Here is a 576716-nt window from a genome sequence, read left to right as displayed (position 1 = left end):
AGCAATGTGAGCTAATACAGGTTGAGTAACACATCCAAAATGCTTGGGACCGGAAGTGTTTCGGCATTTGGATTTTAGAATATATAACGAGATAGCTTGGGACCGGCATCATTTCTGACTCTGAGTTTATGTACTACTGGTAAGCAGACTTTGTCTTACACTTGTTCATCACGCATGTACACTGACGCAGCTGTTCAGTGAGTTAGATTTCCACCTGCGACAATCTTGGCAAACTTATCAATATATTTCTCTGCTGCTTCATGATCAGCTGATGCTTCATCACCCCAAATCTTTAAAAATTTAATGCCGTGTCTTCTCTTAAATTTATGTAACCAGGTGGTTTGTGGGTCACTCTTAAGTTATGCTCGCATTATAACTTGGTGCCATTTGAGAATCATTCCAGCCTTTCCACCTGCTATACAGCTGAGGCTCAGTGGGTTCAAGCATCAGAACAGTGCATAACCTAAGATCTTGTTTGCTCCCTGTGCAGGTTACATGTTTGATTATTTATTTCAAAGTTCAAAGTATGCAAACACAATCAAACCTTGAGATCTGTCTCCTCACAGGCAGCCTCAAAACAAAGAAACCTCAAAAAAAAAAACCATTAAAAAAATTGAAAACCGTTAAGTAGAGAGAGAAAAAATACAAACAAATAGTGCAAACAATAAAAGCAAGCAAATAGCTTCAGAACTGAAGTTTTATGAAAGAAATGAAACCAGGCGTCACTGCAGCTGGAGCAGGCCGCAGCCTCAGTTCAGTGCAGAGCTGTAAGTGTTGCGAGACCACAGATGCGAACCCAGGTATCACTGCAGATGGAGCAGGCCGCAGCCTCAGTTCAGTGCAGAGCTGAGTAAATATTGCAGAGCAGTGAGCAGAACCGGCTGGAAGAAGCCCTCATCTCGCCTCTGGTCCCAACACCCTGACCTCTTCAATCTGGCCCAGTGCTTAAATCGTCCAAACATCGTGACATTCCTCGCTCCTCGACCTCACCGCCACAATTCAGGCTGGCACAGACATCAGTACTTTCCTTGCTTCCGGGGATGCCAACTCTCTGACTCGACCCTGCCTCCATCTTTGCTTGCCTCGACCATCCCCTTCCTGTGACTCCACCTCTGCTACCACTTGCCTCTTCTTTCCTCAATCATTTCTCACCTGCACCTCTGCCTCTGCCACTGTTCCATTGTTAGTATTGTTAACATTAATAGTTTTATTAATAAAGTATTTAGTAGTTTTCTTTATTTTGTTTTTTTGCCACTGATAAGTAGTTGTTGGGCACCTACGCCGTTGTAAACCGATAGCTTAAGATGTGATACAGTGCGGAGTAGGCCCTTCTGGCCTTTCACCCCAGCAATGCCATAACCCCAATTAACACTACCCTAATCACGGGATAACTTACAACGGCCAAACAACCCTCCGGTCTTTGGACCGTGGAAGGAAACTGCAGTATTCAGGGAAAACCTCACATTCCGCGGGGAGGACATACAGAAACTGCTTGCAGAGCGGGGCCACGATTGAACTGCAGAATGCTCAGAGCTGTGACGACCTCTCACTCAATGTCAGCAAGACCAAGGAGCTGGTTATTGACTTCAGGAGGAGGAAACCAGTCCTCACGGGGGAATCAGAGGGGGAGCGGGTCAGCCGTGATGCTATAATTTCAGAGGACCTGTCCTGGGCTCAGACATAAGTGCAATTAGGAAGGAAGCACAACAGCACCTCTTCTTCCTTAGGAGCTTGCGAAGACTTGGCATGACATTTAAAACTTTGACAAACTTCTATAGATGTGTAGTGGAGAGCATATTGACTGGCTGCATCACAGCCTGGTGTGGACACACCAATTTCCCCATCAGGGACCATCACCATCCTGGTCATGGTCGCTTCTCACTGGCGCCATCAGGAAGAAGATGCAGGAGCCTCAGGACTCACACCATCTCCTCAGGAACCCCTCAGCCGTCAGGGTCTTGAAACAAATGGGAGAACTTTACTCAACTTCACTTGCTCCATCACTGAATTTTCCCACAACCTGTGGACTCACTTTCAAGGACTCTTCATCTCACGTTCTCAATATTTATTGCTTATTTATTTGCTATTATTATTATTAATTTTTTTTCTCAGCTCACACTGGTTAAACCTGAGGTATGGACAATTGCTAGGAACTTTCGGACTATTCTAGCGATGTTTAGTATTGTGTCTTTCTGAAGATTTACATAGGTATTGCTGTGTAGATCTAATTGTTTAATGCTACTGTATAATGCCTTTGGGAATGACAACAGTTGTGGATATTACTATTGGGGCAATGTATACCCTGTTCATGTTCCAGAGTTGTTCAATTTCCTCTTTTTATTCAGCATGTTTCAGTGATTTTCGCTTATTGATTTCTGTAAATCATGTGTGTTTGGAATGCTGTAATATTATATCCAGGTGGTTATTATGGATGGTCCTATCTGTAATAACAGATCGGTCATAATATAATTTGTGAGATTCTGACTTTAAAACTGGATCAGGTTTGTATTTATAGTAAGGTATGGTTTCTTTTATGAGTTTGTATTTTAAAGCAATATTTTGGTGAATGCTGTTTGCCAGAAAGACAGCAGGAACCAAGTGGTGTGCTATCCAGTCAGTCTTATCTAGCCTATCGATCTGTTTCTCAGTCGCTGAATATTGCACACTCACCTGGAAGAGAAGTGCTCACACAAACTTCACCAATACACAGCTCCATACTTCTGTGACATTAATCTCAGGAGCCCTAAAATCCACTCCTGTCCAGTTGCTCCTGACAATGAGTGGAATAGCACCCCGGAGACCTGTAGAAGAGCAGCTTCAGTGAAGTTTGACAGGTGTATCCAACAACATCCCAGTTCATAAACTCATCAAAAATGCTCCTCCAGCTTCCTGATTCACATACCGAAAACCCTTCTGCAACTTGAAAAACCTCAACTCCTGTGGTGAGCACACTGAATGGTGCCAATACTGGCACACTAACACAGCCCCTCCCCACCACCCTGGCAGAGATCTGAACGATGGCCCTACTTCACTCCTCCCGGGCTTTACTACAGCTACCAGAAAAAAACTGGACAGCTGCAAATAGACGCAGAAGTCGACATGCTAAAACAGTGCAAATACTACACCGCTGGGGCAGCCAGCAAACGCCAGCTTGCCCCTGTGGTGCCCAAACCCAGAACGTCCTCCACCCAATCCAAATGTGCCCTCTTACCAAGATCTGAGAGGGCTTTGCCGCGGTCCATCGATGCAGCCATGAGTGAGAGGAGCGGCTTGACAAAAAACCAGTTAGAAGTGTGAAGAGAGAAACACTTGCCACATGAAACAGCGATATCACTTGATTGTGCGTGTGTACGTAACCTAAATGAGCTAAAGTGGTACGACATCCTGTAATGTGTTGGATTGTTTCTGGTTTCCTTTGCCATTTTCTATGTTTATTGACTTGAATGCGTTTGTCTTTTATTGTGCATTTTTAAATTTTTTTCAGTGTTAACAACTTGGTCCTCTATTACTACAAGGAACTCTTCCGTTTCTGGGAAGAGGTCTCCAACTCTGCGCCAGGCCTTCAACGCTTCCTTGTTAACATCTCATCTGCTCAGATTGTGGGGATGTCTTCCATAGAGGGTCATGATCTTCCATTGGTTCACTTTTTCTTCAATGGTGATAATCTCTTCATTTTTCTTTCAATTGAGTTAGTGCCGTATACTTCTTATCAGAATTGCATATGCTAACGTGTAGTGCTGATTCCTGTTTGCATTAATGCAAAAAATATTATTATTATTTTTATTCTTTTTTTCTCATAATAATAATTATTATAATAAAAATCCAGACCTATCTGTACCCAGATTGTGCAGTGCTCTGGTCAGCATCTGTTCTCCATGTTAGGGGAGGCCCTAACTAGAAACTGGCTGTAGGTATAAAAAGCAATATCTTTTCACTTTGGAAATGGAGAGACACCTATGGAACAGAGTAAATAGCCATTGCCCGGGGATCAGCAGGGCATGCCAGGAGCTGGCGCTGGGCATGGCAGTAAGTGAAATGCTGGTGCTGCTCCGAACAGGTGGGTGGGCACCAGGAAACCCAGAAATGATACTGTCAATGTTCAACGTAGCCCACCAACACCACAGGCTGCGATGGCTGCAGGTGTTTCTCACGGGAGCTGTCCACTTACCACTGAGACCACTCAGGCAGTTACGAGAAGAAAGAGATGCATGAAATGGTCAATAGAAGTAAACACAACATAATGTGTGTATAATACTGAGTAACTGAACTTGAGACTGACGTGCCAGGGTGCACTACATAAATCTTCAGAAAGCCACAATACCAAACACCAGTAGACTGGTTTGAAAGTTCCTGGTGTTACGCCCGTGGCCCCCTCCTTTTTGGGAATGGCAGGATCGCTATTGATTCGAGTCAGGAGACCCAGGAAATGAGAGAAAGACATGCAGAATCCACAAAGAGTGTGGAATGTGTCCTGGCCTCCGAAAGGCGGAACCATTGATAACGGCTATTGTCTCTTGGAGACGGACTTGTGTATTGAATCCTGTACGATGCATCAAAGCCCCCAGGCAATGAACCGAGGGGGGGGGGGGGTTGGTGGAGGGATTGCATCATCCCACCCTGGTTGACATCTGAGACCCTGTGAGTCAGGGTAAAAGAGGGTCTGAGGAACAGCCCCTTCAGACGCACCAGAAGAAATGCTAGAACTCCTGTAACAGCGTAACAGCGAAAGCCAGTGGAACCAGCCCACGTGCGTCCTTTTCCATTTGCCTCGGAATTGGTGGGTCTTGCCACCGAAGCACGGCTTTAGCTAACCTCGAAGGGGAAATCAGTCCCCCAACGACTCTCGAAGGATTGACATCATAAAAGGAATGGGCAAGTTAAACCTCCGTCTTTCTCTCCAACCAAAAAGGCTGCAGCCTACAGCTTGACTGAACTAAAGTGACTTTTATATTTCCATCGGACAATACATTATCCCCTAGACAACGATAGAGCTATTTCTTATTGATTATTATTATACCTGCGCTTTTAGATTTAGTATTGACGATGTATATTATCTGTGTGTTTGCATTGATATTATTTTTGTGTATTTTTATCAATAAATACTGTTAAAAATAGTACCATCAGACTTCAACGGACCTCTCTATCTTTGCTGGTAAGTGACCCAGTTACGGGGTACGTAACAATTGGTGTTCTCGTCTCAGGATTTGACACCAAATTGGGAGGCCAGTGAATCGGGCTTGTAAGTCCAAACTTCGATCTGGTTACGCGGGTAGCCAGACGGGAAACCAGCAAAGATGGACGTGGGTGAATTTCTAGAAAGCCCGACTCTGGAGGCGCTAGAGGCGGCCACCAAATCAGACTTGATAAATTTGGCGAAGGGGTTAAACCTCGCAGAGGTGAGGTTGTCAATGAAAAAGCGGGAGGTGCGAAGGGCAATAAATCAGTATTATATTGGGAAGAATGTGTTTGCAGCTGAGGTATTGGAAAATATCCCTGAAAAGGTACCAGCTAGTGGGACGGCTCAGTTAGAGTTGGAGAAATTAAGGTTGGAACATACAATTAAGTTAAAGCATCTGGAAGCAGCTGAGAAGGAGAAAGAAAGAGGAGAGAGAGAGAGAGAGAGAGAGAGAGAGAGAGAGAGAGAGAGAGAGAGAGAGAGAGAGAGAGAGAGAGAGAGGAGAGAGAGAGAGAGAGAGAGAGAGAGAGAGAGAAAGAGAGGGAAAGAGCTGAGAAGGAGAAAGAAAGGATCGAGAGAGAAAGGGAGCATGCACTCCAGCTAAAGGGGTTAGAGGTGAAACGGGAGCAGGAAAGAGCTGAGAAACAAAGGGAGCACGAAATTCAGTTAAAACAGCTGGAAGCAGCTGAAAAAGAGAAGGAAAGGGCCGAGAAGGAGAGGGAGGCAGAGAAACAGAGGAAACATGACTTGGAGATGGAGAAGTTAAGGCAAGAGCAACGAGTTCAGGGATCAGACCGAGAGGAGCGGTTTAATGTTAGTCGGGAGTTGAGGTTAGTACCTCCGTTCGAGGAGACGGATGTTGATAGTTATTTCTTGCTTTTTGAAAAGGTGGCAGTGAATCAGAAGTGGCCCAGAGATCAGTGGGTGGCGTTGTTACAAAGTGTATTAAAAGGGAAGGCACAGCGGGCATATACGGCGTTGTCCATGGAGGAGGAAGAGGAGGAGAGTTATGACAAAGTAAAGGCGGCCATTCTCCAGAGTTATGAGTTAGTACCTGAAGCGTATAGACAAAAGTTCCGAAATTTAAAGAAAGGGTGGAATCAGACGTATACCGAGTTTGCCTATGAGAAGGGTGTGCTCTTGGACCGTTGGTGCACAGAAGAGATAGTGGACGAGGATTTTTGGCGTCTCAGGGAGTTAATTCTGATTGAGGAATTTAAAGGTTGTGTTTCGGAGGATATCCGGATGTATTTGAATGAGAAGCCAAATCATCTCCGAATTTTCTAGGTTCGCAGATGAATATGCCCTAGCCCACAAGACAAAGTTTTCCTTGAATAAAAGTTCCCAGAGAGACCGTGGGAACGATAGAGACAGCCCACCAGCTGAGGCAGAGGTCCCGCCGGGAGCTAGTGGTAAGATTGGGGAGGAGAGGCAAGACGTCCAGAGATTTCCGGGCTTGACCTGTTTTAATTGTGGAAAGGGGGGGCATATTGCATCTAGGTGCTTGGCTCCAAGGAAAGAGACAGGAAAAGGGAAAGCAGCAGTCCCTATCAGATGTGCCGTGGTAATCAGTAAATCGACAAGAGAGCCCCGGGTAGACAGAGTACGAGAAGGGTCTGAGACTTGTATGTCAAACGGAACCGTGTCTGTGAGGGAGGGAGGCACCCCAGTTCCAGTACGGATCTGGAGAGACACGGGGGCTGAACTGTCATTGATTAGCAGTAAGGTACTAGATTTTGGTCGCAAGACGGGAATGGTAGCTGTGAAAGGAATAGGAAAAGGGACGGAAATGGTGCCCTTGCATAGGGCCATTATGAATTGCGAGCTAGTCTCTGGACCAGTTGAAATGGGGGTGCGATCAGAATTCCCGAGAACTGACATGGACGTCCTTCTGGGTAACGATTTAGCCGGTGGTAAGATTTGGTCAGCAATGACGCTGACGAGCCGGCCGGTGAGCGTCGCAGCCCCGCCCCTAGCGTCCCAGATCTATCCCGCATGCGCGGTTACTCGCAGCATGTCGAGAAAGGCAGCTGAGAACAAGAGCAGTTTAAATCCGGCCAGTATTGATTTGGCCGAGACGTTTTTACCGACCCTGTACCACGAGGGTTTGGAGGGTGGTAAAACAGAGAGTAGTAAAGTGAAAGAGAGTAAGGGAGAGGAGGTAGCACTGCCCTTAGCGAGGAATGAAGTGCTAGAGGCACGAAATGAAGATGAGAAACAGGTAAAGCTGTTAAAAGGTCCAGGGTTGGACATGGATGATCTGTCTAGCTTGGCAGAACTGCTTGAAGAAGTGGAAAGTTCTAAAGGTGTTCCCGATAATGAAATGAGGGCAGTCCTAGATGAAAAGGATGCCATTACCTTGAAGAAGTCTGCTGGGTTGGCAGATGAGGTTGTTTCAGCCCGCGGGGTTGAGTTTACTCCGGAAGGGAGTTGCCCAGAGAGTAGCTGGGAGAATCAGGGGAATTTAGAATTTGGACCAGGTACGGGTATTGAAAGCCTGGAAGAGGCAAATGCCCCGTTTGAGTGTGTCCAAGATGTGGATGCACGTGGTACTGAACCTAGTAATGGAGCTCGGAAAAAGTCTGAGGTATTTGATTCAGTTGACAAGGAAGGCAGTCCTTGTGGGTCAGATGGACTTGGTTCAGTGAAGAAAGGGTTAACCTCGGCAATAGTGGGAAGTGAGAGTTCCCAGGTGTTTGTGCTCGAAGAGGTGTTAAAGGTTTGCGAGGAGATAGCCAGTGGTGAAGTGACCATTATTATTGCAGGAAAAGGGAAAAGTGCAGTTTCCAAATCGAATGAAGAAAGTTTAAAGTCTGAATTGATATTAGAAGCAGCCACCAGGCTACAGGGACAAAGGCTTGGTACCGCGGCACCTGGGGATCCATTACAGATTGAGTTGGACGGTAAAGGGGCCCCACACGCTATTGTTATTCCAGAGTGTGGTGTGAAACCGCAGAATTCAAAATGCTGTTTGAACAAAGAGGGATCGCTGGTATCAAGACCCACTAGCCTCCGGGGTCCTGAAGAGAAAACTAGCCACTTGAGTAAAATTAAGGAATTGGGTGGAAATCTGGGAAATGGGCTAAGTTTGGAACACATTCTTGATAAAATTACTCCTATGGATGGAGCGGACGAAGGCCTATTTCGCCAGGGTACGCCAGCTCCCCACGTGGGAACTAACCGGAAAAGAGGTGAGGGTTAATGGGGACACCATTTTTAAATAGCAGAAACCGGTTTTAAGGGATTTCAACAAAGCCTGTGAATAATAAAAGACAACCCCCATGGAAGCCTGCCTGTTAAGTTTGAAAGCAACATTAAGATTAGTATTTGCATGAACTTTTGTAGTATACCCGTAAGCTTAAGATCACAACTCTTTAGTTTTTGTTTGCTGAAGGAAAGAAATAAAAAAAAAATAGGTGGTTACTAAATTGGAGTCTGATGCTACAAGACTTTAGTAGGGTACAAGATGTTAAGATATTAAAGGAAGTGACAATGTAATCGGTAACCATCTAGATACTGAATTGAATGTATAACTGTATTACTCTGTAGTGAAAGGAAAAGCTTTTGTATTGTGTTAGATTCTAAAATCCTGCAAGACTCTGTATTACTCCGTTTTTACCGATGGTAAAAATGCGTTGAAGAAAGGGGGTGTTACGCCCGTGGCCCCCTCCTTTTTGAGAATGGCAGGATCGCTATTGATTCGAGTCAGGAGACCCAGGAAATGAGAGAAAAACATGCAGAATCCACAAAGAGTTTGGAATGTGTCCTGGCCTCCGAAAGGCAGAACCATTGATAACGGCTATTGTCTCTTGGAGACGGACTTGTGTATTGAATCCTGTACGATGCATCGAAGCCCCAGGCAATGAACCGAGGGGGGAGTTGGTGGAGGGATTGCATCATCCCACCCTGATTGACATCTGAGACCGTGTGAGTCAGGATAAAAGAGGGTCTGAGGAACAGCCCCTTCAGACGCACCAGAAGAAATGCTAGAACTCCTGTAACAGCGTAATAGCGAAAGCCAGTAGAAACAGCCCACGTGCGTCCTTTTCCATTTGCCTCGGAATTGGTGGGTCTTGCCACGGAAGCACGGCTTTAGCTAACCTCGAAGGGGAAATCAGTCCCCCAACGACTCTCGAAGGATTGACATCATAAAAGGAATGGGCAAGTTAAACCTCCGTCTTTCTCTCCAACCAAAAAGGCTGCAGCCTACAGCTTGACTGAACTAAAGAGACTTTTATATTTCCATCGGACAATACATTATCCCCTAGACAACGATAGAGCTATTTCTTATTGATTATTATTATACCTGCGCTTTTAGATTTAGTATTGACGACGTATATTATCTGTGTGTTTACATTGATATTATTTTTGTGTATTTTTATCAATAAATACTGTTAAAAATAGTACCATCAGACTTCAACGGATCTCTCTATCTTTGCTGGTAAGTGACCCAGTTACGGGGTACGTAACACTGGCAATTGACAAATGAGTGTGCTTGGCTGTGCCCGTACCTCAGGTTTTACCAGCTTGAGCTGGTAAATGATTTCTTTCTTTTTGTATTTGCACAGATTTGTTGTCTTTTGCACCCCAGTTGTATGATCAGTTGATGTGATCTTTCACTGATTCAATTATGGTCATTAGAGTTATTGTGTATGCCTGCAAGGAAATGAATCTTAGGGTAATATTTGGTGATAAGTTTGTATTTTGATAATAAATTTACTTTGAACTTTGAATAGTGTTGCACTAACTTCTACACTAGCGTGGCACCCAATAAATGCTGTGTTCTCTCCATAACCGCTTTAGTTTCCTCCAAGTGCTCTGATTTTCATCCAGATCCCAAAGATGAGGGTTAATTGGATCCTATAAGTTACCTCGTAGGTAGGTTAATGGAGAAAATATTAAAGGGGAGTTGATGGAGAAGAAGATTTGGGGGGAGGGTCTCATTGAAAGCTATCAAATATTGAAAGGCTTCGACAGAGTGGACGTGGAGAAGTTGTTTCCTGTAGTGAGGGAGCTTAGGGCCAGCGGGCACAGCCTCAGAATAGAGAGATGTTCCTTTAGAGCAGAGATGAGAAGGAATTTCTTTAGTCAGGGGGTAATGAGTCTGTGGGATTCATTGCCATAGATAGATTTGGAGACGTCATTGGGTAGTTTGAAAGTGGAGGATGAGAGTTTCTTGATTAGTAAGGAGAGAAGGCAGGAGAATGGCAGAGCAGACTCGATATGCTGAAAGGCCTAATTTTGTACTTATGTTTTATGGTCTTATGGAGAGTAAGTTGTAGTGCTGCACAGAAATAAGGAGGAAGGGTTTGGAACTAATGATATTACTCCCCCAGCAGCTGGCATGGATATCATAGGCTGAATGGCTTCCTTGTTTCATTCTGTGGAAAATGGAATCATTAACTGAACATGAAGTATGAGATAAAACAAACCCAAAATAGTTTCATATCGCAGGAACTGTTTAATAAAATAAAGATACGTGATGTTGACTGAAATAGTGACAATGATTTAAATCCAAAGGCCTTCCTACACTCTACTACTCATCAAAGAACCTTGTCTCGAATTCCACAGTTTTTCAGTTTTTCTGAGTACGACAAAATGTGCTTATCTCTGCATACCATGTTCTGCCTTACTCAGTAACATGAAAACCACGTGGAATTACTCCAGGAGATTCAGATTGCACTATTTTTCACTACCTTATTGACAGTTCTTTGTAGAGTAGGGATTAATTGATGAAGGTGACGAAATGTTTGTAGTAGTAGTACGATCATTTGAGTCGAGTATGATTTTCTCCTAAGGGGTGGTCACACTCAGATCACACTCGCTCATGTTGGGTGCTATTGCTATAGTGTAGAATGGAAACAGATTAGGCAGCTTAAAGAATATAAAAGCAGGAAGTGCTGGAGATGGGAGTTAACATTGTGGATGACCTGTTTTGGAACCAGCACACGGATGCAATCATGCCAAAACTTTTACTTTCTGAGAAGCTTAAGAAGATTTTTCATATCACCATAACAGGCTTCTACAGGTGTGCTGCAGAAAGTACCCTGACTGGCCTGGTACAGCATTTCCATTGCATTGCAATGCTAGGGACTGCAGAGAGCAGCGACCATCCAATCCATTACAAACAAAACACTCCCCAACACTGACAGAAAGTGCAAGAGGCTCTGGAAGGCAGCATCTGTCACAAAGGGTCATGCTTTCTTCTTGCTACTATAGTGGGGCAAGAGGTACAGAAGGCTGAATTGCCACTAGTTTCAGGAACAGCTACTTCCGTACGTCATCAGATTCTTGAAATGTCCTGCACGGCCCCAATCCTACCTCAGTAATGGAACATTATAGACCATCTCTTATACAACCGTGACTATATTCTTTTTTTAACCAATGTTTTGTTTTTCTTCTCCGTCTCTGTATAATTCATGTTGTCTCAATCTACATGCCTCTGATGCTGTCTCACTGTACTTGTATCTCTCCGTGCTTCTGCACTTGACAGTAAACTACATGGATGGGAGGGGCACGGGGGGTCACTGGAGCACGGGGCATTCAGGGGTGAGTTGATAGGACGAGGCAGAATAACAGTCTGGCACAGACTGGATGAATCCCTCGGCTCTAGTGCTCTTTGACTATGTCGTTATGTCTTGACTTGGATTCGCTTGTTCTCTACCCCATAAAAGACATTCCATTTTTTCTATCCATCCACCCCCTTCTCCGCAAATTAAAACATAATTCTTTTCTCACTTTTTCATGCTAAGGAAAGGTCATTGACCTAAAACATTTCCTCTCTTTCTCTCTCTCCACAGATGCTGCCTGACTTGTCTCATTCAGTATTTTCTGTTTTATTTTGAATTTCCAACGTTGGGATTTCTTTGTTCCTTCCAATAGCTCAAAGGTGGACATCCATGAGTCTCCATGGACCACCACTGGGATTAGACCTACACTTCAAGGCAACTTGTAATGCCACAGTTTGTCATATTCGTCACTTCAATATTACAGGTGGATCAAGCAATAAACCTGGCTCAGTGAGTGAAAAACAGGACACTTCCGGACCATCATCAGGCATCGTAAAGACGAGGCATCCATTTGATGAAGCTACAAAACAGAACTGCATAGTGCGAGGGAATAGAGGGTGGAATAATATCCTACAACCAAGTTCTGTGCTGCCGCATCTAGTCATGAATAGCGGTAAATCAGCAAACAGCCACTGAGAAGTACGAAGGGAGAAGGGTTATCATCAATCCTATATCTTATACTTCATTGGAAAACTGTCTGCCCTGTCTGACATCGTATAATTTTCCTGACTTCTGCACTTGACCTACAAAGGCCAAGTCCTGGTATTCCTGAACTAAATAACTTCATAACTGAATAATCAGTTCTGGAGTAAACCAACTAACACAGGAGGCAGGGACTTTGCAGAAAGCAATGTGTACTATTTGGAAATTGGATCTGCCAAGGAATAGCCGGAGTCCTTTGTGGCGAGATGGTTTGACGAACACTCTCTCTTTAATGGGGTGTCTATGACAGTCATTTTAGAATGTGGATGGGTGGACATGGATGAAGGATGTCCACAGTCCAGATCTCCGCTTCACACTGAAAGGCCAATGACTAGGAGTCCGTGCGAGCAGGAGGGATGAGGGCCTGTAGATCAAGCCTAGACTCGGGGGTCCTGTCATTGGCCACCCTGAAAATCCAAGTAGATTGGTAGTTCAGAAGTTGAAGCCTGATGGCTGAAGCTTGGAGACTGGTGGCCAGAGGTCTGCCCTGGAGTTGGGTAACTGTCCATGTGAGTGAGTGGTGGGAGAAAGGAAGGGGGCTTCTTTACTGTTGTTGTTTTGTTGCTTGTTGTATTCTATGTTGTTCGAGCATTGTGGGCAGGCAATGTTGCCAATTGAATGCGTGGTCACACTTGCAGGGTTTCCCCAGCACATTGCTAGGTGGTATTGGTTGTCGATGCAAACGGCACACTTCACGGTGCGTTTCCATGTGTCTCTGATAAAGAAACCTGAGGATGGACAACTTGCTCCAGAGGCTACGATGGCCAGCAAGGTGGCAGGAAGTTTTCCAAATCAAGGTTTATATTAATACACTCAGTTCTTGCAACATCGCCAACAAGTGGAACATTAACCAAAGTAAACACAGCACCTGTTATCACACAGTGCAACCTTCTCTGCTTGTGCACTTGGGCAAGAATTATTGAGCCAAGGTATATAAAACAACACATTGTTATTTTCACAGAAAGGGAGGCTTCATTCTCCCAGAAAGCTCTCATATTACAAGTTGGTAATCCAAATGCAGAAGAGCCTTACTTTCAAGGTAGAAAACTGAACATTGACAAGGACTGTTGGCAAAGGCGTGTTAAACCGTTGCTGGGAGAATGTTCAGCAATTGCTGTTACACTACAAGATCCTGACTTCTTATAATCACAGGGATCGCAGTGCAAAATAAATCTGCTCATGCCTCAATAGTTTTTTCAAATTATGGGAGAACACCCATATATTTAAAAGGACAGCAAGGAAAAAGTGGAAGGACACTTAAAACATTTTTAGCCACAGGTGAAGTGGCGGAGGATTGGAGGATAGCTAATGTTGTTCCGTTGTTTAAGAACTGCTCTCCGAATAAGCCAAGAAATTATAGGCCAGTGAGGCTGACATTAGTAGTGGGAAAGTTATTGGAAGGTATTCAAAGGGACCAGATATAAAAGTATTTGAATAGATGGTGACTGATTAGGGATAGTCAACATGGCTTTGGGTTTGATAGGTCATATCATATAGAGTTTTTCGAGGAAGTTACCAGTAAAGTTAATCAAGGCAAGGCAGTAGATATTGTCTACATGGATGTTAGCAGGGACTTTGACAAGGTCCCACTTGGTAGGATGATCAACTAGGTTCATTTGATCGGCATTCAAGATGAGGTGGTAAATTGGATTAAACATTAGATTCATGGGAGAAGCCAGAGAGTGCTAGTAGATGATTGCCTCTCTGACTAGAGGTCTGTGATTAGTGGAGTGCCACAAGGATCGGTACCGGGCCCATTGTTGTTTGTCATCTATATCAACGATCTGGATGATAGTGTGGTAAACTGCATCAGCAAGTTTTTGGACACCAAGACTGGAGGTGTAGTAGACAGTGAGGAGGACTATCAATGCTTGCTGCAGGATCTAGGCTAGCTGGAAAAATGGGCTGAAAAATGGCAGATGGAATTTTACGCAGACATGCGTGAGGTGTTGTTCTTTGGGAGGACCACCCAGGGTAGGTTTTACAGACAGGCACTAAGGAGTGCAGTAGAACCGAGGATCTGTGAATGCAGGTCTGTAATTAATTGGAAGTGGCATCACAGGTAAATATGTTCATAAAGAAAGCTTTTGATACATTGGCCTTCATAAATCTATGTATTGATTACAGAAATTGGGATGTAATTGTAATGTTGAAATTGTGTAAGATGTTGGTGAGGTCTAATTTGGAGTATTGTGTGCAGTTTTGGTCACCTGCCAACAGGAAAGACGTAAGTAAGATTGAAAGAGAGCGCAGAAAATGTATATGTTGCTGGGACCTGAGGACCTGAGTTATAGGGAAAGGTTGAATACATTACGACTTTATTCCCCAGAATGTAGAAGATTGAAGGGAGATTTGATAGAGGTATACAAAATTATGAGGGGTGTAGATGGGGTAAATGCAAGCAGGCTTTTTCCACTGAGAAACACACACAAAATGCCGGAGGAGCTCAGCAGGCCAGGCAGCATCTATGGAAAAGAGTAAACAGTTGACGTTTTGGGCCAGGTTTCTTCATCAGCATCTGCAGATTTTCTCGTCTTTGGCCATTGAGGTTGGGTGAGACCAGCACTGGAGGTCATGGGTTAAGAGTGAAAGGTAAAATGTTAAAGGGCTACATGAGGGGGAATTTTCTTCACTGAGTGTCATGGTCCGGACCATGAAATCTGCATTCTGGTTCATGCTCCGGTCCGTGGACTCTGGACTCCGGGTCTTCTGGCTGTCCCTTGCTTCAGTTGGGCTTAATCATAGGCAGCTGATGCTTGTCTTGGGGCTGGGAATATAAGTGGCCCTGGGGTCAAGTGTGGGGGCTGGTTTGTCTTGTCAGTATCCCCTTGGAGCAACCTGCTGATGGAAGGCTGGAGCAGCCATTTGTGATCTCTAGGCCTGGTTGGAAGGCCACCGCTTCATGGAACCTAGTTGTCTCTAGTTGGAGCAGTCATTGGGGTAAGGATTCATCCATTTCCGGAGCCAGCTGAGTGGACGTCTGCCGCTCTGAGCCAGATATGGATTCAGCTGTTTCCGTAGCCAGCCAAGGTTGCTGGCCACCCTGAGACTCAGAGCCACCTCGGATTGAGCTCCCTTCCTGTCCTTGCCTCTGTGGGGTAAGTCAGGCTGTCCTTGCTGTTACCCTGCAGTTTGATCTGTCTCTTCCTGTCCTTGCCTCTGTGGGGTAAGTCAGGCTGTCTTTGCTGTTACCCTAAGGCAGGACTGTTCTCTTCCCCTCCCCATCTGAGTCTCTGACAGTTTCTTCAGCGGTTTACCTTGGCAGTCATCCTGGCCCTGTATCCAAGGAAGGGGCTCGGCCCTGCTAAAGCATCCTGGCCCTGCATCCTAGGAAGGGTCCTAGCCCTGTGCTCTAAGAAGGAGTACCTCATCCTGCCCAGGAAAGCCTTGAGGAACCCTAGCCTTGTCCAGTCCTATAGCCACGTCACGTCTTCGCCCAGGTCTGGGTCCTTGTCCAGTCTCTGGCTTGGAGTCCAAGCCCAGGCTCCTAGTTTCCAGTTCCTTGTCCTGGTCCTGCTTTCCCAGCCTAAGTCTGTGTTCCTGTCCCAGGTCCTAGTCTGTGTCCAGTCCCATCCCTAACTCTAGTCTGGTCCAGTTCCCAGTACTTCAGTGTCTGTGTCTTGCATTTGGGTCTGTTCCCAATGCCCCCTATGACACTCAGAGGGTGGTGAGAGGTGGAATGATCTGCCAGTGCAAGTGGTGGATATGGGTTCAAATTCAACCTGTAAGAGAAATTTGGATAGGTACATGGACTTGAGGGATATGGAGGGCTACGGTCCAGGTGCAGGTAGATGGTTTGGCATGGCCAAGATATGCTGAAGGACCTGTTTCTGTGCTGTAGTGTTCTACAACTTTATCACTCTAACACAGAATGGTCCTTGTATGAATCTGCTAATTAAATTTGCTGATGACACTACACTGATTGGCTTAATCTCAAATAATAGTGAGGCAGCCTGCATAGAAGAAGTCATCACCCTGACACAGTGGTGTAAAGAAAACTTTCCCTCACTGTTGCAAAGACAAAACAGCTGGTTGTGGACTGCAGGAGGATGGAGACAGGCTAACCCCTCTTGACATCAATGGATCTGGGGTTGAGAGGGTGAACAGCTTTAAGTTCCTTGGCATAAATATCACCGAGGATCTCATGTGGCCCGTACATACCAGCTGTGTTGTGAAAAAGGCACAATAATGCCTCTTTTACCTCAGGTGGTTGAAGAAGTTTGGTATGGGCTCCCCAAATTATAACAACTTTCTATAGGGGCATGATTGCGAGCATCCTGATTGGCTGCATCACTGCCTGGTATGGGAACTCTACTTCCCTTGATTGCAGGACTCTGCAGAGAGTGATACGGACAGCCCAGCGCATCTGTAGATGTAAATTTCCCACTATCCAAGACATTTACAAAGACAGGTGTGTAAAAAGGACTGAAGGATCATTGGAGACCCAAGTCACCCCAACCACAAACTTCCAGCTGCTACCATCTGGGAAATGGTACCACAGCTTAAAAGCCAGGACCAACAGGCTCTGGGACAGCTTCTTCCACCAAGCCATCAGACTGATTAACTCATGCTGACACACCTGTATTTCTATGTTATATTGACTATCCTGTTGTACATAATATTTCTTATAAATTACTATAATTGCATGTTGCACATTCGAATGGAGATGTAACGTAAAGATATTTACTCCTCATGTATATGAAGGATGTAGTGTATATAATAAAGTCAATTCAATTCTTGCTCAGGCCTGATCTCTCAAGCATTTTCTAATGTATTGATGCTTTTTCCTCTCGTACAGAAATTAAAAATGTCATCACAATATCCTGCCAGCTCTCACTTCCATTGGCCAATACCTAAAATTTTTCAACTTCTTTAAATCATGTGCAGGTAGATGGAATTAGTTAGATTGGCACCATGATTGACACAGACTTTGTGGGTTGAAGTACCTGTTCCTGAGCTGTACTATCTCCTGAGATAGTAATAGAGCCCATACATTCTCTGTTCTCTGTTACCATCCCGGAGACTGGTTGGGGTCGACAGTTATTACAGTCTCCCACAACTATCATATCTGTTTCTCCTCCCACTCTGCTTCCATTCTATTCTCTTGATTTCTCTATCATTGTTATATCCACAGGACTTCTCACATTATTTTCTTCTAAAGTACTTCTTTTTCCTTAAACTGCTCTTCCTTTCCAGTATAGTTACCAGCACTTCATGGGTGTCTGCCCTCAACACATCTCTCCTTACCTGGAACAAAGATGAGCTTCTCCACAAGGCCCACCACTCTGGAGCATCTGATACATCCTTCTCCTTCCTGAATCACGGCTTCCCCTCTGTCCTAGTGGGATGGAGGTCTCAAACACATTTCCTTTACTTCCTGAAAGTCTGTTCTCGCCTTCTACTACACCAGCTTCTAACAGATTTCACCATTTTCAGCCATTTCCAACTTCTGCCTATCACGTCCCAGCTTCTTACATCATTCCCGCTCGCTCGCTCGCTCTCTCTCCTTCACCTGCTTATGAACCCCTCACCTGGATCCATCTACCACCTGGCAGCTCTTGTTCCACTCCTTCCCCCTCATTTTTTTATACTAGAGATGTGATGAACTACATATACCTGTTATACCTGTCTGGACATGCCCCCCCCCCCCCCCACCGCTGACTGCTCCTGTGGCTCCTCCCACTGACCGTGGCTCCTCCCACGGACCCCAGTATAAAGGCGATTGGGGACACCGCCCCGGCCTCAGTCTCCAGGATGCAGTGTGGTAGTCAATTGCTGCTTGTTCTTTCTTCCAGCCAATAAAAGCCTATATCTTGCCTCACGTCTCCAAGGGTTATTGGTGGTGCATCAAGAGATATGCAAAATGATTTTTTTACAGAGAGTGGAAGGTGCCTGGAACTCAATGCAGGGGTGGTGGAAGCAGATACTGCAGCAATGTTTAAGTGACATTTAGAGAGACACAGACAGGCAGGAAATGGAGGGATATAGACTCCATGCAGGCAGATGCTCCGTTTAATTTGGTGTCATGTTCGACATAGACATTGTGGGCAGACAAGTCTGTTCCTGTGCAGTACTATTCACTCTTCTTGTTTCTGCTACCACACTGGTGCTGCCATATAAGCAGCTGTGTGCTTTCTTGTTATTGATTTAAAACTGCTGCTGTCACTAAGGCCTGGAAAGAGCTTCTGCAGTCTTAAATCATCCCCAGGTGCTTGTCACCCACTCTGCACAGCAGGAAGACCTGAATTTCCTGAGTTATCTTTAGTACCATCTGCAGTACGTGACCACTTTGATCTCTTTGTCCCGGTTCTGGTCAAGGATCTGTGACCTGTAAGGGCTTCTCTTTCCTCAGATGCTGTCTGAACTTCTTTAGGCAGAGGGTGGTGAATCTATGGAATTCATTGCCACAGTTGGTTGTGGAGGCCAAATCATTGGGTATATTTAAAGCAGAGGTTGATAGCTTCTTGATTAGTAAGGGCGTCAAGCGTTATGGGAAGATGGTAGGAAAATGGGGTTGAAGTGGAAAATAAATCAGCCTTGATTGGATGGCAGAGCAGACTCGATGGCCCAAATGTCCTAATTTTGCTCTTATATCTTATGGTCTTATCATCCCCAGGCGGTTGCTTCCCTCTCTGCATAGCATGAAGGTCTGAATGATCTCTGGTGCTATTTTATTATCTCTCTTTACCAGTCTTGATGAAGGATCTGTGAGCTGAAAGATTGACTATTTCTGTCTCCTCAGATGCTGCCTGACCAGGTGAGTGTTTCCTGCATTTACCGTTTTCGCTTCAGATTGTCAGCATCTGCTGTTTTTAGATTTTAGCTCTCCCTGTGCCGTTTGCTGTCAGTGACCAAAGCATTTACCAGATTGAGGCAATAGATACACTTAACGTGTAAATCTAGTTTAAAGATACTTGCTGCGGGTGTTCTTTTCTGAGCTGGAACAGGTGACGGCAGATTTTTTTAGTGGCACTCAATGGGCTTGGGCCTCGAGCTGCAGGGTTGTTTGCTTTGCAGCCACTGGAGGCCACTGACGATTTAAGATAGACTGAGGGGTCTGGACTGTATTTGTCTGGTTGTATTTTTACTCATATTCCATATGTGCTTGTATATCGGAGGACTGGGCCATGGTGTCTCCGAGCAGGCGTTGGGGGCCAGTCAACAAATGAGTTTGGTGGGCTGGACAGTATATATACATGGGTATTCTGCAGTGTTGTATTTTTACTGAGATTCAATGTGGATTTGTTGACTTGTACGCATCAAGCTGCTGCGTTGCGTGAGGGGGCAGGGGGGAGGTGGACTTTGGAACTCATTATGTGACTGTGATCTTGTGTGTGCTTACTGTGTGTGTGACTGTTGGCAATGTGTCTTTGCACCTTGACTCTGCAGGAACAATGTCTCATTTGGTTGTATTCATGAGCATTCATGTATGGTTAAATGACAATTAAACGTGAATTGAATTGAGTGTGGTATAATGGCTTTTGTGAAAATATGTTTGGTTCTGTGGGAAATGGAAAATCAGGAGATAGACACAATGAAAATGCCATGATCTTGAATTTCTCTCTGATATGTACTTCAAATTGAACGGCCAGATAGGAACATGGGATTGGACAAATCACTCTTTAAAGCTGGGATGGGGCAGTGACACCCGCTTAAGCTGTGGGAGTCCGATAAACTGCTGCATGAAGAAGATCATTTAAGATGTAATGGAACGGTTCAGATAAAGAATGTCAGATTAGCTGGACTGGATTAGCTGGTACAACCCAGATTTAAGAGATTTGACAGAAGAAAGTAAAGGTGTGACGATAAAGATAGATGCCATAAACCACCATTGGTAGGTTAATTGACCATTGTAAATTACTTCAAGTGTGTAGCTGAGTGGTATATTCTGGTTTGGGGGGTGTTGATGAAAAGGTGGGAAGCATAAAATGGGATTAGAAAGAATTGGTGCAAATCCTTCAAAGGAAGCTCCATGTGGCTTCACTTCCCAGCAAAAATATGGGACCAATTAAATAATTTACATTCAAACTTTGGGAATATTTGGTCATGGTACCGTGATCGCCAGTTCTAGGGCTCATACCCAGACGTCAGTGAAGAATGGAGGGCAAAGCTGAAGGTCGCAGTCCATGGTGAGTTTGTAAGTAGAAGCCTGAAGTTTGAGGACCAGAAGTAGAGCCTGAAGGAGTGACAAGGTCCAGGGTCAGCAGGGTCGGAGGTCCACGTGAGTCTGGAAGTCAAGGTCTCAAGGTCACACCTGCGATCAGCGAGTCTGGGTCCTGGGACGAAGTCTGAAGTTGGAGGCCTAATGTTTGAGAGTTTGAGATTTCAGGGCCAGCTCCGGTGGTGGTTTGTCCTGGGGGTTAAAGGCCTGTTTGTGTGTGTGAGGACATGGAAGGGGGCGCTTGTTTTGCTGTTACACGATAGACAATAGACAATAGGTGCAGAAGTAGACCATTCGGCCCTTCGAGCCTGCACCGCCATTTTGAGATCATGGCTGATCAATTCCTATCAATACCTGGTTCCTGCCTTGTCCCCATATCCCTTGATTCCCCTATCCATAAGATACCTATCTAGCTGCTTCTTGAAAGCATCCAGAGAATTCTGTTGTTGGTTTTGTTACTTGTGTTATTTAGCTGAATGTTGTGGGCACCCTCTGATGGCACCAGATTATCTGGCGATACGTTCAGGCTGCTCCCAGCAGGATGTTGGGTGTGTTGGTTGTTAACACAAATGATGCACTTCTCTGCATGTATATGTGATAAATAAATCCGAAGCTAAATCTGAAAATAGCGCTTCATCGCTGCCTGGGATTCAGTGAGCCAAAGGTTCTGTTGCCAATATGAATTTATGAGAACTTTTTTGCAATGAATGGTTATGCAAGGGTGAGGAAGCGAATATTATTGTCATTTTAATGAGGAAATTCCATTAATACTTCAAAGGAATAATCTGCATAGCCGTGGGGAAGAGCGGGAAGATAATAGATAACAGACATAAGAATGGAGGTCTGAACAATCCTTGGTGCTTTCAGAGTCAATGATTCACACTGTGGCAAGTTGCACTGATGCACTTAGCAAATACTTGGCACAGAAGCACTGTCCTGTTTTAGACTGACTGACCAGTTAAATTCACATGCTTGCTGCTTTTATCAGCTTGCTTACAGTGAGCAGTCAGACCAGTTTATTTGAGAGCCTTTTTCATACAGACAATCTGACGGTCTTCTCGGATTTCAGTTATGTTCTTAGATCAAAATGATAGGCATTGCCCAATTTGATTAGTTCAGAAAGTTTTAAAGAAAAAAAACATTTTTGCCCATTTAAAAGTGGGAAACAATGTTGTAAGTTCTCTACACCCGATCCAACAGCTATAATAGTGGTGGTGGAGTTAACTCACACAGCATCACAACAGATATGGGATGGGTGGCCAGTTTGAAATCCTGGGTACCCAAAGCTGCCCTTTGGCCAGCTGTCACTTTCAGAACAGATAATAAAGCTGATCTGGGTGCAAAACTAACTGTGAGCAGGTTTGCCAATTCCTCTTCCAGATGAGCACCTTTCTTGTGAAGTGCAGACTCAAGAGCTGGCAGATGCTAGAATATGGAGCAGACATTAAATTGCTGGAGGAAATCAATGGGCCAAGCAGCATCAATGGAAGAAGAGAAATGGTTAATGCTTTATGCCGGGACCCAGAATCAGGAGTTCAATTTTAAATTGATCTGTGATGTTTTGTGAGAGCATTAAGTGGAATTATTCATGTCGTCCTGCTTAACCTCCCAAATGCAGACTGCAATCCAACATGGAGAGCAGCAGGTTTGTGAAATTGCATGTTTTATTTGCACTTATTTACTATAAATTCAACACTCTATGATTACATTCTTTCCCATAATCAGACTTCATTATTCATCACTTCTGGTTCAAGTTTACAGACATCCAACTACAGTATGTACAGTATGCAACTAAACAAAACTTTGTTCCCCTAGGACAGAGGTGCAAAACACAGCACTTAATTCACAAACAGTTACGATCCAGCACATACAGCTATTAAAATAATATTAGCACAAGTCCCTGAGTGGCATGGCTTGAAGACTGATGGTGCATGGGATGTTGTCCTGGAGCCATGTTTCTCCAAGAAAAAGTACGCAGCAGTTATTCATCTTGTGCCAGTTCAGTTGCAGACGAAGGTAATCCAGGGAGTGAACATCAGAGAGCAGTACAGACAAGAGAACCGGTCTGCAGGGGTTAGCCTTTAACCTAGCGTGGATTCCAACACGCTTGCTGTGCTTCTGTTTTTTCTCATACTGCTTCCGGTGCCTCCTCCCCTGGGTCGTTGTAACAGGCGATCCCACCCGGGCCTGGTCCGTGCAATAACCCAAGACTACGCAGCTCCTTTGCAGTTGGTCTCGCTATTGAACTGATGAACTGGACTTTATTAATGTCCAGCAGGGTCTTACAATCATAAGAATAACGTGTATGACAAACACTTGCACCCTTTGTTGGACCCGGAGAGGCTGTTGTGACTAACCACCACCATCTTACTCGTAAACTCCTGTGGAAGGATTTACTATTTCATGTCTATTTGGATGTCAGAAAAAAGTTAGGCCAGAGTTCAAGGCCTAGTATTCTGTAATCAGCATGTCCTGGAATCAGTGCTGGGGTGAAGGCCCAAGGGCCAATTTGGAAGACCGGAAGCCGAACCCTGTTGGCTGGACCTAAGTCTGTAAATCTCTGAGTCTGCAGGGGAGGTTGAATCACAGTGTCTGCAGGCCCGAGTCTGTGTCCACTGGAGGCCTGTCTTGGGGTTAGAGCACTGTATGAACATGGGTTGAAGGGAGGAACGGGGCTTGATGTGCTGTTGTTGTGCATTGTTCTGCTGAGCATTGTTGGCGCCAGAATGTGTGGCGAGACTGGTGGACGCACCCACGGGTGAGTTGGTTGCTAAAGCAAGCACTGAATTTCACTGTGTTTCAATGTACATTTGACAAATAAATTTGATTTTTGAAAATAAGAACAGGGATTGCTAAACTACTCATCCCCTTTCTGTAATTTTGTCAATGTCCCTCTGATTACATTCCAACCATCTCCTCATTCCTAACCAAACTCACCTGCAACTGCCTTTCTGAGCACCCTATTGGTCCAATTGTCACCCCAGCATTTGCTAGAGTCTTTGTTGACATACAGTATCAAATCTACTCCAACTTTCACTGGACGTTTGAGGAGATTTGGTATATCATCAAAGGCTCTAGCAATTTATTACAGGGGCCTGTGCAGAGCATTCTCATCACATCACCATCCGGTATGGAAGTGCCAAAGCACGGGATCAGGAAAGAAGTGCAAAGGATTGTAAACTCAGCCAACTTTATCAAGTGGTCCAGCCTCCCCACTGTCAAGGACATCTTCAAGAAGGTGATGCCTCAAGAAGGTGGCATCCACCAATAAGGACCCACACCATCTGGGACATGTCCTCTTCTCATCACGATCGTCAGGGAGCAAGTACAGGAGCCTGAAGACACACACTCAATGCTTCTTCCTCTCTGCCATCAAATTTCCGTAAACCTGTGAACAATACTTCATTATTTTCTTTTCTTTTAGCACTACCTATTTATTTTTTTTATATTTGTTATTGTTCCTATATTGTTTTTATATATTGAACTGCACTGCTGCCGTAGAACATCAAATTTTACAACATATGCCAAGTGATAATTAACCTGATTCCGATTCTGAGAATTTTCGGTCATGATCACAGTGAATGTGTATGATCAGCGATGATCACAGTGAATGGCAGTGCTGGCTAGAAGGGCCAAATGGCCTACTCCTGCACCTACTGTCTATTATTATCTCTCCCACCCTTATCTCTGTTTGGCTGCATGGGACACCTTGAACCATGTGTGTCAGATTAGATAGATAGATAGATACTTTATTCATCCCCATGGGGAAATTCAACTTTTTTTCCAATGTCCCATACACTTGTTGTAGCAAAACTAATTACATACAATACTTAACTCAGTAAAAAAATATGATATGCATCTAAATCACTATCTCAAAAAGCATTAATAATAGCTTTTAAAAAGTTCTTAAGTCCTGGCGGTTGAATTGTAAAGCCTAATGGCATTGGGGAGTATTGACCTCTTCATCCTGTCTGAGGAGCATTGCATCGATAGTAACCTGTCGCTGAAACTGCTTCTCTGTCTCTGGATGGTGCTATGTAGAGGATGTTCAGAGTTTTCCATAATTGACCGTAGCCTACTCAGTGCCCTTCGCTCAGCTACCGATGTTAAACTCTCCAGTACTTTGCCCACGACAGAGCCCGCCTTCCTTACCAGCTTATTAAGACGTGAGGCGTCCCTCTTCTTAATGCTTCCTCCCCAACACGCCACCACAAAGAAGAGGGCGCTCTCCACAACTGACCTATAGAACATCTTCAGCATCTCACTACAGACATTGAATGACGCCAACCTTCTAAGGAAGTACAGTCGACTTCCTTGAAGTCTTCAATATTGCACCATGAAGGCTTCATTGAACGTTGGTACTGGGCAACCATGGATAACTGCTTTGTTAAGCACCTTATGTGTTTTACATTTCAAAGTCCAAAGTAAATTTTTTATCAAAGTACATATATGTCACCATATACAATCCTGAGAATCACTTTCTTGTTTATTATCACTTGACATATGTTGTTCGACAGCTGCAGTGCAGTGCGATATATAAAAAATACTGTAGTCAATAAATCTATAGAATAATAACCATAATAGAATCAATGAAAGACTGCCCAGTTAGGGCATTCAACCAGAGTGCAGAAGACAACAAACTGTTACAAGATGAAATAATAATACTATAATAAAAATAAATAAGCAATAAATATTCAGAACATGAGATGAGTGCTTAAAAGTAAGTCTATTGGTTGTGGTAACATTTCAATGACAGGGCAAGTGAGGTTGAGTGAAGTTATCCCTGAATAGGCTGTAGGTTGAGGGGAAATAGCTGTTTCTGAACCGGGAGATGTGAGTGTTGAGGCTCCTGTGCTGCCTTCTTGATGGTAGCAGCAAGAAGAGAGCGTGACCTGTGTGGTGGGGGTCCCTGATGATGGATGCTGCTTCCCTGCGACAGCGTTTCATGTTCACTTGTTGCGAGGGCTTTACCTGTGATGGACTGGGCCAAATCCACTACTTCTTCGGGCCATTACCTGTCAGCATCAGCTGATGTCCAGTTTAGTGTTCTGCATTCAGTGTTCACAACTTTGTCTCCAGCGCTGGAGAAATTAAATGCAGATTGAGTGACCGTTGTGTGGAAAAATGTGCATTATGTGCACAGGAGAGGCCTAGAGCTTCCTGCCTTTGCCAGTCCCTTTAATTCTCTAGCAGCTGTTCTGGTTTATTTTTCCTATAATATTTACAATGACGCTGCTTGGCTCTTTATCAAAGCTATCTGCCTCCTGGTAGCTTATCTCAAGTATTTAATGCTGCACTCCTTCAAAAGACTAATTCACCTCATCCTCCATAACAGGGTAGAAATTTGGTTAATCTCTGTCACTTTCCCATTACTCTAGAATTTAAGGAAAGATGGGAACTGAATGGAAATGCAATCATTTTAATTTGTTTCCTTTATTTTGATGATGTAATTTTAACTAACTATTGACATTTTAATGGCTGTGAGTATTCACAGTTGTTGCTTAATAAAGGGGAAAAATGGTGAAAATACAAAAACCTTACTGGCTAGGTTTTAGCTTAGCTTACTAATGGGTGAGAAGCAGAAATAATAATGGTAGAACGAACCAGCAAAATCTTCACGTTCCAGTGTAGCTGCCTCTCGGGCTATTTTCAGCTGTCTTGACTCCATTTCAAAACCGCAAGGGTGGTTTCAGTAAAAACAAAAAAACTCTTCTGACCATAAAATAGGTAACTAATTTATTTATCTGGAATGGTATTTTATCCAAATGGCACAAATAATTACAGATACAAATCGTCATGAATAAATAAAGGGACTATATACCTGTGGTGTATTTATTTCCTGAGCAACTTTCTGTGAAACTTAAGTCTTAATTAGACACCTGAGTTGAACTATTAGCTAGCAGCTTGCGAATATGTTTTGAAAGTACTGTATTTTCAAAATAGGTCCAGGGTAGTCCTGATTACTAGGGTGAAGTTTTGTGTCTGTAGTTCAAGGAATGTAGAATAGACTGTAAGACTGGATCAAAATATGCTCCAGGATAATATTATTTCCTCCTGTGTTATTGGCAGAGCAGATGTTTACTTGCCTGCAATGTGAGATGTTAGGTGTACTGTGCATTCACTCACTTACAGATAAAATCATTTTGCATTTTATGCTTGACGACTGATAATCAAATTACCACTGTAAGACTGTGTGACTGTTTTTTCCAAGCTGAGATCAATGTTGAGAAAATTTAATATCAGCAAAAGCTACATATAACCAGATTCAAAGAGGTCTATTGACTGTGTGTATTGAAGAATTGCATTTACGTTTGGGGAATTACAAAACTGATTTGCAAATGATACACTCACCTGTGATAACTCAGATTCCATTACACACCTTTACAGATAATTTACACTGAGCAATGATTAAAATAATATCATGTATTCAGTGCTCTCAAACAAACTCACTGGGGCAAGCGGATGGCTCACTGAGGGTGAGGAACAACAAGCTCATTGTGGAGGACAGAAAAATGCAGGAACAGAACAGAAAAACAATAGCAATTAAAACTCAAAACAACTACCAGTTTCTTGATGAAAACCAGGGATGAGTTATAAATGCTGGACTTACTACATTCTAAACTCTTCCACATTATGGCTTTGATCTTAATATCCTTCCATGAAAGGAGTCCTGATGCGGAGATTCAACCTGAAACATCGACAATTTCTTTACTTCCATAGATGTCGCTCGATCCACCGAGTTCCTCCAGCAGATTGTCTGTTGCTCCTCATATTAAATTCAGTTACAGGAATCTCCCAATACATTCCTTGTGACTTCATACTCACTTGACCTTCTAAAGTTTGGTCAAGTTCTGCTTTAAGAAATTTCCACATCCAGGTCAGAGTGCCAGTGAAATCTAACCCGCAACTGTTGAGCAAAACTTTCCTCCATGGCAAGAGATGACTAATAGTTGGGCAGAATCAGTCGTCATGAACACCAGGCATGACTTTCTCAACAAGTGGTTGAAATGAAGCTGTTTAGTTGGATGCAGTGGGCAGAACTATTGAGCATCATAAGTATGTCTATTTAATTAGGGCTTAGTTAGTTGATGGGGTGTATGGGGTGTCCAGGGAGGGGCAGCACCTCTGGTTCAGGGGCAGCTAACTCAGCTTTGGTCCCCACCGGATCACAGGCTCTCACCTGTGCATCCAAGTATTGATTTGCATGCAACAGCGGCCACACCCTGGTATATCGCTTTGACAGGTGGGCTAAACCAGGTGAGGGTAGCCAGTGGCCTTGTACCCCGGTGAGACAGGGACATGTCTGGCCTAGCATGCAAAGTCATCTATGGCGGACTGGGTGGATAAGATCTACAGTGATGTCCAACGCCCAGGAAGGCAGTACTGCAACACTCCGTGGAGAGCAAAGGGCATGATAAGGCACAGTAGACGTCATGTTTATCCACTGCAGATAAGGAAGACTCCAGTTTGTGATTCTTGTTTGTACCACTGGGCCCCTACTTCTGAGGTCAAGAGAGTGGAACTGCCCCAGTGTAATGGCTTTTCCACTTTAAAAACTCCTGAAAATTCCACTTTAAAAATTCCAGCGTCTGCGTCCTCTTCTGTCTTTTCATTTTTCCGAGGCTTAGTTGCTGAATGGGGGCCTGAGTGAGAGCACAAAGAACAGGTGGATGCCTAAACAAGTGCCTCTTCAACAAATAAAGCATCCCAACATGAAGTTCACAATTCAGTTCCTTTGAGTGAAGATCCAAGTGTGGCAGAAAGGTGCAATAATAGAGTCGCTGATTCTGAGTGCTGGAGACCTGCGTTCACCCCTGGCCTCGGGTGTTGTCAGTTTGCACGTTCTCCCTGCAACTGCACGGACTTCCTTTGACTGCTCTGGTGCACCTTCCATGAACCAATGATACGCTGATTAGTAGATTAGTTGGCCATTGTGAATTGCCCCAGTGAGTGGAAGAGTCCAGGGAGAATTAATGAAAACAGGGAGAATAAAAAGATGACAATTATATAGGTTTAGTCTAACTAGGGTGGTTGGTTAGTGCAGATTTGGTGGGCCCTAGGGCCTATGTCTGTTACTTCTAAGACCTGGTAATTTCTTTGTGAACGAATCACCTGTCCACCATCAATAAATTCTTTTCCACCCGGTGGGTGGTTTGTATATGGAGCGAGCTGTTAAAGGAAGGTTCAGGTTGGTACATTAACAACATTTCAGAGGCACGGGCATATATATGGATAGGAAAGGTTTAGAGGGACATGGGCCAAATATTGGCAAATGGGGTGCTTAGATGGCCAGCTTGTTTGGCATGGATCAGTTGGGCCAAAAGGCCTGGTTGCCTCTCTGACTCTAAATCCATTTCCATTAGCTGACATTATAATGTTTTCTGATTGTTACTTCACTAAGCTGGTAATTAATGCTCAATACACCCTGCAGATAACCAGAATTGTTCATCTTTCACAAAGATAGGTGCAATTCAGACAACCAGAGTTTCTGCTTAATGTTTAAAGTATTAAGTAATGTGTTGTTGATTTGCCCAAAGATTGACAAATTTACATTTTAATTAACTCATTGTGTAATACTGTTTTCCTTTGACTGAGTCATAAAACCAATGCTGAGAGATATCATTTCTGTAAACAACAGCCCCATCAGCAAAAGTACAGAGTATGATAGCATCCTTGTGTTCAGCATTACCTGGCACTAATCCAATATTTTTGCTGCTAACATCAAAACAAAGCCAGTGGTTGCTGTAACCTCATTGCTTAGTTTAGAAATTTGCAACATAATCATGACTTGATCAATCGGCATCTGCGCAAAAGGTTTGAAGAGTGGCTTTGCATAAAGGTACAAACCTGATGTAATTTGATCATATTTACACTCGTCCACAGGCTTATTGCTTTCTTCTGATGGAACTTCTGAATCTCCAGGAGAAATGGGATTAGTGGGTGTCATAGACTGGAAGCTTCATCAGCATTTTCTCCACTTTCCTGGTATAACTCCGGTCAGACTCGGGTAGTTTTCTCTGCTGCAGTGGAAGCTACGTGGAGACCTGATTGAAGTTTGTAGGATTCTGAGAGGCATAGATAGAGTATCTTTTCCAAGGTTTGGATGCCTAGTACTGGGAGGCATCTGAGAGGAGAGGGGCTAAGTTCAAAGGAGATGTTTGGGGCAAGCTTTTTTTTCCTTGTACAGAGAGTGGTGGAGTACACCTGGGTGACGGTGGAGTAAAGAATTACAGGCAATCACAAGGCTCTTAGATGGATGCATGGATGTACAGGAACTGGATATTAGGTAGGCAGAAACCATTTGTTTAGTTGGGCATTTGATCACGTTTTATTTCATCCAGTACAACATTGTGGGCTGAAGGGCCTGTTCCTGTACTATAATGTTCTATGTTCTATGAAACTGTCTCTGAACAGGGTTCTCTGCCAACGTTTGACTGACAGAGCAGGAGGCAGCCCTAAGGAAATTTCTCCTCTGCTTTGTTTTGACCTATTGCTTGTTACTATTCACAGTGTCTTATTTCAGTTAGCAACCCTGGCTGTAAATCATTGCCATGGCTGCAGTTGTTTACATTAAATGAAAGTAGACCAACCTAGTTTGTCGAAACAAGTTCAACCAGACAGCCTTGAGTGTCAGTGACATATTTTTTTCTCCTTTTGGGCAAATGCTCCTCTTAAATCAGTGGATGAATTCAACAGAACACAAGCTAGACTAATCATATTGATAATTTGATTGAAATTTTGAAAAAAAGGATTAAGTTGTGAAAAGGATACGTCATTGGGTTATTGTGCGTTTGAGTGAATGCCCCAATGTTTCTTTCTACTATTCACTTGTTGGTAAATCCTTCACAGGATCTTGCACAATTTGTCTTCTTTTGCACATTGGCTGTTCGTCAGTCTTTGTGTGTAGTTTTTCATTGCTTCTTTTGTATTTCTTAGTTCTACTGTGAATGCTTGCAAGAAAATGAATGTCATGGCCGTACAGTATTGTGCAAAAGTTTTAGGCAGATATGTATATAGCAAGGTGCTTAAGATTTTTACATAGTATTGCATCTTGGTTAAAACAGGAAGGTGGTTGGGAAACCGAATTGAGTATTTACCTTTGTATTAGCTCAAAGGTTCAAAAGAAAGGTTCAGAGGTTTATTTATTATCAAAGTATACAACTGAGATTCTCCTTCTCCAGGTAGCCACGAAACAAAGAAAAAACACGGGAGTCAGTTCAAAGAGAATCTGCATACTCACCCACCCGCATAACAAAGAATGATCATTAACCTCCCAAGTCCCCTTCCCTCGCATAGAATACAATAAGAATGTCAGTCGCCCCACTCCACCACATGAAATACAACAACATCGTCAGCCCCCGCACCCCCACACAAAAAACTTACATAAAAAGCAGCAAGAACATTGACCTCCAAATCCCCCTCCACTCACACAAAAAACGAGAAAGAACAGCTGAAAACACAGAATATAAGAACCATAAGACTGAAAAAGTCATAGCCCATAGTTCAAATCCATAAACGCTGAACTTCGGTAACGTCTTCCAACAGTATCGAACGAGAGAGACACTGCTTAAACGCAAAGGCCTACCCACTGGGCACAGCGATAGGTGACACAGATGGCTTTTCTGGCAGCAGAGTGATCCCATCAGCGAATAAAAGGCAGGTAGTCAGTGCCTGCCTCGATGTTTCAATCTTCCTCATCGCTTTAACTGGAGAATATGGAAGCATTAATCAGCAAAATGGAGTTGACTATTGGTTCATGCTCCATCTCATAGATTCTTCGCCTCGAGGCTCGCGCTGGCTGCTTCCCGGAAACTTCTGGGAGACAGCAAAGTGCTGGATCACTCAATCGATCTCCAAACTGTAAATCATAGGCTCTAACAGTTCCAGAAACACATTCAGGATGGAAAAAATAATGTAATAGATGTCAAGTAAACAGTTTTGTACTCTATCCAAAAGATGTCAACCAAGGGAATATTGCATGCAGGCATCAGCTTGTCTGAAATGCATTAGTATTAAGTGTTATTTAGTAACTGGAAAGACTTAATATACAGTACTGTGCAAAAGTCATAGGCACCTTAGCCATATATAAGTGCATGACTTTTGCCCAGTACTGTTTATGGTGATATGTACATACTTTGATAATAACTTTGAACTTTGACTGAGGGTGTATTCCAGCAAGGAATCCGTGATGTGCACAGTGATTCAGAGCGCAGACTTCAAAACACAAAAGAGGAAATGCTGGAATCTTTCAGCTGCTCGAGCAGCTCCTGTGGAAAAGGCAACATGATGGTTCACCTCCACTGCAGAAGTTTTACATTCTCTCCTTGAATGTCTAGGCTTCATAGAGCATACACCAACAAAGGAACAGACCGTTAGGCCTACAATGTCCATGCTGACCATGATACCAAATTATACAGCCATGCACCAGTTGCTTTTGAGCTGAGAAATAGATGCACAGTGCAGTTCAACACATGGCCAAGGAGCTGCTGCAGGAGGTGCTGGGGTGGGGGGGTGGGGGGGCGGGGGCCATTTTTATGGATCTCTTCCAGGGACTGTACAAACAAAATGCTTTGGACCTGTACTGGAAGAAAACCAATATCCTTACTTGGGGGTTTGCTAATGCTACTTGGGAGGGTTTAAGCTACAGTGGCAGGTGTTGGGAACTACAGCAGCCGGGGAACAGGGTTGCAGGGAGGAAGATTGTATGGCAAGTAGGGCTGGCAAGGGGTGGTCTAATAAACAGGGTGCCTGACTGGCTGAAATACTGAAATTTCAGTACCAGGAATATTATGGATGAGGGGAATGAATTTAGAGCCTGGATCAGTACAATATTGTTGCCACTACAGAGACCTGGCGGCACAAGGGACAGGACTGGCAGCTCAACGGTCTGAGGTATTGTTGTTATACATATGATGGAGTGAGGGAGGAAGTAAAAGAGGTGAAGGATTTGCACTACTGATAAGGTAGAACGTCACAGCATTATTCAGAGAGGGCTCATGCATAGAGGCCCACAGGTGGAGCTCCAAAATAAGAAAGATGCAATTACACTGATGGGATTATACTTTGGGCCCTCAACAGCCACCTAGAGGTGGAGGAACAGATATGGAAAAACACAAGGACGATAGCATTGTCATATTGGAAGACTTTAAGTTCTCCAGTTTTGATTGAAACTTCCTTAATACAAGAGGATTAAATGGGGTGGGATTTCTTCAGTGCATTCAAGAGGGGCTCTTGAAACAGTTTGGAGAGAGTTCAACTAGAGGAGAAAACATGCTGGACCTGGTTTTGAGAAAAGAGCCTGGCCACTTTACTGACCCGGTGTGCATGAATACTTTGGAAATAATGAACACAATTCATTATGTTTTAAGATTGTTAAAAGTAAGGTTAAAATCAGATTTTACAGGAAGTTATTAAATTGGGAAAGGGCAAATTATGACAGGATGAAACAGTAGCTAAGGGGATTTGGTGCCTTCACTACCATTTTGATGTGTCATTGTCTTCCACCAGTTCCACCATTGAGATTGCTCTTTGCCTTGACATACTGTGCCTCTATCAAATCTCCTCTCAGTCCCTGATGTTTCAGAGAAAACTATTTAAGTTTGTTCAACCCTTTCAATGTAGCTAATGCATGTTAATCAAGGCAATGTCCTGTTGAACCTCTTCTGCACCCTCTCCAAAGCCTCCACAGCTTTCAAGTAAGAGGGCAACCAGAACTGTACACTATCCACTTGGGTGTTCTGGTTTCCTCCCATATGCCGGTAGGTTACCGGTAATTGGCTGCCATGTGCCTAGGTGTAGCTGGCTCGGGTATGAGAGGGTAGATTACAGGAAGATGAGGGGGAATGGAATTGACAGGATTACCTGTTGGGAAATGGCGTGGATCCCAAAATGGCCTCCTCCTACATCATGAAGTAAGGAAACTGAGTAAACCTTTTGAGCTGAAGACCATTCGTTAGAATTGGAAAAGTGAAAGCAGGGTAGTCTAATGTTACAGAAGATGTGCCGCAGGCATGAAACTGACAAACTGAGCAATCCCGATAGGTTGAGGCCAGGCTGCCATGGTGACAAACTGTTTATGAAGCCAACTGGTTGATAAGTTAATAAGGGCAGTTAAACAGGGAAAACTAATAAAGGGACCTGTAAAGCCGCCACATCTCTTCTTCCAAATATTATTTGTTAATTTACATCTTAGAACAAATTGCTTTTCTCACGTTTCCAACTGTGACAAAGGTCGGTCTTTGACTTGAAACATTAACTCAGCTCCTCTTTCACTGAATGCAGCCTGACTTGAGTGCTTCTAGCATTTTCAGTTGTATTTCACATTCACAACATTCGCTTTCTTTTATCAACCATCTGCTGGAGGAACTCAATGGGTCAAGCTGCTTCTGCGCAGGGAAAGGAATTATCAACATTTCATGTCAAAACCTTATATCAGGAGAGTCATTTCCCCAACAGATGCTGTTTGACTCACTGAGTTCCTCCAGTAGGTTGTTCGATGCTTCAGATTCCAAAATCTGCAGCCTCCTGTGTCTCTACATTTTCTTTGCTTTATTTTAATAACAAGAATTTGCAAATTGCCTGCTGATCTCCGAGTTATTTAGTAACCAGCTAGAACCAGTAAACTAAAGTTAGCGTCAGCTGACACAGAAGCAGCAGAAGTGTAAACAATTGGGTCCTGTTAAAGGATTGGCTGTTTCAGCACAGTTGGCAGTAACTGTGAAATGGCAGGTCTACAGAATATGGACTTTGGGCTGCAGGTTATAAACAGGAGTTTTCAATTAAAAAAATTATTTGCTTTATTTGGTTTTGCCATTATATTTCCCTATCCTTAAAATTTGTATTTGCAATAGCAAAGAGGTGGTAACAAATAGCAGAACATAGGAAACCTACAGCACAATACAGGCCTTTCGGCCCACAAAACTGTGCCCAACATGTCCTTAGCTTAGAAATTACCTAGGGTTATCCATAGTCCTCTATTTTTCGAAGCTCCATGTACCCCTGTCCAGGAGTCTTTTAAAAGACCCTCTCGTATCCACCTCCACCACCAATGCTGGCAGCCCATTCCATGCACTCACCACTCTCTGAGTAAAAAACTTAACCCTGACATCTCCTCTGTACCTACTCCCCAGCACCTTAAAACTGTGCCCTCTTGTGGCAGCCATTTCAGCCCTGGGAAAAAGCCTCTGACTATCCTCACGATCAATGCCTCTCATCATGTTGTACACCTCTATTAGGTCACCTCTCATCCTCCGCCGCTCCAAGGAAAAAAGGCCGAGCTCACTCAACTTATTCTCATGAGGCATGTCTGCTGGTGTCCTAGTTGATTAGGAACTTTTATTTCTCACACGTACATTGAAACATACAGTGAAATGTGTTGTTTGTGTTAACAACCAACATAACCTATGGGGGCAGCCTGCAAGTGTTGCCGTATGTTCCAATACCAACATAGCATGCCCACAATGTTCAGCAGGACAATATGCAGCCAACATACAGCAAACAAACAATTAACAACAAAACAAAACAAGCACCTTTCCGCAGACATCGGTCTCTGACCTCCGACTTAGGGGCTTCCCTGGGTTTGCCAATCCCGGGCTTCGACCTTTGGGTTTTGACCTCCGGACTTAGTGATCACAAAGCTCAAAACCCCACCCTCTGGGCTTCAACTTACGGACCCGTGTTTCAGCCCCAGTACTCGCTGGTCACAGCCCTCGATCTCAGGACCTGTTGACGTCGAGGCTTCGACTTCCAGACTCGCTGACCACTGTGATCTATGAGCCAATTGTTGAGAAACCTTGATAATTCAGCTGCTGGCTCGCTGGATACTGATTCCTGTCCTCCTTTTGACACATTTGGCCCTGATTCCCATGCTCTTTTTAACAGCTTACCACATTTGTTGGAAAATTACAGTATTGTGTAACATCCAAAATACTAAATAATGTTACAACATTAATAAGAAAAAACATCCAGCTCCGGAAAATCTGCAATTTCAGCACCACCAAAGATCAGAGCACAGTGGGTTAATGGTGGCTCACCGAGGCATCTTTTTCGTCTTCAGCCCCGTCTTCTCCTCCCCAATCTTCTACCTGCCCTTACAAACGCATATGTTTGCTAATTCCAACATTTTAAACCTGCTGAGGTAAATAGAAGCTGATGATCAAACAAGCAGGTTAAAATGGGGCATTGCTTGTACATAAACCAAACACAATAAGTCATTTAAACAATCCAGGTCCTTTTCCTCCCCCATAATTATATACCACACTTATGATTGAAAGTGATGTTTGCTGCGTTCACTCCCTGAATTTGTATCCCAGTCACAATATTGAGCTAATTTCATATAGTTTTGTAAGTTCTTTGCAACAAAAATATTTGCAAAATTTGACATTATCTTGGGCAAAAGCAGGCTGAAAAGATATAAAATTTAGGTCTGAAGAGTTGCGGCCTTTTGTGAGCTACAAAAGTATGAGGCACAATCATTAACTCAAATTTCCCAGGCAATGACCCATTTACTTACATCTTTTTGCAAGAAGAAAGCTGTGGGGGGCGGGGGGGGGGGGGGGGGGGGAAGGTGGCTATTTATCACAAAGCTTGTAGTTTACAAAGAACCGTATGCAGTACTTTGCTCCATAATTGTTGAAAAGAATGTTTACACTGCAAAGAAACCTTTAACTCAGATCAATTATAAATGTAACTTTGCTGCCTATCATTAAAGCAGGGTGCACTCAAAGTTCACAAAGCTACTTATTAAATAAAGAGAAAGACTTGCACTCATATTTGGCCTATCAGAACGTACACTATCCCAAAGCTCTTCTGAGGTAATGAAGTACAGTCGGTGTCATAATCGTAGGACGATACACCCCAAAGAGAGCTTTAGGCCTGTTGGACGTAGCTGGCTGTATGAAAGCAGTATTGAATGATTTAATGGGTATGAAAATTCCAGGAATATTTTAAAGCACTGTTGTCATTTATTTTTGATATCATGCAATTAGTTACTGCCAAAAAGTAGTCACGTTACTTTTAAAAAAACAAGAGATTCTGCAGACACTGGAAATCCAGTGGAACACAGCAGATGAGGTAGCATCTATAGAGGGGAATAAGTGCTGCTGAAAAGTCTTGACTTTTTATTTCTCTTCATAGAAGCAGCCTGACTCACTAAATTCCTTTCGAATGCTATGTTTGAATCTGATTCCAACACCATTTTGGGCAATTCATTCTAGACTATAATAACTGGCTGAGTGAAATCTTCAGCCTCATTTCCCCCCCCCCCCACCCTTTGTTCTTTTGATAGTTGCTTTCTCTTAATACAAATTCTCTTCAAGTTCAAGTTTATTGTCATTCAACTGTACATATGTATACTGCCAAACAAAACAATGTTCTTCTAGACCAAGGTGCATAACATAGTACATGTAACTCATACGCATAACACATAAAGTAATATTACCACTAGTAAGTTAATGAATAATAAGATGCATGTACCATACGTTAAAAAGTAAACGGTATAATGCTGCTGGTGCTTCAGAACATAATGAGACTGTATGATGAGATTAGACCATAAGACCATAAGACATAGGAGCAGAATTAGGCCATTCAGCCCATCGAGCCTGCTCTGCCATTCCATCATGGCTGATCCCAGATCCCACTCAACCCCATACACCTACCTTCTTGCCACAGCATTTGATGCCCTAACCGATCAGGAAGCAATCAGCTTCCGCCTTAAATATACACACAGAATGGCCTTCACTCCAGTCTGTGGCAGAACATTCCATAGATTCACTTCTCTCTGGCTAAAAAAAATCTCCTTACCTTTGTTCTAAAAGATCTCCCCTGAATTTTGAAGCTGTGCCCTCTAATTCTGGATAGCCCCACCACAGGAAACATCCTCTCCACATTCACCCTAGCTCGTCCTTTCAACATTCGGTAGGTTTTTATGGGACCCCACGCATTCTTCTAAATTCCAGTGAGTACAGGCCCAAAACTGCCAAACACTCCTCAATGTTAAACCCTTCATTCCTGGACTCTCTCCAATGACAACATATCCTTTCTGAGATATGGGGCCCAGAACTGTTGACAATACTCCAAGTGCGGCCTGAGTAGAATCTTATAAAGGCACAACATTATGTCCTTGCTTTTATATTCCATTCCCCTTGAAATAAATACAACCTTGCACTTGCTGCCTTTTTCCACAGACTGAATCTGTAAATTAACCTTCTGGGAGTCTTGCGTGGCGAATCCCAAGCCCCTCTGCACCTCTGATGTTTGAACCTTCTCCCCATTTAGACTATTGTTCCTTTTACAAAAATGTATTATCATACATTTCCCAACAATATATTCCATCTGCCACTTTTTTGTGCATTCTTCCAATTTGTCTAAGTCCCGCTGCAATCGCATTGTTTCCTCGGCACTACCTACCCCTCCACCTTTCTTCGTGTCATCTGCAAACTTTGTACAAAGCCATACATTCCATTATCTAAATCACTGACAAACAATGTAGAAAGTAGCAGTCCCAATACTAGCCCCCTGAGGAATGCCACTAGCCATTGGCAGCCAATCAGAAACAGCCACTTTTATTCCCACTCACTGCCTCCTGCCTGAAAGCTATTCTGTTATCCATGCCAATATTTTTCCTGTAATGCCATAGGATTTTATCTTGTTAAGAAGCCTCATGTGTGGCACCTTATCAAATGCCTTCTGGAAATACAAGTAAATGACATCCACTGCCTCTTGTTTGTCCACCTGGCTTGTTACTTCCTTGAATAATTCTAACAGGTTTGTCAGGCAAGATTTCCCTTTGCAGAGCCACACTGACTTTGACTTATTTTATCCTTCGTCTCCAAGTATCTCGAAACCACATCCTTAATAATGGACTCCAACACTTTCCCAGCCACTGAGGTTAGGCTAACTGGTCTATAATTTCTGTTCTTTTGCCTTCCTCCCTTCTTAAAGAGTGGAATGAAATTTGCAATCTTCCAGTCCTCTGGGACCATGCCAGAATCAAGTGATTCTTGAAAGATCATGACCAATACATTCGTTATCTCTTCAGCAACCTCTCTCAGTACTCTGGGATGTATTCCATTTGGCTAGGGGACTTATCCACCTTAAGACCTTTGAGTTTGCCTAGCACTTTTTCCTTTGTAATAACAATGGAACTCACTCCTGCTCCCTGACATTCACAGACCTCTGGCATACAGCTAGTGTCTTCCACAGTGAAGACAGAACCAAAGTACTCATTAAGTTCATCTGCCATTTCTTTGTCCCCTATTACTACCTCACCAGCATCATTTTCCAGTGGTCCAATATCAACTCTCACCTCACTTTTACTCTTTATATAACTGAAAATACTTTTGGTATCCCGCTTTATATTATTGGCTCTCATATTTCATCTTTTCCCTTCTTATATCTTTTTTAGTTGCCTTTTGTTGGATTTTAAAAGCTTTCCATTCATCCAGCTTCCCACTCACTTTTGCTACCTTATATGCTCTTTCCTTGGCTTTTATGCAGTCCTTTGACCTCCCTTGTCAGCTACAGTTGCCTACCACTGTCATTTGAGAACTTCTTCCTCTATAGGACATATCTATCCTGAACCTCGTGAACTATTCCCTGAAACTTCAGCCATCTCTGTTCTCCCATCATTACCACCAGTATCCTCCTCCAATCCACATAGACAAGATCCTCTCTCATGTAATTCCCTTTATTCCATTGGGATACAGATACACGTGACTTATGCTTCTCCCTCTCAAATTGCAGTATGAATTCAATCATATTATGATCACTGTCTCCTAAAGGTTCCTTTACGTTAAGCTCCCTAATAAGATCTGGATTATTACACAATACCCAATCTAAAATTGCCTTTCCCTAAATTGGCTCAAGCACAAGCTGCTCTAAAAAGACATCTCTTAGGCACTCGACAAACTCCCTCTCTTGCGATTGGACACGAACCTGATTTTCCCAATTCCCTTGCATGTTGAATTCCTCCATTACAATTCTGTCATTACCCTTAATACATGCCTTTTCCAGTTCCCTTTGCAATCTCAACCCCGCATTTTGGCTACTATTAGGAGGCTTTTATATGATTCTCATAATCGTTTTTTCACCCTTGGTATTTCTTAACTCCACCCACAAAGATTTGACATTCTCTGATCCTATGTCACCTCTTTCTAAAGATGTAATTCCATCTCTTACCAACCGAGCCACACCATCACCTATGCCTTCCTGCCTGTCCTTTTGATACAAAGTATATCCTTTGATGTTAACCTCCCAGCTTTGGCCTTCTTTTAGCCATGACTCCCAACATCATACCAACCAATCTGTAACTGTGCCACAATCCACATTATTCCGAATTCTACGCAGATTTAAATACAACACCTTCAGTCCTGCATTCTTCGCCCTTTGGAATTTTGCCTCTGTGGTACAATTTAACTCTTTACTCTGTCTGCATTTGTATCCAGTCATTGGCTTGCCCTTCCTTACATTCATGTTACACCCATCGTCTACTGGTAAACCTGCTGGTTCACCTTCAGCTCTGTCATCCTGTTTCCCACCCCCCTGCCATATTTGTTTAAACCACTCCGCAACAGCTCTAGTAAACCTGCCCGGAAGGGTATTGGTCCCCTCGGATTCAAGTGCAATCCAGCCCTTTTGTATAGGTCCCACTTCCCTCAGAAGAGGTCCCAATTATTCAGAAATCTGAATTCCCGCTCCCTGCTCCAATTCTTCAGCCACGCATTTATCCTCCACCTCATTCTATTCCTATCCTCACTGTCACGTGGCAGAGGCAACAATGCCGAGATTAATAGCTTTGAGGTCCTGCCTCATAGCTTCCTTCCTAACTCCCTGTATTCTTTTTTCAGGACCTCCTCCCTTTTTCTCCCTATGTCAATGGTATCAATATGTTCTACGACTTCTGGCTGCTCACCCTCCCTTTTCAGGATATTGTATTTTCTTTTTTACAATATTTTTATTCAGAAGAGAAAACGAGATTTACAGAGTGCAACAAATAGATACATCTGAACATAAATTGTGTACATTCATATATTGTAATAAAATTGATCAAAATGTTGTAGCATATCACATAAAGGTATACCACTCTGTAATCAAAAATTTAAAGATAGATCATACATCATAAAAGAAATTTTTTATATAAAAAAGTCAACCCCCTACTAACTACCAAAGAAAAAAGCTGATGGATGATAATGGATAATTAGAAAAAAAACATATTCGCTTAAGACGAGAAGGTAGAAATATACATAAAAGTCTGTGCACTGTTAAACTTTATAAATAAGTATAATCTTCTGCTGACCTACCCAATTGAACGACAGCTGTTGAGAGATAAAACTCAATTTTACATTCACGGGGATAGAACAGGTAGTTTATTAGCCAATCGCTTAAAATCTTTTACAGTTACCGGTAATCGTCAAATCACAGAAATTTTTAAAGATAATGGAACTAAGATATCCAACCATTCTGAAATTAACAACGTATTTAAAGACTTTTACCTTACGTTGTATCAGTCTGGCTCTTCTTCAGATGATACCTATATGAATGCTTTTGTCAGTAATATCAACATTCCTACATTGTCTGCTGATAGCCTAACACAGTTAGATCAGCCTATTTCCAATGAAGAAGTGGCTGAGGCTATACGTGCTTTACATTCTGGTAAGACCCCAGGACCTGATGGCTTTCCTGGGGAGTGTTATAAAACTTTCACTACGTTACTTACACCTTATTTATCCTCTGTTTTATCAGAGTCCTTTAAATCAGGTAAACTCCCTCAATCTTTTTATGAAGCTTATATTTCTCTTATTCTTAAAAAAAATAAAAATCCAGCTGAATGTTCTTCATACAGACCGATTTCTTTATTAAATGTTGATGCAAAAATTTTATCCAAAATCTTAGCTCGAAGACTTGAAAATATTTTACCATTTATTATATCACATGACCAGACAGGATTTATTAGAAATCGTTACTCACATTTTAATATACGTCGGTTATTGAATGTGATATATTCACCATCCAAAAAAAATCAGAGTGTATATTATCCTTAGATGCAGAAAAAGCCTTCGATAGGATTGAGTGGAATTATCTTATTAAGACCTTAGAAAAGTTTAATTTTGGGCCTAATTTTATTCATTGGGTTAAATTAATTTACGTCTCCTACCACTCAGGTTATTACTAACTCTCAAATTTCTAAGCCCTTTAAATTACAGCAGGGAACTAGACAAGGTTGTCCGCTTAGTCCTTTACTTTTTGCTTTAGCTATAGAACCCTTAGCAATAGCATTTCGAGAATCTAAGGACATTTCTGGTATACTAAGGGAAGGTATGACTCATAAAATTTTGTTATACTCTGATGATATTTTACTTTTTATCTCTAACACTGAAACTTCTTTACCTTCGGTTCTTTCTTTAATTTCCCAGTTTAGTTTTTTTTCAGGATATGAGCTGAACTTACATAAAAGTGAGCTATTTCCTTTAAATGACCTAATGTCATCAAATGCCAAATTTCCATTCCAAGTTGTTACAAGTCAATTTACATATCTAGGTATAACAATTACTAAAAACTTCAAGAATTTATTTAAAGAAAACTTAAACCCCTTATTGAATTACGGTATGTGAAAAAGACACTTTCTAAATGGTGTCCTCTTTCTTTATCCCTAATTGGCCGAATTAATTCGATTAAAATGAAGATTCTTCCTAAATTTTTATATCTTTTTCAGGCTTTACCTATTTTTATTCCTAAGACCTACTTTGATTCTTTAGATTCAATTTTAACATCTTATATTTGGAATAATAAACAAGCTCGTTTAAGTAAAGTTTACCTACAAAGAAATAAAGGGATGGGTGGATTAGCCTTGCCCAATTTTAGGTTTTACTATTGGGCTGCCAATATAAAGAATATTACTTTTTGGTCCTATTATATTTATCATAAAGATTGCCCATCATGGGTCTCCTTAGGAGTTAATTCTGTAAAAAATTCCTCTATTGTCTCTCTTCTTGGATCATACTCTTCTTTTTCAGCAAATAAAACAACAGATAACATAATTGTTAAGCAAAGTTTAAGGATCTGGTCTCAATTTAGAAAATTTTTTGGTTTAGCGAATTTTTCATTATCATCTCCCATTCTCCTTAATTATTTTTTTTACCCCTTCCATGACTGACAAAGTCTTTAAGGATTGGGATGAACTAGGTATTAAATGTTTTTGGGTCCTGTTTATCTCAGGATTTCTTGCTTCATTTGTCCAATTGTCAACTAAATTTGCACTGCCAAAAACACATTTTTATAGATACCTTCAAATTGGAGATTTCTTATGTTCCCAATTAACTACTTTTCCTATAGGTCCTGATAAAGACCAAGGAAATGGTGGTGGACTTTAGGAGATCTAGGCCTCATATGGAGCCAGTGATCATTAATGGAGAATGTGTAGAGCAGGTTAAGACCTACAAGTATCTGGGAGTACAGTTAGATGAGAAGCTAGACTGGACTGCCAACACAGATGCCTTGTGCAGGAAGGCACAGAGTCGACTGTACTTCCTAAGAAGGTTGGCGTCATTCAATGTCTGTAGTGAGATGCTGAAGATGTTCTATAGGTCAGTTGTGGAGAGCGCCCTCTTCTTTGTGGTGGCGTGTTGGGGAGGAAGCATTAAGAAGAGGGATGCCCTACGTCTTAATAAGCTGGTAAGGAAGGCGGGCTCTGTCGTGGGCAAAGTACTGGAGAGTTTAACATCGGTAGCTGAGCGAAGGGCGCTGAGTAGGCTACGGTCAATTATGGATAACTCTGAACATCCTCTACATAGCACCATCCAGAGACAGAGAAGCAGTTTCAGCGACAGGTTACTATCGATGCAATGCTCCTCAGACAGGATGAAGAGGTCAATACTCCCCAATGCCATTAGGCTTTACAATTCTACCGCCAAGACTTGAGAACTTTTTAAAAGCTATTATTAATGCTTTTTGAGATAGTGATTTAGATGTATATCATATTTTTTACTGAGTTAAGTATTGTATGTAATTAGTTTTGCTACAACAAGTGTATGGGACATTGGAAAAAAGTTGAATTTCCCCATGGGGATGAATAAAGTATCTATCTATCTATCTATCTAAAGATTTACTGGATGATCTTTTAAATTTAAAACCTTTTGTTAATAGTTCTATTACTGGTATCTATAACTTGTTGATTGATTCTAGACAAGACTTTTTAGATAAAATAAAAAAGCTTGGGAGGATGACCTAAATTGTCAGATTTCTGATGAAAGATGGAATAAAATTCTTAAACGGGTTAATAAATCATCTTTCTGTGCCCGTCATTCTCTTCTACAATTTAAAGTGGTTCATAGAGCTTACATTTCTAAACAGAAGCTCTCCAATTTTTATTCAAACGTTTCTCCACTTTGTAATAAATGCAACTCTGCTGATGCCTTTTTAATTCATATGCTTTGGTTTTGCCCTAAAATTGAAAAGTTTTGGCGGGAAGTATTCCATACCTTCTTACAACTTTTTAGGGTCCAATTTGACCCAAATCCCCTTACTGCCTTGTTTGGTATTATTGCAAATGAAGATATAACTTTAAATACTCCTAACCTACGGGTTTTAGTTTTTACCTCTCTTTTAGCAAGGAGAGCAATCTTGCTTAAATGGAAGGAGTCTACCCCTCCTACACATCTTCAATGGCTACGTGATATTATGTCTTATTTAAGTTTGGAGAAGATCCGCTGCTCAGTCTTAAATTCGAAACAATCTTTTTATGATATCTGGGGGGATAATCTTTCCTAAATTACTTTTCCAGGATATTGTAGACACGTCCAGAAACATCTCTGACCCTGGCACATGAGAGGCAAGCTAACATCCGTGTTTCCTTTTTGTGTCCACAGAATTGCCTATCTGTCTTTCAGCTAAAGAGTCCCCTATTACTGCTGCCATCTACTTCAGTTCCCTACCCTTCTGAGCCACAGGGCCAGACTCATTTGCACAGATATGGCTACTGTTGCTTCCCCCCCACCCAATAGTACTCAAACTGGAGGAGTTATTGTAGACGAGGATGGCCACAGGGGTGCTCTCCACTATCTGATGTTCTCCCTTCCCTCTCCTGGCAGACACTCAGTTATCTGTCTCTTGTAGCCTTGGGGCAACTACCTCTCTGTAGCTCCTGTCTTTCACGGCTTCCCTTTCCCTAACAAGCCGAAGGTCATCGAGCTGCAGCTCAGGTTCTCTAACGTGGCCTCTAAGGAGCTGCGTCTTGATGAGCCTGGCACAGATGTGGCCATCAAGGAGGCTGGAAGTATCTGACACCCAGAACAGAACACTGGCTCTGTAGGCATACCCTCCATTCTCTCTAGGGTTAAATAAGAAATAAGGAATGAACACACCTACTTACAGTACCTTGTCTCCACCTGTTCTTGCTGAAGCCCTGTTGAGCCAAAGCCTTACTACTCTGACTCAAGACTACTCTGACAACAACTGCTCCCACGACGTCCGCTCCGCTTGGCGGCTCCTTTCTTTTATAGAGACTGGGTTTTTATAAGTTCTTTGTCGGACCTGCACGGGAACGCTCCTGTTGTGTTTGTGCAGTACTCCAATCAATGACTCCCATTGAAAAATTTGCTGCTTTTTCAAGCACTTTGTCAGATCTGTGTGGGAAGCCTCCCGTTGCCTCTGCGCAGTATTCCAGTCATTCTTCTGTGGTGGCAGGGAGTTCAGTGGTCTCCCTGAGGAAGCAGCTGTTTCCAATTCGACAGTTCTTCTCCTAATGCTATGGTAACTTCTGCCTGCTGGTAGGGGATCAAAGAGTTGTTGGATAGATGGGAGGGATCATCGACAATAAGACCATAGGCAGCTCCCTTGATAAATATCTCTAATGGGCGGAAGAGAGATGCCGATGACCCTCTCAGCAGTCCTTATTATCCTTTGTAGGGACTTGCAGTCAGACGCTTTGCTCTTCCTGACTAGACAGTGATGCAGCTGGTCAGGCCACTCCAGATGGCATTCCTGTAAAAATTGATCGAAATGTGGAGGGGGGAAAGCCACCGGAAGCAGTTGTACTCTATCAAAACCTTGTGGAATTTTGTTTCGCTCTAGATGGTGGCCTAACTTTCTCTGAAGTTCCTCATCCCTTCTAACGTTCTAGGCTTGTGCAAACTCCAAAATTTTAATATCTCCCCTTAAGAGCAGTGCTCACATTGGCAACAGTATCCCTGCTGATACTCAACCTGTGATCACTTTATATAGAGCAAACTTGATTTCCTGTTCTGTATTTCGGCACATAAAGCTAAATATCCCAACTGATTTATTTTCCTCAAATAAAATTCTCTTAACTTGTCCTGCTAATTTCTAAAAGCTTTGTATTCGATCCCCAGGAGCCTTTAAAATGTACTGTTTAGAAGAAAACTGATTCTGAATATGTATGTTTTGATCATATCTTTAACCAGATGGATTGTTGGGCAAATGCATGCAAGTTGCTCACAGGGAACACCTGTAACCCTGCATATTAGCTTACTGTGTAGAATGCAGAGATCTGGATGTGCCTCTTGTGAAATGCCGTGATTTATAAACCTCTTCACATGGTCATACCTTCTGGCTTCAGACAATAGATGGCACAAGTACTGTGGTTTAGTTGTTAGCTATGGCTTAGTAAATAGTGTTCTTGTATCTGAGCCAAATGTTTCAAATTCCCTCCTGAGGTTCACTAAAATCTAATGCTCTGGTGCAGTTCCAAGGGGGTGCCTTTTGGATAAAGCAAGAACCCATCTACTCACTCAGAAAGATATAAAAGACATCATTTTAAAGCAGTGCTGGTGACTTTCTATCAAATTGCACTTTGGAAAAACATCCTCTGCATTCTTCACTGCCATACCTCTTATAATTCAAATGTGACTAAATTTCAAAAGCACACCAACGGCTGTAAATCACAAATGATTACTTCAAATTCACTAAAGACATTCATAAGTTATTTTTCCCATAATAACCACTATTACCTTGTTATCCAGTTACAAATTGGGTTTCTATGCACTCAGTGGCAACTGTGTTAGTTACACCTGTACACCTGCTTGGTAATGCAAATATCTAATCAGCCAATCATGTTTCAGCAACTCAATGCTTTAGGCATGTAGAGATAGTGAAGAGGTTTGTTGTTGTTCAGACCAGGCATTGGAATGGAGAAGAAATGTGATCTAAGTGGCTTTGACTGTGGAATGATTGTTGGTGCCAGATTGGGGGGGGGGGGGGGGGTTGATTATCTCAGAATCTGGGTATTTCCTGGTATTTTCACCCACCCCAGTCTCCAAAGGTTATGGAGAATGGCGTGAAAAACAACAAAAAATCCAGTCGTTGACAGTTCTGCGGGTGAAAGCACATTGTTAACGAGAGAGGTCAGTGGAGAATGACCAGATTGCTGTAAGCTGACAGGAAGGTGACAGTAACATAGATAAAAAACTCACTACAACAGTGGTGTGTAGAAGAGCATCTGAACGCTGAACATGTTGAACCTTGAAGTGGATGGGTTACAGCAGCAGGAGACCATGGACATACACTCAATGGCCATTTTATCAGGTGCAGGAGGCAGCTAATAAAGTGACCACTGAGTGTATATATACACACATGCAATATCTACATTAGCCAAGCAATATTTACCTGTGGTGGTGTCATTTTGTCCAGTAAAACCCCGTTTTCTTTTCATAAGTAGGCTTGCTGCTCTGTTTCTGCCCCATCCGGTTAAATTAATCATAGTCCTGCCGTGCTGTTTATTGTTTGCTGTTCTGAAATTGGGTATGTCAGCCGCTGCTCACACATTGGGTTATTTTGCTAAGTATAAGAGCAAGGCAGGAGCATGAAGCTGTGACATTCTATGGGCTACTGAGAAAGTCTAGTAAATTGAAGTCACACAGGTCACAGCTGTTATGGTAAAATGCAAAGTCGCAGGGCACATCACAAAAAAAAGAAAAATTAAAACTTTTTTGTTAAGATTTTGATGTTGCTAAAGATTATCCTCATAAAAATTGTATCCAACTACACCAACATGCTAATTATTTAATGCATCCTCAGGACTTTGACTACTACAGAGCATATTGGGCCAAAAGAACACAGGCACAAAACTTATTTGTTGTTTGGAAAAGCTGCGGAAGCTGGAAATCTGAAACCAATGGAAAACAGAACATGCTAATAAAACTCGGCGAGGTGGGCAGCCTCTGTGGAAATGAAGAAAAAATCGGCGTTTAGTGTCTGTGACCCTTCGTCAGATCTGGGAAAGAGAAATGCAAGTAGGATTTCTGTTAAGGAGCAATGTGTAGAGTAAAGGGAGTGTCTGTAATAAGAATAAATCTCTTATTTGTGGTCAATGTAAGCAGTGCTAGAAATGAGAAATTCATTCTGCAGAGCTTTGTTTTGTGGTAAAGAAGGCAAATTAAAATTATATTTATCTAGGACCTTTCAAGCCAAGCAATCAAGTATTCTACAGCAAGTCCCACAAATACCAATGTGATAATATACAAACATTACTTTTATTAGTGCAGACAAGTGCGAGGAATTGCATTTCGGTAGGACCAGCTAGAGTAGGCCTTACATAGCGAATGATGATGCACTGAGGGGTGCTGTAGAACAAATGGATCTGGGAATACAGGTTCATCATTCAATGAAAGTGGTATCACAAATAGATAGGGTTGTAAAGAAAGATCTTGGCACATTGGCCTTCATAAATCAAAGTATTGAGTATAAGAGATGAGATATTATGTTGAAGTTGTATAAGATATTAGTAAGGCCTAATTTGGAGTATAAGACATTGGTAATGTATAAGACATTGGTAAGGCCTAATTTGGAGTATTGTGTGCAATCTTGGTCACCCACCGACAGGAAAAATGTATATAAGGTTGAAAGAGGATAGAAATAATTTACAGGGATGTTGCCAGGACTGGAGGACTGAGTTATGAAGAAAGGTTGAATAAGTTAGGACTTTATTCCTTGGAACATAAAAGATTGAGGGGAGATTTGATAGTTATGCAAAATTATGAGGGGTATAGATAGGGTAAATACAAGCTGGCATCTCCAGTGCGGAATACAACTGGAGGTCATGGGTTAAGGTGAAAGGTGAAAAGTTTAAGGGGAACACGAGAGTAAACTTCTTCACTCAGAGGGTTGTGAGCATGTGGAACGAGCTGCCAGCATAAATGGTGCATGCATGCCTGATTTCAATGTTTCAGAGAAGTTTGGATAGCTGGATGGATGGTAGAGGTATGGAGGGCTATGGTCCAGCGGCAGGTCAATGGGAGTAGACGGTTTAAATGGTTTGGCATGGACAAGATGGGCTGAAGGGCCTGTTTCTGTGTTGTAGTTTTTTATGACTGTAGTTCAATAATTTGTTTCCAATTAATTTTAGGAGTAATTTTAGAAACTTAACTTTCAAGGCCTCGAAAACATGTTTATTTATTTATTTATTTATTTATTATTATCTGATTTTTTTTTTGTATTTGCAACGTTTTTCTTTTTTGCCCATTGGTTCTTTGTCAGTCTTTGTGTGTAGTTTTTTCCATTAATTTTATTGTATTTCTTTCTTCTAATGTGAAGATCTGCCAGGAAATGAAATTCAGGGTAGTACATGGTGACATATATTTGATTATATTTACTTTGGACTTTGAGTTAAACATCTTGCCTGAAAGACATCAAATGCCAAAGGCTTGGTTAACATTCTAGTCCAGTGTCAGAGATTTTATTACTCAGAGAGAAAAACAGACCTCAATACTGAATGTATGTATTATGCTAGAACAGCAAGTGCAGAATCTGTGATAACCAATTTACAACCTGTCATACAGCTCTTTTGAATTTTGTTTTGGCTCAAGTTTTGCTGGTGTCATAGAGTCAAAGAGTAACGTAGCACAGAGAGAGGCCATTCAGACCAATTGCTCCATAATGACCAGAGTATCCTCCCTACTAGTCTTGGCTACGTCCACACTACGCCGGATAAATCCGTAACCGAAGCTTTTTCTCTTTTTTTTACCCTCCGTCCACACTAAAACAACGTTTTCGTCCCCCGAAACCGGAGCTTTTCAGAAACGCTTTCCAGGGTGGGTATTTTTGAAAACGCTGCTCGGGCAGATCAGTGTGGACGGGGTAACCGGAGACTTCTGAAAACGCTATCAGACGGGAGCGCACTATTTCATTGTTTTCTTGAACGCAACCTAACAATTTCAGAACAGACGGCAACGAGACTGAAGCCAGAAGAGTTAGAAATGTACTCACCAAATACTTTGAGCCATAACTTACTGAATAAATAAGTATACTCACTTTGCCCTGTTTTCTGTCCTTGCTCATATGAAGGTGGTTTACCTATTTATGCAAGTACTTCTCTGACAATAGATGTGTAACAGCCTAATGTAACATTGTATGGAAATACAAGATAATACTGATGCAGACATGTTTTCTACATTTAACAAGGTGCTTTATTAATGCAACAGAGTTCGTCAGTTTTTCAATGTTCGTCGTCAGCCGGGTCAATCTGTCCGTGAACTCCCTGTCGGTTGCCTCCGTACGCTCCAGTATTTGTTTTTTTTTAGTTTTAAGTTCTCCTGCGCAAAAGCCAACAGCTGCCCGTCGGTTTAAGTTTTTCTAGTCTGTAACTACACGAATGCGCACTTTTACGGTGAGATTCAACACCAAACAGGTCATTTGTTTTCGGTAGATATGTCCTGCACATGCGCAGGAGGAGGAGATCTCTCCCCTTTTCACTTATATCTGTACCTTTTAGTTTTGGACACACAAACCCTGGGGAAAAGAATACGACTGTCCACTTTATCCATACCCCTCAAGATTTTACAGATTTCTGTGAGGTCACCCTCCAGGAATAAAGATCCAGGGTGGCCAAATTCTTTCTATAATTTTGGCTCTTTAGTACAGACAGAATCTTTGTAAATCATTTCTGCACCCTCTCCAGCTTGACAAAGTATTTTCTATAACAAACTGAGCAAAACTGTATACAATACTCCAAGCGTGGCCTCACCAACAACTTATATAACTGCAACATCATCAAGTCCTAGACTTGATGCCCTGACTGATGAATTTTATTTTTATTTAGTGATACAGCCTTTCTGGCCCTTTGAGCCATGTTGCCCCCAAAACCCCCAACAACCCCGATTCTAGCCTTATTGCATAACGATTTATAATGACCAATTAACCTACCCGGTACAACTTTGGACTGTAGGAGGATATTGGAGCAGCTGGGGAAAGCTCTGCATTCCATGGGGAGGACATACAGAGAATACTTACAGAGGACAGTGGAACTGAACTCCGAACGCCAATGCCCTGGGCAGTAATAGCGTTGAGCTAACTGCTGCGTTATCGTGGTGCTTAAGGTCCAAGTTCAAGTTCAGTGGGGATGTGCCCAACTTAGTGTGCTTGAAGGCTGCAAATACCGTATTCCTAATGTGCAAATGGTCCAAGACCTCTACTTATTACCTTCATCTCTTTGCCATCCATGATTTTCTCCTGGGTAAACACTGAGGGCATATTGGCATTAAAACTTGATTATTTCCTGCACCTCCACATACAGGCAACCCTGATGGTCTTTACAAAAACTCAGTTTCTCCCTAATCACCCTTTTACTGTTAATATAACTGAAGAACTTCTCGGGATTATCTTTAACACTGGCTGTCAAAATCTCATACCTGCTTTTTGATCTCTTCAGACAACTGCCTAAAATCAATGTATGCTTCCTTTGTTTTTACTAATCAGAGCCTCGACATCTCTTGTCAGTCAAGGTGTGAACTTGAACTTGGTATGTCTATCCTTCACCCTAACAGGAACATGATAAGAACCTTTTGCAAGCCTCCCACTTGCCAATTGTTCCTTTACTTTTAATTAGAATAACTTGCTGGGCCCCAGATAGATCCTGCCTAACACCATCAAAGTTGGTCCTTTTTCATTCAGGACATCAACCTGTGGAGCTGTTCTTTATCCAGAATGACTTTACAACTAATAGAATTGTGGTCACTGGTTCCCAAGTGCTCCCCAATTGCCTCCCCAAAAAGGAGGTTACTTGATCCTCCTCATTCCCTACGAGATCATGCATTGCTCCTTCTTTAGTATGTTCCTCTATGCTTTCAATACGTTGCACAAATTCCATCCATTCAGGCCCTTTGCATTCTGGGTGGCCCAGTCAATACCAGGAAAACTGAAATCTCCCACTCATACCACCCTACTTTCTCCCACTAATACCACCCTACTTTCTCCCACTAATACCACCCTACTTTCTCCCACTAATACCACCCTACTTTCTCCCACTAATACCACCCTACTTTCTCCCACTAATACCACCCTACTTTCTCCCACTCATACCACCCTACTTTCTCCCACTCATACCACCCTACTTTCTCCCACTAATACCACCCTACTTTCTCCCACTCATACCACCCTACTTTCTCCCACTAATACCACCCTACTTTCTCCCACTAATACCACCCTACTTACTCCCACTCATACCACCCTACTTTCTCCCACTAATACCACCCTACTTTCTCCCACTCATACCACCCTACTTTCTCCCACTCATACCACCCTACTTTCTCCTTCAACTACCGTATGTGCAATTTCTCAACAGGTCTTACGCACTATGATTGTTGCATGTAGTTCGGACTTGGTTCTCTCAAGACCCACATTCCTGCCAATCTAGTTTAAATCATCTTGGGGGCAAAATCTCCCTTTTAGGACATTGGTCCTCCTCTGGCTTTCTCTTATGCGGGATGCCTCTACCCTAAAAGAGATGCCAAAGATCCGAGAAGCTGGGCCCCTGACCCCTGCACCAGCTCCTCAGCCATGCATCCTGTTTCTGGTTTACCTTTCTGTTCCTGGACTCACTAGCACGTGGCACTGGGATTGATCTGGAGATCACTACCCTCGAGGTCCTGCATTTTAATTTCTTACCTCACTCCCTACACTCATTCTACACATCCTCAACCCTTGTTCTGCCTATGTTGTTTAAACCAACATGTACACCAACCTCTGGCAGTTTGTGTTCCTGCTCGAGAACTTCCTGTAGCTGTCCAGAGACGTCCTTGACTCTGGCAACCCACTATCCTGGCCTCAGAATCTCCTGTCTATCCCCCTCCTGCAAAATGAACTGTAGTCACAATGAAACTTTTTTTAAATTACTGAGAAGAGAAGAGATTCACTTTGCCCTGTTTCAGATAATAGAGGGCACAATTCATTTACAGCAAATGGACTCAAACCATGATCCTTTCCAGAAGCAATGTGGATTTCAGAAAGCTTCATCTGTTGGAAGGAGAATTCTTGGTTAGTTTTGTTTACTTATTCCTCTCCAGCTGATTGAGGAACGTTGAAAACTAAAGTGAAACCACAAGGAAAATTAGACATGGGAACTTCCTTGACTGGAGAGAAAAGGGAAATTACTTTATCCGTCCCAGTGCCAAAATAGATCTGGTTTTGCATGTCTGGGCTTTTTGCCCAGTTTAAGCCACTACATTCAGCCATTTCACACAGCATTTCCTTCCTTACTTTACTGTGCTTTCCTTGTGCATCTGAGGCCAATCTTTCATATTTGTATTCAAATCAAATCACACTGCAGCTTCACAAAATGTGAAGTACAGTTGCTGATTATATGAATCCTCAAAACAATTTCCTTCCCATTATGGAAAATAGCGCTTATGTTCTCCTGTTTATTTTTCTCACCCAGATCAAATTCCTTTTTTTAACGATAACTACAAATATGCAATGGGGCTGTAAAGTAATTTGTTACTGCTTTTAGATAATAATTTATTAAGTTGTTGACCTTCAAAAGGCTGTATCAGGCTTGAGGTCTATCTGTTTCTTACGACATAGAACACCAGCACAATACAGTCCCTCTAGCCTACAAAGTGTAAGATAAAACTAACCCTTCCCTCCCACATAGCCCTCCATTTTATTTCATCAACGTGACCGTGTAAGAATCTCTTAAATCTCCCTAGAGCATCTGTCTTTATCAATGACTCTGGCAGTATGTTCCATGTACCTACACTCGGTAAAAAATCTACCTCTGGCATCTCCCGTATACTTCCCTTCCTACTTAGTTACTTAGCACTCATTATGCTGCAGGGATTTAGGGCAGCAATGAAAGTCCTCCATTTCTGATGGTGTTCTGGGCTTCCTTCATCGTGTCAGCAGGTTTCTCTTGATTTTCACTCCGGGCAGTCATGTAAATCCCGAGCGGAGACCCAGAAATACTGTTACACTCAGATGTAGAAGGATTTTTCATTGCTGTTTCCGTAACAATTTTGTTTTACCAGTCAGGGTTGTTGGCCTTGAGCTGAACCCCTGAACCTGGAGGACTGGTGGCTCACTCTTAGTTGACCTGTTTGGCATGGGCGAACCTATCAAAAGCCGAAGTATTAAGTCCTGAATCTAGCTCTCCAGGTCACTAAGGCACACTAACCAAAACAAGGTTATGGCCCTCTTGGTTGATACTTTTCCCTGGGGAAAAGTCTCTGGCTGTCCACTCTATCTATGCCTCTTATCATCTTATACACCTCTAAATGTGTGATAAACTGCAACAATTTACATATACAGTATGTCTGCCTGTCAATATCCCACCATCATTATCTGCTGAAATAAGAGAGCAAGGAGCTGGCTGCTGGCCTAAAGTTGAAGTTTTAATTTAACCATAACATCAATGGAAATGTGGCAGGTGATTTACACACAGCATGTCCCACAAATAAATGACAGCAGAAAATAATTAATGATAAAAGTCCAGGACACTTGTGAGAAGCCCTGAGTGCACCCTTGGACTATGTTAGCAATTGATGCAAACAAGACATTTTCATTCCATGTTTCAAGGTACACGTGACAAATAATCTTTTAATCTTTAATAAGACACAGGAACAGAATTAGGCCATTCAGCCCATTGAGCCTGCTCCACCATTCCATCACTGCTGACCACGGATCCTATTCAACCCCATACACCTGCCCTCCCACCAGATCCCTTGATGCCCCGACCAATCAGGAATCTATCAACTTTCACTTAGAATATACCCACGGACGTGACCTCCACCGCAGCCTGTGACTGAGCATTCCACAGATTCACCAGTCTTTGGCTAAAAGGAAAATCCTCCTTACTTCTCTTTAAAGAAGTCACCCCTCTATTTTGAGGCTTTGACCTCTAGTTCTGGATACCCTCACCAGAGGCAACATGTTCCCCACATCCACCCTTTCAACATTCAGTAGGTTTCAATGGGATCCCAGTGAGTATGGGCCCAAAGCCGCCAAGCGCTTCTCAAATGTTAACCCCTTCAGTGCCGGAATAATCTTTGTGAATCTCCTCTGAAAATCCCCTCAACAGATGAGCAGAAAGGAAACTCTGCTTGAGGTGCAGCAATAGAACGTGGGTTAATAGTGTCCCACCTAGATATAGCCCAAGTCCTTGTATCAAGAGGCAGTTGCAAAAGTGTATGATAAATAAGCTTGTCAGCAACTGCTGAGATGTCAAAATAGACATTGGTCAGAGTCAGTATTTCATGAACAATTGAAATTAATCTTTGAGCTGTAGAAGTAAAGTAATTATGACTAACATGACATCAAAGGGACATGCTCGGCGCAACATTGTGGAATGAAGGGCCTGTATTGTGCTGTAGGTTTTCTATGTTTCTAAAGCAAAACAACTTGATTAGCTGATTAATTGCTTGTATATAATATCACTGGAATGAAAATAAGTATTCTAAAATTAAAAACATCTGAGTTTTGGCATTTTAATTGTCAAACTGGGCCAAGCTGCTTATGCTATTGTGCACATCTGGAGCTGACCTGTTGTAGTAGTTATGCTGAATATGTCTTTTGTTATGTCAAGGAGAATGCAACCTATAACCACATGCCATTGTAATTGTTGTAGACGCCTAATTACTTTTGCAGTGCTGGGGGCCTTTGTTACCTTTGGATAAAACAAAGGGAATACAGTATAACTGACTTTGGCTCAGCTCACGTTTGGGAGTACTACCATTGATCGATGGGGAGGAGAATCAGTCTTGGTTCCTCCCCAGATAACTGAGGAGATGAGGTTAGGTTTGGGATAATCAATGGTAACATAAATAATGTTCTGAGAGTTCCCAGGGTTTTATGGCATCGGTAAACACAGACTGAACCAGACAAGAAATCATTGGTAATGATTACATCAGCAGTATTGTGTCTTTCAAAAACCACCGACTTTCTCTTAATCTCAGTTGCTTTTTTTGTGTGGGCTGTTTAATGTTTAATTCTGGACACTTTCTAGGCAGTTTTGAACAACTGTGGACAGTGATGATTCTCAAAGAAGCTTGTAAAAGTGTTGGAAAAATAAAACCATAAATTATTTAAAAGATATCAAAGAATCTCAAGTGATTTTTTTATTACCTTGCTTCAATTTAGTATCAAAGATCTAAACTTTATCAACTGCACCTATATTTATAAGAGGCTGGGATGGGATGTGCTTTTGAATTCTCTGCATTACTCCAGTCCAAAGTATATTAACCATTGTGTAAACTGTATTAACCACATCAGGACTAAGTGAATTAGTTAACCAGGAATATTAAAGCTGAGATTCTTCACACAAATACACGAGACATTAATATTTCTGATACATTAATGAAAACATTATTAACAGCATTGTAAAGTTAAGATTGCATAATATATTGGGAATGTATTACGAAATATGTTGTAATTTTGTGTTAGATGCGTTCCATGTGCCTGCATCTTATATCTGAAATTACAAACAGCTTTATGAGAGTGTACATGAGACTGTGGCGATACTTTTTTCGAAGGAGGCTTTGAACACGTGCTTGCACCTTTTCCTTTCTCCTGGCTAATCTCCTACAGTGGCAGAGCTTGCAAAAAAAGCACCTGTTTTGGGAGTTTAATGTCAGGGATGTAAATGATGTGCGTTTCCTGAGGATTCTGTGCCGATAGAACCGGTCATATTCTTTGAGGGCCCTGAAGTGTTAGGTGTATATGAAGATTACTGTTGCCCTGGAGACCATGAGTTTTGTGACAGGTCTGAGGTCTTGATCTTCAGTTACCCATTTGACTAAAGACGGTGCTGATACATTGATGCTGAATTTCTCCATCGATGGCTGCCTTCTCTAAGAGGTGGCCAACAAGATATCGGATGCAGTCTACTTCAACAGGGGTAACTGGTCATTTGTTTGTGACCAAACAAGAGCAAATCTGCAGATGCTGGAAATCCAAGCAACACACAGAAAATGGAGGAACTCAGCAGGCCAGGCAGCATCTATAGAAAAGAGTACAGTCGACGTTTCAGGCCGAGACGCTTCGTCAGGACTGGAGAAGAGAAGTTGAGAAGGTGGGGGGAGGGGAGGAAGGACACAAGGTGATAGGTGAAATTGGGAGCTGGAGGGGGAAATAAAGAGCTGGGAAGTTGATTGGTGAAAGAGATTCAGGGCACATGGTCGAAGAATCAGAGGGCAACAGAGATCACAGAGAGGTAGCAATGAGAGAAGGTTTCACAGAACTTCCATTGAAGGGGGAAGATTTAAACTTCTTCAGGTTAGGCACCCCTGGAAGAGACTTCACAGTGTAGTAATGCAATCACAAACAAGAGAAAATCTGCAGATGCTGCAAACCTAAGCAACGCACACAAAATGGAGGAACTCAGCAGGCCAGGCAGCATCTCTGGAAAAAAGTACAGTCGACATTTTGGGCCAAGACCCTTCAGCACAACTGGAGATAAAAGTTGAGGAGTCAGAGTTAGGAGGTGGCCTACCCTGAAGAAGTTTAAATCTTCCCTTCAATGGGAGTTCAGTCAAACCACCTCTCACTGCTTCCCCTCTGTGATCTCTGTTGCCCTCTGACTCTTCGACCATGTGCCCTGTATCTCTTTCACCAATCAACTTCCCAGGTCTTTACTTCACCTCTCCCCGCTCCCAGTTTCACCTATCACCTTCTGTTTCTTCCTCCCCCTCACTTCTAAATCTGACTCCTCATCTTTTGTCCTGAAATGTCCTGAAAAACGTTGTCTCATTTTTACTATGCACTGTACCTACCAGCAGTTATGGTCGAAATGACAATAAAAGTTGACTTGACTTGACTTGACTTTTTCTCCAGTCCTGGTGAAGGAACTCTGCCTGAAAAGTCGACTGTACTCTTTTTCATAGATGCTGCCTGGCCTTCTGAGTTTTGTGTGTGTTGCTTTATCCGTGGCCTCTGTGTGATCTTACACATTCATTGTTGAAGGGCAGTTGGAAGCCAATCTTTGCCTTGTAGACTTTGAGTGCGGGGTCCACCTTCCCGATGCTTCAGTGACATTTGCAGTAAGTATTCGGTATATCACAGCCAGTTGCAAACAATAAGGATCTGAACAATGGCAAATAGTGTTCTGAATCCACAGATGTTTGTGAATGGAACAAAATTATTCTGTGGTTATCTGGGACACAGATTCCCTCTGTGCAAAAACAAAAAAATCTGATAATTTACTTATTATTTTTAGTTTTTTGTATTTGCACAATTTGTCTTCTTTTGCACAATAGTTGTTCTCTGTCTTTGTGTGTAGTTTTCATTGATTCTATTGTGTTTCTTTGTATCTACTGTGAATGTCTCCTAGTAAATGAATCCCCAGGTTGTGTATGGTGACATAGATGCACTTTGATAATAAATTTACTTTGAACTCTGAAGAGGTTCTGCAGATGTTGGAGATCTTGATCAACCAACACGAAATTGGTGGAGAAACTCTCTCAGATGTTCTAGAACACAAAGCCTCATCTGGGAACATAGGCATCTGAGGCAGAGGTACTGAGAGACGGCTCCTGAGTTCCTGCAGCCTGCAAAATTCTTGGCTTATTTTCTCGGTGATCTTTTCTCATCCTAGTTTAGCTCTTCTCACATGTAAATTAACCCTACAATTGACAGCCTTGCTTTAGCGGTAGTCCTCTTGCCTCTGAGTCGATGCCCACTCCTCAGCTTGAACGGATGAGATAGGATGAGTGTGACGGAGTGCTTGGGCAGTTTTGGAGCAATGGAGGTACTGCTTTGAATAAATGGATTGGACCATATTCAGGGATTCAACTTTGGAACGGAATGATTATGCCACACCTTTGAGAACATGCCAAGCTTTCCAAAATCTGAAGTCCTGGATGAACCAGGAGATTTGTAATTTGCTGAGGGATAGGTTTATGGCATTCATGACTGACAATCCAGAATTCTACAAGAGAGCCAGGTACAACCTATTGAACGCCAGTGTGAGATGAAGGGCAATTCTGTGTGAAATTAGAAACACAGGGTTTGCATGCCATTATGTTTTATAATATGAAACCTAATAACATAAACGTGTCGTGATGTTTCATTGCTGATCAGCTCAACACCTTTACTGCACACTTTGAAAGGGAAAATAACTCTAAACCTGGTTCATTCTCTTGAAGGATATTCTGACCTTCAAGTGGGCAAACCCTCGCAAGGTGTCAGGTCCCAATGGTATACCTGGTCGGGTACTGGAAATCTGTGCCAACCAACAAGCTGGTTCAGGGGCATCTTCAACATCTCACTGCTGTGGTCTGAGGTCCCTGCCTGCTTTAAAAGGTTAATTCTCACCAGCAATTATACCAGTACCCAAGAAGAGCTACCTCAATCACTATCACCCGGCATCTACTCTAATGACATGCTTTAAGAGTTTGGTCCTGATTAGAATTAACTCCTGCCTAAGCAATGACTTGCCAACCATCACAACAGGTCTACAGTGGATGCAGTATCACTGACTCTGCACTCTGCTTTGGAGTACCAGGACAACCCCAAGACATACCTCAGGGTACTAGTTATTAATTGCAACTCAGCATTCAGCACTAGCATCCCCTCGGTATTAATCAACAAGCTTCAAAACCCCTCGGCCTGAAATGTGAACGGTTTACTCCCCTCCATTGATGCTGCCTGATTTTCAGGGTTAATCCAGCATCTTGGATGCCTTGTTCAAGGTTTCCAGCATCTGCAGAACCTCTTGTGTTCGAAACCTGGCTGTCTGTACCTCCCTCTGCAACTATATCCTTGGCTTCCTTATTAGGAGACCACAGTCAGAGCAGATCAATAACAACATCTCTTCCTCACTGACAATCAATACAGGCATACCTCAAGGCTGTGTGCTGTGCCTCATTACTCTGCTCTCTCTACACTCACGGTTATGAGATGAAGAACAACTCAAACACCATCTATAAACTTGCAGACCGTTGGTGGGGTCAAATCTCAGATGTTGACAAGAGGCGTACAAATATGAGATAGTTTGGCTGGTTTAGAGGTGTCGTAGAACAGGTTAAATGTCATGGTTGTTGGTGTTAACCAGTCATTGATTTGTTTGTTCTGTGGAATCATAGTGTCAAAAATTGCTTTCTTGATGGCCCACAAAAAATACTGAACGTACAGCTACAGTAATTAATTAGAAATAAAGACCTTTCAGAAATCCTGAGCAAAACCTTTCCAAAACCCATAAAAGGTACCATGATGCATTTCACAAATTAATGTTCAAGTTTAGTTACCTAGTAACTTTAGTTATCACAAAGCCCGAAAAAGAACAACAAGCAAACCTTACCATGCCAGTTTTCACAGAGGACGGCTCAAGGTTTAGAGCACTGCTTTTAACTTACAGTTTCTGAAATAACTGTGGATAGAGACATTGTGGTAAAGGTCAAAGGCCCTTCACCAGGACAGGAATCAACCCTAAATGCTAACTCTGTTTCTCATTTCACAGTTGATCCTTGATTTTCAACTTTTTAAGCCTTTGAATGTTAACACACAGGAGTTGCTAGACACTTGTGCCTTGATTTGAATGCCAAAGGCAATATTTTCTGTGAGTTAGGTATTGATTTTTCCAGAGCGCCTGTGGCTTTATTAATGTATTTCCACTGGGAAACTGGTGAAACTTGAAGGGAAATGGTGGAAGCAGTTAACTTTCAGCTGTTTAAGCCATTTAGTTTTGACCTGTAGCTGTTTTCTGCTGACAAACTATCAAAGGCAGGGATGCTCCGTATGGAATTCCGGATCTCAGCTTCAGTTGCATCTTATATACATTTTGTTTCATTAAATTTGATATCACATGAATCAGGGATGTTAGACATTTTCAACCACAGGGATTAGATAAAGACTCACAAGATGCTGGAGGAAATCAGCAGGTCAGTCAGCATCTACGTAGTGGATTAAGCAGTCGATGTTTTTGGTCAAAATCCTTCATCAGGACTGGAAAGGAATGGGGAAGAAGCCCGTGACCATCCCACATCCTGGCTCCCCTCTTATTCCTTTCCTTCTCCTCACACCCTATCACCTCCCTCTGGTGCCCCTCCTCCTTCACTTTCTCCCATGGTCTACTCTCCTCTCCTACCAGATTCCCTCTTCTGTCCTTCACGCGTTCCACCATCCATCACCTCTTAGCTGCTCACTTTGTCACCCTTCCCCACCCATCCACCTGGCTCTACCTATCACCTTCCAGCTTGTACTCCATCCTCTCCCCCACTTCTTTTCCAGTCCCGATGAAGAGCCTCTGCCCGAAATATTGACTGTTTAATCCCCTCCATTGACGCTGCCTGACCCGTCGAGTTCCTCCAGCACTTTGTGTGTGTGTGTTACTCTGGATTTCCAGCATGCAGAATCTTGTGTGGTTATGGATCTTGGAGCTTGTTAGCATGTTTCAAATAGTCAACTGCATACCTGGCAGACAGCTCATGAAAGGCTAACCCTTTCCTTCTCCAGCTTTAAATATTGTGACAGTGAATCATTCAGCTCACTTTTCGTAAGCACTCCTTGTTTAGGCAGTTTGCCATTTATTCTGGTAATCCTGAAAAACCAACCCCATTTAGAAGCAGAAAGACAAACACAAGCGTTGTTTGCTTCACTCATCTCTGTAATGGCCTTTGGTTAACCTTGCTGAATTCCGGCGCTCACCTTTCCAGTTGTCACAGAGATGAGTGCTGTGATTTAAATGGCCTTGTATTGTATTTATTTAGCGCAGTGACAGGCCAATCCGGCCATTTGAGTCCACGACACCCATGTGACTAATTAATCTACTCTGCTGTACTTTGATCTGCATGAGGGAACCAGAGAACTCGGAGGAAACCGTTGTGGTCACAGGGAGAATGTACAAACAGCGGCAGAATTGAGCTTGGGTCACTGGAGCTGGAACAGTGTTACGCTAACTGCTACACTGACGTGCCAGCTCCACCTGATCTACAACAGATCTTTCCTAATCAGGTCACCAAATGAATTCACATAAGCTGTGAGCTGTTCTTTTCTTCCTTTTATAACAAAGCTCAGACTGTGTGAAGAGGGCGGTTATGCTGTTGTGATGAACTACATATACCTGTCTGGACTGCTCCTGTGGCTCCTCCCACAGACCCCCGCTGACTGCTCCTGTGGCTCCTCCCACAGACCCCCGCTGACTGCTCCTGTGGCTCCTCCCACAGACCCTGCTGACTGCTCCTGTGGCTCCTCCCACAGACCCCTGTATAAAGGCAATTGAGGCCTGAGCCCGGCCTCATTCTCCAGGATGTAGTGTTGTTCATTCTTCCAGTCAATAAAAGCCGATATCTCGTTTCTTACGTCTCAGAGTGAGTTATTGATGGTGCATCAGCTGTATACATCACTTAGGCTATGGCTAGAGTACTGTATAGAGTTGAGGTCACCTCATCACAGGGAGGATGTAATAGCATTAGAGATGAGAACAAAACAACATACTTTACGGATTCAAAGAGTTGAGCAGTATTTGTGTGTTGTGGGGCGGGGGGGGGGGGGGTGGGGGATGGATAAAGGAATTGTCTTTGTTTTTGGCAATGTACCAGAGTCTGCAGTCTCTTGTGTCTCAGAAGTAGAGAGGAAATTTGACAATATGGTAGCAGGACTGGAGTAGTTTAATAGCAGCTGACCCTCCCCCTTCCCCCGGGACCAAAGGGCACCGCCCCAGAATATCACTGTATCCCTTTAGAACAGAGATGAGGAGGAATTCTTTTAGCCAGAGGGAGGTGAATCTGTGGAGTTTATTGCCACAGACGGTTGTGGAGGCCAAGTCATCGGGTATGTTCAAAGTGGAGGTTGATTGGGTCTTGGTTTAGTCAGTGTCAAAGGTTACGGGGTGAAGGCAGGAGAATGGGGTTGAGAGAGATAGTAAGTCAGCCATGATCAAATGGCCTAAATCTGTTCACACGTCATATGGTCTTATGGAAGCGTAAGGGATATTTAACTGAGGTGTATACAGCCCAGATAGCTGATTAGGTAAGATCTATTTCCCTTGGGAAGGATACTAATATCCAGGAGGCAAAGGCTATAACATGTAGGAGCTTAGAAATGAGGAAAAGTTTCACCCACCATGTGGAGGGGGTTTAGAACTCAGGACACTGGAAACAGAAGTTCTTTTCACATTTAAAGTAAATGCACAGAACTGTACATATCTAAGGACCAAGACATGGAAAATAAAATAGTCTTAATAAATATTTTTCAGCCAGCGTGAGTATGATGGGTTGAATGCGCCATGCAGTAAATTCTGATTTACTCTATGTAAGCACGTGCACACATACATTCATATGCGTTTAGATGTGCACAAACAGACACATAACTGCTGAGGCAGCCGAAGCTTTGTCAGTGTTGAAGAGTGCACAGTAAGGGCTACTCCGGACCCGACAGTCACTTTCAGTTTCTGTATGCACCAGGCTCTGATCCCATTTCTTAGGAAGTTCGTTACGCTGCTGGCATTCTAGCCAACGTGAAATTCACGTGCTGATACACTGAAATAATGTTCAGATTAGTGTGTAAGCTGCATACACACCGAGGAGCAATGGATGTTAGTCTTGTCTTTTAACTCTACAGTGTCTGATGTGAAGTGTGTATCCCACTCTTCCCTTTGGCAGCATTCCCGAATATGTAGCAACCAGCTCCATCTCTATTGATATGCCGGAAAAGGAAAAAGTTTGCAAAATGTTTGAAGCTGCACTATCTCACAACACTGTGCTTCTGAATTTAAGATGGCCTCCATTTCAAATCCCTTGTACACCCCACATTCTAACCTATCAACCACTTGTGCCTTCAGTCTGAAAGTCTCTACTTCCACCCTCCACGCTTTCCTCTTTAATCCTAGCCAGGAACGCAAGCTTTTAGTCCGACCTCATGCTGACAGTGTCAGGTACTGTTTTAAAATGTAAAGGAGACTCGGGGAAAATCCTCCTGGAACTCACTACATGCGATTGTGAATCTTTCTACCTATTTGAGGAGGAGGGTAGTTGTTGCTAGGGAGGAGAACGTAGGCTTGCTGGAGCTACGTAACAGACTTGTGAGGTGCAGAGAGCAGCTGGCCACCATCTGGTAACTTCGCAGTATTGTCTGCGTCTCAGGAATCCATGCACTTGCTGATGCCAGTGTAGTAAGAGAGGCCTACCACTCTACTGTGAGATTGAGGAGATCGTCAAGCCTTACTGACCGCTATTTCTTGCTCAGCCTCATCAATGAAGGGTCCCGGCGATATTATCCTTAGCTGGCATGGTTAGAAAGGCCCCTGCCGGTTTTGGCTGAGTACTCTTATAGTCTGCAGTGGTGGGCCAGATCTCAGAGGCTTAAAGCTCCATTTTCTTGATTCAGAATCAAAATCAGGTTTATTATCACAAACAAGGGAAAATCCGCAGATGCTGGAAATCCGAGCAACACACACAAAATGCTGGAGGAACTCAGCAGGCCAAGCAGCATGTATGGAAAAGAGTACAGTCGACGTTTTGGGCCAAGTCCCTTCTGCAGGACTGGAGAAAAAAAGATGAGGTGTTATTATCTGACATAAGAAATAGGAACAGGAGTAGGCTATGTGGCCTGTCGAGCCTGCTCCGCCATTCAATAAGATCATGGGTGATCTGACCACAGACTCATCTCCATCTACCTGCTTTTTCCCTATAACCCTCAATTCCACTACTATGCAAGAATCTATCCAACCTTGTATTTAGTATATTTACTGAGGTAGCCTCCACTCCTTCACTGGGCAGAGAATTACACAGATTCACCACTCTCTGGGAAAAGCAGGTCCCCTTCATCTCCATCCTAAATCTATTTCCCTGAATCTTGAGCCTATGTCCCCAAGATTAATGTTAAGCCCACAGCTTTGCAGATTTCTTTATCCCCTGCACTATCCATTCATTCGATCGAATCCAATCTTCTGTTTCCTCCCAATAGGCTTCAGTTATCTCTTTCAAGCTACTTTTTAATTCCAGGTGCTAGCAAATTGTTCCTTAAGTCCAAAGCAAAGAAGTTAGCTGCTTTGAACAAACAACAATGCAGCACAGTACAGGCCATTCGGCCCACAATGTTGTGCTGACCCTTAAACCCTTCCCCCCCATATAACCCTCCACCTTAAATTATAGACAATAGACAATAGACAACAGGTGCAGAAGTAGACCATTCGGCCCTTCGAGCCTGCACTGCCATTTTGAGATCATGGCTGATCCACTACTATCAATATCCGGTTCCTGCCTTGTCCCCATATCCCTTGATTCTCCTATCCATAAGATAACTATCTAGCTCCTTCTTGAAAGCATCCAGAGAATTGGCCTCCACTGCCTTCCAAGGCAGTGCATTCCAGACCCCCACAACTCTCTGGGAGAAGAAGTTTTTCCTTAACTCTGTCCTAAATGACCTACCCCTTATTCTCAAACCATGCCCTCTGGTACTGGACTCTCCCAGCATCTGGAACATATTTCTTGCCTCTATCTTGTCCAATCCCTTAATAATCTTATATGTTGCAATCAGATCCCCTCTCAATCTCCTTAATTCCAGCGTGTACAAGCCCAGTCTCTCTAACCTCTCTGCGTAAGACAGTCCTGACATCCCAGGAATTAACCTTGTGAAATTCCTCCATATATCTGTCTAGTAGTCTCTTAAACTTCCAGAATTATTTCCTCAGTCAAAAGCTGTAACTTGAATCTCTGCAAATGCTCTTGTAACTCTAAAATTTCTTTGTTAGAAGTTCAAAAATGCTCTTAGTTTTCAATTATAACTATGTTAAGGATATGAGGTTTCCAGATTTGTCCATTAAGTAGTGACCGACAGAAATGGGGCCAAAGCTAATGACCAGTGTGCAAGAGGACAGAATGACACAGGGGCTAAATCTTTCCTATGATAAGCTCTAAACTTTGTTTTGAAGTACCCTTAATGTGAATTACAGGAGGGAATTTGCTTTCAGCTTAGTCTGGTTTTGGTCCTCTGGTCTAACAGCGACACCTGCTGTCCATTTGTGCCCATTACCCTGAATGGGAAAATAACTTTGGCAATGGGGCAGAATCCAGTAGGACCTCTAAACAAGTGTGTGATCTAAGGCGGTCCAGTTAGGGTGAAGGAATAGAAAGTCTCAAACCTGCTTTGCCTACAATTTTTTTTGCCTAAAATAATAAAAGGATGCTGTTCATGGAAGTTAGACCAGTGGATTTAGTGTTTTGAGATAAATGTATTAAACACTTTGTAAAGGAATAAAGCTTAGCATATGTCCTTTAGGAACACTGCAAATCTCTTTGCTATCAGTGAGGTACTTTAGAAGAGTAGCTACTGTGTAAAGAATGACATGTGGCAGTTAACGTAATCAGCAAACAAATCTTAATGTTACAATAACTAGATTATTTGTTTTAGCAATATTGTTACAGGAGTGTATTGGCTAGTAAGTGAGGATGTTGTGAAATGGAATCCTTTATGTCTAAATTGATAGACTAGAACTGCACACAATGCTCCAAGTGTGGCCTAACCTCCATTTTGTGCAACAGTGCTATGATATTCCAGCTCTTGTACTCAATCTCTCAGCTGCTGAAGGGAGGGTGAGCCCTGATGTAAGGCCTTGGCCTGAAATGCCAGCTCTTTGTTCCTCTCTGTAGATGCTGCCCGATCTGCTGAGTTCCTCCAGCATTTTGTGTGTGTTATTCTGGATTTCCAGCATCTGCAGAATCTCTTGTGAGCTATTGTGTCATATGCCTTTCTCACTATCCTGCCAGGTTATCACTCATCAACTTCCCAGGGACCACGGGCACTCAGCTCGACGAGCACAACACTGACAGCAGGCTGGGGGCTAGCCATTCTATGGTGAGTGATTATATCCTGTGATGAAAAACCTTTTCACATCTGCAAAGCACAGGCCAAAATTGTAGGCTCTAGGTATATATTCACCTCTTCCCATCTCCCTACAACTTAAAGACCATAAGACATAGGAGCAGAATTAGGCCATTTGGCTCATCGAGTCTGCTCCGCCATCCATGGCTGATTTATTATCTCTCTCAACTCCTGTATTGGCATAGATAAGATGGGCTGAAGGGCCTGTGTCTAAACTGCCAAAGTTCACACACTTCAGGGAAAACTTGCAAGCTCCACTCAGGCCCAAGGTTAAGATCGAACTTGGGTTACCGGAGCTGTGCAGGAGCATCATCAGCCTCTAGCTTGGACTTCATGGCCAAATGGAAACTAAACGTTGGGTTAGCCTGTGCAAACAGGTCCCATTGCAAGCAGATTATTACTCCCACAGAATGTGTTTGGGGTAACACTGCAGTCATCACATGATGCCTAACACTGGAATTTAAGACCTTAGAGTATCGATAAAATAATTAATGTGCTTTTAAAAACAAAGAATTATATTATAGAAATTGTAATTTGCACCTTCTGGGTATTGGCTTACATGATAAGTGGGGATCAGGGAACACCAGATGGATGTGTGACGACTGACTGGTGAGTTTCTCGTTTGTACCAAAGAGGAAGGAAGGCTTTTCTTCGTCACAGACACCAAGCAAACAGGCCAAGGTGGGATCTCACTGAAACCTATTGAATATAGAAAGGTCTAGCTGGAGTGGATGTTTCCTACAATGGGGGGAATCTAGAGAGTACAGACTCAGAATAGAAGGCCGTTCCTTTAGAACAGAAATGAGGAGGAATTTATTTAGCTAGAGGGTAGTTGATAGAATTTGTTGCCACAGGCAGCTATGGAGGCTGTCACTGGGTTAATTTAAAGTGGAGGTTAATATGTTCTTAATTAGTAAGGGTGTCAAAGGTGATGTGGAGAAAACAGAATGGGGTTGAGAGGGATAATCCATCGGGCATGAGGGAATAGCGGAGCAGACTCGATGGGCCAAATAGTCTAATTCTGCTCCTATGTCTTATGGTCTTATACATCTGACCATAACCATAGGAAAGCACTGACTATATCACGCATTGTTCATGAAATACTTGCTAATTTCAATGTCGGACTACAAGAAGTTCACATGACCACGAAGGGACTCTATTTCATGGCTCAGCTGTTAAAGCTAACCAACAGACCAACCAAGTCATCTGAAAAGATTTATTATTGCTGACTTAGATGATGTGAAATTTGTCATTTTGCAGCAGCAGTACAGTGCCAAGATATGCACTCACTGGCCAAGCATACTAGGTACCTTCTGTACCTGATAGAGCGGCCACTGAGTGTATCCTGCTTTAGCCCATCCGCTTCAAGCTTCAACATGTTGTGCAATTCATAGAAGTTCTTCTGCACACCACTGTAGTAATCTGTAGTTATTTGAGTTACCGTCGCCTTCCTGTAAGCTTGAACCGTTCTCCTCTGACCTCGCCCATTAACAAGGCATTTTCGCCCACAGAACTGCCTATCACTGGATGTTTTTTGTTTTTCGTACTATTCTGGAGAAGGGTTCCCAATCAGGAGACCACTGCCCCTTCGGTTAATGGTAAGACTCTGGGGCATAGAGAGGTTAGGAACCTCTGCTCTAGAGACTGTTGTGTGTGAAAATCCCAGGAGATTAGCAATTTCTGAAATACTCAAACCACCCTGACTGGCACCAACAATCACTCCACAGACAAAGTCACTTAGATCACATTTCTTCCCCGTTCTGATATTTGGTCTAAACAGCTACTGAACCTCTTGACCATGTCCGCATACTTTCATGCATTGAGTTGCTGCCACATGATTGGATGATGAGCTATTTGCATTAATGAGCAGGCGCACCACGTAAAGAGGTCACCGAGTGCAAAATTACTATAACTTATTAATGCATAACTAACGCCGAGGAAAAATCATGAGGTAGTGTTCGTGCGTTGATGGGCCATTCTTAAGTCTGATGGAGGAGATGCACAAAAACGGAGAAGGCTACAAAAAGAGGTGAATCACAGGGCAAGCCCTCCCCACTCGAGCACTTCTACAAGGAGTGCTGCCACAAGAAAGCAGCATCCATCATCCAGGCCGTGCTCTGTCCTCACTACTCCCATCGGGAAGGAGGTTCAGGAGCCTTATGTCCCACATCACCAGGTTCAGAAACAGTTATTACCCTTTAACCATCAACCAGCGTGGATAATTTCACTCCCCTCAACACTGAAATGACTTCACAACCTCTGGACTCACCTCCAAGGATGCTGCAACTCATGCTTTTAGTCATATTTATTTACTTTATTATCATTTTATTTGCACAGTTTGTCTCTAGCACATCGATTGTCAGTCCTTGTCTATAATTTCTCATTGATTCCATTGTATCTCTTTGTTCTACTGTGGATGCCTGCAAGAAAACGAATCTCAAGGTAGAAGATAGTAATACCCCCACCCTACCCCAACATCTTAACTTCATTTTACAGGAGCACCACTGAGAGCGTCCTGACAAGTTGCATCTCCATCCGGTTTGGGAGCAGCCGAGCATTGGACCAGCAGTCCTTGCATAGGACTGTGAGAACAGCTGAGAGGATCACTGGGGTCTTCCTCCCAACCGTCGGGGACAGTTATCAGGAGGGCTGCATACACAGGGCCCTTAGTTTTATTAAGGATCCCACCCATCCATCCAGCATCCTCTTTGACGTTCTACCATCAGCCAGGAGACTACGATGCATAAAAACAGAAACAGTCAGGTTGAGAAACAGTTTCTTCCCCCCAAGCCATTAGGCACCTGAACTCTATGCCGTATTGTATTCAGAATCAGAATCAGGTTTATTATCACCGGCATGTGTCATGAAATTTGTTCACTTAGCAGCAGCAGTTCAATGCAATACGTAATATAGAAGAAAAAACAAAATAAAATAATAATAATTATAATTAAAAAATAATTAAATCAATTACGGTATATGTATATTGAATAGATTTAAAGTCATGCAAAAAAAAGAAATAATATATATTTTTAAAAAAAGAGGTAGTATCCAAGGGTTCATTGTCCATTTAGGAATCGGATGGCAGAGGGGAAGAGGCTGTTCCTGAATCAATGAGCGTGTACCTTCAGGCTTCTGTATCTCCTTCCTGATGGTAACTGAGAAAAGGGCATGCCCTGGGTGCTGGAGGTCTTTAATAATGGACGCTGCCTTTCTGAGACACCACTCCTTGAAGATGTCCTGGGTACTTTGTAAGCTAGTACCCAAGATGGAGCTGACTAAATTGACAATCATGTTTAGCTTCTTCCGGTCCTGCACAGTAGAACCCCCCCCCCCCCCCCCCATACCAGACAGTGATGCAGCCTGTCAGCCTGTCAGAATGCTCCCCACGGTACATCTATAGAAGTTTTTGAGTGTATTTGTTGTCATACCAAACCTCTTCAAACTCCTAATAAAGTATAGCCGCTGTCTTGCCTTCTTTATAACTGCATCGATATCTTGGGACCAGGTTAGATCCTCAGAGATCTTGACAGCCAGGAACTTGAAGCTGCTCACTCTCTCCACTTCTGATCCCTCTATGAGGATTGGTATGTGTTCCTTCGTCTTACCCTTCCTGAAGATCACAATCAGCTCTTTCATTTTACTGACATCGGGTGCCAGCTTGTTACTGTGGCACCACTCCACTAGTTGGCATATCTCACTCCTGTACGCCGTCTCGTCACCACCTGAGATTCTACCAACAATGGTTGTATTGACAGCAAATTTATAGATGGTATTTGAGCTATGCCTAGCCACATAGTCATGGGTAATTTGAAGTGTCACTAGTTAATCTGTTCCGCACCTTACAATGTTTAATTAATGCACTTTTGTTTGTTATTTATGATTTATGATTTCAATAGGCACCTTTAATGTCAGAGAAATGTATACAATATACATCCTGAAATTCTTCTTTGTAAACAACCACGAAAACAGAGGAGTATCCCAAAGAATGAATGACAGTTAGATGTTAGAGCCCCAAAGCCCCCCCAGCTCCCCCCTCCCACGCGTAAGCAGCAGCAAAGCAATGACCCCCCCCATCCACCAGCAAAGAAGCATCGGCACCCCCCACCGAGCACTCAGGCGTGCAGCAAAGCATCAATAAAGACACAGACTTGCAGTACCCCAGAGACTACTAGTTCACCCGGTATTCGACATACCACAGGCTCCCTCCGACCCTAATAAGGAAAAAAGGTGTCCCCGTTTCACAGCGAGAGGGAAGAGCTCACCGATATATGGTGTTAAAAGTCTGTTGTGTTGCTTTTTCCAAGCTCTGTGCCTAAAGAATTCAGGTCTTTGGGCACGTAGCCAGCAGCTTTCGATCTTCCGTCTCACACAGTACATCAGGCGACGGCGGCACTGGCCTCGAATCAGCCACGGAAATCCGGCACCCTGAAGGTGCACTAGTCTTCCAGGTTGTGTCCTTGGCATATCGAACAGCGGCTGGTAGTGAGGCCTTGAGAAGGGCGTCCCGTTTCCACAAAGAACCAAAGTCAGCGTGTAACTCCAGGTCAGGGTCTTCAAAAGAACCCTGAAAAGGAAAAAGAGAGATATCTAAGATAGAAATATTGCTGTTTCCAAAGATGCAAGCAAAGCAATCGCTGTTAGACACCATCGTCTTCCTAAGCTCCACCCACAAGGATGTTCATTTCATCTGTAGGTTTTATCCTTACCTTCATAAGTTATTGTGTGTTATGTGCATTACTGTGCTTTACACCCTGGTTCTGAGAAACGTTCTCTCGTTTCTATGTACATTACATGGTATATAGTTAAATGACAATAAACTTTGTCAATAGACTTTGATAATAAATTCCCTTTGAACTTTGAACTTTACATTGTTGGGAGAAGTTCTGGCCTGTCCTGGTAGAATGATTAGAACAATAAACAGGATGTTTGAGTTTGCTAACTGTATATATCACAGATGGAACTCACTGACACTTCAGATTCGAACACAACTTATGTGCACTAGTCTCTGCTGGTGCAACCACACTGCATTTCCTCAGTCTTGGTCTAAGTGTATCCTGAATGCAGGGCTGCCAGGCCACACTTACGAAACAAAGTTGCCTACTGTTGATTAAGTGCACTAAAGGGGCAAGTGGAATGAGTAATTCAAGGCACGTTCTTGGGTCTGAAGGCCTGTGGAAACAGCCCCTCGCTTGCTTTTACCCCTAAATGTCCCAAATCCAACCCTGTTCTGGCACTGTCTTCTCTGAAGACAGTTTGGAACATTTTGGAATCATTAGACAGATTGAATTGGAAAAATGCATGAACATAGATGCTCTACAGATTTGGAGCTGAAGGCAATTTGTGCCTTATGCCTATGCTCTAAATCTTCCTAGACATCAACCTGAAATGTTAATTTTGTTCCCCTTCCACAGGTGCTGTCAGACCTACTAGGTATTTCCAGCATTCTCTGTTTTTCAACTTGTAATAAAAATCAGTAAATAAACTGAGCATTTATGCAAACTTGCCCACACACATGATGCAGAATGGTACTGGCCTCTATTTATTGGTCAAAACCAATTTCCTTTGGGAATACTGGTGAACTGACTTACTAACTTTTGGAATAGTGAAGGTCCTCCCACAGTGTTGTTAACTTGTTAATAGTTGAGTATTTTCTTGAGGTGCTATTAAGGAAATCTTGCTAAATAGCTGTATCCTGCCTCGTAGACTGTACACGTTCCAAAATCATCTTGGATTCCATTAGTATATCTGAGCTTGTAGGATATTTACACATGGAAGGCAACAGGGAAAATATTTCTGAAGAAAATCCTAAAATCTTCCTCAGTGGTACTGCAATTCATGTTAATTATTCCTATGGCTGCAGCTGCTATAATTAATATAAATTATTTCTGTTAGTCTGGGTAGCAAGAAACTGAAAATCATCTCCTGGTGGGAAGATAATTGCACTAAAATAGAGGCATGATCATTCCAAGTTATGTCCTTTTACTGTCTGGCTTTGCAAAGCTTCACCAACCCCCCCACACCCCCTTGCATTTTTCAGTAAATCTTCCTTTGTTTTGGATATGGTTTGGATACTACCACCTTTATGTTCAGACATATCTGGTCAGCAATTTACTGAATTATTGATTTGCCCCAAGATTCACCTCATTCTGTGGACATTAAACTATGTAGTCAACCTCTTTCCCCTTCCACTCATGATCACAGAACCATGGAATTGTTAAAGCACAGGTGGTCATTTGTAGGTTCCTTATAGAGAAATCTTGTCTACTCAGTTCCCCACTCATTCCTAAAACCCTGTTAATTGTTTATCTTGAGTGCCTTTCCATGTCTCTTTTGAATGTCTTGATTTATTCCATTTCCACTATCTTTGATAACCAGCCTTTGCATAAAAATAAATTTTTCTTCACATCTCCCATGAACTTTTCACTAAAATTTTAAAACAATGTCCTTTGGTTCTTGAAATTTTCTGCCCAGAGAGCAGCTTCCTTCTGGCTAATTCTACCCATTCTACCCAAGCTAGCCATGACCATGTACAGCACTCCCCTTTCAACTGTCCCTTCCACATGCACCACTCTGAGGATAACGACCCAGCTTCTGTCAAGGAAGCTGCAATCTCTCATCCCTAGAACCACTCAGGTAAATCTCTTCCACAATCGGGGTATCTAGGGTAGTAAAGAGAGCTTTTGGTACATTGGCCTTTATAAATCAAAGTATTGAGTATAAGAGTGGGAATGTTATGGTGAGGTTGTATAAGGCATTGGTGAGGCTGAATTTGGAGTATTGTGTGCAGTTTTGGTCACCGAATTACAGGAAGGATATTAATAAGGTTGAAAGAGTGCAGAGAAGGTCTACAAGGATATTGCCGGGACTTGAGAAACTGAGTTACAGAGAAAGGTTGAATAGGTTATGACTTTATTCCCTGGAGCGAAGAAGAATGAGGGGAGATTTGATCGAGGTGTATAAAATTATGATGGGTATAGATAGAGCGAATGCAAGCAGGATTTTTCCACTGAGGCTAGGGGAGAAAAAAAACCAGAGGACATGGGTTAAGGGTGAAGGGGGAAAAGTTTAAAGGGAACATTAGAGGGGGGTTCTTCACACAGAGAGTGGTGGGAGTGTGGAATGAGCTGCCAGATGAAGTGGTAAGTGCGGGCTCTCTTTTAACATTTGAGAAAAACTTGGACAGGTACACGGATGAGAGGTGTATGGAGGGATATGGGCCAGGTGCAGGTCAGTGGGACTGGGCAGAAAAATGGTTCGGCACAGCCAAGAATGGCCAAAAAGGCCTGTTTCTGTGCTGTAATGTTCTATGGTTCTAATCTCTGCAATACATCCACGTTCGTCACACGGCTCCCCACATTTATAGAATAAAAGTTATACTTCTAGTGGGGATGTAGGATGTGAAGATGATTATTGCATAAACACCAGAAAATAGTGATGATGATGTAATTTCTTTTCCCAATTTTACCATTGCTGAATATATCTATGAAAAGCTGCCATGCACACCTTTTCTCAGGGTTGTAAATAGGGACATATATGTACTTTGATTATAACTTTACCTTGAACTTTGAACTTCAGCAAAATTATATTCATCTTTAGATTCCAAACTACTCGTCCTTAACAGAATTACTGTAAGTATGTGACTCTCCAGATTAAGCTTCAAACAATTGTGAATAATTAACATCTATTATCTTTCAGCAAGGGTCCCAATGTGGAGCCCACAGACCCCTTGCTTAATGGTTTTGGTCCATGATATAAAAAAGGTTGGGAACCTCTGCCTTTCATGGTTAATTTTTAACAAATCACCAAGACTTCACTAGAGGGTGCTGGAGAACACAAAGGGTTCATCTATTCCAAATATAAGACATACAGAACTGTAAAAAATTTCAGTCTAACTAATCTATGCTACCATTTATGCACCACAGTAACCAATTGCTGTCTATTTTTACTCAAACATGAAGCACATCCTATGATTCCTCCCATAGTGGGGTGTGTCAGGAATGGACAGGAGGAGGAGTATAGGAAATTGATACAGGACTTTGTGATATGGTGCAACTCAAACTACCTGCGTCTCAATATCACCAAGACCAAGGAGATGGTGGTGGACTTTAGGAGATCTAGGCCTCATATGGAGCCAGTGATCATTAATGGAGAATGTGTGCAGCAGGTTAAGACCTACAAGTATCTGGGAGTACAGTTAGACGAGAAGCTAGACTGGACTGCCAACACAGATGCCTTGTGCAGGAAGGCACAGAGTCGACTGTACTTCCTAAGAAGGTTGGCGTCATTCAATGTCTGTAGTGAGATGCTGAAGATGTTCTATAGGTCAGTTGTGGAGAGCGCCCTCTTCTTTGTGGTGGCGTGTTGGGGAGGAAGCATTAAGAAGAGGGACGCCTCACGTCTTAATAAGCTGGTAAGGAAGGCGGGCTCTGTCGTGGGCAAAGTACTGGAGAGTTTAACATTGGTAGCTGAGCGAAGGGCGCTGAGTAGGCTACGGTCAATTATGGATAACTCTGAACATCCTCTACATAGCACCATCCAGAGACAGAGAAGCAGTTTCAGCGACAGGTTACTATCGATACAATGCTCCTCAGACAGGATGAAGAGGTCAATACTCCCCTATGCCATTAGGCTTTACAATTCTACCGCCAGGACTTAAGAACTTTTTAAAAGCTATTATAATGCTTTATGAGATAGTGATTTAGATGCATATCATATTTTTTTACTGAGTTAAGTATTGAATGTAATTAGTTTTGCTACAACAAGTGTATGGGACATTGGAAAAAAGTTGAATTTCCCCATGGGGATGAATAAAGTATCTATCTATCTATCTATCTATCTATCTTCCTCATGTTCATCTGGCTTTCACTTTAAGTATATCAATGCTATTTAACTCCTTTAATTGTGAGCTTCTCTTCTCTGGGTAATTATTCTCTTTAAGTGTTAAGACCATAAGACACAGGAGCACAATTAGCCAATCAACCCTTCGAGTATCCTCTACCATTCAATCAAGGCTGATTTATTTTCACTCTCAACCCCATCCTCCTGCCTTCTCTCAGAAGCTTTTGAAGCCCTTACTAATTAAGTACTTATCAACATCCACTTTAAAAATACCCAGATGTCTGTGGCAATAAACTAAACTGATTCAGTATTCCCTAGCTAAAGAAATTCCTCCTCATCTTTGTTCTAAAGGGACATCCTTACATTCTGATGCTGTGCCCTCTGGTCATCGACTTCCCCACTATAGGAAACATCCTCTGCACATACACTATATCCAGTAGGCAGCCGTCGGTCCCAGGGGATCATGGGTTTCTGCCTCTGGTGGACTGTGTCCTCTCCAAGGTGCAATTCTGGGTGGGAAGATTTGAAGAACCAGCTGTTGCCCATGCCCCCTCTCCGCGTCACTGATGTAGTCCGAGAAAGGGCAAGCGCTGATGCAGTCTGGCACCAGTGTCGTTGCAGAGGTTGCTGGAGTGAAGTTGTAAACAACATCGAACTTTCTTAGGGGTCCTGGCTCTGGATTTCTTTCCCGGGGTTTACTCCCGAAGCCTTTCCAATGGGTGGGTACGGCGCAAGGCAGCGGAGGTTGAAAGTCAGCGTTTTCCTTCTTCTAGGCGGGTTGCCGTCCAAGGCTGACGAGCCCCACCTGCATGAAACACTATACCTAGGCCTTTCAATATTCACAAAAGATTGATTTGACTGAGGTTTCCTGCATGAAAAGTGACTTGGGTCCAGTCAAATTTGCCTAACGTCACACAGGTCAACAGCAAATGCCATTTCATTAGCTCTTCACTCAACCCTGGATCATGTGGGCAGCAAAGATGCATACAGCTAATGCTCTTCATTGACTACAACTTGGCATTCAATGCTATCGTCCTCTCAGAATTAATCAATAATCATGACCTTGGCCTTAATACCTCACCATGCATTGGATCCTTGATTGCCTCACTTGCAGACCTCAGTCTGTCTGGATTGGCAACAACATTTCCTCCCTAACCTCCATCAGCACAAGTGCACCACAAGGCTGTGTGTTTAGCCCACTATGTACGTACTCTACTCGATTTACCCTTATCGCTGTGAGGCTAGCCACAGCCCAACGCCATATTTAAATTTGCTGAAGACACCACTGTCGTTGGCTGAATAAACAAATCAGCATAGAGGAGGGAGATTCAGAATCTGGCTGAGTGGTGCCACTACAACAACCTCTCACTCAGTGTCAGCAAGACCAAGTGACTTCAGGAGATGGAAGTCAGAGGTCTTTGAGTCAGTTCTCATCGGGAGGATTAGAGGTGGAGAGTGTCAGCAACTTTAAATTCCTCGATGCTATCATTTCAGAGTAACTGTCCTGAGTCCAGAATGTAATTGCCATTACAAGCAAAGCATGGCAGCACCTCTATTTTCTGAGAAGATTGCCAAGGTGACATTCTCAGCTTGTCATCTACTACTTTGACAAACTTCTATAGATGTGGGCTCCAGAGAAGGTGGGACTTGTACAGATGGGATAGTTTACACCTAGGCCAGAAGGGGACAAGTATGCTGTTGCTGAACGGGATGGGTTGAACTAGAGTTGTAGGGGTGTAGGAACCAGAGCATCAGAACAGATAATGGAGTTGTTGTGGAGAAAGATGTTGTTAAGGTTGAACATGGGGACTAGTGTTCTGAGTTGCCTATATTTCAATGCAAGGATAATTGTAGAAAATTATCTTAGTCATGGATCATGAGCTTCGTCATGGATCAGCTCATGGAATTATGACATTGTAGCCTTTGGTGAGATTTGGTTGCAGGAGGGGCAGGAATGTTCCGAGGTTCAATTTTTTTTTAGATGCGATTGATCGGGAAGCATGTTATTAATAGTCAGGGAAAATGTCACACAGTGCTCAGTTAGGACAGACTGAAGAACTCATCTAGTGAAGCTTTATGAGTAGAACTGAAGTACAAGAAAGGTATGGCCATGTTAATGAGAATGTATTATAGACCACTCAACAATTGGCATGATTTAGAGCAGGGGTAGACTAACTATGGCCTGTGGGCCAGATCTGGCCTGCAAAGTTATTTCGAGCAAATATTGGGATACTATGCTTATCTGGCCCGCCAGCGATTTTTCCTTATTCTGAGTGTTTCACGTGACCACACGTGACCACACGTGACCACACGTGCATGGCGTCTTGTTACACTGGCCCCAGGTTCTGTTTTGTTCCAAACCAAACACTGGTTTATATGAATGACGGGAAGACAGACTACCTTATTAATATGTATTAGATACTCCCCGTGCTCGCGCAGGTTTTCAGATGGGATCATTCAAATTTGTAAACAGAAACAGCGTCACTGTGTGTTAACAAGAAATCCACGCTAAATATGCAGATATTTACGTGTGCTATGATACTTGTTGAATAACTCGTGTTTTGAAATAAAATTGAAGAAAAAAATTCCAATGGCAATGAATGCAAAACGCAGGAAGGTAGACACTTAGTGTCAAAATTTCCAAGACACTTGGACACTAGATTACTTCTTCATCGAGCAAGCTGGGAAACCAGTTTGTCTCATTTGCCTAGAAAATGTTGCTGTGAAGAAGGTGGCAAATATCAGGCGACATTACGAGACCCGCCATAGTGGAAATTTTAACAAATTTACTGGGCAAGTAAGGAAAGATGAAGTTGAGCGAATGAAGGCTAGTTTTGAAAAACAAACATCATATTTTGCCAAGAAAAGCAGTGAAAACGAAGGAAATACCTGTGCCAGATACAAAGTCTCAAAACATATTGTCTCAAAAAGTGGGCACTGCATCAGAAAGTTTTCAAATGGAATTGATTGAGATGCAGTGTGACAACATATTGAGATTGAAATTTCATTCTGAAGCTGTGTCAGTGCTTGACTTCTATAGAAAATATATTCATCCAAGTGGGAAGTATCCTAACTTAGTAGACCATGTTTGGCAGCACTTATCTGTGCGAGCAATTATTTTCAAAAATGAAGCACACCAAGAACCATTTGAGAACAAGATTGACTGATGCCCATCTGGATAATGTCTTGCTCTTGGCATCAACAAGTCTGACACCCAATATTGAGAAGCTTTCAAGCAACAAACAGCATCAAGTTTCACATTGATTTATCGACTGCTTGCATTAAAATTTTCTTTTTTATTATACTTAATTTACCACCACTCAATGCATCATGTTCATACGTTTTATGTTTAAAGATTCTTTGTGTCCTTCAAAAGATGCCTTGATTGAAATAAATTGCAACCGAACTGAGTTCTTTGATTACTAATTGGCATCCTTGGATAAGCATGATTGATTTTCTAGCATCCGTTATTCACTAATTTGAGGCAAAACATAACTAGATGTATTTAAATGGATAATTCCCATATTTCAAGTTTTTTATGGCATTTATCTGGCCCAACGTCCGCTCATTAATACGCGACCCAGCCCACAGAGGCAGAAAGGTTTCTGACCCCTGATTTAGAGGAACAAATTTGTAGAGCTATCACGGACTGTTGCAAGAAACAAACGTTGTGCTAGTAACACACACAAAATGCTGGAGGAACTCAGCAGGCCAGGCAGCATCTATGGAAAAAAAGTACAGTTGACGTTTTGGGACATGACCCTTCAACAGGACTTGTTTGGGTTTGTGATAGTAGATGATTTTAACTTTCCACTTATTGACTGGGACTCCCATACTGTAAAAGGGCTGGAAAGAGTTCATCAAATGTATTCAGGAAAGTTTCCTTAATCAGTACAATGAAGTCCCAGCTAGAGACAGATTTAGGGAACTTTGCTTTACAAGACATATTGAGGCCCTAGTTAAGAAAAAGATGGAGGTGCATAACAGGCATAGGCAGATAGGAACAAATGAGGTAATTGAGGAGTAGAAAAATGCAGGAAAACTCTTAAGAAGAAAATCAGGAGGGCTAAGATGAGGTTGCTCGAGCAGAGAAGGTGAAGGAGCATCCCAAAGGCTTCTATAGATATATTAAGAGCAAAAGGACAACAAGGGACAAAATTGGTCCTCTGGAAGATCAGAGTGGTAACCTAAGCATACAGCCGAAAAAGATGAGGGAGATCGTAAATGGATTTTCTGCATCAGTATTTACTTGGGAGATGGACATAGAGATGTAGTAGTGAACTCATGGACCCAACGCAGTTTATAGAGAATGAAATGTTGGCTGTCTTGAGGCAAATTAGGGTTGACAGGGTGTTCCCTCAGACCTTGTAGGGGCGAATGCAGAAATTACAGGGGCCCTAGCAGATATATTTAAAACATTAACTGAGGAGCACCTTTAGTAACAGACTGATTCCACCGAGGTGCACTACTGAACACCACAGGAGATCCTTTCTCCCTGTGGCTATAGACTCTACAACTCCTTCTCCTTTATATGGTTTCATTGCACATCTGTAATTTGCACTATTGCTTTTTAATGCACATTTTGTATTTTTTTTCATACCTCAATGCTTGTATTTTAAAGTATATATTTCTGACTGAGCAACCTTGCAACAATAATTTCCTTCGGGATAAATAAAGTTTCATCTTATCTTATTATTAGCCAAGGGTGAAGTGCTGTTGGATTGGAGAATAGCCAATGTTATCCCATTGCTTAAGAAGGGGTCCAAGAAGTCTGGAAATTATAAGCCGGTGAGCCTGATGTCAGTAGTGGGAAAGTTATTTGAAGGTATTCTAAGGGAGCAGATATACAAGCGTTTGGACAGACAGGGACTAATCAGGGATAGTCGCTATGGCTTTGTGCATGGTAGGTCATGTCTAACCAGTCATACAGTTTTTCAAGTAGGTGAGCAGGAAAGCTGATGAAGGCAAGGCAGTGGATATTATCTACATGGACTTTAGTGAGGCCTTTGACAAGATCCTCCATGGTAGGTTGGTCAAGAAGATTCATTCGCTGGGTATTCAATATGAGACAGTAAATCAGTTTAGGGTCTGTAGAAGAAGCCAGAGAGTGGTAGTAGATGGCTGCCTCTCTGACTGGAAGCCTGTGACTAGTGGTGTGCTGCAGTGATCAGTGCTAGGTCTGTTGTTGCTTGCCATCTATATCAACAATCTGGATGATAATATGGTAAACTGGATCAACAAATTTGTGGACCACACCAAGACTAGGGATGTAGTGGACAGCAAGGAAGACTATCAAAGCTTGCAGTGGAATCTGGACCAGCCAGAAAAATAGGCTGGAAATGCCAGATGTACTTTAATGCAGATAAGTGTGAGGTGTTGCACTTTGGGAGAACCAGCCAAGGCAGGTCTTATATAGTGAGTTGTAGGGCACTGAGGAGTGTGGTAGAACAGAGGGAGCTGGGAATAAGATCCATAATTCCTTAAACAAGGTGTCACAGGTAGATAGGTTCATAAAGAAAGCACATTGGCCTTCATAAATCAATGTATTGAGTACAGGAGTTGGGATGTTATGTTGAAATTGTACAAGATGTTTGTGAGACCTAATTTGGAGTATTGTGTGCAGTTTAGGTCACTTACCTATAGGAAAGATGTAAATGATAATGAAAGAATGCAGAGATGTTGCCAAAACTTGAGGACCTGAGTTATAGGAAAAAGTTGAATAGGTTAGGACTTTTTTCCCTAGTATGTAGAAGTTTGAGGGGAGATTTGATAGAGATGTACAAAATTATTAGGGGTATAGATAGGGTAAGTGCAAGCAGGCGTTTTCTCCTGAGGCTGGGTGAGACTGAATAGGAGATCCTGGGTTAAGGATGAAAGGTGAAATGTTTACGGAGAACATGAGCGGGATCTTCTTCATTCAGATGGGTGGTGAAAGTGTGGAATGGGCTGCCATTGCATGTGGTTGGTACAGGTTTGATTTCAACACTTAAGGGAAATTTGGATAGGTACATGGATGGGAGAGTATGGGAGAGGAATGGAGTGCCATGGTCCAGGTTCAGGTTGATGGGACTTGGCAGATTAATAGTTCTTCATGGACTATATGAGCTGAATGGCCTGTCTCTGTGCTGTAGCGTTCTATGACTATGAATCTCAGGGTTATATATGGTGACATATATATATTTTGATGATAAATTTACTTTGAACTTTGAAGACAAGGGTACATAGCTCTAAATCTAATGTCTGGCTTTTCAGGAGTGAAGTTTGGTAACTCTTCTACATGCAAAAGATACTGGAACTGTGGGGACATCTAATCCAGCTATCAATACACTTGCTCAAGACTGCTTCCCTTTGAAACTCACGTGGTCATGGGGAGAATGTACAAACTCCTTATAGACAGCGGTGGGAATCAGACGTCGATCTTACGGCTTTTGCGGTAAAATGTTGCGTTAACAGCTGCGCTATCGTACAATGTGAAAGAGTTGTATTTTAATGGAGATTAGAACATCAAAGGTAAAGATGAGCCAGAAGCAAGCTGCTGTAAGAGATCAGTGGGTTGAGCAGCATCTGTGGAGGTAAAGGGATGATTGATGTTTTGGGACATGGCCCTGCATCCTGAAACATCAACCACTCAGAATAAGAATCATTTTCTTGCCATTATGGGAAGCATACTAGAGTTTATAGTGTTCAGTGCCAAGCATAAAAACATGACAATACCATAACAGACAACTCAATAGCAATGAACATTTTACAAGACAACAATGCAAACTGCCGTGAGTAATCAACAATTAGCAGAACTGTCACATGCCCAAACTTCAATAAACAATCTTAAATAAATATGAACATATAAACAGATTAAATAATTATCAACAAAACAAGGAGAGCTGGAAAGACCATTTAACGGGTGTTGTGCAGGGACAGTTAGGGTGTTATACCTGGGTGAGTTTTTGAGAAGCTGGATAGCTACAGGAAATAAGCTTCAGAGACGCTTACTACTTTTCCTTTCAGTTAGTCCTGACAAAGGGTCTCGGCCCGAAACATTGACTGTACTTCTTCCTATAGATGCTGCCTGGCCTGCTGCGTTCCACCAGCATTTTGTGTGCGTTGCTTGAGATTCCAGCATCTGCAGATTTCCTTGTGTTCAGAGACGGCTTGTGTTCCTGGTGGTGTGGACTCTCCCTGATGGAATCAGAATCACTTTTTTGCCACTGTATGAAACATACTGGAATTAATTATGGTACAGTGCCAAACGTAAAACACAGGACAATACCACTACAATAACAACCACCAATTTTCACCTTTTCCTCCACAGATACTGCTTGACTCATGGAGATCCTCCTGCAGTTTGCTATTGTAAATCCAGTTTCCAGCATCTGCAGACTCTTGTGCCTCCAAAGCTGAGAGTGAAATATGCCAAAAGCTTGGAGATTTGATGGGGTAGAAGCAAGGATGATATTTTCCAAGCTGGGATGTTAAAAAATCAGTTTACATTCCATGTGTAATTTTCCAGCAGAATGGATCTCATGGGCCTTAACCTTTGGAGAAGTCTCCTTCCTGGAACTTTATTGAAGGCCTTACTGAAGTCCATATAACCAACATCCACCACTTATCCCTCACTGATACACTTTGTTACCTCCAAAAAATATCTATCAGATTGCCTAGACAGGATCTGCCCTTATTAAAGCCTGTTTTTCTCTTGTTTCCACCCACTTCCCAAAGACATGCAGGTTAATTGATTAATTGCCCTTTGTATATTGCCCTTGTGCTGTCAGTGCCGGACTCTGGAGCGAAGGTTCCCGAGTTTGAATCCATTTGGGTTGCTCCCGGACACGCTTTCCATCTGTGCCGGGTTGAGTGTCGAGCTCGCAACTCGGCCTCGTTAAAAAAACACTGCGCTGTGAGAAGTACGTGGGGGACTGCTCACAGAATCTTTCCTCCAAGACAACCACTTGAAAAAATAAGTGGTCACCGAGGCCCTGGCAGAGTATGGCACACACACACACAAACAAAATATTGTCCCTTGTATAGGTGAGTTGTAGGATCTGGGGTGGGAAAGGGTTTAAAGAATATAGAGAGAATAAAATGGGATTGAAGTAAATGGACATAGTGGGATGAAGGACGCATTTACATGATGTATAACTCCAAGATCAATGAACAATGGGGCACAGATTTAGGGTGAGAGGAGAAAGATTTAAAGGGACCTGGGGGGCAATGTTTTCACATGGAGGGTGGTGAGCATATGGAATGAGCCACCATAGCAGGAGTTCTCAACCTGGTATCGACAGACTCCTCAGTTGATGGTGGGGAATAAAAAAAAGGTTAGGGGATCCTGCACCAGGGGAAGTGGTTGAGGCAGGTACAATAGTATAATTTAAAAATACTTGTATAGGTACATGGAAGGATAGTGCTTGGAGGGATATGGGATCAATTCAGGAAGTTGGGTCTAGATGGGTAAGCACCATGTTTGGCAGGACTGGTTGGGCTGAGGAGCTTGATTTGTGCTGTTTTGCTCAATTACTCTACAATTCTTTGATTTCCTTGCACATGACAAAGACATATCAATTGGGAGGTTAATGGGATGTTGTAAGTTGCTTGCAGTACAGATGGGTTTGCAAAGGAAAAGGTGGGGGAGGCAAGTAATGGGGTGTGAAGTTGTTAGGGCATGAAAGGGAATAAATGGGGTTAGTGCAGATGGATGCTTGATGGTTGACATGGACATAATGGATTGATGGTTAGTATAGACATCATAAGTTGATGGTTAATATGGACATAATAGGTTGATGGTTAGTATAGATATAATGGATTGATGGCTAGCATGGACATGATGGGTTGATGGTTAGCATGGACCCAATGGGTTGATGGATGGCTTGGATCCAATGGGTTGATGGATGGCATGGATCCAATGGGTTGATGGATGGCATGGACCCAATGGGTTGATGGATGGCTTGGATCCAATGGGTTGATGGATGGCTTGGATCCAATGGGTTGATGGATGGCTGGGATCCAATGGGTTGATGGATGGCATGGACATAATAGTTGAAAGGCTTGTTTCCCAGTGATGTGATTTTATGCAGAATTTTTTCTCTTTGGGAGAGTATAAGATAGGGTTTAATGGTTAAAAGTATGGGTCACCATTTAAGATGGTGGTCAGATGAACTTCCTTTCAGAGAGCTGTCAAAGGGCAGTAGAAGCAGAGTCTTTGGATATTTTTAAGTATGTGTTGACAAGCAAAGGAGAATCAGATTCAGGTTTAATGCGTCATGAAATTTGCTGTTTTGTGGCAGCAATATAGAACAATTCACTAAAAAAAACTATAAATTAAAATTAAATGAAATAAGTGGTGCAAAATGAAAGCCAAAAATGGTGAGGTAGTGTTCGTGAGTTGGTTTATTGTTTGATGGTCGAGGGGAAGAAGGTGCTTCTAAAACATTGAATATACATGTACACTCAAGCTTCTGTACCTCCTCCCTGATGGTAACAACGAGAAGAGGACTGAAAGATTACTGTGAGTAGAGAAGAATAGAGTAATGAATGTACTGTTAGACAGCCCACAATATTAAATGGTGGAACAGACTTTAAGCCCAGATAGGTGTATTCAGCTTAATACACACAAAATGCTGCAGGAACTCAGCAGGCCAGGCAGCATAGATAGATAGATAGGCTGCCTAAGACTTTTGCACAGTACTGTAGTAATTTTATGCATTGCACTGTACTGCTGCCACAAACAAAAAACAAATTTTATGTGAGTGATGATAAGCCTGAATTTGATATGGTCTCTACTGTGGATTGAGAATGAGAGGGGAATCATAGTTGGGAAAAGGGTAAGGGAGAGGGGAAGGAGAGGGTAGAACCAGAGAGACATTCTGTAATGATCAATAAACCAATTGTCCGGAACAAAATGACTTTGCCTGGTGTCTCAGGGCTGGGTGTGTCAACACCCACATCACCCTTGACCCTGTCACTCCTCTGCCACCTGTCCCACACCCCTCCCGCAGCACTCCACCCTTGCCATTCGTAATACCCTTTTCTGCCACCAGATTTACAAACTCATGCTCTGCTCCATGTTGAAAAATATAGTACTGTGAAAAATACTTCATCTTCCTTCCTTGAGGCATAGCTTGACACAATCCGGAGTAGTTTATCTCGATCCTACGTCATCACGTGACGTCCCCCCTGTGAAAAATACTTCAGCATTCTAGCTATATAGAATCAGTCAGGCCACACTTGGAGTATCATCAACAGTTTTGGGCCCCATATCTCAGAAAGGATGTGTTGTCATTGGAGAGAGTCCAGAGGAGATTCACTAGGATGATTCTGGGAATGAAAGGGCCAACAATTGAGGAGTGTTTGGCAGCTTTGGGCCTGTACTCACTGGAATTTAGAAGAATGTGGGGGATCTCATTGAAACCTACTGAATGTTGAAAGGATTAAATAAGATGGATGTGGAGAGGCTGTTGCCTCAAGATTGAGGGACGACCTTTTAGAACAGAGGTTAGGAGGAATGGTTTTAGCTAGGGAGTAGGGAATCTGTGGAATGCTCTGCCACATACAGCTGTGGAGGTTAAGACCATGGGTATATTTAAAATGAAAATTGATAATTTCCTGATTGGCCAGGGCATCAAAAGTTATGGTGAGTAGGTAGGTGTATGGGGTTGAATGGGATCTGGGATCATCCATGATAGAATGGTGGAGCAGACTTGATGGGCTGAATGGCCTACTTCTGCACCTATGTCTTATGGTCTTACATATGTGTCTAAGACTTTTGCGTAGTACTGTGCTTCAGGATTTAGCCAGCTCGGGTGCTGGTGGTAGGACCAAGCTGCTCTTGAAGACAGACATTGTAAGTCCTCAAGCTAGAGTATATCAGAGCCCTTTCCACTTCCATTACTTCTTCCAAGTGGTGTTGAACATGGAGAAACACTAATTCATCAGCTGAATGAGGACAGTAAGAAGCCTTCTTCCTTGTATTGACCACATGAGATCAGACCGTACTCAGTGCTGGGGAATCCCTAAGAGAAGGCATTGTGAGGAGGAAGACTATCATATAGCCTGTATGGTATGAATCTATCAGTAAGATGATGTCACACTTCTGCTTGAATAGTCTTTGGGGAAGCTTTACTATTTAAGTTTGCACACAGATGATTGTGAGCACCTTGCAAGGTTGACTTTGCTACGAACAATTTTGTCATCCCTACATTCACTGTCTATCTTGATGCTGAGTGATCCACCCCATATTATTCTTTCTCCATATCAGCGTAGGATGCATAAAATAAAAAATGCAGGGTCCCAACCTGAAATGTAGACTATCCATGGCACCAGGAGATAGAGGATTGTTTCTACAGTTGGATAGTTAACAGTGTTTCACAGAGAATGGTGTATAATACTTGTGAATGGCTTGGATGTGGACAGAGCAAGCATAATCAGTAAGCTTGTAGATGGCATGGAGGTTGGTGGACAGCGTGGAAGGAAGACTTATGCTTCGAGGTGATATTAATGTGTTGGTGGAATAAACTGAGATATGAGAAATGAGCTAGAAGTGGCAGCATGTTGTTACATTTTATGTAGCACAACCATAAAGAAACTCTTCTCTGAACTTCCACTTGTCAAACGGAGAACTTTCTGTTGGAGTGCTAATGGAAAACGATGGGTTCCATTTAGAGGGGCTAAATGCAGAGAAATATAAGGAAGTCCTTGGTTGTAAATTACAAAGAAAAAAATAGTGCATCTAAAACAATTCTTTATGTCATGTGGTTTTAATAGAGTCTGTCATTTTGGGTCAAACGTTTATCAAAAAAAGCCTCAGAGTTTTGATGTAAATTGGATAATGCCTGTTCTGCACAATGAAAGTTTGAAGGATGACGCAGAATTGGAGAATTTTCATTAAAAGAATAAAATACAAGGATGCTGGTTAAAGTGAAGGAAAATATTGTTTCAGTTACATGAGTCCTGCTGTTTTTGGCTCAAGTCGCAGCGGCAGTGACAGCTGCCTGGCTAAAAACATTTACCAGCTGTGCCTCCTGGATGGAGAAATATAAATCTCCCCCATTCCAGCAGCCACATTTCTACAAAGCAGGACACAAATCACAGAAGGGGGGACCGCATTCCATGGGCACATTAGAGAGCACAGCCTCACTGAATAAAGTGGTACCTGCTTGAGAAAAATGTATAATGCTTGAAAAGATATTCTTGACAAAAAAAGGGAAACCGAATCTTTTTGTAAAGTGATGTGACAGAGTTACTTACAAACATATGAAATAGAACAGGATTAGACCTCTCAGTTCTTTGAGCTTACTCCCACATATGGTCATGGCTGACCTGATTCTGACTGCTGAGTGCTCCAGTTTCAGGTCATATACTCCCTTTTTATCCCCTTCTCCCTCCTCCTGTTCTATCTAATTCTGCCCACACAAACCCAACTCCCTACTCTCCAGCTCCCTGTCAAACTGGGGTAGGACTTACACAGTGAATGGTAGCGCACAAAAGAACGTGGTAGAACAGGGATTAGGAATACAGATCCATAATTGCTTGAAAGTGGCATCACAGGTAGATAGGGTTGCAAAGAGATCTTTTGGCACATTGGCCTTCATAAGTCAAAGTATTGAGTACAGGGGTTGGGATATTATGTTAAAGTTGGATAAGATGCTAAGTTGGAGTATTGTGTACAGCTCTGGTCAGGAAAGATATCAATAAGATTGAAAGACTGCAGAGAAAATTTACAAAGCTGTTGCCAGGACTTGAAGACCTGAGTTTATAGGGAAAATTTTAATAGGTTAAGACTTTATTCCCTAGACATAGGAGAATGAGGGGAGATTTGATAGAAGTATACAAAATTAAGAGGTGTATAGAAGGGGTAAGTAGAAGCAGGCTTTTTCCGCTGAATTTGGGTGAGACTAGAATGAGAGGTCATTGGTTATGGGTGAAAGGTGAAATGTTTAAGGGGAACTTGTGGGGGAACTTCACTCATAGGGTGGTGAGAGTGAGTAACAAGGAGCCAGATGAAGTGGTGGATACAGGTTCGATTTCAACATTTAAGAGAAATTTGGATAGCTAACTGGACGTGGGGGCATGGAGAGCTATGGTTGAGGTGCAGGAGGATGGGACTAGGCAGAATAAATGTTCAGCATGGACTAGATGAGCTGAATGGCCTGTTTTGGTGCTGTAGTGTTCTATGAATTTTTGACTCTATACAGTTTCCTCCCCTTCATGCATCTATTCCATCTGTCCATCACCCACATGCTCCTTCCATTGGGTCCCCTCCGCCCCATTGTCCGCATTGCCATCCCTAGCTTCTTTATTTGGTTTCATGCTATACCGTCCTTTCCTATTAGATTCCGTCATCTGCTGCCACCTCAGCCTTTGTCACTATTTCCACTCCTTCCTCCTCGATTTGCCTTTTAACCTCCTTCACCTGGATCCTCGCATCACTTGCCAGCTCTTGTTCCATCCCTTCCCCTCGACCTTTTTGTACTGGTTATCTCCCCTCGATCTTTCAGTCCAAATGAAGGCTCTTGACCCAAAACTCCAACGGTCTATTTTCCTCCATAGATGCTGTCTGACCCACTGAGTTCTTCCAGTATTTTGTCTGTTGATGAAAAAGAAAAGTTGATTTCAACAGACGTCATTTTTCAAGCTGCAGACTGAAAGGAGGAAATTGAATACATAGGTTATTCACAAACCGAGCCATAAAGCCCCTTTTACTGTTTCACATTTCACTGCATGTTCTGATGTACATATAACAAATAGAGCTCATCTTTAATTGTTTCCAATCAGATAGGTGGACAAAAATGCTGGCTGTTTGTCCGAAAACAGCCTGTCAGAAGGGGAGGTGGTCAGTAACTTTAAATTCCTGGGTGTCACTATATCAGAGGACCTGTCCTAGACCAATCGTATTAACATAATTGCAAAGAAAGCACAACAATGCTCCTACTTTCTCAGGAATCTGTGGAGATTCAGCCAAGTCATCAGAAACCTTGGCAGACTTCTACAGATGTGCGGTGGAAACTATTCTGACTGGCTTCACTGTGGCCTGGTAGGGGAACACCAATGCCTCTGTGTGGAAAATCCTACAAAATTTAATGGATTCGGCCCAGTACATCATGGGTAAGGCTCTCCCAACCATAGAGCACATCTACCTGAAACATTGCCATAGAAAAGCATCATCCATCATCAAAGATCCTCACCACCCAGGCCATGCTTTTTTCTCACTGCTGCCATCAGGTAGAAGAAGGTGCTTGGGCCTCAGAACTCATAACCATCAGGTTCAAGAACAGTTACTACACCTCAACCATCAGACTCAAAAGGGGATAACGACACTCATTCTATTCCTAGTGTTCTCACAGTCGACAGTCTCACTTCAAGAACTCTTTATCCTGTTATTTCATGCTCTTTCATTTCATGTTATTTATTGCTATTTATTTATACTTGCAATTGCACGGTTTTTTGTCCATTGACCCTGTTTACAGCTGCTGTTCTGTAGATTTGTAAGTATGCTTGCAGAAAAAGAATCTGTGTTGTATGTGGTGACGTGTATGTACACTGATAATAAATTTTACTTTGAACTTTGAGATTGTTTAAATACCATTATCCTCTAAAAGGTCACTTGATAGATAGGGACAGTAGATATGAGCACCCACTTCTGCCTTGGAAATGACAGGGACTAAACTTCACCTTGAGTCATGTGCAGTTCTGCTACTTGATTCTCATCTGCTTGATAACTTCTGTTAGGCTTACCCGCATTCCTTTTTTCACACACACAAAAGCTTATTCAAATGACTCCGATATCACAGCTGCACTCAGAGGGTACGTAATGGAGGGCTCGTCCACGGAGTCTACATGGGTAGAACTCAGAAATGGGACGGGTGCAATCACTCTGATGGAGCTGTACTGCGGACACCCCGCCCCTCCCCCAACAGCCACCAGGTCACTGAGGAACAGGTATGCAGACAGATTAAGGACAGGTGTAACAGCAATAGGGTCATTGTCATGGTGTGGTGAACTACATATACCTGTCTGGACACGCCCCCCCGCTGACTGCTCCTGTGGCTCCTCCCACGGACCCCAGTATAAAGGCGATTGGAGGCACTGCTCCTCCCTCAGTCTCCAGGATGTTGTGTGGTGGTCGCTTGCTGCTTGTGCTTTCTTCCAGCCAATAAAAGCCTACCTTAACTCACATCTTGGAGAGTTATTGATGGTGCATCACATGGGGGCTTCAACTTCCCAAATCTAAACTGGGACATTCTTAGTGTAAGAGGTTTACATGGGGCCGAATTTGTTAAGTGCATCCAGGAGGGCTTCTTAAATCAACATGTATGTTGTCTAAAATGAGGAAAGGCTGTACTGGGCCCGGTGTTGGTTAATGAGCATGGCCAGGTGACTGACCTTTCAGTGAGTGCACGGTTAAGAAAGCAATAGGTACGGATAAGTATGGGCCTTGTTGATGAGGGTAGACTGGAGCAGGGTAGGGACTAGGGAGAGTTCATTGGGAACAGCTGTTTTTGAGCATCTACATTTGACGTGTGTAGGGTGTTTGAAGGCCAACAGCACAGAGAACAGGACAGGTAGGTTCCAGTCAGAGGACAGGGACGGCAAGGTAAGAGAACCTTAGAGGTAGGAGGGAGGTGATGAATTTAGTCAAGACTAAAACACAAAAATATGTAAAGCCTAAGAAGTTGGAATCAAAGTGAACACGAGGATTATAAAAAAGCCAGAAAATAACTCAAGAAGGGAATTAGGGAAGTCAGGAGGTGCCATGAAAAGTCCTCGACAAGTAAGATGAAAGGGAATCCCAAGGCATTCAAACCTATGTCAGGAGCAAGAGGATAACTAGTGAGAGAGTGGGACCACTCAAGGATAAAGGCGGGGGGGTGGGAAACATTTGCTTGGATGCAAAATATTTGGGTGAGGTCCTTAACGAGTACTTTACATCAGTATTTATCAAGGAGAAGGACGTGGAGGATAGGGAGATCATTGCTGAGAGTATTAATATGCTAGGTGCCGAGGAAGGCCTTTCAGCCCATTAAAAGTGTACCAACTCTATGTAAGAATGATCAATCTCATTCTTCTTCCTTTGGAGATGGCGAGGATGATATGTTGGATGTGGAGGCTCATGGGGTGGTAGGTAAAGACAAGAGGAATTCTATCGCTGTTAAGGCAGTGGGAAGGTAGGCTGAGCACAGATGTTTGGGAAATGGCAGCATCAATGGTGGAGGAAGTGAAACCCCATCTCTGATGTCCTGGGATCAGATGTGGCGGAGACGAAGGAACTGAGCAAAGGGAATGGCATTTTTACAGGAGACAGGGTGAGAAGAGGTATAGTCAAGATAACCATGGGAATTGATAGGTTTATAAACAATTTCCTAAAGTTTTACATCTGTTCAAGTATGTGGCCCCCAGAAATGGATGCAATGTTCCATTTATGACTGAAGTAGTATTTAATAAATGCTCATCGTGATTTCCCTTCTGCAGTACTGTGCCAAGAATTCTGTCAGCTCTTTTAACCATTTTCCCAACCCCTCCCACTAATTTTATTGAATTAAGCTTTAGTTCTGTCTATTCTTGTGATGTCCTTTTTAGAATTATGCCTCTAGTTTATATTTTCTCTTCTCATTCTTCCTACAAGAATAATCCTAACAAAAAATAACACCTCATATTTTTTACCATTAAATTCCATCTGTCTACCAATTCCATCAGCCTATCTAAATCTTTTTGAAATTTTTTACTATCTTCACACTTCACAAGGCCCCCAGGTTTAGCATCATCTGCAGATTAGGATATTGTATCTTGTACACACACCCGAGTTCAAATCATTAATACATATAGCAATGCAATAGTTCTGGTCCTGACTCCTGGTAACTTCCATCCCATCTAATAAAGAACCTTTCACCACTACTCTGTATTTCTTTCCACACAGGCAATTTTCTATCCATCCTGCTATAGATCTTTTTATGCCTTGCCCTTCAATCTCGATGACAAGCCTATTACATAGCAGCTTATCGAATGTCTCCTAGAGTCCATATATAATACATCATCTCATTTCCTTCATCAAACCTCTCTGTTATTGCATCAAAAACTCTATCAAATCAGTTAGACGCAACCTATATTTAACAAATCCATGGTGGCTTTTTCTAATCAATCCACACTTGTCTAATAGACAGTTAATTATGTAGTTGATTATTGTTTCTGAAACTTTCTCCACCACTGAGGTTAAATTGACTGGGATCTAGTTACTGGTTTTATACCTAGTCCTTTTTGTGATTGATGGTGTAATATTTTTAATTTTCTGAATTTTGGACATGTCCTCTGCATCTATGAACAGTATGTCTGGAAGATTATGGCTAGAGCATTGTTTTTTCTTTGTGACTTACTGCAACTTTAACTGCATCCCAGCAGGACCTGACAATTTATTCACTTCAGTGATAACTTTCTTGTATATATTGTATTGATTTCAGCTCTCCAGAATCCCAATTATATTTCCCCTTTCTGTGACTCTAGAAATATCTCCTTCTGGTACCTCAGCCAAGCACTCACCCCCCATGAATATATTTCTTTTCTGGTCACTGAAAAGATCTGGTTACACTCCATTTCCTTTTTACATGCCTATAGAAAATTTTGGGGCTCACGTTTACGTTTGCTACCAGTCTTTTCTCATCTTCTCTCTTACCTCTGTTAACTTATTTATGTCTCCTGAATTTTCAATCTGCCTTGTTCTCATTTCTTTTAAATCCGGCCCTCTATGATACACTCTCTTTTTTCTCACCCTGTTTTACTCGTCTCTTTGGCCAATCATGGAGCTCTGGCTTTAATTTCTCCTTCAAGGAAATGAAAGTAGACTGCAGATTTAAAGGCCTCACATTGTTCAATTAGGTTTTTACCTATCTGTTCCTCCTTAAGGAATGAAGCAGTCCATTTGTAGTCCTGATGAAGTGCCTTGGCCCGAAATGTTGACTGCTTATTTCCCTCTACTGCCTGACCTGCTGAGTTCCTTCAACATTTTGAGTGTGTTGCTTTGGATTACCAGCATCTGCAAAATCTCTTGTGATCAGTACTATTTAACCATATGTGTGAGGTGATGGCCATCTGCAACTTGAACGATAGTACCACGCCAAACTGATGTAGACAGGGGAAACCTCTGCCATTAATATTCTAACAAATAGTTTAACTTTAGTTGGCGGGTTAAATATTTTGCCTACAAGTTTAGGTTAGATACTGACAATTCAACAGCAATTTTTCATAGCTCTGGGGAGTTACATGTCACATTGGTAGCTTGATGGAATACTCTGCTGGATGAGCTCAGCTCCAAAAGCACTCAAGAAACTTGACACCTATTAGGACAAAGTAACCTGAGAGTTACTGCCTAGACTCCACCATAAGCATTCATTCACTCCACCATTTCAGCATATGGCTAGGGTCTGCACCTTAGTTGTAACATGCCAAGATTTCATTCAGAGCACATACCATATAGCTAGGCACCTGAGTTATACATATATATGTATATATGTATGTATGCATGTATAGCTAGGGTGCCTAAGACTTTTGCACAGTACTGTAGTAATTCCATGCATTGCATTGTGTTGCTGTCAGAAAAAAAAAGACAAATTCTGTGACATACGTGAGTGATAATAAACCTGATTCTGATATGGGTCTCAATTATAGACTGAGAGAGAGAAGAGGGCAGGGAGAGTGGAATCAAAGTTGGAAAAAGAGGAAGGAAGAGGGCAGCGAGTGGGGACCACCAGAGAGACATCAATAAACCAATTCTTTGGAAAGAAATGACCTTGCCTAGTGTCTCAGGGCTGGGTGTGCCTGCACCCATGCCACTCCTGTCCCACACCCATCCTGCAGTGCTCCACCCTTGCCATTTCCAACATCCTTTGTTCCTGCCAGATTTACTAACTCTCTTTCAGCGCCACGTTGACAAATACAGTACTATGCGAAAGGTATAGAAGCATACGTGCCTAAGCCTTTTGCGCAGAACTGTGCATGCAACCTCTAGCAAGGAATGCAATGACACCAATTACATGTGAGCATTTGTAAGATCACCACCATATTTTGATAATAAATGTATCTGAATCCTTGAATATGCTCCATCTACTATGCTGACATTGAAATGTATCTGTTTTTCTCCAATACAGAAGATGAGTGATGCAGCTCTCGTTACATGCACATGCAGTTCAACTCTTTGAGTGAAAATGCAGAAAGTTTGAAGTTAATAACTCATCTCCTTCTACCCTAGGCCACAAACTTATCAATCACCCCTGCTGTGGACCACTTCTGGAGGTACAAGACGCCGACTTCTACAAAGCAGGGATCAGTATGCTCCACGACCGCTGGGCTAAGTGTGTAAATGTAGGAAAAATAAATGTGCTAGGTTTTCTAAAATTGATTCCTTCTACCTTAGGCCACGAACTTATCAATCATGCCTCATACAAGCATTTGTTCAGTCAATTTTCCAGCAATTACAGTGCAGTTGCTTTTGTATTTTTCTAGATGCCTCTTAGCTTTCAGTAGAGGCTGTCACTCCACTTAAATCTGGGTATTTTATAGGTTAGTTGCTATCACTGGAACTCTGTTGTCTCTATTCTGGGTAGGAGACGAGCACAACTGTTTTGTTTTCCCTATTATCTTTTCTTTATTCTCCTGGGTCCTCTTTCTTATTCATTTTCTGTTCTTGTAACGCTTCGTTCTTGTCAGTGTTGAGATCATTGTCATCTCAGCTACAGGTCTCATTTCAGAGAGTATCTCTGGAATAAGTTCATCAGCATCTCTAATTATACGCATGGTCAAGATCTGTTGGGAAGATAAATTAATTTTTATTTATCATAGAGTAAATTCTGAGTATTTTACTAATCTTTTTGCTGTTTACAAACAGGCACTCAAGACATCTCTGGAACAACATAAATACAGAACTGCAAAGCCTCAAGCAATACTGTATTTATCTCTTCATGTCTTTCTTTAATAGATGTAAGTATCATTATTGAATCGACACAAGCACACACTCACAAAAGGCACCATTAAAGCACATAATTCAACAATGTTGCCATTTAGACCTGCAATCAGCTCAATGCATGGGATCTGCACCTGCTCTTTTGGTTATTTGATTTTGCTCCAGGGACAGCTTGATAGGCTGAACATTGCCGTACTTCATTTACCAGACACAATACTTGCTGGAAGTGGATCAACATTACACATTAAGTTATCTCTATCCATTTCTTAATCCAGACAGGGCCTATTGAACTCAGTGGCTCCATGTCATGTTCAAACACAGATGTACGATGCTGAAGAATTTGACATTGCTGTATGTGAAATCTCTATGACAGAACATCTCTACCTGGTATGGGACTTCAGCTCAAGAGTGAGGGCCAGGGTTTGAAACTTTGACAATTTACATCAGATATCAAGGCTCAGAAAATATAAACGAAAATGGATTGACAGTTGAATAGTAAACTACTGCAGAGGGTTGAAATCATTTGCAAAATCAACAGATTGGGTAGCATATGAGGGGAGAGAAGCAGTTAGCATTTCAGCTCCACACACAAAATGCTGGGGGAACGCAACAGGCCAGGCAGCATCTATAGGAAAAAGTACTGTTGACATTTTGGGCCAAGACCCTTCGTCAGGACTAACTGAAAGAAAAGATAGTAAGAGGGGAGGGAGAGGGGAAAATCTGAAATGATAGGAGAAGACAGGAGGGGGTGGGATGAAGCTAAGAGCTGGAAAGGTGATTGGCAAAAGTGATACAGAGCTGGAGAAGGGAAAGGATCATGGGACGGGAGGCTGAGGGAGAAAGAAAGGGGGAGGGGAGCACCAGAGGGAGATGGAGAACAGGCAAGGAGTGATTGTGAGAGGGGCAGAGAGAGAAAGAAAGGAGAAAGAGAAAAAAAAGGGGAAGGAATAATAAATAAATAAACAAATAAATAAGGGATGGGGTAAGAAGGGGAGGAGGGGCATTAACGGAAGTTAGAGAAGTCAGTGTTCATGCCATCAGGTTGGAGGCTACCCTGCCAGTATATAAGGTGTTGTTCCTCCAACCTGAGTGTGGCTTCATCTTGACAGTAGAGGAGGCCATGGATAGACATATCAGAATGGGAATGGGACGTGGAATTAAAATGTGTGGCCAATGGGAGATCCTGCTTTCTCTGGCGGACCGAGCATAGGTGTTCAGCGAAACGGTCTCCCAGTCTGCGTCGGGTCTCACCAATATATAAAAGGCCACACCGGGAGCACCGGACGCAGTATACCACACCAGCCAACTCACAGGTGAAGTGTCGCCTCACCTGGAAGGACTGTCTGGGGCCCTGAATGGTGGTGAGGGAGGAAGTGTAAGGGCAGGTGTAGCACTTGTTCCGCTTACAAGGAAAAGTGCCGGGAGGGAGATCAGTGGGAAGGGATGGGGGGGGGGGGATGAATAGACAAGGGAGTCATGTAGTGAGCGATCCCTGCAGAAAGCAGAAAGAGTGGGGGGAGGGAAAGATGTGCTTGGTAGTGGGAACACGTTGGAGGTGGCAGAAGTTACGGAGAATTATATTTTGGACCCGAAGGCTGGTGGGGTGGTAGGTGAGGACAAGGGGAACCCTATCCCGAGTGGGGTGGTGGGAGGATGGGGTGAGGGCAGATGTGCGGGAAATGGGAGAGATGCATTTGAGAGCAGAGTTGATGGTGGAGGAAGGGAAGCCCTTTTCTTTAAAAAAGGAAGACACCTCCTTCGTCCTGGAATAAAAAGCCTTATCCTGAGAGCAGATGCAGTGGAGATGGAGGAATTGTGAGAAGGGGATAGCGTTTTTACAAGAGACAGGGTGGGAAGAGGAATAGTCCAGGTAGCTGTGAGAGTCTGTAGGCTTATAGTAGATATCAGTAGATAAGCCGTCTCCAGAGATGGAGACAGAAGGATCAAGAAAGGGGAGGGAGATGTTGAAAATAGACCAGGTAAATTTGAGGGCAGGGTGAAAGTTGGAGGCAAAGTTAATGAAGTCAATGAGTTCAGCAGGCGTGCAGGAGGCAGCGCCAATGCAGTCGTCGATGTAGCGAAGGAAAAGAGGGGGACGGATACCGGTATAGGCTTGGAACATGGACTGTTCCACAAAGTCAACAAAAAGTCAAGCATAGCTGGGACCCATATGGGTGCCCATGGCTACACCTTTGGTTTGAAGGAAGTGGGAGGAGCCAAAGGAGAAATTATTGAGAATAAGGACTAATTCCACTAGATGAGGAGAGTGGTGGGTAGAGGGGAATTAGTTAGGTCTGGAATCCAAAAAGAAGCGGAGAGCTTTGAGACCGTCCTGGTGGGGGATGGAGGTATATAGGGACTGGACGTCCATGGTGAAAGTAAGACAGTGGGGGCCAGGGAACTTAAAATCATTGAAAAAATGCAAAGCGTGAGAAATGTCATGAACATAGGTGGGAAGGGATTGAACAAGGGGGGATAAAACAGTGACAAAGTATGCAGAAATGAGTTTGGTGGGGCAGGAGCAAGCTGAGACAATGAGTCTACCAGGACAGGAAGGTTTGTGGTTCTTGGTTAGGAGGTAGAAACGGGAAGTGCGGGGTGTGGGAACTATGAGGTTGGTGGCAGTGGATGGGAGATTCCCAGAGCTGATAAGTTTGGTGATGGTATAGGAGACAGTGGCCTGGTGCTCCTTAGTAGGGTCATGATCGAGGGGTAGATAAGAGGAGATATCAGCAAGTTGCCGCTGTGCCTCGGCAAGGTAGAGGTCAGTACGCCAGACTACAACAGCACTCCCCTTATCAGCGGGTTTTATAGTAAGGTTGGGACTGCATTGACGCTGCCTGCTGTACACATGCTGAGCTCGTTGAGTCTCGGTCCGAAACATCAACTGTACTTCTCCCTATAGATGCTGCCTGACCTGCTGTGTTCTACCAGCATTTTGTGTGTGTTGCTTGAATTTCCAGCATCTGCAGATTTCCTCGTGTTAGCATTTCAGCTCAATGAACTCTCATGAGTACCAGGAAAATACAAGAAAAGACCATCTACTACATTGCTGGAATGGGAGAAATAAAAAGAAATCCCTGTGATAGAACAGAGAAGTGATACTGACTGAGAGAGGATGGAAAAGGCTTATAAATTACAGCTAATCTGTGGTGAAGAGAAGTAGACGGGAGGAGATGAAAGAGGACACAAGAACGTTCTTAACTCAGTTCAGTCATTAATTTTCTAGGAAAATCAAATATAAATATCATATGAACATATACTCTTAAACATAGTCAGCCTACAGAAGGGATTCTCTTCTTAAATTTGGAGCTGTATCCAATGGCGAAGGTGCGGTGAGATTTGACACAGATTGAGTGGCCTCGTCTACATCAGTGAAACCTGATGCAGAATAGGGGACTGCTTTGTTGAGCTTCTTCATTGATCCTGCCCCCAAAGGCAGGATCTGTCAGTGCCTACCCATTTCAGTTCAACTTTCCATTCGCATTCTGACATGCCTTGCCCCCTCAACTGCCATGATAAGGTCAAACTCAAGTTGGAGGAGCAATACCTTATAATCTCTCTGGGTAGCCTTCAACCTGATGGCGTGAACATCAATTCTCTAACTTCTGGTAATTTCTCCCCCCCCCCCCCCAACTTAGTCTCTCATTTTCCATTTCCCATTCTGGTTATCTCCCTCTATACTCTCAGCCCTGATATAGGGTCTTGACCCAAAATATCAACTATTCCTTTGCCTTCATCAATGCTGCCTGATTTGCTGAGTTTCTCCAGCAGTATTTCTTTTGTGTGTGAAGTGTCTGGATTGACCATCAATATGCCAAAATGTATGCTTAGGTTAAGACCAGGATATCCTCACTGATAGCTGTCAAACCCATTTTCAGAATTATAAAAGTCTTGTTGAAATGGAACATCTTGTTCCATTCTTGGCTTTCTTTATTTGCTGACATCATGAATTTGCTCATTTATTTTCTCTCCTCTGCATTTATTTATTATTATTTGTTTCTTATTTGCACAATTTGTCTTCTTTTGCACATTGGTTGTCAGTCCTTGTTTATGGGTAACCTTTTCATAAATTCTCTTGTATCTCTTTACTTTCATGTAAATGCTCGCAAGGAAATGAATCACATGGTAGCACATGGTGACAGATACGTAATCTGATAATGAATTTACTTTTGACATTTTTTTGACTGTTTGACTGTGCAATATTCCCTAGAGCAATGACAGTAATAATTAGGAGGCCGTCCCATGGTTTCAAGGAAGCAAGAAATAAAATTAATTAGGAAAAATAAAGTGTATGAATTAAGTAAGTGAGGGATGGGTTAAGAAATCAGACGTTACTGAATGTGTTCCCATATGTCTTTTACTGGAGTTTGCTGATTGTTTCAAATCTTGGCTCAGTAATCAATAGCAGTGGGTAACTTGATGCAGAATTCAACACATTTGTTGCAGAGCTGCAGATGTTAAATCCAAATTAAGCAAGAGAGTAGGAACTTTGTGGAGAAAACGGTGCTGCAAGCCTACATCCTGAATACATTCCTCGACCACAGTGAGGCCTGGACCACATATGTTAATTGTGAGAAAAAAGTTGAAGAGTTTTGAAATCGCACTGATGCTGGCAATTGTCCTCTTCTGACAGTTTAAACAGGAAAAGTTCTTCTCTGGCTCTGTTCACTGTGGTGTCTTGAGGCCTATTAGAATCAACTGCTCTGCCCTGTGAAAGTGACAGGATGTTTCTTTCTCAAGTAACTTAGACAGCTTGTTATCCCTTTAAGGGGCTTTTTATTGAAGACAGTAGTATCCATCCATCAATGGTCTTTTTCAGCTCTCATGCAAAACTAACATAGAGCAATTTAGAGCAAGCTGCTTCAGACGTGCATAATATTGATCGTTTTCTCCTTACTTTGAGCAATAGAACACAATTGTGCCATATACCACTTTCTGAAACAGTTTTTAATTCCTATGTAATCATTCATTGTGATGATTATACATTGTCTTCCCCATTACTGATGAACAAGAATGCTTTTATTCCAACATTATCTGTGAATCCAAGTCCTGTTTAACCTGCAAAACCATTTTTCCCCGTAGGATAAGGCTGAGGATGGTTCAGAACATACATCAAATTGCATGATTCTTCATGTCTTTGTAGTTTAGTATGGGTGAAGAGTAAGTACTGAGAATTGCTGTTAATTTAAATGGATTTTCTAAGTGCTGGCTGACTTACAGAGACTTGATTTAATGTAATTAAGTGCAAAATGTTGTGTCCTCGGCAGCTGCAGGGTTAAGTGATAGGTTAAAGACACAGCTGCAAGAAATAATATACACTGAATTGAAAAAGGAAGGCAGTAAAAGTTCATTTTGGGTGGTACCCACACACACGTTCAAGCTGACAGCAATTAAAGTCCCAGGTCCTTCAACCTTGTTGCCAATGAAAACTGGGAATGAGCTGACTTTTCCTCGAGTAATTTCTATGCAAAGCAATGTTATTTTATGCAACACCTGAGACAACAGATACGCTCAGGTGTTACTCGGGATACACATAAACTTACATAGACATTCTTCTTATAAAGGAAATGTTTAACATTAACCTTACATCATTAGCATTAATTAATATTACAATACATTCCAAAATTATTCATATAAATTGTGAATAAAGATTGTCTCTCACGAGAGTCCGTTTCTCATCTACACCATACTAAATAGCAACCCTTCCCCTTATTCTCTGCAATTTCTCTTGAAGCCAGCTAGCTATTTATATTGCTAAATATAAAATGAAAATAGGACACCATGATAGCCTAGTGGTTTGCACAATGCTATTACAGTTCAGAGTTCAATTCCGCCACTGTCTCTATGGAGTTTGCACATTCTCCCCGTGACCGCGTGTGTTTCCTCCAGATGCTCCTGCTTTCCTCCCACAGTCCAAGAATGCGCCGGTCAAAAGATTAATTGGTAAATGTAAAGTGTCCTGTGATTAGAATACGGTTAAATAGGTGGGTTGCTGGGCAATGCAGCTCATTGGGCCAGAAGGGCCTGTTCCATGCTGTATCTCTAAATAAACTAAAATAAATATCACCTGATTTTATAGGTTCTCACTTGATTTATTGGATGTAATATGGTACTTTATCAAAGGTCCATTGGAAATCTATTGCATTTACCTTGCCTACTTAAAAAGCAACAATAGATAAACTGTCTCTATTGGCTACTACAGCTAAAAATAAACTTATCACTAAAAAATAGTTCAAAGTTTGAAGTAAGTTTATGAACGAAGTTCACATATGTCAACATATATGCATTTCAGTCAGTGTCTGGTGTCCATTTGTATGTAACCAAACATTTAAAAAAAAATCAAAATCTCCACATAAGTATATCTTAGTTACTTTGATATAACCATGCTGCCCGCATAATTGGTTTGCTGACTGGATCTGTGAGAGATAATGCCGTTTGAGAGTGAACACTGACCCATATGTTGAAACAGTGATCCATAAGGAAGTGACAACATATAACTCTGTAAACGTTTGTAAGTTCAGGACTCCTGCAAACATTGAGTTATCTTTATTGAGTTTTGAATTAATATTTTAACATCTGATAAAATTTGAATCTCTGTCAGAGTCATTCAATCTCTCTTAACATTTTGGCAACCAGGGAAGCCAGCTGTGGCATAAGCATCTAACAATACAGACAGTACACGTGTAATGACAGAGTTCCATGCTGAGAACTGCTCGTATGTTAGAAATGAACAAAAGCAGTGTGTTGGGGAGGATCACAGAAACAGACTTTATTCAGTGGAGCACAGGAGAATGAGGGGAGATCTTATTGAGCAGGGCTTCCCAACTTGGGGGTCCATGATTAATGGTGGGGGTCCAGGGCATAAAAAAGTTTGGGAGAAACTGCTATAGAGGTATACAAAATTCTGAAGGGTATATTTAAGGTGAATGTGTGCAGGAGCTTACCTCAAAGGTTGGGTGAGACGAGAACCAGAGGGGTCATAGGTTTTGGGTGAAAGTTACAATATTTAAGGGGAATCTGAGAGGGAACTTCTTCACTCAGAGGGCAGTGTGAGTGTGGAACGAGCTGCCAGTAGAGGTGGTGGATGCTGGATCAATTCTAATATTTGGTGGTTGCAGGTTGGATTCTAACGTTCAAGAGAAGTTTGGTTAGCTATATGAATGAGAGAGGGCTATGGTTCGGCTGATGGTTGATAGGACTAGGCAAAAGACTGGGCTGGCATTGACTAGATAGGCCAAAGGGACTGTTTCTGTGCTTAGTGGTCTATGACCCTACGGCAGGAGAGTGAGTAGAAGTGGGAAGAGCGACTGCCAGTCGACCTCACTGACTCAGTACTCCCAGCTCTGGTCAGTTTGACCCAGATCCTGGTTGTTGTGGCTTGGTGGGGAAGTGGGGAGAGAGGGCAGATGGAAATGCCCCTCCCAATCCAGCACAAGGGGTCTTCAGTCCTACAGCATCCAGCAGACCCATCCACATCTGTCCTGCTGTTTTCCCAAACACATGCTCCTACGTGTGGGTTGTCCGTGAGATGGGCGCTTGGATGCTGGGAGGTACTTTAAACCTCACTTTCCCTAAGGATGCTGCTGGTATCCCGGCCAATCAGCTGAAAACTCTGCTTACATGGAGGAGTTCACATCCAGAGGGTCCACTTCAGATAAGAGCAGGTTTTTCTATGTAGTCAGGGGGCTGGTAAACTTACCCCTAGGTGGAAGATCTGGGTCAGTATAAAACTAAATCACAAATTATGTTCCAGGATGAGATGAAGTAGGATGGGAGGACGTTCATGCAGAACAAAACTACCAAGAGGCTGCTATTCAGAATGGCCTGATTCTGTGCAGTATGTTCTGTATAATTCTAGGCCATTATGAAGTAAAGCTGAAAAGCCATCTGCTGAGTCTATCAGCAGCTGTGAGAGATGGACTATAAACAAGTCAAAATTATCATAATGTGATTTCCAGTGGGTTTACTCAGTCATTATCGCAGAGAATTCCAGGAATTTAAAATTTCGCCTTGCTTTTCCTAAGGAGGCAAAGACAGCCATGCTCAGAGAATGGACTGTGGCAACATATAAGCAGAGTCGCTGGAATGTACTGCCGGGGTGGGGTGAAAAATTACCAGGGATTTTTGTTCCATTGAATCTGTGCCTTTGCGTATTATCAAAGTCACTTGCTGATGGGTTACCTGCAAGCTTATGAACACATGTAATAATCATCTCACTGAAACCTGGCCTGGTACTCAAGTTGCATTCCCAGCAAGAAGAATGCCAGTGGAATCAGAGCTTCAAAGGGTCATTAGAATATTAGACCATAAGCAAGCAGAATTGGACCACTCAGCCCATCAAGTCTGCTGCACCATTATATCATGGCTGATTTATTATCCTTCTCAACCCCATTCTCCTGCCTTTTCACCATAATCTTTGACACTCTTACTAAACGTGAACCTATCAACCTCCATATTAAGTATACCGAATGCCTCCACAGCTCTCTGTGGAACCTCTGTGGAGGTTCACCACCCTCCAACTTAAGAAATTCCTCCTCATCTGTTCTAAATATACATCCTGCTATTCGGCGGCTGTGCCCCCTGGTCCTAGACTCCCCCACTATAGGAAACGAACTCTCCATGTCCACTTTATCTAGGCCTTTCAATATTTGATAGGTTTCAATGATATCCCCCCTCATTCTCCTAAACTCCAGCGAGTACAGACCCTTTCACTGCTGAGATCATTCTTGTGAACTTCCTCTGGACCCTTCCGATGCCAGCACTTGCTTTTTTAGATAAGGGGCCCAAAGCTGCTCACAAAAGTGTAGTCTGAACAATGTCTTATGAAGCCTCAAAATAGGGATGGTTTCTGTCACAATCCCCCTGTCCACCACAATTCCTGACACCTCATCTCATTAATAATGAAAGCCACTGTCCTTGCATCAGTTTGCTTTCACAGATCTCCCCAGCCTGGAGGTTTATCCACGGCAACTGCAGTGCAACCTCATACGGGGAGTAGCCATGGACAGTCCCCAGAAATAACGCACTCACACCATGCTAGCTGGGGTACAATCCTGAACCCAATATTTCAGTGCTGCGTGACCCCCCCCCCCCCCAGTCTAATCTACGTACCACCAGCCAGCACGGCTAACTCTGTTCATTGTCTCACAGTGAGTAATGTTTCATTGCTCTCCCACGGAGGGCAGGAGTCTGTGACAGATTGAATTGAATTGACTTTATTACTTACGTCCTTCACATACATCTTTATGTTACGTCTCTGTCTAAATGTGCAATGTGCAATTTATAGTAATTTGTAATAAATAGTATGTACAACAGGACAGTCAATATAGCAGAGAAATACAATTGTATCAGTGTGAATTAATCCGTCTGATGGCCTGGTGGAAGAAGCTGTCCTGGAACCTGTTGGTCCTGGCTTTTATGCTGTGGTACTGTTTCTCGGATGGTAGCAGCTTGAACAGTTTGTGGTTGGGATGATTCAGGTCCCTGATGTTCCTTCGGGCCCTTTTTTTTGCACCTGTCTCTCTGAATGTCCTGAATAGTGGGAAGTTCACATCTACAGATGTGCTGGGCTGCCTGCACCATTCTCTGCAGAGACCAGCGATTGAGGGAAGTAGAGTTAACATAGAAACATACAGCACAATACAGGCCCTTCGGCCCACACAGTTGTGCCGAACATGTCCCTACCTTAGAAATTACTAGGCTTACCTATAGCCCTCTATTTTACTAAGCTCCATGTACCTATCCAAAAGTTTCTTAAAAGACCCTATTGTATCTGCCTCCACCACCATTGCTGGCAGCCCATTCCATGCACTAACTGCTCTTTGAGTAAAAAACTTACCCCTGACATCTCCTCTGTACCTATTCCCCAGCACCTTAAACCTGTGTCCTCTTGTGGCAACTATTTCAGCCCTGGGAAAAAGCCTCTGTCTACCCACACGATCAATGCCTCTCATCATCTTATACACCTCTATTAGGTCACCTCTCATCCTCCTTCACTCCAAGGAGAAAAGGCCAAGTTTACTCAACCTATTCTCTTAAGGCATGCTCCCCAATCCAGGCAACATCCTTGTAAATCTCTTCTGCACCATTTCTATGGCTTCCACATCCTTCCTGTAGTGAGGCAACCAGAACTGAGCACAGTACCCCAAGTGGGGTCTGACCAGGGTCCTATGTAGCTGCAACATTACCTCTCAGCTCCTAAATTCAATTCCACAATTGATGAAGGTCAATACACTGTATGCCTTTTTAACCAGAGTCAACCTGCACTGCTGCTTTGAGTGTCCTATGGACTCGGACCCCAAGATCCCTCTGATCCTCCACACTACCAAGAGTCTTACCATTAACACTATATTCTGCCATCATATTTGACCTACCAAAATTAACCACTTCACATTTATTTGGGTTGAACTCCATCTGTCACTTCTCAGCCCAATTTTGCATCCTAATTCCCATACTAGGCAGTGATGCAGCCAGTCAGGATGCTCTCAACTGTGCCCCTGTAGAAAGTCCTTAGGATTTGGGGACTCATGCCAAACTTTTTCAACTGTCTGAGGTGAAAGAGACACTGTCGTGCTTTTTTCACCACACAGCCGGTATGTACAGACCACGTGAGATACTTGATGATGTGTATGCCGGGAACTTAAAGCTGTTCACCCTCTCAACCTCAGACCCACTGATGTCAATAGGGGTTAACCTGTCTCTGTCCTCCTGTAGTCCACAACCAGCTCCTTTGTTTTTGCGATGTTGAGGGAGAGGTTGTTTTCTTGACACCACTGTGTCGGGGTGATGACTTCTTCTCTGTAGGCTGCCTCATTATAAATGTAGTATCATCTGCCAATTTAATTAGCAGATTGGAGCTGCGGGTGATGACAGTCATAGGTATTGCTGAGTGGGCTGACTGGGTATTTGTCTTCAAGTACAGAGAGGTATATTTTTACTATCTACAGACTTCATTCATAATTAAAAATTAATTTCAAGAATAAACTCTGCAATACCTTTTATTCTTACATCCAGGACAATGCTTTACATAGTGTTCTATTACATACAGTTGCAAGAAAACGTTCGTGAACCCCTTGCAGTTACCTGGTTTTCTACATTAATTACTCACAAAATGTGGTCTGATCTTCATTTAAGCCACAATAATAGACAAACACAATCTGCAAACACTTGAAGTGCAGTCTGGCTATTGCCTTACAAAGCTTTGGTTGAAAGCTAGGCAGAATAATAGTTTGGCATGGATGGGCCGAAGAGCCTGTTTCTGTGCTCTGGTGTTCTGTGACTATGAAAGGAATAGATTGCAAGGCACACTATTCAGGTCTGGGTTTGGGAATCACTAAACAAATCAGCACCAGATTTCCTTCTTTAAGAGACTGTGCGCACTTTTAAACGGAGCATTAGTAACATAGCCAGTATTACGGATTCCAAATTAATTAAGAGAATTTAACTGTATCACGTGACTGAATTTTGAGTTCAGGCATCTGAACCACTTGTATAAACTTCAGCATTCTTGGTTCAAAAGAGAAAAATGAAATGTCATTGTGCTTTTTGGGTAGAAAATACTACATCCAAAATAATTGTTTCCATTTTTCTAACACTGGATTACTAGTCCAATAGTTTAATTACACTATAATATAAATGTACTCTTTTATTTAATAGAAGTCAACCTATTTCCCTATGAATTTTGGATTAAAATAACGCTGATTAGTGTGCACGTACTTTTTTTTTCCTTTATCTGAACTCTGGTATGCTTCACGTCCCCTCCCTTTATAGATAGCTGAACTATCAACTCTTCTTCATATCAGTCTGTAGTCTGCATCTACCCAGTGCCAACATCACTGCGGCGTAGCCTGGGATTACCATGGGTAGGCATGCAGCTCTGAGCGTCATCGTTTTGATAGTCTGTCTCTTCACTCCATGTCTCGCGGGCCGAAAACTGCTCGTTTTCCTGATAGATGGCTTTCGCCATGATTACATCAATGAGACGGAGCTGCAGAATTTGCCGGGGTTCCGAGAGATCATAGAGATGGGCATCAAAGCCCAGTACCTAACTCCGGACTTTCCCAGCAATTCGTATCCCAATTACTACTCCCTCATGACTGGTAAGTGATCTGCAGAAAGGAGGTGGCGTGAATTTTCGTACGGGGAAACACTCTCGGGACATCAAAACAAAAAAATTAGATGACCACGTTAGATCTGTGAAAAACAAAAAAAAAATCAGACAATTAGTTTTTAAAAACCTGTAAAATGGTATACTGACTTTTAAATGTTGAATAATATGTAGCAAAGATTTAATTACAATTTAATATTAAATTGTACTAACTGATAATCATTTATAAACGTGTTATTTATAAATATGGATTGGGTTGAATGTTCACGCACCCTGCCAACTTATATAACTGGTTATTTTGGCGCAAGTAACGTGATTAAAACGACCACATGTTGAATTCGCTTTACACTGATTGGGAATCTTGTTGGGGGTTGTTGCCTTTTCCGATAGGCGCCATCGACAGTTTCTGAATTATACAAAGCCTCTCCGAGGGGAACTGAGAAACTGGCATCCATTCAGCCCAACTGTAGCGAAAGAAACAACTGCTGGGGGAATGGGTTTCTGTGAGGTTTAATTACGCAAACATTTTCTTGCTTTTAGTCCCTCAAATGCCGAATGAAATATGAGAAGATATCAGAGTTCAGAACACAGGGGATGGGTGGTGACTATGTCCCAGTGGGCAAAGGGACTTAAGGGGGAAGCACTAAGCACTAAACATTAGAACAGGAGGAGGTTATTTGGCACTTAGAGCCCGTTGTGCAATTCATCCGCGTTTATGGCTGATCCTTCACCTCGGTGCGTTTTACCAGCACCGTCTGCGTATCCCTTGCTAATGTTGGAAGCTGACGGGTGACCTTATAAAATGCAAGGGGCACAGATAACATTTTTCCGAAGGAAAGTCTTAACGTTGGGGGGGGGGGCATAGGTTTAAGGGGAAAGGGTTAAAGGGGGCAAGATTCTCATACGGAGCGTAGTGCTAAGAGGAAGTCAGAAAAAGTGATAAACTCGTGTACAATTACAACATTTAGTAGCCAGTCGAGCTGGTTCATGGATAGGAAGCGCTTTGGCTGTGGGTGGAATGCAGGCAAAATGGGAGACGCTCATGTAAGCATCTTTACAACTCCTCCCTCGGAGTGTCAGACACCCTGAGCCAATAGGCTGGTCCTGGACTTATTTCCACTTGGCATGATTAACTTATTATTATTTATTTATAGTTTTATATTGCTATAGTTCTGCACTATTCTTGGTTGGTGCGGCTGTAAGGAAACCCAATTTCCCTCGGGATCAATAAAGTATGTCTGTCTGTCTGTCATAAATTAATCTTGCATCCGTTATATTGTGCCCCTAAAAGTATAAATTTAAAATAACTTCTAGATAGTGATTCTGACTCTCCTGCCCTATCAGTGATGCCTCAGTTGGTCTTTCTTTCATCAAGTCCAATTTATTATCGTGGATACACATATGATGAAGTAGAGGTGCAATGAACAGCTTGTAGCAGCGTCACAGGCAGGTAGATATAGACAACACGCAAAATATAAATTGTATTTAAATTATTCAAACAATGAAAAAGTCATGACTGAATCCATGATTGGCAATGCAAGAAGTGGTCTACAATGTTGCATTGCTGAAAGAAGAATGTAGTTCTGCTGGTAGGTTCACAGCCCGATGTTTACAGGAAAGTTGCTGTCCCTGTACGCTGTGGAATGGGATCTCAGATGCTGGTAAACCCAACATACATTTTCAGAAACTCCCTTCTGAAGAAGACCCAGCTAGAAGCCTGAACTGTTGAAATGTTCAGTGGATTCTTTCCATTAGCCTTAAGTTTAAAAAAAGATGAACGATTCATGACCTTTATATTCTAAATAATGTTGCATCCAATTTGAATTTGTTGCATTCATTTGAAGTGTGGCAATTGTTGAATGTCAAATGCAGTGAGCACATTATGATAATGATCAAATAATCTGTTACTGTGTTTTGGTTTTGAAGGTAGTTATTGGCCCAGACAGGAATAAACACCCTCCTGCTCTCCCTCAATAAAGATCTTTTACATATACCTGAGAAAATACCCAGCTTTACATATAAGTTTTTTTAAAAAAAAAGCTGCGCCTCTGTGTAGCATTTTCACAACTGCATGATTTTATTTGCCTTTCAAATTTTCGGGATGCAACTTGAACCCATGAGCTTTACCAACTGAGCCACAGCTGACACCCATTAATGTAACAACTTCTCGATAAGGCTAATGGGTTCAGTGGAAATGAATGAAGGATGGGTTGTGTAGAAAGTAAAATTATTAAACATCCACAAGGCTCCTGGGATGACAGGAGGAAATTAGTTATGTGCAGTTGATAATTTACAGAGTCCACAGGTTTGATTCCTGAACAATGCTGAGTTAGCTGATTGTTGTCAAGATCATAATCAAATTCCACAATTGACTTCAGCAAAAGTTGGTGAGTTCAGCAAAAGGTGTTTAAGTAGGAGACCTCTTCTAAATAATTATTTTCATTTACTTTAACTCTCACAGCAAAGGATCAATTTCCCTGTGTCTATTAGAATATACTTCAGATCCACTAATCAGTGATGATGTCGGAAAAGTACCTTTATATTTTTACGCATTGCAAATTGATATACATACAGTGGCCACTTTATTAGGTACACCTAAACAGCTGCCCGATAATAGAAATATCTAATCAGCCAGTCATGTGGCAGCAACTCAATGCATGAAAGCGTGCAGACATGGTCAAAAGGTTCAGGTGTTGTTCGGACTATCAGAAAGAGGAAGAAATGGAATCTAAGTGACCTTGACCGTGGAGTGATTGTTGGTGCCAGAAAGGGTGACTTCAGTATCTCAGAAACTGCTGATCTGGGATTTTCAAGCACAACAGTCTCTAGAATTTACAAAAAATGGTGTGAAAAAATTTTTAAAAATCCAGTGAGTAGTAATTCTGTTGGTGAAATGTTGATCAGAGATGTCAGAGGAGAATGGCCAGTCTGGTACAAACTGACAGGAAGGCAACAGAAACTCAAATAACCACATGTTAGAACAACGGTGTGCAAATGAGTATCTCTAAATACATAGCATGTTGAAGTGGATGGGCTATAGCAGCAGAAGCCCAGACTGGGTTCTAATCCTGTACCAAATAAAGTGGCTACTGAGTGTACTTCAGGGCCTGTGAGTGAATATGTTGGAAAAATATCTTTTATGTTTTTACACATTGAAAATTGATCAGTTAAAAGATATTAATGCTAACGAAGACACAGATTACATAAAGCTGCAATCAGTAAATTTGCTTATTATTTATTTGCTTATCATTCAACAGAAAAAGTGGGAACTCCCAGTGGCCACCCATTTTAATTCCACTTCCTATTCCCATTCTGATATGTCTATCCATGGCCTCCTCCACTGTTGTGATGAGGCCACACTTAGGTTGAAGGAACAACACCTTTTATTCTGTTTGGGTAGCTTCCAACCTGAATGCATGAACATCGATTTCTCAAACTTCTGATAATGCCCCTCCCTCTCCTTTATCATTTGCCCATCCCCGTTCCCTCTCTCTGATGTTCCTCCCCCACTTCTCTTTCTTCCATGATCTTCTGTCTCTTTCACCAATTTACTTCCCAGCTCTTTACTTCATCCCCTTGTCCTTCAGGTTTCATCTATCACCTTGTGTTTCTCTCTCCTCTTTCCACTCCCCCCCCCCCCCTCACCTTTTAAATCTAGTCCTCAGCTTTTTTTTTCTCCAGTCCTGCCAAAGGGTTTTGGCCTGAAATGCCCACTGTACTCTTTTCCATGGATGCTGCCTGGCCTGCTGAGTTCCTCCAGCATTTTGTGTGCGTTGCTTGGGTTTCAGCAACTGCAGATTTTCTCTTGTCTATTATTTTTTATTATTGCTCAAGCTGATGGATGTATTACAGTCTAGTGAACATTAAGAATACTTCCTGTTTATTATGCTTTGTGTGTGCACCTTGCAGGACATCATTGTGAAGTGCACCAGATGGTTGGAAATTACATGTGGGATGAGAAAACAAACAAGTCCTTCCTGATCGGTGAGAATGCAGACAGCCGGCTCCCTATGTGGTGGGATGCATCGGAACCCATTTGGGTTTCCATGATGAAGAACAACAGAAATGTTTACATGTATTACTGGCCAGGTTAGTACTTTAGATCACATCAGCCTTTCCACCCATCTCATGAGTAGTTTAACAGAGCCAATGTACACTGAATTGTTCAAACAACTGACTAGGGTATTGAAGTGCTGAATATAGGTGCTTCACAATTTTTATCAGTGATTTAGAAAAGCAAATCAATACTGTAAATCCAAATTTACTAATGGCACACTCTTAGGTAGTTATGGGACTGAGGAAGTTGTAGAGATTTCAAGGGCTAAGTGAATAGAACATAGAACATTATAGCACAGTACAGGCCTCTGGCCCACAATGTTGTGCCAACCTTTTAACCTAATCAACGCTCAATCCCTCCTACTTAACCCTCTATTTTTCTATTATCTATGTCCATATCTAAGAGTTTTTTTAACAACCCTAATTATCTGTCTGTACCAACACACCTGACTGGGCCACATGCCCACCACTTTCTGTGTAAAGGACTTGCCTGGGACAACCTGGCCTCCATTTCTAAGGAAGGATATGCTTGTAACAGAGGGAATGTGGAGAAGCTTTCCCAAACTGATTCCTGGAATGGCAGGACAGTTGTATGAAGAGAGAATAGACGGACTGGAGATGAGCTGTAGATTGGTTGTGGAGTGTAGAAACTGGGTAGAGTGAGAGAGTGGGATGCAGTGTGTTTGGCACTCCCTTTCAGAGTTCAGAAGAATGAGAGATTATTTCATTTAAATGTACAGAAGGTGCTGATGGGTGGGATGTTTTGAACCAGCATCAGGCTCAAAGTGAAGATTTGCCCTTTCAGAAGAGAAATGAAGAAAAATGTTCTTCAATTGGATGGTGGTAGATCTTTTGAATCCATTATCCAAGAGGTGTTGTGGAGTCTCAGTTACTCAATATTTAAAAAATGGATCTCAATAGATATTTAGATATGAAGGGAATGAGAGATATGGGTTAGGACAGGAAAGTGGTGCTGATCAGCTGTGATTGAGTGTGGAGCAAGAATAAAAAACTGCATGGACTACTCCTGTTTCTTGATATGTATGTTCCCATACAGTACCTAGATAGATTTATTTTCACCCGCTCATTCTCTTCAGCCTTCCCTTTCCACCATAGTGGAGTCATCAGGACGTCGTCGTGACGACGTTTTTTTAGCAGGCTTTCTTGTTTTTACGAGGCCGAGTTGTTAGTTCGACACTCAACCCTGCACGGATGGAAAGTGTGCGAGGGAGCTGGCTAGATTTGAACTTGGGAACCTTTGCTCCGAAGTCCAGCGCCGATGCCACGAATCCACCAGCCAGCAATAAGGATTAAACCTGGGAATAATTAACAGATCTGAACTGAGAGTGAGCAATAATATGCAGGACAGAAAGTATCTATAGAGATAAAGGCAAGACTTGGGAGTGGGTTGTGAATTCTAAAATATGTACAGAAAATTGAGATATAGTGTATTTAAACATTTGAGATCCCTTTGAACAGAGGATCAGTAGGGTGCAGCATGAATATAGTGTACGTAGTCTTCTGGTCAAGATGGTACTGAGATGCAATGTGCACCAATGTTCTGGCTTTGTGATTTTTAGGTTTATAGTAATAGTTTTGGAGAACAGGTGGGGAGTTGGGGGTCAGGTTAGGGTTTAGTTGTCATGTGTTGTACGCTGTGGGCTATGTTGGGGCTGGAATGTATGGCAACACTTGTGGGCTGTCCCTCAGCATATCCTTGGGCATGTTGGCTGTTAACACAAGCAATGCTTAGATATTAAGGGAATATTAGGCATATCACTACATGTTTTGATGTGCATGTAATAAATAAATATCATATGATGATATGATATCAGCAACGTGGGTATTGATGAGCTCTAGTTTACTGGGTGTAGAACATGCTTTGCTGGCAAGAAGAGCATTTGACTCATTATTATAGCATGGGCAGAGTCGAGGCTTTTCGAACTGAGCCAGGGAGAATTACAGTCAGGTACTTAATGTGATCAGTAAAGATGTTAAGTTCATGTTCCAGTTCTCCTTGTCTTGAGAATTACACAATACAACTCAACTTTTGACCTTGTGGAGCTAACAGAGAAAGGAATCTTCAGGCCAGGCAGCGTTTTCAAAATCACTAGGCCATTAAATCTTGTGAAACAAAATTGTAATTTCCCAAATGGTCAAAACCTTGCTCTGAGAAATGGAAAGAAAACTAAAATTCTCCAGGCAATAAGTTGAACAGCTCATTAGAAAAACAGTGCATCAGATTAACATTAAATTTAAGCTTCCTGTTCCAAATCACTCCAGGAAAACGTCAAAAAGAATTTTGCAAGATGAAGACTCTTTAAGTGCAGGTATGTCTCTGAGGAAAGGGGTGACTGATTAATGGTAGAGGTTAGCAGACTATGAAAAATGTGTTGGTAAAATAATATTATATGACCTTGCCTCAAACATGTTGATGGAAAAGACCAGGAAATCTGTTTGCCAAATGGATTCTGAAGTTTCATTATCCTGTCCAAACTGAAAACAGAGGGCTTATGGATAATTGGTAATGTAGTCACCATTAAATTACTCAAAAATTTGGAAGGTTAGGGGGTTTAGATGTCAGATCTGTGCTAAAGGTATGTCTGTGCGTTCCATCCATTTTGTGTCCCGAGGAGAAATTGTGGTGGATTGGGTGACCACTCCACTACTGCTTAGCTAAGATTGTCCTGACGTATGAGGCTTGCATCTCTTCACATTCAGTAGCTCCTGAGCCAGCAGTTGTGCTTGTGATGCTCTGGGCCCAGGATGTGCAGTCACTGGTGAAATGTCCAAATTCCCTGTTGAATTTGGTGGGGGGGGGGGGGGGGGGGGTGGAGGAAGAGCTCCGTGGAATTCACTAAGAAGCAATTCAAGAGATAAAGATAATCAGTGGAGAAGTTGTGGAGGACAGGCAGGAGGTATTTGCAGCCTTACAGTGCACTAAAGTGGATAAAACCCCAGGGCTTGACCGAGTGCATCCTTGGTCTTTGTGGGAGGCTGGAGGAGGAATTGCTGAGCCCCTTGAGGAGCTGTTGTTTAACACGGGTAGCAAGGACAAATCAAGGAACTACAGGCCAGCCAGCCTGACATCAGTAATTGGGAAAGTACTGGAGGGAATTCTGTGGAAAAGGATCTACCAATGCTTGGATAAAGTTTGTTTAGAGACCAGTGACTAGTGGTGTGCTGCTTGGGAAAATGTTGGGAACCTTGTTATTTCTTACTTTTAAATAATTTGATTAGTAAGATTAGGCTTGATGAGTAAGTTAGGTGGTGGTGTACCTCTTCAGTATATATCTGGTAAACAATCACATCATGTACTCAAGGGCAACTCTTACAACAACCAATTTGGTTGCCATTTCATCTAATGTGTGTCATGAGCCACTAGATCTCACCAAGAAAAATAGTTAATTTACAAGCAATGCAATTCTTTGAACCTTTTCTTTGTTGGTTTAGTGGTGAACATGGTAACATTAGCTGAGTTGAATGACCATAAAATCATCTGTGCAGAAGTAAGCCACCAGGCTGAACTGGTCTCAGCACACAACCTCCTCTTGTGCCTTTGATCCCTGGATACCACATCTGGAGATCTAAGTCCTTTCACACTGGTTCTTACGTGCCCTATTGAAATCTTTTGTTTCATTCAGTAGGTAATCTACTTTCATGCCAGTGTACATTTTATGCAATAATTGAAAATAATACTCCAACTTTTCATCTAATTGTACCTCAAAGAATTTATTGTTGGCTGATCGGTAACTCAGGGTTGTAGTGAGTCACAAGAATCATACAACATGAACATAGCTCCTAGCTCACTGAATCTGTTTCATATTAGGGGCTTCTGAATTATAGTTCTACCTCCAATGCCTGTCTCACTGCTGGGAGTGAGTTTTGTTGAATGTGTCCAAATGTTTATTTATATATAGGGAGCAAGGGTGAAAATTTTGCCTAAATTAATTTTTTTAGTAGAATTGGTATCAGAATCAGATTTGTTGTCACAGATGAACATTGTGAAATTTGTTGCTTTGAGCAGCAGTATTGCTAGCATACCAAATCACTGTAAATTACAATGATAAATAAGGAGTGCAGTAGTGTTCATGGACCATTCAGAAGTCTGATGACAGAGGGGAAGAAGCTGTTCCTAAAGCATTGATCATGAGTCTTCAGGCTCTTGTACCGCTTCCCTGACGGTAATGAGAAGAGGCATGTCTCGGCTAGCAAGGGTCCTTCATGATGAATGCCACCTTGGGGCACCAGCCTTTCCGAATGTTCTTTGGTGGGGAAGTTTGTGCCCAGGACTGAGCTGCCAGTGTCTGCAACCCTCTGCAGCCTCCTGTGATTCTGTACATTGGTGCTGAAGTACCAAACAGTGATGTAGTTGGTCAGAATGCTGTCCATAGCACCTCTGTAGAAATTTGCTGGAGTCTTTTTTGACATACCAATTCTCCTCAAACTCCTAATGAAGTATACTGCTGGTGTCACTGCCACATAATTGCATAAATGTGAGCCCAAGACAGCTCCGATCACTTGAACTAATTCTTTTTTCACACTGCCCACCACCTACACCCAGTAAACATCCACACTTCACGTTGCCTGACATTTGAGCTGCAAATCGCCTTCGGCTTTTGTCCAACATTTTCCTGCCACTATATCCAATTCATCCCCCTTTCCCCTACTATTACCCCAACCAAGCCCTAGGCGTAGGCCTGCCTGTCTTCTCTGCACCATGGCAGCATATGAAGACAAGGTCTTGCCCTTATCCCCTAGAGCTCAGCGCCAACTAAACTTTAAAGTGCTGGGCCTGTGACCAAAACGTTTGTTGTTGTGGCATGTTACTTCTAATTAAAGCAACTCTGATGGGCAGAAGTGACTTTCTAAAGCTAAAGTAAAAAAGGAAGCATACAGAATAATTGTTTTCTCTTTATTAGGTTGTGAGGTTAAGATCCGGGATGTGACTCCAACGTACTGTCGAAATTACTACAATAACCCATCTGACCAAGACATTGAGGTTGCTGTTTCACATGCTCTTGATAACTTGAGGTAAGACATCTTGAAATAGCACTTGAGGACTGTTTCTTTGATATATTTATTTTTTGCCATCCTATTTTGGGTGAGGCCTTCTAGATGATGGGCTTAGAGAGCATCCTTTCCTGTGTTTTATCACCTCTGAAGTTAGTTCTGCCAAATATTCTCCTCCCACAGTGCTAATATAGTTACATCATGAAGCTTAATATTTTATCATTTCTGCTCCATTTGTATTGAACTACCTGTCATCTGTATATACAGGATTTCTACTTGGTGCTGAGGGAAGTGAATGCGGACTTGAGTGGCCACTGATGACTGAAAATACAAGTTTTCCCACCATTCCATGGGCTTTATTTTACCACTTCCGAATGCTTCAGTGAAACACTCATTTTCAGTCTAGTTCTTGTGCTGTCTTTTCATTCCATGTTTTCAATCACAAGGACAAGCAATCTGCTGGTGGAAAGGCAGATGGAGTTACTGAAAGAGAACAGGCAACTGAATCAGTCCTGATGCAGGAGTTTGACCCAAAGCAGCATCAACAATTCTTTCTTCAGAGTCTGTTTTATGGTTGCTGACATTAGTTGTGAAATTTGTTGTTTTGTGATAGTAATACAGTGCACCAGATTGAACGTGACAATCCCCTTCACCCGAGGTGCTACCCCATCCTGGGGTGTACGGGGTGTCCAGGGAAGGTTAGCACCTCTGGTGAAGGGGCTTGTCGTGACCAGTCTGGGGCAGCCCTTTGGTCCCCAACGGATACCCAGCTCTCACCTGTGGCTCCAGGTAGCTGTTTTCATGAGATGGCAGCCACACCCCAGTACCCTGCTTCGATAGGTGAGGGTAGTTGGCGGGCCTCGTACCCCAGCAAGATAGGAATATGCCTGTCCTAGCATGCGAAGTCAGCTGCAGTGGACTGGGCAGTTGAGATCTACAGTGAGTTCCAATGGCCAGGAAGGAGAGCAAAAGGCATGAAGAGGCACAGAAGAAGTCACGATCATCCACTGCCACTAAGGGAGGTCCCAGTTGTGACGATTACTCGTGCCACTGGACCCAGACTTCTGAGGTTGAGAGAGTGGAACCGTCTGAGTGAAATGGCTTTTCCAATTTAAAAACAGTCCTGCACAGGGTTTCCCTGCCATTGTCAGATATGATGGACAGCCACCATAGTACACCAACAAACCTTTTGGTCATATGGCCACCCCTTTACGGTTCAGTGGGGCTGGCCCCAGGCCTCTTCTTCACATGGAGGGAAAAAGACAAGCTTGAACCTAGGACTTTTTCTCCCCACATGCCGCCTGAGCCACACTGAATTCCTTCAGCAGATTTTTTTTTGCTTCAGATTTGAGCATCTGCGTCCTCTTCTGTTGCCAATCGCAACAGCTTGTTTTTATGCTATGAAATGTGCTCATCCTTAATGTTGATATTTGCAAAATGTACTTTGCTCTTGCCAGTCATTGATTTCTTGTTGACATTTGACTTTAAAACGTGGATTGACTTATTCCAGGCAGCAAGTAGCCCATCATGCTGGACATATTTCATGAGCCACACGATGATTCCTTTGGTACAGACAGTACTGTATAACAATCTCCACTCGATGAAGATTGTCTTTCCCATTTTTGGAGTCTTACTTGTACTTCATGATTTCTCCAGGTAATGCTAGAGAACCTCATATGACTATACCAATGCACCCAAATCTCCTAAAAATCAATTACTCCTGATTAAATCCAAATTTGAGCCCATGCACCAAATGTGCTCTTGCTTTGAGCAGGCCAATGGACCTGCACTATTGACATTTCAAGCTGTTCTATCTTGGAAGTGCTTCTCATTAATAGGCAAGTTAATAAGGACAAGGCTTCAGATTATCTCAATATAAACTGAGTCATTTAAGGGAATGTCTTTCTTGATGAACTTGTTGGAATTCTTTGAGGAGATTCCAAGTAGGATAGATAAAGGGATGCAGTGGATTTTGCATACTTGGACTTTCAGAAGGCCTTTGACAAGGTGCCACACATGAGGCTGCTTATCAAGTTAAGAGCCCATGGTATTATAAGAAAGTTACTGGCATGGTTAGAGCATTGGCTGATTGGTCGGAGGCAGCAAGTGGGAATAAAAACTTGTTGGCTGCCAGTGACTAGTTGTATTCTGCAGGGGCTGGTGTTGAAACTGCATCTTTTTATGCTGTATATTAATGATTTAGATGATGGAATAGATGGCTTTGTTGTCAAGTTTGCCATGATATGAAGATTGGTGGAGGAGCAGGTAGTATTGAGGAAACAGATGGGCTGCAGAAGGATTTAGCCAGATTAGGAGAATGAGGAAGAGAGTGGCGAATGAAATACAATGTTGGAAAATGCATAGTCATGCAGTTTGGTGGTAGAAATAAATGTGCAGACTATTTTCTAAATGGGGAGAAAATCCAAAGATCAGCATTGCAAAGGGACTTGGGAGTCCTTGAGCAGAACACCCTAAAGGTTAACTTGCGGGTAGAGTCGGTGATGATGAAGGGAAATGCAATGTTAGCATTCATTTCAAGAGGTCTAGAATACAAGGGCAGGGATGTGATGCTGAGGTTTTATAAGGCACTGGTGAGGCCTCACCTTGAGTATTGTGAACAGTTTCGGGTTCCTCATCTAAGAAAAGATGTGCTGGCATTGGAGAAGGTTCAGAGGAGGTTCACAAGGATGATTCCGGGAATGAAAGGGTTATCATATGCGGATCAATTGATGGCTTTGGATCTGTACTCGCTGAAATTTAGAAGGATGGGGGGGTGGGGGGGGAGAATCTCATCGAAACCTTTCAAATGTTGAAAGGCTTAGACAGAGTAGATGTGGAAAGGATGTTTGCCATGGTGGGGGAGTCTAGGGCAAGAGGACACAGCCTCAGGATAGAGGGGGCATCCATTTAAAGCAGAGATGCAGAGAAATTGCTTTAGCCAGAGGGTGGTGAACTTGTAGAGTTTATTACCACAGGCAGCTGTGGAGGCCAGTTCACTGGGTGTACTTAAGGCAGAGATTATAGGTTCTTGATTGGATATGGCATCAAAGGTTACAGGGAGCAGGCTGGGAACTGGGGTTGAGGAGGAGATTTAAAAAAAAAAAAGGATCAGTCATGATTGAATTTGCAGAGCAGACTTGATGGGCCAAATGGTCTAGTTTTGCTCCTATGTCTTATGGTCTATAGATTATCTCATGATCTGATGGAGGTTCAACACGTCCTTGATGGCTCAGTCGTTTTGGTCAGAACTGGTACTATTGAACTGCTCTTGCCAGTAAATGTTTCATTTTGTAATCCACATTGCTATTTGTGTCTCAAGCTCGCCTGAAATGAAGAACTACAGTTTTTTTAGGAGGGAAATGGTGATTTCCTTGTTTTTCATTTTGATCCAAAGCTCTGAAACATTCAGTTTTAATTGACTTCCAATACCACTTCCATTAGATTAGACATCCCTGTTTGGAGAGTAAGGTGTAGTGATTACATTACTGGATTTGTGATCCTAAGACCTAGATTTTTATGAACGTAAAACCAAAACTTTCTATTGCCTTTTGACGAGCTCCCTTTGAATCCTCACATAGTTGAGGATTCAAGGAACATTGGCATGGGAATTGCTACCACAGCATATTCTGTACCATATTAAGTTCTTCTGTTACTGTATATGACATGGTTGATATACATACTTATTAATGGGAAGTGGACACGGTGGGCAATGCCAGTATTTAACGTCTACCACAAAGTACCCTGAACTGAAGGGTCAACCACACTGGTGAGTGTAGAGTCACATATGGAGCAGGCAAGAATTGCAGAATTTTTATTCCCCACCACTTCCTGGTTTATTTAATTACTTGAGCATAATTTCTACACTTGCTGAAGGGAAAATTGGAATTGTCTCTGGATGAATGGTCTAGGCTTCTGAATTTTAACCTGTTAATTTAAACACTGTGTTGCCATCTTTTCAGTTAATGATAATGCAGAATACAATTATTATACTAAAGCTGTTCTGATTTATGCTTAAAGAACATGAACTCATCTAGTGTACTCAAAGCACATGAGAAAAATCCTTGTAGTAATTCTTTTTCAATGTGTGTATATATTGGAACTTGTATAGAGATGTAAAGAAAAGGGAGGTGTAACTGGAGTGGCCATTGTTTGAGTGGGGCAGTGTTAGAGTGATCTGGCTTTAGCTCAACAGACTTGGGCAAGCACAGATGCAGTCTCTAAGTAAGTTTCCAGTAATTTTTTTTACTGTTAGTGTATAGCTTGCGTGCTGAGAATGGGCCTAGAGTTAGTGGTATGTTCATTGTGTGAACGTGGGAACTTCGGGAGACCTCCAATGTTCCTGATTGCTACATCAGCACAAAGTACACTGAGCTGTCGCTCCTTAGATATCATGCTAAGGAATCGGAGCTGCAGCTCAATGACCTTCAGCTCTCATTGGGGAATGAGGAGGTGATAGATTGGAACTACCCCTAAGTTGTAGGAGGCAGGTACCTAGGTGATGGACAGGAGAGGGAAAGGGAATAGGCAGCATGTGCTGAGTAGTCCTGTGGCTTTTCTCCTCAAGAATGGTAATTCTGCTTTGGATTCTGTTGGGAGTGGGGGGTGGGGGGGGGGGAGGAGAGGAGGAGGAGAAATGATCTAACGGGGAAAGCCACTGTTGTCAATGAGTCTGGCTCTGTGGCTCAGAAAGGAAGGTGGAGGGGAGAAGAAGTGAACTGTAGTGATAAGGGGTTTATTGGTTAGGGGAACTGAAAGGAGGTCCACAGCATTCTTAATGGGAGGCTGAGCAGCTGCAGGTTATGGTCCACATTGGTACCAATGACATTTGTAGGGCTAGTGATGAAGTCCTGCAAAGTGAATTTTGGGAGCTAGGTGCTAAGTTAAAGAACAGGACCTCCAGGGCTCTGGTCTCATCACCATGCCATGAGCTAGTGAGGTCAGAAATGGGAAGCTCATACAGCTCAACTGTATGAGGCATTAGTGCAGGAGGGAGATCTTCAGATTTTTAGATCATTGGCTTCTCTCCCATGGAAGGTGGGACCTGTACAGAAGGGATGGTTTGCATATGAACTGGAAGTGGGACCAATATCTTAATGGGAAGGTTTGCTAGTGCTGCACGGGGCTATTTTAAACTTGAGTTGCAAGGGGACGGGAAACAGTTGATAAGCCTACATACAAGGCCGGGAATCAAAAGGCTGAGTGTAGTAGGACGAACGTTCTGAGCACTGTATATTTTAATGTAAGGAGTGTTGTAGGAAAGGCCGATGAGCCTAGGGCACGGGTCAGCATGCCGAATTATGACACTGCAGCTTTTAGTGAGACCTAGTTGCAAGAGGGACAGGACCGGCAGCTCAATGTTCAGAGGTTCTGTTGTTTTCGAGTGATAGAGTGGGAAGGTTTAAAGGGGAGGGGTAGCATTATTAGTCAGAAAATGTCTCGGCAGTGCTCAGTCAGGAAAACCTGGAGAGCTCGTCTAGTGAGGCTTTATGTGAAGAGGTATGATCATGTTAATGAGATTACGTTACAGACCACCCGACAGTCTGTCAGATTTAGTGGAGCAAATTGTAGAGAAATCTCAGACTGTTACAAGAAGCAAGAGGTTGTTTCATCTTGCCACATATTGACTGGGACTCACATACTGTAAAAGGGCTGGATGAGAAAGAGTTTGTCAGATGTGTTCAGGAAAGTTTCCTTAATCAGTACATGGAGATCCAACTAAAGAGTGTGTGATACCAGATCTCCTATTAGGGAATGAAACTTGGCAGGTTTGTGTAGGGGAACGCCTTGCATCTACTGATCATAATTAGTTTTGAGGTAATTATGGAAAAGCATAGGTCTGCTCCTCGGGTTGAGGTTCTATATGGAGAAAGGCTAATTTTCATAAAGGATCTGGCAAATGTGGACTGAGATGAGTTGTTTTCTGTCAAAGGTGTACTCTGTAAATGGAGGCTTTCAAGAGTGAAACTTTGAGTGTATAGAGTTTGTATGTTCTTGTCAGAATAAAAGGCAAGTATAACAGGTTTATGGACTTTTTTTAGAGGGATATTGAGACCCTGGTTAAGGGAAAAGAAGGAGGTGCATGGCAGGTATAGGCAGGCAAGAGCAGTTGAGTAAGAAATGCAAGAGAACACTTAAGAAGGAAATTAGGAGGGCTAAAAGAAGATGCAGTTGCTCTAATGGACAAGGTGAAGGAGAACCCTCAGAGCTTCTACAGATATAGTAAGAGCAGAAGGATAGCAGGGCACAAAATTGATCCTCTGGAAGATCAGAGTGGTAATCCAAGTGCGGAGCTGAAATAGATCTTAAATGGATTCTTTGCTCCTGTATTTTCCTGGGAGATGGACGCAGACTACAGATATGAGGAAATGCAGCAGTGAGGTCATAGGTTCTGTACAGTTTACAGAGGTGGAAGTGTTTGCTGTCTTGAGGCAATTTTGGGTGACTAAATCGCCAGAGCCTGACAAGGTGTTTCCTTGGACCCTGTGGGAGGCTAGTGCAGGAAAAGCAGGTGACCTAGCAGAGGTATTTAAAACATCCTTAGTCACGGGTGAGGGGCTGGAGAATTGATGGTTAACTAACACTGTTGCAGTGTTTAAGAAAGGCTCTATGAATATGTCAGGAAGTCATAGGACAGTGAGTCTGTTATCAATCGTGGGAAATTTAATGGAAGATGTTATAACAGACTGGATATATAAGTATTTGGATAGACTGGGACTGATTAGGGATAGTTTACGTGGCTTTGTGCGTGGTAAATCATGACTAACCAATCTTAGAGTTTTTTGAGGGAGATAATCAGGAAAGTTGAAGAAGGCAATGCAGTGGATTTTGTCTACATGGACTTTAGCAAGGTCTTCCATGGGAGGTTGGTCAAGAAGTTGCAGTCACTTGGCATTTCAGATGTTAATCGGATTAGACATTGACTTCATGGAAGAAGCCAGCGAGTAGTTGGAGATGGTTGCCTTGCTGACTGGAAGCCTGTGAATTCTAATGTGCTGAAGGGATCTGTGCTGGGTCGGTTGTTGTTTGTCATCTAGATCAATGATCTGGCTGCTAATGTGTTAAACTGGATGAGCAATTTGTGAATGACACCAAGACTGGGGGGTGTAGTTGATAGTGTGGAGGACTATCAAAGCTTTCAGCAGGATCTAGACCAGCTGGAAAAAAAACAGGTTGAAAAGTGGCAGATGGAATTTAATGTAGACAGTGTGAAGTGTTGCACTTTGGGAGGACCAACCAGGGTAAGTATTACCCGGTGAGTGGTAGGATACTGAGGAGTGCAGTAGCACAGAGGGATCTGGGAATACAGATCCATAATTCTGTGAAAGTGAAGTCACAGGTAGATAGGGTTGTAAAGTAAGTTTTGGCATGTTGGCCTTCATAAATCAAAGTACTGAGTACAAGAGTTGGAATGTTATGTTGAAGTTGGATAAGATGTTGGCGAGGCCTAATATGGAGCATTGTGTGCAATTTTGGTCGCCTACCTACAGGAAAGATGCCAATAAGATTGAAACAGTACAGAGAAAATTTACAAGGATGTTGCCAATACTTGAGGACCTAAGTTATTGAGAAAGTTTGAGTAGGTTAGGACTTTATTCCCAAGAACATAGAAGATGGAGCAGAGATTTGATAGAAGTATATGAGGTTTTTTCCACTGAGGTTGTGTGAGACTACAAGTAGATGTAATGAGTTAAGACTAAGTAGTGAAATGTTTAAGGGGAGCGTGAGGGAAAACTTCATTCAGAGGCTGAGAACTGTGTGGAATAAGCTGCCAGCACAAGCAGTAGATTCAGGGTTAATTTCACCATTCAAGAGAAATTTGGATAGGTACATGGATGAGACTGGTAAGGAAGGCTACGGTCCAGCTGCAGGTTGATAAGACTAGGCAGAATCTATGCTCTATGAATCTATATTTCAAATATTTTTCAGTAAAATTTGTTTTATGACAGAGGAATCCTGCAAGTCTTAAAACAAACAGATATAGCAGTTCACTAGAACAAGGTAATCCATAGTGAGGTGTAGATTCTCCATGCAGACCACTGTGAAGGGGAAAGGAGACCATGGCAGGCATGGAGGAAGGTGAGTCCAAATGGAGCTTGAGTTTTGCTCTTGTGGTTTCTAAGGCCAATGGCTGAACCCGAAAGAACAGGTTTTACTTGTGAATTACACAGGGCCACCAAAGAAGCCGTGGTATGTATGGAGTAGTCAAGATCCCAGTAAAAATATCCAGCAGTAATATGTTTTCTGAATAGTGGATGAAAATTGAACTCTTGTGAATTGAATAATTTACACTGTTTGATCAAATGATAATGCTCTCTTTGTACGTCTTACAAATACTGTGTGCATTTTCTCTTTGAGTCTGCTTTCTCATTGACACAGACTGTATATTTGGTGAGATAATAATGAAAACAACTAATTATTCTGTGTCATGGAGTAGTGAAATTCTATTATTCATCATACAAATAACATTGCAATTTAATGTTATTGCAAATAACATTGCAATTTAAACTGGTGGCAGTGCATTTGCTGATTTGTGTATCACTCAGCGTGTACTATTGCTGCTGATTTTAGTTCAATGAGTTATATTCCTTGCTGCTTGCTTTGTAATTGATTTGTAGGTTAAGCCTTCAGCTAGTGAATAGGCAGTGAATTCCAAATCTTAACCTAATTACTTGGTGTGTGCAAATCAAATAATATTGGAAATGTATCTTGTGGACCAAAGCTGCTTATTTGCATTTTGTTCAGATGACCACAGTGATGTCTAACTCTGTGCCATTTGACATGCACGCTGGGTCATCCTGGATCAGGAACCGTTGGGGGAAAAGCATATCTGCAAGTTTGAAATGTCCGTGACAGAACCTGGAATCACAGATTGTGCAAGAAGGAAAACATTTGGGTTATACTATGTTATTGTAGAAATATCGAGCATTTCTAGGCCGTGATTATCTAGCATACCAATCAAAATAACTAAAGAAACAAAAGCTGCACTGACTGCACATGCTGCTTGGTGGCTGAATGTGCTTTTGAGACAGATGTGTTTTAAGAGCTGAGAGTAAAGATTATGAAAAGATCCATATAAAAACAACTTCAAAGAGTGTCTGAAAAGCATATCAAACTGCTCCAAGTTGCTTTGGTTAGGGAGATCAGTGTTGATTTCAGAGATGAAAGAAAGGCCACAAAATACACTTGGGATTTAGATTATATTTACATGGCAGAACCTATCCACAGAGAAGCACATTGAGAAACACAGAACTAGGGACTGTGCTGTTTTGCAGTTGACTGCTATCCTTGCAATGCAGAATGACCTGCTAAGTTGAAGTGGTACAAGTAGTTTGGAAAATTAAACCATCTTTTGGCAGTTTAATCTTGGTGCATTCGACGTCACCACATAGACCTCATTATGTAGTTAGTGATTATTGAAGCCACAACAATTCTGCTAATCATCAGTATGCAAGTGTTGCTCCCCACATTTATCAGAGCACTTGACCATGGCTGGTTGTCCTACTTTTAAGAAACACCAAATTTTTTCCTTATATGTGCACACCTTTGACAATTATTTGGTTTAATTGCAAATTAAACCTAAATGTTGACACAGCATTGTATGTAATTGCAGGAACTATGATACTCAGTTTACAGAATCACAGTTACATCATAGGGATCACTACAGTACCTATGTCAGACCAAATTGTTAGGTAGTAAAGATTATAGAATAGCATATGATTAACGTGAAGATGAACATGTCCAAGGCAAAATGAAGTTGTAGTGAAGCAAGACGTTCAATACTTACGTGTAACAGCAAAGTCACAAAAGATGGCAACTGGTTATATAATATGCACCTTCTAGTGATGTCACACACATACTGCATGATTTGAATAAAGTTTGCAACAAGCTCACAATTGTGCCTACTTCTGGTCTAATGCTACGTGATCATTGATCCATGGTGAGTTGCTGTGACAGTCAGTGAGCCACTTGCTCATTACAAAAGGGCTTTATTAAACAGGGCAAGAAGGCATTCTGGAGAATTCCTCTTAAGACAAGCTCAAACTATATTGAGGCTTTATAGTTAAAGATAACAGCTGGTGATTAAATATTGTGTTAATAGTTCTATTTACATGGTTTACCTCAACATTTTGGATATATAAAAGTAACTTTGTCAAAGTATATATTTACAATGGGAGTACATCTTAAATGACATGATGACTTCAAACACCTGAGATGATCTGAAAACTTCTGAGAACATATCCATAAATACATTTTTATCAGTGTTTTGACAGATGGCTCCCTAGATATAAGACACCCCAAATATCGATTGACAGAACAAATCTGTCTTTAACTGTGTGTTAAGTGACAGGACGACCACTTAATCCTCCCCGATCTCATTCTGGCAGTTTCAATGTGGGGCTATGTAACAAATATTCATTTGTTATATTCCCTTACTTAGTTTATAATGGTGCAAACCCAGAGTGTCACACATAGTGGTTGGTTTCAATGCCCTTAACCTATAAGTGGATACTACATTGTATAAAAAGCATCTTTGTGTAAGTGTCAAAAGAAGAGACTGTGTCAAGATTCTAAACTATATCTCTCAAGTGATGCTGTTTGATTACTACTTGTGAGTTAATGGGTCATTGTTAAGCTTGTGTCTCGTGTATAATAATAATAATATCTGATTAATATTGACATATAGCCCCTACGTGTTATTGAGTCATACCCAGGGCTAGGCCCTTCAGCCCATGTTCATGCCAGCATCTGTGCTCATCAATACTAATTCCATGTATCCACAACAAGTCCACATTCTTTTATTCCTTCACCAGTCTAGTGCCTGTAAGGTAATTATGTTTTCCTTCCACTGCAGTAATGGAATGTGCCACAGACATTGTACAACATTGTTGGAAGTACCCACTTAAAGGCGTTAAAGAAAGAAAATATAGAAATGCACATTAGTATCAGTAAAGCAGAGGCTAAGTGTGTAATCTGGGGGGGAAAAATCATCCAAATGTGACAAGAAAGATGGGACAGAGAGGGGAAAGGGAGGCATTAATATCAAATACAAAAGAGTGTTACAGACACTAGGGTAGGCAGTGGATACTGAAGAGAGGAAACTGTGTGGACTAGGTTAAGGCTGGAGCACTGTGCACTGAACAAAACATTGAAATTGATAGGGAAACACCAGTCAGGTTTGTGTGAGGAATGTCAGGAAGAGGAGTCAGTAGAACATGTAATTCTGAGTTGCAGGAAGTATGGGATACAGAGAGAGATGATGAGAATTAATCTAAGGGAATTGTGGGTACAGGAATTCACATTAAAAGGGTTACTGGGCATGGGTGAGAGAGCACAGGTCAGGGTACTTTTAGCTTTCTTAAGGGATAGAGAGTTTTTTTACTAGGATATGATGGATAAGCAGAAATAGGGTACTAGGATGGCCAAAGAAGGAAGGCTGAAGGTGGCGGTAATGTACCATTAAGCTGGGTGCCAACTTCTGTAAAACAAGAAGAAGGAGAAGGCATTGTTCAAAAATGTCATCATGAAGTTGTGAAAAATATGCATATATGCATTAAGGGAGAAGTCATGGCTTTGTGGAATGCAAGAAACAGGAAGTGGAATAGGCTCTGTGACCCTGCTCTGCCATTCAATGTGGTCACGACTGTTCTGAATAAGCTCTGAACTTCACTATGCCTTCACTCCCCACTGAACCAAAAATGTATCCATCTTGACTGAATATATTTGGCCTCCACAACTCTCGTGATTCTTTGAGAAAAGAAATTTGTACTCTTCTCCGTCTTGATAAGTAGACTTTATTTTCAGAAACTGTGACCCCAGGTTCCAGATTGTCCAGCAAGGGGAAACCTCCTTTCATCACCTGGCTTGTTAAGCTCCCTCAACACCTAACTCTCAACCCTGCAAGACTATAGGCCCAAACTATTCAAGCTATTATCATAAGACAGTTCCTTAAACACAGGAGGCAATTTGGTGACTTACCACTCCTTAAGACCAAAGCTACTCACAGTAGTCAGGTGTGGTCTCCCTAGCACCTTGTGCATTTGTACAGAGGTTCCATCCTTTGTTTTCAAAGTTCAAAAGTTTGAAGCAAATTTACTATCAAAGTACCATACGTTACCCTTGGATTCATGCAGGCTTCACAGTACAATACTTTCAATGAAAAATTAAACACAAAGACTGATAAACAACCAATGTGTAAAAGAAGTTAAACTGTGCAAATACAAAAAAAAGGATAAATAATACTGATAACATGAGTTATAGAGTCCTTGAAAATTAATTTATAGGTTGTGGAATCAGCTCATTGTTGAGGTGAGTGAAGTTAGCCATGCTGATTCAGGAGCCTGATGGTTGAAGGGCAGTAACTGTTCCTGAGGCCCCTGGACCTCATTCCTAATGGCAGCAGTGAGAAGAGAGCATGGCCTGAATAGTGGGTGTCCTCACTACTTTCTCGTGTTAGCACTCCTTGTAGATGTGCTTAATGGTGGTGGGGTATTTTCCTGTGATGGGCTGAGCTGTATCCACTACTTTTTGTATGCTTTTCTGTTTTTGTTTTGTGATGATGGTCAATGTTGCATTTAGAGACATAAAGTCATGGAAACGGGTCCTTTGGCCTGACTGAAAATAATGAGGATGGATAATGGTGGCAACGGTGATAACGTCACCCACTGTTGATGAATCTGAAATGGATAACGTCAAGACAGAAGTAGAAACTAAATATCTTCAGTTGATGCAACAGCCAGTGGCTTTGTATCCTAAAAGTCTTTGTTGCTATTCGTCACGGAAGCAGAAATATTTTTCATATTGGACAGATTTTGTGACAAATTGATATAACGAATAAGGTAATTACAAATCCTGCAAAGGCAGAGACTGCATTTTGGTTATTGCTGTGCTAAGTTTAGTGTATTTAATTTGTAAGACCTGCTCTATCAAGTCTGTCATTCCATCATGGTTGATTTAAGCGTGCCTAGTTCTGAGCATGCCCAGTGGTTTGGGTGTCATGATAAAGAAGGCAGCCATTTATTCTACAGCATGTAACAGAGTCTGTCTAATACAGGAATTCTAAAACTCTTTTTATGCCTTAGACCAATACTATTAAGCAAGGGGTCCATGGACTCCAGGTTGTGAACCCCAATGAATGACATATCTCAAGGGCTTATCAGTTCCAGTTTGGAGTGGCATTATGATTTTACAACGGTGGCAGGGGAAAGGTCAAGGAATAATGCAGCTGCATGGTGAAATTGAAGATGTTGTCTAAGTTTGCATGCTGAAGTTTGTCAAATCAGCACAGGGATGGCATGTTTGCATTCTCCCAGATGTTAAAGCTGAAATGGAATCAGTTTTTTTATCATATACAAAAATTGATATGGTGTGAAAGGAGATGCTATGAATGCAAGGCATAAATAGCAATTAGAAGAAGTCATCAGGGAAATTACGTAATGTCTTGGAAACATCTGTACTTTGTGCGGATGATTAATATAGTGCTGTGTGATGACCTAGTTTGGGATTTGCTTGCTTCAAGACTTGGGCAGCTCAGCTCAATGAGATTGACTGCTGTCAGAATGCAATCTAAAACAGCTGTAGAAATGCAATTTATGTTCCAAGAAAATTGAGAAATTGGCATTTCCTTCACATACACATATTCAGAAGTAGCATACAGCAATTGCACTGGAGTTGCTAGCTAGAGAATTCAGTATTATTTAACTTCCAGCTTTAGCTTCCAAAATCCACCTATATAATCATCTTTTGAAAATTTGATTTGTATTTGACTGCTGGTGTTTGCATCCAGGCACAAGAAATATTGCTTCAAAAACGAATACCCACCAGAGAGAGCTGGATTTTCTGCATCTCACACATAATGGTGAAAGAACTCAATATCCATGGAGGGAATAAACTGGTGATTTGACCCTCACTTGCCCGTCACCTCTCTGGTGCTCCTCTTCTATACTTCCATGGTGCACTATCCTCTTCTGAGATTCCTATTGCTTTAGCCATTTATCTCTTCTTACTATCACCTCCACAGCTTCTTACTCGATCTCCATTCCCCCACCCACCCATCTTCACCCTCACCTGGTTTTACATACCGGCTACAAGAGAAAATCTGCAGATGCTGGAAATCCAAGCAACACACACAAAATGCTGGAGGAACTCAGCAGGTCAGGCAGCATCTATGGAAAAGAGTACAGTCGATGTTTCGGGGCGAGACCCTTCATCAGGACTGGGGAGAAAAAAGATGAGTCAGAGTAAGAAAGTGGGGGGAGGGGAGGAAGAACCACAAGGTGCGAAGTGAAATGGGGGGGCATGGGTTGGAGGGGTGAAGTAAAGAGCTGGGAAGTTGATTAGTGAAAGCGATACAAGGCTGGAGAAGGGGGAATCTGATAGGAGATCATAGAAGAGGAACAGTGAGAGTGGCTTTCACTGAACTCCTGTCAAAGGGAAGATTTAAACGTCTTCACAGTCTCTTCCAGGGAGGCCTACCCTGAAGAAGTTTAAGGGTCTTGGGCTGTTCAGTCCCACTCCATGGATGCTGCCTGACTTTCTGAGTTCCTCCAGCATTGTGTGTGTGTGTGTTTCCCAAGATTTCCAACATCTGCAGAATCTCTTATGTTTTTGGGTTTGCTGTATGCTGTTGTTTTTAAAATTTAATATACAGGATATCAGCAGAACCATTTCCCTTATTGCCCCTATGTGGTCATATCATGTTAGCACTCAAAGTGAATCTACTTATGAACTCCATATGAATGCTCCAATTTGCCTACCAGAGCAACAGGTCCATAACAGATGCCATTTCATTGACTCTTCCCTCAACCCTGGAACATTTAGGACATTTAGGACAGAGTTAAGGAAAAACTTCTTCTTCCAGAGAATTGTGGGGGTCTGGAATGCACTGCCTTGGAAGGCAGTGGAGACCAGTTCTCTGGATGCTTTCAAGAAGGAGCTAGATAGGTATCTTATGGATAGGGGAATCAAGGGATATGGGGACAAGGCAGGAACTGGGTATTGATAGTAGATGATCAGCCATGATCTCAGAATGGTGGTGCAGGCTCGAAGGGCTGAATGGTCTACTTCCGCACCTATTGTCTATTGTCTATAACATCTGGACAGCAAAGATGCATACATCAGTATGCTCTTTATTGTCTACAGCTCAGCAGTCAATGCCATCATCCCCTCAGAACTAATCTATAAGCTCCCAGACCTTGGCCTCAATTCTGCCTTCTGCAAATGGATCCTCAGTTTCCACACGTGCAGACCCCCGTCAGTTCAGATTGGCAATAACATCTCCTCCACAATCTCTATCGACACAGGTGCACCTCAAGGCTGTGTGCTTAGCCCCCCTGCCTTACTCACTTTACACTTATGACTGTGGCTAAGAACAGCTTCAAAACCATATTCAAGCTTGCTGATGACACCACTGGTGTGGGCTGTATCAAAGGTGGTGATGAATCAGCCTATAAGAAGGAAATTGAAAATCTGATTGAATGATGTCATAACAACAACCTCTCACTCAATGTCAGCAAGGCCGAGGAACAGATGATAGACTTCAGGAGAGGGAAACCAGAGGTCCATGAGCCAGTACTCATTGGGGGGATCAGAGGTGGAGAGGGCTAGCAGCTTTAAATTCCTAGGTGTTACTATTTCAGAGGACCTGGCCTGGGCCCAGCACATAAGTGCAGTTACAAAGAAAGCACAGCAGCACCTCGAATTCCTTAGGAGTTGGCGGAGATCCAGCAAACTTTGACAAGCTTCTATAGATGTCTAGTGGAGAGCATATTGACTGGCTGCATGGAATCACCAATTCCCTTGAAGGAAAATCCGGCAAAAAGTATGGATTTGGCCCAATACATCATAGGTAAAGCCCTCCCCCATTGAGCGCATCTACCTGGAGTCCCATTGTAGGAATGCAGCATCCATCAGGTCATGCTCTCTTGCTGCTATTAAGTAGAAGATGCAAGAGACTTGGGGGACTAGCACCACTAGGTTCAAGAAAAATTACTACCCCTCAACCATCAGGCTCTTGAACCAATGGGGATAACTTCACTTGCCCCATCATTGAAATGTTCCCACAACCAATGGATTTACTTTCAAGGATTCTTCATCGTATGTTCTCATTATTTATTTATATCTATAGTTGTGCATTTTTTTGTCTTCTGCACTATGGTTGAATGCCCAAGTTAGGTGGTCTTTCATTGATCCTGTTACAGATATTATTCTATAGATTTGCTGAGTATGCCAACAGGAAAATTGATCTCAGGGTTGTATATGGTGCTGTATATATACTTAGATAATAAATTTACTTTAAACTTTGAACTTTACTTACACGGTACTATTGAGAACCCACGATGTGCTCTGACAGTAAAGTATGGAATTTTGGCCATTTTAAAGAGTGAAATACTACTTTGGGCTTGGTATCAAATGAAGCCAGAATGGTTAAGGGCACCACAGTTCTTTTTTCCCTTGAGGATGTTCATGAATCCTTTGGATTTTTTAACAAACCAACAGTTTCAGAAGTGAATTAACTGAAGTTAAATTTCCCAGTTGTAGTGGACATGAAGCTGATTCAGACCACTGGGTTACCAGTTCCATCATTTAACCACTACAGAGTAAAATCACAGCCCCTTTTCTGTACAGCTGAAAGTATAGGAGAATAGGGCAGTTTTCCTTGTTATATTGCTTTTCCAATCTGATATTATATTAAATGTTATGAGCAAATGAAATATTTTGGATTCAAGTTAAGCTGTATCATAGAGTACCCGACCACTCATGTGCTTCATTTTCACTTAATTATACTCAGGGTATGGACATCAAATGAAAAGTCAATTATTACAAACTATAGTCACATTCTACCTGTGATGGAAGAATTGAAAACTTCAGCTGATAAATGAGGTGTCACTTTACTTCGTTGTGGAATTTTTGTCCCTTTGTACTGGCCCTATTCAGATAATGGATTGTGTTCTGTCACATTGTCTATCTTGTTCTTTGATAGAGAGTTGAGAAGTTTTGGAAGCGAGCAGGTGAGCCATTTGTATAAACTACTCAGCCTGTGTCTTTTTCTATTAAGTACAATGTTTCTGTGGTTGGGTCCATGCAGAGAGAGCATAAGGAGGGAGTAGGATGTGTTGGATGGTATTATCATCTAATCAAAGCTGTCAGATTTACTCTGGTTAGGGACAATGGTCAGAATCAATAACTTGCCCAGAGATCCCTAGCCACAAGTGGAGAATTAGGCAGGAGTTCTGCTCCTGCTCATGACTTTTTTTTTATCATTTAGAGATACAGCACATAACAGGCCCTTCCAGCCCAATGAGACGTGTTACCCAGCAACTCACCTGTATAATCCTAGCCTAATTGCAGTGCCATTTACAATGACCAATTAATCTACTAGTCAGTATGTCCTTGAACTGTGGGAGGAAACCCAAGCGATCACGGAGAGAATGTACAAACTCCTTACAGACGGTGCCAGAATTGAACTCCAAACTCCGATGCCCTTGAGCTGTAAGAAGGTCATGCAAACCGCTACTCTACTGTGATCTGGTGATCCTTCAGTGGAAAGTCCTGTTGTAAGGGTGAGTGAGGACAAGATTTCTGCCTTGGTGCAGTAATATGACAGAACTGATTAAGATGCTGGAGTTAGCAATGCATTTTTGTTAGTATGAGTCATTGCCTTTGGGACAGCTAATATCATTGGACCCTATTTGGATTGCCAAAACCTTTCTGTTCTCACAGATGGTTTTCACATTGAACTATGCTCTGGTATACAAGTGAGCCACCTGTAACATATGCACAGTGTCTTCTTGTTTCCCAGTGCAGCTTTTAAAAATCATCATCCTGCTGTAGCTGATGGCTTTCTCAAAAGCACTGTTTTAACAGTTAATTATTGGTTGTGCTTTTGTATATATAAAAAAAAATTCGGGGAATTGTACTGCCAAGCACCCTTGGAAAACTTTGGTTTGAACGTAACCAGTGAGTGCTGGATTGCATTGCTGGACTCAAAGCCCTGCAATTCTGCTCTGGTCATTAGCAACAGCCTTTGTTTGTTTCTCTCCTCAGCTGGCAAGCTCTTGCCATGCACACAAATGGCTAATTGTGCACCAGTTAGCTCACAGCGAGTAGTAGTCATCTGCACAGCTTTCCCACTGATTTTCAGAATTCTATAGCTTAATGCGGACATTGTTCTTTCTGCTGAGTACCACAAGAAGAGGAGGCCTTGTCAAATCTATGTGGAGGGACATGGAAATGATGCTAAGCTCATCCAAAAAGCCATGATTGGCCTACATAGAAAAAAAATCAGTCTTTTCAAAGGACTCTGTAGGTTTGTGCTGCTTTGCACTGCAAGCTCTGATGTCTTGTACCACTATACGCAGTCCCTGAATCAACTTGCGATATTTACCAAACTTCCACTGTAACTCTTTCTTTGCTAGGACTCCACTGATGGGTAGTCTGCTTGTTGGCTAAGCCATAACCGTAAACCATCGGCATATTTGATTGAATGATTTAAGGCTATGCTGCCAGTCCTTGAGTCCATGCATTGGGAGCACACAGAATTCCTGTGTAAATTGCTGGAAGAGTGCACCATGTCACAAACTGCCACCCTTCCCTCTTGTCAGGTACCCCCCCCCCCCGCCTATCTGCAGTCAAATTTATGCTTCCTACTTTGGCCTCATCAGTCACTTCAGAACACAGTGCAGGCAGGTCATCCTTGGCCCCTGGGAACTGTTAGAGTTTGCACAGAGCTTAATCCCTCCAGCCATAAGAGGCTGCTATTACTTTCTTCCCTCCTCAATAAAATGTTACAGATTATTCTTCTTATAGATATTCATACAATTTGAAATTAATCCTATTCACCATTATTATCTTGCATTTTGATAGCAAAAATTGATAGCAAGAAAGTCATTATTTTGTAGCCTGGTTTGTAATATCCTTCCTAATCAGTAGACCACAATCCGTCAAATTGTCGGCAGATTGGAAACAGCATCTCCACCTCATTGACAACACTGGTGCACCTCAGGGATGTGTGCTTAACCTGCTGCTCTACTCTCTCTACACCCTGTGTGGCTACGCATAGCTCAAACACCATCTATAAATTTGCTGATGACACAATCGTTGCTGGCGGCAGAATCTCAGACGGTCAGGAGAGGGCATACAGGAGTGAGATGTATCAGCTGGTTGAGTGGAGTGGAGTCATAGCAACAACCTTGCACTCAACATCAGAAAGACCAAAGAACTGATTGTGGACTTAGGAAAGGGTAAGACAGGTGAAAACACATGCACACACCAGTCAGCAAAGAGGTGTCAACATCTCTGAGGATTGAACCTGGACCCAACACATTGATGCACACACACACACACACACAAGTATGCTGTAGTAAGGAGCCTTGGTAATTTTGTTCTTCCCTTGTTCAGCCACTAAGGGGAACAGTGTTAATGTTAACAATGGGATAACTTCTAACACCGTAAACAGGAGAGTTGTTTTGTTATGTCTGCCCTCTTTCTGTGAAAGGGGACACCTCTGTTTTCCCTTTATTAGGGAGAGAGTGAGAGCCTGTGGCATGTTGAATTGTCGGTGGAACGATTTGTTTTTGGTGTACTGTAGATCATGGTCTTTATTGGGGGGGCTTATCTATTGCGTGGTGGGTGGAGGGTGCTGATGCTTCTTGTGGGGGTGGTGGAGGGTTGCTGCTTTGGGGGGCAGTAAGGGGGGCTACGGGGTTCTAACATTTTAACTGTCACCCATTCTTTGGGGCACTCTTCTGTTTTCATGGATGTCTGCGAAGAAAAGAATTTCATGATATGTATTATGTACGTTTCTCTGATATTAAATGGACCTACTGAACAGGATTTGAAAGGCACAGGAAGGTAACCTGTTGTAGCAGTATCTTAGTAGTCATATAAACAGGATGAGAATAATTAAGATCCATTAATAATTCTAAATCAAATTCTAAAATCACAGTGACCCAGTTCACAAAATTAAGCCGGATTTATGAAGGGTTTGGTTCTTGGTCATTTATTTGTGATTTTTGTCATTTCCTCATTTTTGGCATCATAACTACAAATGAGTCATGGAGAGATCAACTTGGTGCCTCTCTCTGCAGAATAAAAATGTCTATCCAGATCAGATTGCGGCACTGCCAGAATTTTTGTTGTTGTAACATATAACAACAGGAAGTGGTGCCTCTTCCCATTCTTGAAGCATTCCCAAAATTAACATTTAAGATTTTAAGACTGTGGCAAATTGGCATGATACGTGATTGTGGAAAATGAATCGTACGTGCTAAGAAGGAGGCTGCCTTTACTGAATGGTGATTTGTTGTTTGATTAGGCAAGGGAAAGCGGATATGGCTGCAGTGTACTATGAACGGAACGATGTTGAAGGTCACCATTTTGGCCCCCTGTCAAAGCAGAGGATGGAAGCCACCAAAGCACTGGATAAGACTTTAAGAAAAATGAACGTGAAAATTAAGGTGAGGAAAATATGTGGCTGCTTCGTTAACGTATACAGTCCTTCTTGTGAAACTCACTTCTTCATCAGAAGAAGCATCACTCGGTTTCAGATTCCTCATAGGTAATGTTGACTTTGTGTATAATTGATTTACACAATTTATGACTTTTTAAGTATTCAGCCTTTTACTTTTTAACATAATGAGAGCTTTGTCTTTACCTGTGGCATTTCAGACCTTCATCACACATTTAAATGAATTTATTTTTCCTCGAATGCTCTTTGCCAATACATCATTTAGAATCCTCTCTGCCCTGGAGTAATGATACCTACTCACCATCTAGCCTGTTATAATTTTACACATCTCAGTAGAGTCAGGCCCATCTGCCCAACCCATCTATGCTGATCAATTGTTTCTCTCACCAAATTTCTTGTTCCAATTAAATCAGCTCCGCTCAGCCTAGATGGTCTTTTCTCATTGCATAATTTTCCAGCCTTTGCAAAATCTTTATAATTCCCTAGTGCAGACTTTCCCTAGTGCTGTTATATCCTTCCCTGATGTGGTGAGCAGGATTGTCCACGGTACCAGGTTGATTTTATGCCTCCTATCTTTAGGAGAGAATACTCTGTAACTTCTTATCAGTCCATCTGTTATTCAGGGACCTGTGGACATACATTTCAAATTATACTGTTATTTAATAGGTTTTCTCTTGTCCTCTTTGTTACTGTTCATTTTAAAAAATATCAAATTTCATGACATATGTAGGTGATGATGAGCCTGATTCTGATATGGGTCTCTATTGCAGACTGAGAGAGGGAAAGGGGCAAGGAGAGGGGAGTCATGGTTGGGAAAGAGGAAGGAAGAGGGGAGGGAGCAGGAAGCACCAGAGAGACATACCGTAATGATCAATAAACCAGTTGTCTGGAATCAAATGACTTTGCCTGGTGTCTCAGGACTGGGTGTGTCTGCACCTGTGCCACCCCAACCCCTGGCACTCCTCTGCCACCTGTCCCACACCCTTCCCAAGGTACTCCATCCTTGCTATTTGCAATATCCTTTGCTCCCAACAGATTTACAAACTTGCCCTTTGCTCCATTTTGACTAATACAGCACTGTGCAAAAGTCTTAGGCACCGCACCTCCCCCCCACCCCACCACACACACACACACACACACACACACACCTTCACTGTCCTCATTCATACTCCTTGTGATTAGCACAAAATACGCCATTTAGTTAGACACAAGCTTTTCAATTCAATGTTGATTTTCCTTTCCTAACTAATGCATCTCTAATGCTAATCTATGTCTATGCTATCTCTTTCCATGGTTCACTATTCACTTGAATTGAATTGAATTTCAGTTTATTGTCATTTAGAAACCACAAATGCAATGCAGTTAAAAAATGAGACAACGTTCCTCCAGAATGATATCACAAAAGCACACGACAAAACAGACTACACCAGAAAATCCACATAACGTTTGGCAATCTCCAAATCCAGAGTCTGAAGAAGCTGCTGTGTATTAATATTGCGCTACCATCTTAGTGCGTTCCCTGGAAAGGAGCTCCAAACCCACTAGACAAAACAAGACTACCCAGACACACCAAGTCAGGAGACCAACTCTACCACCCAACAAACCAAAAACTAAAGCTACAAGACCTACCCAAAACCACATAGTTACATATAGTTATAGTTAACATATAGTTACAACAGTGCAGACAATACCATAATTGATAAAAAGGAGCTTGAAAAGGTGCAGAGAAGAATTGCCTGTAAAGGTGTAAAGAGGAGTATACTGCCCATGAGGACTGTGGAAACAGAATTGTTCAAATGATTCTAGTAGTGAGAGATCTCAGCTACAAGTTTAAATTAGAGAAGTTAGAGTTGTTCTCTTGGAGGAATGGTCGAGAGGTGTTCAAGATCATGGCAAGTTTTGATAGGTTAAATAGAGCAATATTGTTCCTAATGGTTCAAGGATTTGTGGCACCAATTTTGAAATTTTGACTAGGGAGTTGTGCATGAAATAAGTTTGTAGCTAGCAGTCAGGAATTTTCTGCCCATAAGGATGGTGGAAACAGAATCAGTTCTTGTCTCTAGATGGGAATTGGGTAGGTAACTGAGAAAGAATAATTTGCAGAGACATGGAGAAAGAGCAGGGGTGTGGGACTGATAGGAATGTTCTGTTAGTTCTGGCTTCAGTTCAGTGGGTTGAATGGTCTTGACGTCTACTATAACAATTCCATAATTCTATCACACATTGAATTGCACCAACATGTTGGAGGAACTCAGCCTGAAATATTGACCCTTTATCCTTTCTGTAGATGCTCAGTGACCTGCTGAGATCCTCCAGCACCGGGGGGGGGGGGGGGTGGGGGGGTGTGTGTGTGTGTGTGTGTGTGTGTGTGTGTGTGTGTGTGTGTGTGTGTGTGTGTGTGTGTGTGTGTGTGTGTGTGTGTGTGTGTGTGTGTGTGTGTGTGTGTGTGTGAGCGAGCGAGCGAGCTCTGGATTTCTGGCATCTGCAGAATCTGTCTTTGAATTGGACTGATTTTGGTTATTGGAAACAAAACCAAGTTGGTCCCTCAGCAATGAAATAATGATTCAAGCCTTCTGTTATACTGTTGAGATAATTCTGAGACAGCCCCATAAAGCAAAGTAATATCTATTGACCCCGGATAATCTCAGTGCCACATTGTCCTATGGCCAAGCAGTGATGGGTCTATACTTAAGTTGAAATGTGAATTGTGTTAACAGTGCCAGAAAAGAGCTGAAGGAGAACTGTTTAAATTCTGCTTTGCGTCATTTGCAGTTGTACTGCTGCCAGCAGAGAGTTGAAGCTGCGTGATGCTGGTGCTGAATGTGGCCTCACACTGGTTACCTAAATACAATGTGCTGTCAGTTTGACAATGTCATTCAATGCAAAGCCTGCGTGTTGTGCACATGTTGTTGATGCCACTGCAGTTCCTTTGTGAAGAGATACACTGCACGATTTCTGCCACCTGATTAATATTTAGCTGGACGGTGAATGTGGGAGAGTAGGTAGCAACAGTTATTCTCCTTCCTGATTGTGTGAATCCACATAGATCCAGACCACCTTCAGAGATGGTTGAGAAGAATTTTGTTTTTGAAAGTGAATGCTAATCCTTGCCATGGATATAGTATTAGTTTGGGAAATGAAGCTTTATTTTTAAACCTGTGCTGAACTTATTGTTCACATTCAACCTTATCTTAAACCTACCACTGTTAAATTATTGATGTGTTCCTGAATAATATCCAAATTAAATTACTCTGACTCGAACTTGGTCAAACCTCTGCAGCATACTGCCTGCCTAAATCAAACATGACCTAACATAAGCATAAGAGATGGTGGAAATCCGGAGTAACACACACAAGATGCTGAGGATCTCAGCAGGTCAGGCAGCATCTTTGGAGAGGAATAAGCAGTTTGGGCTGAGACCCTCATCAGAACTGGAATTGAAGGGGGCAGAAGGTAGGGGGTGGGGAATGTACCTTCTCTAACAGATGCTTGGCTCCCCATCTCTGACACATTCATTTCTGAATCTTCCATCTTGTTTGCGAAATCCTCTGTGGGTTTTGTTCACAACCTACCCCTTTGGGACATGGGATCAGGATGATGCATCTTCAGTTTCTTGAGTCTGATCTGCCATGAGAAGAAATGTTTTGCAAGCAGTTTAGAGAAACTTGGAATGGACAAGCTGTCTTATGAGGGGATAGTTGGATAATTTAGGCTTGTACCTACGGGAGTTCAGAAGAGCGAAAGAGAACTTGAATGTAGCATATAAAATTCTAAGGTTCCTTGATTGTTTAGAGGTCGAGAAGATGATTTCTCTTGTGGGAGAATCTAGTACCAGGGACCATTGTTAAAAACAGAGGCAGAGAGAGGGAATTTTTTTTTCTCCTTAATCTGTGCTCTTTGAAACACAGTGAAGGAGAATCCTTGGTTGTTTTAACGTATGTTTGGATAGATTCCTGATGAGCACGGGAGTGAAAGTTTCGCAGGGGTAGGTGGTACTGATCAGCTTATCCATGACCTTATTAAATAATAGAACAGACTAAAAGGGCTGAGTAAATTGCAAATATCTGTGTAAAATCTTGGCTGGCCTGTGAATTAACTACATTCAGTGGTCACTTTATTAGGCATAGCTATACACCTCGTTGATGAAAATATTTAATCATCCAGTCATGTGGCAGCAGCTGATACATAAAAGCATACAGACATGGTCTGAACATGGTTGATGTTCAGACCAAACATTGGAATGGGGATAAAATGTGATCTAAGTGACTTTAACCGAGGAATGTTTGTTTGTGCCAGACAAAGTAGTTTGAGTATCTGAGATACTATTGAGCTCCTGGGATTTTCATGCACAACAATCTCTAGAGTTTAAAGAGAGTGGTGTGAAAAACAAACAAAAAAAAATCTCACCCCATCCTCCCACTACCCTACCAGAGATAGGGTTCTTCTTGTCCTCACTTACCACCCCAATAGCCTCTGAGTTCAGCACATAATTTTCCATAACTTCTGCCATCTCCAACGGGATCCCACCACCAAGCACACCTTTCCCTCTTCCCCCCCCCCCCCCCCACACTTCCTCCCTCACTACTATTCAGGGCCCCTAACAGTCTGATGCTCCCGATGTGGCCTCCTGTATGTCGGTGAGACCTGACGTAGATTGAGAGACTGCTTCACTGAGCACCTACACTCCATTTGCCAGAAGAAGCAGGAACTCCCAGTGGCCACCCATTTTAAGTACACTTCCCATTCCCATTCCGATATGCCAATCCATGGCCTCCTCCACTGTTGTGATGAGTCCACACTCAGGTTGGAGGAACAACACCTTGTATTCCATTTGTGTAGCCTCCAACCTGATGGCATGAACATTGATTTCTCAAACTTCTAGTAATGCCCCTCTCCTTTCACCATTCCCCCTTCCCCTTTCCCTTTCTCACTTTATCTCCCTGCCAGCCCATCATCTCCCTCTGGTGCTCTGTTTCTTCCTTCCATGGCCTTCTGTCCTCTATTAGATTCCCCCTTCTCCAGCCCTGTATCTCTTTCACCGATCAACTTCCCAGCTCTTTACTTCACTCCTTCCCTCCCGGTTTCACCTATCACCTTGTGTTTCTCACTCCCCTCCTCCACCTTGTAAATCTACTCCTTGTCTTTTCTTTCTCCAGTCCTGCTGAAGGGTCTCGGCCCAAAATGTCTCCTTTCCATAGATGCTGCCTGACCTGCTGAGTTCCTCCAGCATTTTGTGTGTTGCTGGGATTTCCAGCATCTGCAGAATTTCTCTTGTTTGAGACTGTAACTATTGTTGAGAGGCAAAAATTAGTATGACTTGAGCTCTTGCTTTTTCACATATCTCTTGCAATTATTATATTGTGACTGTAGTTTCCAGAGTATTGCTAAACATGGTATTAAAATGCTTCCATTGGAAGTGACACATTATTCTGTAACACAACTGTGTGAACTGCTGTACTGCTACTTGTGGTAGAATCATTGAATAAGAGAAAAGTTACAATGCAGGAAGCCACTCAACCTGTCTTGCACGTATAGACTCATCCACTGGTCCTTCTCTACAGTTTTTCAAGTGGTCTCCCTCCTTATCTTTATCAAATTCCTTCTTGAGGTCTACAGGAGAAACATCTTCCACCATACCTGCAGACAATACATTCTAGATTCTGACAAAGTAATGGTTCGTCTTCATGACACTCTTAATTCTCTTCCTCTTTATTTATATTTGTGACCTCTTAATTCTTGACTGCACCACCAAGGGGAAGAGGCTTCCATTATCCAATCCTTCCTGACTTCTGATAAGTTGATAGAGTTCTCAGAATTATGCCCTTGGCCTTCTCCTCCAGAGGAAACAGACTCAGACGTGCTAATCTATGTTTGTAAATGTAGACCCCATTCCAGTCCTTACTTTTTTTCTGGATCAGGAATGAATCTGTGACCAGAAATAAATACTTTAATTGAGGACTGGACTGCTACGTTATAAAGGTTTAGCATGACTTCTCTGCTTTTGTACTATAGGTTTTCATTAATGAAGTTAAAAGTTTCATATGTCTTTAAAACTGCTTTTTCTATCTGTCCTGCCAGTATCAATGATTTTTGCATGCATGTGCTGGGTCTTTCTGCTCCTGCACCCTATTTAGAGTAGCAACCTTTCCAGCAAAAGGCAGCACCTCACATTACCTCTCGTTAAACTACATCTTCTAGGTCTCTATAAATTCCACTAGACCATTTATATCCAGCTAAAATCTATTGTTATTCTCTTCACTGTTAGCATTAATGTCAAGTTTTATAGCATCTGCAAATTTGGAAACTACGGCTTTCGAATGTGAGAAAAAAAGAGTAATTGTCCTTTTACTAATACCTGGGGAACATTACTATTCACCTTCAAATAAAAGTTCAGCTGGTGAGGGTAAATGTTAAAACCAAGGTATTTTTGCACTTGAGCATGTTTTCTTTTTTTGAGAGCCTGCTGAAATTACTCCATCTTGAGCACATATCAGATTTTGCTAAATGAAGTGTCACATCTTGAATTGATAACTCAGAAGTAAAGGGTGAACAAGAGCCTGAATCCAGTGCTTGCCACAGCTTTGCTCCAAAATTTTAAGATTGTATTGTCTCTTTTTTTTCTCCCCCCGCAAATCAGGTAGAAGATCCAAAAGCCTGAAAGTATGTACCACCAGGCTCAAGGACAACTTCTACCCCACTGTTATTAGCCTCTTGAACAGACCTCTAGCATGATATAATGGAACCTTGTTCCCACAGTCTTTCTTGTTGTAGCCTTGCACCTAATTGTCTTACTGCACTGAATTGAATTGACTTTATTACTTACATCCTTCACATACATGAGGGGTAAAAATCTTCGTTATGTCTCCCTCTAAGTGTGCAATGTGGAGTTTATAGTAATTCATAATAGCATGTACAACAGGACTGTAGATGTAGCATAGAATTGCAATTGTATCAGTGTGAATTAATCAGTCTGATGGCCTGGTGGAAGAAGCTGTTCCAGAGCCTGTTGGTCCTGGCTTTTATACTCTGGTACCGTTTCCCAGATGGTAGTAGCTGGATCTGTTTGTGGTTGGGGTGACTCAGGTCCCTAATGATCTTTTGGGCTCTTTTTACACACCTGTCTTTGTAAATGTCCTGAATAGTGGGAAGTTCACATCTACAGGTGCGCTGTGCTGTCCGCACCACTCTCTGCAGAGTCCTGCGATTGAGGGAAGTACAGTTCCCATACCAGGCAGTCAGGATGCTCTCAATTGTGCCCCTGTAGAAAGTTACACTTTCACTGTAACTTTAACCTTTGTTCTGTGTCATTCTGTTAATGTTTTTCTCTCTAGGCACTGATGTGATGAAATAATCCGTATGAATGACATGCAAAACAGTTTTTCACTGTATCTTGGTATATGTGACAATTATAAATCAAATTTCCTTGTAACGTGTGGAAAGTTGAACTGAACCTAAAACTTGCTCTTTTAATACTTAACAGGAAAAGGGACTCCAGAATGACTTGAATGTTATTCTGTTTTCGGATCATGGAATGACAGACATTTCCTGGCTGAATAAGGTTATCGAACTCGATAAATATGTAAGCATGATGGATATATTGGTCATGATGGATCGAGGCAGTGTGGTGAGCATATGGCCTCAAGAAGGAAAATTAAACAAGGTGGGTGTTAAGCAATTGCATAACGAACTTGGGGATAAATTTGAATACTAGTCAGTTTGATGCATGCTGGGTAAGTTTGTCAATCCAATGTTTGCAATGGGAAAATATATATGTGAAATTTGGTAAATTTTGATGTGTGAAGATCACAAAAATGCATTACAGCTACAGCTGCATTACTCTAAGTATCTGGACTGCTGATGCTGGATATCAGGATCAGCTGACACAAATACTGCCGGAACTCAGCCAGTCAAGCAGTATCTATGGAGGAAAATGAACAATCGACTCATCCTGATGAACAACCCTTCATCAAGACTCAGCCCAAATCGTTGACTGTTTATTTCCTTCCATAGATGCTGTTTGACCTTCAGCATTTTGTGTGTGTTGTTCCTTAAACCTTACTTTATTTTAAATGTGCTTCCACTGCAGATACAGCTACACGCTGTAATCAACTTAGTAGAACTTGTTGAATCCTCTCTAAGACAAATACATTCTTCCTTAAGGAAACCAAATCTGTAAATAGTTCCTCCAGGTCTACACGACTCCAAAGGAGTCTAACTGCAACTTGGTTGGTCTTCATGGAAAGACTAATTCTTATAAATGAAAATGAATTGCTCCACATCTAGAAAAGTTTTGAATTGAAACTGTTAATTTTGTTACCCATTTAAAAAAAAAACATGATAGTTTATTGAATGTGAACCAAAGTTAACCAACTGTATATGATCAGTATCATTTCTTTGATCTCACCAGGTGTATGACAGCCTGAAAAAAGTAAAGGAAATGAGTGTGTACAAGAAAGATGAAATTCCAGACCGATACCATTATAAAGGTGGAAAATTTGTAGCACCGCTTACTCTAGTCGCTCAACCAGGATGGTTTATTATCGAGGTATTATTATTTTATTCATTCACAGGAGGTGATCATCAGAGGCAGATAAGAATGAACCTTATTGTTGGTCTGGGGCCAGTGAAAGCCTAGTGTAGGAAGAAAGGCAGATTGTTTCTTCCTGAAGGACACGAGTGAGCCAGATGGTGTTTTATGACAAAACAACAATTGAAAAAGGATCTCGTGCTTTCCCGGTGTATATGATGAATAAACTCTTCTCAGGCTTCCAGCTGGGTACAGGTACCAATTATAACCAATGTTTTGATGACAGACTCTGCCATCTTCATCAGGGATGATACCTGGGCATGTCTAGTCCGGTGGTATTTAAACCCCCATACTCCATCCCTCCTGATTGGTTAGTCCTTATCCAATCAGATTTCTGCTGTGCCACCTTGGTTATAATCAAATTCCAGTTCTTACTTTGAGTGAGACTTTTGTTTTCATTAAAATTCTTTTCCTTTAGTTCTATTTCAATGGTTTCCTTCACCAGGCTGTCCACAAACCATAGGCACAAAGCTACCATGCTGCGCTATCGAAGTCAATCCTATGGACATTGTGAATGCAATGTTCTGCTGCTGCCGATTTCTCTGGGTAACCCAAACCGGTGCACCTCTCTGTGTCCCGTTGGTGATATATGCTGCTCTTGAAAACAATAGTTGATTCATGGTTCCTAACACCGAGCTGGCTTCTTTATAAATTCCAGTTCATTTTATTACATGACTTTGTATCTCACCATGGCATCTGGGGGAATTTAATCTCTTGTCTCTATATCTGTAGGCTGGAACTCTGGCATTTAGTCCAGTAACTTAAACACTCCATGATGAAGGCAAACTAATGTTTATTATTGTACTTCCATAGTAAGCTGACAGATTTGCATTCAGTCTGTACGTTCCACATGTTTGGATTATTTTCCTTGGAGCATTAAAAATGCAGTATCATAGTGTTCTTGAAGTTTTGATGAGCAAGTTGGAAGAAAACTTTTTTTAGATCCAGAATGCCTTGCCTGAAAGAACAGAAGATGTAGATTTCAATAGTGATGCTCCAAAGGAAATCAGAAAACTAATACAGTTGGGGAGGGGGATCTTCCAGAACTGTAGACTCAGAATCTTTTTCCAAGTTCACAGTAAATTTATTATCAAACTCTGTATACTTTCTTGCCTTCTATTGTGACTGCCACAATAAAACAAAGAAATGCAACAGAATCAATGAAAAACTACAGACTAATAACCAATGTACAAGAGACAAACTGTGCAAGTACAGAAAAAAAAGTAAATATTTAATACTGAGAACATGAGTTGTTGAGTCCTTGAAAGTGAGTCCATGGATTGTGGAATCCGTTCAGTGTTGAGGTGAGTGAAGTTATCCACACTGGTTCCGGAGGCTGATGGTTGAAGGGTAATAACTGCTCCTGAGCGTCGTGGTGTGGGACCCAAGGTTCCTGTGCCTCCTTCCCGCTGGAAGCATCAAATATACTGGCAGGTGAACAGAGCTGGAGAGCTCCTTTACTGTTTGTTCATTCTGTGAGCAGAAGAAATGTTTGTAATTTGTAAATTAATTTGTGTTTCTGTATCAGAAATGTCTGCAAAATTAATTCATAGCCTTGTAAGAGGTTTCCTCTATCGTCAGATGTGGGCCATTCCTTCAGCTGATATTGCCACTACCATGTCAAACAGTAAGAACCTGTATTAACAGAAGTGAAGATGTAAGTGAGGACAAGAATCATTGCCTTAGGAAACTGCAGATTTTAGAAATCTAAAGCAAAAATAGACATTGCCAGAAGCACCCCACATGTTGGTATTATTTGCATTCATATGCAGCCTTCATTTAAAAAGGAGAATTTATGTAGATAGTTTATTAGGTCTTACCATTAGTTTGGGGATGTTTGCCTGGCTTAGTCACAAAACTATATCAGATATTTAAGCAGAGGTATTTTTGATTCATGTAAGCTTTTCCATAGTTAGATTATATTGGTCCAACATATTAAAGTTCCATCCTCTGTCCATATGAAAGTCGGCACAGTGATTCAGCAGCTAGAGCTTTTCCTAACAGTTTCAGGACTTGAGAAACAGCCCGACTTGTGTGCTCCTGAGTGGATTCTGCACATTTTCCCTGGAAGCACATGAACTTCCCTGAAATGCTTGGGCTTCCTCCCATGTGCCAAAGAATCGTTCGTATTTAACTGGCTATGGAAGCTTGCCACTTATTTCAGGAAAAGAAAAAATCAAAAGGCAGTTGATGGGTATGTGTGAGAGAAAATGCGGCTGGTCCACAGGAAAAGAGGAGGAGTGATGGGGATCGTTAAGTGCTTGCATGAACCTAATGTATTGAATGCCCTTCTGTATCAGTGTAACTATGAGACAGGGCATAAAGAGAAGAATATAGTGTTGTGCTGATGTCTTAGGCACATATATATAGCTAGGCTGCGTAAGACTTTTGGATAGTACTATAGTAATTTTATGTATTGCCCTGGACTGCTGCCACACAAAAAAACAAAACAAATTCATGATGCATGTGAATGATAAACCTGATTCTGATATGGGTCTGTACTGGGGACTGAGAATGGAAAGTGGACAGGGAGTGGGGTATCATTGTTGGGAAAAGGGGAATGGAGAAGGGAGGAAGCGGGAAGCACCAGAGAGACATTCTGTAATCCATTTGTTTGGAATCAGATGAACTTGTCTGGTGTCTCTGGGCCGGGAATGTCTGCGCTCGCACCACTCCCACCCCTGGCACACCTCAGCCACCTGTCCCTCACCATTCCCAGCATCCTTTGCTCCCGCCATATTTACAAACTTGCTCTCCTTTCCACATTGACAAAAACAGTACTGTGCAAAAGTCTAAGGCACATACAAGACCATAAGAGATAGGAGCAGAATTAGGCCACTCAGCCCATCGAGTCTGCTTCACCATTCCATTGTGGCTGATCCTGGGTTCCGTTCAACCCCAGACACCTGCCCTCTCACCCTATCCCTCGCTGCCCTGACCAATCGGGAATCTATCAATTTCCACTTTAAATATACTCACAGACTCGGCCTCCATCATAGTCTGTGGCAGAGCATTCCACCAATTCGCCACTCTTGGGCTTAAAAATAAAATTCTTCTTTACTTCTGTTTTAAAAGGTCACCCCTCAGTTTTGAGGCTGTGCCCTCTAGTTCTGAATACCACCACCAGTGGAAACATCCTCTCAACATCTAGTTTTTCAACATTTGGTAGGTTTCAATGAGACCTCCTCCCCCAACTCATCCTTCCAAGTTCCAGTGAGTACAGGCCCAAAGCTGCCAAACACTCCTCATATGTTAATCCTTTCATTCCCAGAATTATCCCTGTGAACCACCTCTGGACTCTCTCTAATGACAACACATCCTTTGAGATGAGGGGCCCAAAACTGTTGACAATACTAGTGCGGCCTGACTAGTGTCTTATAAAGCCTCAGCATTAGCTCCTTGCTTTTATATTCTATTCCCCTTGAAATAAACACCAACATTGTTTTTGCCTTCTTTACCACAGACTCGACCTGTGAATTAATCTTCTGGGAGTCTTGCATGAGGACTCCCAAGTCCTTCTGCACCTCTGATGTTTGAACCTTCTCCCCATTTAGATAATTGTCTGCATTATTGTTCCTTTTACCAGAATGCAATGTCATACATTTCCCAACACTGTTTCATCTGCCACTTTTTTGCCCTTTCTTCCAAATTGTTTAAGTCCTGGTGCAATCACATTGCTTCCTCAACACTTCCTACCCCTCCACCTATCATCATATCATTCTTGCCACAAAACCATCAATTCCACTATCTAAATTATTGACAAACAATGTGAAAAGTAGCGGTCCCAATACTGACCCCTGAGGAACACCACTAGACACTGACAGTCAACCAGAAAAGGCCCCCTTTATTTCCATTCGCTGCCATCCAGCCTGTCAGCCATTTCCTGTAATGCCATAGGATTTTATCTTGTTAAGCAGCCTCTTGTGAGGCATCTTATCAAATACCTTCTGAAAATCCAAGTAAATGACATCCACTCCTCTCCTTTGTCCACCCTGCTTGTTAGTTCCTCAAAGAACTCTTAAGAAATTTGTCAAGCAATATTTCCCTTTACATAAACCATGCTGACTTTGACTTATTTTGTCATTAGTTGCCAAATACCCAAAAACCTCATTCTTAATAATGGACTCCAACACTTTCCCAACCACTGAGGTTAGGCTAACCGGCCTATTATTTTGTCACTTTTGTCTTCCTCAAAGAGTGGAGTGACATTTACAATTTTCTAATACTTCGGGACCATCCCAGAATCAAGTGGTTCTTGAAAGATCCTGACCAATACTCTTCACCAACCTCTTTCAGGACTCTAGAATGAAGTCCATCTGGTCCTTATCCACCTTAAGACCTAGCTAATGTATATAAAGCCAAGACTTTTGTACAGTATTGTAGAATTAAGGATCAATAATATAGATTAATGTAGCTATAGACAAATTGACTTTGGACAGCTGGATGCAGAATATGAAGGGCACTTAGAAACTGTCAGCCATACTTCATGTTCCCAAATATTTCCCGGTATGTAATGCTCAGCTTTTAACCAGCCTGTGCACATACCCAATGCACTAACTCAGACAGCAATTCAATTGTCATTGACTTGGCAAGCCTAAATGGTCTGTGGCATTGATCGACATTCAGAGCAAAAGGGAGAGCTGTAGATTTTCTACTGTCATTCTGCAGATGGAATTCTTGATGGCAGAAAGGATTTTCTGTTGTAAGATTTAATGGATCCCTTGAATGATTGCCTGTGGCCAAATCCATTTAGTTCTTTGTAATCACAAGAGATTCTGCAGATGCTGAAGTCCAGAGTAATGTATGTAAAATGCTGGAGAAACTCATCAGGTCAGGCAGCATCTGTGGATAGGAATAAACAGGTGGCATTTTGAGCTGAGACCCATCTCAGGAATAAGAGATCTATATTCTGAGCAAAAAAAAAGCTGTAGATTTCCTACAGGAATCTTGGAGATGTAATTCTTGATGGCAGGAAGGATTAGCAGTCGTAAGATTTAATGGATCCCCTGAATCAGGGTGAAGGGTCTCAACCTGAAACACTGACTGTTTATTATTCTTCTTCCACCATTTTGTGTTACATCTTTCTCCTTTCTGTGTATTTATCAAATAATGTCTTTTATACCCCTTATTTTGTGGGCTGGTATATCTTCCTGTCAAGTATTAAATTACTTCCAACCACCTACTGAGTTGTCTAGGTGCAGAGGGAAAACCTGTACAGCCAGGTATCTCCTACCTTGGAATCTTGTCGTGAGAAAGCATACTTTATGTGTGCACTTGTCCTTTTTCAAAATCCTATTTCCCTGCTCTCATAAGGCTCTGCTGGGATTTTGTGTGTGTGTTTGAGTTTGCTAGTAGCACTGAATTGCTTTATGTTTATCATTTAGGAATGTATATACAACTGAGAGTGATGTGACACGTCTGACAGGACAGTTTTCTCTTTGTGGTTCAATGGTTTTAACATAGCTTTACCTACGTTTACTACCTGTCCTAAATCCACAATGTGAAACTTTCAACCACAGTCAGTTCTTCTACATTCACAATGTTGTTTGTTCATGCATGCCCACATATGCATATCAAAGTATTACTGTATTTTTACACAATTGAAGGAGACTTTTGTAAGCCATAACACCAACACGGTGGAGCATCAGCTGTTCGGCAGAAAACAGAGTGGGAATAAAGGGATCCTATTCTGGCTGGCTGCCAGTTACCAGTGGAGTTCCACAGGGTGTTGGGACCGCTGCTTTTTACGATGTATGTCAATGATTTGGAGTATGGGATTAATGGATTTGTGGCTAAATTTGCTGATTATACAAAGATAGATGGAGGAGTGGGTAGTGTTGAGGAAACAGAGAGCCTGCAGAGAGACTTAGATAGTTTAGGGGAATGGATAAAGAATTGGCAAATGAAATACAATGTCGGAAAGTGTATGGTCATGCACTTTGGTGGAAGAAATAAATGGGCAGGCTATTATTTAGCTGGAGAGAGAATTCAAAATGCAGAGATGCAAAGGGACTTGGGAGTCCTAAAAGTTAACCTCCAGGTTGAGTGGTGGTGAAGAAGGCAAATGCAATGTTGGCATTCATTTCTAGGGGTATAGAATATAAGAGCAGGGATGTGATGTTAAGGCTCCATAAAGCACTCGTGAGACCACACTTGGATTATTGTGTACAGTTTTAGGCTCCTTATTTTAGGAAGGATGTGCTATCATTGGAGAGGGTTCAGAGAAGATTCACGAGAATGATTCCAGGAATGCAAGGGTTGCCATTTGAGGAATGTCTGGCAGCTCTTGGGCTGTATTCCCTGGAGTTCAGGAGAATGAGGGGGGATCTTGTAGAAACATTCTGAATGTTAAAAGGCCTGAACAGATTAGATATGGCAAAATTATTGCCCATGGTAGGGGAGTCTAGGACAAGAGGGCATGACTTCAGGATTGAAGGACGTCCATTTAGAGAAGATGAGGAGAAATTACTTTAGTCAGAGGGTGGTAAATCTGTGGAATTTGTTGCCATGAGCAGCTCTGGAGGCCAAGTTATTGGGCGCATTTAAGGCAGAGATAGATAGGTTCTTGATTAGCCAGGGCATCAAAGGGTAATGGAGAGAAGGCAGGGGAATGGGGATGACTGGAAGAACTGGATCAGCCCATGATTGAATGGTGGAACAGACTCGATAGGCTGAATGGTCTACTTCTGCTCCTATATCTTATGGTCTTACAGTGGTATAATGGTTAGTGCATCACTGTAACATTGGGATTCGCGCCCTGCTGCTACTTTTAAGAAGCTTGTACATTCTCCACATAACCCCGTGGGGTTCCTCCATGGTGTTCTGGTTTCCTCCCACATTCCAAGGTCTTGTGGTTAGAGTTACTAAGTTGTGGGCATCGTACAATGGCACCACATGTGGCGATACTTGAGGACTGTCCAACACAATGCTCACTCATTTGATTTGATGCAAATGAAACATACAGCGAAATGCATCAATGTACATGTGACAAATAAAGCTAATCTTTATCTCTGATCTTTAAACAACTTTCCATCCCAAAAGACGTCCAGCCTGAATAATTGGGAACTTTCTGCAGACTTTTCAGAAAACTTCTACTTCTAGACTTTGTAAACGCTGGAGATTCTGCAGAGGATGGAAATCTGGAGCAACACACACAATGCTGGAGGAACTCAGCAGGTCTGGCAGCATCTGTGGAAATGAATTAACAGTTGATGTTTATTCATTTCCGTAGATGCTGCCTGACCTACTGAGTTCCTCCAGGTGTGTGTGTGTGTGCGTGTGTTACTTCGGGACTTTTCCAATCTCACAGCCACCCTTTGCACATAACTCGCCTCCAAGCTAAAATGCAGGCTAGTATTTCCTGGAGAGAGGAACAAAAAACATCTTTATGTAGTTTTCAAGCCTGCTGAAATAATTAGAGATTCAGGTATACATGTATTGATGTAATGCTAATCACAGTAAAATAATCTGTAGCAACTCAAGGTCACAGGTGTTTTATTTTCTTTCAGAATATACAAAAACTGCCTTATTGGGGGAATGGAAATGGGATCAAAGACCAAGAACAGAAAGGGTGGCATGGCTATGACAACAAGCTGCTGGATATGCAGGGGTTCTTTCTGGCATACGGACCAGGTAACATTGAATACAATATTTTAATTATTATCTGATATGCAAAACAGACTCTACATCAAACATATAAAACTATCCAAGTGATCTGAATTCTCTGAAATTTCCTTGATGTAATGGAATGCATTTTAACAGTCGAGTATGTATTGGAAGAGGGTCAGCATAGAGTGGCGTGTGAAGACAGTTTATAGGCCTGAGAGAAAGGATTTGAGGGTACTTTTGGAGAATTGAAGATAATGCAAAGGAGATTCGAAAGGGAATTGTTAGATTCGGGACTGTTTAATATTATTTCCAGTACACAAATGTAAATGAAAATGAAATAATTGATTCTCCAGATCCTATGCAGCACAAAAAACACAAGATAAAAAAAAATGAAATAGCAAAAACTCTATAACCATATAACAATTACAGCACGGAAACAGGCCATCTCTGCCCTTCTAATCCGTGCTGACACTCACACTCACCTAGTCCCACTGGCCCGCACACAGCCCATAACCCTCCATTCCTTTCCTATCCATATACCTATCCAAATTTACTTTAAATGACAATACCGAACCTGCCTCTACCACTTCTATTGGAAGCTTGTTCCACACAGCTGCCACTCTCTGAGTAAAGAAATTCCCCCTTGTGTTACCCTTAAACTTTTGTCCCCTAACTCTCAAATCATGTCCTCTTGTTTGAATCTCCCCTACTCTCAATGGAAAAAGCTTATCCACATCAACTCGATCTATCCCCCTCATTATTTTAAATACCTCTATCAAGTCCCCCCTCAACCTTCTACGCTCCAAAGAATAAAGACCTAACCTGTTCAACCTTTCCCTGTAACTTAGGTGCTGAAACCCAGGTAACATTCTAGTAAATCTTCTCTGTACTCTCTATTTTGTTGATATCTTTCCTATAATTCGGTGACCAGAACTGTACACAATACTCCAAATTCGGCCTTACCAATGCCTTGTACAATTTTAACATTACATCCCAACTTCTATACTCGATGCTCTGATTTATAAAGGCCAGCATACCAAAAGCTTTCTTCACCACCCTATCCACATGAGATTTCACCTTCAGGGAACTATGCACCATTATTCCTAGATCACTCTGTTCTACTGCATTCTTCAATGCCCTACCATTTACCATGTATGTCCTGTTTGGATTATTCCTACCAAAACATAGCACCTCACATTTATCAGCATTAAACTCCATCTGCCATCGTTCAGCCCACTCTTCTAACCGGCCTAAATCTCTCTGCAAGCTTTGAAAACCGACTTCATTATCCACAACGCCACCTACCTTAGTATCATCTGCATACTTACTAATCCAATTTACCACCCCATCATCCAGATCATTAATGTATATGACAAACAACATTGGACCCAGTACAGATCCCTGAGACACACCACTAGTCACCGGCCTCCAACCTGACAAACAGTTATCCACCACTACTCTCTGGCATCTCCCATCCAGCCACTGTTGAATCCATTTTACTACTTCAATATTAATACCTAACGATTGAACCTTCCTAACTAACCTTCCGTGTGGAAGAAAGACTCGAGAAATACAAATACTTAAGCTAGCTTGTATAGATAGATTGTATGTCCGTAAAGTAACTCTGGGCACAGGAGTGTCTGCACATAGAGTGACTCTGACAGGAAATGATAAAGTAGTGGTTGTGGGTTAGTGGCTGGAGGTGTTGATCAGCCTTGCTGCTTGGGGAAAGGACTGCTTTTAAGTCTGGTGGTTCTGGCAAGGATTCTAAATAGCCTCTTCCCTGCTGGGAGTGGGACAAACATTCCCTGAGCAGGGTGAGTGGGATCTTTCGAGATGTTACTAGTCTTTTTCTGGCACCATTCTGTATATGTGTCCTTGGTGATGAGTAGGTTAGTCCAGTAATGTGTTGGGAAGTTTTGACTACCCATTGTAGAACCTTCCTGCCACTGCTTGTAAGAATGCTCTCTACCTCGCACCTGTAGAAGGACACAAGTATGGATGTGCATGCCCCAGTTCTCTTCAGTCACCACAGAAAGTTGGTGGGCTTTCCTGATTGAGAAGAATGTCTAAGATGGAGTGTCATCCCAGAAAGGTTTATTAGCTCCAGGCAACCTTCTCTCCAACTGTCTGGCTAGTTTTCTGGACTTCTGCCGCAGTTACTGATCTGCTCACCTTGCCTCTACTTCTGATGTCCTTGTCCCAATTAAAACCATGCTCTCCCCCACTCCTTGGTCACCCTTGCTGTTGTCTATGTTTTTAAAAAAAAAAACAGATCCAGAAACAGAAATAATTCTCTGAATTAATCACTTTGAAACTGCTAAACAATGGCATCAGGAGGAAATAATAAACTCTAGAGATTCTGCAGATGCTGGAGAAACTTAGCAGGCCAGGCATCATCTCCCCCAGGGGAATCAACAGTCGGTATTCCAGGCTGATGGCCTTCATCAGGCCTTCATCAGAAACGGAGGGAAAAAGCCAGAATAAGATAGTGGAGGAGGGGAAGAAGCGCACGTGGCAGGTGGGAGAAGGTGGGGGGAAGGGATTAAATGAGAAACTGGGAAGTAAATGCATTCGGCCCTCCTTATTCACGAGGGATTGGTTCCGGGACCCCCCGCAGATACCAAAAAATGCGGATGCTCAAGTCCCTTATATAAAATGTCATAGTATTTGCATATAATCTACGCACATCTTCCTGTATACTTTAACTCATCTCTAGATTACTTATAATACATAATACAATGTAAATGCTATGTTATTAGTTGCTATACTGTAATGTTTAGGGAATATTGACAAGAAAAACTGTACATGTTCCCCTCACTCACAACACAAGCAGCAAATGAACGAGATGCGAGATGAACAATGATCGAACAACGAGTAAAATTTGTAATACCCTGTATAGTAGTTGTTACACTGTCTTGTTTAGGGAATAAGGACACTTTGGAGGAGGCTTAATAATACTGAAGTCAGGAATGAATGAGATGTGAGGCAAATAATGCTCGAACAACAAGTGCTGGAAGAGAACTTCTGGGTTTTCTCAATCCGCGGTTGGTTGAATTCGCGCATGCGGAACTCGCGGATAAGGAGGGCCGGCTGTATAACTGGTTTCAGTGAAACAAAAATACTTGAAGAACAACAAGGTGGCACCAGTGAAACATGGCGACGTGTTGCAGGCAGCTTACTGAACTTCTAAGTTTACTACTTAACAGCGTAGTTGTTAGCCGAAAGCTTTATAATACCAGTGACCCTGGTTGAGCTTCTGCCTCAGTCTGTAAGGAGCTTGTACATTCTCCCTGTGACCACATGGGTTTCCTCTGGGTGCTCTGGTTTCCTCCCACAGCCCAAAGATGTAAATGTCCAATTATCATCAGTGCCTGCAGTACCAGGGGTCCTATCACACTCGATCACTGTTTTGATCACATGGCTGTCCTCCTCCTACCTACATCCTGCATATAGGCAGAGGCTCACGAGCAGAATTCCAGAGAGGACGACAAAGGTGGTCATGGGAAGCAGAGTTGCTATGGTCTTGCTTGGAGTCGGTAGACTGTGTAGGATTCATCAGAGGATATAAACGAATACACCATGGTTGTCATGGACTTCCTGAAACAGTCATCGACGAGTGTGTCCCCACAAAATCATTCAGAGTCTTCCTCAACCAGAATCCCTGGATGAACCACGAGATTCTCAATCTGCTGAGGGCCAGATTAGTGGCTTTCCGGTCTGGTGATCAAGTTAAATACAAAGGGAGCAGAAAGCCATCTCACTTGCGAAGTGGTAATTCCGGACCAAACTTGAATCACTCCAGGATGCTCAACAGTTGTGCCAGGGCTTGAAAGCTGTCACCTGCTACAAAGTGAAACGAGTGGCAAAGGTGACAACAAGGCTTCTCTCTCGGATGTGCTCAATGCCATTTTTTGCTAGATTTGTCCATCGAAACATGGAGGCACCTTCACAAACTCCCACAGCCCCTTACGTCCCTGTGATTTCAATCTCTGAGGTCGATGTGAGAGCATCCTTCAGGTGGGTGAACCCAGGGAAAGCAACTGTCCCAGATGGGGTAGTTGGCCAAGTACTAAAGCTAATCCACTGGCTGGAGTGTTCCCTGATAACTTTACCCTCTCGCTCTGGCAATCAGAAGTACCCACCTGCTTCCAGAAGGCTTCAGTTATACTGGTGCCTGCATGATCTCATTCAGCAAAAGACTGTGTACTTAGACTCCTGTATACTCATATTTATGGCTGTGAGGCTAAGCACAGCTCCAATGCCATGTCTAAACTTGCTTAGGAAACTGCCGTCATTGGCCAAATCAAAAGTGGTAATGAATCAGCATATAGGAGGGAGATTGGAAACCTGGCTGAGTGGTGCCACAACAACAACCCCTCAATCAACTTCAGCAAGACCAAGATGATTACTGATTTCAGAAGGAAACTAGAGGTCCATGAGCCAGTACTCATTGGGGGAATGAGATGTGGAGAGGGTCAGCAACTTTAAATTCCTTGGTATTACCATTTAGAGGATCTATCCTGCGTCTGAAACGCAAGTGCCATTACTAAGAAAGCATGGCAGCACCTTTACTTTCTTAGAAGTTTGGAAAAGTGTGGCAAGTCATCTAGAAAGTTGACATCCTTTTGTAGATGTGTAGTGGAGGACTGGTTCCATCATGTCCTGGTGTGGAAACACCAATGCCCTTGTATAGAAAAAGCCTACAAAAAGTAATGGATATGGCCCAGTCCATCATGGGCAAAGCCTTCCCCACAGTTAAGCACAGTTACATGGAGTGCTGTGGCAGAAAGGCATCATCATCATCAAGGATCCAGGCCACATCCTCTTCTCGTTGCTGCCATCAGGAAGGAGGTACAAGAACCTCAGGACCACACCACGAGGTTCAGGAACTGTCCTTACCCCTCAAACATCAGGGTCTTGAACCAGTGTGAATAACTTCATTCAATTTAACTCGTACCAGCATTGAACTGTACCCACAGCCAATGGACTCACTTTCAAGGACTCTTCATCTCATGTTCTTGACATTTATTGCTTACTAATTTATTATTATTTTTCTCTTTCTGGTTTGTATTTGCACAGGTTTTTTTTGCACAGTGGTTGTTTGTCTGACCTGTTGCGTGACCGTGTTTCTTGTATTTAATACAGTTGCCCTCAAGAAAATCAATCTCAGGGTTGTACATAGTAACTTTGAACTTTAAGACCAGCAATATTCTGCCCATGTGATTTATTTTTTCCTTTTTCCCTTTATAATCTGTCTTTGGTAGCGGTTGGAACCCACACAAGCAGAGGTAAATTTCCTTTCTGACCAACTGCAGTTTCAGTGCCTACAGTACAGTTGAGAGATTCCATAAAGGGATAGCAATATATTGCTATGTATCGGATTTCTTTGTTTATGTACACAGATCCTCCCCACGAACAAATGCCTGATAGACCTGATAGAGGCGTATAAGATGATGAAAGGCATTGATCGTGTGGATAGTCAGAGGCTTTTTCCCCAGGGAAGTAGGTACAGAGGTGTCAGGGGCAAGTTTTAAAAAAAATATGTATGCAGAGAGTGGTGAGTGTGTGGAATGGGCTGCCAGCGACAGCGGTGGAGGCAGATACGATAGGGTCTTTTAAGAAACTCCTGGATAGGTACATGGAGCTTAGAAAAATAGAGGTCTATGGGTAACCCTAGGTAATTTCTAAAGCAAGGACATGTTCAGCCCAGCATTGTGGGCTGAAGGGCCTGTATTGTGCTGTAGGTTTTCTATGTTTCTAAATGCCTGACTACTGCACTACAAGCAGTTGGTGGACCTGTGGAATGGATTTGCCAGCTGCTGTGAAGCTGCAGGCAATTGTTCTTGACACCAGCTGGAAATTTGTCAAATTGAATTATAAAATATATTCTAGTTAACACTTTGTCCATCCTGTAAATCCTATCTACAGTCGCACTGTCTGGTCCAGCAGATGTATCCTTTCTAAAAACTGTCAGTAGAATTTAAAACCATGTCTTTTGAAGAAAAAATTTCATTATTAAGCTCAAGCTAAATTAATTAATGTCAGCTTTATTATTAACAATAGGAAAAGAGACGATTTAAAATGCTTTTGCAGGCTGTCTATTCCAATGGGATGACCCAGCTCTGCAGGCATTTTCTACCATGTGTGAACTTTGTTCAACAACACATTTCCAACTTGCAGGCTGTTCAGATTACAAACAGACTTCAAGACCAAGAACTTTGTAACTAGGAGAGGTCCTGTATGCTAGAGGACTTCGATTTGGGACAGTTATTTCAGAAGACTTGTGCTGCTGCAGTTCATTTTGTAGATGGAACATAACTCTGAATTGCCAATGAAGGAGGGAGCAAATATTTTGAGTGGTGCCAGTCTAGTGGACAATTTTCTTCTGGATGGAGTCAAACTCCTTTAAGCATTGCTGGAGTTACATAAATCATGATCCTGACATGGTTTGTCAATGGTAGAAATGGTTTGGGTGTCAGGAGATAGAAAGGAAATACCATCAAAAATCAAAATGCTTGGATTGGGTGAATATGGAGAAGATGTTTCTATAGTGGAAGAGTCTAGGACCAGAGGGCACAGTGACAGAATAGAAGGTCATTCCTCTTGAACAAAGATGAGGAGGAATTTCTTCAGCCAGAGTCTCTGGAATTCTTTGGCATGGATAGTTGTGGAGGCTATATTTAATATCATTGGCTATATTTAAAATGGAGTTTGATAGGTTCTTGATTAATAAGGGCAAAGTTTACAGGGAGAAGGCAGGAGAATGGGGTTGAGAGGGATAATAAATCAGCCATGATAGAATGGCAGAGCAGACTCAGAGACCCTAATGGCTATATTGTGCTCTATTTTTATAGTGTTATAGTCTACTTTGATAAATTTCCTCCTTAATTAAAAAGTAGATTTTTCTTAAATATTATAAAATATGTTGATAATGGCCAACACTTCAACATAAGTTTCAAACTAATCTGTATTATTTGTTTAGATTTCAGAATAAACCAGAAGGTTCCCGCGATTAGGGTGGTTGACGTCTATAACCTCATGTGTCATGTTGCTGGAATCAAGCCATTGCCAAACAATGGTTCCTGGAGCCACGTGGAGTTAATGCTGAGAAACAAGGCCATTGTGACCCTCAGAGCAGAAGCTGGTATCATCATGATGACAGTAACACTTGCTTGGATGCTTTTCTAATGTTTTTAAGTCCTTTCGGTGTTTGTTATTTTAATTAAAATGTTGGCCAAGATTGTTGTACAGTATTTGGTTATTCTTCAATTTGCTTCTAACATTGAATTTTGTAATGAAACTTTGCACCTGTATTTCTTTAAAATTATATTTTTGGGGCAAAGGCATATTTTAAGACTTCAGTACAAACATTAGTCATTGAACACTACAGCCAAGAATTAGGCCTTTCAGCCCATCTAATCCTTGCTGATCTATTAATCTCTCTAGTCCCATCGACCTGCACCAGAATCATAGCCCTTTGTACCTCTCCCATTCATGTACTTATCCAAAGTTCTCTTAAATGTTGAAATCAAACCCACATCCACCATTTCCATTGGAATTTCATTCCACACGTACACATCCTCTGAGTCAAGAATTTCTCCTAAATGTTCCCTTTAAACATTTCACCTTTCACCCTTAACCTCCAATTGTAATCTCACCCAACCTTAGTGGAAAAAGCATGCTTGCATTTACCCTATCTAATTGTTTAAGAAGCATTACTGAAAATAACGTAAATGATTACTTAGTTGCTTACTGGGATGAAGATGGCTGCATTTAAGGGTTCCCTTTCAAGGTTGAAAATTTGCATTGTGATTATGCCATAAGTACTCTTGCTGTGAAGATCACTCCTCTTGATACCAGTTCACGTGGAGTTGATTATGATAATGGTTCAGCTGTATCTCAGGTGGGATGCACTCACCGTTAAGACCATTGGTTCAATCTTACTCCAGAGACTTGAGGACAAAGTTAAAACTGTGCTTTTAGAGCAGGGCTGAGAGAGAGAGAGCTGTACTCTGTGGTGCAGCAAATCATAAACACCTGCTTTTTGCAAATGCTGGAAATCTTGAACAACATACACAAAATGCTGGAGGACCTCAGCAAATCAGGCAACACCTATGAAGAGGGGTGTGGTGGGAAGTGAGAAACTTCAAGGCCAAGTATGTAAGGGCCCTTATGGATCATTCCAACAGCAACTGACCTAAACACCAGGTACTCTGATCCGATGGCATTGACAGCACCAATGTGAAGCTACACCCAGAGGAGGTCATTTCAAGGAAAAAGACAATAGGTACACCACCTTCTGAATGGGCAAACCAGAAAAGAAGCATCGTCTTCACAGAGCAACAACACAAAAAAAAAGAGCTATCTGTTGTCTCTCTACAATACTATCGAGTGTTTTATGAACCTTCTGCTCAGTTCAGATATGTTGGGATTGGGTTGGTATTGGAGAAGATTACCAGTCAGACAGAGAAAATAAGTTCAAGGATAGGTTCATGGTTTTCTTGATGAACTGCAACATCCCAATAAATTCCTTTATTCCCACTTGCTGCCTCCTATCAATCAGCCAATGCTCTAACCATGCCAGTAACTTTCCTGTAAAACCATGAGCTCTACCTTGGTAAGCAGCCTCATGTGTGGCACCTCATCAACGGCCTTCTGAAAGTCCAAATGTACAACATCCACTCTATCCCTGTGTCGCTCCACTTTATCTATCCTACTTGAGTGTGCCTTTTCAGGGTGGTTCAACAATCTGATGATCACAAGTGCAAAGAAACTTATTACAGTTACCCTGGCAAGGGATTTCTAGAGAAACCCGAAATCCTAATTTATGCCCCTTCAAGTAAACTGTGCATAAAGAAATCAAACTCACCTTAAAGATGGCAGGTGTTTTTGGAATTTAGTATAGCAATGAATGCTTCAATTTTAAGACCATTCAATAGAATTCACTCCTTCACCTCAACTCCAGAACACATCTCAGAAATTGAAACAACAATAAATGGACTGAACGCAGCCAAAACACTGATGGGTTTCTTGCATAAAGTTTTTCATTCTGAACCGAATGTCAGTATTGTTGAAACAATTCCTCCATGCACAGCAACTGAGTGAAGAGACATTTGAGTGTCTCTGGTCATCTGTTTTGGTTGCTCTGCCTGCCTTCAGTTACCCAGGCTAAACTCTGAGGAGCTGTTGAGTATTGTTGCCCTTTGTCTTACTTGAGAGGTTCCTCATGCAAGGTTCTAAAAAAAAGAATTTCTTAAAAAAAAGAATTTCTTGTTCTAATTATAGCCCCTGACGTGTTGAAACTTAATTTTCACACAGAGCATCTGCATTCATTTGACCTGGACAGAGAGGGCAATTTACTCTTGCCATGTCCCATGTGGGCAAGTGTTCTGCTTCAGCTCGTCTAATTGTTCCATGATGAAGATCAGGCTGCCAACATTCATACCTGACTGTGCCTCCAGAAAGCTGAGATATTTCTGTTATGAGTGCCAGCGTTTGGGCTGGCAATTCCCAACCCATACCTGCATTTATTAAACCCAACTAACCTGTACTCTATAAACTGATCGTGATGTTATTCATCTGAAAAAAGCCCAAACCCTAGCTGGCTTTCCAGAGCCCTCCCCAGTCTAGAATCTGTGGAAGGAGCATCAACACTAACATATGACTTCTTTACCTTTTTATTATCCTGTCCTTCTGATAAATCAGGAGCTGGTAACATCTTGCTAACTTTGCCATGTCATGTCCTCTGAACATCTGCTGATGTTCAGCTTGGAGACATCTCTGGTGACATCACAGCTGATAGAGCCACTACCTCACAGATCCAGTTCTGCCGTTGGGTGCTGTCTACATTGAGGTAACACCTTCTCTTCTGTTACTGCATAGGTTTCAGGAAAGCACAGCAGTGTAGCTGATAAACCTGCTGCAGTGATGCAGGGTCAATCCAGTGAGGAATTTGCACATTCTCCCTGTGTCTGCCTGGGTTTCCACTGGGTGCTCCAGTTTCCTTCCATATTCAAAGCCATGCAGGCTGATTAGGTTAAATGATCATTGTACATAATCACAATGGTGCAGGTGAGTGGGTAGAATCAGATGAAGTTGATGGGAATGTGGCAAGAATTAAATGGGATCAGTGTAGGGATAGGTGTAAATGGGTGGTCTTCTGTTTCTGAATGAATGTGGTCACTCAAACTTACCTACTAAATGAGACTTCAACCTCTGCCCATCATCAGTGATTGACACACAAGCAAAACAGACATTGATCAAAACTACTCACCGTGGTTTCAGACACAAGGTACATCTGAAATTGAAATGCCAATATAACTGTTATGTTCCTACACTGTGGTGAAACCCTCCTCCTTCCAACATACATGGTGGGAAAGGTGCTAATTCAAACACTTAATATAAGTATCTGCCTAAAATTGAAGAGTTGCTGAGAAAAGGCATGAAGGGTTCTACATTCCCTTGACCAATCTCTAATGTCCTCTCTGGTCTTGAATTACTAAGGGTATCCAAGACTGTTTTATCAATATGTAATGTGTTTACTCTTAATGGATAAAAATTATTTAAATTTATACATGATCTGGGTTGATATTGCGACAACTGAGTCTATTTTACCAATCAAATTTACAAGGTGATACTTTGTCATGATTAAACTATTGAAAAATGAACTTTTAAAAAATAATAGCTGGCAAGAAAGAATGAATAAATTGTCACAAAATGTATCATAAAATGTTTGTATTAGTCAGTTGAATTAAATACATATATTTGCACAATGAATTTTGATTTCATATTTCATTTTCTCAAAAGGAGCACAAGCCTTGAAATTGGATTTCACTCATTTCTAGTGCTTTATACTGCAAGTACATTCCACACTAACTTAATTTTTTTTAATCTATGTTCTTTTTTCTGTATTTTAGATCTGGTTTTGCAGAATGAGAAAAAGTCAACTGACTGAGTCGTAGTTAAGGGTTGTTTAGAGAATAAAAATAATAGAATTTTAAAATATTGGATATGATTTAATAATTGGCTTTAGTTCTTTGAAAATTATGTTGTGGCAGTTTATAAAAAGTTCAAAGTAAATTATCAAAGTACAAATACTGTATGTTACCATATTTTTAGGCATTTACAATAAATACAAAGAAAAACAATAGAATTGATGAAAAACCACCAATGTGGAAAAGATAACAAACAGTTCAAATACAAAAAAAAATAAAAAACAAAATAGAGAACATGAGATGAAGAGTCCTTGAAATTGAGCCCATAGGTTGTGGGAACAGTTCAGTGCTGGGGTGAGTGAAGTTATCCTGTCTGGTTCTGGGGCCTAATGGTTGAGGGGTAATAACTGTTCCTGAACCTGGTGGTGTGGGACCTGAGGCTCCTGTATCTCCTTCCTGATGGCAGCAGTGAGAAGAGAGCATGGCCTGGTTGGTGGGTGCTTGAATCAGCAATAGCCAATAATTTTAAAAAAACTAACACATTGCTTCTAGTTAATATACATTCCTTTAATACATTAAAAAGCAAAAATGGCCCAGATGTGGCTATCATAAGAAGGTAAATGAAGTATTAAACCAAATAATTAAACTTGTGAATTGGAAAGCTTCAGCATTCAGCAAAGGAGGACCAAAACACTGATAAAGTAGAAAAGTAATAGATGTATTTGGTGCAAATCCAGATCAGATAATTGTTTCATAAATGATGGAAATCATTCCTTTCTTGGAATTTCAATTCTTGCTGATGAGATTGGTCATATTTTCAAATTCTTAACTTAGTGAAATTACAAATTCTGTTTAGATCTTCCAGGGTCATCTATAGTTTAGATACAAGTTAAGCTTTGGCTCAGATTAGATGAACAGCTGTGTTCTGGCTCTGATGGCCTGGTCAGTAAGGCAGATGAATAGCAAATGGAATTCAATCTGAAGTAGTATGAGGAAAGGCAAAAGAAAGTATGATAAAGTGGCAAAATATTGAGTGCTACAATTTCTCATTATTGAGTTGAACTAAAGGACCTTGATTTCACTCTTCGGTTGAGTATATTTTGTGGAAATTGGAAGATATCTGAGAAGTTTCCGGACAGTGTGTAAGAAACAGTTAATTCTGTTTCTTTTCTACAGGTGCTGCCTGAGTAACGAATATTAAATTGATTTTGTAGCTTACGTCCACAAATCTTTAAAAGAAGTGGAACTGTTCAGTAAGATGGTTAGAAAGTTGTGTAGTCTGCTTTACTGTATCAGTTGGGTGGCAAACTACAAGAGTGGGGATTAGGGGTATGCTAAAACATTACAATTTGAAATAGCAAAAAAACTAAATAAATTAGTGCAAAAAGTGGGCAAAATAATGTGGTAGTGTTCTTGGGCCATTCAGAAATCTGATGACAGAGGGGAAGGAGCTGTTGCTCAAACATCGAGTATGCTTTTTCAGACTCCCATGCCTCTTCTCCAATGGCAGTGTTGAAATGAGGGCATGTTCTGGGTATGAGGCTCCCCTATGATGGATGCTGACTTCCTGAGGCATTGACTTTTGAAAGTGTCCTTGATGGTGGGAAGCTTGTGCCCTTGGTTGAATCTACAACCCTCTGCTGTTCTTTACAATCCTATGCATTGGTACCGCCGTACCAGATGGAGATGTAGAGTTAGAATGCTTCCATGGTACATCTGTAGTAGTTTGCATGAGTCTTTAGTAATATTATTTCGAATCTCCTTCAACTTCTAATGAAATATAGACATTTGCGTGCCTTTTTCATAATTGCATCAATATGTCGGGTCCAGGATAGATCTTTATATGATGACACACATGAACATGAAGCAGCCCACTTTGAAGGTGTCAGGACTGCTATGAAGAAAGCTTAACTAAGGTTGTTATTCTTTGCAAACAGAGGAGGTTTAGGGGAGACTTAAGGAGTACAAAACTTGTGAGAATTGTTTGTGCAGTAAATGGCAGAGAGATCCCAGCAGCGTAGACTTACTGGCAAAAAGATTAGAAAAATAAGAAGGAAAAAAACGTGGAGTGTAAGAGTTCTGAAACTCACTGCTGAAAGGATGGTAGAGGGAGAAACTCGCACTACATTTGGAAACCCTTTGGAGGGATTATGATTTGCAGGGCTACAGGCTTAATGTGACAAGGTGAGATTGGGCTGGCAGGTTCCTTTACAGATGGGATGAATGGTCACCTCTGATCCATCAGTTTTCTGTACTGGAGAAGAAGCGGCTTAGCATTTCATTAATCTTTAAGGAAAGGGGTGTAGGACAAAAAGGAGTGCTCCCTGTTAGAGGTCAATGATCAGAAATAGTGATGTACTGGAAATTTCAATTGAAATAAATTTGAGATTGTGTTATAACCATTTTGATATTTACATACTGCAAAACAATTAAAACCAGTATATATCCAAGCAACTGGAAAGGCAGCTAATGGACCCTCTATATTGTTAATGAACCTCCTTAATGCAATAGAGGTGATGGTGCAAATGTGCAAAAGGGACTGTTCACAGGATACTGACATGGGATACAGTAACATTTTGATTTTTTTCCATGGCACAGGAAATTTATTTTGGTTGTTGACATAAATCAGATATCGTTTCACTGGCTAATTCATCCTTTCAGCCATTCACCATTGAACCACTCCCTCATCCCCACTCCTCATCTCCAAAGCTAAATTCTACCTCCATCCCCCAATGAGTTCAATAGGAGAATTGTTTCCTTCACCAATCGTTTCTGCACGTGAACCCCCACCACACCATGGTACAAAGATTGGTGCAGTTGTTGATAGTGTGGAGGGTAGGCACATGCTGTACGTGAAATGATCCGAGAAATGACAGATGGAGTTTAATCTAGATAAATATGAGGTAATGCAATTCAGGAGCATAATTGAGACTGGGATATAGTCAATGAATGGTAAAGTCTAAGATGTATGAAGAACAGAGGGACTTTGGAGTACAAGACCATAGATCTTTGAGGGTGTCAGCACAGGTTAGTAAGTCAAATGGGACATTTGCCTTAGTTAGCAGGGACAATGAATTCAAGATCAGGGAGGTGATGCATTGGTCAGACCTAGAATGGAGTTCTGTAGGAACGTGAGAGTAGAGAGGGTGCAGAGGTTCATCAGGCTGCGGCATGGAATGGAACATTTCAGTCAAGAGGAGAGGCAGAATGGGATAGGTGTGCTTTGTCTGAAGTGCAGGAGGTTTAAAAAAGTATTTATTATCATTATTATCAAAGTACATATATGTCACCATATAACTGAGATTAATTTTCTTTCAAGCAGACTTCATAAATCTATAGAATTTTAACCACAACAGAATTATTGAAAGACCACCCAACTGGGATATTCAACCAGAGTGCAGAAGATAACAAACTGTGCAAATACAAAAAGAATTAATAATAGTAAATCAATAAACAATAGATACTGAGAATATGAAGAGTCTTTGAAAGGGAGTCCATTGAGAACATTTCAATGATAGGGCATGAACTTCAGTGAAGTTAGCCCCTTTTGTTCAAGAGCATGATGAGTGAGGGGTAGTAACTGTGCCTGAACCTGGTGGTGTGAGTCCTGAGGCTCTTGTACCTTCTTCCTGAAGGCAGCAGTGAGAAGAGAGCTTGACCTGGGTAGTAGGGGTCCCTGATGATGGACCCTCCTTTTCTGTGATAGTGTTTCATGTAGAAATGCTCAATGGTTGGGAGGGCTTTTCCTGTGAAGGAATGGGCTACCTCCATTATTTTTTGCAGGAGTTTTCAAGGGTATTGGTGTTTACATACTAGGCTACGATGCAGCCGGTCAATATACTTTCCACTACACATGTATAGAAATTTGTCAATGTTTTAGATGTCATGCCAAATCTATGCAAACTCCTAAGGAAGTAGAGGTGCTGCCATGCTTTCTTCATAATTATTGTCTCTTATGTTGCTTGATTTAACTTTATAAGAGATGATAGTATTCAAGCCCTATCACAACTGTCGAGCATCCTTTGCTGATTCAAGTGTGGTCTGGAATTGCCACTTCGCCTGCAAGACAACTTTCCAGACATCATACCTAGGAAGACTGAATGATCTTATGGGGACACACTCATCTACAGCCATTTTAATAAAGCCCGTTACAACCATGGTGTATTCATTGCAATCCACAGACGAGTCCTTTAACACTGCTCAGTCTACTCAATCAAAGCAATCCTGTAGGCGCTCCTTTGCCTCCCACAACCACCTCTTTGTTGTCCTAATCTCTGGAGATTGTTCTTTGGCCACTGCCTGTATGCAGGTAGGAGGACAGCCAAGTTATTAGATTTCCCAAAGTGCAGTCTGGGCATGGAACATCAGGCATTCCTTATCTTAGTATAACCTGTATGTTGGTGCTGCAGGTTATATGCTAATGGTAACTGGGCAGGGGTTTCTTCAAACAAGGCTGGTTGCAGTCTCCAATTATGATTTGAAATGCATTGTGATGGACTGTTTCTCGTTTGGAGATGGCATCATGAGGTATAGCAAGTGCTTGATTATAGTTAGTGTGATGTGATTGAGACATTTCCATTCAAAGAATGGTATTGGCAATGTACTGCCAGAGAAACGGGTGAAAATAGAGTCACTACCCGTTTTTCAGAAATGTCTACATATTTGCTCAAATTGCCTAGGCCTAGAAGCTTTGCCAAATACTGGAAGATGGCACTGATATGGATGGGTGCCCATTGGTTGATGTGCATGTATTGGGCTGAAAGGCCTGACTCCAGCTGTATGTCTTTTTAGCTCCATGAAGATTCCACTTATAGGATCATTTTGCCTCCCTACCAACCATGGTCTCTGTTTCAACCCTCTCCCCACCATCTGTTCTCACCACCCCATATCTTCAAACTTCCCCTCCATCTCATCTTGATTCAGTCCCTAACTGGGCTATTCTTTCAATCACAAAACTCTGGACTCCAAATGCAATAAAATTTATGTGCTGTACCCATCCATGAAACTGGTGTAGACTCCCAGTACCGCTTATTTGGGGAAATGCAATTTCTTGAAAACAATTCTTTAAAGATTTTGTCAACATCTCCCGTGGTCTCATCACGGACCACTGTTTAGGACACACAAGAACCGGCAAAACTGGGCTCTTAATGGATATCTGCTCTTGAATTTTGCATTAGTACTTGTCCCCGTTTACCTGACTCAGGGACAGCCTTGCCTATTTACAGACTGCTGAATATGCTATCTTTGCTGTTAATGAGGTGGTTGAGATGTGTTTGCTTGGACATCCAGTTCATTTATCAGGAGCAAAACAGGTGAAATGAATTTCTATTCCCCAGGACATAAAAATGTGGTATTTGCTGCAGCCTCAGTCTTGTTGAGTAAGCACTAAAATGCACAGCTATTCATTTGTTGGCTCAGACAAGCCTTAAACGACTGGGTAGGCAGTGCTGTGTGAAGTCAACTTCTTCTGATGAAATTAGTTCATTAAAGCCGTCCACATGTGCAGCATCACTGAGCAGCTGTTCCAACATCCTCTGAGATGATCATTATCATAGCCAATTGGAGTGGAAACTAATTAAGCATGTGTGATCAGAGACCTTAATAGTGTGCTTAGAGCTTTGATGGAAACCATCAGACTTGTAAATCACTGCTATTTGCTAAAAGAAGCCCTTTTAACCATGTTGAGCAATGGACTTTAACCAATGGCTATTTTTGTACAAGCATTAGTCCTTGTGGTAATCTTACATTATTCCAAGAATAAATTTCCTTATCTAGATCTCACAATGCATCATAATTTATCTTTGGAGCAGCCTTAATCTGTTCCAAAGATCAAAATTTAGAATTGTCCTTATGCTCTGATGATGGAGTGTTAAAATCTGGAAGAGTGCAGAAAACCAGAATTAGACACGTACAGAAATCTTGGCGTGCTGGACAGCTGGAGAAGATCATCCAGATGTATCACTCTCCGGTACAGCAACTGCTCTGTCCATGATCACAAATATTGCAGAGAGCCGCGATGAAAACCAGCCTTCCTTCTACTGACTATGGCTACACTTTCTGCTACCTCACGAAAGTAGCCAACATAATCAAGGATCCTTCCCAACTTCTTCATTCTCTTTTCTCCCAAGAGGCAGAAGATACAAAAGCTTGAGAACATGTACTACTAGTCTCAAGGATAGTTTCTATCGTACTGTTACAAGACACTTTAAAAGACCCCTTATGAAAAAGATGAACTCTTGTCCTCTTAATCTACCATGTCATGGCCCTTGGACTTCATTCATCTACCTGCACTTTCTCTGTAACCACAACTCTAGATTCTACATTCTACAACATTAATTACCAATTACTAAACAATAAGGAGATAATACCAGGCGTACAGACTTTGCTGATTTATGAAGATTCTCTGTTTTCTCAGTTCCATAAACACTACTGGTGCTCCAGTGAGCACCACATCTCAAAAAGTTAAGAAGATTCTGTTATGAAACACTCATCTCCAAAAGATGATGATATGCAGACTCACTGTACTAAATGTTCAGAGGAAGAGTGCACTTTGCAAATGCTAATTCAAAGATTTAAAAAAATTGTTTCTTTTGTTACATGTACATCAAAACAATGAAATATAAATGAAATGTGTTTTGCATCAACAAGCAGCACAGTCCAAGGACTATACTAGGGCCAGGCCACCAGCGTCGGCACTCATCTGGCCTCAGAGCACACCCACATCGCACTAACCTTAACCCTAACTGTACATCTTTAGAATGTGGTAGGAAACCGGAGACCCAAGGGAAGCCCACATAGTCACAGGGAGATTTGTACGAACTCCTTACAGACAACGGTAGGAATCAAGCCCCGATCAGCGATTGCTGGTGCTGTAAAGCAATTGCACTAACTGCTACATTACGAATGCCATCCAATTCCTTAACAGCTTCTTCAGGAGAAATCAGTAACAGTATTTACCTGACAATGAACTATAGAGAAAAAAAAAACAACTGCTGGAACATTTAATGGCCCACCTCAGAGATAAGGAGTTCGTTTACATATTTCCTTCCAAAATGCAAGGAAGTGATTTTGGTCCATTGAGTCTATGCTAGTTCACAGAGCAATTCTATTCCCCCATTAATTTTTCCCAAACACACCTTCCCATTTGCTGCTTCCAGATCCTACCAATCACACTAGAGGCAACTTACAGTAGCCAATTAACCTGCATATTTGGGATACTGGAGAAAACCAGGGCACCTGGAGGAAACCCATGCAGTCACAAGAAGAAGAAGAAGAGAATGAGTTATCTCCATACAGACTTTGGCTGAGGCAAGGATTGAAGGTTACTGTAGCTGTGAAGCAGAGACTATGAGACAAGGATGTTGCCTGCCTTGGGGAGCATGCCTAATGAGAACAGGTTGAGTGAACTCGGCCTTTTCTTCTTGGACCGACGGAGAATGAGAGGTGACCTTATAGAGGTGTACAAGATAATGAGAGGCACTGATCATGTGGATAGTCAGAGGCTTTTTATCAGGGCTAGCATGAGAGGGCATAGTTTTAAGGTGCTTGGAAGTAGGTACAGAGGAGATGTCAGGGGCAAGTTGTTATATTTTTTTTAAAAATGCAGAGAGAGGTGAGTGCGTGGAATGGGCTACCAGTGGTGGTGGTGGAGGAGGCGGAAACGATAGAGTCTTTTAAGAGACTCCTGGATTGCTATATGGAATTTAGAAAAATAGAGGGCTATGGGTAAAGCCTAGATAGTTCTAAGGTAGGGACATGATCAGCACAGCTTTGTGGGCTGAAGGGCCTGTATTGTGCTGTAGGTTTTTCTATGTTTCTATGAGCTGCCACTACTTCACAAGTGGTTCCCACTGACACCCCAAAACCAGTTACTTCACTTCTTAGAAGTTCAAACAGTAGACTACTCAATTCATTTAGAATTTAAAATTGTAGAGCACTCAATTCATGTAGTGCCTATAAAGAGTATTTACCCCCCTTGGAAGTTTCCAAGTTTTATTGTTCTACAACATTGAATCACAATGGATTTAATTTGACTTTTTTGACACTGAACAACAGAGAAGACTTCTTCATGTCAAAGTGAAAACAAATTACTATAAATTGATCTAAATTTCTTACAATTATAAAACCCGAAATAATGGTTTGTATAATTACTCACCGTCTTCATGTCAGAATTTAGTAGATGCAACTTTGGCAGCAAATATAATCTTGAGTCTGTGTGGATAGGTCTCTATCAGTTTTGCACATCTGGACACTGCAGATTTCCCCCCATTCTTCTTTACAAAACTGCTCAAGCTCTGTCAGATTGCACGGGGATTGTGAGTGAACAGCTCTTTTCAAGTCCAGCCACAAATTCTCAATTGGATTGAAGTCTGGATTCTGACTTGACCACTCCAGGCCATTAACTTTGTTGTCTTTAAGACTTTCCTGTGTAGCTTAGGCTTTATGCTTGGGGTCATTGTCTTGCTGGAAAACAAATCTCCTAAATCACAGTTCTCTTGCAGACTGCATTAGGTTTTCCTCCAGGATTTCTCTGTATTTTTCTGCATTCATTTTACCCTCTACCTTCACATTCCTTCCAGAGCCTCCTGAAATGAAGCATCCCCACAACATAACACAATCACTATCATGTTCTTGGTGGGTTTGGTGTGTTTTTGAAGATGAGCTGAGTTTGGCTTATGCCAAAAATAATGTTTAGTCTGATGGCCAAGAAGCTCAATTTTGGTTTCATTAGACCATAGAACCTTCTTCCAGCTGACTTCAGAGTCTCCCACCTGCCTTCTGGCAAACTCTAACTGAGATTCCATGTGAGTTTTTTTTCCCCAACAGTGGCTTTCTCTTTGCCACTCTCCCATAAAGCTGTGACTGGTGAAGCACCCAGACAACAGTTGTTGTATGCACAGTCTCTCCCATCTCAGCCACTGAAGCTTGTAACTCCTCCAGAGTTGTCATGGGTCTCTTGGTGGCCTCCCTCACTAATCCCCTTCTTTCACGGTCACTCAGTTTTTGAGGGAGATTTACAGCTGTGCCATATTCTTTCTATTTCTTGATGATTGACTTAACTGTACTCCAAGGAATATTCAGTGACTTGGAAATCTTCTTGTATCCATCTCCTGACTTACGCTTTTCAATAACTTTTTCACAGAGTTGCTTGGAATGTTCCTTTATCTTCATGATGTAGTTTTTGCCAGGACACTGACTCACCAGCAGTTGGACCTTTGGTGTATTTTTACTGCACACAGGTGATCCCCATTTAACTAATAACGTGACTTCTAAAACCAATTGGCTGCACCAGTGTGTCATATTAAAAGGGGTGAATACTTAAGCAATCAATTATTTTCTGTTTCATATTTGTGATTAACTTAGATAACTTTTTCATGAGAGTCTTTTTCTGTTGATCAGTGTCAGAAAAACCAAATTAAATCTACTGTGATTCAATGTTGTAAAATAATAAAACATAAACATTTCCAATGGGGTGAATAATTTTTATAGGCACTGTATATTAGTTGCAGGGTCTGTTTCTGTGAGGAAGCCTTAAAGATACAGCACAATAAAACAGGTCCTTCTGGCCCACGAGCCCACTCTGCCCGATTACACCTATCTAACCAATTAGCCTACTAATCCACATGCCTTTGGAATGTGAGAGGAAACTGAAGGACCTGTACTTCACAGGCCGCATGTTCAAACTCCTCACAGACAGCGGTGCAAATTGAACCCAGGTAACTGCTGCTGTGATAGCTTTACGCTAACCGCCGTGCTACGATGCTGTGCCCTAAACACAGCAATGTTTCAGCAGAGATATCTTCTGTGTGACTGTGAGCATTGTCTTCTGCTCTCACAAGGAAAGGTTAGTAATCACAAATCTTATGTAAACATTCTTTAGCTGTGGCAGTGAAAAAGCTTTCTGCCAAAAAATCTTGAACAAAGTTCTTAAAATAATAAACAAACTTCAAAAAAAAATGTCTTCAGCTTTCACAAGGCTACATTCAAACATGTTCAATATAAAAGTGCAGCTTCTCTTCTTTAAAAAGTGAACTCCCCATCAGAATGGACTCTCCTGATGCTCCTCAGCCTTTTGAGCACTTTGTTACAGCTTTATAAAGCTCTAGTTTGGAAGTGGTTGGGGACTGGTTCGATGAGTCACCTGCCCACTATTTGTGTATGGCACATTGGTAACAGACCCATCCTTTCCAGTACTGATCCTGAGAACAGCAATGCAGAAAAACTGGACAACGTAACAAACACTGACCCCCTCTTTGAATGGGGCGCCAGTCACACCAATGGTAATGAAGAGAAAAATAGTGGCAGGTCAGAATAGAGCCAAACATAGGGTGGAGGATCTTTATAATTTTCCTCTCAACTATCTCCTAAATTGAAATGCAACAGATTTACAAAGGGAAGTTAAGCTTACTGTGCACTGGCCATAAGACCATAAAGGCATAGGAACAGAATTAGGTCAATCTACCCATTGAGACAGCTCCACCTTTCTATCATGGCTTATTAATTATCCATCTCAACCCCATTCTCCTGTCTTCTCCCTGTAACCTTTGACGCCCTTATTAATCAAGAAGCTATTAAGTTCAACTTTAAATAATCAAGAAGCTATTAAGCTCAACTTTAAATATATCCAATGACTTGGCCTCCATAGATGTATGTGGCAATGAATTCACCACCCTTTGGCTACAGAAATTCCTCCTCATCTCTGTCCAAAGGGACGTATTTGTATTCTGAGACTGCTCTCCGGCCATAGACTCCCCCTCTTGAGGAAACATCCTGGTATAGTACATCTCAATTTTTACCTTATGTCAATGTAACAAAATAAATGAGTTGTTTTGGCCACTGTGTTTGGACAGTTCACAGTATTAGCTATCACTGTTCAAAGGCAGATGCAGTATATACAATTACATAATGGATAGGAAATCAAAACAATGGTGATTCAAATCCTACAGTGGTGTATTGGTAATATGGTAAACATGGGGAGATCTGCAGATGCTGGAAATTCAAGCAACACACACAAAATGCTGGTGGAACACAGCATTTAGTGTGTGTTGGTAATATGGTGTCATTTTAAAAGAAATTATAATAAAAATGCTATTAAAACTATCAGATTTTTATAAAATCTAAATGATTTTAAATCCCGTAAGTCTTCCGGGCAACCTCTGTTATTGCTTGGTTTGGTATTTTATATCAACAAAGAGATTCGGGTTCAGAAGTAGCCTAGCAAAGAACTACCACCCAAAGTTCAAAGTAAATTTATTTTCTAAGTACATATATGTCACAATACACTAGCCTGAAATTCATTTCCTTTTGTAATTTATATTTTTACTGAAGTTCATCAAACAAACATTTCCATAAGATGAAAAAACACGAAATGCTGGCAGAACTCAGCAGGCCAGACAGCATTCTGTGCTTTTAAAAATTTATTTCCAGCATCTGCAGATTCACCCGTATTTCCATAAGATGTATTTCAGACATTGTACATATATATCATATAATCATATATATCACAAAATCTCCACAAAGTATTTATCTGGGGTATACACTTATAGAAAAGAGTGGCAAGAAAAAACAAGCAAAAGGAAAGAACTATGTACAAGTAGGGAGTGATCTTTTTTGTACAACAGATTCATTGATTTGTGAGAATAAAATCAGGCCTATGAGGCATTATGTAGTTAAACCATTTTTCCCAGTATGAATCAAATTGTTCCAGCTTATGGTTAACAGATGCTGTTATCTTCTCCATTTTGTAAATGTCCATTGTAATTTCCATCCATGTATTTAAAGTTGGGCTCTCCTGTGATAACCATTTCCTAGTAAGAGTCTTTTTACCAGCCACCAACAGTATATTCATTAAATATTTATCTCTTTTCAACCATTCTTGAGGTATATATCCAAAATATATGGTCTTACTCTCTAAGGGTATTTCACATTTAAAGATGTCTTGTAGGGGATTGTGTATCCCCCTCCAATAGTTTTTGATAACAGGGCAGTCCCAAAAAAATATGTTAATGATTTGCATTTTGATTTCCACAATTTCTCCAGCAAACAGGGAGGTTACTATCATAATGGGATTTCTGAGAGGGTGTAATAAAATATCTTATCAAGTTTTTCCATCCAAACTCCCTCCATTTCTGTGAACTGGTACACTTCCATTGATACCTCCATATTGTTGTCCATTCTTCCTCAGATATAATTATCCCTCCTTCCTTCTCCCATTTTGTTTGAATGTATGAAGTCGAATGTGTTTTAAGATTTGACAACCCTTTATAACCTTCTAATAAGTCTTTCTCTTTAAGCATTTCAAAACTGAACAGTGTTCCTTCTTTCATTAAGTTGCAAAGAACTGTTATTCCTTTAGCTGTCCAGTCCTTAAATCTAGCATCCAATTTATTTGGTGTAAAATCCGAGTCAAAAGCACACCATTTAAGAATTGCAATATCTCCCTCTAGATTATATTCTTTTATAGTAATTTTCCATATTTTAAGAGTCAATTTCACCCATGGGTTATCAATAGTATTTATGTACCTTTGCAGGTTGTTATCAACTTGTATGGGGATGGGAAGTAATGGCCACTGGGTCTCAATCCCATTAGGCCTAATTAGTAGAAAAACCTCCTCCAGGAGGACTGGAAGTGGTTTGAAGAAGGTAGCTCATCACCAACTTTTCAAGGACAGTGAAGGCTTCTAATTTGAGATTATGATTCCTCAATAATCAATCTCTTTAAAAAAAAAACAGCATTTACTAATCAGACTAATTGAATCGAGTCTTGGAAAACAGTGAGTAAAATCACTCTGAGTGACATAGTTGGAGATAGGAGTAACATTTGACTAAAAGCACATGTTCCACATGGAGACTATTATATATACTCTGAGCTGTATGAGATATGTGTTTCTTAGTGAAAATTGTCCTGGTTCTTTTCGGAGTGATTGCAGCAGCTTCTGTCTTCCCATTCAGCAGTTCAAGGATACAGTTAAAATTGGCATAAACAACTTATTTCTTTTTTAGAAATACAGCATGGTGACAGGCCCTTCTGGCCCAACGAACCCACACAACCCAATTACACTCATGCAGCCAATGAACCTACTAACCCATGTATCTTTGCAATGCATTGGTTCAGGTGCAGTCTGAACTGCTGGGTGTCAAAAGATAGTGCCATTATATTGTTTTATCACTAGGTCATTTTCTCCTTGAAAACTGAGGCACTCCACCATCTGTTCTACACCACCTTACAATACTGCATTAAAAAATTAATGCCGTGTAGTTTGTCATGGCTGCGATGAAGATCATTAAAGTCCTGTGGGGAAAATGGTTCAGATCTTAAAGCAAAAAGCTGTCACAATGAAGTGTACAGATAGCAAGATATTTGCAGAGTTGAATTGAGTAATATTTCCTTTAAATACTAAACTATTTTTTTTGTTTTCTTCCATGTGTTTGTAGGGAATCTGCCAGCAATCAATAAAGCCTGGGCTGTGAAACAGTCAAAGCTGCTTTTGCATTTGCCTTGAAATCTGGAATTGTCTTCTTTCAGTGTGACATTTTCAATTTATCTAGAAGTCTGCATTATTCTTGTTTTTTTGAGATTCTGTTTACCTTGATATTTTGGGGAGGCTCTAAAGCCAAACATGGATACGAAGGGGTAAGAGGTCTATAAAGGATTACAGATCAAATGCCAGTGAACACAATTAGTAGCAATAGTTATCATGGACTGAGGTGCTATATGATCACATGTATTCTACAGTGTCAAACCAGTTAAAGGAGGTGAATATTAGGGAACTAGACATTCTTAATCTTTCTCATGCTGGCCCACCAGTTCTGATTCACAAGAATACTTAATGTTACCAAGCAAATGTGTGCCAAGGAATCAGCTGAAACCTTTACTCCCATGTGTAATTCCTTAGGTATCATCTGGATTCACTTCCCAGCGTTGATATGGAATTGAATGATGCTTATGATGCTCTGGATTCATTTTAAGGCTAACTTCCTAAACCAACTGCTGAGTGAAAGAATTAATCATTTGTCAAAAGAAAAATGAATCGTGCTCTAACAATTATTTGTTGTCAACACAATCACAAATTAAATAAAACTTGAGTGCGGAATTCCCTTGGCATGTAGAATCAAGATAGTTACAGTCCAGAAAGAGGCTGTCAAGTCTACAATGAATTGAATTGACTTTATTTCTTGCATCCTTCACATACACGAGAAGTAAAAATCTTTACATTATGTCTCCGTCTGATTGTGCAATTTGCAATTTACAGTAATTTGTAATAAATAGTATATACAACAGGACAGTCAATATAGCATAGAAATGCAATTATCTCAACATGAATTAATCAGTCTGATGACCTGTTGGAAGAAGCTGTCCTGGAGTCTGTTGGTCTTGGCTTTAATACTGCATTACCATTTCCTGGATGGTAGCAGCTGGAACTGTTTGTGGTTGGGGTGCCTCGGATGCCCAATGATCCTTCAGTCCCTTTTTCTGCACCTGTCTCTGTAAATGTCCTGAATAATGGGAAGTTCACATCTACAAATGGCCCATTGTGGAGCAATTTATTGTGAGCAGCAAATTTCTCTTGAAGTCCTTTCACCCTTTCTATTTTATTGAGAATCAGTGCAGAATAGGCCCTTCCGGCCCTTTGAGTTGTGCCGCCCAGCAAACCCTGATTTAACCCAAGCCTAATCATGAGGCAGTTTACAATGACCAACTAACCTCCCAACTGGTGTGCCTTTGAATTGTGGAAGGAAACTAGTGCACCAAAAGGAAACTCACATGGTCACAGAGAGAACATACAACTCCTTACAAACAGCACAAGGAATTGAACCTGGACCACTGATACTATAAAGTGTTGTGCTAACCACTAGTATCTACCTAGACCAGCAAAATGGTGATTCTCAAATATTAATTGAATTTCCATGCTGTATCTCTAAATAAAAATAAATGATGAATGCAAAGTGTTACATTTCAGTAGAAATGATTTGACAAGCATCATAACTAAAAGGAGCAATTCTAAAAGGGGCACATGACCGGACAGATCTGGGGACTATGTACATATTTCCTTAAGAATGCCAGGACAAATAGTTCAAAAAGCATTTGTTAGCCTTGACTTTATGCACAGAGGCACAGAGCATATAAGTAAGGGCACCTTTAAAAAACATTGGCAACTATTTTGCACACTCCTATGCACTCTTCATTGGGGAAGTGGAAAAACTTTGGAAACTGTGCAGAAGAAATTTACTACAATAATTCAGGGGTGAATGTCTTTAGTTACTTGAATGAACTGGACACAGTCAGTTTATTCTCATGGGAACAGATAAAGTAATTTGATAGAAGAATTAAAAACCTGTAAACAGAGTTGATAACAAGAATAGAGGGTGCAAAATTAATAGCCATCTACTTGATAACTGAGTATTGTAATAGAGCTTTCAAACTGCATCACTGCAAATCAGTAGGAACAGGAGTTGGTCATTTGGCTCATCGAGCATCTCTACATTCAATAATTTAATTTGTTTTTGTTATTTTTTCTTTAGAGATACAGCACGGTAACAGGATCTTCCAACCAAAGGCACCCAATGACACCCATGTGACCAATTAACCTATTAGACCGTACATCTTAGGAATGTGGGAGGAAACTAGAGCATGCAAGGAAACCCATTTGGCTAAGGGGTGAATGTACAAACTCCTAACAAAGAGCAGTGGAAATTAAACCCAGAGCGCTGGTGCTGTAATAGCATCACTAATCTCTATGCCACCTTGCTGCACTCTATGGTACTATACCTCCGATCTATGCTATCATGCTGCCCGACAGTTCATGGCTGTTCTGGCCATGGACTCAGGTCCACCTACTTGCACTCCATGTGAGCATATGCAATTCTGATACGGAATACACAGTACTAAACTTAACTGAAAGCACAACCCAGAAAAAAGAAGAAATTATCACTATAGGAGAAAAAGTTAACCAATAGAAGAGCACGATCCACCATGGAAGACATCCCCACGACCTAAGGGGACTAGATGTTGACAAGAGAGCATCAGACACCAGGCTCAGAGTTGGAGACCAAAAACAGAGTGGTTCCTTGTGGCAATACAGGACCAGGTGGTTAACACAAAAAAATTACCAAAAACACATAATAAAAGACCAATAAATTCAAGATGATAAATGCAGAAAATGCCAAGAAACCTGAAACAATCCAGTATATTGCAGGGTCCTGCAGCGGTTTAACTCAATCTGATTATGTACACAGGTAAAATCAAGTGCCAACATCATTCACAAAAATCTTGCTTTAGAATACAAACACGTAAAAGACACCCTGCTTTACTACAGATACAAGCCCGATCCAGTTGTAGAATCAAAGTCCTATAAATTATCTTACGACTGATCCATTATTACTGATAGGACAATCTGTAATAACCATCCAGATATGAAATTACAGGATGAACAAGCAAGAACAACTTACTTAATAAATATAACCATTCCAAACACACATAACATACAGAAATCAGTAAATGAAAAGTACTAGAAATATGCTGAATTAAAAGAGGAAATTGAAAGACTATGGAACATGAACAGGGTATACATTGTCCCATAGTAATATCTGCAACTGGTATCATCCCAAGACACTGCACAATAGCTTTAAACTAATAAGCATACACAGTAATATTTAAGTAAATCTTCAGAAAGCTACAATACTAAACACCACTAGAATAGTCCAAAAGTTCCCAGCAATTGAAAAATGAGTATGCTTGTCTATGCCCATATCTCAGGTTTTACCAGATTGAGCTGAGAAAAATTAAAAACATAATAATAATAATAATAATCACAATAACAATTTTGTCCCTGAAGTAATACATAAAGATGATACTTTTTTAATATAAGAAAGAAAATGAATGACTCATTCTTGTAATGAGATGAAAAGGTAGAATAAATGAACTGCATTTATATAGTACCATTTATAGCCACAGGACATGTTAGAACACTTTATAAACAGATAGCATATTTCTACAGATCGCCCCTGACCTTATCTGGTAAATAAAGCAGTCATCATGCAGAACCTAAAAGCATTTCTGAGGTAATGAGGATGCCGTTATCTTCTCCATTTTGTAAATGTCCATTGCAATTTCCATCCATATATTTAAAGTTGGGCTCTCCTGTGATAATCATCTCCTAGTAAGAGTCTTTTTACCAGCCACCAACAGTATATTCATTAAATATTTATCTCTTTTCAACCATTCTTGAGGTATATATTCAAAATATATGGTCTTACTCTCTAAGGCTATTTCACGTTTAAAGATGCCTTGTAGGGCATTGTGTATCCCCCTCCAATAGTTTTTGATAACAGGGCAGTCCCAAAAAATATGATAATGATTTGCATTTTGATTTCCACAATTTCTCCAGCAAACAGGGAGGTTACTATCAAATTGGGATTTCTGACAGGGTGTAATAAAATATCTTATCAAGTTTTTCCATCCAAACTCCCTCCATTTCTGTGAACTGGTACATTTCCATTGATACCTCCATATTGTTGTCCATTCTTCCTCAGATATAATTATCCCTCCTTCTTTCTCCCATTTTGTTTGAATGTATGAAGTCGAATGTGTTTTAAGATTTGACAACCCCTTATACATGCTTGAAATGATTCTACTACCATTATCTGAATTATATGCTTTTCTAAAGAGCTCTATCAAGCATGTATTTGCCTTGGTTACATATTTAAGTGTCTTATTAACATATTGTCGCATCTGTAAATACCGATAAAAATCTTGTTTTTCTATTAAGTTTTTCTCTTTAAGTATTTCAAAACTGAACAGTGTTCCTTCTTACATTATGTTGCAAAGAACTGTTATTCCTTTAGCTGTCCAGTCCTTAAATCTAGCATCCAATTTATTTGGTGTAAAATCGGAGTCATATGCACACCATTTAAGAATTGCAATATCTCCCTCTAGATTATATTCTTTTATAGTAGTTTTCCATATTTTAAGAGTCAATTTCACCCATGGGTTATCAATAGCATTTATGTACCTTTGCAGGTTGTTATCAGCCAAAATTGCTTGTATGGGGATGAGAAGTACCCGCTCCTCAATGTTTTTCCATTGAGCGTCATATGATGGGTTACACCAACATGTCACAGCTCTCAACTGTGCTGCAAAATAATAATCTCTAAGAGAAGGCAAGCCCCATCCCCCCCTTTTCCATTGCTAATTGCAAAGTTTTGAGATGAACTCTAGGCCTTTTACCCTGCCAAATATACCTTGATAGCATCTTGTTCCATTCATTGAATTGATTTTGATTAATCTCCATTGGTAGGGTCTGAAAGCGATATAACAGACTGGGCAGTATATTCATTTTAATAGACTCAATCCTTGAACTGAGTGAAAAAAGGAATCAGGTTCCATCTTGCCATATCTTCCTTAATTTTTTAATATAAAGGCTGATAATTACATTCTGATAATTTTGCCAAATCTTTTGGCATAATGATGCCCAAATATTTGAAAGACTCTGTGTGCCATGCCCAGGGGTATCGACTTTCAATTTCTCTTGGTGGGCTATAGTAATATGAAAGTAATTGGGTTTTATCTATGTTGATCTTGTATCCTGATAATTGACCATATTGTTCAAAGGATTGCATCAATTTAGGTAAAGAGTATGTTGGTTGCCCTAGATAGATCAAAATGTCATCCGCATAACAAGCCAATTTATGCTCTGTCCCTTTAATAGTAATTCCCCTGATATCTTCAGTTTGTCTGATGTATTGAGCTAATGGTTCCAGATATAACGCAAAGAGTAGTGGTGACTATGCACAACCCTGTCTCGTGCCCCTTTGTAGGGTAAGACTATTTGATAAATATCCATTGATTTTAATCCTAGCAGTAGGATTATATTATAGTAGTTGACTATATGTCTGTATAGTTTTAATAATTGTGTCTTGGAAACCAAATCTATGTAAAACTCTGTAAAGAAAATTCCAATTAACCGAATCAAATGCTTTTTCAGCATCCACGCTTATCACTATTGCTTCGATTTTTTTTGTATATGATCCATAATGTGAAGTGTCCTGCGTATATTGTCGAGTCTGGCATTGTCGTATAAAACCTGTCTGATCATTACGTATCAGTATGGGTAGAAACTCCTCTAATCGTTTGGCCATGATGGAGGTAAATAACTTATAATCTACATTAAGAACGGATATTGGTCTAAATGACCTGCATTCCATTTTATCCTTGTTTTCTTTCGGTATAGCTGAGATTATCACTTCCTTCCAACTGGGTGGCATTTGTGCCTTTTTTAGAGCCCAGTTCAGTGTGGGGAGTAAAACAGGAATTAACTCATTTTTAAATTCTTTGTACCACTCTGCCATATACCCATCTGATCCTGGTGACTTGCTTAATTTAAGCCTACTAATTGCAGCTTTTAATTCAACTTCAGTTATGTCAGCAGTCATCGTACTATTTTGTTCTTCGCTTAAAGTGGGTAACTCTAGAGAATTCAAGAAGGTGTCAATTTGGGTTATGCTTCCCCCTGGAACTTTGGAATATAGCGTTTTGTAAAACACTTCAAAAGCTTCTTGAATTTCACTTAGCTTATTTTTTATCATTTTCGTTCTTGGGTCCCTAATTCTATGAATTGTATTTTCTGCTACATTTTTTTTTCAGTTTCCACATCAGTATTTTCATAGATTTCGATCCACTTTCATAATGTCTCTGTTTCAGAAACATTAAGTTTTTCCTGATTTCTTACATAGCCAAATTATTTATTTCATTCCTAATTCTTTTAATTTCCCCTAATGTATCCTGTGCCAAATTCAATTTGTGTTTTTTCTCTAGTTCCTTCAGCCTATTTTGTAATTCCTCTAATGTTTTATTCCTTTTTTTTCTCATATGAAGATATCGCTATAATTTTCCCTCTTAAGACCACCTTCAGAGTATCCCATAAAAGGAGAGGTGAAACCTCTCCATTATCATTAAATTCTAAGTAGAGACCAATTTCTTTTTTAATTTGTTCCTTAAAGTATGGATCATTGAGTAGACTTGAATTTAGTTTCCAAATAGTATTCTTTGGTTGTAGGTCAAAATCAACAGATAAATATATAGGTGCATTGTCACTTACATCTATTGTCCCAATTCCACAGGTGTTTATTTGTCTTTGTCTTTTCCAAATGTTATGTAATAGTCTATTCTTGTATATACAGAATGTGCAGCAGAATAATGAGTGTAATCCTTTCTGTCAGGGAATAGGTCCCTCCATATATCAATTAAACCAACATCCTCAAAAAGTGTATTAACTTTCTTATGTAAAGATTTTGTTTCATAGGTTTTAATTGGAAGAGTCTAAGTTTGGTTGTAATTGTAAATGTTAGTCTCCCCCACACATCAGGAGACCTTCTGTTTCCGTTACCATAATATCAGTAATTTTCTGAAAGAAACCAATATCACTCCCCGGGGTTGCGTATATATTCAATAGAGTAACTGAATTGCCATCTATATTCCCCCTTACCAGAATATATCACCCTTCTTTATCTCCCATTTTGAATATTTTTTCAAAATTTAGCTTACGAGATAAGAAAAGCAACTCCTCTCCTATGTCCTGATTTATATGAGGAGAAAAACAGATTAGTGAAGCCCATTCTCTTTAGATTTTTATGCTCATTATCACTTAAATGAGTTTCCTGTAAATATACTACATGGGCTTGTTCTTTTCTCATTTTGGATAAAATTCTCTTATGTTTGATTGGATTTAATAGCCCATGTACATTAAAAGAAATGAATCCTTAGCCATCTGTAGTTATCTGTCAATGTATCATTGAAATTAGAATAAAACTTAATCAATCTACTCCCTGAACAAATAAGAACCAAGAAACTCAAATAATAACAAAAATGGCAACAAACGTGTGATTCCAAGGCTGATGTCTCTAGTAAACAACCCTGAGTTGAGCTAGAGGAAATGTCTAGCTGTGGGGGATAACCCCTCCTACTTATCAGTTGAGGGCCCCCATTGCAGTATTCATAAAAGTCAGTGAACAAGTCCATTACACAGAAAAGATTTCCCTGTGTACTCCTCCTATATACACACACATACACACACACATATATATATACACACATACACATATATGCACACACACACACACACACACACACACACACATATATATATATATATATATATATTCTCATTTTGGTGGGGAAAAAGGAGTAAGTGAACGAATAAAGAATAACAACTAAGTAATATAAAATCCACATTATAATAAGTATTTCTCGAGATAGGTATATCACTGTGTACTTTTGCTTCTGTTTAGCTTCTCAACATTTTTAAAGTTAGCCAAACCTTATGGCTCTTCTGAAGGGGGTGAGGACTGTCTTTGGGAAACTCCCGGTCTCTTCCTGATATGTTTCTCTCAGCCTCTTCCCGTCTCCTGCCTTCTCGTTTCTCGCACTATTTCCCAAGCCGAGTGGGACAATTCCTCAGCCAGGCTTTCCTTTGTTTTGGTCACGCTGACGGGCAACCCTCTGGCCTTCATGTCTGTAGTTGCCTCTTCCACTGTCTGGTACAACTGCGTCCCGTTGTCATAAAACACTCGAAGTTTAGCAGGGTACAGAGTTTGAAATCTAATCTTATTTTGCTTTAATACTCGCTTTACTTTGCAGTATTCGTTGTGTTTCTGGAGAACCACGGGGGGGGGGGGTAATCTTGGTCGAAATATATTAATTTATCCTCTAAAAACACTCTCTTTTTACTCGAGGCCCTTCGTAGAATCTCTGGCTTGGTGCTGTACCGAAGGAATTTAATTATTATTGAGCGTGGCTTTCTATCCTGGGTAGGTTTTGGGACTAATGCACGGTGGGCTCTTTCGACTTCCAGCTACATAGCCGGGGGAAGATCCAGCGCGTCCCGCAGTAACTTTCCGACAAACTCCGTCATAGACGAGCCCTCCACTCCTTCTGGAACGTTGTATATTCTGATATTTTTCCGCCGTGATCTTCCCTCCAGGTCTAGCAGTTTACCTTCTTGGTGATGTATTATTTTTATTGTCTTGCTCAGTAGCCGTTCCACGTTTTGAACGCAATCTTCCACCTTCTCAATGCGAGTCTCTGCCACCACTATTTTTTGATTAACGCTGGCGAGCTCTGCCTTAATATCATGGAGCTGCTGCTCTATTTCTTTCCGGAATTCCCTTATCTCTTTCAGGATTTCGAAGATATTCGCCGCTGTGACTGAACGAGGCCCAGCAGCCGCCTCGCTAGCACACGGTCGGGTCGGAGAGCTGCTCGTTGCACTCCTCTGAGATGCAGGCTCCGCAGTGTCGATTTTTAAATTTCCATTTCTCCCCATTCTTGCCCCTCTTTTCAGTTCAAATATTTTTCAAAAAATATTATATTTGACGGGTTAATGGGGCATTTTTCCGGAGGAGCTAGTGACTTAAGCTGCCATTCTCGACGATGACGTCACCAGAAAACCTGAAATTCATTTTCTTGCAGACATTCACAGTAGAAACTCATGGCAGCCAGCAATTTGTGCTTCTAATTCCTTCATGACCTTGACTCTCACATCTTCCATGCTTGCAGAGCCTTCATTTCCACTGGTTATGAGATATTCCTGCACACTCCCAACATTCATTTCTTCACCACTACCTCCTGGTCTTTGGCTTGGTGTTAAACTTGGGTTGGTAACTGGTTCAGTGAAGCGGCTTTGGGATGCCTTTACTAAGAACAGGTGCTAAATGAACAAAACACAGCTTTTGTCTATAATGTCAGCAACATGGAAGATCGTGGAGGAAATGTTGTGCATGTTGAAGTATGTTGGACCACAATATGCTGAGAAACAATGCAAATTTCAATTGTTTTTATTTTGTGACCAAATATTTTCATGGCAATTAACTTACAAATATGACAAAGCGCTCTTTCATGATAGCATAGGCCAACCAAACAACAATCCATTTATACCATGAGTGAAATGATATCAGCCAGGGTGCTGTAAATGGCTTCTGCAATCCTGAGGTTTCAAAGAGCACAATTATCATTGGCTGTCCAGAATTTATTCATAAATGTCACCAGTAATAGGAAGCAATATAATAATTAAATATCACTTGGAAAAACAATAAATCTAGATTGTGGTTAATTAATCAATTTGGTTTTCTGGAGGGAAGGGTAGCTACCGCAGTAGAGTTACAATCTACTTCGTGTAGGGTAGGGTTTCCCAACCTTTCTTTATGACATGGATCAATATCAAGCAAGGGGTCCATGGACCCCATGTTGGGAGCCCCTAGTTAAGAGGACAGAGTGTCACTAAGAAGTAAATACAGTAGTTTGATCAGGGTGCAACAGAACCACTTATAAGCCACGATAATTGAGTGAACTTAGTGACAAAGTCATGTTCAGATCCCAAAACCAGGTAACTTTCCTACTGACCTAAAATTTAAACATTTGTTCTGGATGGTGGCTTTATCCTCAGGCCTCTGCAAAGTTAATCACAGGTTAAAAATCCAACTGGTAAGGTTAATTTTTACATTTGCAATTAAGACTCTACATCAACCCAGAAAGTCACAAAATATTCAATAGCTTAAAATTCTTCCTTCACAGATTAGTACCATTTGGTCTCTCATTATTGAGTAAATTAGTCATTTTTCCAGTTTTCTGCTTTTCTATATGTTTTCTTTCTTCGTGGGTTGCTAGAACCATGGCGAGGAAGTTGTGGGCTATAGCCTCTTGAGGACTTTCGGAGTCACTTTTTTGTGCGTTTATGGAAAATGCATTGCCTCTTTGTTCCTGTTTGAAGTTACATTACAAGGAGACAAAAAGATTACTGGCATGAGATGAAAACTTGCATGATGCCACCTAAGTACAAGCATTGGATTTGCAAAGTTTCTGTTTGAAAATTCTATAAACAAAATCAAGCTAAACATATAAATATAAGTTAAACATATTTGTAAGGCCCCCAAGTGGAATTTTGCAGTCATCATTACTTCGATTAAACCTCCCATATATTGGACAGTTTGTGGAAATTTTGACTGTAATTTTCTGTACAAATTCCGAGGCTAAATATTACTCAGAAGGAAGTTTATTATCATTGACATAAGTTTTGTGGCTGTAATACAGTGCAAAACATAAAAAATTACTATTAATTATAATAACATATAAATAATTTGTGCAAAAAAAGGAGTGAGGCATGGGAAGAATAGCAGAGAGATAGAATCTGTTCCTAAAGCATCGACTGTGGGTCTTCAGTCAAAATGCCCTCCAGGGCATTTATTCAGAATTCGTTAGTGTTTCAGTTGCATACCAAACTCCTCAAACTCCTAATGAAGTACAGCCACTGGTGTGTCTTCTTCACTACCCTGGGAGTGCAATTGTAGGCAAGGCATTGTTAATTTTCCAGTGAGGCACCATGGGGAGTTCTCAGTTATATGGTTATTGCAAAATTCCAATTAATCAGTCAATACTTCTTCGTCCTGGAATCATTGCAGTGGTATTATTCTGCACAATAAGTAAGTAAATAGCCATAGTAATGCTTATTTGGTTGCCCATCTGGAATATTCCCTACTAGAACATGGATATCTTCTTTATTCATCTGTTGACCATTTGTCATTGGAACTAGGTTAGGAAATTCACTACACAACCTGTAATTAATCAAAGCTTGCACTTTATTGTCTCTGTACAAACAACAACATAACTATGTTGACTCCAGGCCAACAACTTAGAATATGAACTCTACAGTGCCCTTTGTACCAATACTCACTCAGACCACTTGTCCAATTTATAACACCGAAATAGGGGATCTCTGTGGGTCAGAAGATCAATCCTTTCTTCATACAGCTCCTGGCATGGGGGTTCTTCCTTGCGATGGTGGGTCTCTTGAGAGAGTTATCGCTGATAGTGCACTTCAAATGTCCACTTTTATACTCGTTCCTTACTAATTCAAATATTGCATTCCAGTGTCATTGGCTGTAGGTCATCTGATTGACTTCTAACACTTTTTTATTGGCTCTGCTCCAGGCCAGCATCTATTTATTGCCCTCTTCCCAGCAAGTGACAGTCGGTAATTTATGGCTCTTTGGTTTCTTCAGTAACCAGCTCGAATCACTCCAGGCAGGCACCAGCCCCAACTTTCACAAACCTCCATGTTATGTTATATCAAAGAACACCTCACAAATAACTTCTTATTTGGAAGTGATCTCCAGTCCAGCAGATAACGTGAAACATCATTGTGTCTACTTTAAAACACAGAAAGTAAAATAACTCTATCTCAAAAAATGGAGAATGTAAAACAGTTCCACAAAATGGTAGCCTCCATCTCCAAGCACATGGCAGGAACAAAGACAATTGCTCTGGCTGCTTCCGCTGACCTTGACCCATTCAAATTCAACATTTTCTTCCATATTTTAAATCCACCATGGCCAACAGATCCACTTAGTTCATTATTGACTGACAGACTATCTGCTTATCTGGTCATCTGATTGTTGAAATCGGTGTGATGTCCACCACGCTATTTCTTATGGAGGAGAGGAAAAGAAACCAGAATACCAAATTTGCTTAAATAGTGCCAGCAAATAGAGTGATAGTAATGGATGTTGAACATCCTGGTTCAGATTTTTACTGCTGTAGGGTATTTTATTTCATAGCTTTGCCAAGATGGCATGAATACGGCAGCCATGTTGTGAGTTCCTTACCAACTTTACAGTGTACTGCGAATTTCTGCAATTTCCTTCACATTTCTTGTTCAAGAAGCTGATACTTACATCAGATATGATCGACTGAATCTTCTGAACATTGGGAAGATGCCATTTACCCACAATGTGCCACCTTTTCTACACTGGGGACCCCTGCTTACACAATCCATGGGAGGTTCATTTATTACGCCGTCACTACCTCGGAACCGGTGCTGGAGGTGAGGGAGAAGGGCTGGTGTCCTGGTGAGGTTGAGGCGATGTGCTAATCGGCCATCGCTCCCTAGCATACTCCTGGTTAACGTTCAGTCCCTGGACAACAAATTGTGCGAACTGAGAGCCAGAATCTCCTACCATCGGGAAACAAAGGAATGTAACTGTTGTGTATGTGACCGGTTACACAACAAAACCATAAATAAAAACTCTAGAGACTGGAGCTAAGATAACAGGGGTTTTTACTTACGGAACCCGAACTGAACACATATGTTCATATCAAAACGTGCCTAATAGCGCATGCTCAATAACATGTTACTATGACATAAAATAGTCCCATATTATACAGTAGGCTATATGGTACAGTAACATTTGTGCTTTGTGGAGATCTGGTTGGCAGAGGAGATACCAGACCACATTATTGAGCCCTTTGGGTTCTCCCTGTTCCAGGCAGACTGTTCTAAAAACCTCTCTGGGAAGAGTAAAGGAGGTGGAGTATGCTTCATGACCAATAATGCTTGGTGCGACCCCTCAGAATGTGCATGTCCTCGAATCCTTTTGTTCCCCGGATCTGAAGCACCTTGTGCAGCTGCCTAGAGAGTTCACAGCTGTTATTATCTCAGCTGTGTATATTTCACCGCAGGCTAATACTGACCTGGCTCTCAAGGAACTGTACAAGACCATCAGCACCCTGGAGACTGCACACCTGGAGGCTGCCTTCATCGTCGCTGACTAAAGTCTCTCTGAAGTTTTGTCAACACATCCAGGTGATCACACGGGGAGATAGCACACTCAATCACTGCTACTCTCCCTTCCGCAATGCTTACAAAGTGCTCCTCCGTCCATCGCTTTGGTAGTCTGATCACTACTCCATCCTGCTTCTGCCCATGTAGAGGCAGAAGCTGAAACACGAGGCGGCCATAGTTAAAATTGTCCACTGTTGGTCCAGCTAATCATTCTCCATGCTACAGGATTGCTTTGAGAACATCAATGGGAATGTCCTTCGTGATGAGGATGTCTCAGAGTTTATGGAAGGGGTCACAAGCATCAATGGCGTTGTCCCCCAAAAATCGGTCAGGATCTATCCAAACCAGAAACCCTGGATCAACAGTTTCATGCGTGCTGCACTGACTGCGTGAGACAGAGCTTTCACTGCCGGTAACCAACAGGAACTCAAGAAATGCCGCTACGATCTACACAAAGTCATCAAGGCAGCAAAACAACAATACAGGGACAAGATCCGGATCCATCTCTCTCTAGCAACACATGCAGCTTATGGCAAGGTCTGCACACCATCACAGACTTCAAAGCTAAATGCAGTGGTACTGCCAACATTGCTGCCTCTCTCCCAGATGAGTTAAATCTCTTTTATACTTGGTCTGATGTTACCAACACTGAGCCGCCAACGCAACCTGCACCTTGGTCATCACTGAGGCTGAAGTACGCAGGTGTTTCTAACGAGTGGACAGTCTCAAGGCTGCGGGTCCAGACGGCATCCCAGGGCAGGTACTCAAAGAGTACGCGGCACAACTGGCTGGTGTGTTTGCAGCCATTTTTAATCTCTCCCCCTCCCAGTGTAGAGTGCTGTCCTGCTTGAAGACATCCACCATTGTTCCTGTAGCTAAAAGACCAAGGTAACATGTCTGAACGACTGGCGTCCTGTCGCACTCACCTCAATAATAAGCAAATGCTTTGAGAGGCTGGTGAAGGACTGCATCTGCAGCATGCTGCCACCCACACTGAACCCCTACTATTTGCCTACCAATTGCCACAGCTCTAACACCATCTTTACACACCTGAAGAGGAGGGATGCTTATGTGAGAATGCTGTTCTTGAACTACAGTTCAGCATTCAACACCGTAATTCCCTCCAGGCTTGACAAGAAGCTCAGAGACCTTGGCCTTCACCTTGCCTTATGTAGCTGGATCCTGGACTTCCTGTCAAATCGCTGGCAGGTGGTAAGAGTGAGCTCCCTCACCTCTGCCCCTTTGACCCTCAACACAGGAGCCCTCCCCCAGGGCTGTGTCCTAAGCCCCCTCCTTTACTCTCTGTATATCCATGACTGTGTCGTCACCCACACTCCAATCTGTTAATTAAGTTTGCTGATGATACTACATTGATTGGCCTAAGCTCAAATAATAATGAGGCAGCCTACAGAGAGGAAGTCTTGTAAAACTTGTAAATGCATATAGATTGATAATGTCAAAAATGAAACCTGCACACCATTTATCATCTGTGGGTTTACATTTCTGTACGATTTCCCCTTTCCCAAGCCTCCACCAAATTACCTGATCATGCCATTAGTCAACATATTCTACTTCTTCTCCAACAAATCCATGCTGAATAACTATATTATTTAAGCTGCATTTTCATGCTAATGCAATGTTGACACATTACATCTATTCCTAACTGTAGGAATTGGTGTTGAAGACAAAATCAGTGCTTACAAATATGTCATGTTTGTCATGTTGTGATTTGGAAAGAACAAGCCTCCATTTCATGCTTCCAGCAGATGGGAGATAAATACAACTGATTTGGTAAGATTGTGGCTTGAAGAAAATATAAAATGCTTACCGAAGGATTTTTTTAAATCAATTCCACAATGTAGCCAAAGATGGAGGATAATGTATTCAAAGAATAAGGAGCCAGAGCAGTGATCTTGATAAGAGTTTAGTTACAATGCTACATCTACTCCTGTTCTCTCAGTGTTGAACCTGGCTCATGGGAAAGCTCATGCCAATGGGTAACAATCTTTGTCAGAGTCTTAACTCTAACCATTGGTCCTTTTGAGGGTTGGATGACTGAACATGTTTAATCCCTTGTTGAATGCATTGCTTTACCTCCATATTAATGTATAAATTTCCTTATTTATTAGAAGGATGCCATTCTGCCCATCAGGCCCATGACAATTGTTAGCAGAGCCACTCTATCTCATTCCACCCTAGCCTTGCAACATACTTTTTTCTGCCATGTCCATCAATTCCGCTATGATGCTGTTTGTCATTCATTACACTAAAGGGCTAATCTGCAGTATCCAGCATATCATTAAAATGAACAACCAGAAAGCATAGATTTAAGGTGAGAGGGGAAAGATTTAAAATGGTCTTGAGGGGCAAATTCTTCACACCGAGTGTTGTATGCATGTGGAATGAACTGCAAGAAAAACAAGTGGTTCAGGCAGATACAGTAATTACATTTAAAAGAGATTTGGATGGCTACCTGAATAAGAAAGGTTTAGGAGGTTAAGGACCTAACATAGGCAAATGGGACAAGCCTAGATGGTCATCTTGGCCTTCATGGAAACACTGGGCTGAAGGGCCTATTTCAATGCTGTAAGATTCTGTGACCCTATAGGAGGAAACCAGTACAGCCCGCAGAAACCCACCCAAGGATAAAATTGAACAAGGGCTCCTGGAGATGTGGGCTGATCGCACTGTGCATGCAACTGTTGTGTAACCTACCGTACTATTATTGGATTTAATTTTGTTAATATCTTTAAAACAGTAGGCAATGAATGCCAGTTTAATGTTTGCCATTATTAATGCACAGTATGACTTAATCCAGGTAATATAGATCTGGTGCCATAATGCAATACACATGGCATCAAATTGGTAGCTTTATATCTCTTGTGATTTTTTAAAATTACCTGATATTTGCTGGAGTTCATTTCCCGAATATTAAAGTAATCCTCATCAGCAATGGCATTATCATCAAGGGAGCTCAAACTGTATTTCAGAGTATATTACATATCAGTTAGTTTTAGCAATGTAATAAATGTTACTATTTTACAGAGAGTTTTCTACTTCTGAATTAAAAAAGAATGAGATTCCAGACCTTTTCTGGTCAAAGCGCATGTCGTCATTAAAACAGCTGGTACCTTCACTAAACTGAGTATTATTCCAAATTGGATTTGATCTGGAGGCAAAAAAAATTAAAAGAACACAAAAATATACAGATTGTTAATAAGGACTTTTGATTTGCTTTACCAATAATGAGATCATGTGACTAGGCTCATTAATACCTGCCCATTCCTCATACTTCTTCAGTTAAAAAAAATTGATCAAACTCAAATTTAATGCATTCAAGAGAGAGTTAGATAGAGCTCTTATAGATAGCGGGGTCAAGGGATATGGGGAGAGGGCAGGAACGGGGTACTGATTGTGTATGATCAGCCATGATCACAGTGAATGGTGGTGCTGGCTAGAAGGGCCAAATGGCCTACTCCTGCACCTACTGTCTATTGTCTATTGTCTAATATTAGGTGTTTACAAAATGACAACTTCCATTATAGAGAAAGTTCCAGATCACATGGGAGTGCAGAAGCAGGGAATGAGTGCCTCAGTGGAGAGAGATGCGATATTGAGTTTTTAGGGAGATTAAATACTGAGTTCACATTGGCAGTTTGGAACTTTGTTCCTGTCACAGGTTCTTTACTGGCTCAACCATTAATAACTGTGATCATGTTCAGATGCCATTAATTTTTCAGCAACATCTCCCTCAATGTCAAAACCAAGAAGATGATTGTTGACTTCAGTAGGAGGAAGCTGGAGGTCCATGAGCCAGTTCTTTTCGGGAAACAGAGGTGGAGAGGCTCAGTAACTCTAAATTCCTCAGTGTTATCATTTCAGAGAATCGGTCCTGGATTCAGCACGTAAGTTCTATTTTCTTAGAATTTTGAGAAGATTTGTAAGAATGTTAGATATATAGGATGAACTGCCATGGTAGTGTTGGCAAAGACAATTGAGGCTTTCAAGAAGCCCTTAGATGAATATATGAATGTGTTTGTTTAAGAGCCTCTTGAATGCCTCAGTTGTATTTCAGAATGGAGGGATTATGGAAATTATATAGGCAGAAAGGATTAGTGTTGTTAAGTTCAATTAATAGTTTCGTTAGTCCAGCACAACATCATGGGCCATGGAGTCTGTTATCTACTCTACCATTCTATGTTCTATTTTTAAAACATCTCAAAACATTTTGTTCATAAAATGCAAGAAATTAATAATTGACTTCACCCTTCTGTGGTATACATGTTTGTTCCAGGAACATCTAAAACCATGGGGTTTCTTCTCATGAAAGTCAGCTCTGCCACACTCATTGCTGAAGCAGCTTTCAATTTTCGTAGATACCTTGAGAAAAGATATTGAATGTTAAATATTTGCAGATACACGTACTCAACTATCTTAAGTGGTTCCTGGTAAAGTTACTGAAGACTCTTATAAAAATTATTTTAGTTCTGTTGTTAGACTAAAGTAGTATTTATATTACTTTTGTTAAAACAGCATGTTTTATCATTTTTAGCATATATGGTCAGTATGAGCTCTTTTATACATGCAACAAATAGAAAATAGACCACTTTGAGTAATTTTATTTTTCCAATCTCCAAAAGTCATAAAGTTAAAGATGAAACTTTCTTTTAAACATTCTAAGCAGAATTTTTGTGTTATACAATTTTAGAGTGAAAAAAAGGAAAGGAGCACTGTGCAAAGGTTTGGGCACCCCAAGAGATTTGAGCTCTCGGGTAACTCTTACCAAGGTCTCAGACCTTAATTAGCTTGTTAGGGCTATGGCTTGTTCAGTCATCATTAGGAAAGGCCAGGTGATGCAAATTTCAAAGCTTAATAAACACCCTAACTCCTCAAACCTTGTCAATCAGCAGCCTTGGGCTCCTCTAAGCAGCTGCCGAGCAATCTGAAAATGAAAATAAATGATGTCCACAAAGCAGAGCAGGAGAAGGCTATAAGAAGATAGCAAAGCATTTTCAGCTAGCCGTATCCTCAGTTTGTAATGTAATTAAGAAATGGCAATTAACAGGAATCGTGGAGGTCAAGTTGAGGTCTGTAAGACCAAGAAAACTTTCTGAGAGAACTGCTTATAGGATTGCTAGAAAGGCAAATCAAAAACTCCCATTTGACTGCAAAAGACCTTCAGGAAGATTTAGCATAATCTGAAGTGGTGGTGCACTGTTCTACTGTGCAGCGACACCTGCATAAATATGACCTTCATGGAAGAGTTATCAGAAGAAAACCTTTCCTGCATCCTCACCACAAAATTCAGCATCAGCAGTTTGCAAAGGAATATCTAAACAAGCCTGATGCATTTTGGAAACAAGTCCTGTGGACTGATGAAGTTAACATAGAACTTTTTGGCCGCAATGAGCAAAGGTATGTTTGAAGAAAAAAAGGGTGCAGAATTTCATGAAAAGAAGACCTCTCCAATTGTTAAGCACGGGGGGTGGATTGATCATGCTTTGGGCTTGTGTTGCAGCCAGTGGCATGGGGAACATTTCACTGGTAGAGGGAAGAATTAATTCAATTAAAAACCAGCAAATTCTGAAAGCAAACATCACACCGTCTGTAAAAAAAAAGCTGAAGACGAAAAGAGGATGGCTTCTACAACAGGGTAATGATCTTAAACACACCTCAAAATCCACAATGGACTACCTCATTAGGCACAAGATGAAGGTTTTGCCATGGTCCTCACAGTCACCTGCCCTAAACATCATCGAAAATCTGTGGATATACCTCAAAAGAGCAGTGCATGCAAGACGGCCCAAGAATCTCACAGAACTAGAAGCCTTTTGCAAGGAAGAATGGGCAAAAATCCCCCAAACAAGAAATGAAAGATTCTTAGCTGGCCACAGAAAGCGTTTACAAGATGTGGATACTTGCCAAAGGGTGTATTACTAAGTACTGACCATGCAGGGTGCCCAACCTTTGCTTTGGGCTCTTTTCCATTTTTGTTATTTTGAAACTGTAAAAGATGGAAATAGAAAAGTAATTTTGCTTAAAATATTAAAGAAATGTGTCATCTTTAACTTTATGCCTTTTGGAAATCAGGTCATTGTTTACTCACTTAGCTATTCACAGTAACAGAAATTTTGACCAGGGGTACCCAAACTTTTGTGTCTATACAAAGAGACAGACAGAGAGAGAGAGAGAGAGAGAGAGACTGTATATACATTGTATATATACATAATTCTGTGCATTACTTATTTAATTTTGAGTCTGTGTCCCTCTTTGTAACCATCATTAATTGCTGCATAAAATAATTTAAAAGAGTGCTTGTAGGAGAAAAGAGAGACTTGGAAGAAATGCACCTGTGGCAAGTATCAGTTCAAGCACATTCAAAGCCTATTCAATGTGCTCTACCTTGCGGCAGAGATTTAACAAAGCTCTAATTAAAAAATTATGGTTTCATTTGTGGGGATCTAGAGTGATTCATCAATGTAGTCAATAAATGGACTGCCAACTAAAGACCAAAGGCGTCATTCGTGTGCAGAGTCAGTGCTAGCATTGCTGCTTATAAATTACTTCAGTGATTTGGATTTGCACATCCAATGCAAATCATGCAACTGATAGTGAATAAGGTGGGTAATTTAGATCTGGAGCCACAATTCAATACACATGACATCAAATTGGTAGCTTTATATCTCTTCTGATTTCTGTTTCCACTGAAGGTATTTGAATCTCAGTTTGACTGTACAATCCATCCAATGCCTCATTCAGGTGGGTTTCCAAATTGACAATCATTGTACTTTTTGGGGAAATTGGAGTTAGGACATTGTTACTCGAGGTTTGAGCCTTCATTGCTAATGTAAACCAATAAAGATTGGTGCACAAGGCTGGTTTCTTTTCCTTTCTTTGTCTCCAACTATATATGAAACCATATACATGGGTAAAGGAGAGCAATTGGGTTTGCTAACAGAATCATATTCCAAACTGACTCGACACAACAGCTCAGAGAGAGGTTAGAAGTTTCAACATATTGCAGCCGTGTTCCTTTCTCTGTTTAATTTTTTTTAAAAGGCTTTGTCGTTACAACATTCAATGTTATAGTGTGAATACTTAAGTTTTCCATTTCAAATTTCACTCTTCTATGATAATTGTGACACAGGCATAAATAAAAAGGAGGCAGGACTGGACTAATTGGTCTCTTAATTCTACAATTAGGGCTATCTCCTATCTTAATACTCTATTCCCATTCTCTCTCACGCTCCTTCTTTTATCTAGATAAAACCTTCATTAAAATGGTAAACACAACCATTACAGAGAGGAATAGGCTATTCATAGAACATTGCGGCATTTATTATATTTAAGCTATAATTTATCCACTAGTGGCTAACTAATGACACCCCCTGCCATTCCACCCGTAGAGCAACTAACCTTTGTCTAATAAACACAGGGAGAAGTACAGCTAAAGCAATAGAGGTTACGTTGGCAGTAGCTAAGATAAAAATCACTCGATGCAGGTCTGCTTTGTTATCAGGTTTGAGATGAGATGAGAGAGAGCCCTGGAATAAAAGAAAAAATCTAATTGCTTAATTTGCTTAGCAGAACTGAAAGTATAGCCAATAATAATGTCACAATGTATGAAATTGAGACCAGTTGATTCAACTTACCAGAGTTCTCAAACCTAAGTCAATAAGACTGGCAAGAGCAGAAACGTTTTTTTCTATCTCTCTAAAAATAAAGATACTTCTGTTATTCGCAAGTAAGTAAAATATATCCTGTTGATTTACATTACTTTTTGAAATTTAAGGAGACAACAAATAGTTGTGTCATAAATTTCAAATAAAATGATTAAAAGATATGATTGCATTATTTTTTCAGTCTCTTTATTTACCTTAATAGTACAAGATTTTTAAATGACATCATAGAGATTTCAAGTTAATGATTCCATTGTCCATCTAAATATGTTTATACAACAGATATTCCTTAAAAGCATGAGAAGCCATTATCCCAGAACTTGTAAATACTCTTACTGAAGCATTAACACACCACTTCCTTTTGTACTTGTGTGCAGCAGTTTGATGGATACTCCAGAGGAAGAAAAAAAGGTCCAAATCCTCAAGAATCCAAACTTCACCAACTTAAGTAGGTCCCTAGAAATTTTGAAAGTCTGGTAAATGAGGTTTGATACCAAAAGGAACTTTTCTTTTCTGACAGTGGAGAAAAGTAAGCAAATGTTCTTGGTGTTCTAATTGTTACATAAAACACCCATTACCCATTCATTACCTCAGAACTGCTTTTAGGTTCTGCATGATGACTGCTTTATTTACCAGATAAGGTCAGGGGCGATCTGTAAAAATATGCTATCTGTTTAAAGAGTGTTCTAACATGTCCTGTGGTTATTAATGGTACTATATAAATGCAGTTCATTTATTCTACCTTTTCATCTCATTACAAGAATGAGTCATTCATTTTCTTTCTTATATTAAAAAAGCATCATCTTTATGTGTTACTTCAGGGACAAAATTGTTATTGTGATGATGATTATTATTATTATGTTTTTATTTTTTCTCAGAAGCTGGTAAAACCTGAGATATGGGCATAGACAAGCATACTCATTTTTCAATTGCTGGGAACTTTTGGACTATTCTAGTGGTGTTTAGTATTGTAGCTTTCAGAAGATTTACTTAAATATTACTGTGTATGCTTATTAGTTTAAAGCTATTGTGCAGTGTCTTGGGATGATACCAGTTGCAGATATTACTATGGGACAATGTATACCCTGTTCATGCTCCATAGTCTTTCAATTTCCTCTTTTAATTCAGCATATTTCTAGTACTTTTCATTTACTGATTTCTGTATGTTATGTGTGTTTGGAATGGTTATATTTATTAAGTAAGTTGTTCTTGCTTGTTCATCCTGTAATTTCATATCTGGATGGTTATTACAGATTGTCCTATCAGTAATAATGGATCAGTCGTAAGATAATTTATAGGACTTTGATTCTACAACTGGATCGGGCTTGTATCTGTAGTAAAGCAGGGTGTCTTTTACGTGTTTGTATTCTAAAGTAAGATTTTTGTGAATGATGTTGGCACTTGATTTTACCTGTGTACATAATCAGATTGAGTTAAACCGCTGCAGGACCCTGCAATATACTGGATTGTTTCAGGTTTCTTGGCATTTTCTGCATTTATCATCTTGAATTTATTGGTCTTTTATTCTGTGTTTTTGGTAATTTTTTTGTGTTAACCACCTGGTCCTGTATTGCCACAAGGAACCGCTCTGTTTTTGGTCTCCAACTCTGAGCCTGGTGTCTGATGCTCCCTTGTCAACATCTAGTCCCCTTAGGTCGTGGGGATGTCTTCCATGGTGGATTGTGCTCTTCTATTGGTTAACTTTTTCTCCTATAGTGATAATTTCTTCTTTTTTCTGGGTTGTACTTTCAGTTAAGTTTAGTAGTGTGTATTCCTTATCAGAATTGCATATGCTCACATGGAGTGCAAGTAGGTGGACCTGAGTCCATGGCCAGAACAGCCATGAACTGTCGGGCAGCATGATAGCATAGATCGGAGGTATAGTACCATAGAGTGCAGCAAGGTGGCATAGAGATTAGTGATGCTATTACAGCACCAGCGCTCTGGGTTTAAGTTCCACTGCTCTTTGTTAGGAGTTTGTACATTCACCCCTTAGCCAAATGGGTTTCCTTGCATGCTCTAGTTTCCTCCCACATTCCTAAGATGTACGGTTTAGTAGGTTAATTGGTCACATGGGTGTCATTGGGTGCCTTTGGTTGGAAGATCCTGTTACTGTGCTGTATCTCTAAAGAAAAAATAACAAAAACAAAATAAATTATTGAACGTAGAGCATGCTCGATGAGCCAAATGGCCAACTCCTGTTCCTACTGATTTGCAGTGATGCAGTTTGAAAGCTCTATTACAATACTCAGTTATCAAGTAGATGGCTATTAATTTTGCACCCTCTATTCTTGTTATCAACTCTGTTTACAGGTTTTTAATTCTTCTATCAAATTACTTTATCTGTTCCCATGAGAATAAACTGACTGTGTCCAGTTCATTCAAGTAACTAAAGACATTCACCCCTGAATTATTGTAGTAAATTTCTTCTGCACAGTTTCCAAAGTTTTTCCACTTCCCCAATGAAGAATGCATAGGAGTGTGCAAAATAGTTGCCAATGTTTTTTAAAGGTGCCCTTACTTATATGCTCTGTGCCTCTGTGCATAAAGTCAAGGCTAGCAAATGCTTTTTGAACTACTTGTCCTGGCATTCTTAAGGAAATATGTACATAGTCCCCAGATCTGTCCGGTCATGTGCCCCTTTTAGAATTGCTCCTTTTAGTTATGATGCTTGTCAAATCATTTCTACTGAAATGTAACTCTTTGCATTCATCATTTACTTTTATTTAGAGATACAGCATGGAAATTCAATTAATATTTGAGAGTCACCATTTTGCTGGTCTAGGTAGATACTAGTGGTTAGCACAACACTTTATAGTATCAGTGGTCCAGGTTCAATTCCTTGTGCTGTTTGTAAGGAGTTGTATGTTCTCTCTGTGACCATGTGAGTTTCCTTTTGGTGCACTAGTTTCCTTCCACAATTCAAAGGCACACCAGTTGGGAGGTTAGTTGGTCATTGTAAACTGCCTCGTGATTAGGCTTGGGTTAAATCAGGGTTTGCTGGGCGGCACAACTCAAAGGGCCGGAAGGGCCTATTCTGCACTGATTCTCAATAAAATAGAAAGGGTGAAAGGACTTCAAGATAAATTTGCTGCTCACAATAAATTGCTCCACAATGGGCCATTTGTAGATGTGAACTTCCCACTATTCAGGACATTTACAGAGACAGGTGCAGAAAAAGGGACTGAAGGATCATTGGGCATCCGAGGCACCCCAACCACAAACAGTTCCAGCTGCTACCATCCAGGAAACGGTAATGCAGTATTAAAGCCAAGACCAACAGACTCCAGGACAGCTTCTTCCAACAGTTCATCAGACTGATTAATTCATGTTGAGATAATTGCATTTCTATGCTATATTGACTGTCCTGTTGTATATACTATTTATTACAAATTACTGTAAATTGCAAATTGCACAATCAGACGGAGACATAATGTAAAGATTTTTACTTCTCATGTATGTGAAGGATGCAAGAAATAAAGTCAATTCAATTCATTGTAGACTTGACAGCCTCTTTCTGGACTGTAACTATCTTGATTCTACATGCCAAGGGAATTCCGTCCTCAAGTTTTATTTAATTTGTGATTGTGTTGACAACAAATAATTGTTAGAGCACAATTCATTTTTCTTTTGACAAATGATTAATTCTTTCACTCAGCAGTTGGTTTAGGAAGTTAGCCTTAAAATGAATCCAGAGCATCATAAGCATCATTCAATTCCATATCAACGCTGGGAAGTGAATCCAGATGATACCTAAGGAATTACACATGGGAGTAAAGGTTTCAGCTGATTCCTTGGCACACATTTGCTTGGTAACATTAAGTATTCTTGTGAATCAGAACTGGTGGGCCAGCATGAGAAAGATTGAGAATGTCTTGTTCCCTAATATTCATCTCCTTTAACTGGTGACACTGTAGAATACATGTGATCATATAGCACCTCAGTCCATGATAACTATTGTTACTAATTGTGTTCACTGGCATTTGATCTGTAATCCTCTATAGACCTCTTACCCCTTTGTATCCATGTTTGGCTTTAGAGCCTCCCCAAAATATCAAGGTAAACAGAATCTCAAAAAAACAAGAATAATGCAGACTTCTAGATAAATTGAAAATGTCACACTGAAAAAAGACAATTCCAGATTTCAAGGCAAATGCAAAAGCAGCTTTGACTGTTTCACAGTCCAGGCTTTATTGATTGCTGACAGATTCCCTACAAACACATGGAAGAAAACAAAAAAAAAAAACAGTTTAGTATTACAAAGGAAATATTACTCAATTCAACTCTGCAAATATCTTGCTATCTGTACACTTCATTGTGACAGCTTTTTGTTTTAAGATCTGAACCATTTTCCCCACAGGACTTTAATGAGCTTCATCGCAGCCATGACAAACTACACGGCATTAATTTTTTAATGCAGTATTGTAAGGTGGTGTAGAACAGATGGTGGAGTGCCTCAGTTTTCAAGGAGAAAATGACTTAGTGATAAAACAATATAATGGCACTATCTTTTGACACCCAGCAGTTCAGACTGCACCTGAATCAATGCATTGCAAAGATACATGGGTTAGTAGGTTCATTGGCTGCGTGAGTGTAATTGGGTTGTGTGGGCTCGTTGGGCCAGAAGGGCCTGTCACCATGCTGTATTTCTAAAAAAGAAATAAGTTGTTTATGCCAATTTTAACTGTATCCTTGAACTGCTGAATGGGAAGACAGAAGCTGCTGCAATCACTCCGAAAAGAACCAGGACAATTTTCACTAAGCAACACATATCTCATACAGCTCAGAGTATATATAATAGTCTCCATCTGGAACATGTGCTTTTAGTCAAATGTTACTCCTATCTCCAACTATGTCACTCAGAGTGATTTTACTCAGTTTTCCAAGACTCGATTCAATTAGTCTGATTAGTAAATGCTGTTTTTTTTTAAAAAAGAGAATGATTATTAAGGAATCATAATCTCAAATTAGAAGCCTTCACTGTCCTTGAAAAGTTGGTGATGAGCTACCTTCTTCAAACCACTTCCAGTCCTCCTGGAGGAGGTTTTTCTACTAATTAGGCCTAATGGGATTGAGACCCAGTGGCCATTACTTCCCATCCCCATACAAGCTGATAACAAACTGCAAAGGTACATAAATACTATTGATAACCCATGGGTGAAATTGACTCTTAAAATATGGAAAACTACTATAAAAGAATATAATCTAGAGGGAGATATTGCAATTCTTAAATGGTGTGCTTATGACTCGGATTTTACACCAAATAAACTGGATGCTAGATTTAAGGACTGGACAGCTAAAGGAATAACAGTTCTTTGCAACATAATGAAAGAAGGAACACTGTTCAGTGTTGAAATGCTTAAAGAGAAACAATTATTAGAAAAACAAGATTTTTGTCGGTATTTACAGATGCGACAATATGTTAATAAGACGCTTTAAAATGTAACTAAGGCAAATACATGCTTGATAGAGCTCTTCAGAAAAGCATATAATTCAGATAATGGTAGTAGAATCATTTCAAACATGTATAAGGGGTTGTCAAATCTTAAAACACATTCGACTTCATACATTCAAACAAAATGGGAGAAGGAAGGAGGGATAATTATATCTGAGGAAGAATGGACAACAATATGGAGGTATCAATGGAAGTGTACCAGTTCACAGAAATGGAGGGAGTTTGGATGGAAAAACTGGATAAGATATTTTATTACACCCTGTCAGAAATCCCAATTTGATAGTAACCTCCCTGTTTGCTGGAGAAATTGTGGAAATCAAAATGCAAATCATTATCATATTTTTTGGGACTGCCCTGTTATCAAAAACTATTGGAGGGGGATACACAATGCCCTACAAGGCATCTTTAAATGTGAAATACCCTTGGAGAGTAAGACCATATATTTTGAATATATACCTGAAGAATGGTAGAAAAGAGATAAATATTTAATGAATATACTGTTGGTGGCTGGTAAAAAGACTCTTACTAGGAAATGGTTATCACAGGAGAGCCCAACTTTAAACACATGGATGGAAATTACAATGGACATTTACAAAATGGAGAAGATAACAGCATCTGTTAATCATAAGCTGGAACAATTTGATTCATACTGGGGAAAATGGTTTAACTACATAACTCATAGGCCTGATTTTATTCTCACAAATCAATGAATATGTTGTAAGAAAAAGATCACTCCCTACTTGTATATAATTCTTTCCTTTTGCTTGTTTTTTCTTTCATCTCTTTTCTATAAGTGTATACCTCAGATAAATACTTTGTGGAGATTTGCGATATATATGATTATATCATATATATGTACAATGTCTGAAATACATCTTATGGAAATGTTTGTTTGATGATGAACTTCAATAAAAAATAAATTACAAAAAGAAAAAATGGCAATATAGTGTACTTTCAAGTACTAGTGGTGTGCAATTTGGAGGGAAACATGCATGTGGTTGTGGTTCTATTCACACGAAAACCCCAGTGGAGATCACAGGTCAAAGGGATGCTCCTGTGTGAGTAACTGGAGTGTGCTTTGTACATACTTCAGCCTCCTTGTGTGCTGGTGGTGGAGAGAGTGCATGTATGTTGAGGATGGTAATTAGGGTACTAATTGAGCTGCTCACATGGTCCTGAACTGTGTTGATAATTGATTCAGAAAATCATGTCAATAGTATAATGATTGCAAAGATGTACATTTATTAAAATGACTGCCCGTCAATTGAAACAGAAATTTCTTTACTTTTCACCTAAAACACAATGCTCTTTTAATATTGGCTTGATCCTCGTTCAGTCGAAGAGTCCCCAGCTGCAACAAAAGTAAGACTTAATTTTTGCCGATCGATTTTATGGCTGGGATTTAGATTTGTGCCTGACCAACAACAGGCCTAAAGGGAATTTATGGACCCAAAGCTTCTGCCAACTAATCTCTCTGAAAGAGGTAATAAAAGTAATTCTAGTGATTAAATATAACACTTACCCTCTAATAATATCTGGATTGACAGCAGCTCCTTTTCTATCAATGAAATACACGTCCATAAAGGTTCTTAAGAAAGAAAGACATAAATTTACACAGTGCCTTTCCTCACTGGTAAACATTGTTTAGTGTTGACAGGCTTTGAAGTTGATCACTATTATATAATGCTTGAAGAACAGAAACCATTGGATATGCATCAAGTCCTACAAACATCAATTTGACCATAGAATCTGATTTAGCGAGTTCAATACTGGTGTATTTTTTTTTTTTTTTGGGATATTAAGTTTTATTCTGGATGTATGTAGCTGTTCCTCAAAATAACATTATGGGATCTTTTATATCTAACAAAGAGAGCAGGCAGAGCTTAACCGCTCAGCTAATCGACAGCATCCCCAGGAAGAGAGCATTCCATCAGTACCATGCTAAAGTGTCCATAAGACCACAAGGCAGAGGAACAGAATTAGGCCATTCAGCCCATCAAGTCTACTCCACCATTTCAGCATTGCTGATTTATTATCCCATTTAAACCCATTCTCCCACCTTCGCTCTGTAACCTTTGATGCCCTGATTACTCAAGAACCTGTCAACTTCCAATTTAAATATACTCAGTGACCTGGTATCCACAGCCAGCGTAGCAATGAATTCCATAGATTCACCACCTTCCAGCTAAAGAAAGTTTTCCTCATTTCTGTTCTAAATGGACATCCTTCAAATCTGATGCTGTGCCATCTGTTCCTAGACTTGCCCACTATAGGAAACATCTTCTCCATATTCTCTATATCTAGGCCTTCAATATTCAATAGGTTCCAGTGAGATCCCCCTCATTCTTCTAAACTCCAGTAAGTACAATCCCAGAGCCATCAAATGCTCCTCTTATGTTAACCTTTTCATTCTCAGAATCATCCCCATGAACCTCCTCTGGATCCTCTCCAATTCCATAAGAACATAAGAACTAGGAGCAGGAGTAGGCCATCCGGCCCATCGAGCCTGCCCTACCATTCAGTAAGATCATGGCTGATTTGTCGGTAAACTCAGCTCCATCTACCTTCCTTTTCCCCATAACCCTTAATTCCCTACTATGTAAAAATCTATCTAACTGTATCTTAAATATATTTAGTGAAGAAGCCTCATCTGCTTCCCTGGGCAGAGAATTCAGAAATTTACCACTCTCTGAGAAAAACAGTTTCTCCTCATCTCAGTCCTAAATCTTCTCCCTTGAATCTTGAGGCAATGTCCCCTAGTTCTAGTCTCACCTACCAATGGAAACAACTTTCCTACTTCTATCTTATCTATCCCTTTCAAAATTTTGTATGATTATATAAGATCCCCCTCATTCTTCTGAATTCCAGAGAGTATAGTCCCAGGCGACTCAATCTCTCCTCATAAGTTAACCCCTTCATCTTTGGAATCAACCTGGTGAACCTCCTCTGCACTGCCTCCAAAGCCAGTATATCCTTCCTCAAGTATGGAGACCAGAACTGCACACAGTACTCCAGGACATACCAGCACATATTTTTCTTAGATAAGGGGCCCTAAACTGCTCAAAATATTCCATATGCATTCTGGCCAGTGCCTTATAAAGCCTCAGCATTACATCCTTGCTCTTATATTCTAGTCACCTCAAAATGAATGTTAACATTGCACTTGCCTTCTTTACCAACAGCTCGACCTGCAAGTTAACTTGTGGGGAGTGCTGCACAAGGACTCCCAAGTCCGTTTGCATCTGTGATTTTTCAATTTTCTCCCCATTTAGAAAATAATCTACTTACTCTTTCTACCAATGTCCCTGCCCATACATTTCCCTGTACTATATTCTACCTGCCATTTTCTTGTCCATCTCTCAATCTGTCTAAGCCCACCTGCAGACTCCCTGCTTCCTCAACACTCCTCCCCCTCCACCTACAGTACTGTGCAGAAGCCTTAGACACATATATATAGCTCGGGTACCTAAGATTTTGCACAGTACTGTGTCTGTCAACGTGGACCGGAGAGCAAGTTTGTAAAACTGGCTGGAGCAAAAAATGTTGGGAATGGTGGGGGTGGAGTGCTGCAGAACCGGTGTGGGATAGTGGCTGAGAAGTGGGACAGGAAGCAAAGAAGGAGTGCTGGGGCTGGGTGGCATGAGTGCAGACACAACCAGCCCTGAAACACCAGGCAAGATCATTTGATTCCAACCAATTGGTTTATTGATCATTATAGAATGTCTCTCTGGTGCTTCCTTTACCCTTCCCTCTCTTTTCCCCTTTTCTCAACCACGATTCTCCTCTCCCTGCCACCTTCCCACTCTCAGTACACAATAGAGACCCATACCAGAATAAGGTTTATCATCACTCATATATGTCATGAAAATTGCTTTGTTTTTACAGCAGCAGCAGTACAGTGCAATGCAAAATTACTACAGGACTGTGCAAAAGTCTTAGGCACCCTAGCTATATATATGGGCCTAAAACTTTGCACCATCTGCAAACCTCGCCATAAAGCCATGAATTCCATCATCCAGATCATTGACATAGAAATGTGCAGAGAAGCAGTCCAAATACCAGCCTCTGCAGGACACATCTAGTCACCAGAAGTAACCAGAATATGCGTTCTTTATAAACACGAGAAAGCCTGCAGATGCTGGAAATCCAAAGCAACACACACAAAATGTTGGAGGATCTCACTAAGTCAGGCAGTATCTATGGAAATGAACAAACAGTTCAACATTTCGGGCTGAGTCAAGCAATCTTCTATCCATGCTAGTATCATCGCTTTAATAGTATGGGTTGTTTTCTTGCTAAGCAGCCTCATGTGCAACACCTTGTCAAAGACCTCCTGAAAATACAAGCAAATAGCATCCACTGACACGCCTTTGTCTATCCTGCCTGTTATTTCCTCAAAGAATTCCAACAAATTAGTCAGGCAAGATTCCCCACTAAGGAAACTATGCTGACTTTGGCCTATTTTATCATGTACCTCAAAGTGCCCCAAAATCTCATCCTTAATAATGAACTCCAACATCTCCTCGACCATTGAAGTCAGGCTAACTGCCTGTCCTTCAATACAATGTGCATCCTTGCAACTAGGATCTTCTTTCAGCCGCGACTCAGCGATGCCCACAACGTCATGCCTGCTAATTTCTAACTGCGCCGTAAGACCATCTACTTTATTCTGTATACTGCATGCATTCAAATATAACACCTTCAGTCCTGTATTCATCATCCTTCTCGATTTTGCCTCCATGTCACACTCCAGCTCTCTCACTGACTGCAATTTTGCCCTATCTTCTGCCTGTCCTTCCTCACAGTCTCACTAGACACTGTATACCATCTGCCCCATCTTCAGTCCTATCACTCCACAAAGATATTGCCCCCCCCCCACCCCTCAGGTTCAGGTGTAACCAAACGTTTTTGTACATCTCTCTCCAGAAGTGATCCAAATGATCCAGAAATCTGAAACCTTGCCCCCTGCACCAGATCCTCAACCACTTATTCATCAGTACTACCATCCTATTCTTGCCCTGACAAGCATGTGTTAATATCTTGGAGGTCCTGCTCTAGGCCTCTTCCCAATCTCCCTATATTCACTAAGTAGGACCTCTTCCCCCTTTTTTAACCCATGTCATTGATGCCAATATACACCATGAGCTTTTGGGAATATTCTGCATCCATTCTGAGACAACCTTGACCTTAGCACCTGGGAGGCAACTCACCATCCTGGTATCTTTTTTCACTGCCACAGGATCTCCTGTCCATTCTCCTAGTTATCGAGTCTGTTATCACTATTGCACTTCCTGACCTTACCCTTCCCTGCTGAGCCTCAGAGCCGTTGACAATGCCACAGGCCCGGCTGGTGTTGCTGTGCCCTGATAGATCATTCTCCACCCAGCAGTATCCAAAGGGTACTTGTTGCTGAGGGGAATTCTGACAAGCACTAACTGCTTACTCCCCTTACTTGTCCCGGTGGTCTCCCATCTTACTATCTGAAGTTTGCACTCTGGCTGTGACAACCTCACTAAAAGTTCTCATCTATGAGGTTCTCAGCCTCTTGGATGGGCGTGTGTACATCCAGCTCCAGCAACAGGAACGCAGCAGGTCAGGCAGCATCTATTGGAAGAAGCATATTTGACATTTTGGGCCGAGACCCTTCATCAGGACTAACTGAAAGAAGGGATAGTAAGAGATTTGAAAGTGGGAGGGGGTGGGGGGAGATCCGAAATGAGAGGAGAGGACAGGAGGGGGAGGGATGAAGCTAAGAGCTGGAAAGTTGATTGGCAAAAGGGATGCAGAGCTGGAGAAGGGGGAGGATCATGGGATGGGAGGCCTAGTGAGAAAGAAAGAGGGAGGGGAGCACCAGAGGAAGATGGAGAGCAGGCAAACCCAGTTCCTTGACCTTGTCAGTCAGGCGCTGAAGTTGGGTGCACTTCCTACAGATGTAGTCATCAGGGAAACCGTTGGGTACCTAACAATCCCGTATCTTACAGGAGAAGCATTTCACTGCCTTAACTACCATCCTGCTTACACTTGCTATACCTTTGACTCTAACTTAAGCTTAAGTTCTACAATCAAGTAACTGACTCCAAAAGAATGAGCACCTTTACCCTACGCCTGCTCTCGCTAAAGCCTGCTGAGCCAAAGCCTGGCCACTCTAACACTAGCCCACTCCCACAATGGCCACTCCACTTACAGCTCCTTTCTTTCTGTTGGCTCTCGTCACTCCCGAGAAGACTTATGGTTTTTAAATGGCCCATGCCCTGCAAGATGTTGCTCACTCACTCACACAGTGATTCACTCCCGGAATGTCAACCCAGATTACATGACCCAGTGTCATGGGAGTTGAACCCAAAATCCTCTGAACCAGACGCATGTCTTCTAACCACTGCGCCACAGCTGAAACAGATCAAGGTAAGTAAAGGTTATGTTAGCAAAAATGAAGAAGGGCCCAGGACACATGCCCACCTGCACTGACACAAAGCAGATACACTGAAATCTGCTTAATCAAATAAACATCTCCCTTCTGTTAAAATTTGAAGAATAAATGTTGTCATATCTCTCAAAAAGCAGGAAGTATGTTTCAGTTTACTAGAGTTTTAAGCATGAGGGATAGTCTTTCAGCACATTTGATAATACTGTAACGTGACTCGTGAAAATCTTCACTAACCTGAAAATCGCTAGGATTAGTTATCATGCCGTGAATCGTGCCTTGCCTGAAGCACATGACACGCCAATCAATGAGCATGCAGTAACTTCAGTGTGACACCAAAAAAATCCCTGAAACTGTAAGCAATGACCCAGACAGACCCATTTTTGTATAACTAATGTAAACACGCTGCAATCTCGCCATGATAATGTAATTTTATTCTGCTGTGGTTTGCAGGGAAGATGATAATGACTTCCATGTCACATTAGGTGGTTAGATGATGTTCCTCTATTAAAAATGACTTGGGCAATGAGGCTATAGCATTACAAATAGGCTGCTCATGAAGTGTGACAATATAGCTGGGATAAGTAGTCAGGCTAACTATAACTAGAAATGGCATAAGCCAGGCACATATAGGGTAAGGACACAGGGGCTGCAGTTAGAAACATAGAAAACCTACAGCACAATACAAGCCAAAGCTGTGCTGAACATGTCCTTACTTTAAAAATTACCTAGGGTCACCTATAGCCCTCTATTTTTCTAAGCTCCATGTACCTATCCAGGAGTCTCTTAAAAGACACTATCATATCCGCCTCCACCACTGTCGCTGGCAGCCCATTTCACACATTCACCACTCTCTGCATAAAAAACTTACCCCTGACATCTCTTCTGTACCTACTTCCAAGAACCTTAAAACTGTGCCCTATCATGCTAGCTATTTCAGCCCAGGGAAAAAGCCTCTGGCTATCCACACAATCAATGCCCCTCATCATCTTATACACCTCTACTAGGTCACCTCTCATCCTCTGTCGCTCCATCGTTAATGAATACCATCTCAAAGAAGGGAAAAATAAAGCTGCCTTGGGTTATCGTGGAAACATATGTCATAGAATGATGAAGGTACCTCCATTAGGTGCATGATTGGAGATATTTTGATGACTCCCACTTCCCAGTTCTCTAGAAACGTGAAAAATTCTGTCACTAAGAGCTCAGTCTACCATTGGTGTAAAGATGTCAGTTTGACATTTGAGAGTGGAGGCATATAACAGGAGGAATAAGGAGACCAGTCCGGGTGGGGGGGTTGGGGGACTGAATAGAAAGGTCTGTCTGAAAACTATGGTGGAGAGGTCAATCATAGGTGGAAGTGAGCAGGCTGGTCTGAGTGCTGGAATGAGGCATCGTTCAGATGGGAGGAATGGTGTAGCTAGTCTGTCAGTGACAATGGTGAGACTGGTTTGACACCAGGAGTTGAGAGGTCAGTCCATCAGTGGGTGTGGAAAGGGCAGATTCATTGCTGCAGATGTTCGTCATACAGCAGAAGGGAGATCAGTTCATCATTCAAAATGGAGACACCAGTCCAATTATCAGAGTGGAGGGACCAGCCCAGTGGTCAGAGTAGAGGGACCAGCCCAGTGGTCAGAGTAGAGGAACCAGCCCAGTGGTCAGAATAGAGGGACCAGCCCAGTGGTCAGAGTAGAGGGACCAGCCCAGTGGTCAGAGTAGAGGAACCAGCCCAGTGGTCAGAGTAGAGGAACCAGTCCAGTGGTCAGAATAGAGGGACCAGCCCAGTGGTCAGAGTAGAGGAACCAGCTCAGTGGTCAGAGTAGAGGAACCAGCCCAGTGGTCAGAGTAGAGGGACCAGTCCAGTGGTCAGAGTAGAGGGACCCATCTAGTGGTCAGAGTAGAGGGACCAGTCCAGTGGTCAGAGTAGAGGGACCCATCTAGTGGTCAAAGTGAAGCGTCCAGTCCAAGGTCCAAGAGGGAAGGTCGGTCTAGCAGTGTCTAGGTGGGGACTGAGATGAGCTGAATGTAATCCCATCTACAGTGTTGCTCATTCTTGGGGTTTCTGCTGGTCCTAATCAGGTGAGGATCAGATTGCCTGCTGTTGATGATTATCAATATCTGATTAGCCATGTTGGTCTCCTGCTTGTACCTGCCAGCAATGTGTTTCTTGTGCAAAGCTCCAGACCGCCTGATCTTTGCAACTTTTCTAACAAAGAACAAGCAAGCCCTTCCAGAAAGTCTATGGGCTCTATTTCTGGCATTGCTTTTGGTCAAGCATTTAAGGTACTTTGCATCTTTTGTGGCAATGCATGTTAATGTAATTAAACAGATATGATTAAAACGGAGGAGATAAAGTAGGGGGCCACTACTTATGCTCAGAAGGAAATTTCACAAATGTTTTAGTGGCATAGACAAAGAGCTGCAGTATGTGGATTGAAAAAGACTTAACTAACATAAGAATAAACATTTAAGAAAGGAAAGAGTTCAAATCAGAATCACATTTTTTATCACTGACATACAGTACTGTGCAAAAGTCTTGGACATATATATAGCTAGCGTGCCTAAGACTTTTGCACAGTACTATAGTAATTCCATGGATTTCACTGTACTGCTGCCACAAAAAGAACAAATTTCATCACATATGTGAGTGATGATACACTTTATTCTGAAATGGTCTCTACTGCGTATGGCGCAGGGAGAGGGGAATTGTGGTTGGGAAATGGGGAAGGGAGAGGGGCGGGAGCAGGAAGCACCAGAGAGACTTTCTGTAATGATCAATAAACCAATTGTTTGGAATCAATTTACCTTGTCTGGTGTCTCAGGACTGGGTGTGTCTGTACCTGTGCCACCCAACCCCTGGCACTCCTCTGCCACCTGTCCCACACCCCTCCCATGGCACTCCATCCTTGCTATTCCCAACATCCTTTACTCCCACCATAGTTACAAACTCGCTCTCCATTCCACATTGACAAATACAGTACTGTGCAAAAGTCTGTGCACCCTATTTATATATATGTGCCTAAGACTTTTGCACAGTACTGTACGTCATGAAATATTTCACTGAGTAATGAGATTAACACATAATTTGTGTTAACATTTCTGTTGATTTATACTTATCATATTTGCAATATACTGTCTGCTGCTGTAAATCGTTAACTTGCATGGCATTTGTGCCCTATGTATGTGGGACACATGTGTCCCTCGGGGCTGTGTACTAAGTCCCCTCCTTTACTCTCTGTATACTCATGACTGTGTCGCCACCCACAGCTCTAATCTGCTAATTAAATCTGCTGACGACTCTACACTGATTGGCCTAATCTCAAATAATAATGAGGCAGTCTACAGAGAAGAAGTCATCACCCTGACACAGTGGTGTCAAGAAATCAATCTCTCCCTCAATGTCACAAAAGCTGGAGGAATGTGGACAGGCTAGCCCCTATTGACATCGATGGATCTGGGGTTGAGAGGGTGAACAGCTTTAAATTTCTTGGCATAAACATCACTGAGGATCTCACCTGGTCTGTATATACTGACTGTGTGGTGAAAAAGGCATAACAGTGCCTCTGTCACCTCAGATGGCTGAAGAAGTTTGGCATGGGTCCCTATATCCTAAGAACTTTTTATAAGGGCACATTTGAGAGCATCCTGACTGGCTGCATCACTGCCTGGTATGGGAACTGTACTTTTCTCAATCGCAGGACTCTGCAGAGAGTGGTGCAGACAGCCCAGCGCACCTGTAGATGTGAACTTCACACTATTCAGGACATTTACAAAGACAGGTGTGTAAAAAGGGCCCGAAGGATCATTGGGGACCCAAGTCACCCCAACCACAAACTATTCCAGCTGCTACCATCTGGGAAACGGTACTGCCACATAAAAGCCAGGACCACAGGCTCCGGGACAGCATCTTCCACCTGGCCGTTAGACTGCTTAATTCATGCTGATGCAACTGTACTTCTATGTTATATTGACTGTCCTATTGCACATAATATTTATTATAAATTATAAATCGCACATTGCACATTTAGACTGAGACATAACGTAAAGATTTTTATTCCTCATGTATATGAAGGATGTATGTAATAAAGTCAATTCAATTCAATTCAATGCTACTGTATAAACTTGAACCTACCATGCTTAATGTGGGCAAATAGGATTAGTGCAGATGAGTAAAAGAGGTCAACATAGACATGATGGGCCAAAAGGTCAATTTCTGTGTAGTACAACTCTATGATACTATGACTCTGATTCTAACCACCATTACTAGTTGACAAATTAACTAGAAATATGATTAAAATGTAACTGCATCTGGGTCCGTTTTTTTTCTAGACTAACAGGGCAATGATCCAGATGAAATGGAAGCAAGTAAATTGCTCTTCCTTCGCTTTTATTTTGCTACATATTCCCCTGTTTCCAGGACAATGCTGCCTACATAGTCTGGGTACAGATGGTTACTGGGGCATAATCCAGTGCTGGTTCAATTTGTGTGTCTTTTTACTATTTATTTAACTTCTGGGATGTTAGGAGTTGCCAAGATTGGGAATGAAGATACAAGTCTGAAGGTGGTTCTGGTGAGAGTTCTACTTGAAACGCTACCTCTCTTCTTGTGATTTTACCACAGTGATGCCAGGATTTAAACCCAATGCCATAGAAAGGTGAGTGATATATTTCCAAGTCAGGATAAGTTGTGACCTGAAAGGGAACCTGCAGACAGTATTATTCCCATCTGACTCTTCCTCTTGTCCTTTTTATTGGTTGAGGTGTGGGTTTGGGAGATACTGTTAACCTATCAGGATTGTCCTAATCTCCAGTAACAGATAAGTAATCTCCAAGACACTTGCAATCAACTAAAGATAGAAGTCATGGACACATGGAAGATTGTACTTGTCTTTTAAATTAATTTTCTCTAATTAATTACAAAAATACACCAACCATTCATTGGGTATATTTAAAGTATAGGTTCTTGATTAGTCAGGGCATCAAAGGTTATTGGGGAGAAGGCAAGAGAATGGGATTGAGAGAGATAATAAATCAGCATGATGGAATGGTGGAGATGACTCGATGGGCTGAATGGCCTAATTCTGCTCCTATGTCTCATCAACAATGGGGAAAATGGCAGTTTAAATAATAGTCAATATTCAGTCAATTAGGCAATAAAGAATTGATTAGTTTTCCAACGTGTTTGGGAGGGCAGCCTGCTCTAATAATGGGTGAGCTTGTCAACCAGTAGCAGTGGTGAGTGGGGTGAGCCATGTCTAACTGGTGCTATCAAATGGAATGAACCCAAAAAGCTTCTGTGTTTATTCAGTTGGACCATGAGCAGACGCAGGATTACTGGGAGGCGATTGTTACTACACTGTGCTAGGGAAATGATTGTTAAGAGATTCAGTAGGTGTAAACCACCTTAGTTTACATAAAGCGTATCGTACAGTAGAAGGGTGTGGGGGAAGACGTTTAATGTGTCAGGATGATATAGTTTTGCACATGACCTCTATCATTATGTGTAAGCTGCTAGCTGTCTTCTACAGCAGGCAACGGAAAGACCAAAGCTATACTTTTTATTATTATTGGCAATACGAAACCCATTATTTGGGATGCTGCCAATTTCTATCTGGATGGGGCTTGCACTGATCTAGTGCTATATTTTAGAACTCTGTGGGAATTCTAAATGCTCATTTATATGGAATATATGTTGCTGAGCCCTCTTCAGGTTAACATCAGAAAAACCTTCAACAGAGACGCGTGTATTGTCTTTTCAGGAGGGAAATGGACCACACCTCATAGTATATTGTTTTCATTTTTCGGGAGCTATCTGGAAGTTGGACAAAGGAACGTTGGCGTCATTATTCCACAAAAGTACTCAGTTTTTATACCTTCCCCCAATTCTGTGTAAGGAATTCAGCCTGACATGGCATCAATGCAGCATTTGACAGGATACTGGTACTGTTTCATATTTAGATTGTCAAGCACAATAAATATTTAAATTCTACACATTTTGAATTAATTCAGAACTATGTAGCAGAGAGTTCCTCAGTATGATCGATGTTTCTGCAGAAACAGGACGGCAGAAGCCCTCAGGAAATTCCTGGCGCCAAAGTCTAAAGTTCTAATAAAATGCAAATGCCTAACTTGTTCATGCCAATATTCGTAAAGAAGAGGCATATCCCAAACTCAACTAATTCAGACTGGCTCTAATTCCCAAACCAAATCGATGCAGACTTTTTGTTCTCACAGGAGAGAAAACAAAAACATTCTTGCTGTCTTTTGTATTTTCTTTCCGACAATTTGCTCACCTTTTTAAGTTACTGGTCTTGATTGCTGGTGAAACTTTTGATACAATCACGTTGGTTCCAGGCACAGTGGCTTTTAAAATGCTACAATAGAGACAAGCATTGTTCAGATCTACTTAGAAAATGCTCGCAATGTAATAAAATAGGTTATATTTTGTGATTTTATAATGAGAACTAGAAGGTAACATTAAACTGCAAAGAAGCATGTACATGGTTAGGTTTACTGAGTCAAAGCAGTTGCAACAAACTTTTCAAACAAAGAGAAGTACTTATAAGAACAAATATAAGAAATAGAAGTAGGGGTAAGCCATTTGCCCTCCTCCATTAGTCAATAAGGTCAAGGCTGAACCTTTCCTTTGAGTCAATTTTCTTTTCCCCAGTCCTGTAAACTCTTGATTCGCCTGATCTTCAGATATGTTTCAACCCCTGAATGAATGAGAAACTGGCTTCATGAAGTCCATCGTTTCATAGTTCCACAGTGTGCTCCATGAAGAATTTTTCCAGATTTGCACTTCTAAAACTAATTCCTAGTTTTCAACTTCCCATCCAGAAGAAAGATTCTCCCAACCCCTAACCAGGTAGTCCCTCAGAATCAGGTATACTTCAATGAGATTATCACTCATTCTTCTAAACTCTAGTGAGTAAGCCTAGGGCAAATTTTAATATCCATTCATTGTTTAGCCCCAGGAACCTGTGTAACAAGCTTATGATGAGCTGGCTTCAACTGAGAAAGAACATTGCTTATATCACACCTATGACACCAAATCTCATTATTTTTACACAGTCAATTTCCACCCAGCAAACAGCAATGAGATAAATTAATCTGTAGGTGTTAGTTGAGAGATGAGTGTGGGATGGTTCTTTGCTTTAGGAGTTAGTTTAGAACCAGACCTACAGAGAGACCAGTTTTTAGCTCATCTGAAAGATAACGCCTACAAAAAATTGTGCATCCTCATTACCGCACTGAAGTGTATTTTAGATCAAATCTAGAACAAGATGCAAACTTGACAACCCATTTCCTTTGAAGCAAGGGTGACTACCTTTCATTCTGGAACACCTTAATCATGCCTAATTCCCCTCCCAGGCCAGCATTTTCTTAATTTTCTCCTGGATCCCACCATTGGTAGCCTTGGGTTTTTTTCAATATCAATAACAGAGTAATCAGCAAGGTGCAATAGGATAGACATGGCCCTGGGAGGACTTGAAATTAATTCTACATCCCACAAAGCATTATTAACTCCCAAAAAGCAAGTTCATAAATCCACTTGCTGATAACTACTTGCTACCTTTCAGATCAATGCCCTCTTATGAATTCTACACGCTATTGAACACATTTGATATGTAGACCCCATATGTCTGTTGTACCTCAGTATTTGTTTCTCCACAAGGAGCACACTTCCTGGCAGCTTGTCAAAGACTAATTGTAATTTACTGTTCCCATTAACGACATAGACCTAAAGAGAAAAATCAGTCTCAGTTACACATAATGAATGAAACTCAACTACATGCACATTTGGCCAATATGTGGATAGATTTGTCAGAACCTTTAGGGTGTTATTTAATGCAAGGAAAATATATGGACACAAATAATGTAGAATACATCCAAGACAATTCTCTACAGCAGTTGAAACAATTCAAACTTCTTTTTTTTTGCATGAGGAGTCCTATCCTAATTTACCAAAAGGAAAACTGAATGAAAAGCAGGAGTTTGACAAGCTATTAGTGAAAATTTACTCTGCCTGATATAAAGCAAAATATTAACATTAGCATTGCTTTCTCTAACCTCAAGCAATTTCTTCCCCCTTCCCCTTTTGACTTTTTCTGGCTCCCCTCTTACCCCTTCTCTTCTCCTCAACTTCCCATCACCTCCATCTGGTCTTCCTCCTCCTCCTTCATTTTCTCCCATGGCCCATTCTCCTCTCCTATCAGATTCCTTCTTCTTCAGCCCTTTATCTTTTCGATCACCTCCCAGATTCTTACTTCATCTTCCCCCCTCCCCCACCCACCTATCTTCCTCATCACCTGGTTTTACCTATCACGTGCCAGCTTGTACTCCTTCCCTCCCTCAGTTTTTCCATGTGCTTTCTTCCCCCTTCCTTTCTAGTCCTGATGAAAGGTCTCAGCCTGAAACATTGACTGTATATTCCTCTCTGCAGATCTGACTGACCTGCTGAGTTCCTTCAGTACTTTGTGTGTGTAAATGGATTTCCAGAATCTCTTGCGTTTCTACTGACATTAGTGGTTTTGAAAGGGAAGAATTCACTTGATTCAAAAATGGCCAAGACAGAGATGTGACTGTGGATAGAGCCTGTGACCCTGGCCTGGTAATATCACCATTGAGACCAGATGCACTGTACTAACAAATGGTTGAGATAGGATCTGATTGGGGAGTCAGGGCCAGGGTGTGTTTGGATCCCCTCTGGCACAGCAGTGCTCTCTCAACATTGTATTTGGAGCATTAGTCTGAATTTTGCCACTTAACATGACCAAACGTTATCCAGGTCTCACTGTAATTAATTGTGGTATGTTTCAATTGCTGAGCTGTTATTAATGGAATTGAGTATCACGCAATCAAATGCAAACACTCCCATTTCTGCCAAGATTATGCTGTGTCCCTTATCACATTATCAGTTTTGACAAATTGTCATTGATCCGAAGCATCAGTTTTGTTTCTCTTCCCACAGATGCTTTCGAATCTATGAAACATGTTCAGCAATTTGTATTTTTATTTCGGGCATATAGAATCTGCATTATTTTATTTGTTTTACAAAATACAGGGAGAGTTTAATATTGCAGTGACAGGGAAACTTACTTCTAATAGGCGATGAGCAGTGTTGCTGGGTAGTCCCCCATCCACGGCGACAATTTTTATCTTCCAACATCCCTCTAATTTCAAATAATTTTTTATCCTTAAAATAAAAAAAAATGAAAGAGATATTTGCTATGACCTTGTTCTGTTTAGGTACACACAGTTTGTTCCTGAAGTTCCACAACCTCTGGTCTGTTCCATATCCCCAATACATTTGCTCCTGCTCTGACTGTCATGTCCTCAGTTGTTCTGGCACTAAGCCCTGGAATCCTTAGGAGTGGTGATGGTGCTCTGGCTAAGTCACCGCATTAGCAAGCCAAAGGGCTGGTTTTAAATCCCACAATCATAGCTAAATTGGTAAAATTTGCTAATTAATAATCTGGAATTTAACAACCAACTATTCATAGCAAAGACAGCCTCGACTATTATTGCTGGATTGTCATGAAAATCCATCTGGATCACTAACATCTTTCTGGAAAGGAAATCTATTGTCCTTACCTGATCTGGCCAATATATATCTACAGACCCACCAATGTGGATGATTTTAATGGATTACTCATTTGTCCAATTACTGTTATGTTCCTTAAATTTCTTTGCTCAAGTTTTTAAGTCCTTAACTGGTTTAGTGTCATATTCTCTCAGACAAAACACCTGAAAGAAACCTTGGGAGGTTGCACTACATTTTAGATCACATTACAAAATAATAAATTCAATAGTACAAATGAAATTATCTCTAATGGTTAGAATGCCAATCTCTAGCACAGGAAGTGACTGAGGTAAATAAACGAAGAACTGTAGAAGAAACTGGAGGAGAACATAAGGGAAAGGGGAACAGAAGGACGTGCTGAAGGTCTGAAGTGAGGTGGGTGGAACAGAACAAGCTTCATATGGAATACGCACTCAGTGACCACTATATTACCTTGTACCTAATGAAGTGGTCACGAGTGTATATCTGTGGTCCTCTGCTGCTGTAGCCCATCTACTTCAAAGTTCAACATTTGTGTGTTCAAAGATGTTCTTCTGCACATCACTGTTGTAACGCATGGCTATTTGAGTTCCGATTGCTTTCCTGTCAGCTTGAACCAGTCTGACCATTCTCCTCTGACCTCACTCATTGATGAGGCACTTTTGCCCATAGAACTGCCATTCACTGGGTATTTTTGCTTGTTTGTTGCATCATTCTCTGTAAACTCTAGAGACTGTTGTGTGTGAAGATCTCAGGAGATCAGCAGTTTCTGAGATACTCAGACCAGCCTCTCTGGCACCATCAAACAGTCGACAGTCAAAGCCAATTAGAATACATTCTGAAGTTTGGTCTGAACCTCTTGACCATGCTTTTATGCATTGAGTAATTGCCACATGGTCAGATGATGACATACTGTATTTGTATTAGTGAGCAAGTGCACAGGTGTACCCAACACACTGACTGGAAACAGCAGCGTTAACCAGGGTGGATTGAATCGTCTGCAGTGCACAGATCTATCAACCACTTAATAAAAGACATGCTTGTAAGCATTTCATGATGTGGATATTGCTGAGGCCAGCAGGAACAAGAGCAGTTTGTTAAAATATCTTCCACACATGTCTCAATAACAATGTAATGTGTTGAATGATAACTACGATTTGATTTATTTCAGTTGCAATGTCTGTCCAACAGGAATATATGCTGATGTAAATAAAACAGAGATGATTTGCCTCACACACAACATTGGAGGAACTATGTGTGTTATTCCAGATTTCCAGCATCTTCAGCCTTTCTTGTGTCAATAATTTGTTATGGATATTTTACTTGTTGGACCTCCTTCAAACAGACCTGCACTGACTTCTTTTAAAATTCATTTTTATTATCTGGCCATTGCTTCCATTACCCTTGAAAAGATGGTAGTGAGCTGCCTTCTGGTGAAGGAACAGCAGGTGCTTGGGAACATCACCAGCTACGGTCTCCCTTCCAGGTCAGGCATGAGTCTAACTTCAAAACATTGTTTTCCTGGATCCAAACCCCCAAAGTCAAAGCAGGGCTGGTTGGTGCCAATCTTCCAGAAGGTTGTTGGCATTGCACGTGTCCAGGCAACTGAAGAGTACTCCATAATACTCTTGACTTGTGTCACAGAAAGCTAAGGCTTTGGAGTGTCAGGGGTCACTGGCTTCCCCTTGTATTCATGTCTACACCTAGCTGAATTACTGATCATTGATTAGCCAATGATAATGCCATGGAATGTCAATGACAGGTGGTTAGACTGCTGAGCTAAATCTGGGCTCTGTGAAACTTGAATGAGTGTGGCTGAATGCTAAAGTTGGGCAACTATTTGTGGCAGTGTTAGGAGAAATATGCAAAACAGCCTGGATTGTCTCTGTAGCACAGAAGAGTGCTCCTGCTCCTCTTTGTCCCCAAGGAAACTGTAAGAGGATTGGATTTACTTTGCTGATCTTCAGAGGATGATTTCCCTGATGGATGTGGCATACAGCGCTGCCAGTTAGCATGGTCTCAGTGTTACTGGGGAGCTACGGAAGCGGCAAGAGAACCCTCAAACAGTTGAAGAAGTTGCTAAGGGTGGGGGTCCATTCCATATGCTAGGCTCTTAGGAGCCCCACTCCCTGATCCACGCTTTCCTGGCTTTCAGAATCAGAACCTGAATCAAGATCACGTTTAATAGGACTGCCATATGTAATGAAGTTCGGTGTTCTGCAGCAGCAATACATTGCAATACATAGTAATAAAATTTATAAAATGCAATACAAAGTATATATAAAATTAAATTAAATAAGCAGAGCTAAAAGAGAGGGAAAATTACTGAGAAAGTGTTCCTGGGCACATTGCCCATGGCAGAGGGGTAGGAGCTGTTCCTGAAACACTGAGTGTGTGGCTTCAGGCTCCTGTACCTCTTCCTTCAAGACATACAAACAAGCTGGATGAACTCAGCAGGTCAGGCAGCAACTGTTGAAATGAACAGTCAACGTTTCGGGCCAAGACCCTTCGTTTCGGGCAGAGTCCTGATGAAGGGTCTCGGCCCGAAACGTTGACTGTTCATTTCAACGGATGCTGCCCGACCTGCTGAGATCATCCAGCTTGTTTGTACATCTTGATTTGACCACAGCATCTGCAGTATACTTTGTGTGTACCTCTTCCTTGGTGGTAGCAATGAGAAGAGGGGCATATCCTGGGTGACGGGGGGTCCTTAATGGTGGATGCCGGCTTTTTGAGGCATCGTCTTTTGAAGGTGTCCAGGATGCTGTGGAGCTGGCTGAGTTTGCAGCTCTTTCCGATCCTGTGAAGTGCCCCCTCCGTACCAGATGGTGAAACAACCAATTAGAATGCTCTCCACAGTACATTTATAGACATTTACGAGAATCTTTGGTGACATACCAAGTCTCCTCAGACTTCTAATGAAATATAGCTGCTGTCTTGTCTTCTTTGTAATTGCATCAATATGTTGGCCCATGATAGATCTTCAGAGATGTTCATGCCTGGGACCTTGAAACTGCTCACCCTTCCCACTGCTGATCCCTGGATGTGAACTGATGTTTCCTTGACCTCCTCTTCCCAAAGTCCACAATCAATTCCTTTGTTTTATTGACGTTGAGTGCAAGGTTGTTGCAGAGACACCACTCAACCAGCTGATCTATCTTGCTCCTGTACGCCTCCTTGTAACCATTTGAAATTCCGCCAACATTGTTGCAGCATGGGCAAATATTTGATGGCATTTGTGCTGTGCCTAGCCACCCAGTTGTGGGTGTAGAGACAATAGAACAGTGGACATCCTTGAGGTCCACCAGTGTTGATTGTCAATGAGGAGCAGATGTTAATTCTGATCTGCTTGACTGTTCTCCCAATGAGAAGGTCAAGGATCCAGTTGCAGAAGGAACTACAGAAGCTCAGGTTTTGGAGTATCAATTAGAACAGATGGTATGATTGTGTTGAAAGCTGAGCTGTAATCAATAAAGAGCAGCCTGATGCAGGCATTACTATTGTCCAGCTGATCCAAGCCCGAGTGCAAAGCCAGTGGGATTGCATTCGCTGTTGACCTGTTTTGTGACAATAGGCAAATTGCAGTGGGTCCAAGTCCTTGCTTAGGCAGGATTTGATTCTGGCCATGACCAACCTCTCAAAGCACTTCATCACAGGATGATAGCTGTTGAGGGAGTTGTGGGTCATTGACCCTCCTGTTCTTGGGCACTGTTCCGTCACCCTTTTGAAGCAGGTGGGAGCCTCCATCCGCAACTGTGAGAGATTGAAGTTATCCTAGGACACTTCAGAGTGTTGGGTGGCACAGGTACACCATCAGGGCCTGATGCCTTGTGAGAGTTCACACTCATGAAAGGTGTTCTGACGTCACCCTCTGAGACAGCGACTACAAGGTCACCCAGATGCTCCAGGGATTCACACAGATTAAAACCGAGAATGAATATCAACACTGGAATCTGATTAAACCTGCCTGTTAAGAAAGAAAGTGGCAGGTGAGTCAAGTGATGTCACTGACTACCACACCCTGCTGGGATTTTACTGTACTATCTCATTCTAATTGGGTGAGCAGTCCAAATCAAGAGTAGGTGGTCAAGACAGAGGCTGAAACATTCAAACACTAAAGCAAAGCAGAAACTGGAGTTAGATGTTACCCACCGTAAACTGCCTTCCCACATATACTTGCTGTTCAAAGATGTTTGAATGTAAAAGAATTCTGTGGCTGTTTTGTTGACTGGTGATGCTCCTGGCACGGCAAAAGTGACTTTTGCAACATGGAATGTGATAGCACCATTCTTTCCAGCATCACGGTCAGTGGCCTAAACATACAGAAATATTAGCATTGCACAATTAATCATGCTATTAGTAAATAAAATTGGTATGTTCACTTCCTACATTTGAAGTTTTATATGTGCAATTTCTAGCAGATGTTAAAATACAATGGCAGGAAGGAGCTACAAAAAATGAAACAGTATAAAATATAAAAAGGAGAACAGACTTGAGTCTGACTCAATAAATGGCCACAGGATAAATAAGACCATAAGACCTTAAGACATAGGAGCAGAATTTAGCTCTTTGACCCATTGAGGCTGCTCCGCCATTCCATCAGGGCTGATTTATTATCCCTCTCAACCCCAATTTCCTGTCTTCTCCCCTCAACCTTTGACACATTTACTAATCAAGAACCAAAAAACTTGAATTTAAATATAGTCAATGACTTGGCCTCCATAGCTGTCCGTGGCAATGAGTTCCACAGATTCACCATGCTCTGGCTAAAGAAATTCTTCCTCATCTCTGTTATAAAGGAACATCCTTCTGTTCTGAGGCTATGCCCAATGCCCCAGACTCCCCCACTATAGGAAATACCCTCTCCATGTCCACTCTATCTAGGCCTTCCAATACTCAATAGGTTTCAATGAGATTCCACTGACCCTCCCCCGATTCTTCTAAACTTCTGTGAGTACAGGCCCAGAGCCATCAAAGGCACCTCTTACGTTAACATAAAATTAAGGAACAGAAATGTAACAATGAGGTTATAGTGGTGGCAGAGTTGATGTTACAAATAGATCAGCCATAATCTTACTAAATGGGAAAGCAGGACTGAGGGACAAAATGGCCTCTACCTGTTCCCAACATTTAAATTTGTTAAAAATAAAGTTAGAGTCAATAGTGAAATAAACACACAAAATATTGGAAATGCTCATCAAGTCAGGCAGCACCCATGGGAAGAAAATCAAAGTTAACAATTCAGATGAAAGAGCTTTTTTTAGATTGAAGAAAAGAGAGAAGGCAAGTTAACTTTAAGTTGAAGAGAAGGCAATGGGGTTGGGGGGGGGGGGTAGGATGGATTAGACAAAGGAAATATGTTGATTGCCATGGGGATAAGTTGCAGAGGTCATCTGATCAATGAGCTGTTATGTACAATTGAAGAGAGAAAAAAAATGGCACAAAAGCTGAGATGACGGCAGTTAGGTAACGGAGAGCACAAAAATAAATGCGGAGATGGGCGTGAAATAAAGGCTGAGTCAATATCACTGATCGATGACTTATAGCAGAAATAGCCAGCTCTAGTTCAGAGAAAGTGGGTTACCCCAAGTTACAGAATTCAGTTCTGAGTTTGGAAGGCCGCGACATGTCTAGACAAAAGGTATAGTGCTGTTCCTCATGAGGAATAGGGATTTTTATTAATGGAGAAAGTGTGCTTCTATTAATGGGAAGAGCAATTAGAAGTCAGCAAATAAATTCAATAAGTCATCAAATGGGGGGACTTCAGAAGTTTCTTTGCCCACAGAGTGATGAAACTTTAATATTATCAATGATATGAAGTGTCTAAAGTGAATGAAATAGATGCATTTAAGGAGAAAACATATAGTGGAAAATGAGACAGAGGTTTGTCTGTGTAAAGATAAGTGAGCATAATGGGAGCAAATTTGAATGGAACACAAACACTGCATGGACTCACTAAGTTGAATAAGTTATTGCTATGTTGTTTATTCTATGGTCTAGTCTATCTATGCATATCCCATGGGGATGAATAAAGTATCTATCTATCTATCTATCTATCTATCCCAAAAGGTTTAGATGTATATTGCATGAACAATGGAAAATTCACATGCACTAATTACCGGTACATAGAAGTGGTCATTCTTGCACTCTTATTTAAAAGCATCTTTCTGTTTCTTCACTACCAGGCATACTTTCATACTTCTGGTTGAACATTGAAACATATTTCATGGAATGTCAATAAACCCCCAGATTATTCCATGGCAGATCAACTTAGCATGAAATTGCAAAATTACCTCCAAATGCTGGCGAGCTTTCACACAACACGTAAGGAGTAGCGATGCTCTTCAGTTTGGAACTGAATCCCATCACTTTTATCCATTTGAAGAGTGAGAAGAGAATTGTCATTGCCAAGGGGAGGAGGTTAATCTGGCCAGAAGGTTAACTAGTAACCAGCAGCACATAGACTGACCTTGTCTATTTTTAAGTGCACAGTGTGATACGATGGAATGAACTTTGACTTGGGTGATGCTGTATAACAATATCCAGGTATGTTTTCCATCTGACATTATCTCCTCCCCACTGCTTGCACCTATCACCAACCAGCCTCTGTTCCACCCAACCTCCCTCATACTATTAAATACTAGCAATCTTTCCTCTTCCCTCTCAGTTCTAATGCAGGGGTCTCAAACTGAAACATCAGTTTATACCTTTTGCCTTCATGGATGCTACTTGACCCACTGGGTTCTTCCAGCATTCTGCTTTTTATTTGCAGCTAAATCCCTATGTAGAGTGCACACCTGCTACTCTAAGCAGCAGTCAATACATTCATCTCAGGCTTGGGAATGTTCGGTGGGAGGAGACAACAGGATTTTTCCAGTGTTCTGCATGCTCTATGCTGTTCTGTAGCTAGGAGTTCAAGGTTCAAAGTTCAAAGTAAGTTTATTATCAAAGTGCGTCTCTGTCAACATATACTGCCCTGAGATTCATTTTCTTGCAGGAAGTTCCAATAGAAAAAAGAAATACAAAGTCAGATAAGCAACTAATATGCAAAACAAGACAAACTGCAAATACAAAAAAAATTAAGTAAATAACTAAATAATACAGTACTGAGAAAATGAGTCATAGAGTCCTTGAAAGTGACTCCATAGTTGTGTTCAGTGATCAGTTCAGTGTTGAGGTGAGTGAAGTTATCCACGCTGGTTCAGGAGCCTATTGCTTGATGGTTGAAGCCTGATGGGAGTTTCATCCAAACAAGAACCTGCTGCATGTTCTGCAGAAGTTAGAATCTGAAAAATTTCTTAGTCATCTTCACAATTTGTTGCCGGTTTATCTTGAGAACTTGCTAAGCCCAACTGTATAGCCAGGGACAGATAAAGTTGGCCAAATAAATAAAATATTAAAAAGCATTGAGTAACCTACCTCCAACACTGCAACCTCTAAGCTCTCGGTGAGAAATTCCAATACGACAACTGAAAGATAAGTACAAACAGATCTTAATTTTATTATTGGTCAGGTTAAATCCCTTTAAAGAAATACAATTAGCTATAAAGAAGAACATTTGTAGCTAAGAAACAATTATGATTAATTTAATTTTAATAACAATTGTTTTAGTATGGTAAACTATAATTCCCTTAATATAGAAGCAATGGCTAAATATAATAAATGGAATAATAGCTGTGAATGCAAGAACTATGAAAATGTGCTTGATGATGCAAATTTGTGATAATAATCTGAATTATATATTTCAATTTTATATTAACAATCCAATTAAAATTGTTGCTATTCTTTATCATAACCTAGAAATAAATTACTATTATAGTCCTTACATAATGTTAATGCATTGAAAGTATACAGATATTATAGGGGTATAAAGACAGTCATTTAAGCAAGTTAGTTCTCTAAATTACCACCAGTAGCAATTAACACAGTTAGATCTAATTACAAAAACATAAGAAGCAAGGCTATTTGAACCCTCAACCATGCTCTATCATTTAGACTAGCACACACAAAATGCTGGAGGAACTCAGCAGGTCATGCAGCATCTATGGAGAGGAACAAACATTCGAAGTATCGAGCCACGGTGAAACGTCTTGCCCTGAAATGTCGACTGTTTATTTATTCCTCTCCATAGATGCTGTGTAACCTGCTGAGTTCCTTCAGCAATTTCGTGTGCTGCTGTGATTTCCACCATCTGCAAAATCTCCAGTGTCCATCATTTAGTAAGTCTTACCTCAAATGTGATTCTAAGCCCGTATCTCTCAAAGCTCTCAATTTATGTCTTGTATATACTCAGTAACTGAGAACCCACAGATCTGCTGGATAAACAATTTCAAAGGTCTGCAACATTTTCAATGAAGAACCTTCTCATGTTAATCCTTAAGGGCTGATATCTTACCTTGAGAATGCAACTGTACTGGTTACTGGTTTAAGGTGTGAATTCATCCATTCAGGATACCCCATTCAGGGCAGTCATCCTCTCAATGTGTTACCATGTTGAGGTCCTTGAAAATTTTATAATTTGGAAGTTCTGGTGTCGTGATTGTGCATATTGCACAATTGAATTTTGATTAATTATTTCTATAAAATAAACTTGTGGACTTACGGCATGCATTGAGCAGTCTATGTGTTTCCTTCCCAGTCCAAATGAATCTGATGCACTAATACACAGGTTCATCCTGACAAATGTGGCGGCTTTCAGTAAAATTCTATGTACCTGCAGCAAAAACACTTGGGCTGGGAACTTGAATGTGCAGAGTTGTGCTTTTTTATTAAATGATTGATTTTCTTTTGCCAGAGCAGAAAATAACATTGACCACTTGTGCATTGCACTGACTGTGGGTAATCTGAATATTTGCTAGGCACTTCCCATTGTCATTCACATTTATGCTTTTTATATGATCTCCATGTCAAATGCAGTCAATCAGCTCAAGCCCTATACAATATACCTCTCTGCTGTTCTGAGCATCATTTTTTTTGGGCAATGGGGTAATCGGGTAAACATAACGCAAGTCTGTCTGGGACTGCACTTACTTAAGTCCCAACACTTATATCCTTTCCAAACCCTAACTCCTCCACAATATCAGCCTTCATTTACCCAATGAACTCACCCCACATCGGCACAGATCCCAGTCCCTCTACTGCCATAAACTAAATAACTGTCTTAACTCTTGCCCCTCCAGTTGTCCCAATTATTTGCAATCCTCAATCATTCCCTTCTCCCGCATCCTTTCATGGAATAAGGTTCTCTTCCACTCACAAGATGCTAATCATTCCAGTTAAGAAGGTGCTACTGAATGTGTGCGACAGGTTTATGGTAGTCAAAATGCTAAGAAATCTGACTAAAAACATCACTAAAAATGAAGTAATTGTGTTAAATTATTGCCGGAAACAATGAAGGGGAGAGTGTTACCAAGCGAGTTCGGGTGATGCATTATGGCAGATGGAGTTCCGATGCCCGTACAGCTGGTCTGGGAGTGAGGTTGAATCACTCTGGGTGCCATAAGGAGAAATCGGAGCCTGGGCAGAGGAGATTCAATTTTGTTGCAACTGGCCTGGGTGCAAGGTTGATCACTCTGGGATCTGAGCTGATTTGAAGGGCCTGAGAGCGGCTTTGGGCCAGGTGATGAAGCATGTCACTGGGCAACAAAATCTGGGCCCGGACCGAGTCACTGAGTGGCATGGTTTAGGCCCCAAGCCCTTTGCAGCAGTATTGCCCAGGTCCTAGTGTGAGGTACCTTACGCTGTTTAGACTATTTAAACGCCAGCCCAGATTAAGGGGAGAGCTCACTCTCTGTGATCTTCAGTCCTCTCTCCAGGGAGCTGGAGCCTTTCTCTGTTCCGTTGTTTAGTCAATGTAAACGCCAGCCCAAACAGACTGAAAAGACAGGGTGTCGGTCAGGACAAGAGCTGACTTCACTCGTTCTCCACGATAGTCATCTCCGTGGACTGCCCCAGCTGCTGTGCTCCGTGCCGATAAGCGAGACTTTGGGCCTACTCCGGGGTTCTGATCTGAGGAATCAATTTTGATTCAGAATGCGGTTGTTCACTTCAATTGTTTGCATGACTTGTATTTTTATTTCTTTCCCTTGCACATCAGGTGTTGGTCTTTTATTTTTTCTCTTTAATTGGGTTATTTGAGGTTTCTTACTTTGTGACTACTTGTGAGCAAGCAAATCTCAAGGTTGTATAATTTATATATTCTTTGATAGTAAATGTACTTGAATCTTGAATCATTGGAACAGATTATGTTCCTCAGTGCTTGGAGTGTGCAAAAGTGGCTCGGTTATGTGCAATGCCTTGAGTTATAACCTTTACTGAAGTTTGCAGTGTTAGGCAGATAATGGATATACACAGCAGAATAACCTAGGTCACACCTTTTAGATTACTCATCAGGCTTTTTACCCTCGTGATCTGAGAAGAAATAATTACATTATCGTTTGCTTTTAATCGCTTACTGTAACTGTGATAACTTTTTGTGATTTGTGATCAAAGAGACAAAGGTCCCCCTAGATATCTACTTATCATTTGCTCTCAATTTTCAAAGGATGTCCTTTGGACCATTCTCCACAAAATATTCCAACAGCCACATTCATGCTTACTTAGTTGATCTGTATGTCTTCATAGGTTCCGACATTTACTTTCGCGCCTATTGTTATTTTGTCAACAGATATGGGAGGGCACTGAGGAGTGCAGTAGAACAGAGGGATCTGGGAATACAGATACAAAATTCCCTAAAAGTGGTGTCACAGGTAGATAGGGTAGTAAAAAGAGCTTTTGGTACATTGGCCTTTATAAGTCAAGGTATTGAGTATAAGAGTTGGAATGTTATGGTGAGGTTGTATAAGACATTGGTGAGACTGAATTTGGAGAACTTTGTGTAGTTTTGGTCACCGAATTACAGGAAGGATATTAATAAGGTTGAAAGAGTGCAGAAAAGGATGTTGCCAGGACTTGAGAAACTGAGTTACAGAGAAAGGTTGAATAGGTTAGGACTTTATTCCCTGGAGCGTAGAAGAATGAGGGGAGATTTGATAGAGGTGTATAAAATTACGATGGGTATAGATAGAGTGAATGCAAGCAGGCTTTTTCCACTGAGACTAGGGGAGAAAAAAAACAGAGGACATGGGTTAAGGGTGAAGGGGGAAAAGTTTAAAGGGAACTTGGCGGGGGGGACTTCTTCACACAGAGAGTGCTGGGAGTGTGGAATGAGCTGCCAGATGAAGTGGTAAATGTGGGCTCACTTTTAACATTTAAGAAAACCTTGGACAGGTACATAGATGAGAGGTGTATGGAGGGATATGGCCCAGGTGCAGGTCAGTGGGACTAGGCAGAAAAATGGTTCGGCACAGCCAAGAAGGGCCAAAAGGCCTGTTTCTGTGCTGTAATGTTCTATGGTTCTATGGATATTCCATTTGCAAGCTTTTCCTGATATCGATTGTGAGTAGCTGAAGCCAAAATTCTAATCCCTGCCTGACCTCAGTGATTGCATACAACCAACCTGAAAATTACCCATTTATTTTTAATCTCTTCATTAATAAATCCTTGTCCTGTGAAAACATTTTATTTTCAATCCCAAGATTTTTACGTTTAAGACCTTAAAACCATAAGATACAGGAGAATTAGGCCATTTGGCCCATCAAGTCTGCTGCACCATTTCATCATGGCTGATCAATTTTTCTTCTCAGCCCCAATCTACTGCCTTCCCCCACCCGCTGTATGTCTTTATGCCTTGACCAATCAAGAACCTATCAATATCCATATTAAATGCACATAAAGACTTGGCCTCCACAGCTGCCTGTGGCAAAGAATTCCACAGATTCACCACACTTTGGCTAAAGAAATCCCTCCTCGTCTCCATCCTAAAAGGAAACCCCTCTAGTCTGAGGCTGTATCCTCTGGTCTTAGACTCTGCCATCAAAGAAAACATCTTCTCCACATTCATTCTTTCAAGGCCTTTCACCATTCGATAGGATTCAGTGAGGTCATCCCAGAACCATCAAATGCTCTTTATATGACAAGCCACTCAATCCTGGAATCATTTTTGTGAACTTCCTTTGAATCCTCTCCAGTTTCAGCACATCCTTTCTAAGATAAGGGGCCCAAAATTGCTCTCAATCCTCCAAATGAGACCTCACCAGTGCTTTATAAAGTGTCAGCATTACATCCTTGCTTTTATATTTTAGTTCTTTTGAAGTGAATGCTAACATCGGATTTGCCTTTCTCACCACAGACTCAACATGCAAATTAACCTTTAGGGAATCCTGCACAAGAACTCCCAAGTGCCTTTGCACCTCAGTTTTTTGTATTTTCTCTCCATTTAGAAAATAGTCTACCCTTTCATTTCTTCTACCAAAGTGCATGACCGTACACTTCCCAACACTATATTCCATCTGCCACTTCCTTGCAAAATTTCCTAATCTGTCTAAAGTTCTTCTGTAGCCTCTCTACTTCCTCAAAACTACCCATCCCTCCACCTATCTTCATATTGTCTGCAAAATTTGCAACAAAGCCATCAATTCCATCAACCAAATCATTGACAGAAAACGTAAAAATAATCAGTCCCAACACAGACCCCTGTAGAACCACTAGTCACTGGTAGCCAACCAGAAGAGGCTCCCTTTGTTCCCACTCTTTGCCTCCTGCCAATCAGTCATGCTTTATCTATGCTAGAGTCTTTCCTGTAATACTATGGGCTCACAGCTTGTTAAGCAGCCCCATGTGTGTGGCACTTTGTCACAGGCCTTCTGAAAATCCAAGTATACAACATCAAACAATTCTCCTTTGTCTATCCTGCTTGTTAGTTTTTCAAAGAATTCCAACAGATTTGTCAGGCAAGAGTTTCCTTTGAGGAAACCATGCTGACTATGGCCTATTTCATCATGTGCCTCCAAGTACCCTGAGACCTCATCCATAAAAATTGACTCCAACATCATCCCAACTACTGAGGTCAGACTAACTGGTCTATAGTTTCCTTCCTTCTGCCTCTCCCCCTTCTTGAAGAGTGGAGAGACATTTGCAATTTTCCAGGCTTCCAGAACCATTCCAAAATCTAGTGATTCCTGAAAGATTATTACCAATGTCTGCACAATCTCTTCAGCCACCTCTTTCAGAACTCTGGGGTGTACACCATCTGGTCCAAGTGACTTACCTACATTCAGACCTTTCAGTTTCAATAGACAATAGACAGTAGGTGCAGGAGTAGGCCCTTCGGCCCTTCTAGCCAGCACCGCCATTCACTGTGATCATGGCTAATCATACACAATCAGTACCCCGTTCCTGCCCTCTCCCCATATCCCTTGACCCCGCTATCTATAAGAGCTCTATCTAACTCTCTCTTGAATGCATCCAGAGGCTTGGCCTCCACTGCCTTCTGGGGCAGAGCATTCCACATATCCACCACTCTCTGGGTGAAAAAGTTTTTCCGCATCTCAGTTCTAAATGGCCTACCCTTTATTCTTAAACTATGGCCTCTAGTTCTGGACTCACTCATCAGCGGGAACATGCTTCCTGCCTCCAGCGTGTCCAATCCCTTAATAATTTTATATGTTTCAATCAGATCCCCTCTCATCCTTCTAAATTCCAGTGTATACAAGCCCAGTCGCTCCAATCTTTCAACATATGACAGTCCCGCCATTCCAGGAATTAACCTTGTGAACCTACGCTGCACTCCCTCAATAGCAAGAATGTCCTTCCTCAAATTTGGAGACCAAAACTGCACACAATACTCCAGGTGGGGTCTCACCAGGGCCCTGTACAGCTGCAGAAAGACCTCCTTACTCCTATACTCAATTCCTCTTGTTATAAAGGCCAGCATGCCATTAGCTTTCTTCACTGCCTGCTGTACCTGCATGCTTGCTTTCCCAAGAACATTCTCTCTAGTTATGGTAACTTCACACACTTCATGCCCTCTGACATCTGGAACTTCCACCATACTGCTAGTGTCCTCCACAGTGAAGAAACTATTTGTATAATAACATCTTATGTATAGATTATCAAATAATTCCCTAATATCCTCTTCTGCTACATCCAGTGGTCCTCTTTAATAGAGTTTAATATTTAATTTGAAAAGACTATTGGATTTGGCAAACACCCTTTCATAAATGTAATTCAAAACTGTCCAAGCAAATTCTGAAACTGTGCAGATGGTGGAAAACCAGAGCAACAGCCAAAAAATTCTGGAGGAGTGCGGCAGGTCAGGCAGCACCAATGGAGGGGAATAAATAGTCGATGTTTCAGGTCAAGACCCTTCATCAGGACCAAGCAAATTATGTTTTCCAAGTACTCTGTTATCATTCCCTAATAAGAGATTCTAGTGTATTTCTTTGTGCAAAGAAGGATATATTTACCTTGCGACTAGTTCAGAGTAGTTCCTATATTGGTTCCAGGAACAAGGGAGTTATTCTATAAGAATTTAATAAGATTGACTTTCCCCACTGAAGCTTAGAAGAATGTGAAATGATTTACTGGAAACATTAGATTCGGAGAATTGATAGAATAAATGCAAAGGCTGTTTCCTCCAAGTACAGCAACTGGAAACACAGTGGATTGTCTGAATATTAGAGGCCACCTAAGAAGCAGGCGATTAAATTCCTTTACTTGTAAATTGTTGGAATAATCTCCCTTAAAGTCCAAGGGTATTCCATCACAGAATACATTCAGGGCTGCAATAGATTTTTGGACTGCAAGGGAATCAAAAAATATGGATATAGCTCAAGAACGAATGAAATAAGAATGAAAAACAAACAGGCAAAAGAGCCACAACTAGCATACAGAACATTATTTTAGAGAGAACACTGACAGCATATGCAAGGTAAGGTCGGAGCAGAATCATTTCTAATATTCCAAATTAGAATTGCTTAATTATCTGAAGGGAAAGAATTTGCAAGGTCAAGTGGCCCAAGGTGGTTTATTCTTAGATGGAGCTGTGATAGACTCATGGGCTGAATGGTCTCCTTCCAAGCATAAACTTTCTGTGATTCTGTTAACAAGGGATGGCGGGGTTGAGGACTTGAGACCCCGGAAGTCACTACCATAAAACTGCAGATGCTTGAAATTGGGTTTGGAGGCTTTGTTTGGAAAGAGTAACTTTCAGAAATTTAAGAGCTTTACGTCAATGTATTTGGTGTTTCACCTGCTGGTGGATCAGTAACTATATTTATGGTGATGGTCAGATCAGGTATGGACTCAGGTTGGATTTGGTTCAGATTTAATTTTATATGTACGTAATGCTCAAACCGAATGGGATAACAGACTCAGTGGGCTTCGTCCTGCTTCTTACAATCTTTCCCAATGACAATCTAACTTCTATTTTCCCTAATTCCTTAATTTTAACAAACCATATGGCATATTTATAATATATGCCAAAATATGCGGACAACACTCAGATAACACTAACTACAGATGCTGCTAATAATAAAAAGCACAAAATGGGTTCCAAAGACTATCAAAGAATAACAGACTTTGCCAGTCTGCTCTGAATAAATAACGCAAACATTTAGCCAAATAATAAGATGCTCTCATGGGAGCAGTGGCGTTGCCCGGAACACTCGAAAGGGTCTGTGTGGAGTAACAAAAGTGGAAAAGGACATTGAATGTGTGAGCTTCCTTTTAATTCAGAAGTGGATTACAAAGGGTGCAATGACCTGGAGAAAATCTCTGGCAAAAGCAAAACCAATGCAAAGCTGAGAGATCACAAAGCAGATCCAATTTAGCTCACTGAACAGGAACAAGCAAACCTGATTCTGATTCTAATTCTGTAAAATATTAATATAAAAACGTTGCAGTAAAATGCAACGATAGCAAAAACCAAAAACTGTCCAGCGCAAACGGAAGCAGCCTAGAAGGAGACATTCTTAGGAGCACTTCACCTGATCCTGCAAACTATTGCCACGGCATGCCACTGTCTGTTTCCAATTCAATGGGATGTTCAATCAGATTAACAGGCTTCACAATGACAAAGAAACAGGTCAACCACAAGAGGGAGAAGTCTCTTTTTTTTTACCCTTCCCCTCAATATCCCAGGATCCTGCAAAGCAATAGTGTGCCTACTAAATAACACTTCGTATGTTACCCATATTAGTCTCGTGGTTTGTCGGTGAGATATTATGTATTATTATATTATGTCTTGGTACGCAATAGATCAATTCCTAGGGCAATCTTCACATGATTCTGATAAATGATTATGAAGTTTATTCCAAAATCCAATTCCTTATTCACAATTCCTTCTATAGAAGCTATTTTTAACAGGTGGGAAGTATAGACTGGGACATGGAATGGGTGCAGATGATACAGCAAGAGGAAAGCATATATTTTACACATCAGTGAGGAGGTCCTATTCCATTTGGGTTATATTATACTGGGTCTTTGCAGGACTAGACAGCCAGACAAAAAACAAAAGACTGTCAGTTGCATTTAGGGCCTATGTAGTAACCTAAGGAAGTCAGTGGGTTGAATGGAATACCTCTCCTAGGGTGCTGGTGAATTGCATGTCTTGTGTTGACTCATGGATTTAAGTAATGTTATATATTAGACTAGATTAGATTCAACTTTATTGTCATTGTGCCGAGTACAGATACAAAGCCAATGAAATGCAGTTAGCATCTCACCAGAAATGCAAAGAATAGTGTTATTTACAAAATAACTGCGAATAAAGAGTAAGTGCTACAGCACACAAATATAAAAGTACTGAGACAGTACAATATGGGCGCAATACTGCTTAGTGCAGTGATGTGAGGTTCAGCAGGGTCACAGCCTCAGGGAAGAAGCTCTTCCTGAGCCTGCTGGTGCGGGAGCAGAGGCTCCTGTAGTGCCTACTGGAAGGGAGGAGCATAAAAAGTCCATGGTTAGGGTGAGATGCATCCTTGATAATGCTTTTTGCCCTGCCCAGGCAGCATTTATGGTAGATGTTCTCAATGGTACTATTATTTAAGTGAAACCAGGTGAGGGGTGGGGGAGGGGGTTGAAGTAAGAAGCTGGGAGATGATGGATGGGCTGAAGAAGAAGGAATTTGATAGGAGTTGATAGTGGACCATGGAAGAAAGAGAAGAAGGAAGGGCACCAGAGGAAAGTGATGGGCAGGTGAGGAGAAGTGAAGGGGTGAGAGGGTAACTAGAAAAGGGAATTGAAAAAGAGAGAAGAGGGTTGGGTGGAGCAATTACTGGAAGTTAGAGAAATAAATGTTCATGCCATCATGAACATTTCACAACTCATGTCACAAGTAATTTATTGGCTCTTAAACATTTACGACATGGCATGGAAATTAAAGGGTTTTATCATCTCTGCATTTGATTTCATAATACTCTCTTGGCCAGTCTTCCACCTTGTCAGTGTCCTTGTTCACAAGACATCCCATTCATCTGCCAAAGTACACAAAGCACTCCTTTTTCATCTTTATATCTAAATCTCGCTAAGGTGTATTTAAGTACAATATCTAAATATTCAACAATCACAGAAGTTGCTGAAAAGCTCAGCATGTCAGGCAGCATCTGTGGCAAGAGATACAGTCCATGTTTCCTACTTGCAATCCTTTACTAGAATTGGCAAAGAGTTAAAAATGTGTATTAGTTTCCAATAGAAGAGAAGTTGGGTGAGGGATGTGCAGAATAAAGGAAATGTCAGCGATAGAATGAGTTGAAGTGGCTTAATGGCAGTGACTGCAAACTCATTATGCTTCTTATTCTGTGCAGAGTTTTGCTAATGGTTGGGTGCTGGAACCTGCCCAGCGGTTAAGACTTAACTGGTAAAAGCGGATTTACTTTGGGATCACTGCCGCACTGATAGCTGGAAAAAAATTCAGCCCAGCTCTTCCCATGCCTGCGTCTGAAAGATTGCCATGGAGATGGAAATACAGGTGAAAGAGCTTTTTACAGTGATCTCACATTCACCTGGGTAGCCATCTTCTTGTATGTGTCCACCCTAATCAAATCCAAAACTGTGCGTGTCTTGGGACCACTCAGAGCTAAGGCTGATCAGGAATCAGCACTGAAACAGGAATTGCTTGGTGTAATAAATCTGAGAACAATCAGGGGAGCACTATTATGTAGATTCCATAATCTTGACCGAGTGAGGTTATATGCAAGATATCAATATCACACTTAACTGAAAAAAGAAAATGTTTGAAAAACTCAGCAGGTCAGGCAGCATCTGTAGAAAGGGGAACAGTCGAAGTTTCAGGTCTGTAATCTTTTGTCAGGGAAAAGTACAAGTTAGGATAGAAGGGGTGGAGGGATGTGTGGGGCTAAGGCAATGCCAGTGATGTCAAAATGGGATGGCTCCTGTCTCATTTCTGAACCCTGTACCAATTTTTTTTCTAGTGAACAGCAAATGTTAACAGGTTAGCCCCCACCCCACGCCCCTGAAAAAGACTACTCTTTTCCAGCACTGAAGGAAACTGGTAATGGGGAAGCTACGACATAATTTGTTGTGGGACTGTTACTGGGAGCATGTCAGCCATACTAAGGTCAATCACTTACAGAATGTCTGGGTCAATATCATGACAGTTGCCTTTTCACTCCAAAGTAAATGACCTAGTCCAGATAAAAATATTCCTGCATGATTTTTGCATAAAAGGCCTAGAATTCTTTGTTTGGAGGGTGTAGATATTTGCCAAATTAAAATTTTCAATATTGGGATTGATTGAATTCTTCCAAGGATATCAAGGCTTAATTGGAATTGGTAGATCTGTCAAAATCTAATAGATATTTCAAATGAAGAGTTCAAGCAACCGACTCCTTGTCTTACTTCATAACACCAATTTTCTTAAAAGTGCTAAAAAAAAACTTCAACAACATTTCAACACATCTAAATAATAGCAAGTTTCTTTGTTGGAACTGCTGGAGACACACAAGCCTGTTCAAATAAATCTGAATAATATGGCTGCATTCTTAAGGGTCCCTTATGATTAGCCAAACTATTAAATCTGTTCCCCACCATTTGCAAATTTGTTATATAGGTTCCACAAGTATTTCCCAAAATCTGAGTACATACCAGTCATGGCACATTATTGGGCCCAAGGGTGGCCCTGACCACAATTAATCATCTTTGTAGAAAGATTTAATGATTTTCTTTACTCTGGTAGCCAGGAAGACTGAAGCTGGCTGCATGCAATTTTGTTTTAATTTGAGCCATGATGGATGCAAAGTAATTCTGGTGTTGAAACAGGAGGCAGAACGAAGAAGCCGGTTGTCTGGCTGTGGGTGGCAATGTACCACAGAATTCTGGGAGCCTCACAAAAGGAACAAGGGCATATTGTCTAGTGAGGGGATATGAGTGTGAGGAGATTGACATAGAATTGCAAAGAAACTATAGAAACTTGCCACCCTGCCAAATGTCTATGCCAGCATCTATAACCCACTTAGATCTCACCTCTGCTCCAAAGATATCCTACCACCTCTTTCTATACCTGCATCATGCCTGCCACCCTCTCCCTGCACCTATCACCATCACATGGGCGTACCAATGCGACCTGTTTCACACATACCATGGGACCTCTAATTTCATACACTACTGATCAGGTAAGCAATTTGTCCTGAGTTTCAATCAGTTCTGTGAGTGAGAGCTGACGTAAACCCCCAGGTTAGGATCATTTAAAGCTATCTCGACTTTACCAGTTCTATGCCTAAATCTAGCTGTGGCGGAAACTGATACAGCTCGATATACCTGGTACGATAAGGAAGACATCATCATGGTAATAATAGCTTGATTGGTGAAAGGCCATTTAATTGAGAGATTTGTCTTGGGGAGAGGATCTGTAGTTTTGGTACAAACTCTCATTGTGTAGTATTAGTAGTAGTGAGATCACTCGAGTCGAGTATGATGTTCTCCAAAGTCGTTGTCTTTTGGTGGGTCCTCACTTGACTGTAGAAGCTGATCCAGGACTCACATAACCAGGATGTTAGGGTGGATTCTCTTAATGGAGGATATCTGTACATGAATTTGTTTAAGGTGGGTAGGCTGATGCATGGGTAGTCACCACATTGTCCTTGACAGATTGGGGTCATGAAGTGCAAAATGACAGGGGACTTCCTCCACCTTCACTTCCATTGTGATGTGTTATCATCTGCCACCAGCTCCATCACTGAGGTCCTGTTTGGATTGCTCTTTGTCAGAAAGCTCCCCTTTGACCTTACCACCATGGGTGACCCTACCAGGAGCTAAGAGCCAGACTGTATCGCTTTCAGGATCTCCTGTACATCCTGCTCTTGGATTCCTTTCTGATTCTTCTCATGAATGCTTCCCAGATGCCAAGAAATATCTAATGAGCATTTAGCCTATTTATGTTATATTCATTAAATAAATTTCAGGTAAAAGAAATCTTTGCCGGTAATCTTTTAGTGCAATCACAATGATCATAATATCATTAAAATATGGAAGAAAACATTGAACTCGGATGGGTCAAAGACAGTGGAAGTAGATAAACGAAGTGTCTTTATTCTTGCCATGTGCGTGAGGGAATGAATGCTGCCATTTTGTGAAGCTGCTCTGTAACCTCCATTTTGTGAGCTGTTTGATAAACTGATTCTTGCTCTAGGATAACTTAATCGGAGCAATTGAACGTGGACATCAGAAATTTCAGCTTTTGATCTGCTAAACCTGAGTTCATTCTGAGATAAGCTATATATTGTGTATAATGCCAGGTTTGCAGAAGTAATCTTATTTTCTCAGCCTAGTGTCTGAGTGACCTGGTTTAACTGGCTTGAACCAGAGTCAGGTAGAACAAAAGAAGTCACCTAAGGCATGAAGTTGTGTAGCCCTTGGACTGTATCCAATGGGAATCTGTTACAGGTCAGTCAGGTGACCAAGAGTCAACAAGAATGAAGTGCAAAATTTGAACTGATGGGGAAGACTGTAAGAGTTTAGAGCTTCAAATGCAAAGAGGCAAGAACTCAGTTGACTCAATTTTGCCAGGAGTTACCCCCATGCCAGGGATTGGGAGAAGAAAGGATTGATCGAGTGGCCAAGAGAAGATATTCTATTTTGGTTTTATAATTGGAGAAATGGTCTAAGTGAGTATTGATACAAAGGAAACAGTAGAATTCATATCTTATGTTGTTGGCCTGGGGTCAACATCATTATGTTGTTGTTTGTGCAGAGACAATAAAGTGCAAGCTTTAATTAATTAAGAGCTGTGCAGTGAGTTGGCACTGTGCTGGTGGAGCAGCGGCATCCGAACTCAAACTTTGGAACAAGAGGTCATGGGTTCGAATCCAGCCAGCTCCTTGCATGAGGTCTAACTGTAGTTGAGTGTCAAGCTAGCAACACAGCCTCATAAAGCAGATAAAACACTAAAGAAATAACAAGGTTGCCGCCCGATGTGCCAAATAGGTGCGGGGATGAAAAAGAAGGTGATTTGCCTAACCTAGTCCATTGATGAATAGTCAACACCTTCAACGATAAAGTACTTTTTTATAATTGTGAGGGGAATAGACAGGTTGAATGTGGGGAAATGGTATCTTTTGGCGATGAGCATAGACAGGTTAAGTATGAGGTTTATTTTTGCTGTTTGCCTTTAGGAACTAATCCAAAGGCCATGCTGAATGAGGGCAAAGTATTTTCTTTAGAAGGAAGTTGTCTTTTATATTTTTTTGGAAGCTCTGAATACTTGAAGGTATTTAGTTTGTGTGATTGGTGCTGTGATTTCTTTTGCTTGCACCTGCAGGTGTTCTGTGATTTACAGATGTTAAACATACATCTTGTCACAAAAACACCATTGATTCTTTGGGGTGTGTGTCCTTGATTTATGAATTTTCTCTGTAATAAATAGCCTTCCAGTCTTTGGGCATTGTGTACATTGTACCAAAGTACTCAACATGTATTTCATCCAGCCTTTTCAATTAACAAAACTGACCTTAATTAAGTGTTTTGCTGTAAATCGGCCCTCAGGTGACTTGAAGAATAGTAAAAGCTATTGTGGTTTTAAACTCAAGTCTTGCATTCCTATCCACATGCTCTTCTGGTGGCTGGTGTAGAACTGGCTGCCTCTTTGCCAGTAGGTCTGGGGAAGTTCTCATTCCTTGCACTAGCACTGTAAAGCTTCTCCATATGACAACACCACCATATTAGCTGCCTGGCCCTTCTTCCTTTCACAGTCGGGCTTGGGACAGCCCATGATGAGGTTCAGTCCCACGTTTATTGTAGTAAGGCACATCCTTGTTCTGAGGTGACTGGGTGATGTAGCATTACTATTAAGCTGTGCTATGATACCTTCAATAATCAGAACATTTAACAAGAATGAAGGTCCAGACACTATGTTGAATCCTGACAATTCTCTTCTGGAAGCCAAGGCCCAGGTTTATGTGAGGTTGGCTGCTATTTACCTCTGTGCATGTTACACTCTTTGTACACAATTAATTAACTTGATGCTATGGTAAAGTAAAATGGGAGCACAGCATTTGGTGGAGTGTAATTATTGCCGAAGCATTAACCACTTAGACCAAAAGGCCTGTTCCTATGCTGTAAATTCAGTGCCATTCATTGAAAAGTAAACTAACGGTTTACTACAATAAACGTGGGACTGAACCTCATCATGGGCTGTCCCAAGCCCGACTGTGAAAGGAAGAGGGTAGAGCATATGGTTAGCAACCCCACCCCATCTTTAAAAACCCAGAGCTATAGAAATGCCAAAAGAACCTCCAAAGATCTCATCCCTGGCAAGGGAAGGATCTTTGAAAACAACTTGGAGGATTGGCCTAGAAACGAGGACTCTGGCGAGCTGCTGTTGGTGGCCTATGCGCCTGTAGGGGTGATGGTCTTAAGTAAGTAAATAAACGTGCGACTGTTGCAGCTGTTATTATATCCTCAATTGCAGAGCAAATTTCAGACTAGTCTAATTATTCTAAAATATCATTATACAACTTTCTCTTGATGTTGATAATCTTCACTCACCTTTTTTAGTTTCTGTTTTAGAAAATACAGGTGCATTGTCATTTTCATCAGTAATGATAATTTTAATGTGCCCTAAAAATACAAAGTAATGATTAATGTCATTCATATTGGCAAACTCTTAAAGATGTTTGGGAAGTAGAAGCTCGGCAAAGATGGATTGATTGCCCTCCCTCCAGTAATAGATCACTGTAAAACCCAGCCAGGAAATTATGTGGGAGTTAAAGGCCCATACCAATAAAATAAACCCTAGGACCTTGACTTCCAGGAGATTTTGGTCAGGAAATTGAACTATGCAAGGCAATTGATCAGAATCAAAAGCCAGGGATTAATAGGTGTTACCTTGGTCAAACCCACTCTTGCTTAAAAGTCACTTCCCATCATTACCCATGGTCAACAATGCAGTTGCCTCCTTGCACCAGGAACAGTGGTCTTTGTGCAGTGATGGGGCCCCAAGATAGAAATAAAGCGTAAGGCCTTGCCCATTGGCTTGATGTTCCCTTTGGTCCTCTAAAGTTGTGTGCCATCAGAACACCTTTTCACTGTTTCCAAATATCTTGCATAAAACAATTGCAAAACATTACGTTATTTAAAGATGGTTGTTAAAAATTAAATTTGAAATGATAAGTATTTAAAAATTGCTATAATTAGTTGAAACATACATAAAAATGTAAATGAATATATTACCTAAAATTGCCTTTTAAGTGAATGCCAGCGAGACCATTCAAATGATTGGGGCTTCACCAGGTAAACTGGTGTAAAGGTGTAAAGCTGAGAGGCCGGAGAGGCCTGAAATGTACCTGACCCTCCTTTGACTCACCAGAGAGAGGTGAGATGTGTCTGCATCTGACTTCCAGGGTGTTTTTGACACTGTATTGGCATGGAAGTTTTAACCCGTCAGTCAACCTTCGACATATTAGAAATCAATTGGTTTTGTTTGGAACAGGTTGACCACAAGTTGAATAAAAATCCATGTTAAATGGACTAGAAGTCAACTTTTTTGTCAGTGGGTTGCCGGTGGGATCTGCCCTGTCCACCCCCGTAATTCTGCAGGGCTTAATTGAGGTAAGTGGGTAAGGAGAAGGTGGTTGTCATGGATATGGCTATGGTTTTCAGAAGTGCAATGCAGTGGAGGAAACAATTTCCTGTGTGTGACCACTCAGATCAATGAGTGATCCTGGTAGTGGTAAAGTTAGTTTTAAGGCCCATACAGATATTCAACTTCTGTTTCAGGGACCTGCTACAGTTACTCAAAAACCAGGCCTGATTAATTTAGCGCAAACAAAACTTATGTGAATTGTGCCCAGCGTGTTGCGTTGATAAATTTCTATGCTTATAGAAGCAGAGCCCAAGTAGTTTCTAGACCACTGATCAAATAGAGCTGACCTTCCTCGCTCATGTTTGAAGAATGCACAGTGTTGTAGTCCACAACTTGTACTCTGAGCAAAACAGCTTCAACTCTTTCCCGGTCAACAGGACCACTGTAGATCAAAGCTCCAGATTGCTCCGCCAGTCGGAACCAGTTTTTACAGAGTGAACTGTTCATCCTTTCCCCTGACCCATCAAGACATTCAGCTCCTCTGATAAAGATATGCAATTCTGCGTCAGTGTCTGGATCAAAAGCCCGGATTGTTCTGATGGTTGTATTGATTATTCCATTTTCACTTGTAAACACGTCATAGAGTGAACTTCTAATGAGAACAGGAGCCTCATCATTTGCATCTAAGATATCCACATTGATGGTTGTGTAGCTTGTATTTGGATCATACCCGAAATCAGTGGCTGCCACAGTTAGTCTATATTTCCGCGGACCACCATCATAATCAAGCCAGCTCTCTGGAGATAAACGGATGCAAGCCGAATGCGGTAGGGCTCCTTTCCCAGTGCTGATAATAAACTGGCCCCTTGCCCCATCTTCAATTCTGTAGGTCACCAGCCGGTTTGAATCGGTTACATCACTGTCCGAAACGTGTACCTCAAAAATACAGCAATCTAAAACAAAATATTAAGTTGATTTATTTCGGTCAAAATTGTCATTCTATTGGTAAACCATGCCAATATCTTAAAACCTAAGATATGCAAAATTCTCAGTGTTTAATTTAAATTGATCTCTATTTGAGGTGTAAGATTTTCATCTAGAAATCGACGCAGAAACCGTTACAGAGGTGGCCACTCTCTATTGACCTTTAAGGGCTTTGCATTATCCAAAGTCAACATATAAATGCAAATTTTTCTTTACATCTACATCAAATATTCCATGATGTTTAAAACACTCTATTGGAATGTGCCCAGATTTCAGATTTCCCTGATTGTAATGAGAAAAGAAAACTTCCAGGCTCATATATCACTTCACATTGTGGTGATTCCACATTTGTGGTTTGTGTGAATAATTATTTCTACCATCCAACTTGCTGAATGGAAAAAAGTTGTCAATATCTCTGTCCTGACACTGAGACAGTAAAGCTAATTCATTTCACAACACTGGGGGTCTGTGGAATAAATATGACTGATGAGTAGTTTGTCCTTTCATTTTTAGTAAATTTAAATCAGCATAACACAGTTCATCCTCACATATTTAGCACCAACCCAGCTCCTTTGATTCATCTACGTTATAGAGAAGGCACAGCTGCTACAATAAATATATGTTTATTGCAAGCAACTGAAGATGAATTTACACTACTTAGAATTTAATTACCTCTTTATCTCATCAACAGCTCTTACCCTGCTGGTCTTCAGGAATAGCGACAAAATATGCGCTTTGGTTAAAAACCGGGCCATTATCGTTCATATCCTGAAATATACGATATTAACGGTAGTTTATTCATTTGTTCGAAATACACTGGTTAGAAACTAATTATTAATCTACTGCATCATCCAATGATTACACATCTTCTGTCACATAATCAATGAGATTAAACTGTGAGTTGATCAGAAATGTTAAATAGATTTCTAAGATGTTTCAGGAATTGAAATGGTATTTTCAGTCCCGTGGACTGAACGTTCTACTGAACGATGGCAACAGGACAGAAGTGAATAGTGGCCAGGGTTAGGGAAGGTGTGGACTGCATTTAGTAGAATTGACAGTTGGTACAGGGATTATGAGGTTGGAGCCCATCCTAGGAGCAAATGGGATGTTAATGGTGGGAGAAGTTCAGATCAGCCTTAGACAGTGTCTTGGTATGTGATTAAGTTAGTGGCAAGTTTTCAATGGGGATGAAAACTCTAACCTTTCACATTTCTAATACTGAATTGAAGTAATTGTTTTTTGTCTTTTGATATTGAATATCCAGACAGAAGATCTGAGCTCTGAAAACAACTTTAAGAAGAAACTTGAGACTGATACCAAGCATATGGACTGAGTTATGACAAAGCGAGAAGAGTTCCATCCCCTTAGTCTTCCCTGCCACTCTCTGGGACTATGACTAATCAGCACTTTAGTTTTTGTTGCTGTGAAATTACCAATATCAAAAACTCCATACTTTATAATCTACAATATGATTTGATCAATGAATAAAGTTCTTCTCAGCACACTATCAAATCCTTTTAAAAGTGTAGGATTTAAAGAAAAGAGAAAGATTAGCTTTATTTGCCACGTGTACATCGAAACTTATAGTGAAATGCATTGTTTGCAACAATGACCAACGCAGTACAAGATGTGCTGGGGCAGTTCAGAAGTGCCACCATGCCTCCGGTGCCAACGTAGCATGCCTATAACTTACTAACCCTAACTTCACATCTTTGGAGTGTGGGAAGAAACTGGTGAACCCAAGGGAAACCCACATGGTTCTGGGGTGTATGTACAAACTTACAGACAATGGCAGGGATCTTACAGCTGGTACTGTAAAACATTATGCTAACCACTATGCTACCAACTCACCCCTACTCTCCTTGTTGAAACATTTTCGCTGCCTACAGGCTACGTCAAGATTGTGATGGAAAACTCTCCACCTGTCTAGATGAGAGCAGCCGTCTTCCCTTGGACAAGACAGCTAACTGTATTGGCACCCCATAAACCATGCTAAACATTCATACCCTCCACTGCTGGCTCATGGTATGTACCATATACAAAATGCATTTCAATTGCCTGCTCAATCTATGCTGATATTACAGTATAAATCCATGATCTCCAATGCCCAGAAGAACACACGCTTCAGGTCTATCATTAAGTGTAGGTTCCTCTCCAGACCACACCTTGCTGACTTGGAAGTATATTGAACTCCTCACATACATTCTTGCATCTGAAGGTTTGTAGTGATTCAAGACAATTCAACATCATCTTCTAAAGAGCAACTATGGATATACCAGTTTAGGTGATCATTCCCAGCATGCCACAGCCTCTGGTTGCGCTCGTGAATAATATTCCAGCAGGCAATAGCACAATTCTCTCTTCTGAACAATATTTTTGGCCAGAAGTTCAGAAATCATGAATTTGTTCTTCCAAATGATTTCAAACAAGCACAAATGTGGACCTAGAACCTTTCTTGAGACACAGTTTTAGAGTTAAAGTACGTCAAGTTTCTTTAAAAAGGGAGCCCACGAAAGAGGCTAAAAGTCAGTGGAATAGACAATGATGGACAAATGAGAGGTGGAGGGAAAGTGTAGAAGTAGATGGACAGGGAGATCATGTATGAGAGGGGCCTGGGTGTCACCTCATTATCTTGTGAGGCATAGGGTGGACTAGCAGCAGAAAGTGATGGTCCCTCCACTTCCCCCAATGGGATTACAACTGGCTGCTCTCCTGCACTGAAGCAAATGGAATACAAGAAGGGGAATACAACAGGCAGCCAATGCTCCTGCACTTCTTTAATTCTAGAGACAAAAGATAATTTTTTTCCACTTTCTCTACAGCTTTTGGGAGGTCATTAAACAAAAAAGAACTTTCAAGATCCTTACAGATACAAATTTACCTTGAAAGAAAGCCATTTATTTAACTTTGAAACTTATTTGACTTAATTGACTGAAAATTTCAAGGCATTTGTCATGGCCTAGTTTTAACAGAGAAAAAGAGGAGTAGTAGGATATCACGATTGTGTCCTCTTCTCATTGCTACCATCAGGGAGGACATACAGGAGTCTGAAGACACACAATCATGTTGTGGAAATAGCTTCTTCCTCTCTACCATCAGATTTCTGAATGGACAACAAACCAACCAATGAACTCTACCTTACTATTTTTTACTCTCTTTTTGCAATACTTATTTAATTTAATGTCTATCATATATTTAAAAAATATATGTGTGTGTATGATAGACATTAAATTAAATATGTATTGCAAAAAGAGAGCAAAATGTATTTCTTATTTTAATTTATAATTCTTTGGGGAATTGCACTGTACTGCTGCCACAAAACAACAGATTGAATGACATATCCAGTGATATTAAACCAGATTCTGATTCTGCTCTACCTATAGACTACTTAGGAACATTGGCAATGAAATTCCACTTATTTAGTATAAATGATTACTAGAGAAGCATATAATGGTAAAATTACTTGAATAATATTTCAGACTGCTCCAGAGATATGTATTTGATTTCTGTCCTGGCACTAGGGAATTTAATTTCAGATAATTAAATAAAACATGGAATTAAAGCTCATCTTAGCAATGCTGGCCATGAAGTTACTAAATTATTGTAAAAACCAATTTGCTTCACTAATATCCTTCAGGAATAAAACGTCAACTGTTTATTCATTTCTATTGATGCTCCTGGCCTGCTGAGTTCATTCAGGATTCTGCATGTGTTGCTTTGGATTTCCAGCATTTTGCGTTTATGATATACTGGCCTTGCCTAGTTTCGACTGCATATGAGGAGACCATCCCAACAACAATCAGATCCTCAGTTCAAAGACGATCAGTAACGTTCTATAATTGCTGTCATTGTTAATGACAGCTAGATTCTGTAAGCAATTTTAAAAATATATAGAATTGAGGACAAATGTTTTATTATCATACCTCAACTGTGATGGCAACTTGCACTGAGGAGCTGAGAGCTGGATTACCACCATCTTTGGCTTGGATAATCAGATTAATAACTCCATTCAAAGAAGGGTCCATCGATTCTCTGTCCAGTGGCTTGACCACAGATATTACTCCATTGGAGCAATTAATTATAAAATGTTCAGTAAGATCTCCATCAATGATTTTGTATGCAATTTCACTGTTTGGGGAATTCTCTTGGTCCCTGTCAAAAGCCTGGAAATTATAAAGTACAAGAACATTAATGAGATTTGGCCTTACTGTTGTAAATCATATTAGCTGGAAGATGAAAATTGATTATGCGCCAATAACTTGAGTTAATCATTGAAGATTAACTGAAGGTTAGCAGCTTACCAGGTGATTTAGTGGCTAAGTATTACTATAAGTGAGTCCATTCTGAAGACCTATCTATGTGTGGAGACTTTACCCAAAACAGGCAAGTATCCCTATATTAACAAATAGTGTTTTATTACATCAGAGCAAGGTCCAAATAGATTCTCACAGTAAAAGAACACACACAAGTAACCTGCTTGTATTTTGTAAGATTAGGGCCAGTCCTAAATGAAACATATGAAGGAAATAGGAGGAAAGGAAAATCAGGTGGGCTGTGAAACTGGCTGTAGAATTACCATCACTTATCTTGTGGTACAGGCTGAGATCAAAGTGAATGAGTAAAGAGGATTTTGGTTTAAATTAATCAAGTCCTCTGCATTATTGCCTTATGGGACTTCAAGCATGTCAAGAATGTGAACGTGGAAAGGAATGTAATTATTAGATTCATTAAAGATTAAAGGTAAGCTTTATTTGTCACACGTACATTGAAACATCAAAGCGTCCAGTGAAATGCGTTCTCTGTGTCAATGACCAACGCAATCCAAACAAGTGTTGGGGAAAGTCAGCAAGAGCTGTCATGCTCTGGCAGCGGCATAGCATGCCCGCAACTTACCAACCTTTGCCAACCCGTTTGTCTTTGGAATCCAGCAGGAAACGGGAGCACCTGGAGGAAACTTACGTGGTCATGGGGAAAACATGCAAACTCCTCACAGAGAGCAGCGGGAATTGAACCCTGCCACTTATAACAGTTTATTTCAGATAACCCTAGGAGGATTGCGGATTGTAAGGAAATTTCAAAAGACACCAGATATATTTTTGAAAGATCTTGGAATTGGATGTCATAAATAATAGGCACAGAAGAGGAGATGGGACCTGGGGAAATTCAGCCATGATCACATTGAATAATGGGACAGGTTTGAAGGGCCAAATGGCCTATTCCTACTCCTAGGGTTTTCTTTTGTGTTTAATTTAAGAGGTTGCTCATACTGAATGGATTTTACTGCTATCACTTGAAAGTCTTTCACTACCGATACCTCTTGCCAATTGAGTACAAGAGTTGGATGACATGGTACATCTGTACACGATTTTGGTGAAACCACACTTTGCTGATTGTCTGCAGAACTGGTTGTCATACAATAGGAAGGATGTGATTAAGCTCACATTCAGAAGAGATTCGGAATCAGAATCGGAATCAGGTTTATTATCACCGGCATGTGACGTGAAATTTGTTAACTTAGCAACAGTTCAATGCAATATGTGATATAGAAGAAGAATTTAAAAGTAAATAAATAAATTACAGTATATGTATGTTGAATAGATTAAAAATCGTGCAAAAACAGAAATAATATATATTTTAAAAGTGAGGTAGTGTTCACGAGTTCGATGTCCATTTAGGAATCAGATGGCAGAGGGGAAGAAGCTGTTCCTGAATCGCTGAGTATGTGCCTTCAGACTTCTGTACCTCCTACCTGATGGTAACATAGAATAGTACAGCACATTACAGGCCCTTCGGCCCACAATGTTGTGCCAACCCTCAAATCCTGCCTCCCATATAACCCCCTACCTTAAATTCCTCCATATACCTGTCTAGTAGTCTCTTAAACTTCAGTAGTGTATCCATAGAACATAACAGTGAGAAAAGGGCATGCCCTGGGTCCTGAGAGTCCTTAATAATGGAAGCTGCCTTTCTGAGACAATGCTCCTTGAAGATCCCCTGGGTACTTTGTAGGCCAGTACCCAAGATGGAGCTGACTAAATGTATGACCCTCTGCAGCTTCTTTCAGTCCTGTGCAGTAGCTCCTCCATACCAGACATTGATGCAGCCTGTCAGAATGCTCTCCATGGTACATCTATAGAAGTTAGTGAGTGTTTTAGTTGACATACCGAATCTCTTCAAACTCCTAATGAAGTATAGTCACTGTGTTGTCTTCTTTATAGCTGCATTGATATGTTGGGACCAGGTTAGGTCCTCAGAGATCCCCCTGTGAGGATTAGTATGCGTTCCTTTGTCTTACCCTTCCGGAAGTCCACAATCAGCTCTTTTGTCTTACTGACATTGTGCAAGGTTTTTGCTGTGACACCACTCCACTAGTTGGCATATCTCACTCCAGTACACCCACTTGTCTCCATCTGAGATTCTACCAACAATGGTTGTATCATCAGCAAATTTATAGATAGTTTTTGAGCTATGCCTAGCCACACAGTCATGGGTATATAGAGAGAATAGAGCAGTGGGCTTAGCACCCACCCTGAGGTGCACCACTGTTGATCATCAGTGAGGAGGAGATATTATCACCAATCCATGCAGATTCTGGTCTTCCGGTTAGGAAGTCGAGTGTCCATTTGCAGAGGGAGGTACAAAGACCCAAGTTCTGTAACTTATCAATCAGGATTGTGGGAATGATGGTGTTAAATGCTGAGCTATAGTCGATGAACAACATCCTGACGTAGGTGTTTGTATTGTCCAGGTGGTCTAAGGTCATGTGAGGAACCATTGAGATTGTGTCTGCTGTTGATCTATGGTAGCAATAGGCAAATTGCAGTGGGTCCAGGTCACTGCTGAGGCAGGAGTTCAGTCTAGTCATGACCAACCTCTCACTGTCAATGTGAGTGCTACCGGGCGATAGTCATTAAGGCAGCTCACGTTATTTTTCTTAGGCACTGTTATAATTGTTGCCTTTTTGAAGCAAGTGGGAACTTCCACCCATAACAGTGAGAGGTTGAAAATGTCCTTGAATACTGCCGCCAGTTGATTGGCACAAGATTTCAGAGCCTTACCAGGTACTCCGTCAGGGCCTTCCACCTTGCGAGGGTTCACCCTCTTTAAAGACAGCCTAACATCAGCCTCCGAGACAGAGATCACAGGGTCACTGGGTGCAGCAGGAATCTTCACAGCTGCAGTTATTTTTTCCCTTTCAAAGCGCACATAGAAGACGTTGAGTTCATCTGGTAGTGAAGCATCGCTGCCATTCAAACTATTGGGTTTCACTTTCTAGGAAGTAATGTCCTGCAAACCCTGCCAGAGTTGTCGTACATCCGGTGTCGCCTCCAACCTCATTCAACATAATCTCCTCACCCTTGAAATAGCCCTCCACAAGTCATACCTGGTTTTCTGGTACAGGCCTGGGTCACCAGACTTGAATGCCATAGATCTAGCCTTCAGCAGATGACACACCTCCTGGTTCATCCATGGCATTTGCTTTGGGAATGTACAGCAAGTATTTGTAGGCACACACTCATCCACACAGGTTTTAATGAAGTTGGTAACAACTGCAGCATACTCCATCCAGATTGGAAGATGAATCCCTGAATACAGTCCAGTCCACCCATTCAAAGCAGTCCTGTAAGCACTCCTGTGCTTCCCTTGTCCACATCTTCTTGGTCCTCACTACTGGTACTACTGGCACTACTGGTCTTCAGTCTCTGCCTATACTCAGGGAGTAAGAGTACAGCCAGCTGATCAGACTTACCAAAGGATGTTTTCAGGACTGAAGGAATGTTAAAAGGGCTGAACGGATTAGATATGGCAAAGTTATTTCCCATGGTAGGGGATTCTAGGACAAGAGGGCACAACTTCAGGATTGAAGGACATCCATTTAGAACTGAGATGTGGAGAAATCACTTTAGTCAGAGGATGGTAAATCTATGGAATTTGTTGCCACAAGTGGCTGTGGAGGCCAAGTCACTGGGTGTATTTAAGGCAGATATAGATAGGTTCTTGATTAGTCAGGGCATCAAAGGGTATGAGGAGAAGGCAGGGGAGTGGGGATGACTGGAAGAATTGGATCAGCTCATGATTGAATGGCAGAGCAGACTTGATGGGTTGAATGGCCTACTTCTGCTCCTATGGTCTTATGGTCTTATGATTCAATTATAAGGAGTGATTGGATGGGTCGGGGTTGTTTACAGTGGAGAGAAAGAAATGCATAGTGACCTCGTAGAGGTTTATAAAAATCAGAAGAGGTACAGTTAAGGTGGATGGTCTTTTTCCCCGGGTTGGAAAGTCTGAAACTAGACGCCATCGATTCAAGATGAGAGGGTAGACATTTAAAAGCAAAATGAGGGCAACCTTTTCACACAGCAGATGGTAGAATTAGGGAAGCAGCTGCCAGAGGGTGATTTATATAATGTGTTGCCTAAAGCTGGGTACATTAGAATGTTTAAAAGATACTTGGACAGGTAGGAAAGATTCAGAGGGACATGAGCCAAACACTGGCAAATGGGACCATCGTAGGTAGGCACTTTGGTTGGTATGAACAAGATGGGCCAAAGGGTCTGTTTTTATGCAGTATAACGTTATAACTCTATGACTAGTTGTAAAGCAAAAAAAATGCTTTAATAAATGCTTGAAATCTGAAGTAGAATATAAAATACTGGAAATACTTAACACTTCAAGCAGCATCACTGGAGAAGGAAACAGAGACAATGTGTAGGGTTGATGTACTTTCAAACTGGACTGTGTGCAGACTGAACTTTTTGTAGAGAAGAGATCTTTCATAGAGTAGACTGTCTACATTTTCTACCTTGTCAGGGCCTTGTAAAGTTGCTACTTCCATAGCAAATTCATTGCCTGATTTTGAGTTCTTTATCCGAGAATAGTGAACTGGAAAATATCATATCATGGTCCAACTTATAGTGAATAGTATGAGATCAAAAACCCTGTACTGATGAAACAGATTGCATGGGACAGTTCATTCCAAGAATAATAAATAGTCTTCTAATAAGTACTAGTTTGGAAGAAATTTGTGCTCATTGGGAGTCAATGATTTGTCAAGAGTGGTTATTAGAAAACTCATTTGAAGCGGGTTACAGCTTGTTCGTACCATCCATCCGTCTTGGCTTTGTCAGTGTGACCCTGGAAGGTATAATGAAATTATTTACAGAAATTATCAGTGGAATGTGTACAAGGCCAGAGAACATCCTTTGGCAAAGCATTCATCAGGTTGATAAGGAACTGGAGATGATGTGTCCCACAGAAATTAGTTAAAAACATGAAGTGTTCCTACTTGGGTACCTAAGGTGGAACATCCATCATGGTAGCTGCCTTGGAGTCATAAAGGCGTAAAGCACGGAAACCAGGCCTTCAGCCCAACTCTTCCACCAGTAGCTAAATTTGTGATAGCTTTGAGAATTTCCACGCCATTAACTGCATCTATAAAGAATTTTAGGCTCACTCAACACCACATTCAGGTGGAGGGGACAGAACAAAGCAAACTACAGATTTCAAGAGAAGTAGAGAGAGAGAGAGAGGGAGAGAGAGAGAGAGTGAGTGGAGATTTCTGTCAGCTGCCATAGATTAACTGTCATGTTGTAATTGTAACTTTGTAATAAACTAATAAGCATTTTATTATTGCTTAATCCTCTAGGTAATCTGTGACCTTTATTAAAAATTTAAAACTCCTTTAAAAGAGTCTGAAGTTAACTGAACCATTAATCACACTCACAGTAATCACAGTATAACTATATTCCCGAGTCTTTTGACACTCAATGGCATACTCTTGGACAGGCCTTAGACTAGATTGCCCACATTGATTACTACAAGGAAAATTAAAGGGAAAGATCAACTCATTGATGTAGTTTGGCATATCTATGCTTCTCATGTAAGACACCACAAATTGCATCTGGAACTCAACAGGTCAAAGTGATTCAGTGACGGGGTCTGGAGACTTTGCAGCATTGTAACAACGTATTACAATGTCAAGACTCCTGGCCTCATTTAGGTGAATAAATAAAACACTCGGCAGCACTTTTGTGGTACACCGGTGAGGTTTGCCTGCCTCTACTCTGTGAAGTCCTGTAATAAAAATATTTCTGGCAATGATAAGAAAGTATGATTCTTGAAACAAGAATTCAGATGCAAAGCTCTACTTCCAGGGCTTCCACACTTTCTGATGAAAACCTAACCAAAACATTAGAGTCCTATGGTGATTAAATTACTGCAGTATTCCAAGAGGGAAAAGCCATAGTATTTTCCATTTTTCGGGAAAAGGAGCTGAATTTGATCCCTTAATAGTTTCGGTTCAACAGCATCAATCACAGACAAGTACTAAACAATTGGTCAAACACTGTGGCAAAGCAGCTGTCAAGTCTCTTCACCAGAGACTGAGTTTGGATCCCATTGAAGTAGTTGGGAAATTTAAATTTAAGTGAATAAATAAATCTAGAATTAAAAATAATCAATAATAGCAACCAAGAAATTAATTACAAAATCCACTTGGTCCATTATCATCCCTTAGGGAAAGAAATTTGATATGCTTACCAGTCTGGCCCTAACGTGGCAGTAAACCCTGAAGAGGAGTTGACTCTTATCTGCTCTCTGTATTGACAAGAACTCCCTTTCTGTCAAGGGATATTTACGAAGAGGTAATAAATGCTTATCTTTCCAGCAACATCATTATCCCACGAATGACTGAATTTGAAAAAAATTAGTTGCTCTTTGCTCAAGCAATTCCATATTTTGGAATTGGAATGGTTTATTATTGTTAGATGTACCGAGATGCAGTGAAATGCTTAAGTTTCAAAACATCCATAGAGATAATTCCATAAATAAATACATAGTAAAGAAGAAAACACGGCAAACCATAGTGTTATAGTTCAAACTTCAAAGTCACTATATACAACCCTGAGGTTTATTTTCTTGTGAGCTTACTCAATAAATCTATAAAATAATAACCATAACAGAGACAATGAAAGAGCACCCAACTTGAACATTCAACCAGAGTGCAGAAGACAACGATCTATAAAAATACAAAATGAAAAAACGACAACAATAAATAAATAAGCAATTGCAAGCATTTACAGAGTAAATGCAATGCAGGTAGACCAATATAGTGCAAGGACCACAGTGAGGTAGATTTGGAGATCAGGGGGTTGTCCTTTAGAGTATGAGAAGTCCATTCAAAAGTCCGATAAGAACAGGATAGAATTTAAAATTTCTGGCTGTAGAAGTGTTTTTAAACAATTTCTGAAGCTTAAGTCTAAGTTCACACTACAGAAATTCTTCACCAATATATGAAGTATTACAAGGATATTGCCAGGACTTGAGGACTTGAGTTATAGGGAAAGGTTGAATAGGTTAGGATTTTATTCCCTAGAGTACAGGAGAATGAGGGGAGATTTGACAGAGGTACACAAATTTATGAGGATTTAGATAGGGTAAATGGCAAGCAGGCTTTTTCTTTTACTGAGACTAGAACTCGAGGTCATGGTTTTGGCAAAAGTTTAAATGCTTAAGGGGAACACGAAGGGGATCTTCTTCACTCAGAGTTGATGAGGGTAAGAACGAGCTGCCAGCAGAAGTGGTGGATGCAGACTCAATTTCAACTTTTAAGAGGAATTTGTATAGTTACATGGATGGGAGGGGTATTGAGGACTATGGTCCAGAAGCAGGTTGATGGGACTAAGCTGATTAATAGTTTGGCATGGACTAGATGGGCTGAAGGGGCTGTTTTGTTCTATAACTCTACAACTAATATCTCCAAAATATACTTTTTTATGTCTTGAAAACCTTGATCAAATTAACTTTCTAAATTCTGTAAAATACAATCTTAGTTTCTCATCTTACGACAAAATGCTGAAGCAACAGTGGACAGCTGGATCATAAACACAACATTAATCATTCAAAAATTGGAATGAATTATTGAGAATTTACTACATACCTGAACCTGGACAATATTTTTAACCTCATTTTCCTTAATAAATCCACTGTAACTATTTCTCTGGAAAACAGGCACTAGGTCATTTACATCAGAGATGGAAATGTCTATTTGTGCACTGGTTGTAAGACCTCCACCATCTCTGGCTTGTATCGTGACAAAAAACTGAGGTCTTCTCTCCCTGTCCAAAAGGGTTTTATTTTTTACAAAGAACATCCCAAGTAGTGGGTCCACATCAAATGTCTGCAACCTGTCACGGTTGAAGCAAAACAGAAACAGATATCCGATTAGTAATTACTGACCATCATTTTGATTCTGGTCAAAAAATTTTGAATAGTCACATTGAAACAAAGATATTTATCCATTTCAATCTCTTATCCAATCTGCAATTTATGGATTTTTTGGGAGAGGTGGCAGTGAGTAACAGGAGCTTAGTGGCTTTATCAGCTACAGCAAGAAAAAAAATCGCTATCTCAGGAAAATCTATTTGCTAATTCCTGTATCATAATTCTGGTATTTAAAAGCTGTAACTGAGCTCAATATGGACTGAGTTTGGGAGATTGTTAAGTTCATCTGATCCTGTTAGAAAACCACTTGATCATCTGCACCCTAAATTGCAACACTGGAGTGTCATAAAGGAGAATAATTGTTAACCAGTCTTCTCCATGGACTACATCCTTGAGTCCTAAGCTTATGTAGAAACTTGCTATGTGAGACTTTAGAAAGCGCAAGTATGCCATAACCAGTAGCTATCCATCCTTTTGGTTAAACCCTTAAATAAATTCAATAGATTTGTCAACCTTTCCTTTATTTTTCCTTTCATGACTTGCTTAATCATACTGTGATTTTCCAAGTGCCAAAATAATAAATGCTATCTTTCAGCCACTATTGATGTCAGGCTAACTGAGTTATTATTTCCTGTTCAACCTTTCTCCTTTCACGATAAGAGAGGTATATTTATTACCTCGTAATTTAAGAGAATTGCTCGATTTACAAGGGATTTCTGTGAATCAAAGCCTTGGTTATCTTTGCAGTTAAATCTTAAAAAAAAACACACACAAATGGAGTCCAAGAACTCCAGTGGGTTTTGCAACTTTTCAGTGCTTTTTCTTTGTTGGTGTTAATTGATTTAACGTTTACCCTCATCAGTCCCTTTGGTCTATTTGGTCGTTTCTGGTAAGTTCTTTGCATCTCTCCTCTGAAAACAAATTCACAATTACTGTTTTCCATTGCTGATATTTCCCTACTCTGCATTATAATTTCTCTTGTTTTTGTCTCCAATGCAACTTCATGCTGGCGTTCACTCATCTCTTACTTTAACACACTTGTCGAAGTTCCTGTTATTTGTTTTTATGTCTCCTGATAGACTAACCATGTACCTTCTCCTTCTTTATCAGTTTCTTCCTCATCCTTCCCAGTCCTTTGCCTCACTGCACATTCTAGCAACATTATGAAGCTGTTCTTTTAATTCAATCTGATTTGCCATAGTTGTACATTTCTCTAGAGGAGGTTTTGCCCTCAAAGATTCAAAGTACATTTATTATCAAGGTATGTTTGCAGTATACAACTTTGAGATTTGTCCTCCCACAGGCAGCCACAAAACAAAGCAACACCATGGAACCCATTGAAAGAAAACATCAAACACCCAGCGCACAGAAAAGAAGAACAAATCACGCAAAAACTGCAAAAAGTGAGCAAGTAATACACAGAATATTAATCATCAAACCGCAGAGTCCTTGAAACAGTCTATGAATGTTCAATTTAGTTCAGTTCAAAGAGGAATATACATTTGATGATACATATGAAGTATTTGTTCAAATGGTTGTCTTTCTTTTTTAATGGTACATCATTTCATTCCCTAAGGCCATTCGTCCAACTCACCACAAATACAAATACATCTGTAAATGTGATTGTTTAACCTTAGGAATATGAGATTCCAACCACATGACTTGGCTTTCAACACTGGTTGAATTGTCACCACTGGTGATTTGATATTGAGCCTGGCGTGAGCAGTGTCACCATGGTTAGCTAGATGTAAAGATTGGGAAACTTACACACTGTCCGATCCAAAAAGTTGGTAGGTTATCTCACCAAAACTTGCACTGTCTTCATCTGTAGCCTTTGGGAACATTAAAAAAATGGATTAATATGCTGTATGTAAAGGATTCTGAAATATCATGTAAAAATATTTTCACTGCAGCTCCTTACGGTAATGCAAGTCACATTGTAGCCATTTGCGCTATCTTCTGGCACTTCCAGTACAAAGTAATCCTGGTTAAACACCGGGCGGTTATCATTTATGTCTGTTATGACAATACGAATACTTGCAATGGAACTGAACCTTTCTTTTGTCTCCAATTCAATGGCCAAAATCTGGAAGAATAACATTCTATACTTTGAGAAGCTGTTAATTTGTTACACAGTCATCAATCATGCAGCTGAGTGGTCAGGTGTTGATAACAGAAGACCACAGCTTAGAAATGTTACAGCACTTCTACTGTACAAAATAGCTTCAGGGTATTTTATTGACATGTTTAAGCATGAAAAGGACAAGAAGATGGAAAGAGGAGGATATACCAAGAAAATGGGAATCAAAGGAGATGTAGGTAATACTGTGAAGTTCAGGAAGAACTTTCCAGTGCATTGGGATCTGAAGGCAGTCACCAATTTTGGGCTCTATGATTATAACACAGCACAATGGGAGGATAAAGGGCTAGCTAGAGGAATTTATAAACAAAGGCATGGAAGTATTTGAACCTGAGGATGACAATTTTCAATTGAAGCAATAGAGCATCTAAGTACATGGTCAAGGACAGGCAAATTGGCAGTAGACATTTGAATGTGTTGAGAGTAAGACAAGGTGGGGAGGGAGGCAATCTCAAACATAGAAACCTCTGGGTTCTTACTTTTGCTTATAGACCATGAGATAGGAGCAGAATTAGGCCATTCGGTTGAACAAGTCTGCTCCACCATTCAATCATGTTTGTCAACCCCACAGTATGGCACAGTGTTGTAGCAGTTAGCACAATGCTCTACAGCATCATTGATCACTGACTGGGGTTCAATTCCTGCTGCTGTTTGTAAAGAGTCTGTGTGTTTTCCCTGTGATCATGTGGGTTTCCTCCACATGCTCCGGCTTCCCCCCCCCTAATCTAACCTAATCTAATTGAAACTAATCTAATTTTATTTAATCTAATCTAATCATTCTCCAGCCTTCTCTCTGTAATCTTTGATCCCTTACTAATAGCGAACACATCAACCTCCACTTTAAATATACCTTGACCTCCACAGCTGCTTATGGCAATAAATTCCACAGATTCACCACCTTCTGACCTCATCTTCCTTACCTCTGTTCTAAAGGGACGTCCTTCTACTCTGAGACTTGTACACTCTGATCCTAGATTCTCTCACTATTGAAAACATCCTCTTCATTCCATCTAGGCCTTCCAATATATGGCAGGTTTCAATGCGATTCCCTTCATTCTTCTGAACAACAAATACAGGCCCAGTGCTATTCCCGGGATAATTATTGTTCACTTTCCCCAGAACCTCTCCAATGATAGCACATTCTTCCTTAGATATGGAGTCTAAAACTGCTCACAATACTACAAATGTGGTCTAGTCAATGCCTTATAAAGTCCTAGCATTACATCCTTGCTTTTATATTCTAGTCCTCTCAAAATTTGTCTTCTTTACTACCAACTCAACCTGCAGGTTAATCTTTAGGGTCCTAGGACTCCCAAGTCCCTTAGGACTTCTGATTTTTGAATTTTCTCCATGTTTAGAAAATAGTTTATGCATTTATTCCTTCCACCAAATTGTATGGCAATGCTCTTTGTCTGTTGCTGCTCAAAGTTGATGATCTTCATAGCAGACCCAACACCAACCCCTGCAAAATAAAATTAGTCACCAGCAGCCAGCCAAAAGTGGCCTCTTTCATTCCCAATCTTTGAACTGATGGTTAGCCAATCTTATATCCATGCTAGTATTTTCCCTGTAATACCATGGTCTCTTAACTTGTTTAGCAGCCTCACATGCAGCACCTTGTCAAAGGCCTTCTGAAAATCAAAGTGAACACTATCCACCAACTCTCCTTTGCTTATTCTGTCTATTACTTCCTCAAAGAATTCCAACAGATTTGTCAGGTAACATTTCCCTTTATAGAAACCATGATGATTTAGGCTCACATTAACATAGGAATCCAAGTACCTGATCAATGTATCCCTAATAATGTATTTTAACGTCTTGCTAACCAGTAACTGATCTATAATTGCCTGTCTTTTGCCTCTCTCCCTTCTTACTTCTTAAAGAGTAGAGTGTCACTTTTGACTTTCCAGTCCTCTGGAAACATTGCAGAATTTAGTGATTCTTCAAATATCACTGCCAATGCCTCCATAATCTCATCAGTTACACCCTGGAGTGAAGTCCTTTTGGAAATCTCACCAATGCCTCTACTTTCTGAGGAGGCTGAAGAGAGCTGGACTATGCACATCGATACTCATGTCATTCTGCAGGTGCACAGTAGAGAGGATCCTAACAAGGTGCCTCACTGCTTGGTACAGAAACTGCACGGCGACAGACAATGAGTAGTCAAAACTGCCCAATACTTCATTGGCAACAGCCTACCCACCATCAAGGACATATATACAGAAAGGTGTTGGAAAAGGGCCAGTAACATGATGAAGGATCCCACCCACCCTGCTCATGGACTGTTTGTTCTACTCCCTTAGCATCCACACCAGGACCACCAGAAACAGTAAGGCTGATCAACACCCCCACCCATTAAACCACCTCTCCACACCCCCACCACCACTACTTTATAATTTCCTGTCAGTCACCTTAAGTACAGAACTCCTTTGCCTAGCCTCACTTTATGGACATATAATCAATCTGTGCGTCTAAGCTATCTTACTTATTTATTTTTATTGTGGTTTTTATTATTATTGTGTTTGTTATCTTATTGTGTTTTTTTTGTGCTGCATCAGATCCGGAGTAACATTTTTTTTTTCATTTTCCTTTACACATGTGTTTGGGAAATTACATTAAACAATGTTGTATTTCGAATCTTGAACCAGCATTCTTCTTCCTGTTAATTTATCTATGCTTTCCCAAGCTGATGGACACAGACCCCTACTATTTTGTTTAAAGCCTGTGCCAATTTGCACATGGCTCAGGTAACAATCCACAAATTGCTACCTTTTTGGTTCTGCATTTTAATTTAGTCCCTAGCTGCTCAAATTCCCTCAGCAGAACCACTTTCCTTGTTCTTCCTACATCGCTGGTACCCACATCGACTATGACTACTGGATCTTTCCCCTCCCACTCCAAATTCATCTGAAACTGAGATGTCTCGAACATGGGCATCTCAGCCCTTGATACTGTCAATCTTTGCAACAGAGAATTGCATCTAATACCATGACTACACTGTCCCCAATTGCAACTACATTTCTCTTCCCTCCCCTCCCCCACCGCCTCTCTTGAACTGCTATTTGAACCACGGTGCCATGGTTAGATTGTTCATCCTTCCTACAGTCCCCACTCCCACTGCACTGGGAGCAACAATCTCAGATCTGTTGGGCAAGCTCCTTCAGCTCTGCACCTTGGATCCTCCTACCCGCCTCTCTCAAACCCCCTCGTCCCTGAGTACAGACTGAGTTTGAAGTAGTTAACCTAATGGGTGTGACTGCCACTTGAAACACAGTGTTCAGGCAACACTTCCCCTTCCTAATGCATTGCAGTGTTTGAAGCTCAAATTCCAGGTCATCAACTTTGAGCCCGAGTTCCTCGATGGGAAGCTTATTCAGGAGCAACAAGAACATTCCAGGCAAAGTCCTTTGAGAGCAGATTTTGAGAAGGAAACAACTTCCATCCAAAATTCTTTGCAAGTAATCTTTTCAAAGCTGTCCTGTACAACAGAGAGGAAATTCATCGCAAGTGCATTATAGTGGAAATACAGACCAAATAAACAAATTTTTATCCATCATGTGCTATATGACTTAAAATTATTATTTTAAATAGACCAGTCTTGGCAAACTTAATAATAAGTTGAAATGATTTACAATCCAAATTATGAATTAGATTTTTTATTCTTAATTCAAGCAAACAATTGAAATTAACTAAATTTTTTATAATTGGCTTTTGTTGGAACAGCGTCAGTCTTAAAAGACACGCAATTTCTCTGCAAATACTTGCTTGATAACAAAACAGACCTCCATTGTAAACTGCCTTCTTTGCTTTGCTATACGCAAATAACATTGTTTAATTGGATTGAGTCTAATGAGTTCTTGTATTAATGGATAGATTTCATCGAGGAACAGTGATGAAATATTCAGATATAAATCTTTATCGTCATTAAACTTTCCTTTGTTCTCTCCACTTTATATCTCTGCATCTCTCTTTAGCATAAAATTCCATCTCTGTATTATGATTCAAAGATCAAAGTAAATTTATTATCAGAGTATAAATATACTCAATGGTTACTTTATTGGCTGTACCTGTACGCCAGCTTGTTAGGGCAAATACCTCATCATCCAATCATCTGGCAGCAACCCAATGCATAAAAGCATGCAGACATGCTCAGAGGTTCAGATCAAACACCAGAGTGGGAATGATGTAAGTGACTTTGACTGAGGAATAATTGTTGGTGTCCCTAGAGTTTACAAGGAATAGTGCGAAGAACAAAAGAAAAATCCAGTGAGCTGCAGTTCTGTGGGTGAAAATGCCTTGTTGATGAGAGAGGTCAGAGGAGAATGGCCTAATTGGCTCAAGCTGACCAGAACAATACAGTAACTGTAATCACCACGCGTTACAACAGTAGTGAGCAGAAAAGAGCATCTCTGAATGCACAACATATCAGACCTTGAGGTGGATGGGCTACACAGCAGAAGGCTACAAACATACACACAGTGGCCACTTTAATGAGTGCAGGAGGTACCAAATAAAGTGGCCATTGCACGTATGTGACCGTATACTACCTCGAGATCCATCTTTTGCTGACATTCACAGCAGACCAGAGAAATAGACAATAGACAATAGACAATAGGTGCAGAAGTACACCATTCGGCCCTCCGAGCCTGCACCACCATTCTGAGATCATGGCTGATCATCTACTATCAATACCCTGTTCCTGCCTTGTCCCCATATCCATAAGATACCTATCTAGCTCCTTCTTGAAAGCATCCAGAGAATTGGCCTCCACTGCCTTCCGAGGTGGTGCATTCCAGACACCCACAACTCTCTGGGAGAATAAGTTTTTCCTTAACTCTGTCCTAAATGACCTACCCCTTATTCTCAAACCATGCCCTCTGGTACTGGACTCTCCCAGCATCTGGAACATATTTCCTGCCTCTATCTTGTCCAATCCCTTAATAATCTTATATGTTGCAACCAGATCCCCTCTCAATCTCCTTAATTCCAGTGTGTACAAGCCCAGTCTCTCTAACCTCTCTGCATAAGACAGTCCGGACATCCCAGGAATTAACCTCATGAATCTACGCTGCACTTCCTCTACAGCCAGGATGTCCTTCCTTAACCCTGGAGACCAAAACTGTACAAAGAATCAGTGCAGAACTACACACAAAGACTGGCAAACAACCAATGTGCAAAAGGAAGACGAACTGCAAATGAAGAAGAAAGTAAATAATATTGAGAACATGAATGGTAGAGTTGTATTCCCCTTCTCTCCACCCCACTGTTAACTAAGCTTCATGTTCTCTCTACATCCACACTTGGAAACATTGTGTTGGTTGGGACCTGCAAACAGTTAGCTTGCATATGGATTCAATTTCCCAGAATGCAGTCTGAAGCAAATCAATCCAACAAGAGGCATCAACACGCCTTATTTGAAAACGTAAAGACATTGCAACTCTTTCAGGGGTGAGCATTTGAAGTTCCTTTTTGTGTCTCTAACAACATGGTGGGCATTATTTCAGTTGCAGCATGTGCCAATGAAAGGCATCCTCTGTATTAGAACAAACACGAGGAAATCTGCAGATGCTGGAAATTCAAACAACACACACAAAATGCTGGTGGAACACAGCAGGCCAGGCAGCATCTATAGGGAGAAGCGCTGTTGACGTTTCGGGCCGAGACCCTTCGTCAGGACAAACCGAAAGGAAAGATAGTAAGACTCTTACTATCGTCAACAGTGCTTCTCCCTATAGATGCTGCCTAGCCTGCTGTGTTCTACCAGCATTTTGTGTGTGTTCTCTGTATTAGAAGCTTTGGTTCCAGATGAATGCTTGTGACATGGCTGCAGTGTCAATGTAACACTGATACTGACTGTGTAGACAAGACTTCCAACAAAGTTATGTCAGTGGCAAAGGAAGAGCAGGTAGAGTAAGCACATATTATGAGTTTTCAATGGTGACATATCATTTATAGTTCATCTATGAGATCTGAGGAATTTCTCATGGGAAGTCTGACAAAGAAACAACACAATACAAAGAAGCAGCCCTAAACTACCAAGAGTGCAGTAACAACCAAAACTCATATCTGAAAACAAACCTTTTGACCATAATTTTGCATATCTAATGAAAGAAGGGCTCCACTTGGGGCCTAAAGTTATCATTAGCCTACACAAACCTCAATAACCACAAGTGATTCTGAAGATGCTAGTTACACACAGAAAATACTCAAGGAACTCAGCAGGTCAGGCAGTAAGTATGGAGAGGAATAAACTGCTGATGTTTTGGGCTGAGATCCTTCATTGGACCTTAAGATGTTGGAAAGAAACTGGTGAAGCACTGGAGAACAGTAGATACACTAATTCAATGAATATTACATGATATCCACTTTAAGAATGAAGCAGGACTTTATTTTATTTGGAGATACAACATGAAACAGGCCCTTCCGGCCCTTCGAGCCCAGCTATCCCCAATTTAACCATAGCCTAATCATGGGACAACTTACAATAACCAGTTAACCTACCAACCATCTTTGGACTTTGTAAACTAGGCTGTCTCCTAGGTGCTTTCTGTGTGAGTTAGAGAAAAAAGGGCTTTAATTCATGATAAAGGTTGCATTTGCAATGACCAATCATTAAACTGTACTTGAGAGAATTACTGGTATTTGAAGATTTAAAATCCTACCAAGTGCAAATTTTCTATGGAATTGATAGGTTATGACCACTATAACTGGGAGGGAAGGGTAAAGAAATAAAACATAGTGAACAAGATGCTGGAAGTAACTGTGGAGAGAAGAATGGGCTTGATCTGGAAACTGCTCTGCACTGCAACCAACTGCAGAGAGTTGTGTACACAGCACAGCACATCACGAGAGCCAGCCTCCCGCTGTATTTACATATTTACAGTCCTCGATACCTTGGTGAAGCAGCCAGCAGGGTCAATAACCCTACCCATTCTCTACATTCTCTCTTCTCCCCCTTTCCATTGGGCAGAAGATATACAAGTCATAAAGCACAGGCTCAAAGACAGCTTCTCTCCCACTGTTATTGGACTATTACTGTAAATGATTCCCTGCTATGAGAGATGAATCATTAACCTCACAATCCACCTCAATATGACCTTACATTTTATTATAGCTTGCTTGCACCCCACTTGCTCTGTGGATGATACTCGCTATCATTTGTTACCGTTTCACCGTGTTCTACCTCAATGCTCTGCGTAATGCTTTTATCTGTATGAACAATATACAAGACAAGCTTTACACTGTATCTCAGTACACGTGACAGCAATAAAAATATTCCAGTGCCAAAATCAATTGTTAGTACGTGTTTAGGATAATAAAACTTCATCGGGCGTAGCCTTCCTGATGAAAAATGATTAGCCTAAAACACTAACTGTCCCTTTCTCCATAGATCCTGCTGACGTACTGAGTCTTTCCAAAATTCTCTCAATTTACTCTAGATTTCTAGTAGCTACTGTTTTTAGACCATAAGACATATGGTCTTATTTGCTCACTTTTTCCCTGATTACTAGTACCTACTGCTTTGTACTTTGTTTCAAATGTTTGTTATGTTATGTTAAAACTGCATTTGGATCTATTTTTTTTATCATTGTACCTGTACCTCACTCTACTTGTGCTCATGACAATAACCTCAGTATGAGAAGGTGAGATGTTGTTCTTTGAGCTTGCTTTGAGTTTCATGGGACCAGTATAGGAGGCTGAGGATAGGGAGGCTAGAGTGGGAAGTGACAGGTGAACAAAGTCAAAGCCACAAGAGATTCTGCAAATGCTAGAAATCCAGAGCAACACATACAGAATACTGGAAGAACTCAGCAGGTCAGGCAGCATCCACAGAAGTGAATAAAGGGCCAATGTTTTGGGCTGAGACACTTCATCAGAACTGGAAAGGAAGGGGGAAGGAGCCAGTCTGACCACCCGCCCACCCCCCCCATCACCAGACCCAAAACATTTATTTCTCTCTGTAAATGCTACCTGACCTGCTGAGCTCCTCCAGTATTTTGTGTGTGTTCTCAGGTGACCAAAATCATGGGGTCACACTCTCAGCAGGAATACTTATGGTCTGCAAAATAATGCCGGATCTGCACTTGGTTTCCCCAGAATGGAGGAGACCATGTCCTGAATGTTGAATATTGGAATAAATACAAAATAATCGTTCTTTTAACTGAAGAGAATGCTTGGTATTCTGGGCACTGAAGATAAAAGGCAGGTGGAGTATCTCCTGTGCTTGCTCTTTGGTCAGTTAATCCTTATCCTATTGACAGCACCTGTAACACTGCTCCAGTACTGGACTGGAGAATCAGTCTGAACGATGAGTTCAGACCTCCGGAGTGGAATATGAACCCAGAGAAGGGTGAGCCACGTCTGACAGGGTCCATGAACTCAGAACATCCTGTTCTGCTTTACAAGCAGCCACTGAATAGCTTTTGTAGTATTTCCTCTGTGTTGAAATGGAGGAAATACCACAGTCAATTTGTGCATGACGGGCTCCCTTGTTAAAGCACTGGAGTGTCAGCCTGGATTATGTGGCCGGGTCTCTGGAATGGAGCCTGAATGAAATTTCCATCCGTCAAACCGTACCTTTCACAGCCGAGAGCTTGAGGACAGGACAGACTGTTAGCTTGCTTTGGAATCACAGAAAATGCAGCACAGGAGGAAGCCTTTGGTTCATCATGCTCGCCTCTTTGTTAGAGCTGGCTATTAATCCACTCCCTGGTCTTTCCCCATGCCCCAGTAATTCTCTCCCCTTTTGATTATCCAACTTCTTTTCAAAAGTTTAGATTGAAGCTGCCTCCACTGGCATCTCAGACAAGGTATCCCAGATCAAAAGAACTCACTGTGCATAAAAAGGCTTCCTCGAGTTGCTTTTGGATACTTTGACAATCATCTTAAATCTTTATCCTCTGTTCCTGACCTTTCCTTCAGTAAAAACACCTTCTCCTCAATCCTCTAACCTCATTTATTATGTTAGAGTTCAAACAAATTTTTTCTTCAATTTCTCTGCACTGACAGAAAACCACTGGATTCCCCACATAACTTGTGGCTGTTACAGCTCTAATAAATATCCTCTACACCCTCTTCAAGCCATGAGATTCTTTCCTAAAGTGTGGTGTTAACCCTCTCTCTGATTACGTGAATTTTTAACACTTTTTCACTGCCTTCAATAACTTGTATTTGTGGACCTCTAGGATCCCACTGACCCAGCATTCTCTTTAAATCCAGATAATTTTATAGTGCTTCTACTCATTCTACCTCCCAAAATGTATCACTTCACATCTCTCAGCATTTGATTGCACCCACTATGTATTTGCCCATTTCATTGGTCTTTTCATGTTCTGCTGATGCCTGTTTCCAGCCTTTTCTGTTTGTTATTTTTAAGGGGTAAAGTGACAGAGTGATTAAATTACTGGATTAGTAACCAAATTCCTGGATTGGTGATCCAAACACAGGAGGTTAAATCCCACCATGAAAGTTAGGGAATTTAAATTCAAAGTAAATTTATTAACAAAGTACATACATGTCACTGAATACTATCCTGAGATTCGTTTTCTTGGATTCACATTGAAAGTAGAAATCCAACAGAAGTAATGAAAAGCTATGCACAAAGACAGACAAACGACCAATTTGCAAACAAAGGCAAACTGTGCAAATGCAAAAAAAAATAATGATGATAAATAAATAGTAAGTAAGTAACACTGAAAACGTAAGTTGTAGAGAAATACACACCAAGTTCTGGAGGAACTCAGCAAGCCAAGCAGCGTCTATGGAAAAGAGTAAACAGTCGATGTTTCGGTCCGAAACCCTTCATTGGGACTGGAAAAAAGAGATGAGAAGACAGAGTAAGAAGCTGAAAGGAGGGGAAGAAGAAGTACAAGGTAATAGTTGATAGGTGAAACTGGGGGAGGAGAGGGGTGAGGAGCTGGAAAGTGGATTGGTGAAAGAGATAAAGGACTGGAGAAGGAGGAAGCCAATAGGAGAGGACAGAGGCCACAGAGGACCGGGAAAGCGGATGAGTACCGGAGGGAGCTGATGGGCAGGTAAGGAGATGAGTTGTGAGAGGGAAAAGGGGATGGGGAATGGTGAAGGAGAGGGTGAAATTACTGGAAGTTTGAGAAATCGATGTTCATGCCATCAGGTTGGAGGCTACTAGGATGGAATATAAAGTGTTGCTCCTCCAACCTGAGGCTACATCCACACTATACCGGATAAATCTGTAACCAAAGCTTTTTCTCTTCGTTTTGACCCTCCGTCCACACTAAAACAGTGTTTTCGTCCCCCAAAACCGGAACTTTTCAGAAACGCTCTCCAAAGAGTGTAATTTTGAAAACGCCGGATTGGCCAGATCAGTGTGGACGGGGTAACTGGAGAAATCTGAAAACGCTGTCAGACGGCAGCGCGCTATTTCGTTGTATTCTTGAACGCAACCTAACAATTTCAGAACAGACGGCAATGAGACAGAAGCCAGAAGAGTTAGAAATGTACTCAACAAATACTTTGACCCATAACTTACTGAATAAATAGGTATACTCACTTTGTCCTGTTTTCAGTCCTTGCTCGTATGAAGGTAGTTTACCTATTTATGCAAGTACTTCTCTGACAATAGATGTGTAACAGCCTAATGTAACATTGTATGGAAATACAAGATAATACTGATGCAGACATGTTTTATACATTTAACAAGGTGCTTTATTAATGCAACAGAGTTAGTCAGTTTTTCAATGTTCGTCATCAGCCGGGTCAATCTGTCTGTGAACTCCCTGTCGGTTGCCTCCATACGCTCCAGTATTTGTTTTCTTTCTACTTTCAAGTCCTCTTGCGCGAGAGCCAACAGCTGTCCATCATTTTAAGTTTTTCTAGTCTGTAACTACACAAACGCGCACTTACACGGCGAGATTCGACACCAAACATGTCACTTGTTTTCGGTAGATGTGTCCTGCGCATGCCCAGTAGGAGGAGATTCGCCGAAATCTCCGTTTCAATGTGGACAGAGATATTTTCAAAAACACACAGTGTGGACGCCTATCATTTTTACATGAAACTGGCATTTTCAAAATTATCCGGTCTAGTGGGGATGTAGCCTGAGTGTGGCCATGGACTGACATGTTGGAATTGAAATGGGTGGCCATGGGGAAATCCCACTTTTTCTGGTGGATGCAACGCAGGTCCTCTCATTTCAGATTCCCTTCTCCAGTCCTTTATTTCATCCACCAGTCGACTTGCCAGCTCTTTACTTCACCCCTTCCCCCTATCACATACTAACAATACTTCTTCCTCCCCTTCCCCCATCTTCTTACTCTGGCTTCTCATCTCTTTCCTTCAGTCCTGATGAAGGGTCTCGGCCTGAAACATTGACTTTACTCTTTTCCATAAATGCTGCCTGGCCTGCTGAGTTCCTCCAGCATTTTGTGTGTGTTGCTTGGATTTCCAGCACCTGCAGATTTTCTCTTGTTCATGAGTTGTAGAGTCCTTGATAATGAACCCATAGGTCACAGAATTAGCTCAGTGTAGAGGTGAATGAACCACGTCAACCAATGTTGAACCATGTTGGTTCGGGAGCCTGGTGGGTGAATGATAATAACTGTTCCTGAACCTGGTGGTGTGGGTAAATTTACTTTAAACATTGAACTTTGAGGTGTGTGAAGTGAGATACTCCTGATTGCCATGAATGGAGTCAAAGCCAGGAGTGAGCTTCGATGACCTCAACGAAACAAGAAATTTCTTGTGTCTGGGGCTTTGAGTGAAGCTGCACCAGCAAGTAAGGCCTTAGATTTCAAACAACTTTGTGCATCCATGATATTAACAGTGAGTTGAGGTCCTTTCACACAGTGACAGAAATACTTAGTGAAGTAGAGAATACACGTGTGAATGCTGGAAACCTGAAGTTAACATTGCAGGTGGTGGTATTTCTGAACGTATACGTGGTTTTAAGATTATGTGCACAACATTAGGTAAGTCATGCGTGAAGCAATACATGCAGTTTTCCCTGCTGAATTATGCAGAAGATACAACAATGGATATAAATACAAAGCATTGCTTCAGTAGCAAAAATCTAATAGCAGACAGGTTAATTTGTATGTTTTCCAGAATGAGGGTGATGTGTCAATTTAAGGCTACTTAATGAAAGTTGGAAGTTCATGTATTGAGGGTGGCATGCCCTGCATCTATTCAGACGTACAGTCATAAAGTTATCATGTGGTACAAAACACACAAATGGGTTCTTTTGGCCTACTACATCCATGAAAATCTTTCTGCCTAATGACACTAGTTCTTTCTCCTCACACTAGTTTTAAATGTTTACATGTCTTACCTACTTAATGTACTGTACTGCAGCTATTGTGTGTGCCAAAGGCAAAATGCATTGCAACAACTTGCCAAGGGTTCTTCAAGAGCATCTCCCAAATCCATGTCCTTATCACCCAGGAGAAGATGGACATCACCTGCAACTTCCCTTCGATGTAACACACATCGTCTTGCTCAGATATACTTCAGCACTGAGTCTAAGACCAGGAACCCACATCAGGAGTATCTTTGTTACAAGGACTGCAGTACATCTGATCCCACTGAACAGAGAAAAGGTTATGTTATAACATTGGATTGCAACACCAAGCTCAGCAGCTTCAAGTAATTATTCTGCACTCCTCTCTCCTGCTCCTCTACATTCTCCTTTTATTCCTTTACCACCATCTCTCCTAGTGTAGCCAGGTAGCAGGAGAACTGTGTGAAGGGCAGTGGGTTTATGTTGGTAAGTGAGAGACAATAATTTACATGGGAAACAGGAAAGCAATAGGCTGATTGGCCTCTTTCAACATCATTAGAAGCTATGAGAAAATATAACTACCATGAAAAGCAAACCAACAGTACAGAACCACCAGCTGCCAAAACATTTTTGTTGGTTTCCTGCCATTGAGTCAGTTTTGAGTCCCCTTTGCCACTACTACCCATGCCCAGACTTTACAGAGCAGTTTCTCAAATGGCGACAGACTTAATTGCTGGTTGGGTCCTTTGGGGTTGCATCCTGTCTTTTCTTTCAGTGCCCCACAGCCCGGGGCCTACTTTCACACCATCCTTTGCCAGCTGCAACAATGCATCAGCACCCCAGCCTACGGACCAGAAGACTGTGTGTTCAATTCCTGTCCCAAGGATCTGAGCAGGTTCAGGCTCTTGCTCCTGTGAGGCACTGACAGCTGGATTGTCAGAGGTGCTACATTTTGTTTGAGATGCTCTGCATGAATTCCCAATGAAACATTAAGGATCCTGTGGCAATACTTTGAAGAAGCTCAGGGCAGTTCACTTCTGGCTATCTTCTACCCCTTGACCAAGAGGGGCTAGATCATGCATAGCCTTGGACTTGGATTTTTTTCAGGCTGGCTCCTGGGGCAATCTATTTCTGGGATCAGGGTAGTCTCAGTGCAGAAGCTGGCTGAACTCTCTGCTACATTGAGAGCTAATGGAGTCCTATCTCAGGCTCACTGAACTGTTGCTAACGTCGAGCGTTTGACATTCACAAATATTCAATATCACTTGGGTCTTGATAAAAAAAAATCAATATATTAATTAAAAATGTTTGTATTTTTAATGTTTATTAGCCACAAGACACACAAGCATGCTTCAAATACACGCACAGACGGACAAACACAAAATAGGACTGCTGTAACTCCCCTCCCTCACCTTCTTATTTTCACTTCTCCTCTTCCTTTCTAGTTCTGATGGAAGATTTCGGCCCGAAGCGTTGACCGTTTACTTTTTTCCATTGATGCTGCCTGGCCTGCATTTTGCGTGTGTTGCTGTGACTGAATAGTTTAAACCCACTGCAGGGTGATCAGCCAGAATTCCCAGTCTGAGAGCTGGGAAGCCTGTGGAAGTTTGTGGTGTCCTGTTGGACTTTACGTGGAAGAGGACAGTGGAGCGCTTTGGCAGTTGGCGCTTAAGGGGCCACGTAAGACTGTTATGTACCCCTAGGGTCTGTTTTATCTGTGGACTGTCACTTTAAAACACCGGGAGAATAAGAGTGACTTTTGGACACTGTGTGAGCTGTTCCAGAGAGCGAGAGCGAGAGGTGGAGTTATTTGATGGACAATCGATGTTATGGTTTCTCTGCAGCTTGTTTGAATATACAAGGACACACAGAAAGACACAGAGTAGAGACAAGATGGATTCAGTCAATGGAAGACACCAATGAGTCGGTCGCTGGTTTAAACTTTCAGTAGCCCAAAAGGGGTGAGTTGAGATCGATCCACAGATCGATAGATGACTCTCACGTTTCTGCAACTAGAAAAAGCTTGCAGAGAGAGAAGGGAGGAGAGAAGGTTTGAAACAGAAGAAACCTAGTGACAAAGAGATCACTGTTTGGACTCTCTCTCTAAGTAGCTCGTGAGGGTGAGTTTGTTTCCATTCGGCCATGAAAGTGTGGTTGTCACTTAGTTAATCCACAGGAGTGGGTTCTCTTTGTGAGAACCATGTGTGCATTTACCCTCGTTTGGGTGTGGTAATTCATTGAAGAAAGACACCCCTGTGGCAAATCACTGTCGGAGTTATTTCACATGTCGTGGAACTGGTTAAGTGGCTATCATGTTGTGTGTTTTGGGTAACCTTCTGGAATCTACCAGTGTGTCGACCCTTGCCTGGGTGGTGGTTCCCTTGAGGATGGTCCCCTTTGTGATGAGCTACTGGTGGTGATAATCCAAACGTGGATTCTGTTTGAGTATCCTGTGGCCACCACTTTGGGATGACCTGTAGCTGAATTTGGGTGTGGTACCACTTGTGTTGAACGGATATTCGTTGAAGATCACTGTCGGTGATACTTCGTGTGTGTGTGGAGTAGAACAACTTCGGAGACAAAACCTACTGCGATTGTTATTTTGTATTGCTGTCGTGGAATATCGATGTAATTGCCTTCTCACAACATTAGCCTTTGGATTGCAAACATCTCGCATTAATTAACCTGTGCATCTGAACTGAATTTTCTTACATACCATCGTAACACTGTATCACTTACCACCTGAGCTTGGAGAAGTTTGGGGAATTATATATTTACACCCATATATGCATAACACAGCTAACCCTTGGATTACCTGATTAAGTTTCTATATGACAGTTACTAATAAAGTAGTGTTTTGCTAACAGCAAAATCAGACTCCTGGTGTGTCCTATTGTTGTTGAAACTTTCACAGGGTTGCATGTACGTAACAAGAGCATGTTGCGCTTGGCTGCGCTGGGTCCTAGGAACTCCACAGAAAGATGCAGATAGGTTCCAGATGAGCCCTGGCATCAGGCTATGTAGTCTGCCCTGCATTATCTGCTCAGTATCACACAGCTCTCCGGGGATTCTTGCATGTGCAACTGGCCTGGTGAATCCCACATCAAAAATACTTCCTTGGTTTCAAGAGTCAGGGTACATCCTGAAGTGACGAAAGGCACACTATTCATGAAAGCTTCGTCTTTCTTTCCCCTTGTTCGCCTCTGCATCTTCCACAGAAAGAAGGAAAAAACAAGGTTGTGTTTGTATAAAAACATTCTAAGCTCATGGTCTGGGTTGTATAAAAACATTCTAAGCTCATGGTCTGGCTCTCTGAACAGTGTCCATCTGCCTGCAGACTTACATTAAGATGTATCTGGTGTCTGGGGATTTGTGGTTGCACACACTTAAGTGATCGTGGTGTATGGCTCTCCTTTGGCTCTCGCCCACTTATTAATGTGCTGTCCTCATTAATGTTTGATTTGAACTCATTTGTGGTTCCTCCTTTATTTTCAAATAGCTGGCAAAAGATCTTGGCCCCAGTTTCTAGTATTTCCTGTGCATTTCTAGTATCTGGCCAGCAGAAACCACCCAGCTAAAATTGTGGACAATCAAGAATAGAGAGAGAAAGAGCAAAAGAGGAAGGCTTTTTAGAAAAAGAAACCGTAAAAAAAACAAAAAAAAAACATGCAAAAGTTGTAACTCTGATATTAAGGTGTCTAGTTACAACCCAGATCAAAAGTTCTGGAGACATTTGATGTGAGAGCAAGCAATACTCCTCTCCTCACAAGCACTGTCTCAAACCTACTGACACTAAAGAATCTTCCACCACACCGTATGCACAAGTATATCACTGCAGAACAGCCTGCTGCACATAGGTCCTATGCCCCTCTGGCCCACTTTCTATGCAAAATAAAGCAAACTTGCTTTTATCATCCTGATGAAGGGTTATTGACGCAAAACTTAACTCCATTCCTCTCTCTGCAGACGATGCCTGATTGATGGGATGTTTCCGGTACTTTTTTCCCCCTTCTGAATTCCAGCATCTGCAGTGTTATGGCTTTCAGTCACTGAGCTGTCAGGCAAGAACTAAAGGTCCTTGGCTGATCATAAGATTAAATTTAATAGATGGGGTAACTTTAGAACTAAAAGCATCAGAAAGCTTTCTTGAAAGCTTCAGGGCTGTTCAAAGGTTCAAAGATTCATTTATTATCAAGGCATTTATCCCTATACAACTCTGAAATTTGTATTCTCCAGTTAGCCACAAAACACAGAAAGATCATGAAAGTCGTTCAGAGAGAAACATCGGCACCCCCATACAAAATAGAATGACATCCCCAAAACCTCCCTCTCCCATACAAAATAGAATGACATCCCCAAACCCCCCCCCCATACAAAATGGAACAGGAACATCGACCCCCAAAAAAATCCCCTTCCCCCAACACAAAACTCTCAGAACTCTATCAGAACATCAACATCATTGTCAAATGAAGGGACGCTGCTGTATTTGTCCATGAGGCTCTCGTCCAAAATTGCGATGTATTCACAGAACAACCAGACCTGGACAACGTCATTATGAATGTGGCTTCCACTCAGCACTTTGCAAACAGGGCAAATTTGAATTTTACCCTGATCATTTTTGAAGGCTTCAAAGTACAACGTACATTTATTATCAAAATAAGTGTCCTATATACATCCTTGAGATCCGTCTCCTTACAAGCACCCATATTAAAAAAAGAAACCCAATAGAACCTTTTGGAAAAAAAGACTGACATCCTGACCTTTTCAATCTGGGCCGGTACTTAAATTGTCCAATCTTTGGGCTGTTCCTCACTCTCGGGCCTGGGCCTCGCCGCCTCAAATCGGCGCATACCCAACCTTTCCAATTTGGTCCAGCCCTTAAATTGATCAAACCTTGGGTCTTTACTCACAGTTGGACCCAGGCCTGGGTCCCACCGTCTCAACTCAACCTCACCTTGGTTCTGCTGCATCGAATCATCTCCAAGTCTGCTTCAGCAATGGCCAAACATTGGCTCATTCTCCACTCTCAGGCTCAGGCCTTCCACCTCAATTCGGCCTATACACGCCACACTGCAACCATCCTGCACCTTCGAGATTTATGTTCATACCACAAAAATACCAGGCCCTACAGCCAGTTCAAAAGCTCAGTGTTGAAAGGGAAGTTACAGGCTATTGACTGCAGTGATCATTTACTTGAAAAAGTGCAATTAATAAAGTAGTCAGTAGTATTGTTTGTTTTCCTTGCTACAGGCAGGTAGACACTGCGCTTCACCAGTGCTATCTTAAACCCTCATATTAGGCATTGACCTTTGCTGGTGAGGTTTGTGTGAGCTAAAACTTAAAGAGGCTTTTGGCCTCCTAACTAATTAACATACTAATGGATTGGTTCTTCGCTTAATAATTTCACTGCACTATTTGTAACAAGATGTATACAATTATGCTGAGTGTTTACATAAATATAAGCTTGCTCTCTATTTTATTGCAGGATTACCTCAGAAATCTACTCCAAAATGTTTATATCATACAGTATTTCTCAGAATACTTCTTTGTGAAGGCTGAAATATTGGCTTTTTACAGCCTGAAGCAAAATTATGTCTTCCAACTGAGGCCAATACTCTGCTTGCAATTACTTGTTGAAGAGCAGTCTGTCTGCTCACAGGACTTATGATCAAGTATCACAAATTCCTCTGGACTAAACATATCAGTGAAGATGGTCTCTGTTCTGCATTTCTAGTGAAGTTGTAAACCTGCCCAGGCAGGCCTCTCTGTACTTGGCCTTTAGATGATTATATGATGGAGCACACAGAGAGAAGTGAAGAAATCCATACTGGCTGGATTTCCATCAATAAACTGCCCTGAGCTAAACAGAGGTGGTCAAATACAGAGCTCAGGTTCACTCAGGTGCCAGGCTCGATCTCAAGAAATGAGATGTATGGAAACATCAATGCCCATGAATAGAAAAACCTACAAAAAGTAGTGGATAAAGCCCAGTCCATCACAGGAAAAGTCCTCTCTAACTTTGAGCACATCTACAAGAAGCTTTGCCATCTACAAGAAAGCAACATCCATCATCAAGGTCCTCCACTGTGCCGGCCATGCTCTCTTCTTGCTGCTGCCACTGGGAAGGAGGTGCAGGAGCACAGGTCCCACAGCACCAGGTTCAAGGACAGTTGTTCCCGTTCAACCATCAGGCTCCAGAACCAGTATGGATAACTTCACTCACCTCAAGATTGAACTGAATCCATGACCTATGGGCTCATTTTCAAGGACTCTACAGCTCATGTTCTCAATATTATTTAGTTAGCTATTTGTCTAACTATTAATTATAATTATTTGTTTCTTTTGTAATTGCAGTTTGTCTTATTATGAACATTTGTTGTTTGCACATCTTTGTGTGTAGCTTTTCTCATTGATTCTATAGAGTTACTTTGTATGTACCGTGAATGAATGCCCACAAGAAAATGAATCTCGGGGTAGTATATGGTGATATACTGTATACTTAGTTTGATAATACATTTACTTTGAACTTTGAGTGACTCAAATGGTTTGCAATTCTGGATAGGGTGTTGGCAAATGAAAGTGCAGAAAACCCTAAAGGTTAACTTGCAGGTTGAGTCAGTGGTGAGGAAGGCAAATGCCATGTTAGCATTCATTTCAAGAGGTCTGGAGTACAAGAGCAGGGATGTGATGCTGAGGCTTTATAAGGCACTGGTGAGGCCTCACCTTGAGTATTGTGAATAGCTTTGGGCCCCTCATCTTAGAAAAGATGTGCTGGCAATGGAGAGGGTCCAGAAGAGGTTCACAAGGATGATTCCAGGAATGAAAGGGTTATCATATGAGGAACGTTTGATGGCTCTGGATCTGTACTCACTGGAATTCAGAAGGGCCAGGGGGATCTCATTGAAACCTTTCGAATGTTGAAAGGCTTAGACAGAGTAGATGTGGAAAGGATGTGGAAAATCTTATGGCGGTGCTTTGGAAGGATAGATTAGAGAGCTCCTCTAGGGAGGCTATTTGGGTGGAATTGAGGAATGGGAAAGGTGTAGTAACACTGATAGGAGTGTATTATAGGCCACCTAATGGGGAGCGTGAGTTGGAAGAGCAAATGTGTAAGGAGATAGCAGATATTTGTAGTAAACACAAAGTGGTGATTGTGGGAGATTTTAATTTTCCACACATAGATTGGGAAGCTCATTCTGTAAAAGGGCTGGATGGTTTAGAGTTTGTGAAATGTGTGCAGGATAGTTTTTTGCAACAATACATAGAAGTACCGACTAGAGATGGGGCAGTGTTGGATCTCCTGTTAGGGAATGCGATAGGTCAGCTGACAGATGTATGTGTTGGGGAGCACTTCGGGTCCAGTGATCACAATAGCATTAGCTTCAATATAATTATGGAGAAGGACAGGACTGGACCTAGAGTTGAGATTTTTGATTGGAGAAAGGCTAACTTTGAGGAGATGCGCAGGGATTTAGAGAGAGTGGATTGGGTCAAGTTGTTTTATGGGAAGGATATAATAGAGAAATGGAGGTCATTTAAGGGTGAAATTATGAGGGTACAGAATCTTTTTGTTCCTGTTCGGTTGAAAGGAAAGGTTAAAGGTTTGAAAGTGCCATGGTTTTCAAGGGATATTAGAAACTTGGTTCAAAAAAAGAGGGATGTCTACAATAGATATAGGCAGCATGGAGTAAAGGAATTGCTCGAGGAATATAAAGAATGTAAAAGGAAACTTAAGAAAGAGATTAGAAAAGCTAAAAGAAGTTACGAGTTTGGTTTGGCAAATAAGGTGGAAGTAAATCCGAAAGGCTTCTACAGTTATATTAAAAGCAAGAGGATAGTGAGGGATAAAATTGGTCCCTTAGAGAATCAGGGTGGTCAGCTATGTGTGGAGCCGAGGGAGATGGGAGAGATTTTGAACGATTTCTTCTCTTCGGTATTCACTAAGGAGAAGGATATTGAATGGTGTAAGGTGTGGGAAACAAGTAAGGAAGTTATGGAACCTATGACAATTAAAGAGGTGGAAGTACTGGCGCTTTTAAGAAATTTAAAAGTGGATAAATCTCCGGGTCCTGACCGGATATTCCCCAGGACCTTGACGGAAGTTTGTGTAGAGATAGCAGGAGCTCTGACGGAGATCTTTCAGATGTCATTAGAAACGGGGATTGTGCCGGAGGATTGGCGTATTGCTCATGTGGTTCCATTGTTTAAAAAGGGTTCTAGAAGTAAGCCTGGCAATTATAGACCTGTCAGTTTGACATCAGTGGTGGGTAAATTAATGGAAAGTATTCTTAGAGATAGTATTTATAATTATCTGGCTGGACAGGATCTGATTAGGAGTAGCCAGCATGGATTTGTGCGTGGAAGGTCATGTTTGACAAACCTTATTGAATTTTCTGAAGTAGTTACGAGGAATGTTGATGAGGGTAAGGCAGTGGATGTAGTCTATATGGACTTCAGCAAGGCCTTTGACAAAGTTCCACATGGAAGGTTAGTTAAGAAGGTTCAGTCGTTAGGTATTAATGCTGGAGTAATAAAATGGATTCAACAGTGGCTAGATGGGAGATGCCAGAGAGTAGTGGTGGATAATTGTTTATCGGGATGGAGGCCGGTGACTAGCGGGGTGCCTCAGGGATCTGTTTTGGGCCCAATGTTGTTTGTAATATACATAAATGATCTGGATGATGGGGTGGTAAATTGGATTAGTAAGTATGCTGATGATACTAAGGTAGGAGGTGTTGTGGATAATGAGGTGGGTTTTCAAAGCTTGCAGGGAGATTTATGCCGGTTAGAAGAATGGGCTGAACGTTGGCAGATGGAGTTTAATGCTGAGAAGTGTGAGGTTCTACATTTTGGCAGGAATAATCCAAATAGAACATACAGGGTAAATGGTAGGGCATTGAGGAATGCAGTGGAACAGAGAGATCTAGGAATAACAGTGCATAGTTCCCTGAAGGTGGAGTCTCATGTAGATAGGGTGGTGAAGAAGGCTTTTGGAATGCTGGCCTTTATAAATCAGAGCATTGAGTACAGAAGTTGAGATGTAATGTTAAAATTGTACAAGGCATTGGTAAGGCCAAATTTGGAATATTGTGTACAGTTCTGGTCACCGAATTATAGGAAAGATATCAATAAATTAGAGAGAGTGCAGAGACGATTTGGATGTTACCTGGGTTTCAGCACTTAAGTTACAGAGAAAGGTTGAACAAGTTAGGTCTCTATTCATTGGAGCGTAGAAGGTTGAGGGGGGATTTGATCAAGGTATTTAAAATGTTGAGAGGGATAGATAGAGTTGACGTGAATAGGCTGTTTCCATTGAGAGTAGGGGAGATTCAAACAAGAGGACATGATTTGAGAGTTAGGGGGCAAAAGTTTAAGGGAAACACGAGGGGGTATTTCTTTACTCAGAGAGTGATAGCTGTGTGGAATGAGCTTCCTGTAGAAGTAGTAGAGGCCAGTTCAGTTGTGTCATTTAAGGTAAAATTGGATAGGTATATGGACAGGAAAGGAGTGGAGGGTTATGGGCTGAGTGCGGGTAGGTGGGACTAGGTGAGATTAAGAGTTCGGCACGGACTAGGAGGGCCGGAATGGCCTGTTTCCGTGCTGTGATTGTTATATGGTTATATGATGTTTCCCCATGGTGGAAGAGTCTAGGACAAGAGGGCACAGCCTCAGGATAGAGGGTCACCCTTTCAAAACATAGATGCAGAGAAATTTCTTTAGCCAAAGGGTGGTGAATTTGTGGAATTTGTTGCCACATGATCTGTGGAGGACAGGTCGTTGGGTTCCACATGGTAGGCTTTTTCAGAAAGTCAAAAGGCATGGGATCAGGAGAAGTTTGGTCAGGTGGATTCAGAATTGGCTTGCCTGCAGAAAGCAGAGGGTCATAGTGGAGGGAGTACATTAGGACTGGAGGGATATGACTAGTGGTGTTCCACAAGGATCGGTTCTGGGACCCCTACTTTTCGTGATTTTTATTAACGACCTGGATATGGGGGTAGAAGGCTGGGTTGGCAAGTTTGCAAATGACACAAAGGTTGGTGGTGTTGTGGATAGTGTAGAGGATTGTCGAAGTTTGCAGTGAGACATTGATAAGATGCAGAAGTGGGCTGAGAAGTGACAGATGGAGTTCAACCCAGAGAAGTGTGAGGTGGTACACTTTGGAAGGACAAACTCCAAGGCAGAGTACAAAGTAAATGGCAGGATACTTGGTAGTGTGGAGGAGCAGAGGGATCTGCGGGTACATGTCCACAGATCCCTGAAAGTTGCCTCACAGGTAGATAGGGTAGTTAAGAAAGCTTATGGGGTGTTAGCTTTCATAAGCCGAGGGATAGAGTTTAAAAGTCACGAGGTAATGATGCAGCTCTATAAAACTCTGGTTAGGCCACACTTGGAGTACTGTGTCCAGTTCTGGTCGCCTCACTACAGGAAGGATATGGAAGCATTGGAAAGGGTACAGAGGAGATTAAAGGAGTTAGGGCTTTACTCTTTGGAGAGAAGGAGGATGAGAGGAGACATGATAGAGGTATACACAATATTAAGAGGAATAGATAGAGTGGACAGCCAGCGCCTCTTCCCCAGGGCACCACTGCTCAGTACAAGAGGACATGGCTTTAAGGTAAGGGGTGGGAAGTTCAAGGGGGATATTAGAGGAAGGTTTTTTACTCAGAGAGTGGTTCGTGCGTGGAATGCACTGCCTGAGTCAGTGATGGAGGCAGATATGCTAGTAAAATTTAAGAGACTACTAGACAGGTATATGGAGGAATTTAAGGTGGGGGGGTTATATAGGAGGCAGGGTTTAAGGGTCGGCACAACATTGTGGGCTGAAGGGCCTGTACTGTGCTGTACTATTCTATGTTCTATGTTTTATGTACTTAAGGCAGAGATTGATAGGTTCTTGATTGGACATAGCATCAAAGGTTACAAGGAGAAGTCTGGGAACTAGGGTTGAGGAGAAGAAAAAAGATCAACTATGATTGAATGGTGGAGCAGACTCAATGGGCCAGATGGCCTAATTCTGCTCTATGCATTATGGTCTTATGGTGTAAGTGTCCTAATATTGTTCAAATATTTAAGAAAATGCATGCAGTGATAACTCAGTCTTTGGTCTCTTTCTTGGCTTTGATCTGTGGTTTCCACAGCCAAGATCATAATTCTACTTACAGTATTTAAGGCTCTATTTCTCCACCAATTTCATCAACTCATTCATTGCCCCTGCTGTATAACCTGACTACCTAATTTCAAATTGATAAATCCTTTTAGTTCATTGTCAGTAGAAGCAAAGTCCTTGCACAAATTTCATCCTTGTACTATTCTTAGTCTGTTTCTCTGACTGCATCTGTCCAATCTTGGCATCCTATTTAATATTCAATTAGACTTTCGTGCCCTAAACTTATTCATCTCACTGTTGTGGTGACTATCATCAATTACGTTGCAGTTCATTCAAAAGCCAAGCATATAAAAATTCCCTTGGCTAGCTTTCTCATTCTGAATAATATTGTCTAGTTCCCTACTTTTCATAGCAGTAATTTCAATCATGTGTACACAAATCTCTCTCACCAAACCTATTTTTATTCTGTATCCTCTTCCAAAACCTTAGTTTGCTAACTCTGCTATCCTTGGCTTTACCCCAGTTGCCCTTATATTTGAATTAAGGGAGGATGTATTGTTCGTGTTGGGTCTCTTATAAGAGAATTAAGGTGGATAAGTCCCCAGGGCCTGAAGGGCCAAATTGCTGATTCAGAGAAGGCAAAAGGTAAGAAGGGGTCTGTGTTTCATGACAAACGCTCTGTGATGCTTGGATGTGTTGGTTTAGTAATACTCTTATTACCCCGACTTGGAACATCTAATGATTAAATGCTGACTCTTCTACTTACAAAAAGAGTTCTCCTCCATGATCCTGATCACATTTTACATACTGTCAAAAGCTGATGGTAATCAGGCAGTCGAGATATTGAATGCGGCCATCACCAAACAAGGAACAGCCCACTCAAACGCATTTCAAATCATAGTCAGGGACTTGGTGCAGGTTCGTTTGAAGAAATCTCTGCCCTGTTACTATCAGCATAAAACCTGCAGCACCAGGAGTCCCAACATACTAGAGCACTGCTATACCACAGTAAGGAAGCCTATACCAGGCTGCATTTCTGGAAATCTAATCACCTGGCTGTCCTTCTCTTACCTGTATACAGACAGAGGCTAAAGTGCAAGGCTCCAGTGATAAGGGCAACAAAGAGCTCATCTCAGGAGGCAGAGGAGCAGCGATGGGGTTGCTTTGAGTCAGTGGACTGGGCCATGTTCAAGGGCTCATGAGAGGATCTGAACTAGTACACCATGGTTGCCATGGACTTTCTAATAACATTCATAGATGAGCGTGTACACACAAAATCATTCGGAGTCTTCCTCAACCAGAAGTCTCGGAGGCTGATGTGCGAACAACCTTCAGGAAGGTAAACCCATTCAAAGCAGCCGGCCGAGTATTAAAGACCTGTGCTGATCATCTGGCTAGAGTGCTCACCAATATCCTTAACTTCTCACTTCAGCATTTATCAGCATTCGGAAAACCATGGTGTAATTAGGGAGAGTCTGCATGGCTTTGTGCAGGGCTTTGTAATTAATGAAGATAGAGCTGTGGATGTTATCTACTTGGACTTTAGTAAGGCATTTGACAAGATCCATCATAGGAGGTTCATCCAGAAGATTTAGATGCATGGGATCGATGATGAATTGGCTGTTTAAATTCATAAATGGCTTGCCAATAGATGACAAAGGGCAGTGGCCAAAGAGACTTATGGAGGTCTGTGATTGTTGGCATTCCAGTGATTTGTATTGGGGCTTCTGCTGTTTGCGATGTATGTACTGTAAATGACTTGGACAAAAATGTACTGTACTGTGCAAAAGTCTTAGGCATCCTAGATCTTTTATATAAATTTTGTTATAGATGTTTAGCATTTTGTATTCTGCATTAGTATGTTGGTAAAAAAGAGTAAATTTTAGATTTCCAAACATTTATTTTCCAAAAAAAAATCAAAAGTTACAGAGAAAATTTTTATTTCATTTTAGAAAGTAATATATTAAGTATAGGCATCCGTTAGTCTCGTGAGACCATGGATTTGCGCCTTGGAAGGTTTCCAGGGCGCAGGCCTGGGCAGGGTTGTATGGGAGACCGGCAGTTGCCCATGCTGCAAGCCGTCCCCTCTCCATGCCACTGATGTTGTCCAAGGGAAGGGCACTACACCCAAGCAGTTTGGCACCAGTGTCGTCGCAGAGCAATGTGTTGTTAAGTGTCTTGCTCAAGGACACAACGTGCTGCCTCAGCTGAGGCTCGAACCAGTGACCTTCAGATCACTAGACCAATGCCTTATCCACTAGGCCACGCTTGTTGGTGCGTGGCCTAGTGGGCAAGGCATCAGACCAGTAACCTGAAGGTCACTGGTTCAAGCCTCAGCTGAGGCAGCATGTTTGTGTCCCTGAGCAAGGCACTTAACAACACATTGCTCTGTGACGTCACCGTTGCCAAGCTGCATGGGTCCTAGTACCCTTCCCTTGGACAACATCGGTGGTGTGGAGGGGGGAAGGCCTGCAGCTTGGGCAACTGCCGGTCTCCCATACAACCCTGCCCAGGCCTGCACCCTGGAAACTCCAGGCGCAGATCCATGGTCTCTCAAGACCGACGGATGCCACCATTATATTAAGTAATGGACCACTTTTCACATAAAAACTTGATGACTTTGTAGGTGTATAGCCCAGTGCATGATTAAACAAAGATAACAAGCATGTGCCGATGATCAATGACAATGAGTTGAATTAACTGAACTGATTAACAGAAGAGGGTGTCAAACGGGGTGAAGAACAACCAAACTAAAATGTGAGGGAGTGGCAGATATGACAGTTTAACCTTCAAATCATCAATTCTTACACCATGGCAAGAGCGAACATAGCAACAAGACACAAGGTGACCATCACTGCATCAACGGGGTCTGTCCCAAGCAGAAATTTCACCCCAAACTGGAGTTCCAAGATGTACTGTTCAGCTCATCTAAAGAAGCACAAAGAAACGGGCAAGGTTGAGGACCAGAAATGTAGTGCTCGGCTTTGGAAATTGAGTGCAGTAGCCAAGAGATATATTGTACTGATGTCTCTTCTAAACCAGAAGAAGACCAGCACTGCTGTCAGCTCTGAACTCACAGAAACCACTGGATCTCTAGTATACCCCCTCTACAGTCCAGAGAAGTCTAATCAGAAGTGGTCTTCATGGAAGAGTTGCTGTCAAAAAGCCATCCTTTGAAGCGGGAACAAAGCCAAGAGACTCACCTAAGCTTAAAACCACAAGAACTGGGGTGCTGAACAATGGCAGTAAGTGCTCTGGACTGATGTGCCAAAATTTGAAAATTTGTCTCAAACAGGAGGCAGTTTGTCCATTGAAGTTCTGGAGAGTGCCACATGGGTGAGTGTTGGCAGGCAACAATAAAGCATGGTAGACATTCCCTGCAGGTTTGGGTGTATTTCTGCAAATAGAGTTGATGATCTGATCAGAACAAATAGAATCCACAATGCTGAGATGTACAAGCAGATTCTCATCCATCAGGGAAGCATCTGATTGATCCCAACGTCATTCTGGAGCAGGACAATGACCCCAAACAAAAGGCCAACATCATAAAGAACTACCTTCTGTGAAAAGAAGAACAAGGCGTTCTGCAACAGATGGTATGACCGCCACAAAGCCCTGATCTCAATATCATCAAAGCTGTCTGGAATTACCTGGAGAGGCAGAACAAGCAAGACAGCCCACATCTGCAGAAGAACTGTGACATACTCTTCAAGGTGTTTGGAACAACCTACCAGCCAATTTTCTTATAAAACTGCATGACGGTGTACTTAAGAGATTTGATGCATTTTTAAAGGCAAGGAGTGGTCACTCCAAATATTGATTTGATTTTGTTTTTTTTTACTGGTTACTGCTCTTTATAATAACTTTTTGATATTTAGAAAGCTTTTCATTTCATTATTTTTGAAAGCATCTTTGCTTTACAGGCCTTTTTTTTTACATGTACCCCAAACTTTTGCACAGTACTGTAGATGGGCAGGTTAGTAAGTTTGCAGATGATACGAAGACTGGTGGTGTTGTGGATAATGTTGAAGATTGACAAAGAATACAGCAGGATATAGATCAGTTGCAGATACGGGTGGAGAAATGGCAAATGGAGTTTACCCCAGCCAAGTGTGTTGTGTTGTACTTTGGTAAGTAAAATGTAAAGAGACAGTACATTGTTAAAGGCAGGATCCTTAACAGTGTTGATGAGCAGAAGGATCTTGGGGTCCAAGTTCATAACTCCCTGAAAGTGGCCACACAGGTTGATAGGGAGATTAAGAAAGCATATGGCATGCTTGCCTTTAGTAGTCTTGGCACTGAGTTCCAAAGTCAATAAGTTATGTTGCAGCTTAATAAAACTCTAGTTAAGCCACATCTGGAATACTGCATACAGTTGTGGTTGCCCCATTATAAGAAGGATGTTGAGGTTTTGGAGAGGGTGCAGAAGAGATTTACTAGAATGCTGCCTGGATTAGAAGGAATGCGCTATAATGAGAGGTTGGACAAATTTGGGTTGTTTTCTCTGGAATGGTGAAGGCTAAGGAGAGATCTGATAGAGAGTTATAAGAGGCATACATAGAGTAGACAGAAAGTATCCTTTTACCATGGTTGAAATGTCTAATACCACAGGACATGGATTTAAGTTGAGAGGGCTAATATCAAAGCAAATGTGAGGGGCATTTTTTTTTTTACAGAGAGAATGGTGGTATTGCCTGGGGTAGTGGTAGAGGCAGAAAGATTAGAGAGTTTTAAGAGACATTCAGCTAGGCACAGGAGTGGGAAGAAAATGGAAGGATATGGACATTGTGTATGCAGAAGAGATTGGTTTAGTTACAAATTTAATTGCCTTGTGGTGTACTGTTCTATGTTCTAAAGTTAGCTTTTCAGGCTATGCCAGAACAATAGACAAGTGAAGCCCAATAAAATTCATCTGCTAAAAAAAATTACTGAGCTGGATGAAACTTCCTGACAATTTACTAGCTTCGTGGTTCTCATTAATTTTTAATGCTAGATTTTTATGTCACATATAGTGTTGAAACAAAAACATAAGATTATTCATTGAAATTCCCAAGGCAGCATTGTATACTCTTATGTGGGCATCTGTCTTAAACGGCTCCTGGGTTTTTAAAGCTGTTGTCACAGATATTGACCATTCTCAATAAGTCCATTAACTGAAGGTTTTCAAGTATCACCCTTCCCTCTAATTCACTGATAGAAAAGTTTTTACACAACAGAATACCAAGGAGATCATTTTAGGAGTGAAAATAGATGGATTTTGTCTTATTGTTTAGAAATAAAGCAGAACAAAGTTAAACATAAACTCTTCAACTCTTTCTTAAGTAACTTTGTTAGATAAATAGTTACAATTAAGGGTTCATTTTTGTCTAATTGCACAACGGTACAGAAAGTTTGGATACTTTTGTGTGGATTGGCCAGTACAAGCTGGCCATTCTCAATAGAACCACTGACACTTATCAATTTAAGTGAAAACAAGTCCAGGGTTTGCTTGTGTTTAATAGAAGTGGAAGTCACTTGTACTAATAGATTTAGAGTGTTAAATTTGTCGGTTTGCTTCACCACTGGATTTCATATACACTCTAGCATGGATCCAGTTAGCAAAGATTCTTCAACATTTACAGTGGAGAGTCATTTGGGGTATATATAATATAGGATCCCTGACATCAGTAATTTCAATGGGACGTATAGAAATGTAGATATATAGCCAAGAAAAATGTAAGGTCTCTTTTTAAATTATTTCAATCTTGTTCAATATATTTAATTATTTATGTGGTTTAGGATGTTTTAGATAATTCATTTTATAATTTTTCAACAAATTTGTAATTTTTCACTTTTAATAGATTTAAAATGGCTCCTAATGTCAGAACAATTATATATTATTTAACAAGCCCTATAGTATCCACAAAACTGGGAATTGGGGATTGACACAACCTGGGGACTACAATTCTGAACATCCTGAATTCACTGGGCCAGCAACTTGGACTGTGTATCCAGATCTGGAAGGAGCTGGCACAGAAAGACCTCAGGTCACAGCTTGGGGTACAGGCCAATAAGGCCTGAAATTTTGCCTTATTTTAACTCAAAATTGGTAACCAACATGAAGGACCCCCATTGCCCATGGAATGCCCTGTTCTCATTGCTACCATCAGGGACGAGGTACAGAAGCTTGAAGGCACACAGTCAACCGTTCAGCAATAGCTTCTTCCCCCCGTCATCAGATTTCTGAATGGACATTGAACCCCTGAACTCACTACTTTTATCGCTCTCTTTTGGCACTACTTAATTAATTTAAACTTTTTAATATACATATACTGCTTACTGTAGTTTACAGTTATTATTACGTATTGCAAAGTACTGCTGCCGCATAACACCAAAATTCACAACATATGCCAGTGATATTAAACCTGATTCTTATTTGTGGCTTTTAGTATGTTCCAAATGTGATGGGAGCTCCATTCTCCTGTTAATGGTTGAGAAAAGTCAAGTAAAAAGGTTCATCTAAACAGCTAGTTCTGAATAGATTGTACTAATTGTCCAATTTGGAGAATCATAAAAAAGCACCTGAATTCAAACATGACTTATTATCCAGAATCCTTTATGGTTGCAAATATTATATTGGGAATACTTATGAAATTACTCTTTAATCAGTATTTTAAACAAAGTATTATTGTTTGAAAACCTATGCTCAATCTGCCTCTTTAAATTCTTGGATGAGAAACTATCAGTCACAAATTGGGCCAGGTGCTGGGGACCGAGACTGAGTCTCAGGCCCAGGGGTCAGCGGCCAACCCAGAATCTGAGGGGATGCACCTGGCAGCCAAAACCCAGGGACTGGAGCAAGGCCCAAATCCTGAGGGCACCGGACAGGGACTCTGCCTCACCCATGGCAGGAGAACTGACGGACAAAGCCCGGAGCACAAAATGCCCCAAGCTGTTCTCAGTGGTGATGGAGGTGATGGTGGAGAACTAATTTACTACTTTATTTATGGAAAAGATAAGAGGGAATCAGAATTCGATTCATTATCATTGACATACAAGTTTTTTTGTTTTGCAGCAGTACCGTGCAATGCATTAAAAATACTATAAATTACAATAAGAATATAGAAAGCAGAAATAAATAGTGCAAGAAGAGTGCACAATAGTAAGATAGGCTGATGGAGCATTCAGTAGCACTATGTTTTACTTATTATCCCCATCAATGCCCATTACATATAAAGAATTTAAAGTTAATTCATGCAATATTTCTATTGTTTTATTTATTTATTCATGTTTTGGGAATGGTAGCCAGAATTTACCGCCTAACCCACATGACCCTTGAACTGCGTGACTTGCTCAACACTTCAGAAAGGAAAGATGGCAGATTAGCTTTCCTGAAGAAAATTAGTGTACTGAATGTTTTGTATGACATGGCAATCCAGTAGTTTCATTTTCACAGTCCTTGATGCTTCTTGTTATCACACATTCCCACTCCTGTTTCATATTAAACACCTCAGCTGCTGTTCTGGGATTCAGATACAGCATCAGCATAGATCTCATGATATGAGTCCAGTAAACCACCCACTATATTCATGTTCATTTTTTCATATAATATACTTTTAATTCTGTTAAACTTATTAATTTCTGGAAATCAATCAAACATTTTGCTTTGCTTTCTTTGAACATTCAATGGAGTGGTAATAATGCTTCTTTTAATCATTTTTAGCGATGATTAGCTGGTAAAAGATAATTAGTTGAACACACCTGAAGCTGTAAGGCATCGATCTTCTCAAAGTCCAGTGCCTCAGAATTTGCCACTTGAATCGTTAATATTCCCTTATTATAAACAATATTTCGATTCAAATTAAAAGCTGCAGAATCTGGTCCTTGAAGAAAAACTCCAAATGTTCCATTGTTGCCCTATTGAATGGGAGAGGTGAAAGATAATTGGGCTCAGATATAGTGCCTTGTAAAAGTATTCAGCCCCCAACCCTTTGTTCACATAATGAGTATTTCAACCAGGGAATCTGATCAATTGGACTGATATGGTTTATTTGTGGATCACATGCTCCTTTTTTCACAGTAGAGCCCAAATATAGGAAAAACTGTAAAGCATGAAAAACTAAAAATCCAAAAACTGAAACATCAGCAGTTTTCATCTCCCTTTGCTCAGTGCTTAATTAAACCACCTCTCGCAGCTATTACAGTCTTTTTGGATAAGTCTCTATTAGCTTTGCCCAATGTGATGGAACAAGATCTGCCAATTCTTCCTTGCAAATTTGCTCAAGTTGTGCCAGTTTAGTGCAGGGGAGGGGGTGGTGGTGGACAGAAATCTTTATGGTGCATAGTTGAAATTTAATTGTCATTGAACCCTTGAATTCATACCATTGAAATGAAACAGCGTTACTCCAGGGCCAAGGTGCAGCATATACTGTATAGCACATGTAAGGTAGCAAGCACATATAAAATATATTCACACAAAAAATATTGTCCAAGACCCTGAGTCCATAAGTGTTGCAGCAGTCTGCAGTTGAGCAAAATACAACTTGTCTTCTGCCGAGTGAACACTCGGGGCCGCACCGACTCGGATGCCATACCACACCACCCCTAACACTCTGGTGAAGACCAGCTTCAACGCCTCCCTCCTAGTGGCTATAAACAGGTGATGCCATGGCTTGAGATTTAGTCCTCATTATGACCAAAGCCATGCAGATACTCCAACATCCACTCCTGCTGTCCGCCAACAAATCAGAGAACTGGACCTGCAGCATTCCAATTAACAATATCCAAAAGGGTCTAGCAATCACAAGAAAAGCAACTAAGATGAGCACTCATTGTTAGACTGCACACCGTCTTCATGCACTATCTCCTCTGATGCAACACCAGCATGATCCACACCTTGTCCAACTCCTTCAGTTTCTCCACCAAGGACCAACACACTGATGAGGTAGACCTGCAGTATTTTAAGTTCTTGTGCTTGTAAAAAAATGTTTAAAAGAGACAATAGCACCTTTAGTTGATCCTGTAGAAGCCGATTTGACTGAGCGTGGAACCATCTTACGGGAAAGTCTTTCCACAGATGTTCAATCGGGTTATGGTCAGGACTCTGACTGGGCCACTCAATGACATCAATTGTCTTCATTTAAAGCCACTTCATGGTTGCTCTGGCAGTGTGCTTTGGGTCATTGTCCTGCTGAAAGACAAACTTCATCTTCAGTTTAAGCTTTGTCAGAGGCTAAAAGGTTTTTATACAGAGAGATCCTGGATTTAGCAGCGTTCATCTTCCTATCAATCCTGATCAGATTTCCAGTTACCACATAGTATTGATGACAAAAAGTTCCACTTTAGTTTCCTCTGAACACAAGACCTTCTTCACATCCTTGCAGTATCTTCTAAGTGATGCTTTGCAAAGTCTTTATGGACAAGGATGTGCTTTTTTCTAGCGGTACGTGTAGTGTAAATCTAATTCTGCGCATCAGCCAGGTAACACCATCCCTGCTGTAAAGTATGGTAGAAACAGCAGCATGCTACGGGGATGCTTTTCAGCAGCAGAGACTTAAAATCTGGTCAGGATTGATGGGAAGATGAATGCTGCAGAATGCAAAGAGATCCTGGATGAGAACCTGCCAATCTCTTCCAGAAAGCATAAATAGGCGAGGAAGTCCGCCCTTCAGCAGGACAACAAACCAGAGCACACTGCCAGAGCAACCATGGAATGGCTTCAAATGAAGAAAATTGATGTCCTTGACAGGCCCAGTCAGAGTCCTGACCTTAACCCACTCAAACATCTCTGGAAAGACCTCAAGATTGCTGTCCACCACAACTCCACAAATAATCTGGAACAGCTTGAGTAATATTGCAAGGAGGAATGGGCAAATCTAGGTCCATCACTTTGTGCAAAGCTCATAGAGACTTATCCAAAAAGACTTCAGGCTGTAATAGCTAGAAGAGGTGGTTCAACTAAGTACTGAGCGAAGGGGGATGAATACTTTTGAACTGCTGACATTTCAGTTTTTGAATTTTAGTTTTTCATGCTTTACAATTGTCCATGTTTTTCAGCTCTACTGTGAAAAAAGAAGCACATGATTCACAAATGAAAATTCTCAATTAAATTGACCAAAATCCTGTCCCTGGTTTTAATAGTCATTCAAGTGATCAAAGGGTAGGAGGCTGAATACTTTTACAAGGCCTCGTAAATGGAAGATGAAGTGGAAGTATAAATTTAAATTGAAATAAACTAACTTGATCAAGGTCTTGTGCAAAAATGTGAAGAATCGGCATGCCGTTTGCAGTCTCTTCAGGCACCATTGCATGGAATGTGTCAGTAGATATCCCGGGCGTTGAATAGAATACTGGCTTATTGTCATTGACATCAAGTATTAAAATTGTAATTGTTGTTGTCGCTGTAGCTGAAGGGTCCTTAATACCGTTGACAAGTTCAAAAGCCTGAAATTAATTTTAAAAATCATTTTCACTTCATTATGATTAAAATCAGTGGGAGTGTTAAGATGTTTTATCAATGCAACAAAGCAGCTGCATACAAAATGAAACCTAACTGTGCCTTCAGTTTTGATGACCTACTTTTCCTGCTTTCAAAAATCATCCAAACACGCACAAAGCCTAATCTTGCGCCACTCAAGTACTTGTTTTTTAAACTAAGCACCCTCTGTGGCTGACATCAGCTTTTCAAAATTAATGTAAAAGCAAATGCAAAGCCTTACTTTGCTTCCACAGTGCAGGTTCTGAGTGCAAAACAATCATATGCAGATTAAAAGGGGGATGCATGCGTTGAATCGCTTCATTAACCTGCTTGTTACAAAGGGAAGCAAAACAGAGACTTACCTATAACCGACTCACACAAATGGAGTGAAACAAGAGGGGAGTCTTACAGCTTGTATACCCTAACGTTGTAGCTAGTCAGCAGTTTTAACGTTGAACAGATTAAACTTCAGCACTGATACATACCAACATTTAGAATAATGGTAACAAACAAATAATAAAACATGATACAATTTAGTCATGATGAAAGAGAAATACAATAAATCATTGCATTTAGGTTTTACGCTTGTGGTGTGACTTACAGTGACATCAATTGTAATGAGTTCTTCCATAGCTTCTCTGTCCAGCACAGAGGAGGTGGCGACTCTACCAGTTATGTTATCCACTTTAAATGCACTGGTACCTAAAGTGAGAGAATGAGAAACCGTGTATGCAACCCTAATTACATAAAATTAGACGGAAAATACCACACACAAATTAAATGTTTACCCATGCAATCCATATTGTGGTTTGTACTAACGATATACAGTATGTCTTCCCAGTTCTTGTAATCCTATATCCTTCTGATCTTGCAGCCTCCTGTCAACCTGTTGGCCACGTCTGACCAATGGAAGGATTTCTTTGGCCAGCCTGTAGGCTGTACCCTTTTGAAGCATTGAACAGTAGGCCCTTTGATTCACTATGTCGGTGCTGACCATGGTGCCAAATTAAACTAACGCCATCTGCCTAAGCATGATCCATAACCCTTCATTTCTTGCATGTGCCTGTCTACTGTCATATATTTTTCCATCATCACATCTGGCAGTATTTTCCATGTTCCTCTGTGTTAAAGAAACTCACTCCACACATCTTGTTTAAAATTTCTCCCTCTTACCTTAAAGCTACGTCCTTCAGTATTTGGCATTTCTATCCTGGGAAAATGATTGTCGCTATCTAACCTATCTATACCTTTTATAATTTTATAAACCTCTGTCACATCTCCCCTCAGTGAAAACAACCCAAATTTGTACAACCTCTCATCATAGCACATGCCTCTAATCCAGGCAGCATCCAGGTGAACATCTTCTGCATCCTTTCCAAAGACTCCACATCTTTCCTGAAATGGGATGACCTGAATTGCACACAATGCTCCAAATACGGCCTACCTAAAGTAATATCGGATTCTGTACTACAACAGGTCTTCATTATAGGCCCACTACACATAGAGATATCGAGTCATATAGTAAAGTTCAAAGTAAATTTATTATCGAACTACATATATGCCACCATATACAACCCTGAGATTGGTCTCCTTGCGGGCATACACAGTAAATCCAAGAAGCATAATAGAGTCAATGACAGACCGCACCCAATAGGACGGAAAAACCACCTTCGTGCAAGAGGCAATGAACTGTGCAAACATAAAAGAAAAAAAATAACTAAGCAATAAATATCAAGAACATAAGATGAAGAGTCCTTGAAAGTGTGTCCATGGGTTGTGGGAACAGTTCAGTGACGGGGCAAATAAAGTTGAGTGAAATTATCCCCACTAGTCCACATGCCTGATAGTTGAGGGATACTAACTTCCTGAACCTGGTGCTGTGGGTCCTGAGACATCTGTGTCTCCTTCTTGATGGCAGCATGAGAAGAGTACACAGCCTGGATGGTGAAGGTCCTTGATGATGAGTACTGCTTTGCCGTGACAGCACTCCATGTAGATATGCTCAGTGATGGGGAGGCTTTACCCTTGATGGATGGGCCATATCCTTTACTTTTCGAATGATTTTCCATTTAAGGGCATTGGTGTTTCCATACCACACTGTGATGCAAACAGTCAATATACTCTCCAAGCACATCTATAGAAGTTTGTAAAAAATTTTAGATGTCATGCTGAATCTTCACAAACTTCTAAGGAAGTAGAGACACTGCCATACTTTCTTCTTAATTGCACTTCTGGGTTGAGCCCTCTGAAATGATAACAATGAGGAATTTAAAGTTGCTGATCCTCTCCAACTCTGAACTCCCGATGAAGACTGGCTCATGGATCTCTGGTTTCCTCCTTCTGAAGTAAATAATCAGATCCTTAGTCTTGCTGACATTGTGTAAGATATTGCTGTGACACCACTCAGCCAGATTTTCAATTTCCCTCCTAAATACTGATTCGCCACCACCTTTGATTCAGCCAATGACAGTATGTGATGTCATCAGCAAATTTAAATATAGTATTAAACATGTGCTTAGCCAATGAGTAGAGCAGTGGCTCTGCACACTAACTTAAGGTCAGCTGAGAAGATCATCAGGGTCTCTCTTCCAGCCATCACGGACATTTACACTACACACTGCATCCGCAAAGGAAACAGCATTATGAAGGACCCCATGCACCCCTCATACAATCTCTTCTCCCTCCTGCCATCTGGGAAAAGGCTCCAAAGCATTCGAGCTCTCACGACCAGACTATGTAACAGTTTCTTCCCCCAAGCTATCAGACTCCTCAATACCCGAAGCCTGGACTGACACCTTGCCCTACTGTCCTGTTTATTATTTATTGTAAATGCCTGCACTATTTTTGTGCACTTTATGCAGTCCTGTGTAGGTCTGTAGTCTAGTGTAGCTTTCTCTGTGTTGTTTTTTACGTAGTTCAGTCTAGATTTTTGTACTGTGTCATGTAACACCATGGTCCTGAAAAACGTTGTCTCACTTTTACTATGCACTGTACCAGCAGTTATGGTCAAAATGACAATAAAAGTGACTTGACTTAACTTGACTTGACTTGACCTGTGCTGTGGTAATTGTGCAGGAGATGTTGCCAATCTGAACTGACTGGGGTCGGCAGGAGAAGAGATCGAGGATCCAAATTATTGAATCTTATTAATTAATCTTGAGATGATGGTATTGAACGCTGAACTGTAATTAATCTTGCTGTATACAGTTTTGCTGTCCAGATGTTCCCATGGTTGATTGAAGAGACAATGAAGTGGTATCTGCTGTGCAAAATTGGCAAAATGGAGCGAATACAAGTAATTTCATAGGCAAGAGTTGATATATGTCATTACCAACTTCTGAAAACACTTCATCATAATGGATATTAATGCTACTGGATGATTGTGTTTGAGACAGGTGTATGTATTATGCACTCCGGAACGATCAGTTATTTTGTCTGCACTCAGACACTGTTTTTAGTTCCCCATTATGGTTTAAATTCAGATGCCCCATGGAGTATCCCTGACTATAGGAATCATGGTTACCAAGGAAACACTCAGCCTGTGTGCTCCACTGCCTTTGGTCACGCACTAGTCTGAATTTGAGGCACGGAATTGCTTCCATATTGGTTCCAGTTCATGGCAGCATTGACACCTGGTCCTGACAAAGCAGTATGTGTGAAGTCAGTGATGCTCCACACCACAGGAAAGCCTGTTATCTCTTGAAAGAATTGACTGAAATATAGTCAGCTTCTTTGAATAGAGAGTCCTACTGACCTTTTGTACACACAGTGGAAGAAAAAATATAAAGAAGTAATAAAATGGTTAATTTGACAGGCACAAGCAATGTTATCCTTGTCCTTTTCCGAGGCTGAAGTTGCATCTGAGATGATGCCAGATTTTAATGAATTCATGCTTAGTTAGGTACAGATATCTGTATTCAGTGTTATTCAGTGCTTGCTGAACTGCATGGGAGATATGGATTCCCACTGAGCATCCTTCTGCTTCACTTCATCCTCCCTCTCGCACCATCTTGTCCATCACTGCGTGCCCTGGGCAGAGCCTGCCTGTCATGCGGTACTGCAGCAGAAAACTCAGCATGCAATCCATGACTAGAGGGAACTTCCCACAAAATGCAAAGCTTGCAAAACGTCCTTTAGCACTTGCTCTCTGACTCCTTCTGTGCTTCTGAAACTTGAACATGTACAGAAACCAGTAGAACTGTAGCAAGAGTCAATAAAAATACACCAGCAACAAATATGCAGAGTTAAGGAACAAATAAGTAGATTCAGAATCAAAAGCAGACAGGTGCAGTAAAGATCAACCCTTGGCAGTGGGAAGTGGGACCCTCCACCTCACAGCTTATATTAATGATTCTGGAATTGAATGCTTCATCTGAATCTGGGTGAGACAGATAACACTAAGCATGTTGGCAACGCTGAGCAGAGATATCTCTTACTATCTTTTCTTTCGGTTAGTCCTGACGAAGGGTCTCGGCCCGAAATATCGACTGTACTTCTTCCTATAGATGCTGCCTGGCCTGCTGCGTTCCACCAGCATTTTGTGCGTGTCGCTTGAATTTCCAGCATCTGCAGATTTCCTCGTGTTTGCGTTTTTAAAACAACGAACAGACCGAGTTTCTTTTCTCTTGAGGAAAAGAAGACTCAGGAATGAACTATTTGGTGTCTTTAAAATGCCTCACTTGCAGAGAAGAGCAGAGCCAGAGACCATCATTATAAGACAGTACTATCTGCTCCAGGTACACACCCCCATCCACATCATTAGATTCACCATTAACAAGAACCTCTATTGGATTAACCTCATAAATACCATGGCTACAAAAGCAGGACAGAGGGTGGGCTGGGTGATGCACCTCCTGGCACCCCCAGACATTCCACCAAAACTGGAGTGTGAAGGAAAACTCTCCTCTTGTCTGGATGAGTGCAGCTCCAACAACATACAAGGAGCTCAACATCACTGCAGACAAAGCACTCCTCTTGATCCACCACTCTAAATATTTGTCCCTGACACACTCAGCGGCTGAAGTGGGCCTCACCTACAAAAGGTTGTATGCTTGCTCAGCCTGGCTTTCTGACAACATCTCCTAAAATTTCAGACTCTACCACCAAGAAGCACTACCTCCTGCAGGATTCCCTCCCAGGTACACACAATCCTGACTTAGAAATATATCCCTGGCTCTTCAGTATTGCTGTGGCCTAGTCCTGGAACTCTTTACCTAAAACGTGATTCCTTTCACTAGATGGACTTCAGTGGGTCAAAAAGGTAGCTGATCAACTCCTCAGGAAATTTAGAAATCGATAGTGCATTATGGACCCCATTCATTTGTCAGTGTTGTATGACATAGGTGATCATGGCTTTCCATGACCGTGACTATTCTCAGCAAATTTTTAAACAGAAGTGGCTTGCCTTGCCTCCTTCTGGCCAGTGTCTGTACAAGATGGGTGATCCCAGCCATTATCAAAATTCTTCAGAGGTTGTCTGCCTGGCATCAGTGGTCGCATAACCAGGACTTGTGATATGCACCAGCTGCTCATACGTCTATCCACCACCTGTTCCCATGGCTTCATGTGACCCTGAGCAGGGGGCTAAGCTGGTGTTACACCTTATCCAAAGGTGACCTGCTGGCTACTAGAGGGAAGGAGCGCCTTACACCTCCTTTGGTAGAGACATATCTCCACCCCGTCAACCCGTTGTGGATTACAGAGAGAGGAATAGTTCATACAACACACGTGGAAGACCTTCAAAATCAAACTTTTTGTAGGGCTGATGTAAGATCAGTTAATATATTATGTGTTCTAATTCTGTAACACATAACTGCTTAATTATATTTTACATAACAAATGGATGCTAATTGTTTTTATGCTATGGAATCTTTACTTATCCAGAGTATTGATCCACAGACAGTTTGTTTTTATTTTTCTAATAGAAGAGTGATAAAAGAAAGAGTGCTTTCTAGGTTAAAGAAAGACTCTGTTGGGTAGATATGCATCCCCTGTTGTTTGTAATAAACTCACAATGTTCGGGTCCCTTTCGGAATGGCAGGCTGTGACCAGTGGGGTACCGCAAGGTTCAGTGCTGGGACCGCAGCTGTTTACAATATACATTAATGATTTAGATGAAGGGATTAAAAGTAACATTAGCAAATTTGCGGATGACACAAAGCTGGGTGGCAGTGTGAAATGTCAGGAGGATGTTATGAGAATGCAGGGTGACTTGGACAGGTTGGGTGAGTGGGCAAATGTATGGCAGATGCAGTTTAATGTGGATAAATGTGAGGTTATCCACTTTGGTGGCAAGAACAGGAAGGCAGATTACTATCTAAATGGAGTCAAGTTAGGAAAAGGGGAAGTACAATGAGATCTAGGTGTTCTTGTACATCAGTCAATGAAAGCAAGCATGCAGGTACAGCAGGCAGTGAAGAAAGTTAATGGCATGCTGGCCTTTATAACAAGAGGAATTGAGTATAGGAGTAAAGAGGTCTTTCTGCAGCTGTACAGGGCCCTGGTGAGACCCCACCTGGAGTATTGTGTGCAGTTTTGGTCTCCAAATTTGAGGAAGGACATTCTTGCTATTGAGGGAGTGCAGCGTAGGTTCACAAGGTTAATTCCTGGAATGGCGGGACTGTCATATGTTGAAAGATTTGAGCGACTGGGCTTGTATACACTGGAATTTAGAAGGATAAGGGGGGATCTGATTGAAACATATAAGATTATTAAGGGATTGGACACACTGGAGGCAGGAAGCATGTTCCCGCTGATGGGTGAGTCCAGAACTAGAGGCCACAGTTTAAGAATAAGGGGTAGGCCATTTAGAACAGAGATGGGGAAAAACTTCTTCACCCAGAGAGTGGTGGATATGTGGAATGTTCTGCCCCAGAAGGCAGTGGAGGCCAAGTCTCTGGATGCATTCAAGAGAGAGTTAGATAGAGCTCTTATAGATAGCGGGGTCAAGGGATATGGGGAGAGGGCAGGAACGGGGTACTGATTGTGTATGATCAGCCATGATCACAGTGAATGGTGGTGCTGGCTAGAAGGGCTGAATGACCTACTCCTGCACCTACTGTCTATTGTCTATTGTCTAATGTAGCCATGTTGAACTCTGCTTCTGAAATTCAGTACTTTTGACTCCTGTAGCTTTTACTGAAACCTAAATTTGCCAGGGAATGCTAAACAAACTTCAGCCTTTCCAATATCACAGACAAGCAGTTCACATATATTTCTGGATCTCCAGATGACATGGCTTGAACCACTTTTAGATCAAATGTTTCTCAGGCCATCTTGAGGTACAAGGTCCAGAAATTGTTTGGGAATTAATGCAGTTACTGTTTCAATGTCATTTGTTCTTGTCATACCATTTCCAGTCTCCTTCAAAAAATGGACCAGTTTGGAGTAAGAATGCTCTCCAGACTTGTCAAAGATGCTCAATAATATATCACAGAAACTACCTTAAATGAAGTGGGGACCTCGAGTATTAATTGCTCTCAAGAGTGAATAGCTGAATTTTAGAACAAGACCATGTAGAATGTAAAAATGTACCAGTTTCTTGTTTACATCGGAAACACTGATCAGATAAACTTGGATTTAATTTATTTATTTTTTGTGGTGTAATATATAATTGATGTAAAAAGTTATATTGCACTAATCTTAACCGAACATTTATTGTATTTGTCATACTATCAAGACACAGTCTTGACCAATTTGTTTCTTCAATTTTAATATTCAAATCATTTTCCCATTTTTGTCTTGACTTATGGACTCTTTGTTTAGTTGCCTGATTTTGAATCAAATTATACATACAAGATATAAATTTTTTAATATTTCCTTTTTGAATTAAAATTTCTATTTCTTTAGATTTCGGCAATAACATTGTTTGACCTAGTTTTTCTCTTATATAAGCCCTTAATTGAAAGTAACAAAATAAAGTGTTATTTGATATTTTATATTTATTCTTTAGTTGATCAAATGACATTAATATACCTCCTTCAAAACAATCTCCTATGTATTTAATCCCTTGTTGAAACCAATTATATAAAAGTTGATTGTCCATTGTAAAAGGAATAAGTCTATTTTGAATTAAAGATCTCTTTGCTAATAAAGATTTTTTTGTCTCATCATCAACATTTATCTTATTCCATAAATCAATCAAATGTTTTAATATAGGAGATTCTTTCTTTTCCCTTTTCCCTTTTTGGACAAATTTAAGACTTTTATTGGAACAAATTACGGGAATAAAACTTCCTCATAATCCAATATTACTTTTACTAGGTGATATTGAAGGGACAAAACCGAAACTCAAACTTAATAAATATCAGAAAGAATTTATAAAAATTGCGCTGGCTGTAGCCAAAAAGGCTATTGCAATTACTTGGAAATCAGATACGTATTTAAGTATAGATTGTTGGAAAAAAGAAATCTATGGCTGTATTCCATTAGAAAAAATTACTTATAACTTAAGAGATAAATATGAAACATTTTTGAAAATCTGGGGCCCTTATTTACAAAAGACAGGATTAAATATATAGGTGCTCTGAAGAGAAAATTAATGTTTACTTGGGGAAAGAAATAAATATATATACTAAAGTTATTAAGAACTCCATGGAGCATGTGGAGACCTTCCAACAACCAGGCACTCTTTCTTTCTTTCTTTTCTTTCTTTCTTAATTTTTTTTATATAGGGAAGTTAGGGGGGAGGGATTAAGGGGAGGGGGGAAGGGTCACATACTTTTTTTTCTACACTTGTAATCATTTAAAAATGCAATTAAATAAAATTTAAAAAAAAAAGAGTGAATAGCTAACTAATATCAGCAAGCTCATAACTACCAGTTGTTCATAAAGAAATTATAATCACCTGTCTAGTCATACAATCAAGTGTTATACAAATAGCATCTAACACATTTATTACTTACCATTAATGCTGTATGTGATTGGGTTGTTAATACCCCTATCGCCATCAATTGCTGTTACAGTGATAATAACTGTGTTCTAAAAAAATATATATTTTGCCCATGTTAAATAGAGATCATGTTTAATAGTTTAATAACATTTAAATATTATTGTGATAAATTGATTTCTTGGCAATCTTACCACAGGTAAATTTTCTGGAATTCGAACATGATAAACTGAGCTTAAGTACTCAGGTGGCCTATTTGGTATGTCAATTACATTTATGATCAATCTTGTAGTTGAATAGTTTACCTTGGGTATGCCTTGATCCTGTTAACAGAAAGAATTCAAGCTTTCAATTTCCACCATGCTAGGCTGACCATTTAACTTTGTGTGAATTTTACAAGTTCTCATCCCTTCTTAATAAATGTAGGGATAGCCTTGACTAAATGGCTCCTGACACTAAACTACTTTTTCCCCTGCTGAGAAATCTGATTAAAGGGAAAGGGACAGTGCCAATGTAAAAACAAAGCAGAGAATGCAGCATTAACCAAAAGTGCAGGCAAGTGCAAGCTTGGCATCTTCAAACCTTGCCAATGTGGGAAGAAGATGGGTATGTGGAGCGGAAAGTGAGGAGCTGCTTTGAACCCAACAAAGAACAAATTAACACAGCAAATGGATAATTTTCACCCCGCAAGCTACAACTTGAGTATACACATAAACGTCTGCTCCTATTACTTTCGGTTGGTTTGTTTGATTTGGAGGCAGAATAGTGGATGCTGTGTCTTTCTTGTTTAGTTCTTAGGTTATTCTAGTTTCTCATCAAAGACAATAACTTAATTTAGTTTTGGCCAAGGCTGTTAGAGCACAACCTATTTAAAATGAAAATAAATTTTAGAAGGGAAGCCTTGTTGACTTATTGGATCACCTGTCCCATTATCACTTACCACTGCCTTGACAAGAACTTGGTAAATGCTGGCTTTTGCAAATTCCAGTTGACCTTTCAGGAAAACACTACCATTTTTGGATATTTCAAACAACTCCACATTATCTGGGGGTATAAACTGAGCAAAAACTGTTATGAGAGTACATCAACCAAATATACTTCCTGTGTACAAACTAATTCCTCCATCTGATATATCAAAACTTTGAATAAATATGAAAGTATTGAAAGAAGAATGTTTAAATAGTTACCTCTAGAATTTCATATCTTACTGAACCATTATTCCCTCTATCAGAGTCGCTAGCAAATACTTTGAATATCTCCCTTCCCATTTTTTCATTCTGGTTCAAAAGAAAATAAGGGTCCTCTTAATAATATGCTTGTTTAAGAAATTTGGCAATTATTATGTCAGTTTTGACAACATATAATTGACTATAGTTCAAAGCTGCATGCTTAAAGGGTTAGAGTTTGGCATGTGAAGCTGGATACCTCTGCGACATCTGCTTGATATGGTAACCCTTTAAATACTGGTGCATTGTCATTAACATCTTCAATGAAAATATGCAGCGTCTTTTTCACCTAAATGTGCAGAAAGAGAATCCATAATTAAATGGGAAACCAAATGAAAAATTACAAGATTTACCAAGTACCTGACTGAATCATATAATTTCTATCTTATTGTTGTCATCTTGATTCTTAACAAAAGAGAAACTAAAGTGTTATTATAATCCAAAGAAAAGCAATTTAATTATTTTTTTCATAATTCAACACAAAATTCTCTATATTCAGTTTGCCAGTGTTGCAAGCAGGAGCCATGATAGCACAGAAGAAATCCTTCATGACTGGACATCTTGGGAGTCATTCAGGAATCCGTCTCAAGAGCACCTGGCCAATCTATCATTGTTATAAATTCAGTCATCTGGAAGCTGCACTTGTGGGGTTACTTAAAACGCTTCAGAGAAATCACTCAAACACGTCACTCAACTCAAGCAAATTTCAATCAACTTGGAACAAAGGCTTTGAGAGTGGATTCCCACACTTGACAGAAAGGAATTGTGAATAAAACATCATTGTTTTTTATTGATGTTACCTACCAATGCATTTATTCCATCATCAACAGTCATGGTTATTCCAAAATGATCATTGCTCTTTGCATAGAGCTGCAAAAGAGAAGACTGCAGTTATGCAGATAAAAGACATAAAATGCATCAAATAATTAAAATATATAAAATATTTTTAATGGATTGCCCAGCAAATAGCTCCGCACTTCCTCTGTTTGCTTTATTGGTGAAGCTATTAACACCACTAAAATTTGACTGGAGGAATTTAAAATACATTACCTGTGTTGCAAATTCTATGTAAGTATGGGTTATTTTTAAATCTTGAAAACAACCCAGGGTGTATTTTGCATGGCTGAAACTTCATCCTATTTCCAAATTTTCATAGCAGTGTATGGTTTTAAAATCCTAGAATTGTAACAGCACAGGAGGAGATGATTCACCTGAGTGGGTCTATGCAGATTGTCTGTAGAGCAACCCATTTCACTATTCTTTCCCAATGACCTTGCAAATGTTTTCCATTTGGACTGAATGATTTGGCATCCATTCATTTTCGGGAGCGCTCTCCTGATTATAGTTACTCACTGCAGAAGGTCTCTCATATCACCCTTGCTCTTTAGCCTATCACTTCAGAGCTGTCTCACATGTTCCTTGATTTCCTGGCATATGGAAACAGTTTCCCTCTATTTTCACTATCCAAATCCGTCAGGATTTTATTCAATACTATCAAATCTCCTCACATTTTTTCTGTTCTTAGTATTTTTTTTCTGTAATTCCTCACATCCTTCCTAAATTATTGCATCCAGAATTCAGAGAAATGCTCTGGTTGTGATCTAACTAGTGCTTTGTAAAACCTTCTTACCTTTTCTCTATTTATGACACTCAGGATGTTTTCTCAACATTCCTGCTAGCTTCAAAGACATGTATATATACCCCCAGTTCCCTCTGTGGCTTTGTCTAGATTTGTACTGTTCAAATTACATTGCCTGTTTGGTTATCAAGTAAAAATAGGCCATTTCTTTCTTCCCTGCATTAATTTCCACCCAACACATATATTTCCATTCAAGCTTTTCCTTGTACCTTTGACGTCTACTATTATCCTACTTACAGTTTGTCACACTTTCCATCTTTTTGCCTGTGTGGATTTTGAAATATTACCATGAACATCCACACCTAAGTCATTAATATATACTCAAAAGGATGTGGTCCTAATACTGACCATTGGGCAATGCTATGGTCTACCATTCTCCAGCCTAAACCACTCTTCTTTCTGCCCTTTATCAATTTCTTACAAATGCCGCCAAAGAATCATTCATTTCATGGGCCTCAACTTTTCTAGTCAGGCTTTCATGTGGAACTTTGACTAAAACATTCCAAGCATCCAAATATTCAGCATCCACCATGTTATTGTCTCATCATTTTCTGCTTTGTTTTGAAAAACTCAATCAGGTTGGTCAAATGCAATATGTCTTTAGCAGTGCAAGCTTTCCTTGTATTAAATTCAGATATATCATAAACTTAATTACTTCTATTTTATTTATTTATTTATTTAGAGATACAGCATGATAACGGATCCTTCTGGCCCAACAAGCATGTGCTGCCCAATTACACCCATGTGACTAATTAACCTACTAACCTGTATGTCTTTGGAATGCAGGAGAAAACTAGAGGACCCGGGGAAAACCCACCCAGTACTGGGGAGAAATACTTCTTACAGACAGTGGCGGAAATTGAACCCCGGTCACTGGCATTGTAATAGCATTTCCCTAACTGCTACCCAGTTATTGATTATCTTTCCTGGTTATTGATTCCAAAGGCTTCTCAGCAAAAAATGTTCAACTGACTGACAGATAGTTGCTGAATTTGTCCCTTTGAACCGAATGCATAATATTTCCTATTTTTTCCTTTTACTGAAGTTTAAGTGGCCCGCAAGCTAATCTGCTTCATGTCAAAGTGCAATCCCCAGGACCTCTAAAGCAAATGTGAAATGGGTAATGCTGCACAAGTCCAAGTTAAAGGTCCTGACTTCTGGATGGGTGATGTTTTAAAAAAAACATACAGAACGATATTAGAATCAGAGTCAGAGTCAGGTTTATTATCACTGACATATGCCAGTGAATTAAGTCACAAGTATTGGTGAACAGAGCTCGAAAAATAAAAATCAGCTTTGGAAAAATAAACTTACAGCCTTCTTTAGTGCAAAATTAAAAGGATGCAGTTTTTCAAGTGTAAGTATTTTTAGCGATTTAAATGTCATTTTTATTTTTATTTTGATCCTACTATAGTGAATACAGTATAATTTACATGGCCTATTGCATTGCTATCTTTGAAAGTTTTTCAGTCTGAATGGTTGCTTGATGTACCTTCCTGTTTGCAATGTTATTTGGTGCTATGAATCCAATGCAGGAGGTCCCAAACTGAAACTGACATTGAGAAAGAGGAGGTATGTAGTCTAGAGCTAGCTAGCACTTTGTGGGTAGGTACTTTAGAGGTCAGTGTCATTATTATCATTTTGTCACTGTGAGGTTTGGCCCACTAGCTTTACTTTCAAATTCTCAGAACTTCAGAGTGGTGGCCAAGTTACGAACATTGAATGAACCATCTGCGTTGGTATGCTAACTAGGTCTTCAAGTTTAACATTTATTGCTTGGGACATTTTACCATATGTGATTTGTTACAATCAAGCATTAAGATCAAACCCTTTGCTATGACATATTTCTTAACATTTTTGTTAGTCAGAGAATTTCTCATAGTTTCATATCCTGCCAAAACAAACAATATATCTATGAGATGATTCAATGTATACATTATTTCAAGATAATTATTTAAAGATGAAATTAGGCACAAGGGTTCATAGCAAGGAAAAACAATCATTAAGAGGGGGTTCTATAGACTTTTCAAAAATGGTAATGATCCTGCATTTCAGACATTGTTGACCATACACCTACAAAAAGGATCTGAAGTTTCTTTTGAGCGTTCTATTTTAAACTCAAGATGAATTAGTGCTGCTTTGCAAAGGTGAGACATCTATGTAAGGACAGAGAACACTCTCAGTTCAGTTTACCTCAAAACTGAACTGATTCAGTTTCTGAGGCTGAAGAGAGCTGGACTTTGCACCTCCATACTTACGCCATTCCAAAGATGCACAGCAGTGAGCATTCTGAGCAGCTGCATCACTGCCTGGTACGGAAACTGCGCTGCAGCAGACTGGAAGGCTCTACAACGGGTCGTCAAAATGACTTAATGCATCACAGGCGGCAGCCTACTCACTATCAAGGACTTATCTACAGAAAAGGGCCAGTAATATCATGAACACTACCCAGCTTGCTCCAGGACTGTTTGATCCACTCTCATCAGGGAGGAGGTTACGCAGACACCAGGAACACCAGACTCAAAAACAGTTACTTTCCCCAAGCAGGACAACTGATCAATGCCTCCCCACACTAATTCCACCACTACTTTATTATTTCCTGTCAGTCACCTTATGTACAGCCTATAGACACTTTATAGACATACAATCAATCTATGTATATGAGCTATCTTACGTTTTTATATGTATTGTTTTTTAAATTATTACTGCGTTCTTTATCTTTTTTTTGTGTTGCATTGACTTCAGAGTAACAATTATTGCGTTCTCCTTTACATTTGTGTACAGCAGATGGCATGAAAGAATCTTGAAATCCACAGCTTATGGATTCACTTTCAAGAACTCGACAACATATATTCTCAATATTACTTATTTAGTACTTTTTTGTATTTGTACAGTTTGTCTTCTTATGCACATTGGTTGGTTGTCAGTCTTTGTGTGGAGTTTTACATTGAATCTATCATTTCTTTGTTCGCTGTGAATGCCTGCAAGAAAATCAATCTCAGGGTAGTGTATGGTGACATGTATATACTTTGATAATAAGTTTACTTTGAACTTTGACAAGTCAGAAGCCAATACTCAAGATAATCAAGGAATCACTGAAATGCACTTTAATACTCGTCATTCAGTGGAAGCTGAGGTGAGGAGAGACGAGGATTAAAATTAGCAGAATAGCAACACAATGGTTGCTCATCAAACTTTTGTCAATTTCAGTTCGTTTCCTCTCCTCTGCCCTCCCAAAGGCTGGTTGGATTCTAAATTGTATGGATCAGCCCTGATAAGATCATCAGGGGAAAACAGTTCTGTGCATTTGGAATCTACATACAGTGCAAGCTGCAGCCTGTTTTCTGTTGGTCTTGATATACATTTGCTACTTTTGATGAACCATTAAACATGAGTTAGAAGTGGACGATCCAAGTGCAATTAGGTTCTGCTTTCTGCACTGACAGTGCTGCACGATTTGGGGTATAGGAGCACCGGGCTCCTGCTGCTATGTTATGGGTCGTGGGAGTTCACTGCTCGAGTTCCTCTCAGATTCAGATTCAAATTCACTTATTTATCACATGTGCATTGAAACATACATTGAAGTACCCCAGGCCAGATCGCAGTCAGCTGCTTCATCAATGAACTTCCTCTCACCAAAAGATCAGGAATGGGGATACTTGCTGAGGATTGGAGAATGTTCAAATATATTTGCGAGTCAGCAAATGGAACAGTCCATGCAGGACGTATGGGAAATGGAATGATAGTGGGGGAAGGGGGGAGGGGGGGAGGAATGTAGCATTCCTACCACAGAAGTGCCAGCAAATGATCAACTTCAACGAATAAGAGTCTAACCAGCTATACTTGACATTCAATGATGGTACTGTTGCTGAGTCCCCTACCATTGACATTCTGGGGTTAACCTTGACCAGATATTCACTGAGACCAGACACAAACACATTGGTAACAAGGGCTAGTCAGATGCTGGGTATCACCTTTCTTCCACAAACAAGGCAGGAGTCAGAAACACTCTCTTGAAGATTTAAAGATTAAATGTATTTGTCACATACACATCGAAACAGGCAGTGAAGTGTGTTTGGGAAAAGGTACAGTCGACGTTTTGGGCCGAGACCCTTCGGCAGGACCAAAGAGTCTTGGCCCAAAATGTCAACTGCATTTTTTCCCATGCGTGCTACCTAGCCTGCAGAGTTCCTGAGATCCGGAGACAAGTGTTCCATCACAAAGACTGAGGAAAGTGTATTTGTCCTGAATAAGACTAAACTTTGAGGAAGTGATATTATCAGAGATGGAAGGCTGCACAGTATAACAACAATTCACGTCGCTGCCTCAAGTTCCAAGCACTCAGTCTCAATCCTGACCATAGGCACTGTCTATATGGAGCTTGCATTTTCTGTCCACAATCATGTTGGACTTCTCTCAAATCCCAAAGATACGTTGGGAATTTAACTGGCTACTATAAATTATCCCTCAATGCTTGTGTTCAATGTGAAAAAAATATAGCAGTCATCTCCGTTGCCACATAACAATAAAAAAATCGTGATTTAGTAAAAAGAACACACTAACCTCTCTGTCAATGGCTTCTTTAGTAGTTACGTCGCCACTGGTGCTGTCCACTGTAAAGTAAGTTGATGCTAATTCTCCCTCCAACCCATATAAAAGTAAGTCACCATCTTTATCTTCAGCAGCTATCCGAAAAACAGATGTACCTAGAGTGGGAATATGAAACGACAATATGTAGATATGAAGATATTGGTGACTAGTTAGTGAAGATAGATGGAATGAAGGGGGTTGAAGAGGAGGAAATTGACAGATTTCTAAATCAGCACAATGAAAAGGAAGTGATCAAAGAAGAAGAGGGTTGATGTCAAATGATAAAGTATGAATCTGTGTACGGATAAATGACTAAAAAGTGTGTTCCTATTTGTTTTCTTTTTGTTTACGTCTTGGTAACAAGTTCAATATTATAGTAGGATGAATCAACAAAGATCCAAAATTTCATGGCTCTACCAGGTTTCTGGGTACTCACCCTCCAGTCACCAGCTAGAATAGGCAGATTACATTAGAACTATTTCTCACATGTACATAGAAACATCAAAACATAAAGTGAAATGTGTCATGTTTGGGTCCAACACAGTCATGGGTGCAGCCACAAGTGTCACTGCGCTTCTAAAATATAGCACCCCCACAACCTACTCCATACATCTTTGGAACGTGGGAGGAAACTGGAGCACCTGGAAGAAACCCATGTGGTCACGGGGAGAACGTACAAACTCCTTACAGACAGTGGTGGGAATTGAGCCCTGATTGGTGATTACTGGCATTATAAAGCGATTGCACTAACCACTACAATACCTTGTTGTGCTAAGCTGCGCCTAATTTATGCAGATGCACCGGCAAAAATTCCTTGTCATATTCCTACAGTGTGGAAATAAACTTTTAGAATCACAGAATCATAAGGTTCCGATATGGGCCTTTTCAGACTGGCAATCTATGTAGACTGAAACGCCTGTCTACAGTAATCCCATGAGCCTGCATTAGGCTCATATCCCTAATTGCCTCTCTAAGTACCTGTCTAAATGTCTGTTAAATATTCAGCACAGCAAGTCCACACCAACTATCAAGAACCCATCTACACCGTTACCAGACTCCCGAACATCAGGGACAGTTTACAGAGGCAAACTAACCCATACATTTTTAATTTGTGGGCTGATGCCCAAGTGGACATTAGGAGAACCGGTGTATTTAGCAAAGATGAGGACTGAACCCAGAGGAGGCGAAGCTGTGAGACAGCAACACTATTAGCTGTGCCACTGTGTCACCATGTAGGAGGTAATACAATTCTTGTCATTTTGCTCTGTATAAATCCCATCGAATGACAGGGCTAGAACAAACCCTACCCCTACAGAAAAAATGAAGAACTTTGCCAACTGGCTGTAGCCACAGCCTTAGGTTAGCTGGGTGTCAAGACTGCCAAAACTTTGAATGTTTATTATTGTCTCATATAGAAACACTTCAAACCCTTCAAAAACTATTTAGAGAAAACTAACCATTACTTTTTTTGGTTAAGTTAAAAACTAACCAAAAAACCCAAAAAGTAATTCAAGATTTTAAAATAAACTCCATTAATTAAAAATATTAAATCAGTAAACTTTTCTAAATTGCTCCCAGCCTTAGCTCTCCATTGAAATGAATAGGGTCGTTGTTCCTTTGCCAGTTTAACTTGGGGCATGGTTGGTGGCCATTTCCCTTGATGAAGGTTCTAAGAAACTCCAGGAAGCTGTACTCCACCACAGGAATTGAGGGTGAGGCCAATTGCCAAACATACTTGGCAAAATGCCCACAAATATTGGCCAAGGTATTTGGCTCTCTGCATTCAGGTGAGATTCCTGAATTTCCGAGTACTTATGATAGGAACTGCTACAGAACTTGCAACGAATCTCAGGAAAATACATAGCAGCAGAGATGACTTTTCATTGATTCATTTTTCAAGATCTGTTCATTTTTGTCAAGGCTGGCATTTATTAACCCAGCCTAAATGCCCTTTTGGAATATGGCTGGTGAGCCACTTCCTTGACCACAACACTCCTTCTGGCAAAAGTCAGCAAAATCATTATTGACCGGAGGAGGAAGAAGCCTGGACTTTGGAGGAGGAGAGGTTCAGAAACTTTGAACCTTGGTGTTATCGTATCAAATGATTTGTCCTGGATGGCACCCAAGTGCCGTCATGAAGAAGGCAAAACAGCACTTTTATTTTTGTAGGTCTGCATAGATTCAGCATTTCATCTAATACTTTAACAAACTTCTACAGATGCACAGTGGAGAGTACCCTGACTGGTTGCATCACGGACTGGTATGGGAACTTTAATGCCCAGGTATGGATTAGTTTACAGAAAATGGTAGATCCAGTTCAGTCCATCACAGCCAAAGCCCTCCCAAACATTGAGCATATTTAAAAGGAGCACTGCCAAATGAAAGTAGTATCCATCTTCAAGGACCCCCCCCCCCCCCCCCCGCGAGCCAGGCCATGCTCTTTTCTCACTACTACCTGATGGCAAGAAGTAAAGGAGCTTTAGGTCCCACTTCACCAGATTCAGGAAGAGTTATTTCCCTTCAACCATCAGACTCCTGGAACAATATGGATAACTTCACTCACCTCAACTCTGAACTGATTCTACAACCTTCAGATTCACTTCCAAGAACTCTACATTATTTTTTATAGGCACAATTTGTCTTCTTTTGCACATTGGTTGATTGTCAGTCTTTGTTTATGCATAGTTTTTCATAAATTCTATAGTTTTAAGGTGCTTGGAAATAGGTAGGGAGGGGATGTCAGGGGTAATTTTTTCACACAGAGAGTGGTGGGTGTGTGGAATGCACTGCCAGTGACAGTGGTGGAGGCGGACACAACAGGGTCTTTTAAGAGACTCTTAGATAGATACTAGGAGGTTAGAAAAATAGAGGGCATGGCGGTAGGGAAATTCTAGGCAGTTTCTAGAGTAGGTTACATGGTCGGCACAACATTGTGGGCCGAAGGGCCTGGAATGTGCTGTAGATATCTGTTCTGTGTTCTGTGTTCTGTGTTCTATATTTCTTTATTTTCCTGTAAATGCTTGCAGGAAAATGAATCTCAAGGTAGTACATAGTGACATATATGTACTTTGAATATAAATTAACTTTCATTTTGACACAACATAGCTGGGTCACCAGTTCCAGGATTTTGACCCAGGGATAACAATATAATATTTTCAAGTCAAGATGTGCATATTGGAGAGGAACTTTAAACACAGAACCAATTGAGAGAAAAACAAGGGGTGCATGTAAACTTCATTTTTACTTTTAGTGAGGAGTGCATTAATGGCAAGCTGGCTTGATGACGTATTCTATTCACGTACTTTTACATATAACCCACAATTATTTATGTAAACAATAAAGATTGCTTAATCAAACAATATATTTACAATATTATTCAAGTATTACTGTAATATTAAACAACAGACCTCACATATGATTCCCACAAAATAGATATTTTGAAATTCATTTTGACATTTTTATGTGCTAACAAATCTAGCAGACTGAAACCACTCTTGAGCAACACACATAAGAAGCTGGAGGAACTCAGACAGCAGCTATGGAGGGGAAGAAAATAGGGAGATGCTGTAGTTCTTCAGTTGTGTACCCAAAGATTCCCTGACATATGATTAATTATAATTGAAGAGTGTCTGGGAAGATAATGAGGACATCAAATCTGTTGTGTCTGTACAACTACATAAGAATTAAAATAAAAGCACCCATGTGGGAGATGGCTTTAACCGGTGTATTCCCATAACAGTGAGAGAGAGCGATCAATTAGCATGCGTAGACAACAGATCAATGCACATAGTAAATTATCCGTCCGTACATAATGCTAAGGAGAGTCATGCTCTGAAAGAAACAGATCCATGCATTACACTTCCTCCCCCTTTAGATTAGTGTAACATAAAACTATATATGTAACAAAACGTTCAATTCTCCTTTCACAAACCGTATTCAAATAAACATGCTTCACAATAACAATCTGTAACTAACTTCACTATTACTAAAACTTCAGTCTTTTGGGTTGCACTCTGTTCCCTTCAGAATAGTGCCTTTGAAGCCAGTGGAGTGGCATCAGCTTTGGCAGGCCACTTGTCAAAGACAACTTTCTCTGTTGTAGGTGTCATGTTGCTGTTGGTGACATGGTGGCTGTAATGTGTCCCTCATATAGGATGCAGTTGGCTCAGGCGTGTTCTTTGACTGAGCATCCAATATCTGGTCCACATGATGTCTCCATGTATAATCTCTGACATCCTCTGTGCATATCAGTGGTCCAGTTCTTGCGACTATCCTACCTGGTGTCCACTTGTCTTCTCGGTTATCACACGCTAGGACTTCCTGTCCAACCTCGAAGCTCCTTCTTGATTCACTTGACAACTGGCTGAACTGTTTACTCTGCACTTCCCTCCACTTCAGGAGGTCTATGCGAGATCTCAGATTCCTGTTCACGTACAGGATTGCAGGTGCTTGATTTGTCGTAGCAAAAAACAGAGTTCCGATAAATCAAAAGGAAATTGTCCACCTTGTGCTGCAGAGAAATGTTCTCCTTATCCATCACTTTAATGGACTTCTCGAATGGTTGGATTAATCTTTCAACTAACACTCTTATTGCTGGGTGGTGAGTAGCTGACTTGAAATGTTTGAAGCCATTTTTCTTCATGAATAGTCTGGACTCTTCTGATGTATATTGCAGTCCCTTGTCACTCAATTTGTTCAGGTAAGCCATTTCTGGTGAAGATAGTCCTCAGAGAGGAAACCGTCCTTTCTGAGGTGGTTGACTTCACTGGTATGACCTCTGGCTACTTTGAATGAGCATCCACAGCAATCAGAAACATGGAGTCCATGAATGGCCCAGCGTCGTCAATATGCACTCCTTGCCGTGGTGTAGACGGACACCCCCACAGGTGTAACGGTGCCTATGGGGATGCATTTTGAACTTTGTGGCATCCCGAACAGCTTTTGTTCAAGTCTTCAATCTGTCTATCTATTCGCAGCCACCACATGTAGCTCCAGGTGAGACTCTTCATCTTGACCGTACCCAGGTGTCCCGCATGCAGATTCTCTAACACTCTGATGCGCAATTTAGAGGGAATCACAACACGAGATCCACATATCAGGTTCCTTTAATATACAAACAGTTGGTCTTGTCTCACTGAGAACTCTGGAAACATAGGATTACCAGGAGCTGGCCATCCTATGAGGGGTTAAGGCTAAAATAAAAGCAAAAGAGACGGCGTACAAGGAAGCAAAAATTAGTGGAAAAACTGAGGACTGGATGACTGTTAAAAACTTACAGAAGGAAACTAAGAAAGTCATTAGGAAAGAAAAGATGAATTATGAAAGGAAGTTGGCAATTAACATAAAAAAGGATACTAAAAGTTTTTTTAACTATATGAAGAGTAAAAGAGTGAAACGGGTAGATATAGGACCGATTGAAAATGATGCTGGAGAAATTATAATGGGTAACAAAGAGATGGCAGAGGAACTAAGTGAGTATTTTGCATCAGTCTTCACAGTGGAAGACATTAGCAACATACCTGATAGCCAGAGGTCTCAGGGAATAGAACTAGGTACAATCAAGATTACTAGAGAGAAAGTGCTTGGGAAGCTAAATGGACTACGGATAGATAAGACTCTGCAGGGGTCGGTGTTGGGGCCGCTTCTTTTTATACTGTATATCGATGATTTGGATTATGGATTAAATGGTTTTGTGGCTAAGTTTGTGGATGACACCAGGATAGGTGGAGGAGCGGGTAGTGTTGAAGAAACGGAAAAGTTGCAGAGAGGTTACAGAGAGACTTGGTCAGTTTAGGAGAGTGGGCAAAGAAATGGCAGATGAGATACAATGTTGAGAAATGTACGGTTGTACATCTTGGAAGAGGAAATAATCGAGTAGATTATTATTTAGATGGGGAGAAAATTCAAAACTCGGAAGAGCAAAGGGACTTGGGGGTCCTCGTGCAGGATACCCTAAAGGTTAACCACCAGGTTGGATGGGCAGTAAGAAAAGCGAATGCTATGTTGGCATTCACTTCAAGAGGAATGGTGTGTAAGAGTAAGGAGGTGTTGTTGAGGCTCTATGGGGCACTGGTGTGACCTCATTTGGAATACTGTGTGCAGTTTTGAGCCCCCTATCTTAGAAGGGATGTACTGATGTTGGAGCGAGTTCAGAGAAGATTTACAAGGATGATTCCTAGAATGCAGGGGCTAACATCTGAGGAGCATTTGTCAGCTCTTGGACTGTATTCATTAGAGTATAGAAGAATGAAAGGGGATCTCATAGAAACATTTCGAGTGTTGAAAGGGTTGGACAGAGTAGATGTGAAAAGGCTGTTTCCCTTGGTGGGTAAGTCCAGGACAAGAGGCCACAGTCTTAGAATTAGAGGGTACCCATTTAAAACAGAAACGAGGAGAAATTTTTTTAGCCAGAGGGTCATGGATTTATGAAATTCATTGCCACATACAGCTGTGGAGGCACGATCATTGAGGGTGTTTAAGGAGGAGATTGATAGGTATCTAATTAGTCAGGGTATCAAGGGATATGGGGAAAAAGCCGGAAATTGGAACTAGACGGGAGAATAGTTCAGCTCATGGTGGAGTGGCAGAGCAGACTCTATGGGCCGAATGGTCTACTTCTGCTCCTTTGTCTTGTGATCTTGTGACCTTGATCCTTGCATGGTGATTTTATAGACATTTGGCAATGTTGGGTCATTCCTTGTTTCTCTTCGTAATTCCAAATTAGTTACTGCCAACTGGTCCACCAATGCTGCGTGAAACACTTTTGCTGGGTCACAGTATGAAGACTTTTCTTCTTCAGTTGCCAACGGTGGAAGAAGTGACAAGTTGTCAGAGTTGCTGTGTTGTTTGGTACCTTTGAACTCTATGGCATAAGAGTGGGCTCCTAGGAAAAGTGCCCAACATTGCAACCGGGCAGCAGCCACCACTGGGATTCCCTTCATGGGATTGAAAATGAACACAAGGGACTGGTGATCTGTCACTAGCATAAACTTTTGTCCATAGAACTTCTTTACGCCCCGTACTAGACTATGAGCCTCTCAATCAATCTGTGTGTAGTTGCATTCTGCACTCGTCAGTGATCTTGAAGCCATTGCAATCAGGTGTTCAGATCCATCTTTCACTGTGTGTGACAAAACGGCCCCAGTGCCATAAGGGTATGCCAGTCTGATGGGCAGGGATAGGTCATAATGGGTGAGCAGTTCATCCGATGTTATTAGTCTCTTTGTTTCCTTGAATGCTCTTTCACATCTTTCTGACCATTCCCACTTTGATTGTGTCTGCAACAGTGCATTCAATGGGTGCAGCACTGTAACAATGTTTGGGAGAAACCAGTAGCTTACAAGGCCCAAGTATGACCTGAATTGTGACATATTTTCTGGTTCAATCTTCTCTTGGGACTTATTGTCCTGCTTGTCAATGACGTGTCCGCAACATGAGATTTTTTCTTGAAAAACTCACATTTCTCTTTCTTTGCACGCAGACCATGCTCACTCTGCCTGGTAAGCACATAACCGAGGCTCTGGAGGTATTCTCCATCATTCTTGCCAGTAATGATGATGTCATCAAGGTAATATTGTATTCCCGGGATATCTTGGAGCACTTGGGCCATTGCTCTTTGCCAAGTCACTGGAGCTGATGTGACACCAAAGACGAGACAATTATACTGGAACAGCCTCTTGTGAGTGTTGATTGTGAGAAACTTCCTGCTTGACTCCTCAATCTTCACTTGCAGATAAGCTTGAGGTAAGTCAATCTTTGAAAACCTCTCCCCACCTGCCAAAGATGCAAATATGTCTTCTATTTGTGGCGGGAATACTGCACGGTATGCATCACAGGGCTGATTCTCACGTTGAAGTCCCCGCATTTGCGAACAGCTCAGGCCTTCCCTTTCTTGATCACTGGGCCCTCTACTTTTTAACACATAAACCTCTCCACTGCTGTGTTTGGCCTCCGTATATCACATTTACTTTCAGTTTGCCTTTGGGAGGCACTTTTTCACCTGCGTAAGTCTTTAGCATCACCAAGTTCTTTTCCAATTGTAGCTTAGAACACAATCTGTTGTGGCAAGCCTCTGAAATTATAGACAAAGCTGACCCTGTATCCAGCTCCACTTTCAGTTTTACACCAGACACATCTATTGTGATCTGCTTCAGTAATGTTATGCGGTTCCAGGCATAACAGCTCACCTTTGTCAGACTTTGTGTTGTCTGATTCAGTTGCACATTGGGTCACTTTATGCATTTGTTTGGTTTTACGTTTGAAAATTTTCTTTCTGTGTGGTTGTGTTTTTCTCTTTGGCTGTGTTTTTTTTTTGTCTGACTTGCACACTCTCTCTCTATATGGTCTTGTCTGTGGCATTTTCACAAATTTTCTCTTTGAACCAACAGTCATTTGCATCATAGGATTATTTGCCACATCAATAACTTTTTTGGCTTTTTGCACCATTCCGGGACATATTGTGCATTTAACGTTCTAAACTCTTTATCCGTAGCTCTCCTGCATCCTTTGCTGCACTCTCTAATGATATTGCAATGGTCAATGACCGTTCTAAGGCTAGGCTCTTTCTGCCAGTAGCTTCTTTTGAGTGCTTTGACTATGCATGTCACATACAAGCCTGTCCCTTAATGCATCAGAAATTCCATCTCTAAAGTCACAGTATTTGGAAAGTTTGCGCAGTTCAGGAATGCTTTCTTTTGTTAAATCTAAACCTCGCAGCTATTACTAGTGGTTTAGTCATATCAGCTAAAATAAAAGCACGTATGCGGGAGATGGCTTTAACTGGTGTATTGTCATTGCAGCGAGAGAGAGAGAGAGAGCGAGAGAGCAGTGCACAAGCATAGACAACAGATCAGTGTACATAGGTTAGTTATCAGTCTATACATAAAGATAAGAGAAGTCACTGCTCTAAAATAAATAGATACATACATTACATAGGAGCATGTCAAGGCCAAGCAATAAAGGACTACGGAATCCCCAAACTAACTCACCTAAGCACCTCCAGCACACTCTGCAGGTCCCAACGGATTGCATCTTTCACTTCAGAACCCCCAAATTAAGAGCAGGAGCAAGACATCTCCAAAACCCTCAGGATAGTCCAAGAATTGGACAGCAGTAGTTACATTACTGGAACTTTACTCAACTTAAATTTACCTTTTGGTGCATTTTCAGTCACATGTACGACAGTCATATTTGCCATAAATGTCGGAGCCAGATTTCGCGACCAAATTAAAATAGACTTTTCTGTAAAACAGTTATAACGCTATTTAAAACAGATGAATTCATCTTTGATACACTCTAAGAGTATTGCATAGCATTGCTGAAATATTTCAGATGAAGATTAACACGTGAGCCTGCTGAATGTTTCCACGTCCACCCGACACTGTTGGATTGGATGGTTTCAAAATGGTTAATATCCAAATGTGATGCGTTGGCCATTGCATAAGCTCTGACAATCACCTGGCATTGTTTTTCACTTTTAACTCCCTCCTCTCTCAAACATGAGTCACACTTGGAAGGAATAGGTGACTTCAGATCTTTGTTTTTTATTTATTAATAAAATGTACTGTAAACTGGCTGAGAAAAGCATTTATTGCCCATCCCTAACTTCTCTTGAAAAGGTGCCATTGGACCACTTACTTGAAATAACGTAGTCTTTCTGATGAAGACAATGTTATTGAGTTGTAAGTGTTCAGACATGGTGATAATGAAGAAACAATGACACATTTCTAAGTCAAGATTGGCATAATGCTCAGCACAGACATCGCAGGCTGAACGGCCAGTTCCTGTGCTGTACTGCTCTATGTTTTATAAATTGCTGAAATATACTCAATTTTGTAGATGTTCATGATGCTGCTCCTCGTTTTTCTACATGTCACACATTACATTACATTCTACATTAGTATCCCAGCTTGATGGCAGTTATAAACTGTGGGGGATATGCCAGCCTATGAGATTACAGAGGGTGGAGGGATACCATTCAGTGGTTGCTGCTACTAATGTTAAAATGAACAGATACATTTGCAGTAAATAGTTTGACATGAACAATTCCAAATAGATTTAATTCTTCTATATAGCTGTTGTACAACCAAGGTAGCAGCTTTTCCTTCAGGTCTGGCCAGCTCACTGATGCTACTAAACCACACTTGCTGATGGACTTTAAAGTTCCCCATCTTTAGTATATTCTGTGCCTTTGCTGAATTTAGTGCTTCTTCCAACTTGTGTTCAACAAGGAGGAAAGCAGATTCATCACCTGAGGTATCATGGCATGTGGATTTATGAAAAGAACCAGAAGATGAAAGAAACAGGAGCAGTAATAGGCCATTCAGCCCTTTGTCTCTGCTTAGCCGGTAAACAAAGCAATGCCTGATCCTCAAACTCCGTATTCTGCCCTGTTCCCTTAACCCTTGATTCTATCATACCTACCTCGCGGTAGACTGGTGTCCTATCCGGGCAGGAGCCTTGTACTCTCAGTCGCTTCACGCCACGGAAACCGGCATAAGCACGGGCCTGATGAGCCACAAAGGCTCGGGAATTCCAAAAATTCACCATTCTCTTTGTGAAGAAATCTCTCCTCATTTCAATCCTAATGGCATATTTTTTATATTGATATTATAACACCTCATCCAACTAAAACATCCTGCCTGTATGCAACCTGTTGGATCTTATAGAATATGGTACATTTCAACGAGGTTCCCTCTCATTCTTCTCAGTTCTAGGGGGACAGAGACTACTCAATCCCTCCTCATTTGACAAGCTCAAGAATGAATTTGGTTTCCTTTTTCCATTTTTGATCTGATGGCATGTGTCGTCATAGGCTTTCAAGTCAGGTTGAAGACACCTAAGGCTTTTTCTTCTCTGACTGCCTCCCACAGTATAAACCTACATACCATCTGCCTCCCCAAATACATGGGATACTCTGTGTGTATGATGGATGCTTGCCCCACCTAAGCATTGGTGAGCTGACACGTAGTTAAAATCACTTACGTGAAATAAGAATGAAGCAGATTGCAGTAAAACACTGAAGAATTTTTCTTTGTTCAGCCACCATTTTTGAAACTTCTGTTAAACATGAACACCTGTGAAAAGCATACAGTCTTCAATATAACTGTCAACTATATGCATACACAGTAAATTTAACTCATTTGCATTTTCTCATTATTTCTCACTAAAACATACATCAGAAATTCCATGGAATGCAAATGTTATTTTCCCTGAATATAATCAGAGAATTATTGATTTTTTTTTGGCACAGAATGCCTTTTGAGCCATTGTGTCCCGGTTGCTTAGGAAGGAGATACCCAGCCAAATCCATTTTCCAACTCTTGATTCAGTCAATGGCACTCAAACATACATCCAGGAACTTTTTAAGTGTGATAAGGATTCTGTCTCTACTAAACACTTAGCAGCCTCTGGGTATACAGTATACATATTTCTTCAACTCCTCTCTGATCCTTCTACTAATAATTCTAAATCTATGAACCTGGTTTTCAACCCCCCTGCTGAGGGAAAAGGATTTAATAAATAATAACTTCCTATATATTCAATCTGGATGCCTCAGAACTTGATACAAATAAGTCTTCATACAACTCCCACTTTCCAAAGGAAAACACAGTTTATCCAATCTTTACTCATAGTGTAAGTTTTTCTGAAACCAGCAACACTCTTGACAATCTCCTTTGACCCTTACAGTGCAATCACATCTTTCCTATCACCTAGCGACTAGAAATATCTTCACCTCACAAGAAGTGGTTGAACCAATGTTGAATACAGTTTGAGTTTAATCCTCCTGCTCTTACACTTTGTACGCTGATGACTAAAGGAAAACATTTCTCATGTCTCATTAATGACCTTTTCAACTTGTCTTGCTATCTTTAAGAATCTGCGGGCATTCACTCCTTCTGTTCTTCATATCTACTAATATTGGACATCAACATGGTATTGAGAAACATAAATCCAATAACAAGTTTGTTTTCTAGATTCATAACAAATTAAGACACTTCAATGTTCCTGTACTTCATTTGAAATATGTTCATTTGTATTCCTCGTCTGTCTATACACGAGCTTTGCGAAATTACATCCCTTCTTAGTTAGAGTCCAGACTATAGTTCAATCCTTACCTTAGGTTTTAAAAGTTAGGAAGTAGAAAATTAGCATCCAAATTTTGACATTTCCGACCTCCTTTCAATTTTCCTTGTTGCAACAGCCAATAAGTGGACACTATTTTACACTTTATTAAATTACTTCAAGTTTTTACTCTGTGGACCTCTCTTTCCACATTATTTTGATCCAACACATTTCCCAGGGAATATTCTGCTGCGACTATTGCATAAATCAACCAAGCAGCAACAATGAGCTGCAGTGAAGCAGTCTGGAGGAACTTCTGGCAGTCAACTCAACTTAGTATTGCCATAGCAACGCAACCTCTTAGTACCCATTAAATCTGGGTTGAGGCCAATCGGGAACTCCAGCACATCACAACTAATATCCGTCAAAAGAAAACACGAGGGCAGTCAGACGTGTAAAGTACAAAAGCAAATTATTCTCACAACACATTGATGTAACATATCTTCAAGTCCAACAAATTAAGAGGTTTATAAAAAATGATGTTGTGACAGGGATTATTTCTACAGCAAAATATGGTTTTACATCTAATAGAAAACTAAATATACACTTCTGGAGCAGTAACAAAATTTGCATTTCCTGAAAGATGTTTTTTCTTAAATTTAGTTACTGCCCATTATGCTACTGGCGTTTAGGGCAGCATTGAAGGTCCTCCATCTCTGATGGTGTTCAGGGCTTCCTTCATCATGTCAATCATTTCCTCTTGTTTTTCACTACTGTCAGTTCAGCAAGTCCTGAATGGAGACTCAAGAATACCATCGGTCTCAGATGTAGAAGAATTCTTCATTGTTGTTTCCATAACAATTTTGATTTACCGGTCAAGAGTTGTTAGCTCTGAGCTGAATCCCAAACCTGCAGGACCAGTGGACCACTTTTGGTCTGGCTTCTAACCTTTGACTCCTGCCAACATAGCTCTCAGGATCACTGAGGCACAGCAAGCCTTCAAATCCAGTGACAAGGTTGTGGTCCTCTTGGAGGTTAAAACAAACAGATAGCCATGTAAGGAGAAGTGGTGTTTCTCATCCCCAGAAACTTATGAGACTCTTAGAGATTTTCAAGTTCAAGTTTAATTATCATTCAACCATACACATGTATACAGCTAAACGAAAAAATGTTCCTTGGGGTCAAGGTACAAAACACAGTACATAGTCACAAAATTTTCATCTTAAATGATTTAGTTGCAGCAGTGGAACTGTGATACCTATGGAGCCGTCATGGTCTGTGCCAAAATGATCTATGGTACTGAGGTAGTCTACTTCTTTCTGCAAGCACTGATATTAAAGTACCGGTAAGTGCTTGTTATGTTACCAGATGTCTCTGATGGGAAAGATTAACAAATTCAAATGTTTTAAGCGGAAATCAATCTGTTCCAGAAAAAGGAATATAAATTCTCTTGAAAATCAGGAGCCTCACGATGGCTAAGGCGAATTATTACAAGTACAGGAAATATATATATAAAAAAAGTGGTGGGTGAAGACTGGAAAAAATATAGAAGTGATTCAGTGATACCCGAAGTGAGTTTTAGGATACTTGTGTGGTGATTATAACTTGCAAGAGTTGTATTACACAAGTTGGTGAGCTACAGGCACATTCAACCATGTGGGATTATGATCAGAATTAAGAAATTTAAGAAGGAAAAGTAATACTTAGCTAAACAGTTCATCAAGCCTGCTCCACCATTCATTAAGATCATATCCAATCTCCCACCTTTGTGGAATTTTGCTGCATATCCCTTTATTTTCTTAGTATCTAGAAAGCTATTTATCTCTATGTTTTAAATTAAGTCAATTGCCAAGACTTTGCAGTTTCATAGGGTCAAATATTCCACCCCTCAGGAAATGAAATTTCTCCTCTGGGGAAAGAAAATTACCTCCAATGCATCCAGTAATACTAGTGCCGGCTTCATTAAATACTGTAAGATACAGGCAGTCAGGCCTTGGAATTTATTGGCCTTCAATCCCATAAATTACCCCTGCATTATTTCCTAATAAATTAATTTTCTTTGGTTCTTTTCTCTCTCAAGACCCTAAATTCCCTAATGTTTCTGGAAGGTTATTTACATCTTCTTGTATGGAGATAGATCCAAAGTTAAGTTGGTGTGTCATTTCTATGTTGCTCATTATAAATTCCCCATTACTGACTGTATTTATCTTCACATGCTCTTCTCTTCACAGGTCTAACATAAGCTTTCTCAGTTATTATTATGCTCTCTGCAAGTTTACTCTTACAGTTTATGGGAGTAAACAGATCACAGATTTGATATGGTGAAGTTATTTCCCATGGTAGGGGAGTCTAGGACAAGAGGGCATGACTTCAGGATTGAAGGACGTCCATTTAGAACAGAGATGTGGAGAAATTGCTTTAGTCAGAGGGTGGTAAATCTGTGGAATTTGTTGCCATGAGAGGCTGTGGAGGCCAGGTCATTGGGTGTATTTAAGGTAGAGATAGATAGCTTCTTGATTAGCCAGGGCATCAAAGGGTAAGGGGAGAATGAAGAGTTGTTGGGATGACTGGAAGAATTGGATCAGCCATGATCAAATGGTGGAGCAGACTCGATGGGCTGAATGGCCTACTTCTGCTCCTATGTCTTATGGTCTTATCTCCCAGTGGCCACCCTTTCCATTCCCATTCTGACATGTCATTCCATGGCCTCCTCCACTGCCATTATGAGGCCACACTCAGGTTGGAGGAACAACACCTTACATTCCATTAGGGTAGCCTCCAATCTGATGGCATGAACATTGATTTCTCAAATTCTGGTAACGACCCCCACTCTCCTTCACCATTCCTATCCCCTTTTCCCCCTCCAAGCCCCATCGCTTCCCTCTGGTGCTCCATACCCCCTTTTCTTTCTTTCAGGGCCTTCAGTCCTCTGCTAACAGACTCCACCTTATCCAGACACCACACACAAAATGCTGGTGGAACACAGCAAGCCAGGCAGCATCTATAAGGAGAAGCACTGTCGACGTGATGAAGGGTCTTGGCCCGAAACGTCGACAGTGCTTCTTCCTATAGATGCTGCCTGTCCTCTTTATTGCTCCGGTCTCGGCCTGAAATGTCGACTGTACTCTTTTCCATTGATGCTGCCTGGCCTGCTGAGTTCCTCCAGCATTTTGTGTGTGTTGCTTGGATTTCCAGCTTCTGCAAATTTTCTCTTGCTTGTGATTTTCACAATCCATCTACATAACAAGGAACTAATAATTATCCTTAATATGCCGGCAAGCAGGAAGGGGTCAGCATTGACAGCTTTACATCCCTCTGGTAGCCAGTTTGAGGTGTGACGGTTTCTTGATTGAAAAACAACATTAACTGGGTTTGATTTCTTTGATTAGAGAAATCTGTGGAAGGACCTGACTGAAGGGATACGAGAAAATGGAATTAATGAAACTGGGTGCTTGCAGTGCTTGTGCATAGCTGCAATGTCATTGCTTGTGCTGTATATCTCTGAAAAGGAGCCCTACTGGACCAAAGGGCCTGTACTGAGCTATATTTTGTAGCTCTGGTGACATGTGTTCAATACTTCCATCCCATGCTGTTTGTGTGAAGTTTGCATGTTCTCCCTGTGATTGTGTGGGTTTCCTTTGCGTGCTTCAGTTGCAGTGTCAGAATTAGAATCAGTACCAGGTTTCATATCATTGACATACATCGTGAAATTTGTGCTTTTGTGGCAGCAGTTCATTGCAATACATTAAGAACTCTAAGTTACAATAAGAAATATATAAAAATAAATTAAATAAGTGCAAAATGAGAGCAAATTTAGTGAGGTAGTGTTCATTGATTGGTTCAATGTCAATTTAGAAATCTGATGTTGGAGGGGAGGAAGCAGTTCCTAAAATGTTGAGTGTGTCTTCATGCTCCTGTACCTCCTCGTTGATGGTAGTAACAAGAAGAGAGAATATCCTGGGGGTCCTTAATGATGATGCCACTTTTTGAGGCAACTGATTCTTCTACCTCCCGAAGGAAATGGTTATCAGACTAATTTGCTGCTGAAAATGTCTCCTAGACAGTGAAGTTAATTCTAAAAGAGAAACCAATAATAATACCCTTGAAGACAGAATATTAAAAACACAATTAAATATGTAGATTTAAAGTGGATTTGGGAGATTATAAGGATTAGGAATTCCGAGTTCAGAAAGTACTTCCTGAACATTAGTCTTAGGTGTAATCATATTGAATCAATGATGGAAATACAGTAGACACATTACATTTTCCTCGGGGATTTGTCTGCAGTTTTAACATCATATCCACATATGATAAGCTCAACGACGGAAAAGGAGAAGGGGAGAAGTCAGAGTGAGTTGAGTAGAGAAATTGGAGTGCTGGGAAAGATTATATGAAAAGGTACTTTTTAAAGTTGGGATTTAGGAATGAGTCTCACATAATAATGTGTTGGTTTCATAACATACTTCCAACCCAAGTAAAAGATAAACTGTATGATTCCCTCCAGAGGGAATGCTGAAGATCTTCTTCAAGGCTATTGTTGCCAGATATTTTGGAGTATATCCAGCTTACTAAAGTACTTTGCACTCATTAGCCAGTACTTAATCAGTTGGAACTTGGAGGTGCTCCATTTTATCTATTCTCGTCTTTCATTATCCATCAAGCATGTCATTCTATCAACTTTATAGACTATGGATACTGTCCTGATAAATTGTTTCACTGTTTTAATCACTGAAAAAGACTACTATTTAAAGATATATCCATTCCTATACCTGAGTAAGATTTTAAGACGTCAAACTCTTCAGCACTTAAAATTGGCTTTTTATAGCATCACCATAAATCATGACTTGATATTAGTTTCTTTAAATGTAATGCTGACGCACATCTTTGGCATTTCTATTCCCTGCACAATTTAGGTCAATGCAATTGAGAAGAGCCCTATCTGGTTTCAAAGGTTTGTTTCAGTATTATAAATGGGCTGAAATAATGCAATTTTAACAAGGATCTCTGTGTTTGAAGAGAGACCTTTTGCTTTCCACAAATTATTTTAAAGATAAATAAAAATGTTGTCACATGTCCATTTAAACTTCATTCACACAATGCCACACCATTCATCCAAGAGAGAGAGAGAGAGAGAAGTCAAACTGGAAAAAGTACAAGAAACATAAGAAATATATCTATAAGATTGCTCCTCTTTCTCCAGTGTTCCCTGGAATCAAGACCTAACCTGACCAGTCTTTTGCCATAACTCAGCCTCTCCACTCCTGGTGACATCCTTGTAAATCTTTTTTGCACTCTTCCAGATTAACTACATTTTTTCTACATCAAAGTGACCAAAATTGCTCACAATACTCGAAGTGTGGCCTTACCAACTAAAACAACTGCAACATAATATTCCAACACTTAACTCAGTGCATTGACTAATGAAGACCAGGATGTCCCATCCCTTTTTCACCGCCCCGTAAACTTGTGTCACCACTTTCAATGAACTATGCACTTGTACTTCCAAATCCCCCAGTTCCACTACAGTCCCTAATCTCCTACTGTTCATAAGTCCTAAACTGGTTTGATTTACCAGTGCAATTGAATGTACAATTCCCTTACATTTATTTTGGAGCAAAGGAGGATGACAGGTTTGATAGGGTGGTACAAGATTATAAAAGGCAGAGATTGACTGTGTGCCTTTTCCCCAGGGCCACAATGGCTAATCGAAAAGACATACCTCTCTAAATTGATTAGAGAAAAGTACAGGGAGGATATCAGATGTTTTTTACACATAATATGGTAAGTGCCTGGAATACACTGTCGAGGGTGGTGGTAGAGATGGATGTATTGGGGGCATTTAAGATACTCTAAGATAGGCTCGTGGTTTAATGAAAATGGAGAGTTATAGGCTGTGTAGGAGGGAAAAGTTAGATTGGCAGTGGAGTAGGTTAAAAGGTCAGCACAGCATGAAATGGCCTGTACAATTTTGTACTGTTCTATCTTCAACTACCTTGCATGCCTATGGGCCTCATTTGCACACTTCTGAAAATGTTATGTAGTGTGGCACCCAGTGGCCTAGAGCTAGAATATACAGTATATCACTTCGTAATTTCACAAGTTGCCCACCTGACTCAGGCATAACTTTGGTCTCAAAATAATGTTCAAAATGTTTACATCAACAACTTCTGCTAATTACGATTTCTCATAAAAATACTGGATTACACAATGTAAAAATATGCATTGTTGACTACTAAGTTTTCTTTTGTATATGTTGATGACTTACGATTATTAGCAAGATGCTAAAGGAACTCAGCAGGTCTGGTATCATCTCTGGAGAGAAATGGATGGTTGATGCTTCAGGATGAAACTCTTCATCTGGACTGATGAAGGGTCTTCACTAGAAACGCCGACCATCCACTTCCCTCCACAGATGCTGCCTGACCTGCTGAATTCCTCTGGTATTTTGTTTGCTGCTCCGGATTCCAGTATTTGCATGATCTTATGTCTCTTTATTAAACTTAATTCTTTCAGTCTCGATTTTTCTGTTTAAGTATAGAGCAGGGGTTCCCAAACCGGGTGATGTCACTCCCCTGGAGGTGGTGAGAGTTTCTAAAGGGGCGCTCGGTAGCAAGGGGGCAGCTGAGGGATTACAGGCTTAGTTTAAGAAATGAATTACTCACTATAAGCATTTGATCCTCAATGCCTCATAATGATCACATAATCTCATCTCTTGCTACCCCACTGTTCTAAGACATTGCTTGAAGTTGATGAAAAGCAATGTGACACTTTTGTATTTTGCATATCATGAGGAAGATAGACTGAAGAAATTGTGTTATTTCTGGGTGTGGCCCATGTATTATTGTCAGTCACTACTGTAGTACAGAGTTAGCTAGCACGATTCCTATGCTCTAAGCATACACTGATGCATTTCCTGTGAGTTCGGTTATGGCATTCAATGGGGTAAAGTTCAGAATTGATTGATTTCGACTGCAATTCTCTAGCTCACAACCCGAGATATCACTACCCAGCTTTATGAACCTTCAGGCAGAGAGTTAAGTTTTGCCTGAGCTATGTGAATTCGTATGAGGGGTGATTGATATGTTCATGGCCTAAGGTAGAAGGAGTCAATTTTAGAAAACCTAGCACATTTACTTTTCAACATAGTCTCCTCCTACATTTACACACTTAGTCCAGCGGTTGTGGAGCATACGGATCTTGGACCTCCAGAAAGTGTCCACAGATGGGTGATTGATAAGTTCATGCCTAAGGTAGAAGGAGATGGGTCATACAGCTCTTGTTACATGCACATGCAGGTCAACTCTGAGTGATTATGCAGAATGTTTGAAGTTAATATCTCATCTCCTTCTACCTTAGGCCACAAACTTATCAATCACCCCTCGTAATTTTCCCCTTTGTTGATCACAGCACAAAGTTGGACTTTAAAAAACAGGTGATTAACTGTGGTCATTAATCCGTAGTGAAAATGGCAGAAGCACACCAAACAAAAGAGGAGTGAAGACAGGATAGTGTGGAGTATCTAAAATATGGATTATGCCAGCATCAAGCAACCAACAGCAGCCAATGTGTCTGTTGTGTGAAAAAGCTATTTTCAAATGAGGTAATGAAACCATCCAGGCTCCTTGGACATTATCAGAGAGAATACACTTTGATAAAGCAAACAGGAACTTGGCTTATGTTCAGTCACTATGTGAAAACTTTCTGAAGTGAAAACACTTCAAAATGTATTTGCTAGCACTTCACTACAAAACAGTGATTGTTTGTGTGCTTCATACGTTGCATTGTTCATTGACAAATCTGGAAAGCTCCATGCAATTGGAGAACTGACCCTGCCAGTAGTAAGGGAGGTTCTAAGTAGTTTTGTATGTCACCAGACCAAATAATTAAAGCGACCCATGTCAGCAATAACTCAATTCAAAGACAAACAGATGAAATGTCTGAGAATGTGGAAGAAACATTGTGCAGCATACTTAAGACAACAAAATTTGCTCTGCACTTGGATGAGTCAACTTTGCCATGCAATGAATCATTGCTTCCTGGTTATGTCCATTTCATAAAAGATGAAAGCATGGCTCAAGTTGTTATTTGTAAGGGGAATAGAAATAGATATGAAGGAGGAGTCAGTATTTTGGGTTGTTGAGATATTTTTCAAAGAGGACATTCCACTCATCAACATTCTTGTTTGTGCAACAGATGAGGCAACATCAATGATAGGATACCATTATGGGGTTATTACTTCCTTGTGAAAAGCTACCTAATATATTCACCATTCGTTGTGTAATTCACAGAAAGCATCTTGTCACAAAAACATAGAGCAATCAGCTACACAAATCATTAAATACTGTTATCAGAGCACTAAATAAAATCATGTCCCATGCTCTCAATTCTCAAACTATTTTGAGTGCATAGTCTTGAGAATGATGAACAGTTTGAATGCTTGTTGTTGCATACAGAAGTCAAATCGCTCTCAAAAGATGTTTTTGTGTGCTTTTTGAAACTGGAGATATCTTTGAAGACAGTAATCAAGTCAAGAATATTAGACATGGCATTGCTTACGTGTCAGAATTGTTTGTAAAATTTAATAAAACCCATCTTCAGTTGCAAGAGAATGATATGAATCTTATCAAAGTCAAATCAATGGTTTCCACATTTCCGTCCAAGTTAACCCTACTTAAGTGCAACATTGGCCGTTGAGATCTTTTCCAATTTCTGAGCCTCTCTGAGTTGGAAGAGAAAGAAAGAGTACCAGATGATGAGCTTCAGTTACACTGTGCCCACCTGGGTGAGATGCATAAAGACATGTCAAGAGTGATTTCAGTATCTTCTCTCAATCCAACTTCCAGATTGGCTAACAATCCATTCTAAAACACCTGGAATGAGGAATTAACAGGAAGAATGGAAGAACTGATTTCACTACAAAATGACTTTGAGCTGAAGCTGAAGTTCAAAAATCATATCGACTTCTGGTTGTAGAAAGATATCTCTAAATGCTATCCTGCACTGTGGAAAAAGGTCAAGTTCTTCCTTATTGCCTTTCCAACATCACATTTAGTGGGGTGTGGTTTCAGTGCAGTTGCCCAACTTCTTTCAAGGCACAAAACAGAAGGCAAGTTACTGAAAGTGGGGATCCGAGACTCTTTCTGAGTGCAATTCAGCCTTATGTTGAGAAGCTGATATCACAGCACCAAGCCCATCCACCTCACTGAAAGGTGCAAAAGCAATGAAACAGTGAATAGTTGGACTGCTAACGTACTCTAAAACTGTTAATGAAAATTGTTTTTACTGTAATTAAGTAATTGTATTTGTAGATTTAAATAGTTAGATTTTTAACAGCAATTATTTGTCACTGATTTGAATTTGCAGTTCCCATTTTCATTCACTGTACATTGTAAATTAAAATTCTTTATAGGCCGTAAAGGGAGAGGGAAGCACTGGAGATGTGATCTGGGAGCTAAGGGTTTGCTAATGCAAAAAAGTTTGAGCAATAGGACTCAACTCTGCTTAGGCTGGAAGTTGCAATTCACCACAACTTCCACCATCTTCAATGGGATCCTACCACCAAACATATTTTTACCTTCCCCCTCCCACTCTCCACAAGGATCGCTCAGTGATTTTCCTGTCTATTCACCTCCTTGCTTACCACCATTCAGGACTCCAAACGGTCCTTCCAGGTGAAGGAACATTTCACCTGCGAGTTTCTCAGGGTCATCAACTGTATCGGTGGGACTGCTTTGTCAAGCGCATTTGCTCTATGCCGCAACAAGCAGGTTTTTCCTGTAGCCAACCATTTAAATTCCAATCCCCATTCCCATTTTAACTTGTCAGCCCATGGTCTCCTCAACTGCCACGATGAGGCCACTTTCAGGTTGGAGAAACACTTCATATTCCACATGGGTAGACTCCAACCCGGTAGCATGAACATTGATTTCTGTAACCTCTGGTAATTTTGCCCTCACCATCCCTTTTCCATTCCCCCATTCTAGGTCTTCTCTTACCCGTTCTCTTCTCCTCACTTGCCTATCTCCTCCCTCTGGTGCCCCTCATCCTTCCCTTTCTTTCATGGTCCACTCCCTTCTATCAGTTTCCTCTTTCTTCATCCCTATACCTTTTCCACCTATCACCTCCCAGCTTGTACTCCTTCTCTCTCTACTGCCCCTCATCTTGTTATTCTGCCCCTTTCCCCTTCCTTTCCAATCCTGATGAAGAGTCTTAGCCAAAAAGTCAACTCTTTATTCCCTTCTATTGATGCTGCCCGACCTACTGAGTTCCTGTAGCAGTTCTTGTGTGTTAGTCTAAATTCTGTTTCTTTAAATTCCCAAGTTACATTACTTTGTTCAATCAGTTGAACCGATGTTAAGACTTTCCTTTGGTTTCTAGAACTTTCCAAATTCAGTAGCTTTCTTTTCATCACTTATCAATGTCTTAGTGAGGAAAAATTCCATATTTCTAAGAGGCAATCTGAATAAAACAAAGAATTATGTGGAAAAAAAAACACGAAATGCTGGCAGAACTCAGCAGGCCAGACAGCATCTATGGGAGGAGGTAATAACGACGTTTCGGGCCGAAACCCTTCATCAGAAGTGAAGTAACATGGGATGGTGGAGGGGGGATAAGAAGTGGGGGGAGGGATAAAGTAGAGAGCTGGGAAGTGATAGTCTGGAGGGAAATGGGCTAGGGGGAAGGTGGAGAATTACGGGAAATAAAAGAGAAAGAAAGGTAGGGCTGGAGGGAGAGATTATAGTGAGGGGGGAAGAGAGAGAAAGAGAACCAGACTAAAATAATAGATAGGGATGGGGGGTAAGGGTGGGGGGCAGGGGTATCAATGGAGGTCAGTGAGTTGGATGTTCATGTCGACAGGAAGGAGGCTACCTAGGCGGGAGATAAGGTATTGCTCCATCGACCTGCGTGTGGCCTCATCTTGATGGTAGAGGAGGCCATGGACAGACATGTCGGAGTGGGAGTGGTAAAGAATTATGTGATTAGGTTTTCTTGTGTTCCTTTAGAAATTGTTTTAAGCTAAGTCGAGTTCAATAAAATGAGAAGCATTAGTTGTCAGAAATAGAAACAGTTCAGATAGAATTCCAGTTTACTTGATGGATTGGTATTATGGAGTGTAATTGTCTAAAACTATGAAATTTGAAGCCAAACAATTATCAGTACATTGCACAATGCTTTACAGTACCAGCGACACAGGTTCATTCTGACACTGCCTGTAAGTTTATATGTTCTTCCTGTGACCGCGTGGGTTTCCAACCACAGTTCAAAGACATACCGCTAGGTAGGTTAATTGGTCCTTGTAAACTGTCCCATGATTGAGCTAGGGTTAACTTGGGAGTTGCTGGGCAACATGGTTCGAAGGGCCAGAAGGGCCGATTCTGTGCTGTATCTCATTAAATAAGTGAAATTTACAGTGATTGTGAGGTGTGATTGGAGCAATATCAAGTTCACCTGGGAAATTTTCATTTACAAACCAAGGCAAAAGATTTCCTTCTTTGCAAAATTGACACAAATATGTAAAGAAAATACAAGAATGGGAAGTAAGATTTTTAGATCAGGCTTGGTCAAATTTTAATTAAAGATTAAAAGAGATGTTTAATTAAAGATTGCAGGAAATCAAATGTTACTGTTGTATGAAAAAGGCAAAAATTTGTAAAATGTTAAAGAAACATGTTATTTAATGGCTTTAAAGTAAATAACACAATCCCAAAGGGGAAATCCACACAAACTACAATAGTAACAACAGAAATACATTTCACATAAAGGGACTTTTAAATAAGGAACATTAAAAAAATCCCTGTTTACAATTTTTCAAGTTATTGTACTAAGCATTACATCTAAACACATCATTTTACAGTATAATACACTTACAAAACAAGCTTATTATATTGTACTGTAACATAATCCAGTAATGTTAGGGAAGACATTCCATGAACTAAAGTTTGGTAAGAAATTGTTTTACAATATATAAACACATCTATCTGGATGACCAACTGCAACCAGAGAGACATTTTTTAAAATGCTTTTCTTTTTGTTATTTTTAATCAGTGCAAACGTATTTATACAAGGCAGTCTCGGCTGCTGTACTCCTTTCTGCTTGAAGAAAAAAGCTGTTTGCATTTATAATCATTAAGTTCATACTATACTTATAATTCATTCATTCACCCACAAAGACAAAAGTAATCTGTACTCCTTCCAAATTAAACTTTAAAAATAGACCAACCTTTGACACTATCTTCTCGTTATGGTTTCTGTTCTTTTTAATGCTTTGATGTGTTTCAAAACAAGACCATGAACTTAAATGAATATTGTATGGAAGTCAACTCAGTTTGGAACCCACACTTCCAGGAGTTAAAGCACCAGCATAAAAATTCAGAAGCAATCGTCTGGTGAGAGCTTAGTTATGAGATGGTAACAGAGACAGAAGGAGTGGTTGGGGGAGGGAAGATGCAAGAAAAGGAAGGCATGCTATGTTGCAGTCTCCATTACCATTTCATAAAAGCTATGGAGGTAGTTATGTGCAATAATGAACAATATCTTAACTAGAGTGGAGAAAAATGTTTGTGTTACATACATTAAAGTTCATTTCAGATCTACCACTGCATATAAATTTCATGTATCTTATCAGCAATGTCTTGTTATTGTGATCTTATCATGGATGGTAACAGATCAGGCACACATGTTATTAACATATATACATTCTATATTAAAAATTGCTCATTCCCTAAAGTTGTATTTATAGCAACAATTTTAAAACAAATTTCACTTTTTGTTTTATTGTCATGATTTCCAGTTGAACCAAATGAGAGGGGAAATATCTATAAACCAGGGGTTCCCAACCTTTTTATGTGAACCAATACCATTAGGCAAAGGGATCGTGGACCCCAGGTTGGGAAGCCCTGCTGTAAGCTAATATCTCACTACTCTTATTGCCTTGAACACTTTTATGCCTGATTTATGTGTTTATAATATCACAGATATTACATGATTTGGGTGCACAAGAAATAGTGACACAATTCCAAATGATTAAAAATGTTGCAAGATCTTTTTTTTTTTGCAAAGGGCCCTCTCCCAGCTGCTGTAGGACAAGGCCCACGAAATAGAAGATGAGAGCAAAGGCAGTTTTATTTGAAGACACAGGACTAGAAGGCTGAATTCGGTTTGAAGCATGTGAGAGATTGGGACACAATCTGCTGCTCTCGGGCATAAAAGCGATAATATAACAGAACATGAATCATTTAATGGCACCACAGAACACAAAGAGAGTCACAAATGTAAACACAGACCTGCGGCTGTGCCAGTATTGGTGTTAATAGCAAACAGAATCAGGCTACATATGCCACCATGTGGCAAACAATCTTCAAATACCTCCTTATCATTAATGTGGCATCAAGGCATTTGTGTTTTTTTTAACAAATGTCTGCAACTCATTTAAATACACAGCAATAAATGGCTGCAGGTCTCAAACTATCATCCAAGAATGGTAAGGTTCTGTCTATAAAACAAGTGAATACACCCAGTGTCCACTTTACTAGGTACACCTGAACATTAATACAAATCTTTCATCAGCCAAATATGTGGTAGTAGCTCAAGGCATAAAAAAGCATGCAGACATGGTGAAGAGGGTCAGTTGTTGTTCAGATCAAAGATCAGAATGGAAAAGAAATGTGATTAAATGACTGTGGAATTGATTGTTGGTGCCAGACGGGGTGGATAGAGCATCTCTGAAACTCTTGATCTCCTGGGATTTTCACACACAACTGTCCCTCGTATTTACAGAGAATGGTCCAAAAACAAAAAAAAAGAGATCAGAGAAGAATGGCCGGACTGGTTCAAGCTGACAGGAAGGGAACAATAACTCAAATAACCACACGTTACAACAGTGGTGTGCGTTAGAGCATCTCTGAACACACAAAACGTCAAGTCTTGAAGTGGATGGGCTACACGGTACAGAAGACTACACCGGGTTTCACTCCTGTACCTAATAAAGAGGCCACTGAGTGTATTTTACAGCATGAAAAATAATTAATACAGGCAAGGACCCCGGTGGTGGCAACATAATAATGGGGCACAGGTGAGGTTAGCGTTGCTCGAACTTTGACCCTTGTAGAGATCGAAATGCCTCAAATGTACTGCTTTGTAACTTATTCCGTGCATGCAAAATAAAATATTTTTCGTTCAATCTGGAGAGATGCTTATTCAGCAGCATTTTCTCTGAAGCATATTTATTTGTACAAGAAAATAATGCACATCAAGTTCACATATATTGGTGAAGATTTACAGCAACTGTAAAACTTGTAGCAACATTACTGTATTTCTATATGGTTAGCTTTAAACAACTTCAATAGTGATTTATATGTACAGTAACACAACCAGATGTATAACCTTGTACAGTAAAAAATGAGACATTATTTTATCTTTTAATAGTGCAACATATATCTGTTGGTACCACACAACTATTATTAACAATAACATTTATTGGAAATAACTGACCATAGAGTTGAAGATAATATCTTCAGTGTGTAAGACTGTCACATAGGTGCTCATCCAGATTTAACACAGCTACTGGTTTCGCAAAAATCACTGAGGAAATATTTTGCTGGCTTGATAATGTTCTAAAGAAGATTATTTCTAAAAATGAAGTTTTGATAGAATATCATCAAGAACCCAAAGCCAAGAAGTGCAAAACAGTTTGTGCTTTTTTTTTTCTTCTTTACCAAAATCACAATGGACGTTTCATGCAGTATGATGTAGGCGAATGCCATGCAGTAAGATGCATTACCCACTCAATACCTAAAGGATGAAGAAGTAAAATTAATAAGTACTCATGGAAACAAAAGAGTTCCAAGTCATAGAAATGGCTTCTACATGCAGTTTGCACAGCCTTTATAATGTACGAGCATGCTCAATGTGTATCAAATAACAGCTGAAGTGCAGGTGTGTGATTGCCAAGGGCGTAGTACAGAATCTGTCACTGACATCTAATACTGACAGCACTCAAACACTGGTAACAGAAGCTAGACACTTCGCAGGCTTCTGCAGTTTCTCAGGTTCACTTGGTGCAGGATCTGCAGTTGTTCGGAAACTGAATTCAGACGTGCCTCCGTGTCCCGGACTAAGAGTGGGGTTCTGATGTCTGTTGCTGTCTAATATGCTTGAGGTGTTAGAGGCCAGACTTTCACGAGTACTGAAAGACACCATGGATGGAAAAACATTAATGCTCCCACACACTAACGTCACAACATTTAATCCTTCACAACTTCTGGCTCTCTTGGTTAACACTCACTCCTCAGAGGCCTGAAGCATAGACAATTTGGGAAACTTCAATACCAATGCAGTGCCTTAGAGGATGTTCTGAGTGTACGTTGGTGAAGTGTGATGGAGCGTACAGATTCATGCTTAGGACAAAACAAAATATTCCTGCTGTACTTCTTACCTGCAACATCATAATTCGATACTGTTAACTTTGTGCAGAGGACAGCAAGGACTTTTCAAATTTGTTTTCAAGGATTGCACATCCTTCACAGTTGTTCTTAGTCATTTCACAGATAAAAATCAGTAAGATTCTTAAAACAACCTCCCACCATCTCAACTTTGCTGATATCATAATATTCACTTTTAAAATGAAAGAGAAATTACAGAAGAAAGAAAGAAAAATCAGGAAGTTGACATTGAAACAGGCATGATGTACAGATTTCTGACCAGCAGGACAACATGAAAGATAAAAAAAATGTTAATATTGCAATAACACAGAACTTAATCTGTGGGCATTTTCAATGTTGCTTCCTGTTGCGTATCTTGCTTACATACTTAATACAGGATAAAAGAGTGAACTAGAACTGTCAGTGGGTCTTGCTCATTAGCTAGGAAATCTCTCATCTCTCTGCATTCCACTTTGTCATGTGTGTCTTAAATATATCCAGTCCTATCCTACAAGGTGATGACCATCTGCTTAAGTTTAATAGACAACTATGTAGGTAGTCACACTGAGTAAATCCAAAAGAAATTATCTGGCTCTGTTACTGGTCAGGATTCTCTTCCAAGGAATATACTGGGGATGGTAATGCTCTACTTGTGATTTCCCAAGCATCTTAAATAATGATTTGAAAGCCTTGAATGCATACATTGGAGTTTGTTGTGCATGCTCTGAAGCTATACAAAATTGGACAGTTTGCCCCTACAATGTGGCTAAGACATGTACTCTTAGGAAAACGGGAATAATGCCTGTGCAGGTAGCCCCAATGGTTTATTTACTTGCCCACAGGAAGTGGGCACGACCATCAGTAGTTACGCACTCCAGAGTGAACCAAGTGGCCACCTAGACAAGAACAGTAAGTTTCCTTTCTTCAAAGATGTTAGGGCATCAAAGATATAAATCTAACTTCCTTATTTACTGTGGTAGGGATTCAAACTCAGTCCCTCAATCACTGAAATTCAAGGCACATAAGGTGGGCTGTCATGCTTTAGGTTAATTCCACGTCCAATTCTTGTTTCATGGTAAAATCTATGTCCATCCAGGTATATGTTTAAAGTGTACTGAGGATTTCTGCCTCCACTGCCCTTTCAGAAACAGGTGTTCACCAGTCATTACCTGGATCCATTTCTTTCCCAACTTCCTTCCAATGACGAACAATTCCCTACCCTCTAATACTGACCTCTTTACTCTTATCCTGTCCAGGCTACCCAATGATGTATACCCCTCAATCAAAACACTCTTCAATCTCCTTCGATCAAAAATAAACATTAGATTAGATGATCTTTATCTAAAACCCTCCGGGGTCTGTACTCCTTCGCCGTTTGCTTTCCTTCCCATGTGAGGAATGATTGAACAAACTAGGCCTGTTTTATCTGGAGTTGATGAGAATGAGAAGATATCTCATTGAAATTTACAGACATTGTTAGAGATGATAGACTGGATGCAGTTCTCCCTGGCTGAGAACCAGGCATCACAATCTCATAATAAGAACTAAGCAATCTGGACAGATAATGAGGAGATATTTATTCATGGTGAATCTCTGCCATTCTGTAATCCAAAGGGCCATGGAAGCTCAGTCATCCAATTCATTCAAAGGAATCAGAGATGAAGTTAAATCTAACTTCCTTATTTACTGTGGTAGGGATTCAAACTCAGTCCCTCGATCACAGAAATTCAAGGCACATGAGGAAGGCTCTCACAAGGAGAACAGAAAATGACAATGGGGTAGAAGCTTGGCTATGAACTTCATGAATGGCAGAGAAGGCTCAAAGAGCAAAGTGGCCTACTTCTGATATGATGCATATCCAGGCCTGGTGATGGATGCAGTTTTGAAGATGCTAACATTTAATACGTCTTGTTTCCTCTGTGTCCTCATTTCTATTACTTTACATTTTACCTCCTTATTGTCAATGTCTATACCATATGGCAACTCTGTGAAGGCACTGCATGTTATTCACTTGAACTCCATGTGTCTATCAAACATTCCAGCTGCCACTTTGATCATTCTTTCCTTTTCATTCCTTTCTCCCATCCTTCATCACACAGTTAAAGGTTTACTTTGATTTTATATGTTAAAGATTTTTATACACCTGCTTCATCTTCCTACTTTCCTTTCTAATTTCATCCCTGAGCTCTACATTGCCTCAGGCTTTGAGTGACTTTCAGCTCACCAAAATGTTTAATCTTTCATTGGACAGGTGGGTAGTAATAAGGGTTTACCCCCACCCCTGCCCTGCCTCCTGCTGCGTCAATCAAAAAATCCAGGCACTAGTCCATTGTCTTTTCATGTTAACCTGAAGTACACTCACTGATTGAATATTCTCTATGGCAGACAATTCCAAATAATTATTATACATGCTTTAATTTTAAGGTCTCATCTAAAACTCAGTATAACAGAGCCTGGACAAAAAGTGGGCAGTCTGGGGAAAGTAGTGAGGGCTTGTCAGTTTTCTGTGATCCCAGTAACAAAATCTAATTATAAACAAGGCTGTGCACAGCAGAACAACGTTGCACACTGAGTTCCCAATTATTTGCTTTCAGATTTTTGGGAAAATTCAGTCATATAGAACAATAAGAACACATTAATATATGTTAGAATTTCAAGGAGAATTATTTAACATTGTTATATTTATCCAGTGAAAAATAATCTATTGTGCAGTGTTTTGCTACCTGCAAAATTATTTTGGCTCTTGGATCTTGGTGACAGAAACCTTTGCACACAACTTATGTTAAAAAATAGCATGAGAAATCCATGTTGCATCATTAGATTTTACATCAGAAATAACAGCATATTCCAATTCTTTTAAATATTCCTTCAGAGGATGTTTGCATTGCTGTGAAGCCCAGCTTTAATACCCATTTCTAACTATCCTTTTACAGAGCAAATGTGTCATTTCAGGGGACTGCCAAATTCAACCTGTTAATTTGTGGCTTGGAGTTATAAGTCAGCTTGGACCAGGTAATGATGGCAAATTAACTTCACCAATGGGCATTAGTGAACCTCATTAACCAGAGGGTGGTGAATCTGTGGAATAGTCAGCTGTGGAGACAAAGTCTTTGGGTATATTCAAAGTGGAGGTTGTTAAGTTGTTGATTAGTAAGGGCATCAAAGATTACAGGATGAAGGCAGGAGAATAGGGTTGAGATCATGATCAGCCACAGTGGGGCAGACTCGATCGACTGAATGGTCTAATTCTGGTGTCTTTTCATAGTTCAACCTTGTAGTTCCAACCTTTATTCTAGATTTGTTTAATTGATGAAACTTAAATTCTCCAGCAGTTTTAGAACTAGAACTCATGTTTTAAAATGTTTAGTTTAGGTTTAATCATGATGTTACAGTATGTCTAACTTTTTATGTATTATTTTCACTTTTTCAGCTTCTATTTCTGGCCAGTAGCAATCACCATAAAATTAGTAGAATTTTGGGTTTTATTCATTTTTTTAAAAATAATTAAAAATCGGGTCTGGATTTTGATTTTTATTCACACATGGGATGACAAAGCCAGGATTATTGTCCGTTGCTAATTACCTTTAGGTTGTCTGTTTGGTAAAGGAACTTACACCGTGATATTAATGAGAGAAATCCAGGACTTTGTTCCAGCAGTAATGGAAAATCAGTGATGAGGTAGGATTTGGAAGGGGACTTGCACATACTTGTCTGATATACTTGTCCTTTTAAGCAAATGACCAAAGGACTGGCAGGAGCTCTGGATCTTTAATGCAGTCTAGCTCGTAGGTTATACACACCATGTCTATGATGCCTGCTAAGGCAGGTGGAGTGAATGCTTACAGAATGGGCATTTGGTTGAATAGTGTTGAGGCAGCATTCACGCAGGCAAGTATTGCATAATAATCTTATACGTCATCTATATGATGGATTAGTTTTGTGAAGCCAAAAGGTGAGCAACTTGCTCTTCATGAAGTCAGAACATTTTTCTACATTACATGTTTACATAAAATTGTCAGTTTATCTAATACTCAATACTAAGAAACAAAGCAAGAACTATGAGGACTACAGTACATCACTATGATGAATTACATTTTATGCTAGAAAAAATCAATTCTCCATTCTTTATTTCTCAATTTTACAGGTTTTATCTTACATACATTGTATCAGCTAATTTTGAAATCTTCCTCTAAGTAACATTCTACTACAAGACGAAAAATACTTAAAAGCTCTCAAATGAATGACTGTGTTGGATTTACAATCACGTGCTTACCGTGGAGAATTAAATCCACTGTCTACTGTTATACTGCTGCTGTCCATACTATCTAGTCGAGCAGAATGTGAAGCTTTCTGACTGGCGCTGGTGTCACTTTCCTTTGGGCTCAGGAGAGTCAGATGCTTCTCAAACTTCCTCTGGAGACCTTTTTCTTTCTCTCGTTCCAGCAACCATTGCACCGTCCCACCATCTTCTCGGCTCTTACCTTCTTGTTGGTTTTTGTTGGTGCCATCTTCTGAGTCATCGTCAGAAACATTATAATAATCAAAAGAAGACTCCTGATGTCCGGCCATGTCTCCATGTTCTGGCAGTGATTGCACTGCACTTGATAGACCAACAAGGTTCTCACAGTTAGTGTGAAACAATTCAGATGGTTTATTGTGTTGCGATTCATATAAAGAAATTCCAGGGAGATCCTGGCTATTATTTTCCACGTGATTTACAGTTTGAGTTTCGGACTGTGATTTAAACACTTGTCCATTTGGCAATGACACTGTTGATGCTTGTGACGTTACAGGCAAATTAATGCTGTTCGTATCTATATTTTCCGGATAATGCTTCTGCTGCAGTGACAATTGTTCCAGCTGCCCATTCACATTTTCTTCGATAGGTGGATGTTTCAAGAATCTGTCCAAGGGGGACAGCTTCTTAACTCCATCGGACAAAGTCAAAGTGTCATAATCTTTAAACAGATGTTCATCATTACAGTTAGCTGCTGGAGAAGATACAGTCCGAATAGTCTCCTTGGGCACATTACACTGAAAGTAATCATCTGCTTTTATGACAGCATCAGAGCCACTAGGCTCATTGCAATTAGGCAAGGTTTCTTCAGCTGTAAGAGGTTCCAGTGGATTGCAGGTATCATCGAGGCCTGCTACATTATCAATATCAACACATTCGGGTATACTAGGCTCAGTGATATGATTTGAATGCGATGTCAGCCCTGATCTATGATGGCCGAGCAACTTGGAAGAACGCAATTTGTCATTATTCAAGTGGCTTTCATCCATGTTACATCCTTGCATCTCTTCTGCAGTGCCTGACAAAATAGTGCCAAGGGGTCTATTCGAATTATCCATTGATCTAGACCGTTCCTTGGCTTTGCTGGTCCGATCATTTCTTGATTTTCTATCCTGCGTATGGCTGTGGCTCCGATGTACTTTGGATTGTAAACTTTCCCTGGAATGTTCGTGAAGCTGACCCTCCACCCTTCTCTTGTACAGATCACCAGACACATCCCACTCTGGGGTCACTGGATAATGAGATTCAGCCATGTTAATTCTGTCATATGTAACAAAGCTGTTGTCACCCTTCATTTCCATACTTGTACTTTTATCACATGGTGATCTGGTAATTGGATCATAAAACTCATACTCTCTGCACTCTGTTACATCTAAATGTGTATCTTCTGATTGCTCGCCCTTAGGAACTCTTGACTTACTGTGTGATCGGGGCTTACCATGGGCCTTTTTGTGGCCTCTGCTTTTTTTGCTTTTGCCACTATGCTGGGCAGACGACCCTGGTTTATTTCGATGGGCCTTATCCTCTTCAAGTTTCTTCATTAGCGCCGTGTGCTTCATGACATTCTCCACTGTCAGGTCTGGGTTAATCCGTTTAATTATCTCCTGCTCCACCTCCCGCGGTATGGAGGTCGGATTATCCTCGTCACGGAGAGGCCATTCCTCAGGAGGAAACTGGGCGGAAAAATTCACCAACTGTTTTGACTTGTCCTTCTTAAAGCTCAGTCTGAACAACTTCAGACCAAATTTTTTTGGTTGCTTTTCTCCGTCCTTGGTTTTTGGCAATGTTTCAGTCTTATATGAACAGTTAACCGTACTTTTACTTTTCTCAGTGTGTGTTATTGGCATCTGACTGAAAGAAGGAGGGCAATAGGAGTCCTTACAATCTTTTATTGATTTCTTCTGAAGCGTGGATGAATGATTATGGAATTCCTCTCTGAAGCAGTTGCAAGAATCGCAGTGGTTTCGGTGATGGCCCCTGTCTCTGAGGCAGCCAGAGTTAGATGGAGTTATAGTCCCTGGTTGTGGGGAAGTACATCGAGAACGGTCAGGTATCCTTTCATCCAGGTGATACCATTTGCTATTTGTTCTTATTAAAGAAGGTGTAATAAAGTAAGTCTGTGGAGTTACAATAAAATATCCGTCAGGAGTTGGGTAAATTTTTCGCTCTCTTACGAGCATGTTTAATGTATGGCGAAGAATTTCTTGACTGGGTGTTGGAACCCCTACAATAAGAAGGCAAAAAAGTTATCAATACTCTGTATGCACATTTCAGTTAATACTTGAAATCTTGTTATGCCTTACAGTGTAATACAAGCACATTAAAGGAAACTAATATTTAAATGATTAATTACATTCTGGTTCTATGATGCAGAAGCTTCAGGAAATTAATAAACAGAATAAATATGGATTGTTAGCCTCGACTAAATATCAGAATCAGATTTATCGTCACCAGCTTAAATGACATGAAATTTGTTGTTTTGTGGCAGCCGTACATTGGAAAGGCATAAAATTACCATAAATTACACAAATAAATAAATAGGGCAAAAACAGGAGTAATGAGATAGTGTTCATGGACTGTTCAGAAATCTGCTGGCTGAGGGGAAGACGCTGTTTCTGAATTGTTGAGTGTGTAACATATTCATGATCATGAGTTTTTAATCCATATAATAACTCTTTCTGGAACTGAATATGTGAGCTGAAAACTTAAAATTAGGTCATTCTTCAGTGAGGTTGCTGGGATGATGCTGCCAAAATGAAAATGGACACTCCATCTGTCTTGTCCTGAGGGAAGAATATCTCCTGTCAAGTAAGCTCCAGTTTGGTACAAAATGATGATGGAAAACACATTGGTAATGTAAGGGTGTTGCTTTCCTTTTAACAGACTTGCGTGTTGTGGGGCTGGTTTTGCTGAACAAAGATAAAGGATAGGAAGTGACTTTAGGTGAAGGAACATTAAAACTGATTTATGAAGGAAGATTAATTAGGTTGGGCGTTCTCACTGAGAGTCAGATGTATTAGAGGTGAAGTTATTAAAACATAAATCACTTAACAAGCTTGACAGGATTGACGCAGGGAGCAGGTCTCCTTTCATGTGGTATCTGATGAGGAGCAAAGCTGCAGAATAAGGAGGAGGGCATGTTGGTCCATGGCCTCCTCTTGTGCTAAGATGAAGTCACCCTCAGTGGAGGTGCATCATCTTGGATTCTGTTTGGGTAGCCTCCAATCTGATGGCTTGAATATCAAGTTCTCCTTATGGTAAAAAAAAGTTCCTCCCCCTCCTCTCTTCTTCTAATCCCACCGGCCTCTTAACTCTTCTCACATATCATCTCCTGCTGGATACTCCTTTCCTTTCCTTTCTCCCTTAGTCCATTCTCCTCTCGTAACAGATTCCTTCCTCTCCAGCCCTTTATCTTTCCTACCTGGCTCCACCTGTCACCTTCTCACTATCCCCCTTCCTCCCCCCCCTCCCCCACCTTTTTATCCTGGTGCCTTCTCCCCGGCCAGAAATGTCAACTGTTTATTCATTTCCATTGATACTGCCTGACCTGCTGAGTTCCCCCAGCATTTTCTGTCATAGAAACACAGAAACATAGAAAATAGGTGCAGGAGTAGGCCATTCAGCCCTTCGAGCCTGCACCGCCATTCAGTATGATCATGGCTGATCATCCAACTCAGAACCCTGTACCTGCTTTCTCTCTATACTCCCTAACCCCTTTAGCCACAAGGGCCATATCTAACTTCCTCTTAAATATAGCCAATGAACCGGCCTCAACTGTTTCCTGTGGCAGAGAATTCCACAGATTCACCACTTTCTGTGTGAAGAAGTTTTTCCTCATCTCGGTCCTAAAAGGCTTCCCCTTTATCCTTAAACTGTGACCCCTCGTTCTGGACTTCCCCAATATCGGAAACAATCTTCCTGCATCTAGCCTGTCCAATCCCTTTAGAATTTTATATGTTTCAATAAGATCCCCCCTCAATCTTCTAAATTCCAGTGAGTATAAGCCTAGTCAATCCAGTCTTTCTTCATATGAAAGTCCTGCCATCCCAGGAATCAATCTGGTGAGCCTTCTCTGTACTCCCTCTATGGCAAGAATGTCTTTCCTCAGATTAGGGGGCCAAAACTGCACACAATATTCTAGGTGCGGTCTCACCAAGGCCTTGTACAACTGCAGTAGAACCTCCCTGCTCCTGTACTCATATCCTTTTGTTATGAGTGCCAACATACCATTTGCCTTTTTCACCGCCTGCTGTACCTGCATGTCCACTTTCAATGACTGGTGTACAATGACACCCAGGTCTCGTTGCATCTCCCCTTTTTCTAATCGGCCACCGTTCAGATAATAATCTGTTTCCCTGTTCTTGCAACCAAAGTGGATAACCTCATATTTATCCACATTAAATTGCATCTGCCATGAATTTGCCCACTCACCTAACCTATCCAAGTCACCCTGCATCCTCTTAGCATCCTCCTCACAGCTAACACCGCCGCCCAGCTTCGTGTCATCCGCAAACTTGGAGATGCTGCATTTAATTCCCTCGTCTAAATCATTAATATATATTGTAATCAACTGGGGTCCCAGCACTGAGTCTTGCGGTACCCCACTAGTCACTGCCTGCCATTCTGAAAAGGTCCCGTTTACTCCCACTCTTTGCTTCCTTTCTGCCAACCAATTCTCTATCCACATCAATACCACACCCCCAATACCGTGTGCTTTAAGTTTGCACACTAATCTCCTGTGTGGGACCTTGTCAAAAGCCTTTTGAAAATCTAAATATACCACATCCACTGGCTCTCCCCTATTCACTCTACTAGTTAAATCTTCAAAAAATTCTATAAGATTCGTCAGACATGATTTTCCTTTCACAAATCCATGCTGACTTTGTCCGATGATTTCACCTCTTTCCAAATGTGCTATTATCACATCTTTGATAACCGACTCTAGCAACAGACAACTGTCTGTTTTTTAGGATGGATAAGACATTGCCTATTTAAGATGAGGACTTCTTTAAAAGGTCATGTTTCACTGGAAATCTCTAACTCAGAGATCTGTGGATGCCGACTCATTGAACGTACTGAAAGGCTGAGATAGATTTTTGTCAAGGGTAACAGAGAAAGGCAGGATCTGAAGCTAAAATCAAATACGCCGCAATCTAACTGAATGGCAGAGCAGGCTGAAGGTGCTACACAGCCTACACTTCCGATTTCTTTACACTTAAAATAAAAAAATATAATTGTTTCAGAAAACAGAAAACACCCAGTAGCTAATTTAGTTTACTACAAGGAACAAGACAAGTCACATTTTTTAAGCTAGCAATCTTACGTCAGAACCCAAAACACTGGTCCATGGGGTACAAGGCTGTCATGTTGGTGAGTTCCTGTGTGAATTTCTCATGAGAGCAGTTTAGCATTTTGACACTCAAATGCAGCGGGAAAAAGGGAAAAGCAGAGGTTAAGCACTTTCTGATCAGTGGGGAGCAAAAGTTCATTAATTCTCATAAGTCATGTTGGAAATTCAGTAACTGGTGACAACAGCAGATGAGATCGATGTGTGTTCAGACAAGGAAACTGAATGATGGCAGAGAAGAGAAGAGTATAGCTGAGGTCTAAGCCATGACGTTTATAATGAAGGTGCGTTTGGAATGGTACAGGTACAATGGCTCCGTGCATCCGGAGTACACACAAGCCCTGAGAAAACGACAGAAGAACACACAACCTCACACCCACCCCTCCATCACCAATTGTGGAAGGGTTTGTCACTCCCACGTTGGGCATAAAATCGGAGCGGAAGCAAGTCACTCTCGGTCCTGAGGGATTGTCTGAGAAGAGGGTGAAGAAGAAAAATGTTGGGGTTAGGGTTAATAAGTTGTGAGCATGCAATGTCGATGCCAGAAGCAAGGCGACACTTGCGGGCTGCCCCCAGTTCAACAAGGACTGTGTTGATCACTGACACAAAACGGTGCATTTCACTGTATAACCTTTAATCTTCAAGTGCAAGGTGGTGCGCTATGAGAGAAGTAAGGAGTAAGGCATGCACAGTAAATATAGTTCTCTAAGGAATGTTGAGCAACAGACTCTGGTGCCGCCTTGCCTTCCCTGGTCATGGTCCACTCTCCTCTCCTATCAGTTTCCTTCTTTACATTTTCTACCTATCAGCTCCCAGCTTCTTACTTCATTCTCCCCCACCACCCAATTGACTTCACCAATCACCTTGCACTCCTTCCCCTCCCCCACCTTCTTATTCTGGGTTCTTCCCCCTTTCCATTCCAGTCCTCGGCCTGAAACATCAACTGTTCATTTGCTGCCTGATCCACTAAGTTCCTTCAGCATTTTGTTTGTGTTGCTCTGGATTTCCAGCGTCTGCAGAGTTTCTTGTGCTGGTGTTTAGGGTTCCCTAAAGGTGGCAGTACAAGTAGGTAAGAGGTGAAGAAAGCATTTGAGATACTTGCTTTCAATAGCCAGGGCACAGGTTGTATCAAATAAAGGAAGACTATGTGGGGAGAGAGGAATGGACAAGGGAGTCACATAGGGAGATCCCTATGAAAAGCAGAAAGTGGGGGGGGGGGCGGGGAAATTGCATTGGAGACAGCGGAAATTCCGGTGAATTATGCGCTGGACTCGGAGGCTGGTGGGGTGGTAGGTGAGGACAAGAGGAATCCTATCTCTGATGGGGTGGTGGGAGGAGGGGTGAAAGGGCAGACATGTGAGAAATGGAAGAGATGCGGTTCAGGGCAGCATTGGCGATTGAAGGCAGCATTAATGGTGGAGGAAGGGAAGCCTCTTTCTCCTTTGTTCTGGAATGAAAAGCCTCATCTTGAGAGCAGATGTGGTGGAGACAGAGAAATTGAGAGAAGGGATGGTGTTTTTACAAGTAACAAGGTGGAAAGAGGTATAGTCCAGGTATCTGTGATAGTCTGTGGGTTTATTAACAGATGTCAGTAGATGGGCTTCTCCAGAGATAGAGACAGAGAGATTGAGAAAGAAGAAGGAGGTGTTAAGAATGGACCGGGTAAATGTAAGGGCAGGGTGGAAGTTGGAGGTAAAGTTGATGAAGTCGACAAGCTCCACATGGATGCGGAAAGCAGCACAAATGTAGTCGTTGATGTAGCTTAGGAAAAGTTGGGGATGGACACCAGTGCAGGCTTGGAACATAGACTGTTCCACGTAGCTGACGAAAAGGCAGTCATAGTTGGGTCCCAAGTGAGTGCCCATGGCTACTACACCTTTTGTTTGAAGGACTGAATAAACAGGTCTTTTTTTTCTTTCTATTAAAAAAGTCTAAGTGAGGAGCTGATTGAAGTATATGAAATAATGAGGGACATACTCTAGATCAGTAGGGAATTCCCTTCTTAATGGATATACACATTCTCAAAGCACTATTTTGAATAAAAATATTCCCCAGATAATATTTATTAGTAAACCAACATCACTCCTGCAACTATCTAATCATTGTCTTATTGATTTTTATGGGGTTTGCTATGTGTAAATTGGCTGTCCCTTCCCAAATTCTTTGATTCTGACACCACACAGAACACACACAAAATGCTGGAGGAACTCAGCTGGCCAGGCAGTACCTGTGGAAAATACTAAACAGTCGATGTTTCCAGCCGAAACCCTTCATCAGGACCAGAAAAAACTGAGAAGTCTGAGGTACTGTGGGATGACCCACTAGTTAATGAAAGTTGCCCTTTCACAAGTGCAAGGCTTTTGCTTCTTTCTCCCACACCAGTGAGAACGTGCAGCAGCTGCTGAGTTTCTATGCCACTAAGATGCCACCATCAAGGAGGCGGCACAGGAGCCCCCAAGCACACAATGTTTCAGGAATAGCTTCTTCCCCTCCACCATCAGATTTCTGAATAAACAATGAACCCACGAACACCAACTCAGTAACTTACTTCCCTGTTTTTTTGCACTCAGCAAAACAAATTTCACGACATATGCCAGTGATATTAATCCTATTTTGATTCTGATTCTGATACTGATAGCAGTCCTCATTAACAGAAAAGTAATGGTCATAACTGAGTGTCTTTCCACTAGAAACACTGCTACACTGTCCGCAGTTTCTCTTGCCTTTCCACAAGCAATAACCTTGAAACTGGTAATAAACCAATTTTACATTACTTTACCTGCTTGGTTTGATAATGTTTCTGTAAAGAACCTTAGGGCTTATTGCAAGTGTAAAGGTCAATTTAATTCAAGCTCCTTTATTTTGTTATGGGTACGTAAATTGGAGGCTCCAAGGGTATAGAATCATATAGCAATCAAGCACAGAAACAGGTCTTTCAGCCCATCTCCTTGAAAGAGATAAACTAAAAATCCCTGTTTTCCAAGGTTTCCTTGTAGCCAGAGAAATTATTTATTTAGAACTGCTCAAATACACTCAGTTTATTGGGTATTTCTGTATGTCCGTGGTCTTCTGCTGCATTAGTCTATCCGCTTCAAGGATCGATATGCTGTGCATTCAGAGATGCTCTTCTGCACACCACTATGGTAACGCATGGTTATTTGATTTACTATTGAACCACCACTCACTGGATGCTTTTTTGTTCTCTGCAAACTCTAGAGACTGTAGGCCTCCATTAGTCTCCATAGACCATGGATTTGCACCTTGGAAAGTTTCCAGGACACAAGCCTGGGCAAGGTTGTATGGAAATCCGGCACTTCCATGCTGCAAGTTTCCCCTCTCCATGCCACTGATGTTGTCCAAAGGAAGGGCATTAGGACCAACACAGCTTGGCACCAGTGTCGTCGCAGAGCAATATGCGGTTAAGTGCCCTGCTCAAGGGCACACCAGCCTCAGCCAAGGCTCGAACTAGCGACCTTCAGATCACTAGATGAACGCCTTAACCACTTGGCCATGCGCCAACAATCTAGAGACTACTGTGTGTGAAAATCCTAGAAGATCAGCAGTTTCTGAGATACCCAAATCACCCCATCTGGCAGCAAAAATCATTCCACGGTCAAAGTCACTTAGATCACATTTCTTCCCCATTCTGATGTTTGATCTGAACAACAGCTGAACAGCTTGATCTTGTTTGCATAATTTTACGTATTGAGTTGCTACCAACTGATTGGTTAATTAATGAGGAGATATACCTGCTTTCCCTTAATAAGTTACCAAAACCTTGGAGGCACTGCATTTTATATCAGAACTCACTATGTTAAAATGGTAGACACCCTGTTAACATCCTTGGTTCCTGACTATTGACTATCATTAGACAGAATGTACAGAAGCCTGAAGGCCCACAACACCAGGTTAAAGGACAGCTGCTTCTCTTTACCAGAATGAATCATGGATTAGAGGGCACATGCTATCAGGGCTGGACAAACCTGGGTTGTTTACTATGGAGTGACGCAGGCTAAGGTTTATAAGCTCATGAGGTGTATATCTTTTCCCAGGATTGAGATGCCTAATACTGGAAGGTATACGTTAAATGTGAGAGGAGGTAAATTCAAAGGAGATGTGTGGAGTGTTGTTTTTTTTTATACACAGAGAGTGGTGGATGCCTGGAATTCACTGCCCGGGGTGGTAGTGGAGGCAAATATGGTAGAGGCACTCAAAACACTCATAGATGACACATTAATGTGCAAGAAACTTAAAGATATGGCTATTATTGAGGCAGAAGGGATTAGTTCAGTCAGGCATTTGATTACTAATTCAATTAGTTCAGTATAGTGGGCTGACAAACCTGTTCCTGAGCTGTACTGTTCTATCTATTCAGTTCTTAATTTAGCAACTTTGCAGTAAAATGGACTTCTTTTGTTTTATTGTGATTTCTTGAAAAAAATTATGCTTTATGTTTTACTTGTGAATGCTGCTTATATGATGCAACGTGCCAGTGATGCTGCTGTTCATAGGTTTTTCATAATTTCATTGTACCTGTGCATTCACCAACTTGTTAATACATCAATAAACCCAACTTTTACTTTGATATAGAAAATCCGTCAGTATTAACATGGATAACTGTTAACAAGTCCCCGCTTTCTTTCCATCCCTCTCGATGCCTTTAGCATTAAGGAATATATTTACCTTGCTGAATAGAAATAATGACCTGGTCTCCTCGGCCTTTTGTGTTAGAAGATTCCACAGGTTTTTCACCACCAGATGAAAAAGCTTCTTTGATGTTGGTTTTAAATGGCACACTTCATATCCTGAGGCAGAGACCCACCCACTGGGAACATCCTCCTGCATTCAGCATGTCTACTGCTTTCAGAATTTTACAGGTTTCTATGAATTCCTGCTCACTCTTCTACTCTCTGTTCTCACTGACTAATCTTGTGTGTCTGTGTTGCCATCCCAGGGATCAATTTTGCAAATCTTTCTTAAGATTCAGTAGGATAGACAGCAGTTGTAGAAAGAGAAGCTGAGATAATGTGTCAGGTCCAAGACCCTTCATCAGATCTGATATAGTTCCTAAGACTGTAGTTAGTTTACTAAACTCTGTAGAATTGATTGTTTCCAGCTGTGAAGAAGTGTCTTTGATGTGCAACACTGACTCTGTTGCCTGAACCAGCTGAGTATCACCAGGATTCTCTGCTTTTATTTCAGTAAAACATCAGTACGTTGGAAGTGTGCAAGTATCATGGTGCAATTGACATGGACAAGTTTACGTCAGGGATGAAAGAACTATTGAGGCTTCCTGTTGGCTATCCAGCAATTCTTAATGGAGGACAAATAATTCTCCAGATACATGGAAAATCAAAACAGAATTAAACTTCTATTCAAAATGTAAAAGATCAGCATCTGAGCAGTGTCAATCTATCGAATCAATTGCACAATAACACCATCTAGCAGGCAATAATGAAGACTCATCAATTACGCTTAACTACTGTATGCCTACCTGGTCAAAAATATTAAAGTAAAATCTATTCCCCAAAGAGATTTCATAACCCAGGAATCAAGACAAAGGTTTGAGAATCTTCACAAATTCAATGACTAAATTGCTATTAAATTTTAACAACAGTTAAAAATACAAGAGTTCATCTTTGCCTTACGTACAGAGGAAATCTACCTCCAGTCTAAATGTGTATGAAATAGCAATCTAGTTTGACAGAGTGTACAGAATATTTGAAGTTTAATGTCAAAGAGTAGGGCAGGCTTATAAATTCAGTCAAGCTGTATGGGATGGAGTATTGCTCTGTTGGCAAGTGAGAAATTCAAAATAAAAATAGGGAAATAATGTTTCACTTATAAGTGGAGAGGTACAGGTTACACCTAAAATACCATGCACATAATTGGCTGATATGAGGAAGGATATTAATGCACTTTAAACAGTTCAGAGAGTTTATTAACTGGAATGGACGGAGTTGTCTTATGAGCAATGTTTGGATAGGTAAGTTTCTTAACAAGAGTGAATGGGCACTGAAAGATACAAATCTTGAGGACCTCTCAAGGTCCACAACAGGTGGATGTAGAGACGATAGTTAATCTTGTAGGAGATTTTGAAACTGAGGTCACCATTTACAAATATAAGTTTGACCATTTAGGACAGAAATGACACCCAAGTATTCCCCCCCCCACCCCCCAGTGGACAGATGGTCATTGGATCACTTCCTCAAAAGAATATAGATTCTAGATAAGGTGGTATTACTAAGAGTGGATGGGTGGGTATGCAGAGTTGAGGTAATAATCAGACCAGCCATGATCTTCTGAATGGGCAGCACCATTGCATAATGGTTAGTGCAATTCTATTACAGTGCTAGCAACCCAGGTTCAGTTCTGCCGCTGTCTGAAAGAAGTTTGTATGTTCTCCCAGTGATCTTCTGGCTGCAGTGGTTTCTTCCTATATTCTAAAGAGATATAGGTTAGGGATTTTTAAGTTGTGGGCCTGCCATGCTGGTGCCAGAACCATATCTACTCTTGTGGGCTGACTTCAGTACATCCTATGACTTTGTTATCCATTGACACAAACAATACATTTCACTGTACATTTTGATGTACATGTGACAAATCTTTAATCTTCAAAATCATCAATTGTAAAGCAGGCTCAGGGACTACTCCTGATCTTAATCCATACATTTATATCCACATCTAAATATTAATCTATAACTGGATTAAGTAAATTATGTGAGCTTTAGAGGAACACTGACATGGCGCATAATGATGATGATAGAGGAATACTCTATATACTGCAGGACTGTGCAGTCAGATGCATTCTTATCATGAAGCAGTTAGCAAGTAGGGGACTGAAAAGATTTAAACACGTGGCCTGTTATTTGTCCTGATGCTGTAGATATCCCCAGGTGAGAAGCCGCAAAGGTTCATTCTTACACAAGCACTCCCTCTGCTAGCAGCCACAAAGGATAGAACATAGAACATAGAATAGTACAGCACATTACAGGTCCTTCGGCCCACAATGTTGTGCCGACCCTCAAACCCTGCCTCCCATATAACCCCACAACTTAAATTCCTCCATATACCTGTCTAGTAGTCTCTTAAACTTCAGTAGTGTATCTGCCTCCACCACTGACTCAGGCAGTGCATTTCACGCACCAACCACTCTCTGAGTGAAAAACCTTCCTCTAATGTCCCTCTTGAACTCCCCCCCCCCCCCCCCCCCCTTACCTTAAAGCCATGTCCTCTTGTACTGAGCAGTGGTGCCTGGGGAAGAGGCACTGGCTGTCTATTCTGTCAATTCCTCTTAATATCTTGTACATGGGATGGGAAGCTTTGTTGTTGCCAGGTTTACTGATACTCCAAATGTGCAAATAAAATTCATCCCGGAGGTCAGGATGCTCTTGGCCCATGATGCAGTGTAAATACTGGCTTGCAGTCCATTTCATGCAATCCCACAAATGGAAAGAGCTCTCTTTCAGGTCTGCAGTGTATATCTAACAATGAAACCCTTCCATATAAATACGAATGACCACAATCTACCAGTACCTCCACCAGGTTATGGTAAACATTAAAATTAAATGTTTGGCTATGTCTGAAGGATCATGAAATCTTTGCAAGCTAATTCATTCCTTGATCTTGATCGGCATGTCAGCGCAACCACAGAAGTGGTGAAACAGAATTTATAGTACAACTGTTAATGCCCTGTAATCCTAGCTTGATCCTTAAAATAATGGCACTCTGTTAATGCAATCCACCACTGCAAAGTATACTTTCCCCACTTGGCTGTAATCCCATGTTAAAGTGCTCAGCACCTACTATTGCACCCACTTCGGCCTTTGTTTTCCTCTTCCTCCTTGCCCACTCCACTTCATCTGTTTGCACCTTAAAGCTCCCTCCACGCTGAACACTCATCAACGTGAAGCGTTAACTCTTGTTCATTCAGCGCAGACCGTCCTTGTTCCCAGAGCATTTCTACCATTTTTCTGTTGTTGCTTTACAGTAGAGAGGCACTCCTTGAGTCAGCCTTCTTTCAGCAGCACGCTGGGACAAGTTCTGCATGTTGCTGTCAGGTCTCTAGACTGGGACTGAACCTACAATTTCAGTGTCGAGGCTGCTAAATACCAACAAGAGCCTATGGTGTATGAAAATTGCAATTTTAAAATTGGATTTGTTCCAAGTAAAGCTTGTTCACAATATTCCATATTTGCATACTGCTGCTCTATGTACTTACATTGGCTATTAATTATAAAGTTAATTTGTGTTAACAGCTGTTGAGGAAACAGGCTTTTCATGTAGCATCAAATCACATATGGCATCTTTGTTGATTTTGTGAATTATTACACCGATACAAATAAATTGCCACTGAATAATTATTACTGAAGGATCCAGAATTAACATCCTTATGCCCAGAAGCTCAAAATATTGCTTTCATTACTGGTTTACTGAAATACTACCTTATTTTAGATTTAGTAAGACCATAAGACATAGGAGCAATAATTAGGCCATTTGGCCCATCATGTCTGCTTGCCAATCATGGCTGATTAATTATCCTACTCAACACCATTCCCCTGCTTTCTCCCTATAACTTTTGACACCCATACTAATCAAGGACCTATCAACCTCTGCTTTAAGTACACCCAATAACTTGGCCGTCTGTGGCAATGAATTCTATAGACTCACCACCCTGTGGCTAAAGAAATTCCTCCTCAGCTCTGTTCTCAAGGGATATCCTTGTATTCCGAGGCTGTGCCCTCTGGCCCTCAACTCCCTCCCCCCCCCAACTATTGGAAACATCCAGTTTATGTCAGCCTTTCAATATTTGATAGGTTTCAATGAGATTCCCTCCTCATTCTTCTAAACTCCAGTGAGTACAAGCCCAGAGCCATCAAATGTTCTTCACATGTTAACCGTTTAATTCTTGGATTCATTCTCATGAATCTCCTCTGGACCCCCTCCAATTCAAGCACATTTTGCTTCAATGTGGGGCCCAGAACTGCACACAATAGCCCAAATGTGGTCTGACCAAGGCTTCAGCATTACATCCAAGCCTTATGCACAATCACCATGCTAAGCTGCTGCTTCATGTGGAACTCCACCATTGTCACTTTGTTCCAGGGACGGCCGTGTCTCAGCTTGTAGCAGCTCAGTCCCCGTCTAGAGACCAGACAGCAACGTGTCGAACTGTCGCTGCAGAGTGCTACTGGAGGAGCACCGAGCTGCGGCAGGGCTCTCCAGCTTCTGAGAAATGAAAACAGAAAATGCCAGAAATATCGGTGGGATCGGGAACAGTGTATGTTGAGGAGGGTGAAAAGTAATGGAGTTAATGCTGCAGGTTTTCTGGTGCAGGGAAATGGGAGGGAGTAGGAAGTGGAAATGTGATGATCAATAGGCAGAGAGATAAATAACTGCATCTCAGGCCGCTGCTCTTATACTGAGAGTAAGGTGAACATAGAACATTACAGCCCAGTACAGTACAGGCCTTTCAAACCACGATGTTCTGCTGAACCTTTAGAACTTCTGTAAAATGAATCTAAACTTTCCATCCTACATAGCCCCATATTTTTTCTATCATCCATATGCTAAGGGTTTCTTAAAAGCCCCTGAAAGGGAGCTTTTTTTAAAATAACCTGGCCAACATTTAATCTCAAACAAACTTCACTCACATCTAGGAAATGGGATGATCTGAAGGCAATACTGCTACGGGACTTTGCTGTGCACAAATCAGCACAAGTTCTCATGACCATTGGCTCCGTATAATGGCTTGAGTTAATGGCCATTGGTATAGCTCAAGGCTGAGAAAGGCAAGTTCTTTGTTCCAAGTTTCATTTCTCGAGGCTCCGGATAACTGGAACCTCAGCAGGTGGGACCATTCTGGCTGACATATGTACTGGTGCGGGCAGCGGTGGTGGAGGTGGATACAATAGGGTCTTTTAAGAGGCTTTTAGATAGGTACATGGAGCTTAGTAAAATAGAGGGCTATAGGTAAGCCTAGTAATTTCTAAGGTAGGGACATGTTCGGCACAACTTTGTGGGCCGAAGGGCCTGTATTGTGCTGTAGATTTTCTATGTTTCTTTGTTTCTATGTCTCACATTACTGAGATAACCTCCACCCCTCCCCAGACTAAGAAATGGCTATATTGCTAGAAATCAGTTTCAGGATGCTAGGACATCTCAGATGCAGGCAGCAAAAGTTAAATTGGAAATCAAATTAAATTGGCTTATTATTGTCACATGTGAGGTAGAGAGGGAAAACTTTGTACTATCTCTGTACTGGTGTGACGAAACACAGGAAAAGCAACGGCAGACTGTAGCATATACTGTTATAATCACAGAGAACGAGCACTGTAGGCAAGCAATAAGATGCAAGGTCATGATGATGGAAAGTCGACAGCCCATATTACCAGGCAAGAGATCTGTCCAATAGTCTTATAACATTGGGAGTGAAGCTGTCATTGAGCCTGGTGGCATCCTTTCAGGCTCTTGTATCTTCTGCCTCATAGCATGAGGGGAAAAGAGGGTGGGAGACGTTTTTAATTATGACGGCTGCTTTCTTGAGGCAGTGAGGAGTGTAGAAAGAGTCTATGGAGCAGAGGCTGGTTTCTGTGAATGGGACACAACTCCCTGCAGTTTCTGGCAGTCTTGGGCAGAGCAGCTGCCATCCCAAGCACCCTTCCCATGGAGAGGTTGCTTTCTACTCTGTGTCCCATCACCATGTGCCATTCAATCACCATCTCTTCAATAGTTCTCACTTAACCAACACCTCAATGTTAAAACTTTCGATCATTTCCAAATCACCACTTGACCTTGCACTTCCATAAATGCCCACAGGGTAGTCTATTAAGCATCCAGAAACTGATTCTGGCCCGGTAAGCTGTTTTTCCCCAAGCTATTCTAATTTTTTTTCTGTAAATCTCTAATATCTCCAGTCAAATTCTTTCTGAAAATTGTGTCAGGGACTGAATCTTGTTTAGCCATATTTTATTTTGGACTGAAGCCTGGATTTGCTCTGGAGCCAGAAAAGCTATTGAGCGAAGTTAAGGGCTAATGCATGTGACAGATCTGAGTTGTTTATTTTTTCCTGTTCTATTCCCCCTGCTGCAAATACTTCCAGTTCCCCACAGGCACTAAAGCAACACTTCTTGTTGCTGTCTCTGTCCAAGAAATTATGTGGAGAATTGTGAGTCTATGCAACTACTAAGAAGGAAGAGGAAGAGGTTTATGCTTCATGGCCAAAACTGATCGTCCCCTCACCTGACTTTTAACACAGAGGAATACCACTGCACATGGAGACACAATGGGAACATAAAATGGGAACTGCTTTCAGCATTAGTTTAGGGGCACCATCCACCAGGGAAGGGGGTATTTGCAGCTACATCAGAGGGTATGTGGAGGCAGGATCGTGGTCAGTGAGGCCAGAGTCACAGTGGAAAAATGTGGTGGGTCAACCCTGGGCGCTCCAATTGTAACACTGGAACTGAAAGTTATTGGGCTCGGCTCTCGTTGTTGCGGGAGTGATCTCTCACTCACTGGGCCAGAGAGTCTGTCTGAGATACCGAAGTGCTGGCTTGTCGACAGTAGTTTGATAAGACTCTGGATCAAAGTCTCTTAGGGGTTGTTGCTTGCATGGTGAGGTTTGGGGAGGGGGTGATTTTGCTGGTGCAGATGGGGCAGAGTTGGGAGTCGATACTTTTGCTGAAGCTTGTACAAAGGGAAAGGAGGGGTGCTGGAGGGGCTTTGATGTTTCTATCATTCATTCTATAGAATTTCTTTGTTTTGTGGATATCTGTGAAGAGGACAAATTTCAGGTTGTGTACTGTATACATACTCTGATATTAAAAGTACTTTTGAACCATAAAATGCAAGAAACCAGAGCAGGAATAGGCTCTCTAACCATTTGAGATGTCTTCACATTTCATCATGTTCAAGAAAATTCATTGATATTTTCCTGCACTATCCAGGTATCCCTTGATTTTCATTAATATGCAGAAATCTGTCAACTCAAGTCAAGCCAAGTCGAATTTATTGCCAAGTGCACAAGTAGAGTGGGGTAGAGGTTTTAAATAAACTTGTTTGCAGCAGCATCACAGGCATATAGGTACCGACAATACAGAGTATAAATTATACTAGATAATGAAGAGAGACAAAACATAAAAGGCTGCAAAAACAAGACCATACTACAAAGAGACAAGTCCACAGTGGAGGAGGAGTCCACTGCTGAAGAACGGTTAGGGTTGTGCAGGTTTGATCCAGAAACTGGAATATCTGCTTTGAATGAACTTCCACACTGCTCTGGGACAGAAGATTCAACACTCTCTGAAGGAAATTTTGCTCATCTCGTTTCCAAATGGCCTGCCTCCTTATTCTGAGATTGTGACCCCTGGTTCTTAACTCTTCAGGCAGGGGAAACTTCTTCCTTGCATGATGTAAGAATTATGTAAATTTCAATGAGATCTCATCTCATTTTAAACTCTGGAGAATATATGCTTAGTCTGCTCAATCTCTCTTCACATGACTAACACTATTGCTGGAAGCAGTCTAGCAAGTCTTTGCTGTAATCCATCCAGGGCAAGCTTATTTTTGTTTAGGTAAGATGGCAAAATCATGGACAATAATTCAGATGCAAAATCTCACCACATCTTATAATCAATATCTTTTCTCCTAATGAAAAGCCTTTTGTAATAATGACCAACATACAATGTCTTTCTTACAGATTAATATATCTGCATTTTGCCTTTCACTGATTGGTACACAATGATGCACAAATACCTATGAACATTAACATTACCCAATCACTCAATAGATAAAAACACTCTCGTTTTCTGTTCATTTTCCACATTATATTTCATGTGCCATGTAATTTCCCAGTCAGTTTGATTTATAACCTTGATTCCTACTCACATTCTTCTCCTTATTCAGGATACCTCCTAACAAACAACACTAACAATGGAGAGGCCAGCAAAAGGTGGACGAGGTAAACTGAGTCAAAGCACAGTCAAGGCAAAGTCATGGTGTCCCTGAGAATGAGGGAAGTCCCGATGTTTGATCGATTTAAGTGCTTGGTTGAAATGGAAAGGTCGGGTATGGGCAGAATCATGGTGGTGGGGTCCAGGCCCCAGAGTGAAGAACATTTGGATGATTTAAACGCCGGGCCAGAAAAGGACCAGGGGCGAGGCAAGGGCTGGTTATGCTTGCTGCTCTGCGACATTTCCTTAGCTCTACGCTGAACGTCCGAGCTGGCCGTAGAGATGCCTCTGTGCATCTAAGGTCTGCGATGAACTATGCCTGTTGCCTGATCCAGCTGCAGTGATGTTCGGCTTTGCATTATTCGTAGAAATCTAGTTCTGAATGCTATTTGCTTACTTTTATTGTTTACACAACTTGTTTGTTTTCCCCCTCTCTGCATTGGGAGTTTGACAGTTGTCTTTTTTGTAATGGGTTCTGTCGGGGTTTCATTGTTTTAAAGCTGCCTGTAAGATAACAAATCTCAAGGCTGTATAATATGTACACACTTTGATAATAAATGTACTTTGAACCTTGAATCTTCTCTATGGGAAAATACAAGCACATCACCAATGTTGTCTGTGCCTTATCTAAATTTATTTATTTATTTATTGAGATACAGCACGAACTGGCCCTACCGGCTTTCAAACCACGCCGCCCAGCAAACCAGATTTAACCCTAACCTAATCACACGACAATTTACAATGACCAATTAACCAATTAAATAGAGATAAAACTGAACAAATAGCAGAAAATATTGGGGTAGTACCAGATAAGTGCCTCAACAATAGCGGCAATGCAGTGCCTAAATCAGAAGATACATGTAACAAGGATAATGCAATAATTATGGAAGGTTTTAAGCTACGTATAGATAGACTGGGCAAATCTACCTGGCAGCAAGAGAATGAGTGCCACTGAGTCGTGGCTTTCTATATCAGTTGTTGATTGAGGACAACAGCAATCGAATTAAATAAACAGTTGACGTTTTGGGTACAGACCCTTTTTCTGGGCCTGTCCCAAAGAAGTGTCTCAGCCTGAAATGCTAACCATTTATTAATTTCCATAGATGCTGCCTTACCTACTGGAGTTCCTCCAGCATTTTGTGTGAGTTCCTTCTTGTGCTTTTGCCTGAGGAACCAACAAGCGAACAGGCCATCTTAGATCTAGTGCTGGCCAATGAGAAACTATAATCAAGTCGTGAAGTGGTTTTAGGGAACTGTGATCATAATATGTTAAAATTTCATATAAAAATTAAACTGATTTAGTTGGATCTAAAACTGGATAGTAACTTAGAATAAAGCAAACTATAGAGAAACTGTATTAAAAGACAAGAAAATAAACCAGCAAGTGTACATTTAAGGAATGAAAGCACAGTCTAATGTAATATGGATCTCATCAAGGCAAAAGTACACAAACAGATAAGTGCCCAGTCACAAAAGTGACCCTGACCTGGAATTTCACGCTGACTTCTGCTCTCGGGGTCTCACGACTGGCCGCTAATCAATATACCAAGGAAGCGGCCTAGAGGACTAGCACGCCTTCAGGGTTACAGGATTTCATGGTTCTGGAGGTGGGTGGATGAGTTCAGTGCCTCCGCTGGAACCTGGGAGACGGAAGATCAGAAGCAGCGAGCTGGTTGCTCGCTGGCTGTGTGCCCAGAGACCCAAGTTCTTTGAGCACAGAGCTTGGAAAAAGCAACGCAACAGACTTTTAACATCATAAATCAGAGAGTGGCTTTGTTATGTCTCCCCGCTCACTATGAAACGGACACCTCTTTTTCCCTTATTAGGGAGAAAGAGATAGAGCCTGTGGTATGTTAAACTACTGGTTGAATGAGTAGTTTTTGGGGTACTGCAAGTCTGTGTCTTTATTGATACTTTGCTGCATGCCTGAGTGCTCGGTAGGGGGTACAGATGCTTTTTTTGCTGGTGGGGGAGGGGGGAGAATCATTGCTATGTTGCTGCTTATAACCATGTAACAATTACAGCACGGAAACAGGCCATTTCGGCCCTTCTAGTCCGTGCCAAACACTTACTCTGACCTATTCCCACTGACCCGCACTCAGCCCATAACCCTCCATTCCTTTCCTGTCCATATACCTATCCAATTTTACTTGAAATGACAATACCGAACCTGCCTCTACCACTTCTACTGGAAGCTCATTCCACACAGCTACCACTCTCTCTGAGTAAAGAAATTCCCCCTCGTGTTACCCTTAAACTTTTGCCCCCTAACTCTCAACTCATGTCCTCTTGTTTGAATCTCCCCTACTCTCAATGGAAAAAGCCTATCCACGTTAATTCTATCTATCCCCCTCATAATTTTAAATACCTCTATCAAGTCCCCCCTCAACCTTCTATGCTCCAAAGAATAAAGACCTAACTTGTTCAACCTTTCCCTGTAACTTAGGTGCTGAAACCCAGGTAACATTCTAGTAAATCCTCTCTGTGCTCTCTCTATTTTGTTGACATCTTTCCTATAATTTGGTGACCAGAACTGTACGCAATACTCCAAATTCGGCCTTACCAATGCCTTCTACAATCTTAACATTACATCTCAACTCCTATACTCAATGCTCTGATTTATAAAGGCCAACATACCAAAAGCTTTTTTCACCACCCTATCCATATGAGATTCCACTTTCAGGGAACTATGCACCATTATTCCTAGATCACTCTGTTCTACTGCATTCTTCAATGCCCTACCATTTACCATGTATGTCCTATTTGGATTATTCCTACCAAAATGTAGCACCTCACACTTATCAGCATTAAACTCCATCTGCCATCGTTCAGCCCACTCTTCTAACTGGCCTAAATCTCTCTGCAAGCTTTGAAAACCTACTTCATTATCCACAACACCACCTATCTTAGTATCATCTGCATACTTACTAATCCAATTTACCAGCCCATCATCCAGATCATTAATGTATATGACAAACAACATTGGACCCAGTACAGATCCCTGAGGCACACCACTAGTCACCGGCCTCCAACCTGACAAACAGTTATCCACCACTACTCTCTGGCATCTCCCATCCAGCCACTGTTGAATCCATTTTACTACTTCAATATTAATACCTAACGATTGAACCTTCCTAACTAACCTTCCATGCGGAACCTTGTCAAAGGCCTTACTGAAGTCGATATAGACAACATCCACTGCTTTACCCTCGTCAACTTTCCTTGTAACCTCTTCAAAAAATTCAATAAGATTTCTCAAACATGACCGTCCACGCACAAATTCATGTTGACTGTTCCTAATCAGACCCTGTCTATCCAGATAATTATATATACCATTTCTAAGAATACTTTCCATTAATTTACCTGCCACTGATGGCAAACTGACAGGCCTATAATTGCTAGGTTTACTCTTAGAACCCTTTTTAAACAACGGAACCACATGAGCAATACGCCAATCCTCCAGCACCATCCCCGTTTCTAATGACGTTTGAAATATTTCTGTCAGAGCTCCTGCTATTTCTACACTAACCTCCCTCTAGGTCCTAGGGAATATCCTGTCAGGACCCAGAGATTTATCCACTTTTATATTCCTTAAAAGTGCTAGTACTTCCTCCTCTTTAATCGTCATAGTTTCCATAACTTCCCTACTTGTTTCCCTTACCTTACACAATTCAATATCCTTCTCCTTAGTGAATACCGAAGAAAAGAAATTGTTCAAAATCTCCCCCATCTCTTTCGGCTCCACACATAGCTGTCCACTCTGATTCTCTAAGGGACCAATTTTGTCCCTCACTATCCTTTTGCTATTAATATAACTGTAGAAACCCTTTGGATTTATTTTCACCTTACTTGCCAAAGCAACCTCATATCTCCTTTTAGCTTTTCTAATTTCTTTCTTAAAATTCTTCTTACATTCTTTATATTCCTCGAGCAGCTCATTTACTCCATGCTGCCTATATTTATTGTAGATATCTCTCTTTTTCCTAACCAAGTTTCCAATATCCCTTGAACACCATGGTGCTCTCAAACTTTTAACCTTTCCTTTCAACCTAACAGGAACATAAAGATTCTGTACCCTCAAAATTTCACCTTTAAATGACCTCCATTTCTCTATTACATCCTTCCCATAAAACAAATTGTCCCAATCCACTCCTTCTAAATCCTTTTGCATCTCCTCAAAGTTAGCCTTTCTCCAATCAAAAATCTCAACCCTGGGTCCAGTCCTATCCTTCTCCATAATTATATTGAAACTAATGGCATTGTGATCACTGGACCCGAAGTGCTCCCCAACACATACCTCCGTCACCTGACCTATTTCATTCCCTAACAGAAGATCCAACACTGCCCCGTCTCTAGTTGGTACCTCTATGCATTGCTGCAAAAAACTATCCTGCACACACTTTACAAACTCCAAACCATCCATCCCTTTTACAGTATGGGCTTCCCAGTCTATGTGTGGAAAATTAAAATCTCCCACAATCACAACCTTGTGCTTAGTTCAAATATCTGCTATCTCCTTGCAAATTTGCTCCTCCAATTCTCGCTCCCCATTAGGTGGTCTATAATACACCCCTATAAGTGTTACTATACCTTTCCCCACCCAAATAGCCTCGCTAAACGAGCCCTCAAATCTATCCTGCCAGAGCACTGCTGCAATATTTTCTCTGACAAGCAACGCAACACCTCCCTCTCTGGTCCCTCCGATTCTATCACACCTGAAGCAACAAAATCCAGGAATATTTAGTTGCCAATCACACCCTTCCTGCAACCATGTTTCACTAATAGCTACAACATCATATCTCCAGGTATCAATCCATGCTCTAAGCTCAGCCACCTTTCTTACAATGCTCCTAGCATTAAAATAAATGCATTTAAGAAATTCTCTAACTCTTCCTCTCTGTTTATTTCTAACAGTACAAAGAATTTTACTGTCTTCTTTTTCTTCCTTCTCCCATACATCTGTTCCTACACTCTGGTTCCCCTCCCCCCTCATATTTAGTTTAAATCCACTGAAGCCTCTCTAGCAAACCTACCTACAAGAATATTTGTCCCCCTCCAGTTCAGATGTAAACCGTCCCGGCGGAACAGGTCCCTCCTTCCCTGGAAAACTGCCCAATTATCTGTAAATCTGAAGCCCTCCCTCCTGCACCAGCTTCAGGCACGTGTTGATCTGCACTATCTTACTATTTCTAAACCCGCCCGCACGTGGCACTGGTAGCAATCCTGAGATTGCTATCCTGGAGGTCCTGTCCTTTAACTTGGCACCTAGCTCCTTAAACTCACCTTTCAGGACGTCCTCACTCTTCCTACCCAGGTCATTGGTCCCTACATGGACCACGACATCCGGCTGCTCACCCCCCTCTTGAGAATACTAAGAACTCGATCCGAGATATCGCGGACCCTGGCACCAAGGAGGCAACAGACCATCCGGGATTCTCGATCTCTTCCACAGAACCTCCTATCTGTCCCCCTAACTATTGAATCCCCTATCACTACTGCTCTCCTCTTTTCCCTCCTTCCCTTCTGAGCTGAGAGTCCAGTCTTGGTGCCAGAGACGCAACCACTATAAGTTGTCCCTGGTAGGTTGTCCCCACCAACAGTATCCAAAACGGTATACTTATTGTTGATGGGAACAGCCACAGGGGTGCTCTGCTCTTCCAGTCTATTCCCCTTCCCTCTCCTGACAGTCACCCAACTACCTGTCTCCTGACTCCTAGGGGTGACTATCTCCCTGAAACTCCTGTCTATTTCTGCCTCTGCCACCCGAATGATCCGAAGTTCATCCAGCTCCAGCTCCAGTTCCCTAACACGGTTTGTCAGGAGCTGCAGCTGGATGCACCTTTTGCAGGTGTAGTCATCAGGGACAGCTGTGCTCGCCCTGACTTCCCACATACTGCAAACGGAGCACTCAACTGCCCTAACTGCTGCCTCCATTACCTACTCCTAAGCTAATTAGATTAATTAAAGGAGTTTACCCAGCCTTACCTCACCTGGAGTGAAGCTCGTACTCAGCCTCTGCTCACTATTTAAATTCTCCCGCTGCCTCACGGGCCGACTTTCACGCGCTTGCGCAGTCGTGCCCCGTTCAACCTCGCCTCTGCCAGATTGAGCCAAAGCCGTCCCACTCTTCCTCAGTCCACTCCAACGATGGCCACTGTATATGGCGGTCTTTCTTTTTAAACCTTTGGCGTGCTACGTCACACGCCTGCGCAGTCTAGCCTCTTTGCCACAATCAGTTAAGAAAGACAGCTTCTCTCCGAGCTTCTTTTACTTCTTCCCTCTCCACCTCTTGCTGCGATTTCTTATGCTTATGCATGGGAGGGGGAGCTGGGGGGGGGGGGCTTTGGGGTTCCAACATTTAACTCATTCATTCTTTGGGGCACTCCTCTGTTTTTGTGAATGGTTGTGAAGAAAAAGAATTTCAGGATGTATTTTGTATATATTTCTCTGACATTAAATGTACCTTGGAACCTTTGAGAATGTATATGCAAAGATTGGGAAAATTTCAGAATTCTGCAAGGGAGCTCCAAAAAAGACCAAGTAAAGAATAAATAGAATATTCCTTCAAGGCAGGCTAACATAGAAGAATTGATTGCATGGGGTCCAGGGGAAGATCACAGACTGGATTCATAATTGGCTCAGTGGTAGGATGGTCAAAGGTTGTTTCTCAGACTGGAGGTCTGTGTCTAGTGCTGTGAACAGGAGTTGGTGCTGGTACCTTTGCTGATTGTATTTTCTATACAGGTGGCCCCCGTTTTCTGAATGTTCGCTTTACAACAACTCGCTGTTATGAAGGACCTACATTGGTACCTGTTTTTGCTAACCAAAGAGGATTTTCGCTTTTACGAAAAAAAAGATGCCCGCTTTATAAGTGTGTTTACCTGAGAAAGACTACCATGACCATGAAACCTTGTGCAGGCAGTTGTTTGCGCATGCGTGTATGTGCATACGCATGTGTGTACATATGCGTATACGTGCACATGCATGTACGTGCCGATTTTTTTCCTCCAAATCGATTTTGGCTCTCTGCCTTCCTGATTTTGATAAGTGAAACTACGATACATACAATATTTCTACTTTATGTAGACTGTATATTTATCATATCATTCCTGTTTTTACTATATGTTCATGTTATTTTAGGTTTTATGTGTTCTTTGGTATGATTTGGTAGATTATTTTTTTGGGTCTGGGAACACTCAAAAATTTTTCCCATATAAATTAATGGTAATTGCTTCTTCGCTTTACGGCATTTCTGCTTACAAATGGTTTCAGCGGAACGCTCTACCTTCAGATAGCGAGGGAAACGTGAACATTTTGGATGTGAATGTATAAGACTTGGTTAGTAAGTTTGTGAATGATACTAAATTAGGTGGTCTTGTAGATGGTGTAGAAGGTTATGAAACAATGGGGGGGCATCTTCATCAGCTTAGTATGTGGGCTGACTGGCAAATGGGAAGTTAAGATGCAGTTATACATGATATTGGTGAGGTTTCTCTTGAAGCCTTGTGTACAGTTTTGGTAATATCTTTATAGTAAAGATATTAGCAAAAGCTGTTATCGCTGGCAGCGGAGGCCAAGATATCTGGTATATTTAAGGCACAGGTTGATAGATTCTTGATTAGTCTGGGCATGAAGGAATTTGAGGAGAAGGTGGGAGACTGGGGCTGAGAGAGAAATGGATCAGCCATGATGAAATGGTGGAGAAGGCTCGATGGGCCAAATGGCCTATTTCTGCTCCTATTATCTTATGGTTATTAAACTAGAAAGAGTGCCGAAAAGTTTGGATAAGCATATGGATGAGAGTTTAATAGAGGGGACTAAGCAGAAGACTAGTTAGGCCAAGTTGCCTGTTACTGTGCTGTAGTGCTTGATGACTTTATGACTCTATAAAAGATATACCAGGATATTTCCTAGACTTGGGGGCCTGAATTACAAGAAGAGGTTGCGCAGAGTTGGAACTTATTCCCTGAAGCACAGGAGATTGAGAGGTGACAAGCACTTCAGCAAGGGAAATCAAAAGGCAAAAAGGTGCCCTTGTGTACAAAGCACAAAACATTAGCAAATAGGTGCAGCAAGTAACCCAGAAGCAAATAGCATATTCTTCTTTATCGCGAAAGGTTTGAATATTATATATAACAAAAAGAGATTTTGTTACAGATGCACAGGGTGCAGGTCAGGCTATACCTGAAGTGCTGCACACCATTTTGGTGTGAAAAGATTCAGACTCATTTATTTATCACACATAAATCGAAACATACAGTGAAATGCATCGTTTGCATTAATTGCCAAAGCAACCCAAGGATGCGCCACACATTGTAGTGCCAACAGAGTTTGCCCATAGTTTTCAGCAGAACAACACAAGCAACATCAACAGCAATAAAACAAATCAAAAACAAGTGAAGCGTACAGTAGCACTGGACTTAATCCTACGGAGATTCACCAGGCGATTTCCTGGGATGGCAGGAGGCGGTCCTACCAGAAGAGGTAAAAAGCTTGGATCTGAATTCTTTGGAGTTTGGAAAGACAGAGAAGGAATTTGTAGAGGGTGCATTTTGGGATACTTGCACTAATTGGGAAGCCTTAGATAAGAGGGCATAATGCGCGAATGTTCCACCACAAGCCCTGGCTCTGCTGTTCTTCCTCCTCCAGTTTCATCACCAGTCCTTTGTAATGTCATTACTAAGGGTAACTATCAATACCTGTATTCTTGAGGCACCAATAAGCTGCCTTCAGTGAGGATGAGTACTGACTATTACTATTGCTGATATACATTACTTGTCAGCCCAAAAGAAAAACATACAATCATATATTAAATATGCAGGTCATATCAAAGAGTAATAATTCTGGCAGTCCATTTGCACGACCTAGTTAATGTGATCTAGTTATTTTTCAATGTGATCTTTCCCAGTATGAAACACTATTTTAAACACATTGGGTAGTCACTCATACTGGGCACTTCTAGCTCTTGCTCCTTCCTGTGCCTTTGATATGATTAAGCATGGGATGACATCCTAACAAAAGCAATGCTTCTCTTGGAGCACTGCAGTGTAACCAGGATAACACTGCCCATCCTCCCACTCTCACCTGGGGCTGCCTTCAGGCAAATCGCTGTTTGCCTTTAATTGTTCTCCACACCTCCCCCCCAACCTTCCCACTACCTTCCTGAAATCCCCGTGACCCCCTGGCTCACTCAAACCTGCACTTCTTGTGGCCTGACCTCAGTCTCCCAATTGTACTGCTGGAGTACAGAGACCAAACCAGATGATTCTACCCGGCTGCAGTACCCATCCCAGATATCCATCCGCTGCAGTAGTATTTCAAGGCCTCCCTGCCGTTTATAGTCAGGCAATTTGGCAAATCCGGAATGAGACTACAAAAGATTGCCCACAAACAACCCTGGAAATTGGAAATTGTAAAATCTAAAACAAACCATCTCCTGCAAATTCTAGTTGTACCCAGCAGAAGGATGGATTGCAGTTCACCGGTTCGTTTGCAAGTAAAGTTCTCCTACTGTGAATTCCCAATATTTCCCTTTATTTATTCTAAACAAGGTTTGTAGAAAGCAAAATTAGGGAGATTTTATTTTTACCATATTCACTTCTCTGGTGTTCAAATTAGTGCAAACAATCCAGCAACACTGATATACCACCCAGGTGTACTGCCTTCAGTAGAGGACTTCTGCAGTTACACCAAGCATGATTAGATGTAAAAGAAAACAACAGGGAACATTCTTTGTAGAATTATCTAATTGTACAGCTCATAAAGAGACCATTTGGCCCATTGAGGCCATTCTGGTGCTTAGTAAAGAAATCCTGTCAGTCCTGTTCCTGATAGCTCTTCAAATTACCCTCCCTAACTTCCTTCTGAAGGTGATAAACTGATTCGGTTTCATCCACTCTTAGAGGCTGTGAGATCCAATTCATGACCGCTTCCTAAGTAAGATGATTTTTCTTCACAGAAGCCTTTTAACTTTGGCACAAAGATTTTATTTAAATCTGTTTCTTATGGGAATAACTCCCCTCTATTTCCCTGTTGAAACTTGTCTTTATCTGGCATACCTCTATTTAATCTCCCAAACTTTCTTTTTGCTTAAAGGGAAAATAGCTAACTCTTTATTCTAAGGGTATGACCCCTATTGCAGACAGTAAGTGAAAGCATTATACCTGCCTCAATCTCATGAAAGAATTTTGTACATTTACTCAATCCTGAATGACACTAATAATGGCAAATTACCACAATAAATGCCACTTTACTATTGTAAATTACAACAGTAACAGCAGAATAATTTAGAAAATAGTTATTGCTGAAAACATACCTGGAAAGCAAGTGGCTAAATGTTCCATGAGGGCCTCATGTGTGACGGGTTTCCTTGAAGCATTCATTGCTGAGATGGCCAAGCAAAGAATTTCCCCAAGTGGAATAAACTGTGACTGACTGATGGGGGACATGCTGATTGGTGACACATCACCTATGGATCAGATACAGAAATAAACTTAATAAGATTTGTTGTAGAAAGACTCAAACCACATTTATCCTATTGAGAGGCAGATTGCCAAGTTCGCACAACTCATAAAATGAACCAGTATTGGTCAGACTGTGTGAACATTAACTGAAGCTTCTGAACTAAAGTGAATCACATGTGAAAAATAAATGTAGCAAAGCAGGTATATAAATCTGACCTACATCTTGTTAACTACCTCTTATTTCTACTGTGTCTCAACCAGAGTGTATTACGAATTCAGTCAATATCTATATGGAATACAATATTGTTATATGTAGGCCAAGAAATGGATTTGTATAATGCAATGCTTTTGGACATTGTACGTAAAAAAATTGTACTTTACAGCATGAAATGTCTCTGTTCTCAGAGTGGGTTAATGCAGTCATTTTCAGAAATAAACATTGCTGTGAAAATTTTATGTACCTCAGCACTTTCCAATTTGCCCCATCATATCAATAGCAGCACAACAGTAAAAATTCATCTCAAGTGAGATTATCAGCTGCACTAATCAGTGCATTATTCCCCGGTGAGTGAACCTGCTTTTAATAATGCTGAAGGATCTCATTAAACAATATTCATAAGGAAAGGTAAATCCATCCAAAAGTCACAGACAGAGTACTGCACAACTGTCTGCTGAGCAAACCTCAAGTAGACCAACTCTGACAAGGATCCCAGCCACTATTCCTCCAGATGGTTTCAGCATGCTCACCCTCAAAATTAATTGGCCAGCAGAGGCAAAATAAATCCAATTATAAAAAAGTGAGACCACATTTGACAGATTGAGGAAAAAATGGAGGAAGACATCTGATCAGAGGTGGCACAAGCAGTAGGAAGTTGCCAGGGAGATATCTGTCAGGGTGTGAGTGCCCATTGTAAGTGCCTACAAGGAAGGAAAATGCTCCTTCTGAGATTGCAAAGCTGCATTTACCAGAATAGATTCCTCATGTCACCAGCAGAGCATAATTTGACTTTGACCATATATATCTCAGCCCAGGCAGACTAGCGGATTTCCAAGCACGAGAGTCACCCCGCCTCTCGGTTCTAAGAACTGTACCACTTGTGTTTGTTTTCGAGGTACCCAACCAAACTGTTCTCAAAGTCAGGCTCACCCTCACACACCTTGCCTCTGGGTCTTTGTGGGCCGTCCCTAAGGAGTTATGTAGGTTACTCTGCTGCTCAATGTTGCTTTGCAAAAGTCAGAAAAAGTTAAGCCAGTAAACCTGTTTCTCCCCCCAGGGGTAGGTTTAGTTTAGAACTAAAGGGTATTTGTTTAACGAACACACACAAAATGCTGGAGGAACTCAGCAGGCCAGGCAGCATCTATGGAAAACAGTAGTCAACATTTTGGGGTCGAGACCAAGAAGAAGATGAGTCAAGAGTCAGAAGGTGGGGGGGGGATGGGGGGGAAAGAGGGAGAAACACAAAGTGATAGATGAAACTGGTAAGGGGACGGGGGTAGAAGTGAAGTAAAACGCTGGGAAGTTGATTGGTGAGAGAGCTACAGGGCAGGAGAAGGGGGAATCTAATAGAAGAGGACAGAAGGCCATGGAAGAAAGAAAAGTGGGAGGAGCACCAGAAAGAAGCGATGGGCATGCAAGATAAGGTGAAAGAGGGAAATAGGAATGGGAAATTGGGGGGGGGGTGCATTACCGGAAGTTCGAGAAATCGGTGTTCGTGCCATCAGGTTGGAGGCTACCCATAAGGTGTTGCTCCTCCAACCTGACTGTGGGCTCACTGCGACAACAGAGGAGGCAATGGGTTGACATGTCAGAATGGGAATTCTTTTCCATAGGTGCTGCCTGGCCTGCTGAGCTCCTTGGATTTCCAGCAGCTGCAGATATTCTCTTGCTTATGACTTGTTTAAGGTGACTGGTAGGCTTTTCACAGACAGGGTGATGGAACAGGCTGACAGAAGAAGGGGTAGCGGCAGATACAACTGCAGTATTAAAAGGTATTTGGATAGGTACTTAAGTAGGGAAGGTGTATGGGAATACAAGCTTTATACGTGCAAAAGGGTTTAATGGTAGGCAGTGCAGTCAGCGTGGCTGAGGTAGGCCGATAGTCTGCTTCCATGCTATATGATCCTATAGTCCAAAGGTGGGGAACCTTCCACCTCTTCCTGATGAAGATTCTGGGCATGAAATATTGATTGTTTCCCTCCATGGATGCTGCCGACTTGCTGAGGTGTGTGTGTGTGTGTGTGTGTGTGTGTGTGTGTGTGTGTGTGTGTGTGTGTGTGTGTGTGTGTGTGTGTGTGTGTGTGTGTGTGTGTGTGTGTGTGTGTGTGTGTGTGTGTGTGTGTGTGTGTGTGTGTGTGTGTGTGTGCATTGCTCAATATTTCCCACATCTGTAGACCGCCTTTGATCTCTGTGAATTGCGTGCTCACACTTGGAATGGGGAATGTGGCTGAAGGGTAGGGCTTCCAAAGTTTGGGAATTCATCACAGGCAGTCATACTCCTGCAGAAACATTGTAGGTAACTTGAGACACAGGGAGACATTAAGGGACTAGAGATGCTGGAATCTGGAGCAAAAAAAAAACTGAAGGAACTCAGAAGTTCAGACAGAAATGAACTCAGAAGGAAATGCACAATGTTCTGGGCCAAGATGCTTTATCTGAGTTGTTTTTGAGCCAGAAGAGAGCTGCGTTCTACACACAACTTTCTTCAGAAGCCTGTGCGTATTTTATTCCTCCTTTGGGAGGAGTCTGCCACCTCCCCTCCATCACTGCATCATACACTCATGACTTGGTAACATTCCCCAGTAGCTGAAAGAGAATTGTCTGTATTACACTCCAATCCTCTTGGGGCTTATTCCTCATTCGCAACTACTGTTGTGGAAAATTCACTTGTTAAACCTGAAGCAGAGAAGCACTGCATGTGAGAGACTGCAGGCACTGTTTTTGAATCGGTGCTGATGAATTTCACATTTAGGGGTTCCCAATCTGGGATCTAGACCCCTCAGTTAGTGGTAGGGGTCCAAGGCATAAATGGAGATAGTGAATCCCTGATTTAAAGCATTAGTGAGACTTTGAACATGGGAAAGAGGTGCAGAGCCATTTCTAAAGGAGTGTCTTTGGTTTATCCAGGGCCAGCTGACTTCAATGCTAACCACAGGAGCGATCTTGGCTGGACTCAGGTTATGAAGGAAAAGCACCTGCTGGTGAACTTACTTTCCATTACCATCAAGCAATCCCTGAGGCAAGACTGTGTATATAAATGCTGGACAAAGATGTGCTCACATTCAGTTGTGGCCCAATCAATCCGCAACCAAAATTCAGCAAGACACCGAGCTGGTGTCTGCATCTTCCGTTGCAAGCGTAGTGAGCAATTAAGAAGGCAAATTAAATATTGCAATGGAGCTGCAGTTTAGTGATAGGGAAAAATGATTTGTACCTTGCACAATTTCACAATCAGCAATAAGAAAATGGACTGATAATCAGAATCAGATTTAATATCACTGGCACATGTTGTGAAATTTGTTGTTTTGTGGCAGTGGTACAATGCCATACATAATTTTAAAAACTATAAATCACAATAAGGAATATTTATAAAATTAAATTAAATCAGTAGTGCAAGAAGTGAGGAAAATAAAAGAGTGAAAATACTGAGGGTTGATGGGTTCATTGTCCATTCAAGTGTGGCTTCCAGTTCAGAAGATGGCATCTCTAACAAAGAGGAACTCCCACTGGGCTACCCTGCTGCATCATCCTTGGTTTGTGCATTCAGAGCTCTGAAGAGACACTAGACCCTGGGTCATTTTTCACTGCAGAGCATATAACTGAGCAAATGTTGATTTGGAACTACAGGTCTTCCCCGGTTTAGGGGACACCCAAACATTCAAATGAGAGTTTGGGAGATTGACAGGGTGGATTTGCTGGCTGCTGAGGAGATGCATGTGTCTTCTGTCGTGTTTGTGACAATATATGACTGGCGAGTTAAATGCCCTGGTTTACTACAATTTGCATTTGATTGGCCTATGTTTTAATTGAAATATGTGGGCGGGTGGCCACAGTTTTGACTTACAAACAGTTCAGAGGAACAAAAGCCTGCCGCATCTTGGGGAGAACCTATACAGTACCTATCCATCATTGCTGCCAGGGATAAACCCTGGACTTTACCCACCCAACAGAACTATAGGAACACCTTCACCTAGAGCACAGCAGCAGTTCAAGGAAGGCCATTGCAACCTTCTCAAGGACGTCAGAGAATGGGCAATAAATGCGAGCTTTATCAGCAATGCCCAGAACCTGAAAAGTGACCGAAAATGGTAGCTATGAGGAACTTCTGAAACAGTTCTGATGAAATAAAAATTATCAATTGTTTTAATTGATAACACATGTTCACCGACTGTGAGGGGTACTGACCGATATGACAAGATCACAAAAAGGAGGTTCACTAATTCAAGTTACCCTATGTAAAGAGTCTGAATACATGATTACTATCAAAAAGGCCAGAAGTAACCCATCACCTTTCCATATCCCAAGATCAACACAAAGATTTATGCTTTACTTGTGTGGTAGCTGTTGCTACTTCACACTGACACTGAAGTTCAGACTGTCTACCCGTGTAGGGTAATGTAATGGGTGACAGATGATCCATATTGTTTATAATCAGAATGGTTCTACATAATTCACTAACATCATCACTGAGTTTTGTCTTCACTTTAAAGAGACGGCACCTGATGTAATGACGTCAGCGAAAGGCAACTGCTTTTATTTTAGTTCGTAATGGAAGTAAACGACTGCAGCTTATGTTAAGCACATGTTTTAATCACGGATTCCTACACCTGCACATCTGACATCAGGTATTGTTTGCAGGTGCACCGGGGATGCCTGTATTCATGAATATGGACAAGCTCCCACACCAGCTGAATCCCTCTTAATGCCATTGTTTCCCACAGCAGAAATCAACCAAAAGGCAAATACATGGCAAAAACACCTTCCCATTTACACATGGGGGGGGGGGGGGGGAGGAGAGAGAGATGGGGGAAGAGGGAAGAGAGCAGGGGTGGAGCGCGGGAGGAGGGGAGTGGAGGGGGGAGCGGAGGGGAGAAACAGGAGAGAGAATTTGATGAAACATTTTGATTAAGTTTCATTGACCTGGAATTTTAATTATCTCCCCATAGATGCTGGCCATCATACTGAGTATTTCTGGTATTTTCTATTTTATTTTCTAAAATTAGCAGTGAATTGTAGACATCAGCTGTTAATGTAAATCCAATAAGCATTTGTTATTCTCCATTACTTGTGTACTTAATTCATTTTTATAATTCTGAATACATTAAATAATGTCATCAGTTTAAACAAAGTGTCTTATCTGTTACAGATACTGCAAAATATGTTTTGTTGTACTTTGTTCTACAAAATATGACCATAAGACACAAGAGCAGAATTAGGCCATTTTGCCCATCGCTTGCTCCACCATTCCATCACAACAGATTTATTTTCCCTTGTAACCTCATTCTCCTGCATTCTCCCCATAACTTTTGATGCCTTTTCCAATGTAGAACCTATCAACCTCCACTTTAAATATACCCAATGACTTGGCCTATGGTATATTTGCTAGGTTTCAATTGGATTCCCCCCCCCCCCCCCCCCACACCATTCTTCTAAATTTCGGTGAGTATTGAACACTCCTCATACATTAACCCTTTCATTTCTAGGATCCTTCTTATAAACCTCCTTTGGACCTTCTCCAATGCCAGCACATCTTTTCTTAGATAAGAGACTCAAAACTGTTCACAATACTTCAAATACAGTCTGACCAAAGCCTTATAAAGCCTCAGCATTACATCCTTCCTTTTATATTCCAGTCCTCTTGAAATTAATGCTTATATTGCATTTGCCTTCCTTACTGTAACGTATCTGGCAAAGCTCCCAAACAACATCAACACAATTATCGGCAACCTTTTGCCTGTAAAAACCGCTTCTCCTCATTCCACAGTGGAAGAGCTAATGAAGGAAGTAGGCTTGTGCACAGAGCGACTGGGGCAAGTCTTGTATTTGGGCCTTGAGGACAATTCAACTTTTCATCAAGGCTCATGTATTAAAGAAAGGTACACTGGCTCCATATCCATGACCACCAGCTCAGCATGGCTAGGTCACTGGAGAGAAACCAACCAAATAACAACTATTGCTTCAGAATTAGAATCAAAATTATTGTCACTGACATTGGTCATGAAACTTGTTCTTTAGCAGCAGTACAGTGCAGGCAAACAAATTACTGTAAGTTACATTAAAATATGTATGTATAAGATAGATAGAGCAAAAGATTGATGCCAGAATTCATGGACTGCTCAGAAATCTCATGGAAGACGGAAAGAAACTGCTCCCAAAACATAAGAGTGTGGGCCTCCAGACTCCCACACGTCCTCCCCAATGGTAGCAATGAGAAGAAGGCATGTCCCAGATGGTGAGGTTCCCCAGTGATGAACGCCAGCCTCTCAAGGCAGCACCCTTTGAAGCTATCTGTAATGGTGAAGAGATTCATGTCCGTGATGGAGCAGGCCAATTCTACAATCCTCCGAAGCCTCTGAGAATCCTGGGATCATTCTTGTGAACCTCCTCTGGACCCTCTCCATTGCCAGCACATCCTGCTGGCTCCAAACCGCTCACAATACAGTTTGTTCAATACCTAATAAAGCCTCAGCATTACATCCTTACTTTTATATTCTAGTCCGCTCAAAATGTTTGCTAACATTGCATTTGCCTTCCTTATCACCCTGCAAGTTAACCTTTAGGGAATCCTGCACTAGGGTCCTAAGTCACTTTGCATTTCTAATTTCTGACTTTGCTCCCTGTTTAGAAAAATAGTCCCACCTTTATTCCTTCTACTGATCACACACTTCCCTGCACTATATTCCTTTGCAATCAGAATCAGGTCTAATATTTTTGCAATCTAATACCAATCATAGCGTAATTTGCAAGTAGTCAGACTAGGGAAAAGTAGGCCAGCATTAACTAGATTTTACTTTCTACATTGTTTACTTTCTCAGTTACAAAAAAAAGTAAACTACCACGTTTTCCTGACAGTTAGGCTCAGTAGCACTGACACTGGTAATCATCAATACCACAACATCTTCCCACAGCACCTTCTCATGCACTTGCACAGAGTGCTACACCTGTCCTTTTTACCTCCTGCCTTCCAGGTCCACAACACTCAATCCAAGTGAATCTGTGATTTAACTGCACATCTTCCAAGTCAATGTAAGGCACTCACAGCTTGCAATGTGTGTGGAGAAACTAGATTTTAATTCAAGTTTAGTGTCAATCTGATTGTACATGTATACAACCAACAAAACAATGTTCCTCCAGACCACGGTACACCCACAAAGCATACATCACACACAGCACATAAAAACAAAATATTACCACAAGTTCATGTAGTGCGCAGCACAGGTAAACAGGAAACAGTACAGTATACAGCTCCATGCCATAGTGACGGGACTTCGGTGGTGGCAGGGTATCATTAGTCTTGCAGCCTGAGGGAAGAAGCTGTTACCCAGTCTGGCAGACCTAGTCCTGCCATCTTGGGATGGGAGGTACAGATCGCTAACAATGCTTTGGTCCCTTCGTATACAACGCTCCCAGTAGATGTCACAAATGGGGAGTGGGGGGGGGGGGGGGTGGAAGAGACCCTGGTGATCCTCTCAGCTTTTTCAGACTGAGTGACTGCTTTGCAGTGTACCTCTGATCAGCTTGCAAGTGTGACCTTCATAATTCCTGCTGTGTCCAATGTGACCTGTCAGTCAGCAATCGTTATAATTATAATCTGCTGCCATCATAAAGTTGTTGGGTTTCCTAGATTGCAATCAAGGCTGATGGGTTAATCATGTTTGTACTCTTGGTACCTGTCCTTGGAGGCTGTTAATTTATACCTCTCTGACTCAAAACAATTAAGACTTTGCAAAGATGAAGTTCCACAATTTCAGCAGGTACAGTTTAATTAAAGATTAGACATTAGTGCAGAGAAATTTCAGGACCATTTTGATGGATTTTCCTGCTTTGGAATGCCTGGAAAGTAAGGTAGGGGGATTGGATGAGCCAAGTGTCAAACAATGGAGGTCAGTAAACTTCCCAAACTGCTCTGCTCAAGGTGAATTTCTGCTGGAAGTTAACAAATTGGAGATCTTTGGGAGCGCAGTATCTAGTACATGGGTCAGTGTATTCTGACTGGTTGCATCACCGCCTGGTGTGGAAGCTCCAGCGCATTGGATCAAAAGAGGCTGCAGAGAGTTGTAGACTCAGACAGCCCCATCACAGGCTCAAGCCTATCCACTGTCAAGGGCAAATGCAAAAGGCAGTACTTCAATTATGGTAATATAATCCAAATATAAACAGAAATTATTGATCTGCAGAAATTATTCACATAAGAAGAGGAGAATAGCGCTTTCAAACAAGAGCTACTATGGATGGTACACTTCTTATTTTCCTAATGACTAAAGATTTGGCCCACTGAGTTTGTGATATATTTCCAAACAATCCGATCAATCACATTCCTCTGCTTACACTTTCGTATAGATTATCATATGACTCACCTACACCTCTAGTAATTTATCAATCCAGCACATCAATGGGATATGGGAGGGAACCAGAGAACCATGGGAACTCCCGCAATCACAGGGAGAACTAGCAGACGGTACTGAAAAACAGATTTGAACCTAGGTTGCTGGAGCTGCATACCAAGATGTACCCTTGATCTCTCAGTCTACCTCTTCATGGCCCTTTCACCTTATTGATCTGCGGGTACTGTACTTTCTCTGTGAAGGCCAATTTACACTCCTGTGTTGAATCTACGCCATAGGTACCGCGTTCCCTACGCCATAGGGTGACGTGCACCTCCCCAAGAAAGTAACTCGTGTCACGGCGATGCAGATCTCAACAACTGCGATTGGCCCGTTTGGTGGCATCGCATTTCCTCCTACGCAGTTCCGGTTGCTTCTTCTCCACCATGTCTGTACACCGATGCGAAATAGATGAACCAAATCATCAAATCTACCTGCTGACATGCGAAAATGTTTGAAATGCATTTCCTCATCCATGTCTCTCAGGAAGAAAATCAACACGGTGGCATAGAAACTCCACCGCCAACTGGCGTTTAGGCGCACACCAAAGCATGCTCACTACGGCGTAGCCCATACGCAGAAGTATAAATCAGCCTTAACTGTACCACTCTTGTTATATTACTGATTGTATTACTGCAGTGTACTTGTGTTCAGTATGATCTGACCGGATGGTGTGCTCAAGCTTTAGCTGCATCACTGTACATGTGACAAAAACAATCCAAATACTGTAATATCACCAACACTATCATCACAAAATCCTCCAAACCCAATGTCAGTGCCTACCCACAGGGTAGCATCAAGGCGCGACGACACTTACTGACTCCAATTCACTCACGTGCCTGACATCAGATTCCAAAAACAGGCATTCCCTTCCCCACCGCCCACACGGGCTGTCGCTATGTTGAATGCTCTGATGCTGCTTTGTTCTCCACAGCAAGATGCAGTCAATCAATCTGTGGCCACTTTTCTTAACAATGGAAAGAGAGCTTTTAAAAAAAACCTCGAGCTGCTACAGTGTCAAATATATTGCTAATGAGCTTCATGAACAGACAGTTCTACTTGTAGGGAAATGTGGAACACAAATTTGATGCAGAAGAGCAAAATGCACCTGGCAGTGGACTGGATACCCTTCTACAAACCTCTTTTGGGTATGAATTCTCCCTCCACCCATAGTCCACTGACTATTGTCAGTGTGGTGTAGATTATGGCTCAGCCTGCATTTTTATTCCAAACACTGCTCTGAAGATACAGAGCAAAAATAAAACCCAGCTGCGGGAGGTACAGATGCAAGGTCTTGATCCAAAACGTTGACCGTTTCTTTCTTCTACAGATGCTGTTTGACTCACTGAAATCCCCCAGCAATTGTTTCTTTTGCTCCAGATTCCAGCACCGGCAGTCTAGTTTCTACCAGTAGAACAACTCAGGTCTAGTGCCTGGAAGTTTAAACACTTGTGCACATTGTTGTTTGCTAACTCCCTTTGCGATGTCCACCATTGAGTAGCAACGTCGTCACTCCCTCAACGTGACAGTGGCACAAGAAATCCCAGCCAACAGGCAGTGCTATCTAATACTGTATAAGTGCATGGCTAATTTCTCATTGCATGAAAATCAAATCATGTACTACCAATGTTCTTTTTTTTTTGGCTGTTTCTTAAGTCGAGTACAAGGCTCTCACTCTGTGGTTCTGAGGTCAATGCATGAAGCATGGAATCTGCCACAGGTGGGCGACTGGAGAAACTGATGAGTGGGTACAAAGTGAGGTGGTGTGTTGCTTCTGCCCTTTCCACTGGGCTTCCTCTAACTCCCAACAACAGGATACAAGGTGCTTGGTGCCAGCCCCCCACCCCCCCCCATGCTCCTTCTCCATTATGAGTGGTAAAGGACTAGGGATTCCCAAAAGTTGCTTGCATCAAGGCTGGCATACATTCCTGGCTTACCAGGCATCAGTAACTCCAGGTCTCCTCTATGCTTCCGAAACTTGCATTAGTTCCAGAGGATAACTCAAAACTCTGGAGTGATATCAGAAACACAATCACTACAAAATCCTCCAAATCCATGGGCAATGAACCAGTGTCAGTGCCTACCCAGAGGCTAGCATCAAGGCTCGAGGACATTCAGCTGAATTCTCTGGGCAGGCCACATCACTCACATGCCTGGCAACAGACTCCAAAAGAGGCACATTCCATGCTCACACGACTCTGTGTAAAGAACTTACCGCTGACATTACCTCCCCGTACTTCCCTCCAATCACCTCAAAATTACACTTCCTCAGATTAGCCAGTTTCGCCCAACAAAAATACCTCTGGCTATCCCCTCTATCTATGCCTCTTATCATAGAAACTATTTTTGTTTAGAGTGAAGATGTAAGAGACAACTATTGCTGGGATCTGGAGCACCATTCTGCTGAAGGAATGCAGTGAGCTGAGTCGCATTTGTGGAAAGGAAAGGAGTTGTCGATGTTTTGGGTTGAAGCCCTGCACCAGGACGGAGTGGAAAGGGAAGACAGCCAGTAAAGCAGGGTGAGGAATGGATGACCACTATCTTATCACTGCCCCTTTTGCTTTTTATACTGGCCATCTTCCTTCTACCCCACCACTCTGCCCGCAACTGCTCGACCTGCTGAGTTCCTGCAGCAGAGAAGCCTTTTTTTTTAAAAAAGGGAGGTGGTCCAGAGACGTCTTTAGAGCATTCTGACACATTAACAGGCATATAGCAGCCTCTACTTTAGGAGGATTAAATGGTTAGCTGTTTCCATCACAACTGTAGCCATCTGCCTCGAATCACAATGAAGCTATTTACACGTGTAACAAGACACCTCACTTTACTCTGAAAGGTCTATTCAGGTGGCTCTGAGGATTATAGTTGGGATCTTCTGGTTTATAGCATCGCATTGGAAATTATACTGACCTATCTCATGTTCCAGTCCAGAAATGTTTCCTTCTGAACATTTTACGACCTAGGTGAAGAAAGTGCATGTCATTGCTTAGCAGCTTCCCCCCCCCCCTTTATGCATTGTTTTCATCTGCTCCTGGTTTTAAAAATATAAAACGTTTCTCTGACATGTTGCTTAAATATATTTACAATAGCAGTGCATTCATGAATTGCTAACTATCTAGTTTTTTTTGGGTGAAACTGTGTTAATGCAACTTTGTTCGACACAGCTCAGCAAGTTTGATGCAGAGGTCAACAGCTGCTCCAGAACTGCTAGGCCAAAAGCATCCACTACTGAGGCCTAGACCTGTCACACATAGGAAGCAGCTCACCCTGAGTCGGCACCACATACCAGGCTTGTTGCTGTTTAATAGTAGACGTTCAGCAGGTCCGACCTAGATGGAGAGCGAGGTGAACCTCTTGTACTTCCACAGGATTGCTGGCCTGGCTGCCATAAACAATATCCCGGTGTGGCGCCATGTATAGTCTAGGCTGATCTGTTAGCCGGCTGGTGGCATTGTGGCATCAGTGCCGGACTTAGGAGCGAAGGCTCCTGAGTTCAAATCCAGCCGGCTCCCTTGCACGCTTTCCATCCATGCTGGATTGAGTGTCGAGCTAGCAACTCGGCCTTGTAAAAACAAGAAAGCCTGCTTAAAAAAAACACCGTCACGACGGCATCCTGATGACTCCACTCAAAGTTAAGGGCTTTCTTCTTCTTCTGATCTATTAAGCCAAGGTGAAAATGAAAATGCAGGGGTGTTTGGCTCTAAAAGCCAAGCCCCTCAACACCTAGCAATGCATTTTCACTGGGCTGGAAAAGGTGGTTTATCACTTACAGGAAATTAACATTTGACGAACTACACAAATAGATGAAGCAAAGAATAAAATCGGCTTGATAAAAAGCTTCACACATTTTAGCATGCCAATGAATTATCTCACCAAGAGATCACTGGTTGATGCAAACTGGATGAAGAATGTTAGATCACAGAGAGGATGAATCGAGCTTTCACTGCATTTGTAATCAACTGCAAAAAATACACTGGTTATCATGTCAATTAGATGAAGGGTGTGAAAATCCAAATACTACACACTTTTACAGGAATATCTGGCTGTGGCAAACATGGAAATGACTGGATTGCAACAGGAAAAGAGAATTCCCACCATGGCTCATAAGATATTAAACTGTGAAGATATGGGTGGTGATGTGATGCTGGTAATGAGACTGCCTTTACAACTAGGGGAAAGAGTACAAGGAGGAACCCATGAAATCCAGAGGGCTGACCTATACCCCACAGGGGAGCAAGGTGTTCACTCCAACAAAGGTACTAAAACAAGACTTGGACTACCTACAGCAAGGGACTGGACAGATACTTTCTTTAAAATTCATCAAATCCATTGGAGGGTTGAGCGAGTCAACAATGTCCCAGGGCATCAATACTTCTGGCATGACTGAGGGAGAGGTAGGAGAGAAAGGGGAATTGCACTACTGATTAGGGAGAAGAGCACAGGAAAACCTAACAGGAGAATGATACCCAAGGCCAAGTGGGTAGAACCTAGAAATAAGAAAGAGGTGATTACTTTGATAGGATTATAATTTACCTATATAATCCACTCAATAGTCAGCAGGAATTAAAGTAGCAAATATGTAAGGAAATCACAGATGGGTGTCAAAATAATAACATTTTCAATAATAGGTGAATGTTGTCTGGGACAGCCATTCTGCTAAGAGATGAGATGGGATAGAATTTATTACATTTATTAAGTGTCTGGTCAGGGAAAAAAAAAGAAATATGTCAGGTAAAGCTAGCTTAGATTAAGTGAGTTCCTTGAGCAGTATAAAGGATGTAGGAGTGTACTTAAGAAGGAAACTGGGAGGCAAGAAAGGATATGAGATAATGTTGGCAGGTAAGATAAAGGAGATGCTTTAAAGATTCCATAAGTATATTAAGAGCCAAATGGTAGCTAAGAAGTAAGGATCAGTACAGGTATCTATGAGAGAGTTCTGGGAAATATGCAAGATCTAAATTAACTAATTCTTGCCTGTATTTTAGGAGAAAGACATGGAGGATTGTGAGGTTAGGCGAAGGAACATTAATATCATGGAGCATATTAGCATTATGGAGGAGGTGCTGGTGGAAATCTAGAAACTCAAAGGTGGATAATTTTCAGAGCCTGACCAGGTGGATCCTAAGATGGTATAGGAAGTAAGGTAGGAGACTGCTGGCCTGGGCAGAGAATTTCTACCTTCATTAGGCACAGGTGAGCTACCTGGAGACTGGAAGATAAATAAAGGCACAACATTTAACTGAGAATGAGACCCACAAAACTACAGGTCAGTGAGCCTTACATCAGCAGTGGGAAAGATTCTGAGAGATGCAAATTATTTGCATTTAGAAAGGCAAGGACAGATTAGTCAGCATGACTTTGTATGTAGGAAATCACGTCACATGAACTTAAACAGTTTTTCTGAAGAGGTGACCAAGGGCATTGATGAGAACAGGGTAGAAGGCGATGGCTACGTAGGCTGGTTCAGTAGATCAGAACAAAGCATCTGGGTGTGCTAGCAAATTGCATACAGATTTAGCCTGGCGGAAGGATGTTTACCAGTTGCATCAATTATTTGGATGAGAATGTAGGAGGCATGATTACTAAGTTTGCAGATGACACCAAAATGGGTGATACAGAGTATAGTGAGAAAGGTTGTCTAAGGTTACAACAACATCTAGATCAACTGGGAAAATGGGCAAGGGAATGGTAGATGGAATATAACTCAGACACGTGTAAAGTGATGTAGCTTGAGAGGGTAAACAAGGGCAAGATGTACACAGTGAATAACTGGGCCCTGGGGACTGTTGTTGAACATAGAGAACAGGGTTTCCTGAAAGTTGGCAACAACACAGTGGTGAAGAAGGCATATGGCACCTTTGCATTCATCAGCTGATCTGCAATGAGTACAAGAACTGGAATATCATTTAACAGATGCTATGTTAATTACTGGTTAGACTACACTTGGTATTATGTGCAGATCTGGTCACCATACTGGAGGAAAGATATGATTAAGTTAGAAAGAATAAAGAATGTTACCTGGAATGAAGGAATTGAGTTACAAGGAGATTGGTTAGGATGGATCTGTTTTCCCTGGAACATAGGAAGCTGAGACACGACATGATAGAGGTATATAAAATTATGAGAGGCAGAGAGAGGGTAGAGAGCCAGAGCTGGTTCCCCATGGCACGGAGGTGACCCATAGGTCAAGTATGAAAAGGAAGAGGTTCAACAAGAATCTGAAGAGTACATTTTTCACACCTCCCACCTTAGTTGGTATCTGGAATGAACTGCCAGAGCAGGTGGTAGATACAGGAACAGTAACAACATTTAAGAGGCAACTGGACAGGCATATGAATGAACAGGGCAGAGGGTTGTGGAATTAACACAGGCATGTGCAGTTAATATAGATAGGTTCGAAGGCTAACACTGACACAGTGGGCTGAAGGGTCTGGTTCTATGCTGTACAACACTATGATACTATGACTATGTCGAGATGGAATTTCCTCATGTGTATTAACGGCAATGAGGCATGGGAAATACTGCAATAGCCTTAGCATTCCCACCATATCTCAAGTGAAAGGGGAAACTCAATTGTATTCGAACACGTGAAGGAGTAAGGAACATTATTTTTTTTAATAGGGATTTTCATCATATCAAGTCTTTCTCTGCACTCCAGAGTTCTATGGAGACCAAACTCTACGGCAAAAGTCCATGACTCATTAAAAGGGGGGAAAGGTGGGAGTGGATTCATAGGGTGAGCTTCCACCAATGGTGCCTGTAATGGATCAGAGAAACAGTCCAGAGGTTTGCAGAGTTCAGCCCTTTTGATTAATGGGACACAAAGGCCATACACAGAGCGCACATAAACGAAAGCAAGCTGCATCAGGAACGAGAGGCTGGGAGAGTACTACAGTAAAATCAGATGTTTCCCAGGATTGTAGGACAAGCATTTATAATCTCAATTTTGCTGTTGATCAAAGATTAAAAGTGAGAAAGCACAGAGACTGCAGGGGTCTTTATTAATGTGCTGAGTGTTGTATATTGATCATGTACGCAAACACATTCATGTGTCTGCACGATTAATCATTTACAGAATTCCTTTTTTAAAAAAATGTATTTAAAGTTTAAAAGTCACCCTGAGATACATATCATTCAGTTTTAACTTTCCTGGCTGTTTAACCCTCAAGAGTAAGTCATCTTTTGTAACTGCCTGCCTTAAAGTGCTCTGAACTTTAAAGTGTTGGATGGGGTTTGGCCAATTTTGAAACATTTATGATTTATGCAAGCGGAGAAGGAGAATGATTTTTATTTTAGTTGCTAAATGTAAGCCAGCAGAGGACTGGAAAACGTAGACCATTTCTCATATTCTGTCTGAGAGCTGCCTGTCAGTGATTGCAGGCACCAGTGATGAAATTCATCACTTTTAATAAACAGCACAAGAATTAGATTATTTGATGATGTTCACAATTCAAGACCTCAAACCTGCTATAATACAGTGTTCATGAGGCAGCAGTCTTCCCAGTTCTTCTGAATGTTTCTGAGAAACACTCAAAGCACAGGAGAGAAATCACCAGTGCTCACTCTGCTAAACCCTTCAAGTCCACTGAGGCCCTGTTTGGGCTCAGTCAGATCTCTTGAGCAGGCCACATCCTACACATGTACAACACCAGATACCTGAAACAAATTCCCATATGTCTCATGCAGATGAAACCTCTGTAAACCTAAATGCAGTTCTTTCATGAGAGGTGAATACCAAGCCCATGACCAAAATGGGAAAGTAGTTACTCAGTATGGTGTTGAAAATCTTGAATCCATGCACTGGGAGCACAAAACGCCCCAAACAATCCACCTACACTACTTGTCAGACACCTCCTGTTCCGTCTGGAGTGGAGCACGAGTGTCACATTTACTTCATCAGTCACCTCAGAACCCACAGAACCAGAAAGGAAGCAAGTCATCATTGACCCGAGAGAACGCCTAAAGAAAAAGACTTCTGTGCCGAGAGGAAATTTGAATAAAACCAACATTCTACTTGAAGTAATTAAAGATTATATATTATTTTATGCTGAATAAAGTTGCAGAAATTTTCAACAGGCAGGGTCTCTATGATAATGTGAGGCTCTGTGTAGCTCCAATTATTATTTCTCTTTTCATTTCTCCTCTGGTGAGAGTGTTAAACATTCACTGTGGAAATATTTATGTTCAAGTTTTACAGTTATTTACAGAAAGGAAACACATGCCTTTTTTGTCTTAAGCAAGTACTCTTGTTTTCTTTTCCTTTACTCCTATTTTAAAGCTATTGTGTTTTAATTAATAACATTTGTTCTGACAAATGTTGGGCTTTAAAGAGAAAAAGGTTGGCTGAGGCTTTGAAAACTACAAAGATTGGAACCAAAGTAATCCTTACACTCCCAAGGAGAGCCACAATTGATTCAATTTGTTTTAAAAACAGGTGAATTCAATATTTAGGAATCACAACAGGCAACAAAAGATGTCCAGGCTCAAGAAGTTAAGAATTTATCTGCAGACATCAAATAACACAGCATGGTGGCAATTTGAGTTAAAGAGGTTTCAACTTAACACATTCAGGGCTGTTTGCTATTTTCTACACAAATTACAAGGAGAAATTTACCTCCAGTCTAAGGAAATGATCAAATCTTAATTTAAAAAGTATGCATTTTCTCTAGCTGTATTAGGGAATCAGTTCCAAATGGGGAAATCAAATTGAACTTTGTCTGGCCTAGTGTTCAGGATTTTGGAATTTAAAAAAATGACGATGCAATATATTGTAGATTTATTGGGACATTCCTTGGATTTACATTAACCCAAAAAGAATGCCCTAGTAACTTGGTCGCTGTGGAAATATCTGATTAACGTTTGAAACTCATGATGGAAACACTTTAATTACAGGGCATAGGTTTAAGGTGAGATGGAAATGATTTAAAGAGGATCTAAGGGGCAAATTTTTCCACGTGGAGCATGGTGGGTATGTGGATTGCGCTGCCAGGAAGAGGTGGCGGCAGGTAGAATTACGGTGTTTAAAAGATATATAAACAGATTAATGAATAGGACGTGTTTAGAGGGATATGAACCAAACACAGGCCAATGAGACTAATCCAGGAAGGCCGCTTGATGGGATAGACAAGTTAGGCCAAAAGGCTTGCTGCTGTTGTATAACTACATCTCTATTAAAGTTTTTCTAGAGCTACTAAATAAGTTGAAAATGTAACCTCAATCATATACGGTATTCTAAAACACAGAGAAGTCCCTCCATCAAATAGGTTTTCTGATATCTTTTTTTTACTTCTTTTATATCTGTTTTTCACCTTAAACATGCTTTTGGGACTGTTACAGCCTGCGATTTAAAGCATGGAAATCGTTCCAATGATCCACAGCTTTGCTGTCTCCGAGAAGATTCCGGGAAGCAAGCGCGTACTCGGATGCCTCAGTGCGAAGAAGCTTCGAGACGGGGGGCACGAGCCCGTGTTCAATTCCATTCTGCCATTTGAAGCGTCCATTCATAACCGATTAAAGCATCCAGGAAGATTGAGGCCAATGAGGGATGCAAGCGAGATTTTCAGCACCCACTGCTTGCCTCTTGATCACTGCCGGAGGAGGAATCTGTGAGCAGCCTACTGCCGTGTGGCTCGCTGTGGCAGATGGATACACGTCTCTGGTTCATGTGGTGTCCCTCCCTTTTGGTGAATGTCGGTGATATCATAGGATGGTATCACGGTTCTGCATTTGTGGTCGGTGTATTGCGTTAATGGACTGTGGACTTTCTCAGATTTACAGTATATTCTGTGTTGTATTTTTTAAATCTCCCATTCCTTCTGCTTTCCTGTGCGAGGGGAGGCTGTTTGGGGGTCAATGCTCTGTTGTGTTCTGTTAGTTTTTGTGCGTGGAAGATTTGTTTTTTGGGGAAGGGGGTTAATATTCCTGATCTGCTTTGTGTGGGTGGAGGGTGGTTTTTGGGGGGGGGGGTGTTGATGATTGAGATGCTGTTCTTTTTTGTACAGGGGGTGGGGTGGTTTGATGTTTCTCTCTGATCAACTGTCATGTCCTTTCTTTGTTTCGTGGCCACCTGGAGAATGCAATTTTCAGAGTTGCGCATGGAAACAAACTTGGATAATAAATGAACAATTGAAATTATGTTTGAATGAGATGAATTTACCTAGAAATAACTTTCATTTTAAAAATTAGAATATTGGTTAATTACCTGGAAGTATTTCTTAGAAGTTAGGTTAGTAAAAGATATACACTGTTGTAAAGATTAGTGGAAGGTCAGGGGGATGGGAAATGCTCAGAAACCAGCAAATGACAAGAGAGTTGGTGATATTGTTGATATTAAGGACCATAGCCCCAAGACCTCAGGATGACTAATCATCTGATAAAATGGGCAGATGGAACTCAATTCTATTAAACACCTCTGTGGGAGGATTAACAGGGTTAGACCATCTATATAAGCACTTGAATTGCCAAAGTACATAAGGCTACAAACCAAATACTGGGATTAGTGACTGTAGATGGATGTACTGTATGATTTGCCTGGGCTTGGTGGGCCAAAGAGCCTCTTTTCCTGTTGTGTGATCCAAATGACTGAATATTGAGAAGTCAGTATATGAGAGTAATGAAATTATAGGCTCCTTTTGAAATGCTAAAGAAATATTTTGCCCCTAAATGATAATGGATAATTAATAATGGGGAATGGGGAGACTTCAGAGATGCTAAGTAATTATTTTGACAAACAAGAAAATCTGCAGATGCTGGAAATCCAAGCAACATACACAAAATGATGGAGGAACTTAGCAGGCCAGGATTCATCTATGGGAAAAGCACAGTCGACATTTCGGCCCGAAACTCTTCGGCAGGAGTGGAGAACAAAAGTTGAGGAATAGATTTAGAAGGTAGGGGGAGGGGAGAGAGAAACACTAAGTGATAGGTGAAACCTGGAAGGGGAGGGATGAAGAGCTGGGAAGTTGACTGGTGAAAGAGACAGAAAGTCATGTAAGAAAGAAAAGTGAGGGGTGGAGCACCAGAGTGCAGCGATGGGTGGGCAAGGAGATAAGGTGAGAGAGGGATAAGGGGATGGGAAATGGTGAAGGGGGGAAATTGGGTTAGGAAACAAAGACATGCACTGGAAAATATAAGGTCATTTAGCCCAAGATCTGCCCTTGGGAAATAATGGAGTCCATTATAAGATGATAATAAAAAGTGTAGAAAATCATAAGGCAATCAGGCAGTGGACATGTTTTTATGATAGGGAAGTTCAGTAATGCAAATTTGTGAATGTTACGTGAGGATGTAAAAACAGTAGATGAAGGGAAACCAGCTGATAGAAAGCACCTGGATTACCAAAAGGCCATCAAAATGGTGCTATATATAAAAAAAATACTCCACAAGAGGTTTGCATGGATGGGGAAGTGGCTATGTAAGAGAAAACAAAGTCAAGATGAATGGGTCATTTTTGTACTGGCAAACAGTAACAATTGGGGTGAAACAGAGATTATTACTGAGGCCTCAATTATTTATGATCTTTATTGATGAAATGGATGTAGCTGGGGTTACAGAAATAGAATGGTTTGAAAATTGTGAAGAGAATACATAAAATCTGCAAAAATTATCTATCTTAAAAGGGAGATTTCCAGTAAGATGGCAGCATGTTCGATCACAGCAACATCTACAGGGTTAAGGATGTTACTGTCCTTTAAAGGAATTTTTTTTTAAACCATAGCAAGATCCTGCTGGACATTAAGAACTTAAAGCACTGGCATTGCTGGTCTACCCCATCAGAAAGTTTCTCATTGGCAGAGAAACTGAAGGAGCTGAACTTGGTGTGGACCGTGCGTCAGAAAGGCATCCGAGGAGTTGGTGCGTGAAGGCGCTGAGCAGTCTAACAGCAAGTGATCACCCTAGTCCCTTTTTTTTGTGTCCATAAGACCCTGTTGGACATCGCTAATGTAGAAGGCTACATGTCTAACTGATTTATTGGCAGACAGGAAGGGAGCTGCAGAGCCTTGGTCATAGAGGCTGGTCCTCAAACCACAGTGTCACCTGTTTACAGCTGTCCAGCAGAGAAGCGTTGGAGTCTGTGCACTCTACCGGAGGCGGTATGGCACGGCGTCCAAGCTGGAATTGGTGCTGTTGACACCCCTCACCCCCAAACCCCCAAGTGTTCGCTGAGCAGAAGATAAGCAGTATTGTGGTTATTTCTGCAACATTCATGCATGGACTACTTTTTTGTGTAACTGAATTTTACTGATGTCTTATATGTGCCTTGTGCTGCGTGTAACTGCTTGTACTGTGTTGTGCACCGTGGCCCTGAAATAATGCTGCTTCATTTGCTGTGTTTATGGGTATTCAGATACAGCTGAATGACAATTAAACATGAACTACTGAGTAAATCAGAGGAAGCATAACGAGAGTAAATGTGAAATTACACACTTTGAAAGGATGAGTATTATAGTACAATGCTATGTAGTGGTTCTACAATATAAATGCAAACAGGTACAGCAAGTAAGGCTACTGGTCACCAACCTTTTTAAAGCCCAAGATCCCCTACCTCGGCCTTAGTGAAAGGCAAGATCGACCTCAAATCGATTAGTTACACGCATGTGCACTGGGACAGAAAAGACCGGAAGTAAAACCCTGCAACCCGGAAGTAGAAATAATATGAACACCAGGAGTCACCGCCCTTTTTTTGCACCACAGACGTTTAATATTGACAATATTCTTGCGGACCGGGGGGGGGGGGGGGGGGGGGGGAGTACAGCGATATTCGAAGCGCTCTCGGCACTTAGCTTCTGTCCCACTTGCTCACATTTTTTCCGCTGAAAAAACTCAGTGGGTTTGTCTTTAAGCGCAGGGTGCTTGGACTCAAGGTACCGAAGCAGTTTTGAGGGCTTCATTGCCTCATTAGACAGCCTCCTGCCTGCCCGCCACCAGACACCTTGGCCAGGTGTGGCTGGTTGTGGGTGGGGTGAGATGACTAGGTAAGGGTCGGAGGTCCCCATGCTGGGGCCGCGGTGGTCGCAGTCCGGAGAGAGGGACTGACCGACCGAGGAGTGCAACAAGACGCCCGCCCGCCCGCCCCCCTTGTAGGATCTATCGGCTGACAAAAGTTTGCTTCAGTAGATCACAGCAAGGTAGCTGCTCTGCTACTTATGAAACCCTGAGCCCGAATTAGGTCGTCTGCGAATATTTTAGCACCAGGTTCCCCACAAACATTCGGTGTGCTAAACAGGTTTAGAGTCGGCGCCCATCTGTCCGTGCTCCAGGCCAGTAGCAACGGCACTTCCCGCCGGCCTCACGGGGGTGTCACTGCGGTTAGGCGACTGATGACCTCGCGTGCGTTCAAGTTCAAGAGTGGGCGTGACAGGGAATGAGGAAAGGTGCAACTGGCTTGTATCGTTTCCTCATGGCCCAGTGGTTGGGGACCACTGTGTAGTGCGGGGGAGCTACACGCATGTGCACTGGGCAGAAAGAACAGAACTAAAACCCCGCAACCCAGAAACAATCTCTCAACTGTATTTGTGTATTTATTTTTCTTTTTTCTTCTTCTTCGGGATCTACTGGGAAAGTCTCAAAGATCGACGGGTTGGCGACCACTAGTACAGGCTAATGGAATGTTGGTATTTGTTGCTAAGGGTATGGAACATTAATCTAGGGTAGATTTGATGCCACTTTAGAGGACACTGGTGAGACTGCACCTGGAGTTTTCAACTCCACATTTAAGCAAAGAAGTGCTTGCATTGGACACAGTACGGAGAAGGTTCAACAGCCGAAGCGCTGGGATGAAATAGCTGATGTACAAAGAAAGAGTGAGCATTTTGGACCCATAGTTTGGGAACACAGGAGACTGACAAGTGGCCTTATTGAAATAAAGAATAAGTGGTGGGCTATAAGATGGTGCTTCCCCTCATGACAGTATCTAGAACCAGAGGGTATACTTTCCAAATAAGAAGTTCACCATTTCATGTGGGGGAATCTTTTTTCACAGGGTTTTGAACCTTTGTAATATTCTACCTGAGAGAGAAGTGGAGATGACGTTACTGAATGCAGATCTGAAAAGTTCACTATTTCTCTCCCTACTGATGATACCTGACTGGCTGAATTCTTCCTGCATTTACTGAAGTATTCCATTTTAGGAAGTTATTGTACAGTTAAAGTAGGGAATCCGATGGCAAACTTGGGAAAGGTAGGCGAGGGAGAGGAATGCTTTCTTTAATTTTGTATTGAAAACATTCCTCTGCTGTGAGAACAATATCATCTCATGAGTTTTGTTTCCACACCCATGAAGGTGTTGCAGTTAACAGAATGCTACGTGGCTCCTCTCAGCGGTGCATGCTTTTCTGCGACACTTTGTTATTCACTCTGTGACACAAGAGAGCTGGCTCTCCGGGTTTATTTCACAGAAGCAAGCCACTGAACTGACTGCACATTTTCCTGAGCACACAAAGTTGTGGATTCTCCAACCATCCAGTCATTTTCTGCTAAAAAGAAACACATGTTTCTCTCACTGTTTTACTGGCATGCATTATGAACTTACTCTGTGCATCTCAAGACCACAATTTTAAACTGAAGCCATCCTGTTGGCTCTTTTTTGTTTCACAATTCAACTCATTTTGATGCCGAAGGTATCCCCCGTCTTAGAAGTGCATGCAAACTGAACTTAAAGTAACCATAAAATTACGAGGGTCCAGTAATGCGTGGCATACTTCGGATGACTTTTTGGAGAACCCAATCACTGCAACTGGCACTTCTCAGAAATAATGATGTTGTACGTTGGAAGCAATCAGCTTGTCAGAATTTGTGGAAAGGGAAACATTCCACTTCAGATGAAAAATTATTGAACTGGAACAGTTAATTTTCTCTCTAAATCAGAGGTCCCAACCTGGCGTTCACAGACCCCTTGCTTAATGGTATTGGTCCAGGGCATAAAAAGGTTAGAGACCCCTGCTCTAAATGCTGCCCCAATCTGCCGAGCATCTCCCACATTTGATGTTTTCTTAAATAACAGGTTTCCTGCGTCTGCAATATTTTATTTTAATAGTACCATATACACTCAATGGCACATGAGGTACACCCACCTGTTAATGCAAATATCTCATTAGCTAATCATGTGGCAGTAACTCAATGCATAAAAGCATGCAGACACGGTCAGGAGGATCTGACTAAGTATCAGAATAGGGAAGAAAGTGACTGTGAATTGATAGTTGGTGGCAGAAGGGTGGTTTGAGCATCTCGGAATAGTCTCGGAATTTACATGGAATAGTGTTTAGAATTTACAGTGAACGATGTGCAAAACAAAAATAAAAATCCAGTGACTGGAAGTTGTGTCAGCAAAATGCCTTGTTAATGAGGTCACTGGAGAATGGCTAGACTGGTCCAGACTGACTGAGTGGTGACAGTAACTCAAATAACCACATGTTACAACAGTATTTCAAGGAGTCTGTTTATTATCAAAGTATACAACTCTGAAATTCTTCTCCAGGTAGCCATGAAACCAAGAAAGAAAAGAAACAATGGCAGCATGATCATCAACCCCCAAATCCCTCTCCTCCCACACAAAAAACGAAAAATGGAACTGGCATATGGACCTCAAAATCCCCTTTCCTGCAAAACAAAAGTAGAAAGATCAGGCAAAAAAAATTAAAAACTACAAGACTTAAAAAAAAAATCTATAGTCCAAGTCCACATCCAAAACAGAAATCCTGGGCACAGTGGCAGGCTCTCCCCTCTCCAGTGTTGATTGTCCATTGTTTCCAATAACTTTTGTCTGTGCTACACAGAGAAAAACCAACGTGGGAGGAGCTCTGTAGTGAAAAAGCCATTGTGCTGGGGCAGTTCCATTTTCTCTGCCTCAAAAACTTTGGTCCAATGGTTCAAAAAAAAAGTCATGTCTGGAGACTTGTGGATAGCCATGACGCTTTCTGTGCCTTGTCATGCCCTTCGCTCATGGCGGAGTGTTACAGCCTGTCCGCTACACAGCGATCAAAAGACAGGCAGCCGGCGCTCACCCTCCGTACTTGCCTCAATGCTTCAATCTCCTTCATCGCTTTAAATCGGCACACAATGGAAGCTTTCATTGGCGAAATGGAGACTGGATTGTGCAGAAGAGCAACTCGGAATGTTCAACATGTTGACTCTTGAAGTGGACAGGCTACAGCAGAAGACCATACCAGGTTCTACTCCAGTACCTAAGAGAGGCCACTAAGTGTACAGCTCCAGTTCTGCAGACAGAAATGCTGGATTATTTTTGTTGCTGCTTCAAGTCATCTGGATTTTAACATGGGGCATCTGGTGGGGCTGCAATTGGGAACTGAGTATGGATGACATTAAAAAGTTGGACAAGCAGTTAAAGATAAAAGAAGATAAATATTGGCTTTGTCACACGTACATAGAAATGTACAGTGAAATACACCATTTTTCGTCAAATCAAATCAACAAAGATTGCGCTGGGCAGCACACAAGTGTCACCCATGTTTCTGACGCCAACATAGCATGCCCACAACTCACTAACCCTAACCATATGTCTTTGAAATGTGAGAAGAAACTGGAACACCTGGAGGAAACTCGCACGGTCACAAAAAGAACCTACAAACTACTTACAGACAGCAATGACACTCGAACCCGATTTGTGCAGCTGGCTGCTCTAAAGCGTTGTACTGCCATGCTACCATATCACCCCAATGTGGATCTTCTGACATGCACACAAGAGAAGGTCAGTACAGAAAGATGCCATATTCATAGTCATGGGGAATCGTGCCTTCTGGCCCAAGCTGATTGAGGAACAATGCGAGGTTCCTTCGCTTTGATAAGCAGGTTGTTACCAAGTAGCTCCTGTAACCAGCTTTAAAAACACCTTTTAAGCTTTTGTTCAATTTCAAGGCTCTGCTCAGGGAGCAATAGTTTGGGTTCAAGTTTACTATCAACCGCATACATACGCAGGGTTAAATGCCATGAAAATTAGTTTTTAAAAACAGGAGCTGCACAATACATTTCAACATGACAAACAAATTGCATACATTTAAACTAACATTAATAATACATAATACACACATGACAAAACACAGTGACATTAGTGCATGCTCAGAGGAATATAATCTGAGGTAGCATGAGGGTTTTTTCAGGTTGGTTAAAGTACCCAATGGCAGTGGGGAAGTAACTGTTGAGCCTTAAGGCTTCTGTACCTCCAGTTGATGGCAAGCATTGAGAAGAGGCAGTGGCCCAAATAATTAGTCCTTATTAATGCATGTTGCCTTCCTGAGACATTATTTCTCCTCTATAGTAGGAGAATTGTATCCATGATAGAACTGGCTATGTTCACCATTCTCTGTAGCTTTTTGTATTCTGCACATTGGAGATCCCATACCATGCTGTGATTTAACCAGTCAGAATTATTTCCACTGAACATCTGTAGAAGTTTATTAAAATCTTTGAGGCTATGCAAAATCTCAGTAAACTAAGAAGATAGAGACGCTGGCAATGTCTTTGCCAATGCTGCATCTATGTGCTAAGCCCAGGATTTGAAGCTGTTCACCCTTCGATGAGGGCTGGTGTGTGTTCTCCTGTCTCGGCCCTTCCTGAAGTCCACAACCAATTCATTAGTTTTGCTGACATCAAGTACAAGACACACTAAACCAGCTGACTTACCTCACTCTAGTACACTGACCCAATACTATAGATTTCATCAGGAACCTTTCAAAGTGTAGACACTTTCAAGCTGCTTAAATGCAGGAAAGAGAACCGGAAAATGGGGGCCGAGACAGTGAATCCTGCTCTGACATTTTATTCGTTCATGGCTGATCCACCGCAAACCTCAGTCTTCTGTACCAGTTTCTCAATCCTTCAGAATATTATTTACCTGCACTTTAAATTCTTTGATAACCTCGTCTCCACAACTCTCTAGGGCAGAGCATTCTGAAGATGAGGTACACAGGGAGGATTTCCTTTACATTTTGATTTTAAATGACCAGCCACAGCCACCTCTCTGGGAACTGTTCTCTCCCACTACTGAAAACAGTTGTACAGCATGCAAGGCATGGTCCAAATAGCCCATCCAAGTTACTCTCATTTGCCCATATCTTTGTAAATCTTTCCAAAACACATACCTGTCCAAGTCCCCTTCAAATGCTATTAATATACCCGCCTCAACCACTTTCAGACATCTACACCATCAAACCCCTTTAGGACCTCATGTTTTAATATCATTCCATATTCATCTAAACTCCAAAGCACGCAGACCCAGCCTGTCCTTATCCTCTTATCCTACAAGATAGAGGTATTGATAGAGTGGACAGCCAGCGCCTTTTCCCCTAGGGCAGCTAAGTTCAAAGTACATTTATTATCGGAGTACATACTGTACATGTCACCATATACAACCACAAGACTCATTTTCCTGTGGGCATACTCAGCAAATCTATAGACAGGACCGATGAAAGATCAGCCAGCGTGCAGAAGACAACAAACTGTGCAAAGATAAATAAATAGCAATAAACAACAAGAACATAGGATGAGATAAAGAGTCCTTAAAGTGAGAGCATTGGTTGTGGAACATTTTAATGATAGAGCAAGTGAACTTTGTTATCTCCTTCTTTTCAACAGCTGATGGTCAAGGGGTGGGAACTGTTCTTCAACCTGGTGGTGCAAGTCCTGAGGCTCTTGTACCCTCTACCTGATGGCAGCAGACAGAAGAGAGCATGACCCGGGTGTTGGGGACCTCTGACGATGGAGGCCACTTCCCTACTACAGCATTTCATGTAGACGTGCTCAATGGTTGGGAGGGCTTTACCCATGATGGACTGCGCTGAATTCACGACCTTTTGTAGGATTTTCTGTTACAATAGATAATACAAGAAGACATTCTTTAAAGGTGATTAGAGGACAGCGGGGGGGTGGGGGGGGGGGATGTCGGAGGTAGCTTTTCCAAAAACAGTGGTAAATGCATGGAATGCACTGCTGGAGTGGTGAAGCATTAGGGAAGCAAGTTCATGTTAGTATACTTCATAATCTCAAAATAAAAAGTTAGCCATAAAAGGACTAGAATGATGGGAAAATTTTTCAGTGAGGAGTAGTGGGTCTTTGGAATTTCCCGTCACTATATTGAAACCATCAATGAAAAGATTCTTTGTGTGTCCAATTAATTAAAGGGTATGGGTTAGTAAAAGGGAAGACTTCTAAGATAAAGGATTGGCCATAATAATATTGACTGGTCCAACAAGTGTGAGGTTCCTGTCAATTATAACATTTAATGACACAATTTAATTACAATGCCAGATTTCATTGGTGACCAAAGTCTTTCCTTCAAACACCACCATGAAAAATAAATCAACTACTCACTCATTTTGTTTGATCATGGGATTATACAACAGTACATGTTATGTTGGCTATACAGTAAGCAACGTTGTAGCCAAATGCTTTAGTCCTGATATGGAGAATTGAAAGAAACAAGGTCATTACCATTACAACCAGCTGCTTCCTTTTAAATTCAATACATAGCAAAACAGAATGTTCAGCTTCACTACTGATTGAACACCGAAGTATGCCCACTGACAAATATACCAGTTTACAAGAGAAGAATGGTTAGGAACATGCCAGATCTGACATACTGTTGCCTGCCTAAACTTAGGTATGCTGAGCAACAAAATAAAGCAATCAGATAGTTTATCTAGGTTTATCTCTTTACAATTTCTCCACACACAAAATCATTGAATGTTACACAACTAACAATTACAGACCTTTCTGTACTTGGACTACAATGTGATTCTGGAAAAGACAAATCTCAGAGTTGTAAATGGATACATACTTTGATAATAAACAAACCTTTAATCTGACACCTTGTGACACAACACAGTCCACAGTCACACACACAAAATGCTGGAAGAACTCAGCAGGTCAGGTAGCTTCTGTGGAAAGGAATAAAGAGCCAAGGTTTCAGGCTGAGACCCACCGTTGGTGTGTTTAGTCTATGGTCACTCCTGATGAAGCATAGTAACTATTTTCTGGTAGCTAACAAAGAAAACTACCAACTACTTTATTAATCACACCCTTTATGGAAAATGATTGGTGCGATCAATAGCCTGGAGCTTTCCTTTTGGAGCTGAGCTTTTGAACCACTTGTCTGACCTGGCGATTTTTGCTGTGCGAACTGAAGTCTCAAAGGTGCAGGATGGAAACAGTGAAGCACGTATGGGCTGAATCGGGGCGGCAGGGCTCAGTCCCCAGAGTGGGGAATGAGCCATTGCTGGAGCGGACTTCAAGGCAATTTGATACGGCAGAACGGAGGCGAGGCAGAGTCAAGGTGGCAGGGCCCAAGAACTTGGAAAAAAAACAGGTTTAACTGATTCAAGTGCCTTTCAACTGGAAAGGTCCGGTATGGAAGGAATAGAGGTGACAGAGCCCAGGTCTGAGAGCGTGGAACAGCCAGGGGTTTAAACGATTTAAACGTCCGGCCAGATTGAAAGGTCAGGGTGTTGGGCACAGGGATAAGCCAGTGTTCAGCTCACTGCTCCACGAAGTTTACTCGTCCCCACACTGAACTGAGACCATGGTCTGCAATTAACAGGGTACTGGGTTGGCTGCAGTGATGGCCGACTTTGTGGCGGTGGACTCACTTTGGCTCGTGTGATTTGTTTTTCCCCCTGCATGTTGGGAGTTTGACTTTTTTTAAAAAAAAAGGTTTTACTGGGTTTCTTTGTTTTGAGGCTACCTGCAAGGAGACAAATCTCAAGGGTGTACATAGCATATTTTGATAATAAATGTACTTTGACCACTGTTACAGTTGTAACTATACTGCAACTACTCTCATTTAACTTCTGCAAAATGTCACCACTTGATTTTCACTGTAAGTACAGGTCCTCCCCAGGCTACAACAGGGGTCCGTTTCTGTGAAATCTTCATAACCTCAAACATGGCTGCAAAACACGATGCAGTAGGCCGCCTGTCTCCCAAACACCCACTCATGTGCGCGTGCTATATACAGGTCAGGTGTCAGCAAGCTGGAGAGGATCTGCGGTGGCTGAAAGCTTGGAAGAGGTGTGGTAGGCTTTAACCAAGGTCTTGGAGGGATTTTAAAATAAACCGGAATCGCATTAGAACCAGGTGTTGATGGGTAATGTCTCTGCAAGCGCACTGCATCAAAACAAGTGTATTCAGTTCCCTCACATCAAATATTTTATTTTAGGCATAGTGCTGAGCATGACCCAAGGGCATAGTGATGGGAGTTACCATTGCTTACATTTAAAGGAATTGTAAACACCAAAGCTGGGGAGAAGCATTTTTTTTAAATCTTTTGCCTATGCAGCCAAATGATAATTTGAAAGCAACACATCCCCGAGCACGTAGAGAAGAGTTTGTCTCACGTATCTGGCTAACATTTCTTCCTCAACCAAACATAATAACAGGAGAAAAATCTGGTTAATTCCTGTTTATGATATCATACTGTTCAGTAGTCACTGTATTCAAAAGTGTTTAACTATAACTGTAATCTCCCAAGTTCATAAAAGGGCTTTATTTAAATGCAAATGTTTTTGAAAAGATTAGATTTTGTCATATATACATTAAAACATACTGTACAATGATAGGCATTGACTTGGATCAACAATCACTGTCCAAAGATTGCGTGGGGGCAGCCCAAATGTGTTGTTACGCTTCATCTATATAGCATGCCCACAACTCACCAGCTCCAAAGATACATCTTTTGGAATATGGGAGGAAACTGGAGCACCTGGAGGAAACCCTCACAGTAACAGGGAGAATGAACAAACTCCTTACAGACAACAATGGGAATTGAAACCCAAACAGTTATTACTGGCATTGTAAAGCTATTATACTACCACTGCTCCCACTACATATATAATATATTTTATGAAAATTGCTTTAATTTAGCCTGTATACTTTTGCATGTTATTTCTTCCAGCTCTTTGAGCTGTGCTGCCCAGCAGCACCCCCTCCCCCCCATTTAATCCTAGCCAAGCCATGGGACGACTTACAATGGCCAATTAACCTACCAACCAGTAGGTCTGTGGATGGTGGGCAGAAACCCAATGACCTGGAGAAAACCCACGGTATCACAGAGAGAACATACAAACGTCTTACAGACAGCGCTGAGAATGTTTGATTCCACAAGGCTAAGATACACTGTTAAATACCAAGGACTGATTCCACTTCAGTATCTATTATACGAATTACTATACATTGTTTATTTTTAGCTAGCCATAAAACACTATCATTTTATTTACTTATTTTCATAAAAGATACAGCTTCATCAATAATTGCGTATCCATTTCTCTTGGTACTTCATACTGCAATTTACCATGTTTTACCATTGTCCAGTCTGTAAACTTTAACATTCCACCTTCAGCAGGGTAACACTCTGCAGGGTTATTTGATAAACCAAATAAGCCTAGTTTACAGAAGTCCAAACTTCTGCAATTAGTTATAACGCTCATGGGACGTGGCGCTCTTGGCAAATTTCTAACATTGAAGTGTATCTATTTTACATAATTTATTCATATTTGGGGACAGAGATTAATTTGATGCTCCACTGAGTCTTGGAAGCACTCAGTTCATTTTCTAAAAATAATTTGCTACAATAATTTTTTCATGATGCTGGCCTCAATTTCTATCCTCATGATAAATTGCAAATATATTATTAAATTGTTAGCTTTGAAAGGATGCAACGTAAAATAGTTAATGATTGTTGATAGGATCACCATTTTACCAAACTAAAGATTGCATTTAGCTTTTTTAAAAAAATCTCTTTTCTCCATAATTTTCTTATCAACCCTTTCCTTCCCTGAAGTCAGTAACCAATACTAAGCTCATTTATACCAGTAACTTATCACCCACTAAGAGCTTTAAGCAAATGGATCATTCTTATGCGAACCTGGATGTGATATCTTAGTGCATTAACACATTAAATCAGAGTTTATCTCTGGCCTGAGTGGCATGGCCTGAAGACAAATGATGCACAGTATGTCGTTTTGGAGCCATGTTTTTGCAAGTTGATGCCATCCTATAGACAAACAATGCTGGATGATGCTGGTAAGACAAGATAATTTGATCAAAGTATTAATTAAATGATAGTCATGGTTGGTGATAAAGATTATCAGAGAGGTTGGGATAGTAAAAATACATGAAAACATACAAGTATGTGACACAAGAGATTCTACAGATGCTGGAAATCCAGAGTCTCTCACACTCACACGCACATGCAATGCTGGAGGAACTGAGCAGGTCAGTCAGCACAGGGAAGAATAAACAGTCAACATTTCAGCTCAAGACCAACTGGAAAGGACGGACAAGTCAGAATAATGTAGTGGGAGGGGTGGGAGAAGAGGAGAGGAAGGGAATAGAAGGAGATTTATTAAGTCGAGAGGGCAGGAACTTTGAAGTTTAGCTTAGGGAAAATTGAGGAAAGAAATTGATAAAGAGTGGGGCAAGGACACTGAAGGATTGAAAACCAAGGATAGTGGGACTCAAGTGATTAAATAGTGCAGGGCACAGCAAGGGCAAGTGCAGAAATAAAGGTAGTTCAGAAATGAAGACTATGGGCTGACATATTTTGACTCATGGAGTGATTCATGCCAGAGGAGTTACTGAATCTAAGTCTTAAAGCTTTACGGTTTCAGCAGTAGGGGGAAGAGTGTAAGAAGCCAACAATGCAACGTTGAACAAGCCAATTCAGCAGAGACCTATGATTGAGCCTGGAATTTCCTGGTCTATGAAACTTCAGCATAATACATTGAGCCTTTGGGAGGCTAGGCATGCATATTCTTCATTTTTAAAGTGCTAAAAAGACACAAAGCTATAAACTAACTTCACGGTAGATCATTAAATGATCAGATTTATGGAAATATAAATATTTAAACTTTTGACCACTAGGACAACAGGGAAAAGTTCCTGAAGTCCAGTGAAATGAAGGAACTGGATCATTAACATCAATATAAGGAGAGGACATTATTCTGTAGTTTAGCATTTCAGCTGAAAGATACAACTAAATGGGTGTTCATCAATAAAGTGTTGAGTAGAAAATTTATTTTACTGTGGACTGAGACCTATTGAATTTATCAACTACAGAAGGTCCACATAGATTTTATAATTTGTGACATTAAGTGAAGGAAAAAGGGGTAAAAATTAGATATCGTTTTTCCAGCAGTGGAAAGTGAACAAAAAGCACCCATTTCTGAAGACTGCTAGACAGATATGTAAAATGCACCCAGACCTTATAAGGTTAAGTAATATTCAAATATCTCTGGTTTTATGTATCAACTTTAACCATTATCCACATTACATTAAAGTTGGGCATAATGTTTCTGTTTGAACTCTGAACATAGCGTGCCAGTATTAAATTGTGCCAACAGACAAACCTGGAAAGATCTTTATTAGTGCTTTCTAAAAAAATAAATTCTCTTTTAAGCTAACGTTCAGTGGAGCCTGGCTCCACAGCACTACAGATTACTATCATACACTACATTTCTCAGCAGATGCGAAACTACTGCAAGAATTACCGCCAAGCTGGTCATCTTCAAAATGAAGACATGTCTCTCTCTGTTCTCCTATCTGGCACCCTCTCAGATCAGAGAATGATCTTCACCCCGAAATGCTCATTCTATTTCTCCTGTCGCAGATTCTGCCAGATCTGCAGTGTTTCCATGACTTGCTGCTATCGTTTTAGATCTCCAGCATCTCATGTTTAGTCTGCACAGGTCGCAGCCTAAATTCTGTACTGCAAGTGATACTTTTAGACCATCACACAGGTTGGTCTAACCAATAGTTGTGTGGCATACAAGCCAAAGCTACTTCCTCAAAGTCTCACCTTTGAGCAGAAGATTTTAGGATTTATTTTATATATAAGTAAATGGAAATAACATGGAAGAGTACAGCACTGGAATAGGCCCTTCAACCCACGATATCCATGCCACCTACGATGTCAACTTAAACTAATGCCATCTGCCGCCAAGTGATCTTCATTACCTTCATACCGTCTGTCCAAATGCCTCTTAGATGTTGCTCTGTATTTTCTCCTACCACTTCCACCACCATTGTGTTCCAAAACCTTACCATACTCCACGTGGGGGGAAAAAACCTTTAAAATTTTCTCCTCTCACCTTCAAGCTCTGTACTTCAGCATTTGACATTTCTACCCTGGTAAAATGACTGACTCTATCCTATCTATGCCTCCCATAATTTTATATACTTTGATCAGGTCACCCCTCTCAGCCTCCAATGCTCCATATTTGTTCAAACTTTCCCTATAGCTAGCACACTCTAATTAAACACAAAATGCTGGAGGAACTCAGCAGGCTAACCAGCATCTACGGCAAAGAGTAAACAGTCCATGTCTCAGCCCAAAATGTCAACTGATTGTGTGTTGTTTGGATTTCCAGCAACAGCAGATTTTCTCATTTGTAATTGGAACACAGGTTTGATACCATTGACATACGCCGTTGGTTTATGACAACAGTACAATGCTAAGACATTAATTTACTATAAGATACAAAAATATACAAACAGTGCAAAAGACAAGTAACAATATTGTGTTCATGCACTGGTTCAAAAATCTGATGACAAGAAGGGTAGAAACTGTTCTTAAAATGTTGAATGTTGGTCTTCTACTCCCCCATGCTAGGCAGGGGCCTTCCAACCTTTTTATGCCATGGACCAATATCATTAAGCAAGGGGTCCGTGGACCCCAGGTTGGGAACCCCTGTTAGATATTCCCTGATGGTCAACATTCAGATGAACCTCTTTTACGCCTTCACATCCTTGCTATAGTGAGCCGACAAGACAGCACACAATACTCCAGATGTGGCCTATTCAAAGCTATAGGCATTTGCAACATTGCTTTCCAATTTGTGTACTCACTAATGAAGGCAAGTATGCCACATGCTTTATCACTCTACCTTCTTGTGCTGCCACTTTCAGGGACTTAACAGATTTGAACCCCAAGATCCCTCTGCATGTTAATGCTACGTAGGGTCCTACCATTTGCTATGTACTTTCCTCTTACATTTGACCTCCCAAAGTACCCCACCCACACTTGTCCAGATTAAACTTCATCTGCCATTTCTCTCCCCATCCCTGTAAAAGATTTAAAGATTAATTTGTCACCTGTACATAGAAGCATACAGTAAAATAGTCATTTGTGTCAATGACCAACAGTGTCCGAGATGTGCTAGAAGCAGCCCACAAGTGTCACTATGCTTCCAGCACCAAAGGATGTCCACAACTTACTAACTCTAACCTGTATGGGATGTGGGAGGGAACCAGAGAAAGCCCAAGCTGACACAGGGCTAACACACAAACTCCTTACAGACATCAGCAAGAACTGAAGCACACTCCATCCTACAAGTGTTACAGTAACCGCTGTGCTACAATGCCGAACTGTAGTTGATCTGGTATCCCTTGGCAATCTTCCTCAAGCCACACTCTGCCAATAAGCATAATTGTACAGTACATTTTCAAAGTGTTCCCTCAGATATAAAATAAACATTTATCTGGGCTTTTTCCATGGTGGTTTAATCAACACAAAGAGCCCTTCAAGCTCAGCATAGCAACTTACTAATTGACTGTACAGGAGGCACAAGAGACTGCAGATGTTGGAATCCAGAGCAACAAACAATGTATAGAGTCCCCATGATGCAGAGTTTCAGCCTGAAACATCGTCAATTCCTCTCTGTCCCCAGAGATGATGCCCTGAATTATTCCAGTTTACACTTTGAAGCAACTGACTGTACAGAGTTGTCAAGGAGCAGTTAAGTAGTATAGTTGCTGAAATTTAGTTCCAACAGAGAACTATATAGCTCATCTGGCAGTACTGATTACTGATGGATTCTGTTCTCAGCAAAAATTCAACCACGTGATCTGTAAAGCAGAGATTTCATTCTGTCCATTGTCTGAAGCACCAATGCATATGTGGAAATGATCACACTCGCAGTGTTCCATTCCCTTAAATCAGATTTCGCCCAGCAAAAGCAGCATATTAATGCACGAGCGAGTACTTATCCCTCCGATAATCCGCAGTTTGCACAATGATATTTAACCAGGCTCTGCTTACTCATCTCCTTTTTGCTGCCTCACCTCTATTGGTTCCTAGTCACACAATTGTATACCTATTTACGGTAATTGTTTAGATCCGACTGTATATCTATTTCTCTGTAAACTTTTCCCAAGACCTCCAACCCTGTAAGATCATAGTCCTCCTCCAATGTAAAATTAACAGAACAGGAGCAGTAGTAGGCCTACCAGCCTACAAAACAGCAACGTCATTTAATATCATGGCTGTTCTTCAACCTCAGCACCACACTCCATATACGGCAGAGAACGGACAGGACAGAATAGTCTCTTCAGCTCATGATGTCTACCCTGAACACAATACTTAAATTAAATTTCTTTTGCCTGTACAAAATCCACATTCCTCTATTCCCTGCCAACTCTTGTGTCTAATAGCTTTTTAAATATCAATATTGTATCTGCTTCTACCACTTCCTGTGGCAGCCAACCCTGACACCCATCACCATGTAAAAAAAAACTTGCCCCGAACATCCCCTTTAAACTTTTCCCATCTCTTCTTAAATGTATGTGCTCAGGTACTTCACATTTCTACCCAGGGGAAAAAGATTCTGTCTGCCTACCTTATTTATGGTCATCATAATTTTATAAGCTTTTATCAAGTCTCCTCTCAGCCTTTATCCCACAATTCCCATAAAATCCAGATTTCTGTTTTTAAACGAACGCCATAATCAAAACTACAGAGCCACCACAGGTAAGGGAATCCAAGGATTCACCACGTTCTGAGTAAAATAAATTCTAATCTCCGTCCACACCAGCCTACTCCTTATTTTGAAACTCAAACTGCAAGTCAATTTTTCCATTGTACCTGTACCTCACCAGACTTGTGCATATGACAATAAATCTGACATGAACTCTGACACCTGGTCCGTCGCCCATATTTTCAAGTGAGAAAAGGAGCTAATTGCCTTCTGTATGAAATATCCAACAGTATGACACAGCCATGATGATATAACCATGAGGTAATTATGAGAAAGATCATGCAAAGTTCATTTAATATTTATCTGATTTAGACAAGTTTTCACTAAATTTGGTAGAGGCTTTCATTCCCAAATATTACCATATGATGCCTTCAGTATAATTGTTTAATCTCTGCCCGAAAACAAAGCCTTTTGGGTGAATTTTGATTGCTTTTATAGCTTCATTTACAGCAGTGAGAAATGATGATAAAAATATTTTGAGGTGCAAAACACAGTACCCCACTTTGCATCACTTTGAAGATTCAACCGGCCATTTCCAGTGTGGCTCTGCTCACACCTTACAGGTCTGATAGAAATCGTGTCAGAGACAAGATTGAAATGGCTATGTAATGTTGCTTTTAGACCTCTGCGAGTGAAATTAGACCTCCTTGCTGTCAGAATAATCATCTGTGGTCAATCTTAGAACTATCGGGTGTCAATAGCACTTTGCTAGACCACAACTGTTACATGGCAGGCATCTAGCACCCTTCAGTTATTGTCCTCTGTCATAAAGGATATGGCAAACCCTTCCACTGCTCCAACTGACCAGTTATTCAATCACCCCTGGTTCAGCACCCAACTCCCCACAGCCTCCCATCCCCCAATGGCTGATGCTTCCCACCTCATCTTCCTACCCTCTTAACCCATTAACCTGGCCCCAGCCACCCCTCCACAACAATCCACTGAGTGCCAACCTCCTGAACTCTATGTTGGATAGCTCAATCTCCAAGTCCCACTGAACCCCACCTTTCCGTACTCCTACTTCCCCATCAGATCCTGCTCATTCCCAGTGCTCCTTATGAAGGTCACAGTGGGAGGACGGACCATGACTGAAATGGTTCCGGCACAGCAAACAATGACCAAATCGCACATCTTTAACAACACAAAACCATTTTAGGGAACAAAAAGATATTTAAAAAAATAAAATATCTACATTATCGTGTTACTAATATAAATATTCGGAGAGGCATTCTACAATTTGGAGCGTTCAGTAGCATGTACAGACCTGTTTCCTTTAATCACACAATTGCCGCGTTAATATAAACTTGGAAGCCACTAAAACAAAAATCAATTCGTAGAATAAACATTTATCCTTGTAGAATGTCAGGGACTAAAGATTACATTATTAATTTCGATATCGCTGGCTTGCGATAAAATGCCACCCTTTATAGACTGGAAACCTCAGTTGGCAAACAATGTTGATTCTGCAGTCGTAAGAATTCTAGGTGCAGTAATCAAATACGGCATTAACAAGAAATTCACTGCAAACATTTGCTCACGAAATCTTGATCTTAACAAATATTAAATCATATAAATCTCTTTCTCTCATCTGGATTACTCCTAATTTTCCTCCAGCAATCGGCTACAATTTAGTTTACACGTTTTCGGGGGGGGGAGAGAGAGAGAAAAAACAAATGGGGGAAACTGGTAGCCGGCACAAGTACACAGAGAAAAATGATGTTTAAGCACACACAATCAACACTCACGAGCGGGGGGAGAAAAAAATCCACATGCAACCTGGTTCTACAGATCCAGAGCATGGAATTTCACCCTGCTGAAAGAGCTGCAATTTTGCAGACCTTTCTTTCAGCTTTTCTACCCCAGAGCAGCTGGGGAACACATGACATCATCACTCAATTCTATCTGTTGTTACAGCTTAATCAGTTCACCTCCTCTGCCTTGGCCTTCCAGCATTTCCTCACTGTCTGGAATCCTCCTGCCGCTCTCAGGCGCAGCTACATTTAGGCGTTAAATGGAGCAGGGAAACAAAATCCTCCATGTCTTTACTCCCCGTGAGCAGCTCGGTCCCCAAAAGAGTCCGTTGCATTTTGTGTGTGTTGCCGAGGCATTTCTTCAATGGAGCCTTCTCCTGTATTCACTTTGTGCTTTTACCCAGCATGCCCCGGCCATATAAAGACAATAGAGGTGTGACCATTTGCATTGTGATCTGGCAGGCAAATGTTTAAAAACTCTTTCCAATAATGGCTATTGACATGCTGGTAGGCGGCCTGCTGCACCTGTTGGCATGGCAACGAGGTTTGGCTGCTCTTTAACCTAGCCTCACTACTTTCCTTCCACCTCAGGGCCACCGGCAATTAAAAATTTAACACCAGACTTCTGCATAGGGCAGGAAAATAAACAGACGGTCTTAATAGCTTGCTGCTGTCTGCATCAAAGTTGTCAAAAATTAAACACAGACGTATTCTTATCGTGTTGGAATATTTTAAATTAATCATTAAAAGGTTAAAAGTTTATCAAAGCCACTGTTGAGTTCAGAAAATGCCATTTTCCTTATATTGCAATCAATACACGTCTGCCTCTTTTTCTCAACTACACAGCATCTGCAAAAATTACAGGTGACAGTAAGAACTTAAGAGCATTAGAGAGTTTTCTTTATCACTAGCTTCTATTTGTCTTTTTTTTAAAAAAAACAAACAATTCTGTAAAGGACATGTGTTTCTGAATGCCACTATCATTGCCCCTGGGTCTGAAGGTCATGAGTTCAAGCCTCATTTCAGAGACCAGACCCCAACTAGGGGTTTGCACCCCAGTTCAGTGCTGATAGAGCAGAGAAGTGTTTAAAAAGGTATTAAACTGAGGACCTATTTGCCCTGCTGAGGTAGGAAAGCCCCCATCCCCTCCAACCACCTCAGCCAGCTTTAGCAGAGCAAGGAAATATCTCCTGATCTCCACCAAAGGCACTGAAACACATTATCTGACCATTATCTCCACGCAGTGTGTGGGATCCAGCTGAGTATAAATTGGCCAACAAATTTCCTAGTTCACAACAGAAGTTAAACATCACAAGATATTTCCTTCAAAGGGTGGTGAGCATGTGGAATGCGCTGCCAGTGGAAATGCTGGATGCGGGTTTGATTCAACATTTAAGAGAAATTTGGATAGGTGCATGGATGGGAGGAGTATGGTCCATTTTGAAGTTGTTGGGATTAGGCAGTTTAAATCATTTGGCATAGACTAGATGGGCCAAAGGGCCTATTTCTATGCTATAGTGTTCTATAACTCTAAAATACTCTTTGACTACTGTTGTTGTGAAAGTTTAAATATTGTTCTTGTCATTGATTCGACTTGTAGGTCTGTATCTTCATAGATCAATGATGCTGCTCGTTTTCTTTTCAGTTTGGGCCACCTATACAGTTATCCACAGGTTACAACAGTTTCTATTCCTTTGAGCTGTTTGTAATATGAATAGTTCGCAAGTAGGAAATGTATCTGTGAACTAGGTTTCCAAACGGCAAAAAGTATCTACAGCCCCACATAAGCCAGAAAATCTGTCCTGCTGGTCTTCCAAACACTTGGTTGTATGAATAGACTATACATACGTCAGAAGTTTGTCAGCCGGAGATATCCTGTATTCAGTAATACTGTTGATGAAATAAAGATTACATGTCAGTCATCTAGTGTACTTCTTTTATGTAAAAATATTCTGTGAGATTTCCATTACAGCACTTATTCAGCAATTATTCAGTTCTTTGCTTTGTGAGAAACAGTCTATTGGAGATAAATGCAAGGACTAGTAGAAGACTTAAGGAATAATATTAAATGTTCATTTGCAGAGCATGGTATGCCTTAGGGGAGAATCTAGTAATTCATTGAAAAATAAGGGGCGCCTATATAAGAAAAAGAAGAGGTGAAGGCTTTATTCTCCCAGTGGGTTACGAGTCTTTGGAAAAAGTTGGTGCAAATGGAGCCTTTGAGGCAGAGAGAAGCACGAGCAGCTCAGTGGTACGGTTAATAGAGCTCCTGTCTCAGAATTGGAGTGACCCTGCTTCAATGGAGCCTCCATGGTTTGCACATTCTCAAAGTTGTCAGGTTTTCTTGAATATCCCAAAGATATGGGGTTCAATAGTTCAATGTAATATCAGAGAATGTACACAGTATACAACCTGAAATTCTTACTCTTCACGGACATCCACAAAACATGAAAAAAAAACCCAAAGCATGAATGACAGGAAACATTAGAATCCCAAAGGGCCCCCCTCCTCTCCCATGCACAAGCAGCAGCAAAAGCATCAACCCTCCCCCCCACTTGCTCCAACAAAAACATGAACTCCCACCATGCACATGCAAGCAATAGCAAAGCCCCCAAAGACCATGAGCTACTGTCCATCCCAATACTTCGACATCTCCGACAAGCACTCTCTCTCTCTCACTAGCGAGGGAGATAGATCGTCCCGCCAGAGCAAGAGGGGAGACCAACAGCTCGCTGTTTCGATGTTCCAATCTGCCACATCACTTGTCTGAATTCCCCCGACTGAAGAAGGCTCGAGGAGTCTTCTCACTCACCATTGAGAGAGAGTGAGAGAGGGTAGGTTAATTGGCCAATGTAAATTGCCCCTAGCACACAAGCAAATGGTGGAAACAGGGGGAGTTAATGGAAATAAATTGACCTAAATAAAAATAGGGAGAATAAAACGGGATTAGTTTACAACCAGTATAAATAGTTAGCATAGATTTAGTGGGCTGAAGGACCTGTTTCCATGGCAATGGGCAGAAAGGTTACAGTAGGATGGCAGTCTTGAAGTTACAATCAGATCTGTCATGATCCTATTAAATATCAAAGCAAGCTTGAGGGTTCAAATGGTCTATTCCTTCTAATTTATACGTTCATGTGTCATACTCTCATCATGGGAAGAATCCTTGTATTAGAAAGCAAAATAAGGCATGAATAAGCAAAAGTTCAGCATTCAGTTATACCTTTGAGCCTTTCTTTAAAATAGGCATGAAACTATTAAAGATAAGTAGCTCAATTTGACCTCATCTGAAATGACAGGACTTTCTTTGCCATGTTTTAAGCTGAAGCCAAATCAATCATTGAAACCCCAACTTGATTGTGTTTGTGCACCACGATGTGACATCCAGGCTTCCAGATGAAAGGCAGTGACATTTCCACAGGGAGATTTAATGCCACAAACAGTGAGAGATCAGTTAAATATCTCAATACCCTCAAACGTCCTCTGAGCTTCTAGGGTGCACTGCTCTGCTTTCTGCATTTTCTGTGTTCATCACGGTGAACCTTCTTACTTCAGGGCCAGCACCAAGCTCTCCCTGGTTCAGCAAGGAAACCCAGAGCACACATCTTTGTTTACGTTCATTTGCCGATCCAAATCTTCATAGTTCAATGCCCTCAAGGTCATTTTTAAAAGTCTGGCTAATACTCAGGAATGAAGACACTAAAAAATGCAGCTGTTGAAATCTGGAGCAAAGAACTAACTGCTGCAGGTAGTCAGCACGTAGAAACAGAGAGAGGTGGTTGATGTTTCAGGTTGAAATTATACATCAGCATCGGGAACTGCTTCTGTATGCCCAGCATTATCTGTTATTATTTACCCGATCTTCTGCTGATCTTTTGAAAGAGCCAGCTAATTAGTTCCACTTCATAGTTCTTGCCTCATAAAGCTACTTTTTCTTTCCTTTCAAATACTTACTCAATTCAATTTTAAAAAAAGAGTACTGCATAAATGCTCATTACTTGTTTAGGGACATAAATATCAAATCATCCCAATTTATGACAAAAAGTTAAAACCTCTTCTGATATCCCTGCTCCTCCTGCTTATTCGTCTGATTACTTTTGACCTTTGTCCTCTGTCTATCAGCCCTCTCTAAAGCAAAGTCAAGCAATTTTTCACATTCCCAACTCTAAGGCTGAGAAATTAATTTGTGCTTTAAGATGCACATTAAATCAAGTGTGCATGCAAATCCGTGGATGGAAGATGTGCTGCAGATGGTGTATTAGGCATTATGAATCTTCTGCTTGATGTGAGATCCTGTACATAATCTTCAGCTTTCGATAATGGGGTTGATTTGATTCAGCTTTCGATAATGGGGTTGATTTGATTCAGCTTTAGATAAGGGGGTTGATTTGGTATAGCCTTGCCCATCAAAGGTGGACAGACAGGATTGGGTCAGTGCAGTAAGATATTTCATTGCATAACTGCAAAAAGAAAGACTGTGACATTATTCTCTTGGCAGAACCCACTCAAATTGAAGTTATTTTCACCCCAAAAAAATACAAGAATGTGAAAGGACCATTATGAACGAAGTTTTATTGAGAAAGTAAAACAACACTTTAATTTCCATGATTCAGTTCCTCTGCTATGATTACTCTCAACACTGCTGCCCCACAAGGCTGCTTCCTCAGCCCCCTGCTCCGCTCTCTGTACACTCATGATTGTGTGGCCAGTTTGTGCTCCATCTCCATCTATACATCTGCAGATGATACCAGCATTGTAGGCTAGATCTCAGATAACAATAAGTTGTTGTAATGGATTGAGACAACATGGTGTCCTGACAATCTTTCGCTCAATGTTGATAAAACAAAAGAGCTGGTCATCGACTTCAGGAAAGGCTGGGATGGGGGGTGATGGTAGTGGGTAGTGAAGAGGTGCAAACACTTCTGTTTACATCAACAGTGCTGAGGTTGAGAGAGTTGAGAGCTTCAAGTTCCTAGAGGTGAACACCACTGATAATCAGTCCTAGACCAACCAGGTAGATGCCATGGCCAACAAAGCCCACCGGTACTCTCCTTCCTCAGGGGGCTATATGGCATCCCCTTTCATCCTTACCAATTTTTACCGATGCACCATAGAAAGCATTCTATCAGGATGCACCATGGCTTGATACGGCAATTACTCTGCTACGACTACAAGGTTGCTATAGTCGGGGGTGGTAATGGGACAAGCTCCCATTACCTATTAAATGCTCCCAATGGCATGCGTTGTAAATAGGCTCTGATGACCAAGTCCAGCTCCTGGCCTTCAGATGTGGATTAGCTACTAAGCCCAGTGAGACTGTTTTTCCTGACAGAAGAAGAAGCAAAGGCAGGTTACTGGCACCTTGTAACTAGTAATTTCTGGCAGAGAGGGCTTGTCAGCCATGGTTGCCATCTCATCTAGAAGGAAAACTCTTGATCTCAAAACTCCGCTGCCTTGCTGCTATACCCACTCGTGGGGAAGACTTTGGGAGTAAAGCCCAAGGGAAAAATCCGGCGCTGGAGTCCCTAGGGCAGTCCTATGTTTGAGTTCTACACTGACTGGCAACTCCTGCAATGCTGCTGGTGCCAAAATGCAGTTCCTTTGGGTTCATCAAATGTGTGGAGAGGGGGAGCTTGCTGCACTGGCAACAGCTTGCTCTCCATATTGCACTGCCCAGGCTTGTGTATCTATTCAACCAGTATTCAACATCCATGGTCGGCCCTGACCGATGAAGGCCTCCGAATCAGTTATAATTGAACCAATGCAAAGAATAACCAGGCAATGTAGCACCCTGACTTGGAAATATATTCTTATTTCTTCACCATTTGTGAGGCCAAATCCTGGATCTTTCTCTCTGAGAGGACTGCGAGATTATCTTCACCTACAGCAGTTCAAGAATTCACTAGCTACTTTCCTAAAGCAATTGGGGATTGGCAATTAGTGTTGTCTTGACTCAATATAGAATTCATAATACCTTCACTGACTGCAGCTGACCTAGATCACTCATATCTCCTTCCCAAGACAATGAGAGTTAGAAATAAATTTTAGTTTTGGTGAATACACAATTCTCCTTGCAGTATATCACTGAAGAAGGCAATGAGAGCAGCAGTGTGCAGTAGTACTATCATTAAGTACTGTTTTTGTGGCTGGAGACTGAAGACCAAACTCAAAGGATTAGCTTTCTTTGTGATTGCACAGTGCCCAACATCATTCACAATTCCTCAGATAATGAAGCCGTTTGTGCCCACATCCAACAACATGAGTATGCTATCTGGAATTCAACTGATAGCATTCACACCAAACTAGTGGCAAGCAAAGAGCAACTAGCTAAACTTGGGTTCCCAATAAAGAATAACCAATGAAAAAAAAATCACAGAAAACCTAAAACATAATAGAGGCAGACGTCTTCAACACCACTCTACAACGGTTTGGTTGACTTTCTATTGCAGGATCATTGCTGCATTAACCCCATATGTCATGACTCCTTTAATATCCAAAAAAAAAATTACCATTTTTAACCTAGAATATCTCAGTGGCAACATGCATGGGCCTCGTGGGTAGAGGATGCCAGAGATTATCTATGCTCTAGATGAAAATTTTTCTTTCCACCTTTTTCCCGACAGTTGAACCCTTATTTTAATACTGTGACCATTGGATCTAGACACCACAACTAGGGTAAAACATCCTGCATAAGGTTCATGAGATTTTATATGTTTCTACTTTCAGTGAGGTCACTTAGGGTACGTGGTGTGAAGAGAGACTAGACCTTCACATAATATTCTAAGTGTGGTCTCATCTGGCTCCAACTAATCACCATAAGATATCTTTACTCTTGTACTCAAATCCTCTTGCAGTAAAAGCCATTATTTGCCATCCTGATTGCTTGTCCTACTTGCATGTCAACTTTCAGTGATTCATTATGAATCCTAAGTGTGATGGAAGTCTGTCCACCTGGATGAATGGCAACAATGCTGAAAACACATGTATGCATGCAACACCATGTACTTCACAAAGTGCACTGCAGATGCTGTGGTCAAATCAAGACGTACAAAAAAGCTGGATGAACTCAGCAGGTTGGGCAGCATCCGTTGAAAGAAGCAGTCAACGTTTCGGGTCGAAACCCTTCGTCAGGACTAAAGAAGGAGGGGGGCAGGGGCCCTATATAGAAGGTGGGGAGAGGGTGGAAACCAATCAGAGGAAAGATCAAGGGGTGGGGGAGGGGAAGCAGGGAGGTGATAGGCAGGAGAGGTGAAGAAGGAATCTAAGCGGAAAGCACTATGGGTAGTAGAAGAAGGCAGAGTCATGAGAGGTGGTAGGCAGCTAGAAGAGGAGACAGAGTAGAGGTGGGATGGGGAAGGGAGAGGGAGGGAATTACCGGAAGTTGGAGAATTCGATGTTCATACCAAGGGGCTGGAGACTGCCCAGATGGTATATGAGATGTTGTTCCTCCAACCGAAGTTTGGCCTCATCATGGCAGTAGAGGAGGCCGTATATGGACATATCCGAATGGGAATGAGAGGGAGAGTTGAAGTGAGTGGCAACTGGGAGATCCTGTCTGTTGTGGCAGACGGAGTGTAGGTGCTGGACGAAGCGGTCCCCCAATCTGCATTGGGTCTCGCCGATGTAGAGGAGGCCGCACCGGGAGCACCGGATGCAATAGATTACCCCAACAGACTCACAAGTGAAGTGTTGCCTCACCTGGAAGGACTGTTTGGGGCCCTGAATGGTGGTAAGAGATGAGGTGTAGGGACAGGTGTAGCACTTACGCTTGCAGGGATAAGTGCCAGGTGGGAGATCTGTGGAGAGGGACGTGTGGACCAGGCAGTCGTGGAGGGAACGATCCCTGCGAAAAGCAGAGAGGGGTAGAGAGGGAAAGATGTCCTTAGTGGTGGGGTCCTGTTGAATTTCCTGTTGAAAATTCTATTCCCTATTCCCAGTTCCTCCGTCTCCACCGCATCTGCTCCAAGGATGAGGCTTTCCGTTCCAGGACATCACAAATGTCCTCTTTCTTTAAGAATTGTGGTTTCCCTTCTGCCGTCATCAATGATGCCCTCACCCGCATCTCCTCCATTTCCCGCCCTTCAGCCCTCACCCCATCCTCCCGTCACCACAACAGGGACCGTGTCCCCCTTGTTCTCACCTATCACCCCACCAGCCTCAGGATCCAGCATATTATCCTCCGAAACTTCCGCCATCTTCAACAGGACCCCACCACTAAGGACATCTTTCCCTCTCTACCCCTCTTTGCTTTTTGCAGGGATCATTCCCTCCACGACTGCCTGGTCCACACGTCCCTCCCCACAGATCTCCCACCTGGCACTTATCTCTGCAAGCGTAAGTGCTACACCTGTCCCTTCACCTCATCTCTTACCACCATTCAGGGCCCCAAACAGTCCTTCCAGGTGAGGCAACACTTCACTTGTGAGTCTGTTGGGGTAATCTATTGCATCCGGTGCTCCCGGTGCAGCCTCCTCTACATCGGCGAGACCCGACGCAGATTGGGGGACCGTTTCGTCGAGCACCTCTGCTCCATCCGCCACAACAGACAGGATCTCCTGGTTGCCATTCACTTCAACTCTCCCTCTCATTCCCATTCGGATATGTCCATACATGGCCTCCTCTACTGCCATGATGAGGCCAAACTTCGGTTGGAGGAACAACATCTCATATACCATCTGGGCAGTCTCCAGCCCCTTGGTATGAACATCGAATTCTCCAACTTCCGGTAATTCCCTCCCTCTCCCTTCCCCATCCCACCTCTACTCTGTTTCCTCTTCTAGCAGCCTATCACCTCTCATGACTCTGCCTTCTTCTACTACCCATAGTGCTTTCCGCTTAGATTCCTTCTTCACCTCTCCTGCCTATCACCTCCCTGCTTCCCCTCCCCCACCCCTTGATCTTTCCTCTGATTGGTTTCCACCCTCTCCCCACCTTCTTTATAGGGCCCCTGCCCCCCCCCTTTAGTCCTGACGAAGGGTCTCGGCCAGAAACGTTGACTGCTTCTTTCAACGGATGCTGCCCAACCTGCTGACTTCATCCAGCTTTTTAGCACCATGTACTTGATTGGTCCCTTTCCCACAAATGCTGAAACATGCATGCCCTCAGCCACCAGCAAGGTCACTGTCTAATGACCAGCAATCTCTAGTCAACTATTCTGTCTGTAATCCAGGGCATGTGGAACCTCTGCCTCTCTGCACAGCTCAATTAATCCAGTGCTGGACACACTATCTATCAGCTGGCTATACCTCAGAGAAGCACACACAACACTGCAATGTTTTGTGATAAATAAACAAGCTGAAAACAGACAGACCACCCTCTCATGGGATGCTCTCACCAGGCAGTGACCAGAGCCACGATGTGACAGAGGCTGCACCCTTGGTACAGTTCCAAGACCACCCGTGGGTGCAGAGAGGTGCAGAGAGACTGTCAGATTGGAACAGTGAAGAGAAGATGGAGACTGGCTCCATGTGGCACAAGAGCAGTAGAATTAATTGTGACTGAAGAAAGCAAAGGGGGACTTTTGAGAAAGACGGTGTTAAGGTACTAACGGCTGGTTGGGGTGTGCGGGAAGAGGATTGATCTGCTGGAAGCTGCTATGAACCTGATGGGCTGAATGGCATACTTTCTCCTAAGGGCGCAAATTAAGCCTAAAAGAGGCAGTGGACAGGCTGGCATGAGTAGAACTAAGCAAATTGTGCTGAAATAAGCCCCATAAAAACTGAAATGTTTAAAGCCGAAAACAAACTCAGCCACAACTTGCAACTCCTGGAATACTTAAAAGTGAATCAACACACACACACACACACACAATCTCCCCTGGACTGTACACACCGGCTGTGTGGCAAAAAAAAAACACAACAGCGTCTCTTCCACCTCAGGCCACTCAAATCCTCAAGACCTTCTAAAGGGGCCCACTGAGAACATCCTGACTGTAACACCGTCTGGTACAGGAACTGCACCAACCTTGATCACTGGGCACTGCAGAGAGTGGTACAGACAGCCCAGCGCATCTGTGGATGTGAACTTCCCTCCACTGTGGACATGTACAGCAGCAGGTGTGTAAAGAAGGCCTGGGAGATCATCGGGGACTCCAATCACCTTAACCATAAACTGTTCCAGCTGCTTTTGACTGGCAAATGGTACTGCGATGTTCAAGCCAGGACCAACAGGCTACGGGACAGCTTCTTTCTACAAGCCATTAGACTTTTAAATTTACATTGCAACGGAGTCATAACAGAAAGATTTTTACTCCCTCATAGATTTAAGATTTAAATTAAATTCAATAAATTCATTTCAGTGCTGGACGAACTCAGCAGGTCAGGCAGCATCTGAAGTCCTGAAGAAGTGTCTCAGTCCGAAACTTTAATTGTTTAATCTTTTCCATAGATGCTGCCTGACCTGCTGAGTTCCTCTTCATTTTGCGGTGCGTTGCTTTGGATTTCCAGCATCTGCAGAACACAGGACCCTATCTATCTATGAATTACTAAACAAGTGGTGGGTGTCTGAATCAGGAACCTGGTGTCGACCAGGTGAACACTGAACAGTGGGGGACAGGGAGGAGGTGAAGTTCTGAGGTCAGGAAATCAGGGAGCAAATCACAAACACAAGAGGTTTGGCAGATTCTGATAATGTTGAGCAACACACACTAAATGCTGGAGAAACTCAACAAGTCAGGCAGCTTCTATGGAGAGAAGAAACCCTCCATATCCCGCTCCATAGATGCTGCCTGACCATCAGTTTGTGGACATTGTTCAGGAAATCAGGCAGAACAAATTCCTCCAATTTGCTGCACTGGGACCCTTCACTTATTGTTCTACTGGGTGCCTGCCTTCAACCAGGCTGTTCAGCAGGGCAGACGTTTATATGAGAAGGTTGGTGAATCAGCAGAGACTTGGGCCCCAAAAATGGCAGCTCTGATGATGGTCACTGTGGATCACAGGGCTGAGTATAAAGCAATCACTTGGCATTTTGTTGGTCAAGAAGGAAGCATTCAGGAACAATATCCATCCTGTCAAACACAGGGCAGGTACAGCTCCTGGTCAGACACAGGACAGATACAGCTTCTGGTCAAACACAGGACAGATACAGCTTCTGGTCAAACACAGGATGGATACAGCTCCTGGTCAGACACAGGACAGATACAGCTCCTGGTCAAATACAGGACAGATACAGCTTCTGGTCAAACACAGGACAGATACAGCTCCTGGTCAAACACAGGATGGATACAGCTTCTGGTCAGACACAGGACAGATACAGCTCCTGGTCAGACACAGGACAGATACAGCTTCTAGTCAAACACAGGACAGATACAGCTCCTGGTCAGACACAGGACAGATACAGCTCCTGGTCAAACACAGGACAGATACAGCTCCTGGTCAGACACAGGACAGATACAGCTCCTGGTCAAACACAGGGCAGGTACGGCTTCTGGTCAGACACAGGACAGATACAGCTCCTGGTCAAACACAGGATGGATACAGCTTCTGGTCAGACACAGGACAGATACAGCTCCTGGTCAGACACAGGACAGATACAGCTTCTAGTCAAACACAGGACAGATACAGCTCCTGGTCAGACACAGGACAGATACAGCTCCTGGTCAAACACAGGACAGATACAGCTCCTGGTCAGACACAGGACAGATACAGCTCCTGGTCAAACACAGGGCAGGTACGGCTTCTGGTCAGACACAGGACGGATACAGCTTCTGGTCAAATACAGGATGGATACAGCTTCTGGTCAAACACAGGACAGATACAGCTCCTGGTCAAACATAGGATGGATACAGCTCCTGGTCAGACACAGGACAGATACAGCTCCTGGTCAAACACAGGACGGATACAGCTCCTGGTCAGACACAGGACAGATACAGCTCCTGGTCAAACACAGGACAGATACAGCTTCTGGTCAAACACAGGATGGATACAGCTCCTGGTCAGACACAGGACAGATACAGCTTCTGGTCAAACACAGGATGGAAACAGCTCCTGGTCAGACACAGGACAGATACAGCTCCTGGTCAGACACAGGACAGATACAGCTCCTGGTCAAACACAGGACAGATACAGCTTCTGGTCAAAAACAGGATGGATACAGCTCCTGGTCAGACACAGGACAGATACAGCTTCTGGTCAGACACAGGACAGATACAGCTCCTGGTCAAATACAGGACGGATACAGCTTCAGGTCAAACACAGGACAGATACAGCTCCTGGTCAAACACAGGACAGATACAGCTTCTGGTCAGACACAGGATGGATACAGCTCCTGGTCAGACACAGGATGGATACAGCTCCTGGTCAAATACAGGACAGATACAGCTCCTGGTCAAACACAGGACAGATACAGCTCCTGGTCAGACACAGGACGGATACAGCTTCTGGTCAAACACAGGACAGATACAGCTCCTGGTCAAACACAGGACAGATACAGCTCCTGGTCAAACACAGGGCAGGTACGGCTTCTGGTCAGACACAGGACAGATACAGCTTCTGGTCAAACACAGGACAGATACAGCTCCTGGTCAGACACAGGACAGATACAGCTTCTGGTCAAACACAGGACAGATACAGCTCCTGGTCAAACACAGGACAGATACAGCTCCTGGTCAAACACAGGATGGAAACAGCTCCTGGTCAGACACAGGAGAGATACAGCTCCTGGTCAGACACAGGACAGATACAGCTCCTGGTCAAACACAGGATGGAAACAGCTCCTGGTCAGACACAGGACAGATACAGCTTCTGGTCAAACACAGGACAGATACAGCTCCTGGTCAAACACAGGATGGAAACAGCTCCTGGTCAGACACAGGACAGATACAGCTCCTGGTCAGACACAGGACAGATACAGCTTCTGGTCAAACACAGGACAGATACAGCTCCTGGTCAAACACAGGATGGATACAGCTTCTGGTCAGACACAGGACAGATACAGCTCCTGGTCAGACACAGGACAGATACAGCTTCTAGTCAAACACAGGTCAGATACAGCTCCTGGTCAGAAACAGGACAGATACAGCTCCTGGTCAAATACAGGACGGATACAGCTTCTGGTCAGACACAGGACAGATACAGCTCCTGGTCAAATACAGGACAGATACAGCTTCTAGTCAAACACAGGACAGATACAGATCCTGGTCAAACAGAGGACAGATACAGCTCCTGGTCAAACACAGGGCAGGTACGGCTTCTGGTCAGACACAGGACAGATACAGCTTCTGGTCAAACATAGGATGGATACAGCTCCTGGTCAGACACAGGACAGATACAGCTCCTGGTCAAACACAGGACGGATACAGCTCCTGGTCAGACACAGGACAGATACAGCTCCTGGTCAAACACAGGACAGATACAGCTTCTGGTCAAACACAGGATGGATACAGCTCCTGGTCAGACACAGGACAGATACAGCTTCTGGTCAGACACAGGACAGATACAGCTCCTGGTCAGACACAGGACAGATACAGCTCCTGGTCAGACACAGGATGGATACAGCTTCTGGTCAAATACAGGATGGATACAGCTTCTGGTCAAACACAGGACAGATACAGCTCCTGGTCAAACACAGGGCAGGTACGGCTTCTGGTCAGACACAGGACAGATACAGCTTCTGGTCAAACACAGGACAGATACAGCTTCTGGTCAAACACAGGATGGATACAGCTCCTGGTCAGACACAGGACAGATACAGCTTCTGGTCAGACACAGGACAGATACAGCTCCTGGTCAAATACAGGACGGATACAGCTTCAGGTCAAACACAGGACAGATACAGCTCCTGGTCAAACACAGGACAGATACAGCTTCTGGTCAGACACAGGATGGATACAGCTCCTGGTCAGACACAGGACAGATACAGCTCCTGGTCAAACACAGGATGGATACAGCTCCTGGTCAAATACAGGACAGATACAGCTCCTGGTCAAACACAGGACAGATACAGCTCCTGGTCAGACACAGGACGGATACAGCTTCTGGTCAAACACAGGACAGATACAGCTCCTGGTCAAACACAGGGCAGGTACGGCTTCTGGTCAAACACAGGGCAGGTACGGCTTCTGGTCAGACACAGGACAGATACAGCTTCTGGTCAAACACAGGACGGATACAGCTCCTGGTCAGACACAGGACAGATACAGCTCCTGGTCAAACACAGGATGGAAACAGCTCCTGGTCAGACACAGGACAGATACAGCTCCTGGTCAGACACAAGACAGATACAGCTCCTGGTCAAATACAGGACGGATACAGCTTCTGGTCAGACACAGGACAGATACAGCTCCTGGTCAAATACAGGACAGATACAGCTTCTAGTCAAACACAGGACAGATACAGCTCCTGGTCAAACAGAGGATGGATACAGCTTCTGGTCAAATACAGGATGGATACAGCTCCTGGTCAGACACAGGACAGATACAGCTCCTGGTCAAATACAGGACAGATACAGCTCCTGGTCAAACACAGGATGGAAACAGCTCCTGGTCAGACACAGGACAGATACAGCTCCTGGTCAAACACAGGATGGATACAGCTTCTGGTCAGACACAGGACAGATACAGCTCCTGGTCAGACACAGGACAGATACAGCTTCTAGTCAAACACAGGACAGATACAGCTTCTGGTCAGACACAGGACAGATACAGCTCCTGGTCAGACACAGGACAGATACAGCTTCTAGTCAAACACAGGACAGATACAGCTTCTGGTCAAACACAGGACAGATACAGCTCCTGGTCAGACACAGGACAGATACAGCTCCTGGTCAAATACAGGACGGATACAGCTTCTGGTCAGACACAGGACAGATACAGCTCCTGGTCAAATACAGGACAGATACAGCTTCTAGTCAAACACAGGACAGATACAGCTCCTGGTCAAACAGAGGATGGATACAGCTTCTGGTCAAATACAGGATGGATACAGCTCCCGGTCAGACACAGGACAGATACAGCTCCTGGTCAAATACAGGACAGATACAGCTTCTGGTCAAATACAGGATGGATACAGCTTCTGGTCAAACACAGGACAGATACAGCTCCTGGTCAAACACAGGGCAGGTACGGCTTCTGGTCAGACACAGGATGGATACAGCTTCTGGTCAGACACAGGACAGATACAGCTCCTGGTCAGACACAGGACAGATACAGCTTCTGGTCAAACACAGGACAGATACAGCTCCTGGTCAAACACAGGATGGATACAGCTTCTGGTCAGACACAGGACAGATACAGCTCCTGGTCAGACACAGGACAGATACAGCTTCTAGTCAAACACAGGACAGATACAGCTCCTGGTCAAATACAGGACGGATACAGCTTCTGGTCAAACACAGAACAGATACAGCTCCTGGTCAGACACAGGACAGGCACAGCTTCTGGTTGAACACAGAAATACACAATAGATTAAGACAGACATCTCTTGGGTTCAACCCTCTTGCCTCCATAAAGTTGCTGAGTTTTCTGAGACTTATAATGTCTTAACAAATAGTCTAAAACACAATATATTGTTGCAAAGCAGGTACATCACGTGATTCTCCTGTCCACTCAGGGTCAGAAATATGTACATGCACATGGATGACAAAGGAAATTACCTGTTCTCACTCCAAGAATCATTATGGGGCCCAGGAAATGAATTGGCTGTTTTTGAAATAGAACAGTTGTTAAAATGAAGTCATGCCGTCTTATTATAATATCTAAAAGACTAATCTGCTTTCAGGACTGGATTTATTGTGATGAACTTACTGAATGGCATAGGAAGCTTGAGGGGCCAATTAGCTTATTCCTGCTTCTATTTCTTATGCTTCTTATTCCTAATGACTCCTTCAGTTTTCGCAGCTACTTTGTTACCAGAGTCAGCCGTGACTCAGTTCCCGAATCGGATGTTTGCTTTTCAACCATTGACAAGACATCAAAATTTCTGGGAGCTTGCCTCAACTCAATACTTTTCACATACTACAACAAACCTCCATAAGTAATTTCATTGGATGTATTAAAAATAACACTTCTGATAATGAATTAAACTTCCTGAGTTATCAGCCTGCTTTTCCTCAGTTTTTTTCTTTGATTGGCAAGGGTTGATTGAAATCTGTTTGCTGTCATTTCTGCACAGATGTACGGAATGCAAAAGGAATAATTCAAACCAGAGGCCTCTCTAGTCCACATGACTCCATATTGCACAGGGCTGTGTGCATTTTTCCACAAAATAATTGTTTTTGTTTGTAATTTAAGGGAAATACACTCAATGGACACTTTATTAGGTACACCTACACATTTGCTCATTCATGAAAATAACTAATCAGCCAATTGTGAGGCAGCAACTCAATGCAGAAAAGCATGCAGACATAGTCACGAGGTTCAGTTGTTCAAACCAAAGTTTAGAATGGCGATGAAGTGTGATTCAGGTGAATTTAACTGTGGAATGATTGTAGGTGCCAGATGGGGTGGTTTGAGTATTTCAGAAACTGCTGATCTCCTGGGATTTTCACGCACACAGTATCTAGAGTTTACAGAAAATGGTATGATAAACAAAAAAGATCCAATGAGCAGAAGTTTTGTGAGTGAAAACACTTTGTTAATGAGAGAGCCCTGAGGAGAATGATTAAACTGGTTCAAGCTGACAGGAAGGTGATGGTAACTCAATTAACTACACATTACAACAGTGGTGTGCAGAAGAGCATCTCTGAATGCACAACACATTGAACCTTGAAGTGGATGAGCTACAGCAGCAGAAGATCATGAACATACACTCAGTAGTCACTTTATTAGGTACAGGAAGTATGTAATAAAGTGGCCACTGAGAGTATATAATTTCTATCCAATATGGATTGTGATCACCATCCTGGCATATTCTTACCTCTCAGATGGAACACTGTGGAATTAAAACCTGTTCAGATACTTCAGGCATATCACATGGGTAAGAACAGCAGGTTAATGGTATAAATTATTTACAGTTCAATGTTATCTGAACATTTACCTCCTTTCTGTCTGAGAAGTTGTGGGAAATTGTCGCAGTAATCACAGTTGAAAATATACTTTATTTGTTGAACATTTTGGAACATGCAGAGAACATGTAATATGTGAAATGAATGCACGTTTCTTTCCTGTAACTCACATTGACACTATTCTGAAGCTAGCGGCCTCTTTCATCTATTGTACTGTGATTGATGGCAGCTCTGATTGTAAGAGCCATAGAAAAACTCCTGTTTGTTTAGTTAGCCGCAGGTGATGTACCATAAAACTTTAGACTGGCTAATATTGTGTTTTTATTGAAGAAGAGCTGCAGGGATAAACTAGGGAATAACAGACCAATCACAAGCAGGAGAAACATCAACTGTACGCTTTTCCATATTTGCTGTCTGGTCTGCTGAGTTCCTCCAGCATTTTGTGTGTGTTGCTTGAATAACAGACCAACACGTGTTGCATTAGTTGTGGGAGAGTTGATGGTAGGGATTCTGAAGGATAAGATTTATTTGCATTTGGAAAGTCAAATATTGATTAGTATAGTCAAGATTTAGGATAGATTTGTACATGGGAAACTGTGCCTCACAAATTTGATTGCATTGTTTGAAGAGGTGACCAATAGGATTGACAAGAACATTATAGAAGACTTTGTCTACATGGACTTTAGAAAGGCCTTTGACAAGGTCCTATAATGTTAGGTTGGTCCAGGAGATTAGAGCACATGGGATGCGGAATTAATTGACAAATTAGAGAAACACTTGGCTTTTGAATGGGAGGCCTGTAGCCATTGATATACCACAGGGATCAGTGTTGGGTTCTTTGGTGTTTGTTGTATGTATCAATGATTTAAATGAGAATGTTTGCAAATGACACCAAAATGATTGGTATAATTCAAAGTTACGAAGAATACCCACAGAAGGGGATTTGAGGCCTAGACAGATCACCCATTTCTTACAATATTTAAGAAACATCTAGTTAAGCACCTGAGTTACCACAGCATAGAAGGCTCCTACTCCTTGCTGAAACAATGAGATGCAGCACCCAGCTGCTATATAAGAAATATTCAGCAGGTCAGGGATAGTGGGCTGCAAGATGCCTAGATAGGACATAAGGAAATGGGTAACTCAGAGCTACAGGGAGCTGGGAGTTGAGATCAACCATAATCACGCTGAATGGATGGCGGATTTGAGGGACCATTCTCCTGCTCCTGTTTGCTCTATGCTCAGCACAGACTGAGTAATAATAATGTGGATATAAGACAGAGAGTGAAATATACGACTCTCATTACAGTCCAATACATTGAACAGCTAATCGAGTTTTCTTCTGTTCTACTATTGATCTCTCAATCCCTCCCCATTGCTACTAAGCTTAGTTTCTCACTGCTCTGCAATGTTAATCCTGTGTTTCTCTCTGCAGATGCTGCCTGATCTATTGAGTATCTCCTAATACTCAATAATTGAAATTTTATTTCAAATTTCCAGCAAATGCAGGTTTTTTTGAAAGTTTGAATGTATAACATTATGAACACACATTCTAGATGCTAAAGCCAGACATGTGTTCACTGTATTTGTGGGGATAGAAACTGGCTATGCAGTGGTCCACAGAAGACAGTTTAGAACACTCAGAAGAATTTATTTCTATTTTAGAGATGCAGCACGGCAAGAGGCTCTTCTCGCCCAACCAGCCCGTGCCAGCCAACTACTCCCGTATGACCAACTAACCAACTAACCCCTATGTGTTTGGAACGTCAGAGCAAACCCCCATGGTCACAGGGAGAACTTACAATCTCTTTGCAGGAAGTGGAGGAATTGAGCCCCGGTCACTGTAATAGTGTTATTCTAACTGCTGCGCTACTGGCTGCCCAAAATTTAGAAGAGTAATCAAATGTGGAAAGCATTTTTACGCTTTGGGGAAAACAAAATGAAGGTCATTAATTTTAATAGATGGAATGGAGAGATACCAAGGAGACCTGGAATTTACAAGCACAGCAGTTTTCCACTTGCTTGTCTCTGTACAATGTCCAGGAAAAGGACAAAGATATGAAATGAAAAGTCTGGTTTAAAACTTTAAAGCAATCACAACAGTGCTTTTCTTTTTTATTCCTAATCCTGCTTGGCGTGATCAAACTACATCTGCGTGAATTCCTGCTGCAACTGGTGACCCTGCGATCTCTGGCTTGGAAGTCAACATCAGAACATTTTCAAGAGGGTGAACCCTTGCAAAGCATCGGAATGCACCTGATGGAGCACCGCTAACCTGTGTCAACCAACTGGCAGGAGTGTTCGTGAACATCTTCAATCTCACACTGCTGCAGCCAGATCAGAGGTTCCCACCTACTTCAAAAGGGAGACAAACACACCAGAGTCCAAGAACAGGAGGGTGGGACACTTCAACAACTCACATCTACTGCGAAGGTTATGGCCAGGATCAACTTCCACCTTAACAAGGACCTGGACCACCATAATTTACCTATCACCACAATAGGTCTAGAGTAGATGCAATCTCTTTGGGTCTCCACTTGGCCTTGAATCACCTGGACAATAGCAATTCCTTTGCCAATCTATTTTTTATTTATTGCAGCTCAGCGCTCAATGACAACAAACCCTTAGTACTAATCAACAAGCTCCAAACGCTGGGCCTTTGTATCTCCCTCTGCAACTGGATCCTTGACTTCCTCATCAGGAGACTACTGTCAGTGTGGATCAGAAATAACATCTCCTCCTCATTCACAATCAACACTGGCGCACCTCAGGGATGTGTGATTAGCCCACAGCTCTGCTCTTTCTCTACACCCATAACTTGTGGCTTGACATGGCTGAAGTGCCATTTATAAATCTGCCAATGACACAACTACTGTTGGCAGAGTTTTAGATGGTGATGAGGAAGCCGACAGGACTGAGATAGGTCAGTTGGCTGAGTGGTGTTGTAACAATTACTTTGCTCTTAACATCAGTAAGACCAAGGAATTGATTGTGGACTTCAGAAAAGGGAAGTCGAGGGAACACACAGCATGGATCTCTGAAGATCCATCCTTGGTTGCAGCACCATTTGATAATCGAGGGACCATTGCACAGGATTGGAAAAAAGCTGCTGAAAGTTGCAAACTCAACCAGCTCCATCATGGGCACTAGCCTTCCCAGCATCAAGGACACCTACAAAAGGTGATACCTGACAAAGGTGGCATTCATCATCAAGGACCTCCATGACACAGGATATGCCCTCTTCTCACTGCTACCATCAAGGAGGAGGGGTAGAGGTACAGGAGCCTAACTAAGGCTTAAAGTTTTAGCAGGAGCTTCTTCTCCTCCATCATTAGGCTTCTGAATGGCAGTGAACCCATGTAACTACCTCACTTTCAGTTTGTTTTTCTTTTTTTTTTGCGCTCTTCTCACGTAATTTCTATTTCTCTTATTATTATGTATGACAATGTACTGCTGCTGCAAAAACAACAAACTTCATGATATTTGCCATTGGTATTAAACCTAAATCTGATTCTGATGGAGCAGATTTAGAACATTGCCTAGTACTATTGCTTTATCAAAGAACATGGAGAATTAACTTAAATAAAATACTCACAGCAGCATTAATTCTCATGAATACCACACAAAAAAACAAGAACAAAATTCTACTTATTTATTGTATTAATATTGTAATGTAGAAATTAGCTGCTTACCAGTTTGACAGCTTAGTATTAACTCAGTTCGTTGATAATATTCCAAGTGATTTTCACTGGTGTTTAACCAAAAATTCTAACCAGTAAATAGGAGTAATGTGAGTGCAGGTGAATCTGACTGGTGTTTAAGTACAATGGTCAACAAGGACATTGTGGGCTGAAGGGGCAGTTTCTCAGCTGTAAGAATCTGCAGTACTGTGCAAAAGTCTTAGGCACATATATATAGCACTGTATTTGTCAACGTGGAGTGGAGAGCGAGTTTGTAAATGTGGCAGAGTAAAGGGTGTTGGGAATGGGAATGGCAAGGGTGAAGCCCCACGGAAAGGGTGTGGAACCGGTGGCAGAGAAGGAGTCCCAGGGATGGTTGGTGTGTGGGGGGGGGGGGGGGGTTGTCGCAGGTGCAGACACACCCAGCCCTAAGACACCAGGCAAGGCCATTTGATTCCAAACAATTGGTTTATTGATCATTACAGAAAGTCTGGTGCTTCCCACCCCTTCCCCTTTTTCCAACCACGAGTCCCCTCTCCCTGTCCCCTTCCCATTTTCAGCCCACAATAGAGACCTATATCAGAATCAGGTTTATCATCACTCACATATGTCATGAAATTTGTTTTTTTTTGCAGCAGTACTTTTGCACAGTTGATGCCAAACTTTATGTGGATCAATAGTTGGTTAGCCCACAGAGAACCAGGAGTAGGAATTAATAAGTCTTTCTCAGGTACTGCAGGGATCAGTGCTTCTGCCGCAAATGAGGGGACTGAATGTGACTTTTCCATATTAATTACTGTAACCTGTTGTGACTAGTGATGATGACGAAAGGAAACTGCTAGATGATATAGATGAGCTGAGTGAGTGGATAACTATGTGGCAGACGGAATACAGTGTGGACAAATCTGAGGCTATCCATTTTGGTAAGACTGTGGAATGCTGACATCCAAAATGACCTGCGTGTCTTTGTACATAAGTCATTCAAAACAAACATACCTTGATGAAATGAGCACCTGAGCACCTTAGCCAAAGTTGCTCTAGAATCTGGTTTCAAGGCTAAGATGTCCTTACGATTATTGAGGGCCTTAGAATTATTGAGACCAATTCTGGAGCAATACGTACCATTTTCATCTCCTTAACCAAACCAACTTGAATTTGTTCTAGGGCAGGGGTTCCCAACCTGGTGCCCATGGATCCTTGGTTAATAGTAGGGGTCCATGGCATAAAAAAGGTTGGGACTTCTGCTCTAGAGGCAATGCAGTAAATAGCTTGTTGGGTAAATACTGTTTTATGAGGAAAAAACAAGAAGACCCAGCCTCTGTTCTCTAGGATTTAGAAGAATGAAAGGTGTGCTCATTAAAATCCACAAAATTCTTTGAGAGCGTGACAACATAAATATGAAGAGGATGTGTATCCTGGCTAAGGAGTCTACAAACAGACAGTCACAAGTTAGAATAAGGTGTAGGAACATTCAATGTTTTAATACAAAGAAATTTCTTCACTCGGTATGGTTAATCTCGAACTCTCTGGAGTGCTGTGCAGGCTTTTTCACTTATTGAATTCCAAACAGAGGCGGCTAATTCTTGGATATTAAAGGAATCAAATTTGAAAATTGAGCAGGAAAATGGTGTTGAAGTAAAGGAAGGCGGTGCTGGTTCTAGTGGCTGAGTGGCTTATTCCTGCTCATATGTTTTTCAATCATGCAAGTCCATATTTCCATATTTACGCACCTTGATCAACTGCATGGGTTTTATGAATATTAGACTATGTAGATGGAATGAAACCAGAGATAAATTATTTTGAAGTTCAATATGTGAGTTAATAGTTCAACATATGTATACATACAGTATTTACTGCAAGTGAAGATACTGTGTTTGTGAGAAATGCATTTGCCTCAAGGGTTGTGATCGATTGGTAAAGCATACTTCCAATGAGGAATTGTACAATTTCAAGGACTGAAGATGAATTTTGCCAATTAAATTATATGCCCGTGTATAGGATGGCTATTGACTATCACTGCCTTGGTGTCTTCATACTGAATTATTTCCACACTAGAAGAACGTTGCCATCCTGGCAGAGATCTTTCACTTCAAAGCTGAGGATTTCACAAAATTAGCCTGGGCGTCATTAATTGATGCTTTTAACTGCTTGAACCCTTCCACACAATATTAAATCTACACATCTAGTTGCCTTGAAACTCTAATCAGTTTTCTCTCATTTCTTTATCAGAAACTTGGCTCGGTATTTAACTTTGCTTAACACAAACACTTCCTTGTACACAAACATGTCAAAAGTCTTCCATCTGTTGCTGGCTGTATGTTGTCTGCAACTCTGGGTGCAAAGATCCCATTATATAAGACAAATTACACCATAATTACATATTATCCATCCACTGCCTATTCTTTAGATGGTTGGATATCTATTGGACCTCACTCTTCAGGTATTTGTGGGATTGCTACCCTTGAGATTCAGTGGAGTTCCCTCACGGGGGACATCTTGCACTGAGGGTTAAGTTGCTTCTGAATCTGCTGGTTATTCTCATTAAACAAATTCGAGTGTTTTCCAGAAAATTGGCTAAACATCTCTTCAAAGATGATAATTAAGATGGAATTCGGAGCGGCCCAGCTGTGGTGGAAAATATAGAGATTTCGCTAATAGGTGGTCACCAGATTGGCCATGGGGTATGCCATGGATGAGTTCTCTCGGTGTTTTCCTTGAGACCTACAACGTTGATTTTCTTGTGTTAACATTTCTGTTTACACATCAGGCTGAAGGAACTTAGAGAGCAGATTAAACTGTCCAACAGTTGTCAGCAATTGTCATGCATGAGTGAAGTGGATACCTATGTAGTTCTTTGCTTAGATATGGTTCATTGAAGCAAGTACCTGGCTGTTGTTCTGACATCTGACTCTTACTGATAACCATGATGTGCTGGAATTCTTCAGTGCCATCAAGATCTGTCTAGCCCAAATCTCGAGACCCCACCTTCCAAAATAACCATAAATAGAAGGAAAATTATGAAGGACAATGAGGCAGTCAGTGACTATTTTAAAGAGGCCTTTTAATGAATTCTTCAGTCAAGACTCTGTCCTAGCAGAGAGGGCCCTCAGCCCTATCGAACAGTAAAATATCCAGTCCAACCTCACTGGCAGCCCTCACCACCACGAATTCAAAAAGACCTCAAGAGCAAATTGTATCCTTGCTGAAGTCCTAGAGTTCAGTAGAGAAGAATATCACTCTCATATTCGCAACCTCCCATGTCAGGTAAGAGAAGGACAAGGCTGAGGATAGATCAGATATTGCAACTGTGACTTTCTTCAAGAAAATAGAGGTATCTGATTGCAATGAACACATCATCCTACTGTCTGCCTGAGAAAGTTATCACAGAGATATCCTCAACTGTTTCTTCCCCTCCACCATTAGATTTCTGAATGGTCCATGACCACTTCACTATTCCTTTATAACTTAAAGTACTTTTTTATGTTTTGCACTACTGCTACCACAAAACAACCATATGTCTCTGATAATAATCCTGATTTTGATTCAGCTGCTCAGTCCTTAATCTTTGGAATTCCTTCCTTAACTTCTCTTCCTCACTTTACTCCTGCTGAAGGCTACATCCTTGTTCTAAAATTTCCTTAAGTGACTTAATGTCAATGATTGGTTTGCCCAGGCCCCTGAAAAATGCCTTGGGACTTCTCTGTTTGCGATGTTAAACAAACTAAAGTTGCTGTTACTGTTTTCTAACTATGAAATTAGAAAAGGTGGCAGTGAGAAAGGCTTCAAAGTTTATGTGTATGGGCAGACTCTCTTGTATGAGAGCTTGAGAATCCTCCTTTGTTGTGCAAGAGCTTGAAATTTCTCTTTAATCATATTTGGAAATATGTAAATCTCCACTCTGCTTAGAAGAAAACCTGGCATCCATGCATGAGGTCATGTGAAATTCTCAGACTTTCCAATGTGCTCCTCAGTACAATTGCTTTCGAACTTTCCAAGCTTCAGATGACCTTTGAGGTCAAATCCATGAGATGCTTGTCATGCAGAAGAAATGTCAGATACAGCAGATGAGGCAGGAATAATAAGCAAGGGAAAGATAACTGACATGGAAGGAACAAACTGCAAATGGTGCTCTGTCACATGCTAATCCAAGAGCAAATTAAATCATTTGACATCTGATTTATTACCTAGCCTGAAAAATCACTGTTAATATCATTGAGTAGAAGTAGCATTGCATTATTAATTTATAACATAAGGTTTGTGTCAGCCATTTCTAAACCTTTAGTAAATTATATCATTACATCAAAGCAGTATGATGACATTTTTTGCATTTGCACCTGCTTCATCATAGTCCCATTTGTTGCACATTAAATGCTCCATGCACTGATCACTGCTTTACTATATGGAGTTTTTCTCTCTCATTCATTATTCCTTCAAGCTAGTCTAGGATATTAGGAGAGAAGTCATCCCAGTGGTTGGTAAAGCGGCTGCAGGAGAGGCATTATTGATGAAAAGCAGCCCTTTGTCATACGCATTCAAGGTTATAGAGAGGTAGAGGAGGATGGTGAGCAGGATCACAGCCACAAAGAATTTCATCTGGGATTGAACTTCCTTTCTGAGAAAAGCCAGGAGCAACACACAAAATGCTGGAGGAACTCAGCATGTCGAACAGCAGCATTTGGTGCTGGAACATGTGGCAACATTTGCAGGCTGGTCCCAGCACCCTAGGTTGTATTGGTTGTATTTCACTGTATGTTTTGATGTACATCTGAATCTGAATTTATGGAGGGTAATCCACAGTCAATGGACCTGACAGTGGTTGCCTGGTCTGCTGTTCTGTGGATTGCTCCAGATTCCAGCATCTGCAGACTGATACTCCTCCACAAAGCCAGGAGGAGATAAGATGAACTTAAGTGAGATGGTCTGAACTGGGTGATGTCAGTCTCTCAACCCTGATTTGACAAATACTCAGATGGGTAGTTCATGGGTCTCAGACTCAGTCCTGAACAGGAGTTACTTTACCCTATTTGTCTGCGGGAATGTCTCTATTTCATTAATGTGAACCATGGAATGGAGCTGGGAACAGGAAAACAAGGAGGTATAAACCTTGTGTACATACAGTTGGGATTAACAATACCACCTTTGTTAATTTGGTTGGGACCTTTCCCATTACCAGCGTGTACTGATCAGTATAGCCCAAAACACCAGTGAGCCAGATTTAAATAACTGACATCAGAGGCATCCCTTAAGGACAAATCAGCCAAAGTAGAACCACACTGCTTGATTCCAAGGTTCCTGGCATCAGTTGTTCAGGCAACTACTTCACTCTTTAAAATTGCAAAGGCAACTCTGAATAGGCTTGCAACAGCCAGAGCAGAAGAAAAACAATAATCTATTTTATTTTATATCGCACTGACTGTTAAATTCTCTAAGTGCTCCACTGGTGGGTGCACAATTTTGTTCAGTCGATTTTAATATGCTGCAAATGTTCACAAAGGGTTAGAGGTGATCCACAGATCATTTGCCTGTCAGATGACTTTGAAACAGTTAACACTTTCAAACTGATTGTTTTTTGAAAATTCTTTAAGTCCAATTAAATTTTTACAAACTATTTCCCAAGATTTTGACTGCAGAAGTGAAAAACGATAGATAAACAAGACAGAATCAAAATGAGAATGCTATAACAAAGGAGGTATTGTTTTTTTAAAGGCAATACAAGCTGTGGGACTCATCGATCATTCCAGTTTTGCCAACAGCTTATTTGGGTAAACTAGTTAATAATTACTATTCTCAGGATTAGGTGGCCCTTTGAAATTTTAGACAGCAGCAATTTACAGAGAAGAGAATACTTGAGTCTCAATATTTACATACCCCATTTACTCTAATTCAGGCTGAGACTGGTCAGCCATACACCATAATAACAGTGAAAGCAATAGGCAGCTTTTCTCTGCCTAACTAACTGAAAGTATCAAGATTATGTTCTATGCGTACATTGGTATCACTGGCGAACAGGATTAAAGTTATTGTCTGCTGTTCTCTCACAACCACCAACCTCCTCATTAATTTACAACAAAGCTGGCTGGAAAAGCTCTTTAAAAATCCCTGGCAATTTATTTGGTGTCAAGTGAATAGGGGTTTTCCCGTTCCTGCTTCGTCCATTAGTGTTGAAAAGTCTGTGACTGCTAACAGAATGGAGTTACACAGCAATAATTGGCTCTTGTGCTGCAGAGAGACTTGACTTGCGTGATCAGGTGCGGGTTAGAAGTGTTGAAAGGTTCACTTAGATGCCATGTGAACAAATAAATGAGACGGCTTTCTGCCACTAAACCACTGGGGATTGGACGTCATCGGAGCCTCAAGACCACACATACACAAAGGGCTCTCTTCCCCATGAGACAACAACCAAGTGTCTGAGGCCACAGAGCCTGCTGCATACTTAAAGGAGAAAATAGGTCTTTAAAGTGAATACCAAGTCATAGGCCCTCCACCAGTTAATGGTTGAGGAAGGATCTGCTGCTCTGACTGCACAACTAGCTTTTACTCCCTTTACTTGTAGCAGAATTTTTCTGTTGTGTTTTCCTCAACAGAACAGAAGTAAAGGCTACCTCGATCAATCTGAGAATTCCTAATTACTTTGTGCCTGCAATTGTTCAACAAGAATTAGAAAAAGGTCCTGCATTTACATTGCAACTTTGACAACCACAGCATATCTCAAAGTCATTCTTAGCTAACAAAGTATTGACAAAATGTTGGAATGCATGAATTGGGGTGGCAGGTTAACATAGCAGTTAGTTTAATGCTATTATAATGCCAATGACACAGGTTCAATTCTACTGCTGTTTGTAAGGAGCTTGTATGTTCTCCCCACGACGGCGTGGATTTCCTGTGAGTACTCTGATTTCTTCTCACATTCCAAAGACGTACGGGTTGGTAACTGGGCAGCTCGAGCTCATTGGGCTAGAAGGGCCTGCACTGTTTGTATCTCTAAATTAAAAGTAAAATAAAATCCTTGCAGACAACTTACAACATACTCTGGAAAACACTGCAGCCTCTGAGTGCAAGCAGAATTTTTTTTCATGGTATAAATAAGGTTTGGCCTGCAATTCCTCTTCCGACCTATGAATGCTTAGAATACAGGTAATCAATCCTACGTAAGATTTCCGCATTTTATTTGATTGAAGTCATGACCTTTTTTTTTGAAATTGCTAAGGAGCTGAAGAGCTAATTATATTCTCAGTTTAATAAAGGGGAGCAAAGCTCATTTTCTTCATGAAGTAAATTTGTGTGTAAATAACCATTATTGTATGATTGATTATTAAACCTCTAATAAACACCAAGAACCGTAAAGCAATTGGAGTTTTGGAACATGAACTTCCTCAGAATTTAATTTTATTAACTGGAACAAAAGCAACCTGAAAATTCACTGCATCTGTAATAATTGAATGTAGGTATTTGCAGCCAATAAAGCAAATAGAGGAATAAGTGGCAGAAAGATTGCTGAGCTACAGTTAGGTTGTGTCAACACCAGAGGAACTTGGCAGGGTTAGTTCAGTATGTGCACAGGGCAGGGTACTCCAAGGCTAAATAGAATATAGCAGCTGAAAAAAAACAGTTACTTGTTGCTTTTAAGGAACCAGAAGTGGATGTTATAAAAAACCCTTTGGAGCCTGTATTAATGCAGAAGAGAAAAATAAACCTGAATTAAAAGAGCACCTTTCATAATTTCAAGGCAATTAGGCAGCACATTAATTCAGATAGTAGAGCAGCTACCGCATAGCTTTAGGGGACTTGGGTTCTGTGTGCAGTGTGTATGTTCCTCCTGTACATGCCTGGGTTTCCTCTGGGTACTCTGGCTTCCACCCACATCCCACAGACATGCGGGTGGGTAAGGTTAATAGGCCTCTGTAAATTGTCAATAAAGTATTTTGTTGGTGATTGGCAGGATCTGGGGGGAATTGATGCAAATATGGGGAGAATAAAAAGATGGGATTAACGCGGGATCAACTTAAAAGGTGGTTGATGGTTATTTCACTGCCATATTTCTCTATGACTCTTTGACGTAAAAACTCTTCATTTTCAATGACGCACTGTTGAATAGTATTCCTAGATATAATGCAGGAAAGGAGGCAACCAACTTGTACACAAAAAGCAAAGTGATGACAACCAAAACCAATGTCAACCCGACAGTGAACAGACGAACAGCAATGTGATGATGGCCAGACAAACTTCTATTTTGGGATTAGTTTATTTTTCTGGCAAGAGTGTGCTATTACCCAATGGGTTTTGCAGGCTTCAGAGTTTGCAGAAAGATGTGCTCATATTTAGATGTTCCTGCTCTTTCATTGTATGCACAGCAGTGAGCCTTATACAAACCTATTTCCAGAGGTCAGATCATCAGTAGGCCAATGTAAGTGACTAATGCATCTCTCCCAGATAAGCATGGTAAATAATTGCTGGATCAGCTGGTCAATCATCAGTTTTAAGTTTTTCCTTTAAGTGGATACTTTAAGTGCAATTAATTGTTCTGCGGTCAACTGGATACATAGAAAGTGTATTCAGGATTTACATCAGCTTGACATTGAGTAACATTGTAAATATACTGTTTTATTAAGCATTCTTTCCTGTTTACATAATGTATTGCGAGTTATATGTAAAAGTAGGTAAGTGGTACACGTAATCATGGCACCATGTTATATGTAAAAGTACGTGACTGACAAACGTCATTATGCTACCACATCAATAGTGTGTGCCTCGCTTAAAGTGAAAACAAAACTAAGACATGCATTCTCTTGGGTTCACTTTTTTTTTCAATTAGTTTTATGATTTGGAGTTACAAAACATAACAGTAGTGATGATGAACCACAGCGAGATATTTGAGTTAAAATAAAAAAGAAATGCAGTGAGAAATGATTGAGTAAAAACAACAGCACAGCATGTGTTTCTTTGGTTCGGTACAGAGACGGTCAACTTAAAAAAAGGCAGAAAACGGACAAATTCACAGTTCATAAACAGTGAGTACTGGATGATAATGATAATTTTTAAAAAAAGCAGAAATAGCTGGCTACATCGGAAAGGTGGACAAGTTCTATTGCACAAAAAGTAAGTGGATATTGTATACTGAGTGAATTGAACTGTATTTTGAAGTAAATTAAATAGCCAATGAAAAGTGAATGCCAATTTTGCTGAGTACATTGGATTTAAAGGTATTGTTTGTTGAGGAGTTCAACTGATCCAAACAAACCAGCCGAAATGAGCTTTGCTGTTATAGTGAAAGTAATGCAGGAAATATTTGAACCAAAGCCATTGTTGATCACAGAATGCTTCAGGTTTCATAAGCAGAATCAAAAGGAAGGGGAGTCCATTTCAGCGTATGTGACTGAATTGAAGAAGTTGTCTGAGCGTTTTCACTTCAGTGGTGGGTTTAATGATGCATTGAGAGACCATTTAGTTTGTGGACAAAGAAGTGGCAAATGGAATACAGGCTTGGGAAGCACATGCTCATTTTGGTAGAAGGTACAAAAACAAACTATGTTCAAAACGAGGAGACTAGCTTGGAGAAATTCTGGAAAGATGTCTTCACTACATTATCGGGTATTCTGAATCAGCACCTAGAACCTAACCCCTTAATTGCTCTGTTCGGTTTTTGGGGCGAGACAGATTTATGTCTGGGTCCGACCAAATGCCGAATACTATCCTTTGCCTCTCTCCTGGTGAGACGCTTGATCCTCCTTAGATGGAGAGATGTTGCCCCGCCCACTCATGCGCAATGGCTTAACGACATTATGGCCTGCTTGGACCTCAAAAAAATTCATTATTCAGTTCTTAATTTGGATCTAAAGTTCCATAAGGTCTGGGGACCTTTTATCGAGTACTTTCATAACCTTCCTCTTGACTAGGGTTTTTTTTTCTTTTTTTTCTTCTTTTCGGTCCCTTGCTTTCAGCTCCCTTTTTTTTCTGGTAGTAGGCATTATTATCCTCTGTTACTAAGTGAATTCACAGTCTGGGAGTTTGACTGTCCGGACTTATACTCTTTATACTGTGTGGTGGTTGGTCTGGAGTTGTTTTTTTCTTGTGTTGTGGGGCTTGGGGAGGACACTAAGCTCACTTGTCTTTAATTTAGGTGCTTTTTTGTTAAATTCTCTTCCTTTGTAGCATATTGTTATTGTATGCTTAATCTTGCACTGTATTAATGCTCCCCACTGGGAATTGGGGGTTTTTAATTTTGTAAAATGTTTTGAAAAACTAATAAAATTTTTAAAAAAAAAACAAAACCAAGCATCACACCATTGACGTACAAGGATTACACAAGTGTGTTGAGAAAATTCAAGCAGTAGATAGTATGTGCTGTCAAAGTGACTTTGGCAAATTAACATTATGCATTTTGAAGGTGGTATCACCAATATACTGTTGATGGACTTCTCCAACGATCTTCACCTTGTCGATGTGGAGAGGCTTGTGAGTTCCTGAGATCCCATGAGTGATGCTGTCTGGAGTTTAGCTCCTGGTAGGGTCACCCATGGCAGTAAGGTCAAGGGGCAAGGTTCCAGACAAAGAGCGATCCAACCAAGGCCTCAATGGTGGAGCTAGCGGAAGATGATGCCATATCACAATGGCAGAGAAGGCGGTGGAAGACTGCAGCAGTGAAGGGTCCCCAGTCATCTTGCACTTTATGCCACTGGCCCCTAACCCTAAACTGTCAAGGACTATGTAGAGGCTGCCCATGCATCAAGCTCCATTCTTTAAACAAAGAATGTACAGACATTCTCCATTAAGGGAAAAACACCTTAGGAGAACTACTGCTGATGGAAGGGGTGAGTGTTTAAGTAAAGAATGTGGTGCCAGTCATGCTTTACTCTGGGAGGCATCAAGTTTCTTGAATATGTTTGATTCTCTGTGGTCTTCACACAGTTAAGTAGAGAATGCTTCATCAAATGTCGTTTGATATTTTGCAAATGCTGGAAAGATAATGGAGAATGAGGAGGCAAAGCACTCAGCACGAGATACTGAAACTCTGACCTAGTCTTGTAGCAATGTTAGTTAAATGACCAGTCCAGGTTAATACCTGCTCAGTGACAAACTCCCTTGATGTTGATGGGATGGTACAGTAAATTTTAATTCATTTGTGAATAGGATGAAACAGCTTTTGGTTAACTGATTACCTCAGGACTACAATGGCAAATACTGAAAATCTATTGACAGGACAGGCGCATCAGCATAAGCAAACCCAGCCTCAAGGCTCAGATTGCATTCCATGAGATCTAATGGACACAGCTCATTCGCTGCATTGCTCCACACCACACTCTTGAAAAAGTTATCCCACTCCAAGCTCTCTAATAACAAGAGAACAGAGGAAGTATGTCGAGGGTGTTTCCTCAATCTTATGGGAATCCCTGGACAAAGAGTCCTCAATGTGGAGGGAAAGCATTCATGAAGGCACTGAACAACTTGACTCTCATGAGGAGAACCAGTGCCGTGAAGAGAGTGCACAATATCCCAACAGTGCAGGAATGCTTTTAGCAGATGGACTGTAGGTAATTCTATAGGACCGTTTGCCCCACCTGTGGATCCCACCTTGACCTCATCAGCCTCTTCTGAACTGGAGTGGAAGTAACTCATCATCAATCCTGAGGAGAAGACTCAATTGCTAAATTTCTGGTGGGACTTGAATCCACAGCCATTTTCCCTCAGGGGCAATATTGTTAGTAATAGTTGTAACACAATCCACATTCTAAAAGATCAACATGAAGCATAATCCTCTAAATCATCTCACACTTCCAATGATAATTGTCAGCATATGTTCTCTTGATGGTATAAATATAAAACCTACGCCATCTGTGGAAATGACGAGCAGTCGACGTTTTGGGCTGGAAGTGATAGGCAATAAGAGGCCAGAGTGAGGAATAGAAGAAGAGGGAAAGGGGAGGAGGAAAATACCGCATTGGAAAAATTGATGTTCATGCCATAAGATTGGAAGCTATCTAGATGGAATATGAGGCATTGCTCCTCCAACCTGAGAGTGGCCTCATCACAGCAGAAGTGGCAGCCATGGACGAACATGTCAGATCGGGAATGTGGATAGTAATTAAAGTGATTGGCCACCAGGAAATCCCACTTTTTGCAGATGGAACAGAGTTGCTCAACAAAGCGAGCCCCAAATCTACGTCAGATCTCACCAGTGTAGAGGAGGCAATGGATACAATAGACGACCTCAACAGATTCACAGGTGAAGTGTTGCGTCACCTGGAAGAAATACTTGCGACTCTGAGTGGAAGTGAGGGAGGAGGTGAATTGGCTAGTGTAGCACTTCTGCCATAAATGCCAGGGGGTTAGATTAGTGGGGAGAGACAAATGAACAAGGAAATCATGGAAGGAGCAGTCCCTATGGCTCAAGAGGTGGTAGGTGAAGACAAGAGGAACTCTATCCCTATTAAGGTGCCAGGAAGACAGGGAAAGCAGGGATATTTGGGAAATGGAAGAAATGCAGGTGAGGACAGCATTAATGGTGGAGGTATAGGAACCTGAAGCCACACACTCAACGTTTTAGGAACAGCTCCGCCATCACATTTCTGAATGAACTATGGACCCATGTACACTCTTTCACTATTTTATTTTTTTCTAGCTTTCTTTTAGTACTACTTATTATATATATATATATGTATACACGCAAAAACTATTCAAGAAGACAGCTGGGATTCCTTTCATTTATTTGGGACACTATGTCCATTAATCCCTTAGCTGTTCAAGGGACAAGAGACTGTTCAAACAGTTTTCTAACTAGTGTCATTAGGTGTACTTGTGTGGCAATTAGACACAATACCATTCTTCGAGTAAACAGTTTTTAAATAGCGTTAGTCACGTGTGTGTGTTCAAAAAGCCGTGAATTTTGTCATGGATAGCTGGTGAGAAATAAGCTGTAAGACAATTCTGAACTGTTTCGCGCACTGCGGTTTCAGGCATTCAGGTTTGGAGATGCCAGAAACAAAAATGAATTTACAAACGTATTTCACTACTTCAGCAAGTTAGAAATGATGAAGAATTTGAAGCTGTCGGCAATCATCTTGAATGTTACAATGAAAATGAAGATTTGAAGCATGCAATTGTTGACAGCATGGTATAAAGGAAGACCATTATCTACACTGGGTGTCTGCATTGATTTTGTTCATTTATAGTCAAAAGAACACTAGGTGGATAAATTTCTCCGTTGATAAGTATTAGAAACTAATACACAGTTTTATAATACTGCAGTAGTATTGGTAGTGTTCTTCATTTAAATACATAATTTGTTACTCTGTCTGTTTTATACCTTTTTAACTATTTCCACGAAACATTGGCAAACTGGGGCAGCCACTTAATTGTGCCAAAATGTACTGGTCCTGATGTATCTCATTAACTGGAATCTATTGTGTATATTGTAGTTTAAGTATTTCATTGTAGTACTGCTGCAAAGGAACAAATTTCATAACATATGCCAGTGATATTAAACATGACTCTGATGCTGAACAAGTGATTAATGTTGTCCAGGACACCACTGATAAATCCTGGCCCATCAGAGTACTGCCATAGGCAGGGGACAGATACATAAAACACTAACATTGGATTCTGTCCTTCCACATTTTAACTAAACTTCTCCAAGGTTTAATCCTTCATCTTGTGCAATGCTTTCATCTGTCTGCAGCCATTCACACTCACAATCAGAATCAGGTTTAATATCACTTAATATTTAATATTAGGATATTAAATAAGAAGTTTAAAAAGAGAGTGAAAATAGTGAGGTAGTGTTCATGGGTTATTGTGAATTCAGAAATCTGATAGCAGAGGGAAGAAGTTGTTCCTAAAACATTAAGTGTGTGTCTTCATGAGAATCAGATTCGGGCTCATTATCACTGACTTATATGATGTGAAGTTTGATGTTTTACAGCAGCGGTACAATGGAAAGACATAAAAATGACTATAAATTACAATACAAATAAACAGTGAAAGAAAGGAATAATGGGGTAGTGTTCATGGGTTCATGGACTATTCAGAAATCTAAACTCCACTTTTATTAAGATGCTCCCGACTTCAAACTAATTCTTGCTCTAACTCATCCCAGGATTCTTGTACCTGACTTGAAGCAGTCAATGCCTAGCACAGTACACAATGCATATGCGCGCGCGCACACACACACACACACACACACACACACACACACACACACACACACACACACACACACACACACACACACACACACACACACACACACACACACACACACACACACACACACACACACACACACACGCTGGCAGAACTCTTTCCATTTTGCACTGGATCTGTTACTTCCTACCCTCACTGCCACTAGCTGTGAATCCAGACCACATTACCTGCTTACTACATCAGTAATCATTTATACAGTCCAGTCTGCAAAGCATGGACTTAAAAGCCTGCATCCTGTGCCAAGGTTGTGTTGTCAGGAGACAATTAACTACCCAATATGCTGTATTTGGGAGAGATAGGAAAAGAGGGCAGGGCAGTGAGAGACAGACTGGAATTGAGGAGCTTATATGCCTTTGTTCTTTTGTATTGGCTGTCCCATCTATAACCTTTGTGAGATTTTGTAAGAGTGAATTGGGGGGTGGGGGGGGGGGGGTGATCTCTTAAAGGAAAATTATCTCCGGGCTTGGCAGGAGTGTAGGAAAATGAAATATATCAGCAGACTTCACCAAAGGACAGAATATTTTGCCAGACAACACCTTTCAACAATATGTTATTATAGAACTGACAAGGTCACTTCCAACCACAAATTACACCATTATGTGATGGCTGTAAAACTAAACAAGCCAAATGGGTTGATTGCAGCTGAGTAATCTGGTGCTAGATGAGAAGTTACATTCCTCATTCATTTGAAATGCACTGAGCCTCAGCTTCAAATCGTTCCTATTGAGCTGCAGACATTTAGGAATGTGTCACTCTAATTTACAGAGATTATATTCCTCATGCATCAAACTACAGCATGAAACAGCACCAAGGCCTTCCTGCAGAGTGGGCAGAAATATTTGATGTACAATATATGTTATTGTTGCTGTTGCAGTTGTTTTTTGTAATTGTCATTGTGCACAGTTTGCAGTGCTGGTATTGTCTGGTAACTAGCTCAGCAGGTTAGCATCAAGCTTTAAGCCTCTCTAGGTAGAAGTGTGCTAAACTTGGAGTATAAAACACTGGAAAATATGTCAGTCTCCATCTGACTGGACCCAGACATTTTGATTATTCCAATTTCATAGAAGGCAGAACTCTATTTGTCCAGTGAGCCTGTTCCATCATCTAAATCAGTCTGCCTTGACCACGTTCAAGGTAAAGCAGTTGGCAACTGGAGTCACCTACAATTAGCGACTAAGCCTAAATTCTCTCTATCATGTTTGGTGCGGTTCTTCTGTGAGAACACAATCACTAGATTTCACCCTCAGCAACATGCTGATGCCTCCACAACCTTACCTTGAGCAGTCCCTCAGAGCTGATCCTGAGCATGACACCTATGATCAGTCTTAACCACCAGTCACTCCCTCCTATTCCACAACATACCTAACACTAAGCAGAAGACACAGGAGTAGAATTATGCCATTCAGCCCACCGAGTGTGCTCCACCATTTGATCATGACTGATTTATTTTCCTTCTCAAGCTCATTCTCCAACCTTTGACACCCTTACTAATCAAGAACTTATGAACCTCTGTTTTAAAGATACCCAATGACTTGGCCTCCACAGTTGTCTGTTGAAAGGAATTCCATAGATCCACCAACCTTTAGCTAAAGACAATCTTCCTAATCTCTGTTCTAAGGGGACATCCTTCTATGGTTGAGTGGGATCCAGGATCAGCCATGATGGAAAGGTGGAGCAGACTTGATGGGCTGAATGGCCTAATTCTGCTCCTAAATGTTATGGTCTTATTCTGAGGCTGTTCCCCTTGGTCCTAGTCTCTCCCACTATTGGCAACCTCCTTGTCATAATCTTCTGTCATCAACCACTCAGCCTTAACCATTTCTGGATGATATCATTCCTAAGTTAAAATCTCTTCCTCTGCCTTACCTCAATTTAATTGCACTAATAACTTGTGAAGTCAGTCAGGGGTTTCTTCTCTATCATTTTTTTCCTCCACTTGGAGGATTTTCTGGGAAGAAAGGCTTCTTTTGCTCGTAGTGTAACGCAAAGGACACTCTTCAAAGGTGCAGGGCCAACAGGTTGTCCTGCTGAAGGGTTTTGACCCAAAACATCTGTTATTAGTATTGTTTTATTGTTAGGTTACTGCAATACAATGAAGAAGCCAGGATAAGAAGGTGGGGTAAGGGGAAGCAGTACAAACTACCAATTGAGAGGTGTAGGTCTGGATTAGCACATAGTCAAAGAGTCGAAGAGTAGCGGAGATCATAGAGTGGGAGCAGTGAGAGAGGCTCCCACTGAACCCTCATCAAAGAAAAGATTTAAATATCTTCAAGGTGGAAATCCCTCAAACAGATTTCACATTGGAGAAGCAAACCATAAACGCAAGAGATTCTGCAGATGCTGGAAATCATATATGCTGGAGGAACTCAACAAGTTCCTCAACTCTTCAAGGCTTAATGTGCTGTACGGTCAGAGATGGTCTTCTGCACACCACTGTTGTTTACTATTGTTATTATTCCTCTCCACACCTTGTGGCACATCGGGTGGAACCTTGCCATTTCTTTTAGCATTTTGTCTGATTTTTATGAGGTTAAGTTGCTAGCTCAACGCTGAAGCCAGCATGGATAGAAAGTGTGCAAGGAGCTGGCCAGATTCAAACCCGGGACCACTCGCCTTGAAATCCAGTGCTGATGACACTACATCTCCGGCCAGCTACCACTGTTGTAATACGCGGTTATACGAGTTACCATACCCTTCCTGTCAACTTAAACCAGTCTGGCCTTTCTCCTCTGAGCTCTCTCATTAACAAGATGCTTTTGGCACAGAACTGCTGCCCACTGGATTTTTTTTGTACCACTCTCTGCAAACTCTAGAGAAGGGGTTCCCAACTTTTTTAATGCCATGGACCCCTATCATTAACTGAGGGGTCTGTGGACTACAGGCTTGGAACCCCTGCTCTAAAGTTTTGTGCATGAAAATCCCAGAAATCAACAGTTTCTGAAATACTCTAACCACCCCATCTGGCACCAACAATTATTCCATGGTCAAAATTAAATTTCTTCTCCATTCAGATGTTTAGTCTGAACAGCCGCTAAGCCTCTTGACAAAGTCTGCATGAATTTATGCATTGAATTGCTGCCACATGATTGGCTGTTTAGAAATTTGATTTAACGAGCAGGTGGTGTACCTAATAAAATAGCCACTGAGTGTATAGATCAAATGTCTTTTGTTGGTGGAAGGAAACAAAGCAAATGTCTCCAGTTGATGAGTTTTCTTCAGTCCCTTTAGACGAAAGTTTATCAAATTGAAACATCAAACAATATGTGGGGGAACTCAAGTGTTGAACAGCATTTGATGGGGTACAGAAGGAATTATTGATATTTTGGGTGGAAACCCTGCATTGGGAAGAGAGGAGAGAGGGAGTAGCCAGTATCAAGAGGAGTGGGGGAGTAGAAGGCCAAAAGCCAGAGGAAATTGGTGGCACCTTTCCTTCCACACACGTCACGCCCCACACAGATGTCCACAATGTCACCTCAATCAGAGATCCTCTAGCAGATTGTTTACTGAATCTGCAGTCTCTTGTGCCTATCTCAATCGCTTGAAATATTAACTCTTTCAGGCACTGCCTGAGCTAGTGAGCATTTCCAGCATTTGCTGATTTTGCAAAAGCCACAGTACAATTACTGATGCAATTATGAAGAAGGCATGCCGTGAGGCTGCGTTTCATTAGCAGTCTGAGAAGATTTGGTCTGTCACCAAAGACTCAAGCAAAGTATACTGGAGAGCATTCTAACTGGTATGGAGGGGTCACTGCACAGGATTGGAAAAAACTGAAGGGGCTGCATACTCAACTAGGTCTGTCATGGGCAATAGCTCCCCCAGCATCAAGAGCATCTTCAGAAAGGTGGCACCCATCTTTAAGGACCCCAATCACCCACAACCTGCTCTCTTATTAACACCATCAGAGAGGAGGGGCACAAGCCTGAAGACACACACTCACGTATTGCACTCAACAAGTTTCACAACATATGTCAGTGATGTTAAACCTGATTGTGATGCTGAGAAAGAGAATACCTGGGGTAGGTCGAGCCTTTGATAATGCTGGCCTCTTTACCAAGACTGCGAGAATTGTAGGCAAGAATCTATCAGTATTCACCGTGGAAGACAGTAGCTAGCGGTCCGAGAGTATCACTGAGCAGGAGTGAGTGCCATTGCTATTACAAAGGAAAAAGTGCTAGGCAAACTCAAAGGTCTTAATGTAGATAAGTACCTGGAGCAGATGGACTACATCCCAGAGTCCTGAGAGAGGTTGCTGAAGAGATAATGGATGCATTGATCATAAACTTTCATGAATCACTAGATTCTGACATGACCTCAGAGGACAAATGTCTCCCCACTCTTCAAGAAGGGAAGAAGGCAAAAGAAAGGGAATTATAGGCCAGTTAGCCTAACCTCAGTGGTTGGGAAAGTGTTGGGACCTGTTATTAAAGATGAGGTTTCGGGATACTTGGAGACATGGTTCAGCATAGTTTCTGTAAAGGGAAATCTTGCCTGACAAATCTGTTAGAGTTCTTCAAGGAAGTAACAGGCAAAGGAGAGGCAGTGGATGTCAGTTACTTGGATTTTCAGAAGGCATCTGATATGGTGCCACACGAGGCTACTTAATGAGATAAAATCCTATGGCATTACAGAAAACATACTGACATGAATAGAGGAATGGCTGACAGGCGGGAAGCAGTGAGTGGGAATAACAGGGGCCTTTTCTGGTTGGCTGCCAGTGACAAGAGTTCCTCAGGAGTCAGTATTGGAACTGCTACTTTTCATTTTGTTTGTCAGTCATTTGGATGATGGAATTTCTGGCTTTGTGGCAAGGTTTGCGAATGATATAAAGATAGGTGCAAGGGTAGGTAGTGCTAAGAAAGCAGGACTTCAAGTTGGAAGAAAGGGCAAAAGGGTGGCAGATGGAATACAGTGTTGGGAAATGTATGACAATGCATTCTGTTAAAAGGAACAATAGTGCAGACTATTATCTAAATGGGGAAAAGGTTCAAACATCAGATGTGCATAGGAACTTAGGAATCCTCATGCAAGACTCCCAGAGGTTAATTTACAGGTTGAGTCTGTAGTAAAGAAGGCAAATGCAATCTTGCCATTTATTTCAAGGGGAATAGAAATATAACAGCAAGGAGATAATGCTGAGGCTTTATAAAACACTAGTCTGGCTGCACTTGGAGTATTGTCAACAGTTTTGGGTCCCATATCCCCAAAAGGATGTGTTGTCATTGGACAGTCCAGAGGAGATTCATGAGGATGATTCTGGGAATGAAGGGGTTAACATAAGAGGAGCGTTTGGCAGCTTTTGGCTTGTACTCACTGGAATTTAGGAAAATGCAGGACAATCCCATTGATCCTACTGAATGTTGAAAGGACTAGATAGGGTGGATGTGGAGAGGATGTTTCCTATGTCAGGGTTCTTTAGAACTAGAGGGGACAGCCTCAAAATTGAGTGGCAACCTTTCAGAACAGAGATAAGGAAGAACTATTTTAGCCAGAGAGTAGTGAATCTGTGGAATGTTCTGCTACAGACTGCGGTGAAGGCCAAGTCTGTGGGCATATTGAAATTGATAGGTTCCTGATTGGTCAGGGCATCAAAGGATATGGCGAGAAGGCAGGTGTCTAGGGTTGAGTGGGATCCAGGTTCAGCCATGATCAAATGGTGAATCAGACTTGATGGGCCAAATGGCATAATTCTGCTCCTATGTGATATGGTCTTATGGAGTCCATGGGGGGGAGGTTAGTTTCAGTGATGTGCTGAGCAGTGTCCCCAACCCACTGCAGTTTTTTTTTGTGGTCACGTGCAAAGTTGTTGCCACACCAAGCCAACATGCATCAAGATAGGATGCTTTCTGTGGTGCATTGATCGAAGCTACCATTAAAAAGTCATTTACATTCAAGTTCATCATTGGCCGGTAGGACTAAACTTGCCCAATATCAGTGATTGTGTTCAAAATGCCATTTAAAATTTTCACTTCAATTGAGTCAATTAATGGGACACTGGTATACAGTATAGTGCAGTCAACAGAATTTCTAAGTAGATGTTACTCATAACCTGATATTGGAAGGACTCAAAGTACTGGCATAGCTGCTTTTTACCCCAATCTTTCTCTTTCCTTTCCTCTATATCAAAGTTTTCCCCCGGTCCCAAGGAATACCAAGAGGTCATAATCTCCAGAATGATGCACACTGTATTTGTGTGATGTTCTGAAATCACCGTCTGGAGTGGCTGTTCACCCAAAGACGAGCTGCAGTTTTAGACAGTCCTTGAGTTGACCTTGACTGTACATTGAGGAAAATAGGTGCAGACCAATTTATTTCATTGGCCTCCTCCCCAATGGATATTGATGATTTAAAAATGGGTAAAACTGGAGATCATGGAAAGGGTAATGTAACTTCTGGGGGCAAACTTAAAACAAAGTAAAACTTGGTCATATCATTAACGGCCAGAATTAATAAATAGTGAATACCTGGTGAAACAAACAAACTTTATCAGAAAATCTTGGTGAAACAAAGTTTCGAGGAGCCTTAAGTGAATCCTTTACTGTGATGATAATTTTTACAATAGGCTTCCACACAACTTGATTTTTCTCATGAGCAAACATGGCAGCTCTCCAGAAATTCAGTTGCAGCAAAAATGTTTTCTATAGTGAGAAGAGAGAATGTGTATGGTATTTTTCTTCGCTTCGAAAAGGACTCTGACCAGTAGTATGCTCTGCAAGTTGCTGCTAATCAATGGCAAGCCCAAAGTTGGTCAGCTGGATGAAAATCAGAATGATTTGTAGACCAAAAGCAGAGTTCCCGCTGTCACTCCCCACCACTGAAAATAAGCCAATATAAGAATAATTTAACTGGAAGATTATTGGTCTGTCTAGTAGATTTGCCTCAGATTTCTCAAAAAAAGTTGTTGCATACAGAGTATTAGTGCAGATTTAAGAGTTTTTTCCCCCACATACAGTACTATCACATTTGCTATTACATGGCAAAAGTAGCACATAAAAATACCTTGTACGGAAGAATTCCAATAATGCTGTTCATCCTACTGTGAGTTTTTAGTCCCATTTTATCATGACAACAAAAGCTAACAATATGTTCTAAAGCTTTCTATTGTGAAACATTCATGGTTTAACATTTGGAAACCGTGACCAGTTTTTAATTTATTCTCTCTGTGCCCTCATTTTGCTTGAGCTGTTCATTCCACACCATCCCCTCCCATCCCCATGACATTCTGAACTTGCTCTGCCATTTCACTCTACTCCCCAGCACCCTCATGATTCATACTTCTGAACCCTTCATCTCTCTATGTGGCACTTCCCTTATCTTTGGCTTTATTACCTGTGCACAGCCAGCAACCTAGAACTTCCCAGGATTTACTAAGGCTAGTGGCTAGCTCAAGCTAACAGCTTTGACAATAAACACATTCATTTTCGGGTTTCCTGCTTTTCATTGATCTGTGATTCTGCCACGGGGAACACAAAGATTTATCTGTGTAAATATCTGAGAGGATGTAATTGAGCAATTCATAATTTCCTGTCACTTAGGTTTGTCCCAATGAGTGCAGCTCCACTCAACTGCAAAGTGTCACACGATGTTTAACTCCCCTCTCTGCAATCCCACCATCCAACTCACTGCGGAGTCCTCTCTCAGTAATTCAGCAGCAAGTCTGTGAAGCTGATACTGCGATGTTTCTTCACCACCAAACCTCTCTCCTTCTGAAAAGTTTCTGGGTAAAGACAGCAGTTATGATCCGGAACTCAACACTACCTGCAGGGATGGTGAAAATGGATGAGCCAGGGCTATGAGGGAAGGTAACTCGCAGGGCTATGAGGAAAGAACAGGGAAACAGCACTGACAGAATTGCTCTGCTAAGAATCGGCATAGATTTGACGGGCTGAATAATCTCCTTCTTTTCTGTAATAATTCTGAAATGCACTCTCTTCTTTTCTCGTGGCCTTTGGTCCTAAGAGGAGAACTGCTCCAGTAGTGACCTTTATCGCTTGCCAAAGTATATTCTTGTGCGTGTTTACTTCAATACAGAGTATTTGATTATATCAGCTGTAGAATAACTTTATGCTGACCTCTCAACTGAAATGTTAACAGTTTAGATGTTTATCCACCTCAAAGGAAGGGGGGAAGCAGTGCATCTGGCTGTATTTATAGAAGGATGCCTTGCAGCGCCTGAGTACAGTAATTCATTGAGAGTGTGGGAATTGCAGAGCATTTTGTGTTAATTTGAAAGAGGCTGACACAAAAGCCATGCCTGCACAGTGAAACATTATTACAGGACAAAGCAATGGCTGCTCTCTGGGTGGCGGAGTTCAGATGGTGTTTTGGCGGAGGAGACCTGAGCGTGCACTGGAGTTGGACTCACAGGTGGGTCTTGTGCTCAAAGCTGGCCATGCCCAATGGACATTGGTTGTGCACTTAGTGACCACTGAACCTCCAGCGAAGGGCAGGACAAGGGGGGGTCGGCTTGTTACATACGGCTGTTCTGCTCAATGGGTCTGTCTACAGAGGATCTTCCATCTGTGTTTTTTGCTGGTTAAGCCAAAGCTACATCAGAAAAAAAACAGAAACAGTTACCCCTGATATTAGAAATTCTGGGGGCGGTGGGGGGGGGGTGTCCATATTTAAGAGTGCTCTATTGTCTGAAACAGGCCATCAATACAACAGATTGCAGGAGCAATATCAGAAACCAGCAGCTTCCAATGTTAGTATTTATGTATTTCATTTAGATATACAGCATGGAGTAGACCCTTCCAGCGGCGGCCATCAGTGCCAGTTTAACCCTAACAGAATCACAAGGCAATTTACAATGACCGAATAACCTACCTGGCACATCCTTGGACAGACAGTGGGAGGAAAGCAGAGCACCCAGAGAAGATCCACGTGGTCACACAGAGGATGTACAGAGACTTCTTACAGAGGACGCCGGCACTGAGCTCCGAAATCCGATGCCCTGAGCTGTAACAGTATCGCGCTACCTGCTACACTACAGTGACACCATGACAAGAGTTATGCTTGGAACCTGCCAGTGCTGCCGTCTATAGATTCACGTAATTCTGACTGGAATGGGGAGAAGCATTTTCTGGCCATCCACTCACTTATGTGATGTCACTGTGGGACTTGTGAGCTTTTTTTTAAGTGGATAAATTATGCATCATCTGGCACCGCCTTTGGAACAACCTATATTTGCTCTCCACTCACAAAGTTGTTATTGTTCCTGTAACATCACTTGTGAAGCCTACAGAACACCTGGACCCCAACTTAATGGAGAACCAGCTGATTATAAAGTTGTCATTGATATTCCCAAACCACAAGAGTTTAACCTAGTTTGCATATGAATGCAACATCGTCCTAGACCTAGAATATTAAACACATGTCCTGAAATCCCCCTGGTGTTCTTTGTTTGTGTTACTGCTGAAAAATCGCCGAATCATTTTAGGCATGTTTACATTAATTTTATGTATTATTTGTTTGGTTTGAATTCAAGGCATCAGCATTTCAAATCACCAGGCAGACAGAGAAAAAGAATGAAGGATATGCTTACAGCATCCTTGGAAAATACATAACATCGTAATGATTACTGGGAATCCCTGGTCCCAGATTATTCAAAATGGAGGAGGAGCATTCCGAACAGTGTTGGAAAACCCCAAGACATGAGTTAGGAACAGTCAGATGTCCAGTGCAAACTGCAGGAGTACACCATTTCAGAAACTACCCATTCAAATATCCTATCAGGAACCTCCTGCCCTGTCTATGGAAGAGTCTTGAATTCCCACAACAGCTTCATCAACACTCTCAAAATGTGAAAGAAGGTCATCTTCAATCTGAGGAACTAAGAAGGCATCTTGCATCATCAAAGTGGTTTTTCAAAGTTTGCATCTTGTGTATGAAGACCGATAAACAGCAGAAAGTAAAAGCGTAGGAAACACAAACACAATAAGTACGACAGCAGCAGACCATTCTTCTTGCTTCACCATTCAGCAAGATCATGGCTGATCCTCCTTTTCCTGTTCCATCTCCACATTCATTGGTCTCTCTAACAGCCAGAAATTTAACATCCCCTGTTTTTAATGAAATCAGTCACTGCAGCTCTTCAGGGGCAAAACAAAATAAGGATCAGGAGATAGTAAATGGGTGGAAATGAAGTGGATTTAAAGACAAAACTAAAAGCAAAAATTCAGGAAGCCAGGGTTGCCAGTACTGTATTCTGCAAATAAAGGACAGGTTGTGGGTGCAGCCACAATAAGCTCTGTTTATAACCAAAGATCCTTGGAGCAGTAATCATTGAGCCAGTCTATCACTGTAACTGAACATCATGCAGAAAACAGAGAGGGAGAATTTTTAAAAAATTTCTCGATTGGGAGGTGGCAACAGGGCAGGGCACTGGGACCAGAGGGGCTCACAACCCAGAAATGGCTTGGATGACTATATCGAATGTAACATTGGTCCTCCCCAAGTTATAGATAAGGTTCTGTTTCTGTGAACTGCTTGTAACTGGAACAATTTGCAAGCTGGCATGTAGCTGCCACTGACATACACACCACAGTAAATGTCTATAGCCTCGCAGCAGACAGCAAAGCCAGTCCCCAAAATTCTTGTTCATTTGTATGGGCACTCAAAGCCAAATTTCTGTTGCATGGACGTTAGTGTGCACAATTTTAAACGGATGCTTTAGTGTCACACAAACATCATGCATCAAACTAGCAAGGCCAGGCACAGCAACCTAAGTTCCAAAGGTGGCAAGAACTTCAGGTCATTGTCAGCATATACAAAAGAAATTGTCTTCTACGAAAATGATGGCCCTGCACAACAGTTTTACTGACAACGAAGGTCAATGATATAAACCTAGAAAATATAGACCACTTTGCATATCCCAGTTACTATCTTTTAACTAAGTTGGAAAGGAACTTCACCATCATCTTCACTGCATCAGCAGAGTCTTGGGTTAACTGACAAAATGAGTGTTTGAAGATCAAGGTTTGAAATATGTCATAAAATTCAAGTCTGCTAGACAACACTGACCCTTGCCTCCTGACGAAGGGTCTCGGCCCAAAACGTCGACGTCGCTTCTCCCTATAGATGCTGCCTAGCCTGCTGTGTTCTACCAGCATTTTGTGTGTGTTGTTGTTTGAATTTCCAGCATCTGCAGATTTCCTCGTGTTTGCTCTTTAAATTCACTACTGCGAAGCCTCTGCCAGTGATGCCTACACTGAAGAAGTTTAAATCTTCTCTTCGACGGGAGTTCAGTGAAACTCTCTTTCGCTGCTCCCCATTTATAATTCCTTCGGCCCTTCAACTTTTCAATCATATTTTGACCCAGACCCGCTATTACAGCCATATATCCTTCCTTGGAACGTGTCTCCGACGCCAACTGACTCCAGTTGGCTTCAGAATCCGTTTTCAAGCTTCTCAATTTGGACCTTCAGAGGATCCCATGTACTCACATTTAAGTGACTCTGCCTCCCGTTGTTTCTCCTGTCGAGCTCTGAGGGCGACACTCTCCACCATGAGAAGGTACCTGGCGTCCCTATCACAATCCCTTCCACGCCTCCAGGACACCTTCTTCTCCGTTTGCAATGGACCTGTCCGTTATTTCATCCTCTGTCGGATCCATGCGTGCAATCGCCATTTCTTTGAGTTTATCACGTCCTGCAAGGATCGCAAGATCTTCCATCTGCAGACCCCAGAGCATGGTCTTCCTATCGCGTCCCCGGCCCTGGTAGTCGAACTCGGCTGCCCTAGTGACCCAGGGGTTTTTGAAAATCCGGACTCCAGCACCATCAACGCGTGTTCCAATGGACATGGATTCGCCCCGGCTGTCGATCTCGGCTGTCCCAGCAACCCAGGGGTTTTTGAAACTCTGGACTCCAGCACCATCAACGCGGGTTCCAACGGACATGGATTCGCCCCGGCTGTCGATCTCGGCTGTCCCAGCGACCCAGGGGTTTTGAAACTCCGGACTCCAGCACCATCAACATGGGTTCCAATGGACATGGACAGCTTCAAAGCAATTGCGCAACCACCGACTGCAACTCCAGCCTTGAACTCCAGGCCGGGTCTTCACATGCTGCGATTGTGACTCCCGTCTCCCCTTCCCCCACCACCACTCTGCCATCCCCTCTCCCTCAGATCCCATCATCAGCACCTGGGCCCTCAGAGGCTCCATCTTCCTCTCACCCCAACCCTTCCCTCTCCACTGACACTACAGCCTCCCTCCCCCCTCTGATCCCATCTCTCATCCGTGCCGGGTCTTCACCATTCCCTCCGACCTTCAACCCTCTGAGGCAGAGCGCTCTGTCCTCATTAAGGGCCTCACCTTTGTCCCCCTTCGCCCACACCTCAGTGAGTTCTGCGTACGCCATGACGCTGAACTCTTCTTCCGCTGGCTCCGTCTCCGAGCTTACTTCTTGGACAAGGACTCTCCTACCCCCACCGATGACCCCTTCTCCCATCTTCAACCCTCCTCCTCTTCATGGACACCCCACTCTGGTCCTCTACCTGCTCTGGATCTCTTTATTGCTAATTGCCGACGGGACATCAACCGTCTTGACTTCCCCACACCCTGTTCCAATTCCAACCTCACTCCTTCCGAACGCTCTGCTCTCCTCTCCCTCCGCACCAATCCCAACCTCACTATAAAACCTGCTGATAAGGGGGGAGCTGTTGTTGTCTGGCGTACTGACCTCTACCTGGCCGAGGCACAGCGACAACTCTCTGATAACACCTCTTATTTACCCCTCGATCATGATCCCACTAAGGAGCACCAGGCCATTGTCTCCAATACCATCACCAACCTTATTAGCTCTGGGGATCTCCCATCCGCTGCCACCAACCTCATAGTTCTCACACGCCGCACTTCCCGTTTCTACCTCCTACCCAAGATCCACAAACCTGGCTGTCCAGGTAGACCTATTGTCTCAGCTTGCTCCTGCCCTACTGAACTCATTTCTGCATACCTTGACACTGTCTTATCCCCCCTTGTTCAATCTCTTCCCACCTATGTTTGTGACACTTCTCATGCTTTGAATTTTTTCAATGATTTTAAGTTCCCTGGCCCCCTCCGTCTTATTTTCACCATGGACGTCCAGTCCCTATACACCTCCATCCCCCACCAAGATGGTCTCGAAGCTCTTCGGTTTTTTTTGGATTCCAGACCTAACCAAATCCCCTCTACCACCACTCTCTTCCGTCTAGCGGAATTAGTTCTTACTCTCAATAATTTCTCCTTTGGCTCCTCCCACTTCCTCCAAACCAAGGGTGTAGCCACGGGCACCCGTATGGGTCCCAGTTATGCCTGCCTTTTTGTTGGCTTTGTGGAACAGTCCATGTTCCAAGGCTATACCGGTATCCATCCCCCTCTTTTCCTTCGCTACATCAACGACTGCATTGACACTGCCTCTTGCACACATGCTGAGCTCGTCGACTTCATTAACTTTGCCTCCAACTTTCACCCTGCCCTCAAATTTACCTGGTCCATTTCCGACACCTCCCTCCCCTTTCTTGATCTTTTTGTCTCCATCTCTGGAGATGGCCTATCTACTGATATCTACTATAAACCTACAGACTCTCACAGCTACCTGGACTATTCCTCTTCCCACCCTGTCTCTTGCAAAAAGGCTATCCCCTTCTCACAATTCCTCCGTCTCCGCCGCATCTGCTCTCAGGATGAGGCTTTTTTTTCCAGGACGAAGGAGATGTCTTCCTTTTTTAAGCAAAGGGGCTTCCCTTCGTCCACCATCAACTCTGCTCTCAAACGCATCTCTCCCATTTCTCACACATCTGCCCTCACCCCATCCACCCGCCACCCCACTTGGGATAGGGTTCCCCTTGTCCTTACCTACCACCCCACCAGCCTCCAGGTCCAACATATAATTCTCCGTAACTTCCGCCACCTCCAACAGGATCCCACTACCAAACACATTTTTCCCTCCCCCCCCTTTCTGCTTTTCGCAGGGATCGCTCCCTACGCGACTCCCTTGTCCACTCGCTCCCCCCCATCCCTTACCACCGATCTCCCTCCTGGCACTTATCCTTGTAAACGGAACAAGTGCTACACCTGCCCTTACACTTCCTCCCTCACCACCATTCAGGACCCCAGACAGTCCTTCCAGGTGAGGCGACACTTCACCTGTGAGTCGGCTGGTGTGGTATACTGCGTCCGGTGCTCCCGGTGTGGCCTTTTATATATTCGTGAGACCCAACGCAGACTGGGAGACCGTTTCGTGGAACACCTACGCTCGGTCCGCCAGAAAAAGCAGGATCTCCCAGTGGCCACACATTTTAATTCCACGTCCCATTCCCATTCTGATATGTCTATCCATGGCCTCCTCTATTGTCAAAATGAATCCAAACTCAGGTTGGAGGAACAACACCTTATATACCGGCTGGGTAGCCTCCAACCTGATGGCATGAACATTGACTTCTCTAACTTCCGTTAATGCCCCTCCTCCCCTTCTTACCCCATCCCTGACATATTTAGTTGTTTGCCTGTTCTCCATCTCCCTCTGGTGCTCCCCCCCCTTCTTTCTCCTGAGGCCTCCCGTCCCATGATCCTTTCCCTTCTCCAGCTCTGTATCACTTTCGCCAATCACCTTTCCAGCTCTTAGCTTCATCCCACCCCCTCCGGTCTTCTCCTATCATTTCGCATTTCCCCCTCCCCCCCACTACTTTCATATCTCTTACTATCTTTCCTTTCAGTTAGTCCTGACGAAGGGTCTCGGCCTGAAACGTCGACAGCGCTTCTCCCTATAGATGCTGCCTAGCCTGCTGTGTTCTACCAGCATTTTGTGTGTGTTGTTGTTCCTTGCCTCCTTATATGCTTCTGATATTTTGGACTACCTATAACAGGCATCTCAAGGCACTGGTGAGAGAGCAACAATTGTATCTCTGTAAATTCCTCCAAACCTACTGGGAGGAAAAATGAACCATTATCTTCTCCCAGACTAAAATCCCAGCAATATAGCAACATTGACTATTGCTGTCACGAGAGTCTGGAAACATTTTATTCTGAACAGCCACAGGAGGACGTTACCAGCTAAACATAGATAAAGATGCAGAGCCTATTTGAAGAATGGAACATTCCCACTGACTCCTGGGAATCCCTGGTTCATGACTGTATAAAGTGGAAAAGGATGTTAATGAGAAACTTAATTCCATCCATCAGTAACACCTGGTAAATGGTAAAATGAGGGCACCACCTCATCAACTATCCACATATTGATCCTGTCAGGCAACCTCAGTTTCATTTGTGGAAGGATGTACAACACAGGAACATTCTCTTCAGCCAATGATATCTGTGCAGACCATGCCAATCTAACTAAATCCATCTGCTTGGGAACTCAGTGTTGCACTATGCTAGTAAAACTGGTTTGTTCCAAGAATGATGTACAATAATTATTCCTCAGCCCAACACAGTCCACATTGAGGTCCCACTGATTCTTTGGAGGGTGAAATAAACCATCACACACACAGACCCACCCACCCACATCTCCAAAAGAACTGTCACATACAAACGTGGTTTATGCCAAGAAATGTCAGATCAAATTTCTGTAGTAACTCCAAACATATGACAATTACTGCATTGCATTTCGTACTATATCTTTGATTAGGAAAGAACTTCAAGCTACGTTGGATTAAAGAAACTGGTTCTTTGTAGCCTTCATTACTCTTTTACTCTTTTAAAAGAAAGATGTGTATTTCTCTTGCAACTTTTATGACTTTATGATCTCCCAAAACACTTTAAGGGCCATCCTCTGAAGTGTATCTATAACATAGGTAAACTTACTGGATTTTTAAAAAATATACAACTTTACTAAAGACAAAAGACTCATTCTTTCCAAAGTATCCCTGAATGACTTTCTTGGCTTTTGAAACTGTAGCACATTTTGGCAATAAAGTACATTGGAAAAAGGTCATATGGAGACTATATCTCACACGTAGGTGGAACATAAAAGATGATGGATCTTCAACCTGAAACTTTATAAGACCTTTATGCATAAGATGTTGCCTGATATGCTGATTGTTTCCAAGATCCTTTGGGCATCTAACATTCAAACAAAATCAGGCAACTGCAGTGTTCCACAGTAAAAAGCAAACAGTAGAAGGAAAATCTTTTTTCTTTATTTTGCAATGAATTTTCTGATTGATCTCTGGTCTATAACCACATCAGCTTGAGATCTGTGAGATCAAGCTGCCCACATGGCTACACCAACATTTAGTGTGTTGTTAAACGAGTTTTCTGCCAACACACTGCATTGTGGGGGTTGCTGCTCTGTGCAAGCTGCCTTGATGAGGTCATTGCCTGTGCAAAGCTTATTCTATCTGATTAAACAGTTGAAAGCCAATAATAAAGCAGTGGTCCTGCTTGGTGTTAACTTACTAAGAAAACAAAGGCATTTCATTTATTTTCCCTTAAAAATCACAGGGGATGTATCCAGTCTACTGATAATTTTCAAGGTCTGCAACTAATTCCACATCAGGTATCGAATGAAAGGAATTTTTGCTCTCAACTGCAGACAACTACCTTGGTCAAAAATATACAAAAAAAAAGGCATGCACAGATCTGGATTGATAACTGTAATTTAAATAGGTCTACTAATTGTACTTCTAAATCCAAAGTTTATACAACAGAGAGCGCGCATGAAAATTTGCCAGACTGATCTTGGGTTGGTGGGTTTGTCATATGAGAAGAGGTTAAACATAATTGGATTATATACCATTTGAGGTAGGGAATGAGAGGTCATTTCAATGAATCTCACGAAGTTTCTTCTAGCTGAGATGTATACAGCCAGGGGTCATGGTCTGAAAATGAGCGAGTGACTAATCAGGGTGGAATGGAGAGAATCTTTTTCATCAACAGAATGGTGAATAATTGAACTTTTCTATTTCAGAGGGATGAGGAGGCCCTCAATGCACTCAATACTTCAATAGTTTCATTTAATATCAGAGAATGTATACAATATACAACCAGAAAGTCTTGTTCTTCACAGACATCCATGAAAACAGAAGGGTACCCCCAAAGAATGAGTGACAGGCAGAGACTGATAGATAGAGAGATAGATAGATAGATAGATAGATACAAAGAAAATCAAGGCACATAGCATTAGTGCAGGAAAGTGGGTCTGAGGTAAGTAATCAGTTATGGATTCATGGAGTAGTAGAATATTTAGCCCATATATAGCCTATATATGCTTCTATTTCTTAAGTTTTGGGCAAATAATTACATAAAATCTTACAGACTATGAATAAGCTACTTGATCCAACAGTTCAGTGCCATGACATTCTACTCCAGTTAAGCTTCATCCAATCTTTCATATCTTCCATTTATACCTTCTTCCTTTATTTCCAGTTTACTTTTATTATGTCTCAACCTCTCCACATGGAAACAAGCTCCAGGTTCTAACTATATTCCCAGTAATTTCTCTGGACAATGGATTTATTAGCTAATATCTTCCATTTATGGGGCCTAGTTCTGACTTAGGATGAAAACATTCTGGAAAACTCATATATGAAACATCTCTAAGAGGTAATTTCTGATCATTTTATTTTCTAGAGATGGTACCACAGTCTATTCAGTCATTATTCTTCCACTCTTAGTTCTTGTACTCGCCTTGTTAATTTTTCTTGAATTTTTTCAGCTGTCCTTTATACAGGTTTTCTGAATGCGGAGAATAAAAGACTGCATATTTCTCTTGAATACTGATGTGCTCAGCTAGAATTGAACCACAGTGCTAGAAGATAGATTATCCAACGTTTTACTTTATGAAGTTATTCTTACATTATGAAGGGTGATAGATATGTTTGTGGCCTAAGGTAGAAGGAGATGAGTTATTAACTTACAACCTTCTGCATAATCACTGAAAGAGTTGACCTGCATGTGCACGTAACGAGAGCTGTATAACTCATCTCCTTCTACCTTAGGTCACGAACTTACCAATCACCCCTCGTATAACCATGAATAGATTTTTGATATGCAGTTAGGTAAAAGGTGCTTGGAAAGTCCTTAAGTTATACTAAGATTTGAAATTATTCTCCTTTCAAGCTCTCCTTGGTTTGTAAATTGTGCCTTATAAAACCCAAACATTTGTTCTCGTGTCTTTTATACAGAAATAAATTGAATAATTATAAAAATACAAATTATGTTAACTGAAGCAAAAGATAGATTTTGTCTTTTATTTACCACAGTATAAACTACATTTAAATTATTATACCATTCTTCTTTCATTAACCTGTCCTTTCATCAATTAAAATGCAAGGCACTCCTTGCAGTGAAAGCAGAAAAATATATTACTTTTCAAAGGGAAGTGGATAACTATTTGAAATAATAATACTTAAAAGGAATATGAAAAAGAGAGGGAAAGGGAAGTAAGTGGGCTGAACCTCCTGAGAGCCAGAAGTAAAGGGCTGAATGCTTCCTTCAGTGCTGTTAAATTCCATGACTAATTAAATTGGCAGTCCAAGCATGGGGTATAGACTATATGTTACACGCAGTGAAAGGGAAAATAACTGTTGGGGGAGGGGCAGATCATACCTCCATCATATTAAAGACTTTATAAACTCCTTATTCCAAGAAGCCTTGAATTATATTTTGATAATTTAGTACACAGAAGCATTCCTGGGCTCAGAATTGCACAATGAGACTGACTGTGTAAATGCCCTGTTGCCCTTGGAAACAAGCATTATTTTTCTTAATCCTTCAGCCTTGAGCAGAAGAGTACTAAAGCATGTAGATTCAGCAACTTCACTGGCTAAGCTTTCTGCAGCATGTCCAAATGATAATTCTACAATTTGCTGCACAATCTGTTATACAAACAAATCTTAGGCCTAATGTTTTCTACTCTGAACAGAATTCAAAGAAGTGGTTACAGTCTTTTTTTCCCATTCTCCCATGGTATACGGAATCAATATTTTAAAAACCAATCCCATGTTAAAATTCAATAGATAGCACATGGGGAGGTGTGGGGGTGGGGGCTAACTATTGCATTAAAGACTCAAGATTCAAAATTTATTGTCATACTGTAAAGGAGAACAAATTGTTACTCGGAATATGATGCAGCATTAAAAAATACAATAAGAATAAAGAACACAATAAAAAACACAATTAATATAAACACAAAAGCAATCCTATAAAAGACAATGTACAAGTAACTCTTATAGACATAGATTGATTGAATGTACATAAAATGACATAATGTGTACAGTATGTAGTGGTGAGGAGGTATGGTGGGGTGGGATAATGTATTGTTCAGCCTGACGCCTTGGTCAGGCCTGATCAATTTTAAATAAAATTTTAAATTTTAAGGTTGGCGTGATTTGAACGGCAAACACTTTATGATTTCCAAACAGAAATTATTTGTAGCCCGCAGCATATGTATCGAGTTGCAGAGCTGTACGACATTGAAGCAGGTCATTCCATCCACACTAACCAGTAGGCATCCTTCTATATCGATCCCATCTCTCAGCACTTGGCCCATTAACCTTCTATGCCTCGGTGATTCACGTGTTCACCCACACTCCTCTTAAATGTTGTCAGCAACCCTCCTTCAGCCATTCTCTCAGGCAGTGTATTCCGGGTACTTACTACTCTGAGCGAAAGAGATTCTCTCTCTTATCCCCTCTAAATCTCTTTCCCCTAAAACTAAATCAAATGTATGTCCTCTGGTTTTACCCACCTCTGTAAGGTTTCCTGCATGTATATCCCTCACAGTTTTATATACGTTCTCCATTCCAGAGGGATCAGATACAACTTTTCCAGTCTCTTCCCATTACTGAAGAATTTCTTCTGCTCCCTCTCCAGCACTATCACATTCTTATACTTTGGTGACCAGAACTGCATGCACTTCTCTACCTAGGGTCTAACAAAGATTTACAAAATTGCAGCATAACCTCCTTTCTTCTGTATTCAATAGTAGTACATTTGCACAGTCCTTTCCTAATTTTTTTGCACTGAACTGCTACTGCAAAAGAAAAATGACGTATGTGACTGATGATAAACCTGATTCTGTTGTGGACAATAGTGGGATGGGGACAGGGAGAAGGGGGATCATGGTTGGGAAAAGGGGAACAGAGAGGGAGGGAGCGGGAGGCACCGGAGAGACATTCTGTAATGGATCTATAAACCAATTGTTTGGAATCGAATGACCTTGCCTGGTGTCTCAGTGCTGGGTGTGCCTGCACCTGCGCCACTCCCCAGCCCTGGCTCTCCTTCTCTGTCACCTGTCCCACACTCTTCCCATGGTTCTCCATCTTTGCCATTCCAAACACTCTTTGCTCCCACCAGATTTACAAACTCGCTCTCCGCTCCACATTGAAAAATACATTACTGTGCAAAAGTACAGGCATCCCAGCTTATATATACATATATAAAAGACTTTTGCACAGTACTGCATGTCAGTGAAATCTTTTGTTCCTGCATTTGCTAACTATTCATGGGGCATTCCTTCAATGTAGCCCTGCTGTGTCAATTACTCTTCAACTATCTTTCTTGAAAACAAATTTAGAACAAATATCAGAACACTACCGTTTAAACAAAAAAGATCAATGTGAGAAATAAACTCCATAAAAACCTGGGATTGTACAATATATAACTGGGCTAGGCAAGAGAATCCAAAAATACGATAGAAAAGATGAAAACATCATTAGTGTGATTTTACATTGAATTCTGAATTACCATTGGAATAATGTTCAATCTCGATTATATATAAAAAAGAAAATTGGCTTTCAGTATGTGGATGAGAGCAATATATTACAAGAAAAATGTTCTGGATAAAGTTCAAATTTATAGTGCATCTGGAATGGAGCTTTGAGCAATCAATAGCAGCAGAAACACTAAATTCCTCCACAATGTGCTTTATATTTGATTAATATATCATACTTACGAGAATTTAACCTCAGCTATGGACTGTAGATTAGAAATATGAGGTAAAATACAAGTATACAGCCCAACATGCTTAGTGTGTACCATCTGTTGGTTGCATGATATAACTGATGGAGTTACTGACAAACTAAAGCAATCAATCATTACCAATTAGCACAAAACAGTTGCAGACTCTACATGAGGAAAATGTCAGCAGTGGGAAAGATGGCATCTCTTGTACAGAAATTCAGTTTAAGTTAGTACAGGGCAAATGCATGCCTAGTCAACAACCATGGGCCCACAGGAACAAAATTCATTAGTTACCATTGCCCAATGCAATGGGTCTACCGTATGACCACAAATCTATGTATGAGTCAGCTCGAGGGAAGAGAGGGCCAGCAGACCTAGAAATAGGGATTGCCATTTGAGAAACTGTGCAAAGGTGAGCTACAATGGGAAGGGACTGGTCAAATTTTCATAGTGGTGCAACTTAAAGTAAAAATGGTCCCAGTAGTACTTCACTCCGGAAGTGGGCAGTTTTCTGACATGTAATTTATTCTTGGTACTTCTTTCCTTATTTCAGTATTGATATTGCAAAATTCTTGTAAATAAATTCCTACCACTGTAGTTTTATTCCAATAAGGGGTGGCAGGAAGAGTACCAATAAGGTCATATACAAGAGGCTTATTCCATGATACTTAGTTTAGAACATATAATAACCTGGATGAAGAAGTGGAGGTATGGGTTAGTAAATTTGCTGGTGACACAAAGTTTGGAGGTGTTGTGGATAGTGTGGAGGGCTGTCAGAGGTTACAGCAGGACATTGATAGGATGCAAAAATGAGCTGAGAAGTGGCAGGTGGAGTTAAACCCAGGTAAGTGTGAGGTGGTTCATTTTGGAAGGTCAAATATGATGACAGAATATAATATTAATGGTAAGACTCTTGGCAGTGTGGAGGATCAGAGGGATCTTGGGGTCCAAGTCCATAGGACACTCAAGGCTGCTGCGCAGATTGACTCTGTGATTAAGAAAGCATACGGTGCATTTGCTTTCATCATTCATGGGATTGAGTTTTGGAGCCGAGAGGTAATGATGTAGCTATATAGGACCCTGGTCAGACGCCACTTGGAGTACTGTGCTCAGTTCTGGTCGCCTCAGTATAGGAAGGATGTGGTAGCCATAGAAAGGGTGCAGAGGAGATTTGCAAGGATGTTGCCAGGATTGGGGAGCATGCCTTATGAGAATAGGTTGAATGAATTCGGCCTTTTTTCCTTGGAGCGACGGAGGATGAGACGTGACCTGATAGAGGTGTATAAGGTGATAAGTGACATTGATTGTGTGGATATTCAGAGGCTTTTCCCCAGGGCTGAAATGGCCAGCATAGAGGTCACAGTTTTAAGGTGCTTGGAAGTAGGTACAGAGGAGATATCAGGGGTAAGTTTTTTTAACGCAGAGAGTGGTGAATGTGTAGAATGGGCTACCAGCGACGGTGGTGGAGGTGGACACGATAGGGTCTTTTAAGAGACTCCTGGACATGTATATGGAGCTCAGAAAAATAGAGGGCTAGGGGTAACCCTATATAATTTCTCAGGCAAGGACATATTCGGCACAGCTTTGTGTACTGAAGGGTCTGTACTGTGCTGTAGGTTTTCTATGCTTCCATGTTTCTATCCACTCGGCTCCAGATCTCATTATAGCCTCGGTTCAAACATAGACACATGACCAGAGATGAGGTGACCCTGATATCCATTCAATTCAATTCAACATTTAACTAGGCTTGCCCCTAAGCAGTTCTAATTAATAAATGGGAATGAATGATAAATCACTGCAGTGCCGAGGGCTTTATCTAATACAGCAGGATGGTGGTTATAATTATTGGGGATCAATTAACTCAATTCCAGGACTTTACTGTAGGAGTTCCTCAGTGAAGAGTTCTGGGCCCAAATATCTCAAAAGATCACCAGTTCCCAATAACAGCCAATGGTATTAAATTGGCTAAATCCAATCCCATCAACACCAGGAAGCTACTAAAAACTGATTTAGAACAGCCATTCTGGTTCTAAGAAAACCTTAAAACCTGGGTTCAAAGATCAAAAGACAGGTGATAGTGAAAATCTAAAGCAAAGCAAAATGCTGGAAACACTCAGCAAGTCATATAGCATCTATGCAGAGAGAAACTGAGTCAATGTTTCAGGCTGAAGACTTCTTAATCAGATCTGAAACATCAACTCCATTTTTCTCTCCTCAGACAGTGCCTGGCCAGCTGGATGTTTCAAATCTTCCTTGTTTTTGTTTGAGAAGCTGCACACCCCTCAGTATGTGCCTTGCTTCTATTTTATAATTCAATAGTTCATTCATATTCAGTGGAGGCATCATATTTAGCTCATACTTCACACTTTCTCACTCTAAACAAACCTATTGTCTCTCATATCCCAGACTAACTTTGTGTCAGCTAGCTTTAAGGTACGGTAAGTGTTTAAGGATAGAATAAAGAAAGAGCTTCTTTTTACTTCTGACTAGCCTTTCATAAAAATTAATAGAGGAAGGAATATGTATTGTAATGTCTGTTATATATTTCAGTACCTACAACTTTGTTCAGCACATACTGTAAACCTCTAATTCCATCCATCTGTGCAGTCTTACTTTTCTCTGTATTGGACCAAAGCAGTATCATTCCTCTTCAAGTCAGTCTCTTATACTACAACATCGGAAAGATGCGCTCAGTGGCCACACGATGAGGTTCCTCCTGTACCTAATAAAATGGCCACTGGGTGTATGTTCATGGTCTTCTGCTGCTGTAGCTCAAGGATCACTACGTTGAGCATTCATTGATGCTCTTCTACACATCTCTGTTGTAGCATGAGGTTATTTCAATTACTGTCACCTTCCTGTGAACACGTCTGTCCATTCTCTTTTCTGATATCTCTCACAAACAGTGTGTTTTCAACCGCAGAACCGACACTCACTGGATTTTTTTTGTTGTTGCTTTTGCATTGCTGCACATGAAAATTCCAGGAAACCAGCAGTTTCTGCGAAAGCACCCTGTATGGCACCAAAAATCATTCCGTGGTCAAAGTCACTCAGATCACATTTCTTCCCTATTCCGACATTTGGTCTGAGCAACAACTGAACAACTGTCTCATGCTCGTGTGCATTGAGTTGCTGCCATGTGATTGGCTGATTAGATGTTTGCATTAATGAGCGGGGGTACCTAATAAAGTGACCACTGAAGGTAAGTGACTACTGTAAATTGCTCCAGTGTATTGGACTGCAGGAACATAAGGTGGTGTTGAAGGGAAATTAATGGGAATAACATTTGCGTAGAGGATTGCTTCATGGTTGGTGTGGACTGGTGAACCAAAAGGTTTACTTTCTTACTAAATTACTCTATATCCATCCTTCAGGATACATGTTAAAACCTCTTTGATAATCTGCCATGAAAGCATCTGTCTTGGTGACAGATGATGAACAGCCCACTCTACAAGTTCAAAGTAAGTTTATTATCAAAGTACTCATATGTCACCATATACAACCCTGAGATTCAGTAAATCCATAATAGAATAATAACCATTGAAAGACTGCAACAACTTGGGGTTTTCAGCCAGTGTGCAAAAGACAACAAACTGTAAAACAAAAAGGAAGAATTAATAATTTTACAAGGATGTTGCCTGGACTGGGGAGCATGCCTTATGAGATAAGGTTGAGTGAACTTGGCCTTTTCTCCTTGGAGCGACAGAGGATGAAAGGTGACCTAATAGAGGTATATAAGATGATGAGAGGCATTGATCGTGTGGATAGTCAGAGGCTTTTTCCCAGGTCTGAAATGGTTGGCACAAGAGGACTCAGGATTAAGGTGCTGGGGAGTAGCTACAGAGGAGATGTCAGGGGTAAGTTTTTTACTCAGAGAGTGGTGAGTGCATGGAATGGGCTGCCGGCAACGGTGGTGGAGGCAGATACGATAGGGTCTTTTAAGAGACTTTTGGATAGATACATGGAACTTAGAAAAATAGAGGGCTATAGGTAAGCCTAGTAATTTCTAAGGTAGGGACATGTTCGGCACAACTTTGTGGGCCGAAGGGCCTGTAGGTTGTGCTATAGGTTTTCTATGTTTCTATAATAAAAAATAAATAAGCAATAAATATTGAGAACATGAGATGAAGAGTCTTGAAAGTGAGTCCATAGGTTTTGGGAACATTTCAATGATAAAGCTGAGTGAAGTTATCCCCTTTGGTTCAGGAGCACTGATGGTTGAAGGGTAATAACTGTTCCTGAACCTAGTGATGTCTGTCCCAGGCTGCTGTGCCTTCTTTCTGATGGTTGCAGCAAGAAGGGAGCATGTCCTGGGTGGTGGGGGTCCCTGATGATGGATGCTGCTTTGCTACAACATTTCATGTAGATGATAGACCGGGCCATATCTACTACTTTTTCCATTCAAGGGCATTGGTGTTTCCACACCAGGCTGTGATGCAGTCAGTCAATATACTCTCCACTACACATCAATAAAAGTTTGTCAAAGTTTTAGATATCATGCCAAATCGATGCGGAGGCACTGCTGTGCAATTATAGGTCCTCCAAAATAATAACATTAAGGAATTTAAGTTGCTGATCCTTTCCATCTCTGATCCTCAGATGAGGACTGGCCCATGGACCTCTGGTTTTCTCCTTCTGAAGTCAACAATCATCTCGTTGGTCTTGCGGACATTGAGTAAGAAGTAATTGTTGTGGTATGTCTCAGTCAGATTTTTTAGCTCCCTCCTATATGCTGATTCATCACCAGTTTTGAGTTAGCCTACTGAACAACTACAATTATTGTCCTGTCCTGATGAAGGGTCTCGGCTCGAAACGTTGACTGTACTCTTTTCCATAGATGCTGCCTGGCCTGCTGAGTCCCTTCAGCATTTTATGTGAAAGACTATCATTGTTGTGTTTTAATATATTTGAATATTATCGCTGCTAACAATAGTGTCAGTCAATAACCAACAATCCTGAACTTCTGAGGTAGTTCTTAGAGGTTTCATTTTCCAAGAAAGGGGAGTTAACTGCATTCAATCCCATTTCTTTGAAAATTCAGGAATTCAGGTCCTTTGTACCCAAGAACACATTGAGTGTACCTTCACCAGAAGGACTGGCTCGCTACCACCTGCTGTAGGGCAATGAGGGAGGGACAATATATGTATGTAGGAGAATGAGGGGAGATTCGATAGAGGTATACAAAATTATGAAGGGTATGTAGACAATGAATGCAAGCAAGTTCTTTCCACTTAAGTTGGGTGAGGCTAGAACTAGAGGTCATAGGTTAAGGGTGAACGGTGAAATAGTTAATGGTAAACTGAAGGGGAACTTCACTCAGAGGATGGTGCAAATATGGAATGAGCTCCCAGTGGAAACAGTGAATGAGGGTTCGATTGCAATATTTAAGAGGTTTGGATTGGTACATTGATGGGAGGGGTATGGAGTGCTATGGTCCAGTCGTGGGTCGATGGGTCTAGGAAGAATAACAGTTTAGCATGGACTAGGCAGGCCAAAGGGCAGAAGTGCTCTATCACAACTTATAAATAGGTTCCAAGATCCCAAAAAAATCTTACATTGATAATTCAATCATGGAGATTTCAACTACATATGTATTTCCAACAACCAGTGGAGACTTTGAATAAGCAACTGTAGAATGGTGCTTCCACAAACAAGAGGAAATCTGCAGATGCCGGAAATTCAAGCAACATGCTCAATATGTTGGAGATCTCAGCCGGCCAGGCAGCATCCATGGAAAACCGTAAACAGACGACGCTTCGAGCCCAGACCCTTATCAGGTCTTCCCATTCCCATTATCCCATTTTAATTCCACTTCCCATTCCCATTCCAACATGTCAGTCCATGGCCTCCTCCAGTGCCGCAATGGGGCCACACTTAGGATGGAGGAGCAACACCTTATTTTCTGTCTGGGTAGCCTCCAACCTGATGGCAAGAACATCAATTTCTCAAACCAGGTAATGCCCCACCTTCACCATTCCCCATTCCCATTTCCCCCTCTCATCTTATCTCCTTACCTTCTGGTCACCTCCCTCTGGTGCTCAAATTTTCCCTTTCTTCCATGGCCTTCTACCCTCTCCTGTCAGATTCCCCCTTCCCCAGCCCTTTATCTCTTTTACCAATCGACTTCCCAGCTCTTTACTTCACTCCTCCCCCTCTCCTGGTTTCACTTATCACCTACTACCTTGTATTTCTCCCTTCGCTGCCCCCACCTTCTTATTCTGACTTCTCAATTTTTATTTTGATGAAGGTTCTCGGCCCAAAACATAGTCTGTTAACTCTTTTCCATAGACACTGCCTGGCCAGCTGAGTTCCTCCAGCATTTTGTGTGCGTTGAATGGTGCTTGCTGATCTTTCCCAAGGTTATGCAACTAAGTTGAAGGACAGCTATGGAAATTGGCAGAACACAATTTGAAGAGGACAATCTTGGAAGTAGCAGCTAGCTGCTCTCATCCACACATCGCTTCAGGTCTCAGCTTGTTTGCTGAGAAATGCCACTAATTCTAAAAGTACATTAGGTAGTTGAGCTATTTGATAGCCTATTGAATAAACAGGCCACACACCAATGTAAAGTGCTAGGCCTGGATATAAACACAAGGGATTCTGCAGATGCTGTAAATCCAGAGTAACACACATTAAAAGCTGGAGGAACTCAGCAGATCATGCAGCATCAATGGAAGGGAATAAAAAGTGATGTTTTGGGTTAAGCCCTTCATCAGGACTGGGAAGGAAGAGGGAAGAAGCCACACTAAGAGTGGGTTGGGGGGGGGGGGACAGAGTACAAGCTAGGGGTGGAATAGAGTACAAGCTGGGGGGGGGGAATAGAGTACAAGCTGGCAGGTGATAGATGACGCCAAGTGAGGAGAAAGGTGAGTGGGTGGGGGAGGGGTTTTAATAAACCTAGAAGCTGGGAGGGGATAAGTGGAAAAGGTAAAGGGCTGAAGAAGGAATCTAATAAGAGTGACCATGGGAGAAAGGGAAGGAAGACGGGCACCAAAGGGAGGTGATAGGCAGGTGAGGGGAAGAGAAGGGTAACAGGAGAGCCAGAATGGGGAATGAAAAAAGAGAGAAGGAGGACGGGAAGAAATTACTGGATATGAGAGATAATACGTTTTTATTATTGTAATCCGATAGCGCTGTTGCAATTGCCTCAAAATGCTTGAGTAGGCAATCTCACTGAGTTGCAATCTGGTGATCCCACACATGCCTTCACTGGACTAGAGTTATATCAGACTTTGCACAGTTAGTCTATGATGAAGAATCCTTCCACTATTCCATGGTCCAATGATACCTATTGGGACACTGAATCACTGAGGTATCCCATTGAAAAATGTGTCAGTGGGAAATAGAACAGATAGCTAGCTATACCTGATCCAGAAGAAAAGAAACAATGATTCAGACTTACTTTAGAAAAGCCAAATAGAATAATTGAGAGTTCAATACAATCAAAACTGGCAGATTGTGCTAAATGAAAGCATCAGTTGTTGACGCATCAAGTTTTGTAATAGCTAAAAACCATGTGCAACCTCTTATCCTCCAAAATTATGAAAAACTATGGTAAAGAAAATCAATTAAATTTCACATTTAACATCACTGCATGAGCTTTGTGTATCTTGGGATATAATGATTCTAGATAATTTCTGGTTCATTGGAGAAGCATTAAATAATTACAAGAACAGCAACCTGTGGTATAGAAACTTTAACACAGCAAAGCGTCCCAGTTTTGAGATTAATTATTTTGAGAAGACCACCTTGAGACTTAATGACACTAAAAATACACTGTAATGAAGAAAGCTTATATTGAGCAATGCTTTCAACTGAGATTAATGTCCATCATCAGCAACACACATTCTGATTTTCAAATGCATTTGTCACCAACTATCCTTTGGTAGGTCATAAATCAATACAGCATTGTCAGTAACATTACAATAGGTAATATCCATCAATCCGTGAATTTTCAAGCCTTAAGTATAGCAAGCCATGTACAACATTATTACTATCCCGAGTGTAGTTCACCTTTATATCTACAGACTAGCTCTAGGATATTTAGTGCTCTGCAGATACTTCATAGATTAATGGTGCCTGACAGCTTGCATTCTGTTACCTGCCTTATCAAGTTCACCAGCTGACTCAATCATTCATGAATGAACAACAGTCTTGTCTTTCCAACACAGTTTCAATGTAAAAGGATTCTAAAATACATTAAAAGAAATAAAAGCTAAAAATAATTGCACAAACAGAAAACGACTTACTCACTTCAGGGTCCTCCCACGTACTACTTGATGTGTGACAAAGAACATATTTATCTTAAATCACAGCAGGTTTTTTTAAACATGATCACTTCCTATAGGTTTCCTGCGAAGAAAGCAACTTCCTTAAGGAAATGAAAGAACGATTACTTGGCTAAGCCAGAGTACATTAATATTTTTAGAGCAAGAATATTGATCATTAGGTAAACCTGTCAACTGTTGGACTTGGTGTGTTGTTCAGTAATACTACATGAAGCAATTAAACCTATAGTCTTAGAGCTCAGCTTTCACATGGCTCGGTATGGTACTAGTTGATGATGGTTGGAATCAGAGGTTAAAACTGAAAATAAACAGTCTGAGTTCATTTGTTTTGCATTTGGGCACTGTGCTGTCTGATCCCATCCTGGATCAAGAGGCAAATTTGTCATTTGTGTCTGCTGTAACATCTGGTTTTATTTTTCATTGCTCTATAATGGTGATGGTTCGCGGGAGTTAGGGCAGCGGATCAAAACGGGGTGGGGAGGTGCACTGATGAGATAGCTGAAAATAACCATCTGCTAACCCTGAGCTAAACACTCCTCCATAAAACAGGCACAGCCCATGGATGCACGATTTGCTTCTTCCAGACTCTAACCCGAACAGGACAATAGTTATCCACACATAGCAATCAGTGTCTTCAGAATAGAACCGGACAGGCACTTGAGAAAGAGAAACTTTCGCGAGTATGAGGAAAGAGAACATGATTGACAGGATAGCTCTTCTAGGAACCAGCTAAGACACAATGGCCCAAACATTTGCCTCCAATGCTCTGACAAGTCCATGATTTCATGATTCTACATGTGTGGTTAAAATATCTACCAATGAGAAGAACTCTGCGTATATTTAGTCCCATGGGCAAGAAGTCCATACCACTAGCTGAGGCTGTGGTCTACCACTTCCTCATTATGCTTTAATTTGAATGTTAACCTGGGCCAGACATGCACGTGAAGTGCAAATGCTGGGTGACACTGAGCTGAACTTTTTTTTCAGAACTTATGAAAGCAATCAAAAGAGAAAAATAGAGCCCTTTGTATACGTTTTCCCCTGCTGAGTATTACATGTACATTTTTTTCCAAGCAGAAATATGGTCAGAATGTATTCTTTTTTAATGGCATGTAATTATTAAAGGAAATGTAATTGAAAATTATTGTGCTATCCAGATTCCAAATTTTAATATTTTCAGCAAGCAAGCACACATGCCATGAATAAAGCACTTATGTGTAGTATTATTTCAGATCAATTCGAGCATGTGGGTAAAATTCTAGGGGATTTTCTAAAAACATTCCTATGTGACCACTATAGCAACAGCAGCTAAAAGCAAATATAGGTTTCCTGCATCTGCCAAAGCCATCAATTACATTTGCCACTTCCTTTGAAAATACTTGGCACTTGCTCCCAGAAACACTGGAGAAGCCCAAATACCAAAGAAGGATAATTCAGTCAAGCCAAGCTCACCACTTTCCTGAAACCAGATTCTCACACTCTTGAATTAACTTCGGTCCAGTTTTAGGCTTTTCATTGCGAAATTAGGTCAACTCAAACTCAAGTAACGGTTTTGTCTGTGTATGTGATTCAAAAACTCTAACCATTTTACTAACAAAATCATAGCTTGCCAGTACTTATCATTAGCACTGATGCAATGCATGTGATAGAATTCAGTGTTTATCTAGAATCAGCAAGTTGAAATAACAAACTAGAGTTGTGTCACAAGGCATTACAATGGCTTAGTACGGAGTCCCATGCAACAGTCTCCTCAGAGTTGATTTCTGCTCTCAAGTCCACTTTCAAAAAGATTTATTGAACATAGGATTAACATTTCTCAGTACAGAAGGTGAAAATTAGCATCCACAAGTTGTTTTCTTCAAATTTCCAGCAGTTAACTGTGCAGTGAGAATAGAAGTGGTTTGAGAGCTACTTCCTTCTGCTAGTTGCAAATGCACAAAGTTCCCCTATGATGCTCGTACATCAAATCTTTACAAAGATAATGAAAATCCTGAAGTTTTCTTCATCAAATGAATACAGAAAGGATATGTGCTATAATCTTATGGCCTTATGTTATGAACTGCATGTTGTCCAGAATAAAACTGAAAACCACTTTTAACTGTTGACTTGAGATCTCTAAGAATATGCTTGGTCTACAATCACTGTGCCATGAACTGAACTACGGTGAGAACTGATTTCCGCTTTGCAAAGCATTAAATGTGCATCGTGCAAATTGGGACTGAAGGCTGGAATTGACACTGAGTTGAAGCAGAGGGACATTTCTCAGCTCTGCAGAGTCTCGATCCCTATCAGTAAGGTCATGAACTGACTCCAGACTCAGGCTGTACTTGCACTACAACCACACACCTGTCGTAAACTGAAACCACTTTACGCTGACACTGCAAAGGCACCTTAACTGCAATGTCTGAGTTCAACAGAGGTTAAGTGGTCAGTCAGAGATATGCACAGCAGTATAATAAATAGTTATATTACTGGGCATTTACTTCGTGATTTGCCGAAACTAGTGCTATTAATCTAATCAAATGTACTACAGATAGTATGGTAAACCTCCTCAAAGAAAAAACACATGAATGAAGGGTGGGAGGGAGCTGCGACCAACACCATTCAGGACAATTCTCAGTAGCTCATTGAATGACAAAGAAAATTAAGCCGATACTAATGGAGAACTAACGTAAAATCCTCCAAATACACAGAAGATGGATACTGCTGCTATGACAACAAATTCCAGGATTTCATCACATCAGTATACATTCATTTCACCCTTATTCAGTTACTAATTTTTTGGCTAACATGCAATTGTGATTATTTTGTAAGATTTTAACGTGCATCTTCCACGAAGTCAAAATGGAGGATATCTGCTTTTGTTAACATTAATCAGGACCATTTATGTTACCATTCACACATGTCAATGTACTTCAGTGAGCAACAAAAGCTTTGTGACAGATCCCCACTACTCCCTCCAGTCCTCCATCTCCCCAAAAGCAGCAAAATAGTCTACAAACCTGAAGTTAGATATCCCCTGGGTGCAGTAGAAATAAAGGGTGGTGGGAAATGCTTGTGCAAGCGGTAGTCCTTCTCGCTCCGGGACCTGATGCGGTCCGAAGCCCGGTCTGAAAAATCCGAGCTAGGCCAAGCTCGGCGTAAGGTTGTACTCCGTGTTTTCTTCATTTGGAGTCTGCACGCAGTCTAATCCACTAGCAATGTGAGCCGGGCTCCATATCTCTTGCTGCACTCTATTTGGTTAGAAATAAGTCAACGTGCTGAAAGAATTAGCAAACATTCTGGTACTGCCTCCTCCACACAGCGGACCGCAGATCTGCTCCTATGTCTTAACAGATCCAATTTTACACACATCCCACAATGCATTACACTTCATTTAAAATCACCACTGCTTATAGCTTCCAGCCTCACATAAGGAGAAAAAAAGCACATAATGTGGCTTCTGAGCCAAAGAACAGCCAGCGATTTGCAGCGTGAAAGCCCCAGGATCCCAGACAATAGCTCGATTCAGCATAGGAGTACTTGGTGAACTGTGAGCCAGAACACAAAAGGCCCAAACAAATTAGAAACCCAGCCTTGGGTTTTGACCCCAGCAGTACACCCAGGAAGCGAAGGATGCTATGTCAATCCACCCTGCCACAGGATTAGTATAACGCTTTGAACACAGAGAAAGTGCTTTGCTACATCTAGCAAAATCCAATCAATGATAAAGGACAAGCAGAATACATAAATCAGAAACCAATCTTCAGTTCAAATACCCCGCAGCTGCTGCCACACAGACAGAATGCACGTATATGTGTATGTATGTGTGCGTGCAGCTGAGGAACACTGTTCCTGCAGGTATCTGTGAATCAATCTATTCCTGCGAGATATGCAGCTAATTAAAGCCCAGCGTCACACACAGCTGTATTTTCTTTCACTCTCCTCACAAAATTCTCTGAAACCGGTCTCCACTTCGGCAGGAGAGGCTGGAGTGCTCGTAGTTCCAAACGCTTAGCTTTCAGTTTTTGCGAGGCGCAGAGTTGAGTCTGTTCTGCTGATGCGACTGCCTTGCTGATGAATGGCTCCCTGCTTCTGAATACAGTGAACAGCTATTGAAGGGGCAGGAAACGAGGCAGCCACCCAGTCCCATGCTAATCAAAGAGCTGTCTTATGTCAGACGCACTGATTCCGACAAGCTCCGCAGTTTTAATGCACAACCCTCAGGCCGACTGCTTAGCTGGCCAGTATCCAAGAGCTATAATCAGAATTAGTGTATTTACACATAAAACTGGATATCTTAGGGTGGCCCAATGTGCATCGTAAACAGAGCTGTAATTTGGTTTCCACTGCCGAAGCAGTGCTGGTAGTCTGCCTTTCTAATCAGCTATTTTTTTTACAAAAATTCTGTCAAGACTTAGAAGGCAGGGGGTCAGCTCATGTAACAGCTGTAATAGACTCCTGACACTGGAAAGTAACTAAATTCATCTGTAATAACAGCAGAAATAGAAGCAATAACGACCTGCTGGCTGTTAACAACTGACACGACTACCCTATCGTTTGCAATATCCAAAAGCACTCAGTTTCACTTCAGCTGTTTTCCGACACAGAAAATCACTCAGTGCTGTAAGAATACAGAGCGTGGGGGGGGGGGGGGGGGGGAGCAGGAACAGATGCAATTTTATCCTTTGCACTGCACAGTAAAGCAAGTCTCTTGTGAAAAATTAATCAATTGTGGTTAGCCCTCATACTGCAATGTGAAAAATAGCTTGACATATTGATTATAATTAAGTGTTTTCCTGCAAATTTATTAGATATAGTAAATAAATTAAATAAAGAGAATGAACATTGGGAGCTGACAGGAAGCCGTAATGGCTCCTATGTACTGAACGTAAACATAAGCAGTTGGAAAATAAACAGGTTTCAATTTAGTTAAATATACCTTCTTGTGGAAGAAAAGGAAATAGGATTGGGTGGACTACTGATGAAATTTTGCTGAGGAGGAGGAGGATGGGAAGGTAGTTGAGCAATGGCTGGTGGGGGAAGAGGTGGCATGCTGAGAGGTTGTTAAGCAGTTAAGTGTTACCATGCTCTTTGTAAGAACATTATTTTCAATTGGGAACAGGTATTTTAATTTGTATTTTTTTGACATTGCATTTGGAATATTAATTAATCATCGGGTTACAGGACTGTGTTGTTGATGCACCATCAATAACTCTCGGAGACGTGAGGCGAGATATCGGCTTTTATTGACTGGAAGAAAGGACAAGCAGCAATTGACCACCATGCTACATCATGGAGACTGAGGGCAGGGCTCAGGCCCCAATCGCCTTTATACCGGGGTCTGTGGGAGGAGCCACGGTCAGTGGGAGGAGCCACAGGTGCAGTCAGTGGGGGTGGGGGGGGGGGCGTGCCCAGACAGGTATATGTAGTTCACCACAGTTGTGTACACAGGTGGGTGGGAAAGAGGAAAGGGACTTGTTTTGTTCTTGCTGCTATGCCTCTTGGTATACTCTGCTTTGTTGTGTCCTGTGTTGTTCTGCTGAGCATGCTGGGTACACAATGTTGGTGCCACAATGTGTGGTGACACTCGCGGCCTGGCCCCCAGTGCATCCTCCTGGTGTGTTAGTTGTTAGCACAAAGTGGTGCATTTCACTGTACATTTTGACGCCCATGTCATGAATAAATTTGAATCTGAATCTGAGCATTCTAATCCACCAACCTCCTTCTTAACTTCATCCATTGATTATAAATCGCAGGCAACACCAGACAACCATAGCTACATCCCCGTTAAAAATAAAACACACAGATGCAAGCTTCTTGACCTCCTGCAGAAATCATAAGAATATAGATTTTACTGTAATCATGGACAGCAAAAGTAGCCTTAGCCTGTGTAAAAAAAAGACATCCAGTCCCTTGACCTCTTGCAAAAATCATAAAATAGATTTTATTTCAATAAAAAAGCAGGAAATAAGGATTTTCCAATGAAACCTGGCTCTAACTGTGAACATTTCTAAAGCCTTCTTTAAATATTAAATTCTTTTTTTTCATTTATATACAGAAAGGAGATGGTAATATTAGTTTACCACTAGGGGCATAAAAGGCAAAAGATTGACGGTTGTATAGAACTTATAAAAACATACAGAAACCTGGCATGAAATCCTCACAGAATTCAACAGTAACAGAGGAAGCACATAAGGTAGTACTCTGCTGTCAAACTGAGATAGCTTCACCAAAAAGGAGCCCCAGGGCTCAGAGAGTTTTCTGTAATTGAGAAGAGGGTGGTGTACCCCTTCAGCCTGAACTAGCTTGTGACAGTCTCCTGCTCACACTTTGGCTAGGATTTTTAATCTACCACTAAATGTTTTCCGTTAGAAGCAATGAATAATGTTGGAATCTACCAATAGAAAAATAATATATTTATGAGTATAGATTTGATATTTTGCTTCAAATGAAGACCACATATGACATACTAGTTTGAAACGATACCTGTGCATAAATACATGTGAATAGCATCTGTTCTGCTGATGTGACAATGTTATGATACACCTTAATTTATAATTTCATGATCAGCAAGAGTCACTTGCAGCCAAAGGAAAAATAGCATAATTGAACTGCATCATCTATATATGTTCACCTATCTCAGAGAATGAACATGAAATCTTCATTGTACAGGAAGGTAACAGAGGACATTAACTATGATGCTAACAATCCCATGCAGACACCAAAAAGGTTTTTTTTGGAGCAGCAGTGTGTAAGGCATAATACCAGTGTTCAATTTCACCATGCTTCCAAATTTCATAAGTGTCAATAGGGCCATTCAGCCCATCAAGTCTATACTGACCCTGAGAACAATTCCATCATTTCAGACCCCACAGATATTGACCTATTCTCAACTTCTTTGTCTCCTGCTGCCCATCTCACAAGGGGCAATCTACAGTAGCCAATTAATCTACCAGTATGTCTTTGGGATTTGCAGCAAAACTAAACCACTTTTCAGAGAGAGGATTTCTTTGAATTTTGATTTTGATCAGATAAATGGTTTTACAGAGCTTCTGCAAATCTCTATTACCTAAAGCCTGGGAAAGTTATAATATAGAAGCTTTCTGATCATCACCTTGACTGCTGTTGTGGAGCACAAGTTATACTCCCTCACAAATCCAAGACATGTTTTTGTCCTTTGAATTGGTTCTTAATAATAGAGTAGGAAATAACATTGCTCGTTAGTACAATATGGCAATATAAGTACCACCATGATAATATGAACACATGGTAGATACAATTAAGTGTTGTAAAACTATTAAATCCATTTGTACAACATGGATATACTGTTCTTTCATTTCATCTTTGGGTTGTTAAATCTTTGCTTCAAGGATCCAAAATCTTTGAATCTTTTTTATTTTATTGTTGACAAATGTGAAGGAAAATCCCAGCTCCTACAATACCATTTCCTACCTTTTGTAGATCTAAATCAGCTCTCACTTTTCTTTTATCAAGTCTATCATGGTCTTCCCTTTGTTCTTCTTTAGTGACCTTCAATTGTTCCGTGCATTCTCAGAAACTTCATAAACTGTAGAACATAGAGCACTATAAAATATCTTGTGACGAACACATGGAATCACAGCACACTGCAACTCATTGTTGATCTCACCAGGTCTGTGTTGCTGCCCTGCTCCACAAGGTAACCACACAAATCTTATTCCTTAACCACAATTTAATATTCAAAGTTTTCAAATAATTAGTTAATTGCATTATTTATGGTTAAATGGAGTTTAGGATGGAGATATCCAGATTTAAGCCATATTTTTTAAAAAATTAGCCATACTTATAAATCCATCCAATCATTAAAATGCTCACCACTTTCCATTTCTCTGTCCATATTTTAATTCAACATTCATAAGGTGAAGACCTCACAGTTAAGGCCAGCATTTATGGTCCATCCCTAAATGACCCTGGAATGAAGAAGCTTGTTGGATCATTTCAAGGGGGGCAGTTAAAAATCAACCCCATTGCTGGATCTGAGTTTTTACGCAGGCTAGACAGCATCAGACAGGCATATTTCCCTCCCTGAAAGACATTAAGATCTTAAGACTCTAGGACCATAAGACATAGGAGTTGAATCAGGCCATTTGGCCCATTAAGTCTGTTCATTCATTTCATCATGACTGATTTATTATCCCTCTCAACCCATTCTCCTACCTTCTCCCTGTAACATTTCACACTTTTACTAATCAATCTCTGCTTTAAATATACACAATGACATCATCCGCAGTCACCTGTGGCAATGAACTCCACAGATTCACCACCCTCTGGTTAAAGAAATTCCCCGTCATCTCTGTTCTGAAGTCTGTGCCAGCTGGTCCTAGACCATCTCACTATAGGAAACATCCTCTCCATGTACGCTCTATCTAGGCCTTTCAATATTCAATAGGTTTCAAAGAGATCCCATCTCATTCTTCTAAACTACAATGAGGACAGGCCAGAGACACCAACAGCTCCTCATATATTAACCCTTTCATTCGCAGGATCATTCTTGTGAACTGATACAATATTCCAGATATCACTGTTGCTCACAGCATGTCATACCCACAGGGCTATCCTATCTGTTGAAGGTCAATAAAATTCTGTGATGAAATAAACAGCAATGGAGGGACTTCCATTGCTAAACAACTAGATGAGCAAGCAGATGCCTGAACCTTCAAATCACATCGAGGTACCTGGGTAGGTTAAATTCAATTAACTAAAAAAAATCGAATAAAGTGCTAACTAATACTAACAATGAACCTATAAAATTGTCCTGAAATTCTAACGCTGCAGATGCATTCATTTCAAGAGGACTAGAATATAAAAGCAAGGATGTAATACTGTGGCTTTTAAACACAGTTTTTAGACCACATTTGGAGTATTGTGAGCAGTTTTGGGCCTGAAATCTAAGAAAGGATGTGCAGCAATTCAAGAGGGTCCAGAGCTTGTTTACGAGAATGATCCTTGGAAAGAAAGAGTTAATGTATGCAGAGTGTTTTTGATAGATCTGGGCCTGTGGGATAATCTCTTTGAAACCTTCCAAATATTGAACGGCCTAGATAGAGTGAATGTGGGGAGAATGCTTACATTACTGTGAGTGTTTAGGACCAGAGAGTACAGCCTCAGAAAAGAAGGCGTCCTTTTAGAACAGAGATGAGGAGGAATTTCTTGTGCCAGAGGATGGTGAATCTGTGGAATTCATTGCCACAGGTGGTTGTGGAGGCCAAGTTATTGCGTATATTTAAAGTGGAGGCTGATAGCTTCTTGATTCGTAAGGGCATCAAAGGTTAAAGGAGAAGACAGAAAAATGTTGTGAGAGAAAATAAATCAAATTGCAGAGTAGACTCCAAATGGCCAAAGTCTGCTCCTTTGTCTTGTGGTTTAATTGTCTAAATGAATTTTTAAACAATACACCAGAATGCGAAAAGAAGACAATTAGAGGAAAAATTGCTAAAACTTCAGCAAGTTGTAGTTGTGCCCTTCACCAGTAAGTCAGTTTTATTCAGTGGCGCCTGTGAAGTGCACTTTCCTGCTTCTCAATAGTCCAGGAAACACTGAAGAAAATTTGCAACGAGTTTCTTTAACAGCTGGTCAAAGTCAGCAAGCATTCAACACTTTAAAATTAGAGCCTGGATTAATTGTTGTTGAATAACATGCATGCTGACTGTATGGCAGCTGTTACTGTGACCAGCTGAAAATTTGCTTCATCCTTAGGCAGCTTGGGAGAGGAAGAACATCCACACTCTGAACGGTGTTGCTGATTAATAAACTGATGGTGAGCAAAGAAATTGACAGGAATGTCGTGCTCTGAGCTGAAAATCAGAGGATTTGTCTGGGAAACCTGTACGGCATCAAATCAATTACCTTTGCATGAGAAAGCATTTTGCTTTTCACGGCATAACGTTCCAGTCCTTGCAAAACAGCATCTGGCATAGAGTTGGAAGAAAAAAAATAAAACTGCCGATGCTGGAAATTTCAAATAAAAGCAGAAAATACTGCAAATATTCAGCAGGTCAGACATCAACTGTGGTGAAAGCAACAGAATTATATTTACAAAAGGGAATTGTTTTATAGTCAACGTGATGACTGGTTTTGGTAATGCCATGAGAAACATTAATATATGAACTGGGTGTAGCTGTAGGCCATTCACTTTTGTCTGCTCTAGTTCATTAGAGTGCCACACTAATTCTGCATTCCTACTTACACCCAGTAAATGTTACAATCTTCCTTATCAAGATTCCATCTTCGTTAAGAAGTAATAGAATTCCATCCACTTGTGGAACAGAGGGCGACAGGATGATGATCCTCTTAAAGAAACAAAAAATCTCATCTTTGTCTTAAACTTTAATCTTATTTTAAATACACTAAGGATGAGTATTAATTCTAAACTCTTCCACAAAGAGTCTCTACATGCACCCTGTCAAGTTTGCTTAAGATCTTAGATGGTGGATATAAGAACAAAGCTTTCTAGAATGTCCTCCATACTGGAAAATGCTATGCTTAAGAGATCATGCACAACCTGGGGCGAATCATATATCTTACTGACAAAAGATCAATAAGTCACATTTGAACAAGTAAGTAGTCCAGCCAATGAACATATGTAATCAATAAAAGAAGTATCTAGAGTAGCTGATCACAGCTTTGGTCCCCCTACTGAAAACATGACAATAGTAGCAATGGAATCATACCTTTACTGACATCTCTAGCTCTCCACTTGTCCTTGGGCCACCTGGGCAACAGCAATACCTGTGTCAGGCTGCTGTTATTGATCACAGTTCAGCATTCAACACCATCATTACTAATCAACAAGCTTCAAAACCTGGGTCTCTGTACCTCGCTCTGCAATTGGATCTTTGACTTTCTCATCAGACCACAATTAGTGCAGATCGAAAATTACACCTCCTCCTCGCTGACAATCAGCACTGCCACACCTCAATAACACACGCTTAGTCCACTGCTCTACTCTCTCTATACCTATGACCAAGTGGCGAGGCACAGCCTCTACACCATCTATAAACTTGCCGGTAACATAACTGTTGTTTGCAGAATCTCAGATGGTGAGGAGGAGTTATACAGGAGGGAGCTGGATCAACTGGATGAGTGTTATCATAACAGCAACTTTACACTGAACATCATAAAGACCAACATATTGAAGCAATTACAAAGAAGGCATGTCAGTGGCTCTATTTCATGAGGAGTTTGAGGAGATTAGGTACATCATCAAAGACTAGCAGATTTCTCCAGATATACTGTGAAGAGCGTTCTAATTGGTTGCAAGACCCTCTGGTGTGAAGGCTTCGACTGCACAGGATCATAAAAAGCTGCAGAAAGTTGAAAACTCAGCCAGCTCCATCAAGGGCACTAGCCTCCCCAGCACTGAGGACATCTTCAAAGGGTGATGCTTTAAAAAGGTACCATCAGAGAAGAGATAACAGGACCCTAAAGACAAACCCTCAATGTTTTAGGGACAACTTCTTCACCTCTCCTATCAGATTTCTAAATGGACATTGAACCAACCTATGAACACTAACTTATTATTTTACCTTTCTTTTTGCAGTACTCAATTAATTTAATATTATATTATTATATATTATATATTTCTTATTGTAATTTATTTTTTATGGATTACACTGTACTGCTGCCACAAAACAATAAATTTCACAACATATGTGAGGGATATGGAACCGATTCTGATGCCTAAGGAGATTCATGAGGTCAGATCCTGTGGTAAGAGGCTTGTCCTATCAAGAGAGTCTGAACAGGTTTGTTCTGTATTCTCAGCAGTTTAGAAGAATAAGGGATGACTTTATTAAGACATATAAAATATTAAGGGGCCATGACAAGGTGGATGACAAGATGTTTTCACTCGTGGGAGAGGGGACATGGTTTCAAGATTGGGAGCAGCCATTTAAAAGTGAAGTGCATAGTAATTTCTTTTCAGAAAGAGTGATGAATCTCTGCAAATCTCTACCCCAGAGGGATCTTAAAACTAGTTTTAAAATATCTAAGGAGGAAGTGGATAAACTCTGAAATTAAGCATTTTGGGGATCTGGTACAGAAGAAGAGTTGAGACCAGCATAGTTTAGCTATGATCATAGTGAAGGTAGGTGGGCTTGAGGTGCCTGGTGCCCCTCTCCTGATCTTTCAACAATCAGGGCTGTTAGCTATTAAGCTTTCAGGGGTGGGGCAAGGTTTGCTTGGACACAGAGTAAGAGATGCTTGCAGTGGGCTGCTGGGAGGAGTGGTGGCAGATACGACAGTGGTGTTTAAAAGAAGCTGTTAGGTAGGCACATGCATAAACGTTATCTTTATTTGTCACATGTACATCAAAACGTACAGTGAAGTGCATCGCTTACATCAATGACCAACACTGTAAAAGGATGTGCTGGAGGCAGCCCGTAAGTGGCACCAAAATGGGCATGCCTGCAACTTCTAACCCCGACCTCTCTGTCCTTGGACTGTGGAAGGAAACCAGAGCACCCGAGGAAACAGACACGATCATGAGGAGAACGTACAAACTCCTCACAGACTGTGGCAGGAATTCAACCCTGATCTTCCAATGGAGGGATATAGATTATGTGCAGGCTAAAGGGTGAAATATAATTTAGCATCATGCTGAAGAGCCTCCCCTGTGCCATACTGTTCTATGATCTATAAATAAGGAACAGCTGGAGGCCATTCAACCCCTTGAGCTTTGTTGGCTATCAAGAGATAAGGGCTGCTATGTGACCCATTTCCATATAGCAGGATTCCTACTTATTGTTTAAACCCTTGGTAATAAAATTTGAGTGAGCTTGTATTTAAAATGCAGCAGCATTTCCAATTTGGCATAGTACAAACCATTACTATCTCGTATGTGTAGAACTGATTCTTAATGCCATCACTGAAATGACTGGCTCTGTGCTGCTGGTTGAAGAGTAAATTTGGTCACTGGAGCAGGAAATTGCCCCTGGTTTTTAAACCCTGTCCTCTCCCAAATGGCTATCTTCTCAATCAATATCTGCTCAGCTGTGAGTGCACGGCTAGCTGGCCCAGCCGAGGTGCCAGCTGAAGAAGATTGTTGCTACTATGATGCCTATTCCACCATTCAATAACAATTATGATTATCTTTTATCTCAGCACAATTTTCTACTACTAACCCCTTATCCCATAATTCTTTGTTGATCAGATCTAGGCCTCATATGGAGCCAGTGATCATTAATGGAGAATGTGTGGAGCAGGTTAAGACCTACAAGTATCTGGGAGTACAGTTAGACGAGAGGCTAGACTGGACTGCCAACACAGATGCCTTGTGCAGGAAGGCACAGAGTTGACTGTACTTCCTTAGAAGGTTGGCGTCATTCAATGTCTGCAGTGAGATGCTGAAGATGTTCTATAGGTCAGTTGTGGAGAGCGCCCTCTTCTTTGTGGTGGCGTGTTGGGGAGGAAGCATTAAGAAGAGGGACGCCTCACGTCTTAATAAGCTGGTAAGGAAGGCGGGCTCTGTCGTGGGCAAAGTACTGGAGAGTTTAACATCGGTAGCTGAGCGAAGGGCGCTGAGTAGGCTACGGTCAATTATGGAAAACCCTGAACATCCTCTACATAGCACCATCCAGAGACAGAGAAGCAGTTTCAGCGACAGGCTGCTATCGATGCAATGCTCCTCAGACAGGATGAAGAGGTCAATACTCCCCAATGCCATTAGGCTTTACAATTCAACCGCCAGGAGTAAGATATGTTAAAGTGCCGGGGTTGATTGTATTTAAAGTATTTAAGTAAACTACTTAAGAACTTTTTAAAAGCTATTATTAATGCTTTTGGAGAGAGTGATTTAGATGCATATCATATTTTTACTGAGTTAAGTATTGTATGTAATTAGTTTTGCTACAACAAGTGTATGGGACATTGGAAAAAATGTTGAATTTCCCCATGGGGATGAATAAAGTATCTATCTATCTATCTAATGTGATTCAATCAAAGCCATAACCATGGAAATTAATTTGGTCACTGGTATTGCAAGAGCAAATTCATAGCAACGATTCATGATACTTCCATACTGATGCTAAGTTCTACTTATGCTAAGGCGGACTCAGCATCCAATGAGGAAGGCCAGACAGTGGAAGGATCCAAGAGAAGATGTCACAGTCCTCTGCTCAGTTTGCAGATTGATCAGCATCTGTAACCAGTTTGAGTGGCATCAGGGGCCAAGGTTACCCACACGAAGAGCGAAACAAGCTCTTCACCAACTGGCCCGACTGATCAGGTCCAATTACATGAAGGTGCTGGGGGTTGGGTTTGGAGGGGCTAAGGCATACAAGAATTGGCTGGAGCAGACTAGGAAGGTAAAACAAAAATTGGGACAGTGTGGAGAATGCTCCATATGGAAAACTGGGAAGAAACTGGTCAGCAGGTGTGAGGTGAGATGCTCCAGGCATTCGCTGGTGTGGCCCATCCCTAGCTTCGTCAGCTTGGGAATCACTCGAGCTGTCTTCAGGTTCATCTGGAGATCCAGGACGGAGTGGGTCATATGTGCACAAGTCCCTGAACAATAGGGATAAAAACTTACCCAACGTCACCCTCACCATGATGACCACCTCTGTGAGAGGGTGCATCAGGCTGAGCATGGAACTTAAATACATGGACACCAAGTACCACTATGTGCCGAGGTTCTATCTGTCCCCGGTGTTGCGAAGGATGGGTCTGGTCCTGTTGCCATGCAATGTTGCTGGATGGTGCTGCACTACCTGTCCTTCATTGAAGTTCTTCTGGACCGACACCTTTGACCATAATGCTACCAGGCAGTGGTCAGCACAGAATTTCCTGCAGACACTACAGGAGAAGGACTCAGTGGGGAGGTTTCCCAAGCAGACTGCCCAGGCAATCTCGCAGAATACGTCACCAACAGGCACCAAGACCTTGCTGGCTGGCAGTGAAAAGGGCCCTCCCAGTCAGATCCTTTTTGCACGCGCAGAACATCACCCCCACAGCACGCCACCTACGGGATGACTGTAGTGCGGAAGAGGACTGTGGGTTTATACAGAGAGTCTGGAGGAAGGTGAAAGGGCCCATGTCGCATTTCATCACAAACAGCTGGTGTGACAGACCTACGGGCTGTTCCCAGGGATACACATGGAGACAAATATCAAGAGCTGCTGGCAAATCATCAGCTTGTTGGACTATCAGCACATCGAGATGTACATGGAAGAGTGCTGCCGATTGGAATATGTGCTGAGGGACACACTGAAGCTTGGTGCAGCTACTGCAAGGGCTCATTGGGGAAGGACCACAGTGTCATGTTCTTCTCCCACTGAAGAGTGAGGGGCCACGTGGGGGGGGGGGGGGAAGGAACCTTTTAATTATTGTAGCACTTAGTATACCACCCCAGAGGGCCACCTGAGTGTCAGAAGTGCTATTAATGTGTATGAATGGAATAGAACAATATGGAAAGCATTGACCAGGTATATAAGGAATGAAAAGTCATTGTTGATTGTTAACTCATTTTCTAGTGCAGAAGAAGCAGTCAACATGCTCAAAACATGTTGCACTGTCTAATCTCAGACAGCATAAGATTGCATCCAACAATGCTGAGGTGTTTCCCATCTGAAGATCTGTCCAAAGGTCTTGATCTTGGACAGGACCTCCTTCCTATGCAGTGCAGTCTGGGATTTGAACAGGGCTTTATTACCGACACCACACACAAAATGCTGGTGGAACACAGCAGGCCAGGCAGCATCTATAGGGAGAAGCACTGTCGACGTTACGGGCCGAGACCCTTTGTTACCGACACCCTTATTTTCCAGGGCACTGATACTGAAAGAATCTTTATGCGTTGTGACTATCAACAGCCTATTTGATCTTCTTGGATTTGCTGCTCCAGTCAGTATCCAGCGATGCTTCATGTTGAGAGAGTTGACCTCAGACACTTGTGGATGGGATGTCCCACTCCCCAAAGAGAAACATGTGGTGTTCTTCCCTTCAGCATCCAAGAACCTACACAATTCCACCATCTTCAGTCCAAAAGAAAGAAGTCTACATCTTCTGTGATGTGCAACTAAAGCTACTGCTGCCGTTACGTACCTGAAGGCCACAGATGCGGATGGATATACTGAGATTGGATTCATCCTGGGTAAGGCAAAGCTTTCTCCCAAACCACATCTCACCATAGCATGGCTTGAAATTGGAGCTACTGTTCTAGCAGTTGAGATACCAGAGATGATAACTGAAGAGCTGGATACAGAACTGGCAGCAAGGTTGTGCTCAGTTATATATTTAACAAAACAAGGAGATTTTATGTTTATTATAATAGATTCTATTATGTATATAATAGGTTTCAACGTATCGGGCGATCAACTCAGAAGAGTCAATGGAACCACAGTGTGTTCCTGCTAATTTCAGTCTGTCTGATCATGCCACAAGAGGGCTCCAAGCTAATCAGCACAATATCTTCTCAAGGGTAACTGGTCCACCATTTCTTGGTGACCCCCAAAAGGAACATAGCAGGAGTCTTTCGACTTAGCTGATCCTGAGGTAGATGTAGAAATACGTTCTCAAGTGTCAACCAATATTTCTCATTTATCAACTTGGCTCCATGTTTTGAGCATTTTTCAAGCTGCAAGTTGCTTACCAGAGCAAATGCCGCCCTCTCACATATTGCTCATTCCTTAAAGGGAGTAGCCAAAGACAACCTTTGCACTGGTTGGCACATCTATAAGCAACTTCTCAGTGTAGAGTAATTGAATCAGGCAAGAGCACATCGTTCAGTGATATTCCTTTAAACTGTGCACTTAAATCAAAGACAACACATATTCGTTCAGGTTTCTACGTGTGCTAAACACCAACATTGGACAAATGCCAGTTTTTTTTTGTTGGGATCTAGTGGAGGAGCTTGCTCAGCATGATTGTTACAGAAGAGACTCCCCACGAACTCTACATAATGATCTTTCATTTCTGGTTTCCTTTTCAATGTGTGGCTGAGGGAGATGAGTTGACCAAGGGTTTGCTCACTGTTGTTTGGTAGGAGTCGTAATGGAGAGAAAAAATGCAAGAGAGCTACCCAACTGTTTGACTTGTCTTTGCTAAACTTTTTGTTCATTATTTGAAGGAAGACCTCATCTTCAATGGAAGGTGCCACCTTATAATTATCTTCCAAGTGACAGAAGAACAGCTTAGCTAAATCTGATTGAGCAGAGGGAAGTTCAAAGTTCAAAAATTCTAAGTAAATTTATTATCAAAGTACATTTATGCTACCATATACATCCATGAGATTCATTTTATACCTGAAACCCTCAGTTATCCACTGCTCTTGAATATTGTTTGGTAGTTTCTCCACTGTAGGAACCAAAAGAAATGGGGGAGATCTTAAATAGGTTTTTTGCGTCTGTATTTACTAAGAAAACTGGCATGGAGTCAATGGAAATAAGGCAAACAAGTAGTGAGGTTATGGAACCTATACAGATTGAAGAGGAGGAGGTGCTTGCTATCTTGAGGCAAATCAGAGTTGATAAATCCCCAGGACCTGACAGGGTATTCCCTTGGACCTTGAAAGAGACTAGTGTTGAAATTGCAGGGGCCCTGACAGATATATTTAAAATATCAGTATCTACGGTTGAGGTGCCCAATGATTGGAGGATAGCTCATGTTGTTCTGTTGTTTAAAAAAGGCTCTAAAAGTAATCTGGGAAATTATAGGCCGATAAGTTTGATGTCGGTAGTAGGTAAATTATTGGAAGGAATACTAAGAGATAGGATCTACAAGTATTTAGATAGACAGGGACATATTAAGGAGAGTCAACATGGTTTTGTGCGTGGTAGGTCACGTTTAACAAATCTATTAGAGTTTTTCGAGGAGGTTACCAGGAAAGTGGATGAAAGGAAGGCAGTGGATGTTATCTACATGGACTTCAGTAAGGCCTTTGACAAGATACCGCATGGGAGGTTAGTTAGGAAGATTCGGTCGCTAGGTATACATGGTGAGGTAGTAAATTGGATTAGACATTGGCTCAATGGAAGAAGCCAGAGAGTGGTAGTGGAGGATTGCTTCTCTGAGTGGAGGCCTGTGACTAGTGGTGTGCCACAGGGATCAGTGCTGGGTCCATTGTTATTTGTCATCTATATCAATGATCTGGATGATAATGTGGTAAATTAGATCAGCAAATTTGCTGATGATATAAAGATTGGAGGTGTAGTGGACAGTGAGGAAGGTTTTCAAAGCTTGCAGAGGGATTTGGTCCAGCTGGAAAAATGGGCTGAAAAATGGCGGATGGAGTTTAATACAGACAAGTCTGAGGTATTGCACTATGGAAGGAAAAACCAAGGTAGAACATACAAGGTAAATGGTAGGACACTGAGGAGTGCAGTAGAACAGAGGGATCTGGGAATACAGATACAAAATTCCCTAAAAATTGCATCACAGGTAGATAAGGTAGTAAAAAGAGCTTTTGGTACATTGGCCTTTATAAATCAAAGTACTGAATATAAGAGTTGGAATGTTATGGTGAGGTTGTATAAGGTATTGGCGAGGCTGAATTTGGAGTATTGTGTGCAGTTTTGGTCACCGAATTACAGGAAGGATATTAGTAAGGTTGAAAGAGTGCAGAAAAGGATGTTGCCAGGACTTGAGAAACTGAGTTACAGAGAAAGGTTGAATACATTAGGACTTTATTCCCTGGAGCGTAGAAGAATGATGGAGAATTGATAGAGGTATATAAAATTATGATGGATATAGATAGAGTGAATGCAAGTAGGCTTTTTCCACTGAGGCTAGGGGAGAAAAAAACCAGAGGACATGGGTTAAGGGTGAAGGGGGAAAAGTTTAAAGGGAACATTGGGGGTGCTTCTTCACACAGAGTGGTGGGAGTGTGGAATGAGCTGCCAGATGAAGTGGTAAATGCCGGCTCACTTTTAACATTTAAGAAAAACTTGGACAGGTACATGGATGAGAGGGGTATGGAGGGATATGGTCTAGGTGCAGGTCAGTGGGACTAGGCAGAAAAATGGTTCGGCACAGCCAAGACGTGCCAAAAGGCCTGTTTCTGTTCTGAATTGTTCTATGGTTTTATGCTTTTGTGTAGGGTTTATTCCTCTTGCTGTGTCCAAGAATCTCAGCCCTAGTATGCAACCCTCATTTTTCTGTGACTTGAAGTTCTGACAACAGATCTGCAAGCTCCCGTAACTTCTGCAGTTCTTTTGGTGAGAGCTTTGGAAAATTATTGAGTCTACTGAAGAGAGGTTGGCTTTTGTCTACTCTCTGCCACTGCACTTATAATCTGTATATGGATTACTAATGTGAACTGCCCTAACCCTTCTTGCACGTTGTGTGTTTTTTTGCTGCTGTAGTCCTTGACTGTCTATACCTGGAGTAAGTGAAAGAGACGTTGGTTCTGTGGTGTGGACAGCATCTCCTTATAAAGATGTAGCACTGTCTTTTTTATAGCCAAAATGTGTTTGGACATATTCTACAGTAAGATGCATTGGCTGTTGTGATGGCAAAGCAGGACTGGTTCTGGTTGTAGATTCACACCTGTCTAAGTTATCTGATGCTTCTCCTTTGACGAGGCAGCCTCAGCTTCACAGTCTTCTTTGAGCACACTAATGTAGCATCCACAGAGGTTCTGTCCATGTCTATAAGTGTTTTCTTCATTTGCATCTCAATTCAGCAATGTCAGCAAGACCAAGGAGCTTATTAATCCCTCTCCTTCTCTACCCTAACACCTCTCCCTCACCAATCTCCATTCCCATTCCCCCCTCACCATATCTCCTTACCTGCCCATCACCTCCGAATGGTGCTCCTCCCCCTTTCCTTTCTTCCATGGCCTTCTGTCCTCCCCTATCAGATTCTCCCTCCTCCAGCCCTTTACCTCTTTCACCAATTGATTTCCCAGCTCTTTACTTCACCCCAACCCCTTCCCATTTCACTTATCACCTACTACCTTGTATTTCTTCATCCCCTCCCCCCCACTTTCTTGCTCTGACTTTTCACTATTTTTTTCTCCAGTTCTGATGAAGGGTTTCGGCCTGCAACATTGACTATACTCCTGTCCATAGATGCTGCTTGGCCTGCTGAGTTCCTCCAGCATTTTGTGTGTGTTGCTCAGATTCCCAGCATCAGTAGATTTTCTTTAGTTTGTAGCTGATCATTTACTTCAGGAGGAGGAAAATGGAGGTCCACCTACCTGTCCTCCTGCAGGGTTCAGAGCTGGAGAGGGTCAGCAACTTTAAATTCTTTGGTGTTATTATTGACTGATCGCATCACGGTCTGCAATGGAAATACCAATGTCCATGAATGGAAAATCCTTCAAAAATAGTGGATATGGTTCAGTCCAGCACGAGTCAAGTCCGCCCCACCATCGAGTACATCTACACGGAGCGCTGTTGCGGGAAAGTGGCATCCATCATCAAGGACCTCCACCATCCAGGCTGTGCATTCTTCTCGCTGCTGCCATCAGGAAGGTGGTACAGGAACTTTCAGGGCCCAGCCACCAGGCTCAGGAACAGTTATTACCACTCAACCATCAGATGGGATGGCATCACTCAACCTGACAGCCCCATTACTGAACTGTTCCCGCAACCTATGGACTCACTTTCAAGAACACTTCATCTCATGTTTTTGATATTTATTGCTTATTTATTATTTGTTCTTCTTTTGTATTTGCACAGTTTGTTGTCTTAATGCATATCGGTTGTTTGTTCTTCCTGTTGGGTGTGGCCTTTCATTTATTCTATTGGGTTTCCTGGATTGACTGTGTATACCCACAAGAAAATGAATGCCAGGGTTGTATATGTTGACATATATGTATTTTGATAATAAATTTACTTTGAACTTTGTGCTTAGCATATGCTACTCTCTTTCTTGACATTTCAGCTTTGGGACAAGCTCATCCTGCAGCTATGCTAATTGTAATTTTGTTTGAACATCGTGAAGATGCCATATATGGGCCACTTACTGACCTTGGCCATTGGCATTGCTCAGATTAAAAGCTGACATTATTGTCCTCAGTGCTCAGATGCATTTGCAGACCGGGATGGTACCTTTGAAGCCGAGCTATCTTATCACTCTACTGGCCTTACTGCTCATCTGTACACAGCTATGCAGCGAGCTAAACTCTTTCTTAAAAATCTCCCAAGACTGAACCTTTCTTCAGGGTTTTTAATGAGATCTCTTTACTATGAAACTGCAGAGTTAAGTAAAATACATATTAAATTCATTACAAAATTGCACGCACTTGAATATACTAATACCATCAACTTCTCATAACTGGTGTTAACCAAAGTAACGCACATACACAAAACTCCATAACTATGTAGTGTAACAAGAATAAACTCGTGGTGCAATAATAAATGTAAACATAATACTTCCATCAAAATATATCTACTAAATGTTTACTAATATTACCAAAAACTTAAGACTCATAGATTTTGCTGTTTCAAGGGCAAATGAAGAGTGGATGGAAATGCGTGTCTTTCCACCATGCTTCCAATTGAATCAAAACTAATCCATGCTGGAAATGATATAAAAAACTGCTTATGTATAGGAAGTGATGTTGATACAAAATGAACTGCGCCTCTGGAAGCTAGAACATTAATTCTGCATTGCATTCCCACACTGACCATTTTGAATTTGGCCTCTTACACTGTTCTAACGAAGACCATATTAAGCTCAAAGAATGGCATTTTATCTTCTGTCTGGGCATCCTCTCAAATCTCAACTGTTAATTCAACAATTTCAGTTAACCAGTTAACCAGACTTTCCAGTTTATATCAGAATGGGCCATTTCAAATGGAAAGTCATTAAATTGTAGGGTTATATTTGTTTCTCTCTCCATAGATGCTGCCTGACCTGCTGAATATTTCTGCCATTCTATTTCCATTTACAGCAAGTGCTGCGTTCTATCGCCAACACCAACACAGTGTGCCTCATTCAGTCTCTCTTGGCTTCCATCCTATTACAGACACTCTCCTTGTTATTTTCACTCCTCCCCCATCCCTGTATCAGAATCGATTTTCAGCTTCTCCTAGAACTTATGACCAGTAGTTATTCTGAAGTGTCAACTGTTTCTCTCTTCACAGATGCTGCCTGCCCTGCTGAGTATCTCTAGTACTATTCTTTCCATTTCAGCATTTGGAGAGTACGCAGTGTCCTTCAAGACCCTCTATGACACAGCCACCTACTTCTGCTGGGGAGGGGAAGGGTGGGGGGTGATGGATGTGGAGGGGGAGACAAAGGTTCTATTCAAAAAACACCCAGTGGAAATAGTGAAAACCTGGGTCCCTCTGAATCCTACCTCCTGACTAATTCTTAACTCTAGTTACTCTCCTGAGAACCATTTCCCTAAACATTTATATGGACCAGGTCTGGGAAAATCTCCCATCTTTTCCTTAACATCCACCTATCTAAATCCATAATAAATAGTCTTCGGTTTGTAATAACAACAAATTGTACTTGCATAGAGTTAAAGACTACAGTAATCCGATTAAAGCATACAACCAAATGTGTCGAGGAAAACACATAAACAACTCAAAAATGGCTTATCAGGGAATTTAGAGCTTAACTTGTTAGGTTTCAATACCACTAACTGTCAGAAAAAGAATTTGGAAATATTTACCAACATTTGGAAATATGTTAGTAGAAAATAGCTTCCTGTTGCTGAGCACTTGAACCTTTTTAAAACTGAAAATCATATAACATTCTGCAATTAACCACTTATTACACAGAGCACCTGCTCTAGAGAAGCAGACTGACAGAACATTTGGTAAACAGGTTCGAAAAGGATTAGCAGCAAAGCAAACAAACAAGTGAAATGGGCCAAACATTACCCTTGTAGTGCTAATCTGGACTGGGCCGATTAAGATTGCCTGGAAGGAATGAGAATTTGCTCCAAATATGCCTGTAAATCAGATGATAGTTCTTAGCATTTGGAGTGATTAATTTCTGTTGGTGAGCTGTTGAATTAATATCATAGCCTGATTTCTTTAACAAGAGGGAGAGGGGAGGCCAATAATTCAACCATTTGGAACTTCCGTCTTATCAGTCTCAGGCTTTCGAATATGTTTCATTATCTATAGTTCCTTATGCAGACCTGAACAATCAGTTAAAGATAAGACCACCACAGTAACGTGTAGCACCAGAATATTACAGTTCCAAGTGTCAAGAGTTTGGAGTCCAATCCTGATGTGGTCTGTAAGGAGTTTATACGTTTTCCCTATGAGCACATGGATTTCCTCCAGGTGTTCTGATTTCCTCCCATGGTCCAAAGACATAATGGGCAGTAGGTTAATGGGTTATTGCACATTGTCCTGTGATTAGGCTAGTGTTAAATAGATGGGTTGCTGGGTGGCACAGTTCTCTAAATAAATATATTGGTTAATTCCTTAAACAACAAATACACATAAAATATGCATTCAGTGGCCACTTTATTAGGTATAACTGTATGCTATTACAAATATTTAATCAGCCAATCATGTGGCAGCAACTCAATGCATAAAAGCATGCAGACACGGTGAAGACGTTCGGTTATTGTTCAGACCAAACATCAGAATGGGGGACAAAATATGAACAGTGACTTTGACCGTGGAGTGATTGTTGGTGCCAGACAGGGTGGTTTGAGCATCTTAGAAATTGCTTACCTCCTGGGAATTTCATGCAGAACAGTGTCTAGAGTTGACAGAGAATGGTGCAAAAAACAAAAAAACATCCAGTGAGCAGTAGTTCTGTGGGCGAAAATGCCTTGATAATGAGAAAGGTCAGAGGAGAACGGCCAGACAGGTTCAAGCTGACAGGAAGGCGGCAGCAACTCAGATAACCGCACATTACAATGTGGTGTGCAGAAGAGCATCTCTGAATACACAAAATAAGAAAGCCTGAAGTGGCTACAACAGTAAAAGGCCATGAAGATACACTCAGTGGCCACTTCATTAGATACAGGAGGTATACTGGCCATGCACAGGGATGTCTTCCACCTACTGATTCAAAGATGTTTTCTTAAACAGTGCTTTCCTTTCAAGAAATTATTAATTTTGTGATCTGTAAGTACTTTTGAGTTCATGTCATCAGACTCGAGGAATAAACAAATGATTTCCAATGCTACATCACAGGAAAGACCATTTTATGGATATTGAGTTGCATATCAATGGGCAGGCCAATGGTATTGATTGAAAATTATTCTAATAAGTAATGGCAAGCGTAGCATCCTCTAGAACTGTACAATAATATTTATCAACATTCAGAAAGGCATTTCCATTATAGAAGAAGAAACTTTAAGCCAGCTTAATATATATAAACATTACAAGCATCATAATTCCCAGACATAAAGCATAATAAACCTGCATTTTTATGTCACATTGTGGAACGTTTCAAAGTGGCGCTGAATAAAGGGTGCAGCAACTTATTGTGTATAGTATCAAAGAGTAAATTACATGGGACTTGACTGAATAGTAGAATGGTCCCTATCTAAATGTGGCACAGTGAGGCAGCTAGTAGGGCTGCTACCTCACCTTCAGCAACCCAGCTTCAATTCTGACGTTTGGTTCCATCTGTACGGAGCTTCACTTTCTCTCTTGTGAGTGTGGGGGTTTTCTCTGGTTGTGCCAGTTGGTAGGTTAATTGGCACAAGTATAGATGGCAAAAGAATTGGGATGAAATCGATGGGCGTATGAGAGAAAGTAGGTTTCAGGGAATTAGGTGGGGGTTGGCATTACTCTTACAGCTGGCACAGACACTGGAAAAATAAAAGTAAATATTTGCAAATATTTATGGGGTTGCTAAATGAGCTGAGAAAGCAGCAGTGTGAAAGTTCTGGCTGGGCTGAAGTAGCATTTAATTTGGAAGTAAGTATCTTTGATTTGTACTGATGTGCTACATGGTACATGGCTGCAGACTGAGAGCTCACAGACTGGATTACACTGAATAACTTTTTACTGGCCAACATGTTCACAGTGGAACACACAACCTTTTTATGCCATATATTTTTATGATTCTTTAAGGTTCAAGAATCAAGTTTATCACATGTATATTTAAAACATACAGTGAAGTGTGTTGTTTGTGTTAACAACCGACACACCTGAGGGTGTGCTGGGGGCAGCCTGCGAGGGTTGGCACACATTCCGGCGTCAACGCAGCATACCCACGGTACTCAGCAGAACAAGACAGAACACAGCAAAGTAGAGCATGACAAACAACAAACCAGCAGCAACAGCTCAGCCACTCACTCATGCACATACACAGTTCTATAGCCCAGGACCGGCAGTCTTCTTCGTTCCAGCATCCAGTGGACTCAGATTCTTTAACTTCCCCTCCCATTCTTACTTATTCTTGTGTGGTGGAGGGAATTAAACTCCCCTCTGACAGTGCTGCAACTGCAGCATCGGCATTACCTCAATACCCACTTCACCAGTAGTTTCATTAGAAGGGCGGCAATGGGTTAAGAGAGCAGTGATTACACTGTCTCAAGTGCAATTCGTGTCAGGCAGTGGATGTTGCTGTTGCCAGTGGCAGCCAGACTCCAAAAGATGAATAAGTGAAATAAAAAGCACTATCGAAAAATTAACTGAGACATATCTGTCATCCTCCGTGTAGGATTATCCAAGGGTAAATGAAGCCTGTGAGATCCACAGTCTATCAGGCTCCTGTCAGCAAAACTTCAAACCTCCTGCAGTTGGAAAAGTCAACCTCATGGCTGATGGCTCATCAGGGAGCAGACTTTACACACATCAGAAGAGCATAGGCATATTGATGGATTTAAATTTCCCAGTTAAAAGAATGTTCATAGGCAGAGATTTTGCATTTTGTTGAAGAGAAGAACATTCATATTATCTTTATTAAGTATGCTGAAGTGCGTGCTTCTATTAGATATACTCTGCTTCTAGCCCAAAATTTCATAGATACTTTGCACTATAAAATGCCTCTATGTATTCTGTTGTTTTCTGTAAGTAACTGTGATCCAGAAGGCAGCTACCATTTTATTCAGGGCAGTAGTTAAAAAGAATTTTTTGGCAGTGGCATACAACTAGTAGTTGTATTGTAATTGAACTTAGTGTGATCATTTATTCTATCTTGTTTCATCATAGTGCTTTAACAGAACACTTAAAAATTCTCCCATATATTTTAAACCATGTTTCAAGCTAACAATTATAATAATATTTCATTTATTAATGACTGATTCATTATATAATTCATTTAGTTAAATTATAGGTAGTGCTAGTTTGATTATTCAATGAAATGAAAGAATTAGAGCAGGTGTATGTAAGAATGATAGCAACATCAGTTACTATAGAAAACATAATGCATGGTTCTTACATGGAATGCATGGAATGCATGGAAATTAGTTTACAGACAGTTCTCAGGGACAGAAAATTTGTGGATAAGATGATGAGAGGCATTGATCATGTGAATAGTCAGAGGCTTTTTCCCAGGGCTGAAATGGTTGCCACAAGAGGACACAGGTTTAAGGTGCTGAGGAGTAGGTACAGAGGAGATGTCAGGAGTAAATTTTTTACTCAGAGAGTGGTGAGTGTGTGGAATGGGCTGCCGGCAACGGTGGTGGAGGCGGATACGATAGGGTCTTTTAAGAGACTTTTAAATAGGTACATGGAGCTTAGAAAAATAGAGGGCTATAGGTAAGCCTAGAAATTTCTAAGGTAGGGACATGTTCGGCACAACATTTTGGGCCAAAGGGCCTGTATTGTGCTGTAGGTTTTCTACGTTTCTATGTTTTGTAACCTGGGGACTGCCTGTGCAAGACTCTAAATGGAACAGACTGGGAGGACATTGAAAGGATACAGTCATTCAGAATTTTGGAGCATAGTTTCACAATGAGGAATTATCTGATTAAGATGGATGAGTAGAAATCTAAACTCCCAAAAGGTTATGAAATTTGGAATTCTCAGCTTTTGGGAGCTGTGGTAACATAAATATATTCAAGGTGAAGATGAGTAGACATTTGAACTATAAGGGTGCCTAGAGGAATGGGGAAAGAATTGGGAAGTGTTATTGCCCTCATTATTCTTGAAGATGGACCAGCTCAAGCATCAGTTCGTCGACTCTTGCTCCTATTTCTTAAAGAAGATCTTGAATCTGAACCTCTTTAGGCTGTGCAATATGAGAACTATGGAAAAATTTGTATAATACATATCAATCTTGCCAATGTTAAAAGTCATGTTTTTATGTACCTATTGAATTATAAACCGTTATTTGCATTTTACACAATTTTTTACAGCAAAGAAATAGTAAGAAACTACATAGTGAGTGTTATTTCAGAGTATAGTGAGAAGTTGCTTAGGAAACTGAAAGGTCTGAAGGTAGTCTGAAAGTCACCTGGATCAGATGATGTACACCCCAGAGTTCTGAAAGAGATGGCTGAAGAGATTGTGGAGGCATTAGTAATGATCTTTCAAAAATCACTAGAATCTGGAATGGTTCCAGAAGACTGGAAAATTATCAATGTCACTCCACTCTTCAAGAAGGGAGAGAGGCAGAAGAAAGGAAATAATCAGTCAGTTATCCAGACATCAGTGACTGGGAAGATGTTGGAGTTAATTGTTAAGGATGTGGTTATGGGGTACTTGGAGGCACATGATAAAATAGGCCAAGTCAGCATGGTTTCCACAACCAATGATGTCAGTTTAAGGAATCTTTACCTTGTTATTTCATGTTCTCATTACTCGTTGCTATTTATTTATATTTGCATTTTCACAGTTTGTTTTCTTCTGGTTGATCTTTCACCGATCCTGTTATAGTTACTATTTCATAGATTTGCTGAGTATGTTCAGAGAAAAATAAATCTCAGGGTAGTAATGATTGCAGGAATGAAAGGCTTATTGTATGAAAAACGATTGATGGCTCTGGGTCTTTACTCACTGGAATTCAGAAGAATGGAGGGGGGGAGGGAAATCACATTGAAACCTATCAAATGTTGAATGAATGTGTAGAGTGGATGTGAAAAGGTTGTCTCCTGTGGTGGGAGAGTCTAGGACCAGAGGGCACAGCCTCAGAATAGAAGGACGTCCATTTGGAATGGAGATGAGGAGGAACTTCTTTAGCCAGAGTGTGTTGAATCTGTGGAATTCATTGCCACAGGAGGCTGTGGGGGCCAGATCATTGGGTGTACTTAAGGCAGGGTTTGTCAGGTACATGACTGGTGAGGGTGTGAAAGGTTACAGGGAGAAAATAGAAGAATGGAATTGAGAGGGAAATGGATCAGCCATAATGAAAAGGCGGAGCAGACTCGATGGACAGAATGACCTACTTCTGCTCCTACGTCTTATGGTCTCACAACATGTATTTATTTATTAAAACAATTAACATCCATAAATAATCTTTGAAAAGTCACTGGTTAATAAAGTATGAATTTTGGATTTCTTCAAATTACAGACGCTTTTTATGATTTTTTCCACAGGTGACCTGATGACCTCTGGAAGCTAAATATTTTGCAGAACAGTGCATTATTAGCAGATTTCTTCTTTTTGCACTCCTGGGAACAAACGGTTCCAAATAATCAGCACATGGAGGTGAAGTCTTTCTTGTAACACAATATTGAGACTGATGTAGAGCTGGTGTTTTATTATTCAGTCATTACAATATCATCTAACATATAAAGGAAGATTTAGTCACACATGGTTATTTCTTTTGGCAGCATGTAACCCATTCTACAATGAAGGTACTGTCTTAATAATTATGCTGCAATAATATTATGCAGTATTGATTCTTGTAATTCACTCGACTGCTTCTTATTTTCTTTACAGTAAGATTTTGACTGTGTGTTACAATGAGAAAACAAAATTGTTGTTTTAACTGCATCCTTGTACCTCCACATCTCGCATAGGTTCAGGATGTTTAGCACATAACATTATCTTGTTAAGGGGGTTGAAGATTTCACCAGGAACAATTACACAGCATACTTCCACTTACATCATCTCCATCAAGGAGACTGCTTAGCTGTTTGGTAGCTAGACCTTGGACTAATTTCTTACATAGATCGACTCATTAGGGTATTCTGAGTGCTACTTAGAGATATCACTAATCATTATCTGTGAGAAGCCTGAAGACAACTTTAAACTTTACAGTACATTTGCTCAGACTGCTGTTCCAACATTCACCCATGAAATTATGATATAATTTCGTTCACCTTTCAGAAGCTTTCCAGCTCTTTAGAGAATGGTGAGCTTTAATAAGGTCTGTGACAAACATAATTTCTGAACAACTAACTACACTTCTGCTCTGTTGTGACAGCTTATGCGTAGTAGTTCAAGGCAGAGTATTATGTAGCCATTTCACAGAGTTCTGAGCCAATTCTCCTTATGGGGACTTCTGACCCCTGGGTTCATATTTCTATGCAGGGTCAAATTTGTCCACTTCCTGCTATTATTTTCAAATCTGACTCAAAAAGTCGTACTGCTTTAGGAGAAATAAAATCCACACTCTGATCTATGACACTACTAATGAACTAGCAATACAATACCAACTCTGTAAAGAGATGAGGAGGGCTATGGGTTTGAAAATGAACCTAGAATGTAAAGGAGAGGTGCAGCAAAGGAAGGCGCAGCCAAAACATACACAAGGCATTTGGAAGATAACAGAAATGTTTAGCCAGAAGTTATTTGTTATTTTTGTGCAGCATACTGTTGAAATATTTTTCAAATTAAATTCAAATGAATTGTTTAGTTTGGCTAACTAGATAATACTCACCAGAATGACTTCAGCAAGTAAAAAGAACTTTGATATTAAGTGTCATTGGAACTCTCTTCAATGTAGGCAGATGGAAAATATAAATCATTACTGGGTTCATACTGTACACTACCCCGTGCACTTGCAGGGATTTGAACTCAAAGTCAACATGAATTGGAGAATTTGAGCAGCAGTACCAAATTTTACCATCAGTCTCAATCGATGTTCTCTTTAGTCAGTCTTTCTTTCTGTGTGTTTTTCATTGATTCTATTATATTTCTTAGTTCTACTATGAATGCCTACAAAAAATTGAATTTCAGTGTAGTGTGTGGTGACATAAGTGTACTTTGATAATATCTCTACTTTGAATTTCAAGTGCATCTCCACTGTATATTCAGAAAGAAACATAAATTATTCTTTACTTCATTAGGAGTTTGAGATTTGGTATGTCACCAAAAACACTCGCAAATTTCTACAGATATACCACGGATATATACTTACTGCAATTCATGTTTTTCTCTCTATCATTATGTATTGCATTGTATTGCTGCCGCAAAGTTAACAAATTTCACAACATATGCCAGTGATGTTAAACCTGTTTCTGATTCACCTGTAAAAATGTTAGTTGCTTTTCAATTTTCAATTATAATCATTAACTTATGAATTTAATCTGGTATGTGATATTAATTTACTTCTAAGAGGATAAAAGTAGCTTTCCTCCTCAATTTATTGGCACGTTTAGTTAAATACAAAAATCATCATTCTCACACATTTAGGTACATTTCCATTTCAAGCCAATGCCCACTTCAGTGTTGCCACCATTTACCTAACAGTCAACCAATAGACTCTTCTCTCTAACACGAGAAGATTAACATCATGCACATGCACTCCAATAACAAGGAATTTGAGATAATAGGCTTACACTTTACCAAACATTCTTGAGAGACTGTGACTGAAATATCCCTGCAATCCAGGACAAGCCCACCAACCCCAGTGGGAAGTTGGTCCAAATCTGGCAACATCAACTTGAAGAAAACGCAAGGAAAATTCAAGGAGAATGGAAGTGTTACTCCTGCAGTGCCAAGATTCAAACAATGTTCAGATTAGCCAGCATTACATTTAATCTGTAGAACCATAAATCCATCTGAGATGACAGCACAGGCTGGAACTATTAGTCCCAACCTGTTTATTAAGCTTGAGCTCATTCCACTTTCCAATTATTCTTTAAGCCTCGTCTTTAAATACGCATTAGACCGAGATTGACAAGAAAGAGAAGCAGGAGGTGGCAACGAGGTTCCTCCTGTTCAGTAAGATTTCAGATGATTCCATCCTCCAGATCTACTTTCCCTTCCTTTGCTTCCACAAACGCTTATCGATGTCAGTAAGCTAATCATTGATTGCGCATGCAGAATCCCCTGGGATCTAGAAATTCCTCGTCATCTTGGTTCTAAATTACTGAAGCATGTTACAATGCTTGACTGCAGTTCAAAATGTAGTTCCACTGGATTGCCCTCCCAGTGCTGAAAACAAATGGTATCATGTGAACCAGCTTTTGAGCCACATGTTTTTAATGTCCATTTCTCAGCATTTATACATAATCTATTCATTAAGTGCATACTTCAATTCTTTCCAAAATATTCTGGCAGGCCCAGTAATTAAATACCAGGTCCACGTCTCTTACAAATAAAAGCTGGCCTTCTGACGTTGATAGGAGAAGATTGGGCAAGAGAAAATAATTGATTTTCAGAGTGAATATATTTACAGTATGATAGAACAAATGAATCTAGTCACTTATCAGCTCAAGTCAGATCTCTCAGGCCTTGCTGAATGTGGATGTGGACAGGCAATTTTTTTTAACACATGACAGAGAGGACCTCACATTCCTCATGCACCTCACTTCAATCTGCTAGTTAGCTGTCTAATTTTTCCTGTGTACTATCCATATTTTCCCAAAGTTCCCTTGTTAATTTGTACTGGAAGGAAACAAAGAATTAGGCCCAAATGGTATATTGCATGTCAAAAGCTGTTCATGCTGCAATTAAGAAACAATTAATATTTCTTGCCAAAGTCTTTGCAGTTTCAACTTTGGCCATTTTTCTACAGCTTAAAGGCGTCAAGGCTCAGCAAATAATCAGTTCTGATAAAGGATCACAAATCAGAAACATTGGGATGGCACGGTAGCATAGTGATTAGCACAACCCTTTACAGCAGCCTGGGGCAAATTCCCACCACTGTCTGTAAGCAGTTTGTACGTTCTTACCATAACAGGTTTCCTTTGGGTGCTCAGGTTTCCATCCACATTCCAAAGACGTATGGTTAGGGTTAATGTTAGCAAGCCGTGGGCATTCTATGTTGGTGTCAGTAGCATAGCAACACTTGCGAATTGCCCAACACAATCCTCAATGAACTGATTTGATGCAAACGATGCATTTAAATGTAGGTTTCGATGCACATGTGACAAATATCTGAATCAGGTTTAATTTCACTGGCATTTGTCATGAAATTTGTTGCCTTTGCGGCAGTGGTATAATGCGATACATAGTATAGAAAAAATGTGAATTACAGTAGGTATATTACAGTGGATAGTTAAATAAGTAGTACAAAAAAGCAGTGAGTTAGTTTTCATGGGTTCCATGTCCATTCAGAAATCGGATGGCAGAGCTAATCTTTTAGAATAGTTTCTCGTTCCATAAACTCTGCCTAACTTGCTGGGTGTTTCCAGCATCTTCTGCTTTTGTTCCAGTAATTAATCATAAATAAAAACAAAATGCTGGCAGAACTCAGCAGGCCAGACAGCATCTATGGGAGGAGGTAGTGACGACGTTTCGGGCCGAAACCCTTCATCAGGAGGGTTTCATTATCAATTAATCATAAATGTTTGATGATCTCTCCTAGGGAGACTTCGTTGTGTAAATGCAAGTAGTTGTTACGTAGATACTTCCTAAATGTTGTACAAGTACCTGCCTCTATCTCCACTCACTGAGTGGGGGGTCCAAATTCCAATCAAACCCCAGGTTTTCCCTCTGTTCCCTTCTAAACCCTTCACCCTTATCCTAAGCCTATTCCTCTAGTTTTAGATACCCTCTGCTATGGGGATATGCTTCCTATTATCCACACTATCCACACTCATATAATTTTGTATTAAGTACATCTAAGCCTCCTCCACCTCAAAGAAGTAAAACACAGCCTCTTCATGTTTCCTGATAACTGGAGTGCTCCAATTCAGACAACATGCTGTGGACCTGCTCTGCATCTTCTCCTGTGTAAACACATCCTTCCCATAATATGGTCCCACCAATGGTTTACAAATGAGTACTCCCCTGCTCCAATGTTTTATGCCTTGGCTAATAAAAGACAAGTATCTCACATGCCTTCTTCAAAACCTTATCTACCTGCGTTGCCACCTTCCAGGATCCTTTGACTGGCACAGTGAGGTCCCTCTGTTCCTCAATATTCCCCAAGGACCTCCCATTCATAACCCATGACTCACCCTTATTAGCCATCCAAGAGTGCGTCATCTCAAATTTATTGGGGTTAAATTCAATCTGTCATTTTTCTGCCAATGTCAATGTGTTTCTAAATACCAAAACATTTTATCCCATTGGATTAGGCTAGAAATTTGGGTAGCACTAGTAGGAAGACAGACTGATAACCAGTCCTTCACCTGAAACGTTTTTGTTGTTTGTTTTTCCACAGATGCTGTCTGACCCGCACTTTCCATTTTTACTTCATATTTCCAGCATCAGCTATTTTATAATTTTCAAATAGACTGCAATCTGATCTAAAAACTGGACTGAAACCAAGTTGCTTGAGGGAGAGAGTTGCATGGTTCAGAAATGAAAAGTGTTGAAAGCTCCGAGACAATAGGGTAAATTTTCTACTGTACGTAAAGCTACAAAAACAAATAAAGTGTCACTGGTATCAGCTGAGAGGTTTGTAAAGTAATTTTTCTTCACTTTTGCACACAGAGTGACATGCTTTGTAAAACTTGTTTTACATTTCAGCCCCTGCCCCTTCCATCATAATAGAACAAAATACTGATAAATCCTGCTGGAAGCTAAAGCTCAGTGTGGCATCTAAGCTGCCGTGTGCTAAATCCTTCCATAATGTTGAAAGTACACAGAGTGTCCTTAATCTGATATTGATTAAAACCCTGGCAAGTATTCAAGTAATCAGAACTTTGTTCTTCAGGCATCAGTCAGATAACATACAATATTCTTTTATACAGCATATCAAGGAAATAACAATATTTTGTACAACCAAATGGGTATGTGAAACTGCAGACTAGTGTGCAAAATGCTGGAAAGATGCTGAAAACACAGTGTGCCTGCTCAAGTTCAAGTTTATTATCATTCTATGGTATACATGTATACAGCCTTCCTCCAGACCAAGGTGCACAACACAGTATATATAAATTCACGCACAATACGGAAAGTAACATTATCATAGATAAATTAACAAGTAATAGGGTACACTTACAACACAAGTTAAAAAGTAAACAGTATAACACAACTGGCACTTCATACATAGTGAGACCAGGGGGGTGGCAGGGGGCTGAGGGAGGTCATCCTCACAGTCCTTGTCCTAATACTATAGTACCTCCATTTCTGATGGTAGGGAGGGTCAAAGAGATTGTTGGACAGATGGGAGCAATCACTGACAATGCTAAGAGCCATGCGTACTCAACGCTCTGGATAAACGTCTCTGATTGATGGAAGAGAGAAACTGAAGATCCTCTCAGGATTTCTCACAAACCTCTGCCAGGTTTTGTGGTCAGATGTCTTGCAATTCCCGTATAAATATACTTAATTAAATGGAATATAAATATAAATATTTATTACATTGCTGTTTACAAAGTAATGTTTATATTTTCCGTCCATATTGCCATGTAATCCCATTTTTCAGATAGATGGAAGACAGAGAAAGAAGAATTACAGACCACATTTGGAGTCTTGTGTAGCTTTGGACAGCCTGTTATTAACCTAGTAAGAGTGAAAAGATGGCGTCTAGGCTCAGGGGCTTGGTTTAGAAGAACGACACAGAGACTAGGATTTTATTTCCTGGAATGTAGGAGATTGAGGAGTGACATTAGACATAAGACAAGGTGAAAGTACATAGTGTTTCTCCCAGGAAGAAGGTGCTAAAAACAAGAGAGCAAAGGTTTAAATTAGAGGAAAGAGATTTTAAAGAGATGGAGCAGCTTCTTCACATAGAGAGTGGTGCATATTTGGAATGAGCTGCCCGAGGTCGAGGCGGGCACATCAAGAATTCTTAAAACGCATCTTGATAAGTACATGGGCAGGAGAGGTTTAGAAGTCTATGAGCCAAGTGCAGGTAGCAGCTGGCATGGATGAGTTGGGCTGAAGGGCTCTATGAACAGATAGCCTGTGGTATAAGGGGAAATGCTAGAATCTGTTATTAAGTAACTGGCAACAGAGCACTCAGATTAGGTTAAGCAGAGTCATCATGAATTTATGAACAGGGAACTATGTTTGCCGAATAGGAAGTATAGCTGTCAGTAGATATAACAGCACCTGTGCGAAGCAAAAGTTGTAAGTAGACAATTTTGCATTGAGACTGTGGTACTGCAGAGAGGGAAGAGGAAATAATGCCAGTGTATAGCAGCAAGAAAGAGGAGATGGACAGACGGAAGTAGGAGAGGATGACAAGCAGATGGGACGAGGTAGCTGAAGGAGAGGGAGGTGGTAGGAGTTGATCAAAGGGAGAAGAAAACCAGATGGATGGGATGAGTGTGTGTGGGAGGAGGACTCGTGGCTGTGAGTTGACTGAAATTATAAAACTTAATTATAATACCATTGGATCTTAAGCTACCAAAGCAGAATATGAGATGTCGTTCTTCCAATTTGGTTTTGGTGTGTCCATAGATTGGAAAGGCCCAAGGGCAACAGGTTGGTGGAGTGGAAAGGATTGAAACATCTTTCTGAGAAAGGTAGTCCAAGATGCCTGCAGCCTTGCAGCAGCCAGCAAATCCATCCCACGGACCATGGGAACTCTTATTCCCATGTATGGGTTGTACTCAAGTCAGGGGTTTGTAAAGGTTGATAAATTTGATATCCCTTTTGAAAGACAGCGGTGAAAGACAGTGATTTCCTTCAGAAATTTCCTTCAAAACAACAACTCACACCATGTTAATATTTTGGATGAATTACCCACTTCACCCTCCTGATGAAAGTTTTTCCTTCCAAAGATGCTGCCTCACAAGTCAACTATTATTAACCTTTTCTGCTTTTATTTCCTATTTCTAGCATTGGCAGCTGTTTTTATGTATTCACATCGGATCTATGAAGTGCGACTTGCACAGGCTTTGTAGAATTTACAGTACATTCACTTTATTATGTATTTTGATTTAGTAAGATAAATTGATATTTAGATTTATGTCCATTACATAGTTATAATTTGTCTAATTTTTAAATAGAGTGGTTTCTGGTTAATTGGGCCATCAATAGACAATAGACAAAAGGTGCAGGAGTAGGCCATTCGGCCCTTCAAGCCAGCACCACCATTCACTGTGATCATGGCTTACCAATCACAATCAGTACCCCGTTCCTGCTTTCTCCCCATATCCCTTGACTCCGCTATCTTTAAGAGCTCTATCTAAATCTTTCTTGAAAGCATCCAGAGAATTGGCCTCCGCTGCCTTCTGAGGCAGAGCATTCCACAGATCCACAACTCTCTGGGTGAGAAAGTTTTTCCTCAACTCTGTTCTAAATGGCCTACCCCTTATTCTTAAACTGTGGCCTCTGGCTCTGGACTCCCCCAACATCGGGAATATGTTTCCTGCCTCTAGCGTGTCCAATCCCTTAATAATCTTATATGTTTCAATCAGATCCCCTCTCATCCTTCTAAATTCCAGTGTATACAAGCCCAGTCACTCCAATCTTTCAATATATGACAGTCCCGCCATCCCGGGAATTAACCTTGTGAACCTACACCGCACTCTCTCAATAGCAAGAATGTCCTTCTTCAAATTTGGAGACCACAACTGCACACAATACTCCAGGTGTGGTCTCACCAGGGCCCTGTACAACTGCAGAAGGACCTCTTTGCTCCTATACTCAACTCCCCTTGTTATGAAGGCCAACATACCATTAGCTTTCTTCACTGCCTGCTGTATCTGCATGCTTACTTTCAGTGACTGATGGACAAGGACACCTAGATCTCATTGTACTTCCCCTTTTCCTAACTTGACACCATTCAGATAGTAATCTGCCTTCCTGTTCTTGCCACCAAAGTAGATAACCTCACATTTATCCACATTAAACTGCATCTGCCATGCATCTGCCCACTCACCCAACCTGTCTAAGTCACCCTGCATTCTCATAACATCCTCCTCACATTTCACATTGACACCCAGCTTTGTGTCATCTGCAAATTTGCTAATGTTACTTTTAATCCCTTCATCTAAATCATTAATGTATTTTGTAAATAGCTGCGGTCCCAGCACCAAGCCTTGCAGTACCTTTAGATATGTTAGATATAAGTTAGATATGGCCCTTGTGGCTAAAGGGATCAGGGGGTATGGAGAGAAAGCAGGTACAGGGTTCTGAGTTGGATGATCAGCCATGATCATACTGAATGGTGGTGCAGGCTCGAAGGGCTGAATGGCCTACTCCTGCACCTATTTTCTATGTTTCTATGTTTCTACCCCATTAGTCACTGCCTGCCATTCTGAAAAGGAGCTGTTAATCCCTACTCTTTGTTTCCTATCTGCCAACCAATTTTCTATTCATGTCAGTACCCTACCCCTAATACCATGTGCTCTAATTTTGCCCACTAATCTCCTATGCGGGACCTTATCAAAGGCTTTCTAAAAGTTCAGTTAATCAGAGCAGCCGCATATAGGGGACAAGAACAACAAATAATCGAGAAAATAGCTAGGATTCTCTTTATTTATTAGGGATATAATGCTGCTTACTTGGGACAGGAGACTGTTACTGAACAGTTTCTAACTAGCATCAATCACGCACACTTGTGTTGTGCTTGGACACTACACAGTGCTTACAGCAAACAGTTTTTAAACAACATCAGTGTCTGTGTTAATAAAACATGATTTTTGGCACTGATAATTGATAAGAAATAAGCAGCAAGACAATTCAGAACAGTTTGTTTCACTGCTGTTTCAAGCATTCAGGCTTGGAGATGCCAGAGACGGCCAGGAGTGAAAACAAAATGATTTTGCTACTTCAACAAGTTATGAATTACAAAGAATTTGAAGTTATTGACAATCATTTTGAATGCTACAAAGAAAGTAAAGATTTGGAGGATGCAATTGTCGATAGCATTGTATGAAGGCAGTCCATTATCTGCACTAGGTCTCTGCACTGATTTTGTTCATTTTGTACATTGGATGAATTCCTCTGTCAATACCTATTAGGAACTAAGACACAGTTTTATAGTATTGTATTATTGTTGGTAGTGTTGTAATTGGTTTTGCATTTCATTAAAATATTTTTTATACCTTTTTTACTATTCCCATGAAACTTCAGTGAATTGGGGCTGTTCGTTAATTGAGCCAAAATGCAACGGTCCTGCTTTGTCCCAGTTAACTGGAATGCACAATATTATTCAATTGCACATGGTTTCTAAGCAATGTTATAGACAGTATATCTGGTACATTTCTCTTGCTTATGTATTCCATCTCTAATTGTGAAGTTATTTTGGATAGTGCACTCCCTGTGTAGTACACTGTCTACACTTATATGCTTTGTTGATGGGCGAGCTCTGTATTCAAAAAACTAATTTTCTCACCCCACTGCACGTTGGTATTGGCATTTGTTGATTATTGTCCTTTTTTGGAATCAATGAAATTAGTGCCTCATAAAAAGTTTTAGGAAAGTTCCCAGAGGATGTAGAATCGGTAAACGTTTCATGAAGATAGTAAGACAAATAGTCCATCTCATCATACAAGAGATCTATTCAAGAGTCTGATTATAGTGGAGTAGAAGCTGTCCTTGTGCCTTTTGGTAGAAGAGAGAATGTCCTGGCTTTTTGGGGTCTTTGATGCTGGCTGCATTACTGAGGCTACGTCCACACTAGACCGGATAAATCCGTAACCAAAGCTTCCTGCGCGAGATTCAACAGCTGTCCATCGTTTGGCAATTTCTTTTTAAGTTTTTCTAGTCTGTAACTGCACAAACGCGCACTTTCACTGCGAGATTCGACACCAAACATGTCGCCTGTTTCCTGTAGATGTGTCCTGCGCATGCCCAGTAGGAGGAGGTTCGCCCAAATACCCGTATTTTCAATAACGCTTGGTGTGGACGCCTATTGTTTTTATGCAAAACCGGCGTTTTCAAAATTATCCGGTCTAGTGTGGACGTAGCCTGAGACAGCGAGAAGTATAGACAGAGTCCATGAAGGGAAGGCTGACTCCCGTGATATGCAGAGCTCTGCCCACAACTCTCTGCAGTTTCTTGTGATCACGTGCAGAGCAGCTGGCATGCTAAGCTGTAATGCATCCAGACATAATGCTTTCTCTGGTGCATCAATAAAATTTGTTAAGAGTCGATGGAGACATGCCTCCTGAGCAAGTAATTTCACCAAAGCAAATTTATTTATTTAACTAAAAGATCTGCAAGCTTGGATATTTAAAATGCCTCCACTGGATTTGAGAAGTACGAATTTGTACTACTATAAAACTCAACAGAAATCCCCCAGTCCATTTCAAAAATAAACACAGTGCTATTTATTTAAGGGGCTGATGGTCTCGATCAGTGACTACGATCATAAATCTAAGCTGTAATACTTCCACCATGCTGGCAAAGGTCTTTGTAAATGCATTATCTATTTAAATAAAATGAGCAGCTAAGCATAGTTGTTGGAAAGAAGTTATGCACTTAGCAAATGATTACTGAGAACTTTGGTATAGATCCCTGGAAGTATGCACAAAGATTATCTGTCAAATTCATTTATCATTAGGGAAACGAGTATTTGCTTTCTGATTGTACATCCGTTGTATCAGGCTGTCTTTGCTTCAGTGCTTTACAACCTGACAACACTGGGCCCCATTGGCAGCCTATTTGCACTGGAACAACTGTTTCACATCAGAACTGCATCAAGAGGCTCAAGTCTGACCCCAACCTTGAGTGTTCTTTCTGCAACTATGTACATTTCCACTGAGTGCTTGGGTTACCTCCCATAGTCTAAAGATCTTATAGTGGGTTAAATAGATGCTGTAAAAAAATAACGTTTGATGTACTTAAGTGGCAAAATAATCAAAGTGCCAGGCAAGTGAGAGCATAAGTTACAGAAACGTACTGTAAGGAGAAGGGAAAGGGATTGATGGAATGATTTAATGGGAACCTGCTATGGCCCCAATGAGCTGAATGACCTCACTCAGTAAGTAAGATAGGTATTGCCAAGGAAATAAGTTCACTTTAGCGATTGCCAAGGCCCTTCAACAATGCTAAAGCTATAGATAAAAACAATGATCTGCGATCTACTTAAAAACTGCAGTTTGACTCCTCCAAAGGCTTTACAGAACAGAAAGGAACATCAGTTTCTTCTGGCTGCTATCAGTGAAGTGCCAGTAGGAAGACTACAATCTTCCATAGACAAGCACAGAGGAACCAAAACTGGTTAACTGCTGTTGGGAACTATTTAAACTGGGGTGTGGGAAGGTCAAATGAGGAAAGGATCGGATTCAACTGCAATGTCTCTTTCTGACTGAATAGCCTGCTGATGCTCACTCACATGAATAATGGCCATTTGGGCAACGTGCCAGAGTGTAATCAGCATCCATGTGATTGTCTTCCAACTGAGAATTACCCGCATCAAAGTGCAAGAGAAGAGACAACTGGAAGAGCAAATTTGGAAACAGTTCGGGAGAGGTTTATTTTTGTTTATGTAGGAATGCAAACTAAAAAATAAATTAAAATCTGCAATACAAGCTGGAAATATTTCTGGGCTAGAAATGCCAGAAAATATGAATAATCTTGCGTGAACCAATATTACAAAGGATTTAAAGAATATTACTACTCATTAAGCATTTTCCACATTTAGTAAGTTTCTCTCGTTCTTTATTAATGCTAGTTTTAGTTAATATAATTTAGTTTTCTTCAGTCCTGCACAATGTAATTTGAACATAATTATTTTTATCAATTATTACTTTATGTTCAATCCTGAATTATTGAGCCTTATTCTCTGTGTAATTTTTAGAAATAGGAACTGATGAACACTTTCCATCTGCTACAAACACTTTCCGTCTGCGCAAAAAAAATGTTAATGGTAGAACACGGTTCAAAATGCAAAAGCAGCATAAGACACGCTTGCACGCAGGCTGATAAAACCATGTGCAGGAAATGTGTGTATTGTACACAGACCTTCATCATGTGGGAAAGGAAAATAACAAAGAAATCAAGTTAAAATGGAAGAGACACAACCATATTTCACATCACAGACCCTTTGTTAGAACAGGGAAGTCTTTGATATGAAACATTAATTCTTCTTATCTTTTCACAGATGCTGCCTAAACTGCTGAATGTTTCCAGTATATTCCATTTGGATTTCCAGCATCAGCAATTTTTTTCAGTTTTAGAATTAGGATATATACTTCCCGTGGAAAAGAATGATCTCCCCAACACACCATCATGATGGATAACAGCAAATTTATCAAACATTTTTTGCTCTAGAATTTCCTAATAACCAAAACTATTAAATAAATAACATCATCCCAACAGAACTTCCTGAAGTAAGCTTTTCACACGTTTTTTCATGAAAACAGCTGTGAGGATGTGATATTTGTTAATAGATGTCAAAAAAAAATGTAATACTTTGGATTTGGGTGAGGTGGACTCTTAGGAAATACTGTGTGCACCAGACCTACTTTCTTTGGTTCAATAAACAGAGTGTGTGTGCGTGTGTGTGTGTGTCTCTCTCTCTCTCTCTCTCTATATATATATATATATATATATATTTAGAGAGAGAGAGAGGAGTATTCCTCATGCACAGCCCAGTGCACTCACATAAAATATAGTACATAGTAGTTTATTGGTAGGTGTCCAATATGACATCATGTTGGACCAGTCCATTCCCATTTTGGGCATGACAGGCTGGATAGCCTACTCCTGCTCCTATATCTCAATTCTGAATGTCCCAAAAAGAACCACTGTTGTGTATTTTATATTTCAGTAATATTGTAAATAAATTATTTGATTAAGTATTCTTTGCTGTTTAAATAATTTAGCATGGGTGAAATGTAGAAGCACGTGAATGGCGTACGTCATCATGCCACAACGTCATATAAACGTGTGCCTTGCTAGAAGTAAAAATGAAACTAGGTCGCACATTCCCAGCTCTGTATTTTGATTTCAGTTAGTTTTATGTATTGGAGTTACACAAACGTAATAGTGGTGATGAATTAAGTTTTAAAACAAACCCAAGATGACTACCTACCTGTTGAAGCACAGCAAAATGTTCAAGTTTTTTTTTAAAAAGTGTGGCCTGTTTTGAGAAAGACAGTCAAATTTTTAAAAAAGGCAGAGTGATAATAATCATAAATTAATACAAAGCAGAAATGGCTGGCTACGTCGGAAAGATAGATTCTTCTGGTTGCATAAGAGATAACTGGAATATGTATACTGAGTGATACGAGCTATATTTTGAATAGCCAATGAGAAGCAAGTGCCAGTTTTGCTAAGTTCATTAGGTTTAAAGGTTTATAGTTTGCTTAGAGGTTGATTGCTCCAACCAAACAAGCCGAAATGACCTCAACTGATATCATGAAAGTAATGCAGAAATATTTAAAACCAAAACCATTATGATTACGGAAGACATTAGATTTCAGAAGCAGAATTAAAAGAGTGTGTTGCCTTTATGGCATTTGCTTAGTTTATAATATTTCGCTTTAGTAATTCGTTTGTTAGCATTTTTTAGTTAAAGTTAGGATTGTTTAAAGTAAATTCGTTGTCGGTGATATATCGCGGCATGCGATGACGTCACATCCGGTTTCGCCGCGTCTTGTGGGAAAATAACGGTTTGGAGAAACGGGAAGGAGGGGGCTCACATGTGCAAGATCAGCGCAAGAAAAGTTGTCTTTCTACGCATTAGAAACATAGTGAAGCAACGCCGTAAGTTCATGAGATAATCGATACATTGAATTAAAATGTTAACGCTGATTCTGTTAAAAGTAATGACGGTTGATAAGGTTTATGTTTTCGTTAGTTAAAGAGTTGCGTATAGTTTGTGTTGAAGTGTATTTAAAGCAGTCAATGGTGTAGGTAGATTCCGACTGTATGCTGCATTTTAATGTAATGTAGTTGTTGTAGTTTACTTTTGCAAGTATTTACAATGTAAATGTGATATCTAGAAGGAAACAAATACTGTACAAATCTTGTATTGTTTTATCAACAGTTTTCACCATACGTTAATGTGGAAGAGTGAACAGTAAACGGTTAATTTTACTGCGGTCCTGTTTTCATTGACGACGGTTTACCTCGGTGTTTAGTTCAGCGTTTTCTTACACCTAAGCGAGAACACTACAAAGAGAGTCGATTTCAGTGTAAGTGACTGAATTGAAGAGTGTGTCTGAGCATTGTCCATTTAGTGATCAGCATGATGATGCACTGAAAGACCATCTAGTTGCTGCAATCTTACAAGAAAGTATTGAAAAAACAGCTCCTAACTGAAGCACTAACATTTAAAAGAGCAGTTGAAATAGCTGTATCACTGGAAATGGGAGGAAGAGATGTAATTGAGCAGGAATGAAGATGATTGTGATTAAAATTGCAATGTCTAAAAAGAAACCAGCCTGGCCAGACAAATTGTGTTACCGTTGTGGCAGGGGCTCACTTGCATTAGAACAATGCAGATTAAAAAGGCAAAACTTTCAGAAAATGCAACAATGTACAAAGAAAATGTGGGGCAGACAAAAATAAACTGACTGCACAGGGAAGCATAAAAATATAAAAAGTCAAGTTGCAGTTTCAAACAGAGCACTAACCTGCATGCTGTTGATAAAAAATCTGAAGATGATGAGAGTGACACAGGACTGGGTAGCCTTAAGATTTACAGTGTGAACAAGCAATATGGTTTACACCGGAAGTAAATGGCAAATTAGTTAAAATGTAATTCAATACTGGCTCAGCTGTTTCATATCTCATAAAAAGAGTTTGAGTGGCATTTCAAAAATTCTGAGCTGAAGCTTGCAGATATCCAACTAAGAACTGATACTGGAGACAATATAACTCCTGGTGTTAACGATATTTGTAACAGTGGAACACTACATCTAGCAAGCCACGTTGGGCTTGTATGTGGTAAAAGCAGGAGGGCCAGCATCATGGGATCCTGATTGGTTGAGACAACTACAACTTGATTCACAATTTGTAAGCCAGTCAACTGAAAGTGAATTAAGAAAAGTACTGGATGATGCCACAGCAGTGGTCAAGGATGGCACTGGAAAACTCAAACATATCAAGAGTAAAATAGTGTTAAATGAAATACCAGATCTAAGATTTAAAAAGCCAATCTGGTGCCTTATACCATCTGTGATAAAGTAGCTAGCTCGTGGGCTAGGTCGCCTGTAGGGTGAAGGAATTCTTTCCAACATTAATTCAATCTTGATCTGATTGCACATCTGACCGTACATTGATCTGATAGTGTATTAAACAATTATTATACAATTTTAGTGTTTGGGCAATATCCTCCCAGATTTCCCCTCTTTATTGCTTGTACATTGTAACGGAGACCCAACATAAAGACTTTTACTCCCTTGAATGTCAGAAATAAAATAAACACAATACAAATAGGCACGTCTGGTCTAGTGGTATATATTACCCCTGTTGTCTGTCCCTCCTGATTGGTTAGTCCTCAACCAATTAGGTTTCTACTGTCGAATCGAATTCCAGTTCTTACTTAGAGCGAGACCTTTGTCTTTGTTAAAATTCTTATTCTCTGGTCTTATGTTAATGGTCTCCTTCACCAGTCGGTCCCAAAAGCCATTGGTGCGGCACAGTAGTTTTATGCCATCAAAGTCAATCCTGTGGTCGTTGCCAAGACAATGTCCTGCTACCCCTGATTTCTCCAGGTAGCCCACTCTTCCCTCTCCACGCATGGCTTCATCTGCCCATCAAACCCCTTCCTCATTTGGTTCCACCAACTGCCAACTGCATCCTGCCAACCCCCCTCTCCCCATCTCCTTATATTGGCTACCTTTCCTCTATGCTCAGAAACCTCATGGAGGGTCTCGGCCTGAGACATTGACTATCCCTTTGCCTCCGTAGATACCCAACTTACTGAGCTCCTCCAGCAGCTTGTTTTCAGGCTCCACATTCCAGCACCCACAGTCTCTTGTGTCTTCACAGAAAACATTTATGTCTATTGCAGAGAGGCATATGGTAAGTGCAATGATTAACACCGCAAGTAATAACCGATCAGGGCACAATTCCAACCACTACCCTCCACCTCACCACCACCCCCCCCACCCCCGTCTGTAAGGAGTTTGTATGTTCTCCTTGTGACTGTATGGATTATGGGTTTCCGCCCACTTTCTAAAAAAAGGGTCATACAGTCCGGATTAGTGATTTGTGGTCATGCTACGTTGGCACCAGAAACACAGGGACTCCTAAAGGCTGCCCCCAGCACAATGTTTGGACTGTGTTGGTCACTGAAGCAAACAACAGATTTCACTGTACATTTCAATGTACATATGACAAAGAAAACTCATCTTTCTTTAATCTTTACAAAAAGAATGAGGCTCGGTTTAACAAGACACCTCTTGAAGCTTTGCACTTCATTTTATCCTCAAGCCTCTGCAGTGAGAATTGAACCCAGAATCAGCAGTGCGTCTGCTATCACCTAAAGCACAGCTGAATCTTTAAATAGAGACTTCTTGGCTCCCTTTTAAACATGTTTGACTGCCAACCAATGAAGCGTGAACATTATGAAAAGATACAGACTCCTGGAACAATGGCCATAGATGTAGTTAAGTCATGACAAGTTCATCTCCCCTTGCACACCCACTATAATTATTTTCTGTACCTCACACACAAATCCACCGGGTGTTAAATTTCACAGAGAAATAAAATGAATTGCACAAACTGATTCCAGAACGTGATGTAGCAATCTTGAAGTATAATGCAATCAAATGTATTTAATTATCCAGTCAGTTTGAATGAGTGATCTGGTTATTTCTGATTTACTTCAAGACACACTTAGCTGATGCAAGTTGTTTCTGAGTGCTGTTCATTAACATTTCTGACTCATCTAAACTGGCAGATGTGTTTCTCCAATTTTCATTGATGTGCAAATGAAGAACACCCTTGAAAAGCCAAGGTAATGTAGAATTAAAGAGGATATTTATTTTTATTGAGATACATGGTTGAGCAGAGACTTCTGAACTTTACACTTCCCTTAACAACAAGAACTTTTATATTCCCTGTGTATGCCGGATAAAAGCTCTACAGATTTACACAAATTGGCTACTTCTTCAGATATCTTCTGTATTTTCTGAATGTATGTTTGTGGTCTTCTGCTGCTGTAGCACATCCACTTCAATATTCGGCATGTTGTGCATTCAGAGATTCTCATCTGCACACCACTATTGTAATGCGTGATTATTTTAATTACAGGCAGTCCCCTGGGTTACGTACGAGTTCCGTTCCTGAGTCCGTCTTTAAGTCGGATTTGTACGTAAGTCGGAACAAGTACATCCAGTATTATTTAGCATCAGTTAGCCAAATGTTTGTCTTAGTATATAATATATATTTTAACCTTTCTATGCATATAAAACACTTAAGAAACGCATGTATTCCAATAATTAAACCACTGCGTTGCTTAGTAATAATTGTAGCTTTCACTGGGGCAGGGGATTTCACATGCTCCATTATTCTCACTTTATCCGTTATCCTTTAAAATTGTTTCGATCGTTGACCAACTGTAGCCTAACGCTTTTCCAAAGACCAATGGCGTTTCACCTCTTTTCAAACGCTTTATTATTTCCATTTTATTTTCAGTCGCGATCGCTTCCCGTCAATGGAGCAGAAACACTGCGGGTGGCAGGTCCTGACCTGCGCCGGGCCCCAAGGACCACAGCACTGAATTCCCCGGGTGCTAAATTGCACCGCACTGAGACGGGTTAAATGGGACAAGTAGGGGCTGTGCTGGGTTTGGGTATTTGATCCTCCACAATATTCTGAGTGGGAATTTAAACTGGAGGTGGCAGTGTTTTTTTTTACAAGGTCGAGTTGCAAGCTCGACATCAACCTGGCATGGTGATGCACCATCAATAACTCACTCTGAGACGTAAAGGCGAGGTATCGGCTTTTATTGACTGGAAGAAGGAACAAGCAGTGAGTGACCACCATACTACATCCTGGAGACAGAGAGGCCGGGCTCAGACCTCCATCACCTTTATACAGGGGTCTGTGGGAGGAGCCACAGCAGCAGTCATCAGGGGGCGTGTCCAGACAGCTATATGTAGTTCACCACACATGGATAGTACGGGAGTCACTGGATTGATAATCAACCCGGCATGGGAGCGGTCTGTCACTAAATTGAACTCGGGAACCTCCGTTCTCCAGCCTAGTGCTGATTTGACTGCACCACCAGCTGACCAGAATGGGGGGGGGGGGGTCAGGGTGAATCTTACTAAGAAAAATTTAAGCCAAATACAAAGTTAAACACTCAACACAGTAAAATCGGCAACAACTTAAAATGGCGGATGGCGTCGTGATCCAGCTTAAAATGGCAGACAGCGTTCTCCTTTCTCGGTTCATAAGTACGAGTTGTCCGTAAATTAGACGTTCGTAACTCGGGGACTACCTGTACTGTCATTGCAGGAAAATTTACTTTATGCAGGATAAGATGCTGTTGGGCTGCCATTTCTGCTGTTTAGCAGAACCTCAGCAGTGGTGATAAAGAATGCAAGCACTAACAAGTTTGGCATTTACTTACCTTGAGATGCATAAGTTAAATATTCAAGCTCTGCTACACTGACAAGTCACAGTATTCTTCATGCTTTTTAATACACAAAGCCTGTGATGGACACAACATGTCACAGCAACACACTGCTTTAGTTCAGCAGTCTTATATTCAACGTCTATGATTTGCACAGGCTATAAATGAATAAAACATTCAGAGTTCCTGTGGCTTTTATAAATTACTAATGCAACGCTTGTTCTTTTAAGTTGGTGAGAAAGCAAAGATTCTATGTCAGAAAGTGGCACCTCCGTAACAAAGCATCTCGAGGAGCTCTATGAATTAAACTGCACTTCAATGCACAAAACGACCTCTGTGTAATGTAGAAAGCTCTGAAAAAAAGGCTAGTTAGATGCCTGAAGGTCACCTTCCACTGTTACAATGATTCGGTTTAACCAGTGGTCATTAGACGGATTTTTTTTCTTTCTTGATAATTGCTTGTCTCCTCATTTATCCTCCAGCTTTAATTCTTTCCTGGTTTACCCTTCCATCTCTCTGGTATCATGTCCAAGCACCCATGAGTCACATCAAACTTTTACCCTGAGATCAAGCTGGCCTTGCTGAACATTTGCACTTACCTATCTATCAAAAGAATCTCTCGCCTAGAAAGTGGGTTTCATCAAATTGGCCAAACCAAGTGAAATGCCGCACAAATGGTATTAAGCGCACTAGTTCTTTGGCTAAAATGGGACTTTTATGTGGAGATTGGTGCTGTTGCATTATTCACATCTCACAGCTGGGTATTTTCACCATTGCAACCACTGGGAGTGAAGGATTAGGGTGCCACTTGTTTTCCCACTTCATATTTCCTTGTGATAGAGGATGATCAGGCCACTGAGTCTATGCTGGCTCCCAGGGAATTCTCATCAATCCCAGAAGACCATAAGACATAGGAGCAGAATTAGACCATTTGTCACATCAAGTCTGCTCTACCATTCCATCGTGGCTGATCTATTATCCTTCTCAATCCCATTCTCCTTCCTTCTCCCCGTAACCTTCAATGCTCTTACTAATAAAGAACACACTTACCTCCGCTTTAAATACACCCAATGACTGGGCCCCCACAGCTCTCTGTGGCAATAAATTCCACAGATTCATCACCCTTTGGCTAAAGAAATTCTGAGGCTGCGCACTCTGGTCCTAGACTCCACCCCCTACAGGAAACATCCTCTCCACTTTCTACTCTATCTAAGCCTTTCAATATTCAATAGATTTCAATGAAATTCCCCTTCTCATTCTTCAAACCCCAGGGAGCACAGGGCCAGAGCCAGCAATTACCCCTCATACATTTTCTGGCAACTATTCTCCCTCACAGGCTCATCAACTCACTCCTGATTCTCCTGCAAGCCTTCTACACTGGACGCAATTTATAGTAACCAATTTCTGATGAAAATATCAGTAGGATGTGGGATCTGCAGACCCAAGGAAGTGAGATAACCTGCTTCAGTATGCACACATACACACAAGACTGCTCCTTCTCCTTCAGACTTGCAAAAGGTGGAACTGATAGTCTGCCATAAAGAGGATGGATATCAAACCGGTAGGTTTCTCCATTGTGCAGAAATAGTTCTCGATGTCATGTGAGGTCGTCTGCGGAAAGATGTAATGTATCCTGCAGACTCTGCACTAACACAATGGGCTGCACCATTCACAAATCATGGTTGAATTCACCAAAACAAAAACACTAACCATCAAATTCATTCCACTAACAATCCACATCTATCAGCACCAGTAAGCTTGCCTTCTTGAAATATAAACAGAGTTTGCTATCACTCGGAAAGGATTACCTGTTTTAGGGTTTAAATGTTACATTGCTCTGGACAATCCCAGAGAAAGAGCAAAGGTGAATATTTAAAAGATCATTTCAAAGAACAGTGCACGATTAAGGACTGTGCAAAGGTGAAAGCCTCCTGAAATACATATATCCAACCACAAATGTTAATACTGCTATAATTGTGTGTGACAAAAAGCATTCCAGCTTGTAAGTAGAAACATCAAGTGTACAAGAAATTGTTTTCAGGCAGTGGGTGAGCACTCTAGTTGAAAAGTTTTCTGGCATCCACAGAGGTGAGTTAGCCAGCCACTGTGTAGAATGCCAATGATCTTCATGGTCACAGGCCCTTAGCACCCAACATCCAAGGCATCAGGGAATCATTGAGTTAAGTGTACACAAAGGAAGTTTGTTCCTTTTCTGTGGCAAGTGAAGGAAAAAGAAATCCAGCTTGCATTGGAAAACTTCACCACAGATTACGTTCTAAAATAACTCGTTCTGCCATTTTAATGGGCTGAACCAAACCACTGGTGACAGCTTGTATCTATTCACAGGTAAGCACATCCCAAACTTACACAGGATTTATGCATTTACAGATCTGTGCCATCCAGACCCAGCACTGGACCAACATCGTGGGCTATTCAACATAGAGATCGGAAGAAAAGGCTGAAATCAGATACTTATCTCCATTTATTTTACTTTATGTTTCAATTATTTATGAGTATTTTAAAATATATTTTATCTTTCTGAAGGAAATACTGCATTCTATTTTTCCAAGGTTCTCAGAATCAGAGATGTTCGGAAATCTGTGCAGAGCTTCACCAACTCTGATTGCAGGCAAGAGTCTCTTCTCAGCTTTGCCTCCTCAGAGGGTAACTGGGAATTCTGTGGGAGGAACCCAGTGGTATACTAGCAGAGAACCTAGGTGCTGAAACTTTGAATCCCAACTCTGGGTCTGGGAGGACCCTTCAGCCCATAATATTGAGCCGACCTGCATAAATAAATTTTCTCTAACCCTTCCCTCCCACATAACTCTCCATTTTTCTTGCAACCATGTGCCTATCTAAGAGTCCCTTAAATGTCCTTAATGTACTTGCCCTGCTACCAACTCTGGCCATGTGTTCCACGTATTTACCACACTCTATGTATCTCTAACACTATCTCTGATATCTCCCCTAAACTTTCCTTCATTCACCTTAAAAGCACGTCCTTTGGTATTGACCATTGCCACATTTGGAAACAGGTGCTGTTTATGTACTCGACCGAAGTCTCACATAATCCTGCACAACTCTCATCTTCTGTTCATGCAAAGGGAAAAGCCCTAGCATAAGACCATAAGACAAAGGAGCAGATTTAGTCCATTCAACCCATTGAGTCTGCTCCACCATTCCATCATGATCCCACTCAATCCCATATATCTGCCTTCTCACCATATCCTTTCATGCCCTGACCGATCAGGAAATGGTCAACTTCCGCCTTAAATATACCCACAGACTTGGCCTCTACCAAGTCTGTGGCAGATCATTCCACAGAGTCACTACTGTCTGGCTAAAAAATTCCTCCTTACCTCTGTTCTAAAAGGTTGTCCCTCAATTTTGAGGCTGTGCCCTCTAATTCTGGACACCCCCACCAGAGGAAACATCCTCTCCACATCCATCTTATCTCGATCTTGTCCTTTCAACATTCGGTAGGTTTCAATGAGATTTCTGCACATTCTTCTAAATTCCAGTGAGTACAGGCCTAAAGCTGCCAAATGCTCCTCATATATTAAACCCTTCATTCCTGGAATCATCTTCGTGAAAATCCTCTGGACTCTCTCCAATGATAACACATCCTTTTTGAGATATGGGGCACAAAACTGACAATACTCCTAGTGCAGCCTGACTATAGTCTTATAAAGCCACAGCATTATCTCCTTGTTTTTATATTCTATTCACCTTGAAATGAATGTCAACATTGCATTTGCCTTCTTTACCACAGACTCAACCTGTACATTAATCTTCTGGGAGTCTTGCACAAGGAGTCCCTTTGTACCTCTGATGTTTGAATTTTCTTCCCAGTTAATAATAATCTGCACTTTTGTTTTTTTTACCAAAATGCATTATCATACATTTCCCAACACTATATTCCATCTGCCATTTTTTGCCTATTCTTCCAATTTATCTAAGTCCTGCTGCAATCACATTGCTTCCTTGTCGCTACCTACCCCTCCACCAGTCTTTGTATCATTCACAGACTTTGCCACAAAGTCATCAATTCCAATATCCAAATCACTGACAATGTGAAAATTAGTGGTCCCAATACTGACCCATGAGGAACACCACTAGTCACTGGCAGCCTCCTGCCTGTCAGCCATTCCACTATCCATGCCAGTAACTTTCCTGTAATGCCATAGGATTTTATCTTTTTAAACAGCCTCACGAGTGGCACCTTATCAAATGCCTTCTGAAAATCCAAGTGAATGAATCTCATCCTTAATCGTAGACTCCAACACTTTCCCAACCACTGACATTAGGCTATCTGGCCTATAATTTCCTTTCTTTTGCCTTCCTCCCTTCTTAAAGAGTGGAATGTCATTTACAATCTTCCAGTCCTCCAGGACCATGCTAGACTCAAATGATTCTTGAAAGATCATGACCAATACATCTGCTATCTTTAAAGCAACCTCTCTCAGGACTCTGGGATGTAGTCCATCTGGTCCAGGTGACTTATCCACCTTAAAACTTCTGAGTCTGCCTAGCACTTTTTCCTTTGTAATAACAATAGCATTGAGGACCGCTGACACACTGTTAATGTCTTTTACAGTGAAGACAGATGCAAAGTACCCATTAAATTCATCTGCAATTTTTCTGTCCCCCATTACTACCTCATCAGCATAATTTTCCAGTGGTCCAATACCAACTCTCATCTCCCTTTTACTCTTTATATAACACTTTTGGTATCGTACTATATACTATTGGCTATTTTGCCCTCAATTTCATCTTTTCCCTTCTTATAGTTTTTTTTAGTTGCCTTTTGTTGGATTTTAAAAGCCTTCCAATCATCACTTTTGCTACCCTATATGCCCTTTCCTTGGCTTTTATGCATTCCTTAACTTCCTCTGTCAGCCACGGTTGCCTCGCCTTGCCATTTGAGAACTTCTTCTGTGAGACATATCTATCTGCACCTTGTGAACTATTCCCAGAAACTTCAGCCATCTCTGCTCTGCCGTCATCCCCACCAGTATCCTCCTCCAATCTACCTGGGCAAGCTCCTCTCTTGCGTCTCTGTAATTCCCTTTATTCCATTGCGATACTGATACATGTGACTTGTACTTTTCCCTCTCAAATTGCAGAATGAATTTAATCATATTCTGATCACTGCCTCCTAACGGTTCCTTTACATTAAGACCATAAGACATGAGCAGAGTTAGGCCATTTGGCCCATTGAGTATTCTCTGATCCTTTTCTCCCCTCCTCAACCCTCGGCCTTCTCCCCATAACCTTTGATGCTGTGTCCAATCAAGAACTTATCAATCTCTGCCTTAAATACACCCAACGGTCTGCCCTCCATAGCTGCCTGTGGTTACAAACTCACCACTCTCCAGCTAAAGAAATTTCTCCACAGCTCTGATTTAAATGGATGCCCCTCTATCCTGAGGTTCTACACGCCCCCACCAAACATCCTTTCCACATTTACTCTGTCTAGGCTCTGACATTCAAAAGGTTTCAATAAGATTCCGCCCTCTTCTAAATTCCCGCGAGTACAGACCCAAAGCCATCAAATGTTCCGCATATGATAACCCTTTCATTTCCGGAATCATCCATGTGAACTGCCTCTGGACCCTCTCCAATGCCAGCACATCCCAAAACTGTTCACAATACTCAAGGTGAGGCCTCAGCAGTGCCTCATAAAGCCTTCGCATCACTTCCTGGTCTTGTATTCAAGACCTTTTGAATTAAGCTCCCTAATAAGATCTGGGCTATTACACATAATAACCTGGGTTAAGACATGCTCTCTAATCCAGGCAGCATCCTTATAAAACTCCTCTGCGATCTCTTCTAAAGCTTCCACATTCTTCCCAGAATGAGGAGATCAGACTGAACATAACAATCCAAATGTTGTGTTTTTGTTCCTCTCCACTGCTAAGAATCCTGCCTTTAACCTTGCACTCCGCCTTCCGGCTCCATCTTCATGGGACGTTCAGTTTTGCAAATATTGTCTGTTTTAACTTCAGTGAGCAATCTTGACAAAAGTGCTACATCTATATTGCCTCCATAAGACACCAGTAAAATATGATTAGTGTTTACTTTGTTCAATTGTCATTAGACATGAAAGAAACCATCTGCTGGATGATGTATTATATGGTTTAAAAGTTCATGGTCTAAGATCCTAATTCTGAATGAAGAAATATAACCAATTAGTCTTTGAACGAGATCTTCAAAGATGTATAATGTTCTGTTTATATCACAGTAATGCTTTTGCTAAGAATTTATTTTCCTGAAAGCTTTCAGAGAGCAATTAGAATTAAATTCAGTCTGTAACAATAAATGTTCCAAGTCTCTGCTGTTGTGTGGTCTAATAATATAATAAAGTAATTCAGATGAACAATCAGATTTAGCAACCAACTACTGCAGTGTTTAAAGTCATTTGAACCCAATTAGCTAATGGTCCAAAACTCAACAATAAATGAAAGACAAAATTCTTCTAAATAGAGCAAAAAAATCACTGAATTTTTAACAAAGATTATATGAAGATATCCTGTTGTTGAGAAATCTCAAATGAACTGGACAGAATCAAATTGGACAGTCATGCTTAAATTTCATGATCAACATCACTAGATGACTGTAGACAAAGGTGCAGATGCATGCAATTCCATTGAATAAACACAAGGTCCTTATATACATAAGAAATAAGAGCAGGAGTAGGCTATCCGGCCCATTGAGCCTGCTCTGCCATCCAATAAGATCATGGCTGATCTGGCCATGGACTCATCTCCACCTACCTGCCTTTTCCCTATAACCCTTAACTCCCCTACTATGCAAAAATCTATCCAACCTTGTCTTAAATATGTTTACTGAGGTAGCCTCCACTGTTTCATTGGACAGATTATATGAGAGATTCACATTAGGCTGTTCTGCCATGAGAACCATGCCAGCTAACATTTGCAATCCCAGGGTCCCCAAGTGAATAATGAAGGTACTGGGATGAAATTAAAAGGAAACATAAGAGAGTAAGAGAAAATGTGAAAACAAAACTGTCAGGTAAAACCACTGAAAATCCAAAATCCTAAGAGGAGGGAAAATTGGAAACCTAAGAATTAACTGTGTGTGGAGATCATTTATATATGCATGACCAGGAGGTCATGTATCATGTCATGTATGCAGGGCTTGTAATGAACACCTTGCAGTTGTATTTATGAAACAGAGAAAGGATGCAGATAGTTCGGGAGGAAGAGTATGATCGAATTGATGTACTAAGTGGAGTAAAAGAGCAGCTTTGAAAGAAAATAAATCACCAGACCCAGATGAAATATAGTCCTTGCTAAAAGAAGCAAGGGAGAAAATTTCACAGGCTCTGACAAATTTTCAATTATCACTGACTGCAGGAGTAGTACCAGAGGATTGGGCATCACTAACAGTGTACCATTATTTTAAAACCGAGGCAGATATAAAACATGTAATTACAAGCCATCCTTTAACAAATTATCGACACCAATTCTAACATTTGCTCTCAAGCCTTCTGCAGAGAAATGGAGATTAATCCCAAACAGTCAGCATAGATTTGTTAGAAGTATGGTTGTGTGCCTGCCCTACCATTGAGCATAATCTGCCTCATGTCTCAATTCTTCTTCTATGCCAATTCTACATAGCTCTTAAATCCCCAGTCTTTTAAACATTTATCCACCTACTCTTCAGTTACCTTCAGCACCACTGCCTCTACAGCCTCAGAGGTAGAGAAACCCCGAGTTTCATCGTCATCTAAAAAAAGAAATCCCAATGCAATTCAGTTTTAAACAACTGTCCTCTTATCATGTAACTATGTCTTCTTGTTCAAAACTCTAACATTATTAGTTTCATCTCTACACTGACACTGACTTGGATTTATGTTTCAATAAGATTATCCCCAATTTATCAAAACTACAAAGAATACCATCAATAATAACCTTCTCATCCCAGGAAATAACCTACTGATTCTTTTCTGGGCTGCCTGTAGTGCTGGGATGTCCGTTCTTAAACATGGAGATGAAAACTTGATGCAGTACACTAGCATGACAGCACTAATAACCTGTACAGTTGGAGCAATGCTTTGTAAATTCCAAGCCCTAGCAATGAAGACCAATATACCATTTGCCTTCCAAACTACCTGCTGCACCTGCATGCTGACTTCTTGTGTTTCATGCCCATAAACACCTCCACTTGTGTCCTGGCTCTGCCTGTTAAAGCTCAGCGTCACATTGTGTGGATGATTTATCTGCACTGCCAAGAAACAACCTTTTTAGAAATGATCCTTTTATTTAAGATGCTGCTGGCAAGGAATACAATTACATGGGCTTTGCAAAAGTTACAGGGTTCACATTCGCGTTTGTTAGTTCTCTTGATAATTTATCTTGATTAAAGTTATAAACTGAGCAACCCTCGTTCCTAACCCTAATTACAACTGTGCTATCCTCTCAACCTTTCAGATGAAAACCATCTGCCGTTTTCCTCATTCATCTTCCAAGTCTCCTCAGCTGACTGCTGGTTCAGACATTTCCAGTCAGTTCCAAAGTATTCATTTCATTATCTGTGTTTTCTTAGGCTCACTACAGTTCAACTCTGCATGCCTTCACCAAACCTAGCCTTGAAGTCAGTATTGCTGCAGAAACAAACCATGCCTGAAATGCTGGCTGGCGGATAAACTTGTGCATTGATCTCACGAACCTCAAAGTCATTTGAATGACCGCGGTTAGTTTGATTGACAGTGTCTATCAGTAATCACCAAAAAATTCAAACAGCATTACATCTGCTGGTCAAATGGTCACATTTTTCTCCGACTTTCAATGTGCTTGCCAACCCTCCAGCACACTGTGTCAGTCACCTTCTCAATACAACTTTGAACAATACCACAGTAATCTCCTCCAGGTGGGAGAATAGTTCCTTCAAAAATGTATGTTAGAAACTGATTGTTTTGACTTTTATAGCTGCGGGGCAGACTAGTCAGAGCCGCTAAGACATCCTCGTAATCCAGAGATATCATATGATTTAACTCCATGACCATTTACTTCGTTTTTACAAAATATTTACTAGACCTTGATAATTCATCTCTGACTGGTGCATTTAGGGTCTATCTTTTCCTAAAGATCTTTCTTTGCACTGTATGCATCTTCTGAACAAATGTAATACAGTAATACATTGTAAATTTGCAGTGAAGTGTAGTTTTTGTGATGTGGACATTGTTGAATTTAATGCCCACTTGTAAATGATTTTGAGAAAGAGGTGGCCAGTCACCTTCTGGAACTGTTCCTAAATGAACTAGAGTGGCTAACTTCACTCATCCCAACAATGAACTGTCACTTTCAAGAACTCCACAACTCATGTCCTCAACATTATTTATTTATTTATTGTATTTCTGTACAGTACTGTGCAACGGTCTTAGGCACACATATAAAGCTAAGATGCCTGAGACCTTTGTAAAGTATTGTACTTGTCAACATGGAGCAGAGAGCAAGTTCGTAAATTTGGTGAGAGCAAAGAATGTTTGGGAATGGCAAGGGTGGAGCGCCGCGGGGTGGGGGGGGGGATGTGGGACAGATGGCAGAGAAGGAGTGCCAGGGATGGTGCAGGTGCAGACACACACAGCCTTGTGACACCAGGCAAGATTACTGGATTCGAAACAACTGGTTTATTGATCATTATAGAATATCTCTCTAGTGCTTCCAGTGCCCATCCCTCTCCATCCCCCTTTCACAAACATGATATCCTCTCCCTGCCCCTGTCCCATTCTCAGTCTACAATAGAGACCCATATCAGAATCAGGTTTAAGATCACTCACATATGTCACAAAATGTGTTTTTCTTTTCTCAGCAGCAGTACAGTGCAATACATAAAATTACTACGGTACTGTACAAAAGTCTTAGGCACATACATACATAGGTTGGGTGCCCAAGACTTTTGCACAGTACTTTATTTGCACAACTTGTAATATTTTGCACATTGATTGCTTGTCTGTTTTTGCATTTTCATTAATTCCATTGTGTTTCTTTGTACTGACCGTGAATGCCCACAAGAAAATGAATCTCAGGGTGGTACATGGTGATGTATGTGCACTTTGATAATAAATTTTTCTTTGAACTTTGTGTTTTGAAATGATGTTGCATAAGAAATTCCAAGATTTTCCCCAGGAAAAGATCTGTTGCAGGAATTCCTCAGTGAAGTGTCCTGGGCCCAACCATCTTCAAACGCTTCATCACTGACCGTCCTTCCGAGTTATGGTGGAGGTGTTCAGCTTTTTCATTCCGCCTGCAACTCCTCAGCAAATGCAGCAGTGCAAGCCTGCATTCAGCAAAACCTAGACTCCATTCAGTCATGATCTGATAAGTGACAAGTGAAAGTTGCACTTAAAAAGCAATGACCATCTCCAACTTGAGTCTAATGATTATCGAATTCAGAATTAGGTTTAATATCACTGACATAAACTGTCATAATTTTTTATTTGTTTTGCAGCAACAGTAGAAAAAACCATAAATTACAATAAGAAATATATATTAAAACAATTAAATTAAATACGTAGTGCAAAACGTGAGCATTTAATAAATAGTGAGGTAGTGCTCATGGGTTGGTCCATTGTCCATTCAGAAATCTGACGGTGGATGGGAAGAAGCTGTTCCTAAAACACTGAGTGTATTTCTTCAGGTTCCTGTACCTCCTCCCTGATGGTAACAATGAGATACGGCATGTGCCGTGTGACGAGGCTCCGCTTTTTTGAGGCACCGACATTTGAAGATGTTCTCAGTGCTGGGGAGCCTAAGACCAGTGATGGAGCTGGCTGTGTCTGCTTTTCCCTATCCTGTGCTGTGGCCTGTCCAAACCAGGTGGCGATGCAGCCATTTAGAATGCTCTCCAAAGTAAATTCAAAGCAAGTTTATTATTAATGTACGTGTATGTCACCATTTCATTTTCTTGCAGGCATTCACAGTAACTACAAAGAAACACAATAAAACTGCACATAACAGAGACAGATAAACAACTAACATGCAAAAGACAACAGACTGCACAAGTACAAAAAGAGAATTTTAAAAAATACTAAATAAACAAATAGATAGATAGATAGATAGATAGATAAGCAATAAATATTGAGAACATGAGTTGCAGAGTCCTTTAAAGTGAATCCATAGGATGTGGAACCAGTTCAATGTCGGGATGAGTAAAGTTTAGTGAAGTTAGACACACCCCCCAGATTCAAGCATCCGATGGTTGATGGGAAATAGCTGTTCCCAAACCCGATGGTGCGGGACCTGAGGATCCTGTACCTCCTTCCTGCAGTGAGAAGAGAGCATGGCTTGGGTAGTAGGGGTCTTCGATGATGGATGGTGCTCTTCTGTAACGTCGTTCCTTGTATACGTGCTCAGTGCTGGGGAGGGATTTTTGTGTGATGCACTGGGGTGTATCCACTACTTTTTGTAAGCTTTTCTGTAGAAGGGCATGGTGTTATAATGCAACCAGTCAATATTCTCTCCACCATGCATCTATAGAAGTTCGTCAAAGTTTTAGATGACATGCTGAATCTTTGCAAACTTCTAAGAAATTAGAGGTGCTGCTGTGCCTTCTTTGTAATGGCAATCACGTACTGGACCCAGGACCGAGCCTCTGAAATGGTGACACCCAGGAATCTAAAGTTGCCGACTCTCTCCACGTCTGATCTCCTGATGAGGAATGGCTTATGGACCTCTGGCTTCCTCCTCCTCTAGTCAATAATCAGCCATTTGGTTTTGCGAACATTGAGTGGGAGGTAGCTGTTGTGGCACCATTCAGCCAGGTTTCAATCTCCTTCCTGTATGCTGATTCATCACCACCTGTGTTTCAGCCAAGGGGACATCTGAAGAAATTTGCTAGAGTCTCTGGTGACCTACCAAATTTCCTCAAACACTTCACAATATATAGCCGATGACATGCATTCTTCATAATTGCATCAAATCTTGGGCCCGGGATAAATTTTCAGAGACGTTGACACCCAGAAACTTGAAGCTGTTCGCCCTTTCCACTGATGGCCCCTCGATGTACAATGGTATTCTTGACTTCCCCTCCCTGAAGTCCACAATCAATTCCTTGGACTTATTGACGTTGAATGCAAGGTTCAATGATGTTACCATTGCTGAGTCCCCAGCTATCAACTCCTTGGACAGGGGAGTGGTGTGGGAGTCACCAGTCCCAGAAACTCAGCAAGAACAGATGCATAAATACCACAGTTTCAACAGCATATCATGGGCCTTCTCTGGCAAGTGGCTTATCGTTCGACAACCCAAACTTTCCGCCCACTTCGCAAACCAATTCTGGAGTGAAAGGGAGTACTTTCCACCTGCTGGGGTGACTGCAGCTCTCCTGTCAGTATAAAAGCTCGACAGCAGTCAGAATAAAGCAGGCCACTTCACTGGCACTCCATCCACCACCCTAAACATGTGTCTCACTCAGGCTGCTCTGACAGCATCTCTGCAACCTGGAGCTTCAAAGACCAGAAAGGATAAGAAGAGCAAGCTTATCGGTACACATCATCTTCTAGTTCATCTTCTGGCAGGAGCACTAATTCTTTCCCTAGCTACACCGTAGGAGTATCTTCACCAAGAGTTCTGTGGTGATTTAAGAAGAGGACTTACTGCCACCTTTTCAAGAACACATACCGACAGGAAATTAATTCAGCCCACATTAGGAAAATAGATAAGACAGATAGATACTTTATTCATCCCAGAGGAAATTACAGTGTCACAGTAGCATTACAAGTGCACAGATATACAAATATTAGAAGAGAAGCAAGAAAAGAATAAAAAACACGTAACCTCAATCAGTCGAACAGGAGGAGGTCATCGCTTCCTCGGCTATAGGTTAACTCATTATGGAGGGTAAGAATGACCTCATTTTGTGCTCTTTAGAGCAGCACAGTTGACTTACTAAAAGTGCTCCTCTGTTCAGCCAAGGTGGCAGGCAGAGGGTGAGAAACATTGTCCAGAATTGCCAGGATTTTCCGTAGGGTCCTTTGTTCTATGACTCCTATAACAGAGCCAGCCTTTCTAATCAGTTTATTGAGCCTGTTGGCATCACCATTAATAATTCAAAAACAAAAAGATATTCAGACCCAGCAATGAAGGAACGGCAGTATGTTTCCAATTCAAGTGGCATGCAGCCTGGAAAGGAACCTGCTGGAAATGGTGTTGCCCTGCATCCTCTGGCCTTCTTCTTGGTAGTCAAGGACACAAGTTCAATAGGTGCAGGTGCAAAGCCTGAGTGAAAAAAAGGGAAAGTATCCTGTAGATTTTACACACTGCAGCCATGGTTGATTGTTAGCAGAGTGAATGGAGGCGGATGAGGTGCCAATTAAGTGGGGTCGTTTGTCCTACGTGGAGTTAAGCTCCTTGTTGGAGTTGCATCTAAACAGGATGAATTAATTCCATCCTATTCTTTAGCCATGTATGAGTAACCAAATCACTCACTACAGGTAAGCCAGCTTCAGAACTATCGGTATTCTTGTAGTTGAAGTACTGACGTACTGTAGCTGCTCTTACTGAGATGGTGGTCAATGCACTGTCAAATACTATTTATCAACCCATCCTTTAATGACTCATTTGATGTTACCTAGTTTTTTAAATGAGTTAAAGCAGTTACATTATATAGGATTTAGCAACTTGTTAAAGGCATCTTGTCATCCTGTACAAACTGAGAAATGAAACCGGTAAGCGATGTCATCAAGATTTAACTTATGATCATAACAAAGATAGGTGGAGGGGCAGGTAGTGTTGAGAGGCAGGGAGACTGCAGAAGGACTTGGACAGACTAGGAGAATGGACAATGAAGTGGCAGATGGAATACAGTGCAGAGAAGTGAATGGTCAGTCATAATGAAGGCAAATGCAATGGTGGGATTCATTTCCAGAGGACCAGAATATAAAAACAAGAATGTAATGATGGGGCTTAATAAGGCAGTGGTCAGACTGCACTTGGAGTATGGTGAGCAGTTTTGGGCCCCTTATCTAAGAGAAGCTGTGCTAGCATTGGGGACAGTCCAAAGGAGGTTCAAAAGAATGATCCCAGAAATGAAATGATTAACATATGAGGAGCATTTGATGGCTCTGGGTTTGTACTCACTGGAGTTTAGAATAATGGAGGGGGGGGGGGAATCTCATTGAAACCTATCGAATATTGAAAGGCATGGATAGAGGGGACATAAAGAGCATATTTCCTTTGTGAGGGAGTCTAAGACCAGAGGGCCCAGCCTCAGAATAGAAGGTATCCCTTAGAACAGAAACGAAGAGAAACTTCATTAGACAGCAAGTGGTGAAACTGTGGAATTCATTATCACAGATGGATGTGAAGGTCATTAAGTATACTTAAAACAGAGATTGATAAGTTCTTGATTACTAAAGGTGTCAAAGGTTATGGGGAGAAGGCAGGAGAATGGGGTTGAAAGGGATAAATAATCAGCCATGATGGAATGGTAGAGCGTACTTAATGGGCTGAATAGCCTAATCCTGCTCCTATAACTTACGGTCTTATGAATGTCTTTTGAACTCATACTACCTCTTGCATCTTCATTTGAGTTATTAGGATGCCAGTTCATAAAATCCACACATAATGGAAAGTTGTTCATGCTTACATAATGAGAAGGGACCCCTGGAGGTGAGTAAAATTCCTACACATCTCATTAGGCAGTGCATTGTGAACAGGGCAGTAAATGAGCTTCAGCTGGATGTCTTGGAAGTCTGAATTATTCACCTTTGAACTGCTCATACCCAACAAAGAATACAGAACAGTACAGCACAGAATAGTTCCTTCAACCTACGATACTGTGCTGAATTTATTAAACTAATGACATCTAATTAAACTAATCCTTTCTGTCTGCACATTGTCCATTTCCCTCCATTCTCTGCGCATTCATGTGCCAATCTAAGAACCACTTAAGACGTCTACCGTATCTGTGTCTACCACCACCACTGGCAGCACATTCCAAACGCCCAGCACTGTTGTGTAAGAAAAACTCGCCATGCTCACCTCCGCATTCAAATCTGTACTTCTGAAAAATTATTCGAATCTGAAACTGACCTATTTAACATTCGGTACTGAATCCGAAACTGGGGAAAATTTAGATTTTTGACTAAATGCATGGATTCACTAGTGGCTAGGCAACTACAGTGATTGTTCTGAAATGGAACAATGTTTCAATAACATATTCGTCAACAACGTAGATATATTAGCGTACCTTTTTTCCTTCCAATGTATATTTTATGTTCAGAGTTTAATTGTTAACTTGTTAGGGTTTTATTACCTAGCTGCTGATTTTTATGGAAACTTTCTCGGGACCAATTAGTAAGAACAGTAGGTAGGAGACTAGGAGAAACAACTGCATTGATTGAAGGGTGCTACTGGAGCCCATCAATTTACTTCCATTGCCAGTGGCAAAAGAGGTTAGAGAAGGAAAATGTTTAAAATGAGCTGTGACTTTCCGAGACTCGGGATATACAGGGTGATGATTTCTGCAAGATACACTTATAAGCATGTTCATTCCACACCTTCTATTTCCCACATTCCCCTCCTGCCCCCACCCCGCTGCCCTTTCCCCCTCCTGAAAAGCTTTACAAGAAAGTATCAACTTTACAAATACTACACATTTCACAAGCTACTCTAAATATTAAGAATTAAGACTATTCAAGTAGCAACTCAAATAATAACAGCAATGGTAATCCTCTGGCTCTATAAAAATCACTTTCTGCTTTTCATACATCAATCTGTGTGTAATTTTTTTGGTCATATTTCAGGTCTGGATTCAAAACATATTGTTTGTCAGTGCACCGCTTCTGGCTGCTGTCTTTCAATTAGCAGTTGAACTGGCAGTGCATGTCTGATCCAGGAGCTTTTCACTTGCATTTAAGTGGAAGTTACTCAAAACACTCTGCATTATAACATTCCTGTGAAGCTATTTTCAACACTTTAAAATTCATTTTGTCAAATAAGGCAGATTTGGAATAAAAGTGAAACAAGCTGTTAGGGAGATTCTGAAATTATACCAGCAGTCACGTGTTCATAAGGCTTCTGTACTAAAGTGCACAAGTCAAATCAGTACAGAACATAAATACAATACCGTGCAAAAGTCTTAGGCACATATATATATATAGTTAGAGTACCTAAGACTTTCCCACTATATTGTAATTTTAAGTACAGTACTGTTGCTGCAAAAGAAAACAAATTACATGACAAACACAACTGCTCCTGCACCTCTGCAGATGCCTCCTACAGAGCACATGTTAATATTCAAAACTCCTGTTTCTTAGAAAATTAACATAAAGATTGGTCCTTTGACCGGCCACTAAGAGTGATCCATCTGTCTGCGCACGGTCTATATTACTCCATTCCCTATCTGTTCACATATCTACCTAAATGCCTCTTAAGTGTTACTATCATATTTGTTTCTACCATATCTTCTTTAAACTTAGTCCCTCTAATATTTGATATTTCCATGCTGGGACAAAGATTCCATCTACCCTATCTATGTCTGTCATAATTTTATATCATTCAATCAGGTCACAGCTCAGCCTTTGACATGCTGAAGAAAACCATCCCAGTTTGTCCAACCTGTCCTTGCAGCAAATACTCTGCAATCCAGGCAACATCTTAGTAAAGCTGTCCTGCACCTGTTCCAAAGACGCCACCTCCTCCCCTTAATGTGGGGACCAGAAGTGCATGCAATACTCCAAATATGAACTTATAAAAGTTTTACAAACAAGAGAAAATCTGCAGATGCTGGAAATCCAAGTTACATACACAAACTGCTGGAGGAACTCAGCAGACCAGGCAGCATCTATGGAAAAGAGTACAGTGGACGTTTTGGGCCAAGATCTTTTATCAGCACTGATAGGATGTGAAAGATGATAAAACTGATTCTGATATGGGTCTCTATTGCAAACTGAGTGTGAATGAGGCAGGGGGAAGGGAATGCTGGTTGGGAAAAGGAAAAGGGAGAAGGGAGGGAACTGGAAGCACCAGAGACATTCTGTAATGTTCAATAACCCAATTATTTGGAATCAACTGATCTTACCTAGCATCTTAAGGCTGTGTGTGTCTGCACCTGTGCCACCCCATGCCCCTGGCACTCCAGGGCATGTGTGGGTCCTACACCCCTTCCCTCATCACTCCACCCTTGCCATTCCCAACATTCTCTGCTCCCGCTAGATCTACAAACTTGCTCTCCACCCCACATTAACAAACACAGTACTGTACAAAAGTCTCAGTTCAATTCAGACCCTAGCTATATATATATATATATATGTACCTAAGACATTTGCACAGTATTGTAAGTATACATAGGTGGATACAGAGAGAGAACAGAATTGCCAAATCAAAGCATAGAATGTGACTGCATAAATCAGTTGCACCTCTGCACGACATATTGTCATTTCCTTTGGAGTAGGTTATGTTCTAGTTTTGACTTCTGTTGCTCCAAAATTTGTACCGTTTAGACTGCATGGCAGAATTCAGATCATCCTTGACAAATACTGCTCCACGGTTGTACTTTTGTAGGAATAGATGTAAAGCCCAGCCAAGTAAAAACTGCACTGTTGGCCTGCATAGGCCAATTGGTAGCTGAGGCAGCTGGTGGCTAGGAAAGAAATGCTAGGAAAGTTGTATTTATTACCAAAGTGTAAAACACCAGCACCGGAGTAGTAATCCACACTTCTTTTTTTCACAATTTTATCTATTGTTAAAAGCAGATCAATCATTGGTTGTCGCAATAAAGACAGCAATAACTCTTTTGACGATAAGAAACTCTTTAAAATTCCACAATCCTATTCAACTTAATATTTGTGAGTAATTGAAGATACTCTAATCTAAGATTTACCTTCAAATTAACAAACACATATTCATTTTACTTAGTATTCCAGTAATTTTTCAAGAACCTTTACTGAAACTGTAATTTTTGAAATTTCATTTATATTTCTTAAGGTTACTAAATATTACATAATGCAGAGACAAAGGGAACACTGAAAATAAACTAGGGAAGGTAATAACTCAAAATAAAAGCTGACTTTAAATACACTAGAGTAACATTCCTTTACTCAAAGACCAATAAAATAGCACAATATAACAGAAGAGCTGTACAGCACATACATTTCAGTGTAAAATATAGTTGAATAACACACTGAGACAGTACGTTACTGAAGAATGTGCTTCAGTAACATTAATTAATTGACAAATAATTGGCAATAAAATTGATTCAGAAACAACATCCAAATCAGATGCAGCCTGTCTTGCAACATCCATCTGTTTCTTAAACATTTCTGAATAACTCCTCAGTCCCAATTTTCCTTTATGTTATGAAAAAGACCACAGGATATAAATGGCTTGGAGCCAAGAGAAACTTACAGCTAGAGTTGTAGTGATAATTGATTCTGGTAACTGTAAGATCCTGCCTAGAGCCAGTGGAGAAATGACCTGGTACCCTCTTTGAGGGCAGTTATTTGGCAGAACAGTGTTAATCACTACATTGGGAGGAATACCTGTTCTTACATCATTGAGGGAGTACTTGTATTTGATTAATAGACTCTAGAGGTGACTAACTTCTACACATTGAACATTGAATTCTCCAACTTCCGGTAATTCCCTCCCTCTCCCTTCTCCCATCCCAGTTTCACTCTGCCTCCTCCTCCAGCTGCTTATCATCTGTCATGATTCTGCCTTCTTCTACTACACAGTGCTTTCACCTTACATTCCTTCTTCACCTTTCCAGCCTATCCCTTCCGTTTCCCCTCCCCCACCCCTTGATCTTTCCTCCGATTGGTTTTTAACCTGACACCCACCAGCCTTCTCCTTCCCACCCTCCCTCCACCTTCTTTATGGGGCCCCTGCCCTCTCCCTCTTCAGTCCTGACGAAGGGTCTCAGCCCAAAACGCTGACTGCTCGTTTCCACGGATGTTGCTCAACCTGCTGAGTTTCTCCAGCTTGTTTGTACGTGTTGCTTTGACCACAGCATCTGCAGTGTACTTTGTGTTCTACACATTGAGATGGACTACTGAGGTTGAGTAGAGCTAGGTATGAGTATGTGGTAGGTGTTACAATTTTCAAACACCAGCTCAAAACATGAACACTGTTTGAAGGAATTGAGCAACTCACTACCAGTAATGGAGGTCTGGAAATTGCTTTTTTTCTCTCATGCAAATTGTAACATTTATCAATGAAATAAATAACCACTGATGGAATTTGCACACCATCTCATCTACACTCAGTGGCCACTTTAGTAGATATCAAACACAAAGTACACTGCAGATGCTGTGGTCTTGACTTTATTAGTTATACCTACTCGTTAATACAGATATTTAATCAGCCAATCATGTGGCAGCAACTCAATGCATAAAAGCATGCAGATATGGTCAAGAGTTGTTGTTCAGACCAAACACCAGAATGGGGAAGAAATCTCTGCTTGGGTATTAAAGTTAATACTTCCCTATAGTCTGTGGCTAAAACAAATTACTCTTTAATTTTGAAAAAAATAGAAGATATTAATAGATGGAGACACCTGCCAGCATCAGTCCCAACCCATATATGGAAAATTAAAATGAACATCTTACCCCACAACATTTTTATCAGCTCAATAATCCCACTTGCGCCTCCAGCAGGATATTGGCAAAAACTGGACCCCTTACTATGATGCTATGTTTGGAACGGTAAACGACCCAATATAAAGTGGTCAGCTCTACAATTCAAAAAGTTGGATGGGGGATTGGTATGTCCAAATTTTAAATTGTATCACTGGGCATTTGTATTAAAAAGTCTTAGCTATTGGATGGAGGAGGATAAAGTTTTGTCATGGAAAAATATAGAACAAGAGCTAATAGCACCAATAAGGTTGAAGGACTTTCTCCTTATAGGTATGTCTACCAAAAAATGTGATTTGTATTATGGTCCAATTTTAACATATATGCTACATGTGTTTAGAGCAGCAGAAAAATTCATAAAATTTAAAAGTGTATGGTGCAAATCATCTCTATTATGGAACAATAATCATTTTCTATCTGGGGGAAACCATTCACTACCAGAACTTGGGAGGATAAGGGTATTACTATTCTTTAAGATATTAATGGGGCAAGTACTATCCTTAGCTTTCAAGAACTGGTACCTCGATATAATATTGATAAACACTTTCTTTTCTTCTACTTTAGAGTAAGATCAGCTTGTAAAGTCTATGGGGTTCCCTGGGGGTCAGATTTAAAGGACCATCCCATTTTAAGTTGGATACAGAGTGCTACAAGACAGATAGTGTGATATATCTATGATAAATTAAACTCCTAGAAATATTTGCCCACATCAGGAATGAAAGCCTGGGATAGGAACATATTTGAATTGGGACAAGACTTGGACTGGGATGCAATTTGGGATAATGCTGCTGGTGCTTCGAAAAACCCAAATCATCGGTACGTATGCTTGAAATTTTGTCATAGAGCATACCTGACACTGAGAATTAGACATGAAATGGGACTGGTTCCTGATCCACATTGCTCATTTTGCCTCTACGGAACCATTGGCTCTTTTATACATGTTGTATGGGAATGTCCAGGGGTTTTTGGTTTGTGGGGGATGGTTATCAGTACACTTACAGAACTAACAGGGGTACAATTACCAATGGACCTCACTGACCATCTTCTAAATGATGAATCCCACCTTTCCTTTACGGAAAAAACACACAAAATCTGGCTGGCAGGCCTGACTGTAGCCAAGAAGACTGTAGTTCAGATTTGGAAACCTCATCATGATATTTCAAGTACTCACTGGCTTTGGAGCTTTTTGGACATTTCCTACCTGGAACTATCATCAGCAAGAGTAAATGATGCACGACCAAACACAATCTTAATGTGGACAAATCTGATATGGAACTTAAAACAGCTTCTGTTAAAATAGGAATGCTCTGTCTGTATGCACTACTATTCAGTTGGTTGGTGGAGGGGAGAGAGAGGGGTGGAGGGGGGGTGGGGATGAGGGTTGGGGGGTGGCTGGGTTAAACAGTCAAAATGTAATCAGCAAATGGTTGTATTGAATGTAATTTGGTGGTGTTGCAATAAAAATTGGTAACAGGAAGAAATGAGATCCAAGTGACTTTGACCGTGGAATGATTGTTGGAGCCAGACAGGGTGGTTTGAATATCTCAGAAACTGCTGATCTCCTGGGATTTACACATGCACGATAATCTCTAGAGTCAGAGGAGAATTGCTAGACTGATTCAAGCTGACAGGAGGGAGAGAGTATCTCAAGTAACCACTCATTGCAATAGTGGTGCGCAGAAGAACATCTCTGAATGTGCAACACGTTGAACCTTGAAATGGAGGGCCTACAGCAGCGGAAGACCACACTGGGTTCTATCCCTGTACCTAATGAAGTGGCCACTGAGTGTGTACAATGCGGCCGAAATTTTGAAGAGTGGAATCTGCCTCTCACACTCAGCGTTTGGGATTTTCCAATTCTCCTGCACTTGTCAGGTTCTGATCTCTGAGGACAATTGTACTGGGTTTTATTGGCATGCTGTGCTCATTTCCAGGGCCTTATGTGAGCTAACTGCATCATGTGGACAGAGCAGAGCAAGATCCACTCAGTAACTTTATTAGTTATTCAATCACTGGATGTGATGCTAGACCGCTGACTGGGAATGCATTTATTTGCCAACTCTCATTGCCTCTGAACGGAATGATTTCCTAAGCCGTTTCGGAGAAGAGTTAAGTGAAAACCACATCACTAAGAAAACCTCTGACGTCTGGAAAAGCCACAATTCCAGCTTTCTGTCTATCAAAACTGTTGTGCATTGGGAATGCTTCTGAATGGTCGTGATAATTTGAAACATTCAAAAACTGAAAAAAAAATGAAACAACTAATTTAGTTTTGAAATGTGAAAATATTAATAGTAGTCATCACAATACATAAATCATTATAATTACTGCTGCTGGAATAAACCATTAAAAAATAAATGCAACTTAGTTTTTATTTTAGTTCCATGCAGCTGAAAATTTGCCTTTATATTGATTAGCCCAAGGTCTGTTGGGAGATACCCCTTAATAAACGCATGGAAACTACAGCAGCCGCTTATTGACAAGAGCATGGCCAGAATCTGTCAGCAAGTTCAGGAATGCTGCAGAAACATGTTGGGCAGCATCTGTGAAGACAAAGAGATTGTCCAAACTTTTCCTCCAGATTATTTTGCCTCAGGTTCCGGCATCTGCAGTTTCACACCTTCCTGAATTTCTGAGAGCAAACACTCACAGCCTAGCACCAAATTGATTTGTTTTTGAGGATGGTTAATTAGGTACCAAACAAACCAATTCCTTTTGCATTTGATGATGTCATGCTTCCTGGCTGGTGTCAAAGCTATACTTGTTCAAGACACTGTTTTATCACAATTTTAACATGTGTCTTGTATTTGAAAAGTCTTTTAGCGTCAGGAGGTGAGTTACTTTCTACAGGATACCCAACCTCTTTACTGGTCTTATAACTAAGGTGTCTGGTCCAATAGAGTTTCTACTCAATGTAACACATAGGGTGACAACAGTGAAGGACTCAGCAGCGATAATGTCAGCAGAGGTAATGTCACTCCTGGATGATTAGACTGTTATTGAAAATTACACGAACTCCCATCATAAGCTCTTGTGAGTATTACTCATAAAATTACATCCAAATATCTCAAACATTTAAAATGTATGTACCAAACAAGCAACACAGCAAGAATCCTAGCACAAGTTACCCAATAATTGTAATGTTTGGGCAAAGGTATTAAGGTTATTTAAATCCTGAATGTATTGCAGATGAAACTCTTAATAAAGATGGATGTTAGAGATATTATGGCACTACTTTTAAGAAGATGAAAGAGTCTAGGTAAATCTTTAGCACTTTCCTAACATTACATAAAAACACAGATGTGGTCATTATCACATTACTATTCATGGGATCTTGCAGTATGAGAAGTGCCTGTATTTTTTCACATCACAACAAAGACTGCACTACAAAAAAAATTACATTTAAGGCATTCTGCCACAGGCTGGGGTCATTAAAGATGCTGTATTAATCCAAGGCCCTTGTTTTATTTTAGACAGGTCTGTTTTTCATTATTATTTAAGGAATCAAATTATACTCAGGTTTATGCTTTAACACTGATACAACTAATCCAGATTTAGTATAATTCCCTATTATGGGATAAGGTGGGTGAGTGCCATTTTTTTGTAATTATAAGAAAGTACTAGAGTTGCTTACATTACTGGGGGACATTCAATCACTGGCACATATGTTAGAGCTGTCAGGATCCTGAAGGTCTATTGCCAAGTTTGCCAATTTTCTCTCTGAAGCCAACATATGAATAGTAGTGGAGGCATCCAATTCCATATTAGTGAAATGGCAAGCTTATGTCCATGTGCTCCAGAGGAAGCAGGAGGCCACAGTTGCATCTTTTGGTGATTAATTCTGCCAACTCTAAGAACATCTCCTTTAATTCTCACTCTTTCTAAAAGGAATCAAGATCTGCATTAGGCACATTTGGAAATGATCAGGATGAAATGCAGAACAGACTGAAATTAACTACCAATTTACTGTACTCTAGTGAGATTAACTAGTCGATATCCCATTTGTTTTCATTTCCCTTTATTCATTCACGGATCTTCAGGTCACGGGAAAGACCTGCAGTTATTGTCCATCCTGAATTGTCCATGGAAAGTAGCCACTGCAGTCTGCTGGAAGGGTCTGTCCGACAAAGTGCTACTGGATGCAGAACTCCAGCACTTTAACATAGCAAGAAGAGTGAAGTCAAAATGGTATGCAACTTTACAGGAAACACTTGTCTACCATTCTCGGCATTCTCAGTGTTAGAGGCATGGATTTAAGGAAGTGCTTTCAAAGAAGCCTTAGGAATTTGTGGGTTGCATCTTATAGATGGACGTATTATTGAGTAATAAGGGTTAACAATATGAAAACAAGTCTTTCAGCCCAACTCATCCATGTCGACCAAGTGAGCTAGTGCCACTTGCCTGCACAAGGCCGATGACCCTGTGAACCTATCTTATCTATGAACCTGTTTGGATATCTTTTAATATGTTGTAAATATGCATGAAAGCCCGCACACCAATTATGGAAGGAATTAATGTTTAGAGTGGTGGACGAGGTGTTATTCAAGGGGCTTGCATTGAATGGTGTCAAAATCATTGAATGTATGTGGAGGAGACTCACTCAAACAAATGAGGAATAATGATGGAAGGGCTTACAAAAGAGAAAAGATGAGCCACTTGCTTTCAAGTTAAGCATCATATGAAATTCTTTTGAAATAATATATTTCTATAACCGGTCCAGATTAATTTCTGATCAAAAGTAATCCAAAGAATGCTGACAATGGTATATACTTTGGATGGCACAAATGTTACTTGACAGATGACATATTAATATCATGTGTACATAATATAAGTATACTAGTGTCTACCAGTTAACTGGGACCCAGTGGGACCAGTACATTTTAACCCAATTAAAGAGTTACCCCAATTAGCTGAAGTTTCATGAAAATAAGTTTTAGTTTTAAGAAGTTCAACAATCATTTAAAGTAGCAACAAATTAGGTATTTAAATGAAATACGGTACAAATTAGAGCACTACCAATACTAATAGAGTACTCTAAAACTAGTTATCAATGGAGGAATTCAACCAGTATATGTTGCAATGGTCGACTGATTGACTGTAAATGAACAAAATCAGTGCAGCCACTAGTGTAGTTAATGGACTGGCTTCATACAGTGTTTTCAACGATTATATCCTCCAAATTTTCATTTTCATTGTAACATTTAAGGTAATTGTCAATACCTTCAAATTCTTCATAGTTCCTAACTTGTTGAAGCAGTGAAATCATTTTACTTTCACTCCCAGCCATTTCTGGCATCTCCAAGCCTAAATGCTTGAAACCTCAGTGAACAAAACAATTCTGAATTGTCTTACTGCCTATTTCTCACCAGCTGTCCGTTACAAAAATCACTGCTTCTTGAACACAAACACACACAACTGATGCTATTTAAAAACTGTTTGCTCCAAGCACGGTGTAGTGTCTAACGGCCAAACAATTGCACACAACTGTTGTACAATTTACACAACTCGAAGGCCGAATTAACCAGAATCCAATGTATTGACAATTCATTTGTCTGTGCCTTAGCATTCTCTGGGCCTTGCTGCATATGAACATGGATTGCTTCATTAAGAGGTTGGAACAGAACTTAAGTTTAAGCATTACCAAGTCCTAATCTCATGATGGAATGAATGTAATTACTAAGTACCAAATGGTTGGGCCTGAAACAATTTTGATCAGTGCAGTAATATTATACTGTCATAGGATCATACAGAGATTCAGCACAGAAAGAGGCCCTTCAGCCCACTAAATCTACACCAACCATCAAGCACCCATTTACACTTATTCTGCATGAATCCCATTTTCTGTTCTCCTCACATTACTAACGTTTGCTACAAGATTCAATTTGGTTCAGAATACTGTTGTTGCTGCTCATTTCTATTGTTTGCGTGATTTGTTTTGATTTTTTTTCTCTTTTTCGCTGGGCACTAGGTATTGGTCTTATTTTTTTAAATTGGGTTATTTCAGGTTCCTTGCTTTGCGACTGTCTGTTAAGCAAACAAATCTCAAGGTTGTACAATTTATACATTCTTTGATAATAACTGCACTTTGAAACTTTGAATCTTGAAGATTCTACCACTCACCTGCACATTAGGGGCAACTTACAGTTTCCAGCTAAACTACTAACATGTGTGCCTCTGGGATATAGGAGCAAATCATAGGGAGAATGTGTAAACTCTATATAGACTGCTCCTGAATTCAGGACTGAACTCTGATCTCTGAACTCCCCGCAGACTGTTCCCAAAATCAGGACTGAACCCTGGTCTCTGAACTGTTCCCAAAGTTAGGAATGAACCCTGTTCTCTTAACACATAGACTGTTCCCAAAGTTAGTATAGAACCCTGGTCTCTGAATTGCATGCAGACTGTTCCCAAAGTTAGCAGTCAACCCTGATCTCTGAGCTCCACATAGATTGTTCCCAAAGTCAGAACGGAACCCTGATCTCTGAACTCCACACAGACTGTTTCCAAAGTCAGGACTGAGTCCCGGTCGCTGGCATCCTGAGGCAGTTGCTCTGCAAGCAGTGCCATTGTGTCATCTGATATCGTGGGTCTTAAACAAATATAAATCAGTAAACAGCTTTCCCTCAATTTATACTGACATGAATGTGAAAATTTACCAGCACTCTTTAGCAGCCACATTTGGTCAAATACAGTCTCAGTGGGAAGGGCAGTAAACTTCACCTCAAAACTGACTCCTTAGTTTATGTTTAGACTAAAGCTTGATGAGGTCTGGACCTAAGTGGTTCAGTCAAAATTCAAACTGGGCACCAGTGAGTAGGCTTTTGTAATGTGAATAGCTATCTCTATTGCTTGCAGAATTATTCTGCAGTGTAAAAATAGCTAAACATTGCAAAAGAACTCTTAGTAGAGAAATGTTGGAAAATACAGCTGTAGAAACTTAACAAGAGCCTTGAATTCTGTGAATTTGTGTTACAGGGAAAAAACTGCTTCCAGCTTGTAATGATCAGAGAGGTCTGATAAAATGGGGCCTTGTGTATTTACTGAAGGTAAAATTTTTCACAGGAGTTAACATTCCAGGCTTCCAGGAGGAAACAATGACAAAGACAGGACGTACATCTTAATCAGAACACAAGGATAACAAGGCATTGATGGCCAATGAATTAACTGAAGCTGAATCTACAGCTTTTAAATTCAGAATAAAGAGGAGGTATCAACAATTTGTAACTACAGTTGAAGGCTGGCAACCTGCACTCACTCTATTCAGACAACTGAGACTAACTATCTGATCATTGTTTATTCAATATCCAATCAACATAATTCAACATACAACCATCAGCTAAGTTAGAGATCTGTGAGTTGATCACAGCCTAATAGTGGAGGAAGTACTGATAGTATCTACCCTAGAATTAAGGAATCTGTCTTGTTATAAATTGCAAACTCAATCTTTGATGGGTGAGAATTTAGGTCCAATACCATTTGCTCAGGAATAAATTGATGGGACAATAATAAGCCAGATTGGATTTGTTCTGGTTTTAGTGGACATGACGTACCTGGGCAACTTTCCACTGTGTGGATGCCATTACTGTATCTGTGCTGAAATACCCAGAGGTGCAACCAGCTGTGAAGCACTAAACTTCAGTATCTCTGCCATAATGTTGTTCAGGCTCACAGCTGTGGTGAACTAGATATACCTGTCTGACTGCTCCTGTGGCTCCTCCCAAGACCCTGCTGACTACCCCTGTGGCTCCTCCCACAGACCCCTGTATAAAGGCGACTGTGGCCTGCTGCTCTCCCTCATTTTCCCCAGAATGTAGTGTTGTCCTTCAGTCAATAAAAGCCGATATCTCACTTCCTAAGTCTCGGCGTGAGTTATTGATGGTGCATCAATTTTATTGACTGAAAGTTACAACATGGAAACCGCTTTACGCCCAGAACGCCTAGACTTGGACCCCCGAGACCCTGGAGCAGCTCTTGCCTTTGAACACTGGCTGGTGTGCTTCCAATCGTACTTAGAGGAGGTTCGTGCCACCGATTCGGCTGTTCGGCACAAACTTCTCTTCTCGAGGGTCGCCCCAAAAGTTTATTCGTTCATCAGGGACATATCCACCTACGAGGAGGCGCTTGCCGCCCTCCGAAGACAGTACCTGCGGCCAGTAAATCCAGTTTATGCACGGCACCGCTTGGCCACGCGAAAACAGCGGCCTACGGAGTCGACTGCTGAATTTCTTCGCGAGTTACTGATACTCGCGCGGGACTGTGACTGCAAAGCGCTCTCAGCGGAACAGCATAAGGAACTCTTGGTCCGAGACGCTTTTGTGACTGGGGTTCGGTCAGTGTGTATCCGCCAGCGGCTGCTGGAAAAAGCTGATCTTACCTTACGCTCTGCGATAGAGACGGCCAGTTCGATAGAGGCTGCGCAACTGTACGCCGAACAAGTCCAACCGAGCCATTCCCCGGTTCCGAGCGAATTCGCCAACGCCGCAGCCAGTCGCGGTATCTCAAACCCCACGAATTCGCCAGGTATGAGACTCTGTTACTTTTGTGGGCTTCGGAAACATGCCCGGGAACTCTGTCCGGCGCGCGAAGCGTCTTGTTCCAGCTGCGGGAAGAAGGGCCATTTCGCCAAGGTCTGTAAATCTAAACCGCGCCCGGGGTCGAGCAGCGCCGCGTCTGAGACCTGGGGGCCGCCATTTTGCATGACCGGATGTGGACAACCATCTTTGCCGGCGTCACCTGGCCCCGCCCCTACCTACCCGTGTGCGACCTGGGAGCCGCCCTCTTGCATGCCCGGATGTGAGCGGCCATCTTTGCTGGTGTCACCAGGCCCCGCCCCCGCCTCGCCATCTTGCATGCCCGGATGTGAGCGGCCATCTTTGCCGGCGTCACCAGGCCCCGCCCTCGACACGCCCAGTTCAACGCTGGCTTCCGTGACCCTCGATCAAAGCGCCCCGCACCAGCTCGCAAGGTCGATGATGGACATCCTGGTGGAGGGGCACAGGACTCGCTGCCTGTTTGACACGGGCAGCACTGAGAGTTTTATTGACCCGGCCACAGTGAAACGCTGCGGACTCGTGACACGGCCGGTCCGTCAGAAGATCACCTTGGCTTCAGGGTCGCATTCCACAGACATCCGGGTGGGTTGTGTAGCGACATTGGTGGTGCAGGGCACAGAATATCGGAACTTTGCGTTCCTGGTCATGCCTCGACTGTGCGCACCTGTGCTATTGGGGCTGGACTTCCAGAGCCATCTCAAAAGTGTGACTATGGCATATGACGGGCCCCTCCCACCACTCACTGTCAGGAATCCTCAGTTTGGTGGGACTTCGCCATATACTCCGTTACCACACGCACATACACCCCGAACCCCACATCCCGCCCAGCACCATGCCGATAGCTGTGCTGCTGACACTATTTGCAACCTCTCCACCCTCAAGATCCCTCCCCCATCGCTGTTCACCAACCTGACCCCCAACTGTAAACCTGTGGCAACTAAAAGTAGGAGGTACAGTGTGGGGGACAGGGCCTTTATTCATTCAGAGGTGCAGCGGCTGCTCAGGGAGGGGATCATTGAGCCAAGCACAAGCCCATGGCGGTCCCAGGTGGTCGTTGTTCGGACTGGGCAGAAAAATAGGATGGTTGTGGACTACAGCCAGACCATCAATAGATTCACGCAGCTTGACGCGTACCCCCTACCCCGCATCGCGGATATGGTCAACCAGATAGCTCAGTACAAGGTGTACTCGACAATTGATCTGAAATCCGCTTATCACCAGCTCCCCATCCGCCCAGAGGACCGCCCCTACACCGCCTTCGAGGCGGGTGGCAGGCTCTATCACTTTCTGCGCGTCCCATTTGGTGTCACAAATGGGGTCTCAGTCTTCCAGAGGGAGATGGACCGGATGGTGGACCAGTACAAACTGACGGCCACATTTCCCTATCTAGATAACATCACCATCTGTGGTCGCGACTGGTCGGACCATGACGCCAACCTCCAACGTTTTTTTCAGGTGGCCGATGCTTTGAACCTCACTTATAACAAGGACAAGTGTGTGTTCAGAACCACACGGCTCGCTATCCTTGGGTATGTCGTGGAGAACGGGGTCATTGGCCCTGACCCCGACCGTATGCGCCCCCTGTTAGAACTCCCTCTTCCCACTACTCTCAAGGCCCTCCGGCGGTGCCTGGGTTTTTTTTCCTATTACGCCCAATGGGTTCCCCATTACGCAGACAAGGCCCGCCCCCTGGTCAAGTCTACCACCTTTCCCCTCTCTGCCGAGGCCCGCGCGGCCTTCAGCTGCATTAAAGGGGACATTGCCAAAGCAACGATGCATGCGGTAGACGAGACCATTCCCTTCCAAGTAGAGAGTGACGCCTCTGACGTCGCACTGGCTGCTACCCTCAATCAAGAAGGCAGGCCAGTGGCGTTTTTTTCTCGTACCCTTCAAGGCTCTGAACTTCGGCACTCCACGGTGGAGAAAGAAGCCCAAGCCATAGTGGAAGCTATTCGGCACTGGAGGCACTATCTAGCTGGCAGAAGGTTCACCTTGCTGACCGACCAGCGCTCGGTTGCGTTCATGTTCAGCAGCCAACAGCGGGGCAAAATCAAAAATGATAAAATTTTGCGATGGAGAATAGAATTCTCCACCTATACTTACGATATCCTGTACCGGCCTGGCAGGCTCAATGAACCGTCTGATGCCCTATCCCGGGGACCGTGTGCTAGTGCCCAGCTCGACCAGCTGTATGCCCTTCATGCCCAACTTTGCCACCCGGGGGTCACCCGGTTTTATCACTTCATTAAAGCCCGGAACCTGCCATACTCCCTGGAGGACATCCGGACGATGACCAGGGACTGCCAGATCTGCGCTGAGTGCAAACCGCACTTCTACCGTCCTGACACTGCGCAGCTTGTCAAGGCCACCCGCCCTTTTGAGCGACTGAGTATTGACTTTAAGGGCCCCCTTCCCTCCACCGACCGCAATGTCTACTTTCTCAGTATTATTGACGAGTACTCGCGATTCCCCTTTGCCGTTCCCTGCCCCGACACTACTACCACGTCGGTCATCAAAGTCCTGCGCCAGCTCTTCACACTGTTCGGATATCCCTGCTATGTCCACAGTGATAGAGGGTCCTCCTTTATGAGTGACGAGTTGCGCCGGTTCCTGCTTGCTAGGGGCATAGCTACTAGTCGCACCACGAGTTATAATCCCCGGGGGAATGGCCAGGTGGAGAGGGAGAATGCCACAGTGTGGAAGGCCATACTTTTAGCCCTTAAGTCACAAGGGTTGCCGGTCTCCCGATGGCAGGAGGTCCTCCCTGAGGCACTCCACTCTATCCGCTCCCTGTTGTGTACGTCCACTAATGCCACCCCTCACGAACGCTTATTCTCTTTTCCCAGGAAGTCTGTCACTGGGACCACCCTGCCAGTTTGGCTGACGTCCCCGGGGCCAGTGCTGCTGCGTAAACATGCGAGGAGTAATAAGTACTCACCACTGGTCGAGAAGGTTCACCTCCTGCATGCTAATCCCCAGTATGCCTACGTGGTCTTGCCTGATGGGCGGGAGGACACGGTCTCTGTCCGCGACCTGGTGCCCGCCGGAGCAGCAGACCACTACCCCGAGCACTCCACGGTAACTATGCACCCTGTACCCGAGGTGACTCCGCACGCACCGTGCCCCACACAGACTCCGTATGCGTCTGTTCCAGGGCCCTCGCTCACACGCGAGGGGTCCCTGACACCTCCTGTTGGGACAGAATTAACCCACTCTCCGCCTTCGGAGCACACACCACCTCCGGCACCTGTGCCGTCATCACCTCCGGCTCCTGTGCAATTGCAGCCGGAGCTACGTAGATCGCAGCGAACGATTCGACCACCTGATCGACTTAACCTGTAAATATGCTTGGGAATTTTTTTAAACAAAGGGGGGGTGAATGTGGTGAACTAGATATACCTGTCTGACTGCTCCTGTGGCTCCTCCCAAGACCCTGCTGACTACCCCTGTGGCTCCTCCCACAGACCCCTGTATAAAGGCGACTGTGGCCTGCTGCTCTCCCTCATTTTCCCCAGGATGTAGTGTTGTCCTTCAGTCAATAAAAGCCGATATCTCACTTCCTAAGTCTCGGCGTGAGTTATTGATGGTGCATCAACAGCCAATGATATTTTCCATACACTGGCAATCTGAAGATACCTCGGAATGAGCTAGTTTTCTGAAAGCTGCTTTGGATGATTGCTGGGTTCTCAGGTCAACCCACTAAAGTTGTTTGGATATATTTCAACCTCGTATTTGACGAAAGAACTCTGCTTTCTTCCTTTAATTACTTTCTTAATTGTCAATCACCTACTATGCCTGGATATGAAAACACTGAAACATCTTGGTATGATCCACAATTGTATGATCTATTTCAGCTGTTCAGTATGTACGTAGTCCCCTGTTGCACTTACACCAGATTGATAACCACATGGTAGCAGTGTCTGGTGTTATTTTGGGGATGTTTTTCTATCCTCTACTCGGCTTGATGGAAATAGCACAGTGAGCAATGTGTTGGGCCAGAACGAGATGTACAGTGGCATGCAAAAGTTTGGGTACCCCTGATCAAAATTTCTGTTACTGTGAATAGATAAGTGAGTAAAAGATAACCTGATTTCCAAACGGCATAAAGTTAAAGATGACACATTTCTTTAATATTTTAAGCAAGATTACTTTTTTATTTCCATCTTTTACAGTTTCAAAATAACAAAAAAGGAAAAGGGCCCAAGGCAAAAGTTTGGGCACCCTGCATGGTCAGTACTTAGTAACACCCCCTTTGGCAAGTATCACAGCTTGTAAATGCTTTCTGTAGCCAGCTAAGAGCCGCTCAATTCTCGTTTGGCGGATTTTCACCCATTCTTCCTTTCGAAAGGCTTCTAGTTCTGTGATATTTTGGGCCGTCTTGCATGCCCTGCTCTTTTGAGGTCTATCCACAGATTTTCGATGATGTTTAGGTTGGGGGACTGTGAGAGCCATGACAAAACCTTCAGCTTGCGCCTCCTGAGGTAGTCCATTGTGGATTTTGAGGTGTGTTTAAGATCATTATCCTGTTGTAGAAGCCATCCTCTTTTCGTCTTCAGCTTTTTTACAGACGGTGTGATGTTTGCTTCCAGAATTTGCTGGTATTGAATTGAATTCATTCTTCCCTCTACCAGTGAAATACTCCCCGTGCCACTGGCTGCAACACAAGCCCAAAGCATGATCGATCCACCCGTGCTTAACAATTGGAGAGGTGTTCTTTTCATGAAATTCTTCAGCCTTTTTTCTCCAAACATACCTCTGCTCATTGCAGCCAAAAAGTTCTACTTTAATTTCATCAGTCCACAGGACTTGTTTCCAAAATACATCAGGCTTGTTTAGATGTTCCTTTGCAAACTTCTGACACTGAATTTTGTGGTAAGGATGCAGGAAAGGTTTTCTTCTGATGACTCTTCCATGAAGGTCATATTTGTGCAGGTGTCGCTGCACAGTAGAACAGTGCACCACCACTCCAGAGTCTGCTAAATCTTCCTGAAGGTCTTTTGCAGTCAAACAGGGATTTTGACTTGCCTTTCTAGCAATCCTACGAGCAGTTCTCTTGGAAAGTCTTCTCGGTCTTCCACACCTCAACTTGACCTCCACTGTTCCTGTTAACTGCCATTTCTTAATTATATTACGAACTGAGGAAATGGCTCCCTGAAAACGCTTTGCTAACATCTTATAGCCTTCTCCTGCTTTGTGGGCATCATTTATTTTAACTTTCAGAGTGCTAGGCAGCTGCTTAGAGGAGCCCATGGCTGCTGATTGTTTGGACAAGGTTTGAACAGTTAGGGTGGTTATAAAGCTTTGAAATTTGCATCACCAGACCTTTCCTAACGATGAGTGTGAACAAGCCATAGCCCTAACAAGCTAATGAAGGTCTGAGACCTTGGTAGAAGTTATCTGAGAGACCAAACTTTTACATGATGATCCTTTCCTTTTTCTCACCCTAAAACTGTACTAAACAAAAAATAATACACTAATCTTGCTTAAAATATTGAAAAGAATGTTTCATCTTTAACGTTGTGACTTTTGGAGATCAGTTCATCTTCTACTCACTTAACTATTCACAGTAGCAGAAATTTTGACCAAGGGCGCCCAAACTTTTGCATGATGCTCCTTTACTTTTTTTCGCTCTAAAATTGTACAAAACAAAAACAATACACTAATCTGGCTTAAAATGTTGAAAAATATGTTTCATCTTTAAATAACTATTCACGGTAACAGAAATTTTGACCAGGGGTGCCCACACTTTTGCATGCCACTGTACTATAACTTAGTGAACTTTTTTTGGAGCAATGCTACCTGTTTCCCATAGAACTGCTATCATTTCCCGGATGCATTGACATCACTGAAGAGGAGGCTGTCCTGAGATATTTATATTTCTTTAATTAACTGAGTTTATTTAAATGCTTGTAATTGTGTCCTTCTAATGCTTCTACATTATTTTTAAATGTTTTGTTATTGGTGTGATTTTTATAATTTTTAATTGCACAATTAATTTTTATAATGGTGTTTGAACATTTGTAAATGTCAGAAATGTTTACTATCAAAGCCAGGTATGGATGCCGAATAAATGTTGGCTTTACAACATTAATCTATGTTGTGCGAATGAAGAAGGATGGAAAACTTCAATCCATAGTTCTGATAAATCTGAAGTCATTCCTGTGAGCCCAAAAGTAAACTGGATGTTACCCAGCTTCAGCTATAGCTGTTGATCTACAACCCACCCTTGCTCCCATCTTCATTCATTCCAGCCTTACATTTCAGCAGCTAGATCGCTTGGCTTTGCATAGACCTTGGGGTCACAACAAGGACGTGTAGCATGTTGGTGCATGCAAATGGAACTTGACACTTAAAACTCACCAGGCCAGCAGACAAAGTAAAATTCCAACTCCACCCCTTCCCTAGAACATAACTGGAAGGAAATTATCAAAGCTCTGTTATTGCTAGACACTACTTTAAGTGTTGATAATTGCTAATTTACCTCAAAGTGGTTTTAAAAAAATCTTTAAGGCATGTCCTGGCATGTGGTTTTTGTGACTATACATAATATCTCTTCCCCTACCAACTTAAAAAAAAATCTCTAATTCTTTACTAAAACTCACTAATTTTGAATAATTCTGGTCTGATTTTGTATATGGTTGTTAAGCACAATGGATTGGACGGTGCATTGGTTACAGCTGCAAAGCTGAGCTGTTAGTTATCCTGGCAAGGCATCAGTGGAGAGCCCGCCAAAGAGCAAGAAATGAAGCCATTCTGGAACTGACCTGCATACGCAAATGCTCTCAGCACAATTTCAACTAGAAATTCTGGAGCTTAGCTGAACAACGTATTGCATCAACAAGTCTACAAACATCACAAAGTAATGATAGATAGATAGATAGATACTTTATTCATCCCCATGGGGAAATTCAACTTTTTTTTTCCAATGTCCCATACACTTGTTGTAGCAAAACTAGTTACATACAATACTTAACTCAGTAAAAAATGATATGCATCTAAATCACTATCTCAAAAAGCATTAATAATAGCTTTTAAAAAGTTCTTAAGTCCTGGCGGTTGAATTGTAAAGCCTAATGACATTGGGGAGTATTGACCTCTTCATCCTGTCTGAGGAGCATTGCATCGATAGTAACCTGTCGCTGAAACTGCTTCTCTGTCTCTGGATGGTGCTATGTAGAGGATGTTCAGAGTTTTCCATAATTGACCGTAGCCTACTCAGCGCCCTTCGCTCAGCTACCGATGTTAAACTCTCCAGTACTTTGCCCACGACAGAGCCCGCCTTCCTTACCAGCTTATTAAGACGTGAGGCGTCCCTCTTCTTAATGCTTCCTCCCCAACACGCCACTACAAAGAAGAGGGCACTCTCCACAACTGACCTATAGAACATCTTCAGCATCTCACTACAGACATTGAATGACGCCAACCTTCTAAGGAAGTACAGTCGACTCTGTGCCTTCCTGCACAAGGCATCTGTGTTGGCAGTCCAGTCTAGCTTCTCGTCTAACTGTACTCCCAGATACTTGTAGGTCTTAACCTGCTCCACACATTCTCCATTAATGATCACTGGCTCCATATGAGGCCTAGATCTCCTAAAGTCCACCACCATCTCCTTGGTCTTGGTGATATTGAGACGCAGGTAGTTTGAGTTGCACCATATCACAAAGTCCTGTATCAGTTTCCTATACTCCTCCTCCTCCTGTCCATTCCTGACACACCCCACTATGGCCGTGTCATCAGCGACCTTCTGCACATGGCAGGACTCCGAGTTATATTGGAAGTTTGATGTGTACAGGGTGAACAGGACCGGAGAGAGTACGGTTCCCTGCGGCGCTCCTGTGCTGCTGACCACCGTGTCAGACCTACAGTCTCCCAACCGCACATACTGAGGTCTATCTGTCAAGTAGTCCACTATCCAATCCACCATGTGAGAGTCTACTCCCATCTCCGTTAGTTTGTGCCTTAAGATCTTGGGCTGGATGGTGTTAAAGGCACTAGAGAAGTCAAGGAATGTAATCCTCACAGCACAACTGACCCCATCTAGGTGAGAGAGTGATTTGTGCAGCAAATACGTGATAGCATCCTCCACTCCCACCTTCTCCTTATACGCAAACTGAAGAGGATCCTGGGCGTGCCTGGTTTGTGGCCTCAGATTCTGTATTATCAGCCGCTCCATGGTCTTCATCACGTGCGACGTCAAGGCAACAGGTCTGAAGTCATTCAACTCCTTTGGTTGTGGTTTCTTCGGTACCGGGACAATACAGGATGTTTTCCACTGTCTGGGTACTCTTCTCTGCTCCAGGCTCATGTTGAAGATGCGCTGTAGTGGTTCTCCCAGCTCAGTCGCACAGGCCCTCAGTAATCGTGGGGAAACTCCATCCGGTCCAGCCGCCTTGCTGGTACAGATCTTCCTCAGTTGACCTTCCACCTGTGCAGCCGTAATCCTGGGCGTGGGCAAGGTCTCCTGTGAGTGGCTATTTTCCTGTGAGGGAAGTAAGCCTGGTGTGGATTTCTGCGGTGAGGATGAGATTGAGCTGTCGAACCTGTTGAAGAAGTTGTTCAGCTGGTTCGCTTTCTCCACATCTCCACTTATGTTCGCCCCCCGCTTCTATGAATGCTATGCATGCTTCTTCCTGCTCTCCGATAAGTGGTTTGGTAATAAAGGATGTGTACCAGAAACAATCATCAAAAGTTGTTTATAACTGCATCTGAAGCAGCCTATGTATAGAAGGGAGGGATCACCCACATGTACTGTTTACTCTTATAGAGTCATAACGAAACACAGCATGGAAACAGAGCCTTTGTCCCACCTCGTATGTGCCAATCATCAATCATTTTTGCATTAATTCTATCTTAATACATTTTATTCCTTCCTCAATCCCATCAACATCCTTCTAAAACTTATCTGTATTCCAGAGGCAACTTACAGTGGGCAATTAATCTACTGACCTGCACATCTTTGGAGTACGGGAAGAAATGGGAGCACCAGGGGAACCTATGCAGTCACAGGGACAATGTGCAAGCTCTATAAAGACAGTGCTTGAGGTCATAATTGAATCCGGTCACTGGAGCTGTGAAGTTTAAGGAGAGGAGATTCAGGAAAACCTGATATGGAAAAGACCAGAGATTCTTCAGGTGCTGGAAATCTTGAGCAATACACACAAACTCAGCAGGTCAGGCAGTAACTGTGGAGGGGAATAAACAATTGTCAATTCAGGCAGAGGCTCTTCATCAGGACTGCAGGTATTGACAGACAGATATGGAAAGCCCTGGAATGAGACCTCAACAGTAATCTCAACAAGAGAAATTAGAATAAATTATGTCATTAATAAAAAATAAGACATAGCTAATGCTTTATTTAAATAATTAATAGAAATCCCAATTCAATTTTTATACCTCATGTGTCTTTTTCAGAGAACTATAACTAGCCCAATCTGAATCAGATTCAAAGCATTCGCCACAGAATCCACATACGTTTTCTGCCTCATTCTCCTGACAGACGTTTCTCTCAGTCGACAAACAGTCAGCACCCAATTAGCCTGTGTTAGTCTGACTACTGTCAGTAACTTGCAGACACTTGCTATTTCATTCACCTTTGAAGACTGACTATCAGGAAGAAAGAAAACAAAAAGAAAAATTGGCAGTAAAAGATTATGACTGCCATGCAATTAAGAAATTCACTGATATTAATTTACTGACATAAAAATATTTTTGATTAGCTGATACTTCTTCTGCATAAAGAAAACAAGTTTAAATTGTAGGTGACATGACTGGATTTCTACTTATAATTTTACAGTAAGAGGCACTATTAATTAGAGGTGCTTGAAACTGATGAAAACATAATGAGGTACAAGGTCCCGAGGGTGATTTAAAAATCAAGAATTCAGGGAAGTGACCAAAGCGATAATTAAACAGGTAGGTGCATTGGTGCTGCCTGCAAACCAATTATGAAAGAATAAATAAAACCATGAAGAAAAAGTTAAAACTAAAAAGGACCATTAGCTAGAACTCCTTTCGCATATAACATTTATTCCTCCCGCTGGGCAAGTTCATGGTGACCTTCACCACAGAATAATAGCAACAGATGTGGGAGCTTATAGTTTGGTAAGTAAAGTCAGAAAGGTGTTTCATTTAACATTTGATGAAGAAACAACAGTTTGCTTGGACCAAACAACAGTTGGATGTGCCCTTATACTTGCAATTCAGAGCAAAACCACCTCAAGAACAAGGCTTGACTAATAAACTTAAAGCTCGATTAATTCTGAAGAAGAGAAGATTCACTAAGCAGTATTTTTTTTTTTGGCCAGCAGTAGGGGTGAACCTGTTCATTCTTTCTTAAGGTAAATTTGCTGTTAAAATTGAAAAGAAGGCACAAGGACATTTTCATCCTTTGAGATTGGAGTTAGCACTAGTATAATCGCTTGAGTCGAGTATGATGTTTTCCTAATGTTAATAAGACCCTGAGACATGGAGGCAGAATTAGGGCATTCGGCCCATTGAGTCTGCTCTGCCATTCAATCGTAGCTGATCCATTTTCCCCCCACCTTCTCCCCATGACCTTTGATGCCATGTCCAATCTACAACCTATCAATCTCTGCCTTAAATATACCCAATGACCTGGCCTCCACAGTTGCCTGTGGTAACAAATTCCACAAATCCACCACCCTCTGGCTAAAGAAATTTATTTAATCTGGGACATTAGAGTGGATTCTCTTAATGGAGAATGCCTGTGCATGACTTTGTTTAATGTGGGGAGGCTGATGCAAGGGCAGCCACCACGCAGTCCTGGACAGATCAGGGTCGGGGGTCTAGGGAATGCCAGATGACTGGGGACCCTTCACGGCTGTTGTGATGTGTCATCGTCTTCTGCCAGCTCGATTGGATTGCTCTTTGTTTGTAACGTTACCACCAGAGTCAGATGGCTAAACTCCAGAGATCTTGGGATCTCAAGAACTCACAAGCCTCTCTGGCATGACAAGGTGATGATCCTCGGATACTGGAGGTATGTTACCACAATGAACACGCTACTGGATCAGTATCCACAGGCCATTGTTATTAGTCTAGGCACACCACTTTAAATCCCATGATTCCAGTAGAATGTCAGTAACAGTGAGCATAAAACTACCAACTGCTGTAAAGACCCCTCTGGTCCATGAATGGCCTTTTGTGAAAGAAAACTGTGCTCGTTATCTGTCTGGCCTGTACACTACTCCAGTCTAACCACAAGCAAGAGAAACCTGCAGGTGCTGGAAATCCAAGCAACACACATAAAATGCTGAAGGAACTCAGTCAGCCAGGCACAACTCCAGTCCTGTAGCTCGGATTCAATTGCTCTCTGAAATGACCCAGCAAACCATTCAACTTAAGGACAATTTAGCAAGAAAGTCTGATCCTGTCAGCTAAACCCACATTTCATGAACAAATAATTTAAACAAAAAAAAAATCAACAAAGTTTTATAATCTTATCAAGCAGCATCAAAATCTTGACTAGGGTTGGATGAAGGATCAATGGAACCCACTTGCATCAAGCATTCCTCTCTGGATGAGTTAAATGCTGTTAAGGGTATACCCTACCTACCGTTCTTTCTATAAGCACACTGTTTCCTAATGAACTCGCCATCTTCAAATCCCTCCATAAAGTGAAAAGTTGTTCATTTATATGGCACCTGAAACCATGATATCCCAAAATTGCGGTGATGTGTTTCTTGAAGTGAAGCTGCTGTTATCATGCTGGGAAGGTAGCAAGCACCGACAGGCACAATGTCAATGTCCAGATGATCTTTATCAATGATGTTGCCTGAGGGATAAATGTTGAGCAAATCACTCAGGAAATCCATTCCCTTCTTCTGCGTGTCATACAGCCTTTCACAGCCAACCCCAACACAGCAGACAAACTTCAGTTTGGTGGCTGAACTGTAAAGTGGATACCCCCAATTCTATTACATTTCTTCAGATCTACGCTGGAACAGCCACCTAGATTATCTACTTAACCTTCAGGAACCTTTGGTGTTCACTCTGGTCCAATCATCTTCCCTTCAGAGTCTACAGCTGCCCTACGCAACCTTTGTTTCATGAAACCTGGTGTATCTGATAATACTTGATACTTGAACTGATACTTGAATGTTCTTACTTCAGGCCTTTTTGCTCAATGTATTTAACGTATCTAGATGAGTCTGGAATATCTAGTTTACTAATACATAAAGAGGCTTTTTTGTACCTAGTCAGATGCAACATATCTAGATCACTTCCTAAATCAAATTTTCTACATCCAGTTGTCCTAAATTTTGTTATCAGTTTAAAGGAATATATTTTTTGTCCATTGTAAAGGACAAAAATTGAAGGCAATTTATAAATTCAAGGCACGCTAGGATTTTTCTCAGGACTTTAATGTGGAAATAATACCAGTTGTGAGCGAGAAATACAAGTATGGATGCATGAAATTTGGAGAGGAACCTTGGTGACATTAACAAACCTCTGTCAGGACTTCATTCGCTTTTCCCCAACTACTGTTCCTACTGAAATTTTGCACAACTCATCCTTATTAGGAAGGGCAACAAACACACACAAAATATTGGAAGAACTCAGCAGGTCAGGCAGCATTAATGGAAATGAATAAAGAGTTGGCGTTTCAGCCAAGACTCTTCATCAAGTCACAATATGAAGGCGGTAGGAGGGGAAGGAGTACAAGCTAGAAGGTGATGCATGAAGCCAGATGGGTGGGAGAGTGGTGATGACATTAGAAACTGGGAGGTAATAGGTAGAAGCCTCAGGATAGAGGGGCGTCCATTTAAAACTGAGATGCAGAAAACTTCTTTAGCCAAAGGGTGGTGAATTTGTGGAATGTGTCATTGGCCAGGTCGTTGGATGTATTGAAGGCAGAGATTGATATGTTCTTGATCAGACACAGCATCAGCAGTTACGAGGAGAAGGCCAGGGAATGGGGATGAGGAGGGGAAAAGGGGATCAGCCATGACTGAATGGCGGAGCAGACGTGATGGGCCAAATGGCCTAGTTCTGCTCCCATGTCTTATGGTCTTATGGAAAAGGCAAAGGTCTGGAGAAGAAGGAATCTGATAGGACAAAAGAGTGGACAATGGGAAAAAGGGAAGGTGGAGAGGCTCTAGGAGGATGTGATAGGCAGGCGAAGAGAAAAGGTAAGAATGGGGCCAGAGTGGGTAAATGAAGAAGAGGGAAGGGAGAGCGGGTAAGAGTTACCAGATGTTGGAGAAATTGACGTTCATGCCTTTAGGTTGGAGGCTACATACACAGAATACAAGGATCTGCTCCTCCAATTAAAAAAAATGGCATTTTCTCTGTAACCAGAAGTGCTACACCTGCCCATTCAACTTCTCCCTCACCTCCATTTAGGGCCCCAAACAGTCATTCCAGGTGAGGCAACACTGCACCTGCGAATCTGCTGGGTTTGCCCACCGTATCCAGTGATCTCCTTTACATTGGTGAAACACATTGTAAATTGGGGGACGTCTTTGTCAAGCGTCTTCACTCCATCTGCAAAAAGCAGAATTTCACGGTGGCCAAACATTTCATTTCCAATCGCCATTCTCATCCCAACATGTCGATCCATGGTCCCCCCCCCCTTCTGCCACAATGAAGCCACTGGGTCAGAGGAACAACACCTTAATATTCTGTCCAAAAAGCCTCCAAACTGATGCATGAATATTGATTCCTCCAACATCTGCTAATTTTCCTCCTCCACTTCCCTCTTCTTCATTTCCCTACCCTGCCCCCCCCTTACCTCTTCTCATCACTTGCCTATCATCTACTCCTGCTGCCCCTCCTCCTTCCCTTTCTCCTGTGGTCCATTCTCTTCTATCAGATTCCTTCTTCTCCAGCCCCTTACCTTTTCCACCTATCACAGTCCAGCTTCTTACTTCATCCCTCCTCCACCACCCACCTGACTTCACCTATCACCTTCTAGCTTGTACCCCTTCCCCTCCCCCCACTTTCTTATTCTGGCATCTTCAACCTTTCTTCCCAGTCTGCAGAAGGGTCTCAACCCAAGCATATACTGTTTATTCATCTCCATAGATGCTGCCTACCTGCTGAGATCCTGTACCTTTTTGTTGGGTCGATTTGGATTTCCAGCATCTGCAGAATCTCATGAGTTTACAATTAGGAAGGGAATTTTTCTTCATCTTGCTCAAGAAAGGATTACAAAAGAATAATTTAACAAGGTCTAGCTGTACACATACTACATCACACTAACAAATATCCATATAAAGGGGACCTAGATGCTCTCTGGGAGCTTTTTAAATTGACCAATGGAAACTGTGTTTCATCAATTTGGCTTTCTTTCTACTTTGGAGGGTGGCGGATGGAGTTACATTTCTACCAAAGGAGGTGTAAGGCACTCCTTCCCTCTGCTAGCCAGCAGGTCACCCTTGGGCAAGGTTTATCACCTGCTTAGCCCCTGATCAGGTACATGTGAGGTGGTGGCTGGTCATACGAGCAGCTGAAGCATATCACAAGTTATGCAACTACTGACGCCAGACAGACAGATAATCTCTGAAGAATATTGATAATGGCTGGGGTCACCCATCTTGTAAAGATACTGGCCAGAAGAAAACAATGGCAAACTACTTCTGTCAAAAAATTTGCCAAGAACAAAACACGGTCATAGAAAGATCATGATCACCTATGTCATACGACACTGCACATAATGAACGATCTACATCGGAGCTGTACCCTCACACCTTGTGACAGTAATGTAGCTGCTTTGAGAGGTTTATAAATTGAGAAAGCACTCAAGGGTACAATTTGTAATTCAAGTTGGGGGTGGCTTTGTAATTGAATATAATACAGTAATCTGGTTATACATGATTCAGGATGTTAACATAGAACATAGAAATTTAAAGCACATTACAGGCCCTTCGGCCCACAATGCTCTGCTGACCATGTAACCTAGTTGTTAATACAGGTTGAAACTCTCTACTTGAGAATGAATGATGGAAGAGTTGTTGCCACCTCCAGCAGATTAACTAAACAGCATAGAACCACTCCAAGCTCACCATTGGAGCAATGATGCCAGTATATGAAGCTTGTATTCATAGCAGCCTTGGGTTGAGTGCGGTCACATACGTGACCTTTGCACTTCAACTGCAAATCAACATTAGGCAAGATAGGGTCACCATCCTAAAAATTCTTCACAGGGCCCACTTACCAGTTTTGGCATTCCTACCCAAAGGACAATGGTGTTGGTTGGGCTAGCTGTGCAGATTGGAAGGTTTGGATGTACTCAAGGATATGCAGTAAACTATCAGAAGAGGAGCAAGAAACCCAAGCTTCATAGCAGGACATATAAAAGCGAGGGAAGCATCTAGAATTGATGTTTCTGATGGAAAGGCCTGGCCATTGATCAAAGCTAGGTGCTTCAGAAGACCATAAAACATAGGAGCAGAATTAGGCCATTTGACCCATTGAGTCTGCTCTGCCATTCCATCATGGCTGATTTATCAATCTCAATCTCATTCTCCTGCCTTGTCCCCAGAACCTTTGATACCCTGACTAGTTAAAACCCTATCAACTTCCATTTTAAATATACCCAATGACTTGGCCTACACAGCTGTCAGTGGCAATGAATTCCACAGATTCACCACCCTCTGGCTAAAGAAATTCCTCCTCATCTCTATTCGAAATGGACGTCTCTCTATTCTGAGGCTGTGCCCTCTGGTCCTAGACTCTCCCATTATAGGAAATGTCCTCTCCACATCTATTCTATCTAGGCCTTTCAATATTCGAAAGGTTTCAATGAGATTCCTCTTCATTCTTGTAAACTCCAATGAGTACCGGCCCAGAGCCATCACACTCCTCATACATTAAACCCTTCATTCCTGGAATAATTTTCGCGAACCTCCTCTTGGTCCTCGCCAATGCTAACACATTTTTTTCTTAGATAAGGGGCTCAAATCTGCTCAAAATACTCCAAGTGCAGTCTGACCAATGCCTCAGCATTACAAACATTTTTATTTTTTAGTCCTCTCAAATGCTAACATTGCATTTGCCTTCCTTACAACTGACTCAACTTGCAAGTTAACCTTTAGAGAATCCTACACATGGACTTTCATGACCCTTTGCATCTCTGATTTCTGAATTTTCTTCCTGTTTTATAAAATTGTTTATTACTGCTAGCCAAGGCATGAAATTCCACAAGAGAATTTGTCTCCAACACCTTGGAGAAGTTCCTGTCAGAGACAACTTATGTACAGATATTCCTGCACAAAGCATCACTTTCTATACATACTTAAAACCAGTTTATGTTTATGTTTATGTTAAAACCAGTCTATGTATACAATAGATATATATATATATATATATATATACATACATATATAGCCACACTCAAACAATTACTTGTACCACACAAAATGCTGAAGGAATTCAGCAGGTCAGGCGGCATCATTGGAAAGAAACCGAGAGTCAGCATTTTGGGTCGCGACCCTGTATCAGATTTCCAGCATCTGCAGGATCACTTCTGTTTATGAGTTACTTTTTTTTTATGTGTTTTAAAGGGAATCCTGCTTTTATATGTATTTATATGTATTGTGTTTTATTTGTGTTCTTTTTGCTTATTGTGTATTTGTACATTGTACTGGATCCAGAGGAACAAGAATTTCATTCTCCTTTACACTAGTGTAGTGAAGAATGATAATAAAGAGTCTTGAATCTTGAGAAAGCAGCCTGTAAGAAGTGTGCAGCTTCTGAACGATCCAATTACAACACAGCGTTTGCCAACACTCTCATAGAGTACTCAAATCTTGGACTGGAATACTTCGCCACATGAAACAATTCAAGCTATCCACTATTTTCCATGGGCAAAGGAACGGCAAAGAATTTATCATGCAACACTTCTAAAACACTTCTTGCACCATGTTTAGATTTAAATCGATGATTTCAACATGGATACAGAATTGGCACTGAAACTTCCCCAAGATGTAAAGTAGTGAGTAACAGAAGGTATGTAAATCAGAGCTGAAATTAATTGAATCCAGACCACCACCTTGTGGTTCTACTAAGAACTATTATATGAAAAGTAACTCACCATATCCAGGATTTCAGAAAACATGAGTTAATCATTTGATTTTCAAATGTCCAAATAATTTGCATGCAGCAAGATCTTACAAATTGCCTGTAGATGTTAATCAGTTCTTGAATGTGATTGAAGTTTGAAGAACATAGTTATAAAGTTGAAAAGCTGGGGAAATAGGCCTTTCAGCCCATCATGTCTGAGACACACCACCACAGGTTGTGTTCAATGTTAATACAAATGACATTTTTCACTGTACGTTTTGATGTATGTGTGATAAAATAAATGAATCTGAATCTGAAAAACTCATAAACACAAGAGCTTTCTGCGGATGCTGGAAATCTAGAGTATCACACAGAAAATGCTGGAGTAACTCAGCAGGTCAGGTTGCATCTATGGAAAGGAATGTTTCATGACTTTAAATTCCTCAGTGTAATCAATTCAGAGGACCTGTTCTGGGCTCAGCACAGAAGTGCATTAATGAAGAAAGCACTTCAGCACCTCTTCTTCTTTGGGAGTTTGCATGAATTCAGCAAGGCTTTAAAACTTTGACGAACATCTATAGATGTGTAGAGGAGAGTATAATGATTAGCTGCATCACAGCCTGGTAAGGAAACACCATTGTCCTTGAACAGAATATCCTTCAAACAGTAGTGGGTACAGCCCAGTCCATCACAGGTAAAGCCCTCCTCACCATTGAGCAAATCTATGCAAAATGTTGTCATAGGAAAGCTGTATCCATCAGCAAGGACTCTTATCATCCATGTCATGCTCTCTTCTCATTGCAGCCATCAGAAAGTAGGTACAGGAGCCTTAGGATTCACACCACCAAGTTCAGGAACAGTTATCACCCCTCAACCATCAGGCTCTTAAACAAAGTGGATAACTTCTCTCAACTTCACTCCCCCTATCAATGAAATGCTCCCACAACCTATGGACTCACTTTCAAGAACTCTTCATCTCACGTTCTCGATATTTATTGCTCATTGATTATTAAAATTGTTTTCTTGTATTTGCACAGTTTGTTGGCTTTTGCACACTGGTTGACCATCCAAGTTGGTGAGGTCTTTCAATGATTCTTTTGTGGTTATTGTGGATGAATTAAGTTTGCCCACAAGAAAATGAATCTCAGCGTTGTATGTAGTGACATATACAGTTGCAAAAAAATTTTGTGAACTCATTGCAATGATATAGTTTTTTGCATTAATTACTCATAAAAAGTGATCTGATCTTCATCTAAGTCACAATAATAGACAAACACTATCTGCCTAAACTAACAAGTCAAGTCAACTTTTATTGTCATTTCGACCATAATTGCTGGTACAGTGCATAGTAAAAATGAGACTTTTTCAGGACCATTGTTTACATGACACAGGTCAAAAACTAGACTGAACTATGTAATAAAAAAAAAGAGAAAGCTATACTAGACTACAGACCTACACTGGACTGCATAAAGTGCACAAAAACAGGACTGGCATTACAGTAAATAATAAACAGGACAGTAGGGCAAGGTGTCAGTCCAGGCTTCGGGTATTGAGGAGTCTGATAGCTTGGGGGAAGAAGCTGTTATATAGTCTGGTCGTGAGAGCCCGAATGCTTTGGAGCCTTTTCCCAGATGGCAGGAGGGAGAAGAGATTGTATGAGGGGTGCATGGGGTCCTTCATAATGCTGTTTCCTTTGCGGATGCAGTGTGTAGTGTAAATGTCCGTGATGGCGGGAAGAGAGACCCCGATGATCTTCTCAGCTGACCTCACTATTATCCGCTGCAGGGTCTTGCGATCCAAGATGGTACAATTTCCGAACCAGGCAGTGATGCAGTTGCTCAGGACGCTCTCAATGCAACCCCTGTAGAATGTGATGAGGATGTGGGGTGGGAGATGGACTTTCCTCAGCCTTCGCAAAAAGTAGAGACGCTGCTGGACTTTCTTTGCCATGGAGCTGGTGTTGAGGGACCAGGTGAGATTCTCTGTCAGGTGAACACCAAGAAGTTTGGTGTTCTTTACGATCTCTACCGAGGAGCTGTCGATGTTCAGCGGGGAGTGGTCGCTCCGTGCCCTCCTGAAGTCAACAACCAACTCTTTTGTTTTGTTCACATTAAGAGACAGGTTGTTGGCTCTGCACCAGTCCGTTAGCCGCTGCTAACACACACAATTATACTTCTCATCAATACTGGGTACACCATTTAAACAATCACAGTCTAGGTTCAAAAAAGTATGTGAACCTCTGGAGTAAAGCCTTCTATAAAATAAATTTTGAGTCATGTTCCAATTAAAGAATACTGAAGGAGGTGAAAAAGAACCCAAAGGTAACAGCAAAAGACTTGCCGAAATCTCTAGAACTTGTTAAATTCTTTGCTCATGTGTCCAATGTAAGAAAAAAACTGAATAAGAATGGTGCTCATGAAGGAAACCACTGCTCGCCAAAAAAAAAAAACTGCTGCGCATCTCAACTTTACAAAAAACCACCTGGATGTTCCACAATGCTTCTAGGACAATGTTCTGTAGGCAGATGAGACAAAAACTGATTGTTTTGGCAGAAATGCACACCACTATGTTTGGAAGAAAAAGGGCCAACACCAAAATTGGAGGAGGGAGCATCCTGGCTTGCAGCTGTTTTGCCGCCTCAGGGCCTGGACAACTTGCAAGCATTGAGGCAACAAAATTCAAAATTGTATCAATACATTTTACAGGAGAATGTCAAGAGTCATCTGAAGCTTAATAGAAGTTGGATGATACAACAAGAAAATGATGTTGATTGCAACAGAATGGTTTAAAAAGAAGAAAATTTGTGTTTTGGAATGGCCAAGTCAGTGTCCAGACCGTAACCCAATTGAGATGCAGTAGCATGACCTATTATTGTGACTTAGATGAAGATCAGACCACATTTTATGAGCAATTAATGCAGACACAAACTTTTTCTTGCAACCGTATGCACTTTGATAATAAATTTATTTGATAATAAATTTGCTTTGAACGTCAGACTTCATCAGTTCATAAAAACTTATTGTCATTACTGAAAACTCCATCAGCAGTATCTGAATGCTGACACAAGGTGGCAGCATTGCACCTTACCAAATGATTTACAACGAGTTGGCAAATGTTGGAAATCTTGAGCAGTACACATAAATTACTGTAGGAACTCAGCAAGTCAAGCAGCAGCTATGGTGGGGAATAAGTAATCCACGTTTTGGGTGGAGTCCTGACTTGCTAAATTCCTGTGTTTGTTGCTCACGATTCAGTACCTTGCAAGTTGCTGTGACCTAATCTCCCTTTTAAAACCATTTATCACTATTGTAGGAACCGACTCTTCAGTCACCTAAGTAGCCATATGAAATAAAAGGGCATCGTCTACTGTTCATTCCTTCTAAACTGCTTTTCACTTTCTTAAACTGCTGTATTCTGTGTGATAAAATCTATTCCATATGCAGTGACTTTGAAAGAATGATTACATGTTCAAATCAAGGAAGTAACCATAAAAATAATGATCTCTACACTAAATAGCCAGCACATCACCATAGTAACATAACAGAACTTTTAATAGGCTTTTGCATTTTATTGGGTTTCCCCCTTCTCTCCAATACACAGGTTAGTTAATGACATCAGCCAAAAGAACAACATGGGCTGTCACAGGGAGGCTTCAAGCAAATATTCACTACTAAGGACAACAATCATGTCTGTGAAACAGTTTAGTATGTTATTTTGCCGTATTTAATTCCTCAAATGACCGCCCATTTTGCTGGAAAATTTGACATACGAGTAGGAATGATGAGTTCTTTCTCAAACCACCCAGCTAACCAGGGGTTCCCAACCTGAGATCCAAGGACGCCTTGGTTAATGGTAAGGGTCCATGGCATAAAAAAAAGTTGGGAATCTCTGCTGTAGACCAATCAGATAACCATACATTTTGTGTCTCACAGATTATCAGCATTATAGGTTAGCGTCAATGGCCTCATTGAAATGCAACTTTTTGCAGACACTGGACATGAAGACTCTGCAGATTACTCTGCTTACTGATTACTGGTTACTCTGCAGATCAGGCTCTGTAGTCTCCAAATATTTATATGGTGAAAGCAAAACAACTTGTAATGATGCTCTCTGCCCAGTTTGCTTCTAGAGTTTGTGATTGATGTAGAAATCAATCCCAAGCTATGTGAAAGGAATCTATTTTGACCGTTGGCTAATTTCTCCCTGAACAACACATCTTCTTCACCTTCTTCTGCTGTTACACGCTTATTCTGCACCAGAGTCAAAAACAAAAGAAAACCACAATTTGAACCAGGAATTGTGTTGAAACTTGTACTAAATTCCATTAAATTTTAGCTCAGATGTACGCCTACGGTAACAATCCAAGGCTTTTAAGCACTGTTTTTGGCACTCTGTTGGAAAAGAACATTAAAATTCATGCCATGATGCAAGTCAGAAATTAAGAACTAAGCCTCTTGGATATAACTTGGCTTGTACAGAGATAATCTAATTAGATCTGCAAGGATTGCAACTTCATCAGTGTATGCTAAAGCAGCTAATCTCTGGTGGGATAACAGCAAGTGTTCTGAAAATGGAAGGGAGAGAAGATGCCTTTCCAGTCTCTTCACAGCAAAGTGGCCATATAATTCTAGGGACTGTGATCACTGCCAGCTTCAATGAGTCATTTAGGGCTCAAGTCAAAGATATCTGTGAGCTCCTGCCTGATATAGCCATCATCAGACGTCATAGTTGATCTATTACTGCTGGGGGCATCACTGTGGACAAATGCCATGTACAGCATTTATTATCAAAATGTTCAAAGTACATTTGTTATCAGAAGTATGTGTTTGTCACCATATACTTCTGTGAGATTCATTTTCTTGCAGGAATTCATAGTAGAACTAGGAAATACAATAGAATCAATAAAAACTACACACAAAAAACTACAAACAACCAGTGTACAAAATAAGAGAAACTATGCAAATAAAAATGATGTATAATACATACATAATACTGAGAACATGAGTTGTAGATTCCTTGGCAGTAAGTCCACAAGGTTTGGAATCAGTTCAAGGTCGATTTTTCACACTTGCAGGAAGGGAATTGGAGGATACATTCCAATGGCAGCATTCTCGCCTCTGGATCAGAGGATTGTGGTTTCGTGTCCAGACATCTGAGCAGAAGGAATTGCTGCTCTGTCGGAGTCACTTACCTCAAAATCTATTCCATTATGTCGCACGTAATGCTGACACTGGACGTGAAAGTAAACCACTTTGCAAATCATGCTCTCTGTAGCCTGATTTTCCTCTCAGAGTACAAAACATTAATTGTGTTACTTCACAGAATGAGTGTTTGCTTTCTACTTTCCAATGTAATTGTGAACAATTGTAATGACAAAATTTCATGGTGTCCTGGTCAAGATCCAGTCCACGCCACAAAAACCAAATGTAAGGCAGTAGCACTCTGCTGTAAGTGAGAATGTGCACTCTTAAAAGTGGACATAGAATTTGTGCATTGCAATTATAGGCAAAAACAAAATCATTCAGGGCTTTTTAAATGAAATGGGTTGGATGGTCACTAAAGAGGGAATGATTTGCATAATTTTGAGAAAATGATAACGAAGCAGACTTCAATTATACGGGCCATTCATGATATGACAACTGGAGTATGCTGTGCAATTTAGGGAATTATGTTACCATGCTCAAAGCAGTGGAGACAGGATTTACCAGAGTAATACTGGAATGGTGAGTTTCTTATGTAGAATAGAGAGTGCTGACTTAAAGATAATGAAACCTTATGAGGTCTTAACAGAGTAGGTAGGGAAAGCATGCTTCCTACAGTGAGAGAATCTAGAATTAGTCAACATTGCTTTTAAAATAAGGGGATGCCCATTTACAAAAGAGGAAAAAGGATTTTTGATGCACTGTTTGGGGAGGGGGGAGAATGTATGAGAGAAGTAGAAACTGGGTCTCTGACTATATTCAAGGCAGAATTAACTTGAGTTTTGACAAGCAGAGGGGTGAAAGGAGGATGTAAATGGAAGTGTGGAGTTGAGATTATAGTCAAATCAGGTATGATTTTATTATTTACACCTGCTCCTAAATTCTGTATTAGTGAAATGTGAATGATGAGATCGTTTGCTGCGTAACAAGGCAACAACCATTTTGCTGGTGATGCGTACCGCATGTTTTTCCTTTGGGTACTCTGTTGTTCTATCTGGAGTCAAAATAGCACAGCCTGGAGGATTAGGGAAGAGGGCAGAAGGTCACCAGGTGCCCTGTTGAGGGCTGCGAGTGACATCACAGATCAAACTGGGGTCAGAGCTAGAAAAGGGCTGGGTAGGGTTTGTTGCCAAACACTTTGGATCAAGATGGGGAGATGAACGGGCTAATGATCAGTATCTGGGCTGGAAGCAAGAACATGTCAAAAGATCAGGACTCCAGGTGATTGGGATCAGAGCTGATCTTGGGTGGGTGGCAGGGAGGCAGGTTAGGGAGGATGGATCAGTGATAGACTCCATACTCACTCTCTCACCTTTAGGACCCCTCACCCCACAAATCCAGAGAGGCAGTTCAGAAAGAAAGACTAATTAACCGGCAGCACTCTCACATTGGTGGACGAGTGGAAAAGGGAATATAGTTAATGAACAAGATTAAATAACCTTTCTCATTGCATATGTATGGAGAAATGTTTGACAATGACAGACAAGAATGATGGGAAGTATCTGAAAAAGAGTTAGACAGAATGGTTTATAATGATAAACACATTTTATGAACATGTAATTCTTGGCCTGCATCAAAAGTATCCTTTTTTTAAGATTTTGAAATGTCTTATTTTCTGTCCTGTAAGTCCTGATTCCTTCTGTTAAGCTCCAGAGGTATGATTCTTGCAATGCTTTGTGTGGCAGTCATTCTTAATGCTTTAATGTTTGCTACATTGGAACTCCACTCTATCATTTTAAAAGCACTGGAGCGCATCTGAAGCTATTTCTATCCTCACCAGGTGCCCACTAGAGATTCATGGAGTCATACAGCAGGGAAACAGGTTTCACTTGTCCACGTTGACCAAATGCCCACTTGCCTGTGTTTGACTCATCTCCCTGTAAATCTTTTCCTTTCCATGTACCTGCCCAAATGACTTTTAAATATTGTAACTGTATCTACCTCTTTAGGCAGCTTGTTCCAGATACCCACCACACTCGGAATGAAAAACTTGCTCCTCAGATCCCCTTTAAATCTTTCCATTCTCACATTAAACCTGTGGTCTTGGTTTTTAGATTTCCCTACCCTGTGGAAAAGTTTATGTCTACCTACCCTATCTACACCCCTTGTAATTTTATAAACTTCTAAAATATCACTCCTCAGCCTCCCATATTCCAGGTAGAATAGTCCTAGCCTTAGATCTCCAATCACCACCCACCCCCCTTCAAGTCCTGGCAACATTCTTAGAAATCTTTCTGCATCCTCTCCAGTTCTCAAGGATTACTTAACTTTGCTTGCATCCTGAATGACTGCATGACCTATTAATTATGGACTGTTTTGGAATGACTTTTAAAGCAGCCTTACCAATTTATGAAAGACTGTCATAAAGATTATTCACATCAATTAAGTTATTAACTTTCCAATGTCAACAATAACTGCCTGTTAATTTGATTCACTATAGGCTCTCCCAGCCCTTTTCAAACAGGAGTAACTGAGAGAGGAGAAGGGTGGTTACACCTTCCTCTGGAAAAAGATGACGAGCTCAGGATCCATGGTGTTGGGTTTGCAATAAAGAACTACCGTAGCTTGTCAGTCAACTCTCTGAACTTTCTGAAGGAATCAGTGAAAGTCTCATGACAATCTGTTTGGTGTTTGCTAACCAGATGGAAACATTGTAAGTGCTTATTCATGAACTCTGGACTCACATGAGTATGAAAAAGAGGCCCTCTATGCTTGCCTAGATGTGACACTGTCGAGCATCTACAAGGAGGATAAGATAATTCTCCTAGGGGACTTCAATGCCACTGTCGGTCAGGACTTCAACCTTTGGAAGAGTACCGTAGGAAAGGAAGACATGGGCAACATCAACTCAAATGGGGTACTATTCCCACTATATGTGCTGAACACAGTCTTATTATGAACACTCTCTTCCACCAGAAAAATAAATTCAAGGCAACTTGTCAGCACACCTGATCTAAATACTGGCATGTTATTTTCTACATTACTGTCCGAGCTAGGGACTGCCACGATGTGAATATCACTAAGGCCATGATCGACACAGATGACTGCCGGACAGATCATCACCTGATCCACTCCACCATGTCCATCAGACTCATGAAAAAGAGGACAGTTCATAAGAAGCAGACCAGACTAAATCGAGAGCCTGCTTGACACTGCCACCCAACAGCAACTTCAGCCTTCGTTTGGGGGAGCCTCCAACAGGAGTATCTGGAGGATATCAACGAACACTGCAGTCTGCTTAAATCCACCATCCTTGATACCTGCAAAAACATACTTGGGTACAACATCAGGACTGGTTTGATGGTAACGACATGGAGATAGAACAATTTATCTCCAAGAAAAGGAGAGTCTTTTGTGCCTAACCCCAAGCCTGATGCAGAATGACATCGGCAGCAAAGCCAACAGAGAAGCTTACTCCAGAGCCAAGGCAGGGTGAGGGAGTTAAAGAATTATTGGTGGACTGATAAAGCCCTGGACATCCAGACTGACAGACTCTGGTGACAGGAGAGGTTCTTCAACACCACTAAAGCAGTCTATGGACCTTGTACTCAAAGACAATAAGATATAAGAGCAGATTTAGGCCATTTGGCCCATTGAATTTCCTTCGCATTTCATCATGACTGATCCAAATTTCCTCTCAGACCCAATCTCCTGTCTTCTCCCCATATCCCTTCACGCCCAGACGAATCAAAAATCTATCAACCTCTGCCTTAAATATACATGAAGACTTGGTATGTACAGCGACCTGTGGCAAAGAATTCCACATTCACCACTCTCTGGTCAAAGAATTTCCTCCATTCTAAAAGGACACCCCCCCCCCTCCATTCTGAGGCTCTGATCTTTTACTCTCCCACCACAGGAAACATCGTCTCCATATCCACCCTACAAAGACCTTTCACCATTTGATAGATTTCAATGAGGTCACCACTTAATCTTCTGAATTCCAGTGAATACAGGCCCAGAGCCATCAGATACCCTTCATATGACAAGCCACTCAATCCTTGAACCATTTTCGTGAACCTCCTTTGAACCCTCTCCAGTTTCAGCACATCCTTTCAAAGGGGGCCAAAACTGCTCACAGTACTCCAAGTGAGGCAAAGTTTTAACATCACATCCTTGTTTTTATATTCTAGTCCTCTTGAAATGAATGCTAACATTACATTTGCCTTCCTCACTACAGACTCAACCTGCAAATTAACCGTCAGGGAGTCCAGCACAAGGACTCTCAAATGCCTTTGCTCCTCAGTTTTTTGTATTTTCTCCTCATTTAGAAAACAGCCTACCCTTTCATTTCTTCTACCAAAGTGCATGACCGTACACTTCCCAACATTATATTCTATCTGCCCTTTCTTTACCCATTCTCCTAAACTGTCTAGGTCTTTCTGTAGCCTCTCTACTTCCTCAAAACTACCTGCCTCTCCACTTATCTTCATATTGTTTGCAAACTTTGCAACAAAACAACCAATTCCATCATCCAAATCATTGACATATAATGTAAAAAGGATAGGTCTCAACACAGACCCCTGTGGAACACCATTAGTCACTGGCAGCCAGATAGAAAAAGCTCCCTTTAATCACGATCTTTGCCTCCAGCCAATCAACCACTGCTTTATCCATGATAGAACCTTTCCTGTAATACCACAGGCTCATAGCTTGTGAAGCAGCCTCATGTATGGCACCTTGTCAAAGTATGCAACTTCAACTGATTCTCCTTTGTCAATCACGCTTGCTATTTCTTCAAAGAATTCCAACAAATCTGTCAGGCAAGACTTTCCCTTGAGGAAACGATGATGACAACAGCTTGTTTTATCATGAGCCTTCAAGTACCCTGAGACGCCATTCTTAATAATCAACTCCAACATCTTCCCAACCACTGACTAACTGGCCCAAGACTAACTGGCCTATAGTTTCCTTTCTTCTGCTTCTCTCCCTTCTTGAAGAGTGGGGTGACATTTGCAATTTTTCAGTCTTCAAGAATCATTCCAGAATTTAATGATTCCTGAAAGATCATTACTAATGCCTCCACAATCTCTTCAGCAACCTCTTTCAGAACCCTGGGGTGTACACCATCTGGTCCAGGTGACTTATCCACATTCAGACCTTTCAGTTTCCCAAGAATCTTCTCTCTAGTTATGGGTAATTTTATACACTTCATGCCCCTGACACCTGGAACTTCCACCAAACCGCTAGTATCTTCCACAATGAGGATTGATGCAAAATATTTATTCAGTTCATCCACTATTTATTGTCCCACTTTACTACCTCACCAGCATCATTTTCCAGCAGCCCAATATTCACACTTGTCTCTCTTTTACACTTCATGTATCTGAAGAAACTTTTGGTATCCTCTTTAATATTATTGGCTAGCTTACTTTCATATTCCATCTTTGCCTTCTTAATGACTTTTTTTGTTGCCTTCTGTTAGCTTTTAAAAACTTTGCAATCCTCCAAGAACTTGCTAAAGGATTGAAAGGCACGTTGGCGCATGACCAAGTGGTTAAGGCTTTGGGCTAGCGATCTGAAGGTTGTTAGTTTGAGCCTCAGCCGAGGCAGCATGTGTGTCCTTGAGCAAAGCACTTAACCACACACTGCTTATATACCACACACGTTTATAGCCCAGTGGTGGCAGTTGGTGCATTATGGACAAGACAAAGGATATCAATGATCAATGGAGAGAACACGTTCAGGGACATCTTGACCACGACAGCATTGCAGAGCTAGAGACTACTAACCAAATTCTCCAGAGACCTGTGAGAGAAGACATGGGGGAACCTTCCAGTATGAAAGAGGTCCATGATGTCATCAGGAGCCTGAAAAGCAACAAAGCCCCTGGTCCTGACAGGTTCCCAGCAGAGATCCTTAAGGAAGGTGGACCAGCACTCCTGCACCATATAAATGCATTGCTCCTGAAGGTCAGAGAAAAGGAAAAGCTACCCTCAGATCTCAGGGATGTTCTGGTAGTGTCCATATTCAAGAAGTGAGACAGGCATATTGGGGCCATTAGGGAGGTGCCTTCCTCCTCTCAATAACAGGCAAAGTGCTTGCACATAACCTTGTCAACTGACTGCCAAGTTCTCTGGCGTATACATAGTTGTCCTGACAAGTGTTGATAAATACTGATGCTACGTCATGATGGCATGTTGGCTACAGTACTCAGCAACAGTGGCGTTGAAACAGAACCCTTCATTGTTAAGGCAGGAATCAAACAGAGCTGGATCACTGCAGCCACCTATTTGCCACCTTTATTGCTGACATTCTTCACCTTATTGGCCAAGACCTGCCATAGGGAATTACAATCGTGTAGAGAATCGACAACAGGCTTTTCAACCTCAACCGATCCAAGGCCACGAATAGGGCTAGGACCAATACTATCACGCAGCTTCAGTTTGCACGTGACAACACCATCACAGCACACTCTGAAAAAGACCTCCAATATAACCTGAATTCCTTTGCTGAGGCATCCTGAGTCTTGTTTTAAATATATAAAAAAAGGCACAGGTCTTACAGTATATCACTCATCACCCAACCAGCCATTTATCTAGCCCTCCATCACCCTTGAAAATGTAAACTTTTCCAACCTTGGCAGCATTCTCTCCTCAAAAGCAGGCATTGACTCAGAGATCAACCACCCCCTGAGTAGTGCTAGTGGAGTCTATACAAGATTAAGGAAAAGAGTCTTTGAAGACCACGATCTACAGGTCCAAACAAAACTTTTGGTCTGCAGAGCAGTCATCCTTCATACTTGACTGTATGGAGCTGGATCATGGACCACTTACAGTAGCCACCTGAAAGCCCTGGAACAA

The 576716-nt window shown here is 41.4% G+C and overlaps 3 protein-coding genes across 19 annotated transcripts; 1 reads left to right on the top strand and 2 right to left on the bottom strand.

The window, feature by feature from the left end:
• The first annotated feature begins 107205 nt into the window (after positions 1 to 107205).
• On the top strand, positions 107206 to 164033 carry enpp6 (ectonucleotide pyrophosphatase/phosphodiesterase 6). The gene is made up of 8 exons (XM_073048107.1): positions 107206 to 107518; positions 111436 to 111615; positions 116505 to 116616; positions 136907 to 137048; positions 144540 to 144719; positions 145467 to 145604; positions 153155 to 153278; positions 160240 to 164033. Exons 1-8 carry the CDS (start codon positions 107278 to 107280, stop codon positions 160443 to 160445), a joined length of 1323 nt encoding a protein of 440 aa, XP_072904208.1. The 5' UTR covers positions 107206 to 107277; the 3' UTR covers positions 160446 to 164033.
• A 22972-nt stretch (positions 164034 to 187005) lies between these two features.
• LOC140728956 (cadherin-related family member 2-like) lies at positions 187006 to 321605 on the bottom strand. Of its 13 annotated transcripts, XM_073048095.1 has the most exons (32): positions 321461 to 321605; positions 320328 to 320419; positions 318495 to 318584; positions 309318 to 309460; positions 303920 to 303985; positions 303315 to 303404; positions 303077 to 303166; positions 302830 to 302946; positions 302084 to 302212; positions 301906 to 301981; positions 293604 to 293704; positions 292765 to 292968; positions 290287 to 290442; positions 258968 to 259132; positions 258814 to 258878; positions 256763 to 257009; positions 248748 to 248987; positions 245520 to 245589; positions 244185 to 244790; positions 242802 to 242873; positions 227340 to 227389; positions 224073 to 224233; positions 219458 to 219554; positions 218011 to 218099; positions 216649 to 216729; positions 205457 to 205522; positions 198453 to 198513; positions 198217 to 198344; positions 195067 to 195180; positions 193889 to 193969; positions 193701 to 193779; positions 187006 to 187943 (listed from the first exon to the last, which is right to left on the bottom strand). In XM_073048095.1, the coding sequence occupies exons 2-32, from the start codon at positions 320389 to 320391 to the stop codon at positions 187752 to 187754; spliced, it is 3990 nt and encodes a 1329-aa protein (XP_072904196.1). In that variant the 5' UTR covers positions 320392 to 320419; positions 321461 to 321605; the 3' UTR covers positions 187006 to 187751. The 13 variants fall into 13 exon arrangements, 11 of the variants coding, with proteins under 11 accessions (XP_072904196.1, XP_072904197.1, XP_072904199.1 ...); XM_073048096.1 differs by lacking the exon at positions 216649 to 216729; XM_073048098.1 differs by lacking the exon at positions 258968 to 259132.
• Positions 321606 to 333064: 11459 nt separating this feature from the next.
• Positions 333065 to 502570, bottom strand: stox2b (storkhead box 2b). Of its 5 annotated transcripts, XM_073048092.1 has the most exons (5): positions 474985 to 475037; positions 409842 to 409883; positions 369739 to 369891; positions 341100 to 343347; positions 333065 to 336591 (listed from the first exon to the last, which is right to left on the bottom strand). In XM_073048092.1, exons 3-5 carry the CDS (start codon positions 369869 to 369871, stop codon positions 336402 to 336404), a joined length of 2571 nt encoding a protein of 856 aa, XP_072904193.1. In that variant the 5' UTR covers positions 369872 to 369891; positions 409842 to 409883; positions 474985 to 475037; the 3' UTR covers positions 333065 to 336401. The 5 variants fall into 5 exon arrangements, with proteins under 5 accessions (XP_072904193.1, XP_072904191.1, XP_072904189.1 ...); XM_073048090.1 differs by lacking the exons at positions 409842 to 409883; positions 474985 to 475037 and adding an exon at positions 502549 to 502570; XM_073048088.1 differs by lacking the exon at positions 409842 to 409883 and having other exon boundaries at positions 474985 to 476045.
• Between the last annotated feature and the right edge of the window lie 74146 nt (positions 502571 to 576716).

Source organism: Hemitrygon akajei, chromosome 6, assembly GCF_048418815.1.
Source record: "Hemitrygon akajei chromosome 6, sHemAka1.3, whole genome shotgun sequence".
Lineage (NCBI taxonomy): Eukaryota > Metazoa > Chordata > Chondrichthyes > Myliobatiformes > Dasyatidae > Hemitrygon > Hemitrygon akajei.
This window is presented reverse-complemented; position numbering and strand designations above follow the sequence as displayed.

What these genes read in the sequence shown, in the direction of transcription:
- LOC140728956 (XM_073048095.1), bottom strand. Translation starts at nt 320,391, where the DNA reads ATGGTGGCTGAACAAAGAAAAATTCTTCAGTGTTTTACTGCAATCTGC. An exon ending in AAGAAGCCATTGACAGAGAG is followed by an intron (nt 303,986 to 309,317) that starts GTTAGTGTGTTC and finishes TCTCTTTTGCAG; the next exon opens with CTCTATGCAAAGAGCAATGA. An exon ending in AAGACCAGTAACTTAAAAAG is followed by an intron (nt 205,523 to 216,648) that starts GTGAGCAAATTG and finishes TTCTTTCTTAAG; the next exon opens with AACCTTTATGGACGTGTATT.
- stox2b (XM_073048088.1), bottom strand. Translation starts at nt 475,150, where the DNA reads ATGAAGAAAACACGGAGTACAACCTTACGCCGAGCTTGGCCTAGCTCG. An exon ending in CAGGGGATATCTAACTTCAG is followed by an intron (nt 369,892 to 474,984) that starts GTTTGTAGACTA and finishes TCTGATCCATAG; the next exon opens with GTGATGTGTCACCAATCAGC. An exon ending in AGTGGATTTAATTCTCCACG is followed by an intron (nt 336,592 to 341,099) that starts GTAAGCACGTGA and finishes GGTGTCTTTCAG; the next exon opens with TACTCGTGAAAGTCTGGCCT.
- enpp6 (XM_073048107.1), top strand. Translation starts at nt 107,278, where the DNA reads ATGGGTAGGCATGCAGCTCTGAGCGTCATCGTTTTGATAGTCTGTCTC. An exon ending in CATGCTCTTGATAACTTGAG is followed by an intron (nt 116,617 to 136,906) that starts GTAAGACATCTT and finishes TTGTTTGATTAG; the next exon opens with GCAAGGGAAAGCGGATATGG. An exon ending in AAGAAGGAAAATTAAACAAG is followed by an intron (nt 144,720 to 145,466) that starts GTGGGTGTTAAG and finishes TGATCTCACCAG; the next exon opens with GTGTATGACAGCCTGAAAAA.